General features: G+C 37.3%; 2 protein-coding genes, 4 long non-coding RNA genes and 1 pseudogene across 17 annotated transcripts; 3 read left to right on the forward strand and 4 right to left on the reverse strand.

Annotated features, from left to right (window-relative positions):
- Positions 1–1,964: 1,964 nt before the first annotated feature.
- NFIA (nuclear factor I A) lies at positions 1,965–481,069 on the forward strand. 12 transcript variants are annotated; one of them, XM_087960368.1, is made up of 11 exons: positions 1,973–2,142; positions 171,359–171,890; positions 348,840–348,905; positions 368,491–368,565; positions 383,558–383,675; positions 389,821–389,948; positions 412,380–412,508; positions 433,863–434,026; positions 437,245–437,410; positions 442,522–442,613; positions 472,972–481,069. In XM_087960368.1, the coding sequence occupies exons 1-11, from the start codon at positions 2,047–2,049 to the stop codon at positions 472,987–472,989; spliced, it is 1,584 nt and encodes a 527-aa protein (XP_087816494.1). In that variant the 5' UTR covers positions 1,973–2,046; the 3' UTR covers positions 472,990–481,069. The 12 variants fall into 12 exon arrangements, with proteins under 12 accessions (XP_087816497.1, XP_087816496.1, XP_087816494.1 ...); XM_087960367.1 differs by having other exon boundaries at positions 1,982–2,142; positions 433,863–434,041; XM_026665960.2 differs by lacking the exon at positions 1,973–2,142 and adding an exon at positions 165,667–165,892 and having other exon boundaries at positions 433,863–434,041.
- LOC148131223 (uncharacterized) lies at positions 107,799–122,762 on the reverse strand. The gene is made up of 3 exons (XR_015748597.1): positions 122,702–122,762; positions 120,712–120,767; positions 107,799–108,596 (listed from the first exon to the last, which is right to left on the reverse strand). It is a non-coding gene; the product is annotated as an uncharacterized LOC148131223 (long non-coding RNA).
- On the reverse strand, positions 139,364–167,123 carry LOC113411069 (uncharacterized). Its single transcript, XR_015748594.1, has 4 exons — positions 166,318–167,123; positions 154,182–154,231; positions 150,048–150,178; positions 139,364–142,731 (listed from the first exon to the last, which is right to left on the reverse strand). It is a non-coding gene; the product is annotated as an uncharacterized LOC113411069 (long non-coding RNA).
- Positions 184,224–185,477, forward strand: LOC113410873 (BTB/POZ domain-containing protein KCTD6 pseudogene; annotated as a pseudogene).
- LOC148131224 (uncharacterized) lies at positions 246,210–273,103 on the reverse strand. The gene is made up of 4 exons (XR_015748596.1): positions 272,972–273,103; positions 249,522–249,594; positions 248,667–248,770; positions 246,210–246,341 (listed from the first exon to the last, which is right to left on the reverse strand). It is a non-coding gene; the product is annotated as an uncharacterized LOC148131224 (long non-coding RNA).
- On the forward strand, positions 273,298–275,247 carry LOC148131225 (uncharacterized). Its single transcript, XR_015748595.1, has 3 exons — positions 273,298–274,346; positions 274,629–274,705; positions 274,908–275,247. It is a non-coding gene; the product is annotated as an uncharacterized LOC148131225 (long non-coding RNA).
- A 59,566-nt stretch (positions 481,070–540,635) lies between the features above and the next one.
- TM2D1 (TM2 domain containing 1) lies at positions 540,636–561,309 on the reverse strand. Its single transcript, XM_087960375.1, has 7 exons — positions 561,012–561,309; positions 559,582–559,641; positions 558,927–559,035; positions 556,387–556,478; positions 552,111–552,184; positions 550,695–550,813; positions 540,636–544,124 (listed from the first exon to the last, which is right to left on the reverse strand). The coding sequence occupies exons 1-6, from the start codon at positions 561,160–561,162 to the stop codon at positions 550,703–550,705; spliced, it is 597 nt and encodes a 198-aa protein (XP_087816501.1). The 5' UTR covers positions 561,163–561,309; the 3' UTR covers positions 540,636–544,124; positions 550,695–550,702.
- Between the last annotated feature and the right edge of the window lie 5,095 nt (positions 561,310–566,404).

Consider the following 566,404-nt stretch of genomic DNA (forward strand, 5'->3'; position numbering starts at 1 on the left):
TGAATCAGTGTTATACACAAAGAAATGTGTATATGCATGCAAGCTAACTATGTCTACCTATGATTATATCAAAAGGAATAAGTCATTTTTAAAAAGCATCTATTTCTTTGAAATAAAATAAAATGAAATTCCATAGAGCTACAAGAGCTGGTTAGAAACTAATTGCAGCTGATAATGCTATGTGATTCAATAGCTAGAAGACAATGTGTTTTGAAGAATCTAAAGTAATTGAATTTTTAATCCTTCTATAGTATTTCATACTACCAATTCTGCAATTACTCATTGTTAGAAAGGAAACATATACACTTATTTTTACTCACAGTCACAGTGGTAGCCTTTCCTTCCTTTTTTAACAATGAAAACAAAACATTAAGCCACTTAAAAATAGGATAATTAATTTCCCTTTAATAAAATAATTAAGAGAAATCCTGTATTAATGCTGTAAGAGTACAGCATTGGACATTCAGTCTTTTCATATCTCGACTTCTATACTGTATCCTCACATCATCTACCTGTCTGTCTATATCTGAGAAATGTGCAACTAAAAAGGAGAAGTATGTTGATCATTCATATATGCGACTTTATGACAATAGCATTAAACTGTACAATTATGCATATGTCCTGCAAAGTAAACTATGTTGAACTTGTGTGATACACTTCCTAATAAACATGGAATAAAACTCAATGGCTGCTAAAAATATATAGGAATACATATTACATGGTTGGCACTTTCCTTGGCATTCCAAGGATTCCATAGGAATTATCCTTTGATTTCATGTTGTTGCTAAGACTGCACAACTTCCTTTAATATTTAGGAATTGGATTATATAATTTATTAGCACAGGTAAGGCTATAGAACATCCTACAAACAAAAGTAACAAACTTTGTCATCTTCAGTAAACAAATGAAATAAATATGATTTCCTTTATTGCAAAAAATATTTGATTTCATGAAAATTAAGAGCTGTAGCATGCTATTTATTATATGATTATATTTTAAAGTATATATCATTTGGCATTTGAATATTCAAATCATGTAAAGAAGAAGAAGAAGAAGAAGAAGAAGAAGAAGAAGAAGAAGAAGAAGAAGAAGAAGAAGAAGAAGAAGAAGAAGAAGAAGAAGAAGAAGAAGAAGAAGAAGAAGAAGAAGAAGAAGAAGAAGAAGAAGAAGAAGAAGATGATTTTTTTACACAAGACATTTTTAATATTTTAATATTATGGAAGATAAAACGTTTTTAATTACTAAGAAGAAATAACAATCCTCAGTTATTCAGATCTGCATTCTCCTCTTTATTTCTTAAAATGATTACCTACCAAATTGTACATAATGCCAAAAAAAATTAAATTAAGTTAAATTAAATTAAATTAAATTGAAACCTTCATTTTAGTCCCCGTCTTCCTCCTGCTCCCTGATCACATTCATGGGAAAAGTAGCTGTGATAAACAGATACAGAATCAGTCTTAAAATTCTTTTTTTTTTTTTTTTTTGAAAGGAGGAAAAAAAAAAGCATACGTCCAAAACATTGCATGATAGTCTCTAAGCAGTTCCATCTGTCAAGCAGAAATTTTAGGCTAATAGCCTCTGGCAATCTCTCTCTGCAGTCCACTACCTGCTTTTGTCAGACTAAGTCTCTGTTCCATTTTTTTAAGGGGGGGAGGGGAGGGAAAAAAAACGAAAGGAAAAACTTTGTAAACCAAAATCATCTGAGTGATGAAACTCTAATTTTACCCTCCTCTCTTTGATGTTAAGCGGTGACTTCTTACTTTAAAAGAAAGAGAGAGAGAGAAAGGGAGAGAGAGACAGGGAGAGAGAGAGAGAGAGAGAGAGAGAGAGAGAGAGAGAGAGGAGAAGACAGCAAGGCTAGAAGCAGATGACTTTTCATCCCCATTTCACCTTGCCACTGGGTCTGTGAGAGATTGGTTCACTGTCAAGGAGATTTTTTTTACCCATGATTCCATATGGTATGGACTGGGCTACATGTTGCCCAACATGCCAGTGCAAGTGTTTTCTCAATTAGGTGTCTTATCTCCCGTGAGTTAGCATCAGATGAAGCTTGCTGACAGCATAATGGCAGGGAAAACCTCTGACGGATCCATCAAATGGCAGCTCTGCTATGACATCTCGGCCAGAACTTGGTGGATGGTGAGTTGGCAGCGCGGCTGCCTTTTTCTTCCCCCTCCTTCTTTTTTCCTACTTTCCCTCCCTCTTTGACAAAATGTCCCAGACCTCACATTTATCAAATTAACATTTGATTTTTTTTTTCACACTCTTCACTGGAGCAGCCTTCCACTTGTCCCACTTGTGTGTTTTTCCCCCTCTGTAACAAGAGACCGTTCATTTGAAGACAGTGGCAGCTTTTCCCCACTCAGGCTGGTTTCCCTGCACTTTTCTTGCTGAACCTAGCTGGATAGATAGCTTGACAAAGTTTTCGTATTCAAAGAGTCACTCTTTCTCCAATTGAGCTGTTATGCTTTGTTGAACTTTGGTGTGGCAGATTCTTGTTCTATCTCTGCCTGTGGACATGTGGTTGCATGGGTAGAAATATAAATAGAGTGTGTATATTTTATACTTGTTGACAAAAATTGAAGCTATTGCAGGCCATCCCAATTTTAGGGAGGAAAAGCTCTGTTGGCATTTTTTAATGGCATGGGATATTTGATGGCACGGATGTTATCTCATAGAAGGAGCTGGTCTAATGTTTCCTTTTATTTGTTAATGTTCGAAGAGGTTCCTGTCCAGTTAGGTTCAGAAGGTGAATGTTGTATAGACCCCACTTGAATTTCTTTCAGATGCAATTAAAAGTTTTATTAAAGTTTCCAAAGGCACTCTCAGAATGAGTTAACTCACATGTCATGGTCACTCGGGCCAGACAACCTTTGACATCTTGAGTCTAGCAGAGATACAGTGACTTAAGAGGATGTACAATAGCTCATTGTAGCAGAAGATGCAAACCCCGTTGTGTTGAAGGGAGCCCTCAAATCATTACTGCCCTCGTTAGCGTGCTGTCCGTTAAGGATTAATTTGTTAGCTTGTTCTTTTCTTTTTCCTTTTTCAAAAGCTTTTTTAAAAGTTTTCTTTAATTTTAATTCTTAAGGCAAAAGGTATTTTTGTTCTTATAATTATTATTATTTTGTGGAGAGAAGCATTTTTGCTGCCAGAAAATGCATATTTTGTATGCTCCTAACTGGACTATGAGCCTCTTCCATTCAGTTCACATAGATGAACGGTTTGTTGCTGGTTTTGTTTTAAAGAAGGACTGATGAGTGGAATTACAATGAAATGGACTGTGGCATTGTGTTGTTTGATATACTGAATCAAGTAAGTGGGAACATAAAATCTTACATATATACATGCATGCACCCCCACACACACACGAGAAACTTCTCTACCAGATCAATTTTGTTGTCGCTCTGAGAAGTTTAGGACTTCTATGGATTTGGAAGACATGAAAAAGTGAACTACGGAAAGATTTCATTGTTCAGTTTGGCGGAATTGGTTGCTTGCATCAAAAGTGGTTTGGGGAGTTATATTTGTTTTAACTTTCACTTGTTTGAAAAAGTTTAACTGGCAGTCTCCAGGTATATGTTACATGCCGATGTTGATTAATTAAAGGAGGGGAAGTCTAACTATTTTAATCAAACTACTAATTTTCCAATTAGATTTTCTGCCAGGAGAAAATGCAGAAAGAATGTTCTTGGATGCTCTGAAATTGTCTGACTTTTAATTTGACTGTTTAGCTTGATAAATTCTGAAATGTGACTGTTGAACAGTCATAAAACCACACTGCTTTGGTATATGTCCATGACAGCACACTTTGATTTTAAAGATGTCAATATATATATTTTTTGCCTTGTTCTTCTGATAAGCTGGTGCTTCTTAAAATTCTCCCAATATTGTATCTTAAAAGATTGCCTCTCTTTTAAAAGCATGCCCTGGACTGTGTTATACCTCACTGATGTTACCTATGTTTTATCATTTTAACTATAATACGTATAAAATAAAAGGCTGGAAACATTAAGCAATGCACTTGACAAGAAAATAAACAAGCTTTATTTCTAGACAGACTGTTTAGATAAAACCATACGGAAAGTTCTTAAACTTTTAGCATACCACCTAATTTTATTCCTTAAAAGTACAGATTTTTTTTTTTAAAAAATCACATTGTTAAAAGTTAACATACTAATTTTAAAAAAGGAAAATTGTTATGCTTTTCCTTTTATACAAACTCTCCAGCTAGGTAAGTTTTTGTATAATAGACAGGTCCATTTTCAGACCGGGATTCAATTATTGATACAAAAGTAAGCAATTTTAATACCTCTACTATAACATCAAGCATATACACACACCCCCCTCAAATTTGAACGCATCTGTTAACTTCTTTTAATCAAAACTCTGCTACACAGTGCATTTTAACATACAAAGACAAAAAAAGAAGCTTTGAAAGTTACCTCATGCATCGTCTGGCTGCACAAAACAATCTCAGCTACTGCCTACTGCTAAACTTCAGTTTGGTACTGCCAGCATACAAAGAGATGAGTGAATGCCCCCTTTCCACCCGCATGGACCCAGCTGCCAGCCGCGTGATATGCAATTTTGCTTTTTAATGAGTCGTAAACAATTTATGTATGTCAATGGAGCGAGTTTGTTTTATTTCAGGGAACAGGTTCAGAATCGGTTTGAAGTGGCTGCCGTCTCTACTGTAGGAGAGTATGCTGTCCAAATTTTAAAGGTTCTGTGTCATTTTGATGAAAAGACCTATTATAATGAAAGAAATTGCTGTTTTGTAAGGGTGGGCATAGTAATCTCCTAGGCTGGAACTTAGTCTCTCTCTCTCTCTCTCTCTCTCTCTCTCTCTCTCTCTCTCTCTCTCTCTCTCTCTCTCTCTCTCCCTTTTCATGGCATGATTTCATACAGTCACCAGCGTGTTTGTAGTTAGATAGTTGTTTGGTTGGATATCAGCTCAAATTGAAACGTTCTTCAATGCTTGGACTTGTCTCTGTGTGTGTTTTTTTAAAAAATAATTGTTTAAACTTTGTGATCCCGTTTTCTCATCACATCTTCAACACCATTATTAGAAACTGGTCAAGATGTTTAATTTCTTCTTTGGAATAAAAAAAAAAAAATCTAAGGCAACTACAACCTGAAGGTATTTGTAATATTTCCTGAGACTGTACTACCAAGTAAATATGTTCAGTATCACCAGACATTTCCTAGTACTGTAAGCAAGACTCAGTACATGTGTATATTTAACAGTAATTACATTTGTTGTAATGATTTGCAAGAAATCTTTTGAAATCTAACCTTGTCTACCTCATGCTTTAATCATGGCATTTGTGAAACAGGTATTAATTTAGGCTAACACTCATATGACATCCTTAATTTAAAAATTTCTGAAAATGAATTGGCACTTCAAAGATGACAAAGCTAAATCAAGCTTTTTTTTTCTGTTTATGAGGGAAAATATAAAATCTAACAGGTATTTATTATATTAAAATAAGTTCCAAAAGTTATGAATCAGGGTACAAGTACCATTTCTGATATCCTTCTCAAGTCCTGTTTCACTCATACTTATTATGTAGGTGATGAAAACATTAATAATTTGGAAACAACATTATTTTGGATTTAGATGCTGAGAATGTTCAGATGTTTGATTGGTGTAAAAAAAGTAATAGATTGAGCCTGTATCTGACTGTCGTGCTTGAAAATAATGGAAGTATTTGTTGCATTTATGTCAATGTCATTAATAAAGAACTATTTTGAAAGAAATTCTTCACATATATGCCTACAGATGATTAGCTATTAAAATAATTCTTTGGCGTGGCAAACTCTATAGCCTAGAAATCTTTTCACTCAACCTATAAGATGCTTTTATCTGTGGCTGTTCAGCATATAACAGTAATTTAGGGAACAAAGCTGCCAACAGGATTCCACCAATATTAAATTAAAACTGGGAATATAATACTGCGTTCTTTCCTAATTACTAATAATTTTAATCCTGGAAGCAATTACTAGCAATGTGTATAACATCAGGCATTTTTAATTCCTTAATTCCTGAATGTCATTTTGGTTGCAACTCATATTTATTCTTTGTTGTCACTGGAAGTTACTAAAATTGTCAGGATGGCCTGTAATGCAACTTAGTGTATAACTACTGATTTAAAAATGCACGCATTCTACAGACAGAAATCACTAACATGAACTCTAGATGACAAATTTTCACAATCTCATATAAAAGAATGCCATTATTGGCCAGAGCTTACAACTTCAGAAAACTTTGACAGATTACACTTCACTGACTAAATGTGTCTTTTGAAGGGAATATATTCAATGTCATAGTGGGGCAGAGAATATGATCAACTTTTCATTGAATAGTTCATCTGCCTGCCTCATAATATTTTATCAAAGACGTTTTGTTTTGCAGTCAGGAAACATAAATTTCTGAACTCTTCCAAAAGTGTTCAACATTTGTAGCCCATTCTATCTCATATTTTAGGAACATTAACACTCCACCCTGTGGAGTATAGCATAGTATAACAGTGAAAAACTACTTTTTCATTGTTATACTATGCATGTTAACTATTACACAATATATGTTTTTCTCCCAGTAAACGTCTTGTTCTTTCCTTGTGCCATCCACTTATATTTCTAGATATCTCTGCCTCTGTTTCATTTCTGTCCTCTTCCTTCACCTGTCCTGAATATTGTTAGGAATGTTTCTAATTTAGAGGCAGTGGCTGATTAGAGGACAGGAAATTGGAGGATTAAACTGTCTGGTTGAACTTCCTTTACTTATCAGCACTCAGTAACTTAGTCTGGATTATGAACTCAACAACAGTTCCAGAGTTGATTTCCCTGTTGTGCGTCATTCTTTTCTTTCTTTAAAAAAATCAATCTGCTCGTGATTGTAAGCCATCGTTGGTTATTTTCAGCCATTGATAAAAGAGAAAAAAGCTTTGAATAATTTTAGACTTAGAGGGCATTCTCTATTTACACTTCAGAATGTGTCTCTGAGTGTGCATATATACACATTTACATAATGTCAACAATTGCTATTGAACGTCAAGTAGTAGTCATGCTTTCTAAGGGCAATCTCATTATTTGATAAGAAGAAAGGGCATTATAACCTATATTAAAACCTGCTTTTCCGTAAGAAGCTCCCAGCATCTTGGGTAATATCATGATACAGATGTGTGGTCTATTGGCAGAAGAACTTTCCTAAGATATCAAAGGGTAGTCTTCTAGATCATAACTTAGTATGAGAAAGAATTCACCTCATCTCAATTGTGAAAAATGAGACATGTTAAAATAATATTTTGGAAACATGTCTTGTAAACAGTTCATTGAGAACAAATTTAGGCCTACAATAAGAAAATTCTTCTACTAAAAAGTAGCCTATCATTCTAGCAATGTAGTAGGATCAACAAGAACTTTGTCTGTGGTGTGTGATTTTTATGGATCATAAGTTGTTGTGGTTTTTTTTGCTGTGTTTAATCAAAAGCTGGGGAAAAAAACCCAGAACTAAATATTCAATAAAATATATTTGTTCCTTCCCATCTTTAAGAGAAGGAGCTCCGGTAGGATTTTCATGATCTCACTTTTAATAAACTTTACTTTGTGGAAAATATTTATTGGAGCTTTAACTTGTTTTGAAGCAAAGCTTTACATATTGTTTTATGTATTGTTTACATACAATATGTATAACAATATTTTAAGGCATGTTGGCTTGACTTGGATCAGGTCCACTACAGGTGAAGAATGGAAACCTAACCTTGCTTCTGATTCCATTTTTTTTAAAGAAAAGGGGTCATTGGCACAGGTGTTTTAAAAATATATAATTTGTATCAATAGAAAGTGTTTGCAAAACATGACATGAAGGAGGACTTATTTTTCTAAACAAAGTGGAGAAAGAAATAGTCTATCTTCTCCGCACATGGCAGTTTTGATCTGCATCAGCCCATCACCTATTAACTCTAGGAAAAGGTGTGCAAAGGTATTTGGTACAAGCCATAATGATGAAAAATGATGAAATGGACATCCTGACAACATGACATGAACCCCAGCATTTCGAATTTATACTCCAATGTTGGACACAACTATATAAGTCAGGTTGTGTTATGTTTATGTCCTGATGATAGCATGCATGTGTCACTTTGCAAGAGAGGCAATCACTTAAATCTAACAAATAATCTTCACTTTGCCCTTCATACCCTCTCAACTTTTACTGAGGTTCTACATACTTAAACCAATCTAGCTATTACATACTGTATATAATGTATTGAATAGTTTGTTCCTAAGTATAGGTAGTTCTCAACTTACAATTACAAGTGAACCCAAAATTTCTCTTGCTAAGCAAGACATGTGTTAAGTGAGTTTTGCCTCCTCTTGTTACTGTTGGTAAGTGAATCACTGCAGTTGTTAAGTTAGTAACATGGTTGTTAAGTCAATCTGGTTTTCCCATTGACTTTGCTTGTCAGAAGGGTGCAAAAGGTGATCACATGACCCCGGGACACTGCAACCATAATAAATATGAGTCAGCTGCCAAGTGCCTGAATTTTAATCACGTGATGATGGAGATGCCGCAATAGTCCTAAGTCACTTTTTTCAGTGCTGTTGTAATGTTAAACATTCACTAAATGAATTGTTATAAGTTGGGGACTACCTGTATCTCAAGTTTCAGTGGTCCTTGTCCTGGGTTGGACTGTATGTATACAGTGATAAGAAGAGAGTCAATGTCCAACATCAATGTCCAACTTTGGGAAACCTCTTTGACGAACATGGTTTAACCAGTGGTGCGATTCAACCGCTGTAACAACTGGTTTGGTGATCGCGTGCTTGGCGTGCATGCACACCATTTAAAAAAACCAATTTTAGCTATAATACTTACATTCTACTGCAACCCCGGTGCGCAAAACAGCTGAGGTGTGGCAAAACCACTCTCCCACATGAATCAGCTGTGCTCCAAAACAAGGAAATAAAGCACAGGAAAGAGCAGAGGCAGGTGGTTGGGGCCAAATGATCACTGGAACTACCAGTTCTCCCGAACCAGTCCGAACCGGTAGAATCCCACCCCTGGGTTTAACCATCTGAGAAAACTAGTTCCTCCAGCCCGCTGCACAGGCAAAGGTGGTTCAAGTTAGATAAGAATGCTAAAGCCCATGCTTCCTGGCTCTGTACATGATTTTTCTCTTTGTGCATGACCTTTCCAAGATGATCCATTAAAAAAAGAGAACCATTAGTAAAGTTATTAGGATTATTTGAAAGGCAGTTGGACAACTCTTCCCTAAAGCACACATCTACCTTGGCCGCTGTACACCCCTAACACCTTGACAGAGACAGAGACAGTGATCACAGCCCAGTGCATATGTTTGTGAGCAAAAGCCAAAGCAGCTCAACAATAACCCTTTCAGTTTCATAGCCAGGGGTGAGATGCACAAATCATTGAGATTGTTAAAACTCATTCAAGATATAAGAAAGCTACGAGCATTCCTGGTTAATGAAAGCTGAACAGGTGGTATGAAAAGCCTTTAAGGCTTCAGATAAAATCACATAGGTAGCAATCTATTCTGAAACAAAAAAAGATTTCTTTTTTGTATACATGTTCTAAGTATATAAAACTACACACAAAGCTAATTGCATTTTATTGGTCTGAAGTGAATCAGAAAAGAAATGTCGGCCAATAATAAAAAGTCAGTACTATTGATTGAAATCCTTATAAAAGCAGTATTTAAAGATCAACCTACTAAAAGAATATTAACATTCTGCAAATAATAATGCCTGTCCCAAACAGCTTTGAATTTATGGCCACTGTAATCAAGGCTCTGGACTATTTCCCATATACCAGATTGCTGAAGCATGACTATGGGTAAGCTATGCATTTTTTGAAGAGGCAAAACAGATATATTAACTAATGGAACTGAATTCAAACCATTTGCTCCATGTAAACATAGATTTTCCAGGGGACTGCTGAAAATAAACGTAGTCACCATCCAACTATGGACGTGACATGGAGTGCTATAATGCAGACCCCACATTTCATAGGGTTTTTTTATTTCCAAAAAGTGCAGCACCCTTGTTTTCAAAGGATCGTACTTTAGTAACCACCCACATTAATTTTATCATTCAGATGAATTTTGTAAATGGGATCACATACTATTCTACAGGGGGGGAAAAAGCAGAGTTACATGAACTGAAAACTATTGAGTAAAGGGTTTAGAGAATTTCCATAGTGATATTTTCTAGATGTTTTGTGCAATTTGGGTGAAGATATATAGCAGTTTGTTGTTATATACTCCCCCTCACCCCTCGCTAAACAAGTATCTCAGAAAAAAAACTGATTTGATCATTTTTGCAAGATAGGTTGGCATGGCTAAAAGGTCTACATATTTTTGTAAGTTAATCAGCTAGCTATCTTAGAGGCTGGTGGGTGATGGTATATCCAGATAGAACAGTTGTCTTCATATTCTTAAAAGCCATCTTGATCATGGTTTTTAATTTCAATAGTCTTGCATCCCACCTATAGGACATTGGTTGCTATTTTATAAACATTTCCTAGGCTGCATTTGAAGTACTTTGCCAGCATCCAATTCTTATAATGCAGTTTAAAATAGACTTGAATAAATTAAAGTAGATTCAGAAGAAAGTTACCAAGGTGATAAAACAGGACTGGGAAACCAAACTCTACAAAGAATTGCTAAAGGAGATAGAACTTAGGATCTAGAACGTAGAATAACAGAGTTGGAAGAGACCTTGCAGATCTGCTCAAGTAGGAGACCCTTTACCATTCTGGACAAATGGCTGTCCAATCTCTTCTTAAAGGCCTTCAGTGGAGGCAAGCTGTTCCATTGATTAATTGTTCTCATGGTCAAAATATTCTCCTTAATTCTAGGTTGGATCTGTCTTTGATAATCTTCCATCTGCTACTTCTTGTCCTGCCCTCAAATGCTTTGCAGAATAATTCAACCCCATCTCCTCTGTGACAGCCCTTCAAATATTGTAAGAGTGCTATCATGTCCCTTCTAGTCCTCTCTTTGTTAGACTAGACATACCTAGTTCCTTTTACCACTCATCGTACAGTTTAGCCTCCAGTTCCCTGGTTATCTTTATTGCTCTTCTCTGCACTCTTTCTAGAATCTCAACATTTTTTTCATCTTGGTGACCAGAACTGAATGCAGTATTCCAAATGTGGTGTTACCAGTGCAATATAAAGTAGAACTAACACTTCACATGAACTTGATACTATCCCTCTGTTGATGCAGCCTAGAATTGTGTTGGCTTTTTTCTTTTTTTCTTTTTTTTGGCAGCTGCAGCTGCAGTAGATTGCTGACTCATACTTAAGTGATTGTCCACTAGGATATCTAGATCCCTCTCATAGTTACTGATGTTGAACCAGGTATTACCTATTCTATACTTGTGTAGGGAGGGAGGGGAGGTTTGCCTATTTTAAGCCCTTACTTTTCTCACCGCATTTCATTGGATAGGGCCTAGTGTTTAACTCTGTCACAAGCTTCCAGGATCTTGCCTATTATCTAAAGTGTTGACTATTCTTCCACAGCTTAGTGCCATCTACAAATTTGATGAGCTCCCCTTCTATCACCTCATCAAAATCATGTATGAAGACATTGAGTTACCCCACTGCATGCTTCCCTCCATTTAGAAGTAGTTCCATTTATTATGGATAGACATGGTTAGCTTGAAAAAAAAATTAATGGAATACGTGTACATAACAATATACAAATATTTAAAAGGCTGCCAAGAGCAAGAGTGGGTGAACTGCTACCTATTGACTCCAGTAGCAGAATCAAGATCAGTGGGCTGAAATTTAAAGAAAACAGATTCAAGTTGAATATTAGGAAGAATTTCCTCCTGGTAGTAGAGGCTAAGCAGTGGGCGACATCCCCCACCTACTTGAAACTTTCAAGCAACCACTGGTAAAAGACAGTTTAGTTGAATTCCTGAACCCTGCAAGACCTTGGAATTGTTAATATAAACATTTCTGCACAACTCTACCTTCAATGATCTAGATTGTTGACGGATAATGATTGTGTCTTCTAAATGTTGTATTAATACCAATAAAGGAGAATATTTGTAGCTCAGGGTTGAAATGAGGGGTCCTTGGTGCTCTCTGAGCTTGCTTGACATAAAAGATTGTTCTGTTTAGAAATGAGCTTATTGAATAGCAGCACAGGACTTGTTAGAAGAAATGTCCAAGGAATCCATACCTGTAATTAGGATGGTTAGAGAGGCTCTCATTTGAAGAAGCCATTGGTTAACTACTTCTAGGTGAGCTTTTGGAGCACTTACCTGGTAGGTTTTGTTTTCAGGAAGAGGGAGAACAGGTGTTCAGGAAGATTTCACACATGTATTTTTCTAGGTAATATTATGATGGAGAGGAGAGGTGGGGACAGAGAGAGAGGGGAGTTTCAGTTTTTTAATCTTTCCATGTCACTAGATCATTGGTTATAATTCTTGCAAGTGGTTACAATTCCTGCTTCAAAGACTAACTACAAATAGGTTTTCCAGTACAATATACAGGCTGAAACATCTAGTTCTTCCTTTTTGTTGACAAAAAGGAACCACTATCACCCTGCAGAAGGACATAAATTTAGCAATAATATCCTTTTTATACAGCATAGAATCTATGGAAAGAGATTGACCCATTTATCTGCTTCACAAAACAGAATGGGCTACTGTTAATTCATATGGCAGTTAGTAATCTTATGTGCATGTTTATATTTCCTGTAGTTTTTCAGCTTATTGTTTCTGATCAGGGAACAGAGCTCTGGAGAAAAAGAAACGCTTAAAGATATCCCAAAGCAAGTATCCGTGAAGGATCTTATTAGAATACCAGCACCTGTCAGTCCCTTGGAAATTCTTTGTTCTGCTATTTTTTTAACTTATTTATATCTTCCAGGACCAGTTAGCAGAGAGCCAGATAGTCCCTGCTCTGAAACTTATATTCTAAATAGAAGGTTATAAAATAAATAAAATAAAGTGACAAGAAGAAAGAAGCAAATACAAGCCCTAGTTTTTAGTTGTTAACATTTTATAGATGTTTGGAGAGAGGGGATTATAATATCTAGTGATGAGAGAGAGGGATCAGGTGGGTAGTAGGTATGTACTACTACTGTAAGATGTTGCTCTTGCTGGGAAATAGGAACCGCTCTCTGTGGTTCTTGGTCCCTTGTCTGGTGAAGGAGACCAAAACACACCCACACATTCTCTCTCTCTCTCTCTCTCTCTTGTAAATGGCATTTCAACATTATGGCTATAACAATGAGAAAAACAAATAGTAAACACTCAATAAAGTATAACAGAAAAAACATGGTATCTCACAAGTTTCAAAAATATGCAACAATATCGGCCGTATCATATCTATTCCCGTATTGTACTTCTCCAAGTCATGCCACTATTTTCACATTTAACTGTGAAATAGTAAAATAAATTGGGCTGAGAAATGATTTGTCCAGCTTTTTTTCTGAATATACTTTATGGGCAAACAAAATTAAGAAACAAATGCATTGTTTTCAAATCTAATAGCACATTCAAATTTAATAGCGCATTCAAATCAAATCTTAATCCCCTGCAAAGAGTAAGATGTGGAGAACTACATGATAATAAAACACCCAAAGTCAAATTCTTATTTAACTCATTGGAGTTCTGCCAAATTCCACTTAAGTCAGAATTTCAAACTGAGTTCCACTTTAGATCAGTGCTGAACATATCTACATTACTTGATAACCATTACTTATTAATATTCACAATGTTTCAATTACTGGAATAAATGTTATATCAATGAAAAGCTTAAATATAGAGAGAAACAAAACTTGGACACTTTAGAATTTTTTAAAAAAACCACTGCTAGTTCAGGGCTGGGGATTTTTGGGAGCTGAGATCCTCCGATCTTAAAGTTATTAAAATTGAGAAACGCTGACTGAGTCACTATATAATTCTAATATAATTCTGATCAAAGTAAGCTATGAACACTTATTCCCATTAATCCATTAGTCTGTATAATTTGATATAGTTTACTACACTGTAAGTTTGATGTTTTTAAAAAAATGTTTTATCACCTGTACCTGGATATGCTTGAGATAAGCCTAGGTTCTTTCAAAAATGGTGCATACATGGTCAATTATTCAGTTTTGACATCTCTGCTACAAGGAAATAGCAACATAAGGTGTCAAAGGTGACAATTCAATCAAGCAATCAAACTACATAGGTCAAAAATGTATAGGAAACAAACTGAACAGAAATATCCATCTTTGTAATTTGCCCTGAGAACTTGGTTATTGGAAGAAATAAAACTTAATTCATAGTTTTAATGAATATACCAAAAAGACAACAGTTTTCACTTCAGTTTACTGTTGAAAATTGCACCAAAAAAGCAGCCATGGGGATGTCTCCATGAAATGTAGGCTCACTACGTATTTGTTGCGTTCACATATAATGCTACTACAGTCTTCGCAAACTGATCAGCTCCGAGAACTCCTCAATTAGCCTTGCTGAAAATTCTGGAAACTGAAGTTCACACAACTGGAGGGTATGAAGATTCAGGAAGGTTGTATGATTGTGGTTTCTAGGCTTCCCAACAGTACAAAGCCGACTCCTCGTCCCGATAAACCCCTTTTATTTAGTTTAAAGTGAATTCCTCTCCAGCAATGTCCCAGCCAACAGTCTTTCAAGATATTTCATGATTACAGACCTTTATCAGGCTTGGAGAGTTGCCAGGCCGATATCTTTCAAATACCACACTGTAACAGACAGTACTTGGCAAGAATACAGGAGTAGAACTTCGCCCAAATGAATTCATTGTCTCCTGCAAAACCCCATTCCCTTTTGCTCCTCTTTGGGAGGGGCCATTCACCATCCAACTGTGGCTTAACTCCCAAGTTGACCCTTGTTCCTTAGCTGTTCCCTTCTTCTGGCAGCTCTGCACATACACACACTGGGAACAGGCTCCAGCTGTTCTTCTGCCTTCACTGATGTCTGACTATGAAGGCAGCTGATAACTGTCAGATGGCCCTGGTCTCATCTCTGCCTCTGATACAGAACACTCATCAGAGCCTTCCCCCGACTCCAGGACTGGCCCGTGTTCCTCCCCAACCTCCTCACTTTCCGAATCTGTTGCCAGCTCCACTGGCTGCTGACGGGCCACAACAGTTGGTTTAGTATGTTATGTGAAACTGGATATTCCAACTGTTTAATACTTTCTGGCTTACAATAGTATCATACAGTAGGTGGTTTAGCCATTGTTTTCAGTATCACAAAGCATGATTCTTATCCTGACAGTTTAGGATATGGGCAGGTGAGTACAACAGGACTCATCTCTTGCTTGCGAACACTTCATATTCATCTGATCAGTTACTCTCCCACACGGTGATCCAGTGTTCTGGGGTTTATTCAAACCTGTGAACTCTGGAAAAATTGACAGAGTTTCTCTGAATTGAGCTCCAACACATATATTTATTTATTTATTTGATTTGCCAATTGTTTACAAGTTAATAAGTATAAGTGTATACATAGTTGTGAATACATGAAATGGATACATATAAGAAAAATAAAAGAAGAATAAGAGAAACAATAGGACAGGGACGGTAGGCATGTTGGTGCGCTTATGCACACCCCCTACAGTTGGATCCTTGCCATAGCTGGTGGATTTGAGTTGCCAGAGAAGATAACAAGGTGTGTGGAGAAAGTGAATGCCTCTTTGAGGAAGGAGAATATTCTGTAAGCTCTGAAAGAGACACTGTTGCATCCCTTCTTTAAGACACCATTCTACCACTTAATTATTTTGGATTATTGACTTGTCTTTGACTCCCCTTTTGAAAAAAAAGTGTTTTTTGAATAGGGGGCAGGATAGCAATTTTAAAGAGCCCCAAAGGTGATTATCTGGATGCCTCTCAGTCTGGCTTTAGGCCTGAGCTTGAGATGTAAAGAGTATTGGTACTTTTAGGGGTACAATTGGATCTATATGTAGGAGGGCATCCTTCCTTGTCCTGCTTCAGATCTTAGTGAAATTCAGTACCAACAAACATGGTAATTTTGGGGATTGCCTGGAAGGCAATGTGCTGCAGTGCTTGCATTCCTTCCTAAATAGATAGCCATTTATCTGAAATGGTATAGTGTCCCCTCAGTGGTGGGATTCAAATTTTTTTACTACTGGTTCTGTGGGCATGGCTTGGTGGGCATGGCAGGGGAAGGATACTGGAAAAAATCTCCATTCCCTCCCCACTCCTGAGGGAAAGTTACTGCAAAATCCCATTTCCTACCCACCCCACTAACCTGATTTCCATCTCTGTTCTCCTATGCAGAGCAACCAAAGAAGACCCAGCTGATCAGCTGGGACTCAGGAGGCAGAGAATAGATGTGGGTGAGGCCAGTCAGAGGTGGTATTTGCTGGTTCTCTGAACTACTCAAAATTTCTGCTATCGGTTCTCCAGAACTAGTCAGAACCTGCTGAATACCACCTCTGTGTCTCCTGCTTAAGCAGCAGGTCCTACTAGAAGACCTCTAAGGTCTCTTCCAACTCTGTTATTCTGTTATCCCAGCTGATTTGAGCAAGGGAGCTTCAAACCTTGAATGTGCAATGTGGTATGCCACAGATCTTGGCCACTCCCCAATTCTCTTTAATATGGACAGTACAAGAAAGCTAAAGGTCATCTGCCAGTTTGGACATGTTGTGTTATCAGCATGGTGATTGGTCCAAGCTTTACATCTCAGCCACTGATGTAACAGTAGATCTTATGCACAATTGACTCCTGACTGGGGACTATGAGAAACAGGATGGAACAGACTGTACAGAAGTCTACTGCTTCTAAGATGGCTCATTTTTTATTTCATTTCTTTAATTTCTACAACCACTCATCTCAATCAGTGACTATGGGCAGGGTACATAATAAAAATATTAAACAATAAAAATGTAGGATGTGTGTGTGTGTGTGTGTGTGTGTGTGTGTGTGTGTGTGTGTGTGTGTATATATATATATATATATATATATATATATATATATATATATATATATATATATATATATATATATATATATATATATATATGTGTTTTCTGAGGTTCTCTGGTATTTGTATGTGGATCTTTGGTTATTCGGGTTTTCTCCCGCGTAAGATTCAAAGTATCTAGGCAACGTTTCGGCGAGGTCCCACTCGCCATCTTCAGGCTGGTGCTTTCAGCTTAGTGCCAGTGCAAGCAGTGTGTGACCGGAGCTGCCATCTCCCTATATATACAAGTGGTGGGGGATGGTGTGCTGGGCTGGTTGGCTGTGCTGCAGCCTCTTGATTGTTTGATGGAGTTGATGTTGGTATAATGGGCTGTGTAATGGCCTTTTGTTGTAGAGATATCCTGGATCTTGTGCTGTCATCTCCTGGGTCGTTAGCCTCTTGTGTTTTAACGGCTTGGGTAATGGGTTGTGTGATGGGCTTGTGAGTTCTTTTGTTGTGGTATCCTGGGTCTTGCGTTGTAATCTCCTGGGTCGTTTGTGTTTTGATCTCTTTTCCATTAGCCTCCTGTGTAGTAACAGCTTGGGTAATGGGTTGTGTGATGACCTTGTGAGATTTATTGCTGTGGTATCCCTGGTCTTGTGCTGTGATATCCTGGGTCATTTGCTGTGTTGTGACTTCTTGAGTTCTTGAGGTGTAATTTCTTGAGTTTTCTGATGTGATGTCCTGAGTGGGTGGCTGTGATGTAGCATTTTGGGTTTTTAATATGGCTTTGAGTTTGGGGTCTGGGTCTGTGTTCGTTTGGCTTCGAGTTCGTGGTCGTGCCACATCTTCATGGTGGGGGTCAGTTCGCTTCATGTATGGTTCAGAGGAGTTTGAAGTGGGTAGTGATGCAGCTGCAGTGCGGCTTCTGGTCTGTGGTCGTGTCTCATCTTCTGTGTGGGTGTGAGTCTGATTTTTACGTGGAAGTGTGGTAGTGGCATCTTGTGTGGCCCTCATGGGTGTGGGTCTGGTGTCATTTATCATGTTGGGTACTCGTCTGTTCATGAGGGCGGGTTTCCAAATGGCTGGTAAGCGGGAGGTGTCATCTCTTTTATTCATGCTGTGTGGGCGTTTTTCTATCTCTATGGCTTCTCTGATTATTCTGCTGCTGTGGTGTTCAGTTTTGGCGATAGTTCTGGTATTTTTAAAGTCAATCTCATGTCCTGTGGCTTTGAGGTGTTGGACCAGGGAAGAGGTAGGTTCTTCTTTTTGATTGAGTTCTTATGTTCTTCAACGCGTGCACTTATTCTTCTGTTAGTTTGTCCAATGTATGTGGTGAGGCAGGCAGTGCAGGGGATTTCATATACTCCTTGGTTTTCTAACTCGATTTTGTCTTTAGGGTTTCTTAGGATGGTGGATATTTTTCTGTTTGTGCAGAATGCTGTTTTAATGTTGTGTTTTTGGAGGATCTTGCTGATTTTGTCTGTAGTGCCTTTTATATATGGGAGGAGGGCTTTGCCGTTCTCTTGTTCTCTGTCTTGGATTTTGGTTGGGGTTTCTTTTTGGATTAGGTGGGTGATCTTCTTTCTTTGAAATCCATTGGCTGTTAGTACGTTGGTGAGAGTGTTTAGTTCGGTTTTTAGGTGTTGTTCATCAGTTAAGCATTTTGTTCTGGAGATGAGTGTCTCAGCTACGGAATTGATCTGTGCTGGGTGGTGGTGTGAGAGTGCGTGTAGATAGCGGTTTGTATGTGTTTTCTTTTGGTAGATGGTGTGTCCTAGGGAGCCATTGGGTTTTTTGTATACCAAGACATCTAGGAAGGGAAGTTGATTGTTAGCTTCTGTTTCCATGGTGAATTGTATTTTGGGGTGTAGGCTGTTGAGGTGTGTGAGGAAGTTGTTCAGTTTTTCTTTCCCGTGTGGCCAGATTATGAAGGTGTCATCTACGTATCTGAGCCAGAGTTTGGGTTTGTGATCATATTTTTCTAGAGCTTGTGTTTCAAAGTGTTCCATGTAGAGGTTTGCGATGACAGGTGAGAGGGGTGATCCCATGGGTGCTCCTTCTATTTGTTTGTATTTTTGTCCATTGTAGGTGAAGTATGTATTGGATAGACAGTGGTTGGTCAGATCTAGGATGTGCTTGGGGGTTGTATTTGTTTTGGATGGCTGTCAAGGCTTCTTTTATTGGCACTTGGGTGAAGAGGATATGACATCGAAGCTAACTAGTAGGTCGCTGGGTTGTAAGTTTTGTTTCTTTATGATCTCGATGAACTGGAATGAGTTTCTTACATGTGAGTTGATGGATTCTGCATAGGGCTGTAGTTGTTTGGCGAGAAATTTGGCTAGGTTTTGTAGAGGTGAGCCTATGGAGCTGACTATTGGTCTAAGTGGAGTTCCTTCTTTGTGTATCTTGGGGAGACCATAAAGCTTAGGGCATCTGGATGATTTCTCTCTGGGTATGATTCTTTGCTGGATTTCTTCACTGATGGGGGAGGCTTTTATTTTGGATCTGGTGGTTTTTTCTAGGTAGGTGGTGGGGTCTGTCTTTAGGGGTTTGTATGTGGGGTCTAGGAGTAGGTTGGTTAACTTGGTTTGGTAGTCAGATGTGTTCATAACCACTGTCGCGTTGCCCTTGTCTGCTGGTAGGATTATTATGCTGGTGTCTTCTTTCAGGTTACGTAGTGCAGTTTGTTCTTCTTTGGATAAGTTGCTTTTGGGTGGTTTGCTAGTGCAGAGGATGTTGGTGATTTCGAGTCTGATTCTATTAGCCTCATCAGGGTTGGTTTTGGTCAGGCTGGTTTCAACTCCGCATATGATGGTTTCTGTGGGGATGTGTTTGGGAGCAACAGCAAAGTTGAATCCTTTTGAAAGGACCTTGGTTTCGGCTTCGGTGAGGATCTTGTCTGAGATGTTGTGCACTGTTTGTTTCATGTGTGGTTGTGAGGGGGGAGTTGGTTTCTGGCATTGTTGTAGTTTTCTGAGTTTGTTGGTGTGTGTGTCTGTTTTGAGGGTGGTCTGTGTTTCGGCTCTCCAGACAGCGAGTTGTTTGGATTTGTCCCAAAGTAAGGGGTGAATCTTGTTGCTGAGTCTGAGGTGAAGTGTAAGAAGATCTTTGTTGATTTGGTCTAGGAGAAATCTTTTTGTGTGAAGTTCATTTCTAATTAGGGCCAATTCTGTTCTTTTAGGATGCGTTTGGTGGCTGCTGAGTTGGTGTGGAATTTAACCAAAGATCCACATATTAAATTTTGAACCTCAGAAAACAAATATTGCACCTCTACGGGAGGAAACCCACCATCTGACCAGGACTTATGAAAAACTTGAAGTCAAAGAGCTTCCATTTTATGTGACCTGGTCAGATGGTATGCAACTGCCGAGATCAAAATTTGTTTCCCACAAGCTTCCAATTGAAATTCCACACCAACACAGCAGCCACCAACGCATCCTAAAAAGAACAGAATTGGCCCTAATTAGAAATGAACTTCACACAAAAAGATTTCTCCTAGACCAAATCAACAAAGATCTTCTTACACTTCACCTCAGACTCAGCAACAAGATTCACCCCTTACTTTGGGACAAATCCAAACAACTCGCTGTCTGGAGAGCCGAAACACAGACCACCCTCAAAACAGACACACACACCAACAAACTCAGAAAACTACAACAATGCCAGAAACCAACTCCCCCTCACAACCACACATGAAACAAACAGTGCACAACATCTCAGACAAGATCCTCACCGAAGCCGAAACCAAGGTCCTTTCAAAAGGATTCAACTTTGCTGTTGCTCCCAAACACATCCCCACAGAAACCATCATATGCGGAGTTGAAACCAGCCTGACCAAAACCAACCCTGATGAGGCTAATAGAATCAGACTCGAAATCACCAACATCCTCTGCACTAGCAAACCACCCAAAAGCAACTTATCCAAAGAAGAACAAACTGCACTACGTAACCTGAAAGAAGACACCAGCATAATAATCCTACCAGCAGACAAGGGCAACGCGACAGTGGTTATGAACACATCTGACTACCAAACCAAGTTAACCAACCTACTCCTAGACCCCACATACAAACCCCTAAAGACAGACCCCACCACCTACCTAGAAAAAACCACCAGATCCAAAATAAAAGCCTCCCCCATCAGTGAAGAAATCCAGCAAAGAATCATACCCAGAGAGAAATCATCCAGATGCCCTAAGCTTTATGGTCTCCCCAAGATACACAAAGAAGGAACTCCACTTAGACCAATAGTCAGCTCCATAGGCTCACCTCTACAAAACCTAGCCAAATTTCTCGCCAAACAACTACAGCCCTATGCAGAATCCATCAACTCACATGTAAGAAACTCATTCCAGTTCATCGAGATCATAAAGAAACAAAACTTACAACCCAGCGACCTACTAGTTAGCTTCGATGTCATATCCCTCTTCACCCAAGTGCCAATAAAAGAAGCCTTGACAGCCATCCAAAACAAATACAACCCCCAAGCACATCCTAGATCTGACCAACCACTGTCTATCCAATACATACTTCACCTACAATGGACAAAAATACAAACAAATAGAAGGAGCACCCATGGGATCACCCCTCTCACCTGTCATCGCAAACCTCTACATGGAACACTTTGAAACACAAGCTCTAGAAAAATATGATCACAAACCCAAACTCTGGCTCAGATACGTAGATGACACCTTCATAATCTGGCCACACGGGAAAGAAAAACTGAACAACTTCCTCACACACCTCAACAGCCTACACCCCAAAATACAATTCACCATGGAAACAGAAGCTAACAATCAACTTCCCTTCCTAGATGTCTTGGTATACAAAAAACCCAATGGCTCCCTAGGACACACCATCTACCAAAAGAAAACACATACAAACCGCTATCTACACGCACTCTCACACCACCACCCAGCACAGATCAATTCCGTAGCTGAGACACTCATCTCCAGAACAAAATGCTTAACTGATGAACAACACCTAAAAACCGAACTAAACACTCTCACCAACGTACTAACAGCCAATGGATTTCAAAGAAAGAAGATCACCCACCTAATCCAAAAAGAAACCCCAACCAAAATCCAAGACAGAGAACAAGAGAACGGCAAAGCCCTCCTCCCATATATAAAAGGCACTACAGACAAAATCAGCAAGATCCTCCAAAAACACAACATTAAAACAGCATTCTGCACAAACAGAAAAATATCCACCATCCTAAGAAACCCTAAAGACAAAATCGAGTTAGAAAACCAAGGAGTATATGAAATCCCCTGCACTGCCTGCCTCACCACATACATTGGACAAACTAACAGAAGAATAAGTGCACGCGTTGAAGAACATAAGAACTCAATCAAAAAGAAGAACCTACCTCTTCCTGGTCCAACACCTCAAAGCCACAGGACATGAGATTGACTTTAAAAATACCAGAACTATCGCCAAAACTGAACACCACAGCAGCAGAATAATCAGAGAAGCCATAGAGATAGAAAAATGCCCACACAGCATGAATAAAAGAGATGACACCTCCCGCTTACCAGCCATTTGGAAACCCGCCCTCATGAACAGACGAGTACCCAACATGATAAATGACACCAGACCCACACCCATGAGGGCCACACAAGATGCCACTACCACACTTCCACGTAAAAATCAGACTCACACCCACACAGAAGATGAGACACGACCACAGACCAGAAGCCGCACTGCAGCTGCATCACTACCCACTTCAAACTCCTCTGAACCATACATGAAGCGAACTGACCCCCACCATGAAGATGTGGCACGACCACGAACTCGAAGCCAAACGAACACAGATCCAGACCCCAAACTCAAAGCCATATTAAAAACCCAAAATGCTACATCACAGCCACCCACTCAGGACATCACATCAGAAAACTCAAGAAATTACACCTCAAGAACTCAAGAAGTCACAACACAGCAAATGACCCAGGATATCACAGCACAAGACCAGGGATACCACAGCAATAAATCTCACAAGGTCATCACACAACCCATTACCCAAGCTGTTACTACACAGGAGGCTAATGGAAAAGAGATCAAAACACAAACGACCCAGGAGATTACAACGCAAGACCCAGGATACCACAACAAAAGAACTCACAAGCCCATCACACAACCCATTACCCAAGCCGTTAAAACACAAGAGGCTAACGACCCAGGAGATGACAGCACAAGATCCAGGATATCTCTACAACAAAAGGCCATTACACAGCCCATTATACCAACATCAACTCCATCAAACAATCAAGAGGCTGCAGCACAGCCAACCAGCCCAGCACACCATCCCCACCACTTGTATATATAGGAGATGGCAGCTCCGGTCACACACTGCTTGCACTGGCACTAAGCTGAAAGCACCAGCCTGAAGATGGCGAGTGGGACCTCGCCAAACGCGTTGCCTAGATACTTTGAATCTTACGCGGGAGAAAACCCGAATAACCAAAGATCCATATATATATATATATATATATATATATATATATATATATATATATATATATATATATATATATATATGGAGTTATTCAGGTTTTTCCCATAAATTGGAAGTATTTTGGCGCGTTTGACGAATCTCATTCATCATCTTCAGGCTTGTGTCTTGGCTTTGTGCTTCTTGGAGTAATGTTCCAAGAAGCACAAAGCCGAAGACGCAAGCCTGAAGATGACGAATGAGATTTCGTCGAAATGTCGCCAAAATACTTCCAATTTTACGTGGGAGAAAACCCGAATAACCAAAGATCCACATACAAATATCCAAAACCTCAGATATATATATATATATATATATATATATATATATATATATATATATATATATATATATATATATATATATATATATATATATATATATATATATATATCTGCTGAGGGAAATTATTGCTGTAGATGTTAATAAGGCATGAAACAGTTTCTTAAGCTATGGATGGGCTTGTCTGCCTTTGAAGGAGCTAGTATACAATCTGGAGGTCTTCCTGGAAATTGCAGCTTCTGTTTGATCAGGGGAAGCCAACTGATTTTCCCAAGGGGGGGGGGGTCACATGAGAAACTGGGGCTCTTGTGGAGGGCTGAACCAATGCAACCTGATTTAATACCCTCAAACTCCATCATTTCAATGTCTCCAGGTGAAGGATGAGTGCTGTGCAGGTACAGAAAAATGCTCTCTCTCCTTATCCATCCTCAACCACCAGCTGATTAAAGGAGCCAACTCAGCTTCTTCTACTTCCCCCTGCAGAGTACTTATTTATGTTTCATTTCCCATTTCCCGTTGACCTGACATGGGCCAGACAAAAAAAGGACCAGGTGTGGCCCCAGGGCCATAACATGTCCAAGTCTCTGTTAACAGGTGGAAGTCTCAGCCAGTGAGCCTTTGCTCAGCTTTAAGTGCTAAATATTATAGCCTTTCCTGGATCAACATGCTGGAAACTGTAACTCATATGTTTATTTATCTCTTGCTTAAATTATTGCAATTCACTCTATACGCTCTTGAAGGTGGTTTAGAAGCCAAAGTTGACCCAGCATATAGCAGCCTGCACGTTGACTAGAACAGAACCAACCCAGTAGAAAAACATGATATTTTCTAAAAACTGTATCAATTGCCAATACACTTCTGGATATAATTCAAGGTGCTTATTACTGCCTCTATAGCCTATTATGGTTTGTGTTCTTTTTTTTTTTTTTTTTGGAAAATTTTATTTGGGTTTTCACAAAAATAAAATACAAATAAAACATGAAAATAGCATGGTCCCAGGTTATCACTTCTTCATACAGACACAACACTCAATTTCATGCTCATTTTTATATTCTATTCCATATCTTATTACTGTTTTATATTTTCTACATAGTTTTTCCCCTTTTAATTTTCTCAACTTTATTTTAATTATCTCATCTCAATTCAAATCATTATGTTTATACTTTTGTCTGTCCTGTTTCAATTTCACATTATCTTTTCTTATTAAACAAATTTTTTCCTGTAGTTACCAATTGGAGTATGACACCTTTATATCTTTTAATTTTATCCATTCAAACTCTTATTTAAGCTTCAATGTATACCTTCAAGATTATAGCATTCAATATAATATATAACTTCCAATCGAATTCTGCTTGGTACATTCTTAAAATGCACACTATATTCTTAAAAAGAAAACATTATATATATATGTAAATAAAACACACATTCCATTCCAATTCAATTCTATCATTAATATTCATTAAAATCTTAACATTTTTAACATTTCCTTTCAATTAAATATCATACTTCCTTGGGAACACTTATAAACTTTCCATAGTTAATTCTTTTCCCCCCATATTTCTCACTTATATTTTTATAAATCATTACTAATAATTAAAATGTTCCCATTTAATTCTCTCAATCACTTTAATTCATTTATTTATTAACAAACATTCCACTACATTACAGTAAATATTTTATCCATCATTTTAGTCATATTTTCTAAAATTATTTCTGTTTGTAATATAACAATGCTATCTTATGTACCTTTGCAGAATCCTTTTTACAATTAAATTTTCACCCATTATCTCTAAACAAGCTTATGGTTACAATCCTTATATCTTTTCCCTGTTTCTCCATTTCTTGTTTCTGTCTTTTACAACTTCTTTTCCTTGCCTTCTTTCCCCTCTTCTTCTCCCTCCCCTTTTAACCCCCTCGTCTCTCTACTTCTAACTCTCTCATCTGTAATCCCCTCTTCTGTTGCTTTCTAATATTATACTTATCTTTCAAGTTGTTCTTCTTCTTTTTGGTTGTTTTTTTCTAGTCTTAAACCTTTCACTCTCTTTCCCCCCTTTTCTCCCCCCACTTAAAATTATTTGATCATTAAAGATGGCTTCTTCTTTGTCCCAATCTTCTTGTTCTGCAAGCGTTTCTTGTTGTTTCTCATAGTTCCAGATCTCCATTTCTAAGAATTGAAATACGAAGCCAAAAGAACGTCTCCCTTCTTGTGCATCTTCTTTCCATTTTTTAAGTTCCATTTTCAGTTCTTCTAAGAGTGATACCATTTTAAAGACTTTTAAACAACCACCCGGTTAATTTTAGTCATCTGGATGCAAAAACCAAAAATCACCAAGTAATCCAAATAATCCAAGGCTGTTTCTTCTTGCTTCTTTTTTCCACTTTCTCTTCCTGGGGTTCTATTATTTTGTTACCAAGTTTCAGTTAAAATGTATCTTTGAGGAATCTTGTTAAAATTTCACTGTAAGTTCCTTTTAGTTACAGTTCCATTCCTTAGTTCCAGGCGGTCTCCTCCATTTTTCCAGATCCTGCCCTTTTATTCTTTTTTTTCTCCTTTCCTGCTTTTAAAAACTTTTAAATATCCAGAAATCTTTATTATCCCTTTGACTTTTATTTTCAGCTTAGATACCTATTAATGTCAAAGTGGATTTTTTTCAATTTCTTGCTTAAGTCTCCTAGCTGTCAGTATAAGGAAGGGAAGAAAAAAAACCCCTAATTCTTTCCCTTCTCTCTCTCTTTCGCAGCTTCAAAATCTTCTTTGGGAACAATGTTATTTAATTTAAATTCCAGGGTACCTTACGTTGTTGCTTTTTCAGTTTAACCCAGTCAACCAAAACTTTCTCTTCTTATCTTCCTCCTGCATATTCTTTTCCGGTTCAGTTCTTCTTTGAGGTGGCCATTTCTGACCACCGCTGCAACCGCCTTCGGGAAAGGGAGTAATGGCCAGCTGGGGAGGAGAGATGCGGCTCTCCTCAACCCTGCTGGCAGTCTCCCCACTCTTCACCACCTCTACGGGGTGGCTTAGCCCTGAAACCAGTCGTCGAAAAGACTCAAACCGGAAGCCCCAGTTTGTGTTCTTGTTACCTTTAGGACTACATATTCCAGATAGACTCTACTCATCTAATAGGTGCAAACTGAGAGGTCATGCTACAAATTCTCTCTCTGACATGTGAAAGGGAAGAGAGCTTGGAAGCAATATTTCTCAGTTATAGCTTCCTCAATCGGGAATAGCCAAATCTCCCAGATGAGGTCATTTCCAGATTAAAAACACTGTTATTCCACAAAGATTCCAGTGAAGAGTTAACACATGATTAGAAACATCTATGAAAGTGGTTGTGCTGAAATGATTTTTGGTTACCATAATATTTTTATTGCTTACTTCATTTTGTATGCTGACAAGAATTTAAAATGAGTTCAGTGACATATAAGGTTATGGAATAGCTAAACATAGATAAATGAATGATTCATGCACAAAATATGCATATTAAAAATTGCATAGAAAGTGGATATACAAAGCTATGTGCAAAGAAGTGTATATTGTATGTTGTAAAATTTTCAGCCATTTTTCTTTTAAAATGTAGAATGATGCCTCACTTCAACAGAAGGGATAAATGACTATGTATAAAGCTGTCATGGTTTGTATGTATTTCGATTGTATGCAGAGAGTTGTGACAATGTATATTGGGATTCCAACCTCTTTTAGGCCAGTGATCCCCTTCCCTGAATAGCTACCATAAAAGCTGATTATAAGCCACATAAATAACCAGTAACAGTGACAATATAAAGAGTTGGCGGGAACCTGGGAGGTCTTCTAGTCCAACCCCTTGCTCAAGCAGGATACCCTATATCATTCCAGTCAAATTGTGGTTCAATTTCTTCCTAAAACCTCAAGCAATGGAGCATCCACAATTTCTGGAAGCAAGCCATTCTACTGATTAATTATTCTCACTATCAGGGAATTTCTGCTTATTTGGCTGAAGCCATCCACCATATTGTTTTCTAAGGGTGCATGTGAAGCCCAGAGGCATTTGCTTTTCAGATTTCCTTCGACTTTAAAAAAAAAAATATTTTTAAGAAAACAGTATTTGTTAAAGAGTTAGATAGGACAGAGAGCTTGGCAAAGAACCTGCTGACAAGCACACAGTCAACCCCCTGGTACCATGTTGAGAAACTTGGCATTACATAATTTGTTTATTCATAGTATTTCTCTACCCATTTTTTTCTAGCTATCAAAAAATTAGCAGTATGGTTTCCTGGGCAAACATTTGTAAATTCAGCAATATAAAAGTAAAACAGTGTGTCAGATCCAATACAAGGAGTAACAGGCAAAAGGGAATTAAATTTCCATGTTTCAACATATCTTCTGGAAAGAAGTAAAATGGTTTGCTGCAGCTGCGAGAAGAGCATTCCTGGGTTCACAGCTGTCTTGTTCAAAAGCTGAAAGAGGGGTATGCAGTGTATGTGGCATCCAACCACAACCAGAAAAGTTTACATTGCCTACCTAGTCTTTCAAGTAGTGTGCACATAATATCACCATAAAAGTCTAGCTCAGTTATTTGAACTAGGCACTCCAAAATTTGGAAGCCAACATGGATAATAAGGAACCAGAACATCACATTCAATGCAATGGGATATAACTTCACTCAGGCCTTAGGTAGAATCGCATGGACCACCACTGATCAGTCCTTCCCTACCTAGATATTTTTAAAGGAGAGGGCAGGGAGAGCTTGTAATTGCCATATATCCCCCCCTCCGCCATCTACTACAGGTAGGCATAGTCTAGCAAACTAAGAATAGTTAAATTATGTGTAGTTACAAAAGTGAGAAATGGCATCTATCCTGAGGTTTCATGTGGTTGATCATTATTACACATTTTTTTTTATATTTAGTTCCATTTTAGATATTTATCTTTTCACCATTTTACTTGTTGCTGTCTTACTTAAGAAATACCTGTTACTATGGCACTGCCAGGGGTAGTCCCCAGCTGGCTCTTTATTCAAATTCTGAGGTTAATCGGCTACAAATTCTGTTAATTTCATAGAGGGGGAAAAAAAAAATCAAGAACAGCCTCACATGCAAGCCATAAGAACGTTGTGTACAATGAAACTAGACTTCAGGTAAAAAGTTGTTTTCATTTTTCAAAAGATGAAAGATTTTGATCGCCACGATATAAAAAAAAGATGTTGAAACTCTAAAATGAGTACAGAGAAGAGCAAGAAAGATGATTAGGTGACTGGAGGCTAAAACATATGAAGAATGGTTTCAGGAATTGGGTATGTCTAGTTTAAAAAAAAGATTGGCATGATAGCAGTGTTCCAATATCTCAGGGGTTGCCACAAAGAAGGAGTCAAACTATTCTCCAAAGCAGGGGTCTCCAACCTTGGCAATGTTAAGACTTGTGGACTTCAACTCCCAGAGTTCTGGGAGTTGAACTCTGGGAATTGAAGTCCACAAATCTTAACGTTGCCAAGGTTGGAGACTCCTGCTCCAAAGCACCTGAAGGCAGGACAAGAAGCAAAGGATGGAAACTAATCAAGGAGAGATCCAACCTAGAACTAAGGAGACATTATCTGACAATTAGAACAATTAATGAGTGGAACAACTAGCCTCCAGAAGTTGTGGATGCTCCAAACTGGAGGATTTTAAGAGGAGATTGGACAACCATTTGTCTGAAATGCTATACAGTTTCCTGCTTGAGCAAAGGGTTGGACTAGAAGATTTCAAAGGTCCTTTACAATTCTGTTATTCTGTTAACATTTTTAATGATAAAAGACAAAATGAATATCTGAAGATGAGGAAGAGTTAAAGAGAAACAGTAGAAAAGGAAGATTTTCACATGAACTTTTTATTACAACTTTTCTATCATGAGAAAAGAAATCTCATTTATCCCTCATTCCTATTATTCTTCTAGTAAAAAAAAATCTTAAAAATCTGTTTGTGGAAACATTTCAGAAATAATATCTTTTCCATTAACCAGAACTGGGTATTAAGGAAAAATTAACAAATTTCCAAAGAGCTTTCAGAATCAATAATTTAAATTCTGTGGATTTCTTGATAATGTTTTCATATAATTTTTGTCTTCAGTTTCTCTCTTTCTCACCTATGTACACTCATTCACACAAATCGATACTGTCTCAGAAGCAATTTTTTGCAATATTAATCTATTTTGTTTTAGGTTAATATTGCTTTTTTGCTAGTATATGTAGGTAAAATTATTCATGACAAAACTTAATAAATGAGAATTAAGGCTGCATTTGGGAGCATTGTATATGACATCAATAATTAAAGGAAGTCTTTTTCTATTAAAACCACATAAGGCAAAAAGTTTTCAAGAGTTCACACTTAAAGTTCAATTATTCCTTGGATTTAGATTCCTTAGAGATATAAGGATTTGTCTCACTCTTTTTATAATTCCCAATTCACACAAACATGATTAATATTGTAGCATCCCTTTTAAAAAAATCTAATATTTCCCTTTCTCTTTCTAGCAAATCTCACTAAGAAGAGACACCCACAATCACTGTCACATTATTTTCCATGTGATTATTTGGACCCAGTAAACAAGAAATCAGTGGCAATATTTTTATCAGAAAACAAAAGGCAAAATAATCTAGGCTCTGGGAACTGTAAACTAACCACTGTCAACACAAACAGCCCTTTTCTAGCCATAGTTTGTGATAGAATGAAAGATGCAATTGTCTGAATGTGAGGAATATAGAATCCATGCTAGTGGAAAGGTCAAAGGTCATCTCGTGCAAAGGCCCTTTTCTCTCTGGCGTGATATCTTTTGTGCAGCATTGCTTGGCAGCGCTCTTCTGGCACTTCGGCTACCTGCCAATGCAGCTGGTACTGGGCAACTATCTAGGACTGACTACAAAGCATCTTTTGGCAACCAGCAGCTTTACCGGGGGGCCCATTTGCTGGAGGACAAAGAAAGATGGATCATACTTCCCATCAAAAGGATTATTCAATTGCATTGCTCCTACTTATTGTTACTCATGTAGCAATTACTGAGTCTGGACAATTTCTTCTGCTGTGAACTTTACTGTGTGTAAAAAGGGAAGAAAAAAGTTAATATGTGTGTGTATTTAATATATATTATGGCTATATAGGAGGGTGTGCACAATAAGGAACAATTCAGATATTAAATTATCCCAGTATTCCCCCCGAGTGAAATACATGCCTTTTTCTGCTTAGCACCACTACTGACCGGTAGCTCAAGCAATAATAACTTAAAACAAATCTGAATTTAACAGACAGTTTGTACCTACTATTTCACTAAGACTTTCTTTAAGCAATATTTAAACATATTTATCTTGGAGAGGGGCAGTTGTTGCTATTATTTAAAAAGAGAATGTGTGTTTTAGTATCTTTTTTCTATAAATAAAAATTAGAAATGCACAGATGAATTTGTTCAGCATTCATCTAAACTTGGTTATATAAATGGAAAATTTATGTGACTTGTAATTTGAACAAGAGACATTTCTGTGGTCCTGTTCAGTCTGCTCTCCCCTCATCTTCTTTCTTGAGATCTGTTATGATCTAATGTGCCAAAGGAAATGATTCTAGGCTAATATAAGGGCTCCGTAGCAGAGTTTCAGTTGTTTCTTTTCTAAATATCTAGCATCCACTGTCAAAACTCCAAAAGAAGTTAATATTCTTTCTGAAAGGAGAAACTTAGAAAGTTTATATTTTTCCTAAAGAAAATCATTTATTTGGTTTGAACAAGTGGATCCAAATTTGCAAATATTTTAAAAGGAATCTTCCTTTAGTTTTTTTAAGCAACAAATAGGGGATTGATTTTTCCCCTTCTACGTTGACCATTTTAACTTAAGCAATGATTATCTAAATTTTATATACCAGATATTGTATGATCATAGCAATAATGAAGATGTTCAAAAAAATTCTGTATTTATTACTGCATTCTTTCAAATTAACATAATTTAATTTCTTTACCTTCTTATTTATTGTGGAGAGTTTAATTTAGAAAAAAAACACAAAGGAAGGGTTTAAGATCTCTTCTGTTTCAGAGGAATTAAATTAAAATAAAACCTCTTTAAAAGTTAGCATTTATGTTCAAACAGAAATAGATATAATCCAAAAATGATACCAGTTTGGGCTGTTTCATATACCTTCTTATAAAGCAGACAAAATTCTTCAACGATGCACTGACTTTTAAACAGAAATAGCAATACCAATTTATTCATCCTTTCCATGTGTCTCCTTCCTATTTTCTTTTTTCCTTCCTTCTTTCCTTCCTTCCTTCCTTCTTACAGTAAAATCTTAGACATGAATACAGTAAGGGAGGTGAAAACCCGAAGTCTTCAGTTTCTCTCTTTTTCCATTTGTCCTCAATATTCCGTTTCTCTGCTTGTTCCAATATCAGCGACTCAAAATTGTTATATATAATTTAACATTATACAGCAGCATTGTCATATCAAACATAGTGAAATGGATTCCAAAAACACCATCTGGTATTTGGGAATGCACTGTGAGTTGGGAATGTGAGAAGAGATATTCTTTGCCACTTTCCTTGGGATCCAGCCATTAACAGTGTAATTGCCAAGAAAAGGTGACAGGCTTCAGGCAATTGGGTATATTTCCTTCTTTAGACTATTAACTCTATGAGTCCTAAACTGGATACAAGAAAGAGTAGAAAAGGCAGCAATCTGTCTGAAATAAAGCAAACCACTAAATTTTTCGAAGTGGACAAGAATAAACGACGGAACCAGCTTTGGATTTAAGGAAAGAAATCAAGCTGCATCTGCTTTTAAAACGCGTAATTGAATGGTTTTGCCATGATTAGATTTTTATCCAAAGGCTCATTAAAAAGTATCAGTGGAATCTTCTAATCCAGTCCAAATTAGGAAACTGTGATGACTGTTATCCCCAACTGTATTTAGCTGATTCAAGAGTCAACATTTTGAGAACCTAATTTTGTAAGTTACTAAAATATTTTGATGTGATGTAGGGTTTTTTGTTGTTGTTGTTGTTATTTTCTCTCAGGCAGCTATTTCTGAATGTCCCTGTCTCTGCCTCTTTGTGCTAGTCCAATGATTTATAGCAAACTGCTTATGAAACCAAAGAAAAGGTAGCAGGACTTATGGCACAGCGCTAGAATCAGTTATCCAAAAATTAAAAAGAAGTTACTGTGTGAGAATTGTGGCATATTTGTTGCACTAAGTTTGGATCCCCTTCTATATTAGAAAACAATTGGTGAAATGCAGTTCCAATATTATACAGTTGATGATGTAAAATAAAGATGAAGTTTATTGTACTATTTTAAATATTTTTTTACTTAATTTGATACCATTCTCTGTATCCTCATACTCTAGATGCTGCTGGGAAGACAAAATGTGATCAGGAATTCAAATCATTATAACAGAAAGATATTCGTTTAGAACAGATTGTTGTCTTCTTCCCCGATTTGAATACAACTGTGTAGACAGCTGGTGTGATGTAATGGCTCAGGAGTTGGACTAAGACCAAGGAAAGGTCATTGGATGACTTTGGGTCACACATGATCTCTCAAAGCACAGCTTATTTGACAGAGTTATTGTTGTGGGAGAAAGTGGAGAAAGCAATATTATATTTGCCAAATTTTGGTCCTAAAGGAAAGATGCAATAGAAATCTAACGAAAAAATAAATACATGCACTTAAATATTTGAGCTACAATTTTCATGGGACTCAACATTAATAATAATATGACATGGCTAGACCAATCTATTTGCAAACTATCATTTCTCCTCTATTTGGACAATCCATTGGTCAAATCTTCTGGACATCACACATGGTTAAGGTTTATAGAGATCCATGCTTAAAGGGCCCATTTTAAAATTTTAGCAAAGTTTATTTATTGGTTTGTTAGATTTATATCTCACCTTTGATCCAAAAGCTCAAGATGGGATTCTGAATGAATTGCTATCAAATTTGCTCTTGGTTAGTGACATTGTGTCATTTACATTGAATGTGGTCTATAAATACTTTCCATTTGACAAGAAAGGGGCATCAAATAACCAAAGGGAAAGAAAAAACCACCAGAAGCATTCATGCAAATAGCTGTGTAGACAGTTGGTGTGACATGATGGTTAAAGTGCTGGAGTAGTACCAGGAGGCCAAGGTTGATACTCTACCATGAAAGCCTACTTATGCCAACATATTTTGCATGAAGCCTTTTCTTAGATTAGATTAAATGCTGCTGATACAATATTCTAATCCCTGGGTCTAGGTTGATTCCTTTCTTTTACTATTTATTCAGATTCCTTCCTGATAGTAGAAAAGCAGCTGGCAACATTTCTAACAAATATGGCAAGAGTTACCCACATATATATGATGATCCTATTTACAATTATGTGTTTTCCCAGAAAAGCGTATGGAAATCTGTGTGTCCATGCATGAAGCCTTCAAACAAAAATGGTTATCGTTTTGGGGGATAAAAGAGCCCAGGAAAAGAAGAGACTGGGCAGCCACCTGTCTCATCGGGTCTCCTGCTTGAGTTGGGGGGGTTGAAGCCTTCCAATTGTTATTCTGAAATATCCTACTGTAATCAGTAGAGATTATGTGCTCTGAAAGTCTCTCATTTCTGCCATAAAAATCTGGACTTTCCTGAATGCTAGAGAAACCAAGATCTTCAATAGTAGCACAGTGAAGCAATTATATCAGAACCACAGAGACTTTAGGTTCTTACATGCAGAATGCTAGCATACCAATGTAGATCAAGGATCAGACCAAAAGGTGGTGTTTGCAAGTAAGCATTGAAGGATTGTAGAGAAATGATTGTGTTTCAAAGTATTTCTAATGAGTAATGATCTTAAAAATAAGATTTATGCCTGGGGAAAAAATGCATTTGGTTTCTTTCTATCATCTATTCCCTTTGCCAGTCTGGCTACGAAAATACAAGAAGTATGAACTGTTCTGAAGCACAGTCTTTTCAGGAATTTGTAGAGAGCTGTTTCAGAAATTCCTGGTTTGAGAAGTGTTATAAGACCTAGGTGTAAGAGGAAAGGTCTTATCTTTTACACATAGATATTCCAGATATATTAATTTTAGATTAAAGGAGCACAGGTGGTATTCAGCAGGTTCTGACCAGTTCTGGAGAACCAGTAGTGAAATTTTGAGAAAATTTGGAGAACTGGCAAATACCACCTCTGACTGGCCCTGCCCCCATCTGTTCTCTGCCTCCTGAGTCCCAGCTGATCGGCTGGGTCTTCTTTTGTTGCCCTGCACAGGAGAACGGAGCTGGAAAGCAGGTTAGTGGGGTGGGGAGGAAATGGGATTTTGCAGTAACCTTCCCCCAGGAGTGGGGTGGGAATGGAGATTTTACAGTTTCCTTTTCCTGCCACGCCTACCAAGCCATACCCCACCCACCAAGCCACGCCCACAGAACCAGTAGTAATTTTTTTTTTTAATCCCACTATTGTAAAGGAGCTATTCTGCTGGTCAGGTCCAGGCTTAATGGTTCATTATAATTTATAATTTATAATTATAATTATAATTCTTATAATTTAAGAACTTTGTTAACAATTCTATGATATTTTTCCTATACCATATATAAATATGAATGGATGGATCTCTCACTGCGTGTGTATGCAATGTGTATATACATATCCACACGCACACAAAACACATCTGCATATTTGTATATTCAAAACATTTCATTTTTAAATATATATATATTCTACATTTTGTTATTCTCAAATATAGACTTTACCATTTTATTTAGATTCCTGCTTGCTTTGAACACAATGCAATAAAGGCTACATTTAGTTATTTATTTAACGGGTACATTGGGGTCTTTCCAGTATTGTATTAAGCTATATAAAACAGGAGATTCATGCTGAATATTAACATAAAACAAGGTGCTGATCCACAAAATATCTTCTATGAAAATAATAGTGACACCCATTCCATAAAGGTTAAAGACAAAGAAGTCAATACAAGGCAGATTCGAGGTCTTAGCTCAGAACACAAATATTCTTTTGAAGCCACCGTTTTATGTTCTATCAGAGATTTGTTCCATGGTGAGCAAACCATTATTATTTGGCAAGCAAAATAAAAATGCACTCTCGGCACACCAATTCATCCTTCTAGATCAATTCCCAGACTGCGTCTTTCTTATCATGGATTGACAAGATTTAAAACTCCACACAATCATAGGTGTCTCTGTTTTCGGGTCAATTTTTCCTCAAATACACAAATATAAAATCCCCATTTTCTCATATTGCATGCTTGGTCAACTGCTCTTTCTTCTCTCCATTGGTTCATCCTGCAGAGCCTGTTCTTTTGTTCCTCACCCCAAGATTTGCCACCAGTTTTACTTGGACATATGAGTTTTGAGGTCTCCTGCTTGCTTCCTCTATCCAGCTACATTATGCACTCCGTTCATGCAGTGTCAGTCCTTTGGTGGCACAATTATTATGCACAAGTCTTTTTTTTGGATCCCTTTCTTACTTATTTATCAGGGATCAAGAGTGCTTCCCTTTACCAATGGTTCTGCTTGGACCAAATCAGATTAAACCTTCTTGTTTTGAGATTCAGAGCCTACTAGACATTTTCCAGAATCACATGACCTTTTTGATGTGAGAAAACATGTAAAGGTTTTTATGGCACAAATCCCTTCCTGTTTGGCTGGATAGGGAAAAGTAAGTATGTAGTGGCCACTACAGCCACTCAGTGTTTAGGAGGTATATTTTTTCTCTTTGTGTTAGCAATACATTCAGTAATGGAGAGCTTTGATTTTTCAGCTACTCTTTCCTGCTCTTTTTCTTAGAGGGTTATATATGCAAAATGAGTCATCTGGCTGGGTTTAGGTGTTTCCACATGACTAGCAGTAGAGTTAATTTAATCCTGTGCATGACTGGATCTGTCCTGGGTTAAATTTAACTTCCTAGAGCTTAGCTGAAAGGACTAGTTGACTGGACTCTTTTCTGATGTGCACACAACGTGCACAACTTTCTGCTGATCTAGTGAAGCACACTGTGGAAATGGTGTCACCTTCCCTTTAAAGAAGTCAAGAAAAGAAGCAACTTTCAAAGGATTGTTCAGAGTGGAAGAAGAGAAATGATATTAAATAGGATAAGGCAGATAAGAATATAAGTTTTATTTCAGGGAAGTTCAACCTTGAAAACTTTAAGACCTGTGACATCAATTCCCAGAATTCCCAGGTCAGGAAATGCCTTGCTACATCTGTGGTTATTGTTTATGTCAGCAGTCAATCTGCCTCCTGGCCACCATGGTGAATACAGTGATATTTTCATCATTTTCTCAAGCCACTTATGCTACAAACGTTCATTCACAGGTATCAATAATTAATAAATTGTGCTATAATAATGTATAATAATGAATACATTATCTTAATATATTTTTAAATATAGTAATTAATAAACAGTACAACCACCATCATGGGAATTTAAAAGAATAACTCCACCCCACCACATTTTAAAATTTGCACATTGTTGGAATATTTTGTGAATGTTCTGAAATTAGCTACATGAGAGAAAGGATAAAACTATTTCTACACTCAGAATACACTCTCGAATAAGGACACATTTCAGAAAGTTATGCAGAAACATTTTCATTCATTTTAAGAGACTTTGCATAGCTGATCACTCCTACAGATAGTCCTTGACTTATGACCACAACTGGAGTTGGAATTTTGATCACTAAAAGATGCAATTGTTAAGCGAGTCATCAGAGGATGGGATCTGATTTTAGAACTATTTTTACCATGATCGCGAAGCAAATCACAGGGTTGTTAAATGAACTGCTGTTCAGCTGTTAAGCGAATCTGGCTTCGTCAATGGATTTTGCTTTTTGGAAACCAGCTGGCAAGATTGCAAACTGCAATCACATGACCACAAGACCCTGCAACACAAGCCGGTTGCCAAGTATCCAAATTGTGATTATGTGACTGTGAGGGTAGTATAATGTCATAATTTTCAGGATAGGTCATACACCACTTTTTCTGAAGCCATTATAACTTTGAACCGTCTTTAAACAAATAGTCATAATGACTGCCTGTATAGTTACTAGAATATCATAGCCTTAATGTTACAGAGGGAGCTCCCAAAACAAATGGAATTTGCAGTTTATATTAGGTTTTCTTCAGAATGCACCTCCAGATATTTTAGCAGGGCAACTCCAAAACATCCTGACAGAAAGTTCACTTCCTGACCTCACAACTTAATACCATCCATATGGAGTCTTACTTTCCAGAGGAAAGCTAGTCATAATTTTCAATGTATATAAGGCCTAATTCAGTAAGTTCTTCAAACACAAGAAAATTAATATGAATCTGCTTGAAAGAATCATAGGAAGTTACCCTTTCTCTTTAGGTGAATGGATTGTGTACAGCAACAAAGTTCCTACGTGGGTGTTAGTAATAACATAAAAAATATCTGAAAATGTTACCTAGTTTGGGTAATGAAACATCTGCAAGAAAAGAAGCAAGCTCAGAGGGCACCAAGGAACTCTCATTTCAACCCTGAGCTACAATGTATTGATAAAAAAAATACTTCTGTCCAGTCCAGGTGCATATGCTTGATCCAGCTCCTTCAAGAGACCACCCCATCTACAGATGATCAAGTGAATAAACCCTGTGTGTCCTCTCCCTTCTTTAGGATTCCCTGCGGAAAGCTTTGAACTGAAAAGAAAAGGCAGTAATCCTCTCCTTGCTCTTCCATGTGCCAATTCCTGTTCCTCATTTTGATGGCAGTCAGATTGCACGGATACTCAGCTGTGGAAGATATTTTTAAAATAACAGCATCTGGTTGTTTGGCAGAGACTCAGCATGCATCTGATTTGGTTGCTCTGGAGTTTCTTCTGGACCTGTCACATATTTTGGCTCTGGGAAAGAAAATAATGTAGTCAATCTTTCTGCTTTGGACCTATTTTTTTTTTGTTTTACCTTTTTTGCAGTGTGCATTTTCTTTTATTTGCCAAAGCATGATGTCTTCAGTGGATCACCAGTTTTGTTTACAAAGGGAAAGAAATGTTCACATGCACTGTTTCATATATTTTTTTCAGCATGAGTCATTAGCAGATTTCTACTCATATTACAGAGGCCCAAATCTTCCCAGCTGAGTGGAGTAGGGCACAAAGATAGTTTTGGCACTATATTCTGGCTTCTATCAGATTGAGGATCTCCTTGTGAGAAGTAAATGATCGTTTTCAGAGACGCCAATAATTGCAGGAAGAATTATTGGTGGGCACATTAATTTATTTTTTTTACTAGTTTATTATTTATGTAGCATATTTGTGTATATCCACAATAACAAAGGGCTCTTGTGATGTCTTTTATTTTATATAGGGTTAAGGTAAAGGTAAAAGTTCCCCTCGTACATATGTGCTAGTCGTTTCTGGCTCTAGGGGGCGGTGCTCATCTCCGTTACAAAGCCAAAGAGCCAGCACTGTCCAAAGACATCTCCATGGTCAGGTGGCTGGCATGACTAAATGCCGAAGGCACACAGAACACTGTTACCTTCCCACCAAAGTAATCCCTATTTTTCTACTTGCATTTTCCCATGCTTTCGAACTGCTAGGTTAGCAGAAGCTGTGACAAGTAACAGGAGTTCGCTCAGTTACATGGTGCTAGGGATTCAAACTGCTGAACTGCCAACCTTTCTGATAGAAAAGCTCAGCATCTTAGCCACTGAGCCACTGCGTCCCCTTATATAGGGTTAGTTTTATATATATTTTTTCCCACCTGAACATGGAAAAAGACTAAATAAAACCAACATTATATAAAATAAAACATGATAACGTTACAAGAAAGAAACAATATAAAATATGGCAACAAGATAAATGAGGGAAATACTTTTTGGGAAAAAATCTTTAGGAGCTTGAAGGAAACAAGAAAAGATGGAGCCATCTTGATCTCCACAAAGAAGTTATTCTACAAAGTTGGCAGAACAATATAAAAGTAGCACACCAAATCTCCTGAATGGGATTTGAGTGTGGGCTTCGAAACAATTTCTTCCTGCAAGGTCTCATTGATTGAGGAGAAGGTAGTGGAACCAAATTTGGTACAGTGGTTAAGACATTGAGCTAGAAATTAGAAGACTGAGTTTTAGTCCTGCCTTAGGCCCAAAGCCATCTGAGTGACCTTGGTCAGTCACTCTCTCTCAGCTTAGAAGAAAGAAGGCAATGCCAGACCATCTCTGAAAAATCTTCCCAAGAAAACTGTATGGTTGACTTGTTTAGGGAGACATCATGGTCAATGCTGACTGCAATGGGTAGGTGGGAGGGAGGGAGGGAGGGAGGGAGGGAGGAGGAGGAGACTGGTTTACAAATTATAATAGCTATTACACCCAGCCAAGGTTTCTCTCTTTCTCGAAACAAAGATTTTTTTAAAAATTTTCTTCTCTGTTTTACTCATATACTTTCTCAGTTTTTATAAGGAAAGATATGATGGCTACCATGACTCACAACTAATTATATCAAATACACTATTTTAGCCAAACCCTGGAAATCAATGAAAACCATTTTAAATTTAGGATAATACTCAGGAGTCATTCTTTTTATATTATATATAATGTAATGTATGTGTATGTATATAAGTCTCTTTAGTTCAAATCTTTTTTCAAAAGATTTTAAATCTAATAAAAATACAACAGTGATCAACATTAGATCTGGTCACAGCTGTTCAAGCTATTCTAATGTGGTTTAAAGGAGAATGAAGGCCTCTGCTTCAAAACCCAGGTACTTCACCGCATTGCCTCCAGTCCAGTCAAAACATTATGTTGGGCTGCTCCCTTTCATCAGCCCTTTAAGGTTTGTTGGAACTCTACAGAAGACCCTTTCAGTGATCGCTTTGCCACGTTCAGTCCTGTTGAGTTTTTGGCACGTGTTGGGTCATTTCAATCTAGACACTGCTTGAAGCCCTCTTTGAGATTTTCAGCATGGCAAATAAACACATGGATCGTGAAATAACATATTGAACCCTGCAGTATGCCTTTCACTGTTCCAGTTAGTCAGTTATGGCTCTTCCTGGATAGTCCTTTATATTTCCTTTTGTCCCCTTCTCAGTCTTTCTGTCTTCCATAAATAAACAAAAACATAGAATTTTAAGGTCCTGGAACCATTCAGTTCTCCATAGGTTGTCCTTCTCTGAGTGATGTTGGCTCTCCATTCTACCTACAGATTTTGGGATTCCTTCATGGATAATACCTGTCTTGCAATTTCCCAATGGCCCAATTTGGAGTAGAATCTATTGATACCCATCACCTCAATTTTCACTCAAAAGACAAATTTAGTTTCTCATGATTGCAGGGGTACATCATTGCAACCCTATTTACAAAATTGTAGAAGTGGTTTGCCGTTGCAATATTTTTTCAGTGCCAGGGGATTTCCCATCCAGCTGCTGGCCAGATCTGTCTCTTTGTAGTCTTTGAGCTCAGAAAAAGTCCGCTGAGTGTTACCATTTGCTAAGATCAAATTTACCAATAGGAAAAAAAAATGTTTTATCAGGACCAATCCTATCATTCAGGAAAGGCTTCAAATGGAAAATATTAAAAGAAATTTTTTTTTAAAGGATAGAGCTATATGTGCCCCTAGTGAGTAGTTTATCACATCAGTTAGTACTACTTCTTATGGTATAAATTTACTATGTGAGCTTCAGTGCCAAACACGTTGCAATACAGTGAATATGGTATTCAAAACACATGGGCTTTCCATTGTGATACAATCACATTTCAGCTGATTTCTTTCAACCCATATGCTAATTACATATCTAGAAACATAGATGTTAGGCAAAGTCTTAGATATCGGCATGATTTTTAGTAACTATAGTATCTGCTAAAGAGCTTACAATTGTTAAAATACGGTTTTAGAATAAAGGAAGGAAGGGAAGGAGGAAGGAGGAAGACTATCTTCATGGAAATTTATCCTTTTGACCTCCTTTAACAAGTCAAGATAACCCAGACGGGTTTTTTTTTTACAAGTATTGAGACATTGAGGCTAACCGAAACAGGTGGCTTCACAGCAGGGAAGAGAAATGAATTTTATCCTGTAAATTCTACTCTCACTTGTTAGAAAACCTAAAATGCAACAGAAGGCAGACTTACCTAGAAGTAAGACCTATGTAACATAAATGGAATTTATTTCTAAACCAACATACGTAAAATTATATGGTAAATTAGATAAGATTAAGCCAAAGTATATTTTTAAAAGCCTCATTTATTATACAGAGTCCAAGACTTTTCCAAAGAATGCCTCTTAATTTGTACTATTATTTCAATTTTCCTCTGCATATATGCATACATATTTATGTATTGGTATGTATGTATCACCAGAATTATTTGTTTCTCTTCCTTTGACATTTTGAAGTGGTTTCTTGCCTTGTTTCTTCAGCAGTGGATTTGTTGAACAGCGGACTTGTTGAAAAAGTGAGAGTCTATTTTATTTTATTCTCAAACAATCTAATGGTCAAACCATCTGAAATGCAGTTTTCATGGATATTTGGGAAGGAGAGTTGAAGGTCCTGCTCCCATTTCTTACTTTTTCGTGTTGCTTAGCCTCAGCCAATGGAACAGCTTTCCCTCGGAAGTTGTGGGAGCGCCATCCCTTGAGACCTTCAAGAAGAGATTGGACTGCCGTTTGTCAGAAATGGTGTAGGGTCTCCCGCTTGTGCGGGGGGTTAGACTAGATGACCTATAAGGTCCCTTCCAACTCTGATTATCTGAGGAGATGTGGAGAATTTGCAAACACCTACAGATAGTCTTTGTCTCACAGCAGTTCATTTAGTGACCATTCAAAATTACAGTAGCACTGAAAAAAAATGACTTTTGATCGTTTCCACACTTATGACCATTGCAGCATTCCCCACAGTCACATGATCAGAATTCAGACACTTGGCAACTGAGTCATATTTATGACAATTGCAATGTCCCGGGTCATGTGATCACTTTTTGCAACTTTCTGACCAGCAAAGTCGATGGGGAAGCCAGATTCACTTAATTGTTTGTTACTAGCTTAACAACTACAGCTATTCACTTAACAACAGTGGCAAGAAGGGTTGTAAAATGGGGTGAAATTCTCTTAACAAATGTCTCCCTTAGCAACAAAAATTTGGGGCGCAGTTGTGGTCATAAGTTGAGGACCACCTGTACTCTGTAGCAGTAATTAGATTTGTTCACTATGATTATTACAGACCTTCAGATTTTGTATTTTTTTTCTCCCTCTGATAAAAAAAAATGGGAATTTTATGGTTCTGTAAGATGTTACTGAAGTCCAAAACCAGAAATCCCAGTCAATCCCAGGAATATGGCCAATCAAGAATATGCTGAGGCCTGTTCAGAAATGTCTGAATGGCACAGAATCCCAGTTCCTGCCATGAATCTACCAACTTCCTTTGACCTTTTATAATAGGGAGTATTGAGTCTGTAATCTCCATTTTCAGTAGCATGTTTTTCAACCAAAGCATGTTGTGCACTTTCATATGAAAAATTAGCACAAGGCATTGGAACTGTTTGGTAAGTTTTCAGCAGCAAATAATTGCTTACAGTATATGGAAGATAGAGTTTCCCACTTGTAATCAAATACTTGGCTACACAGCTTTTTACCATGGGAAAATCAGAGAATGGAACACAAATACAACTTCCTTCTTTCACCTTTTCCCTTCTTAAAATCCTAGTGGAATTCTCAGCAGTCCTGAACAAATAAACTGGAAACAACACATAGGCTGACACTATATTACAACTGTTCTCTGTCAAAAAGCCATCCACAGTCAATCTGTTGGCTTGCACGATTAAAAGGCAGGGATGGGGGTGGAGTGTTTGTGATGCACACATATACACATAACTCATGTCTCCCTGTGAGAATTTTTTTTAAAAAAAGATTTTTCTTCTGACAAAAGCTGAGATTCAGATTAAGGCTAATTCAAAATTGACTGCAATCCTGAGGCAGGGCACAATTAGCCAACTGAACTGAAACCAAAACATCAGTCAACTTTGCTAAATTAAACTCTAGTCTGTGGTCCTTTTGGAGAGTTTATGTTTAATCTCTGTTTAATTGTAGTTTTTTTCCCCCTCTGATTTTAGTAAATGTGCCCACAGCCAGAAGTTCAGAAGTTCTAAGCGCACAGTCATCCTGGTTTTTGTCTTCTGAAGCAGTTCCACTTTATTTTAATTCAGAATTCTGATTTGGCAGTATGTATCACCCAGCAGCTGCTGAAGTTGCATTTTTGTGCATTTATGGTGTCAGAATAGGTGGAGTGGTGCGGTGGCCTAGAGGTAGAGCTCTCGCCTCCCAATCAGGAGGCTGTGAGTTTGATCCTAGGTAGAGGCAGATATTTCTCTCTCTGGGCACAATGAGAATATATCTGATGAACAAAACTCTGCACTGGCAACAGGAAGGACATCTGACCATTAAACACTCTGATAGTTCGATTCAGTTGTTGTTGTTGGTTCAGAGTAGGTAGTAGTATGGGCTAGGCCAGTGGTTCTCAACCTGTGGCCCGTGGGAAGGGGGCACAATGTCATCACAGGTCCATGAAAGGCTTGAAGAAATGTTATGATTTAAATCTTGAGTTAAGTCTTGGGGATTTGTGGTCACAAAAGGTATTTAAAAGGTGATCTATGGTGAAGAAAAGATTGAGAACCACCAAGCTACGCAACCTGTGACCCCTTCAAATATTGCTACAGTACAACTCTCAGCATTCTTCACTGTTGAGCTGGTTATCTTGAAATATTGGGCATTGCCTATTCCTGGTTTAATAAATAAAAAACAGGAGTATAGCCATCCTAGAGAACCAGTGTGATATAGTGGTTAAGCCATCAGTCTAGAAAACATGGGAAACTGAGACTTCTAGTCCCACCTTAGGCACAAAGACATTTGGGTGACCAGTCACTCTTCCACTCAAATATCAAAAACCACAATTCTTTCACTGGATCCAATAAAGGGCCACAAACTCTGATCTGATGTCCAGCATATATATGTTTTGCCACTCATTACACTATAAAATAAGCCTCTTGGCTACAAAAAGGCAAAATACAACAAGGCAAGTTTTTATTCCTATGGTTAGATTATGTCCTTCTAAAATGCCACATGTTCAAGTGTTAATTTGACTCCCAGAGTTTTGCATCATTCCAAAAATCAGATTTTGAAAAGACAACATCTGCCTTCTTTTCAGTGTCCCTTTCCTTTACATAAACCTTGTCATATTCAATTTCCACTAATCTATGCATCTTGTATACAACTTCCTTAATAAATGCAAATATACATCTTTTAATGCATAGATATTTCAAATAAACACACTTTTGTTTACAGCTTTCCAAATGCATGGATTGTACACATCACTCTTTCAGTTGTGTGCATTTTATTCATATTTTGAGACACATTTTGAAATTAATATCGGTAGGCAGTCTATATTAAATATCCGGTTGTATCATAAGAGGCTCTTCTTGGTAGATTCAGAGGACCTTCATTTACAGAGAAACCAATGCGCACATCAAACTTCTTTCATGTAGATTAAAATTTTCAGTTAATAAAAACAGCCTAGGGTTAGTTCGCTGTTCTCCCTCTGATTGAGATTGTTTGGGATTTTATTTTTTCTAAAATGTGGGCTAAATCATTGTAGGATTGTTCTTTCATCGAAATAAACCTATAACCTGAAAATATCACAGCACATATGAAACTTAATTTGTATGTCTGCAACTTCCTCCCACATTCATCTTAAAACAGTGACTAAACGGACTCAACATCAATCACTCTTCCTCATCTCCCTCCTGTCTCTCATTATTACTTTGTTTACCATCTTTCCTGATGAAGAGTTCTGGAGAAGTAAAGCTTCAATCAGCACAACCCACACTATATCTTTCCAAATTCTATTGTGCAGCATTGAGGACTACTGGTTCAATAGAATAAGGAATGGAAAAGAACTAAAAATGAATTGGTATGATCTATTAAATATGTAGTGTCAAACTGCCTTTGTTTCTGTTATTATTTATTTGTTTCTTTGTTGTATTGATTTTTTTTAGCTGACCATCTCACAAAGTGTAGTGAACATCGCATTAAAAAACTCAACACAATAGGGGAAAAACATAGATAATAACAACAACAATAAAATAATTATGGTGCTCAAGGACATTCTAACCCAACTAATAAAACAGAAACCTCTCAAGAAAAAAAAATCACAACAATGGAATGGACTCATACATTCTCCCAATCTTCAAGGATCTACTAAATGCTGATAGAATCAGGATCAGGGGGAAGAGTTATGGTGTTATGGTGTCCTAAACAGCAGAGACAGCAGTAGAGAAGGCAAATTTCTTGGGGTCTGTCAGATGGCACTATTACTAGACAAGACTCAAGACATGCCCGTTTGCTTGATCTAGAGCAGTGGTTCTCAACCTATGGTCTGAGGACCTCTGGGGGACTGCAGTGTTGTCACAGTGAATTTGTGAAGGCTTGAAGAAATGTTGTGATTTAAATCTTGAGTTAAATCTTGGTGATCTGTGACCACAAAAGATATTTAAAGGGGGTGAAGAAAAGATTGAGAACCACTGATCTAGAGGGTTCAGGAGAACAGCTGAAGAAAGATAATCCTGAAAATAATCAGTTCCATGCCATGGTAGACTTTATAGGTGGTAATCAGCATCTTGAATTGCACTTGGAAGCCTATTGGAAGCCAATACAAGTCTCTGAACTCATCCAGAAGAATATCATGATCATTCATATGGTAGTATTTGCTATCATAGGTGGACTCACCTACTGATTTCCACTATTCACAAGCTATTTTCACAGCTGTTGAAAGATCAAGGAGTACAAGGTTAGATGCATCGTTTCAACCTATTCCTGTCTGGAAGTCATTCATATTTGCAATCAATGCTATATCAGCCCCATATCCAAGCCTGAATCCTGACTGGGTGCAGATATTTCAGTTCCTCCAGGATGTCTGAATCTGTATTATGAGCTGCTTTTCAACAGGTTGGAGGTTGGGAGATGGGATGAAAATTGTCCAACATAGACAGTTCCAGTAGTAGGTTTTAGAAGAGACTACCCACTTCCTTAAGCATTGGCAGTATTACCCACTCTCATAAGGATGAATTTATCAACATTTGGGTTCAGCCACATGTCAGCTTCTGGGAACCCAACTAACCAGAAAGTGAATAGATCTACTACACAGGTGGCTGATTGACTCTGATATTGGAAGCTACTACAAAGCGACTTCAAATTTATGAGAAATGGACATCTTTATGATTACTCCTTTAGCTTCTTAGTGCCCAACCCTCAGATTTATTTCCACTTGTGAACATTTTTAATTAGTATAGAAAAGTTAGCATTGTCATGCCTATTCATTTTATCTTTTAAACAACCTCCTGCTCAAGCAGGAGAACCCAGAGGTAGTATTCAGCAGGTTCTGACCAGTTCTGGAGAACCGGTAGTGGAAATTTTGAGTAGTTCGGAGAACTGGAAATACCACCTCTGACTGGCCCCGCCCCCCATCCATTCTCAGCCTCCCGAGTCCCAGCTGATTGACTGGGTCTTCTTTTGTTGCCCTGCATTGGAGAATGGAGCTGGAAAGCAGGTTAGTGGAGTAGGGAGGGAATGGGATTTTGCAGTAACCTTCCAACAGGAGTGGGGAGGGAATGGGGATTTTGCAGTACCCTTCCCCTGCCACACCCACCAAGCCATGCCCACCAAGCTACACCACGGCCACCAAGCCACTCCCACAGAACCAGTAGTAAAAAAAATTTGAATCCCAGCACTGGGAGAACCTATACAATTTCAGACAAATGGTTGTCCATTCTTTTTTTTTGAAAGCCTCCAGTAATGGAGCACCCACAACTTCTAAAGGCAAGCTATACCACCAGTTGATTGCTCTCACTGTTAGGAAATTTCTCCTTAGTTCTAGGTTTATTTCACTATGATGTTTTAAAGACCACTGATACATTTAACTGTAGGAACATTTAAGCCTATTTTTATGTATTTATGTACAAGTCAAGTACTGGTACATTTAACTGTAGCAAACAATCTTTGTATGCAGTATTTATGTACAAGTCAGAATGCTGCCCTGCATCTTTTACACTTTCATCTCTACAATAACTCTCTGTCCTCTGTGGAACATTAATAAAGACTCCCCGCCTGAGTAACAGTGTTACCTCAATGAGTGATGACACTTGGAGTTTTGCAACTATCACTTACTTAATAACGTTCCATCCATTATTTTTGGATCAAATCCATGGAAACAGAATGTGAGAAGTAAAATCTAGCAAGTGTCTTCAAGAAAGAATAGAGAGCTTCAGCTATTTCATTGCAGTCCTAAGAGTTTTAACTTCTGTCAATTTCATCACATTTCTAAAGGGCAACAAGAGGTTTGCTAAGATTTTTTTTCAAATTTGTCATACTGTATAGCACATTTCATCAATTAAAACACAACTTCGGCCTTATAATTATAACAGGAGCATGGATAAAGGCTGTTGCTGTGAGATTTTTTTCCCTCTAGTAAATAGTATTTGGTTTGATGTAGGCAAGATTTATTAAACAGCACATAAGCAATGGCAACCTTGCAAGTAACCATTTATGCCATACAACTAGTGTATTGTATAACAATTCTGCAACCACCTGAACATAGGTTTTTATGTAGAAAAGAAAACCCTCTGCTCAATATTTCTGAGAAATACCAAAGACATTCTAAAGAATCTTGACCATAAAATTTAAAACTGTATATAGCAAGACTTTGCAAGATCAAACAAGTTTGATCAGATCAATCATATATTATTGAAGATTTACCTCCAGAAATGCCTTTCTTATTTTCTTTTAAATGCCTAAAAAGGATGTAACAGTGGAAAACTGTGTAACCCTGTCTCTTTCAATTTGATCCCTTGAACCTACATGCATATTCTCACACATTGTTGACATTTAAACACAACTAAATTGGATGAATTTATGGATCAATGTATTTGTGGTTTGTGACTATTCTTCAAGTTGTGTCCTACATTTGTTCTATCAACTTTCAAGAGAGCCAGTTTGGTCTAATGGTTAAGGCACAAGGCTAGAAATTGGGAGACTGTGAGTTCTAGTCTTGCCTTAAGCGTGAAAGCTGGCTGGGTTACTTTGAGCATTTTCTCTCTTGCAGCCCAAGTTGCTGTTGTGCAGTTAAGAGGAAGGAGTATAAGGGATGTTCACCTCGCCACCTTCAGTTATTTATAAAAATAATAAAGGCTGGATAAAAATCTAATAAATAAACTCCTATTTTCAATTTTTGTTTTAAATTCTCCATTGCAATTTGCACCATTCCAAAATATCCTAGTAGTAATTATATAAATTTGTACTTAGACTTTGTATTATTGATGTAAGAATAAGAGCATAAGAATGGCTGCCCAAGATTAGAACAAAGTCTTTCTGAGTCCAACATTTTGTTTCTCACAGTGGCCAATCAGACACTTCTGGGATACTCCCAGAAGTTGGATGGAAAGATACCAATTATTCTGTGTTGTTTTTCTATGCAACTAATATTTGGAAACATGTCTTGATTTCATAGAGTCCGCAAGACCAATAGACTTTGGTTGATATGCTTCATAAATCTATCCAATCCCTCTTTAAAGACATTGAAAGTAATAACCATCAGCATTTCTTGTGGCCATGATGTTGCTAGATTGTGTGTTGTGTGAAGACAGGCTTGGTTGAAAGTTGCTGTAGGCACACACTTCCAGTGTCCCCAAACATGGAGGTGACGTGCCTAATATAAAGTAGAAAGATTGGCAACAGCTCATGTTGGTATAAATTGAATAAATGTATCCATGTAATCCAGAATTGTAGTTTATCTGTTTTTGTTGAAGCTAGTGGGGATAGAAAGACCTTGAATCATTTGGCTATCATTTAGAATAACAATACTAATAGCCCTTAGTCTTGTATACTGCCCCACAGTGCTTTACATCATTCTCTGGGCAGGTTAAAATATCAGTATATTGTCACCAACAATCTGGATTTTCATTTTACTGACCTTGGAAGGATGGAAGGTTGAGTCAATCTTGAACCTGTCAAAATTGAACTCCAGGCAGTGGGCAGAGTTTGCCTGCAATACTGCATTCTAACCACTGCACCACCAGGGCTCCTAGAAAGGTAAAATGTGGTTGCAGGTAGTGCTTATGGCCCTTTCATCTTAGGCACATCTCCTTTGCTCATATAGGCACCTACCCAAATTATGCTATTGTCAATAGATTGTCCAAAGGATGTTCTTAATATTTATATCAGTAAGAGCTGCTCCAAGACACCAAATATTGTATTGTTGCAGCAAGACACCAAATATTGCTAGCGCAGCAATATAGTCTGTCAAAATGGGACCACAAATGTATGATGTTTGGAAGAGTTTCTTGTATATGTGGTTTACAATTTTTTAGAAACAAAAAAAAGGGGGTGGACGTCTACTTTCCATGCAGCATCCCTGGTAGGTTGTCCATGTGTCATAATGTGCCCTGCCTACTGGGAGTCTTTGCATCGATATTTTAATCTGAGCAATCAAGACCTCGATATACAATCACACACAGTGGCAAATTTAAAGGAAAATATAAATATGCATTATCTTGTAAAAGCATCAGAGATTGCTCAACCATAAACAATCTCTTGTAAATAGTACTAAGAACTGTATAACGCCATGTTACCCTTTTAAGAGCAATGAAAGAAATAAAAAATAAATTGACTACAGTCAATTGTGCCCATCTTATAAAGTCCCATGGAACTGGACAGCAAGTTCCCTCTTTGTTTTTATCATTCAGTCTACAAAACTAAGTAAATACACCATCAATCTAATTCTCTCCACCCTCAATTAAGCCCAGTAAAATGTCATCATATGTGACTGCTTTTTTCATTCAGTTCCTGGGAGCATCTCTTTTCATTGTGAATTGAGTACTTGCTTGTACTGTATATGTGGAATGAAATGATTCCTATGAACTTACAACAGTTTTTATTTATTTATTTTATTTGTCAAGAGCTTACAATATAACAGAAACAAGAACAAACATAAGTTTAAATAAATAAAAGTTCATTTAGTGACCATTCAAAATTACAACAGCATGGGCATGACCATTTTTCACACTTATGACTGTTAGGACTGATCCCCATGGTCACGTGATTTACATTTGGATGCTTGACAATTCACATTTATGATGGTTGCAGTGTCCCGGGGTCATGGGGTCCCCCTTTTGTGACCTTCTGACAAGCCAATTCAATGGGGGAACCAGATTCACTTAAAAACTGCAGTGATTCGCTTAACAAGTGTGGTAAAATGAGGCAAAACTCACTTAACAAATTTCTGACTTAGCAACATAAATTTTGGGCTCAATTGTGGTTGTAAGTTGAAGGCTGCCTCTATCGCCTACCTGCAGAACCCCCAAATCTATAAACTGTGGGAACCTCGAGAAAAATTGCTGGAGCGGTTTCAGTGGTGGGATACAAATTTTTTTACGACCGGTTCTGTGGCCATGGCTTGATGGGCATGGCTTGGTGGGCATGGCAGGGCAAGGATACTGCAAAATCTCCATTCCCTCCCCATCCCACTAACCTGCTTTCCAGTTCCGTTCTCCTGTGCAGGGCAACAAAGAAGACCCAGCCAATCAGCTGGGACTCGGGAGGCAGAGAATGGATGGGGGCGGAGCCAGTCAGAGATGGTATTTTAAACTACTCAAAATTTCTGCTACCGGTTCCCCAGAACCGGTCAGAACCTGCTGTATACCACCTCTGGGTGGTTGGTATAGAACAATGTCAGCCAATACATAGAAGAAGGGCAATGCACCCATTTCTCATCTGCAAGTGAATACATTCCCCATTTTTCTCGAGGTTTTTTTTTCTTCACTTTTAAGAAAATGAAAAATATTAGACTGTCATTCACAACTTGATTCCAGCAGTAATGAAATCTAGCTCTGGGAGCAAAGAGAGACTCATAAGAATTAATGAAGTAGTTACAACTGCTTAGAGCAACTGCAACTTCCTTGGAGTCTCATAACTGGACAGAATTCTGAGGCATATCAGTAGCTATACTTAGTTCCCCAACTGGACTGGGACTTGGCTGGGCTTGGCTATATGCCAGTTCTGAAAAATGAGAAAGGTTGAGGAAGGTATGTGGCTTCAGCATAATGGCAGCATTGAAGGGAAGTGGGATGGTTGCAGAAATAATCAGTTTAAAAGTCACAGGGATACTTTTATCCCACCTATTTGAGAATCAGAGTGAGAATCATCCAATTTATTTTGTAACCACACATAAGACTCTGTCAAGGACAGAGGTGTCAAACTCAAGGCCTGCTAACAGCAAAGGACTGGCCCTACTTCTGTCAGCCGAGTTCCGTTTTCATTGGCAGAGGGTTTGAGGAGGCCATCGCAGCCGAAAATAGAGCTCGGGAGCCCATTTTCACTGGCAAAGCTCTTGGGCCACCACAGGCATCCCCAACATGAGTGACATTGAGCTGGCGACACCCACTCTGGCCACACACCCCACCACGCCACGCCCCGAGGTCATACACAATCCTGATGCAGCCCTCAATGAAATTGAGTTTGACACCCCTGGTCTAGCAGGTAGTTGTAAGAAAACAAATAAATAGTGAATTGTTTTCTGAATTGTCAGTTGTTATCAATGAGTAGAAATCAAAATGGTTCATCTATTTGCAGAAATGTTTTTGGGAACAAGTGCATTTCTAGGACTAAAACTGAATTTTCTATCTACTTCTGTCAAAACTTGCAAAGGAAATAGTCATTGAATAGTGAATTCATGGTGAATCTTGCATGAAAATAATCTCATATATAATCTCATGTACAATCACTGTAATAGCGTCCATTATTGCAGTAGATTTTTCATGCTGAGGCATTTGAATGAGAGACTTTTAGTCACACAGCTTTGAATTCTAACAAGCAGTTGAAAGTGGATTATGAAAATAAGTTCAGCCCCATTTCAGTTTGCACCCAGTTTTATCAGATTTATACATTTTGCATTTATTTCAACATGTCATCAAGAATCAGCCATTAGGTCTCTGCAAGGTAGCCTCACTTCCTAGTTCTGTGAGGCACAGAAGAGATGCAACATTTAGTTTTGTTGAGGCACAAAGAGAAGCTCGAGTCACTGAGGTGCTCTGTGTTGCTCCAAAGCCCCTGGTTTCACCCAAAAGTTCAATTCATGAGAAATTTCTTCCAGTATTGCTGATTGAATGAAAAAAGAGTTGCTGGCTCTTAAAGGGGCAAAGGCCTCACCAGAACATTGAACAAAGAAGTACAATCACATTTGTCTGTCTCTCTCTCTCATCTGTCTGTCTCTCCTTTCAGAAGTAAGGAAAACGCATTGCTGGCTGAAGCAGCTTCAAACGGCTGCTTCACTCCAATCATCACTAACCTGAATCCTGGCTTATTCTGCACCAGCTGAAATTTCCATGTTATCATTATTTAGGAAAGGCTAGAGTTGTAAATCAACACCAAACTTTAAAGCTATAGTGGTGATGGAACATTTCTGCGAGCTTACAATAAAGCCTTCCCAAATGTTCATGACTATTACCCATTCAGATCTAAAGAGTGGTGAAACAATACTGATTGCTGACAGCATCCTTTTAATTAAAAGTCCTGAATTTTGTTAAATGGTTGCTGTAGGGCAGGGGTCCCCAAACTTGGCAACTTTAAGACTTGTGGACTTCAACTCCCAGAATTCTCCAGCCAGCATAGCTGAAGTCCACAAGTCTTAGAGTTGCCAAGTTTGGAGACCTCTGCTGTAGGGAGTGCTCAACTTATGACCAAAGTTGGGATCAGAGTTGGTGGTTGGTAAGTGAGTCATGCCCAACTTTATGACCTTTTTTTGCCATGGTTGATAAGTGAATCACTGCAGGTGTTAGGTGAATCACACATGGTCATTAAGCAAATCTGGCTTCCCCTACTTCGGACTTTGCTTGCCCGAATATGGCCTAGGTGGCCATAAATGGTAATCACATGACTTGGGGAGGCTGCAACCATAATAAATATATGCCAGTTGCCAAGTGGTCCAAAATTTTTATCATAGGACCTTGGGGATGTTGCAATGGTCATAAGTTTGAGGACTAATTGTAAGTCACTTTTTGCAGTGCCGTTGTAACTTCAAACAGTTGCTAAATGAGTGGTCTGTAAGTCAAGGAATACCTGTAGTTTAACATAACCTCTTGTTTTTATTCCCAAATTTATGATTGGTGAATGGTAATCGATTACATACCTTTATGGCTCATATATGTTCTATCCATAAGATAATCAATATATTTTCTTGACACTGCCATAGTTTCCAAAAAACATTTTAATTCATCATGTCATCATGTCAGGCTCAAGATGGACTCAGCTTTCCATCCTTCCGAGGTGGGTAAAATGAAGACCCAGATAGTTGGGGGCAATATGTAAACTGCTTAGAGGGGGCTGTAAAGCACTGTGAAGTGATGTAGGAAGTGATCACACACCCCACTCCTAGAAAAATAAAATATCCTGGGAACTCTTAAAAAGGCAGAATATTTCCCCTAAAAAGAGTAGAAACTCAGAAACTCATCTCAGCAAGGCAGAAACTCAGCCCCCCCCACCTTTGCTAATGGACCATTAAGGCCTAGGTCAGAGTATTCTACATAATAAAGGCCTCTACCCATCTCACCACCTGGCCTGGGAAAATTGTATCAGCCAACACTCAGGTGAAGCCATGTGATCCAGACAAAGCCTACAAAGTTAGTTAAGACCCCCGCCCCTAGGAATATGACAGCCAATGGGATACATTTCTTGCATAGAAACAGGAAACACTAAAGTGGGGCCCAATAGAGGGTATATAAGGGTCTCTCAGCATCTTGACTGGCCCTTCTCTTTCCTTTCACCTTGAAGCATGTGATCATCCTTTTCACTTTGGAGCTCCAAGCCATGTGGTCCTGTCCACCATTAAATCATCTTTCCAAACAGCCTCCATGTTTCCAGTGACTTTTTCCCCACTTGGAACTGAACCCAGAAGGATAATTCTTCCAACAGCGGCATATAATGCTATTGCTATAAACAATCAAGATGTTTTAAAAATGGTACATAGGACAGATATTCTAATAGTGTAGGCCTGGGCATTTTATGGCCTCCCTTTGGCTGTCTCTATCCATGAGGGTCAACTGGAAATTAGAAATCAAATGTAAATAAGTATATGCTATGCATGCAGTACAACTGTGTTGCTTTTATTTTGAAGGCAACTGCTATTATTTTTCAATTTACATATGTGAGTGCATGCCTATGGATCTTCACAATAAAGTATTGCTCCTCCACAATAGTCCCAGTTCCTCAGATGGTTCCTTGGAAAAAATAATTGCCCTCCTATTAATAGTGACTTATGCTCTGGTTTCACCCAGGCCTATGATAGATGTGAAGCACATGGAACACTTCAAAATACAGCTTCTTTCCAGGTAGTGAGGAGTTAAACATAACAAGTAGGTCCAAAACAAACTCAAAATTCCACTAATGGACTCCCTGAATGTAATATCTCCCTCCCCCCAAAAAGATGTAAGAACCCTGAACCTGATTACCTCTCTCCTTGCATGAATTTTAAAACTTGTTATCTTTGGCTGAAAATCTGATTTTAGGATTTAAAAACTGTACGCTCTTAGGTTGCATTCATTTGTTGTGGTGGATGTCTCAACATAAACTAGATGCACATTTGGATGGATGTAACCAAAATAGGAAATATGAGCAAAGTGGTTACATCCTTTTGCAATCAAGTGTTCGAAAACCTGGCTATCATCTGTTCAATTAGATGGCTTTCCCAGTTTCCACGGAATGGAGTTTTTAATTTACTTAATTGCAACCATCTCAGCCTGGCAATTAAAATAAAATGTTACCTGTGGGATGGGATCAATTAAAGGTTTGAAAATTCAATTTAGGATCATGATTAGCCTGCTTTACATGGGTTGAGTTTTTCCTAAATCATATAATTGTATAATTCAACTATGTTTGATACATAATGTAAATGCACCCTTTATTTCGTTTTTAAACTGGAAACAGATTTTAGACTCCTACTGGTAAAGGGAGGGAGGAAGGAGAAAGAGAGAGAGAGAGAGAGAATTTCCGTTTTTGATTAGAAAGATCTGAAACTCTAATACATAAAGAAAATTGCAGGCTGTGTTGGTAGCTGGCGATCGTAGGACTCTAGTTTTTGAATCTTTCTTTGTTGCATTCCAGACATATTTTATGTATGTTTTTAAGTTTCAACCTGAAAAGAGAGAGAGAGAGAGAAAACAAGATAGAACGTCCTATATTTCATGTCATCTCCCTGTAACTAGCTTCTGAAAATAGACAAAGGAACCTGACGTTCTGAAGTGGAAAATTGATAGTGCCACAAGGCTATTACTGGGGTTTTCTAAATTTGTGCTGACTCAAGTCCTTTTGTGGCTGAGGAAAGAGAGAGAGAAAAAAAGAGTTGGTCTGAGAGAGAGGCTGGTACTTGAAACAAATGCGGAGCATGGGCACAGATTCCTCAGCAGAGTTTTCAAAATGTGTTTTGGTTTTCCTCTTCAGCATTTTTGCCCAAAACATAAATGGTAAGCAAAATGTGAAAAAGTATTGATAGTTAATACTTCATAACAATTTTGGGAGGAAAAAATAAAAAGACATAGAATAAAAGAAATGAAAGATTCCAACGTACTTTTCTGGTATTGCCCACCCTTGTTAAGACTTACTGCCTGGTTTGTTATATGCCAGGGTCTATTCAAGTATGACTGAATGATGGGAACCTAAGATGCAACTGGAATACAAATGAGGCCTGTGCTTGTTTTTACAAAGCCTTTTGTCCAAGCAAGTCACCGTAAAGCTATAGTTCTTCATTCCTACTCTTTTGTACAAAAATAAAAATAAATTAACCAGGAAGGTCACTGTCTGTTCCAGTATCAAAAAAAAGATAAAACCATTTAAATTCCTTAGATCAAACAATATCCATAACTTCATTTTTCAACCTGTGTTTGAAAGACAATCAGAAAATTGCAGTTGTTCCACAAGAAGTTGGAAGGGTTGGGTGGACCAGATCCCATATCAAGGCCACATTTTTTCTAATAGGATCTTACCATCTTCTCTGGATACTCTGCTTGAAGGAATGATAAATGAATGTAGCAAATGATTATTAGGAAAACAGCCTTTCCAATGCTATTATATTACCTCAGACACAACCTTCTTAGACAGATTAGTTTGTCTGGCACCATATTTTTGGGGGGAGGGGTTCAACGCCAGATGGAGACCTTTTTTTTTGTTCACCCAAAATAAATGTAATTTATGATTATGGTCTTATGTTTATAGTCTACAATTTGTCTTTTAACTTCATACTTGATTTTAATTGGGTGTTTTTTGATTATATAAATGGACAGTGTGTATTTATGTATAAGAAAGAGGAGAATGAAAGAGAGAATCCATTTTTTTGAAATGTGATAGGCTAATTGGCAAATGGATAGAATTATAGCATTACATTTACTGATATGCTTTTAGAGCTTATCATATTGTTTATCATGATCGGATTGTAGTAGGCATAGTTGGGATGTTAGTACAAGTTTCCATATTCCAAGTTTTTTTTCTAGCACATTGATCATTGCAGAAATCAGGAAAATGATGGCAATGGACATAATGCTAATACATTTTGTACACTTAATTAATTTTCTTTAATTATGAAAGCATGTCTAAGCAGGTGGTAGACATTTTGTGAGCTCAAAAACTAAAGAAGGTTGGGTGGAGGGAATATTTGTAGAGGAGACCACTGGGAAATCCCAGAGCTGGAGGCTAGATTGGCAAATCAAGAAAATGTCCCAGGAAAAAGACAGTGACAAACGGCTCCCAATCTGCTGCAGAGAAAACCTTGAACCACGAGATGTGGGGTATATATATTTAATAAATAAGTGAATTGCTTTTGAATTGTGGTGTTGGAGAAGACTCTTGAGAGTGCCTTGGACTGCACGTTGATCAAATCAGTCAGTCCTAAAGGAAATAAATCCTGACTGTCCTTTGGAATGATAGATACTGAAGCTGAAACTCAAATACTTTAGCTTTTCCAAATGAGAAAAGACCCTGCTGTTGAGAAAGATTGAAGCAGAGGTGGTATTCTGGAGAACCGGTCACAGAAATTTTGAATAGTTCAGAGAACCGGCAATTACCACTTCTGACTGGCCCTGCCCCCATCTATTCTTTGCCTCCCGAGTCCCAGCTGATTGGCTGTGTCTTCTTTTATTGCTCTGCACAGGAGAATGGAGCTGGAAAGCAGGTTAGTGGGGTGGGGAGGGAATGGGATTTTTGCAGTAACCTGTCATGTCAACTCCTAATAAATCAATATTTTTCACTCTGAGAGATGCGGCTAGAGACTTATGATTTGAATGGGGGTGCATGTTGGAGTCCTGACACTTCCCCCAGGAGTGGGGAGGAAATGGAGATTTTACAGTATCCTCCCCCTGCCATGCCCACCAAGCCACACCCACCAAGCTACGCCCACCAAGCCATGCCCACAGAACCGGCTGTAAAAAAATTTGAATCCCACCACTGGATTGAAGGCAAAAGGAGAAGGGGACGGCAGAGGATGAGATGGTTAGACAGCGTCATCAATAAAATGAATGTGAATTTGGGAAAATTCTTGGAGGCAGAATTTTCCCCCTGACTCTGGGTGGGAGGACGGATGTGCGATAGTCAATGCGATTGCAAATAGTTGGACACAACTTACCACCTGAGCAACAATACATTTGAAGTCCCCAGGAGTTAAGATCTACTTGAGAGTATAGCTTTGCCTCAGTGAAACTTCAGTTGAAACCCCTTTTGAAGTACTAAATCAGAGAAATCTCTTTACTTCAATCCAAGCACGAAAGGGGATTGTAAATTAAGGGGGATTTGACAAGTTTGTAGGAGTCTGATCAAAATATGACAGTAATATTTTGGATTAAAGCAGTAGGATTTTGCTATTTAGCAAGTTATTGAGATATGTTAGAATGTGGAAAGGACATTTATTGCAAGTTCCTTGCTTTAAAGAAAGTGAAAAGGAGATTTGAATTATGGAATCTTACAATGATGAAAGTTGGTTGGAAAATATGATAAATACAGTATATGATGAAAGTAAAGCAGGAGTGAAAATGAATGGAATGTATTACAAATGATTCAACATCGGACAAGAAGTAAGATAAAGATAATCGTCAATTGTTTAGTACATTCAAAAGTAAATGAACATGGAATACTTGTAGTGATATTAGGGGCATGCTGCCTGGAGCTATGAATATATGTGTACTTTTACATGATACCACATTATTGGCTGAAACCTTGAAGGTTACAGTCAATTTTAGATAAATACTGCAACAGTAGGGAACTGAAAATTAATGTATCAAAGACCAAAATAATTTTGTTCAATGAAGGAATTTGAGAAAGTGATTGTAATTTATACATAAGAGCCAAAACATAACTGATTCCTGTTATTTGGGTAGAATGTTTATTAAAGATAACAAAATGGATGGAGAAATATTAAGACTTGCAAAAGCTGATACAAAGGTAATGGGTAGAGCAAGAGGCTGTTGTGAGAAATGAAAATGTGCTCAAAAAATAGCAAAAAGTCATGTATGCCTTATTACATGAACTAAGAGCTGAGTGTGGCAGGAGGAACAAAAGTGAGTTGAATGGCTTGACTGCAAAGGTGAATGACTAGTATGGGAGAAATACATTGAGATGGTTTGATCATATAGGCAATGAATGCAACTCAAATAAATATAAAAAGGGATTCTGCTGTAAAGGAAGAGGAAGGCAGTGAAAGGTTGTGGTTGATGGAGCTGGTGAGATCCTCTAAAAAGAGGCAACAAATTTAAATAGCAACAGATGCAGTACACAGGTAGTCCTCAACTTACAATAGTTCATTTAGTGACCGTTCAAAGTTACAATGGCACTGAGAAAGGGGATTTATGACCGTTTTTCACACTTATGACCATTGCAGTATTCCCACAGTCACCTGATCAAAATTCAGGCTTGGCAATCAGCATGTATTTACAATGGTTTGCAGCCTCACTGGGTCATGTGATCACTATTTGCGACCTTTCCAGCCAGTTTCTGATAAGCAAAGTCAATTGGGGAAAGCAGGACTTGCTTAATGACAACATTCACTTAAAACTGCAGTGTCTATGGAGGTTCTCAGTCATTCGGGTCATGGTTGTCCCAAAGGTGCTTTTTTTCCAAGGGGCACCTGGACTTTTCTTGGAAGACCTTCCATTCCATTCCATTCCAATCCTTCCATTCCCCACCATCCAGTCAGAGCTGAAGAAGTTTCTTGGATAAGAAACTAAACATCTCCAAAGAAAAAAACAAGAACCTCTTTTTTTTTGCCTCTTGAAAAAAAGCACCTTTGGGTAAAACTGCAGTTGTTTACTTAATAACTGTGGCAAAAAAGAAAAACAAAAAATATGAGCACAAGTCATTTTAACTGCCTTGCTTAGCAATGGAAATTCCAATCCAATTGTGGTCGTATGTCAAGGATTACGTATATTGTCTTTTTTCTTACCCCACCACTTTAATGTCATTCACCTTCTATCCTTGACCAATTGTTTGCCATCCACATAATGTCTCTGGCTCCAAAATATTTCCTCAACACCAAAATATACCTATACACAATTACTCACAAACTCCCTTCAGTTATACATAGTCCTCGACTTATGACCTACAACCGAGCCCAAAATTTCTATTGTTAAGTGAGACGGTTGTTTCGTCCCATTTTGCAACCTTTCAGTTGTTAAGTTGGTAAAAATGGTTGTTAAGTGAATCTGGATTTCTCATAGACTTTGCTTGTCAGAAGGTCGCAAAAGAGGATCGATCATGTGACCTCGGGACACTGTGATAGGAGTCAGTTCCTGAGTGTCTGGATTTTGACCGTGTGACCATGGGGGATGTTGCAATGGTTATAAGTGCGTAAAACAGTCATAAGTCCCTGTTTTTCAGTGCCATTGTAACTTTGAATAGCCACTAGATGAACTGTTGTAAGTCGAGGACTACCAGTATATGTTCCTCCTTTGTAGAAAGGTAAGAGCGTGCAGAAAGAGGAATAAAATACCGCTGGGGGCTCGCAGGGGTTCAGGAGAGCCCCTAGTTAAGATTCTGTGCAGTTGAAAGAACTCCCAAATCTCACTCCTGGCTGGCCCCTCCTACCCCACTCCACACCTTCCAGGAGTCCCCACGTGTCCTGTTGTGGATGCAGGTAAGTGCAGGGCGTGCACAGAGGCTTGAGGAAGGTGAAAAACAGGCCTCCCGGAAGTTTGGGAAGGCTGGAAATGGGCCCGTTTCTGCCTTCCAGAGAGCCTTCGGAGCCCGAGGAGGGCAAAAATGCCCCCCCCAACCATAGTGCAGGAGGCCGACTAGGCCACGCCCATCATGGCCACGCCCACCCAGCAACCGGGCAGAGAACCCTTTGCTGAAATTTTTGAAGCTCACCCCGACCGCCTTTCCTCTGAAGTGCAGACGTAAAGGACAAATTACAGCCCATCCTTTGGTGGTCATTTCTAACTTAGTTGCTCTGCTGTCAGCAATAAAGACAAACAGCTGCATTAGCTCCAAGCCACATTCTCTTTCTTTCCCCATTTCACTCTGCTTGGATGAAGTTCCAGCACATTTCCTCTAGCTGGGGGCTAATGAAGCAGTTTCCTTCTCAGCTGATAACATGTGCGCACCGAGCCAGCCTTAGGTGCTAATACCTAAGACAACCAAACCAGTTCCCCCAAAGCTTCCTCTGTTTTGTTTTGTTTTTCCCTTTCCAAAATCTGGTTTCTATTATTTTATTTTTCTATGACAGCATGCATTTTATGTTCCTGTCAGTGGAGAGCCATAACTGTGTTGAGTTTACATGCACTTTTGTACATGGGTTGTCTGGCTCAATTTAGAGATGTTCTGAAATCCTTTGGAAGTTTATTGATATTTCTCAAGTCAGCAAAAAAAAAAAAAAAAAGTGGGGAGGGGGGAATTTCCTTGAAAGTTAGACAGCCTAGCTGCAATGGTAACTTTGGGAAAAACTTAAATGTGGCTAGACTGCATAATTCTCATAGTTGCACTCTAATAGATCTGGCTAATACCCTAAATTGGGATGTCCAACCTTGGCCATTTTTAAGACTTGTGGACTTTAACTCCCAGAATTCCCCCAGCCAGCATGAGGAACTCCTGCCCTAAGTGAACATTGCATCTGCTGTACAACTTGTAAACAAATGTCCTGCAAAAGAGCAGGTTTCTATGACAGCATATCACATAGGAACAAAAAAAGAAAAATGGCATGTTTGTAAATCAGTAGAGTTTTTTGGGAGGGACAAACTGTCAAGTCAGTCTTGTCCAGTGATGTATTAACCATTAACCAGGCTAAGCGTGTGCTTAGGGCACCAGGCCCAAAGGAGGCACCACAAAGTTGAGAATATGGCTTTGTTTGTACAGTATGTACAAAGGAGGGAGGGCACCAAGATTTGTCAGTGCTCAGGGCACCAGTGAGCCTTAATCCGCCACTCTTGTCTCTTGGTAACTGCCCAGACAAGTCTCTGCAGTTTTCTTCACAAAGCTTTTCAGAAGTGGTTGCCACTGCTTAAACTTTCTAGGGCTGAGAGAGAGAGTGACTGGCCTAAGACCACCCAACTAACTCCATGACTACAACTGGGATTACAAATCACATTCTCCCAGTTTACTAGCCTGGTGTCTTAACCACTGTACCAAAGTGGTTCACTTAAGTCACTGTTACTTATTAAAATAAGGCATTCTGGCTGTGAATACAGCAGTGGTCTAAGAGAAGAAGCATAGCAAAATCATGAATCTACCTGTACAATTTAGAATCAGTGTCATTTGACATAATATCTTTGGAAATAAATGCTAGATATTTCACCACGCATGGCTTTTTATCTAGTGAAATAGAAAATATCATTGGATTTTGCTTTTTACCTTGTAGCCTAATTTTAAATGGTGATACTTAACTTTCATCTCTACTATTTTGAAGTATTTCAGCTTGAAGTTAGGGATGACCTTTTTCTGTGAATAAAAGGGTTCCTTCCACCCATTTTGTTCTAGAGGACCATTTTTACTTTTTGAATAGAAGAAAGCAATCTTTCTGGATTCTTCCTTGATGGTTTAAACCAAAAAACAGAACTTTGAATCCAAGCCATACTCATTACAGCCAGCCACACCAATGGGCAGAGTGAAGTGATATCACTTAAGATCTGAGGTGTCATAAAACAGCAGAAGATTAAAACAGTTAGTGCTTGCATACCAACCTAGTTCAGTGACCATCAGAAGTTACAACAGTACTAAAAAAAAGGAGATTGTTCAGTCATCAAAGTTGTAGCCATACCAGCACTCCCATGATCAGGCAATTTGTTATTTTCCTTGCCTGCTTTTTGACAAGCAAAAGGGAAGTTATAATATGACATGACACTGCATTTAATGACTGTAGATGAGTTGTTTAACAATCAAACCCAGAACTGACATAGGTAATCTTCGACTCTAGTCACAACTGGGACTAGAATTTCTGTTCTTAAGCAACACGGATGCAAAGTGAGTTGCAACTGATTTTACAACCTTTTTTTGCCACAGTTGTTAAGCAAATCGCTGCACTTCTTAAATCAGGGGTGTCAAACCCAAGGCCTGGGGGGTAGATCTGGCCCATGGAGTGCTTAGATCTGGCCCGTGGGACTGCCCTGGAAACAGCAAAGGACCCACGGTGCCTCTGCTAGCAAAAACTGAGCTCAGGAGGGCCACACAGAGCTCCGTTTTCTCTGGCAGAGAGCTGCAAGAGGCTGTTGCAGCTGAAAACAGAGATTGGGAGCCTGTTTTCGCTGGCAGAGTATTTGGGCCTCCACAAGCAGCCCCAATATGAGTGACATCAAGCTGGCCATGCCCACCCTGGCCATGCCCTCCCCGGCCCCCAAGGTCAAACACAACCCTGATGCAGTCCTCAATGAAATCGCGTCTGACACCCCTCTGCTAAATGAATCACATGAAGCAAATCCGCCTTCCCGAATTGATCTTGCTTGACAGAAACTTGCTGGGACAATTGCAAATGGCTATCGCATGATCCTGGGACACTGCAACTGTCATAAGTACATGCCAGTTGCCAAGAGCCCAAATTTTGATCATGTGACCATGCGGGTGCTGTGACAGTCATGAGTGCGAGTAAGTAGTAAGTCATTTTTTCCACTAAATGAATGTTTGTAAGTCAAGGAATACCTGTAGTAAGTCAGTATGATCATGTGATGTTTCACTCTACAACTCACCCATTGCTTGGTGATGAGGTTGCTGGTCCCAATTGCAGTCATTAAATAAGGACTACCTGTCCTTATTTAATTTGTTTTTATTTCACATTAAGTTGCCAGAGATGCTTGAGGGTTTTTCTACCTTACAAAATAACTTGGCTGCCTGTTCAGGAGGAGTTTTCTGTATACATTTAATAATACATGATTTTTCCAAACATATATTCCCATATAGCTGGAGGTTTTATTGCATATTAGTGCTTCCCTGATTATTTATTTCTTTAGAATATCCACTAGGTGAAAGCTTTTTTTTGTTTTGCTCTTAGTTTGTCTGAACGGGGATAAATTAGAAGCATTCTCATTTTGACTTTATGACAGTATTTGAGGCAAAAATGTTTAATCTTCTGAAAGGGTATCATAGAGTTCAATACAAAATAAGCTAACAAAAACCAGACATCTCCAAATCAGATATTTTCTGTGCCTTTTGCTTTCACGTAAAACTTGATGGTGTTGAGGAAGGTGATCTACAATTTGATACGCAACTAAGTTAAAAAGGAGCCTGTGAACTTCTGAAAGTATTCTACCCTCTGCCTTCTGGCAGCTGGGCATACAAATGTCTTTCTTTTTAAACAGGCTTTGACTAATTAATTTATTCCATCTGTTGTTTCTTTTACCAGTGCAACCATGACATAGACATTTCCGAAACAGATTTGGTTCTTACATTAATAACTAAGTCATAGATGAATGAAAAGGTATGAAGAGGGAGGGAGGGAAGGAGAGAGACTGACAAAAGAAATAGTGTGTAATTTTTGCATTCTGAATGGATTTCATGCAGATTGCTGGTATTTTCAACTATGATGCATATATTTAAAAAAAACCAATACACCTGATAAAATTCACGAAGCAAGAGAAACTCATATGCTGTAGATATATGCCTGAAATATTTAGTTGTGTATGTTTGCTTTATTTTTGTTCTCTACTATATTTTTGCTTTTGTATTTATTTCAATTTTTTAATTGTCAGCTATCCAGAGTCACTGTGGAATTAGACGGCTTCAAAATTTAAAATATTAATACAATAATTATAGTTTTGTACATGTCATATGAGTTGTACCACTGAATTAATGAGAAAAGTTAGTAACCAGCAGGACTCCAAAGGGGTGACACATCATTTTGCAATCCATAAGAGGATAGGCTATTTGGCTACTAACTTGGATATAAAGTTCCCACGTGGCCTCAAAACTTTCTGAATGACTTAATCCATGACTATCTGACTAATCCCATTGTATGAAAATATACGTATAGATGGTCCTCGACTTACGACCACAATTGAGCCCAAAATTTCCATTGCTAAGGAAGACAGCTGTTAAGTGAGTTTTGCCCCATTTTATGACCTTTCTTGCCAAAGTTGTTAAGTGAATCAGTGCAGTTGTTAAATTAGAAGCATGGTTGTTAAGTGAATCTGGTTTCCCCATTGACTTTGTTAGAAGGTGGCAAAAAGTAATTACATAATCCTGGAACAACTGTCATAAATACATGCCAGTTGCCCAGCTTCTGAAATTTGATCACGTGACCACGGGGATGTTGCAACAGTCATAAGTGTGAAAAATAGTCACAAGTCACTTTTTTCAGTGCCGTTGTAACTTTGAATGATCACTAAAGAAATGGTTATAAGTCGAGGACAAAATCTGTCTGACTAATCTATCTTGTATGAAAATGCATGCATTGATATTCTGGCTTATCTTCAGAGGAAGATATTTTATCTAAAAGATCACCTGATTATTGAGATCTCACATTTTAAAAAGGTTTTGGAATTGCATAGAATTTCAGTGATTTTTTTTTTTAAAAAACTATTATTTTGTTAATGTGAGAATCTCTTGAAAGTCTTGGCGATCCCCCATCCCTGCAATTCTAGTTTCTGGCCCCATTTTTGTCTAATAGCACAACAATAATTGACCTAGTTACTTATGGAAATTATCCACGCATTATTTATGATTAAAGTAGCATCATGGTCTATAATCCAGGACACTGTTTTATATTCCTTCCATTGACCTCTGGAGGTTAGCTTGTGCTTCAAAATATGTATCAACAAATACCAGTCTAGATTAACGATGTATTCAATATACTTCTGAATTATACAGTAATACAGTAATACCCGCCAATACTATTACCCCTTAAAAAATACATATTACCTTATTTTTAAGCAGCATGGGAGCATTTGAGAAGTACAAAAATACATCAGTTGTGTGAAATAATTAGGGTGGATTAATACATAGTTATCCAAGAATTCTAGTCTATGTAGCAGGGATCCCCAGCCCCTGGGGAGTTGCTGGTGATGAGCAGTGGGCAAGCGAAACTGTGCATGTGCGGGATCTAGGTTGCACACTCCTCCCCCCCCAGGGTCCGTGGAAAACTCCTCTTCCTTGAAACTGGTCCCTAGTGCCAAAAATATTGGGGACTGCTGCTCTGCGGCATTGTAAGACACTGCAACTTATATTTCTGGGTTGTGGGCTATTTTATTTATTACACTTGGTTTTATATGTGCACCACTTTTGCTTATTTGTACTGCTAGCCTGAACCAGAAAACTAGGATTTCCCAGCATTATGCAGGATTGACTAGTGTGAATCTAATGTTGGAAAACACCTTGTCAGTTTAGTCACTGTTCACCAAAAGTGACAGTGGATACACATGATGAAAATACGGTAAAATGTTACCATATTTGGAAATGGTGAAATTCTCATTGTACACTCTCTATGTATCATAGTGAAATTGTATTGGACCAGCAGCATCATGTAAAATGACATATACAATTCTAATTTCCTGAAGAAGAAATACTATTTTGATTACTGTAAGGAAACTTTTAATCCAAGTGAAAAGTTACTACAGCAGAAACCTAAATCATTAAATGTATGAAACGAGGGCTTCTGCAAGCTGATATATTATCTGAAACAAACTTCTTGTACAGTTACTTAAAGCTAGTAAAAACTGCATTTTGGGAGATGTAATTTTAACAAGACCTTTGAAAAAAATTCCCCTTCCAGTTCTGCAAAACCAATTACATAGATCCTTTGGACAGCACTGCTTTGTACTGACAGTAACTGGACTAGAGAAAATAGCAACGCAGCAAAAATGAATGGAAAGATATGGTTTCCCATATGTAAAATGTACGTAGTTTGGCTAGTATTTGCAGGTGCAGTTAAAACTTTTTAGAAGAAAATTGAATAACTTCATTATAATTGCTTTTTTAAAAATAGTAAGATAATAAAACAGGGTGTAAATAGTAAAACTATGTGCCCATTTATTTAGGTAGTTATGCATATTAATGCATATGCAATGCAATTAAATATTTTCTGTTTCTGTACTACTGATTTTTTTTTTTTTTTTTAGTGAGGTGTTTCTCAACCTTGGGAACACTAAGATAAGTGGACACACATCTTAACATTCCTAAGATTGAGAAACTCTGCTTTAGTGGCAGGGAAAGTGATCCAGCTGTGTTGAAGTAATTAAGTTAGTTTTCCTCAGAATTACACCAATATTTTATTCTCAGTTTCAAATGTTTTCAACTGCCTTTTTAAAATCAGCTTCCTAATAAATGATAGCCGTCCGTTTACTCAGAGCCAAGCCTCATTAAAAGCCTCCAATACAGGAAACACAATGTTGCCAGCCAATCAAGACAAAAAAAGCTGCAAAACAGACAGAAGATATTAGAAACACCAATCAAGCAGAATACAGCAAACTCCAAGACCAATAAACCCAGACCAAGACTCCCAACCAATCAGGATGAAGAAAAAACCATTCTGGCACAGCAGTAGGCTAGCCCCAAATTTAAAACACAAACGGCTGTATATGAATACTATACAGAAGCCTGATGATGGCAGATGAGATATATATGTTTTCTTAAGTTTTCAGGTATTTATATGTGTTATATATATATATATGTTTTCTTATATGTATGGTATTCAGGTTTGTTGGGTATTTTCCCACGTCATTATAGTTGTGCTTTTAAAGTTGTAACGTTTCTGCAGAATCTCATCTGCCATCATCAGTCTTCTGTATAGTGTTCATCTGTGAGTCAGACTGAAACGACTAAAAGTCTGACAGAAATGGCTGTGAAAGTCTGACTCACAGACGAACACTATATAGAAGCCTGAGATTCTGCCGAAACGTTGCTACATCTTTAAAAGCACAACTATAATGATGTGGGAAAATACCCAAACAAAGCTGAATACCTATCTCTATATATATATATATATATATATATATATATATATATATATATATATATATATATATATATATATATATACACACACACACACATATATAGACATACATAGACATATATGCATATATATATATAAATATATATACACATACATACATACATACATACATACATACATACATACATACATACATAGCCAAGATTTCCAGGTGTTCTATTGTGTTATTGTACAAAGCTAACTTTTCTTTTCTCCTCATCATTTTTGAAGAGATGATCCAAAATGTTTCAGCTACATTTTGTTGAAACATGTCAGGAAGGGAATGTATTATCTCAGCCCCAATAGGTCTTAATAAGCCTTACACAACTGTTTAGGCATTTATTCTATTAACGGCTGTTCATTCCAGTCGCTACACCTGAATATTCATGATCTTCCTATTCCCAGTAGTTCGGTGTAGCAGCTGTTGGAAATCCACACAGCAAATGTTCAAGAGAGTTCCACAAATATAAACACCCTCACAGCTAAATGTTTGGGGGCCAGGCACCACCAAGGAGAGACATGAAACATTTATGTAGAACGGGTTTGAGTTTTTTTGTTTTTTTTTAAGAAGACAGCATTTATAAACAGCATTTATAAAGTTTAAATAGTTTTAGCTCTTTCGGGAGCAATTCAGCCTGATTTGGGAATGTTTCACTAGGGAGAAGAGGGAGTTTACATCTCAGTAAAATGTTCATTCTTCTATTATATTGAATTACAGTTTGGATTCTTGTGGTGTATTTTATTTTTATTGTTTTAATATATACTGAAAGAAATGTCAAAAGACAAAGGAAAAAAGAGAAAGTTAAAAAAAATGGATCAGTCAGTGTAATAATGAAAGAATTCAGTATTTATTGCCATACAGGTAGGAAGGGTTTAGAATGCACCTATGTCAAGTGAAATATTCTGATTTCTTTAACAAGGAGTTTTCTTACCATGATTCCCTCTTGGTTAACACCAAATATGACTGCTCTATTTTCACCACTTGAACACTGATAGTTATTATTCCTACACATCCCTTCATATCAAATAAGTGTCAATGACAAAATGTTTGAGAATATAAGTTGAAAGATCCAAATTTCCTGTGGATAGCCTTCTCTAACTTCAAGAGCTTTGTCCACATCATTTGAAGAGCCCACTCAAAAAATTGCTTCAAAAATGTCTAATGACATATTTTTTCCTCGGCTCAGATCCTCCCCCCCACCTTGCAATCATCATATTGAGTTTATCAACAGAACATGTTTAAATTTCTTCCTCCCCTCTCCAACCATACTCTGATACATCTAACCATTTGAAAATATTGTTCATGATTGGTTGGATATTGAAAAGGTCTTTAAAATCTAGCTTCAGTTAATTGGTATTTAGCTCATAATAGGATACATTTTTTAAAATGTTGCCTTTGTTATTTGTGGCTACTAGATGAGGAAATTTTGTAAATTTCTTTATAAAGTACGATCCACGTAACTTTTCCTCATAAGTTTTTCTTCCTGCCTTTTATCCTTTTTGGTCTTGGGATCTGGCTTGGATCAGGGCTGGTAATGTTTAGTAGTTCATAACAAATACTCAATTACCACTGATGCAATATATAATTTGGTCCCCATTCTCCAAGACCTTAAACTTCAGCACTACAAATCATGTTATTATTATTTTGCCTTGATAACCCCCCAGCATTTTTGCTCCTGTACACTATTGCTTTAAGTTATCCAAGTTCTTAAGGAGCCAGAGGAAAAGAAGCTTTTTTTATGACATAATACAACTAATTATGCAGATAATTATTAATGCTATCAAATACTAAAAGCTGTTTCTTTCCATATTTGAAAGAATGTGATCTCCACATTTAACATTCTGTAAATATAGAAAATGGTCATTTCAGTGTTCTGTATCATTTATAGTGTAAGATTTGTTTTTGCTGATACAAAAAAAAACTATTTCGGAAAGTTAGCTATCATGGTATTCTTACCAAGGAAAGTTTAAGATGAGTTTATAACAACTCTGGGATTTTAGTAATAGGGCAGGAAAGGAATTGTTCACAGAGAGACCTGACTTCTGTGAACAGTAATGGTTCCAGGGTAATAATGAAATAATCTATTTTTGCCAGATGAAAGAAAAGGAGATCAGGCATGTAACATGAGCTGAAATTCATAACGATGCCAAAAGCTTATACTGAAAAATATCTAAAGAATTCAAGACTTTCTTTGTTGGATATGAATGATTTCTTTTTTCTTGTGAAAAGTCTATGGTGAACTTGAGAAGAAGGGGCTGGGTGGATTTTATGAGAAAAACCTCTGTTTGGGAAAAAAACGTCTGGTATTAGGTTGCAAGCCTAAGTAAACACATCTCACTGTTACGTAACAAGAGGCACAGATGAAAGATGTCCAAAGAATGATGCACTGCAAGCTTGAATGTTTTCATCTTTTGTCTCTTTTATGGCCCAGAGGGGGGGGAAAGGGTAGCAAAAATAAAATCAAAATGGATCATTCAGTAAGAAATGCTTGGCAAACCTAACTTTCCCTGAATAACCGGTAGAATTTAGTCATTCATAATATAATTTTTCACAGAATCCAGGACTTTAGCATTTGCACTTCAGCCTGCAATTCTCACTCATGTGAGCACTCCTTCGGGCACATGTCACAACTAATTGAAACCATGTACTGTCAGTGTGTAAAGTGTTTTGCTTGGACATAATACGGTTGTTTCATTTTGTACCTTTCTCTGAATATTTCTGACTGGGCAAGAAAAAGGGAAGGAAGCTGGGGGGGACAACCTATTTTGTTACTCTGCTTTGTTTTCTAGTTTTTTCCAGGCATCAGCCAAGGGTTGGGCTGGACACCTGATGAAACCGCAAACTATTCAAAGCCCTACTAATGATTACTGCTGCCATTTACTCTAACCTCAGAAATATCTGATCCTTCCTTTCTTCGCTGAAGACCTTTCTAATTTTACTTGTTTGAATTGTTATTATTTCAGATGTGACCAACCTCAAGGTGGCCTGGGGAAACATTTTTAGGAGGACTATTGGGATGGACCCCCATTGGGAGGGCTACATCCCATATGTACATGCACGGGGATTTGGTGGAGATCTTTGTTTTTCAGTGCTGATATGCCTATTTTACAACTTCTCTTGGAAATACTTTTGAAAAATTATATTCAAACTTAATTGGAAGACAGACAACTCATAGTTCCATCCATAGTTAAAGAACTCTGATTATACTGAATTCCATATCCCTTCAGGGGTAACTATGCAGGGGCTTATGGCATCACTGGGTAGGTCAAAACCAATGGTAAGAGCTGCAGAGGCCTAACTGCAGACATCTGTATCTCTCAGCACAAAGGTGCAGCTAACTATCCATGGAAAATGAGAGTCATATTTTCTTCCATTGGCAGGTTGCTGAGTTTCTGTAATTATCTCTGGGAATGTCCTTGGAAGAAGGCAGAAGATCCACAGCCTAGACAACAGTCATGCAAAAGCTACCTTAGCTTACAGAAGGAAAACAGGCATGGGAAGCGTGTCAGAAGGGACCCTCTGAAAAGTAAAAGGGGAAAGATGCTTTCAGACTTGCAAGACACTATTACAAAAGATAAAGGACTCCCTTCAGATTTTACTCCATTAGTTCTTGCCGGTTATAGGGGGCAGTGCACATCTCCGTTTCACGGCCATTGAGCCAGCGCTGTCCAAAGACATTTCTGTAGTCATACGGCCAGCATGACATCACAGAGCACTGTTACTACCCACCCAAGTGGTAGCTGTTTTATCTACTCACATTTGCAATGTTTTCACAGTGCTAGGTTGGCAGGAGCTGGAGCGAGGATGGAAGCTCACCTTATCACGTGGCGGTCAGGTCTCAAACCTGAATTGTTACTATTTTTCATCTTTCCAGCTGACAGGCTCAGCATCTCAACCACTGAGCCACTGTGCCACCCCACTATTACCATAACTGTATAATAAACGCAGTGTTGGTACTCATGGTTTGTGCTTCTGGTCTGGACTAACTCGAAGGGTTAACATCTACCTTGAAAATCTGAAAGCACTTCTCTTTTATTTTTACCAAGGAGAACTAGGAGGTGTCCTTTCTGACATTTTGAAATTAATCTTAATTTCAAAAACAAAAATCTTATTTTTTTATGAAGTTGGACAATGAGGAGAAATCAAAAATAGAAATAGAAGTCAATGTACATATCATTAAAATATGGCAAATGCTTTAATGGTTTTACATGTATGTGTGTTAAATATAAATAATAAGTGAAGGACAACAGAGTAGCATTGAAGAAGGCATATGATGCTGTTACAAAAATGTCAGTTTAGCACAAAAAAGACAGGATGGGAAGAAACTCCAGATTGCCCCCACGTTCACTATCGTTAGTGTAAGACAGAGGGGAAGAAAACTTTGTCAGGTTTTCAGGATGCTTTTATTATATATGGCCTTATGACAACAAAGTAATATCCCAGTAATTCTTATGGTACCTACTTAATGACCAGTCTATCTCAAAGGGCTGGCAGTGTGTGTGTGTGTGTGTGTGTGTGTGTGTGTGTGTGTGTGTGTGTGTGTGTAAAGCCAAAGTTTTTAGATACAGATATTTACCCATAGCTTAGTATTGTTCAGGAATCTGTATATGTCTCAAAATTACAATAACATTCAGAAAATATCATTCCTTCCTGTCATCTTCAGTACTTTTCTCCATATATCCAACTTCTCTTGCCCATCCGCTGGCCTGTCTCATTCTAGATTTCTCCTTCTCAAGAGTCTATGTTCCCTTAAGGCTGTTTTTGAAAAAAGAATACCATTAATTATTCATTCCAACAAAATGATGGTGCTATTTTCTTCTCCCTGAACTATAAATCCAAAGAAGGGGAAATGGGAACAAAAGTATTGGCGTTTTTCTATTTGTACAAAGTTTACTATTTCTGATAGTCTATTAATTAGTTTTAAGAGAATAATTCCGATTGTAGGGTAGCTAACTTAGAACTAAAATATTGTTTAACTCAGTGATCCCCAACCTTTTTGACGCCGCGGCCCGGTACCGGCATGAGCCGGGCGCCGCGGCCCGGTACCGGCATCAACTGGGCGCCGCCATCTTTTTGATGAAAAAGTGCTTCCGGTGACCTCACGAAGCACTTTTTCGTCAAAAAGATGGCTGTTAGCGCCGGTGAGCTTTTTCGGTAGAAATGGCTTTCTACCTGGAAAAGCTCACCGAGCAAGAGCGCCACCATCTTTTTGATGAAAAAGTGCTTCGGTGAGCTTTCTACCCGGAAAAGCTCACCGGAAGCACTTTTTACCAAAAAGATGGCGGCGCCAGCAACCAGCGGTCCGGTAAGACTTGTTCCACGGACCGGTATCGGTCCACGGACCAGCGGTTGGGGACCCCTGGTTTAACTGACAACGATGATGATTAAACATAAGCCAAGATAGTGAAGGGTAATGGCAAGAGATTATTTTTCTTCTGCAAGACTCCAGATTGGTGTGTAACTGTGCCCTTTCATCTTCTAAACTGCCAATGCCCATTGAATTTATACTTTATATAATTGGTCTTAATCTCCTTCATTTTGATAGGAAGCTGAATTAGTGATCATCAAAAAGTGCACTGGGTTGAAGGGAAAGAATGTATATGTTAATTTATGCATAAAAGAAAGAATGTCACATTTCATTTTAGCTGCTCAGTACCTTAAAAATATGCTGGTTAAACTTTATACCCAACAAACATGCATTTGTTGCTTGCCTGTGTACATATCCAAGTGCACAAATCTCTATGATTTACACCTACAAGGAGGCAGATAAATCTTCCTTTCAGTGACTACTGCCTAGAGAGTGAAATAAGAAATAGTCTGTTGATTAGTAAAGTGATTAAAAGGATCATCCTAATTCCCACCTAGCCAGGCCCAGACCTCAATAATAAACACTGACTAGTTTAATATGAAGAAAAGCAAGATTTACTAGACACATCTGCTTTTCATTAGAGAGAACAGAAAGGAAATAAAAAACGCTGACCTACCCAGTCATGGGCCACTGTGCTTTTGATTCCAACACTAACACAGAAACCCTGGAAAGCAGACCTTTCCAGTAAAGAAGCATTTCCCCGTTGAAATCACTGAAATAAAACTGGCATCTTGAGTTTGTGTCAGTATATTATGCTAGGGGTGGGCTTCAAAAATTTTAGCAAAGGGTTCTCTGCCTGGTTGGTGGGTGGGCATGGCCAGGGTGGGCAAGGCCCAGGTTGCCTCCTGTACCACGGTGGCGGGGGAGAGTGTTTTTGCCTTCCCTGGGCTCTGGAAACTTTCCTTGAGCCTCTGGGAGGGCAAAAACTACTTCCTGGGGCTCCAGAGGCTCTCTGGAAGCCAGAAATGGCCCCATTTCTGGCCTTCCTGAACTTGCCCTCCCTGAGCAAATTATCTGCAGGGATCCTCTCTTTAGGGAATGCTATACAGGTGGAGTTGACTTACAACTGTTCCCATAGCGAACATTTGAAGTTACAATGGCACTGAAAAAAGTGACCTTTGACCATTTTTTTCACACTTATGATCATTGCAGCATCCCCTCAGTCACGTTATTTACAGTTGGATGCTTGAGAACTGGTTCGTATTCATGATGGTCGCAGTGTGCCGCGGTCATGTGATTATCTTTTGCGACCTTCTGACAACCAAAGTCGATGGGGAATCCCGATCCACGTAAGCAATGTGTTACTAATGTCACAACTGCAGGGATTCACTTAGCAAGTGTGGCAAGAAAAGTGGTAAAATGGGACAAAACTCACTTAGCAACATAAATTCTGGGTTCAATTGTGGTCGTAAGTTTAGGATTACCTGTCTATTGCACAGGTACAGCTCAACTTCATTAATCGATCAATTAACTTAAGCCTTTTAAGCAAGTTGCTCTCTCAACAATATGCTTATTCTTCTAGCATATTTGAAAGGGTTATGTGAAAGCTCTGATTGGGGAAAGGTTAGTATAGGAAATCCTTGACTTACAACTACAATTGAGCCCAGAATTTATGTTGCTAAGAGAGAAATATGTTAAGCTTTGCCCCATTTTATGACCTTTCCTGCCACAATTGTTAGATGAATCACTGGAGTCACTTGTTAAAGTGAGTAACATGGTTGTTAAATGAATCTGGCTTCACCATTGATTTTGCTTGTCAGAAGGTTGCAAAAGGTGAGCCCAGGATAGTGCAACCATCATAAATGTGAATCAGTTGTCAAGCATCCAAATGTAAATCACGTGACCATGGAGCTGCTGCAATGGTCATAAGTGAAAAAATGGTCACAAGTCACTTTTTCAGGGCTGTTGTTACATCAAACAGTCACTAAGTGAACTACTGTAAGTTGAGAACTACCTGTACCTATGGATCTATTTGGTGATGATGCTAGAAAGCAGAGGAAATGTAATTTGAAGTGGAAGATAAGTAGAAGGCAGGAAGGACTCACTGGAGAAGAGTCTAATGCTGGGAAAGATTGAGGGCAAAAGAAGAAGGGGACAACAGAGAATAAGGTGGCTCGATGGAGTCACTGAAGTAGTAGGACTCCGGAGGATGGTAGAGGACAGGAAAACCTGGAGAAACATTGTCCATAGGGTCGCAATGGGTCAGACATGACTTTGCAACTAACAACAACAACAAGGCATGAATTAATAAATCAAATGAAAAAGTAAAATAGGAATCTGGGTGTTTATAAAACTAGGAGAAAGGAGCATGTTGGAGTAGATCTTGAATGAAGGTGGCCTGGTCCTTTGGAGTAGAGCGAATGAATACAGCAGGAATGTGAAGATGCAGGCTTAATTACAAATGAAAGGGTTAAAATGTAGTATAAATTGGTGTGATGTAGCTTGTTGTGGGTGCATATGTAAATAGAAACACTGAATTGAGACTTGACTAATAAAAGCTGGAAAAATAAGTGAAGAATACAGGAGTGATGAATGAGTTTCTGTGTGAGGTACATCATTATTTGGTGAATCAAGGGTGTATTTGGGGCAAAAAAAATACATGAAGAGAAAGAAAAGACATGAACTATATTGAAGGGGAAAAAAGAATGGCTCTAAGGGAAGTGATGAGGCCTGTACAAAAAACCATTAGAAAATAGATTAATTTCATAACAGAATGAATTGAAGTGGTTGTAAGTAAAGAAAATGTGAAAGCTGCTTGGGGAGTTTAAAGAATTATGTGAACAGTATGCCCTTGGAGTCTATAGAAAATATGAAAAGGGACAATTGGTGCAAGGATTAAGTGCAAAAAATGATGAGAGAAAAATATTGCGTAATTGTATACAGAGAGCGAAAAATAATTTCAAAGAACGCAGTCAAAAAAATCAAGAAATGGTCAAAAGAGACAGAGAAATTTAGAGCAATGTTGATGGAATTAAACTGTTTTGAAAATGGTGAAAAAGTCTAAGCACAGAGATCCCAGCAATGTGATGAAATTGCCTGGGATGAAACTAAAGTAATAAAATGTTGGAAAGAATATGTCAGAATTATTTATGGGGATGATAGCGTTTTGTCAAAGAGTTGTACTGAAGCAAATGCTACCTATGTATTGGTTTCCAAGAATCTTATCCAACAAAAAGCCTTTTTTAGAGCTAGGGTTAGATGTTTTCCAACACCATAGATTTTAGTGGGAGATGTCCACATTGAAAATCAAGATTCCATATTCAAAATAACTTGCCCTTTGCATCAACTGCTGTTGACACCATCCAACATAGTATTTAAGTTCTTTCATAACAGTCAAGAAGCCCTCATTCTTCCTTTATAGACATATATCACTCAACAAAATGAAATTTCTCTCATTGCTTTCCTCTTAGCTAATAAAATACCTAACACTACTTGTCATGTTGCCAAATTTTGCATGGCAGTACTTAAGATCCATTAACAGATATTGTAACTGAGACTGGATTAAAATATTTCAAGTTATTTTTTGTTACCTGTACTGATCGTTGGTCAAATAAACTGCATCCTTTTCATTTCCAGGAAAAACCAGTGAGAAGGAATTCATAAATGTTGCAAGAAAGGCTGCAGGTGTTGATGCTTAACAGGAGAAATATTATGGAGAGAGGTGTCACATTTAATATGCTTAGGTCATTTTTAATAGACAATCAGAAAATAACATTACTGTTTTCTCAAACAAAGGAAAAGGTAGCAAGAATTGTAGCAAGTCAAGGTTGAAACAGCCTTTCATCCTTCTGAGGTCAGTAAAATGAGGACCCAGATTGTTGGGGAAATAGGCTGACTCTGTAAACCACTTAGAGAGGGCTGTAAAGCACTGTAAAGCGGAATATAAGTCTAACTGCTATTGCTAAAAGTGAATATAATACTTCAGGTAGTTTGGAGAGAGTGCATAGATCATATTATTGCTCTTCAGCGGGCCATCATAAAATGAAAGAAATATATTATAGATTCATATAATATAAATAGCCTTGATTTATAGAATGCTTCCCATACAAATGAAGTTGTAGTCTATTAAAGGTGTTAAATGCAGTGTGTGGTTAAATAAAAGAGTAAATGGAATATTTAGAGATTAGGGAATAAGAAAAGGAAGTATGATGGCCATTTAATCAGTGGTGGGATTCAATTTTTTTTACTATCGGTTCTGTGGGCATGGCAGTGGAAGGATACTATAAAATCTCCAGTCAGAGATGGTATTTGCTGGTTCTCCAAACTACTCAAAATTTCTGCTACCGGTTCTCCAGAACTGGTCAGAACCTGCTGAATACCACCTCTGCATTTAATATATCTACTAGTATATATAGAAGGAATTCTTTTTTTTTATTAAAATTTTTATTGGTTTTTAAAAACAAACATAAACAAGCAAAACATAAAAACATTAAGCCATCTTCCATATGTATACATACAGTGTGCCGGTTGGTTTACAAATTGTTTTGTACTTCCATTTAGTAGTCTTCAATTACAATTATATTGCATATAATCTCATATTTTCAATCAAAAATTAAATACCTTAGTATCATTATTAATCAATCATTGGACTATACTTTTATTCATTCATGTTTTACAAGATAATCATAATTTACTTAGTTTGTTTTATAACAGTTCATATTATCATCCCAAATCTATCCTAAAATCATTTTGTAGATATAATAAGAAAGAAGTACATCTTTATATATTTATTATTTTCTAAAAGTCTACATAATTCATTACTGTATTTTATTGTCTAACCATTGATAGAATAGATCCCAAATTTTATAAAATTGTTTATCCTCTTGTTCTCTAATTTCAAATGTCAATCTACTCATTTCAGCACATTCCAATATTTTCTTAATGATTTCCTCCTGTGATGGTATTTTCTCATTTTTCCAATTTTTAGCAAATACAATCCTAGCCGCTGTTAATACATTTACAAACAGGTATTTCAAGTCTTTACTATATATTTCAGGTAAAATTCCCAATAAAAATATCTCTGGTTTCAAGTCTGTATGTTTTTTTGTCATTTTTTCCAGCCACATGTGGTAGTCCAGTATTTTTTAGCATCCTCACAAGTCCACCACATATGGTAATATGAGCCGGGTGTCTGATGACATTTCCAACATTTTTCAGATTTATTCTTGAACATTCTTGCTATTCTTGTTGGGGGAAAATGCCACCTGTAAAACATCTTAAACAAATTTTCTTTATATGCTGTTGACATTGTCATTTTATAATTTTGAGACCACAATTTTTGCTATTTCTCTAAATCAATCCCATATCCAAAATTCTTCCCCCAAGCAATCATAGTTTCTTTAACTTGTTCTTCTTCTAATTTAATTTCTAATAAATATCCATCATTTTTTTATCACCTTTTCATCAGTACCTGTCAAAATCTTATCTAAATCAGTCAATTTATCATAGAAACCTTCCATTTTAGAATCTTTATCATACCTTGAATGTATTTGCGCATATGAAAACCAATTCATCTTTATACCTTGTTCCTCTAGTTTTTGTATAGATTTGGGTTCACCCTTTTCATTCAATATTTCACCATATCTAACTGTTTGTTCCTTTTTGTATATTATAGGATAAGAAAATGCTTCAATAGTCAATAGCCAGACTGGAATTTTCAAATAATATTGTCTTTTAATCTTCTCCCAGTTTAACCACAGAGACTCCCGTATATGTCTTCTAAAATACCCCTGTGTTTTAGTTCCTTTATACCATACAAAAGCATGCCACCCCAACAACAGGTCATGTCCTTCTAATGTCAACAATCTAGTATTTCTTAGTGTTATCCATTCCTTAACCCACATCAGATTTGTAGCTTGATAGTACAACTCCCAATTAGGCAAACCAAATCCTCCTCTAATTCTAGCATCTTGCAAAAGTTTTAACTTTATTCTCACTTTCTTACCTTGCCATATATATTTCAACACAATTTTATTTAAATCTTCAAAGTAATCTTTTCCAAGCCTAATTGGAATTGTTTGAAACAAATATAAAATTCTGGGTAATATATTCATCTTGATTGTTGAAATTCTCCCTATTAGTGACAGTTGTAAATTTTCCCATTTCGCCAGATCTAGTGCTATCTGCTGTTTAAGTTTGATATAATTATTCTTTTTTAATGTACTACATCTTGCTGTCAAATATATTCCCAAGTACTTGATCTTATTCGTGACCTGAATTTTCAATAGGTCTGCCAGTTCTTCCTTTTGTCTTAATAGCATATTCTTTGTCAAGATCTTTGTCTTATCTTTATTTATTTTCAAGCCACCTTTCCATATGTGTCTATCTTTTCTATCAATTTTGGTGCTGTTTCTAGAGGGTCTTCTAAGATGAAAACCAGATCATCTGCAAATGCTTGCAGCTTAAATTCTTCCTTTTTGATTTTCATTCCTTTTATATTCTTTTCATCTCTAATATTTCTGTTTAGCACTTCCAAAGTTAACACAAACAACAAAGGTGATAGTGGGCACCCTTGTCTTGTTCCTTTTCTTATATTGATAGAGTCTGTCAGTTCTCCCTCTGTCATTACATTTACCGTTTGCTTATAATATATAGCTTCTATTGCTTGAATAAATTTTCTAGCAAAACCCATCTGTTCCAACAGTAATAACATGAATCGCCAATTCACATTATCAAATGCCTTCTGTGCATCTAGAAATATCAGAGCCATTTGTTTTTCAGGATGTGCCTCGTAGTATTCCAAGGTGTCCAAGATTACTCTCATATTATCTTTAATTTGTCTCTTTGGCAGTTTGTTTAATTATCCAAGGCTCTTATTATAACTCTCTTCTCCAAAAACTTATCACCTTAGAAGGAATTCTTGTGGTGATGTTAGAAGTGCGTGAGGGGACAGGAAAGTGAATGTCCTTTTGTATGTAGATGATGCCATGCAGTTAGCTAAGAAGTCAAATGGTTTGCAATAGTCTGTATGATAAAAAGAATATGGACCTAGAAGCTAATACTGTATCTCAAAGGACAAGGTTTGGCATAAGGGAGGTGGAAGAAATGATTGTATGTTGCAAATGTAAGCAGATGACTGTGTATCTTAGTTTAAACCCACCTCCAGTAGAAGCAACTGGCTTTCCTTGTCTCTCCCCCACAACTATGCACCAATTAATAGATGGCCTTTTGTTCTTTAAAACTTCTCAATTTTCTCTTTCTGGGACCTTACAGGGGTGGGATTCAAATTTCTTAATAACCAGTTCTGTGGGTGTGGCCTAATGTGTGGGTGTGGCTTGGTGGTCATGTGACTGGCTGGGCATGGCTTTTATGTAAATATTATAAATATTTATATAAATATTGATATTTTTTTTATTAAAAAGAGCAACTTTTACCCAAAATCAGGCAAAGCAAGAAAGTAGATTGAGTTGCTCACAGAATCACAGATTCATTCAGAGATCTATCTTTCTGCCATTAGCTAGCTGAGTCTGTCACATAAAATTTGCTTGCAAGGAAACTCACAAAATTAACTCACAGCACACCATGTATGTAAATATTGATTTTTTTTATAAGAAAAAGAACAACCTTTAAACAAGATTAGGCAAAGCAGGCAGGCACTCTACTCTCTAATTGCAAATGGAGACGCGGGTACTCTATTTTTTTATCTTCATCTTTAAGTGCTCTGGTTTTATTGTATTGCGAACAGTTGCTGGGGTACATACACAATTTTGTTGTACTTGTACAGTGACAATAAAGTTCTTCTTCTTCTCAGATTGAGTTGCTCTCAGAATCACAGATTCACTTAGAGATCTGTGTTTCTGCCATTGGCTAGCTGAGTCTGCACTGCTTCAGTCCTAAGGAAGGTTCGGCTCTGCTTAAAAGCAGAGCCAAAGATCTAAAGATTAGCTAGAAAGCAAAAAATTCAACGATTTCCTGCTTTCTAGCTAATCTAAATCTCCTGGCACAGCAGAACAGCTGATGAGCAGAAAAAGGAGAAATAGCAATTTAGCAGGCAAGCTTGCCAGGTAAGGAGTGAGTGGGTGGGGAGGGTTCCCACGGGCCATGTGGGCAGTGCAACCTTGTGTTCCTGTGCAGCCTGGATTAATTGCTTTGGGGGGTGCTCTGGGGGTGACATTTCTCTGCGGACCAGCAAAATTTTCTCGTGGACCATCAGTTGGTGACCGCTGCTGTGGAGAATCCAGGTGGGGTCGCAAGATGCAGGCTGGTGGGGACCCGAGCGGCAATGGGTCAGCCCTGGCTCACCTTCCTCTCTGCCACCAGCGAGCCAGGTAAGCTGGAGGTTGGAGACGGTTTGGGGAAAACCTTGCTAGGCTGCAAGAGCCGGATGGGTGGCCCCCACGGCTAAGCAAACTAGGCAAGTGGGGTGGGGGAGAACCTTGCTTGGCTGCGAGAGCTGCATGGGCAGCCCTGGCAGCTAAGTAAGCCAAACAGGGACGGGGAACAGCTAGCTAGGCCACGAGCGCTGAGGGCAACGGCAGCATGGTGGTGGCGGCCTAAGCCAGCCCGGGAGTCAGGACTCAACTGGGGCTTCTGGCGGCAGTGGCAGCAAGGGCAATGGCAGCAGTGGTGGCACAGTGGTGGCAGCCTAGGCTGGCCCAGGAGTCGGGACTCAACTGGAGCTGGCGGCAGCAGCAGCATGTAGGTGACTGTGGCTTGCAGAGCTTCACTCATCTAGGGAGACCATGGTGAAAGGCAGACAGCGATGGCTGGCAGGCGGGCAAAAGCAGACTGCAGACAGCAATGGCGCATGGCTGAGATAAGGAAGGGTGGGGCGGGCAGGGTTAGAATGCAGTCAGTTTGTTGTGCATGCACATGATGTTGCGCATGCGTGATAAGGATTGACTGAGCAGGGAGCAGAGAAGCGGGTGGAGAGAGGTGGAATCAGCCAGTGACCTGTCTTACCAGTTCTCTGAACTACTGGGAACCATAACAACTGGTTTTATAGAACTGGGTCGAACTGGTAGAATCCCACCCCGGGACCTTACCAACTCCATCCAACCACAACCTTCTTGGTTATGCTCTTCATTTCTTCTTCATATGTTCATTTCATAATTTGAACATCTCTGTATAAGGCTGTTAATATTCCTCTGGGCCCTCCTTGTTTCACTTTCTACCTCTTTTTCTTGCTACTCATTACACTGGATGCATGTTTGTGAAGATATGCCTGATTATTTGCCCAGATGGTAGCTTACCAGCCTATATGTTTGATCCAATAACTAAACCAAAATCAATTGATTCTACAGCATACTAGAATAGCTACATTGAAGTGAAGTATGTTTCCTCCCCTGACTTCCAAAATTATTCTAAACTACTGCTACTTAGTTGTGCAAAGGAGTTTTAGAATAACTCCTTCGCACAACTGAGTAGCAGTATTTATCTGACCTTAACTGAATTTGAAAAGCTAAACTGGATTGGAGCTAGTTAATGTTTGGATGGAAAACCACCAAGATTCATTAGGGCTAACCAAAATGACAAAACATGTACCAAGATGTCACAATGCATCAAACTGTTATGATAATAACCGTACTTATTTTGTGAGACTGCGTGCAAGTATGTCAAGGGAAGAGTTTGTACCACAATATTAGTGCACACACTTCTGTTACTTGCCCCTCCCTTTACATCCCTATATGTACCACCATCTGTCAGCACTATAGATTAAACTGGGAAAGTTGGGGGGGGGGATTCTATGAATGACAAATCACTTCTGTTGTCAAAAAGCATAGATAGATAAAGCCATGTAGATAAAGCTGGCTGAGAGATATTGAGTCATTCACTCTCAGCCCAATCCACCTCACAGGGTTGCTGTTGTGGAAAAACTAGAATGAGGAAGGAGTATGTCCACTGCCTTGAGTTATTTATAAAAATAATAAAGGTGGGATTCTAATAAATAAAAGACAATAATCATGGGTTAAAATGAGCTTTTAAAAACCCCATTTTTTCTAAGACTGCTTTAGACTTTGCAACCACAATTGGGACAATTTTGTCTCTCAAAATATAAGAAACAATATCATTAATTTTCTATCATTCTGGTTAGAAGGGCTTCAGGTGCCTTGGGTTATCCAGTCCTGGAGGCAATCATGGGAGGATCAAAGGAAAGTCAAGATGGTAGCCAAAATCATGCCATTGAAGTTGTACTCCTTTTTTTTTTTTTTAGTGTGTTTTGCATATACTATGCATATAAAAATGGAACAAACCTTTGCTCACCTTTCTGCAGCTGCCATATTGGCTTTTTTTATTCCCTATGAGCCGCAGTGGCATAGTAGTTAGAATGCAGTACTGCAGGCTACTTCTGGTGCCTGTCGGCTGCCTGCAATTTGGCACTTCAAATCTCACCAAGCTCCAGGTTGACTCAGCCTTCCATCCTTCCAAGGTCAGTAAAAAGGGGATCCTGATTGTTGGAGGCAATATGCTGACTCTGTAAACCACTTAGAGCCGTAAAGCACTGTGAAGCTATATATAACAATAGCCACAGCATTTAGACTTATATACCACTTTTCAGTGCTTTACAGCCCTCTCTAAGAGATTTACAAAGTCAGCCTATTGCCCCCAACAATCTGGGTCCTCACTTTACCAACCTCGGAAGGATGGAAGGCTGAGTCAACCTTGAGCCTGGTGAAATTTAAACTGCCAAATTGCAGACAGCCAGCACTCAGCAGACGTAGTGCGCAGTACTGCATTCTAACCACTGCGCCACCATGGCTCTTAAGTCTAAGTGCTATTGCTATTGCTGCTGATGCCCCTGCCCAGGTCCCACTTGAAAGACAGGTAAATGCATTTTACTTGCAATATTCAGTGTTGGGTTGTTGTTGTTGTTTTGTCATTTAGGCTGCCCTGGAATGAGAATGTTTACATTGTGAATGCCATTAGCATTCCTCTCTCCCAGATATCGACAGATAGTCCTCGATTTAAGACCACAATTGAGCCCAGAATTTCTGTTTCTAAGTGAGACATTTATTAAGTGAGTTTTGCCCTGTTTTATGACCTTTCGTGCCACAGTGGTTAAGTGAATCACAGCAGTTGTTAAATTAATAACACGGTTGTTAAGTGAATCTGGCTTCCCCATTGACTTGGCTTGCAAAAAGTTTGAAGGTTGCAAAAGTGGGTCACGTGACTCCAGGACATTGCAGCCATCATAAATATGAACCAGTTGCCAAGCATCTGAATTTTGATCATAGGACCATGGGAATGCTGCAATGATCATCAGTGTAAAACACGGTCATAAGTCACTTTTTTCAGTGCCGTTGAAACTTTGAGTGGTCATTAAACAAACTGTTGTGAGTCGAGGACTGTCGGTATTGAGGAACAGCTTGGCAAAAGAATGGGCTCTCTACTTGTAGAGAGCTCAGAATCCCCTGGGTTTCCTGAAAAAAAGGTCCAGGAGATGAAGCCAACAGGGACATGATGGCTAGGGCTGTGATGGCAAACCTATGGCACACGTGCCACAAGTGGCACACAGAGCCATTTGTGCTGGCACCTGAGCCACAGGCAAACTTACCTCACTGCACATGCGCACGCCTCACAGCTGATTATTTTTCCCCCGGTTGGTAATACCGGAAGTGACAAAACGGGCCTATAATTCGGCCTGAGAAGGCTTGCAGATGCTTTTTTCAAGCCTCTGCTAGGCTGAAAAAGCCTCAAACCAGCTGAAAAATCAGCTGTGAGGCACAGTGCAAGGTAAGGGGAGTGGGGTGGGGATTGCGCGCGCCTGCGCAGGGGACGTGGGAAGGGGGGGCACGCATTGCATTTTGGGTGCTGGCACGTGAGTGCAGGCGCGCTGGCGCACTTGCAATTTTTGGCACAGGAGCCCCAAAAGGTTAGCCACCATTGGGCTAGGGTGTATGTGGTGCACTGATTGTTACTAATATCATTGACTGGGGGCAGAAGAATATATAATGGGACCTACCCTGCGGCAAGGTGATGTAACCCCTGCACCTTTTTTGCAACTCCAATGAAACACCCAGGAGAGATTTCTCAGGTGGTGGATGTGCTGCTCAAGGAAGCTCAGACTAAGCCAAAATCACTCTGTGGATTTCTGTTACAGTTTTGCAAAGCACTTTGAGGGGAAAAGATGTTCACATCTGTTTCCAATTTAGATGCTGCAATTATTGCAGAAACTGTTGAGTTTACAGGGACACTATCTAGTCAGGGTTTGTGGGATAAGTTTCAGTTACTGTGGCCCGAGGAAGTGAAAAATATACTTGTGGGAACTTGGCCAGCTACCTGCTCTTTGCCTTTATGGCTGTTCAACCAGAGCTGGAAGTATCCAAGCAGGCGGGTCAGGAGAGATGTCAATCATCTTTGTGTGTGAGAGAGTTGATTGCTGCCTAGGGGGAAAAAAAAAAGCTGATGAGACTTCTCTTGAAGAGGCAGATCCTCAACTCTGATGTTTTTTAACAAAGGAGTTGCATTTCTTTAGGGCAATGGGCTAGAAAGATGTTTATTTTTACCCAAGAACATTCCAGATTTTAAATGTACCAGCCATGGCAATAGCTTACTGTTCCATGCAGAGTACATTTATTGCAATTCCTGATTGTTGGATTCTCCCCTTCGTTTACCTTTTCCCAGACAGTAAAAATAACAAAAGGGTGCCTCACCAGATTTTGACCATTTTTCCCGTCACTTGGGCTAGCAAGGAGAAGTGGCAAAATGCTTGCCAATTTGGTGAAAACAACCAAAACACAGAGACATGTGTTTTATAGTTCCATCAATGAACATAAAAAGAAAAAAGAAAAATGAAGAAATTTCTCTCACCACTGGTGTAAGGGAAAAAAAATATTCCCATGGAAATCAGTGACCAGTGAGTGGAAGAATAGAATAGAATTCTTTATTGGCCAAGTATGATTGGAGACACAAGGAATTTGTCTTGGTGCAAATGCTCTCAGTATACATAAAGGAAAAGATACATTCATCAAGAGTCAAGAATCATAAGGTACAACTCTTAATAATAGTCATAGGGTACAATAAGAAATCAAATCATACTAGGAAACAGTCAATATAGATCATAAGGATACAAGCGTCCAAGTTACAGTCATACAGTCACAAGTGGGAGGGGATGGGTGATAAGGAGTGATGAGAAGGTTAATAGTAACAGTAGTGCAGATTTTGTAAATAGTTGGACAGTGTTGAGGGAATTATTTGTTTAGCAGAGTGATGGCGTTTGGGGAAAAACTGTTCTTGTGTCTAGTTGATCTGGTGTGCAGTGCTCTTTAGTGTCATTTTGAAGGAAAGAGTTGAAACAGTTTATGTCCGGGATGTGAAAGGTCTGTAAATATTTTCACAGCCCTCTTTTGATTCGTGCAGTATACAGGTCCTCGATGGAAGGCAGGTTGGTAGTAATTGTTTTTTCTGCAGTCCTAATTATCCTCTGAAGTCTGTGTCTGTCCTGTTGGGTTGCAGAACCAAACCAGACAGTTATAGAAGTGCAGATGACAGACTCAATGATTCTTCTGTAGAACTGGATCAGCAGCTCCTTGGGCAGTTTGAGCTTTCTGAGTTGGCGCAGAAAGAACATTCTTTGTTGTGCTTTTTTGATGACGTTTTTAATGTTAGGTGTCCATTTTAGGTCATGTGATATAATAGAAGGGCTGATCCTGCCATATGCCTAGTAGTTCATTGCCCAGTGTTGTCGCTAGAGCTAGATGCAGAGTCAGACGAGGAGGAGACTGAGGGAGAGCCTGGGCCAGCTTTGGAGCCTTTGGAAGGCTCTAATAAGGAAACAGCATCAGACAGAGGCAGAGCTGGGGCCCTCCGTCCTCTCCCAGTGTGGAGAGGCAGCTTTCTTTGGGGCCTGAGCTGAGTATGGAGAAGAACAGATGGGGCCTATCTCAGATGCACATATACACAGAGAGGAAAAGAGAGGAGAGCAAAGGAAAGCAGTAAGCCGGCTCTCAGGGAGAGGCAAACGCAGATGATAGCCAGGCCTCTCCCTGTTTGGGAAATAAATAGTAGGGGGTTTGGGAGTGGCCGGTTGTTGCAGACAACCATTTGCTTTTTGGATATGGCAAGCAATTCAGACTTCTTGGCCAGAACCAGGTCTGTTGGGACTAATTATGTTTGGCTTTTGTTTATCCACATGAATAAAAGACTGTTCCGACCCTGGTTGAAAAGGGGTTTCTTTTTACTCGCAAGTAAACGGCTTATCATTACTTGCTGCTAAGGCTGGGACACAACACCCAGTAGGCAATGAACCGACAAGGACAGTGGCACTAGAGGTGACACGTAATTCTGTATTTCTATTTTTCATGCATGCCATACAAAATAACTGGGTAGGGATTGACTTCCTGATGGGGTGGAAACGAATAGAACAGGGGCTAGGGAATTATGGCCCTTGGCTGGCTTGGCCCTCAGCCTTGAAGCATGGCTGGCTCAGTAATTCTGAGAGTTGAAGTCCACAAGTCATAAAAGGGTTTAGTACCTCATCTCTGGAGTAGAAGCTAATCTCATGTGTTTCTTCCCTCGAGAAAGGGCAGTGGCCTATACTGTTGCTTGACACATACTGGACAAGCAGATCACCCTTGGCAGTTGCTTGGTGCTTGGCAGTTTCCTGGGGGCAGTGATGGGCTATAGGAAAGAGAAATAAAGAAAAAGGGAAATATTTTAATTCTGATCCAATACTCAAGGACATTGTTTTCACTAGAGGTGGTATTCAGCAGGTTCCGACCAGTTCTGGAGAACCGGTAATGGAAATTTTGAGTAGTTCGGAGAACCGGCAAATACCACCTCTGACTGGTCCTGCCCCGATCTATTCTCTGCCACCCAAGTCCCAGATGATTGGCTGGGTCTTCTTTGGTTGCCCTGCACAGGAGAATGGAGCTGGAAAGCAGGTTAGTAGAGTGGGGAGAGAATGGGGATTTTACAATATCCTCCCCCTGCCACGCCCACCATGCCATGCTCACCATGCCACACCCACAGAACCGGTAGTAAAAAAAAGTTGAATCCCATCACTGGTTTTCACATATTTATTTACTTAATGAATTTATAGGTGACTTATCTCATAAACATGGCTTTAGGTGGGAGTTAAAATGGACGGGGGGGAAAGGGGAGCTAAGAACAGTTATAAACACGTCAAACTAACCCAAAGCTACCTGAGCCACAAAACTGGGTTTTTAGTGGTTTATGAAAGGCCAGGGGTGTCAAGGCAAGTCTAATTTCTGGAGAATGAAGTTGGGAAGGGGGAGGGGGCACTGTAGCAAAGACCCACCTCCTGGGTCAGAATAACAGAATAACAGTTGGAAGGGACCTTGGAGGTCTTCTAGTCTAACCCCCACTCAAGCAAGAGACCTTATACTATTTCAGACAAATGATGTCCAATCTCTTCTAAAAGACTTCCAGTGTTGAAGCACCCACAACTACTTGAGATAAGCTAGAAAATATTTTTAGGTTGGGTCTTGTGGTGATATCTCTGTTCTACTCTATTCTGCTTCTTTCTTCCACTGCAAATTTGTATTTGAATGTAATTGAATAATCATAGTAATATAGAGTAAAGTTTATAAATCAATGGGCTAGCTGTTTTAAAATTGTTGCCTGGATTATTTTCTTCCCTTTTTTAATCTAATAGGCATAAAACAATTAAGGAGCAGAAGAAAATACACAGTGTTTTCTTCTTTTATCTACTGTAGGAATAAAATATTGTTGCTTTCGAGCAAGGGGTAACAAAAATTAAGATTGTTCCAATTCTTTCTTTCTATAAATTTTTTTTGGCTCCTTCACTTTCCACTGAGTTGATTTTCCCAACCCAAATGTAACAGATTTGCTTCTGTTAGATGACACACAAGTGTTCGCAGCTAATTCCGGCATTAATCTAGATGTGAAAAGCAATGAGTAAAAGGCCAGAAGAAAGAAAATAAAGAAGGACATGACATATTGTGGCATATGGTGATGCATGAACTCAACTACTGTGATTTGGATACAGGTAGTCCTCAACTTATAACTGTCTGTTTATTGATCATTTGAAATTACAATGGCACTGAAAAGGATAACTGACAATCAGTACTCACACTTACAACTATCACAGCATCCCCACAGTTACATAATCAAAACTTAGGTGTTTGGCAACTGGCATGTATTTATGATGGTTGTCATTTCCATTTGTGACCTTCTCAGCTGGCTCCTGACAGGCAAAGTCAATAGGGGAAGCCAGTTGCATTTAAAGACCACGTGACTCACTTAACAACTGCGGTGATTGCTTAGAAACAGTGGCAAAAAATATTGTAAAATTGGTTACGTCTTGGTTAACAATGGAAATTCTAGTCCCAACTGTGATCATAACTTGAGAACTACCTGTAGTGCCCTGCATGAACAGTGGTGGGATTAAATTTTTTTTTACTACCGGTTCTGTGGGCATGGCTTGGGGGCGTGGTGTGGTGGGGGGCATGGCATGGGGTGTGTGGCAGGGGAAGGATACTGTAAAATCTCCATTCCCTCCCCACTCCTGGGGGAAGGTTAGTGCAAAATCTCCATTCCCTCCCCACCCCACTAACCTGCTTTCCAGCTCCATTCTCCTGTGCAGGGCAACAAAAGAAGACCCAGCTGATCAGCTGGGACTCGGGAGGCAGAGAATAGATGGGGGCAGGGCCAGTTAGAGGTGGTATTTGCCTGTTCTCCGAACTCCTCAAAATTTCCACTACCAGTTCTCCAGAACTGGTCAGAACCTGCTGAATATTATCTCTGTGCATGAACCATGATTCCATGGCTTATCCTGTGAACCCATTTACAGCCTCTCCTATCCTTCTACATGTAGAGAGGAAGTTTTTAAACATACAGTAGTATGATGGGAGGGGGGGATAAAAGCTTTCCATGTTGTTAGGCAAAAATGTGTTCTGCACAGTTCAGGCACACACAAAGCAATACAATGCACAATGCAGACGAGGCCTCTTGTCTACAGAATTTGTCAATGTAAACCTTGTGTTCGGACAGAAAACCTCCGGGCAAAACTGCTTGGTGTGAACCTTTCGCCAACTGTATCTTGCTTTAGACCAGGGGTGTCCAACCTTGGCAACTTGAAGACTTGTGGACGTCAAATTGCAGAATTCCCCAGCTGGGGAATTCTGGGAATTGAAGTCCACAAGTCTTCAACTTGCCAAGGTTAAACATCCCTGCTTTAGACTCTTCCTCTAACAAGACATGAATTTACCTTAAATACATGCTGAAAATGCCTATGCTTATTGATGAAAAAGGCTGAGAATTAATTTTATTTAAAAGCAAATATCAATATTTATTTTGGAAAGCAAAAATATGATCAAAGGTCATATTCCTCCATTTGTAACTAATATTCCACTCAGGACGATACTTTCTAAAAATAAATATGCTATTTGTTTTAGATTTTTTAAAATTCAAATTACTAGAAAGGTAGCAAAAGAAATCCATAAGAAAATGCAATTTTGCCGTATCATTTTTTTTTTACTGTTGAGTTGTTTTAGTAAACATGGCAGCTCAGAATTATTTCTCATGTAGATTGTTTAGACATAACCTCTTCTATCGTTGGAATATTTTAGAACGGTATCATTTCATCCCTGTGATATATAAAACACTCTTCCTTTTTAGTGATGATCTGAAATTTCCCATAAGAGGATGAACAGCCTTAATCTCCCCTCTATGTAAATACATAAATAAATTAGCATCCTGTGTGTAGAACATTCAATTTTACAGTAGGTGGAGTTCTTGTTACGTTTTCATACAAGCCATGCTAATTAACTATCTTAAAGAGAACATCATTAAATTATTCTTCCAACCCGCTTAAAACATTTCAATGTTTAATGCACTCCACCACTTCAATTATATTTAGAAAGAATAGCATAACCACAGCTTTCTTCCCTAATGGCCTTCAGAATAGATTTTATATTTTACTGTGGACATAGAAGAAATTTGAGAACAGAAAGAGAAGTCTGTATTCCATCTGTGATATTTAAACTAAAACTGTCTAAGAAAATTCACAATGGGGGAAACCTTTTGTCTGTCCGAAAGTGTTCACTTATTTGCAAAAATGCTAAGTGTACCTGAAATCTCAATATATATTTTTTAATTAGAAAGATACTTGCCTATTTGGAGAAAGATGCCTTGTAAAAAAAGAAAAGAAAACTATTCTCGAAGGTATTACAAACATTTTGAGGGAATGCTTTGGAGTGGATAAATGCACAAAAGCTCCTTTGTTGACATATCTGAAATTAAGTACCAAGAGACAAAAGGGGCTGGGATATCCTGGCTAGTCTTGATATTATAACAGGGTTTTCATTTTAATCCTGAACTAGAAGCAAAGGGGAAATACTTTCTTTTAACTCTTTCCTGGTATGGTCTGATATAGAAAGCTGGTCTTTTATACTACCTCACCATAGTTCCCCATTAAAAATATGCTGCAGTGCAGTATCCCCTCCCCTACAAAGCACACCTATTTTCTGGCTGAATATGGAAGAATTTGTGCATTTAGTTTGAACACTTTTCTTGGGTAGTAAATAACACTTAGCAATAGCACTTAGACTTATATACATAAGTGCTAATATACACTTCATAGTGCTTTACAGCTCTCTCTAAGAGTTTTAGAGAGTCAGCATATTGCCCCCAACAATCTGAGTCCTCATTTTACCCACCTCAGAAAGATGGAAGGCTGAGTCAATGAACCTTGAGCCAGTGAGAATCGAACTGCTAGCAGTCAGCAGAATTAGCCTGCAATACTGCATTCTATCCACTGTGCCACCACGGCTCTTTTCTTAAGTAACTCTTTATAAAAAAGGAAAACAGCCACTGTAGTTTTGCTTTTTCATTAATTCCATTTGCAACCTGCCACTGCTTATCCTCTGTATAGCTAAGAGAAAAAAATCTTAATGTCACGTGAAAAATACATAATTTTAGTTGAAAGAATGATAACCAGTCAATCAACTCCATATTAGAGAAGGATAAGACTAAATCTGGTAATTTAGCCTGCAGAAGAAGGTGGAGTGCTGATGAGGTGCTTGATGACAGTGTAATGCAAAGCCAGGGTCAAGATAGGCATCCAGTGGCCACTGACTGCCGGACCATCAGGGGAAGAAATATGGAAGATTCTCTCTCAAGCTCTGAGGAACTGATTCACCAAACCCCAAAAACTTTAACCTTAGACTGTCTACTATTGACCTCACCCCTTTCCTAAGAGGTCTGTAGGGGGCGTGCATAAGCGCACCAAAGTGCCTACCGTCCCTGTCCCATTGTTTCTTTTTATTTTTCTTATATGTATCCATTTCATGTATTCATAACTATGTAATACTTATACCTGTTATCTTATAATCACTTGACTAAATAAATAAATAAACAAACACACTCCTGGTGCTGGAGGACCGGGCAGCCTTGTCTGGCATTGGCTATTTTGGCATTTTATTTGTCTGGGATGCCTGAGTTTGCTGGCAGCAGAAGCAGACAGGACCTCTGCCAATCCTGTCCTGAAAGCAGCTGCCAGGAAAAGACTGGCAGCTACTCAGAAATTCCCAGATCAGAACTTCCTATACCATTGAGATCACTCTGGAGGTTGGCTTAGAGGAGGGTGATTCTTTATCCTTTGGTCTTTTGACACAGCCTGGAAGAAGAACACAACTTAGAGCAGCTTGGAAGCCAGAATTTATCCCTGCAAAGCTCCTTGGAGTTGCTCCTGTAATGTATATGTCTCCCTATCTCTGGTAAGGAGACAGTTGAGGAGGTGGGCTAGGTTTCCAGTATGTACTGAAAATGGGAGTGGGCTGCCTGAGGGACTTAGTTTGGAATCACCTGATTCATGATAATGGGTTGTTGTTGCTTGATAAATAGTAAGTGAGAATTGGGCTTTCTGAGACAGAGGCTATTATGGAAGAAATAAATTATGGTTGTGATGAGCAATGGAAGGTATGGTAAGAAGCTCTGGGTGGGTTGCATCCAGGGAAGGAGTTCAGCATCTTAGATTGATGCCCACCCACCACCTCCAATTCCAGCCTTCATCCTAAGAGCCAGAATATAAATCCTTGGAGCCCAGAAGTTTCATATGTTGCTGTTAAATGCCAGCTTATCTGTAACAAATCCATATTCGTCCATAAATTAACCTAAATATCAATGGAAACTGTGAGGGCCTGGATGGTGGGGGAAGCAGGGTTCATCTCAACTCTACCAAGACTGACTATGGATTTTCCTTCAGCCCTACTTCCAGATGTGGAGATTTTATACCTTGGCTCTGGATGGGGTTGCACTTCCCCACTCACACCTTATGCACAATCTGGAAAGTCCTCTTGGTTTCATTGCTCCTGTTCAAGGAGCAGCTGGAAACTCTAGCTAGGAAAGATTTTGCATCACTTCGTGTTATGTGCCAATGGCAGCCATTATGAAATGAAGAGGTCTTGTCTGTCACTCATGCCCTAGTCACCTCTTGATTGAATTATTACAGCATGCTCTACATGGGTGTGTCCAGCAATTGCTATCCAGCAATTTCAATTGGTCTAGAATGCAGCAATGTAGATCATTATGAGTATAGTTTGGCACATCAATATAACACAGATACTTTGCAAGCTACACTGCGTCCCTCAGTTTCTGGATGCAAGTCAAGATGCTGGTTAATAAAACCCTATAGCCCAGTATGGCCATGGCTTCATCTTATCAAGTATCTGGAATCATTCTGAATTTGAGAGTTCTGAGGAAATGGATAGGGTCCTCTGTTGTGTCAGCTTTTCCAGTTTCTATTTAGATTACTGTCTCTTATGGCTGGTTAAGACCTTCCATGAGATGATTGACAGTTGGATTTGAGCCACAATCAATGTATTGCCAAGGGAGGGGTGTTTTATTATCTCTAAATAACACTGTAGAGTGTCCCTGCTCAAAAAGCCTTCACTCAATCTGATTATTTTGGATAACTTAACTCTGTCTCCAACTTTTCCTTTCTAGTACAAGTAGAAAGCAACTGCATCTTCAAAAAGCCCTAGAAGAAATAAAATTTTAGAAGCTATAGCTGTCAGATTTGAGGCCAGAGTACATCAGATTGATTGATTGTGGTTGCAGATGTCCTATGGAAAGACCAGGATTGGGAGACTGCAACTGACATTGGAATTTTTATTGACCTCTCCATAGCTTTCATTACTATCTACCATAATATATTTCTGGAACATCACTGAGTAACTGGAACAGGTGTCATTATCTAGTAGTGCTTATCCTCCTTTCTGAAATGATGTTTCCAGTTGGGAGTGAGAGGAGATATATGCTTGGAAAACCCCTACTTTGTGAAGCCCCTCGAAGCTGTATCCTGTCCCCACTTCTCTTTATCATCAACATGAACTTCTGGGGAAAAAAACTTTGTAAATATGCTAATGATATCCAGCTATACAGCTCAGCTCCAGGCTAAAAAGGTGATAGATGACATATGGTAGAAGGGCCTTTAAGCTGGAAGGTCTGGATGGGGAGGAACAGACTGAGACTGAATTGCTCCAAGATGGAGTATCTTAGGTTTTGTGGGCTTAACTACTGCAGTGAAATACTGACTCTAAATGGGGTTGTATTCTCTCATTCAGATGTGTTTGGAAGTCATTTTATATTCATAGGTCCTGCTCAGTGAGTGGTAGGTGCAGCTAGGTGGGTTTTTGCACTGATTGCATACATTCCTGGAAAGACCTTCTCACAATCCCATGCATCCTAGTTACCTCTCAGATAGATAATTCTACATGTGTCTACTCTTAAAGGACATGTGAAAGGTAGAGTTTCTGCAATTTGGATAGAGATGAGTGCATCCTGATATACCCCAGTATCCTTACTGTTTTAGGAGCTACACTGGTTGCCAGTTGGCTTCTGGATATAATTTAAAGCACTGCTTGTCACTTTTAAGACCCTGCCATGCCTCCCAACTTTGTTAGGACTATTTTATGCTGTGTACATCCCACCCTACTTGTGCTGGCATAGAGGGCCTACTATGGACCCTGTCAGTTAAAGAACTCAGACTTTCAGGATCCAGAAGAAGAACCTTGTGTTGTAGAGCCTGCCCTTTGGAACATCCTACTCTTTAGGGTAAGATCTGCCCACATCCTCCTTCCTGTCCTTCTAAGGGAGCCTGAAGACCTGGCTTTGCTAATTGGCCTGGAAACCAAATAGGAGAATTCCATGCTAGAAGTGGCTGCTGATTAATGGCAGACACGACCTCCCCACTCACACTCTGATCTGCACACATCCATCTTTTCATTATCATATTGATGTACAAATAAATTAATAAACAAGAAAGCAAACCTAGCTTAACTCTTCCAATATTTTCTCAAGCCAGTACTTGACAAGGACACTAGCTAGTTTGAAGTTCACTACCAATAAGTCATTAAGAATGTTTAACAAGTTTGAAAATAAAAAATTTAGTGAAAAAAAATTATGTACAGGTAGACCTCACTTGCCAACTTCCTTGTTCAAAGTTATGAATAGTGCTGAAAAAGTAGTTTTGCAACCAAGGCACATATTTATGATCATTGCAGCATCCCTCAATCATGTGTTCGCCATTACCATCAGTATGTGATGTCCTATGCCTGATATTGTTTTTTAATTTGTTTTCCCCTTGCAGAGTTAAGAAATTGTAGTGATAGGGATTAGAAGAGAGTAAGCAAGTACACAATAATAACAAACCCGGTGTTTGCTAATTGCATGTGTGGCTGCAAGTGCTAGTGCATTGCTTTCACTCTATGTTCCCTGTTATGTCCCTGCTTACTCTTCGCTTATCCCTTCCTCTCCAATGAATGTAAATACATAATTAATTTCCTTCTTGCTAAATATTCCAGCACTGGAGCTTTCCAAAAGGCGGGGAGTGAGGGAAAAGGAAGGCAGTCACAATTATGTAATCTCCCACTTAGCAACTACTTCACTTAAAGACATTGCTGCTGGTTTTAACTGTGGTTGCTAAGTGAGAACTACCTATATTTTGTTTTATAGCACAGGTATGAGACAGAAACAATCACTTGGCCACTATCATTTCCCATATTTTTACAGCATTTGGGTTTTGTCCAGGACCTCTCAGATGTGCAGAGAGGCCTGGCCCAAGTCCTGTTGTTCAGGCCCTTAGCTTCAGTAAAAAAGTTTTTTAAAAACGACAAAATATGCCTCAGCCTTCAAATAAATGAATCATAATGTGAAAGCAAGTAATCTCAATTTTAGATTTTGAGCTTAAGGGCTCTTGTCCAAATAGTTCTCTATTCCAAGATGGCCTTATTCTTCCAAATAATTTAAAATTTCTTATTAAACTCCAATGATAGTGTAAAAGATGAGAAATAAATAGAGTTTCTTCTTTGAGAAAATGTAGAGGACTTAAGCAAGTAATATTATTAAATATATGAAAAGTTGAGATAAATATCCTTAATTTTTGCTATCATATCTGATCTTCTAGCCTGTTAAATTCTTCTAGCCTGATATCCTTTTCTCAAAGCTGCAATTATTCTTACAGACAATCTAGTCTCTCCATTCAATTTGGATTTTCTGAAATTGCTGCCATTTTGAATGCCATTGATCAATAAACTATGTCCAGCTAATAATTTGCCATACACATATATCAAGAATGAGCACGTTGTACCACATTCCAGGTACTTGAAAAGCAATTTAGAAACAGATTTTCAAACATATGTTCAATGTGTTATCCAGAATGTTTTTCTTCTTTTTGTTCTTGTTTGTATTCTATTTAAGCTGTCTGAATAAAAACACCAACTATTAAAAAAGTGAAATGTTTATAATCTATACTATAAATATAGATAGAAACTTGGGGTCTTGCTTCTTCAATAAGTCTCAGGCTTGCTTAAAGAAATCTAAAGGGATCCACTTAAAAAGATATTAAAGAATCAAGAAAGTCCTGATAAGGAATTTTACTGCAAAAAAAAAAAGTCAACTGAATTGCTTAGCATAAGCTGAGGACTACCTGTATCTGCAAACAAAATTTCCTGTTTATCCTAAACCTCACATTTACAACAGGAAGAAGCTTAGACCAATTGTCCAGAGGCTTCATTGACTGATCACTGTTTGATAGGGCGTTATCAATTTCACTACATGTGCTGATCTGAGTTTACATCTGGTAATGGTTTTGGGCTTTAACATGAAATGAAGCTATTTGATGGGATTTCAGTTGACTTATGAGCTTCTAAAATTAACTGCACAGGAAAGGAGAAACAATAGCTAGGCTGGCTTCAAGCTGAACTATATACATGACACTTCAAACTACAAATCATTTTCTTAACCTAGAACTGACCTGAAGTCAACAGATTCTGCTTTGGAATTCCAAAGTCAATGATAGGTGAATGGACAGGAGTGTTGCAGTCTCCTGAATAACTGCCCATTCTTAACAAAAGTTCTACTATTCTAGAGAAATATTGTGTAGCTGCTGAAAATGGTGCCTAATCAATCTTCTAACTCTGGTGGGTTTTGATTTGAACTGGTTAAGGAGTAGCAGGACAGAATAGTAAGTAAGACAGTGAGGTAGTGGGAGAAACAATTGGAGTGCACAGTGAGAAAGTGAAAAGGTGTAAGCAGGTTTGTGTGTGGAAGGCTGTCATGCCCCTGTCGGAATCTGATTTGGAGGAGGAAGCTGAACAGCTGACAGGGAGTGGGAGTATGGTTCCGTTGGCTGTGGAAGAAACTGGGGAAGGGCAAAGTCCAGCTGGGCAGAGCAGGGAAGAGGTAGAGCAAGGGAGAGGGAGTTCCGAGGAAGTCCCAGTCCCACCCCCTCTTCATCCTAGGGCACACTGGGAGGAATGGAGATGGGAGCAACGTGGGTTGCATGGCTTTTGGGGGAGGAAAGGGCCCTGATTCCCTTCATTAGCTGCAGTTGAGAATACAGTGTATAAAAAAGGAAGCTGCGCACAGCAAGCTGTTGGGAGAAAACGTGAATATATTTTGTATCATGGTAGCTTATCTGTGTTCCTGGTGTCTTCCCAACTGTGTGAGTTTTGCCGTGCTTTCAAGTCTGAAATTCCTTCTCCTGCCCTGTCAGGCTAATTACTTCAGTTTTATTTGTTTGGATTTTAAGTTACAGTTTGTGTGTACCTTGTTTTGGACTAAATTTTCTACAGTTAAAGACTGTTACTGGGAGAGTTTTTTTTTTCCAGCTGAAGGTAACTTGGACATTGGGGGCAAAGTTGGAGATAATAAAGGGACTGTTATTGCTTATTTGACTGTGTTGCCTTTGTGCCACACCCTGGGTCATCACAAACACAAAGAAAAGGAACTAGGTTTTCTGAAGCTAAACAAGAACAGGCTAGCTGGGCAATTATCAGAAACAAGGGTATTTGCAGCATAAGGTCAAAAAGCATCAAGATAGCAGTTAGGACAGTATGAGTGAATTTATGTTATGTGCTTGTGCAACACATGAAAAACAAGCTTTGTGGCCACCATATTACTTTTTTTAAATAAACCAAACACCCTCCACCCAACATGGCTGGAGAGCTCACATTTTCTATGATGTGATATCTCCTAACTCCTGGCAGTGTGGCTAGATTTATTAGCTATTTGTCTGAAGGGTGCTTGAGGATTGGAAGGTGATGCATTGTCTTTTTACCAAGGTGATGTTGCCATAAGGTTGAATTATAAATATTTACACTACTTAAAACTTTTCCAGAATTGAAAAAAAAAACCTTGTTAAAGGAAAGTCAGCTAATTGGCTAACTCATGGATTCTGTATGGAAATAGCACTCCCCGTTTTTTGTTTAAAAAATCTGATGAAATTGAAATATACTAAGTGGATGCTGATAGTTAATAGATTAAATGTTGACTAGATGTTGTGGTTTGATTCATGCTCATTAAATATATACCAACATCTACATTATTTCCTTTTCTTTGTTTTTCTACTTTTAGCTAGAAGCATCCATCTTAAATAGCAACTAATCTAAATTTGAGTTATGAAAGAAACAATTTCAGTCTTAAAGAAGCAGGGACTTTTGCGTAGAATATTGTGAGGAAACTCTGGTTTTGACGCTGTTTTGTGGGTAAAAACATCCTGCACATTTTTTCAAATATAACCCTTGAAGTAATTTAATAAACAATTTCTACAATTTCTACAATTCTTTGCACCACCAGTGTTCTTTGAGTAACCCACACACCAAATGTATGTTTGTATAAAGCAGCTTATCTAGAGACAGTTGGTACTTCTGCATATGACCTCTTGTGTAAAACACAGCATGTCTGGTTTCAGTTGTGTTATTTTGTCAGCAGGTTCCAGTCTAGTCTAAGGTAGAAGCAGCTCTCTATACAGCTGGCTCTGGAAAAGTGGACATCTGTGCAACTAGTCAAAAAAAACAACCCCAAAATGAATTCCATATAATATTGTTCTAATCAAATAATTTCTTCCTTTCCAAAATGGACATTTGTGATTTACACACCTTTGAAAGATCATCAGATTGTAAATTAGCTTCATGGAGAGGTGAGAAGTTTGAGATAGCTCTTCTTCCAAAGGGAAACATGTTTACTGCTATGCCAATTAGTAAGACTTTGGTTAAAATGACTTAATTTCATCAGAATTAAAATAATTGGTCTTGCATTAGTAATTATTAGTCTTTCTGGTTTTTCTATGACATCACATAGATATCATACTATTATCATTAGTATTACTATTGATAAAATTCAACCAGAAAGTTTTTTCTGTGTTGATTTCTCCTTTATAATTACACAATGATTATAGAAATGAAGGGCCAGCAAATATAGAAACAGCTACCTATAGAAATTTGATTATTTGTATTAAAATAAAATAGGGATAAGCCTTACGTTTACATGGAAATTAGCTTCTATCAGGCTGCTTAAAAATCTGGTTATTCTCCCGCCCGCTCGCTACAACTAAGCAGGGGTGGGATGCTGCCCATATAACAACTGGTTCGGTGATGGTGCGCATGCCGTGATCAGCACTGCAGAAATTGTTACCTGCTATGTTACTTTGGGAGAGGTACACAGCTGAGGAGTGGCAATCCACTTTTCTGCACTGATCAGCTGGGACGATAAAGGATCAGTACAGCACAGGAGGGGGCAGACGGGCCCACATGATTGTTGGAACAAACCGGTTTGCTCCCAGCTGATCTTCGGAACTAGGGGTTCGCCCGAACCAGTCTGAACCGGCAGAATCCCACCCCTGCAAGTAAGTAACAAATAGCCCCTAAGGGGGAAAAAAAATCTCTTTTTCTCTCTCTCAAGGCAAATTGTAGCATCACACAAGAAAAAAAAAACCTTTCCTTCTTGTCTTGATTTCATAGCAGATTCAGAGCCAACATTCAGGATTTTTCAGCTGGTTGAGAAAATATTCCTTTGAATGGATTTTTAAAATATTCCTTTGAATGGAATTTAAAAATGAATCAGGTCTATTCAGATAACACATGCGTCAGTCTTCATCAAATGCCTGCCCCGTAACACATGCAATTCCTTACTCACCAGAATTCGCTTGTTGGCTAGGACTTCTGTGTCATTCTGTTCCTGCAGTGGCATACAATCGTCGGAAAAAGGATGAAAAACACCTTAGTATTACCAACCTTATCGATTCAAAAATGCAAAAACAGCCCCATTCATCAGGGACAGATCAGAATTTAACATCACCTAAATGTTCGGTCAAAGAGCCCTACTTTAAACCCTGTGGAAGGTCAGCAGGAAGTTGATACTTAATGTGCCATGGCCATTTGTTTTTTTTGAAGGGGCCACCAATCAGCAGGTGGAATTCGCTCAGGGATGGGACCACAGGAAACTCTGTCTCTCTGACCTTCATTGAATGGCCACATTCCTTTCAGATAATTATTCCATGGGGTCTAAAAGAGATGGTATGAAGGAGGTGAACAACCTTGGATGTTTATTATTTAAATAATATTTATGCACCAAGCTTGAATTTTACCAACATTATTATAATATGAAGGGATGTGGTGGCCCAGTGGCTAAGATGCTGAGCCTGTCGATCAGAAAGGTCAGCAGTTCAGCAGTTCGAATCCCTAGCGCTGCATAACGGCATGAGCTCCCGTTACTTGTCCCAGCTTCTGACAATCTAGCAGTTGAAAAGCATGTAAAAATGCAAGTAGAAAAATAGGGACCACTTTGGAGGGAAGGTAACAGCATTCCATGTGCCTTCGGCATTTAGTCATGTCAGCTACATGACCACGGAGACATCTTCAGACAGCGCTGGCTCTTTGGCTTCGTAATGGAGATGGGCACCGCCCTCTAGAGCCAGAAACGACTAGTATGTATGTGCAAGGGGAACTTTTACCTTTAATTTATTATAATATGAGAAATTCTTTGCAGAGTTCAAATATTGGGCAGAAATAGTGGGGAACCAGGAAGGTTGATTCTGTGAGCCACAGGACTGATTAAACATACATCAGTGCTGGAATATTTAGCAAGAAGGAAATATATCACATTTCCATTGCTTCCAATGGAAAGTACTTGAGTTTCCATTTCCAAATTTGCATTCCCCTCTGTATTTGTAATGGGCACTTGGAATAGATGTACCTATTTCCTAACTGCAAATTCAGTTAAATCAGTGTAGCATGGATAGATAATATTCATCTCTATTTGTATCATTTAATCCATTTAAAATATGGTTCTTGTGCTGGCACATATTACATCACTCCAGCTGGTTTTTCCACCAGGATTCCTTAGGTAGATTCTCCAAAAGTGTGGATTGATGATAAAAAAGCAAGAGAAGAAATATGAATCATTGCCTATCCTAAGTTTGTTCTTTATTTAGGATAGAAAAGATAGAAACAAGCAAATATCAGAGGCTTCACTTTAAATAAATACAAACAATAGGGAATTTGGAAACTTCCAATTGATAGAAAACCCAACAGTCTTTTTTTAGGAATGAAGTTAGATTTCACAAGCAAAATTACATTGTCTCTGTACAATAGGAATAGTCTTTGATATCCGTTGAGATATACCAATCCTGTTTTACTGTTTTGCTTTGTTTTTAAGAGATTCTTTTTAAAACGTATTTTATGTGGATAGGCATATGTATGCTATTGTAATGGCACATGGTAATGGGCTTGGGAGACAGAGGGAAGATCCACAACCAGGGCAATGGTTGAACAAGTGGCAACTTAATCCACAGCAAGAATGTGAGTACAGAAAACATCTTAGAAGGGACTCTCCCTAGTTTCTTGGATTGTATAAAGACAATGGGAAAGAAATGTGGTTTCAGATTTCTACTAATGTAACATTACAATAAACTTGGAGCTGAAAATACACTAAGTATTGGTGTGCTTCTTGACTGGACTAATTCACAAGGCTGTATTTTTCCATTCATTAGCTTCCAGCCTCCTCTCCTCTCCAGTCAAAATTCAAAGTGAAAATCAAATGTATCTTGACAGCAATAAATATGTGCATGTATAGCAACACTGGGGATACAATAGTAAATGTGGGTCCCAAAAAGTAAATTTCATTGCACCAAGCGGGGTTTTCTTCTAAACAAATATATTAACCAGCACACAATATGGCACCATCTACCAAGATATTCAATGATGACAATTACACAAACTAGGTCAAGTTTAATCTCAAATATTGGTCAACTTGGGATTTTCCAGAGGGATTCAACTTGGAGATTACATTACATAGAAATAATCCTTGACTTACTTTGAATGATTATTAAGCAAATGGTTATAAGTTGAGGACTACCTGTAGTAGGAAGTTATGTCCTGATTTTCAGCAAATTCCACAATGAATCCTTTCTAAACTGCAAATAGCAATAGACTTATATATCGCTTCACATTGCTTTACAGTCCTCTCTAAGAAGTTTACAGAGCCCTCAACAATCTGGTCCTCATTTTACTGACCTCAGAAGGATGAAAGGCTGAGAATCTTGAACCTGTGAGGATTGAACTCCTGAGTGAACTGAATGAGTGAGCTGAATTAGCCTGCAATACTGCATTCTAACCACTGGGCCACCATGGTTATTGTTATAACTTGTTTAGGGAATGCGTGGAAACCTGGTGCCACCAATGGATATTCCAATCTGTTGAATTGTGGTTTTTTTCCCATAAGATCATATGTGGAACCATTGGGAGATGTGAAATTATGACATCTAGTTGAACCCATCTGGAAAAAAAATGTGTACTAATGGCATAACAATCCCCCCCGCCCCCCAAAATGTGTCTCTAAAGGTTGGATATATTATTGGCAATGCAGTAAGATATAGCTGGCTGTTAATTCCAGAATTACTGTAGTCTTAAACAGATGGCTGTGATAAATTTATGTACATATGCCATAGAATATCATTAAAATTGTATACTGAGTAAAATATAATCATTAACATGGTTTCCTCTTTTTTTAATTCTGGTATTTATGTACAGCAAAGCTTTAAGAATGAATGTATTTTCCATGTTGACAGAAGTTGGTGAATACCTTCCTAATCCTTTCAATTTCTCCATTTTTAAAATTCAGCGTAGACTGTTTCAATTAGGACCCTCCAGTTGAGTATCCCTTGATCCTTTGATTGCTACAGTAGCAATATAGTGTTAGTAATCTGTTGGCCACCATTTGGGTTAATGAATCGGCTTGGCTTTAATTTTTATCCAAATGTAATCTTTCAGATTGTAATGATTTGGTTTAACGTAAGCTCCTATTGAATGTAGTAAACAGCTTCTTGGTTATATGTGAAAATGGTCTCTTTTTAATAATGTTGCCTCTGTTTCTAATTAATTGTAGACAATTAAATGGAATCCAGATCTGTTGGGATCAAGATTAAATCATAGAATGAGCTATATGTTTTCCATCTTTTGTGAGATCATTACTGTCAAGACCAAGATTAATCAAGAAAGAATGATGTAGCAATGAAAGTGGGGAAGCTGTTTTTACTCTGAATATTATGTTTTCATTAGACTTTTGGTTTGTTTAATGCATATAATTCCTCTTACATAATAGCTTTACAACAAGATCTCATTATATGTAATATGGTCAAAATTCATATCAGATAAGCTTGTTGGGTATGAAGGAATGTAGCTCTAAGCATGGGGAAAGAGCATGGGTCATTAAGAGGGAATTTTGAGAAAAGATTACACTTAATAAAGTGGAAATCATGAGAAAGAAAGTCAGTCAAAATAACATCACCTTGATTTTGTTTAGTATAAGTTGGGGAAGAGAGAAATTTGGGAAGTCTTTCAAGATCCTGTGGGGATTTTATTCCTATCAAAAAAATCCTGAAATTTCTGCCTTGCCTGCTTTAAAAAGCTAACTTTGAGAGATATTTCCAATACAGAAACAAGAAGACAACATACAAATACACATCACATTTGTGGCTGATTTATCTTTGCCTGTCTTACATTTTTTTTCACTCATGTTCAATATTTTGCAAGTATTTGTTAATGACTGATTTTGTGGAAGGAAAATTTAATAGGCAAGATGTGCTTCGATTAAGTTTTGCTAATTAAACAGAACATTTTTTATGATTTGTAAAATGGTAAAGGAAGATCAAACGGAAATATGGGAATTAATAAAAATCGATATATTTTTGAATAAGCAGTACAATAGATTAAAAATGAAGTGATTCTAAGAAAAATAAACTAATATGAAGGGAAACTGAAAAAAAAAACATTTGGTCAAAATACAGCAAAAAATAGCTTAGTCTTGAGTTACCCCAAAGCCATAGAGGCAGTAAGAAATAACACTTCAGAATACAAGCAGTCTTCAATCACAATTGAGCCCAACATTTCTATTGCTAAGCAACACAGTTATTAAGTGAGTTATGTTCCATTTTACAACCTTTCTTGCAACAATTGTTAGGTCAATCATTGCACTTAAGATAGTAACTGTCGTGGCCCACTGGCGGCTGATGGAGCTGGCAGCAGAGTTGGACAGTAGCAATGAGGTTGGGGAGGAACCAAGGGCCAGTCTTGGAGGCTGAGGAGGGCTCAGACGAGGGCTCTGCATTGAAGGCAGGGATGGGGCCAGGGCAGGCTGGCAGTCATCAGCTGCCTTCAGACTCAGACAGCAGTGAGGTGGGGGAGTTTCTGGAACCAGTTCCCAGCCCGCGCATGCAAAAGGCTACCAGAAGACAAGAACAATTGAGAAAGCAGGGTCAACACAGGAGTAAGGCCACACCTCGGAGATGATTGGCCCCTCCCATAGGACATAAAAGAGGAGCAAACGGGACGTGAGCTTTTGCAGGAAGCAATTAGTTCATCTGATTGGTTCAAGCTTTGAAAAGTTCTGTTTGACTCTGTGTCAAGTTTGGCCTTGCCCTGCATTTGGCAATTAGTTCTCTGGCAGCATTCCAAGTGCGCTAAGGTGGGTGTTTATAAACATTCCTCTGAAAGACTGTTTGTGAAGCCTTGCAGGCTGTGAATGAACGCAATTCACAGCTGTGAAAATAAAGGAGGTTTGCCGGAACTAAGATTGTGTTTTACGTTTTCTAAGGAAGCCTAAGGTCAGAACAGTAATATATTGTTAAGTGAATCTGGCTCCCCCATTGACTTCACTTGCCAGAGGGTTGCATAAGGTGATCACACGACCCCAGGGCACTGCAACCATCATAAATACATGCCAGTTGCCAAGCGTCCACATTTTTTACCATGTGATCATGGGGATGTGCAATGATGGTAAGTATGGAAAATGGTCCTGTCACTTTTTTCAGTGCTGTTGTAACATTAAACAGTCACTAAACAAATGGCTTAAGTTGAGGACCACCTGTATAATTTATATGGGGCAAAACACTAGCTGCTGTATTCTTTGTGCAATCTTTTTACTGTATATACCCCATAGAATGTTGCAAATGAAGCCATTGGAAGGACAATGGAGCACAAGGACCCAGATTGTTGGGAGCAAAATGCTGACTCTGTAAACTGCTTAGAGGGCTACAAAAGCACTGTGAAGCGATATATAAGTCTAAATCAGGGGTGTCAAACTCAATTTCATTGAGGGCTACATCAGGGCTGTGGTTGACCTTGGGGGCCCTGGTGGATGTGGCTGACTAGGTGGGTGTGGCCAACTGGGTGGGCGTGACCAGCTTGATGCCATTAACTCAGCATGGCCAATGGGGTGGGCGTGGCCACTCCTCAAACTGCTGACATGTTTCCTCTTCACACTGGGTAGACCAGGCTGAAATGATGCAGGATGGCCCCTTACATTTTCCAGGATGGCCCCATGCGCTGGATCCAACCACATCATGGGCCAGATTGTGTTTGAGACCCCTGGTCTAAATGCTATTGCTATAGGAGCATAGGCACCAAGAAAACAGGGTGATGTCCAATGAGATCATAGACACCATAACATCATTGCAAACTGGCCATAAATTGCATGCTTATGCCCTCCTGCTGGATTCCCATGGGCGACATGCGTAGTTGAAGCTATGATGGATAGGATGTACAGAGACTATTTGAAGTGTGGTGTATTCAGGGGTGGAGGGGGGAGAGATAAAAGAGTCAAAAGATCCTAGAAAGCAAAAAAAACCACAATTTTTAATGTGAGAAAAGTGGCATAGATAATCCAGGTATCTGTTATTCTTATGGCAAGGTTTTCACCATTGTACACAGGGGTGGGATTCGACAGGTTCGCATCTATTCGCTAGAACTGGTTGTTAACATTCTAAGCAGTTCAGAGAACCGGTTGTTAGAAGAAATTACTGGCCTAATCTTGTAAGAAAGGCAGGAAGGAAACATTCTGGTGTTGCTTACATAAACTGCCTCTCCATTAACCCTTTTTACATTCTTGGCAGGACTAGACTTCTCTGGAACGTCTCTGGAGTTTTTTTCCCCTTCTTTGCTGGTACTTTGCTTATGTGGAGTGACCATTCAAAGTTACAATGGCACTAAAAAAAATGACTTATGACCGTTTTTCACACTTACGACTGTTGCAGCATCCCCACAGTCACGAGAGGCCAGGCGAGGAGATGTGTGCCTCGATGAGTGATGTTGAGTTGGCCATGCCCAGCCAGTCACATTAAAACCAAGCCACACCCACCAACTAAGCCACACCCACAGAACTGGTTGTTAAAAAAATTGAATCCCACCCCTGATTGTACACTGAGATTATTATTAAATGCATCTATGTCTGATTTAAGTTTGTATCCTCAGGGTACTCCTTCTATGTTCATTGACAATTATAATACAAAAACTGTATTTCAGGAAGCATTTTCAGCCTGGTTGTGTCTTTTTCATGCCACCAGAGTGAATGGACCAAATTTGAGCTCCTTTTTAAAAAATATTTTTGACAGTTTCTTTCTTTCTTTTTTGAGGGAGTTAATGGGTACCATTCCTTGCAGAGACATAAATCATCCATTTCAATCTTTTAAACTCCAATTTTTCCCTAAAATGGATGTTGTCTCTGCTGAAGACTACAAGCCAAAAGAATATGTGCATCTCTTATGTAAGAACAAATGATCCATACTCAATTACATCCCAAAGTAAAGAAAATAATCAGAATATACATTTGTAGGATCCAGAATTTATTTTTACAGTCATATTTTACAAGGAGGAGGTAAAATCCATTCAGTTCTGAGCCACACCATGCAAGACTGAAAAAAAACTTCTCCAGGTCTGGTTGTTGTCATCTACCAATTCTATGCTGTTTTGCTCTGAAATGTTTATCTGACTTTCTTATATCCATGTTGTTTTATTACATACAGCAGGGGTGGGCAACCAGACAACTTTAGGACCTGTGGATTTCAATTGCCAGAATTCCTGGGAGTTGAAGTCCACAGGTCATAAAGTTGCCATAGTTGCCCATCCCGTTATAAAGTAATTGTGGTTTGAAAGTATTTTTGTAAGAGCATCTATGAAAGCTTTATCGGCTAAAGAATATACATTCCAAACAGATGGAATCCTATTGGTTCCCTCTGTTACCTGATCTAGTTGACTTAACAATAGAATAACAGAGTTGAAGGGACCTTGTAGGGTACTGAGTCCAACCCAGTGCCCAACCATTTCTGACCGATGGCTTCCAGTGGTGAAGCTCCCACAACATTTGAAGGCAAGCTGTTCCACTGGTTGATTGTTCTCACTGCTGGAAAATTTATCCTTATTTCTAGGTTGAATCTCTCCTGGATCAGTTACCATCCATTATTCCTTGTGTGGCCTTCAGGTGCTTTGGAAAATAGATTGTCCCCATCCTCTCTGGGACAGCCCCTCAAATATTGGAAGACTGCTATCATTTCTCCCCTGGTCTTCTCTTCACTAGATTATCCATGCCGAGTTGCTGTAACCATTCTTCAGACTTGGCAGCTGCAGTAACAATCTAGCCATAAGATAAGAAGAAAAAAATAAATAAAAGCTCAGTTTCACTGGCAGAATCCTTACCTTGTGTCCCATGTTATTTTGCACTGACCTCTTATGACAAGGAGAATGAACCTGGGACTTTCCAGATATTGGTTACCTGCAGCATCCCTCACCCCTGGCTGTGCTGATAGAAACATCTAGAACAGGGCTGTCAAACTCCCAGCCCATGGGCCAAATGTGTCATGCACTGGTTTAGCAAAGGGGAAAAGGTCCTGATACATCACGTGGCACCACTGTGACGATGTGAGTTTGACACCCCTGATCTAGAAGCAGCAGTTCAATAACAGCAAGGTGCCCAGTGGTTCATTCTGCTTTCAAGGTGGAGCTATTTTAAAGCTGATCTGTTCAAAGTACAATTAATGTGATTTCTTCTTGTACAATATCTAGTTAACCTCAGGTAAGCCGGAAATGTCAAGTTGAGACAACCTAGGATTGAAAAAACAAATTACCCATAACAATAAGGAAGCTTCAATCCAAAAAGAAATCACTTTGGCGGAAAAACAAATCGGGTCACGTTGCCAACTTCAAAAGCTGATACAAAAATTTATGCCACCAGATAAAAACTGAATGCACCAATTATCACATTAAACACTACGCACCAATTCCACCCGCGCTTTCTACAATTTTGTAAACAACAAACTAAAAGACTCAAGGTCCATCCCACCCCTGAAAGGACCTAATGGTAAAGACTGCAACGATGACACTATTAAAACCAACATCTTTAACACATTCTTTGGCTCAGTATTTGTAAACAGCAATGGATCATGCCCAGTATTTCCTAGTCAAACCACAGACAACTACAATGATCTAATACATATCGATTTTACAGAAGACAATGTTGAAAAAGCACTACGCAATCTAAAACCATCTCTATCTATTGGACCAGATGGAATATGTGCATACTTCTTTAAAAAGCTATCCACTGCCATAGCTGAACCTCTAAGCATAATCTTTGAAAAATCTTTCAGGACCAGCTCCTTGCCAAAACTATGGTCACAAGCCACGGTCATCCCCATCTTCAAAAAGGGAGACCCCAGCCTAGTTGAAAATTACAGACCAATCTCTTTATGCTGCATCATCTGTGAAGTCATAGAATCAATTATTAACCAATCCATCATCCTCCACTTGGAAACAAACAACCTACTCTCTAATAAACAATTTGGTTTCAGGAAAAACTATAATGTAATCTGCAACTCTTACACTGCAAAAACATATGGACTACACAACTCGATCAGGGCAAAGCAATAGACACAATCTACATAGACTTCTGTAAAGCCTTTGATTCAGTGATACACGACAAACTACTCCTAAAACTAAAATCTTACAGTATCTCTGGACACCTGCATAACTGGATAGGAGCATTCCTGTCAAACAGACAACAAATGGTCAAAATTGGGAGTGTCCTATCCAATTCTGTACCTGTCAACAGTGGTGTCCCCCAAGGCAATGTTCTAGGACCAATTCTTTTCATACTCTACATAAATGACCTCTGTGATCATATCAAGAGCAACAGCGTTCTCTTCGCTGATGATGTAAAGCTATTCAACACCACAGACAACACTGCTACCCTTCAAAAAGACCTTGACTATGTATCAGAATGGTCCAACAAACGGCAACTTCAAATCTCAACAAATAAATGCTCTGCCCTACATATTGGCAAAAAAAAAAATCAGAAAATAAAATACAGGCTGAATAGTCAAGACCTTGTTGATGATCCAAACTCTGTCAAGGATCTTGGAGTACTCATCTCTAATGATCTAAAGAGAGCCCACTGTAACTACATAGCCAAAAAGGCGTTAAGAGTTGTTAACCTAATCTTACGTAGCTTTTTCTCTGGTAATATTACACTAATAACTAGAGCATACAAAACATTTGCTAGACCAATACTGGAATACAGCTCATCAGTCTGGAACCCACATTACTTATATGATATTAACACAGTTGAGAAAGTCCAGAAATATTTCACAAGAAGAGTTCTCTACTCTTCTACTAGATTTGCAGAATACCTTATACCTTATTTCACAAGAAGAGTTCTCTACTCTTCTACTCGTTACAGAATACCTATGCCACCAGACTTGAAATTCTAGACCTAGAAAACCTAGAACTACGCCGCCTTCGGTCCAATCTAAGTATAGTATATAAAATCATACATTGCAATGTCCTACCTGTCAATGAATACTTCAGCTTCAACCATAACAACACAAGAGCAAACAATAGATACAAACTCAAAGTTAATCGCACCAAACGATTGCAGGAAATACGACTTCAGCAACAGAGTGGTCAATGTCTGGAATACTCTACCTGACTCTGTGGTTTCTTCCCCAAACCCCAAAAACTTTAACCTTAGACTGTCTACTATTGACCTCACCCCTTTCCTGAGAGGTCTATAGGGGGCGTGCATAAGCACACCAATGTGCCTACCATTCCTGTCCTATTGTTTCTTTTATTTTTTTTATTTTTCTTATATGTATCCATGTATTGATAACTATGTTTTTACTTATACCTATTATCTTGTAAGCAATTGACAAAAATAAATAAATAAATAATGTCTTTGTTGTGCCAGGTATACTGCAGAAGAAATGAAGCTTACTACAGAAGTAGAAAATTTTAAGGAAGTTACTTCAGCTCTGAATTAACTTGCAAGGGAAATAGAACAGTGCCATCCCTGATTGAATTTTAGACTAGGAAAGGTTGCAAATTAATGAGAATTATGCCATCTTTGTGCCAAGTGATAATTTACAGCAATTAATTATTTTTTTTAAAAAAAATCTATTTCTATCAATTATAGTACTTGCTCTTTGGTGAGAAGGAGCTATTTAAGTCTCACTGAAATCCTGTTAACTGTGCTGTTCTATTTTATCTTTTTGGGGTTTTCAATTAAACTGTTATAATTTGCTTGTCATCTGCCAAATACAATAAAGACTTATTAGGCACTAACAATGTTAGTATAACCTTTTCTTCTTCTTCTTCTGAAGATCTGAACAAATTCAAATCACAATCGAAGTTCCCAATGAATCAACACCCCTATTGTTACACCTGCAAATTGTACATAGAGTGAAGCATCCTTCAGCATTAATGAGCACAGCTGCAGTCTCTTACATCCAACACTTGTAAAATAGACCTCTTTAAAGTGCCATTATCACAATATTGATAGAGTTATTTATAGTACTGCAAACGTTCCCAGTCATAACACAGTCCTTGTTATTCCACACAGCCCCAATGCTCCCCTAGTAGTACATGCTGTTGCCATCTTCTGGCAATTTTCCAGAGCCCACGATAAGGCAGCAGGTGGACGATCCTTCACAGATGAGCACATAAAGGCAGGAGGGGGGGGGAAGCTTGTCAGCAGGAAATTTTATAAGCAAGGAAAAGTGAATGTGTCAAGCCTTCAGACTGATATATTTTCATCTTTCTGCCTTCCTTAAAAGAAACCCTACAACCAACAAATAAGTCCTCTATGTTTCCAAAGGCCCCAAGAGGTTGTTGGGAGCTTGGATGTTTCCTCTTCGCTACAGTCCAAGTGAAAGAACTTCCATTTTTGCAGGACCTGTGCTTGTTTAACCTCACTAAAATCAGTGAACAACGGTGGCAGAAAACAAACACTTCTAGTGCCAATTTTAGTTGTTGTAGAAGGAAAGAAGCGTTGATGAAGATCTCCTTGAGTATGGGTTCCCCACAGAGCTATGTCTTGAGTCTGTTACTGTTCACCTTGATGACCCATGGCTGCTGAGCCAAGTCTGCTACAAATCATTTTGTGAAGTATGCGGATGACATGGAAGTGGTGGGACTTATCTGAGATGACAATAACCTGGTTTTGAATGTTAACAAAACAAAGGAGATCATTGTTGATTTTAAAAAGAGCCAGCATAGTCATGCTCCACTTTGTATCAAGGCTGCAGCTGTGGAGGTGGTCAATAGTATTAAGTATCTGGAGGTGCAGATAACAAACAATCTGACTTGGTCTCTTCATACATTATCTTTAGTGAAGCGTGCAAACCAGCATTTGCATTTCCTGCATCGGATGAGGAGAGCACATCTTTCTCCTTCTGTCTTGGCCACTTTTTACAAAGGCACAACTGAGAACATTTTAACAAACTGCATCACTGTTTGGTTTGGTGGCGGCAGTGCCTCAGACAGAAAGTCCATACAGAGAGTGGTAAGAACAACCAAGAAGATTATAGGAAGCGTGCTTCCCTTTATTCAGGATACTGCTTATAAGCACTGTTTGTTTCTGTTGCTCCCCTCTGGAAGGAGGTTTCAAATCTAGTAGCAGGGCTACTAGATTCTGTAACAGCTTTGCTCCTTATGCCATCCATCTTATGAATTCATAGGATTCTTTTTTTTCACCATGCATATGTATACATTCAAATTAGACTGTGGTGCTTCTCTGTCTCATATGTGTATATAGGTATATGCATAATAGTTATCTTTTGAGAGCTGAATGCAACAAAATTTCATTTTAATGTATGCTGATTAGTGTACATTTAAAGTGAGAATAAAGTTCTATTCTATTCTATTCTATTCTATTCTATTCTATTCTATTCTATTCTATTCTATTCTATTCTATTCTATTCTATTCTATTCTAATTTTATTCCATTCCATTCCATTTTCTTTTAAAGGTCTTTTTATTACAAGCAACACTACTGGACCAGTTTGGCCTCTTTTTAGCAAGAGACCAATCTATATTATTTTATCTATCACATCTTGATTTTGATAACATGTCAGGTTTGTACATGAAGTATTTTTAAGCAAATTTGTCAATCTGTATATTAGTGTTTACAGATACTTCCATGATACAGTCAACTATTGTCTAACATTGTTTTCTATAGATCACAACAGTCATCCTGGAAAACAGAGTAATAAAGGTGACTTGTACAGAACTATTTTATTTTTATTTATTTATTTTATTTTGTCAAGCGATTATAAGATAACAGGTATAAGTATAAGCATGGTTATGAATACATGAAATGGATACATATGAGGGGGGGAAAAGAAACAATTAGACAGGGATGGTAGGCACGTTGGGACGTTTATGCACGCCCCCTACAGACCTCTCAGGAAAGGGGTGAGGTCAATAGTAGACAATCTAAGGTTAAAGTTTTTGGGGTTTGGGGAAGAAACCACAGAGTCAGGTAGAGTATTCCAGACATTGACCACTCTGTTGCTGAAGTCGTATTTCCTGCAATTAAGTTTGGTGCGGTTTACCTTGAGTTTGTATTTATTGTGTGCTCTTGTATTGTTATGGTTGAAGCTGAAGGACTAGCCAAAAGTTTGCATTTGCAAACAGCAGATTTGAGTTCTCCTAAGAAAAACCACATATCCTTAAAAGGCTCCTAGGCAGAAAAGATGAATAGCTTCAGTAGAGAAAACGAAAAACGTACTTCTCCTTAAAAAAAAAATACTGCTATAATGTATGTATGCATGTGTTCTTCTGAATGCATCAGAGGCAGCAAAAGAAATTATCCAGAAGGAAAACATTATTTTCAACTTGATCTATTTCCAGTTTTGCGTCTCACAAGCTACTCTGATGAAAATGGCAATTCAACTATACTGATGCAGCAGCCGGCATTTGCAGCCACAATGTTCCTTGTTGTTTCTCAGATTACTGTTGATTCACCATGGATTCAGATAATCAGAGTTGGAAGGGACCTTGTAGGTCATCTAGTCCAACCCCCCCCAAGTGGGAGACCCTACACCATTTCTGACAAATGGCAGTCCAATCTCTTCTTGAAAGTCTCAAGTGATGGTGCTCCCAAAACTTCGGAGGGCAAGCTATTCCATTGGTTGATTGTTCTCACTGTCAGAAAGTTTCTCCTTATTTCCAGGTTAAATTTCTCCTTGTTCAGTTTCCATCCATTATTCCTTGTCTGGCCTACAGGTGCTTTAGAAAATAGCTTGACCCCTTCCTCCCTGTGGCAGCCCCTCAAATATTGGAAAATTGCTATTGTGTCTCCCCTGGTCCTTCTCTTTACTAGACTAGCCAAGCCCAGTTTCTACATTGTATGTTTTAGTCTCCAGTTCCCTAATCATCCTGGTTGCTCTTCTCTGTACTTTTTCTAGAGTCTCAACATCCTTCCTATAATGTGATGACCAAAACTGGATGCAGTACTCTAGGTGTGGTCTTACTAAGGCTTTATAGAGTAGTATTAGTACTTGATCTTGACTGTATCCCTCTGTTAATACAATTTAGGATTGCATTAGTTTTTTTGGCTGCTGCTGGCTCATATTTAGCTGGTTTTCCACTAAGATTCCAAGATCCCTCTCACAGTTACTGCTATTGAGCCTGTTTCTGCTTGTTGGAGACCTGCTTTCACCAGACCAAATGTCAGGCTTCCAAGTAATACACCCATAGCAAACAAAATTCCGAGGCGGGATGATTCCTCAAAGAACAGTTTTACTGGGATATATCATATTGGCACAGGCTGGTGATAACTGACTCTGAATGTTCCTGTGGTTTTCACCTAATTAAAGGTTTTTTTTCCTTCCCCAAACAATCAGTCACATGATCCAAACAAGGTACCGTCTGATTGCCTGGTAACTTCACTCCTCTTCTCTCCAACCATCTGTGGGAATGTCCTTGGTTCCCAGGAAAAAGTATTTTGTTTTGGCTACAAAACACCAGCTATCTCTATTCCACCTTCACTATCCCTCAGCTCCAGTGTGACAATGCTGAAGCCTCAAAATTGCCTCGGTCAGGTCAGCTTCAGGGTTGACACCAGATAATCAGTGGTCCCCAACCTTTCCAGATCAGCAGCCCAACTGGGGGGCAGGAGAGGGGAACTGGGCCATGCGAGTGGTGAGCCAGCGCACACACATGTGTGCACACACCAGCCTGCCACTTGTGCAGCCCGGTTACAAATAGGCCACAGCCCGGTAGTGGGCTGTGGCCTGGGATTCCCCTGGAATAGATAATACTGTCAGAGACACTCATCAATATAATACACAACTGGTTTACCAATACCTGTCATCCTAAAGTGGGCTAAGGTGGAAGTCTTCACATGATGCATTAATAAAATAGATCACTTGGGAAGGACAAACACCCAAACATATTTCAGCAGTTGACCCATAGCTAATAGTTGGCACACAGGCAACTAATCATTATAAATACACCAGAAATGTTCAATTTGTATTGGGCCAAAGATTATAAAAACTTTGAGAAAAATATTTCAAAAAAGGGGAGCTCAGAAATGACAAGGTCATAAATTTAATTGAATGGTCCTTTATTTTTAATTAATTAATTGAAGTCAGTATGATTTGTCATATATTTAATCACATTTCCTCTCATTAGATGTTATTTAGGAAGCACTTTCTGAGCGCATTCAAGTCTTAAAGGGCTAATGTAGCCCAGGAGCTGCCAATTGTGCCTCCCTAATCTAAAGGATCTTGTACTAACTGGGCTTTTCATAGTGTCATTGAACAGATTGTGTCTAAGGAGTCTGAGTGGGGTTATGAATGACGTCCCCTGAGCCAAACCACCTCCTCTGGTGTCATCTTTCAAGAACAAAGGGGTGATACTCCCAACTGCTGCTGAGTCTCAAGGGAGAATGGTTATGGTAGGGTAGCTCTATATGGAGGACATACTTTGGTGTTGAAGCCTTTTGATGGCAGAGTGATAGATTCCATTATACTGTCCCCAAGATGCTTTTTCAAGGGGCAACAGGACTCTTGAAAGTCCAGTTTCCTCTTGAAAAAAGCTCCTTAGGGACAACCATGAGCTGGATGGCTGAGAATCTCCATAGACATTTAGCTACACTCCGTTATATTCACTCCTGATTCTTACTCTTTTGCTGTACCTTGTAGGGAAGCAACGGCCCTCCTTTAACACACCAATGTTCTCATCACTCAACCAAAGGAACTTGGGAGTGAGATGTCTATTTCATTGTACAATTTACTTGCTCTACTCTTACTCAAATTAGCACGTAATGTTTTTCCATAGCAGCCTGTCATCCACATACCAGCTGTGCTCGGTCTTCCTACCTTCCGTAAAGGGAAGTCTTCCTCAGCTGTTGAAATACTGCCTTCGGATAGCATAGGACTTTTCTGTGTATATCCTGCAAAATTAATACACTTAAAATCAAAAAAAATTCTCATAACTCATTTGGGACTGTTTTTTTTTTTTTAAAGTTGGACATTGGTCAAGGACAGCTTATTGATTGAATCTAACTGCATATATTTCCCCAGCTCTTATTGAAGCCTATTTTTCATGTCACTTGAGAAGGCTGCTAACGTTTCAGTAAGGGAATATGCCAGAGCACTGCTTTAATTCATTATCTTTTGGACACACAGTAGTTGCGGTTTGGCCTGAATTAAACCCTGTGGAGAATGTGATAGTGTAATTACTCACAGGTATCCTAAACTGCTTTTAATTGAATTCTCTGTTGGACTATTCTTTTTTATTTCATTGCAGATTATTTCATTGCAGAAATAAACGATAGGTACAAGTTTTATCAACCAAAGAGGTATTGTTTTGGTACTTCATGATCTGGAAAACTAATGTTTTAGTGAAACCCCATTTAATGAAGAAATAAATAAAATTATCCATCCTCTCACCCCATGCATCATAATGTATAACCCTGGTGACTTCCAAAGGAACAATTTGTGATTTTGCTTGTCTCTAAATCCCCAGAGATCTTTATAGGCAAAACTGAACATTAGCTAGATTGCCTAAGTCTTTTGCACATCCAAAAATTTATGTCATCCTGCTACAAACTGTAGTTAAGATCTATATGTTCCCAGATTAGAATGAGCTATGGGCTGTAGAGAAAGATGAGGTAATGTTGACAATTTCTGAGACTGCATAATGCAGCAACTTTTGAAAACATAAACTTTCTATCAAGCGTTGTGAATTTTCCCATGTTATATGAAAAAAATATGGTGTCCCATTATATCTGGGGTGCCACATTGCAAGATATAAAAGCCCAAGTGCAAGAGCATTTCTTCTATTTGCCATAGATCTTAAATTTGGTTAGGTTTAAAAAGGATAAATGTGCACCACAGACATTTTGCCCTGAGGGATTCTGGGAGTTGAAGTCCACAAGTCTTAAAGTTGCTCTTGGTTCAGATATTTTTTTAAAAGAAGCCACCCTAGGTTGCTTTTGATTCAGGTTGGATTTCTGATACTTTTCATGGATACAGCTATTCATTGGGGCAGGAGGGAGAATGATGTAGAATGATTTGCAATTGTTTTTTCAGAAATGTTTTGTTTCAAGTTGACATTCTAGCCTGATTCCCTATCCAAATCCTCATTAGGACTAATCCTGTTTAAGTTTCCAGATCAACAGGCTTGTGATCTACTGCTACTGCTATGTGCTACTGCTTAGCTGGGAATCATGGAATAGAACATTTGGTATGGTTTCCTGTGTATGCATTTGGAAATATGACCATATAATCCAAGTTTGCTTGCTTTGTTTAATATCCTGCCTTTATTATTTTTAATCAATAACTCAAGACAGATAAAATAGCTAATACTCTTTCCTCCTCTTATTTTCCCAACAATAAGCCTTGTGGTAAGTTAGGCTGAGAGAGTGTGTGTGTGGTCCAAATTCACCCAGTTGACTTTCATGGCTAAGATGGGGCTAGAATTCACAAATCTACTGGTTTCTAGCCTGGTACCTTAACCACTAGACACTGGTGTTCTCTCTCATGTATGTGTCTCCTCCTCTGCCTCCTTCTATACAAATAGATGCTTGGCTCTAACTATCAGTTCTATCTTAGGTAAAGGTAAAAATTCCCCTCACACATACCTGCTAGTCATTTCTGGCTCCCAGGGGGTGGTGCTCATCTCCGTTACAAAGCTGAAGAGCCAACGCTGTCCGAAGATGTCTTTGTGGTCATGTGGCCAGCTTGACTAAATGCCACGGAATGCTGCTACCTTCCCATCAAAGTGGTCCCTACTTTTTAACTTGCATTTTTACATGCTTTCAAACTGCTAGGTTGGCAGAAGTTGGGACAAGTGACGGGAGCTCACACCATTACGTGGCACTAGGGATGTGAACTGCCAATCTGCCGACCCTTCTGATTAATAAGCTCAATATCTTAGCCACTGAGCCACCACATCCCTATCTTACTGGTCAGTGGTGGGATTCAAAAAATTTTACTACCAGTTCTTTGGGCATGGCTTGGTGGACATGGCAGGGGAAGGATACTGTAAAATCTCCAGCCAGAGGTGGTATTTGCCAGTTCTCCAAATTACTCAAAAGTTCTGCTACCCGTTCTCCAGAATTGTTCATAACCTGCTGAATACCACCTCTGTTACTGGTCCTTTATTAGTGGACCATGCTTGATGATACTTAATCTAAATAATGCCAGCATATTTTCATATAAGCAAGCAGAGAAAGTGAGTTTGTGATAGTGATAGTTACTTCTATAGAATGCTTCATAATCAAGACTTGCACCCCCACTGAAATGGCTACATCATAAATTAGTACGTTACTGAATTATTGATTGATTCAGTGGATTCAGTTATTGTGACTAAACAAGAAGGACAAATTGACTTGTATCCCTATTTAATTTGCAATTCTGTCATCACATTGTCCAAGCTTCTAACTTTGTGATAGATGACCATATGGGAAATTTAACTCTTATTCTCGAAAGAAAAATAAATTAACAATCATAAAGCTGAATTTGAAAACTTGTAGATAATGTTTGAGGAAATGTCAAGAATTAAATAAACACCAAACTCCAAGACTCAGGATCCTTGACTGGCATTTTTATGATTTTATGAAAGCATGCTAAATTGGGCAAAACAAAGAAAAGATGTTTGCTATATGATTGGTTTTCACTATTTAGGTAGACGGTAGTTTTTTAACCACCAGATTTAGATTCTTGGCTGCAGAAATTGGACAGATATTTATATTATTATATTTTAGCACAGAATCTTGTCTATTTGTAACAACTGATATGTCAGGTTCAAGTAGGAATCAATTAAAAACCAGATTCCACAAAGACATGTAAAGATTTCATTAGTACAGTTAGTGTTATTGAGTTAATCCAATGAGGCACTTGGGCTTATGGGATTTTCTTCATTTCTAATAACTGTGGCTCTCTATATATGCTCTACACCTTTCCAATATACCTACTCCATAATTATGCGTGTATATATTGAAGGTTTTTTTCCAGCTTTTACTCTGATAGCACCATTTCACGTGCTATTTCATCAGTTAACAAAAAAAGAATCTCTTGGGTCCATTGTTGCCATTGTCAGAATATTTTTATCTCAACATATTTAGCACCTTTTCCACCTGAACCAATGATTATTACTCGGCATAGATACAACTTTTACTGTCCGCCGATGCAAAATATCTTATGGGAAAATACTGGAGCTCTGCACGCTGCCATGCCAATCCAGCAGGCTTCAACAACACACACTCATTAAATTCCTGCAATCAGGAAATATTTTATTATGTACAACAGTGTCTACAAATTATAACAACTAACAAAATGATGCTGGCATTCCCTTTGGATACACTTTAAAAAGCAGGAAGCCAGATTGTTAATCAACAGAGTGACCTATTCATCCAAATTTCTTTACAATTTGCCATGGAAAATAACCATGGAATTATTTATAATGGAGGATAAGTCTCTCTTGTAATCAGATAATCTGCATAATATTTCATGTAACACAACAGAATAAACTTCATGAAAACAAAAATAAGAGGTCAGGTGAGCTTCTATCCTGAACTGTGTGAGGGAAATATGTGACTGGGATCATACAACATGCTCAGTCCAGCCCAAACGAAGAAGACTGTGTTTGCTTTCCTCAGGTAAACATGATAGAAATATGGATCAGGATCACAATCAGAATTCTTTGCCCAGAACAGCAATGGAGATAAATAGGATATGTTGCCAGCCGTCAAGCATGAAAGAACAGATCAATGAAGGTGATTTATTGCTAAAAACCTTTACAGGGATCTTTTCTACTAACAATTAGACTAGGATCAACCGTACTCAGAATGGGTCAGACTTAGCTCACTTGTGGTGTGATGACCTGGGGCATGACACAAAGGCAACACAGTCACATAAGTGAGAAGAGTCCCTTTAGTATCTCCAATTTTGCTCCCAATGTCCAGGTTACCTTCGACTGGAGAAAAAACTTTCCCAAGAACAGTCTTCAAGTGGAAAAAATTCAGTCTGAAAACAAAATACATACAAACTGTAAATAAAAATCCACACAAACCACACTGCAGTAATTAACTTGTCAGGGCAGGAGAAAGAATTGCAGACTTGAAAGGCCAGAAAAACACACACAGTTGGGAAGATGCCTAGAACCCAGATAAGCCTTGACAATACCAGATAATTCGTGATTTGCTCTCAACATTTGGGTGTGTGCAACTCCCCTTTTTAAACACTGTGTTTCCAGCTGCAGCTAATGAAGGGAATCAGAGTCCTTTCCTCCCCCGTAAGCCACGCAACTCATGTTGCTCCCTTCTCCGTTCCTCCCTCCGTGCCTTTAGGATGAAGAGAGGGTGGGCCTGGGTCTTCTTCCAAATTCCCTCTGCCTTGCTCTACCTCTCCCCTGCTCTGCCAGCTGGACTTTGCCCTTCCCCAGTTTCTTCCACAGCCAACGGACCCACACTCCCACTCCCTGTCAGCTGCTCAAACTCCCTCTTGGAATCAGATTCTGAAAGGGGCATGACATGTGGCTATGTAGGGATTCCTAGGCTGATCCCTCTTTTCACTTCACCCCTGGTTCTGCGATTCCTTCTCCAACACCACCTTAGATATTACAGAATAATGTCAATCTGCTATATGGTAGTCTGTTCTGTATTATTTAAGATTGGATTGGTGTTTACATTAAGAACTTCCATTTATTTTGTTTGTTTGTTTAATAAATTATTCAAAACTATATTTTCTTGGGATTTGTCTGAATTATGTACAATGGGTTCCATTCATTAGGATTGTCATGGGCTGCAACAATTATCTTGACCACTAGATGGCATTAGAAGTGACCACTAGAACAGTGGTCGCCAACTGGTGGTCCGTGAGAAAATTTTGGTGGTTCGCAGAGAAATGTCACCCACAGGACATTTCTGCACAGGAATACAAGGCTGCGCTGCCTACACTGGCCCATGGGAATCCTCCCGCCCACTCACTCCTTACTTGGCAAACTTGCCTGCTAAATTGCTATTTTTCCTTCTTTTTTCCCCCCCTGACCATCAGCTGTTCTGCTGTGCTGGGAGATTTAGATTAGCTAGAAAGCAGGAATCCATTGGATTTCTTGCTTTCTAGCTAATATTTAGATCTTCGGCTCTGCTTAAAAGCAGAGCAGAACCTTCCTTAGGCCTGAAGTTTCTATTATTCAGTGCAGACTCAGGTAGCTGATGGCAGATAGATAGATCTCTGAATGAATCTGTGATTCTGTGAGCAACTCAATCTGCCAGCCTGCTTTGCCTGATTTTGGGTAAAAGTTGTTCTTCTTTTAATAAAAAATTCAATATTTACATACATAGTGTGTTGTGAGTTAATTTTCTGAGTTTGTTTGCAAGCAAATTTTATGGGTTTGCTTGCAAGCAAATTTTATGTGACAGACTCAGGTAGATTTCTGAGTGAATCTGTGATTCTGTGAGCAACTCAATCTGCCTTCCTGCTTTGCCTGATTTTGGGTAAAAGTTGCTCTTTTTTATAAAAAAATCAATATTTACATAAATATTCAAAATATTTACATACAAGCCATGCCCAGCCAGTCACATGACCACCAAGCCACACCCACAAATTAGGCCACACCCACAGAACCAGTTAATAACTTTGAATCCCACCCCTGCCTCTGTGTGTTCGTGTGTGAGAGAGGGAGAGAGAGAGAGAGGCGGGGGGGAAGTTAGATCAGATCTCTCTCTCTCTCGATCTCTCTCTCCCTCTCCCACCAACGACAGCAAGCCACCGTCAATCTAAATTCATATTAGTGGTCCCCTGGTTATAAAATTATGAGTTTGATGGTCCCTGAGGTCCAAAAGGTTAGTGACCCCTGCACTAGAATAATAGCAAAGAGTTGTTTTCTTTATCACTTTGCTGCCACCTAAAGGTCATTTGAATTTTTGTAGTTCAAAAGCTTAAGACAAACTTATTACCATAGCCTGATTCCTCCACCTTATCAAAGTGCAGCAGGGCACATAACTGCCTCTGTTTCCCCTGTGAAAAGAAATATTTAGGATGGTTTTGATCATTTGCCACATCTGTTCTTTAGAATTCTTCTTTGCATTTGTCTTTCTCACAATGACAAGATATGTGCTTCTAAACAGTTATTTTTTCCAATTCTCTGAGGGGAGGTTTGAGTATATTTAAGCCAATAATGCATTTATAATAATTATGGATTCAATGTTTCCTAAAATCTTCCATATCCCATCTATTTCTTAACACATGGAAGACTTTATGATAGTCCTGGAACTGCCTCTTAAAAAAATCTTTAATTTGCACATTGTAATTCAACAAAGTCCAAGCATCGGGCATTTGGTGTGAGCATCATGACAATTTCTCAGAATTTCAAGTGTGACTAAGAAGCACCAAGGATTAGAAACTAATTTTCAGATCAGACTTTTTCACACATTTATATGGAGAATCCACAAAGCCCAATTCTGAGGCCATTCAAAGATTGTTTTCCTATATTTTTTTTCTAATGTTAGAGAAGGAAGCTGAAAGAAGCTGATAAGTATCCCAGAAACCAATATAAGAACCTTTTGAATTTTTTTTTCAGTCTGTGTGCTTCAAAACTAAAGGATGGCCCATAAAAAAAGTTAATTGAGATCACTGAGTTAATTTTAAGACTTTGCAGGTAAAGACTATCATTTAGTTAAGAAATCGTCCCTGTCCTTTCATCTTACTCTGTGTATTTCAGGGTGTATTGGCATAAACAATCTTGTGCTATTTGTCGAAAAAGCCCACGACAAAACATTGGCTACCATGTCTACATTTCAGAAACGTGAGTCTGCCGAGTCATAATTGAAGGTTTGAAAAGCAAATGATTTGAGTGCTAGTTTTAATTACCGCTTCATGAACTTTAGCGTATGAGGATTGTCACAACTTTCCTTGAGGATTAATTTCAAGCCAGACATTACAGTGCGAAATTATTAACTTGTACTTTGGTTCACCAATTATCTGCATTACAACGTTTATGCAATTAGCTGTTTAAGATGTCATTATATTTGCCATCTGGTACACAGGAGTTTATGCATATGAACAAGTGCGTGTTGAAGTCATTCTCTCACTATGTGACTCTTGTTCTCGCCCAAGACGTTGGTGCAATCCGATGGAGACATTGTGTACAATATATTAATGGCAGGTGCATATCATCGGCCTCATTGTAAAAGAAGGTAGTCTCTTTTCTTTCCTCTTTCCCCCCTCCCCCCAATTTAAATGAGGTGTCGTAAATGCTGAAAAATGAATTTGGTAGTATGTAATGTAGCCATGATTCAGGACAGGCTTCAGGCACAGAGCTGAAAGATTTTCGTTTTGCTCCTTCTCGTGATTTAAGGATACACAGGTAGTCCTTGACTTATAACCACAATTAAGCACAACATTTCTGTTGCTAAGCAAGAGAGTTAAGAGAGTTTTGCCCAGTGGTGGGATTCAAAAATTTTTACTACTGATTCTGTGGGTATGGCTTGGTGGGCGTAGTTTGGTGGGTGTGGCAGGAGAAGGATATTGTAAAATCTCCATTCCCTCCCCATCCCACTAACCTGCTTTCCAGCTCCATTATCCTGTGCAGGGCAACAAAAGAAGACCCAGCCGATCAACTGGGACTCGGGAGGCAGAGAATAGATGGGGGAGGGGCCAGTCAGAGGTGGTATTTGCTGGTTCTCTGAACTACTCAAAATTTCCGCTACCGGTTCTCTAGAACTGGCCAGAACCTGTTGAATACCACCTCTGGCTTTACCCCATTTTACAACCTTTCTTGCCACAGTTATTAAGTGAATCACTGCAGTTGTTATGTTAGTAACCTGGTTGTTGAGTGAATCTGGCTCGCCTGTAGACTTTGCTTGTCGGAGGGTCATCCCATGACCCTAGGACACTGTAACTGTCAGAAATATGAACCAAGCCTCCAAATTTTGATCACGTAATAACCGGGATGCTGCAATGGTTGTAAGTGTGAAAAATGGTCATAACTCACTTTTTTTTCAGTGCCGTTGTAACTTTGAACATTCACTAAATGAACTGTTGTAAATCCAGGGCCACCTGGACAAGTAGTCCTTGTCTTACAACAGTTCATTTAGTGACTGTTCAAAGCTACTACCAATCTGAAAAAAAGTGACTTATGACCATTTTTTTCCAACTGGACTTTGTTTTTCCTTGAAGACGTTTTGTTTCTCATCCAAGAAACTTCTTCAGTTCTGAGTCAGACAACCATGACCTGGATGGCTGAGAATCTCCATAGATTCTTTTCCACACTTAATGACTACTGCAACATCCTCATGGTCGTGTGATCAAATCCAGATGTTTGGCAATCAGATCGTATTTATGGCTGCTGTAGTCTCCGAGTTACTAACTTAATAACGATTCATTTAATAACTGTGTCAAGAAAGGTCATAAAATGGAGCAAAATGCACTTAACAACTACCTTGTTTAGAAATGTGGAGTTCAATTGTGGTCGTAAGTCACATAAGTCCACATTATGTGAGTGGGCAAATGGTTCAATTGATAGATCGATGAATCCACTGTAATGGAACATGGTGGACAGAGAAAGTGACAATTAATCTGCTACTTTTAAAGACAAAGTATTTGGCAGGGGAAAAAAACATGTGCCAAACTTTACTAAGAGGTGCCATTTTTTACTTTTGAAGCACAAATGTTTGCTTTCATACCTAGAATGAAATATAAAGTGGTCTGTTCTGCAGAAACTTCTGCATTTATCTGATAACCTTCAAACGGTTATGCTAAATAAGCATTTGATATGTTAAATGAAACATTTTTGTTTTCAATTATATTTTCCGATTATGGAATTTGACCATTTTTGAAGAATTTTGGATATATCAGGCACTGATGTAGCCAAGAAAATTTGAAAATATAATATTACTCTGGTAATCTAGGATTGAATTAAACAATGTATAAAATTTATCAATGTTTGAAAAGGCAATTTTTCCCTACTAATAAAAAAAGACACAAAAGACATTCCACCCAAAATTGTAGCATCCTAGGCTTCTATGAAGTGACTAAAATGTCTGATAAACTCTGAGCTATCAAAACATGCTTTGCTTGATTTTATTGCCATTGTTGTGTGCATTGGCAAGGAAACTTTTATCTGAAGTCATTCTAAATCCTTAAAATAATCATTATAAAGTAATTGATTTAAAGCAATTCCTCTGCACTCTGTGTATATTTTCCCACAGAAACATCTTAGCAAAGATTTTTATAGTAGATTTTTTTTCATAAAGTTAAGTATTCAAGAAATTCAATACCTAAATCTAATAAATGGCCCGATATGTCCTTTTATATCTTACTACACTCAAACCCAGGAAATGAAAACCTCTTTTAGGCATAGATGGATCTAAATATTGCCAAGAGTTTGATGGAGGTAAGTTGTAACTTCCCAATTAAACTAATAAAGACTGATAGTCAGCTGAATTCTGATAGATAGATAGATAGATAGATAGATAGATAGATAGATAGATAGATAGATAGATAGATATAGATGATATGGGTATAGGTATATATGATATATATAGTTATAGATATACAGATATATATGTGATATATATGTATATATAGATTATATGCATGGTATATTATAGGCAAAGGCATGGGCATAAATATTGATAATAAATTCCCAGTAATACTTTTGAAAATCTGGTAAATTAAAGATCCTTATTCACCAAATGATCTGAGTTTAGCCAGTGCAATACTTGATAACCTGTCTTGCCATATAGGTATTTTTTCTTGATAATCTGCCAATCCAAATAAAATATCAGATCTATCATACAGCCCAGTCATCTTTCAGTAATCTCTAAGTATTTCCCAGATCTAACACTGCTGGACTTTAAAGACCAAATCTACCAAATCTACCAAGTCCACTCACCTGCTGAGAATATATTTAAGTACCTGTTATAAATAAATGTAGTCCTCTGGAAAATGCCATTGACTAGATATATATATGACGATGAAAACACAGGACATTTTCTATCATCCAGGATACAGGAGTTATTTGGACTAAAAGTTTTTTGGGGGCCTGCCTCCAATTCTCTGAATAAATCACATGGCTCTTCTTCACAAATGCTTTTGATTCTATTATTTTCAGCAATGAGCACTTGAAATCTATCTACGTTTACTTTTATTAGACTGTAAAAATTAAAGTGGCCTACATTTGTGTAACTTGCTACTCTTAACACACTTTAGTATCGATTTTTCTTTCTTTCCCTATCTTCAGCCCCTGGTACAATATTCTGAATTGGCTGGAACAATGAGAAAGTAAAGGAAGCATCTGGGCAAGGTGTGTTTCTAATTAAAATCCTTGAGAGCTACAGTATTCTTTCCATGTATTTATGTCCAATTATCTGGAACTTCACTACTGAATTACATTAAAAGGGCGCCCTCTACTGTCAAATTATATTAAGGGAGTAGAGGGAAAGAGTTTGTTGCCTTAGAACCAGTGATTATAATACACCATTTTCTGTAAGCTCTTCACTTCCAGCAAGAGGAAATGGTCCTGGGGCATATATTTAAAACATATTAAATTACACCACTCCCTCTCCCACTCTTAACAAAAATCTAATTTCAAAACGGGAAATATATATATATGTATATGTATATGTATATGTATATGCATATGCATATGCATATGCATATGTATATGTATATGGGGTTAATTTCAAAACGGAAAATTCTCATGCATGTGTGCACTCCAAATGATATTTTAACTCACCAGGTTTTTTAAACACAAAGATTTTAAACACCCAGTTTAGCTAGACACAAAGGCTGTAGTTTAATGACAAGAATAAAGGTTGCTATTTTCAGTGGAGAAAACTGGGGTCTTAAATGTAATGCATTAAATTAATGTCAAAATGATGATATTGTCTGGACCTAATAAGGGGTTTGGGAACAAAGGTCTTGCAATAATCATGAAGCTAGGCTGGACTATCTATCTATCTATCTATCTATCTATCTATCTATCTATCTATCTATCATCTATCTATCTATCTATCTACCTACCTACCTACCTACCTACCTACCTACCTGTCTATCCATCCATCCAGTGGTGGGATTCAAATAATTTAACAACCGCTTCCTTGCCCTAATGACCGCTGGGTGGGCATGGGCATGGTGGGTGTGGCCAGGGGGTGCGACAGGCAGCACTCTGCCTCCTGCACCCACTGGAAGCAAAAATGGGCCATACCCTGTGCCCCATTTTGGGCCTAGTGGGCCTCCCTGCAGCCCCCTAGGAGCAAAAACGAGTATGTGGGGACTCTTGGAAGGGGTGGTGAGAGGAGGGGAGGGGCCAGCCAGCAATTTAACAACTGGTTCGGCCGAAGTGGTGCATACCGGTTGAATCCCACCTATCTATCTATCTATCTATCTATCTATCTATCTATCTATCTATCTATCTATCTATCTATCTGATTTCTGAACCCCACCTTTTCCCTCAAAGACTGATGGCAGTTTTTATATCTTGAAAAAAAAAACCATTGCCTGACTCCTGGTGACATTTTTACTTTTCTGAAGTCCCTGCAAAAGTGATTTAAAGCAAGCTGGAACTGAACTGCGTATGTAATTACTTATCATCATAAATCCATTTAAACAGCTAATAAATTGTGTTAAGAATACTGGGGATATTGTCCTAGGGAAAGTGGATTGCTAGCATTAAAATGCATTACTTGTAAATATAATAAAGGTGGGATACAAATAAATGGATAAAATATGCCTCTCATACATTGCTTCCCTAATTTTTCCCTAGTTGCATTTATCATGAACTTATCTATGGAAAAGATAAACTGAGCCATTTGGAGTAGAGTACTATAGAAATATTATCAATAAATAAATGTGATTATTAGTTGCTTAACTAGACTAATAGAATGGTGCAATACAATAGATCTGTGTTATACATGCTTTAATCCAGAATTCTTCACCCAGAAAAAGAGACAGTAGAATTTGGTCTTTATTCTTTTGACAGAATTCCCATTTTTCTCGGTCAATTACGGGACCTGAAAACAACATTAGGAACTGGTTTAGATTACAGACCTCAAATGACACCAAAATGACTAACCGTGCATTATGATGTCACAATGCAACCTCACCCATTTCTATTTTCATAACAATGTTGCAAACAACTATATCAGAGGGTGGAGTTTGTGTTGCTTCTTTGCCATGTACGTTTTATCAATTTGACCCCCTCATAGATGCCCGTGCTTTGCAAATTGCACTAAACCAACATGTCATTTGCTTCTGTGCAGCCTAGTGGGTTTCCTGAACTCAGTCATTATGTTTTGGGATTTAGCAAGTTATGTAAACAAAATGAGTTGTGGCTTGTTCCTAAAACTTTAGAATTGTAGAGTCGAAGGGGCCATTTAGGCCCTCGTGACCAGTCCTCTGCTTAGTACATTGAAGGGTTAAAGTTAAGTAAAGCAGACTGCATGGCCATCTAGCCTCAATTCAAATAAATCTAATAATGGGTACTGGTTCTACTGTTCAAATCCTTCTTTTGTTAGAAGCTTTTTATATATATATCACAGTCAATAGGAACTCTGCTTCCCAAAGCTTAAATTCATTATTCTATGCCCTGTATTCTGAAATGAGAGGGAGGTCTTGATCTTCTTCCATTCTTTCAGATGTCTGAACATTTTTTCATCATCCTTCACAGTTGTCTTTTCTCCAAGTTAAACATATCCCACTCATTCAGTCTCCATTAATTGGGCTTAGTTTTTAGTCCCTAGAGCAGGGATCCCCAATCCCCAGGCTGTGGCCCCCTAGTGGGTCATGGCTTATTTGCAATCAGGCCAGGCAAGTGGCCGACTGGCGCCCATTCTCATGCGTGCAGCTCACGGGGGAAATTTTTTCCCTACCGGCTCTGTGGGCGTGGCTTGGTAGAATAGTAGTAGCAATCAGGGATGATTTTTTTACTGATTCCACTCATCCCTACCACCTCTCCCAAGCCAGGCAGAGGTGATTGAATTTCACCCCTGGTGCAGCTCAACTTGGGTAAGCGACATGCACACAGCTTAACTTGTTCAAATTGAGCTTCATGCACATGGAAATGCACGCCGGCCTGCTGTTTGCACAAGTTGAGCTATACACCAGCCCGTCATTCACATGGCCCAGTTCCCCTCCCCCCTAGACCACCAAACCACAAAGGTTGGGGACTGTTAACCTAATGCATCTTTTTTGTTGTAATTTGAAACTTCTATTTTTTTTTCTGCATCAATTTAAAGTATGGAAGCCAAAATATAATATAATATTTGAGGTGATGTCTGTCCAGTGAAGAACACAATGGAGTGACTTTATGTGTTTTGGAAATCATAATGTCCTTGATGCGAATCAAAATTGCATATTGTCGTTGGCTTACATTTAGTGTGTGACCAATTACTATTCAAGTTCTTTTTTTTTTTAAAGAATTTTTTATTTTTGAACATACACAAACAAAACATAAAACAATCTTCCAATTTCATACATACAGTGTGTCGGTTGGTTATAATTTGTTTGTGCATTCTCTCCATAGTTCTCACTTACAATTGTTTGTATAAATTCTCATATTATTAATCTGATATATATGTATACATTATTGTCATTGTTAATCATTTATTGGACTAAACTATTATTCCTTCATTTTATACGAGATATTCAAAGTTTTAAGTTAATTTGTCATATAACAATTCATATCATCATCCTAAATCCATCCAATAGTAATACATCCTTATATTATATTCTATATAATTCTATTATCCTTATTTTGTAAAATTCTCTAACATATTTCATTTCCATATTTTTTTTCTAACCATTGATAAAATAAATCCCATCTTATAAAATTGTTAACTTCTTGTTCTCTAATTTCAAATGTCAATTTACTCATTTCAGCACATTCCATTATTTTCTTAATAACTTCCTCCTGTGTTGGTATTTTCTCATTTTTCTAATTTTTAGCAAATACAATCCTCTATTCAAGTTCTTGATACTTGTAAATTTAAATACTTGGAGATTTTCCTAGCTCGGGAAGAGTTACACCGAAATGTAGATAATGAGAGTGCAAACATTTATATATGTGTTCCAGCAAAGCTTCAAAAGTGAAAGAGTCCAGAAGTGGATGTTGCCTTGCTGATTTATAATCTGATGGGCTTGAATTATGTCGGGCAAATTGTGGGCAACAACAGTGCCTAGTGGTTGGAGTAATCTGCCAGCATGTTATGCAAAGGTGGTATTCAGCAGGTTCTGACCAGTTCTAGAGAACCCGTAGTTCATCATTTGAGTAGTTCAGAGAACCGGCAAATACCACCTCTGACTGGAGATTTTACGGTATCCTTCCCCTGTCATAGAACCAGTAGTAAAAAAAATTGAATCCCACCACTGATGTTATGACACATTTCTTATGTCTGCAAGTGTTATAATAGTCATTATTTGGTCATGCTTTAATTCTGCGTCTGAGCTATCCTTTGATTCTGTGTTGTTTCTGATGTCTTTTAATGAAATGGAACAGGAGAAGGTATTGATTCTTCTTGAACATGCTATGGAAATATTTGAATTTAGCTTTTCTGAGACAGTGAGCTGCAGTGTGTTTTTAGTTACCTAAAACCCTTAATTACCTAAAACCACATTTCCTGCTATGGAAGTAAAGGATTTGATTGTTATATTGGATTTTCTCTAAATTTGGATCTGCCAGCTACTATCCCTCAGTATGGTGATGAGAATCTCCAAGAATGTGAGTTTGTCATTTGTCTCTGTCTCTATAGTGCATTTGATTCTTGGGTATGTATAATTCAGTCTTAAAAAGTTGTTAACAATTTGGCTTTTCTTCAGTATGACAAAAGTGGCCTCGGCATAATTGATACTTCTACGTAATGCATAATAGCTTCTGCTATCTATCCTGATAACCCAATTCTTGTAAAGATCCGATTCACAAAACAATGAATTTGATTTTTTTTCAAACAAATAACTCTTTGTCTCCTTCTGTCACTTTTTTGCTCACTTCTGCAAACTACTAAGATTGCTTTGATTCCACACACACACACACACACACACACACACACACACACCAACCTTCTGAGCTACTGGTAATCTCCTCCAACTTTTAATTACCTGCAAATTTGATAAGCATTCCTCCAACCTCTTTATCCAAACCATTAATAAAAAAATATTTAAGAGTTAAGGACTAAGGGCTGGAATACTGTACGCATAACCCCACTGTATACCTCTCTCCAGTTATATGGAAGATTGGTGAGCATGCTAAGTATGATTTTTTGAACCTTGCAGCTTATGCTTTTCTACAAGCCATTGTTAAGCAAACATAGTTTAGCAGGATGCATCAACCGGGTCTGTCTGACTCTTCTGTCTGTTCCTCTTTGGCAGCATCCTTTCAGATCTGGATCTTATGGAGAAAACCACAGAGAAGGAGTTGTGTGGATTGGCTGCAGTTATTATATTGTGCAGGATTAATTTCTCCCCGAGTATACGTGGGTCCAAAATGTTCTTGTGGGACCAACCATTCTTAAAACCACTGTATCAAATGGACAAGTCTGAGCTGCAAAAACGATATCCCTGAGACCCCTTTTTCAACCTCTTGGCTTTCATATATTTTTTTTCCGTTACAATGCAAAAAGAGCAGGGCGTGATTTGTTCATCTGCGGTAGCCAAAATATACATCCCTTCAGCTAATTCAGTTAATAATACATGGACCTTCAGCAGCCCTTCCTCTCCCTTTTGTATGAATTAAGCAGAAGGCAGCCCAATATTTTTCACTCTGTAAGATTGTGTGTGTGTGTGTGTGTGTGTGTGTGTGTGTGCGCATGTGCAGCTAGAGGGATATTTTTAAAAGTACACTTTAAATAGCAAAGTTGAGTAAAATGGAAAGAAAGATAAGAAACATTTGTGTGCATCCATTTATTTATTTTAAAAGTTTGTCCATATGTACACTTTCGGTGTAGCTTTACATTCACTTTTGGAATCAGTTTGCCTTTTCCATTTTGTTGCTCCATTATCCCTGATTATCTTTGAATATATGTCTCTGCTTTTGCTGATGAAGCTGTGATTTTAATACATTTGTTTAGAGTTATTTTTCTCATGTTTTGATAGATCTCTACAATACAGTATGCTAACATGGTTCATCCCTAGGTGGCGCACTAATTGTGCCTTCCTCCTTCAGGCCTGCAGCTACTCAAAGCATGCCTTTGATTATTCTGCATGCTAAAGTCCAGAAATATTTAACTGTTTCCCTTAGCTTCCATTATTGATTTTTGTTGTTCCTGTTGTTTAAAGATATAGATACCTCCCAGTCCTTGGGGCCTGGGGCTTTCTCTTGATGAAGAAGAATGTTTTCTCTTCAAAACACATTTATTTGGTAAAGTGGAGGAGGACGCTGACTGCTAAAAGCAACATTAATATGCAAGCTAGCTTGCTTTTACAAAACCATTCTCTATCCCAGACAGATTTCCTGCTTAGAGCTAGAAAGGGGGAAAGAGTGGAGAGATCAGAGGTTGCCCAAAATCAGATCAACAAGAACTTCTGCTTCAGAAATCATTTTATATCAAACAATAAAGAAAAGAAATAAAATTAATCATTCTCAGCTATGTGTAAATGTTCTGGGCTGTATATATTTCCCTTTCTTCTGGTTAGATGTATTTCTGAGGTAGCAATATAGGATATTGACCATGAATCTATCATAGCTGGTAGTGTTTTCACCAAACCTATATAGAATTACACAGATTACCAGTATACCACCAGGGCTGGTATAATTTTCACTATGGCTAGCTTTGTTTTATTTTTGCTTCCTCTGTTTTAATTGTGGAATTCTGCAAATAAATTAGTTAGCATGTTTACTATTCTTAGAATTTCATAACCTATATACAGATACGTTTTCTTCTCGGCAAAATCGAGAAAGTTCGTGGACATTCCCAGCAGTTTTGGAAAGATGAAATTTTCATAGTAGTAATCAGACATGGCTGGTAATTTATAAGTCAAGTACTGAAACTCTGTGGGGAAACAGTGAATCATATGAAAAGACCCTCTTGGAGAGAGATCGGCAGTTTAGAAACATGAAAAGGAAGGAAGGAAGGAAGGAAGGAAGGAAGGAAGGAAGGAAGGAAGGAAGGAAGGAAAATATAAATATGAGATATTGAGTTCTGAAAATGTGGTAGACATTTCCTAGCACAAGCTGGAAATCAAACTGCTTTTCTTACTTTAAATTATGTGTGTGCACCTATATATGTTCTGGGTATTTCTCTGGGCCCAGAGGATAACATTTACCTCCAAATTAATTTTATAATCCCACCTAATAATGTAAATATGTTTAAATAACAGCAAGAGTAGTGTGTGTGTGTGTGTGTATATATATATATATATATATATATATATATATATATATATATATATATATATATATATATATATATATATATATATGATAAATCAATCAACATGATTTCATCAGTTACAAATTGGATTTAAAATGTATTTTGTACAATATAGTAACAGCTTTAAATTGTACCTGATTTTTTTTCTCAGTGATGTTAACAGTTAACAGTGTCAATATCAATTTAACTCTTCCATGTTATATTATTGTTTATAAAGCACTACTTAACACTCTTTCACACTTTCTGAAACAACTGATTTTAAGATCCTAGATATATACAGATTTTGACATTTCAAGTTGATAAAATAAATACAAGGGCTTTTTATAATCATACGTAGTAATAAACTGGGTTTTAAAACACATATGCAGTAATTAGTAGTTGATGGTATTTTAATTATTTTGATTTAATAAATTTAATCAATTGTGTATTCTTGCCTTGGTATTTATTTTAACTACAATATTATTTTAAATACAATATTTTTGAATGAATAAAGATTTAATTTATTTCAGACCACCTATATTTGCTTTCTTATAGTATATTTGCACTGATCTAACTATACTAACTACACTTTCTGCTCTATATTTCATATAAAGGAGGGAAAACATTATATAGAAACAAAAAGTATATTCTGAACATTAACATGAAAATTTGTAAAGTGGTCATATAGACAAAGAGACAATCAAATCAACTTATGTCTCTGTGTGGTTTTGTTCTGGACATCAGAAACCCTGAAGAAATGTAGTTTAAACAAACAACCAAATATATTTTGAGATTCTACAATGATCTTTTAGCAATATGAAAGACATTGAAAATTGTGATACACACACACACACGCATCCATATCCAGAGTAATATATGTTGTGATACATATAAATTTACAGTAATGGGTAATTACACATATCCTATGATATGTAAGCATATGCCAATTTTTATAGATAGCTTAATTATCAGGGAAATAACTCAACTTCAATAGAAAAAAATATATGAAACTCAGCTGATTAAAATCCATAGGCTAATTAGGATTAAATTGTTTGGGGCAAGATTCTGACTCTATAAACCTCTTAGAGAGGACTGTAAAACATTGTGAAGAAGTACATAACAGTGCTATTGCTATTAATTGTGGATTGTTTTATTTTTATTTTTTAGCCATCAAGAACTTACAAAGTTATAGGAGCCAAAAATATTTGAGATTTTCTATCTTTTGAAACAAAGAGAGAATGAATTGGCCTTGAGAGCTTTATGATAGATTACTTTTTACAAAAATGAATGTTCACAACACTTTAACAAATGATGTCATTGTAAAAAAAATGTCATGTAGAAAGCTTCATGTGGAATCATATGAACATTTGTATCATGAGCATGCTTTAATTTTTGTGTTCAGAATAGGCATTTTAAGTTGAAGGAGTAGTGTTGGGGATTTTGTTTAAGTGAAAGTTGCCATTGGCCATTTAAATAAAAAAAAAGTTAGTCCTAGAAACAGTAAAAAACGTATTCCAGCATATGTTTTTATATATATATATATATATATATATATATATATATATATATATATATATATATATATATATATATATATATTCTTAAGTTTTGGGTACTTACATGTATGGCATTCAGCTTTGTTCGGGGTATTTTCCCACGTCATTGTAGTTGTGCTTTTAAAGTTGTAGCAACGTTTGGCAGAATCTCATCTGCCATCATCAGGCTTCTGGTGAGAGAAGCCTGATGATGACAGAAGCCTGATGATGGCAGATGAGATTCTGCCGAAACGTTGCTACAACTTTAAAAGCACAACTACAATGATGTGGGAAAATACCCGAACAAAGCTGAATGCCATACATACATACATACATACATACATACACACACACACACACACACACACATTTGCATTTCACATGCCACAAAATACATGTAAATGATCAATTAAGTTATTAAATAAAATAAACTATTAAAATATACATATAATTTGCACTGATTATTTAGAAGAAATTGGTACAATCCTATAGTTCTTTGCAATATAAATAAAAAGATAAAATTAGAATTGAATGATGCAGCTACCCAACTGAGTGTTCCTCGTGTACAGATGTGCTTGAAAGAGATCGATTACAGTGCAAAAGGCATCTTGGTTATATTTTGTGCTTAGGGAAAAATTATTTATATTAAAAAGAAATTAAAAGATCGTCTTTACATTTTAGATTTGGAGTTTATGTTACTTTGAAACCGCAATATTGTGGCCTTCTTATTCAGAAATGATCCCTGTTTTGCCTAGTGAGACCATTCAGGTTTACCATCTAAAAATAGTTTTCAAATCACTATAAGCTAAAAATGGTTAATTTCAGTCAAGGCAACAACCGACAGAATTAAATCCTGGATCAATATGAATATGGATCTAGTCTACTTGTTCCTCTTGCCTTGGTATCTCTGCTTTTGGAAAAATCTACCCAGGCATATTTAATTGCATTCGCTATTTTTGAATACTCAATTTGGCAAGAATAACTGAAGCCAGCAAAGAAACTGGCATAAAATTTTGCATATGTTCTACCTTTAGGCTTCATTATAATGCTCAAAGCATAGGTAATGTGGAAAAATCAGCTGGAGTTTCCTGGCTGTCTGTAAGTTAGAGCAGAGTGCTTTTCTTCCATGGTTTTTTTTTTAATGATTTCCATCTGCTTTGAACATTCTGAATCTTATGATAGTTTGTAAAAGCAGAATTTTTGGTATAGGCCCAGATGTTCAGCTTATGTATTTGCTCAAGGAAGAGCTCTGACTTGATGCCACACTTTTGAGTTCCAAAATGGTCCTTGAAGTAAAAAATAAAATGTTTTGTGGATTGGCTTGAACCTCTATAAATACATGTCATAATATATACTTATACTTTGGGGGCTTCACTTCATGGCCAAATAGAAAGTTGAGATGCCTTGCTTCAAATCCTGCCATATACAAACTCCCTGGTTGATATTAACACATCATTCTGTCAATCATGGTCCTCTGAGTAGCATTATATTGATGTAACTGTATTTGCCATTCAGGACATCCATGTCTATCTACATTCATGTCCGTGCATCTTTTTGTTGCACTTAAGACCTTAAGGGAAAATAAATTGGACTTGAGAACTCTAAGATAGATTGCTTTTTTACAAAAACAAGTAAGAACTGCAAGAGCAAATGGACAATATATGGAAGTTGGGAACCATTACATTGAAGGTAGAGATGGAATAGTGAACAAAAGAATGGGAGGTCACTTATGCAAATGCCTTCCTTGAAATTTTTAGGAAGAATAAAGGCAGTCATAGCTTACTTGGATCAGCTTAACCTCCTTCAGTTCTGTTCACAAACCTAATTTGAAGCAGCCAATAAATACAGGCCTTACAGTTGTTAAAATCAACTCTTGTGTAATATGAAGTCATTTTTTTAAATTATTTTTGAACCTCCAAAGCCATTAGGAACATACTATGCCCAATACAGAGATACATCCACATCTCTGGGTTGGGCAGGACTAAATTTTTGATCGATTGGGGTGGAGGGGAATTACACAAAACAAATGCTTTAAGGGTGACATTGAGCTAACATCTCTGTCTCAACCTGTCGTGATATTCTTTTCTTTTTTTTACTACTGGTTTTGTGGGCTTAACTTGGTATGTGTGCTGTGGCTCAGTGGGTGTAGCAGGGGAAGGTTACTGCAAAATCCCCATTCCCTCCCCACCCCACTAACCTGCTTTCCAGCTCCGTTCTCCTGTGCAAGGCAACAAAAGAAGACCCAGCTGATCAGCTGAGACTCTGGAGGCAGAGAATAGATGGTGGCAGGGCCAGTCAGAGGTGGTATTTTCCGGTTTTCCTAACTACTCAAAATTTCTGCTACCAGTTCTTCAGAACTGGTCAGAACCTACTGAATACCACCTCTTGTCTCAACCCCAGGAAAATGGTCATGGCGAACTATTTCTGAAAATTGTATCAAGAAAACTATACAAACTTGTCCACCAGCTGCCAGAAGACCAGACAAAGGCACTATCTACTATATAGACACAATATCAACTCTTGGATCCTAATTGTCTGCACAGATTTTTTTTACACAGATTTTTTTCCTATGCATATTATATCATCTTACATATTTTGAGATTTATCAGTCATTCTTGTAAACTTCTGATTTATTCCATTGGAACTTATTTAAGAGAAGATTCCAGTCTAGTGCAATCTTCATATATGACTGAAACTGATCATGGATCAGTTCGATCCATATAGTTTATCACAATAATACCGTCTTTATGATTTTTGGAAATGAAAAAAAAAAACTGGTAGCATATCCATCAGTAACCACTTCTTGTTGGAAATGATGGGTATGTTATCAACTGTTCCCACTCTTGTTCTCAAAAATGAGAGGCAAAAATGGCACGTAGACCTATTACAAATAGCAATTATTTTTTTAATATTTCTAAAGGTCCAGTTTGGCAGATTTCAAAACTTCTCAACACAAATGTGTATTACTAAAGTGCAAGTACTAAGCAGTTAAATTAAATGCACACCTGTGTCTACTTAATGCAGAATAGCAGTTGTTATGTGCAAATAGCATAACAGTGCAAAATATATGTGTACAGAGATAATATCCTCAGGACTGTTTTCTGAAAATGTGCAGATACTCATATACTTTCCAGGACAAGAAATAAAATGTATAATATGATATAGAGCAGTGTTTCTTGATCTCAGCCCCTCTAAGATGTATCCCTGGGGAATTCTAGGAGTTGAAGTCCACACAAGTTAACATTGCCAACTTGAGAATCACATATTCTAGTGGTATAGACGAGAGAATTTTAAAACTATTTGATGTCTTAGGATTATTACTAGTATTCTCTCTCAGATTAGAATTCTTATGAATGTTACTCAGAACCCTGCTGAACTATTGATCTGAGTTTTTGCTTACTACTACAAAAAAATATATTCATATACATAAGATTGCAGCTATATTATACAATAAATAACCATCCAAAGAGCCTTCTGGTGTACTCACCCTTTCAGCCATAGGAAGTTCAGTAATGAGGAAAGAACATCTTTGACACTGGCCAAGATACCAGCTTCAATAATGGAGGAAACACGTACTTTGGCTTGGAGCCTTCCATCTCAAATTATCCTCTTGGTGGGGATGTTTTGCAGGGAAATTCTAATTGCATTTGGCTGAGCATGATTTAGCTGCTGTGTGCTATCTCAAACCCTGCCTTGCCAATCATTCATAGAATGAAACCAGCATTTTTTTTAAAAAAAAAAAGGCCTTCCTTATCAGGAGAGGAGTGTGAATTAGTAGTCATAGCAATATTTTTATTTCATATGTGCTAAATCTAAGGCAATAATTTACAACAGAGTATAAAGAACACAAAGTATAAGAAGATGGGCATTAGATGGGGCAATAGTTTGAAATGGAAAAGGTAGTATATATTCCTATCCCTCTATGGCACTGTTGGGGTATATCAGCACTTGAAGAGATGTCTATTTATCAGTATCTCATCCTTGCTTTCAAGAAGGTAGGAAAGATTACACAGAGTTTATTCAATTTGATCCTTTCTCTGAGCTAGGCTGGATAAAGAGGTAGTGATGTGGCCAAGGTTATCTAACATGCTATTGTGGCTAAAATGTAACTTAATCTAGGTCCAATGCTAACCAGCTCTCCTGACCAGGTGTTCATGGGGACATAATATATTGAATAACACTATGGTGGGAATGGAAGACTTCCTCTGAACAGTATCAGCACTGGGTCCTCTCAGTGTCCTTATACCACAACCTCTCCTTCTTCTCTTCCTCCACCTGCTCCTCTCCTGAGAGACTAATGTTTTACTCCCAATGATGGCCTGGGCTAGACCCTGCAGTGGCAAGTTTTCAGAAGTGGTTTGGCACTGCTTCTTTCCTAGGACTGAGAGACAGTGACTGGCACTAGTTCTCCCAACTAGCTTTGTATTTAAGGAAGGACTAGAACTCACAGCCTCTCTCCTGATGCCTTATCCACCACATCAGACTTGTTCTGTTCTTACATCTACTTCAAAAAAAAATGTCATCAAACCCTATTACAGTTTTTTTTAAATTAATTAATCCCTTGGCTAGTTCTTCGGGTCAATAGCAATTCTTTCTGGACAAGCAATTTTCCAAATTGGGACATAATATATTGAGTTCAAAGCACCCTGCTCATTTCTTTTTACAAGCCTGTTTTAATGTTTTGCTGCTCTTTGCTAGGTTGAACCAATAGAATTGACGTAAACAACAGCAAACCTAAGATTCAGAGATCTCAGGGTGCAATATTTTAACGTCATTAATGGAAATTGGGAATGGCTTCCAGATATGGATGCATAGTTTGAGTTTAATGAAATAAATAATGCATTAAACAATATCACAACACACCGCAGAAGTATCATTTAAATAATAGAATGTGGTATAGTAATGTGGCAATAAAAATAAATGCATAATCTCAAACTGATAAACACATGGGCTAGTTTACAATTATAAGAGTTGATCTGTGAATGAGACGGCTAGTTTCTAAGTTTAATATATAAATAAATATATATATAAAGACAGAAACTAAAAACATATCAGATAAAAGAGTTGAACTTCAGATGACAGGGACCAAAATCCCAATTCCCCACCTTGCCAAAAAAAAACAACACCTGCATATGTTGAGATATTTTAAATGCTAAGAGAATCAGGAGAATAGTAGCCTGAAAAACATTTTACTTTTCTCATGAAGTAGGGAGCCACCACTAAGGAAGGCCATCACTTTTGTCATTCAGGCCCATCACAGAATGCGAAAACAGTGAAAGCCGGGTATGTTTAAAAGTATAGTGGAAGCAACTTCAAATCCACACTTTAATGATAACCCAGAGAAAGTATGCTAACAGCAACCTGTGATCATCCTTAAAATGCCTATCTGTTATTATCATGGGACAGTTTGTTGGTGACCTGGACAATTGTGACAGTGTCAAGTTTCACCCAGCTGAAACCCTGTGTAAAACTTGGATGATTTTGAAAAAGCTAAGCTGGGTTAGATGGGAATCTACTTCTTACTTGGATGGGAGACTACCAGGAGAGACTCTAAATATAGACCCCACTGGGAAATAACACATCGGCCAGAAGAAGCTAATGAAAACAAAAATCATTTCTCCCTTGTTTCCAAGAAAATAACCTAAACGTGTCCATGTGATCCCTAGAAGTGGTGCCCCTTTTGAAGGCTGGTCTGTTTTCAACCACGGGCATTCCCAGGAACGAGTCGTTCCCTTTCACGTGTTTTCTTTGACTGAGTTCAATCAGTGCTTGAAAATGTTTAATTTGAACTAGCTGGAACACATTTCACAGCAAGGACGGCGATGGTGCCTGGAAAACATTATTCTGAACCAACCTATGGAGACCTCACACCCGGGGGCTTCTTTTAAATAAATTAAAAAAAAAAAAAACCGCGCGTGGTCTTTGCCTCGTCCCGAGACTGTTTTTCTCTCGGGTCTCGTTTCGTGGAAAGACCCCCGCATCCTCTCCATTGCTCTCTCCTTCACCCACCACGCGTCCGTGGCTGCTGCAATTCTCCCACCGCCTTTGCACCCCTGTCCAGCCGCAACAATTGGGGTCGTGGGAAAAACAACCCCGAGGAAAGTCTAGCGCCCCCCACACACACACACGCCCCTTCTTGACAGAAGTGGACGAAACGTGGAAATGTATCTCCCCGGGATTTTCTCCCGCCAGTTCTCCGAGGTTGCTGGGCTTACCTTTCCCAACCCGGCTCGGTCCGCAGCCGACCAGCCTTCCCCTCAGCTCCCCCGCCTGCGTGTGCGTGTGTATGTGCGAAAAAGCGCCGGAGGGCTGCAACTACCCGGATTCCGACACAAGCGGCGGTCCGCGTCAGTTTCAAGCCTCCTACGTGCCCGAGTCTCTGTCTGGAGCCCGTCTTCCCCCACTCGCCCCGAGGACCCCCATTTCAGTCTACGCTCCAAAGCGCTTTCCCACAGAAAGGACCAGCGCTCTTCTCTTGGCTTGGAAGCTCTGCGTGGATTTTCCTCCTGGCCCCAGAGGGCTAATATAACGGGGTTAGGAAGGAGGTGCAGCTTTGCCTCCCACCCCCAACCCACCCCCACCCACACTTCCACCGACTTAGATGTTCAGCTTTGGGGCAGCGGCTGGCGGGACGCCGCTCAGGATCGCTGCGTAAAAATTTGGGAGATCGTTTCTCTTATCTTGGCTGGGTTTGTCTCCGCGTTGCCACGTCCAGACGATTTTAAAAAATAAAGAAATAAATACACTCACGCACACCCAGGCTCTGTCACACACGCGTACGCGCACGCACACAGACACACACACGCTGGACTGCGGCAAAAAAAAAAAAAAAAGCGCCAACCCACCACTCAGCCGCGTCGCTACAAGCACAGTTGAGCCGCAACCGGAGCGGCTGAAATAGCCACGGAGTGGATTTGTCGTTATTTTTCCTCTTGCCTTTTTTTCTGCCCGCCGCAGAACAAGCGCTGGAGATCGGCGAGGATTTGGTTCTGTAACCCGAAGCTGCGTTTCTGTGTGTTGGCAATTGCTGTCCGTCCGTGTCTTGTCTTTGTGTGGCTTCTTGACTTTCCATCCGTGTTGTGTGTTGTTCCCTGTGCACCGATGTCCCTTAAAAAAAAGAGAGAGAGAGTGCGAGTGAGGGGAGAGGGGTTGAGAAGGCAAAACGGCCCATATGGTGCCCCTATTAGCAAATGCTGGTTGTCTGCGGGAGGGGTGGAAAGAAACTGTGTGTTGGGGCGGGAGGCATACTTTGGGGGAATAAATGTGGCTTGGGAAGAGAGATTTAGGAGCAGAAGGAAAGATGAAATATATTTTTCACGCCCATAGCCAGTTGGAAAGAGATGACCTTTGGGATGCTTTCTTAATTCTTGCTTTGGCTACTGTTAGCATAATTATTACTACTTGTTGGGAGTGGCTAGTGATCGATTAAAACTGCCCCGGTTGCAATGGGAAGAGGTCTCGCTCAGATATTTTATCACCATCACCATAAAATTGCTATGACCTCTGCGCGAGCCTCCCAGACCGAGTCACATATCGCCATTGGGGCTGGACCTGGAGAAGGGCAAGGCTGGCTGATATGTACAGCTGACCCCACCAGCCTCTCTCCTACCTCTCTGGTTTAAAGAGAAACCACTTTTATCAAAACGCTCAAAAAAAGGAACGCTTGTTTTCAGAAGTGTAGCAGTTGCCTCCAGAGCCCCTCCCTTCCAAGAAAAGATATCAAAAATGTCATCATCCCTTTTCTTTAGGAATAGTTATGTTTATTTATTGATGTTTCAAATTTCTTAACCACCCATCTCCCTGGGATGCTTATAGTTCAAATGAGATGTGTGTTGAGGAAGGAAGTGATGGTTTAAAATAGCCTTCATTTGCAAAAGAGAAAAAGGGGGGAAATCTCTGATAAAGCCATAGGTTGCAAAAAAAAAAAAAAGCATAGACTGTGGCAGGAATTGGCAGGTATTATTCTGAATTCTACTTTTCTGTCAGTTTCCTATGCATCCTTATAGGGAAGGAGCAGCTACACATTCCCTGCACTTGTAGGTTAGGAAAGTTGTAGACTACAAGTCTAAGTGATTTATAATTAATGATGGCCGAGGCAAAGGGGAAAAGGTTATTCAGAGGAGGCACTTCCTTCCACCCTGACCCCCTGTTCTGCAAGAGTTGGAAAACGAAAAGTTGTTCTTCCTTCATTGTTGTTTGAATGCAGAATTTGTCCTTGAAGTAAAGAGTCCTGTATGAAACTTGAAAAATGCTTTTTCAAATTCATTTTTAAAAATCGAGCCATTCAAAGCCAAAATTTTGTTTTAAACTGCTTGGTTATTTAAACTTCCAGTCTCAGGACTAAAGCACTTTTGGGGTATAAGCCAATGTCAGTCTGCCAAATACAGTTAATATGCACAGAGTTAATTTGTGATTATTTAATTATCTATCTAGCCCAGTCCTAAACCAGCTGCATCAGCAGTTAAACACTTAAATTGGGATGAAATAATAGCAACATGACACTGTGGGCGTCTGTCAGTGATTTACAGATACAGCATAGTTAAAATTGGGGTGCCTGATGTTTTGGGAAATTGTGTTATCCTTGCTCTTTTTAAAAAATTAAATAAGTTGACATCTTCAATTTGAACAGGACAATTGTTAGATAAGGGCAGAGTTGTTTTCAGGGGGTTTGCTTCAGCTAAAAATATTTGCCAGCATTAAATATTCTATCACAAAAGATGTTCCACGCCAAACTTTACACTGTGTTTGTCAGTTTGACAACACAACCTGGGCAGCTATAACAATTGTTTAAAGACTGAAATTCAGAATAATGTTTAGCTTGAATTTAGGCCTGGTCCCCTACCATGTACATTCTGTGAAATACTGTGAAAGTGTCCTTGGAGTAGATATGCTCAGATACGTAGACTGATATTAAGAGTTTGGGAGTTCACAGTTTGTACTGATTGACTTAAATAGATGCAAAGTCCAATGGCATTGATAGGCTTTGCTTTTGAATAACTGATCTTAGGAACATAGTCCAAAATACCTATAATTTAATTGTAAAGTTTCTTATCCACTTTTCGGTAGACTGTTGAATGAATATTTCTATAAAATATTAACTTTGCAATATTTTGTAAAGTACTAATAAATAATGTGTTTAAAATAAACATAAATTCAGAATAAAATAAGTCAAACAATTAATACCACCTGTGGGAAAGTTGTAAAGGCTCTAACTAGACATAGTCCTAGGCTAGTATGGAGTTAAAGCATTAAAAAATATTTACAATTCTTTTGACACTGTTAGTTTAAAGTCTAAAGCTTTTTTCAGTTTTACAGTTTCCATTATTTGAAAAAGTTTTTCTCCCTCTTTTCCATATGTTAGAATCTCCACTGTATATGGATTATATATAAATTCTAGTGTTCCATCACTAAAAATATGAACCCAAAGCTATTTCTTTGGTATTTTACACATAAATCCATATTTTAAGTAGTATATTGCCATTATTATAAAATAACTCCTTCAGCATGTAGTGTTGAAATTTATTTAGTGACAAGCATTAGATACACATGAAGCAGAAATAAAATGACTTACTAATTCCCTTAATCCTTTAATAAAGTGAAGTGAAAGTGAAAAGATTGGCCCATGCCATTAAGACCATTGTTTTACTTTACTTTATTTTAATTTATTTGTACCGAACTCAGTGTAGTTGGGGGAAAAAAATGTATGAATTAAAAGTAATCACCATTTTGAAAAAAATTAGCCGTTCTTCAGATGTGGCTTTGTCATACTACATTCCTACATGTGAGGATGTCCCAGTGGAAAAGGCCTTGCTTCAGAATCAACACAAATAAAGAAAAAGAAAAGTCTACAAACCAGGGGTGCCCAGCCCCTAATCTATGGATTGGCACCAGGCCACAGCATGCTAGAAACAGGGCCACTAAACAAGCCAAGCCCCCACTGTGGGATGCAGGCAGCACACAAAATCACACCCCCTCTAGTCCACAGAAAAACCTGGTTGCAGTGGCCAAAATGTTGGGGGCTGCTGCTATAAGCAACGGATGCAGAAAATACAGTATTACTGCCTGGAAACATTTATTAAAGGGATGGAATAGCTAGGTATTCATAGTTTTAAGAGACCTAAATTGCTCTTCCACTTCAGATGACTTCGCTCAGTTCAGTTGATTAATCAGAAGCCATGTTTTACAAACCCTTTATTTATTGAATTTTAACTTCAACAGAGTTGAGCAAGTGAAATCTTAAGTATGGCTAATAATAATGATTTATTAAGTTTATTTGTCACTTGACTCCCAGTGAATCTGGGTGGTTAGCAAATTATTAAGAACTTTCAAAACAAAACAAAAAACCCCAGCACAAAACAAAAAGTAAAGGTGACAAACCCAAATGGGAATTAAGAAAAATAAATGACAGGGCTGAGTGAAGTTTCTAACATTATAGGGAACCAGCCACATCAGCCAATTAACTTTTGAAATAGAAAATAAGTAAGAAATATTAATGTCCTATTGCAAATGTTGAAAAATCTCTATTTTTTCTACAGGCATGCATTTTTATCACTTATTGCCTTGTTTTTCAGATTTATATGGAATACATGTTGGAGTAGGTTTTATGTTCCTCGACCTATTATTTATAGTTTTGTCTATCAACTAGACTGCAATCATTCCTGAATGAAAGTGCAATTAAACTTAATAATATGGCTTACTTTTGAACGTATAGGTATAGGATTGATTATGCTCTTAAGAGTTATGGGCTATTTTTAATGGAATATTGGAATAAACATAATATTTAACATTGATATCACTACATTTAGATAGTTTTATCATTAGTGATATAATGTAGATAAATTCTATGTTTGTACAATAATCAAATCCATTGCTGAAGCTGAGAGATTTATAACCATGCTATCAGCATTGATCTCCTTTTAAAAGGTACAGCCCTGATTAAATGCCCACATTTTTAAGTGTGCAGTGAAAGGCTTCATTGATTATTTGTACCAATAATTGATAAATGTTTTTAGTATAGCAATAATTAGCTTTTAGTGCTAATTATTTATAACTTGACACAATATAAAATTATTGATTTGGAAGGGCAAGACCTATTGGTAGTACTAAAATATGAAGACCCAAATTTCTAAGTGCAAATGAATAATAAATTGTATATTATTATTGGCATAAAAGACAATCACTTGAGGTTGATTTTTACAGTCAAGTATAGTATTAGCAGGTGAGCTGAATCAAGAGCATCAGTTATGCTCACGATAGGCCCACTAAAATCTGTGAGATTTAACTTAGCAACAAAGCATTTATGTCTCCCTTACATTCACCTCAAAGCAAACCTAAATCCAATCCGTTAAAAAAAAACTAAAGAAAAATTGTTTATATATTATGCATTGATAGCAGAATTTACTGGAGAGTGATTACATGTATATTACGGTTTTGTATCTTTAATTGCAGATTTCAGACTCCTTTCATGTCATTTCAAATCTAAAATTTTTAAAGTCTGACAAGATTAAAATCAATTACTACTGTTGCTTAATTAGAAGCATTTTTACAGTAATAACAATATAAATGTTTTTTTTTTTTTCTGGATCAATATTTGAAATTTAGTTTCACACTTCATTCTGAAAGAGAAGTGAGCCTTACTAAATTGCCTTCATATAATTCTCTAAAATGTTATATACAGTAAATAACAAACGTCCTTTTTTATACATAAATCTTGTGGGGCCACATTACTAGCTTTGCGGCCATGGGTTGCGGGTTGGACATGCCTGCTCCAAGTATTAATTTTATATATATGAATCAGAAAAAGATGATGTGCATAGAATGAAGACAACAGTTAAGCTTTCTCCATCCAATTGTTTTTCTTCCCTGCAGTTCTTTAGACCAGTGGTCCCCAACCTTTTTTATGCCGCGGCCCGGTACCGGCATCAGCTGGCCGCTGCCATCTTGTTTTGATGAAAAAGTGCTTCGAGTGAGCTTTCTACCCGGAAAAGCTCACCGGAAACACTTTTTCATCAAAACAAGATGGCGGCGCCCAGCAAACCAGCGGTCCGGTAGGATTTGTTCCACGGACTGGTACCGGTCCGCGGACTGGTGGTTGGGGACCCCTGCTTTAGACTATTGCTTATATCACTTTCAATTCTGTACTGGTGTGATTTTTACAACCATAAAGGCTTACAGGATTACCTACAGCAAAGGAGTTTCAGAGGGATGATTAAGTATTTTTATTTCCTCCTGCAATCCTTTTTCTCCAGTGCAAATCATCCCTGACTAAGAATGCTTTGTCAGAGTGAAAAGAAAATTAGGTTCACAGATGACTGGAATGTAATATGTAGCTTGCCCTTGAACATCTGAGGCAATAGTTCATCAATTGTAACCTTAATTAATTAATTATGGATGTCTTAGTATATATACAATTGCTTCTAAAAAATGTAAAATTGTCTTTTGTTATGGGTTAAGTGTGATGAGGTTGCCATGAAAAAAAATCTAGATGGACAATTTTAAAAAATACTTTAGTAAAAGTTATGAATGAAAACGTTACCATGCTATTATTTCTTAGATTTATTGGTGTCAGAATTGTTCCTTATCCAATTTGGCCAGGAATAAATGATATTGATAAAACTGCCTAATTTGGCAAAGTTTAGTGTGAAATGTTTAGACCCATCAGCCATTCCTTGACCTGGACAGGAAGGACTATTGTTGGAAGATGCTCAAGCTAAAATTTTGAATTGTTTCCAGTAGGATGGAAGTTGAGAACTATGTGAATGTATTATAATATTTGTATTGTTGTCATAAGAAGGTGATGTCTTGAGTCTATAATAAAGAGGATACTCTATCTTGCTTAATCACTTAACAATTTGTTACTTCCAATAAGCATAATGATTAGAAGGAGATGGTCGAGGAAAATTTTGCTTTTTCTTCCTAGGACATTGTAGGATATTTAGGGATTTTCTTTGTTTTACTGAATTACATTAAAACTATTCTAGGATTTATCTATATTTTTTATGTTTCCCAGCTCAAGATAGCAAGAAATATCTCGTTAGTTTTTAGAACTTATGGCCAAAAATGGCTTTGGGACATACAAAAAGGAGACTTGGAAATTGCATGTAGTTCGGCAAATTGCCATTTCTGCAAATCATGAAATGAGAAAGTCCCATCTAGTTTTGCGTTGGCAACAATAAATTTATCTCCTGGCTTGCAAATCTCACAAATGTATTAACTGAAATAAATATATGATTAATTTGCATAGTAAATCTTGAGCCAGGAATAGTTAAGACTGGATCAGAATTCCTGGGATCAAACATCTACCCAACATGATTGTTGGTTACCAGGCTTGGATAAATCATTACTGTTTAGCTATTCATTATTACAGTGAATTAAAAAAAACATCTTCATCAACAGCAACAACAGCCACACCCCAGTAACTTTTGAGCTCTTGAGCTGTAGTAAACACAATAATGTGCAAAGCTTGCTTATCAATCTATTATTCAACTCAAAGACACAGTGATTATAAAATATCCATTTTGTTATTTTTAACACAGAAATATATTATAAATATATTTTTACAGGCAGTCAGAAAAAAGGGTAGACTATACATCAAGATTCCCAAATCCATCAAGACTGAAAGAAGTCGGAGAAAGAAATGCAGCAATTACACTCTTTAGTAAATCATGGACAATTACTATAAATAGTGCTTGCTTTGTTTGCATCATCTTTCTACTTTATTGATAGAGCTGATTCGGAGACAGCAGTTGCTTGCTTAAAACGTGTTACAAGCACGTTTTGAGTTTGGCTGGATAAGCTTTCCAAATGAATATATCACATCTAAGATGGGCTGCAGTGGTACCTTTTATTCAGCTGCTCGATTTGGCATTGGATAGCCTCACTTTTCCCAATAGGGATTTTGTCAAAGCAGCCCGAGCTTTTATGACTACAATAGTTGTTGGTATTATTATTGCCGCTATTACTACTGTTACTCCTGTTGTCTCTCCCCCCCCACCAGCCCCCAGCGTGGAGGCAAGTTAGTGCTTCTCTATTGTCTGGAAACTGTACCAATCACAGCAGCATGACTGCTTATTAGCTAGAGAGGTTGCATCCATATTAGGCCAGCTCTCCACTCTATCCATTGGCTTCTTGTCCCTGAAGAGTGGCAGATTGAATTTACAATGACATCATTGTTAATAAGGCTGTGAACGGTTTGGGTCCTGGCCATGACTGAGATTCACTTTTAAGCCTTTCTGTGTGGAATATACATACCTCCCTATGTTCCAGATACACAGGGTCAGATCTGAAGCCATTTATTATGCTTTTGTGATGATAGTTTTGACAAAGGAAAGCTCTCTTGTTTCTGATGCCTGTCTTCAGGACCTCTCCATCTCTCAAAAGGAAGTTTAACCAGATAAATGCCATTATTATTTTTAGTAACTTACTTTGACTCCTGCCAACTATGCAAACACAGTGAAGAAAACTGCATTGATGTTGCATCATAGTTTATGTGGACTAGGACCTAGCGTGTAAGTCCCCCAAAATTAAAATTGACAACGCAATGTAGAGTTGATACCTGGGTAGAAAAGGAGATGAAAATGAGCAGGGACAACAACTTTACTGCCATGCTTTCAATTTTTCAAGAAATTTATACATTCACAGTTTGTTTAAAAACTTTAATTTCATGAAATCAGAAAATGAAATGTAAAAGCATTTAATAAAGAAAAATTGAATGTTTGGCATTGTAAGAAAATAATTCATTCATTTGAAATTATTAAATATTCAGTTCTGAAATGCCCTCCTTAGTGAAGCCTATCGAAGGACTTCTTTTCAATTTTTCCATGTCTGTGCAAATTTTTATTCACAGGTTTTTAAATATATTAAGGTATTGGTTTTAAGTTTTATTTGCATGGATAATTTAAATTAAATTCACTTCTGTTCTCTGATGTTCTTGTTTATATCCTATGTATTTGTAAATATTGGTTTTAACTTATAATTACTGTACGCATTCATGTTGTAAAAATACTTTTAAAGTTCTGGAGGGAAACTTTATCTTGGCATTGTAAATATATAAGTAAACTGGCATTTCTTCCTTCCTCCAGCTGCTCTTTAGCATTAGCCTAGAAGTTTCTTAGCTTGGCAGGTGTAATTTACTTAGAATTTATAATTTTTTAAAGAAGAAAAGGAAACTCCCCCCAAAGAATAAATTTTCCAAATGGAAGAGAGAACTATGTCACTGGAAATTAATGATGTTACTGGAATTATTCTATATGTATTATGACACCAAGTTAACCACAATAAAGCTGAGGTAAAAATCTTTGGGCATGTGTTTTATTGAAGATGGTATCCTATATAAAAACTAAAAATCACATGGCTGCCCTTTTACTACTTGAATCTGTAGCAATATCTGTAAAAAAAATTACACAGAACGAGGGAATTAATGCTATTTTTATATATAGGAATAATTAAATTATATATATTGTGACACAACTGTGTTTATATTTAGTCAGGTATACAAGTAGTCCTCGAACCACAATTGAGTCCAAAATTTCTGTTGTGAAGTGAGGTATTTGTTAAGTGAGTTTTGCCCCATTTTACATTTCTTGCTATGGTTGTTAAATGAATCTGCCTTCTCCATTGATTTTCCTTATCAAAAAGTTGTAAAAGGTTATCACATGTTCCCCAGACATTGCAGCCATCATAAGTATGAACCAGTTGCCAAGCATCTGAATTTTGATCACATGATCATGGGGCTATTACAAAGATTGTAAGATTGAAAATTGATGTCACTTCTTTCAGTGCTGTTGTAACTTTGGCCACTAAATGAACTGTTGTAAGTCGAGGACTACCTGTATTTCACTGAGAAGTATTTCTGCAATTCAGGCTAATAGTTCCTAGCATGACTCATTTTAATGTTCTGAAATCTCAATGTATTTTCTACCCCTATATGTTAAAAAAGCTTTTAAACTGGAGATACAAGGCATTAAAGCTGAACTTAACGGGCTTTACTATTCAATGGTGGGCTTCCAAATACAAAATACATGTCCCTTTTCATCAAACTAGACATATCCAATTCCAGCTATCATTCTTTATATGTTTTAGCCTCCAGTCCCTCAATCATCTTTGTTGCTCTTCTCTGCACTCTTTCTAGAGTCTCAACATCTTTTTTACACTGTGGTGACCAAAAATGGATGTAGTATTCCAAGTATGGCCTTACCGAGGCATAATAAGATGGTATTAACACTTCATGTGTTTTTGTCAGCGATAACAACCAAAGCATGTTATGAACAGTTATTACTTTCCCCCACTGTGCTTGTTGTTCTATGATATTCTTTTAGTTGGCACGTCAAAATGTAATAATTTAACCTGCTTCTTTTGGGGGCCTCTATTCCTACGCATTCTGCAAAGTGAGGTCCTGGACCTCTCTTTGTAACCCAAGTTGTCCCAAGGCCCAACTCATTACTGTCATGAGAATGGACATAGAATAGCATTCTTTGTTTCTTTGACACATTACTATGTTATTTGGCTTAAGAGTTAACAGATTCTCAAGACAGCTTCTGTAAAAATAAGGGACTGGCTTGTCATGCTAAGGCCAGACCTTTTGCAATCAGTGGATCAAGTTCAGCTATGTCCACTTTAGTTGACCACTTAATTTGGTATGATATCTCCTTTTGTGACCTTTTGACCGGGTCAATTGGGCAGCCAGATTTACTTAACAACCATGTTACTAATTTAACAATTGCACTGATTCACTTAACAACTGTGGCAAGAAAGGTTGTAAAATGGAGCAAAATGTTGGGCTCTATTGTGGTCATAAGTCGGGGACTATCTCCATTGGGCTTCCCTTAAGAATAATAAGGTTGGTTTCCAACATCCCAAAGGTGCTTTAGAAAAGGCAAGCGGATTTTCTTAGTTTTTTTCTCTTAAAAATATTTGTTTATCATCCAAGATTCTTGGATGAGAAACAAAATGCTTTCAAGAAAAAAAAATTAAGAAAATCCAGATGCTTTTTTAAAGCACCTTTGAGATAACCATGATCTGGATGATTGAGAATCTCCACAGATGTTGGTGTCCAATCTTCTAGCCCTCATTCCTAAAGATGGATTCTGAAAGCATGAGTAATATTAAAATTGCTGAACTTGCTTTTAAAAACACTTTTATCTCTCACTATTACAACGTTAATCTAACATGTTCCATATACTAAACATTATTTCCAAATCATTTTGTTGGGCTAATTACAATTGTGTTCACTGAAATTATTACATTAGTCTATACTATATTGGCTATCAGGTTAATTTTCGTCTACAAGTAATTAGTTTTAAACAAATGGTAAAAATAAGGATCTGTTTTGAAACTATTCAGTATATTCTCAGGACAAATTTATTTTCCTGACCTATAAATCTGTATGTAATGCAACTTAATATCTATCAAGAAAAGGTCTATAGGAATGTTCTGAAACTCTAGTCCTATAAGTGCCTTCCTTTTATGCAGGTACAATAAGGGTACAATAATTTATTTTGTGAAAACGGGAGACATGCCCCTAGTTAGCAAGTATTAATAAATCATAAAATTATTTAACTGGCATACAGTAATTAAATTTTGCTTATAAAAGGCCGTGTTTTGTTGGGTTTGCAGAATTCTTGAAAATTCTAAATTTTCTTGACAGTAGCTAGTAGTAGAAAATTCTAAATTTTCTTAACAGTAGTAGTAGCTAGGACAAATTATTCCTTACGACCTGCTTTTCCCAGGCAAAATATCACAAGACTTGAGTTGTGGATATCTTGGTGTGTGCTGCATAGTTCTTCAGAAACACCCTTATGTAATATGTCGCATAGAGTTATTAATTTACAGTCTAAATCATTCTGTCCCTCTCTGCCCAAATTTCCTTCAAAAGAAGGAAATTCTGACTAGTCATGTATCAGGAAATAAACAGTACTGTAGATTGTAATTAATTATTAACATTTTATTAACATAGCTGTTGATTATCAGACTGAACATTCCATTTAACTTTTTATATGAGGCCTTCTTTCACAATCTGTTCTTCTTATTCTTACTGGAAAAAGTCCTCAGACAGGAAGTAGGTACCTCGGTCTAGACTGATGTTTCTCAATCTCAGCAACTTTAAGATATGTAGACTTCAGCTCCCAGAAATCCCCAGCCAGCTCCCAATTCCACAAATATCTTAAAGCTATTAAGGTTGAGAAACATTGGTCTAGAACAGGGCTGTCAAACTCACAGTCCTTGGGTTGGATGCATCACAAGCTGACCATGCCCTCGCCTGGTTTAACGAAGGGAGAAAAGTTCCGATGCGTCATATGACGCTGCCCTGATGACGTGAGTTTGACATCCCTGGTTTATAAGAAGCTCCTATGAGAAAACTAGTCTTTAAAAACCCATGAGGCAATGCCTTTGCTACCATATGGGCAACTTCAGCACGGAATACCTAATAGCACTGCGAATTCTAGTCATCTCCTGGTGCTTTCCTAAACACTCATTTATGTCAGTGTCAACATGATACATTTGACCAAATTTAAGCAGCAGATAAAACACAGCTTCCCAGAAGGTTAGCTTCCACTAACCTTCCTAATCTTCCTAGTCTTGTTTAATCAATGTTTTCATGTGACAGATCCTACAATGGCCAAAAAAAACAAAAGGAAAAAAACAAAAGGAAAGTGACTTGTCCTAATTTTGTTTATTCCTGAATAGCTTGCTCAAGAGACAATGTGAGCCACTTTCAATATTTACTCCCTATACCAATGTGTTTTGTTTTTTTTTGCTTTGGTTGCCCCACAACTTCCCCAAATTAAGAGCTGAAATTGAACGGCCTGGTACAAATTTTTTAGACACTTATATAATATTTGTTTTCAGTGGTCTGTTTACTGGATCAATGTTGAGGTACTCAATTTAACCCAGAAGGTACTGGAACTGAACAACACTTTTAAGCCTACAGAGTGAGCCCTCCTTGGAAGAAAAGTGATTTTAAAAAATCAAGGTGCTTCAAACCTCAAGAAGTATAGAGCATGCCTCCCTAATACTGATGAGCTGCAATCTCCAAGTTTATCCATTGCCATAGCAGAGAATATCTGCAGCTCAGAGTTGAACTGTGGCTTTTTTTAATGCTCTCAGACCTTGTTTGCTTGGCCCACTTCATTGCCCAACTAGGTAACATCATGATGTTAGCAAGTTGGCTGATGAAACTTCTGAATGCAGACAACTAAGCTCGAAGTGTAACAAGAATTCTATTTATCCACACAGTCTGCCTGGCCAGGAGAAGAGCCACTGATGAAGGCTTTGTAGTAATTTCCTAATGCAAGAGCTTATGAGATACCAGGCAGAATTAAGGAAATGGACAGGTATTTTGTGTTCTCCACAATGATCAACTTTGACCTATTTACATGACTGTGTGTTGCTATATCCAATTATAAGAAGATATGATTGGATTAGGAGTTACTGGATTAGGGTTAGCCTCATTGTTAAACAATTCACCTGGAGTTACCTACAGAATATCATGTACTTTCCCTCCTTGAGGGCCTTCAAGCCAAATGGGAAACCATTTGAGTTTCTAACTATGCATTCCCTCATTGAGTTTCAAGGAAGACTAGAAGATTCATAACATCCCTTCAGTTCTACAATTCTGAACTAATTTAAGAGGCTTTAATGGCAGAATTGGTTAACAGATTTTGAAATTACAAACTATATGAATACTGCTCAAAACTTGGGATTGTACATGCTGCTCAAAACTTAAATGCTGTGATCTGAAGGCATAATGATTTAATAGGTTAATAATAACATTCTGAACTGAAGGTTAATTGAAATCCAATGGTGATCGATAAAAGTGAGACCATATATTCGTAATTCCCATTTCCAATCTGTACTGTTGCTGCAGATTATCTTTAAATGTAGATCCACTTTTACAATATTAGAGTGGTCTTAGCAATAAATTACCAGAGCAGAAATAACTCAAACAAGGTTATCGTTTTACTACTAGGACTAGCTGATGCATTAGCCTAAGCTGTTTAAAAGTGTGTTTTGCTACAAAGAGACTCCTGTTTCTAACAATAAAGCTCAACCTAGAAAATCCTTCAGTGTCCAAACTTGAGTGGGCAGAGAAATACTCCACCCTACCCAGAATTGGTTGAATAACACTCATTTAGGCCAATTTGGTGAAAATGAAAGATACATGATATCAGGATATTAATGCTTTATTCTAACTCTCTAAACTGTCACAATTAGTGGTTCTAAGTAAATATTTCATAGCAGGGGGGAGATTAAATGACTTTTGTGGAATACTATGGAATTGAGAGGAATTCCCTAGCGCTAGGTTCTACGGATGATCATTCAGGTATCATCAGTAGCACCAGAAAAATTGGGTTCACAACTTCACACACACTTAACTTAGACACTCATTCAAGCAGTTTGCTCAGGAGTGGGATTCGGGTCACAGACTTATAACTCCACAAGTTTTCTAGATTCATTTTTAGGAAGGAATGCAGTATAATCTTATTAATGAGGTTAGGACTACTCCTGATTTAGCTGAACACTCCCATGCTATTATGTGTAATAATCAATGAAGAAAAATGGTCAAACAGCCAGCGGATTGGTCAAACTCTATCAAGCATGTTGTCTTCATCCTTAAAATTGACGCATGTTTTATTTAATATCAAAAATTAATGGGTAATCTGGTTGAGAGAAGCCTTCAAAAAGGCTATCTCATAAACTTAGAATAAAAACAACACAAAGTAAAGCAAGAGGTGCACAGAATTCTTTCCCCCATATTTAGATTTCTGTTTTGCTTTGTGAATTGCATTCATTACCAGTGAATCTCTTCAATATAATTCACAACAATATTATTCCATCACAATGTTTACATGGGGTGGAGAATGTTTAGGCTACAACATGTTACTGGACACTAGCTTTATCCCAATTAGCATGGTCAATGATGAACAAAGTTTTATATTTTTCTATAGTTTGCCTTACTGACAAAATTAAAATTGGCACAGTCACATAGGTTTCAACACTTGGTTGGTCTTTAGCTAATAATACCAATACTAATTTATTATACTTATATCACTCCCTGGCTTCCAGGGATTCTGTGCAATTTACAAATAGTTAAAAACATTTAAAAACAAGGAATAATACAAAACATGATAAATGTAGCATTTATAATTTTAACACAAAATGCAATGCAAAATTATTGCACAGAATCAATTATTTTAATGGCACTATTCTTTTGCAATTTCGTCTGAGACCGAGTTGCATAATGAAGAGTATGTCTCAAGACATTTGTTGCAATGAACTATGTACTTGCCTTGTTTACTTCCAAGTATGTATGCAAAATATGTAAACATTTATTGCAATGTTTCTCACTCTTAGCAACATTGTGTGGACTGGGGAATTCTGGGAGTTGAAGTCCACACAGCTTAACATTGTTGGGGTTGAGAAACCCTGCGGTATTTACCATTAAAATTGTGCTTGGTAATTCCACTTCACTCAAAAGAATTCATGCCAATGAACTGGGAGAACAAATAACTGATTCAGGTAGAATGAGATCTGTGCCTTCCCACTTGTATCCAAACACAATACTGTACAGACTTGCTTGGCAACAGTTTTTTTCTGCCACAGACCAAGGATGAAAAAAAAGATTCATCTTCCTTAGCTGCATCAATATTAAAGCAATGTTTTTCCCCTTAACCCGTCTGTATTCAGTGACAGTCACAAGGTGGGTACAATTTTTTACACATTAACAAAGTGTGTACATTATGTTGGAAGGGAATTCAGGTGACCTAGACTAGGGCAGGTCATTATAAAGCTTATGACAGGCATGCCGATTCCTTTCCATTTCCTGGTCAGTCTCTAGCCCTAACTACGCTGCTCTCTCTAAAGAGCTGGATACAGTATTGCTTTGCCAGATTTGGGGAACTTTGAAAAAGTAGAATGTCAGGAACATCTAGACCAGTTCAGTCTAGTGGTTAAGGCACCATGCTAGAAACTGGAAGAGCATGAGTTCAAATCCTTCCTTAGCCACAGAAGCCAGCTGGGTAATCTGTGGTCAGTCTTTCTCTCTCAGCTCCCCACTTCTCACAAGCCCAACCCACATACAAATAAATAAACATTGTCCCCAACACCACTACAATGCAATAAACCAGTGATCCCCAACCTTTTTTATGCCGTGGCCCGGTATCCCCAACCTTTTTATGCCGTGGCCCGGTATCCCCAACCTTTTTATGGCGCGGCCCGGTATCCCCAACCTTTTTATGCCACGGCCCGGTATCCCCAACCTTTTTATGGTGCGGCCCGGTACGGCATCAGCTGGCGCCGCCATCTTGTTTGATGAAAAAGTGCTTCTGGTGAGCTTTCTACCCGGAAAATCTCACGGAAGCACTTTTTCATCAAAACAAGATGGCGGCGCCAGCAAACCAGCTGCCCGGTAGGACTTGTTCCACGGACCGGGACCGGTCCACGGACTGGTGGTTGGGGACCCCTGCAATAAACGGAATAAGGCACCAGGCTACAAACCAGGAGGCTGTGAGTTCTAGTTCCACCTTAGGAATGAGGTTCCACCTTAGTTCTAGTTCCACCTTAGCTCACTGAGTGACTTTAGCCATTCATTCTCTTTTAACCCAACCTACCTCACAGGATTATTGTGGAGAACACAGGGAAGGAAAGAATACAGGCCATCCTGGACTTACAACTATTCATTTAGTGACCATTTGAAGCTACAAGAGCACTGAAAAACTGATGGCCACTTATAACTGTTGTAACATCCCCATGGCAACATGATAAAAATTTGGGTGCTTGGCAACTGGCATGGGGCCATGTGATCACCACTAGTAACCTTCGCAGCTGGTTTCCGACAAGCAAAGTCAATAGGGAAGCCAGATTTGCTTAATGACACAATTCACTTAAGAACTGCAATGATTCACTTAATAACTGTGGCAGAAAAGGTTGTCAAATGGGGCAAAACTCACTTAACAACTGCTTTCCTTTGGCTCAATTTTGGGGTCAACTGCGGTCATAATTCGAGAAGTATTAGGTTTGCTAGCTGCCTTGAGTTATTTATTTATTTTTTTAAAAAAACTCAATAAAGGCAGGTTAAAAATAACTAAATATGGAGAGCCCACATTCTTTATCTCTGCAAAGGAAAGTGCTGCTTTATCCCTCTTCTCCTTTCCTGACTTGTTTTTACTTTATTCAGCTGAGTTTGCAATAAGGAGAGGAACATATTGAAGAAAGCGCCACGACCGGCCTAGACCAGCCAAGGGGTGACAGGCCAAGAATCCACCGACCAACCATGGGGGTTGCAGCCCCACTCAGAGGTCATCGGAAGGGATGCATGAAAGACGGGCCAGGGTCGGGTGACATCAGGTTTGAGGGGTGAGGACGGGGACGAGCGGCACTTTCACTCAAGAGTGCAAAAGTTCAAGGTAGATTCTTTTCCCTGGCAAACCATTTGTTGAAGAGCAATTCTGAGGGAGGCAAGTTGAACGTGCCAGGATCGCGCTCGCACGTGCATTATTAATCTCCCAGGCTTGGGCGGGAGAAATCCGTTCCGTGGCACGCACCGATACACACACACACACACACACACTCGTCCTCCTCGGCTTCCCCCCTCCCTTTCATTCATTCAGAAAGGACTCGCACTGCGCATAAAGAGCGTTTCTCCTTGCTTCCTGCTCCTGCTGCCGCTGCCTCTACGAAGCTTGGAATTGGCAGCGCAGTCCGGGTAGGAACGCAGCCTGAAAGGAATTCCGGCGGCGGCGGCGATTGGCCCAGCGCTTGGGGCTCCGTGAGAACAAACCTCCTCTGAGTGTGTGTGTGTGTGGTGGGGAGGAAGGGGGTTCCTATGCAAATTACAGAGCCATTGCGGAAATCCACGCCTGGCGGCTGGGGATGGTGGGGGGAGATCTCAATCGACCGCAAGTTCTGCAAAGTCTAACACGAGTCGCCAACCGGAGAGAAGCCGGAGAATCTGAAAAACCCAGCTAATTCCCTTGAGGATGGGTCGCCTTCCCAAGACACAGAAGCTTAGCCCAGAATGCGCCACTTGCTTCTCTGATGTTTATAAATCTATCTATCTATCTATCTATCTATCTATCTAAACGCAGAAGCTTGCCCATGAAAGTGTTAATTGGGTATATACATATTTTTAAAAAGTCTTAAGCACGAGCCATTCCAAGTTTTCACCATTCCACTGTGAGGAAAAAATAAATCAATAGAGACCCCTGTGCCAACTCATGAAATCAATCCTCTCGTTCTCTTTTAAAAGTTTGTCACGTATCTTTCCCCCCTATACTTTTCTTCTAATACTTCTATATTCTATACAAGGGACTTTTAGTCTTCCCTTGATTTAAAAAATAAATAAATAAGAAAGCAACACGGTACAGTACAGTGTCACGAGTTTGTAATGGTTATTATATTGCGGATGTTTGCTTAAATTGTGACCTTTTTTTCGATTGCTACAAAATAACATGTGCACTCTGTGCACTATGCAGAGGAGAGCGGCAGGGTGGGTGGGTTTGTCTATGCACTAGTATTTCCTCACCCCCCCCCCCCAGCGATTTAGGAAAACCGCTGAGCTTGGCAGATTTCCTCTTCTCCCCCCCCCGCCCGCACTTTGCTTCATAGCGCTTGCTCGTTGTCCCCGCCCTTCACCCCCTCCCCGAAAAGTACGTGCTCTGTTAAAAGACGTCTGGGATCGGCAGCCAGGCTAGCACAAAAGGAAGTGTCTAGACTTGGGATGTAATTGACAAGCGCGTTCTCTAATCAATGTAGCAAAGCTTTGTGATGGACTCCAGCGCGGTCCAATCAGAGAGCAGCTTGGATGTGGTAACGTTCGAAATATTCCAAGTGGGCGAAGGGGCGGGGGGGGAGAGAGAGAGACAGAGAGAGCGAAGTTAGTTGTAACCGTCCTCCCGTATTCTCTGAAGTTTCTTTCCCATTTGGGAGAGGGATGGTTTGCTAAAAATGGTCGAGCCCATACATGCAACTATTTGGGTATTCAAGAATCCTTAATTAAAAAGAGGATGGTTTGTTTTTCCTTGAGAAAATACTGAGCTGCATTACATGCCAGAGCATCACTTGAAAGAGTGGACTTATTCCACTTGCCTTATACTTTACAGTAGGTGTCAATGGAGTATAATTCTTAGATATGACTAACCCACACCCACCCCACTCCTTGTGCATTATTATACTTAAAAGCTTGCACAGGTAAGCCTCAACTTACCACCACAATTGAGCCCCAAATTTCTGTTGTTAAGCGAAACATTTGTTGAGCTTTGTCCCATTTTACAACTTCCCTGGGCACATTTGGTAAGTGAAGCACTGCCGTTGTTACATTTGTAGTGCAACATCTGGTTTCCCCGTTGACTTCGCTGATCAGAATGTCGCAAAAGGGGACCAGGTGACCCCAAGACACTGCAACCGTCACAAATGTGAGTCAGTTGTCAAGCATCCAAATTTGGATGTCATGGCCATGGAGATGCTACACACAGACACACACACACACACATATGAAAAATAGTCATAAGACACTTTTCAGTGCCTGTTGTAACTTCCAACTTTGTTCTGAGTGCTCAGGTCTATGATACTATGAATCCACGATTGTACTGATAGCATCATATGTGCAGCCTGTTTACACGGAATTATGACACTCTAAATCTGATTTCTGGGAGGAAATATAATCAGGAGTGAATCAGGACCTTTGCTCAACTCCTGAGTTAACATGGGCTATAAACCTTAGTGGTTATAATCCTATATGCATGTATTGGGGAGGCGTTTCCCCATTTTTCATTGAAGCAATAATGGCACTGTCCAGTCTAACATGGACCCTTAACTCTTTGTTATTTTCCAATGCTATATACACACTTGCATCTAGTTTAAATCCTGGGGCAGAAAAAGTGGGTGTCAAAAAAAAAAAAAAAAATGGAAAGGGTAATCTTGTAAACTATTGGGAAAAATGAGTGGATGTGAAGATGGATGTGCAAGTGAGTATGAATAGGTACGATATGGTTCCTCCTGTCCAGTGCGAGAGGGAATGTAAGGAGATTTGTACCCAACTAATTAGAAATCTGGCCCTATTGTTCCAGAATCTCACTGTCTTTAAGGGAAACCAAATTGAAGTCTATTCCTGGCCTTGGAGATAAGATCCAGACCCCTTATTTTGATGCAAATCTTGAAAGCTATCTAAGGAAAGGTATCCTTGAACTCAACTGGGCTTCCAGCAGGAGTCTCTGAGAAAAAAAACTGCCTGGTTCAGTGGTGTATAGGCAGACTCTCCACACATTTTTTGGGACGTGCTTGATGGCTGACAGGATCCTCAAGGTTGAAAATTTAGTCGGACCAAAATGCCACAGAAGTCCTGGGTATTTGTGCTAAACTGACACAAGGAGAGTAGTACCTATGTGGTACAAAATATTGTCTCCTTGGCCCTAGGAACTTTTTTTTTTTTTTTTTTTAATGTGAGTCGGTTTGCATACTGTACAAGGACCTGGAAGGAAGGCTTGTTTTAAAATAAAATTTATGGGGTGGAGAAGGGGGAGGGGAATGGTGTTAAAATCCACCATTAATTCTGACTTTGAAGTCATCCTACTCCAGAGTAGCTTCCTTTTCGGCCGACCAACTCATCTCGAGGAAGTGGTTTCAAACATCCCAGCCTCGAGTTTTTAAATCATATTAATGCAATTTCCCGTTAAGCTTCTCCTTAATATATATTCAAGATGGTCCGTATAAGTGAACCCTTCTCGACGTAATTTATATATCTAAGAGGATTTCACAGAGGCTGGCGAGGTAAAAGTTTCTGCAAATAAAACATTGTAAATGCAATGCCGGGCAGCGTGCCAGGTACAATATGGATAGCAGGGATCATGGCAGAAAGTCTTTTCACAGAGACATATACCATTTCACGGTAGCAGCCTATAGCGCTTTTCAAAACTTCCCATTTTCAAGGGAGACGTGCTGGCTCGAGTGAGATTTTTGTCCTGGGTTTGTAATGGAGAGCTCTCCTACTTTAGTCTCCCTTGGCTTTCCAAGCTCTGAGGCAGACCCACACAAACGCGCGCGCGCGCACACACGTTTAGGGTTTTGGAGGCTTCTCCCTCCACCCTCCGCGAGAGAAACCTTCCCGGAGAAAAATTTCGTACGGTTCTCTTTTTTGTACCTCTCTCCCTCCTTTGGGGGCTGGGGCGAAAAAGATTGAAGCTTAAGTTTTATTATTTGTGCCTCCCCCCTCCTCGATGTTTCACTAGCTCTACTGTGTTCTTGTGTGTGTGTGTGTGTGTGTGTGTGAGGGAGAGCGCGCTCCTCTGAGGGCATTTTTGTGTAGGTTTTGCGGGCGGGGGAGGGGAAGGCGAGGAGGGAGCGGATGTGAACGGCTCGGCGCTGAACTTGGATGCAACGTCTGCCTAGAGGGCGCAAACCAGCATCCCGCGTCCAAAAGTCTTACGAAGGGCGCCAAAAGTTACTTAAGATAATATTGCTAACCACAAAGAGCTGGAAGTCGTGGAGCAAAAACCGCATGCCAGTGAGGGAAGGACAGCCAGGGGCTCGATCCTGCCTCCATCGCCAATTCCTTTTTTTACCCCTTTCTTCTTCCTCCATTAGGAGGAAATTGGAGTACAAATAAATAAATAAACAAACAAACAAACAAACAAATAAATATCTGGCTTAAGTTACACAGAATGATCAGGAAGGAGGTGGGATATCTAAATGTGGGGGAGGGGGGGAAAGAGGAAGAGTTTGTGAAATGGACACCCACAATAAAAAACAGGAACGTTATTAGTCTCCCCCTCCCCACCCCCGGGGGGGGGGAGGTATCAAACCATTAAAAAAAAGAACAGTTTTTGTGGTCTCTTGCTCAACAAAATAAGCTCAGTGGTCTCGTTAAACCCAGTGCCTTACTTAACTTGCCTGCCTTTTCACACAACTACTGGACTGCTATCAGGAAAGGTCTGGGAACTGGTGCCAAGCTGTCAGTCTGTGGCTAACCAGTGGGGCACATTTACCGCCATGGGGAAAGGATTCAGCTTCCCCTTGCCACCACAGACACCGCTTTGGAAGTATTTGTGGCCGTAGTGCCCCACACATGCCAAAACCTGTGTGTAGTGTCTGATGTAGGGACTGTGAATAGCCTTAAGCTGGGTTGGTTGTGGCAAGCAGCAGGAACTACACCTAATCTACATCAGGGGGATACACAGCAGAGGAAAGGAAAATGTTCTCTGGACCAGCAAGCTCTCTTGAGTTTAGAGAAGGTTGAAAAAAATTGGGCAAACCACATTTGGAGCATATGGAAAGCAATAAAAAAATGGTATTTTCATGGTATTTGAGTTGTTTTTCCTCAGTATTTTTGCTCTAAGCAAGTTTTGTCAACCAGAAAATCCTGCCCAGGAAACTTGGAAAATGAAGAAATCCCATTAAATGTCTTTCCATGGCTTTATGTTAATCAAAGGTATCTTGGCCACTCTTTTTTTTTTTTTATTAAGAAGCTTGGAATGGAGCCTTCACCGAAATCAACTCTCTGCAGCCTACAAATGATAAGATTTGAGTGACACATTCAAAAGAAATCAAGTAATATAGGCCTTATCCCCTGGATAGACTTTTAAAAGTTTTCCTGCCTTTAAAAAAAAAAAAAGTCTGTAACATTTTAAACTTTTGAGGCACCTAAATCTAAGCTTCATAAAGGAAGGCTGGCAAGCAGAATGTGGTATGTCTTGTGGTATCCTCTTCCCTTTTTTTAATGAATGGTTATGGATCTGTCAAGTGTCTGAAGGCTGTTGGTTTTTTGGGGAAAGGATAGAAGATCAGAAAGGACTCCACTTAGTAGATTTAGTAAGACTAGAAAGAAAATATAAAGCTCAGGGCAAGAAAATGCTGGCTTGCTGGCAATTTTCCAAACCCCCAAAAACCAAAGCTTTTCTTGTGCCAGAACAATGCATTATGATAAATAAAGGATGGAAGGCTGGATTCTTAGTTTAATCACTTTTAAGTAGTAAATACTGATGCTTTCTTCTTGTGGGTTGCAATGCAGTCATTAAGTTCTGCATTGTTAGTAAAAGCAGCAAAGCTTTAACCTTTTCAAAGTAGAAACAAACAAGCATGGGCATTCATGAAATGGCTGGAAAATGCTGAGCTTCTCACTGCAATCTTTTTTTTTTTTACCACGATCTTTTGTCAAATGAGCCATACAGATTGATGAACGTCAGCATTTGTAGGTAAATGCATTATTATCTATTATTATTATTATTAAAAGGAAATAACCTTTAACACTCCAAAGAATTTCACTTAGGCAGAAAGTTCTTGTGGGGAAATGCAGTTTTTGGTACCTAAAGAACACAATTTTGATACTTGGAGGAGTGTGTTCAAGATAGCACCTATTTAGAATTATATACATTTTAAAGAGTATATACCTATATATATATATAGTGAACTGAATACTCTGGGAAGATATTGTAGCCAGCAGGCTTATGTATGGTTCCTCTGAGCAGAAAATATCTCTCTGCAGGAGATGAGCGGTAGGAAAGTTTAGTTCGAAATTCTTCGGAAAGAGAAGAAGGAGGGAAAAAAAAAAAAAAGACGTGTGCGCGCATGGGAGTCGGGGGTGGGTGGGCGAGAGAGACCGAAATGCCAAAAAGAAGTTTTGGTTGCTTAAGCACATCCTGCATAGCCTATAGCCGCTCGGGAGCCCGACAGGCAAGCGGCTCTTAATTGCGTTCCCAGTAATGCACTGAGCACGGGGATCTGGGATAGGGAGGGCTGGCCGAGCAGTAGCACTGCAGCCCCCCTCCCCCGGGCAAGGCAGCGAGCGAGCGAGCGAGCTGCTGCTGCTGCTGCTGCTGCTGTGGAGCGGTGCAGAGCGAAGCAGAAGCTGGCTGGAGGCTCGCTGGCAGGCACCCGGAGAAGCTGGAGCCCGAGGCTTTCTGCTGCCGCTGTCGCTGGAAGCGTGGGGAGGGTGGGGGGAAGTGTGCACTATGCCTTTAACGCCTGGGTACAGTAGACATGTATAGTGTGTAGTGTAGGGAAACTCTAGGCGGGGTTAAAGTTCAGCTCATGGAGCTGATCAGCGCTGGCTGCAGTTTAGCAGAGTTGGAAATGTGAAAGCAAGAAGCAGGCTCGGTTCTTCCCCCTTTCTTTTTTTTTCTTCTCTCTCTCTCTCCCTCTCTCTATTCCTCTCCCTCCCCTTCTCTCTTTTCTCCTTCCCTCTCTCTCTCTCTCTCTCTCTCTTCCCCTCTCACTCACACACCTCCAAGCCACAACCCCCCCTACAGCAATCATGTACTCTCCTCTCTGCCTTACCCAGGTAAGAAGCTCTTCGGATTCAATCGGGAGGAGGGGAATGGCGGAGGGGGGTTGCGGGAGGTTCGTCTGAGCGTTGCCGGTGGGGGGGGGGGGCGTCGAGGGCGGGAGGGTGAGATCCAGCTTGCGGAAAGTAACTTTCTTTTCCGCGAGGTTACATTCTTGCTCTGGCTCGGCCATTTGTATTAGACACATGGCTAATGGCGCCTTGTTATTAAGGTTTTTATTTAATTAATATGGGGATATGCGAGGGGTTTTGTGTGTGTGTGTGTGTGTGTGTTGGAGAAACCGGGTGTCTCTCGGCAGTGGGGAGGGTTCGTACTGAAATGCGGTGTGGATGTCTGCGTATGTGGGTGTTTAGGACGATCTGCACGTGTTTAGCAGCCTCGCAACCCATAACATGCTTGGTCATCTGAAATCAATACTTACTGTTTGTGCTTCCGAAGCGGACGAACGTGGAACAAACGCAACCCAGATACAATTAGATGCTTTGTGTGTTGTTTTTAAAGTGTAGCATTAAGTAATTGCGTGCTGCGTGTATTCTTTTCCCCGCCTCCCGGACTGCTGGAGCTGCATTGCTTTTTCTCCATAAAGTCCCTCGCGCACTTTTTTGTGTTGGGTATAAAACGTGTAATGTGTTCGGCAGCCTTGGGGCTCAGCCTTTGCCCGTACGCGGCACGCAACGTGTGCTCCGGTCCTCGTCGGAACCGGAGGTCTGGAGAGATGCATTGCACCTAAGCCTCTAACTTTCCCTCCCGTACGTTGCGTCGCGCTTTGCTGGAGAACTTAAGAGCTTTAAGGGAATCCACATTGCGCACCGCGCTAGCTGCAGCGGCCGCAGTTCTGCAATCCGTTCCGTTACTCTCCTGCACGGCCCAGTTCGGGATCTTCGGAGTCTCCAGCAGCCTCTCGTAAGGCGGCTGAGCCAGGGCTATCTATTCCCAGTCAGAGCTGCCCTCCTGGCTGCCTCTAACGCTTGTCACTTGCTCGGGTGTCATATTTGCCTGGGGTTGTTTCCTTTGGGAAGTTAGGTTGGTTGTAATGTCCTGCCCGGGGAAAAGAAGGAGGCGGGGAAGGGAGTTGCTGTTTGGAGAAAGTTGCTGGGTTCCTTTTGTTTGCATCTGAGCGAAGTTCCTCGTGGATTACAAATCAGTCCAAGTGGGTCTCCAGCCCACTTCGCGCCTCCCCAGATCTCCTGATTGCATTACTTTGAAATTTGAAGAGTTGTGCGGATGACGCCTAAATACTACCCAGGCAGATCTTTCTGGGAAACTGCGAACTTTAGGAGTTCGGCAACTTTTCTAACTCCCTACATAACTCCCCCCCCAACCCCCAGCGCTTTACCCCCCCAGAAAACTCTAATGCAGCGCCAGATTTTTTGGCAACATTCCCACACTACCCCCATCCATGCTCCTTCTGAGATTAGTTGCCACGATTTAAAATCAGAAAAATAGGTTGCACTTCTGATTCTGCTGATGGTTTTAGCAAATTACATTGCTCGCCCCCCCTTTTTTTTCTAACTGATAACCTTGGTAAGACCTTTGGTATTTCCCATTCTGAACAGTGAAACGGGAAAAGTTCCTAGGGAAATTGTGTAGTTTCTTCCATTGCCATTTCAGCACTTCTGCCCCCACAGAAAAAAACAAAACAAAACACTTGTATACTTTAGTTTCTAAATGGTGATGAAAAGGGTGGTTTGGAATTGAGCACTTTGAACACCTTTAAAACACCAGAAAGAAGGAAAAATGAACAATACATGTTTCAAATGACCCAGTGAGAAACTTAGGAATGAATAACTTGGAAAAATTGTGCCCAATGATTCACAAAAGCTGTCACCTAGAGCCAAAGAATACGTGTATTTATAACAATGTATCAAATCAAAAATACTATACAATGCCATTAAACTTTATTGACTACATTGATTATAAGTAGAAGATAACTGCTACTGCATTTTGAGGGTGAATTTTTCAAAGCCAACTTTTTCAGAAGTTTTATCTCTCACAGAAAACTCAAGTCAAATCTATTTTCTGCTTGCTTACTTTCTTAAAATAGATAATATTTTTTTTATTTTAAACACCAATAAAATGTCCTCGGTTCCCATCTCCCACAAGGGGGAGGGGTCTTTTATTAGGCCTTGCTACACATTTATAAGTTTCCAGATATATTTTTTGCACCTTGGTCCTTAACCTAAGAGTTACTTTGTGGCATGTTGTTTTCCAGTCTCATGGTAAGTTTGGAAATATTTAGAGATTCAGAGACATATTTATAGAATCTGTTCAAAAAGTTGTATACATGACACCTGATTGCTTTGGACCAAAAGATTTCAAAATTAAGAAAGGCTTAGCTTAACATGTTGTTTAAACACCCATCCATAGTACTGGAAGATTAGAATATGATAAGGGGATCTCTACATTTACCCTGTAATATAGGGGAAATTACCTATTTGCTGTTTATTATATACTGTTTTGGCTGTATTTTAACAGCTTATCCTAGACGCACAGATTATTATATAGATTTAGGACAATGGAAATATTAATGCTGTGAAAGTTTATAAATCTGGCAAAGTTTCAAATGGAGCAGATCAGTGAATTATTTCTAAATACTGCTATGCTATGTTTTTCTTAAATATGGCTTCACTGTTGTTATACCACGTTCAAATATACGTTAATATTTTTGTTAAATAATTCAAATGTATTTGTATAGCTATGGTAAAGTGTTATTAAGAACTCATAGCTGTGAACCATAAAAAGTATTATAAATTCACTTTTGTTATTTTCCTCTTCTGCCAATCTGGAAGATATAAATGGGATCATGTGATATAAAAAAAATCCTAAAATTCTTCATTTAATGTTATAGAACTTTTACTTATAATTTCAACTTTAAAAAGAAAACCATACATACCTGTCGTTTTTCTTTTTTTGGTGGTAGTTGTTACTTTTCATTTTTAAGTAATTCTGACCCACATCTAAATGTTCTTAAATTTTCTGGCAAACCTGGAAAGCAATAATTTGTTTTAGTTGTGCATATGTATAATAATATTCCTTATTTTTTTAAAATATAATGTATTATAGAGTAGACAGATCCTTCTTGAACAATTGATCTTTCATACATGGTTTGACGGAACCCAATCTGGATAGCATTGCTTATATCAGCAATGGGGGATCTCTTTATTATATCATTACGAGAAACTCATTTGGTGGATTTTGAATATTTTAGGTAGATTTTTAAGCTATTGTCTTCCTTTTTCAACTGTATATAATAGCATTGCTGGATTTCATTATACAATAACATTGTTTCAAAATGTGAGCCTCTATGTATAGTTAATAAATGGTAAAAAAGTTTTTAAAATAAAGTCGAGATGCATTTAAGAAAGCACAAAGATTTGTAGTAATCTTTTATTTTAGAATGGGTAATTTTACAGATTTATGGCATAGAAGGGTAAGCACCCCCAAATCTCTTTCTCTCTCTCTCTCTTTTTGGTATTGTTGGCAATTGTATGCATGTGAGAAAGGCCTTAACATTTTCTGTTCTATGCATAATTATTTTAGTTGCAGCTCTGGTTGTGGCTATCTTGGATTTGAGAGTAAATTTATGAAAATATAGCTACTTAATTATCAATATAATATTTTTCTAGGTTTTTTCATGGGATTTATGTAAATTATTTCTTTGTTACATGTAATCATATATTAAATGGTATAAATATTAAGTCATTTTTTCCTTCAAAATCAGGCAATACACTTAATCTACTTATATTATTTTGAAAAATATTTACTGTAAAAAATTAATTCAACTCAATATTTTCATTATGCTTGTAGAAAGCGGGTAATTATTTTTAGAAGATAACACAAGATCCAACTGGTGAAACTCTTTCATTTATTGCGTTCCCCCTTATCCCTGATCTTTTGGTTCTGAAATTTCTTGCATTTGATCAAAGAATTTTAGACATTTTTGTAGCATTACGTAAAAATACCCTTTAAAAGAATACCCATCAAATTATTTTAAGAATTGATTAGTTTTCTGAATTACATAAATTGAGAAATTTAAACATTCATCTTATTCATTCTTAGGGGAAGTAAGTCTCAATGAATTCACAAGAACTATCTTCTGAATAGGCATGTATACATTTGCATAGTGGATATTCAATATTGAAGGACACATACTTCTAGGAACAAGAGGAAGACCATGTTGTCTTCTAATATGCCAACAGCGCTTCCTCTTCTTACAAAGAAAGCTCAAATTCGGCAAGAGACCTCCTAATATTTTAAAATAGTGCATTTCATGGATCATAGTTTTATATTGCACATTTTCTATATATGGTTTTATAACTAACTGCATTTGTATCAATAATGGGCACTGTTACTAATTTCGGGTGGCGTTTTATACCATTGAAGGATACTTTATTTATTTAAATATTTATAATACAATCTTTCTTACTGTACGATAGACATTGGAAAAATGTTTGAAATCCCTTTTTGGTTTTATAAAAGGAAAAATTCACATAAAACACGTGAAAAGGTAGATAATGCTCTCATTAGCAAGTTAGATTGTATACATAATATTTTTTTAAAAGGGTAGAAGCCCTTGTATACATGCATACATACATAATGCATTTTAAGACACATTAGCTTTTCAGTTCTGTTTCTTTTCTTTTTTTCTTCAAATATTTGTGGCTTAGAATGTATTAAAGCCTTAATATGTTTGATACTATTATTGTTTGCTAAATAAAGATCAGAAAGCTTAGTTGAAAGATTTGTATATTATTGTGTGTGGAAATTATTATTTTTTGTTGGTGTGAAATTATTTTTATATATTCCACTTTATTTAGCATTCTATTGTATTACATTCACACATTCAACCTTAAATTAAAAAATATTTTTATCATATATCAGATGGTAATTGGCTGATCATGTTCAGACTTTCAAAAGTTACAATTTTTGCCAAGCATATAGGAAGTTGGTCACATCATTCACAAGAGGGTCAGGGAAAAAGCAAACGAATATACTTCTTCCTTTTTGAAAAAAAAAAATGGATGAAAATTACAGTGGTCTTGTCGCAGACTTGAAATAATTGATTTTGGAGTTACCCTATTGACTTTAAACAGCTGACTATTGTAAAGTCAGCTGTTTAAAGCTTAGAGTCTCACCTTTCTGACCCAAAATAACATTTGCTGCAAAGTGCCATGAGTTTTATTGAACTTGCTTGTTTTAGCAAATACGATTCACACTGTTATAGCAAAATATTTTCAGCACTTCATATGTGGGACTGAGTGACAGCAGAAAGTTGATTGCATGATATATTTTAGAGATTTTCTTCCTTTGTTATCAGAATGTAGAAATATTTATGTCTGTACATAATATAGGTGTTGCTCTGTTATTGGCCTAGTTGTAAGTTACAGTCACCAGTTCAGAAGACATAAAACCTTCACACCTTTACCTTGTGGTAATTTTTTTTCTACTTTGATTATTTTCAGGATGAATTTCATCCCTTCATTGAAGCACTTCTTCCCCATGTCCGAGCATTTGCGTACACATGGTTCAACTTACAAGCTCGGAAGCGAAAATACTTTAAAAAACATGAAAAGCGCATGTCAAAAGAGGAAGAAAGAGCGGTGAAGGACGAATTGCTAAGCGAAAAACCTGAGGTTAAACAGAAATGGGCATCCAGACTTTTGGCAAAGCTTCGGAAAGACATCAGGCCTGAATATCGGGAAGATTTTGTTCTAACTGTGACAGGGAAAAAACCTCCTTGTTGTGTTCTTTCCAATCCAGACCAGAAAGGCAAAATGAGAAGAATTGACTGTTTACGGCAAGCAGATAAGGTCTGGAGGTTGGACCTTGTTATGGTGATTTTATTTAAAGGTATTCCGCTTGAAAGTACTGATGGCGAACGCCTTGTAAAGTCCCCACAGTGCTCAAATCCAGGGCTATGTGTACAGCCCCATCACATAGGGGTTTCTGTTAAGGAACTCGATTTATATTTGGCATACTTTGTGCACGCAGCAGGTAAGTGCCTATATTTAAAGTTGTCCACTGTTGAATACGTTTGTTGTGCAAGGACTTAACCACATGGTTATTCCATTGCGAGGCGTGCTTGCACCTGACCATGTAAGTTAATTAAACTGTGTTGCTTGCTCCGTCTATATGGTGGTCCAGATGACCTCAGAAGCAGAGAAGCTATAGATTGTGTAAAACTGCAATGTAGTTCAAGAAAAGTTATTGTGAAAGAACGGTGTCTTTCACTATTGGCCTAATGTGTAACGTACCTGAAGCATTTTCATTAGAATCCCTTTTGAAAATGCTTGGCCCTAGAATGTTGTCTATTTCTTAGTATTATTTTTTTAGTTTGGTGTAAATTTGACCACGAAGAAAAGAAATGAAAACAATATTTATGTGATATAAGTCAAATGTTAAATGGTTATCATACCTAAAAAAGAAATAGGCAAAAATAGAGGCCTTACTAGCTGCTATATCGATTAAAGAAATTTCTACTTAATGAAGAAAAATTAAAATATGTACTTAGTAATTGCTCTATATAAATAGAATATTATCGATTTTAAAGAATGGTTTATTAATTTAACAGCGCTGCATGGTGGAAAATGGATATATGCATTGTTTTTTTTATTCTTAATGCAAAATAATACATTTTTCTGCAGCCTGCTTTGAGGAAGTTTGTTACCTTATGACTTTTGGTGGCTAACATGAGCACCAGAGTGATATTTCTAAGCAAGTCATTGTAATTTAGTTTGACCAAGAATTTAGTTTGGTTCAGATATGGAGAAGAAAAGACATAGATTTCTCAATTTGTTAAATGTATGCATCTGTGTTTGTACCCAGCCTTTTTAAATGTGAGGCATATTGTTAGCTTTTAGGTGGTTTTGTACAAAAGTGAAGTTGCCTGTGTCTATTTAACGGCTTTATATGTACTAGTGTTACTGTGATAATTGGTTTGTGCAGTTACAGTTTTGATTTTGTGCTATTGAATCACAGAGTGGTGTGCTCTGAATATGAACTATTATGCACTTTTCACTAATGAAGCATATGAAAATATTGATAAAGAGATGATTTTAAAAAAACCAATACTGTAAGTCTTTGACTTTTATTTGGGATCTGTGTTTTGTGTGTGTGTAATAATGGCTGTGTTTTATTAAGTGCAAATGTTTACAATAGATCGTGGCCTCCGTGAGAGTTCATAGCTCTCTCTCTCTCTATATATATATAGTACTGAGTGGAAAAATTCATGAATTAAGAATAAAAATAAAATATAGAAGTTTAATAAATTTGGTGTTAATGGCATATTGCAAACTCTTTTTGCACATTCGTTGATGTATAATGTGAATTTTAAATTGATTTTTAAAGGATTCATATTTCACTGAAAGTTTTTGTTAAATGCTATGCCTTTCTCACTTTGATTTAGTTATTTAAAGTTGTTATTTGGTAACATTGCAAAAAAGCCCAAAAGCTATAACATATTTTCTAAAACTATAATTGCGCTATAATATTGTTAGCAAAAATAAAACGCACAAAGTGGAAAAAGAAACAATAAATACAAGTAGGCCGAATATAACCCTTTGCTGCATTATAGATGTTAAGAGAATATTGTAATGTTTTAATTACAACTCCTCTGCTTTCCTATCACTTAAGAATAACAACTCTCATTTTGAATACCTTTTTCAATTGTTTTGAAAACCAACTAAACGTATTATACAATTCAACTATATAATTTATTCAAGACTTAGATCATTTGAGTTCAGTGTTTCTATATAAAATACAGGTGGTACTTGTAGTTTTGTTATAAATAAAAATAGATTTGTAGTACTTTTAGAATACATATTATTATAGTTTATTACATGTTTGTATTGCATCACATTTTATGCCCTGTTTTGGAAAATATTTCAGTAATCACCTGTAAAGGATGAAAAGCATATCTATTATCCTTATATGCAATATATCACTGGCAACATTCATTATTTGTAAATGAGGGAGAAAGATTGTACAGGTAATCCTGTACTTATGGCCATGATTGAGGCCAAAATTTTTGTTGCTAGGTCAAACATTTGTTAAATGAATTTTGCCCTGTTTTATGACTTTTGCCCCGTTTAATGACTTTTCGTGCCTCAGTTGTTAAGTGAATCACTGCCATTGTTAAGTTAGTAACACTGTTGTTAAATAAATCTGGCTCCCACATTGACTGTTTATCAGAAGGTCCCAAAAGGGGATCACATGACCCAAGACACTACAACGGTCAATAAAGCATCCGAATGTGAATCATGTGAGTATGGGGATGCTGCAGTAGTCATAAGTGTGAAAAATGGTCATATGTCCTTTTTTCAGTGCCGTTATAACTTTGGTCACTAAATGAACTGTTGTAAGTCAAGGATTACCTGTACTTGAAGTCTGCTTTATTCTGATATTTCTCAGAATCCTTTGTCACCCCAGAATACTAATGAGGTTCATACTAACTTCTCTTGGACAGGTGTAGTAATGAAACTGGCATTTATTTGTTTGTTTGTTTATTATTTTAAAAAATTTATAGAGCCACCCAACTCACACATAGGTGACAGCTTATAGTTTACACCAGATGCGAACACTAACACAAGTTTTAGGCATTCATTGTTGTCAAATGTTTCCAAATGGCGGTAACCTTATTAATTATGGTAAGGAATTTGCCAGTATAAAATGAAGAAATAATACAAAAATCGACTTGCATGCAATGAGAATTGAACAGCAAATCAGAAATCTTCAACATTTTTATCTGGTAAAACTTTTGTTATCAGAAATGGAAAGAAATTCACATTGTGTAAGATTTTTGTCATATAAGTATGTATTAAAATTATTGTGATGTCTTCACTCCGTATATTATTATTACTATTACTTCATACTCTTCTGAGGTAATTTAATTGTCAATCTTTTCTAGACAAGCTGTCCCTTTCTTTTTAAAAGTTCGTGTACCATGGTTGCTTTAAAAATCTCATGTTTTCCCACATTTTACCTTTTTTCAGTCTAACTTTTTAAATTATTTAGCCACGCTGTCCTATTCCAACTAGACTAAATCACAAAAAATATTGGTCCTATGTAGTAACAAGAAAATGCAATTTCGTGACTAAAAATATTTCCCTTATATCCAAAATAAAGTGAACAATAAGTCATCTGCTTGGAGGTCTCAAGATGTTTATTCTGATTTTACAGTACGGAAAGAGGGGGGGGGAGCTGACTTCTGTGAACCTTAACTAAAAAAAGAGATATGTGTGTTTGTGTATGTATATATAAATAAGTGTGTGTGTGTGTGTGTGTGTGTGTGTGTGTGTGTGTATGTATGTATGTATGTATGTATGTATGTATGTAATTTATATATATCTTGATTCTGCTTCCCTAGTATCAAATGACAAGTTGGAAATGATTGTGGCAAACATTGTTTCTTTGTGGGAGTATAAGTCTCCAGGAAATTTATGACCAGTCTTTTAACCAGATGATCTGTATCAGAATCTCCCATATCTAGGCACGTGGCAAGGTCACCATTTAAGTTGTTGGGGTCACAACCTTCGCCACCAGGCATTTGACCTTTGTGATAAAGTTAACCTTTGTTCATTAGGAGCCACTCAAGCAAGAACTTCCTTGTTTTTTACTGCGGCAGCTAACAGGATCACATTGTTAAAAGTAATTCTTAGCTCAAGTATTGGGTTCAGTGCAAAAGTTTAAAGATTTTCTGTGTGGGTTTCTTTTCTCCTTTTTTCTTCTTTTCTTTTTTAGCCTTTTTCCTGCAGGCAAAGCTGTATCCTGTTGGCCACACAATAGTCCAAGGCTTTATCTATTGCTTGTTTTGGATATGACTTTTAACAGCACAAGCCTGTTCATTTTTGCTATGAAGTAAACTCCACGGCCTTATTCCACAGTGAATTTATTTATTTATTAAAGAATGCAATCTATATTTGAAAAAAAAATAGTTAAAAAAAACTTCAGGAGGAATTTTTCAAAATTATAAAGTGTATTAAAAAAGCTAGGCCTTTTACATTTGAATTAGGTTGTTTTGTATAGATTTTAATGCGATTAAGTACTGAATCTAAACTAACTACAAGGCCAATTTAATTTTGATAATGGTGAAAATGTATTTTGTTCTGGAAATAAATCAGTGTCTAGATGGGATCATGTCTTTAATCTGAAATAAGATGATACATATTCAATAATAAAATATATTGGATACTGTTATAGGATTTGGACTTTGTAATTTTATAATAATAATAAATGACATTCATTATACTCATCCTGATAATAGATCATTTTATATTTTGCAGCAGCATTTTTTCAGGTATACAGTAAGTTGCAAATAAAATAGTTACAAGTCTTTGTAGTCCATGATACTGTCCAGGAAAAACAAAGTTATTTTATCATATATTTCTAATTCTAATTTTATCATATATTTCTAATCTTATCATATTATTTCAACATCAATGTAGGACTGAGGATTTTTCTTAATTATTTTATCTTTTTAAATAATAGTTCCCTTTTCTTGTTCAATTACTCATTATTTATTATAAATAAAATGAAAACAAATAACCTTTGTTTATATCAGATAGCATTTTCCTTGGTTTCTACTTATTACTGCTATTCCTTTGAATGATAGTACATGATTTGCTGATTAACCAGATGGCCAAGGTAACAGATTGGGAACCTGCTCTGAACTAATAAAAAGCAGGTGTAAGATCACAGAGGTTTCTAGTTTCTCCCCAAATGAATTAGAAATTCCTTTTAGAATTGTATGTGACTCATAGTAAAGATAATTACATTTCGTTTTAAATTTAAGCTATAACATTAAATATGTTTCATTCTCAATATCTGAACCAGATGCCATAATGAACGTAGATTCAAGTAATTCGATGATCTGTATCAGAACTTAAATTATTTGGGTATCCAACATTGTTTGGATTCTGTGTGTACATTAAATAAATAAATCACCAAGGAGCATGATTTTAAATATGATATGATAGTCAGAAAGATTTTGAATAAGTTCCAGGCTGCAAGTATTGATGATATTATGATGAGCAGGTGAGCAGAGGTGCTTGTATCTTTTACATAGTTGGAAAGCAATTGTAAATTAAAGTACATGTGGAATCTTTTGGTTGCTGCAGAAAACATATCTTGTGATAGGGATATATATCTTTGCACATTACATATTGGGCTAATTATGCTTTACCACGTATATAAGGAATCCTAATATGAATGAGATAGCAGGGTATCCAAATTTTTCTGAGTTGTACCAAAAGCAACGAGTTGTAGCAGAAGGCTTTTAATCTCTGGGTTTGTCTCCCAGTTGTAAAGCTTTTCCAAGATATTTTGTTCAGTGTTTATACCAATGTAAAACTGTACCTATAGCGCATGTTGAAAGCTGAAAGACGCTTTTTACATTACACTTATTCTCTTCCAGTTTGGACAATAGGTTTCCAACATTTTACTGATATTGGTGGGAGGTAAAAGGATACTCAGATTTTAGCAGTTTAGCACTTCAACAGAGTCAGATACCAGAGAATCATCTCCCCAAAGAGACTTAAAGGTATCTTGTCTCTTCATCTCTGGCAACTTGAGATCTAAAAACAGCTGTAGGAACAAATTGTAGAAGAGTTATGTACATTATTATTGCTTCAGCCACTCTTGATTCTTGTACTCACAAAGTTTTTGTGATGAATTAATGTAGTTTTGCAGCTAAAATGCTTATGATGTGGACTCTCATACTTCTGACTCTTGTTGTTTTTCCTGTGAAAATTCGCGTTGTATTCTGTGGAAGGATTATTGCGATAATGCTTTTCCTTCAAATTTCACAGGCTCAGAGTGGAATTCCGCAAGGTTTATTCTCTGTCTTGGAAGAGTCACCTATAAATATTTACATGATTTTTAATCTTAACTGCCACAGATTTTATATTCTACTCCAGGTTGCAACACTTGATCTAAAACTGCATAGAAAGGGATATTCTTCTATTCTGGCAAGCAAAGGATTCTGTTTCTACCATTAGCAGTGAGTGACTATAGTTGACAGAAGCAGGATTTAGATGAGGACAACTGCATTCTCCCTGGTGCTGTAATTGAGATGGTAAGCATCCATGCTAATTTGAACCCTAACAGTAGTGGAATTTAGTTGTATTTGCTATATCATGAACTGTTGGCACCTATTCAGTCATGTGGCTAAGCTTTCTCCAAAACAGAAACAAATAAAGACAGGCATGTTAGGGTTTTAATATTTCTTAGAATTCTCCCAGGTGTTTTCAGAAAAGAAATATCACATGATTTAAAAGCTGTTTCCTGTATCCTGAAATAGCAGATGGGCCCAATCACTCCAGAAAAGAATGTTCCTAGTGAAACTTTTAAGAAAAGCCTTTGAATGGAATGCATTGCATTTATAGCTATGAAGCAAATACAATAGCATAAAAATTGCCCAATCTTCCTGGCCGGGCTGATCTTTCTTAAATTACTGTACTTTTAAATTTCTCTCTTTTTTTTTTCATCCAATGATGAATAGCATTAATTTAAATCTATTTAAAGCAAGTGTGGGAGAAACCACAGCCTTTGTTGTGGTCAGTGGTGAACACAGTAGGGTTGGACGTTTCACTTGATTGAGGCCTGAAAGTTGACTCTAGTAGATGCCATGTCATCTTTTTTTTCTAATTCCACATGAAAAGAAGTGAAAGTTCTTTTACAGTGATAAAGTTCTTTTACAGTGATAATAATTATTATGGGATGGGTGTTTAATGTTACCAGTGGCAACAACAGAACAACAATTTTACTTTCTGTGAAAATAACCATCCTGAAGCCTAATGGAGTCCACAGTCACACCAAAGTTTTTATATGCTTCTCTCCCCCCACTCCTTTGGAGGCATAGGCACAATTCATTTCTTTAAGCAAGTCCCAATAGTAAGCCATTCTCACTGTTGTTTTTGTCAAAATGTAGAGCTAAACTGAAGGACTGATGCTTTTGTGTTGATGATATCTCTGTTAACTGTACTCATATAAGCCAAATGTGGAGAACAACGAAGGTTCCACTATCTCATTAAAAATGTGCAGATTTATGACAATAATAGCCTGGTGCTTGTAGACTTCTTTCTATAGTACATAGAAATTACAAACAAAATTCTGGGATGCAGTACTAGAGAGATCACCACCAATCCACTATGTAGAGCAGGGGTCTCCAAACTTGGCAACTTTAAGACTTGTGAACTTCCAACTCCCAGAATTCTCCAGCCAGCATTAAAGTTGCCAAGTTTGGAGACCTCTGATATAGACCTTTAGTAGAAGATCCCATTTGGAATACTTTGCCCAATTCTGGAGACCTCACTTAAAAAAGACATAGATAAGATTGGACAGATCCAGAGATGGGCAACCAAAAAAAATCGTACAAGGTCTGAGGGGGGAAAACATATCAGAGTTCCAAGGAGCTGAATATGTATAGCCTGAAGGACAGAAGGAAAAGGAGGGGGGGCATGATTGAAACCTTTAAATATAATAAGGGTGTGAATAAGATTCTAGAAGGCAGTATATACAATATTAAGCAAAAACCAAGAACACGGGCATAACTGACAGCAGGGAAGTTCACAAATAATGTTAGAAAGTATTACTTCAAAGAAAAAGAGATGGAAATTTGGAACCAACTTGCAGTGGAGGCAATGGGTCAATCATCAGTAACTGAGTTTAAACAAGCTTGGGATAAACAAATGTCCATCACAGACTAAAAAAATGCCATTAAAATACCTCAAAGGACAGACTCAGTAGACTATTAGATTTTTTTTCTACCTTCAGTTTTCTATGTTTCTAAACTGATGGTCCTCTGGAGTGAATTTTGCAAATGTATCCTACAGCTTGTATCTATCCTACAAATGTATCTGTACAGAAAGAACATGAGATTTGTGCTATGTTTTAGTTCTTGTTCACTCCAATTGGGTTTGCAATGCAGTGAATAGTAGAGAGTCTCTATTATTCTGTTCACAATAGTAGAAGCATAACTGTACCATAACTTTTAGCATCGTTGTGTCTTTTGTTACTCTTCTGTTGTCTTAGAACCTATGGCACTTTGTGTTGGCATGTGAGCTGCAGGCAGACTTACCTCACTGGACGTGCGCGTGCTTCACAGCTGATTTTTGCCTGGTTTGAGGCCTTTTTCAGCCTCCCAAAAGCTTGAGGAAGGCTTCTGCAGGCTTTGCAAGTTGAAAACTAGCCCTGTTTTGTCACTTCCTGTTTTTCCGAAAATACCAGCAGTGATGAAACGGGGCTAGTTTTCGGCCTGCAAAGTCTGCAGAAGCCTTCCTCAAGCCTTTGGGAGGCCAAAAAAGGCCTCAAACCAGCCAAAAATCAGCTGTGAGGCGCAGTGCAGGTAAGGGGGCAGGGGTGGGTGGGGATTACACGCACAGGCGTAGGGGACATGGGGAGGCACACATTGTCTTTTGGGTGCTGGCACACGAGTGCGAGCGTACAAGCGCACACACAATTTTTGGCACAGGAGCCCAAAAGGGTTAGCCACCACTGTCTTAGAACCTTTAAGACTAAGCCTATAGAAATGTTCAGTCAAGTCTTCAGCTGATTAGGTTGTGGATGGACATCTTTTTAAAGGCAAACAATGATAAAGTTCCAACATATTAAACCAGAATTTTTAAACTATTGCTTATCATAGTGGCCAAGTTCACATATCGCACCAAGCCAAAAATGGAATTATGATTTAAAGTTATATGTGAACAAGGGCAATTTTGTTCCTTTTATCATTTATAACCTAGATAGTTAACAAATGTACTCTACCTGTAGAATATTTTTGGGATTCTTAGCTTTCTTCCTTTGCTATTGCTGAATAAGGATCAGGAAATTATATGGTATATTGCTATAATATACACATATTAATTGTTGTTCTCACTCTTATTGCTTTGGCATTTTTTTTAACTGTGTGAAACCATAGGTTACCTATGAAAATGACAATACACAATGACGTCATGGTGGAGATCATGCTGCTGTGATGCCTGGTAAAAGTATATAGATTGTTCATACAAATGACACTAAATTAATGAACAGAAATTATTCACTAACATAGATTCTCAATCAAAATGTAAAGAACTAGTCCACATCATAAAATTGCTTAATATGTTGATTTGCACTGAATTGAAAAACAAACTGGACATTTTTGGGGGGAAATCTCTTATCAAAGCATTTCTTCTGTTTTGGAATGTAATAATTGAAATGAATTAGTTGTTGGATTACTTAATTGCATTAGTAGAGAAACAGATATTAATCAGTTGGTTCCTGATAGAAGTAATTAGGAATTTTATTTTATAGTTAGGGCTTTGTTCCTGGGATTTCAAAAATCTGTTTCCTTGTCTGTTTTGGATACATCTCCGTGAAATTTTAAAAGAATTGATTTGTATTATGATGTCTTTTGAATATTAATTACATCTAATTCCGTAACAATTTTCATCTAATCCATTTTTTATCATAAAATACACCATTTCTTTGGAAATAAATAAGAAAAAGTATAAGAGAATTCAGATAAAATGGAAGTGATTAAGGCGGTCAGCTCATGTGATCTGAAGCCTGCATATTCTAATGCAATTTCATTGTCATGAATAAATCAGTTTTTCGTTCAAGAATATTTGGGATCTGGCTTTTTTCCTGGAGGCACAGGTGGCAGTCTTGGACCAGAATGTTTTTTATCTGTTTCATTTGCTACTCCAGCTGTGCCTGTTCCTGTATAAAGTGGACTGAGTAATCATCACCCATGTCTTTGTAAAATAGAGAACAGAGGATTGCAGTATTTTGATGCTGTTTATCTACATTGTAAAGATTTACAGACAAGTGTGATGATAAAACTACCACATGCTCCAAAAGCACCTTTTTAGAATTGAATCCAAAGCATTGCACGGTCAACAAAATATTCAACAAACAGATTAAATCAAAGTATGCTTGGTGTCATGTATGACCCGAGCTTTTAGTAGTGTTTAAAGTATGCATGTATGACCCAAGCTTTTAGTAGTGTTGAGGGTAACATTCTCCTCAGATAAATGCTCCAGAAGGATCAACTAACCTCAGAACCAAATATATTATTGTCTGGTGAGATAAGAATAGGAAAATGGGGGGAAAAAAAGATGTCTTCTAACAATTCCTTTATATCACTGGTTCCCAAGCTTTCCGGATCCATGTAACAGCAGCAGTGGTGGGGTGAGGGGCAGGGGACAGTTTTGCATGTGTGCATGCCGCTAGCGCAAATGGAGCATCCCTCATTGCCTGCTCTTCTGCAGCCCAATTGCCAACGAGCTGTGGACCAGTGGCGGACTGGAGTTGGGGACCCTGTTTTACCTTGTAGGGATAAGACTTCTTTTAAATATCATGGAATGTATTCCCCCTTCCTTCTTTCCTTCCTGTCTTCCTACCTTCCTTCCTAATGCCTTGTGATGGGTTTATGCATTGTGTAAAACCAAAGCCAAACCACATTATGACCTTGTGCAATATGCAACCAAGCATTAACTACTCCCCCTAATGGTATTTCTATATTTTAATGATATTGTACATTTTCCATAATTTTATATAAAAATAAACACATGAAGATTATACAATAGTGTCTCCATTATGACAGTTACATTTTCAGTAAAAACCATAACTTGGAAGTTAGATAAATGAAATAGTCATTACATATATTTTAACATACTTAAAAGACAGAAAACTATTACCAGGTTTTAAGAAACTGGTCAAAATCCAATCTTTTAAAGAAATGTATTTGTAATTATCACTGTGTTTGCAAGGGCATTTTAAAAATATTAAATTATTTTGATTGAGGTGCATGCATGAAGAGTGTAGCGTACAATTTAAAAACTATTAAATATCACTATCAGATAGCAAGGAATATACTTGGAGAAATCGCATTATGAAAATGAATATACAGATTTTAAAGAGGGTATGTGGTATTTAATGTGCAACTTTAATGATGGCTGCTTTTGTGAAGGCGATATAAACAGCACCTGCTTTATGTTACAGTAGCAGAATGAAAATTTCTACAGTATGATCTATTCCTAACTCATGGAGAAGTCCAAAGAAACTCTTGATTAGATACATTTGGGGAGCTGGATAGAGTAATCAACAAATGGGGTGCGATTGAAAGATGTACATGCATTAAAAATAGGTTGCATTTATTCTTGCTAGAAGTACATATTTAGGAATTCTATATGCTTCATTACCAAACTTTGTTAGCTTAGAAGGTACAGTGTCTGTATACCAATGTTATAATGCATCTTATTAGCTCGAACCATAATTCGTTTGTCCTTAGCAAGCTAATAGACTGGTCTTTAGTGTGCAGCTACAAAAGTGAGATTATTGCAGTCAAAAAGCACCATATAACATGTGCCTTTTTATTTATATGTTTTTCAAATATGAAAAGTCTGGGTAGATAAACACTTGTTGTAACAGCAGAGTTTTTAATTTACTACATTTACATATTAGTCTTTAAGACCAGATTTTTCCAGAGTGATTTAAATTAATATAAAACTCAAAAACAACTAAAATAAATAAAGTATGATTAAAATGCATCATATTACAGTAATAACAAAATAATCTACCATGATTATGGGTAAATTTTTCCTTGTCCTTTGCTGTTAGGCTTTGGGGAATTGGAAATTCAACAGCATTTAGAGAAGCTACAGGTTGGCCTTGTTTGGTCTATATGGTGAATTAAGACATATCCACATTCTCTGCTTTATATTCTGTGATGCAACAGGATTTCATAAAGTAGCCAGAAACTTTTTTTTTAAAAAAAGTTGAAACTATGAAAAGAAAGCATTTTAGCAAAATATTTTTCATAGGGTAATGTGTGTAGGCTCAGAATCCTGTCTGCATGTGATGTCCTGTGCGGACACAGCTCAAGTACTTGGAAAAGCCCCTTTTTTCTCAGTCTTTTGAGTTGCTGTACCGACATTCTAAAAGTTTCATGTATTGGTTTGTCTTGGTGTTGCTATTTGCTAGGGTCTAGTTACAGATGTGTCTATAATACTTATCTGTTCCTTTATTGTCTGTGTTGCCTAGCTCCCTTTAATCTCTGCCAGAATGCAAAAAATCTGTGTGTCCGATTTCAGTGTGTCACTCACAGTACTTTTAATAACTTGATGTTCCCTTTGATTTCCGTTATCAGAAACCGTCTGGCTAGATTTTCCTGTATCATGGTTAGTGGCAGGCTGGAAATGAATTGTTCATCCAAAGAGAAGATGCAGCCTCTGAATTTGACTAGTTCTTTCATGCCACTTTTTTTCTTTAAAAAAAAAAAAGTTTCAGATTTTCTACTTTTTTAGTAAAATCTGTCACTTTTTCTTACTTATAATTATTACACGCCAAATTGAGAGATTGCATATCAGCTTAGTGATATGCAGAATCTATATGCAAGTTAATCAAGGATTATTTGACTTGCTTGCTGGCCTGTCTATATACCTAGCAAATGTTCAAGAAACCGAGAGAGCTTTTGGAGGTAGACTAAAGGAAGAATTATATACCTTTTTGAAAATACTTCAGATAAATCCAAATTTGTGCGCATCACACATTGGAACAGAGAGATAATGGGGATTGTGGATATATAATGACTGAGCCAATCACACTAAATATGAATGGATAATTGTATGCATTATTGCTCAGAACTCTCACCAAGTATCCTGATTTGACATTGTGGACCCTGTTAAGAGATGATTTACCTCGGTAACCAAGATAGGCCTTCTTCCGGCATGTTCTCAGTTTTTTTATGAAACTTGGAGCAGTCTCAGTCTCTTGATATTATGGAATTTGATCTGATTATGTAAACTTTTCCCTTTTTTTTTTTTAGGAAAAAGTTGTTTATAAGATTGAATCCTTACTGCGTCATAATGAACTTACACCTTTGAATCCTGAGTGTACAGTTGAGGAAGTGGTAGAGTTTTCTAATACACACAATCTTTCAACATTCTCCAATCCAGGGGCAATCATTATAACAAAGCTAAACTTCACAACCAAGGATTACAAAGAGATTTCTAACCATCTCACCAAGGGGAATATAGATATGATGAACAATAGAGACTGTCAAGATTTTTTCATATTTGGGTCTTGTGATTACCAGTAAGAAGTTTTTCTTAAGAGTCTTTCTAATGGAATATATTACAAAGAAACATTTCACAATGTGAAACATGAGAATCTTCCACAAGAGTGAACAAACCAGTGAAAGCACCATTGAGTTCAATTGGACTTTCTTTAGGCTGACACAGAAAACGTATGATTTATTTCCTATTTATTTCTATTTTTTTTCTTTTACCCTCAAGAAGATGGCTCAGCTTCTTAGATCAATGCAGTAGCAGTGGGTCTTAACAGTGGGATTAACTTTAGCAGCACTAAAGGCACTCTGTTTTCATTTTTCTATGAATATTTATTATGGATTCTTAAAGACTAGAAAATGGACATTTATTGGATGCTTCTGCCTTTCATCTTGTAAAAAACTTGTAGGCAGCTGCTCAAATCCTAAGAATTGTTTTAAACAAAGAATGAACCAAGAGACATCCTTTAAAAATGGCAAATAACTCTATTAAGGCACTTTTTCTGCATTAAGGCACAATATAAAATGGTAAAAATCAACTGTGTTTTTTGAGATGAAAACCTATATCATGTAACCTAACTTAGATTTTCTAAATCATATATAAAGCAACATAACAATTTAATTATGTACAAAGTCTTGCACCATTTTTTGCAAAATAATTATTTTGTAGTTACAGCAATTGTTCTTTTCCATCCCTTTCTATAAATCAAGCAACCAAGTACATTTGCAAATATTATATTTGCAACACTGAAAATAGAAGCATTTATAGAAATATCTTCCCACCTTCCCCCAACTCCGCATCCTCCCTTCCCCTGTATCTTTGGTTTTAATGTTTGTTTTTAACTTTTTATATTTTAGCTTATATGTAACTGTAAGCTATCCAGAGATACCCTATGTAAGATAGGCAGCCAGTACATTTTATAAATAAATAAATAAATCTTCCTTTAAGCAGATTATTTAGACTTGTCCTACCATATGCATATGGATGGAGGGGGAAGATCTATCTATCTATCTATCTATCTATCTATCTATCTATCTATCTATCTATCTATCTATCTATCTATCTATCTATCATCTATCTATCTAATCTATCTATCCATCCATCCATCCATCCATCCATCTATCTCTATACACACACACACGAGTTTTATGTCTTTCTGATGAAGTCCTCCTTTCCTTCCAACTTTATACTTTATACCTATAGCTAGATAACTTTGACATTTTATGATCCAATGTGGCAGTAGTGTTTTTTATTTTCTGCTGACATAAACCTTGTTGGACCACAAATCTGTCCTCCTTTTAATCACCTTTGACTGTAGCCCTGCACTTCCAATCACTGGTTGTTTTCTTCCATGGTGACTGTGACTTAGACCAGGGGTCGCCAACCTTTGGACCTCAGGGACCACCAAATTCATAATTTTAAATCCTAGGGACCACTAACCAGTTCTGTGGGCATGGCCTAATTTGTGGGTGTGGTTTGGTGATCATGTGACTGGCTGGGCATGGCTTGTATGTAAATATTATAAATATTTATATAAATATTGAATTTTTTTATAAAAAAGAGCAACTTTTACCCAAAATCAGGCAAAGCAGGCAGGCAGATTGAGTTGCTTACAGAATCACAGATTCATTCAGAGATCTATCTATCTGCCATTGGCTAGCTCAGTCTGTCACATAAAATTTGCTTGCAAGCAAAGTCATAAAATTTGCTAGCAAGCAAACTCACAAAATTAACTCACAACACACCATGTATGTAAATATTGAATTTTTTATTAAAAAAAAAGAGCAACTTTTACCCAAAATCAGGCAAAGCAGGCAGGCAGATTGAGTTGCTCACAGAACCATTCAGTGATCTATATATCTGCTATCGGCTAGCTCAGTCTGTCACATAAAATTTGTTTGCCGTGAGTCTGCACTGAATAATAGAACCTTCAGGCCTAAGGGAGGTTCGGCTGTGCTTAAAAGTAGAGCCGAAGATCTAAAGACTAGCTAGAAAGCAAGAAATCCAACCATTTCCTGCTTCCTAGCTAATCTAAATCTCCTGGCACAGCAGAACAGCTGATGGTCGGAAAAAGGAAAAATAGCAATTTAGCAGGCAAGTTTGCTGGAGTGGGCGGGGAGTGTTCCCATGGTCCATGTGGGCAGTGCAGCCTTGTGTTTCTGCGCAGCCTGGATTAATTGCTTTGGGGGCGTGCTCTGGGGGTGAGATTTCTCTGTGGCCCACCAAAATTTTCTTGTGGCCCACCAGTGGGCCACGGTCCACTGGTTGGTGACCACTAACTTAGACCACAGAACCAGTGCAGAATAATGTAATGCCTCCCAGGACTACAGCCAGAACTGCTGTCAATTTTAGTGATCTGTCAGAAGAGAAAAAGGCAGCACTTGTGTCACACATGAAGTGTTTCCATGATAAAAGAAAATATCTCCCCCCCTTTCTAATTTCTGAATCATACAAGATTGGCTCTCAGTTTCTTGATATAGATAGCCTGTTGATATTTTTTTATATATTTGAATTTGATGGGAGGAACCATCTCCACTGATTTGTTGGTCACATCCATCAGAATTGTCATGAAGAAGCCATTTGCTCTCATCAGGGTTATATTGCCACCCATTCCTCCCCATAGAAAACTTCACAACTTTCAACCATTGAGTCAACATCTTAATGGGGAAGAGATGTATATACCGGTGCGCCATCAGCATATTGATAATACTGACCCCATGCCTCTGAGTGAACTCATTCATCAGTTTTGTGTATATATTGAATATGAACAGAAAGAACAGAGTTCTGAGGTAGCCCATATAAAGGGGCATAGGGCTTGATTTATCCCCTACTGACACTGATTGGAACTGACCACTGAGGAAAAAGAAGCACCATAACTCCCACACCAATCCTTTAATTCTTTATTCCCATCCAGAAGGATACCATGGTTGATGGCTTTAAAAAACGCTTGAGAGATTCAGGAGGGCTAAAATGGATGCATCACCATCACCCTTCCAAGGGTCATCTATAAACACGACTGATTTCAATACTATAATCCAGCCCAAATTCCAGTGGAAAAGGATCAAAATAATCTAGTCTTCCAGAGCCCTTTGGGGCAGATATTTAGCAATCTCATAACAAAGGTATCCTTCATTATTGAATTCCTTATTTCAAGAATATCACTGATCGAGATTCTTGAAAATAAAAAGTATGAGGCATTTTGAGGAAATTAAAAATTGATGAACATTCAATGAAATATAACACATTTTGGGTGGGAGGATTCTTTTATCTATCTTCTTTGTTGAGATACAACATAATGTCCTATCTCTCTTTTTATAATTCATTGTACTTCTGTTTCAAAGTAATAAGATGTAACTTCCACATACCAGGATGTATATAATAAAATAACCTATGCTATATTGGTCCAAAAATCCATTGTGAAAGAAGTAACTTTATGTACTTACAGTGGGAATTATGCTAGAATGTCTTTTCTTTACATACTTTATCCTACTCAACAATTACATTTGAACAAACTCACATCCTTTTTCCATTAGAAATATTTGCTAATACTGGACTAATTTTTATACTTAGGCAGGCAATATGGTAGAGCTAGTTTGGTGTATCAAACTAGAAGTTGGGAGACTGTAAGTTTCACCTTGTGCCGGTCACTTACGCTTAGCCCTAGGAAGGAAAAAATGGCAAACCACTTCTGAAATCCTGCCAAAAAAACTGCAGGGACTTGTCTTGACGACACAAAAGTACCACAATAAAATGAAAAGGCAACATAGTGCCTATGGAGATTTCTTTTGTTTCTTAACAGGTTCTATATCTGAGTTGAATTATATATATATATATATATATATATATATATATATATATATATATATATATATCACTATATATATATATATATATATATATATATATATATATATATATATATATATATATATATATATATATATATATATATTTATATTTCTGCATGTATGTATGATAGTCTAGCTAAAAATTAATCACATGCTTAAATTACTTACTAATTACTATAATTTCAAAGTGGCATCTTTATTTTCAGACATGCTTATTGGTTCTTTAGATGTTCTCAAATATTAAAAAATAATGGATGCAGCAATGCACCTTCTCCCAAAAAAGCAGGGAATTATATTAACATGAGAGGGTAAAATCCTAGTGAATTAAATTCATTGGCAAGGGCCGTCTCTAATTTTTCTTTTCAGTTGCCAATTTTGTGATTTATTGTGCCCATTGTTCATCCATTTTGTGACTAGGCAAGTCCTTTATTGTCAGCCATTTTATGAAGTTGCCCAGAACATACCTTAAAATTCCAGATATGTTCACTCATTGACTCTTCCTGGTTAACAGTATTTCTAGCGATTGATAAGAATGTTCATATTTTGCTTATTTTTTAAAAAAAGAAATAATATCAATCTGGGAAAAGAATTATACTTCCATCTACTTAGTAGAAATGCATTTTGTAGTTAATGCTATGTAGCCTGTGGAAGGGCCTTTTAAAAAGCCATTATTCACAGTTACTTTTTTCATCCTGCCAAGAGGCAATCTACATTCTCATCTCAGTGTGTATTTCAGTTTGGAAATGCTGAAGACTTTCAGATTGCCCAGACAATCTTGGAAAAAAAAAGATCCACTAAATTTAGGATTGCATTGTTTCATTTCTCATCTTTTCTCCATCTCAGAATAGTAATAATTATGTAAAATAATGATAATTTGTTGAGATACATAATAACTCAAGAGGAATTGGACTCACACTGCTCATTGTCCTTCGCAGCATGATACTCTGGGCAAAACCCCAAATACCTCATTCCTAGAAGAATTCGTTTCCACTGAGGTCACAGCTCTTCCTTTTTCCTTTTTGTGACCATAGAGTCTTTTCTATGGAAATTGCAGAAAATGCATCTCCCCCCCACCTTTCTGCATCATTGAAAAAGAACACCTACTGCAACTTTTGCCTTTGGAGACCTATGATTGGATGAAGTCCTGATAATAAGCCAGTCCAGTCTGATTCCTTCCTTGATGATGGACATGACTATATGATATCGGTGTTATGGGCAGGGACAGACTGTTTGAGTAGTCGGCCAATGCTGTAACAACTAAGAAGGGATGAATTGAGTTTTATAAAAGTAAAGTAGAATTTTGGCACTGTTATAATTTTTTGCATGCATGGAAGTGTTTTCTTAACACCTTTCATCCATAAACTGGAATCTAAAATGTTTGGATCTTTGGAAGGCTCAACAATGAAACATTTCCATTGTTCTTTCTTTAAAAAAAAAAAAAAAACAGTGGAGGGAGAGCCTTTTGCTGAGATGACCTGTATGTTGGGATAATATCTTTTCATATTTGAGAAGAAGACAAAGGAACTACAGTGCTAAGCACAGAACACTTATTAAAAACAGTTGGGAAGCATATAAAAGGTTCCGTGTGTGTGAAAAACGGGACAGCTGTGATAGTCTATTGGGAAAGTATGTACAGATGGTAGTAAGGAGGAGAATGATGACTGCATGGCTGATAAATACCAAAAAAGGGGGGGAATGCATTATGTTGGTTGATCATTGTAAATTATACATTTTTGGGGTGCAGTATTTAGTTCTTGGTTTTCCAGTGATTCAGCCAGCAAATGCGAGTAACTGCAGGGTTTCAGGTCAGATTCTGTTTGCAATATGAAGAAAATATTTTACAAATTACATGACATACAATTATTAGAGGAGATAATTAAACATATGGTTTTCTTCACATTTAGCATGTCACGAGTTTGTCATAATGGTGTCCATAAGACTCTGCATGAATTTAGCTCTGAATTAGTCACAGTTAAAATGTGGGGTGAGTTTTTTGTTTTTTTTAAATGGTGGTGGTGGTGAAGCACATTTGTTTGTTTTCTGTTATAGAAAAAGTGAAAGAAAATGAGACAAACTGGATTTGGCTAAGAGTGGCAGAAAAAAAATAAAGAAAATAATTTCATTTAAAAAATAAATGAAGGTAACCAATATTTATTTATTTTGATATATCCCAGTGTCCTATCAAATATATGTAGTCTTCAATTTACAATTATTTGTTTACTGGCCATTTGAGATTATGACTGGGCTGAAAAATGTCTGGTCTTCACACTTACACTTCATACTTACAGCTGGTCTTCACACTTACAACCACATACCACCTTCATGGCCATTACAAATATGGCATTTGAGAAGTGGCTATATTATCACACTATGTAACCTTTTTTTTGCTAGTTTCCGGCAAAAAACATCCATTTGGAAGTTTGCCTAATAATCATGGATTTGTTTAATGACTGGTGATTCACTTAATGACCATTGTAAAAATGGTCATAAAATTGGGTCCAACACAACATGACTCCACTGACTTACAAAGGAAATTCTGGTTCTGCCTTACGTTCATAAGTCAAGGACTACTTATATGCAAAAGGCAATATGAGTATGGTGACATATATTATACCATTTAAGTCTCATTGAAATGCTTATCTCTGTGTCATAATAAAAAGGAAATTGATGAGTGAAGAACCAAGTTGCAGGGGTTCAGATCCCCACATAATCCCCATCCCCACATATGTGATATCAAATTTTCAACATACTACTACACTGTTTATGTACAACAGTGGTCATAACATTTGGCTTTGGGGAATAATGCATATTTAAATAATCAATAATATGTTTATATTTCAGGGAATATGAAGCCACTGAGGGAGATCTAGCTATTATTCCAGCAGTTCAACAGGAAACAAGAAGGTGTGGGAATAGAAACTGGTTGTATGGTTTTATTAGTGAAAACAATTTGTAATATAAAAAGTGATTCCTGCTTCTTCAGGAATCTATCCATCTTTCCCTGATCAGGAGAATGTCAGCAGGAAAAAGAAGAAAGTCTGGCTAGCAGGAGAATATTTTGTAAATATTTTAATGTGTGTATTTCCTTTTTTAGAGGCTAAAAATTGTTACACAAAAGCTTTAAATGGATGTAGAAATCTATTTTGGAACCAGAACCCATGGCTTTTTCTCTTCCTTTAGAGCTAGTTTAGTCTTCCAGTTCTGCTGTAAGGCACCATTCTGCTTAAAAAGAAATCCCACCTTTTGAAAAGCCCAGTACATTTGTCTGATAATAATTGCCCATTTATTTGCCATTTGATAAAACTAGGAAATATAACAATGTTTCAGTAACAACAAAACATGCAATAGTTAAATCAGTGGTTTTCGAGTGGCATTGTACAGCTGTGAAAACTGGACAACTATAACCTTGTAGCTGGACTGAATTAAGACTCATAGTGAATGGCCAAGTGGATTTATTAAGCTGAGGATGGTTTGAACCTGGCCTTTTCTGCTCTGAGTCCAGCACTTAACTACTATGCCATGTTGGTGGATATCTTACACTCCTTGTCTTATGGAACAATTCACGACAGTTCTTGTCATACTTGTCTTCAGTTGTCATATTCCTGAAGACAACTATTAAGTCTCTATGGAGTTTTCTCTCATTATGTACTCTAGTTTCTCATAGGTTTTTTCCTTCCCGGTCCTTTGTCATTTTAGTTGCTGGTCTGAAAACACTAAGTTGGTCTTGATGATGAGATGGGCAGTGTATGAATTTAATAAACAAACATGTACTTTTGTCAACCTGCTCCCTAAAAATGAAGACAAGTTATTCCAAGCATGGTCAGATCAAAACAACAGAAAAGATTGCCATTCAATATGGCAGGTTGAACAGTAGTTCAAGTTAAGTGTTCTTCAATAGGAATAAATATAACTGCATTACATCATTAATGTTCAGTGTATAATCTACCAAGAGTCCCAGATCCTTTTTGCATGTGGCCCTGCCAAATAGAATCTGTCCTATCTTTAGTTTCTGCCTTGGAATTTTCCTTTTTAAATGAAGGACTGTAGGAGAACAGGCAGAGCCTGGGGGCAGAATCAAGAGAGGTCTAAGCCTAGAATCATTACATGTCCACAAATGCTCCAAACCCAGCCCTCCCTTGAATTCCGTTTACTCTTATCTAGTGTCAATTTAGTACTGACCATTAGTTGACTAGATTCTTGTTTATAGGTTCAAGCAATAAGTCTTTATAGACCGTACACCTAATGTATGGTCCTGATTTTTTGTGCCTGACAAGGACTTCGCATTTGTTTCTGTTGAAATTACTCTTGTTGGATCCTGCCCATTGTTATAGCTTGTCACGGTGTTTTTTTTCCAGCATTTTTCAAACCATTCTTTTCAGTTCTTGTTACTTGCTGTCTTGTGTGATTGTTCTAGATATAATCAGTAGATGAAAGCATTTTCCTTAATAATAAATAGGTTTTAATAATGTACCTTTCTGCAAACAAACATACTGTCCAGCTGCACTGTGATCCTCAATGATGTAATCTTACCCTGTTTCCTCCCTATGTTTTGCCTCAGATTGCATTGCTCCACAATAGCATATTTCCAACCCCCTGCCCTACACCTGGAAATTGATTGCTTTTGTTTTAGATTGGATTCTCTCCAAAATTGCACAGTCTTGGTTGCCAGCATAGCAGTTCAATATACTAATGCATCAGCTTTAGTGCTTTGACTTTCTGCTCCCTGGTACTTCAAGTTCAAGTCAGAAATAGGAATTAAATATGTGACTTTGGAGCAAGATGCTGAGTTTCATTTATGCTAGTTCAAATATTCCTGTTAACTGTATAGTTCATATGGCCATAATTTTCTCATCGGATAAAGTATGATCCCTTAGCAGTAGGAAATTATGTTTTAAAATGCCAGTCTGATAGGTAGCATTAAAAAGCATAAAGCACTTATTCTATATGTCTCTATTTTAGTGTTTATTCTCTCTCAAGCAGTCAATAATTGCATCAGTGGAAAATGGAAAATGCCTTAATGAATTATTTGTTCATTAAAGTTTCCTACAAGCCTCCATTTATTATAAATTGGCAATAGCATAAATGACCACCTAAACATTTATCTCATTTACAAAACTCTTGATCTATTTTTTTCATACAATTTGAACAAGTCCTTCTGTCCTAAAGCATTTTCATAAAAAGTGCACAACAGTTCTTGCCAAAATTACTGAAATATTTCAGCACAATTTTAGAAAAGTAAGCTGTAATTAAACAAAAGGTAGAAAAGGAAGAAAACAGCCATTTAAAATCATTATCAGAGTGTGACTGGAAGAGACCATAATGTGTTTTCTGGTAACATATTTATAAAATATCTTGTAAAAAACCATCAGAAATGTCTTAGGAGCATTATAATTTTAAAACCCACTTGGGGCTTGGATAATTTGTTTTTATTATACAGCAATCCCATCGATTTATTTAAAACTCCAATGGAAAAAATACTACCTTTTTATGTGTAATCTATTTTGTATGGAGAGATCTTCTCTGCTACTTAGTAGACATTAATTTTTTCAGGATGTACAGTGATGTGGTAATTCTGTAATCCATATCTGCATGCATACCTCCAACATATATCAGTCATAATCAAAAGTTCTAAAATGATAGGGAGAAGGGAGGATCCATCCACTGTGAGCATCTTATCACATCTAGAGAAGGCTATCATTGACACATTTCATTGAATAGTCTGAAGGCAATTTAACAATTGGACATTTCCTGGTAGAGAAACAGCTTTGAATCCATTAGATCTGAAGTCCTGACATTCCCCAGTGAAAGTCTCAAATGACTTTCACTCATGCATGAATTTCCCTGTCATTTCAATAGGGTGGGATATTCTGAAGGGAGCAAAATATGAAAAAAAAATCATGCCCTTATGCTCCATCCTGGCCACTTATGTTCATCCAAGGTTTGGAAAATATAGCTCGGTTCATGGGAAGCATTACAAATTAAAGCACTAGATTCTCTGATTTGATTTTCATAGGGATGGTTTATGAATGTGATTCTGAATCACATTTTTTTGTTCTTCCTCACTGATAAAGGCAATCAGTTATTGTAAATCAAAAGAATGTTAGAAACAGGTTGAAAGAATAGTAGCTATTTCGTAAATATTCCCAAAGTTGAGTCAGCTATTGACCAATGGAACGGTCAGATTTCTTCTGGCCTCAAGTAGAATTGCAAGCCTTGTAGGCAGTGATTCCAAGATGTCATTCCTCAAACAAGGTGTGTTTATAGAAAAGAACTAGAGGAAATCCAACAACTGCCCAGTGTAAAATGCAAATCCTATTTATTGTAGAAATAAGATGCAAGGTTTGAACCTCTTTCTCTTGCCCATGTGATATTGTTATTGCCATGGATCAGACAGATCACAGGCTATTTGGTTATGCCCAGGTGTAACATCAAAGGCATTTCTGCATGGGATTTTGGCACTATTTCACCAGTAATGCTGCATCCCTGGATTTGCCACACTTGCATTTCTGGTGGCTGGATGGAGATGGATGGATGGATTGATAGATAGATGGATGGATTATAGGGATAGATGATGATGGATGATATAGATGGATTGGTGAAGTTACAGAGGTATAGATACATACAAGCACACTTACATACACATATATACAGGTAGTCCTCGACTTACAACAGTTTGTTTAGTGACTGTTCAAAGCTACAATGGCAGTGAAAAAAGTGACATGACTGTTTTTCATAGTTATGACCTTTGCAACTTCCCCTTGATCATGTAATCAAAATTCAGATGCTTGGCAACTAGTTCATACTTATGACCATTGGAGTGTCCCAAGATCGTGATCACTTTTGTGACCTTCTGACAAGCAGAATCAATGGGGAAGCCAGATTTACTTAACAGCCAGGTTACGAACATGAACTGGAGTGATTCATTTAACAATTGAGGCAATAAAGGTCATAAAATGGGGTAAAACTGACTTAACAAATGCTTAATTTAACAGCAGAAATTTTAGTTGAGGATTACCTGTATACATATACACATACAAATAAATTGGTTTGAATGCCAGAAATCTGTTTCATAAATGAATGGAAATAGAATATTGAAGAAGTTAGACTGGATTGCTTGTTCAGGTCAAGATGTTGGAGTACCTCAATTCTTCTTAGATTACATCATACAACTTTGATGTTTTTTGCAAACAGTAAAGAGAGGGGGGGATATATGGACATTAATGGTATAAGTATAACAAAAATTTTGATTAGAGAAGTTTGGTTATAGTGGTCAAAGGAATTAAACTTTGAATCGAGAGCTCTGATCTTGATTGTGAGTTGTAGCTCCATCCTAAGTACAGCTGGGTGACCTTGAGGTAGACACTTTCTCAGCTTTAGAAAGAGGCAATGGCAAACCCCTTCTGAAAATCTTGCCAAGAAAACCACAGGGACTAGTCCAGGCAGTTGCCAGAAGTCAAGACTGAATCAAAGGAACTCAGCCCAATTTTGATTAACTGCTTTCAGGCATTGGTGAGCACAAATAACACACACACACACACACACACAGAGGGGTGGGATTCTACAGGTTCGCACCTATTCGCTAGAACCGGTTGTTAACATTCTAAGCAGTTCGGAGAACCAGTTGTTGGAAGAAATTACTGGCCTAATCCTGTAAGGGAGGCAAGAAGGAAACATTCTGGTGTTGCTTACAGAAACTGCCTCTCAGTTAACCCTTATTACGTTCTTGGCAGGACTAGACTTCCTGTCTCTGGAATGTCTCTGGAGTTTTTTTCCCCTCCTTTGCTGGTACTTGCTTGTGTGGAGTGACCATTCAAAGTTACAGTGGCACTGAAAAAAGTCACTTATGACCATTTTTCATACTTATGACTGTTGCAGCATCCCCACAGTCATGAAGAGGCCAGGTGAGGAGATGTGTGCCTCGATGTGAGTGATATTGAGTTGGCCACACCCAGCCAATAACATGACCACCAAGCCACGCCTACCACCTAAGCCATGCCCACAGAACCAGTTGTTAAAAATTTTTAATCCCACCCCTGCACACATACATACATACATACATTTTAGAGAACCATACGGAGGTAATTTAGTAAGGCTCACTTCTTTTTGAGAATGAAGCATGGAACTAAATTTCAAATATTGATCCGGAAAAAGTCTTTCATATTGTTATTACTATAAAAGTGCTTCTAATTAAGCAAGGGTAGGAATTGAATCTAATCTTTTCAGGGCCCAAAGTTTTTAGATTTGAAATGACATTTATCAGTTAATTTTTCTTAAAAATGACTTTTGTTACATTATACAAGAAATTTAAATCCCTGAAAGAAAGATGAAACATTATGGCTTTAAGTATAACACAGATAGCAGTTAATATTCTGATAGTGGAATGCAGTTTAAGGACATTCTTCAGTGGAAGAGAGAGAGGGAGAGGGGAAGATTTCATTACATTCAGCACAGTATGAGACTAAGTCAAAGTAGTTTCACTAATTAAATTCAATTGCCATCCATTAGACCAATGGAATGAGATGAATCTACTATACAGCTGACACAGCACAGGTATGCAATTTGGTTAAATGGCTATTTCTAAACTGCCACACACATTTCTTTGCTTGCTCCTTTTTTTTAAGAGTTAGAATTTCTGCATGCACGGTGCCTATGTGTCTTTAAAAAAACAAAACAAAAACAAATCAGAAGCCTGCTGAAGCGCAAAGATATCAGTTTAAATTATTGGCCTCTAAGGAATATGTGATAGTGGTGAATCAGCTTGAAAGTGTGTACAGATTTAAGTTTAAAATATGTGGAGTCAGTGGAAGAGCGACCGAGGTTTGGGTCCTACTGGCTGTTTCTCTTTGGGCCATTAAGTAACGATGATTTATATACCCAAAGGATCAGAATCCATTTTTAAACCTGCTGGAAGCAAGTGCTGTTTTGTTTAACAATTCAAGATTGTTTAGGTTTGTGTATAATTAAAGGTGATGCAATTTTCAATTCAGATAGTATCTTTTTTGGCATAATTTGCTGGATTAAGGCACTCAGTCTACCAGTAGAGGAATTTCTTATGATGCCTGTACTGAATTGGCCAAGACAAGACTTAGGTGAGCAGAAAGCCTCTGAGTGTACATTTACTGGTCCTACCAAGTTGAAATTGGCTAAAACTAGAAAGGAAATTGGGGAATTATACTTCAGGAAGAGTAACAGAATAGTATTTTGCACTAAGGTAAGAAATATTGCTTCCTTGAACTGCTTTACTTCCCTTAATTCATGAGGTAATATATAGACATCAGGCTTGACTCTGTGGTGAATGCCAATTGCTTACAACATAGTGCAGAGGACAAGCCAATAAAATCCTTGCATGAAGCAATTGGTTGATTCCCAGTTGTGAAGTTGGACATGACAAACTCCAAATGTGTAAACCTGCTTTACCTCTTACAGACATTTGCTGGAAGGAACCTGTAGAATTATGTCTACAATATGGGAATATAATTGAGACATACATTACATTGCTATGTTGTTTTTAGGGCTCAAAAAAAGCTATAGTGCAAAAGTAAAAGTCTTATAGTTGAGAAAGCGGAACCATCAACTGAATATTATTCATTGAAGGATGTCACTACTTCACAGAGATTTTTCGTCTAGACTTTCCTTGATTGTTGTGATGATCTTCTGTCCCATCATGAATTTTTCCACATTGGTTGTCATTTGACTTATAGTTGGTGAGAATGCATTATATACACTATTGTAGAATTTTCAAGTAACCTCCTTATGTTTCATTTTTATTACAATATCCCCTCTTTCCAAACATCCTTGAAGTGGAAATGAAGTGGTGAGGCTTTGAAATGCAAGACAATTCCATTCTTTGGGTTGATTGCTTTTATTAAAGTGATCTTACACTCCATTAAATGCTGCTGATGTGATTAATTTAAAGAGTTACATTTTAAGAAATAGGATAAATGATTATTATTAACATATACAGTAATAGTGAAGAGTGTTAAGAGTGTGCAAAGCATTTTTCAAAACTTTGTTAGCCACATTAGCATCTCTGTCCCTATTCAGTAGTTAATGTGTTATAGCTAGAATATTGTACTTTGTTCTTAATAAGCCAAATATCAGAATATCACTTAAGAAAAATTAAAAGTTGTTAATATTTGAGAGGGGAGGTTACACCTGATAAGACATATTGTAAAGACATGAAACTGATCTTGGTAAGTTTTATTTTGCAGGACAGTTCATACAACTGCTTTAAATACTGGTTGTCTAGATTTCCACATGATCTTATCAATAAAAAGGGTTGCAAAAGCGTAATTTCAGTTATAGTTACTTCAATTAACATCTTATTTGCATAAATACTTGATAGAAGACAACAAAGTAAAACAACAGAGATTATACTTTCAATGTAGTTTTGCAAAATAGTAACAAGTGCCCTGAGTGTTTCACATAGGATTTTTAGAAAAATTCTGAAGCTGACAATATTATTCTTTTATTTTGGACATGAACTGCTCTGTTTATTAGCTATTAAATATTTATCTTGAAGACATGCAAAACCATCATGAAAAATTCTATTCTTAGATATTAAAACACAACCACATTGATAAAAAACAGAGTAATATCAATTTTCTTTGTGTCAACCAAAAGATCATGGAAATGGGTTCAATATTTAGCAAATACAGAATTTAGGTTTCTCCTTAATCTTGTGGAATTACCTCATATGTTGATGTTTTATATGATCTGATGGTGTATGGAGATGACCTGGGGAGAAAGGAAGAAGACCCAGAGCTTAGAGCAATGATGGCTAATCTTTTTGGCACCAAGTGCCCAAAGCATGTGCATATCCCCAAAATGCAATGCATGTGCATGCCCTGCGCATGCGCCCCACACATGCACATGTGACCCTGTGACCCCCATGCATGTGCCCCATGCATGTGTGTGACCCCCCATGCATGCCCCCCCACATGCATGCACAACGCCCGTGCCCCACCCCCACTCATGCACAGCAGAGACCCAAAGACCAGCTGGCCAGTGGGAGGCACATGCCATTGGTTCGCCATCACGGGCTTAGGGTGACTTCTGATAAGAGCAGTTCAGTCCAAAGCAAAAGCATGGGAAGCATTTGAGAAGAGACCCTCCCTTGTTTTCCAGATACTCAAAAGAGAGTAGTGGAGAAATATTTTAAGTCTTTCAAGATTCTGTTTAATGTGATCTTAAAGACAGTGCTAATGCATCTGGTTATGCTTCTCTTTTGGGCTGTCGTGCCCCTGTTGGAATCTGATTCGGAGGGGAAGGCTGAGCAGCTGACAGGGAGTGGGAGTGTGGCTCCTTTGGCTGTGGAAGAAACTGGGGAAGGGCAAAGGCCGGCTGGGCAGAGCAGGGAACAGGCAGAGGCAAGGCAGAGGGAATTTGGAGGAAGACCCAGGCCCACCCCCTCTTCATCCTAGGGCACACAGGGAGGAATGGAGAAGGGAGCAACATGAGTTGCATGGCTTATGTAGGAGGAAAGGGCTCTGATTCACTTCATTAGCTGCAGCTGGGAACACAGGGTTTAAAAAGGCACAGCAAAGTTGTTGGGAGAAAATCGTGAATTATCTGACATGGTGGATGCTTATCTGGGTTCTTGGTGTCTTCCCAAATGTATGTGTTTTACTGGTCTTTCAAGTCTACAATTCCTTCTCCTGCCCTGTCAAGTTAATTACTGCAGCATGGTTTGTTTGGATTTTAGTTACAGTTTTGATGTACTTTGTTTTTGGACTGAATTTCCTCCATTTAAAGACTGTTCTTGGGAGAGTTTTTTCTTCAGCCGAAGGTAACCTGGACATTGGTGGCAAAGTTGGGGGTATTAAAAAGGACATTTCTTGCTTATTTGACTGTGTTGCCTTTGTGCCACACCCCGGGTCATCAAATGGGCTATCTCAAAGGGCTAACATGGTTTTTAACACTGTTCTATGTGTAACAAGAGACTGTAGGTTCAAGTCCCACCATAGCCATGAAAGTCAGCTGAGTGACTTTGGGGCAATCAATCTCTCTCTCTCTCAGGCCAACCCATCTCAAAGAGTAGTTGTTGTGGGGAAAATAGGAGGAGGAAGGTGTGTTTGAGTATGTTTTCCAACTTGAGTTATTTGTTAAAAATAGTAAAGGTGGGGGATAAACAAGCAAAATATCAAGCAAGCTTCATTATAACTACAGTATAAGAACATCACCATGAGAGGACTTGGGAAGGTGTGTGTGTGTGTGTGTAATATATATCTGCATTGACAAATAATTCTTTGAATAGCCCTTTTTGGCATAGCTCCATGTGGGTATCCTGTTTCCTTAGTGATTCCTAATTTTGTTCAGGCTCTCAGTGACTACAATGAAGTACATTGTAGAGATGTACTTCGCTGAAGTCCTCCTATGTATGTAAATATATCACAGTAGACAAAATCTTTCCTTATATGAAATAGAACCAGTGGAATTTGAAACACAGTAAAATTCAATCTCATCTTCCAAACATGGGATCAGGCAAGAAAAACCTCAGGGAAGTAAATAAATGTACAACATTATAAAACTGTTAATTTTTATTTTATTTAAAATGCTCATTTTTTTGCCATAAATGCAGAACAGCAGATTTATATTCTTGTTTCCTGACCAGAAGAATACATATATAAAGGTTTGGTTGTATACGGAATAAAGGAAGGTGAAATTATGTGTTTCTTTGTAGAAGTCCATTTACATTTGAGATTTCTACATTTTTTAAAAATTCTTCTGGTAAAATCATTACATGATGAATAATTTAAAAAAATAAAAATATAGAATTGCATTTACTATTCTCTTAAAGAATAAAATTATTCAGGCAGTGGGTATTAGCTTCCTCCCCAATATATTTTATCTCACATGTTAATAGAAGCATTGAATTATTTTTTTAAAATATAGGTTCTATGCCACCACTGACCTAGTTACATTGTTTTTCAAAATGATTGTCAACCATTGGTTATTCTAGTTATCTATTTCTATTCAGTTGTAAATCCAATTGGATCAGTGGGACTTATTTTCAAGTATGAGAGCGCAGACTTGCAACTTAAATGTGACTAATTTCATTTAGTGTAAAAACAAAGCTGGTATAATAAGAAATAAGGCATTAGTATTTTAACAAAATGTCAGAGTATTATTTCAAGATGCTTCTATGTAAAGAAAAGTAGCGGCTCTTTTATTCTATCCAAATAGAAAACTCTGTCTAGAGGTTGACATAATAGTTTGGACTCTTGTTAAATAGGTGCTTAGTGATGTAATAAATTAAATTGGATATTAACTCCTATATTACACTCTTGAATTGAATTTTAAAATTATGAACTATATGTTGCAGTACTTACAGTAAAAATTTTACTGTCTGTTAATTTTGATCAGACATTCAGAGTTTTTAGAAAAGGTGATTATGAATTTATAATTAAGAAACGGGCTGCTATGCATCATTTCAATATAATGGTAATAGAAAGAAATATATGTATTAATTTGTTCCTCATATGTCACTGAAGATTTAAGAACTGTATTATCCACAAAATTGGATGGGAAGCATATGGTCCTGTAGATATTTCTGAGATATAACTCAATCCAAAATAAAGTTCTGAGAATGTTGCTTTGTGTTACTATTTTTCGCCTCTGTGTGAAGGACTTAATGCGAATGATTGAATAATTAAGGACTGATTACTTTAGGACTGATTATGTTCCATCAAGCTGTGTCAATTCTTTCAAAGTTACAGATATAATGTACTCAATCCTTATTTTATGTATCTTTTTAGACATAGTTCATATGTCTAAAGTACTAACTACCATTAGTACTTTGTATACTGTATACTGTTATTCTGTACACAAAGTATTATAGTAATGGTGGTATTAACTATCATTGCTATAATACTTTGTATACAGGATTATAGTAGGATGAAAAGAGATAATGCTTCCATTGAGTAGAATTTTTTCATAGAAGAATTTTTGTCCTTACAATTTCCCAGTCTCTAGGACTGCTAAAGGAAAATTACCATCTGTGTCTTACTATTAATGTGAATGGGGAAGTATGCATGAATCTCATGTGCTTTTAAAGCCAAATGTTTGTAGAAGATAAATCTAATGTAAAACTGTGATGATCATTAGGGCATCTGCTTCAGAAATGCTCTGTTTTATATTTAGATTTTGACTATACAGCTGAAAAAAATTCATCTCTTTTCAGTTACCATATTTTCACCAAATCTAAGATGTCAATTTGATTTCAAAAATGGGTTCTTGGGGAAAAGGCACAATCTTCCTCTGTGTTATTTGAAGAATGACTAGAGAAACACAAAATAAATTAATATGACTTGTCTTCAGATTCTTCCTTTTCAATGACACAAGAATGCAAAATTGGCTATGAGTCCCAATGCCAATGGCCACATAGTATTCAGAGATTCATTTCCCTCTAGCAGTCTGAAAACTCGTTAGAAGTAAACTCTGGATTATGACTATTTATGAGTTTTGCATAGTGTAAAACACACAAATATAAAGATGTTATCCTAAATTGAAAAGTAATGCTGTAAATTATATCTATTATGTGTAATGCTTTTAAAATATCTGTCCAGCTATTTAGGCACAACACAATTTCAAAGGCAGAATAACAGGAAAGAAGATGAGACATCATATACGTAGATGTTATTATTTCGGAAGCTGCAGTAGATAAACTATTGAGGTAAGGTGGGGGACAGATTCTGTTCAGATCTAACTAAACTACAAACTGCATTACCACCTTTCACAGTTTTAAATAAAAAGAGTTTTGCATGTTTTTATATGCATTTACAATGTTTGCCCTGAATTCCTGGAAGAAAGCTAGGATGTAAATGCAATTAATAAAGGACATATAAAATATTTGAGCGATGCCACCAGCAGGATAGTAGTTGGCGGAATGTATATACATAGTTGTGCAAAATACTTCCTTAGTTATACTAACATTTCAATCTTTGGTTGTGTACTTAATGGGTGACATAAAGAATGTTGAAGTTTGCAGTGGAGGATGAAAGCAAAAAAAAATAAAAAAATGGTATAGCAGACTTCAGACCATAATTCAAGATTAGTACCCAAGACTGCTGAAAGTAAGCAGGTAGTGAAGTTTGGGGGTAAACGAGAATCTCATTTATGTTAGTTCTCATCAGTATGTGTAATGTGTGCAACAGTTCAACAATCCAATAAATTGATTTTAGGAATAATTATAGATCAAAGACAACCCAGCGAATGTCATGACTGAAAATGAAGTAAGAATCTAGAAACATTGAATAAAGCATTAAGCACTTTATTATGTATTAGTTGTTTAGGGAGGTTTTCTATTCACACATTGAATAAACAATGTTTATTCACACATTGTCATACATTCTAGAGCTGATTCCACCTAATGCTCTGCAAACAGTACAGAATGTCTAGATCGATTCTTCATGATTGCAATATGAAGAACTGTTGCCTACTTTGATTATTAATTCCTCTTAAATTAAAATGAGTATCATTGATCAAGAGAATGAATTAAGTACACAACCAAAGAAAGCACTATAAAGTTAAGTAATGCTCTAAACTGTTTAGGATGGATAAGATACTGGGTGTCCTGTACTAGGCACAAATGTAAAACAGTGAATCTTATGAACATATTAATCAAGAAAATTGTCATTCTATGGCATTTCTCATCTTTATTTGGCATGCATTTGTTCATTTAAGTAATTAGAGTAACGGAAATAGCTCTTTTTTGATATTTAATTAATGGCAAGTGGTTTTTAAAACATTCACCCAAAATGATGATAGTCAAGGACTTCAATATCCTGACTCATAGTACTTTATCAGAAGCTTGCCAGTTGTTTTTACTTTAGACTTAATTACGCATAAAAACATCTCCACGCAGGAACATTTTTATTACCTCATTGGATTTTTAGAGAACTCTGCTTGTAAGTGTTTGTAGTGGTTTAAAAGAGCAGGAGTTACAATGATCTCAAAACTAAAAATTAGGAGTCAGTCTGAAGAATCAAGTTTTTCTCAGAAATAATCCTTATCATCTGTACCAGTTGCCAGTATTTGCTGGCCAATTCTCATAATCCTGAATCACTGATTACCTAACAAATTTCAGTCATTTTTCTCTTGTTCCCCAAAATTCCCTCAAATGAGGCTTACACATTTTGATAATGTGTCTCCCTGTGCCAGCACAAAATATTTTTCATTCCAAGGCAAAATCCGAACCATAATGTTCGATTGAATTGGTCTGCCAAACCAGTCTCTAAATTTGTTTCTTTGTAATACAACAATCCTTAATCTGTTTACAAAACCTATATGGGTAGTTCTCATCTTACAATCACAATGGAGGCCAAAATTTATGTTGCTAAGTGAGACAGTTGTTAAGTGAGTTTTAACCCATTTTACAACCTTTCTTGTGACAGTTATTACGTGAATCACTGCAGTAGCACAGTTGTTAAGAGAATCTGGCTTCCCATTGTCTTTGCTTTTCAGAAGGTGATCACCTGCAAAAGGTGATCACCTGACCCAGGACGCTGCAACCGTCATAAATATGACCAGTTGCCATGCATCCAAATTTTAATTATGTGACCATGAGGATGCTGCAATAGTCATGAGTATGAAAAATGTAATGTCACTTTTTTCAATGCTGTTATAACTTTGATTACTAACTGTTGTAAGTTGAGGACACTGAAGGATGCAGTGTGGCTTGTTTTTGGATACAGTTGCAAAACCTGGCTTATTTCTTTGGAAGGATAGGAAAACTTATATGAAAAGAGAGAGAAGACAAAAAACCCTCAATTAAAGCAAAGTAGAAGAAAGAAAAGAAAGAAAGAAAGAAAGAAAAGAAAAGAAAAGAAAGAAAGAAAGAAAGAAAGAAAGAAAGAAAGAAAGAAAGAAAGAAAGAAAGAAAGAAAGAAAGAAAGAAAGAAAGAAAGATAGATCATAGACCAGGGGATAAAATATTGCTGTTACTCACAAATTGTCTTTTTCTAAAGAGGCACCAACTTTTTGGAATGTTCTTCTGGAATATATAGGATGTTCTTACTATTATATATTTAAAGCACCTTGAACATCCAGATCTTCTCTCTTTCACCTTTGAATGCAATTTCAATATCAACTACTTTTAATTCATTGTAATTTTAGGTTTTTTAATGTTTTGATTTTTATGTACAACACTTTGAGATATTTGTATTATAATTTTATAATGATAATAATAGTAAATAACAGAAGAAACAACAGGAAGAAAAAATAAGATTAAAAAAGCATAATGTAAAACCAGATACCAAGGCAAATGTCCACAGAAAAGTCAGAGAGGGAGAACTCACATAATATAATAATAGAGATTTAGTTATACAGATTCACTGATGTTGACTGACTAGGCAATGGATGTATGTTTTCCCTGCTGGGAAATGTTCAGAATCAGAAAGTATTACAATCAATAATTATTTCCACATTACATTAAGTACCCCTTTTATTGATTATTTATTAGAAAACAAGCTCTATTCAGTATATGGTCACTTCCCCATTGATGCCAACATGTGCTCAGAGAGCGTTTAATCCTTGGAAATTATGAAGTAGCCCTTCAGAATGCAGTTACAAAAAAGAAAATGTTTCTTTGACTTATACTTTCTAGCTCTTCCCAATATAACTCCTGTGTTGTCAAAATCAACTTTTCCCATACATTTAAATGCATCTATCAATATACTGTTACAACTCTTGCCATCATGATCTTTGGTGAAATGATGCATCATGGAGCAACAATTTTTCAACCAAAGTACCTCAAATGCATTAACTTACACAACATGTTCAAAATCCAGTATCCATGATTCCCAAGGCTGTGAAATTCAGGAAAGTTGTGGCTGCTTCAATGCAACTGGCTGTTGGACTGCTGCTGCGGTCATGTGATCTTAATTTTCAATCCTCTGTGACAGTTTCCCAGCCAGTCTCACAATCCCTTGCTTCCTCTCCCACCCAACAGTAGCCACTTTACCTGCCTGCTAGAATAGTTAGGGGAGGGAGGGTGGAAGAAAGAGGAAGGATGGAAAATTCCTTATGGTTCCTAACAGCTTTTCACAAGGAAGTTCAACAGTAGGATTGTAGTTTTGCTTGTGGTTTGCAGCTTTCTTTGTTCACTCTTCCTCAGAAAGGTGGCGGGCAATTCCACTGATTAGCCAAGGAGGAGGAAGAGGAAAAAGAGGAGGAGGAGACTTCATCGGGGCTCTGCTGAATGTCATGAAAGGAAGGGCATATTATATGTGCAAAGAAGAATTATCAGTGGGTTGTGGGCTTTCAATATTCTGATATAGTTAGTGAGATGATAGGTAGGTAGATAGATACTCTCATAGAGGATAAATGAATGGTAATACATTCATAAAATGCCTTTTCTACTATATCACTTCAGAAAATAATTAATTTAAATGGTATCTCTTTCAAAACAACTGGAACTATGTCTGTGTCCCCTACTGAGCCTTACTAGAACACAGTTCATATGAAGACTTAATGTTGGCTATTTGGCTTAACATGCTGTATGATTCCATTTTGGAAACCATGAAATATGGCATAGTATCTTCAGTTTTATAGAGATAGTTCTGACAATTAAGCAAAACAGATTTACTTTTCTCCCAGGGTGGGATAGCATGAAATACCTAGCATTACTTCCCATATCCCATATGCCTTTTGGCCAGGGTAAATCTGCAAATGCCTGGGTTATGTGAAAAGGAAAAAAAGGCCATGGATGGAGGTACATCTCTTGGAGTGTGTCACATAAATCTCTTGGATGTCTTTAGTGTTCACACATCACTTGATTCCTTTCAGGATGAGGAGATGTAATGAATTTTGCTAAATAGACTTCAGCTGAATAGATATCATGCTGGTTTGGATAATATATACAACAGATAACCCAGGAAATGCTTGGTTTGGCCGAATGGTATGCAAAAGCAAGTCGGTGATTTGTAGGAAGACAAAAAGGAAGTTAATGCTACTCCCTTTTCACACAGAGAAAGAATAGTAGTAGTGCTTTTTGTGTGTTTGTGTCATATGTCTTGATTTCATTTCCTCTGCTCATGCATTTTTTAGTGAATAAAAAAATGTGTGGAAAACGTGCTGTTTTCATGTACCATGCACTCATGAACCTTTTTGTTTATGTGCAGTATCTTTGTACAGAATGTTGCATGGATTGGGGTTTTGCCTCCATCCTTCATTGCTAAATAGAAACATTCTATTGTACAGTTCATTCTTTGTCATTTGTACATATTTCCTAATATTTCCATATAGCCTACATGTGCAGAAAAACCCCTCAAATTACAGAAAAAATGTCAACCATATGCAAAATACAAGAAGATTAGTAGCAATAAGAGTGAACTAATTGTGGCTATGACAGTCAAGACATCGGAGGGGCCATATTTTTAGAGTTTTAGGCAAATCCACATGTCTCTGAGAGTTTGCTATAGATTTATGTTAATATGGTTAATTAAATATATAGCCTATTTGGTCCTGCAAAATGGATAAAAGCAGGCTGACATCCAGGAAGAGCACTACGGATTTTTAATACTAATGCTAATCATTGTGTATCATGCATCTTCTCTGTCTAATATGACTTGATGGGGGAAAAGATGGTACTGATGTTTGATGTGCAAATAATCTTGCTAAAAACATCTTTATAATGAAATGTCTAAACACGCATCATTGCAATTGGATATTGTATCTTACATGCGTTTTCTTTAAAAAATATATATCTGAAACGATTTTTCAAGTTGCTATATAATAAAAATAAGGAGTTGCCCATAGACCTAAGAAAAAATATGGTCCCATTCCTGATTAGGAAAAATAAACAACTCTGGGTTTGTACTGTGGGATTTTCTTTTGCATAGTTAATTGAAAATTTATGCTGTATTTTTCAGGATTAAAGGTTATTATGCCATTTCTTTTGTTGGTGTTTTTTATTTCAAGAATTCTTGTTCTTTTTCCTTTTAAAAAAAATGACCTAGAAAATCTATATGCTATAATCCCTGTAATTATTTTTTCCCCTACAGTGAATGCTTCTAAATCTCTCCAGAGATCCTTGATAATAAATCAGTTTCATAAACAAGGAATACTGTCCAACTAGGGTGATATTTAATTTTAAAAATAAAAGAAATAAGGGTTTATCGCTTGGCTGTTTTAAATCAAAGTTACAAAGTCTTGCATGGACGTGTCTGAGTTCAACTGAGGCTACTTTGAATGCTTTACCAAGCAATTAAATATAGGTGACGGAAATGCTACTTTGCTAATTTGAGCGGAATGTTTAAAACAAAGTACTACTGTTTAATCTGAGCACATGACGTGCAAATGAATGTTTGAATGAAATGACATAATTGTTGGTTAGTCTGTATAATTTAGAGGGGGAACGTGGCTCAGCACAAGTTCCAGTTCTTGAGCGCTGGGAAGAAATTTTATTTCAGAAGAAGAATTTTCTTTTGAGAACAAGTAGCATAGCTATTTTTCACTTATATGTATTAAGTTTCAAGTATCTAAGCATATCTTTACTCATACTGCATACCTCTTGCTCAAAGAGCATTCTTTTTAAGCTCTCTTCTTTTCATAGTATCTCACATTTAGTCTATAGACCCTTTCCTTTACTTAACTTGGGAATCACCCTCATTGATCTTATTGAAATAGATGTAAAGACTATAGAATTGTGCTCTATCATCTTTATTTTAAATACAGTACACAAGCCTGATAGTCCATCTGGAAAATTAGAACACAAGGTAGGAAAAATAAACAAAATATAACTACTGTGGTATTTATATGTTTGTATGTGTGTGTGCAAGTGTGCATATGCCATACATAGGACCTTTACATAGGTAGTTCTCGATACCCAATTACAATTGGACCCAAAATTTCTGTTGCGAAGCAAGACAGTTAAGTGAGTTTTGCCTCATTTTATGATCTTTCGTGCCACCATTGTTAAGAGAATCACTGCAATTGTTAAGTTGGTGACACGGTTGTTAAGGGAATCTGGCTTCTCCATTGACTTTGCTTGTCAGAAGAGTCACAAAAGACCATCACATGACCCTGGGACACTGCAACTTCGAAAGGTTACAAAATGGTCCCTTACGACAATGGAAATTTTGGGCTCAATTGTGATTGGAAGGTGAGGACTACCTCTATTGTGTTTTCATTGTATTCACAATTCAGTTTTTTTTTCCTGGTAATCTGGTAGATCGGCAGCTATATAAATTTCTAAATAAAATGTCCCTATTTTTTCTCCCTGGACTGTGTCCATTTTCTTGGTTATTTGAAAGTAGTTCTGGTAAACATAGCGGGACTTTCTCTTGAGAAAATTAATAAAGGGTTGTATCAGATATTACTTAAATGACCATTAAAATTTTGCAAAAACAAAGTGCTGTGTACAATTTTGAATAGTCTGGGAGTAGGAACCATTCTTACAGTCTTACTAAAGAAAGTGCTTCCATTTTAAAATATGAAGTGGCTTTTTGTCTTCATCTGTACAGATTGTATATATATTTAGCTCTTCCAATACAGTGTCCATCAGGAATGTGCATCATTATTGGATTAAATCTTTTGATATATTCATTTTGGGCCAGATCCAGTTAGCTATAAGCATGGCTCAGTCCCATCAGTCATACTTGAAATAAATTAAGAACATGCATTATTCTGAAACTTTATGATAGTTAAAAAGTTCGGTTTCCATTGCTTTATGACAGCTAGTTAAGATCAGCATTCCTATTTGAGACAAGTAAAAGCATTCTTAGAAGGTTTTAAGGTTCTGATTTAGTAGTTTTTATAAGATATATTGGGGAAATTAGAGTTTTCATCTTAAGAGCATGAAGTGTTACTAGTATTTTCTGAACTTATGTATTACTGAACATGTCTTTGTGTATCTCCCTTATCAAATCTTACAATTACTATTTTTTGAGCCAAACACTTATAAAAAGGACAGCCATTATCAATTAGAAAAAATAATTTGCAAAAACTGATTAGAAATCATATATATACACATAGAGGCAGTATTTTATGCATATTTGTGCACAGACACATATATGTACATATACCCTGATTTTAATCATTGTACATAGGAAATTCTTGAGATAGCACAAACAAAAAACAGTTTGCTGAAGTAATGGCAGTAACTTAAATTACCTTTAAGATCTGGTTGTATGGTAGGTACTTAAAACTTTTTGAAAAATGCAGGAATGAACTGAAGGAGAAATATGGATTGCAGGGATCTTAGTAATAAGTAGGGCTACAACTCTGGAATGTGTACTTTAGTTATATGCTGACTTTAATTATATGCTTGATCTTTCCCATTAATATGTACAGAGAGGCTAAATGTAAAAGGAGTAGTTTCATAAATGCATTTTTAAAATGTTGCCTGCATATTAGAAGATGAGTGTACATAATCATGTGCAATAGACTAATAGATAAATTTTCATTTTTAAAAGTTGCAAACGTTTAAGGTCTGTATGCCAGAGCATCTGACCTCTTGGCAATAATTAAAATGGGCTCCTCCATATGCAATAAATAACAAGCCATCCTCTTGCGGCAGCTAGTAATATGCTTGCTCCATCTATCTGTCTCCTTTTTGCTGTCTCATACTTTTTAAATAAATGGACTTAGAGGCATGTCCTAAGTTATGGGTGTCTTTTCAGTAGGTCATTACACAAAATGAGAGTATGGTTAATTCTTTTTATGGAATGGAATGGAATGGAATGGAATGGAATAGAATAGAATAGAATAGAATAGAATAGAATAGAATAGAATAGAATAGAATTATTTATTGGCCAAGTGTGGTTGGACACACAAGGAATTTGTCTTGGTGCAAATGCTCTCATTTTGTATTTCTTTCCCCGATGTCATGAATCCTATTTTATTCAAAGGAAAACATATATTTTTCTTTTGCTTCATTATGTTAATGCAACTGATCAAATGTTGTTTCTCAAGTGACCTTCCCCCCCTTCTTTTTGGCCATGTAGCCCCTTTTTGAAAGGAAGTCTGGAATAGGGGAAGCTTCTTGTACTCTAGGGAAAACGATACTTAATGACTAGAAAATGAAAGAGAATTTACTTGGGAAAACTGTGGAATTAAAGTTCCAGATGAAACATGCACCAGTGATGCATAACATTTTTGTTAATTGGGTCTTAACAGGTTTCTGACTCAAGCTGCAGTCGTTTTAGAAATGGGTCACACTAGGAAGTGCCAGCAGGGCATCCCTACCACTTACCAGAACATTTGACTTGCAGTAAAGCAGCATCTACAGTTGAGGTTGTCTTATTGTGTAATAAATCTGGGACTTCAGTGTAACTATAACAGCATGGACGCACTTGATGAGCCTGTTGTCTGTTTACAATTGGAAAACCCATCCTTTGGGTGTTTGGCCTTACCATTGCTATGTATGGAGATGCCATCTGTGGAAGGCTGCAGTTTACCATGAATGACAATAGACAAAAATCCAGGCCATATCTAAACCATTTAGATAACAAGGCTGGATAAATGAGAATCAAGGATGTTGTGGCATTATGAATGCCCTCAACAATCAAGTGGTGCAAATTAACAACAGGAGGAATTGGGTAGTTGCATCAAGCCCTATTTGATACATTGAAGTAAGCCAGTTTGGTCTAGTGGTTAAGAGACCAGGCTAAAAACCAGGGGATTGTGAGTTCTAGTAAAGGTAGCCCTCAACTTACAACAGTCTGTTTAACGACCATTCAAAGTTACAATGGCACTGAAAAATGTGACTTATGACCACTTTTCACAGTTACAACATTTGCAGCATCCGCATGATCACATGATAAAATTCAGAGGCTTGACAACTGTTTCATATTTATGACCATTGCTGTGTCCCAAGGTCATGGGATCCCCTTTTGTGATGTTCTAGGAAGCAAAGTCAATGGAAAAGCCAGATTCGCTTAATAGCCGGGTGACCAATTTATCCAATGTAGTGATTCACTTAGCAACTGTGGGAAGAAAGATTGTAAAATAAGACAAAACTTAACAAAAAGTTTGGGCTCAATTGTGGTCGTAAGTCGAGGACTACCTGTACCACTTTAGTCATGAGAGCTGGCATGGGTGATTTTGTGCCAGTCATTCACACTCAGCCTAACTCATCTCACAGTGTTGTTGTAGGGAAAATAGGAAGCATGAGAAGTATTAGATATGTTCTTTGCCTTGAGTTATTTGTAAAAATAATAAAGGCGGGATGAAAAGAAATCTAAAAAAGACATTTCATCTATTGAGACTTCCTTAATGTATGTCATGCTTGCTCAAGAAGAGGCAGAGTGAGGCAAGACTGTTAGTAATCAATTTCAAAGCACTGTAGATGTCAAGGATCAAGACAGATAAACTAGCACGCTTAGTCCATCTTCCTAGAAAATAACACCTTATTTTAAAGCAAATTCAGTTACTTAGGTGCTCACAGAATAGTCATTTCGCATAGTGTTCATGTGGGAGATAGTTTTGTCCATATTGTAATTTGTATGTGAAAACCATGTTGCCAGAAAGAAGCATTCCATATACATGAGGCATTGATGTGAAGACATTTGGGAAAAAAAAAAACTTCCCCCTAGACATTCTGAGATGGTAGAGTTCCACAGAGAACTATAGTACTTACATGCATGAACATCTGAATCGGCTGACTTCCTTCAGCCAGTATAAAAAAGGGCAGGAGATGCCATTCCCACAGTAGGCATCTTACTTTATTATTCCAATCTTTTCCCTCTGTGTTCTCTGAATTTTTCAATGCAAAAGTTTCTGGCTTTTGTAACTGCAGATTGTTATACTTGTGCTAAATCTTATTTCTGTATGCAACCCATACCTGCTTTAAATTAACAAGAATACAGTAACAAGACAATAGGCATATTACATACATACATTAATAACATATGTATATATACACGTACATATTTGCTTTATGAAGTTTTCAGACCTGAGTAACCTATGCTTGATTCAGTTATATCACCTATATTAATATTACACAAAGACACATTTAAAAGCACATTTTGTCATGAAAGAGTAGCTAAATTGATTACACACTCTTTTATGAACAAGAGAAATGTTAGTTTACTTGAAAAACATGCAACTGCAAAGATGGTTTCAGCCCTACTAGGTAGAGCCGACCTGGAAATCAACTGTTATGACCCAGGTGGGCAAGGCAAGGCAAGGCATGCCTCTAGAGAGTTCTTTATTTCTCTTAACAAATGTTCCAGCCAATGGCCCTCGAACAACTGGTAAGACTACCCTGAAGGCAGCCATCCTCAGTCTCCCAAACACAGCCCAGGTAGTACAAAGAAAGCCCACAGAGTAGGAGCACGCTCACAGGACAAGGTCCAGGGTTCCAAGTCCAATCCAAGTCCAGGCACAAGACAAGGGCAGTCCTCAGGACCAGATGCAATTCCAAAAATACTGTATAGCATAGGCCAAACATGGGCCACAAGAGAAGGGCTAGGTCAAAAACAAAAGGCAAAGAGCAATCTTCTAAGCGAGGCAAGGCAAACAGTAACAGACACAGGTCAAAGCGAGCGGAGTGTAAGCCAAAGCAAACAATTGTTTCTGGCAAAGACTAACTCCCCATGGCTACTCCTTAAGTTACTCCCCTCCAGGTGTTCCTTGTGAGGAGGGGTGGGGCAACCTCCTCCCGAGTAGCCTTATAGCCCTTCTCTGGTCTTGCCTATGCTTCACTCCTTGCCCTTGGATCGAGTGGAGTAGGTAGCTGCTCCTCGTCAGAGATCGGCTGCCTATTTGCACCACTTTCCCCCTATCTTCAGGCAGGTCGACCACCTCCCCCAATGCCTGAAGGGCTCAGGACGGCATTGTTCTCAGCCCCGTCTTGCCTTGGATGTTCCCAGTTCCAATTCAATCCTCCTCCGAACCAGGCTCTGATGGGGCCATGATATCAACTCCAAAGGAAGGCTAAAACTACTTTATTGAAATTGGGTATATAGTAATCATATAAACTGGCAAGCTTGATTGTGCTGTGCCTCGTCCTTATTTTTATACAGTTAATCAGGAAAGTGTCTGCCTAAGTTATGTCTAAATGTTGTTTCCTTGCTCTGGGCTTAAAGGTTTCCAGCCCTTTTTACCTAGGTAATGGCTCCTGCATATTCCCAAGCTTATCCTCTAGTGGTAGAGGAAGACCCTGGCTTTTCTAAGAAGGACAATTGTGCTTGGGTTAACTCAGGAGTATGCAGTCATGGAAATTTCCATACATTGTTTCAGCCTAATGACCATTAACATCAATGGTATATGGTAGCATGCTACGTCATTTGTCCCTTCTTCAGAATAAACATCTGAAAAGAAGAAATTTAAAGACACTTTGCAAGGTGAAATAAAATTGTGGGACTCCTGAAGGAAACTTTGCAGTGATTCAGCATTCAGAACAATCTGTGCAAGACAGAAAGTAAGAACAAGTCCATCTATAGTTGTCAAGCCAGGCAGCTGCACTGGCAATATGCTCATATTCAAAGCTTTGAGAAAAAGTGGGCTTTTGATGTGTGTTTATTAACTATTATTTATTAATTAAATTAATTAAATTCATTGTTCGCCAAGCTTACCACAGGTAACTCTTTATTATGCCTCATGTGTATCCATGTATGTGTTTCCTGTGACCCAGCCGGTTGGCATTTCCTTTGCAAGAAATATTCTGGATTATGTGATACAAATTACAAGGTAGGAATGTAGGGACATGAAAGTTTATGTGAAAATAACTCTGAACATCAAATCAGGTCTTCAACAAGACTTTGTTTGTAGGTTTTTCGAGTTCTTATGGTCATTTTGGATGCTCTGCATCTTCAGGGACCTGGTGCCACTGATGGAAGATGTCTTCATTTGCCACAAGTTCCATGTTAACAAAACAGAAGAATTAACTTGGACTAGAAGGAATGGCTGAAAAGAAAATGACAAAAGAATAAGCACAGCACTCAAAAGTAAAACCAGACAGGTCAGACTGGATTACAATAGGTGGATGGGATCTAGCTGGAGAATAGGCTGAAAAATAAAGGTCTGTTTGAGCAAGAGGTTGGTTTTGTTGACCAAGAATCCGTTTTACAGAGAATCATACGATGAGTGCAGTTGGAAAACAAACTTAGGAATATGTTTTTCAGTAAAAGTTGGCCCAGTCCAGAAAACTTTGTATGTCCTAATTCAGTAGTGTGCCGGTCACAATCTAAAGACCGAGATTTAACCTTAGCTGAATACAGCTGAATGATTCCAAAGAAAATACAGTAGTTCAAATCAACAAATTCAGGAGGATCAAAGCAACGCTTCCCCAGCTTGGCATAGACTTTGTGCTCATGCAGAAGTTGCAGTGCTAACTCTCTTCCATGTAGAGAGTGGAATTCTCCAGCACAAATAAGCAAAGGGTCCAAACAAACCTACCAAAAAGTTTTCAAAGATCAGGAATGTTATATTAATAAATGAATCAATCATTGAGAACAAGACACAATTTCCCAAGTTGTATATTTAAACTTTCCGTGCCAGGGATCAAAGACTGTTACACATGCATGGCCTTGTTTCATGTGAATCTGACCCAGCTTGGCAAAAATGGATGATTTCTCTACTATTCCAAGACTTTCAATATGAGTGAAAGTGGATAGAAATTCCTAATACTACAGCATTCAGGAGCTGGTATTTGTGGACTATAGGAAAGATTCCATCCCTTTTCTCCAAAAAGATAGGAGCAGTTTTAATGTGAGAAGGATGGTGAGATTAACCTTTTCTACTTATTTTCCACTTTTCTTTTATGAAGGCTGACTTTGTCGTTGATGTTGAGCAGTAGTGCATTGTAGGAATCTGAACTCCAGCAGTGAGCTTAATAGAACAGTCACACTGATAGATACACTGATGTTGTAGAGGTAAAGTCCTGTGGCTAGATGCGCTTCAGTCCCAGAAGGTCAGATCTAGAACATTTGGGACACTTGGAGCAAAATATTATCTTTCCCACACAAGTATGATGCTTGGTTAGTGATCCAGAAGAGGGGTGTTAGCAGGGCATTCGCATGTGACCAGATTCTCCACAGTATAAATGTGTATTTTGCATGTATTGATGCAGCTTTTCTCCTTCAGAAAATTGAGCTGAGCTAATGCCCAGCTGCATTACGCAGCTGCATTATGTGCTAACACTCAGCTGCATTACACAGCTGCATTATGTGCTAATGCCCAACTGCAAGGATGCAGTAGCTCAGTGGCTAAGACGCTGGGCTTGTTGATCAGAAAGGTTGGTAGTTCGAATCCCTAGCACCATGTAACAGAGTGAGCTCCCATTGCTTGTCCCAGCTTCTGCCAACCTAACAGTTCGAAAGCATGTAAAAATGCAAGTAGAAAAATAGGGACCACTTTGGTGGCAAGGTACAAGTGTTCCGTGCAGTTTCGGTGTTTAGTCATGCTGGCCACATGACCATGGAGACATCTTCGGACAGTGCTGGCTCTTCAATTTGATGGTATCATGAAAGATTGCATGTCAGGAATATCATGAAATGGGCATAGTTGCCCTTAGATTTTCTCTTTATTGCAAGGCTTCCCATTTTGTAGTCATTGGTTTAATTATAAATCCTACCCAAGATGAATTATGGTAAGTTATATATTGAGTAAGCTAAATTATAAATGTACAAGGATTTCTCTCATACTTGCCATTAGAGAATAGGTATTTTGTTGTGGTTGGATGACTTCTGTTGCAATATAGAGTGGCTAGTGACTATTCATTGTCTGTATTAATACATTGATTCTGTTACTGGACAAAATTTTGATGACTGGTCGGCATGCTATCAAAAGTATCTCTAGGCCAGGGGTGTCAAATTCAAGGCCCACAGGCTAGATTCGGCCTGTGGGGTACTCAAATCCAGCCCGTGGGGCCAGCCTGGAAATAACAAGGCCTCTGGTGGCTAAAATGGGCTGCGTGCTCCCTCCACCTCTTTTTCACCCTCCATGGCCTCCTGCAGCACTCTGCCAGCTGAAACTGACCTAAAAAATGGCCTGAAAAATGGCCCGAAAATGGGCCACATAGCCCATTTTCGGCCAAGAGAGTGCTGCAGGGGGCCATGAAGGGCAAAAATGAGGCACAGGGGGGCTGTGCGCGGACCCCCGAGATCCATTTTGGCCGACAAGGTGCTTCAGGAGGCATCCGTCCCACCCCCTGATGTCCCTATGCTGCCCCCACCCCCCCATTCGCCGCCAGCCTGCAGAGGAGAACTACAATGTTGATCCAGCCCTCGAAGAAATCCAATTTGATACCCCTGCTGTAGACTTTGCTTAATCTCAGGTCAGAGGGTGGGCTGTCATCTCATTGTGTTGGAAGTAATGAGATGCTGAACGAGCTGTCAAGGTGTTATGCCAAGCAAGGCTATAAAACTCTTTTAGCTGCATATTCTCAACAAAGCAGAAGAATATGAAATAAGTTTCTTTTCTGCAAAGAATTAAGAAGCTATATGTACAAAGAAGCTCTATGTACAGCAGCACAGATTGAAGTTGTGTGTATACATATATGCATGTATGTATATGTGTATATGTATCTGTATCTATCTATCTCTGTCTCTGTCTCAGTCTCTGTCTCTGTTTCTATGGCAGTTCTAGTGTGCAAATCCTTGCCTAGTTGCTTTTTTGAGCCAACAGACCTTTGACAACAGTCCCTTCCTCAGCCTTGAAGTTCTCTGTCATTTGTCCCCACTTGTTTTTTGTCCTATGAATCAGAGACCTTCAATATCCATTTCACTTAGGGAATGATTAGATTGGACTTGTCATTTGGAACAAGGCATTTCTTTTCATGCTCTGTGCTATTTGCTCTACAATAATAATGTTTGAAACTTAAAGAAATTATTTTTTCATGTGTAAAGTTTATAAGTATAGAAGAAAGTACTATACAAATCAGGTTATCCAGCAGCAATTCAACATGATGTAGTGAAGGAAGAATAGCTTCTAATCAATTCCACAGCTGATTTTCCCTAATACTGGGTAGATGCTAGACATTAGGTGAAGGCTTTCTCACTAGAGAAGAAAATTGCCCAAAGATAGTTATACAAAATTTAAAGATGGATGTACACTGCTATTGAATGGATATATCTTTGAGAGAAAGAGAACACAGAATTCTGTAGTGGGAACAATTGGAGCTTGTTGGATATGAACCTGCTCTGCAATTGTTTTTGAAGAACTTGTCATTTCTCAAAGGAAGGTGGATATATAAATTAATTTTCTATGGAGGAAGTTAACTGGTCTGTACAAAATGTTATTGTCTTTGAAATCCCCAGTGGATGTTTGGAATAGAGCCACAGAATGCTATCACAAAAGCAGATGACAGTTACATGTTTTCAAAAGCTGAAAGGTTTCCTAAAGTCTATACCAGAATATTTTCATGTCATAATAGGTAATAAACATACAGTATCCTCAACTGTATGTTTATTGGAATTACACTTTTCTTCTGAAGTTGCAGCATTACAAAAAGTATCATTAGTTGGAAAAAACTTAATCTGAGGTTGTACCACTAACTTCAGTGAGGTTGCATAAAATAGTTTGCTCCAAATTGGTATTTTGTAATAATTGCCATTGGCTATATGGCTGAGAACTTTGGAAATTATAATTACACATATGAGGAGGAAGTGAGTTTGGCTTATTGTGTAATGACGTATGGCAAGAAGCAAAATGACTATATGCACAACGATGGAGAAATACTGAAATACCCACAATGTAAACAATGCAAAATTAGCAGAAATGGCAAATCTGTCTGGTATGTTCAGAGATTTTTTTTAAAAAAAGTACTATTATACTCAAAACCTTAATGGATTTTTTGATGAAAAGGTGGGGGAGAAGGTGATTTTTCTATTTCTTGTTTGAAAAAAGAGTTGAATATGGGACAGAAGGGGTTTATAATGTAATCTTAAAAGGAAGAGGAATACCAAATACCAAATAACAGAGTAGAAAGGGACTTTGGAGGTCTTCTAGTCTAATCCCTGGATCAAGCAGGAGACCCTATATCCTTCTGGACAAATGAATACTTCAGCTTCAACCATAACAATACAAGAGCACACAATAGATACAAACTCAAGGTTAACCGCACCAAACTTGATTGCAGGAAATACGACTTCAGCAACAGAGTGGTCAATGTGTGGAATACTCTACCTCAGGGGTCCCCAACCACGGTCCACGGACGTACCGGGCGCGGAACAAGTCCTACCGGCCGCTGGCTTGCTGGCGCCGCATCTTTTTGATGAAAAAGTGCTTCCGTGAGCTTTTCCGGAGAAAGCTCACCGGAAGCACGTTTCATCAAAAAGATGCGCAGCGCTCGTGAGCTTTCCGGTAGAAAGCTCACCGAAGCACTTTTCATCAAAAAGATGGCAGCGCCCAGCTGATGCTGGTACCGGGCGCGGGCGCCAGCTGATGCCGGTACCGGCCACGGCGTAAAAAGGTTGGGGATCACTGCTCTACCTGACTCTGGTTTCTTCCTCAAACCCCAAAAACTTTAACCTTAGACTGTCTACTATTGATCTCCCCCCTTTCCTAAGAGGCCTGTAGGGGACGTGCATAAGCGCACCAATTTTGCCTACCATCCCTGTCCTATTGTTTCCTGTTATTTTTCTTATACGTATCCATCTCATGTATTCATATACATGAATACATGTATTCATAACTATGTTTATGCTTATACCTGTTATCCTGTAAGCGATTGACAAATCAAATATATAAAATAAATAAATAAATAGTTGTCCAATCTCTTTAAAAAGTTATTTCTAAGAAGATTTCAACTTTATCCTTTTTCCCCTAGCTGTATTGCTTTTTGCACATTTTCTGTTTTTTTTATATATATATATATTGTTTCTTTGTATGTTTTCATGTTTCCCTATTAAAAAAAACTTCAATAAATATATGTATAAGGATCGGATATGGCAAGAGAACAATTTAATTTATGTTACTCACATTCAGAACTTTAAGTGATGTATGTTATCAGAACTGAAACAACGTACTTATTATAGCAAAGGGAAGGAAAATAACCTATATTTTTGCAGGGCTCCTTCCTGCTTTCTTGCTTTCTTTTTTGAAAAGACCAAGCTGTTCTTTTTGTTACAACTTGGGAAAGCTCTGTTAACAGTTAAAAATGCAACATTATCTGCATTTGAGTTATCGTCAAGAAGATAACAGAAAACCCTGTGGGGATTTTCTCAGAGAATTTACACAACTGGTGTTTTGTTGAGTTGTCCAATGTTTTCCTTATTCTTAATATCATTGTTTTCAACTAGCTAAAAAACAAAACCTTATATTATTATCAATGTAAATACTATATATGGGATATAATACTAAGTTATTTCTCTCAATAAGTTAAGACTGTGGATGTCTGCATCAGGTTTGTCAAATCTGTGGCCTATGGACCACATATAGCCCTGGACAACTAGTAATACAGTCCCACAGATACTCCAGGTGAGGCTTCATTATGAATTTGTATAAGAACATAATTTGATTCTTAATTATTCCAAGCTCAGAATTTACATTTGACACCAGTTACATTTTGGGGTGACATTTCCATTGAACTGCCCATCATAACTCCAAATTTCCTTCTTTTGTCCATCAACGCTCATATACCCTTGATGTATAAATGAAGTTTGTAATTTCTTTGCCACTAGGCATATTAAACTTATTTTTTTTTCATTTGGAAAACTGTTGATTTAATTTAGAGAAATCCTTTCGGTGCTGTTCAATTCTGCCCTTAATTTTATCACTCTGAATATAGTTTGTTAACATCTATCAGCCTAGCTAAGCTTCAGTGCTTGCTTAGTCCTAGCACTGAATAATTGGAGACTTCACTCTGGATATTTACACCAGTAACATTTCACATTTACTGTATTCTCTGACTCATATCCATTGTTGTTTAATCAGTTAGTGTTCAGGAAAACATTTGTCTTATCTCACTGAAACTAAGGTTGCTCAGTAAGTAGACTTTGGTTAGATTTTGAGGATACAGTGCCTATTAGGAGTCCCTTGTCCATCTGCTTGCTAGCACCTTACAAGAAAATTAGGTTGATGAAACAATTATTTTTGCTAGATGCACATTTCAGCAAATTTTTCAGCCACTTTTACCAGAAGAGCTGTTGTAAAGGTTTTGTGGATAGGTGGGACATGATTTTAACTCACAGCACGCCAGACACCTCCTATGAATTTTTCTTTTCATTTATTAACTCTGTAAACATGTGAAGCACTTAAGATTTCGAACATCAGATATAATAAAGGCACTTAAAATTCTTTCCCCATTCTTCTATGAGCAATAAGGAAAGGGCATAAACAGGCTTCATTTATATATATCTGCCCAAGTAATTAGAAGTTTTCTCTCTCCTTTATATGTAAGCAAGTTACTTCCATATTATATACTTTTACCTAAGTATTATGTAAAGGATAGTTATACTTGCTGGCTTTCTCTTTCAGGATGGCATTATTTCCTGGTGGCCAGACAAACATACTTCCCCCCCTATCTTCTTCAGCTTTCTTCAGCTTTCTATGAGAGTTGGCTGTGATGTGCAGACCTGTTTTTGTGTTTTGACCTCCAGTGGGTCTTCTGTAGAGTCTCTGCTTATCTCCAGTTCAAGAGTTCTGTACCTGATTTTCCTGGAACAACAGTGTTTCAATGTTTTATTTGCAACTATTACATTTATCATTCTTCTCAGCATTCCTCCCCACTCACACGCCTCCACTTTTTTCCTTGCCAGCACACAGCACCAGTACTCTTCTACTCCCAGGACTTGCTACATATCTGTTGAGTAAATGAATGTCAGGATAGTAGAGCACCATGGGAGAATGAGTTACCTCACATGACCTATAACAGTGTTTCTCAACCTCAACAGGTTTTAAGATGCACTGTATGGACCTCAGCGTTCAGAATTCCACAGCCAGCATGGCATATTTCCAACTCTGGGAATTTTAAGTCGATGCATGTTAAATTTGCTGAGGTTGAGAAATATTGGCTTAATATTCTCTTTGAAAAAGGAAATCATGTTAGCTGTTTTCTAGTCCTCAGGAACAGTTGCCCACATTAAAGAAAAATTGCATATTTTTAATGAAAACAGTGGTAATTTAATTTTTTAGTTGTTGAAAAGCTTTAAGTGAATTTATGTTTATTTTTAATTTATAAGTGGGGGGGGAGATGTATATAGTTTTCTCCGCAAAAGTCACACCATAATTCTGTGATCATTGGCATTAGTGCTATCCTGCAAATATAAACATCTTTGTAAACATTGCCTGACTTAACAGAATTTGTACAGACCATTATGGTGTGTACTTTATGTTTGCTTTTACTTTTAATAATAATTATAGATTTATGTATTTTACTGTAGTTTTGTCTAAAGGCCACAATAAAAGTTTTGATTTGATTTGTATGGGTGAGAGGAAAGAGGATTGGCACAACGGATATCTTCGTTCATTCATTCATCTCTCTAAAAAAGCTCTTATTCTTCAATTTTACTGTCATGATGCATGAAATATAGGAACTTTTCAGTGGCAAACTGAACCAAGTTTTCAGTGGCAAACTGAACCAAATTCTTTCTACACTGTTACAGCTATAGAACCACATATGGTAAACTGTTGCACCTGAAGGATCCCAGTAGGAATACTCTCAACACCGTTGTTCTTTTCCACTACTACAGTTAACTAGATTGTGAAATAGAGTGATGCTATTTAATGCCAGGTTGGTCTGTTGTAAGATCTTCCTGATCCATACTTTGGATGGCTTGTGTTACCAAAACCTTGGTGGGAAGGAGGGGGTTTCCTCCTCTCAGAAATCTGCACCACCTGAGTTTCATATATTTAACATCAGAGGTTACTGTTATCTTAGGAAGTTTCCCAAAGTGGGCTATGGGATAGTGTCATTGGTTGAGAATATGGATTTCAGTGGACCAAAGAGGCATCTAGGGTGATGTAATGGGTTGCTTTGAAGTAGCTTCTCCAAGTTTGTCTGTTCATTATAGTCCCGTGATTTAATGAGAGGCTCAAAGAGATAAAGCATCTGGGAAAATGCGTGGGGAAGCTCAGGATGAAGAGCTAGTTTGAGTCTGACTGGACACTGAAAAGAGCTTAACACAGTGGCAATTTAAGTGACAAAAAAACAAACTGCCTTTATTACTTCTATCATGGCTTGTTCCTTTTATGGAAGGATCTTTGCCAAAACTAACTGAAAGTCTGTTGTGAAACATTTTCACAGTATTTGGCAAACAAAACCCCTTATATATAAGATGAACTGAATTTCATCTGGCCAGTGTCAATGAAGTTGGCTAGGTAAAGTGATTAAGGAATTGTTTGTGATTTCCATAGAAGTGAATTAGCTTTATAGTTGGATAAGGCCTTTCATAAGGAAGCAAGAAGTAGGATTTAATCAACAAACAATACAATCGAGGGGGAAGAGAGTTGTCCATCATATATGAAAGGAATGGTGACATATCTGCTGCTCAAGAAGCCTTCCCTCCGCCAAACTGTTTTGGACAATTTAAATATGTTTTCTATCTTTTTTCTTGGAAGGGTTGTGGAGAAGATACCTTTGAAGAAATGGATTCTTCATTATTTTGACCTTTAACCATCAAGGTTCAGGCTGGGATGCAGCATATGATTTTTATTAATCATGCTTAACTTGCACGTCACTAGGCAAGGGGCAACTGTCCTGGTCCTCCTCAATATCTCAGCAGCTTTTGATACCATTGATCATGGAACCTTTTTTGATCCACCTCTGAGGGATTGGATTGGGGGTACTGCTTTACAGTGCTTGTTGAATATCTTACCTATTTTTCTTTCTCTGTTAAAACTTACTGTTACTAATATAAGTAATAGGAGGGCACTAAGTATAGAAAAAAAAAACCTCACGAGTCTATAAAAACATTCCAGAAGGTTTAGAATATAGATAAAATATGGACACAAGGCCCGCATACACAATAGGGAGGTTTTTTCCCAGACTCATTCTTGGCAAACAGGCCTGCTAACAGGATATCCTTGTGTATACCTCAAGTTCTAGGAACCATTTTTATAGTTAACCTTAAAAGGCCTCACCCACAATGCTTTCTTTTATTGTTGAAGTCACAAACAGATGTGAATGGTTTTGATAGAATTCTTACAAAACAGGGGCTTAAGTATTCGATTTGGATTGATTTGGTGCCATGCCAAATTAAGAACACTATTGAAATTATAAACATATCCAGCTTTAGCTGGTATAATGTTTGTAGAGTAAAACAAAAAAAGGATGAAAACATAGGAATAAGGAATGTATTTCTTCCACTATCCCTGATGAAGTCTTTTTCTTTTTTACATGTACAAAATTGGAATGGACAGACTGGCTTTTATACTGATGATGTACAAATACTCTACTGTAAGCTATATTTGTTTCCCTCCATAAGCTTATACAGATTTAACCCCTGTCTAATATAGTAGTTGATGTGTGAATTATGAAAGGAAGAGACTTTTCACAGGACCTTTAGGGCAATTCTAATAAAGAACCAAAAATAAAAGTGTTAAAAGTATGTGTGTATAAGTTGTATTTAATGGTTGTATTGATTGATTGAGTATCTGATTGGAATTCTTTTTATTTTTGCAGTGGAACATGATATAAAACTTTTGCCAGCTGCTTTATAAGCCTGATGGTCTTTGTTAACTTTAGCAAACTTAAAATTAATACAAACTTTTTTTATGCATAATTATATATCTGACTGCATTGGGACTGTTTGACCACTTCTGTTCTCAATTAGTAAATAGAAAAAAATATGGGGTTTTAGAAAAAAATACTCTATCTTGTTCAAGATTCACTACTTTTCCCATTTCCAGCTACTTATTCACAATACACTTTTCACTAGTTTGATATTCCTAAATTATAATGTGACTTATTTAGCTCTTGGTTTAATGTGGTATACTGTAAATCTATCCCAGGATATAAACTGAATTCTCTCTTTTGGGTCAAGCTACCATTCTTTGAAGCCATAATTTGTTACTGATTAATAATAACTAAACTTAATCATGATTTGATTTTTTGTCTTTACCATAAATCTAGTTCTGGTATTCCAGCATAGTGTCCAGGGCCACAATTTTGTCTTTAAATACTTTGCTTGATACCTATCAATTTAATGGGTATGAATTTAATCAAAGGAAGTGATGCGGGCAGCAATGTCCAGTTGGCTTTCTTTCACACCTTTGTGCACTGACATTCTGTTTACAGCTCATTGAGCTGGAGTTGTCTATCTGCTGTGAGCAAAGATGCAAAAATCTAGGCAGCCAGTAGATATTGATGTCTAAAAAAAAACCAGTGACTGCTGCAGAGGTCAGAAAGCAGGCTTCTCATCACTTGGCGCCATTAGCAAATTCCACTCTACACTTGCGGTCCCTTTTAAATTGCTAATATAGACCTACATGGCAAAAACAAAATATTTAGTGAAATTATTTGGCTTAATAAACCGGATCAGATGAGACTCCAAAAACTCTTATAAATATACTTGAGAACCCTTACTATCTTAACTGCTTTGTCTCTGCTGTTAGAATTTAATAACATACGTACATAGTTTCCTCTCCAGCATTAGACTATAAACAAGGATAATTGAAGCTCCCACTTTAAGTTTTCGATTAGAAGCTTAAACCCTGCACCTCCTCCAAAAAGAAAAAAAGAAAAAAAAACCAGGAGCATCCACATCTTTGACAAATGGCATCTGCATTAGTTTAATAGCTGCACGTATCTTGTAATTGAAAAGGCCACAGCGTGTTTTTTTAAAAATAATGTGTTAAAGAGGCAGAAATAAAAGATTGAACTGTTTTGTTTTTGAGCTTATCCACCCAGAGATTTCTTACAGAGCAGTGCTTGTCTGCAACTTGAATTCACAGCTAAAGCAGTAGGTAATAATTAAGGATGGCTAAACAATTGTACGCTACCATAGAAAGAAGCCTTGGTTGTGGAGACATTCCATGTTTCCTTAATCCTCATCATCTTTCCAAAACTTTACGGGTAGGTGAGATAAATGTCCAAAGGGCATTGTAAAATGGTATAAATGCCACCTGCATGACAGTAAGTTGATAGAGGCTCGCTGTGAGGCTGATTACACTTGCATACTACTGAAATTGATGAGCTTCTTCCACACTGATTACCATGGCCTAAAGAAACAGAATATCCTGTAATAACTTCATGGGTATTTAGAAAGTGCAAAACAACCTTTTGGAGCCAAAGATTGTATTTATATTTGGAAATCTTGGGGCTGGGATTGTTCAGAACATGGCTGCTGCGTGTAGCATGGGCAGGCACAAAAGTCTCCTTCAGTAGAAAATAAATATTTCTTCCAGCTCATTCCTGCCCTTTCTCCTCTTGATGCTCCATATCATCTCAGCTTGCCTTTGACAGCTTTCTTGACAGAACGAAACATGTCCAACCACCTGTCATTATTCATAAGACTGCTGATGGGATCTCTGTGGGATGCAGAGGAATTCTTGTAAGTGCTTAGAAGCCATTGTTTTGTTCTACAACATGCAAGTTTCCTACTTATAATTTTTAATGAAAAGAAATAAATATAAACGTAGATAGGAGCAGGAGCCAATCGAGCATAAAGGATGTATCTGCAGAGTCACTGGAACTGAATTCAGTCATGTTTGTTTGTTTATTGGGCAAATTCATATAACCACTGAACACACATAGGTACTCTGGGCAGCTTATAAAGTTACAAATACAAAAAATAACAGAAGAATAACAACAGAAATATAGGCATTCCTCAAAGTTATAATGGCCCATAAAGCACCCCCATCTGTTGAAAAATGATTGTGGTTCCTCGTGGAACCTGAGGCCGCATGTTGGATGAATCAGTTTTATGAACTTTGGTCACGTGACTGCGGTCTGTTTTGATGATTTCTGACAAAAAAACAAAAGAAAAACACCCAATCATTTGACAGAAACTGCTATGAAAAGGCCATAAAATTATTTCTGGTCATGTGAGTAACTTAAATTATGACCATAAGAATTTACGACTGGTTTTCTGTTTCCAATTCTCTTCCCATAAGTCAAGGGCTACCTGTGATTAAAAATAACATTAAAAACTATTTAAAAAAATCTGTGTCATAGCACACCCAATTTCTTTAGCAATACAGCTTTCAAGCATAAAAAGTAAGGAGCCAGAATTATTGTCCCCAAATTCAGGCTTGAGCCTGGTGACAAAGACGATGAAGAACACTAGACACAAGATGCAAGTTTTATTTCTTTTTATTAAAGCATTCCAATGCTAGGAACCCCAAACAATAGAATTAAGAAAGTTTTATATATTTTCACTAAAGCAGAAGGCATGATAACGTGAATATATAAAACAAATCATCTAGTACAGGGGTCTCCAACTGTGGCAACTTTAAGACCTGTGGACTTCAATTCCCAGAATTGCCCAGCCAGCTCTGTGGAATTGAAGTCCAAAATCTTAAAGTTGCCAAGGTTGGAGACCCCTGATCTAGTATACATTTTAGTAATGATCTAACAATTGTCCTATCTGATACACATTCTATTTTCTCCAGGCCATCCCTATTCCTAAATTCTAGCTGAGGTATGCAAGATGTCTAACTCTTTGTTACAATTATCTGTCCTCTAACCACCTGGAATTGATACTAGTGTTAAACGTGCATGTTCTCTGTGAATAAACATTCTTTGCTCTTGCCAGACAGACTCCACAATTATGGGCATTCCAGGTTTTTTTTTTTCTTCAACTGCATGCCATAGCCTTGCTTTGATTTAGCAGACAGCCCATTAGAATGGTTCAAATTACCTCAGGTTTACTGCATGCTAATACTCTTTACAAGAACTACTAACGGTCAAAGGAAATTGGAGGTAAATAAGGGCCGACAGAATTCACGGTGGGATGGACTTAGATCTCTTGTGGGTTCAAAGGGACTCAAAACTGATGATGTGCTTGACCCCTCCTTCAGGTTCAGCCTGGTCATCTCTTACAATGGCCACTTTGCAACTTCCATACCCCGCCTTCCTAGATCCCCAGACCAGAAGGCAAAGCCTATTCTGAAAAGCTAGAGATATTTTAACAGATAACAGATAATCAGAGTTGGAAGGGACCTTGTAGGTCATCTAGTCCAACCCCCCCGCCCCAGTGTGAGACCCTACACCATTTCTGACAAATGGCAGTCCAATCTCTTCTTGAAGGTATCAAGTGATGGCTCTCCCACAACTTCTGAGGGCAAGGTGTTCCATTGGTTGATTATTCTCACTGTCAGAAAGTTTCTCCTTATTTCCAGGTTAAATCTCTCCTTGTTCAGTTTCCATCCATTACTCCTTGTCTGGCCTACAGGTGCTTTAGAAAACAGCTTGACCCTTTGGCATTTAATTATAATTATATTTATAATTAAATGCCAAGGGGACAATAAAGATATCTGAACATTAAAAAATTTGTTTTTGCTATAAGTGGGAAGGGAGAGGAAAAGAACAAGATCAGGATTTGGAAGGAGGAGTCTGCCTGGAATTCAAAAGAATCTAAAGTTAAATCTTAATAAGACTTTTAAAAGATACATTTTAACTGGAACTTTGCAACTAAATAGTAACCCCAGGAAGAGAAAGTGAAAAAAGAAGAAAGTGTGAAAAGAAACAGTTTGTGTGTATTTGGATTGCTTGGTGACTTTGGGACTTTTGGAAATTATATTTGAATGACTAAAAACAATTGGGTGGTTGTCTAAAAAAAATAATTCTACAATGACATCACTTGTGGATGAACTGAAAATGGAATTTAAAAAATATAAAGAAGAGGCACAAGAAGGGAAGGGGTCTTTTGGCTCTGTTTTCCAATTTTTAGAAATTGTGATTTGTACCTACGAGAAACTACAAGAAATGACTGCAACAAGAAGATTGGGACAAAGAAGAAGCCATCTTTAATGAACAAGTAACTCTATTTGGGGAAGAAAGGGGAAAGGGGGGAAAGAGAATGGAGAATTTAAGATCTAAAAAAACAGCCAAAAAAGGGAAAAATAATGTGAAAAGTGGATATAATGTTAGAAAGCAACAGAAAAGGGGAATACAGAAGAGGGAAATGGAGGTAGAGAGACAAGGGGGTAAAAAGGGGAAGAAAGGGAAGAAGGAAGGGAAGAGAAGTTACAAAGGTTTGGAGCAAGATGTAAAGAAACAGGACCTATTCAGAGATAATGGGTGAAAATTTAACTTAAAAAGGAATTCTGTAAAGGTACATCAGATTGTATTGTTATATTTGTATTAGAAATAATGTTAGAAAATTGGAAACAACATATGATTAAAAAGTGGGATAAAATTGTCAGTTTAATTCAGTGAAACTTTTGTGAATAAAATAAATGAAATGAGATAAATGAGAGAATTGAATTAGGAATGAATGGGAACATTTTAACTACTCAATGTTTTATAAAATATAAGTGAAGTGGGGGGGAAGTAACTATGGAAAGTTTATAAGTGTTCCCATAGAAGTATGATATCTATTTGAAAAGTAATGTGTAAAATGCTTAAGATTTAAATGAATATTAATATTAATGATAGAATTGAACTGGTATGGATTGTTGTTTTAACTATATTATATATTCATAATTTTTTCTTTTCTTAAAATACAGTGTGTAGTCTTAGAATGTACCAAGCAGAATCTGAACGGAAGTTATATATTATATTAAGTGTTATAATTTTAGGGGAAAGATATAAAGGCGTCATACTCCAATTAGTGATTACAGGAGAAATTCTGTTTAATGAGAAAAGATAATAGACAGCTGCAACAGGACAGACAAAGAATATAAGTATAATGATTTGAATTGAGATGAAATAAATAAAATAAAATTAAGAAAGTTAAAAGAGGGGAGAAGCTATATAGAAAATATAGAATGGTAATAAGATATGGAATGGTATATAAAAATGAGCATGAACTTGAATTTGTGTCTGTACGAAGAGATGTAACCTGGGATCAAGCTGCTTTCAAAAAAGATGTTTTATGTTTTTATGTTTTTATGTTTTAGGTTGTGTTTGTTTATGTTTGTTTTTAAAAATCAATAAAATTTTCAAAAAAGAAAAGAAAAAAGAAAACAGCTTGACCCCTTCCTCTCTGTGGCAGCCCCTCAAATATTGGAAGACTACTATCATGTATCCCCTGGTCCTTGTCTTTACTAGACTAACCAAGCCCAGTTCCTGTAACCGTTCTTCATATGTTTTAGTCTCCAATCCCCTAATCATCCTGGTTGCTCTTCCCTGTTCTTTTTGAGCCATAAATCTTTGGCTAAAAGATTTAGCCAATTTGATCTCAGAATTTCCAAAGAGTGAGTCCAGTGACAGAAAAGGTTTCCGTCCTGGGTGCCGTTGGATGGCATGTCCTTGTGGATGGGAGCTAGAACATGTAGCCTAGGATTCTTGCTTGATTGGCCATTCTTTTCCTTCTTGATTAGCCCCAAACCCTCAAGAGTTTCAGGAACTTAATAAAGCTATTTTTCTTGATGAATTTAAAAACTACCTTAACAAGGCGAATGAACTGAAGGCAAGTTAAACTGGTGTTTTAGGTCCTCATTAAAGGCCACAGCATGATGCCCAAGGTCTGCATGTGTGAGCCTGAGACACGCTGGTGTACCACAAAACATCTTGTATTTACATTTAATTAGACAAATTATATGCAACCTAGTTGATGCCCTAAGAGTGTAATCAACATTACGGTTAATAAGGAGTCTACAGACGGCAGGGGGAAAAAATGTAAACCCTGTACCAGGAAGAAAATTAACACCAGGAGCCAAACTAAAAGCTCACATGAAATCTCAGTATTGATTTGTTATAGTCTTTTTCCTGATTTTTTTTAAAAAGGTATTTATGGTGACTTCCCTTCATTCTGTTTAAGGTTTGCATGACTTGCAAGCCCATCAGACTGAAATATATTGTGAAGGAAAGTTGTGGTGGTTGTGTTTTTTATTTTCTGTGCAGGCCAGTTAATGCTGACTCATGCAGCTTCAGTGAAATACTGACTGCTTTGGTCAAGCAAACAGAAAGGGCAAGCAGTGAAGGAAAAGTCTGGGAGGAAATGTTGGATAAAACTGGTTTGGTAATATGCTACAATCTGCAGACAGAGGCAGCTTTCTCTTTGGGTTCCTGCTATTTACTAGCTGCCTGTTTATTACCATGCTTATCAGCTAAACAGCCAGCAGACATAATCTGTGGTTCATCTTTTTTTTTTTTTTTTTAGTCCTTTTATTTTAAACAGGAGACTGCTGACAGAACATAATCCACAGCTTTTTAAAAAAATTTATTGCAGGGCTTCTGCATGTGTTATAGCTCAATCCAGCAGATAATTCAGGAACTTTTAAGTCTTTTCTTTGTTGAGCTAGACTGGTGGAGTTTTGGCTGACTTCTCATAAAAACCAAGGCTGCTTAAAGTGAACAAACAATTTTTTTCATGTCAGAAGCATGTTACTGCTTACCCAGATAACATGCTGAATGATAAATGCTTTTGATAAACTTGCATTAATTTTCACGTACTGAATGTTTTTTATAAATCTATTACAAAAACTTGCCTCCATGTCTGCCCAGCATCCTGTGAATTCTGCATGGATATGGATGGAAATCAAATGTTAAACCTCAGTTCCATTCCATGGTCTCTGGGAGCTTTTGAAAGCCCTGGGAAGGTAAAAGTGATATATATCACACCTGGTCATTAGAACTTTTAGACAAAATGGAGAGAATGTTGGACATTATAATCAAGCCAACAACAAAACAAGTTCTGCCTTGCCATGTTCTCTCTTCCTTGTTTCCTATTACTTATTTCCCTTCTTTATGGTGAATTTCTCTGCTTTTTCCCATTGATTCTCATATTGACAATGGGCTGCCAAAGAAAAATAGCTGGCAATGCTTTCTCTCCCTCTGGGTGTACTCTGTATGCACTGGGATAACTATGACTTTATAGAAACTTCAAAAGTGATAAGTCATCCGTTGTGATAATCCTGTAGTGAGTTACATAAATGAATCAGAATACATTTTAGCTCCTTTATTGTCAAAAGTAGCTGGAACAATTATTTTCATATTATTCATTCATATTTATTATTACTGTAGGTTGTACAATTAGCCAGATGTTTATGTTAGATTTGACATTTTTATCCATCTATCCTTTCCGCCTATTTCTTATCTGGAATAGGCAGATGTTGTGTGATAATGCTAAAGGTATTGTCCCAGGAAGTAAGCAGTTTTCGGTTGGATGACAAATGACAAAATGAGTATTGCTTTGTCATGGTATAATATTCCATACCTTTTGAATGTGTTTCAGATCACACACATGTGCTGTATGAAACGGACACAGGGTGAATTGTGCTGCTATAACACTATGTGTTGTGTTAGTGTATAAAATGATGAGAAATAAAGAACTTCAGTGGATGATGCCAGTGCTTGTCACCTAGCTAAGAAAATCTTGGATCAACAAGTGAAAGTTTATTACAGAATAAATTAGGATTGCAATTTTTAAAAGTTTGTTCCACTGAGGCTCAATGTGTTACTGATACATAGATAAAATGGTATGGTATATCAAACTTTGTAGAAACAATACTGTATGTAGCTTCTGCTTTTTGCAACCTGTAGAATAGAATAGAATAGAATAGAATAGAATAGAATAGAATAGAATAGAATAGAATAGAATAGAATAGAATAGAATAGCTTTATTGGCCAACTGATTGGACACACAAGGAATTTGTCTTGGTGTAAATACTCTCAGTATACATAAAAGAAAAGATACATTTGTTAAGAATCAAGAATCATAACATACAACACTTAATGATAGTCATAGGGTACAATCAGCAATCAAATCATACTAGGAAACAGTCAATATAAATCGTAAGGATACAAGCGACAAAGTTACAGTCCTACAATCACAAGTGGGAGGGGATGGGTGATAAGGAGTGATGAGAAGATTAACAATAGTCATGCAGACTTTGTAATAGTTGGACAGTGTTGAGGGAATTATTTGTTTAGCAGAGTGATGGCTTTCGGGGGAAAACTTCTTGTATCTAGTTGTTCTGGTGTGCAGTGCTCTGTAGCATCATTTTGAGGAAGGAGTTGAAACAGTTTATGTCCAGGATGTGAGAGATCTATAAATATTTTCACAGCCCTCTTTTTGACTTGTGCAGTATACAGGTCCTCAATTGAAGGCAGGTGGGTAGTAATTGTTTTTTCTGCAGTCCTAATTATCCTCTGTGTCTGTCCTGTTGGGTTGCAGAACTAAACCAGACAGTTATAGAGGTGATAGACTCAATAATTCCTCTGTAGAACTGTATCAGCAGCTCCTTGGGCAGTTTGAGCTTTCTGAGCTGGCGCAGAAAGAACACTCTTTATTGTGCTTTTTTGGTTACTTTTTGATGTTAGGTGTCCATTTTAGGTCATGTGATATAGTAGAACCTAGAAATTTGAAGGTCTCTACTGTTGATACTATATTGTCTAGTATTTGAAAGGTGGGTAGTATGGGAGGGATTCTTATAAAGGCTATCACCATTTCTACGGTTTTGAGTGTGTTCACCATCAGCTTTCTTCTTGTGACCCAAGACTATGAAGGCAGTTGCTGAAAGAGAACTGCTGTGTGCAGAATGAATTTTTGAATTTCTATCTCCATAAAAAATAAATGTCCTTTTGAGACACAACCAATGCCTTTAATTTATTAAGATTCATGATCTTTTTATGATGGTTCTTAAAATGCTAAAAACAAACACTTCCCTGCTTACAATCTTCCCATTTTGCTTTTATTCTGGTTTTGGTTGGAAAGTATATAATTTATTTAACAAGAGGAGTTCTTGCTCACACCAAGCTAAAAAAAATGCTAACTTTAATTAAAAAGTACTATTTTCCAAAGTTCCCTTTGACTTTCCATCTTAATTTTTGAACTTTTAAGGTAAATGTTGAACATAACTTGCAGAAGAGAATATTAATTTTCTCTTTGATGTTTTAATAAAAGTTTGCCAATTTGTACTCTCTAAGAAGGTTTCTTTGCCCAGTGCCATATCAACATCATCAGTATCATCATCATCATAATCTTGTTAGTGTAGAGCAGGGGTGTCCAACCTTGGCAACTTTAAGACCTGTGGACTTCAATTCCCAGAATTCCTCAGCCAGCTTTGCTGGCTGAGGAATTCTGGGAGTTGAAGTCCACAGGTCTTAAAGTTGCCAAGGTTGGACACCCCTGGTGTAGAGGGTTGGTTCTGCTTTAATTCAAATACTTTGCTTTATGGTGAATTTTTTTTTTTTAAAAAAAAGGTTTTTTTATTGATTTTATCAACAAACAAAAACACAAACAACATAAGACATGACATAAAAACATCATTATTCTTCATATATTTACAGACAGTGCATCGGTTGGTTTATCACTCCTTTTTGTGCATCTATTTCATAACCATCATAATAGTTATATTACATAGTAACTCATATTATCAATCAACAATTGTATATCCTAATATTGTTATTAAACAATCATTTAACTGATTTTAGTAATTCATACTTAAACGAGATGACTATAATTTATTTAGCTTATCTTATTACGAATCATAAAATCATACCAAGTCTATCGTAGTGAAATATTCTAAAAATGTTATCAAAGCCAAGAAAAAAAAAAGAAAAAAAAGAAATATATATATTCATTATTTCCTAAGTTTCTAAGTATTCTATTATTATATTGCATTATCTAACCATTGGTAAAAAAGATCCCAAATTTCATAAAATTGTTTATCTTCTTGCTCTCTAATTTCAAATGTCAATCTACTCATTTCAGCACAGTTCAATATTTTCTTAATGATTTCTTCCTCTAATGGTATTTTCTCACTTTTCCAATTTTTAGCAAATACAAACCGGTATTCAGAACCTGCTGAATACCACCTCTGTTAATATCCTGGAAAATGCAGTGCAAATAGCTTATCAGAATTGAACTTTTCTTCTGAATGAAAATGGGTCCTGTCAATAGATGCTGCCTTATTGATCATGAAGAGTTGTGATCTGAAACATTGGGCTTTATGGTGAATTTTAATGTTTTCATGAAAATATTTAATATAATGATTACATAGGGCAAAAAGTTTCTCCTAATAAGATGTTTTATTAAGTAAAATGTGATTTAACAAATATTAATGTGTTACACCCTTATGAAAACTAGAAATGAGAAATTTCATATTTTAACACTGGTTGTAGCTTAACAATGATATGAACAACTGAAGATGAATTTTGTCCTTCTCCCATATCAGTTATAATGAAAGCTTTTAAAGGGAAAATGCCTACTACACTACACTGAATTATTTTTTTTTTTTGGGGGGGGGGGGGTTATACCCCAAAGGCACCGCAATAGAGTGATTCAGTTGGTGGAAGGAGAAACCTAAGCCCAGTGACCTGTGGGGGGGGGGGGGGGGGGGGGGGGGGGGGGGGGGGGGGGGGGGGGGGGGGGGGGGGGGGGGGGGGGGGGGGGGGGGGGGGGGGGGGGGGGGGGGGGGGGGGGGGGGGGGGGGGGGGGGGGGGGGGGGGGGGGGGGGGGGGGGGGGGGGGGGGGGTGGGGGATCCCTACCTTCCTATGGGGCGTAAAATAAAATCATAAATATTGTTGAGGATCTGTTCCTCCTTAGTTTTTGTGGATGAGGCTTATGGTTCAGACATAGAATTAAACCATTATTTTAGCTACTGAAGTAACAATCTTACATGTATACCCAGACCCAGGTTTGTAGATCATGACCGAAATCTAGATTAGTGCTAGTGAAAAGGGATTGTTTTGTGTTAACAGTACACCAACATTCCCCATCCTAGCCCTTCTGATATATTGAAGCCGGATCCAGGATTTTTTGGGGGGGGGGGGGGGTAGACGGGGGGGGGGGGGGGGGGGGGGGGGGGGGGGGGGGGGGGGTAACATCGAATGAAATGGAATCCTAAGAGCTATTGCCTCTGTCAGTGTGTAATGTTCTAAATTGAGGAAATATATAGTAGATATTTCCAAGAAGCATATAGTATTTTTTGGTTAGTTGGTTGTTTTTATGATGGGGGGTCTGCATTTCAGGATAAAAGTTTGAACGTACATTTTAATATTTTCTTTCTTTTGTCATGTTTAAAAAGTACAAATTGTTGATATATTTTGAAGAGATTTATCCAGGGGGGGGGGGGGGGGGGGGGGGGGGGGGGGGGGGGGGGGGGGGGGGGGGGGGGGGGGGGGGGGGGGGGGGGGGGGGGGGGGGGGGGGGGGGGGGGGGGGGGGGGGGGGGGGGGGGGGGGGGGGGGGGGGGGGGGGGGGGGGGGGGGGGGGGGGGGGGGGGGGGGGGGGGGGGGGGGGGGGGGGGGGGGGGGGGGGGGGGGGGGGGGGGGGGGGGGGGGGGGGGGGGGGGGGGGGGGGGGGGGGGGGGGGGGGGGGGGGGGGGGGGGGGGGGGGGGGGGGGGGGGGGGGGGGGGGGGGGGGGGGGGGGGGGGGGGGGGGGGGGGGGGGGGGGGGGGGGGGGGGGGGGGGGGGGGGGGGGGGGGGGGGGGGGGGGGGGGGGGGGGGGGGGGGGGGGGGGGGGGGGGGGGGGGGGGGGGGGGGGGGGGGGGGGGGGGGGGGGGGGGGGGGGGGGGGGGGGGGGGGGGGGGGGGGGGGGGGGGGGGGGGGGGGGGGGGGGGGGGGGGGGGGGGGGGGGGGGGGGGGGGGGGGGGGGGGGGGGGGGGGGGGGGGGGGGGGGGGGGGGGGGGGGGGGGGGGGGGGGGGGGGGGGGGGGGGGGGGGGGGGGGGGGGGGGGGGGGGGGGGGGGGGGGGGGGGGGGGGGGGGGGGGGGGGGGGGGGGGGGGGGGGGGGGGGGGGGGGGGGGGGGGGGGGGGGGGGGGGGGGGGGGGGGGGGGGGGGGGGGGGGGGGGGGGGGGGGGGGGGGGGGGGGGGGGGGGGGGGGGGGGGGGGGGGGGGGGGGGGGGGGGGGGGGGGGGGGGGGGGGGGGGGGGGGGGGGGGGGGGGGGGGGGGGGGGGGGGGGGGGGGGGGGGGGGGGGGGGGGGGGGGGGGGGGGGGGGGGGGGGGGGGGGGGGGGGGGGGGGGGGGGGGGGGGGGGGGGGGGGGGGGGGGGGGGGGGGGGGGGGGGGGGGGGGGGGGGGGGGGGGGGGGGGGGGGGGGGGGGGGGGGGGGGGGGGGGGGGGGGGGGGGGGGGGGGGGGGGGGGGGGGGGGGGGGGGGGGGGGGGGGGGGGGGGGGGGGGGGGGGGGGGGGGGGGGGGGGGGGGGGGGGGGGGGGGGGGGGGGGGGGGGGGGGGGGGGGGGGGGGGGGGGGGGGGGGGGGGGGGGGGGGGGGGGGGGGGGGGGGGGGGGGGGGGGGGGGGGGGGGGGGGGGGGGGGGGGGGGGGGGGGGGGGGGGGGGGGGGGGGGGGGGGGGGGGGGGGGGGGGGGGGGGGGGGGGGGGGGGGGGGGGGGGGGGGGGGGGGGGGGGGGGGGGGGGGGGGGGGGGGGGGGGGGGGGGGGGGGGGGGGGGGGGGGGGGGGGGGGGGGGGGGGGGGGGGGGGGGGGGGGGGGGGGGGGGGGGGGGGGGGGGGGGGGGGGGGGGGGGGGGGGGGGGGGGGGGGGGGGGGGGGGGGGGGGGGGGGGGGGGGGGGGGGGGGGGGGGGGGGGGGGGGGGGGGGGGGGGGGGGGGGGGGGGGGGGGGGGGGGGGGGGGGGGGGGGGGGGGGGGGGGGGGGGGGGGGGGGGGGGGGGGGGGGGGGGGGGGGGGGGGGGGGGGGGGGGGGGGGGGGGGGGGGGGGGGGGGGGGGGGGGGGGGGGGGGAGGCTTTGAAGGACTGTATCCCTCTGGAGAAATAAAAGAACACTCACATTTTCCAGAGATAATGGAAATAGCAAATCACAATGTCTGACATTACAAGTTGTGTCTTGCAATCTGCACCCTAACCCTAACCGTAACATTCTGCCAGTGAAATGTAATCAATTTTTTTTTTTGTATTTGGTGATTTTAAAATCTTATTCAGCATTTTTTAACAGTGGAAAAAGGGACAGTTTGCTCTCCAAAGCTGTCATTCACTTCTAGCTTAATAACCTGCCCCTCCCCCATAACACACACAAAGAACAATTAATCAGGGCTCTAAGCACCCACACAAGGAAACAGAGACTAACCATATAATGGTTTCCTGCAGTGCGAACCTGTTTAGTGTTAGTGTTAGTTTAATATTATAATGTATTAATTGTAGTAATGTAACAGTATCTAGTTATTCATTTCCAGTTCTTGCAACGAAGATACATAAGAGGGTTTGGCCATGTCATTTTTAAGTATATTGAATGTGAAAACCATTTTGTTTATTTAATTAGTAAAAATGTTGTGCTCTGTTGTAAATGTTTTTAAGGCTATCCATTCATCATCACTTCATATGCAGCTGATGGGATTGTTGGAATGACTCTTAATACTTAGGAGTCTCAAGTGGCTACTTTTAAGTGACATTTTCTGTTTCTGTTCCTGTGTCCTTTAGCAACTTCCTTGGGGATGCTTGGTTCACGCTTTTTTAGAATTCATTTAAGCAAAGCTCTTAAGGAGGCATTTGCATTAGGCAATTGCTTTCACTCTTACTGGTTTCAGTAGAATACAAGCATCTAGGTAAAGTCAACTGCTTACAGTATGATCATTCTGATTCTGTATGATTCAGTATGATTCAGAATGATCCATGAAGATCAAAAGTGCTTGAGGGCATCTAGAGTTTGGTTGAACGGATGCTTGTATGCAAAGCAGTCTATCACACATTAACCTATACCAGTTTTAGGTGGATGGATGGATAGAATAAACCATAGAATAACAGAATTGGAAGGGACCTTGGAAGTCATCTAGTCCAACCCCCTGCTCAGGCAGGAGAATCTTTTCCAAATATTAGCTTCTACCTAGAGGCTAATATTAGCCTCTACCTAGGATCCATAGATGGATGGATGGATGGATGGATGGATGGATGGATGGATGGATGGATGGATGGATGGATGGATGGATGGATGGATGGATGGATGGATAGATAGATAGATAGATAGATAGATAGATAGATAGATAGATAGATAGATAGATAGATAGATAGATAGATAGATAGACAGACAGACAGACAGACAGACAGACAGACAGACAGACAGACAGACAGACAGACAGACTCTGCCCCCTTTGTATTTTCAAATAGCTCTTTTGAAGCAATATTTTTCTTATAAAGCTACCAACTTTAAGTGACAGAGATTTATTTGCTGTTGGAGAAATCGAAGTGAAGAGCTTCTCACTCAAGAAGCAGAACTAAATCACTTGGATTAACAGGGAGTTGTTGACAGTCCTTGGCCTGGAGGCTAATGGTTAAAATTGACTGCACTGTCATATTTAAATATTCTAATTTTCTTGTATTTGTAGTGTGGAGTGTCTATTAGCATACGTATTGTTCTCTATAAAACCTTTATTCCATTTAACTTAAAGCCTGCCGCTCTAATACTGTTGCTTTACATTTGTATAAAGATTTAACTAGTATAGTACTTGCCAATATCTTGATCTATTCCGTTTTGCACAGTGAAGGTTTTTCATTAGCACAGCATTCATGCATGTTTGATAGCAGCTAACTGATGTAATTAACCAGCATGTCAAAGGTTATTTATTTCTTGCACATGCAACAATCTTTCTATGGTAACGAGTGGTTTCTGCTGACATAGTGTGTATGTAAACATGCTAAACTACAAGCCATTGCCCTCACAGTCTGCACTGTACTTGCAAATTACAAGTACTGATTCCATTTAAAGTAAAGTTAAAATAATAAGATTTGCATTAAATTTACCAGAGCTCTATGTGAAGATGCAGTAAGGAGTACAAATTAAAGAGAGATCAGAAAGGAGAGTCATAAGTCAAGGAGAGGAAGAACAAATTGCCTGTTGGATTGTAGGTCAATTAACTACAGAAATGTATTGCTGTATTTCTGTGCCCTGTGTGCTTTCTTGCTTGTTGCTTTTTTATTTTACTTCTCGAATCAGTTCTCTGACAAGCCTGAGGGACTAATCCCCTAACTCAATTTGTCCTTCTCTGAGAATACAGGCAGAATTAAGCCTGCTGATAGTAAATGTCTATTGTGTATAATAAATAATTAAAAATATAAATAAATGTCTCTGGAACTGAAACTTATTTCCTTCACTCTATTTCCAGCCTCTTTCAGAATCAAGAGACCAGGGCCTTGAATAAGATTTAAGAAAAGTATGCCTGCTGAAAAAATATGGTTTATTTTGGGAAGAAAAGTTTCTTTTTCTTCAGGAAGAACCTGCATTATTAAGTATGATATCAACATTATTTCCACTTTGAAAAACTCTATTGCTGAAAACACTACATTATTCCTATACGGTAGACATAGCTTTAACATTTTAGGATTGTATTTGTTTAGTGGGGAATCATTTTTCATTTAAAGAAAAAGAGGATATTCATTCACTTTTGCTTGTTTATGCAGAGATTCTGTTCATTTTTGTTTATTCATTTGTATCCCATCTTTGTTATTGTAACTCAACACAGCAGACATATCTGATGCGCCTTCCTCCCTATTTTCCCTTCAACAATCCTGTGAGGTGGCTTGGGCTGAGAGAGAATAAATGGACCAAGTCACCCAGCTGGCTTTCATAGCTAAGGCAGTGCTTGAAGTCACGATGTCTCGTTTTCTACCCTGGTGGCACTAGACCAAATATGGCCGATAATCAGGGCAAAATCAATGGTACAACAATATTAGCAAATGCAAAAAACCTGCTTTTGTACAATATAATGAATGGAATTACATGATATATTGTCATTTATGGTCACTGCAATATAGTCTTTTATTTTTTAGGAAGATACTTCAATTAAACGTTCTAAAGCAGGATTCTCAACCTGAGAAACTTTTAAGAAGTATACACTTCAACTGGCTGGGGAGTCCTGGGATTTGAAGTCTACATATCTCAAAGTTGCCAAGGTTAAGAAACCATGATCTAGAATTAAAGGAAAATAATCACCCTTTTAAACCTCATCATGTGTTGATAAAAGAAAAACTTGGGGAAAAAAAGAATTGAACTCCAATTTTCTCAAATTGCTATATCTGTATCTGAGACATTACAAACTGTGTGCTATGTTTGTTACAACTCAACCTCTACATCAGGGGTGTCAAACTCGCATCATCATGGAGGCATCACGTGATGTATCATGACTTTTTTCTCCTTTCCTAAACTGGACGTGGGCATGGCCAGCACGTAGTGCATCCGGCCCACGGGCTGTGAGTTTGACAGCCTGCTCTACATCTTTAAGATGTGTGGACTTCAACTCCCAGAATTCCCCAGCTAGCATGCTAGAAGAGTACACATCTTAAAGTTGCTGAGGTTGACAAAGAATGTGCTAACAGAGTTGCAAAAGAAGCATACAGATTTCCTTCACTTTTTTAAGTCTGAAGGATTAAATCAGAATTAAGTGTAACTTGAAACACAGTTAACACGTGCTTAATATCCAGTGGTGGGATTCAATTTTTTTTACTACCGATTCTGTGGGTGTGGCTTGGTGGGCGTCCCCATTCCCTCCCCTTCCCACTAACCTCATTTCCAGCTCTGTTCTCCTGTGCAGGGCAACCAAAGAAGATCCAGCTGATCTGCTGGGACTCAAGAGGCAGAGAATAGATGGGGGCGGGGCCAGTCAAAGGTGGTTTTTGCTGGTTCTCCAAACTACTCAAAATTTCCACTACCAGTTCTCCAGAACTGGTCAGAACCTGCTGAATACCACCTCTGTTAATATCCTGGAAAATGCAGTGCAAATAGCTTATCAGAATTGAACTTTTCTTCTGAATGAAAATGGGTCCTGTCAATAGATTCTGCCTTATTGATCATGAAGAGTTGTGATCTGAAACGTTGCTTTAAACACCATACACAGAAACATTTTATTCCCTAGAGTTTTCAGATAAGGCCATTGGCACTGCTCTGGTCTTATACAGCCACACAATTTGTCTTAATTTTTGTGGTACTGTCTAAGCAAGTGTTAGCTTATAGGAGGCCACCACATAGGATCTTATGAAGACCAGCAAACGTCTTCATGTGGTTGGCTTGGCAATAAGATGATTTAATAATCTGTGTGCCCATTTTAAAGAGGTTTGGCTGCTTACCATCCAGCCTGCCTCAGGCATGATTTACTTAACCATATGCTGCCATAGAAGCAGCTGGATTTGATTGTATCTACCAAACTCTGAGGTTTATCCTCCAAACAGCTCAAGGCTGCCACTTGACTTGGCTGTATGCCCCTGAAATCATTTGTGTTTTAAAGGAGGACAGTAAAAACTTTTAACATGGATCTAGATGTTGACAATCTGAATTGATGAATTGATCCTCTGAGGGTCTATAAGCAATTTGCTGAAACATCAGTAATAAAACTTGACATTATCCACTGCTTACTTGCTGATATTGTCTGTTGTTGAATATGCATGCATGAGTTGTAATTGTCACATATATATAGTTTCAGTGCCTCTCAAGATGCAACTGATTTGACCATTGTGTTGTAACTGATTTAGCTGCACCATTTTAAGCTTTAACTACTGATTTTTATTGTATTTTACTAATTTATTTTTTCCTTATATTTTGAATGGTGAAAATTTAGGCATGCATTTTGTTTTAATATAAACTAGGATAGCACTGAAGCCAGATAGTGTTTCATCAGCTGAAGTCATATAGCAAAATGCCCTGAAGCATAATGCACATCAAGGATGTATCTCTGGATTTCAGCAGAAATCTTGCTTATTTCTGAAGTAATAAATACCAGTAAAGTTGCGTAGAAGCACCATAACATCTCTTTAAATTTGGTCTAACATCAGAGAATATGTTAGAGACATGGGAAGGTCACCTTCAATGGCAAGCAGAAAGATTTTTTGGCTACTAAGGCCAATTCAATACTTGTGGAGCACACTTTCTTTGTTATTTGACGATGGAGCCATTCCAGCAGAATGATAATCCAACCAAGCTTACCTAGAGTCATCTATGGCATTCATTATATTATTGCCTTATTCCCAAGGATGAAATCATTAGCCTTTTAATAATGGAATTTGATTATTATAGCACCAAGGAATATATTCACTTTTTTTTTTTAAAAAAAATAAGGAACACATTCTGTTATTGAGCTAAAGTGTTCAATCAATGGTGTGTATTGTGATGGGTCAACAGACTGGGAGATTCATCAAACTTGTGTTCAAAAGGGAAAAAAAATAATGAAATTTGTTGACCTTACTACTTCTGGTTCCTACCATAATATATGATGTGAGTAACTGCACTCTTTTGTTTGAGATTTGTATATTTTTTAACCTGCTCTTTTATTTTGTATTTTTCTTGATATGGCATTTCATCTTCAAGCCTTTATAATATGGAGTAGATATTTGTGTGAAAGGTAGAAGGTCTTAATTATGCAAAACATTCTCTTTTTGGACCAACACAAAAAGCTCATTTTGCAGACATTCTTCTCTCACTAAAGCACTATCCAGCTCTGTCTTTGCCTTGGAGTCTTTGATAGGATGAACACAGTAATTGACGGAGGTCTTTGGTTTGAGAAGGCTGAAAGTTTTATTAGTGTTGACAATGTGTGAACTTGACATCTTTGTAATAACAAGGTTTAAAATTTTGAATTATTCATGTCTTGCTTTGAATGTGGGCTTACTCTGTAAGTAGCTATAGTTGAGAATACTTGGAAAGATATTAATTAAGTAAATAACAATGTTCTAAAAGATCATATGAATTTTTTCCCCCTGTGATTTCAATATAATAACAGGAAACTAGATATATTGCATATTTAATTCACAAATGAATTTTCAGAAGCTTAGAAGGAAACTTAGCTCTTGTTATATTCAGATAAACCATCAACTGATTTATATTCCCTGCTAATGAATATACTTTCATTTGAATCTCATTCAACTCTATTGTGAAAATAGAGAAACATGATTTAGTCATACTCATAAATTAATCTAAAAATTTTAAAATTATTTCAGAATGTAGCTATATTTTCAGACATGAGTCATGGTTCAACATTATAGTCATAAACAAGATTCAGTCTTAACTAGCATGAGCAATTGGGAGAGAATTTAGAAAATTTGGTAATTTAGTTGGTCATAATTGTCCTTGTCATTCAAACGGGAAACTTGTAGATATTCTAGAGGTTTTTTTAGGAGATGAAAGGGGACCACAGAAGCCTATCTATTATCCTAGATCATGTATGTCATGTTAAAAGATGGTTCATTATGATGCATGAAATCAGCCTAAATGAATCAGACTATTGAAGTAAGATTTATAGATAACAATAATACTATAATACAAGTATCAAAGTAAACTCTGGGGTTAAAGTTTACAATGATACTGCTTGTTAAAATGTTGGATCTAAAGAGGTAGTTTATGCAGATATAGAAAGGTCTGTACCATATGTTTTAGAGTGGAATAGATAGATAGATAGATAGATAGATAGATAGATAGATAGATATATTTTTAAACATTTACATTTAATGTGATATTTCAAAGGGATGGCTTCTTTATAGCTAGGAAGAAGAACTGCCTGATGCATAGAGGAGTCTGCTGAAGGGAAGATATTTTATACAAGACCCAGCTATAATATTTTATTAGCTGATATCTTCCTTTGCTTTAGTATCAAATAAATATTCTACCATGGTATTGATAGCATTGTTGAGATAAAAGCACTGCACTACATGGCTATTAAAAACCTCCTAAGTAATTTTTGTGAGGAGGAGGAGGTAACATCGTACAAAGTAGATTTCAATGTACCTCTTTAAATTTACCTTGGACAATCCCTCTAAATGTCATGAAAGTTTCTTTCCAATTCAGGTCTGCTTCACTCTTTTCCAAATGTATTTGTTTGAAGTGACTCCTGTGTAAGCCGTGCACAAAGTTAATGCCATTTGTCTAGTTTTGACACATGATTTACTTTACCATGTATTGAAAATGGAATTAACACCAGGGAGGTCTATGCTACAAAGGTCAGTGAAAGTGCAGTGCACAGAGTTCTGTACTAAAAATACACAGCACAAAATATTGTTCTTGTTATTTCCAAAGCTCATGATAAGACAGTTAAGGAGGAGGTATGAATTATGGTTGTGCAATAAAACTATAATGCCTGAACCTCTGTGTTTGAATTGTACTAGGCACACAGATATTTGAAGAGTGTTTACATTTCACACTGATGCACACAGTTCTTGGGGCACTTGTATACTTCTGTATAAGTATGTACCTAAGAGAGAGGTAGGGATCATATGTTTTTCCTGTTAATTTTCAATCTAGGAAGGAGGGTAAAAGTAGATCCTGGGTTTTTGCATTCCAGTGGTTGCATTACCTTTCAGTCAGCATGGTATTGCTGCTATGTTGGCACTTCCTTTCTATATCTTTTTTTCTCATTTTATGTTTAGTGAAGTGGCTGCAAAGATTACAACATGTAATATAAATCCCATTCGAAAATATTCTGTGGTGTCAGAGTATAGACATTTCCATGTAGTTTTTTTTTAAAAAAATAACAATAATACACAGTCCTCAACTAAAAACTATTCCATTTAATGACAGTTCAGATTTACAACGGCACTGAAAAAAGTGACTTATGACAATTTTTCACATTTACGACTGTTGCATGTGGCGATAGTCATGTGGTCAAATTTCAGGTGTTTGGTATTCATGATAGTTACAGCATCCCAGGGTGCTAGGATTGTCACTTGCAACCTTCCTAGGGAGCTTCTGACAAGCAAAGTCAATGGGGAAAACCAGGTTCACTTAATGATCACATGATTCACTTAAAACCACTGTAGCAAAAATATGGCAAAAATATCAACAAAATGAGGCATGACTCACTTAACAACTGACTTGTTTAACAGGGGAATTACCCATCTATATTAAATCAACTTCTAAATTACCTCAAATTTCCCCAAAATGGTATTTCACCAAAATTTGAGGTAATTTAGAAGTTGATTTAATATAACAGGTAATACCTGTATATATAGTGAGGCATTACTCAGGAAACCCAAGGCTAAAACCACATTACAGATAGTCCTTGACTCACAATTATTTATGTATTTCTTTATTTCTTTATTATTAATTGTTCAAAGTTACAACATCCCTGAAAAAAGTGATTTATGACAGTTTTTTATTCTTACAACTGTTGCAGCATCCACATGGTCACATGATCCAAATTTGGATGCTTGACAACTGGTGTGTATTTATGGGTGGCTCGGGAATTCTGGGAGTTGAAGTCCATAGGTTGTTGTGAAGTTACCATAGTTGCTCACCCCTGATCTTCATTGATATCTGCAGGAAGTTGCTCCTTACAAGGGGAGGGAGAGGAAACTGACAAAAGCTAGGCTTATGCTGTTCTGCAGAAACACTCACTATTACGAGAGATCAAGAAGCTCTTGGAGACTTTTAAAGTGAAGGAACCTTCTTCCTGGGACTATGGGATTTGTATCAGAAAAAATAATCTTCTTGATAGCTTGATGAATTGCCAGTCATGGTTATGGGAGATGAGACAATGTGATACTGGAGGGCAGCACTCAATTGAAAACAATGTGGCCACAATATTGGAAAACACTTGCATTCCTAGGCTCATGATTGGTTGTATCTTGCCCAGAGGAGAATAAGAAAGCATACTGCACTGATTTATGAATAGATTTTGGTCATTATTAGTGATTTTAGCTTAGTTTAAACCTATACAGTGATTGTCTTTTTATTTGAATTTGTCCACTGAAGAGCAATGGAAAGCTCTGAGGGGAATAATACTGCTTTGCAACATGACAAATGCCTGACTAACTTTTTCTTCCTAAACTCAGTTTGCACAACTGATATGGGAAATGGATTCTGGTTTTGTAAGAGAAGTGCAGTGAAAACACTTGACTATCTCTATGCACCTTAGGTAGTTTTGGAATCTTTTTGAAAGTATTTAAAAGAATGTCCAGGCTCAGTGACCAAAAACACCTAGCTTGCTTATGTTATATCTTCTCTTATTACATAATGCTGTGTCACTTATGGAAATATCAATAGCACTTAGACATATACTGCTTCACAGTGCTTCACAGCTCTCTCTAAGCAGTTTACAGAGTCAGCATATCATCCCCAACAATTTTAATGGTTATACATGGTAGACATTTTATTTTGTGCACTTTTTGAAATCTCTAATCCTGAAACATCCAATGATTGGTGTAAGAGAAGAAATGGCAGAATCTGGGAGCAGAGTAAAAAGGGGGATCAGACTAGAATTCTAATGTAGCCACAAGCAAACTTAGTTCAACCCCCTCTCTTGAATGCCATTGGCCCTAATTTAACTGACACCAAATGCTGACCATTAGTTGATAAGATTCTTATGCGTAGGCTTTTTGCAATAAATCAGTTTAATTGAATCTTCTGACCATTACTGGTGTTGATCCTGTGGTGAAATTCATTGATCTTAAAAAAAAGTTTCTTACAAAAAGTTGTTTTTCTGTGTTTACACAAGAAAATAAATTAATGGGCCAGAGGAAATTGGATGAGGTCCTGTATTCTTGCTGCATCTTTACATTGACCTATTGAATAGGAACATTCATTTTATCTACCCTGTTTCTCAAACAATATGGCCTCCCCCAATAGCATGTTTTATAGGCATGAAATGAAATTAAGCCCCTCCCCCCAAATTAAGGCCTATATTAAAACATGCGAAATGGGGGAATGGGGGCTTGCCGTTAGGAAGTACTTTTGTTGCACACCCAGATATGGTGCTGCCTGCGTTGACCCGATACAAAGTGCCCCACCAACGCCGAGGTCAACATCCAAGCCGTTGCCGCCCACCGAAGATTCAAAGGGGGAATTAAGTCACCCCGAAAAGACGGCCTAGCCATTTTTTCGGGGCTCAAAAAAAAATAAGACCCAGCCTTATTATATGAGAAACACGGTAAGCATTGGCAAAACATGTACTTATGTTTAAACATCTTAGCTCTTTTTATTTATCCAGCTTCTGGACAAAGAATGCATTTTTTCTAAATCTGGTTTGAATGTTATTCACACCTTTTCTCAATGCATTGGAGAATGTGTTCTCACCTGTGGTATGTTGATTTGAGAGATATCCAAATTGGATTGTAAATGGAACCAACATGAATCCGAATCCTTCTGCATCCTCAATGAGGCTTCCCTTCAAAGTAGACCTGAGTAGGAAACCAAACTTGTGAATGCTAATTATTTTATTATACGTTTACAATAACAGAATCTTGCAAGTCTGAACGTGCTTCTCTCTTCCCTCCCTTAATCTACAAGAAAAAAAAGGGAGGCTCAGTCCTGAGAAGCTGTCTCAAATTACATTTTCTGTCTTGGACTCAAATTCCTTTCGTGTGATCCTTGTCTTGGTTGTGACTCTTGCTCCAGTTCCTTCAAGGTTACTCTTATAACCCATTACAATTACTTTTTACACTATTGAAGGGACCTTGAGATAGAGACAGCCTGAAAAGAATAGGTACAGTTTTCCCTAAAATTGTTATATAAAGTAACTTTCAGGGTGAATCAAAAAAGAAAGAGAGAGAAAGAGATTTAGTTTTGTGACTGCCCAACTTTAGTTTCTATTTACAGTGAATGATTTGTTGGGACTTGCCATCCAAGTGCTGCAGCGAAGAATGTAGAAGCAATTTATTGCAAGGCTGCTGCGAACCAAAATGGTTTTCAATAGTTTTGTCTCCCGGAAGCAAAAACAGAAATGTTTTGAAGGAAGTTGTATTATCTGGAAGTGTGTATTATTGGATGATTATTTGGAAAATGCTGAATGTCCAGGTTGAACCTCTGTCATATATCCCAATCAGGTGGAATTCCACTGGTATAACAATCGGTTCGGTGATCACATGCTCTGTGTGTGCACACATGCTTTGCACGTGTGTGCTCCACATTTAAAAAAGCTCTAATACTTACCTTCTATTGCAGTCCCTGTGAATAAAACAGCTGAGGCACATCAAACCGCTCTGCTGCGTGAATCAGCTGTACTCTGAAAAAAGGAAATAAAGCTCAGGAAAGAGCAGGGGCAGGTGGGCAGGCCCACATGCTCATCACAGCGAACCAGTTCGCTGCCAGCTGACCTTCGAGTCTGAACTGGTAGAATTCACCCCTGATCCCAATCCAGTAACTGAGCTGTAGTCTGCAATCTTTTATTTGGAACTGAATTGAATCCTGGAAACAGCATGTTTTCATGATGAATGAATACCTCACATTCAGATATATTCACTTATCGTCCTTTTTTAAGCTAATGCGTGCCTAAAATTTATTAACTGTAAGGAAATATTTTTTTCTTGATAAAATTACATTCAGTGTTATTTTATTGATAATACACATCTTAGTTTGTTTTTAAAAGAAAAGAAAATGCAAAGATATAATGATCTTTTAAAAAGGTGGCTAAAAACATAACAGGTGTCAAACACTATTAATATATAATCTATTTATAGATATGAGAATTGTAGGGGACCTGTTCATTGTGTTCAGGTCAGAATTACACATCAGTAGGTTATAGGCTATTAATAAAGGACCTAAAGCAATGCAGCTACATAAAATTATTAAAATTCCTGAAGCAGATAAAAAAAATAAATTAAATTAAACTTTTAATCTTTCTGCTCTATCCAGCTACTCATTTGACAAATTATAATAAATGACATAAGCTGATTATGTTGAAGTTAGCTGATTATGTTCCATCTTCTGTTGTAAAATAAGTTTTTAAATAGCAATAATAAGGTTTCTTATATTTTGATACTATTTTATTTGAAGCTGTAGGTTTCTGAAAATATTTTAGTTATGAATCAAACTGTGAGTTTACTCTTTTTAAAACACTGTCTCTAAAATTGTTGTTGGAGAGAAAAAAACCAAACCGATATTACAGTAACCATTGTAGTTGTTCTGTTTATGAATTTGGTAATGTATTTTCTTAGAATGAAAAGTGGTTTGTATAAAGTTAATAGTTCTGAAAGTAAGAAATTACCTTAAAACCATCCATGGTTTTACCATCCAAAAATCCATGTAGCTTTCTCAGAATAGATTGAAATATTGGTTTAATTTTGTGGGCTTGGTCATGAATTGAGAGGAATTATATATATTTTTTCTAAGAATTTACAGTGCTTCTTCTCCCATAACAAGATACAGATGATTCAATAAAATGTTTTTGCTTTCTTGGTCAAAATATATTGCAATTTATGTTGTATGCTATAGGACTTTGTATACTATGGTGAACTTATTATTGTAGGCAGTTTACAATGAGGATATGGCTTCCACAAGAGCTTTTTCTGGGAGAAAATGCAGGGGAATTTTAAAAGGGTTGAATGATTGAATTTCAGCTTTAAAAATTCCAGAATTTAAAACAGTGGGGGAAAATAATCGTGTTTAGTTTTTACAGTATAAATACCCAGAATTCATGGAGAAAAATGATACATAATAATTATCCTTTCATGCCTAGTTACTCAGAGGATGATATTACCAATATTTATTCTACTTAGTGATTAAAGGTCTACTGTACAACAGGAAAAAGTCCACTGAGACCCAAATGTACCAAACAAAAAATATCAACCTCATGAGCAGAAGTCTCAACCCTTCCTTTTTCTTGTGAAAAAAATGTCAGTGTTTCTTCAAGAAGAGTTTTACTGTATATACCTAGTATTCTGTGCATAAGAATTGTAATGATATAATTGAGGCCTAGCCATCATTTAAATATCTCTTAATTTGAGTCCAGGTTAATTATGGTAGCCAATATGACCTCTGTTAAAAGTCAGTATATTTTATTTTTTAAAATAGAATATTTATTCATTTAATTTTCCTCTCAAATATCAGAAAACCAGATGAGTACCATACTAATGGAAGACATTTTTTGAAAACTTCAACAAAATACACAAATGTATTTGGTTTTATATAATAGATGCTCACTGACTAGCATCTAAGCCATAAAACAATAAAAGTTAGAGCTTGATTTTTTTTAAATCTTAACTTTTTTTCTTCCTGTCTCTTTTTCTTTTCTTGATTGCAGCCCTTAAAATTGAAGCGAAAAGTATGTGAAATTCAGAGGACTTCTTTGAACAGATTTGAACTCTTGGCTAAATGTCAGTTTTTTCCCAGACTTGTTTTCTGTTTCAACCAGACTGCTCCATGTGGCCGAGATTCTAAAATATAATAAAACAGCTGGGGTTGTGTTTTGCAACATCACTGTTATTAAACTTCTAAAAGAACAGCTCCTGAGCAGCCTTTCTAAGTTACCTAGTCCAGTCCAACCCATCTAATCTAACCTGCAGCTTTGCAGAGTGACAATTGTTTACCTTACCCCTGTGTAGCAATACTTGTCTGAGTAGAGTATTATACAAGCTCTACAGCAACATGGATACCTAAGAGTAGTTATGCCTCTTTGGGACTCCAGTAATATTGCATTCTCAAAAAGCTAAATGGGCATGCACTGCAGGTAGTCCTTGAATTACTAACCCAATTGAGCCCAAAATGTATGTTGCTAAGTGAAACATTTGTTAAGTGAGTTTGTCTTATTTTACAACTTTTCTTCCCACGGTGAATCATGGCATTTGTTAAGTTAATAACATGGTTGTTAAGTGAATTTGGATTTCCCATTGACTTTGCTCATCAGAAGTTACAACTTTGCTCGTAACTGAGAAGGTCGCAAAAGCTGATTATATGACCTTTTCTTTACAACAGACTCAGACTGACATGGAGATTACATGTAGCCCTAAATTTGCTTTATAAACTTTAATGCTTGGGCTGACAGGGTTTCCCAAAGTGATCATTCTGGATCCTTAAGCGGTGATAGAACTATCCATTATTGTTGTTATTTTCATATGATAAATGTTTGTGAGTTGATGAACAATCCGAAAGAGTTGGGGGACCCCTGCTCTATAGTATCATTAGAAAATTTAAAGATTACTCTTCTCAATATTTGCATGTGTGCTTTTGAGTGGTGACCAGCCATTTCCCATAATATTCCAAAATCTAAAATTAGATTGTACTTCTACTTCATCCCTTTGCAGTGCATCCTGGGAAACTGCTGTTTGCGAATAACATGTTCAAAGTAACCTTGGACTCATGATATGCCTCATTCCCATTGAAATGAAACATCAATATCTAAACAGTACCATTCCAGAATCTAGGTTGAGAACTTTCATGATTTGTGTTCTTCGATTAAAAAATAGAAAATGACGACAAAAAGGTTTCTTTTCTTTTCATTGTCCTAGACATACTTTTTCCCCCATGTGAGGAAATTTGTTTATATTTTGAATGGAAATGCCCCACCTGCGACCCAAAGAATATCCACAGTGTAGACTTACCACTTCTCAGTGAAAACCTGACCTTCGTTTCACAAAGTCTTTGGATCCTGGCCATTGCATTTAGTCTGGCTATCAGTGAAAACAGAATCTGTCAGTTTTGAAGAGCACAGATTAGAAAGGAATGTGCACGTTTGGAAACGTGGCAGCTCGCAGTACTGTGTATGATTTGAATTAAACCTTTTTTAAGAAAGCCGAATAGCTGCAGGCCACATTTCAAGGAAAAGCAGCAGTACAGAGGGTTGTCTGTGGTTTATTCACTGTGTAACAGACCAACTTTCTCTTGTTTTAACACAGGGGAGAAAAATGGGACTGGTCTCCTTCAGACCAACCACACAGCTTCTCAGCTGACCACAAAAAGGAAGCTAAGCAGGCAGAGTGAGGATTAATATCCACTGTCTCTTAAGCCAAGAGGGTGTGAGAACTTTTTATAGGGAACATTTTTTCCCTTCCTTGCCTTTTGCCAGACTGACGGTGTGGTCAGAGTTTAGACATCTTGAAACAAGCACAAGTTTGCATTACATTGTATTCCAGGCTTCTTTTTTTAAATTGCATCTTAAATTCGTTTATGCCCACTGCTGAGCTTTTAGCAGGGCAAAACCACTAATAGCTTTGTGCTACTTGCTGGAGGAGTATGAAACATTAAACAATATGTCTTGAGCATTCTAGGCAGTTGGTAGATTCTGACTGCCTGACCGACTAGAGCCATGGTTAATGAAATAATAAAACCCAATTCTTTATTCCATGAAAAGAATAAAATTAAAATTATGGAACTCAATTATTAAATGCAATTCTTGAATTAGTCATTCAACCATTTGTAATATGTTGATCTTAGAAATATAATGATCTAGTATTTCTTCATTGTTGCCTATTTTGTAGTTTGGACAATTGTCTGAATTTATAGACATGTTATAACAGCATAGTGATATATGAATGGTTTCTTTAAAACTTGCATTCTTAAGTTGTACTTCTATTCTAATATTAATATCTATTCTGCAGTGTGTAGTTATTCATTTAATGATGTCATAATAAATCTAAGGGTATAATTTGGATCACTAGTTAATAAGATAATTTTGTTCATGGAAAACTATACACCGTAATTGGTAATTGTATATATGTTTAACCAAAAAGTAGAGGGTGTTTGACTGGCTCATCCAGAATTATTTTTGATAGAAAAAAGCAAACTTGATTTCCATCTTAGTATTATATTTCAAGGTTGTTATTAAGAATATTATATTGAAGAAATAATGCTCCCTGAAACAAGTATACTGCACAGAAATCTCCTCCTTTTCAGATATTCTTTGATTATTTGTTCTTTGTTTATATTTGACTTATTGCAGAACAGGAAATAGAAAGTAAGTTGAAGCTTTCTGTTAATTTATTTGTGCTGAATTGAAAGGCCTGAGCTGAATTCTAATATTTTTTTATTGTTGAAGCATTATATTATAATAAAAGGAATCCATTGGTCAGTGTCTTATTTTAAACTCTTTTCTGAAGGTACATTGTACAGGTTTGAATACATTAGCCTTTCGGTAGAATCACCAAAAACAATAACTAAGAGAATTAAGATAGGCTAATTGTATTCTTTATAGTATATAATGAGGAAAATATAAAGCAACCATGTTGCACATAATAAGATAACTATATAATCAGAGAGAGAGAGAGAGAGAGAGAGAGAGAGTTGGTATTTTAATGAAATGGATCATTATTAACATGAAAATAATAAGCAAATATGTTATAGTGCAAAACTTTGGTCCAATATGTTCCAACACCTAGGACCCCAATAAGACATGCATAGGACTATGTGTAGATACCTCCTTTGGCATTCAGTAGGCTTTATATTACCTGATTTGATTTTTATATATTATTTTATTTCAAAGCAATTCCATGAAAAGTTAGTATATTACAAAATTGCAGCCAAAATACAAAATTGCAATACAAAATTTATTAGTAAGCATCTCTCAAAGCCAGTAGGCATTTTATAAAATGAACAGTGATAAGAGTTGTAACCCTGTGTTTCATTTGAAAGAGTGCTTACCTTCCCTCCAAGAAACAGAGGGTAAGCTGAGGTGGCAGAGAATGTCCTAGAAAGCTAGTTGGGATGGTGAGAAGCAACTTCATCAGTTTATTTTCTGGTAAAAGAGAGCCTATGATTTGCTCTTGGAATCCAAAGAAGCCATGCTTTTTGGGACCTTTGTTTTAGCCAATTGATTTAGACTTTATCTAGTTTCTCTTCAGATTGTGTAAACCTTTTGCCTTTAGAACTGATTCATTTGTCATTTCTAAGGAGAAAGTTACAAAAAAATGATTTTCCTTTTAAGATTCTATAGTCAGGCATTTCTAAAAGACAAAATTTACAATTGTATATTTTCGGAATAATTCAAGAGATGCAGCTTTTTATCAACACATGCTCACTTAAAATACAATGAGTTAAAATATATTTGTTATCTCATGACTATATAGAAAGCATTTGGGGAGACAGTGGGGTACAGTGAAGTAATACAGTCCCTTTGCTATTGTTGTATAGGCTTTGTAGATGCTTATGTAAAGAGTCAAGAAATCACTTAGTGTTAGTAGATGTATTTTCTTTAGTAAATTCTTTCAGGCTATTATTTCTCAGCCATTAAAATTTGCCATCTTGATACTTGGTTATTCACTATATACTATAAAATATTTATTAAGGTTATAGAACTAGTGCACTAGAAAAAAAACACATGTGGAACAATATGCTGGCTGTACTGGATAAGAACATTTCTGCTGGATTGCATCACTGTCTGTAAATTTTATTGATTATAATTAAGTTCGTCTGTATTGTCTCTGAGAACACACATAGGTTTAAAATCAATATATTCATTAGAAAACCAGCTTGAAGGGAGGTTTAGTAGAAATAAGCAGCAAAGCTGCAGCTCTGATGCATTTATAAGCATTAGAGGCTCATCATATTTTTCTATAAGAGAGGATTGGAATACTATTTTGTTAATTTATCTTCGTATGTAACTGTTAACTCATTATCCATGCTCTTTATTTCAAGCCTCCATTAAAAAAAGAACTGTACTTTTTGTCAATTGCAGGTTAAGCTCTGATTTCAGGTATCTAATTTTCATCCAAGTGGCTTCAGCTGCATTAATTTGCACAACACATCTGTCCTGCATCTGGATCATCTACTTTGATGACATATGGAACTATTATATACACACAGAATTGCATGCTGTCACCTTCCTGAAATTTGTGTTGAGTTAAATGGGCAACATTCTACTCTTTAATCTCTTGCAGCACAAAAAATAATGTACTTGGGCTCTCCAATTTCATTTTTAAAAACACTTCTTTTTAAAAATGTTTTGGTTCTATTAGCACAGTTCCATGATTCCATTATTCTCTATATAGAAACAAAGACCTTTTCACATTTATCTATTTGTGGAGCATTATTTTAAAAACACACCCAATAAAATTATAGTCAAATTGCAAGGTGTTTTGCAGCACAAGGACTGTCTAACACATACACAAAAGAAGAAATAACCTAAAAGGAAGCTTGTGGCACACAAATTAGCATTGCAATTATACATTGCATAATCCTTGATTCGATTAATGACAAATTGGTAAATAAATGACATTTGACTTGGTTCATACATAACTAGGCAATAAACCATATTCTAAAAAATATTGAGCAACACAGATTATTAGCATAGCAAAAATTGTGTTTTATTCCAATTTAGTCCTTTAAATTGCAGTAAAGCTAAACTAATCTGAGAACAAATAGTGATTAGCAGAGTTAACTACCACAGATAATTGTGTACTTCTCTATCTCATATTGCTGAGCCTGAACCTTAAAATAAAACATAAATCAGACCTGGAAGTAGTATTGAATAAGGAAGATAGTCACTTACAACCAAGAGGCAGAAAACTAAAAAGTTGGCTACTGTCAAAAGCAAGACAAATCTTGGATAGGAAACTAGATGCTAATAGAGACATTATTATGTACCCGAATACCTTTATTAATCTCATTTTTACAGCTGAAAAATGAATTCCTTAACAAGACAGATTTTTAGCCTGGCTTTCCCAGCTTTTTATGAAAGCATACTTATCATGCAACATTACTGGAGAGAGGAAATGGATGTCAGGATAGGCTTGCCAGACATGAGGAGAGGAAGACATGTCTTCCTTTATGGCTTCAGGTCCTCTGTAGGACCTTCTTCTCTGCTACTCAATTGCTACTCAATTTATAGCCCAAATTTTGGCACTTTTGTGAGAATAGCATTGACTATTTATTGTTACTTATTAGAATTGTCTCACATAGGTCTGGGAGTCTTAAGAACACAATGTGACAGATGTAGGATTTTCCCCCTGATTTTCAAAATTAGTTCAAACCAGGCATGTCTTGTTCTGTATTTGTCTATGTACTGTATAATCAGTCTAGGTATTTAAGATTTAAGGGTTGTTACTATTGCAGTATGTTTTATTTGCAAAGTTCTTCTCTCTGTCCTTTGAATATGTTTGTCTACCGGGCGACATTCTACACCTACAATGCAGCATGATCAAGTATATCACAAGTTCAAATGATATAAATCTTTCAAAGTGTTGAAATTTAGCATGTTTTAACAAAGGCTTACTCTGTAGCAAAGAGATAACAAACAATGGCAAAACTTGCAGCCTAGGGTTTACTTAGAAATACAATTTCCTTCTCTCACTACCCTCAACTCAGGTATTAAGAAAAAAATGTTCTGCTTATTTTCTGTAGAGGTTGTACCTTAGTAGCCATTGTCCAGAGCAAAGGTACCTCAGTATTTTTTAGGTAAATTGGAAGAACATTAGTTTACCAATTTTATTCCTGGCAACAGTATACAAAGAGGCCTGGAAGCATCTGCTATAGCAATAGCTCCTTTGTTTTGTATATTTTCGGTTCATTAAAACAGATGTTAATTGTGGATGATAGTGGAGCATCTTTCCTTTAAAGTCACTTATCAGCAGTTTGGTTTTGCATGGCTGCTTAGCTGATGGGGAGCTGTCCATGTATTTAAAAAACAAGGCCTCAGTTATCATATTGTTTATTGTGTAGGGTGGAGAAATGAAGCATTCAGATGTGAGCAAGAGTAAAGGCGCTACCAAAATCATTTTTTCTTCTAATCAAAATTTGTACTGTTAGTAGATCAGTTCAGTGGAAAAAGTGTCATTGTTATTTGTTAAATATTGAAATGTTTTTTAAAAAAAATATTTAGAATTTTATACAAAATCAGATATTATTAATTTTCAACTTTATTTGTATCTATATGCAAGACTTGTTCCAAAGATCCTAACTGGAGGGAAAATACTATTACTATTTTCTGTTTAGAATACTCCTCGAATACAAAAGGCACATGAGGTCTAAAATATAAAATATATAAATAGAATCTAAAATATAAAATATAAATAGAAGCAATCATAAACAGTTGCTCTGAAACAATTGAAATTCTTATTCTATTCAATACAAGTTATTACTGTGCACCATTCAAAATGTATTAACTAAAATAAACATATGGATATGGTTGCCATATCCAACATATAACATGTCTAAATTAAAAAAAAGTTTGTTCAATTTTAATCAGTCTAATATTGAAAGTGCCCGAACTGAACTTGATATGTGTTTCATATAAAATCCTTCTTAATTTCCAGTTTGAAAACTGTTATTATTTGCTCATGAAAATAGACACTCTGAGAACTAACTGGATTATCAGATGAAGCAAACAAAAGTGTGTCTTTCTGCCCCATCTGGCTTATTTTTGCTTTTCCTGTGCAAACCAAATGCAATAGATAATGTGCTGCCCACAGATACCTACATTTATATACATCTGGTATCAGTTGATACCTGGAGTTTAATAATAAGAACAACATCAATAATAGCTGTCTGAAAATGAAGAGCTGAAACCCAACATCCTGCGTTTATAGAGCCCAAAACTAATTAGAAAGTAAACATTGTGGGAAGCTGGAAACGAGTCTGTTAGTCAGAAGAGTTTAACCTACTGTAAAACCTAAAGGAAGGAAGGGATAAACCATGAGGTTTGGACCTGACAGTGGAGCTGTACATTCCAGTAGAAAAATAATCCAGAAGATTCTGGAAATGTCCTGATGAAGTGGGAAAGGGAAGTTGGAAGGCATTTCTAGGCTAACAGAGGTGAAAGGAGGGAGAAAACAGGAAAAATGGGGACTGGAATCAAGAAATCTACTAAGAGCAATGGGGGATTTAGGGGTATCTGTGAAGTAATCGAAACACAGAGGAGGAAGTAAAAGGTGAAATCAGATAGATTTCAATGTTAGTGAGAGAGTGAGGTGTGATGTTAAAAAGAAAAAAAAAACGAATGATGAGGCTGTTATGTGCTTAGAATGTGGGGTGTGAGAAAAAGAGGAGCTGTGGTAAATTAGAATGAAACAAAGTCTGCAACTTTGTGCTAGAAAACTCAGGGTATACATCTGTCATCTATTCCAATACCAAATAAGTTTAAAACATTTCCCAATTGTCCGTTCTGTGAAATGGATATTTTGTTACTAACTGAATCCATCGTAGCACACATTTTGTGAGAATAGCCATTGTCCGTGGCATATATTGTAGATAATGCCCATGATGTTTCAAGATGTGCATGAATTCAAACAAAGTTGAAAGTCTCACTCTATAACATATGTGCTGTCCCATAATATGTAGTAAAGTCCTGGAGAGAAGGGAGATTTGTAATCCGTACTGCACTGTTAACTTTTATGCATGTTGAGGTGCAATAAAGGTCTGAAACCAAAAGGCAAAAAATATGATGGGTAAAGAAATCTCTTATCATTTGTTTTTGTGATTGATAAATTGGAAACATGGGACAAACCTGAAAGAAACCCCTAGCCAGTGCTTTCTCCTTTGGAGCTGTTGACATGGTAATTAAAACAGAATTTTAAACACTGAAAAATGTTATGTAAAACAATCTAGACAATACAAGAGTGAGTGTGTCATTTTAATATTTTCTTCTACTTTTCTATAATATTTTTAAAGTATTACTAGGATTGTATTGTATACAATACCTTGGAGGGTCTGTTGTAAAAAGTGGCTCAGAAAATTATTTGCTGAATTCGTTAAATTGATAAATAGAATTGCTTAGTATATAAATAAGTTTGGGAAAATATTGCTCTGCGAATTTCACAATATGACATTTATTCATAATAGGACATTTTTCTATACTAAAGTTATAAACAATGTTTCCCATTGTTAAAATAATGGAGGTATTTTATACTATTTGCATACATTGCACTTTTCTTTAAAAAAACATGGCAAAGTCTTTTGGACTGAACATATCAAAAGTCAGTATAGTAAATGAGGTTAACATTAAAATAGCTAACATGGAACTTAAGCAGCTTTACTGGATACTTTTTAGCTAAATATGTTTCAGTAGTTGCCCTTGTATGTGTATATGTATTTATATATATATACATTTTTAACAAAATCCACAAGTAACAAATAAATTCCCCTTAGAATTTATACATACAGTATAAGTATAAGTGTAAACTCCACCTTTCACTTCCCAAGTGTTAGGTAAGGGCAGGGGTTAAGATTTTCTTCGTGTAGTTCCTCTCTTTTCTTCTCTGGTTCTCAGTCGTGAGACTAGTACATGATTTTTATATCCAGTGTGGTTTGGTCATATAATCCTGTTTCAACATGGTATCTTTGTTTTATTTTTGGCAACCAATTATTTTTTAAAAACATGACTTCTTGTTGCCATATGACTCTTTGTTTTAACCACGATGCTTGGCCTTGTTTTGTCTGTAGCCATATGTGTGAATTTTGATTTGACTTGTTCAACAGTGGTTAAACAAGTCTTGGTTTAGCATTATGTATAAAAGTGGTTGTTATCTTTACACTTGTAGAACAGCAAGAAATTGTCCTCTGTTGCATGGGAACTGCAGGGAAAAAAACCCCAGAAGATATCTGGGACGCTAGTGGTTTTTTGTTTTTTTTTGAGGCAATGTCAGTGGATTAGTGGGACAGTTCATCCCTGTTCTGTTTCTGTATAGCTCATTTGTTTCCAGTTGAAGATATTGCAAAGATTGCTATAACATCAGCATCACAGAATTGCTTCCCCATACCAGAGAAAGAGCAGTTCTCTTGACGCTATCTTCAACCTTGACTGTTTACATTTATAAATATCATGATACTATGTGACATCCTGAAGTGGAAATTTAGGATAAGCAGTAATCCCCCCCCCATCTGTCTATCTATCTGTCTGTCTGTCTGTCACATCTATATCTACACGTATATCTATCTATCTATCTATCTATCTATCTATCTATCTATCTATCTATCTATCTATCTAAATATCCATCCATCCATCCATCTTGCAATCTGACTGTTTATGGAAATTATGATTACTGAATAGACAGTTCTCAGTAAGCTTTAGCCACTTATTTAAGTATTAATAACCACAAGAATATCTTTGATAGTGTGGAACTCCTACTTGTTATATCAATGCAACATTCATGTCATTGAATTGTTAATTAATATTCCTGTAACTGAATTGTTGATCAATAAAAGTCTCAAAAGTCCATAATTAGGACTTTTGGGATATAAGATTTTATTGCTAGTGGTGGGCAAAAAAGGAACAAGAGCCCAAGTAAGGGCTATTAAGGGAAAATGATATAGATACAGAGTAAACTGCATGTAAAAATAAATAAATTACAGGGTTTGGATCAAATAATATGTTCAAGAAGAACCATGGAAGGGCATAGTAAGCCTGATTTCATTGTTTCATTAGAAGCATAGATAAAATCTAAAATCAACTTTGGCTGACACTAATGGTTAGACGTAGATTTCTCTGTCACTGAAAGTTTGTAGATATAAATACATATAATACATGTCCCTCTCATAAACCAATATTCCATCTTGTGTGTCTTTTGGCTTATTTATGCAATAAATACGTGCATACTTTAAAAGTAAAATTTAGAACACCTGAATCCTTTAAATTGTCTTCCAGCTTGTTGTTTTTGTTATGCAAATATCTTGAGCAATTTCAATGAATAAGACTAAGAAAAAAGAGGAAAGATATTCTATGGATAAAATCATTTCTATAAATAAAATGAATTTCAGAGTATTCTAGAGGACATAATTGGATGTTTGCAAATCTTATCTGCTGTATAAGAAAATGCAAAAACTGCTCTTCTGATTAGAAAAATCAGAAGATTTTTTTAAAAAGTTGTTTTAGTGGAGCACTGTCTTATAATTTTCCTCTATTTTTGTGTTTTAGTTATTGGTGAAATTGGTTTCATTCAAATATACAGATAATTCTAGACTTACAGCAGATCATTTAGTGCGCTTTCAAAGTTACAACGGCACTGAAGTGAGTTTGCATGTATAATATGTGTCAATGTGCATATAAAGGGCAATGTCTCATGTAGTATTCACTATTTTAGCACCTGCCACCTTGTTAATGTTGTGGGGTCTTCAGGAACAATGTTTAAGCTCTGAATGGCCCCAGAAAAAAGATGAATGATACTAAGAAATTCACTGTAACTTAATAAAAACATGTGTGTTCTTATATTGGATGAATACAAACAGCTGCACACTGGAGGGAAAAACCCTCTTATTTAAACCCATTTATTTCTTAAGATTAATTTATAATGGAAAGTGTCTTAATATATTATTTACTGCCAATTTTCTTACTGTGTTGCATCTATAATACAATGTTTATGCTGCATATTGAATATATGAAATGTGTTAGGTGAAAGTTCTTCAACATTCTTATAGAACCATAAAAATGATAGATGTTAGAAATCCAATAGGTCAATATGTTTTTCTCTTGAAGTTGCTCCATACAGTACATTTTTGTCCAGATTTCCCTTTTTCACCATTTCCCTTGTGAGATTCTTTTGCAGGCCATTCTATCGTGTTGCAAGGACAACTTTCTTAATCTCCTGAATGATTTTTTTCCTTTCTTAATTTAATAACTTGGTTCTTAGCTTTATCATCTTGTATTACTCTTCCTGATGTTTATACTATTAAATATTTAGAGCCATCTTTGATGTTGTTGCATAATCAAGCTGTAAATGTTTAGCTCTTTGAAGTGTTAATCATTTAATCCATTTCTCTAGTCCCCTAATTAGTTTGGTGGTTGTTCTTTGATATTTTGTGTAGTGGGCTACAACAGTGAGCATTTTACTGAAGGATTTGGAATTTTCAACAGGCCTTTCTGGGTGGTTGATTAGAGATAATTCACTTAGTGCAGTGGAAGAAGGGGAAGTGTGAAAGTTCATGAAAAAGAGAGGCATTTTTAGACACTTGATGAATCTTGTTAGAGTTTTCTCACAATGTACAAGTGTTTGGCCTACCTATTTTCTTTTATCTCATAAGATACCTACTCATTTGAATGTTATACAGTGTTATATCAGGTGCCTTCTTTTGTTCACATTCTCCAACGTGCAAACAAATAATAAGATCATTTCCTTCTGCTGGAAGGGAAACAAGAGAAAGTGGAGTTCATGAAGAAACTCATAAACATGAAGCCTATTTTCAAGGGCTATAAAATATAAATAAAGTTTCACGAATTCTGGAGATAAACTAAGTGAAATGTTGCCTTTACGGCTGTTGCTTAATAGAGATACAATTTTATAGGGCTTCTTTGTTGTAATGTATGTATGTATGTAAGTATGTATGTATGTATATTTAAAAAATGAAAATATTGTGACCTTGTCCCTCTGTTGTTTTTTTGTTTTATTCTCAATTGGTTTATCAGATGTTCCATTGCTGTCTTTAAATAAAACTTATTTCATATAAAATATATTTTTAAAATTCCCCATCCTTGCTTTTTATATGTATTCTCTTTGTTCACTCAGTACTGTCCAATTTCTACTGATGTATAGTACTACTTGTTTCTTGACATTTATCTAATCTTGCATCTTGATCATCGCCTGACCAGCTATGCATTTAATATGAGATCAAATTTGGGAAATTCATCACATTGTTCCCACGGTTACATATAAAACAGAAAGAAAATGCCAACAAGAAATGCCTCCGTATAGTCTAAAGAAATAGAGGAATACAATTTCACTTGAACATCTTGGCTTAAAAGTATATTTGATCCTGAAAAAGCAAAACCTTTAAGTAGTGTGGGTTTGAATTGTGTTTTGCACTGAATGATAGTTCTTGTTTGGCGCTCTCAGTTCCCAAACTATAATACATTGCCTAAAATGTCTATTCAGAAACTAAATTATACTAATTTCATTATATCTAGAGTTGCAAATTTTAGCTTGTGTTAACAGATTATTTTACAGCCAAAATATCTGACAATGTTTGATTTAGCAAAATATTCAGATCAGGAATATAGTGCTGCATATACTCACCAGCACTATTGTTAGAGTCCATAGAGAATCTTTAGAGTGGATGGTGCTAAATTGTTTATCCTTTATGTGTTTGGTCTATGAGGCATATAAGGGACAAACCTCTGTTCTTTAGGTAGTGATGTTGCCTCTTAACTCCTTTAATTCTCCTCTCTCTCATTAGCAAAACAAATTGGTTTCCCCCATGTCAATAATATCATGAGCTCAGCTGCATTTAGGAAGTACAAACAGCCCCACTTTCACCTAGCAAGTGTGTTGATGAGGTGGGCCAATCTTTCCTTTTGGATTCATAATCACGTTGTAAAGCAGTTTATTTTTGGTATCGTATTTGTACTATCACTATTTGTACTATTAATGGGTTTCTATATCCTTTAGATATAGTTGATCTCAAAGAGGTTCACAATAAAGTGATTAAAATACAGTAATGAAACTTATATATTAAAAAGAGGGGAGATCATGGAAGACAAAACCAAAATAGGATTATTCATTCCTCTGGCAAGGCTTGAAAGATGAGGGGTCTTAACTACCCTATCAATCATATAATAGTGACCAGACTGCAGGAGGGAGAGCGATTCTGGGTTCAGGCATCACTCCTGATAAGGTTTATTTGTGAGTAACTACTGAACAAGACTCTGGTTCTCGGCATAAACCTTAGAGTTCTTCTTGCATGACCTTTCTGGTCATCCAGGTCTATAAAACAGGGCAGTAATTGTTTGAAGATATAAGTCTTTAAGTTTTTAGAGTATTTTTTCACTCACCAGCAATACAATTGTTTCAGCAGAAGCACAATTAACTCATGGGTAAGTGTTCCACTCAGTAAGAATAACACAAATTCTTAGTTTTTAAGACTCCCGGACATCCTTTCCTCCACATGATCAATGGACGAATAGAGCTACCTGGAGCAATTATGAAAGAGTTTGAAAAAAGAAATATGTGGCTTTGTTTTCTTACTCTTTTCCTTGTCACGTTGTCTTAGTTTCACTTAACTTCTGTCCTGCTTCCTCAGCCATAAAGCTAGTCTGCATTGGGTTTGTACCTCCAAAGGTCTTTTCCCAAGGTTTTCTTTACTGTTGTTTGTAAAGTGCTTTGGGAACGTGCCGAAAGACATGCAAGGAATCATTATGGTTAATAATCCATTATTTAAAATATTTAGGGCCATTGAGAAAAATAATGGCACGTATGTAGTGAAGTGGTTAATGCGATTGCATCTCTTACAGGTTTCACCAGATACACTCGCTGTACAATGGATAATTGTTAGCTCTTGTTGTGCAGATGCTGCTGCAGATGGAGCCCTGTACCTGCATGCATAGCAAATGAATTAGACTGGCAATCCCCTTTATAAAGCATAAATATGTAATTTGTTCAGCTGTTGTAATTAAATATGTATGTGTGAAACAGCCACCATTCAGGTCATTAATGATGCGCTATGCCAAATTAGAGCTTACAGACAGTAATGTACATTGTTGTGCAGTAGGGGAATTGCAAATAACATAGCTAAGCCTTTTCCTAGTAAAATGGTGGATTCAGTGGCATTAAAGGGAATATTTATATTTCTGGCATTTTAATTACTTCAGACTATATTGACAGTAATGTACAACGAAAGAAAGTACAATTGGATGCTGTTAGTTTTATTTGATTCTTGTTTGAACATTTTAAAATGCCCTTTAGGTGCACATGTTGCAGGAGTTTATGGAGTATAGCATTTTGTATCCATTCGGTACATATGCTGATTCAGTAATTAAGACACATAAAAACCCCAATCCATACAGTCTTGTGGGTGCGGGCATTGATAAGCCCACAAGGCATGACTGCATATAGGCTTGCCCAAACCCAGCAATATTAAACATAATTTTAGATATGCATTATTTCTTGCATCATGTTATATCTGACAATGGGGAAATTACTACTGTTTAAAAACTATGTGTGTACATTGTACGTGCATGTTTCAGACTCTTCATTGACAGACTAGTGGAATTAGTTCACACATTACAATTGCTAAATAACTTTCCATTTCCTTATAAACCTACAGGATTTGTTAATTATTTCTCATTAATGTATTTACGGCAGTTCAAAATTCTTTCTGTGTATGTCACCTGTAGTGTCTTCCATAGGTAATAGAAAGAGTCCAATAATCCATTGGATTTCAGCAGATTGTCAAAACCAGAGTATGATTCTTATAATCCCTCAGCTTTAAAAAAAAGTTTTTTATTCCTTTATCTACTATAGGGATGGAATATTCAGGTACAGTTTTGAGAACAATATTTTGATCATGACATGGAAGAATTAAATCTGATCAGATACTGATCAGACCTTTTGTAAGAATAAGGCAGAAACATTAAGGAACAAAATTAAGAAAAAATCTATACTATTGCATTATATCTATAAATCTATACTGAGCATTACTATTTCCTATTAATGTTTCAAATATAGATCTAATACACAATTAAAAGGCATATTTTCATTTGCCCATGTTGATGTAACTAAATTATTTTCTCACTCTGTATACTTGGTCTGTAAGGAGTTTTACATATGTTTTGTTTTGATTACTAGTAGTGAGTATATAAGCTCTAATCGTGTTGACCTTTCTGACAACAGAGTAACAGAAGGAAGAATCTTCCAGAATTAATTGTATCCTGCTCTCAGTGGAACAGGACATTTTTTTATTATTATTATTCTCTGTCATATGTTTCAGTTTGGCTTCTTCTTGGCAATATTAGTGGTGGGATACCTAGATTTAAAGTAGACTGACATAAGTGGCATCACATACATGTATGATTTGGGGAAAGATTGGACCAGCCAAGTAGTGACATTAAGAACTATTTCATAAAAGCCAAGTAGAAAATTATATTAAATACCAGAACATTTTCTGTACTACTTTGACTCTGCAGCTATGCAAACTAAGAGTTAAGAAGTTGACTTGGTAGTTTCTTCCCTGGAAAGTACCACAGAGCCTCACCCATTGTATTGTCATTTTTTTACAACTAGATGAACCCCTTCAGAAGGGTCATCAATCAATTCAAGATGTGCTGTCAGTACCCTCAATGCCCAGTTATACAATTCCATCTCAGGCCAAGCGGTGAATAAACTTTTGTAGATGGAGGTCCTGTTTGTGGAAAACCTGTCTGTATTTTGGTCGATTCTTGATTCTGGAATGAATGGCACCACTCCTGAAGGATTGGATCCGCAACTTTGAATTTCTCTTAAACTCATAGCTACTGCTGGATTTGCAGATGAAATCTGTAATTGAACAACCATTGCTCAGATTGTTCTATCAGTTGTAGTCCAACTTGAAGTAGGAGGTCAGTGCATGTTCCATTAGGCTACTCATGAAGAGTGCTAGTAACCTGCAATTCAAACAAAATGGGTCAACCAATCTGCTGCACCCCAGAGCATTACTGTTGTGAGTATTGCTGTGACTTCCAGTAGGTTTCAAAAAAATGCTGGTTTTAACCTATAAAGTCTTTAACCTATAACTTCTTTCATGGTTTTCAGGGTTTTTTTTCAGGATAGTATTCTTCAAATAAAAGCCCCTTTTTCTGAAGACTTATAACAGGACTGGACAGTTAAGTTTCTTCTCCATTGAAAATATTAATGGGAGGTCTGGGAACACTGTTGTTCATTTGCAGCCCTTTCTCTTTGGGACATACTTTCCCCAGACATTGGACAAGCATCCAGCTTGACACTGTTTAAGAAGGCTTTAAAATTGGTAGAGTTCCAGAAAATATTTAAGATGTAATTGCTACCATTGGATTGTGTGTCAGGGTGCATTTTGTTTAATTTGTTATTTTTAATTAAATTTAAATTAAACTGTAAACTGTTGGGAATTTTATTGGAAATACTGTGATATATAAAGACTGTAAATAAATAGATAAATTATAATATAAAGCTAACAACTTGATTTCATTAACCTGATAGTGAAAGTTCTGTATTAGTCTAGTTTAATACAAGTTAATTCATGTGGACATATTAAAGTATTAATGTGGAATTTATGTAAATTTTATTTAAATCATTTAATTATGAATTGAAGAGTTATATTTATTTCAAAATGTTCATTCTTTCTATTGTTATATGACAAAGCAATTAAGTTTTAAAAGTAGATTAAATTAATTTAATATATTTCAAACAGAAACAGGTTTGGGCTTTGTCTCCCACCCACCCCCTTGGTAGACCACAATGAATGTTGACATATAGAAATATTTTTTTCCAGGTTGCATGTGAATTTTCTAATAGGAAAGTTTCTGCCTTTAAATTCAACTTTACTGAGATTTGCTGTTTTTATAATGATTTATTTTATTTTCTCAATTATCTTGAAAATATGAAAATAAACCTTTTTGGAGATGATTGTCGTGCTAATGGGAAATGTAAATTCTGTAATTGAAGAGTGTTCTGTGGGATAATTGAAATCTTTTGGGTTTGCCTTTATTCATCTTGGAACTACCTTTTTCCCTCTGAAGTAACACACTTTTCAATTTCATGCAGTGATGTTGTTTTTAAAACAAAGTATATATCACGAGCCTCAGAGTAGCCTTAATTTTAAGGAAATTTAAATGAAAGTGGGCACAGAAAAACCTCTCTACTGATAAACCAGCTCTGAACCAATCATTTCTATAATTTTCATTATATTTATTATAATTTTCCAAATACCTACTTATTAAATAAGAATTATATATCCTCATTTTTTCTCTGACAGGGCTAATTTTTCTATTTCCTAATACTTTTGTTGCAACTACCTTTTCTTTCACTTTTGTTACTGTTCCCTCTAATGCTACTTCTGGTTGTTGCCTCTAATGCATTGGGAGGGTTTTTTAAAATTTACCTACAACATTTTATTATTGATTTAATATATAGATTCGTTAGCAGCCTTCCAGTTCCAAGGGCTCCAAAGCAGTTTATGACTGAAATGAAAACTATTTAATTAAACATCTGAAAATATATTTAGAAACCAAAAGTCAAAAATGGCAATAGCAACAATAGAGGGGAACAATTCATATAAAATGCTGACTAGTGAGAGAGATAGCAGCAAACAATCTAACTTCTAAATTAAGATAAAATGTTGATTATGTAAATAAGAGGATAATTGTTTGCATTGAATCTTCAGCCAAAGAAACATAGAAACATGTGGGTAACATATTAAAACGCTGTGGAAAAAAACAGACTCCCTTTACGTTCTCTGGAATATTTAGCACTTGACAATAGTGTATATCCTTTACAACCCCACAAATATACAACTATATGCAAAAGGTATTTCAGTTAACCATGTGTTTGGGACTGCAACAGTGATGGAAACATCACTGTTTCCATCAATGGAAACACTTGTGGGAGAGTTAAATGGAGCTGGTGTCTCAACAGAGCAGATAGTTTCCTTGACATGATGTTAATCTTCATCCTTCAAGGCAGGGTGTCCCCCAAAGTTGGCAACTTTAAGACTTGTAGACTTCCCAGAATTCCTCAGGCAGCTATGCTAGCTGGAGAATACTGGGAGTTGAAGTCCACAAGTCTTAAAGTTGCCAAGTTTGGGGACCTCTGCTTCAAGGTAATCCATAGAAGAAGCACAGCAGGAGTACTAGCATTATCTTTATTGTAAAGTTATGTTAACAGAGGTTACTTTAACTTGCAAGTCTGAAAGCATTTAATTATATATATATATAGACCAGAAGTGGGGAACAATGAGTTCATTATGACTTGTGGACTTCAACGTCCAAAATTCCAGAGCCAGCAAGCTGGCTCAAGAATTCTAGGAATTGAAGTCCACAAATCATAAAAGAGCCATCATTCCACATCCCTGATCTAGATGTACCATCCACTGCCTGCAACTAGATATGGATCTGAAATTAGCTAAGATTTGTATTGAATTGGAGACTCTTCAGAAAGTTAACAAAAATATTCCTTCAAATTAAGACATGTAGCCGCAAGGGTTGTTCTTAGTCAACCAGTATATAATTAAACATTGTGTCATGAGGGTACTGTCATTTCTCCCTCAATTTAAGAAGGAAATGCTCTACCATCATCCCAGTGCCAAAGAAGCCCTCTATCAAGGAACTGAATGACTACAGACCAGTTGCTCTAACATCTGTAGTTATGAAAATCTTTGAAAGGCTTGTGCTGTCCCACCTAAAAATCATCACAGATCTGCTGTTAGATCCCAGGCAGTTTGCACACCAAGCAAATAGATCTATAGATGATGCAGTTAACATGGCTCTGCATTACATCCTACATACTACATCACCTTGAATCTCCAAATACCTACGCAAGGTTCCTCTTTGTAGACTTCAGTTCAGCATTCAATACCATCATTCCAGACGCTCTTCTAAGTAAATTAAACCAACTAGCGGTACCTGAACACACTTGTAAGTGGATCAGAAGCTTCCTAACAGACAGGAAGCAGCAGGTGAAGCTAGGCGGAATCACATCCGATACCTGTACAATCAGCACAGGGCCCCCCCAAGGCTGTGTGCTATCTCCACTTCCCTTCTCCCTATATACCAATGACTGCATCTCAAACGATCCATCTGTTAAAATACTGAAGTTTGCTGATGACACAACAGTGATTGGCCTCATTTGAGACAACAATGAATCTGCATACAGACAGGAGGTTATACAACTTGCCTCGTGGTGTAACCGGAACAATCTGGAACTGAACACACTCAAAACCGTAGAAATGGTGGTAGACTTTAGAAGAAACCCTCCCATACTACCACCTCTTACAATACTAGACAACACAGTATCAACAGTAAAGACCTTCAAATTTCTAGGTTCTACTATATCACATGACCTAAAATGGACACCTAACATCAAAAACATCATCAAAAAAGCACAACAAAGAATGTTCTTTCTGCGCCAACTCAGAAAGCTCAAACTGCCCAAGGAGCTGCTGATCCAATTCTACAGAGGAATTATTGAGTCTATCATCTTTACCTCTATAACTGTCTGGTTTGGTTCTGCAACTCAACAGGACAGACACAGAGGATAATTAGGACTGCAGAAAAAACTATTACTACCCACTTGCCTTCAATCAAGGACCTGTATACTGCACGAGTCAAAAAGAGGGCTGTGAAAATATTTACAGACCCCTCACATCCCGGACATAAATTGTTTCTACTCCTTCCCTCAAAATGACGCTATAGAGCACTGCACACAAGAACAACTAGATACAAGAACAGTTTTTTCCCGAAAGCCATCACTCTGCTAAACAAATAATTTCCTCAACACTGTTCAAGTGTTGCACTGTTCACTCATCACTGTCTGAACTACTATTACTGTTAATCTTCTCATCACTCCTTATCACCCATCCCCTCCCATTGTGATTGTAGGACTGTAACTTTATCGCTTGTATCCTTATGATTTATATTGACTGTTTCCTAGTATGATTTGATTGCTGATTGTACCCTATGACTATCATTAAGTGTTGTTGTACATTATGATTCTTGATTCTTAATGAATGTATCTTTTCTTTTATGTATACTGAGAGCATTTACACCAAGACAAATTCCTTGTGTGTCCAATCACACTTGGCCAATAAAGTATTCTTCTATGGAATGAGAAACGTCTATTTGTTAAAGAGGGGACTTGTACTTAAAAATGGAAAGGTCAGACAATTCATTGTGTGAAAATGTACTGGGCGTTGTAATCCTTCTTAAATCTCTTCCTTTAAGTTGATGATGTTCGTTTGCAGAGGAATTATTTCTAACTCTGTCTGTACCTTCTTCTATAAACAGAATCAAGCTCCAAATCTATATTGAAAGTTAAAATATGGGACAGCTGTTTTAATGTGACTCATCCTACCTTCCTGAACTGACAAGACGTGTAAATGAATTGGCCCTAGCTATAAACATATTAAGCATGGGAAAGCTGTGTTAGATAAATCAGCTATTAATAAAAGGGGTGGGGACATACTGGTGGCATCTGGCCAGATCCTTTATGATAAGTCTTTGCAGGCGTGGGCCAATCCGGGTTGATAGTTTGTTGGCATTGGTTTCTTCAGCCAGTGCTGCAGTAAACACTTTTCCTTGGAAGTTGGTTTTCTGTTGTGTCTGGCAACCACACTGGGCTGCTTGAACTTTAGCCAGAGGCAAATATTTATTCATCAGAGCATGCAGTGTTCAACTGGTCAGGCCTGCAAGGAAGGGGGAGAGCAGTTGGGCTCTTTGGCCATAAAGGATGTGTGTCCTTTTTTTATATAATGGCATTCATGACGTGGTGAAATGGAACCCCATTTGAGTCTATTTCAGTGTCAGCTGTGTATCTTGTAACATAAACTTTGCAAATTTGTTTAAACATCAGGCTTAGATGTATTTTTAAAAGAGGAGCATCCTGATCTGAGCTCTGTTCCTTTAATTCCTGTTGGAAAGTTTACAGTTAATATTTCCCCTGGAACGCTGTCAAGCTTTTGACAGAGCCTGAGTGTATGCTGAACTGTGAAACTGAGAAGCAGAGCAAGTTGTGAGAAATCTGTTTCTACTCAAATCTGCAAGGTTTATAAAAACTTAAGAGAGGCAGAAAGAGGGGGAGAAAAAAAATTTGAGACTGGCTCTCATTTTGCTTCTCATGGAGCGCAGCAAGTCCGCCATTTTAAGAATTCAGCAAAGGGCGAAGCTTTCAGACTCCTTACATGGCGGCTGTATTTACTTCAGTACCGGCCAATCGCACAGTCTGTGCCAAATCATGTGACATGCCACGAATGCACTTACAGTCATTTCCTTGTTTCTAAAACTTTGTTACCTCGATAGATTACTTTACCTTGTTTTTGATGCCAAATGTTCTTTGCCGAACGTGTCTAGCAAGCTGGCATTTGTCCATAAAGTTATTTTAGTAGGTTAAAAAAAATCTTCACTTGAGCTGTGTGCATTCTTTATGGAAAATGGATTTCCCCTCCTGGCCTCAATCCAAAAGCACAGAATACTCGCTGGGCGAGAAGAGAGCTTCTCTGCAGAGGAACTGGTGGACTGACACACTCTAAATTTTTGGCACTTGACCAGACGAGTGAGATAGATGCCAGAATTCAGCAAAATAACACATTATTGTGTAATAGGAACAGGACTCAAAATGAGCAAAGGCTTACAAGAACTGAACACCAGTGCTGCTTTCTTTCTTTTCTTTTCTTTTTTTAATATAACAGAAGCTCAAAATGGCACTTTAAAAATGTTATTTCAGAAGAAGGAAGGAAATAGAACTGTAAAGTATTGAATGAATACAATCATACAGTTTCAACATAAAACAGAAGGGCTGGAGAGAGGGAGGGAGGGAGAAAGAATGGATTAAAATTACTTCAGTGAGGTTTTTTTTTTCCCTCCCAAACTTGCACTGTATTATTCAGGTTAACCCAATGCTTTCCAATCCAGAGTTCTAAATTATGTGGAAAACATTTAAAACAACATACTTTTTTATTTAAGAGACTACAAACTCATAATCTTAATTTTAGTGTTAAAAATAAGTTTTAACTTCTTTAGTAGTCAGTGAAAAAAAGACAAAAATGGAATGCTAAAGCACGCATGTTGTTATATTATTGACATAACAGCCAACTGGCCTTAAGTTAGATCTGCTAGAGAGTGCAACAGTCAACATTAAGTTTAATGGATTAGCAGAAGAAGCATTACTATATCTCACTAGGGTCAATATGTGCTACAGTACTGTGGTACTGACATAACTGACTTTCGTACTACTGGTTAGGAATGAATGGCTATTTTTCTCAGAAATCATCACCACCTCCAGGAAAGCATACTTTTATTGAATCAATGGATAAACCCAGACATGTTTGCCCTTAACCATCATAATTAGAATGTAGGATAGGTCTAATGTGCAATCACACAATTCAAATAGCAGTGTAATCAACCTAACTAGTAGACATAAATCTCATACATCAGGGGACAAGGTTGCAATAATCTCCTACAGAACATGGCATTTATAAATGGGAACTTTTATTTGATGAAGCTGAGAACAACTGGTGGAAGTATTTCACTGAAACTGTGAAGGTCTAGGGAGGACATAATTTTAATACTTGATTTCTCAGAACTCTTAGAAATACTCTGCCTCAGGACTCCCGATAAAAGGACAGAACTGGAATTCCAACTTCAATCCTGCAACTGGGGCTGCATTGATAAAGTTTCCCACAGAGGTAAGCCAGTGATTGGGGGAATGTCAAGGAGGAAAAACTGCCTTAGGGTAATAATGAGAAGACACAATACTAGTTAAACCTACTAAAATAACAAGTTTTACAAACAGGGGATGTAGGTCAAGTGTCTTGTACAAAATGAAGGGTCCTAATGCCCCCCCAACTCCTAATGTAAGTAAACTTTTACTAAGGGCACTGGGATTTATAGGGATGTGTATGGGTGAACATCAAGACAGTCTAGACTTTTACAACTGCTAGCTACTTACAAAATTATTTTCTTTGCAGAAATATGAAACACTGAACAGAAAAAAAAAGTCATTGCCATCAGAAATCCATTGCAGCTCTCAACATACAGTAGATAGGTAAGTACTACCTTACTACCTCATCGGTTACCTATAGAAAAGCCATCAAACAGAAATTAAAAGGACAGGACCAAGGAAGAAATCACATCAAATAATGAGAACTTATTTGACCCTCTCATCCACCTGTTTCCAATCACATCTAAACACAAGATTTACTGCATCCAATGGTCATTGCTACTTCATATGTATCCTTTCTCTGCAGGTAACCGGGCAAGCAGCAAATTAAGAGGCAAAGATGTTCACTACTGTAGTGTAAAGTGCATATAAGGAAACTTTGTGGACAAACCTGAAGCAGAAAACAAGCAGTGGAATAGTTCTCCTTTGAGGCTGCTTCACACATTCTCCTTTCAGAAGGCCTATGCTTGAATAACAGACCATCATACAGGATGGGCAACTTACTGAACATGGAACAATAAGAAGTGCTGCAGCTGTTGTCTTTCTGTCTCTCATACAGGTGGGATAGAGCTGCAGTTCCTTGTATAAGGCTGTCACAATTTTCCAGCTTAACCAATATTGTTCAATAAAAACTATATTTTACCTCTATAGACATGAGAGTTAGCTGTTTTTTTTTTCCTTTCAGTTATTCACTACAGCTTTGGTGAGTGGAATAGGGCACATAGATTTGAACAGATGCTGGGCTCCTCTAACATGTTTTAGTAGGAGTAATCACAGAAACATCCAAATGAGAAGAAAGATATTGTGGGCCTAATGATTTTAGTAGATCAATTCTATGTTTCACTTCACTACTTGATATAATAAACCAAGTGTGTATATATGAGGAAAAGGAACAATGAGGAAGACTGATCGCACTTTTAACAGGCAGTCATATTTCATGTTAGGAAAACAACAGCATAAAAAATGTGGCAATGAAACACTGAGGGCTGAGCAAGAATTCGTTTTCTCCTCAGTATTGTCATAACTACTGAAAAGTGTAATTTACAGTAATTGGAGATGGTCTTAGCCTTTTGTGGCACCTCTAAGGACAGCTAATAGGTTTAAAAGTACAGTAGAAGTGTGAGATATCTTTAGGGAATTGACAGGTGTATGAGCCATATATATTTTGCTCTAATTTAGTCTACATTTGCATGCAAAAATTCAGACATTCCTGATCAATTTGTATGTATCTGAATGTTGAAATGAATTGGAGCCTAGCATAATCTATGTAATATAAAATTAAACAAAAAATTCTTCAGATTGGAATACATACTTACTGTCTATGTGCAATTCCTTGCAAATTAGAGGTAAAATGTCTTTCACAGTCCTTAGATTTGAATGTTATTGAGGGGCTGTATTAAGATCTCAGTCATACAGTATTATCAAAGGCCACTTCCAGATGTTAAGAAAAGTTCTGCAAGGAAGAGTAGGGAAAAAATAAAAAAAAACATAAATAAAAAGATCTTTAGCTGTGACAGGAAATATTTAGAAGTTATTATTTCCTCCAAAGAGGGTGTTATGTAGTATTGATTGAACAGGTGTTCACACTTTTACACCAGACATAGTCAATGTTTCCTTATTTCAGGGGTGTCAAACTCACGGTCTGCAGGCCGGATGCATCATGTGCTAGCCACGCCCCTGCCTAGTTTAGCCAAATGTCCCGTTACATCACATGATGTCACCATGATGACGTGAGTTTGACACCCCACCTTATTTCTCTAAAAGATGTCACATAAATGTTATATACTTAGATTTGTAGAAAGGTTATGTATTTAACTGCACCATGTAATAATTATCTCAGCTTCTGTTCGTGAAGCATATGGTATGGCCAAAGGTGCCTAAATGTTTGCATTTACACTTACACCTCACCACACGTGATATTCACAACAATGTACTCTATATGGGTCTATACTTGAAAAGAACTTGAAAGCTGCAACTGGTCCATAGTACGGTGATGTGGGCTATGCCCATGCAACACCACTGCTCTGTGAGCTGTACTTGTTCCCAGTAGGCTATCAGGTGCAATTCGAGGTGATGGTTATCATCTACAAAGCTCTCCATGGTCCAGTGTGTAATAGTATGTGGGAGTGAACTTGGGAGATGGGAAGAGCCACAACCAGGCCAATAGCCATATAAAAGTTAGCTTTACTATTTAGCAGGTATGTGGGCATGACAAAGTCTCAAGAGGGAACGTCCCTAGTTTCATTGACTGTAAGAATGACAGCAGAGAAATGTATTTTCAGATTTGCAAGATTCTGTTAATATAAACTTACCAAAAACTAGAATTAATTCAACTAGATGTGCTTCTTGTCTGGATAACTTCACCTGTCTATAGGGCCAGGCTATTTGTAAGATTGCCTTTCTCCCATTGTTTCTGCTGGTCCTACAGAGATTAGAGAAGACATGTTCCTTTTCCTTTCTATTAAACAATGCCATCTTGTTGACCTCTGAAATTGTGACTTATAAGTGGCAGTGCCTGACCTATGGAACACTCTTCCCCTGGAATTTTAAATGGCCTTGACCCAGTTATTTTTTGCAAGACGTTGGAGATCTGGTGTTTCCTCAGTTATTTGTCTCTCTTTGTTCTGACATCTTAAGGGAAGATAGACATCATATACCATACTTTAGAGATTAAACGTTTGCATATAACTGTAAAGTAGCACAGTGAGTGTTTGGTTTATTGTAGTTTATCAGATAGCTAGAAGTACAGGGGATATTTGGAAGATTTATTATAGTGCATCTCATAGTTACAAGTACAGGGGATATTTGGAGTGTCTCATTTGGAGCATTTGTGAGGAGTAAAAGCTTTATGCAATGATTTTTTATGTCTTAGTTTAGATTTATATGGCAGTTGTCCACAAAAGTTGCTTTTCTATCTGTTGTCCTTCTCTGTTCTAATACTAGTTTAACATTAGTGATCCAGGGATTAGGGTTGAAAATGCTTCAATTCCAAAAAAATGTTCAATTTATGGTTGAAAATGTCTGAAAATTATCCAGACTTAGGGTTGAAAATATTTTATTTTTCTCAGTTGTATCCTCTCAGTAATTGTTGAAGCTAAAATACCAACTTCCAATAGACAAGGGGAAAGAAATCGCCTCTTCATGTTGATGAATACACTGGGTTTTTGAATATCTATTATCTTTTTTTTTAGATTATGTATGTATGGCAGAAATCCTGTTGCTATACTTTGTTGTTGCATTGTTCTGAGTTTATAGATTGCATGGCTGATAATAATAATAATAATAAGACCAGAAGAATTGCCCTGCTAGATCAGGTGAAGGCGCACAATAGTCCAGCAATTAGTGGTAAACCAAATGTTTTTGGATTTCTATGCAATAGAAATATGCCACTCTTCCACTATTGGTTTTCTTCAAAAAGTATTTGAAGGATCCTAAGTCAAGTTTCCAAGACAGCTTTCTGTACTGCTCTTGACAGGAGCAGTATAGGTAGGTAGCTGAAGATTTATCACCTCAAGTGATATTTAGATTCACACAACCTAACAACTACATAGATAGATTTTCTCTGGGTCAATTTTCCCTAGCCTAGTCCTTCAGATCTTTTCATGGTGCATTCGTTGCCAGAATAATTGATTCTCTCCACTTTATTTATCTATATCCTGCCTTTATTATTTTTACAAATAACTTCACACAGTGAATGTATTCTACATACCTTCCTTCTATTGAATTGAATGTAATACTTTAGTTGTCCAAGTGTGATTACACACACAAGCAATTTGTTTTCCAGTACAGAAGCACTCAATGTACTTGCAAAGCAACAGAGAGAACAGTAATAATAACACCATAAAAGAGCTAAGTAAAGACATTAAAAAGGATAAACAGTAATACCATTTATTCTTATTATGATTTATAATAACGGTATTTTCCTCACAACAGCGACAACCCTGTAAGTTGCATTGGGCTGAGAGAGAGTGAATGGCCTAAGGTCACCCAGTTTAGTTTCATGGCCAAGGTGGAACTTGAACTCATAGTATCCTGCTTTCTAGCCGGTTGCCTTAACCAGTAAGACCAGTGGCTCTCTTTTGCTGCTGGTTGTCCTCTTCTTTATTTTCCTTCTATCTTTTCCAACATTAGAGCTTTCCTAGAAAGCCAGATCTTTGCATAAAGTGTCCAAAGTAGGATAATTTTAGCCTGGTCAGTTGTGCTTTGTGTGAGAACTATGGGTTGATTTTCGGGTGGGGGGGGGATAATCTATTGGTTTGTTTTCTGTCTGTGGCATCATCAGGAGACTTCTCCAATGCCAAAATTCAAAAACATCAATACTCTTTCTATCCTTACATTCCAAGTTTCACTTCCATGGATGTCATAGGGAATATTATAGCTTTCACAGTTCTGATCTTTTTATTTTATTTTATTGTCATTGCACCTCGTACAACGAAATCAAACATCATCTTCAGTGCACATCATGACCATAAAACACAAACACACATCCTTCACACTCCACACATTGAACCAAAAAACCCCAACACTGCACCAATACTGCACTATATAGCAGAATTCAAAAGAGCTACTGCCCTGGTATAGAAGCTGTTTTTCAGCCCCTTTGTGCTTGTTTTTATTATTCTGTACCGTCTGCCAGATGGCAATAGTTCAAAAAAAGGGTTCCTAGGATGAGATGGATCTTTGAGAATGTTTTGAGCTTTCTTAAGGCAGAGGGAGCTATAAAGCTCTTCCAAAGAGGGGAGAGGGCAATGACATCAACCCTCTGGAGTGCTTTCCTATATGTCACTATGCAATTGGCAAACCATACAGAGGTGCAATATGTTAAAATGCTTTTTATGTATAGCCACATCACAACAGTGTGAATATCTTTTGGAAGGCCTTCATGGCTGTTCTACCAAGGTCTAGTCTGCAGAGTATTTGTTGATTGCTTTTTCCTTTAGTCTTGGGGGTTGATCATAAAAGGCACAAGCACTCCACCCTTTGATATCTTCATTGCCAATTCTAAGGCTGGTTTGTTCTATCTGTTACCATTAGTTTATCTTTTTTACATTTAATTTTATTCCCATTTTTTCACTATGCTTCTTTATTATTATTATTATTATTATTATTATTATTATTATTATTATTATTATTATTATTATTATTATTATTATTATTATTATTATTATTATTATTATATTTTTTAAGAGCTGTAACCATCAGAGGAGAATGCTGTAATTCCCCTTAGTCAAGTTTTTGGTGACCAATTGTTCATGATTATTTTCCCATGTTCTTCTTTTGTTGCACTTGTGTTTTGGTCTGTGACCGCAAATAAAGTATTATTGTTGTTGTTGTTGTTATTGTTGTTATTGTTGTTATTGTTGTTGTTGTTATTATTATTATTATTATTATTATTATTATTATTATTATTATTATTATTATTATTATCTTTTATTATTAGAGTTTGCAGACTCTTTATGGATTGCTGGCTGGCTTAAAAGAATACAAACAAACAAAAACACACTCAAATGCCATAAGAAAAGCAACCTTTCGGAGGCAATGAGAGTTGCAGAACTCTCCACCATTTTGACCCATATGTCTGGCAAAAGAGGCAAGTTCCAAGAGCTCTTTTGAACCAGCCAAGGTGGGGCCAGACATATCTCAGAGTGAGGAAAGGGAGTTTTCAGCTTTATGTATTTATAAACCCTATTGAGTTGTTTAGGAACACTGGTTAGTAACTCTTACTTACTAAAGAGTCACCTGATTGAGACTAAGGGAACCTGTAAAAATGTAAGACTGTATATATAGTACTGGCTGTTAGGGGTGGGCTTGATTATCCATCAGTATCATTACCCTATAAGTCTCACAGTTGTGATAGAACGATAAGAGTAGATCTTTATTATCCTTTGGTGTGTGTGCATTCATGTATGTACCAGCCTTGGTAATTTTTGTTTTATTTTAAGGATTGAAAATGAGCCCAGGTGCAGTTAAGAATAGCTGATACCAAACAAACAGTAATTCACACTTAACATACGGGAAGGATAAAGCAATGTCATGTACATAAGCAAAAGACAACTGACATTAACGCAGCAGGCAAGGTGATTACTTAGCAATCTAGTAACTATATGTGATCATTATTGCTGGTTGGTGGGTTGTTTAAATGAGTACCTGAAGGTTAAGTAATAGCTGTAGGAGGGAGGAGAAAGGAATAGGGGGAGAAAAAGAAGAAAAGGAAAGGAGGTGATAAGAAGGTAGGCAGACGTGCATGAGAAGCTATGTGGATATCTTAGGAAAGAAATTATTTTGTCTGAGTTTTAGTAAGTGATACTTATGGTCTTTGATTGTATTTGTTAGAGACTCCTGGGGAATAATAATAGATTTTGAGGGGATTCTTTTATTTCTTTAAATCTCCTACTCTCAGTTAAATGTTTTCATAAAATATCAGCTATTCTGACCTGTTTTAGCCTTTTTTAGCCTATTTTGGGTCAATATGAATAAGACATTCATTGTGTAATAAACAAGGAGATATTTAAGTCCACAAGGTTTTGATTTCTCCCTACGTTATGGTTCAGAGTCTTGTGTTGTAAACAACATGGGAAGGGCTATTCAAATTAGTGTTAAAGTCAGCTGTTGTTTTCCAGAGTGTATCCAAAAGTTCTATTCAAATAGCTTTACCCAAAATATCTTTTGACTGTTAATCTGTTATTATGATCTAAAGTATAAAAACAGAGCTTTTGATGTGAGATTTTGATTACCTGAATATATATTCACTGTGAGAGGAGCCTCAGTAATTCTGATATAATTGCTACGTTTTTATTTTCTATGGACTGCTATATGAAAATATGTAACAAAAAATCTTTGTAGATTTGTAATAATGTCCATTTTATTTGTTTTTCATAGAAAATGATCATGAATATATATTTATATGTATGAGGAAATTGTTCTTTCATAATGTGTTATCGTAATGGAATAAATATGTATTTATCATTTTTGATTTTTGCATCAATATGATTGAAAAGCATATTTATTATTATTTAGTTGTCCTGGCAATAATGATCACTATCTCATTGAATATGTAATTGAGATGTATTCGCAGATTTTTATAGATGCACGCATAAGTGGAAATTTATTTAGGGAATATGAGAACTAAATATGTATTGCTATCAATCCAATTTAATAGATTTGCAATTATTGATTTTTATTTCTTAACTTGTAGCAGTGGTTTCTCAAGTTTGAATAACTGATGTTAAACTCAAATTTGTTCCATGGCTTTCCAAAATTTAACTTGAAACAAAATACAACATTATTTAAATCAATTTATTGTACATGTCCAATACAAGGAAACTGCAAAATCTATTTTACTTTTTAAGTAATTCAGTGCAAGATGAAAAGTCGAATATGATAGTATATTAGATGATACATAATTTGTTAATTACAAACTTGATCTTAAAGTTTCCTATTTTGGTAGTTATTGTAATGAACTATGTTTAAAAACGTTTTTATTAGGAGTCCAATATTGTAATTAATCAACTAATATTTTAAAAGCTGATTTAAAATTGGCATTTGAATTCAGAGCATGTTAAAACCTGCCCACATGAGGGTAAGGTATCTAAATGCCTTAATTCTATTTTCCCTTGACCAGATCTGTTAAAACAGAAGTGGAAGTGCTTTTCTTTAAATTTGTCTTTGAGACTGGCAGAAAATTTAAAATGAGGAGAATTAATGAAATTGAGTAATTATTCCAAACTCTACTGAAGTTAATAAAAATACTTGCTTAAATTTTCTCTACTGATATTTGTAAAGGTAGATTTACAAAGCCACCATTATGTGAAAATGATCAATGATTAACAAATATACTGAGTAATAGAGAAAGAACACTTTCTTAGTATCTTTTTCTGTTTCAAAATTTAAAGAAATCAGTTTGATTTTCTCCCTATATCTGGTAACCTTGTGTTTTCACAGCATTACCAAATAAATTCGGAAACAAAGATGAAGTAATCAGAAATAAATATTCTAAACTGCCAGAATGATTAGAGATCATAATGGGTTATTCCTTGTTTTCTTAAAATAAAGATTTAGTTTAAAATTAAAATTAGTAACTGGGAATTTTAATATCAAATTTGTAATTGATTTTGTTGATATCTTATTATGAATATTACTCAAGTATCCGACATTTTGCTTCCGTTTTTATTTTTTTATTTTTATTTTTGCAGAAACATAGCTTTTAACAGTAGCAATAACATTGTTAAATTCTGAAATGCATTCAGTTTGTTTTCCATGTGTAATTTTGAAACAGTTGGGAAGATCAAACTATCTTCTTATATTTCCATCCTTTAGTTTAATAGGAGAAATACAGATTATAAATTCTTCAATGCAGATTGCCTTATCTTGTTTTTCTCCTTATAGCTGCTTGCTAATAGAGATTAATGCTTACACATAAATCCTTTTTTTTTCTTCCTCTCTTGCTGAAGATATTCTTTTTGTGTGTGTAAAGTATTGGGAACTGTAAGTGTCTGTACACATATATTCCACGGACATAATAACACTAAAAGGTAGATTATTGGTGGGTCTAATCATTTTTTCTTGCATATACCTTCACCGTACAGGGCATGCAGGCAGCCTGATATTATGAAGTAAATAATGCAACCAGAGGTGGTTCTTTTTTCTTTTTTCTGGCAGAACCTTCCCAAACCAGTCTGACCTAGCACCTAGCAATGTTCTTGGCTTTGCTCAGCAACAGCTTGGGAACCCAAATCTCCTTCTGAACCCAGATGGCAGTGTGTAGCCATATGTCAACAACATATGCCACCCTGATTTCTTTTTTTAAAAAAAAATAATCACATCAATTCTGCCAGCTACACAAATGGATCTTAACCCATTGTGCAGCAAAGTAGTCTCTTCCCTGCCAATCCCATTTGTCCTCCATGGACATGTGCCTGCCCAGGCAGCATCACTGAAAAAGTGTAATTATAGATGCTATAGCAACATATATTTTTTTACCAGGCATCGTGTTTCAGATCCATTTGTCGGTCTTCTGTTGGCCTTGATGTTGAGGGGGAGAGAGAAAACGGGGGAGAAAGTTTATCTATATTTGAGTTTTTGATTAGAAGAAGCAAATGGGCTTTTAATTTCTTCTTAGAATCTGTTCACTTTCAAACCAGTTGAACTGAATCCTTTAGAATGAACCATTCTCAAATACAGAGCTGCAGGGATTGCTTTTCCAGTCTCCATACTGTTAATTGCTTTTGCTAGTAATCCACAGCCATTCAAACAGAACGACAAAATAAATATAAATTTGCTGTCCAAGTCAGTATTTCCATAGTAAATATCCCAGGTACAATAATCAAAACTAGCTTCTCCTAATATTAATGGTACAATTCATGGTTAAATTGAAATAGCCTTTGCAAACAGCAGCCTATTTTGGATTAAGCAAAACAAGGAAGGCTGCACTGTATCCTTATCGTCAACTGAAGCTTCAGTTTTCAGAACTGATGTTCCATTCCAACATGTTAAGCCGCACATTTTCTAGATTTGTCCAGACATAAAATCCACAGTGAAGTTACATATGGGTTTATTCAATAATTATGATGAGATCCATATGCAACAAATTGTAAAAAAAAATAAAAAATCGAGTGTCTGATGGATTAGAACAGACATTTTCAAGCCAATTTTTTCAAAATTCAATTTTGGATGAGAACCACTTTATAGTAAATGCAGGAAAGAAGAACCCTGTATATTTTGTTCTGTAGAAAATTAGGTGGTAAAAGACCATTATCAAAACCTTGATGACTAAATGCTTCATGACCTTTGACAAGGGTTAGCAGCTACTGAGGTCTTTGTGGTAAAAACATTGGCTTCTGACTCATATCCTCTACATATTTTCCTTTTCCATTTATTTTGAGCATCCTGTTAGTTCTTGTGAAAACTACATTATTCTGACACCGGGATCAGAAAAGGGCTTTTATTTTTTCATGTGGGTTAAAAATCTTCTGACATTTTATTTTTAAAGATATGTACTCTATTTTTGTAGCTTCTATAGAAGCTCCCTTTTTATAACCCTGTAATCCCTTAATTTGGGGTAAAGTCAGAGCAACTGGATGGAGTTGAGCATTTACTGGCCAAATGCCCTTCCAGATGCCAAGCTACTATAGAAGCTGTTAATCCCTATCTTTGCATAGGTATACATAGATAGGCACTATAGAAAAAGCTTCTGTCTTCAGTAGGAATAACTTATATGGCCACAGAATAAACAATTTCTTGCTGTATGTTTGTATCAATAAAGATACATGTTGAATATGCGTTGAGTGTGTGAGAGTGTAAATAATATTCTGAATTAGACTAAAGAGTTCAATCAGAAGCAAAACCCAAATAAAAATACCTGTTTTCAGTGTATGTATAGCTGTGTTGATATTATAATATTAGATCAGACTTAATAAGAAAATGGAGCATCAGTTTGTTCACATACTAAAGTGGAATAAAAGATTTATATACATAATCCAATACAGAATAACCTTCTCATTACCTGTGCTTTTAGAGGGCTCCATTGAGTTTCTATGGCAGGAATACTGGCACCACTGAAATCAATGGTTATATTCCCATTAACTTTTTATACAAGCAAATAGTTTGAGGTGTGAAATAAGAATTATGGATGACTTAAACAAAAAAAAAAAAAAAGCCAGAGTGAAAGATGACTCCTTTTACACAAACTAGAAAAATGTTTATAAAACAATAGAAATATATTAATATAATTTGCTTAATATAAAATCCATTTATTATTTGATTCTTGTGACAAAGATTTTGGGATAATGCAATTGGATTACTGTAAAATTATTCCATTAAAACTAGTGATAATTCCAGTACCCTTTTGGTCATTAAATTGCAGAGCCAAACTTTGGTTGTAAGAAATGGAGGTTGCCTCATTGACTTCCCTGAGAAATCAAGCCTGACACAACATTGCTTAATTTGCATTGGTATTGATTTGTCCTGCAGTATTAAAAACCTTGTCACAGATAACCAATGATGTCCATTCCAGGACTAACTTATTTGTAGTACATCTATTAATAACAAAGTGAGAACGTAAGAAACAAATGCACTGTTCTTAATGCAGACCCACATTTTCTACTCCAATTTGATATTTCTATGCACATGCACACACACACACACACACACACACACACCTAAAGACCCAGTGCATTTGATTGCATTTGAGATTGTTTTCTTGCCATCCTTTGTGGCTTTTTTCTATACATATATTGATGCTGAGGTGGCAAAATAGGTTTCTTATTGTTGATTCAGATCTACTGCAGTTGGTGGCTGGAATCCAAATAGCTACTTCAAGCATCCTTAAGTGTTTTTAGCCTGGCCACTAGAAGTTTTATTCCCTTTTCCCTTCTGAAAAATAGATCAACGTACACATTGCAAGCGATTTTTAAAAGTTCCCTCAGTTTCAAAATAGACATGGTAGAAATTCAGGCTGTACAGGGAATAGAGAACTAGTTGAAAATTTTGAATGTTTCCTTTTTCAAAAATTTGGTCCACAAATATATGTACCCTCCCCTTCAGATGTTAATAAAAGTTTATGTTAATTCAAAATGATGGATGGAGCTTGAGAGTATTGATTCTTCTTTTTCGTTAAAATTATGTGGGACTGCTTACATAGACATAGACACGCACTTTTTTTCTTCTATTATTCTCTTTTCCTAATTATTCTATAAAACAAAGTAAGTAAAAAAGCAAAGGTCACAATGAATGCTTGTAGAATGAAAACAGCATATTGTAACATTTTTTGAGTATATTTCCTTTCAGTATTTTTCTATTTGAAAATCCATTAAGTGTTAAGGAACTACGCTAGAAACTGTGAGATCAAGAGTTCTAGTCCTATATTAGGCACAAAACCAGTTTGTGACCTTGGAAACAGATGGCGGCAAACTTCTTTCGAAATACCTATATAGGAAAACTGCAGGGACTTGTTGAGGGAATCACCAGGAGTCAATACAGACTGTAATAGATATACACACATCTTTCCATTTGAATAAAACTGTTTCTTTATATTGGACATTCTCTCATACATCTAAAAGAGCATCATTCCATTTGCATTAACCAGAACTCAATGGGTTTTAACCTCCGGCTAAATATGTATTGTAGTACAGATAGTCCTCAACATATGACCACAATTGAGCCCAAATTTTTTGTCAAATGATACAGTTGTTAAGAGAATTCTACTCTTTTTACAACTTTTCTTGCCAGAACTGTTAAGTGAATTACTGCTGTTGTTAAATTAGTAATATGGTTGTTAAGTGAATTTGGCTTTGCCATTGACTTTGTTTGTTAGAAGGTCACAAAAAATGATCACATGACCTTGGGACACTACAACTATCATAAATAGGAGCAAGTGGTCAACTGACTGAATTTTGATCATGTGACCATGAGGATGCTTCAGTCTTAAGTGTGAAAACCAGTTGTGCCATTCTTCTCAGTTCTATTGTAATTTGAACGGTCACTAAACAAATGAATGTAAGTCAAGGATTACCTGTAATATGTCTTCTTCTCAAATGTAGATGGATACAATGCAATGCACATATGCCTCATTTATGTTTGGCTTGATGATTTGATTTAGCTGAATATAATAATTTATGCACATAATTTTTCATTTTATCTTTTTTATGTTGTATGAAATTCAGTTACCACCCTTTTTTTCCTTCAAATTTTGCTGTGCTGTACTTTTAATATTTTCTCCCTGGAATGCTGCTACAATAAAGTGGCTCATTTTTATGGCTCAACTTCTTTAGACTATTGCTAGTAGACTTCTGCTGTACTTACCTCTGCTTTATGCCTGAGTTAAATGCTTGATTCATAATAGTAGTATTATAAAATCTATGTTTTTAAATTTAAAAACCCTACCTTTGTAAAGTAGTTCTGACATGAAATATAATTGAAATCGCTGATGTTCACTCAAGTGTTTCTGGAGAAGAAAAAATGAAATATTCCTCTAGGAAATTTTAAGTTACAATTGTTTCAGGTGTAAGATGTAGGCAAAACTAACTTCTGTGTATTGTTGCACCTAGTCCAACACTACTTCTCATCTTTACAGGGGAATTTCCTCACTCTGAAAGGTTTTATGAATATTAAAATCTTCTCCAGAAAGAATGTTAAAGAAATAAAGCAAGTCATATATAAAATCCATAATGCAAACTGAATAGATAATTCTAAAATCTTAGTTTAGGAACTCACATTCTGTATTTTGCCAAACAAATTTTTATTTTGTTTAGCAAAATTTTATTTTATTTTGTCTGCATATGTCTTTCATAATATGTAGCAACTTCATTACAAATAATTATTTCAGTTGCTTTCTGGGTACCTGATGAATAAACTATATGGCAAGCTAAATAGAAAAAATATGATAAATTTAATCAGATCAGATAATCAGAGTTGGAAGGGACGTTGTAGGTTATCTAGTCCAGCCCCCTGCCCAAGCAGGAGACCCTACACCATTTCTGACAAATGGCAGTCCAATCTCCTCTTGAAAGTCACAAGTGATGATGCTCCCACAACTTCTGAGGGAAAGCCAGAGGTGGGATTCAAATTTCTTAACAACCGGTTCTGTGGGCATGGCCTAATTTGTGGATGTGGCTTGGTGGTCACATGACTGGCTGGGTGTGTCTGGTTACTGGGCATGGCTTGTATGTAAATATTGTAAATATTTATATAAATATTGAATTTTTTATTTAAAAAAGAGCAACTTTTATCCAAAATCAGGCAAAGCAGGCAGGAGTTGCTCACAGAATCACTCAGAGATCTACCTTTTTGCAATCTATTGCCTGAGTCTGTAACATAAAATAGAAGCTTTAGTCCTAAGAAAGGTTCAGCTCTGCTTTTAGATTAGCTAGAAAGCAAGAAATCCAGTGATTTCCTGCTTTCTAGCTAATCTAAATCTCCCGGCACAGCAGAACAGCTGTGAAAAAAAGAGAGGAAAAATAGCAACTTACCAAAGACAGGCAAGTTGGATGGTGCACATGCCAGGTAAGGAGTGAGTGGGTGGGGTGGGGTGAGCCAGTGGAACGATTTGCCGGTTCTCCGAACTGTGCAGAATAACAACCGGTTCTATAGAACTGGAGCGAACAGGTAGAATCCCACCCCTGGGGCAAGCTGTGCCATTGGTTGATTGTTCTCACTGTCAGAAAGTTTCTCCTTATTTCCAGGTTAAAATTTACATATACTGTGTTTGGAGTCTATGACTTGGTATTCCATTGCAAGATCCGTAGATTTGAAAAGGGAGGAAAAAAAGGATGACTACTTTAAAAAGTGTCACTTATTGATATGGGTGGCTATAGAAATCAAATAAATAATTAAAAAATATACTGTATAGCCTCCCCAAGAGTCCATTGAACATAACAGGGCATAAATCAATAAATAAAATAACCCATATGTCTCAAAATAGTTAGTAGGACTCTCTGCAAAACTGGCTATGTCTTTAAACATAATGGCTACAAAGAAAGTATCTTCATATATTGTTATATGTGCATTTTTCTCTTGAACTTGTAAGGGGAATAAAAATTCACTTTCTGAGGAGATGGCATAAACTGTATATCTGATGAAAGAAGATAAAGTTTCTTTTTCTCTTCAAATAATTTTATTTGAAATAGGAAAGTTTATTCCCAAGATTTGAGTCAACAAGGCACTGAAACATGATGAAAAGATGGAAAGAACAGAGAACTTGCTGCACATAATGAGAACAAATAGATAGAACAGAGGCAAGAGGAGAAAAATACTACATCATTATAGCCTTATTATATAGCTCATGGTAGCCTTACTCCTATCATGATCCATGTGTATATAATGAGGTTTTATAGGATCTATCCATTAGGAAAAAAAATCAGGATTCTTAACTGCATGGGGAGACTATATGGACAGAACATATCATTGCTGTTCACATATAATGTGTGAAAATTAGGAGTTTCTCTATCCCTTTGATACCATTTAATGGTTATCCGGATTTTTCCAGCCCAAATCAGTTAGTCCAAAGTTAGATGAAATTCGTGTAGCAAAATATCCATTCCAACCATTATAATGACACCACGTATTTCTGTTTATTGAATAGAAGACCATGCATACCTGTTTTTGTTTTTTATTACAATTTGATCAATCTCCTGTTTTTTGTCTTGCTTTTCACTGCTGCTTTCTCTTAAATGCAAAAAAAAAAAAAAAGACATACCATATTTCTTAGTGTTGATGGTATGTATGTAGTGCAGTTCAGCCTAACTGTTCTACAGTATATATATTAATCAGTGTCTCTTTGAAGTGTAGCTAATTCTGATGACTTTATGTATATTTCTGCGTACCTTTTTGGCAATGTTATCAGAAGGACCAGGGCAATCCAGATCCTTCTGGAGAAACTCTGTGTGGTTGCTAAGATTTAACTCCAACTTAGTAGCGCATAATCAGTTCATCAATAGAAGTTGCCTGCCATGGTCAGTGGTGGGATTCAAAATTTTTTTACTACTGGTTCTGTGGGCGTGGCTTGGTGGGCGTGGCAGGGGAAGGATACTGTAAAAACTCCAGTCAAAGGTGGGATTTGCCAGTTCTCCGAACTACTTAAAATTTCCACTATTGGTTCTCCAGAACTGGTCAGAACCTGCTGAATACCATCTCTGCCTTCTTGTCATTTTTTTTTAAATTTGCCAATTTAATGTATAACCCCAAGGTAAAAAATGACAGAGAGCAGAAATGAGAAGGTACTTTTCATTCACCATTTCACTATAGAGTTTTTCCATCGACCAAAAACAGAGTGTAGGGATATCTTCGTATTTGAGGAAATCTGCAGTACCTTTGAAGCAAGGAAGAGAAGAGAGCTCTGGGGATAAGTGAATGGAATAGAGATAAAATACATTACACACGTATGAAGATGACCAGAGCCTTCTGACTAAACTTTTTTTTTAAACAGTGCAATGGGACTTTTCTAGTACTGTTTTCCTCCCATGTCAAGAATCTTGTTATTATCGCTAGTCATCCTTCTGCTTCATCCTGATTGTATAGTTAGGAAAGAGGTCAGCCCTTTACCTCCTCATACAGTTCAATTGAAGCCACAAAAAGAGATGCAACTTCTTCTTTTCAGATACTAATGGGTTTCTAGATGCCTGTCTTTGGTTAAATATTAGTTAAACGTTATTAGGGTTAACAATTCAAGGCCACAGGAGGGGAATAAAATTTGACCTTATATGAACTGTTAGTCTTATACTGTACAAACAGTGATGTGGTTTGGTTTGGGAAGTGTTCATACTCCAGCGGCAGCTTCTATCTCTTCATGTAATGGCTTATTTTGCCCTTTTGTCCTTTGTACATCTGTGACTCTTCCAAGACAATTGGCAAAGTGTTACGAAGAACAGATGTTAAGGAATTGTTCATCTGTTATCTGTAAATCCCACTAGTGAGTCACTTGTAATCACAAAATGCTTCCAGGAATATTTCTTTCAAAAATTCAAATTATGAGCTGAAAGCAAAGCAAATACATAATTTAAAACTATGGTCCTTGTTTGATCAAGGATTACGATGTATGTTTTAAAACTTTGTTACGGTTGGTGTTCAGGTACATTGTGATTTGCACCATCTTGCTATGTGTGCTTTCTATTGGTGCAAGGTTGGAAGAGAAAAAGTGATAAAAATGTGTTTGATTCTGACAGGAAGAAACCTTCTTTGTTACCGTTAGGCATAAAATTTGGTGGTGTTTTTCTGGACTTGGAAATTGTAGTTTTCCCTTTTGTATTAAAAGCAAGAGGTACACAATAAGACAACATACTGTCTTTTCTGATCAGAATGTGTTTAAAATCCAGCTTCCATGATTCCCGGCCATTTTATGCTAAATAAAATAATTTTAAGATTATTTATGCACAAAGGTGTTATCTCGTTGATGCATGCCAAGTTTATCTTCCCGGCTATTAGCTGTGTTTGGCACTAGTGTGCCTGAAACTGCTTGTGGAGATTGTGTTTAGTAGAACATTGTGTTTAGTAGAACATTGTGTTAAGCATCTCATAACTTTAACTACTTTTTTCCCTAATCCACCCAAATCCTTACATCCCATTGTGTGTTATGCCTCATATTTGGCTGGCTGGCTATGAGAGCCAGTTTCAGAATGCTGAATTGTGGTCTATAATTATTTTGGCTAATAAAAATACATTGGTGGTGGGGGGGGGAAGGTTGTCATGATTAATGTCTATATTAGAAAATGTTATAGACCTTACCAATTATTAATACTCATAGCATTGTACAGTGCTTATACTGTATGTATTTGTTCACGTGTATCTTTTATTTGCTTTTTTCTTAGTTTGTACAAAGTAAAAGAATTCTGAATGTTCTATACTTGCTATGCTGAAAGATTCAACATGCAGGAGAGAGAGAAAGAAGGAGGGAGGGAGGAAAGGAGGGAGGGAGAATGAAAAAGAGGGAGGGAGGGAGAGAGAGAGCAAGTGGCTGACCTCATCTTCTGTGCCTGCCGGTAGCCTCAAGGGACTGTTCTATGAGTCCAGGGATGCCAAGGCAGAGGGCTTTTCCTTCTGGCCTTGATTCCTTGTGTTCTCAAGCCAGAGAGACAGTGGCTGAGTGCCACAGGGATTTCCCTTGGACTTGGAACACCAGAGCAGGAAGCTTTAGCAGGTCATTAAAAAAAAACTGAAACTGAACAGATAAACAGAAGCTTCTCTTAGGATAATAGAGAGAATTCATCTGAACACAAAGCACAAGCAATTGATTACTTAAGCTATACTTTTATGTAGTGGAAAGCTTTTAATCTGGAGAAAATGTGATTTGGACCTTCCCCTGTTGTATAGGCATATGAATATGTATATACTTTGGTTATCCCTAAAGCAGTCATCTGAATTCCCATTTTACAGATGAATCAAGACGTATGTGTTAAAAATATACATTTTTATTTTGTTTTGTTAATTCCGTTAATAGTATATTCTGGTATTATGAACTGCCCACCCAGAATTTTTTTGGGAATGGGCAGCTATAATAATTTAAATAAGAATAAGAATCTAAATTCAGAATTTGAAGCAGGGAAATGGGAAAAGACTTAAAGACTAGTTACAAACTGCTTTTCTATTCTGTTCTGTTCTGTTCAGCCCCAAAGCATGTTCTTAATTATTGATTCATTTAACATAAACATAAACTTTATTTTTTCTTTTTTTGAAGAACAGTTTGCTGCCTGAGGCAGAAGAACAAATGCTACCTTCTTGATTCAAGGTGCACAAAACCCAAGTTATTTGGACCCAAAGCAAAATAAAGAAATGTACAATAATCAATTAAACAACCAATGATTTCTTGCCCCACTGTGTCACTAACAATCTACTACCTAGGGCAGCAGACTCACTCTTTTTCGTGACCCTTAATATTTTCAGGATCATAAGCAAGGCTAGGAAATCTACATCTTTGCTAAAATGAACCAACAAAAAATGGCAATAGATTTAAAATGCAGAGTAATCCATTATTTACCCTTATATGCACAGGGAGACAGCAGGCTAGGCAAAACTTGACATAGCAGGGGTGTCAAACTCGCAGCCCTTGGACCGGATGCATCATGCAGTGGCCACATCCATGTCTGGTTTAGCAAAGGGGGGGAACTTGCAATACATCACGTGACACCACCATGACGACCCGGGTTTGTCACCTCTGACTTATAGTGTCCTCCATCCCTGCTCATATCATTTCACTTTCACTTACATGAAAGTCTTCATGAACTAGAAACAGTTATTTTAAGTAAATACTAAACTGTTACTAAATGGAATTGCCAAGTGCAACACTCCTGCTTTATATCTAAGTATAAGCCTAGAATTAACAAAATAGAAATCTAGCTTATTTCTCATGGTAGTATGGACATGGAAGAAAAGGGATCATCCAAGTCCCTTTACTTTTAGATCTGTGATATTTAGGATTATATATACATTATCTGGTAGGGACACGGTGGCTCAGTGGCTAAGACGCTGAGCTTGTAAATCAGAAAAATCGGCAGTTTGGCGGTTCGAATCCCTAGCACCGCATAACAGAGTGAGCTCCCGTTACTTGTTCCAGCTTCTGCCAACCTAACAGTTCAAAAGCATGTAAAAATGCAAGTAGAAAAATAGGGACCACTTTGGTGGGAAGGTAACAGTGTTCCGTGCGTTTAGTCACGGTGTTTAGTCATGCTGGCAACATGACCATGGAGAGCTCTGGCTCTTCGGCTTTGTAACAGAGATGAGCACTGCCCCCTAGAGCCAGAAACAACTAGCACATACGTGCGAGGGGAACTTTTATCTTTACCTTATACATTATCTATATTCTGAATGTGAAATGAAATTTGTATGAAGGGAAAATGGACAAATGGGTAACTACATGTTTTTCAAATTAAAGCTATTACACCATAAATTTTCTTCACTTAAAATATCAACATCTGATTATTTAAATCAAGGTCTTCAAACTTGGCAAGTTTAAGACTTGTGGACTTCAACTCCCAGAATTCTTGAGCTAACATGACTAGAGGAGGAATTCTGGGAGTTGAAGTCCACAAATCTTAAAGCTGTCAAGTTTGAAGAGTCCTGATTTAAATGCTAAACCTTCATAATATATAAAATTATTTTTGCAACCAAAATGGAACATATTCCAGAAACAGGAAGAACATAAAAGGTGAACAGTTTCCTTAAGGTTTCCTGGTGGGTCCTATTCATAGATTTAGATAGATTTAATACACAGTGTTAAAGTTTGAATGGTTTCAAAGCAGTATCTGGGTAAAGATAATTTTAGAAAACACCACTTTGGGCTTTTATGAAAAGGTTAAAGGTATAATGATGCAAGATGCTACCAATTTTCATTTATTCTGCTTTAATGACTACAAAGTATTTTAGCGGAATATCCTTTCACACACAATCAGAACTCTAATAAGGGAGTGTTTCTGTTCTTGAGGAAAACATTATTCAGCCCTGGTCTTTTCGCCAATCAGCGATGTTAGGACAATAAACACAAGCTGCAGCCATTGTTAACTTTAGTATTGAATTTGGTAGCTAAGATTAGTTTGCATACCCTTTTTAGTAGTGAATTAACTATTTTTTACTACATGAAAATCCCTCATATTATCTGTCTTTGTTTTGTATTCGAAATGACTTATGAGGACTACAACAAATTAAAGATGTAGTGAATTTACCCATTTCAGGATTTGTTTTTCATACTATTAATTGATATTCTAAGTCTAGTTTATGTCTAGTCTATGTTCTCAAATTCTTGTTAGATTCCTAAACACAGATTGGTTTACCATCTGGATGTATTTCAATAAGATACTAAAATCACTAGGGAAAAAATCTGCACTGATTTATAATAGATTGTGTTATTATTCAATATGATCAGAGTGTACCTTAATGTAAATCTATGTGTCTTTAGATAATACTTTTTCAGAATATTATTAGGTTTAAAATGGACCAGGAAGGATTATACCTTTTAGCATACTTTACCTAAAAATATGAGATACTATGTAATATACAATTTCACATGGTAGTTAAACTCATATACTAACCATGGTGAGTTCTTTATATTTAAAGAACAAGATAAACATGTGGGCTATTAAGCAGAAATTTGGAATTAATATGTATGAATCCATATATGCTGTTAGTAAATCCACAATTAAATTTTCCACTGTTGAATTTTAAGGAAGGCAGATGAATCATCATATTAAGGTAACTTTTCCAATTCCAGTTTCCTTAAGGTTTCCTGGTGGGTCCTATTCATAGATTTAGATAGATTTAATACACAGTGTTAAAGTTTGAATGGTTTCAAAGCAGTATCTGGGTAAAGATAATTTGTGCTAAAGAGTATGTTTTAGAATTCATTGGATGTGTACCATGCCAGGGAAGGTTACTCTACACTTCCTCTAATGTAGAGCTGTCAAACTCCCAGCCCATGGGCCATATGCATCACACACTGGCCACACCCACACCCAGTTTAGCAAATGGGGGGAAAGTCCCGATGTATCACGTGACATCACCGTGGCGATGGGAGTTTGACACCCCTGGTCTAATGAGAGAAAGTGATTAACTCTACATGTGTGTCATTTCAGGTGATTCCTCTAAAGTAGCTTGTAGTGTGAAACATTGCAATGATATTACTAGACTTCTGTTACTTTCTGAAATTTGTGCAACATAAATTATTTTTCATGACTCATTTTATCCTTAGTGCTGCTTTAATCACAGATGTAAAATAAAAGTATACCTGCAATAAGAAAATGGAATGTAAATAGATGTAAAATGCATGCATACAATAAGAACACTGAATGCTGGAAAATTTCAGTGAACTTCCTGGTATTCTTGATTATTTTTCAAATTTGATTTGCTGCAGAAAGATTGGCTTTTTAATCCTGTGTGAAAACATCCTGCTTCAATGGAACAATCAAATATACTTTCTTCATTTCAAGATGTTGGTTTTATTTTTGCAAGCATAAATAGTCAACATATATTACAATTCTCATTGACATTTGGTCTGAAGCCATCTTCTCAGCATCAGCTGTGGTTTCATGTATTTCCTTCAAATAAAGCCCACAGCATCCATATATGGAGCACAGAGTTTACAGCTGATGCCACAAGAGACAAATCTACAACTTGTTCTAAGAAAAATAAAAGCCTAATTTCTCCCATTTCTCATTTCCACAGCTGAACTTCATGGCATTCTTGTTCCTTAATATAGATGCATCCTGTGAAATGTTAGTAGAGAATGGGCTATTCAGACATGCTTTTATTTAGTATCCAGGTTCTGTTTCACTTGGTTTCTTTCCATCCAATTATTCTTCCGCAATTACAGAGCCAGAAAAAAACAGAAAGTTTTGCATTTCACATGAACAACGTACTTGCCCATCCCTTTCTTGACCTTATTCAAGCCAACTAACACCAACACAAAGACAAACATTAGAAACAAGAACAGATAACAATGATGCATAGTAGATATTGGAGTGCAGGGGTCCCCAACCTCTGGATTGTGCCCAGGGGTGGGATTCTAGCAGTTCATACCTATTCGCTAGAACCGGTTGTTAACATTATAAGCAGTTCAGAGAACTGGTTGTTAGAACAAATTACTGGCCTAATCCTGTAAGGAAGGCAGGAAGGAAACATTCTGGTGTTGCTTACAGAAACCGCCTCTCAATTAACCCTTATTACATTCTTGGCAGGACTAGACTTCCTGTCTCAGGAACTTCTCTGGAGTTTTTTTCTCCTCTTTTGCTGGTACTTTGCTTGTGTAGAGTGACCATTCAAAGTTACAATGGCACTGAAAAAAGTGACTTATGACCATTTTTCACATTTACGACTGTTGCATCATCCCCACAGTCATGAGAGGCCAGGCGAAGAGATGCATGCCTCTGTGTGAGTGATATTGAGTTGGCCAATAACATGACCACCAAGCCACGTCCATCCGGTCACATGACCACCAAGCCACGCCCACTTCTGTTACTTTCTGAAATTTGTACAACATAAGTTGTACATCCACAGAACCGGCTGTTAAAAAATTTGAATCCCACCCCTGGTTGTGCCCAACAACCAGGTTGTGGCCTGTTCAGAACCGGGCAAGGGTGGGATTGAACCGGTGTCATAACCAGTTCGGTGAGCGCATGCTTTGCTCTCAGATAGTTCAGATAACACCTGTTCTGATAAGATAGCATTTTATATTGCATAGAATTTTATTTTAATATTGCATAGGATTTTCACACAAGTTCATCCATGCATTTGTAATAATTTGTTGGAATAAAAACAATGAATGGACTTTCCATCATAATTTTAATTTTTAAATTTTCTCTTTGTATAGTTTATATAGTTATATATAGTTACAAGGAATCCATTTTTCCCCCAGAATATATTCAGTTGTAACTGGTTTTTATATTGTGGTATTTTTAAGCTTTACAGCAACATCAACTTTACTAGATAATTAACCAATTTATTATGGCAAGTGTGGTATTAATAGTGCTGATTGAGTGATGTATGCAGTACAGTTAAAAGAAATTAAAGACACCATCATTGCTAAATCACTGCCATCAAATCTGAACTGTAAACATATGAATTCATTTACTTATAACAATGTCAACTATAAGAGAAAATGTAATACTGAAGGAAAGGCTTACGTGTCATTATTGTCATAGTAATAACGGCAAGTATTTATCTTGGTTTGGCAAGTTAACTTTTTGTTTAAATAGTTGGCTTTGCCTAAATAGAATGTGGTTTCCTGAAACCCACAGTAACTCCTGCCCCCTGTCTTGTGTTATTGCACAAATGCTGAACCATAATCATGTGGTATAAATGATTAATGTAGGCAATATTATTGAGGTTTAAATAATGTCTTCATTTTCATTCTTTTCTTGGCCACCGTACATACCATCATTAAATGGTAACCATTTGATATTACACGGAAATGCCTTTCTTTTCAGCATAACACCCTCACTTGATTCTAATGTCTTGATTGATTCTAATGTCCTGATTGATTCTAATGTCCTTGCAATCCTACACACACTGCCTTGAGGAATCCTCCTTAGGACTGCTTCATATCCCTTAAAACCAAACATGAGACAGAGTGAGTAAAACCTCAATTAAAGCATAACTATGCTGTATGTAGCTAATAATATTTGTAACTCAGTATATGTAATTAATGTTAAAACATCTTCAAGATGAATTCATGAATTTGGTCATATAATTCCTAAACAACAGTGGGAAATGGGCTGCCATTACAACTCTGGGATTTTCTGTAAGGAGCGCTTGTAAGCAATCCTGGTCTTCTCATTGCAGAGAGAAGATCCATTCACTGGCTCCTCTTTTGATGGTGGTCATTGTCTACACTCTGCAGAGCTGTCTTCAGTCTATCGTTGTTTCCCTGTTTGTTGAAGTTATAATGATTGACCCTTTTTAATAAGTTACTGCAGCACAGTATCTGTTAGGACTGATCCATAAACCCTAATATATAGCTGTATCAAAAAATAGTTTTAAAATAAAACCAGGTAGAATGATATGTTTACAAATCTTAAATGTAACAAACTGTTTTATAAGAAATATCAACTAAAATGCAAGATTAGACTTTTGAGAGCAATATGTTGTCTGCCTAAATGTTCCTTCGGACACACTGATCTAAATCACTAATATGTGCTCCCTGACACAACCTTGTCACAGTGAGGGAGGGAGACAGGCCTGGTTCATATTGTTTCTGGAAGAGGGGAGGATCGTTGAAGAAATTACACCCTTGGATTTGATAGCTGATGGATTCAAAGTAAGACCAGCACATAGCCACACTTGTGACATGTGTACAAAGAAATTCCATTGCTGGCAGTAGTGATTATTAGCAAGTTTCAGTCTTGATAAGAGTTAAATGTATTACTTGGAACATGATACTGAAATTATGGCTAAAGCAGGATATGGGCTAGAGGCTTTTATTGATAAATAAGAGTGGCATAGAGTTAATTTCAGCACTGTAATTGAGCAGTGCATTCTGGGAGTCAAAAAAGCACGGTAAGATGAAAAAATATTTTAGAGACTAATCATGAGAAGAAAGAGGCCTTTCATAGCCCATATGATGTTGCTGTCAGAGCTAAAGGCAGATAATGATTCTGTCATAATGGCACATTGTGAATATTTAAGCTGGAAAGATTGGGACAAAATGAATAGACAGTGTTGGTTTGGAAACTTGAATATTTGTTCTCTGGATTCCAGGAACTTTCAGAACTTAACATAAGAACATGTTTACTTCAAAAGTTGATTGTGGAGACACATGGCATTTATCTTATGCCATATAAAGGATTGCACATAAATGTGGGACCTGACAACCACTGTATCTTCTTTTTTCCTGACACATTGTAATAGTCATGATCTTTACACCTCACTCCATTGGTGATTAATTTTTAATGTCTTCCAGGGGGTTGCGAGGGGAGGAATTTCTCCTTATCAGTGGCTAAGAGGAAATACACTCCTACTTCTTTCACATAAATTAATGTGTTTAATACAAATAGTGCTATGTATAAGACTATACAATACAAATAGTGCTATGTATAAGACTATACAATACAAATATTTAATACAAATAGTGCTATGTATAAGACTATAAAGACATCTCACAGCAGGATGCTATGTTCTTTATTAGTACATTTCTGCTTGTCTTCTTTAAATATTTGTTAAATACACTTTCATAGTTTCCCATGTGTCTGGAAATGTTACTAAGAGTAGAGAACAGGCTTCCTTTACCAGCTGTTTTCCAGATGTCTTGGACTTCAACCCCCAGAATTCCCAGCCATCCTAAGCCACTTGGGAATTGAGATCTAATACATCTGGAGGATAATAGTTTGGAGAACTTGACTTTAGACTTCTTGGATTCTCAGAATTAATTTATTTCATCATTTCAAATGGTAGAAATTGAAGATTAGAGGTAATTTTGTTTCAAAAAAATGAATGACGAAATACACAGATTTCACTTAACCAGATTGACAGATACCCTAGCTTGAATAATTTCCTCTCTTTAGGAAATAAATAAAAGGCCAGCTGAGATCAGTCATTTCTTTTACCAGTCCCAATTAATTTAATGGTAATGGTTTTGTACCAATAACTGGTTCACTGAACACAATAAGAAAATTATATTTGTGTAAACTCTAATTAAATTAGCTCAGCTTATTCAGTAGCATAAGGAATTCCCTTTTGAACTGAGTTTTTTGTACCCGTACAAAAGAACAGAAATGTCCATCTAGCCTGCTGTTTTCTTAAGATCTTTAATTCATTAATAATGTCCAGAAAAAGGATTTTAACAAAAATATTTTAAAATACCTCCAACCATTTTGAGTTCTTTCTTAATAACAAATAAGTTTGCATTTTGGATTAATAAGATGCATGAATTAAGACACCAAAAGACCTTCTGAAGATACCACATGATACAGCTTTATCAAATGGGAAAGGAAGATAGTCCAGCTTGCTTTGGCCCAGGTTTGGGCTTGCTTACATCTATACATCACTCACCAGGCAAATGCAGTTAATTTAGCATATATACCAGCCAAAGCCTCAGTAGATCTCCTGTTTTTCCCATCTGGCTGTTACTACAAAAATAGGCAGGCAATGAAGCATCTGGCAAGTCATCATCAATGGCTTGTTGGGTCCAAGTTATACTATTAGACAGCCCACTGGAGAAGAAGGAGGAGTATTGCATCCGTGAATAGGAAGAACTAACCTAAAAATTCAGATTTTCTTCTGAATGTAATATTAGGGAAAGTGTAATACTTCATTTATGATGAAATCGGAGCAGATGGCATACCCTTTTCTTTTTGGAACTTTAATAAAAATGAGTGGAAAAGAAAGGGAAGAAAGAAACATTTTCCTTCTTCAGCAGTTATAAATATAGAATTAGATATTTTTAAGAGAGCTCAGCTGGATCTGTATCACAAAGAAGGTGCATACCACACAGCTTATCAAATGGTAAAGGCAACAAATGACCAGAGCTCATCAACTCTACCCCTACTTTCATATCCTCCTCATTAGCATTCTGGAACTGGTTCCTCAGATCACTAAAGAAATTTCCAGTATCCCTGATGCCCTCACAACTGTAGATTTATGACTTTGAGATTTTAATACATCAAAGCGGAAGATTAAGTATCTTCAGTAGGACATATATTCCAGTAGACTTTCATTCTGAATAATACTGTCTCAGATTTGGTAGTACAGATAGTCCTCAACTTACAACAGCTGTGACCATTCAAAGTTACAACAGTACTTAAAGAAGTGGCCTATGACCATTTTTTACACTTACGACCCTTTGTAGCATCCCCATGATCATGTGATTTACATTCGGATGCTTGACAAATGACTCGCGTTTATGATGGTTGCAGTGTCATAGAGTCATGGGATCCTCTTTTGTGACGTTCTGACAAGGATAGTCAATGGGGATGCCAGATTCACTTAACAACTGTGCTACTAATTCAACAACTACAGTGATTTGCTTAACAAATGTGGAAAGAAAAGTCATAAAATGGGGCAAAACCAGGGGTGGGATACTACTGGTTCTGCCCGGTTCTATAGAACCGGTAGCTCTGAAGAGCTGCACACACCGAACTGGTTCTGTATTTGGCCCGCCCGCCTGCCTGGGCTCTTACCTCACCTTTATTTCCTGCTTTTTCAACCTCAGCTGCTTTGTGTGGCACAGCTGAGGTTGAAAAAGCAGGGAAAAAGAGGCTTTTCAAATGCTACACACCTGCGTGCCACGCTTTTTAGCTGTCCGGGCGGCACAGCCTAAGGTTGTTTTACATGCCCGTGCAAAACGTAGTCATTGAACCAGTAGTAACCCTGGCTGAATCCCACCCCTGGGCAAAACTCACTTAACAAATTTCTCACTTAACAACATAAATGTTGGGCTCAATTGTAGTTGTAACTTGAAATATAACTACATTTCTTACACAATTTTTTTTTTTTTTTTTGAAAATCAGTCCCCACCATACACACATGTTTTAAGTACACATTAATTTAAACCAGGACTATTCAACCTTTTCTAAAGGAAATTGATTGAATAAAGCAGGTATGGTGTTGGCTTCTTATACATGGATACCTGTAGGTAAAATAGATGTAACCATTGATCAGAAATAAAATTGAAGAATATTGTTATGATATATTTAGCAGAAAATAAGTTACCAATGAAAAAGAACATACGTAGCTCGAATTTGAACTGTGGCATTTACTGTTTGATTTTCTGGTGTGCTCCTGGTTTAATCCCGGTTTATCTTGATATTGATTGCTGGCAAGGAGGTGTTCTGATATTTTCATTTCCTTTGTAACTTTTTATATTATTCCTTTTGAATGGTATGTAAATATTGTTTATCTACATGTGCCCATGGATTTATCTGAGTACCAAGTTTCCAGGAATTGGCTAAGATTTTGGGATTTAGTTTTGTTAGGATGCTCAGTTTTCTAGTTAAAATTATGATAAAGTTTGTCCATGTCTTGTGAAATGAAGGAAGCTTTTTTTTAAGGAGTCAGTGTCTTCTGATTGCTAGCTAGCTAGTATTCATGTATGTGCAGTATAATTGGCTAAATTAAAAGTTTCTTCTTTTATTTCACAGAGAGGAATAAAAGTTCTTTTCCTTTCTTTTCCTTTTGACCTGTGTGCGTACAAGAGAGAAACATTAAACTAATGGGCGATTGAAGGCTTAATCTTCCCCAACTTGCATGGAATACTTCAGATTTAGATCAATATTATGAACTTTTACCCGGCAATTAAAAATGTATCCAATACATAGTAACTTATTACATAAACTATAGTTTTAACTCTAATTGCATCCTATCCTTTCATTAGGACACATAAAATATAATGGGAAACTCATTGGAAAATATAATGGGAAACTCAAAATATAATGGGAAACTCAAATATGAAAATAGACAAAGAGGAGGAAGAAAATATTCTGGGCAGAATGTTTGAATCACTTTGTACTATGGTATGCTTGCTTACTTGGTCTTATCTATCAGGCTGATGAAAAAGAATTAAGGTCACTTTTTATGGATTACCATTTCATTAAAGGCTCTTTGTAAACTAGTTTAGAGAGGACCGTAATTGAGACAATTAGAATGGTATCTCACTTTCTAGCAAAACTGGTCAAACATTTTTATTTGACTGATTCAAGTACCTCTGAATTATACAAATCATATAAACAAACTTTAATTTAATGATAACCCATTAAAATAACCTTAATTACTGAGCACAATTGCTGTGTAATTCTACTTTCCATTAGAACAGATTTGGTAAGTGAAGCAGTGATTGCTTGAGATTAGTAATGACCTGCAGAAGGTTAAAAAGTATGGAATTTATTCTGGTCACTAGATTCTTCTTGGTGAGCACTTCCAAACTCAGAAAAATGTCTGTTTTGGATGGCGTCATAATTCCCCCATAAGTAGGTTTCCTGCTTCTGGATTGTGTTCATTACTGGATTCTGAAGATACCCACAGTAAGGTGATCATAGAACCGAACTGTTATATAACCATACCACAAACATACACATACACCCACACAAGCATAATCTTAATAATATATATCTTATAACGATAACAGTATAACAGTAAGATGATCATATAACCAGATCTGGCTTGCTATTTATGCATTAAATCTAAGCAGAACTGAAGAAACTTATTGGATGAGAAGTGAAAGGTTTTTGAGGTAAAAACCTAAGAAAGTCCAGTTGCCTTCTGGAAAATCACCTTTGGGACAACCATGACCTGGATGATTAAGAAGCTCCATAGACATTAAGTCTAAAGATTGTTTTGGTTGTGCTACCTTAGGCATGACTACAGAGCTTCAGGTTGACAAAAAAAGAAAGATGGGAGTCAAATTCTGGTTCAGCGGAGGGCCTGAACTGATGGCTAAAATACCAGAACTCAGGAAAGTCTTGGGGAAGGGGGAAATGAAGTCTAAAACTGAATGGTTGAAGAAAACTGAAAAACATGGTAAGAATTGTAATAATGCTTTAAGCAGGCAGAAGAGCTCAGCACAAAAGATAACTAGCAGGGGGGTCTGAAATAGTATACATCGATAGTATTTTGTGCTTGCTTTATCATTTTTATAGTCTTATAATCCTTTTGTTTGATTTAAGACATGTATTTTAAAAATATTCTCGATGAATGAGGTTATACAGTTAATGCTCAGTGTAAAACTGGTAAGAGATATCAAGTAGTGTGTTACATTGTGTGTGTGTGTGTGTGTGTACATGCGTATGTTTACTTAATGCCAAAATATCTACTATATTATTCTTTATAAATGTTAAAAAAGAAGAAAAGGGAAAAGACACCGGCCTTCCAAAAATAATGTAGATAAATGTTTAATATCTGACCCCCCTCCCCTTTTTTTTTCTCCTTAACCCAATTTGCAGTACCTCTTGGCATAAAGTTTAGAATCATACTCTAAATATTTGTAATTACCTTGCTGAGTAATACATAATATCTATGGATGGATGGATGGATGGACGGATGGATGGATGGATGGATGGATAGATAGATAGAGATAGTTAGATAGATAGATAGATAGATAGATAGATAGATAGATAGATAGATAGATAGATAGATAGATAGATAGATAGATAGAATTTTAGTTTTGCCCCTCTCCAAGCTTTAGTTTCTGAACATTATATTGTTGGTACTATGTCTTTTATCATGTTTTGTATGTGTTTTGTTTCTGTATCATATCTAAGTATGAATTCATATGAGCAGTCTTGATTTTTGAAGTCAGACTTTATTTTTTTCAGTAATTTATAGATAGCTCAGCTTATTGTATGTTCTGGTCTTTGCTAATTCTTCTTATATTTTGTTGTTGTTGTTGTTGTTATTCCGAATTCCTGATTAACATATATTATATTGTATGTTGTAATATTTGCAGCATCCAGATAGAAAAGACTGGCCTTAATTTATTCAGGTGTGCTATTCCAAAGGTGGAGGAGGATGAATATTAACCAAGTCATTTAATCTTTGAGTAGGCTTTGATATTTACAATATCACAAAACAGTTTTTCCTGTTAGTGTTTTTATAGATACAATAATATCTTCTTGATACATTCATGTCTCTTTTACTGTCTTCTATTTTGAACGATGCTTATGTAAAGGAAGAGGATGATGACTTTAAAAGGCATAATCAATTAGCAGGTTGCTTTTTAGTAAAGACGGACTGTATTTAACAATGTCTGTAGTTGGGGTAGGGGAAAAAAAACCTGTTCTTGTAAAGTTTCACTTCTGAAGCTTAGATTCTTGAATACCAACAGAGGAAATGAAATGAAATGAAATGAAGAGAAAGATGGTCACCCAGGGAGAAAAGCAGCAGTCAAAATACTTTAAAAAGGAAAAGAGGAGAAATGCACACATCTTCACTTACCTTTGTGTAAAGACAAAAGTGCAAGCTGACACAAATTTGGGGGGAACTTTTCTTTTAAAACTGGAATGCATGGATTAAATGCCTGATTGAGAGTCTAGGAAAGCTTTAGGGAAGAGCAAAACAATTCAAGCCATATGTATCAGGCACTTTGCCAACACATCTAAGCCACCTGGCTACATATGCAGCCAAATATGCCATTCTGACTAGCCAGCTTTAACCTTCAGGCGGCTTTTATTTTAAAGCTCTTAGAAAGCTCTAAAGGTTTGCCCACCATGTCCCATGTCTCTACTGTCAGTAGTTTGTACACATTTAGACAGACTCTGTAGCTTGGGCTAGCCAGACAGTTCCCAGCGCCTTTTGTCTGGAGTGCAGTTCAGTCAGGTTGAACTGGGGCCATAATATGAGTCTGGGAATAACAAACTGAAGCCCTCACCCAAATGCCACAATTAGATTAATTAACTGACAAGCCACTGTTTCATTTCTAAAGCAGTGGAAATTCTGTGCTTTATATATTTAGATCCTACCAAGGATTTTTTGTCAGTTTTGCAACAGAATATTTTCATGTCCATTTTGCACAGGGGGTGAACCTCTAAATTGTTTGAGCCGTATGGATGCCTTAATACTTTCTAATTTGGTTGTGATTTATGCAGTACACGACTTCTGAGAACAAAGGGTGGAATTAGGACACTTCAGTTCAGCAAATATTTGATAAAATACAACTAGGAGAAATGCTGATACAAGTGGGAATAATAGTTTATCACTGTGTACAAAGATATGTATTGTATCATTGCAAAATGCTTTGTAGGTCTTAACTACACAACACCAATGTTTTTGCATAAAATTGCTGCTTTCCCTGATTTTTTTTTAAAATACAACTTATTTTATTCAGATGGATAGACTATTGGAGAAATTTATATGGGAAAGTAAGCCCACCAAGAATTTTATTGGCTAAACTGAGATGGTCTTTTAACAAAGAAGCTTTGAATTTACCAGACTTCCAAAATTAACACCGGGCAATTATTTTATTATTCATATTCATGGAAAATCAAAATGTAACTCATTATCGGCTTTTATGAGTTTTAATTGAAAGTTATTACTTATTTCCAATAAGAGCTTTGCACTTATTTGGATTAACCTATGCTTAAAAAGCCCTTTTATTTCCTGGTTTGGGGTTAGATTTTGATGCTGAATCTTTGGGATATTTCATGGAAGAATTTTATTGGTAGTCCTTAGCTTATGACCTAAATTGAAACTGGAATTTTGGTTGCTAAGTGATGCAATAGCACTTAGACTTATAAACCGCTTCACAGTGCTTTACAGCCCTAAGCGGTTTACAGAGCATATTGCCCCCAACAATCTGGGTCCTCATTTTACCGACCTCTGAAGGATGGAAGGCTGAGTCAACCTTGAGCCAATCAGGATTGAACTCCTGGCAGTGGACAGTGAGTTAGCCCTGCAGTACATTGGTTCAGAAACGTATGTGCAGGAAGGAAGGAGCAGAAATGCCACTACTGAAAAAAGATTTAAGCATAAGTCATAGCAAAGCCCAATGATTTGCAGTGTCTTTGTCCATTACAGTAATGGACAATGGCATGAGTTAAGTTGAGAGTTTACTAAAAACAAATATGGCAGATAAATTGTTCCAATATTGATGTCTCAACATATTTTTTTGGTAGAGAGATCTTTTAAAATAAGCAACTATTTTTAAAAGCTTTCCTATTAAAGTTTCTTTTACTGTGTTTATGCTATGCAAAATGTGTATGACAATTTATATCCTGAACCGCACGTTATAGAAATGGGGGAGAAACTGTTTATCTAGTGGTGAAACATGGGAGTTTGAAATCTTTCTTGGGTTTTGAACACCAGCCAAGTTATTTCAGAATTAGATATCAAAACATTATGATAGAAATGCATTTGCATTTGTTTTAAATTGGGGAGGAACAAAGCTCAGTATTTTCTTTTTCCATGTCTCTCTGATCTTTAGGTGTCAAGAAGCCTTAATTAAGTTTTCATAAATATTGGTGTATAATTATTAACCCTAACTCTCTTCCTCGTTTTCTATGAAAATGTGCTTAAAAGCCAGTTAAATGTATGAAGGAGGAATAACAGCTACATCAGAGTATCTTGAGCTGAACTTATAAGGGTTTGCTGGTCATGGCAGCAGCCAAATTGGGTTGAATGTTACAGTTCAACCATCTGTCAGAACAGGAACTATAGAATGAACTCTAGACTATGCAGGCTTTGAAGCACTTTGGCCCTTGTACAAGCCTGGGGGGGTGGGGAGTTGTGAAGAAACATTCACTAAAGTTAATGTAATTCTTACATTACAGCCATAATATTTTTAGGCTCACAGGAAGTTAGCCTTAACTACCAGTGAGTGCTGATTTTGCATGAGAATATTTTTTCTGAATCATTTTTGAAGCTTGCACAGTCTTAGTAAACTGCCCTTCTGGGTCAAGAATGTGAGTTTGCTTCTAAATCCAAGGTATTTCCATGGCATCATTGCTTGATTTCCTCAAAGTACATTCAAAACTACCTTGATCTTTTACAAGAAAAGCCCAAAATCAAGAGGTCTTGCACAAGATAGGATTTCTTTTCCCTGCCCCCATATGTATCTTACAGACTCTGAAACTCAGGTCTGCACAGGATAAAGCCACCTAAAGTTTTGCTGCAGTTAGCCAGGATGTCTGTACAACAGTGGTCCCCAACCTTTTTTGTATCAGGGACCAGTTTCACGATTATTAATTCTTTGCGGCCCGGTACAAAATGATCCACGGACCGGTACCGGCATCTGCACGCACGATCAAGGCAAGGCGAGCTGAGCGACTGGCCAGCCAGCTGCCCCCCGCTTCTCCCCGCCACCTTCAACTCCTCCTTTGTACCTTCTCCTGGTCGATGGGCTTTTCGGGCTCTTTCTTAATCTCCTCCTGAGTAACGCGAGACTCCACTGCCATCGGGACAGCTCTTCGTTCGAAGCCGCCCCCACCTTCTTCGACAAAACTAAGGCGCGAGGATTCCTTCAGCACCCAAACACCGCTTTCCAACCGACGACCGACAAGCTCACCCGGAAGCACTTTCTCAAGCGCCGTCGAAACAAGATGGCAGCGCCCAAGCAAAGTAGGCTTTCATTCTTTGCGGCCCAGTACAAAATGATCCACGGACCGGTACCGGTCCGGGGCCTGGTGGTTGGGGACCCCTGCTGTACAAGATAATTCAGGCTGAAGGCAGATATTCAATACTGGGGACTGATTATCCCATTATTATCTTCTTCAGTAAAACTCAAACCTCCAGAAAAGAAAATACCTCAGGAAAAATTGCTTACTACTTGTTTAGCAACCACAATTAGCACTAGCAACTTGGTTGGTAAGCAAAGCTGTTGCTAAATGAAACTGCAGCTGTGCTTTATGATTTTACTTCCACTTTCCTTTGCTTTACAGGACTGGGGAAAAAAAGTTTTTAATTACAATCTTAACTGCAAATGGATGCTGTAGGAGACAGTCACTAAACAAGAACTACCTGTAGTTTCTGAACTTCATGAAATTAGGGAAGCTGAGAGGCTGGGGATGGGATTTATCAGCAACAGCCATTCAATTGTGGAATAGCTTCCCCCCAAAATGACATTTGTCTCAATATTGTCCGTCTGAAAGCAAATTAAAAGGGAGCTGTTCTGTGGGACTTTTTAAATTGTTGACAAAATTTCCGGGGAACTTTTATTTTGCTCCGATTAAGTTACTGTTTTTGTATTACATTGTACTGTTATACTGTGAGTCTTTTATGATTAAGTTTTCAATTTTGCTTTCAGTTGGTGCATTGCTGAGAGTGGCATAGTAGCAGCAGTTTAAGAAGCCTGATCTAATAATAAGTACATTTCACTAGAATTTCCATTCTTTTTCAGCTGCATAGTGACAATTTGATTTTAAATTTACCACCTTCTTGAAGACTGTTAGCCTTGGAAAAGATACTGGTACCTGCTGACAAAGGAAAGTGTATTTTACTGTTTTGAAGTTCATCCATTTTTATTACATTTAAAAATGTCCTTTGGGACTTTTCAGTCCACAGCGGAATTCATTGGATTTTCACTCCCCAGTACAGAATATCTGCCTTTATCATGAAATATTTTGTGCATGTATCCTAGTTTGCTGCAGCATAAATGTTAGATGGCTTCTTTATCCTGAGAAGACCTGAATTTGGGAGTCAGTAAGTTAGAGATGAGGGTGGATGAAAGAAATCCTATCTTGTGTGAGACCTCCTGAGTCTTGGCTTCTCTTGTAAAAGATCAATATATATGATCGATGGTTGGTTTTGAGTTGTTCACTACACAGTGAAATTTTTCAAATGTAAACCATGAGCATCTGAGTTTCAGTCATTATAATGTGTCAAAGGAGGTATGATAGCAGCTACAGTCATCCTAAATTACATTTTAGATTTCTAGTGACAGACTTAGTAAGATGAGAAGGGAAGGAATTTAACATTTCTAAGTACAAATCAATTCTGTGCTGTTGCAGTAGCTAAGTCGTACAATTTGTAAAAAAAAAAAAAAAAAAAAAGCAGTTTTGTTTAAGCCCTTGATCAGATTGTTAATTCAAAAGTCATTGTTGCAAAAATTAATTTTATAAAAAATTTGGTCCCATTAAACAATCAAATTTTTATTTATGTATTTATTTTTATTTTGATGCTTTGTGACTTCAGAGCAAAAACAAACAGAAGAAAAAATAATCAAGCAGAAAGACCTAATGTGGTTTATTAACAGAATAATAGTGCTTGATTTAATTAATAATAATCATAATATTCAGATAATTTTATTTTCAGTTGTACACCAGTAACAAATTGGATTAATTAAAATCAGTGTTTCTTTAAGACCTGGCCCCACACTCATATATGTGTAGAACTGGAGCCATTTACTGTTATAAAGATATATCATGTTATTTTTAATGTTATTTTTTTTTTTACTTTTTGTTAAAGCTCTATTTATGTTTTCTTTTTCTTTTCTCTGTAATGTTTGTAGCCTCATTACTATTATTTTTGTGTTTCATTTTTTTTCTTTTTGTTGTTAATTAAAAAATAAAGACCTGGCCATTGAGATCTTTTCTCTAGCGATGAATCTCTCACCTTTTTCTCTGTGAACGTTTCCATTTAGTAGCAGTTTATTGTAACAATGCCATTTTAATTCCAGTCTTCTTAGACTGGAAATGTTAGCCAGGCCAGGAAATAAATGCACAATAAACACTAGATTTCTATTGTTATGGATATAACAATCTTGAGAGCCTGGAAGAGTTTTTCTTTCCCTGTCATACTAAAGAGTGTCAAGGCAGAGCAATCTTGAGTTTCCGTTGTATTTTTACAAAGATATACTTGGAACAGCTGTTGCATACCTGATGATACCTAGCTGGCAGGGGTGGGATTCAAATTTTATAACAACTGGTTCTGTGGGCATGGCTTAATTTGTGGGTGTGGCTTGATGGTCATGTGACTGGGTGGGCATGGTTTGGTGGCCCTGTGACTGGGAAACCAAATACAAGTGGTCCTCGCTTAATGGCCGGTTGCTCAGCAAGTGTTCTAATTTATGACTGATCTCCCCAGAGCTACTTGACCTGTTTTTGGAATTTTGACAGCCATGCACGTGCACGCACGCACACACACACACACACACACACACACCCTTCTAACCCTGCTATTCTTTGATTCTGTAAAGATCTCCTGCTAGAGCAGGGGGTTGGACTAGATGACCTCTGAGATCCCTTGCAGGCCAGCCCTAGATTGCTGTGTTGCTTCAGAGAGTCTTCTGAAGCCAGGGTTTGTGTCCTTCCTTCCTCTCTTTTTTTTCTCCCTCCCTCCCTCCTTCCATGTATTTATCTGTCCATCCATATATGTCATTCACTTTCTCCTCTCTCCCTCTCTTTCTTTCTTTCTTTCTTTCTTTCTTTCTTTCTTTCTTTCTTTCTTTCTTTCTTTCTTTCTTTCTTTCTTTCTTTCTTTCTTTCTTTCTGTCCCTTCCTTTCATCCCCCCTTTCTTTGTCTATCCCTTTTCTTCCTTTCTCTTCCTTTCCTCTCCATTTTCTTTCTTTCCCTTTTCTCTTTCTTTTCTTTCTTGTATCTTCCTTTTCTCTTTTTCTTTCTCCCTCTCCCCCTCTCTCCCCCTCTTTCTTTCTCTGTCTCTCTCTCTCTTTTTCTCCCTCTCCCTCTTTCTCTCTTTCCCTCTGTCTTTCTCTCTTTTCCCCCTCTCTTTCCTCCCCTCTCTCCCTCTCTCTCTTTCTCTTTCTCTCCCTCCCTCTTTCTTTCCCTCTCTCTCTTTCTCTCTCTCTCTGTCCCTTCCCTTCCTCCTTCCCTCTCTCCCTCTAAAGCTAGGAGACCCACCTGAAACACGCACATACACACATACACACATGCTTCCAACGTTGCTCATTAACTTACGTTCTTCCCAACCAGTCTCCTAAAGTCCCAGGGACCGGATGCGACTGTCTGTTTGCACCCAGTCCTGCATTGCCCAGAAAAGCTGGCAGACAAGGCTTCCGGGGTAGTCCAACAAAGGGACTGGGGGTAGGACTTCCTCCCCTCCCTCAAGCTCCCACTCTGCTGGCATCCCGACTGCCTGCAAAGTGCAAACTTACCTTTCTCCCATGGCTGATGAGGAAAAAGTGAGCCAGCCAGGGCTGAGCCATCACCACTTGGTTGTCCACCAGCCGACATCTCGTCCCCTGCAGCTACTCAGATTCTCCGCAGCTGCCTGGGGGGAGGGTTTGCAGGTGGCAACCAGGAAGCATACATCCACCCACATTGCCCCTCTGCCTGCCACCCCTCCCTTGCCCAGCTGAGCGGTTTAGCCAAGTGTGGGCCGCCAAGGAAGATCTGCTCTCTTGAGTCTTGACTTGCACCATTCTCACAGAATGCAGCCCGCATTCAGCGAAAGCACGCAGGCCAGCGGGCAGCAGTGGGAAGGGGCAGCAGGTAAAGGGGCAATGCGGGCCCAGGCACCATAGCATTGTGCTCTCTGGTCACCCCCTCCCCCCACCCCTAGCAGGCAAGGCCAAGCAGCTATGGGGAATCCAGGCTGGGGGGGGAGATGCAGGCTGGTGGGGACTCGAGCGGTGACAGGTCAGCCCTGGCTTGCCTTCCTCTTGGCCACCAGTGAGCCAGGTAAGATGGAGGTTGGGGACAGTTGGTAGGGAACCTTGCTAGGCCGCAAGAGCCTCATGGGTGGCCCCCACGGATAAGCAAGCTAGGCAAGTAGGGTGGTGGAAACCTTGCTAGTTGGTGAGAGTCACATGGGCAGCCCCCATGGCTAAGCAAGCCAAACAAGGACAGGAGGGCAGCTACTAGGCCACAAGCACTGAGGGTGGTGGTGGCACAGGGGTGGCGGCCTAGGCCAGCCCGGGAGTCAAGACTCAACCGGGGCTTGTGGCAGCGGTGGCAGCAAGGGCAGTGATGACAGCAGTAGCATGGTGGTGGCAGCCTAGGCTGGCCCAGGAGTCAGGACTCAACTGGGGCTGGCAGCAGCAGCAGCATGTAGGCAACGGGGGCTTGCAGAACCTCACTCACCTAGGCAGATCATGGTAGAAGGCAGACAGTGATGGCTGGCGGGTGGGTGAAGGCAGTCTGCAGGCAGCGATGATGCATGGCTGTGATGAGGGGCAGGGCGGTCAGCTTGTCGAACATGCACACAATATTGCGCATGCGCGATAAGAACTGACTGGGCAGGGAAAGGAGAAGCAGGCAGAGATGGGCAGAGCTGGCTAGGGACCCGTTTTACCGGTTCTCCGAACTACCGGGAATCATAACAACTGGTTCTATCGAACTGGTCCAAACCAGTAGAACCCCACCCCTGCCAGCTGGGTAATGAAACATATGCAAGCAAACCACAAAGTTCAGAGAGTACCAAGGATTCCACATGTCTTCAAGCATGCCTCCATACTCCTCTATTGTAGGAGGGACATATGATGTATGATTTCCTTACAAGTCCCCAAGATTGATCTAAAATATATCTCCTGTGGATCAGAAGAATCCCCTCAAAAGATTTACAACTATCCAACCAGAAATAGCAACTAGAAACAGCAAGACAATAATGCCAACATGGAAACCAAACCTTGCAACAAAGATAGATGCTTTGCCTCCATCTCTGTGCTAGCTGTACTATCACAGGTGCCAACAAATTCATACATGTTTAGAAACATTTTCATATGGTCTTTGTCCAATGTGCAATGCCAGTCTGGATTCTGCATGGGATGGACAGGATAAACTATGTGCAAAAGAATTAATAGATGCAAGTTTGATATCAGGGACAAGGATAAAATAATATTAGAGAATTTCAGACATTCCATAGCAGACCTCAACATGACTCCTTTGGAAGAGCAGGACATTATAATTGAGTGAGAAATTGTTGAACTTACATCAAAAGTTTCCCAGCACTCTCAAATGATCTCAACAAACACAATGGATTTTTAACTCATTATGCTTATTAATTGAGATCTGTCTGACATGTAACCTACATTTGCATAATCAACCTATCTTCCCTTTTTTTCCTCCTTCGTCATCCCAGTTTAGGTGTTACATCAGTATAGTCATTCTATGTATAAACAAAGTTAGTTAAAACAGCTTATACCTTTCAATAAAATTTATTAACCAGATTCCTGATTTCTAGTAATGACAATTGCTACTGAGGAATGTTTTTGCAGGACTTCTCTTGGTAAGTAGTAAGAGTGAGTGAAAAAGCTATGATTTCATCCTGGACCAGAATTTGGGGTACATCACAAATATACTCAGTAAGACAAAGTAATAACCAGTGCCTTATATTAGGTTAAACATTATGGTCTTTAAAATATACAATGTTATTTTGTTTCTATCTATGAAACATTTTTTCTCTTTAACTTTCATAGAACTGCTTAGGTATGCCGAAATCAGCATGATTTCTTTTCCCAAATAAGTAAGAAATTTGTGTAATTTTTCAAAAAAAAATTCTACATTTTGTGCATTTGAAAAGCACCAGTGCTCCAAAAATATAAATCCACATAAATAGTATTTCATTTGTGCTAAAAACATGATATCTTTTCTGATACTTATTTATTTATTTTTATTTATTTATTTGATTTGCCAATTGTTTACAAGATAATAAGTATAAATGTATACATAGTTGTGAATACATGAAATGGGTACATATAAGAAAAATAAAAGAATAAGAGAAACAATAGGACAGGGACGGTAGGCACATTGGTGCGCTTATGCACGCCCCCTACAGGCCTCTTAGGAAAGGGGTGAGGTCAATAGTAGACAGTCTAAGGTTAAAGTTTTTGGGGTTTGGGGAAGAAACTACAGAGTCGGGTAGAGTATTCCAGACATTGACCACTCTATTGCTGAAGTCGTATTTCCTGCAATCAAGTTTGGTGCGGTTTACTTTGAGTTTGTATCTATTGTGTGCTCTTGTGTTGTTATGGTTGAAGCTGAAGTATTCATTGACAGGTAGGACATTGCAATGTATGATACCTAAACTAGGTTATACCTAAACTAGATACCTAAACTAGGTTATACCGATTTCATGTTGCAGTGGAGGTCAAGCAATGTTGGTTGTAAAACATATACATTGAAATTACTATGTTTAATTTGCCACGCCTAATTTAATTCCCATTGTTTTTACTGGTACTGTTTGAAACTTAACTAAGTCCATATATAATCTGGTATGAATTGAAATACTGTATAAAGGCTTTCTATATAAAGCTTTGGCAATGAAAATTCTTTGCTGAATCTATATAAAAGGTGAATAATCAAACATTTCTCCACATAGCCAGGGGAGATTGACCTTTTCCGTGGCTTTTTTAAAGTAGTATTTTTTATGGTGCACAAATGGATAGTCCTTATTGAAGTCTGCTGCACCATCATGAATATGCAATTTTTGGTGATGCTGGATGAGACCAAATTCCAGTTAATTTAACATTCTTGTATGAATACCAGAAGCTAGTAAATTTGTTCCTCTTGTGCACAGCAAATAACCTTCTATCTAATTTTCTATTATATTATGAATCAAAGTTCCCTCAAGAAATGGAAAATACATAAAATATTTATTAATGCATTACATATCATTGAAGGTTAAGTTAAAGTGATGTATCTACTGTTATTTCTCCAAAGGAAAGACCATTACAAAATGGGGTTAGCTTGTGATGTGCAAATTTCCATGTTGTGCCAAAAAAGTTTTAAAAAGTCAATTCGATCTGCAAAATGAATTTTGTATTCTACTTCAAGAGAGAATCTTCTCTAGATGGTCATAGTATCACTGTTTTGTCTAAATATTTACAGCAATACTTACATCAATAAACTTTAAAATGTGCATACATACTATCTTAACTTATTATACTTTCTGGTATCAATCATACTGTATTAATTGAAAGGATTTGATCTAATCTCATAAAGAAACGGGCAAATTCTTGGTTTTCCTCTAAAGTAAAAATATATCATTCATGCCATCCATTACTGTGCCATAATTATGGTAAGTGAAGCAGAACAGAATCGATGGAGCAATTTATCAATGCATTCTGAACTTGTATAGCACAGGTGACGTCATGCAATTGCAGATACTGTCCCTCAAACTATAAATGCCTAGCAAACCGGTGTTCTTTTTCTCTTCCACTCAGATACTTTCATGCTTAATATTTTTGTTTTGAATTTGTATAGAAACCTGGTCATTTATTTTTTTATCTTAGAAAGAAGAAAGCTATGATACCAAATTCCAGATTTGGTTGTTATAAGGACCAGTAGTAAATTAATGGTGAATGGCCTAGGGCTAAAAAAGAGAGATGCAAAAGGCTTGTGTGTACGTAACCAAAATAAGGTTGTTAGCAGAGTGGTGATTACTAGTAAGGCCAAGTATTTTCTGTACATTGTTGCTATTTCCCACACATTATCCTTCAGTAGTGTGTGCATATTTAGTTTTGTTTTGGTTTTTCCATTATTTTTTAATATACTGAATAAAAATGGAAATGAGATGCTTGTAAAACAGGTTTGAATGTGTACAACAGAGTCAAATCACTGCTAACACTGGAGAAGAAGCTGTGGTTCATCCTACATTTTTAACAGTATTAAAGTTTTTGAAGATATTTATGTTCTCAGCAGCTGGGGAGACTTGAGGATAGAAAGACAATATTTTTGAGTTACACATTTTCAAATTTCCATGGTTTCAAAGACAGGTGTGCTAAAAAATTGAATTCCAATGCCTATGCCTGCCTTGTGCTGCAGGGGGATATACCACATGTTACATCACCATCACAATTATACAGATCTCACAGATTTCTCTATTATTTTCAATGGGAACTCCAATTTGTGCACTTGAAGAGAAAAAATGAAAAAACAAAAACTAGGAACCAGATGTCATGCATGTGTTTCTATGGCAATTACATCTGTGATTGTGGTAGATGGTCAATTACTAGTTACTTTCTATTGTTCCTCTTGTATTCTCTTTCAATTAGAAAGAAATGGAAATAAACTTTCCAATAGTTTCACTTTTATGAAAGAGGGGGGAAAAGATTTAGTATGCTCCAACTCCTACAAAGGAAGAAAAACTTTCTAAGGAAAGGGAATCTAGGGGGCAATTTCTCTCTTAATTCCCCTGCTGTGCAGAGCCCAGAGAAATAACATAAAAGCTTAAACCTATGAACAGGAAGTTTATAAATAGCATTTGAACATATCTTTGTTGTGTGGAATTTGCTTGTGAGTACAGATTCTATAGTACAAAGGCATGGTTTGGAAATGCTGCAAGATTGTTTGGTGCTTCTGTTTTAACAATGCACAGCCATTTGTGTTAAAGTCAGAACATGTGTGCTTAAGAAATATCAGAAATCAGAATAATTTTAAAATCGTGGAAAAAATGAGGTTCCTGCATATGGCTGTAAAGTATATGTATTTTGAAGGAAGTGAAACACTGCCTGAGAAAGCAGCTGACATAACTGTTATGTTTTACTTGCTTTTTTTTCTCATATCTCAATTAAAACACCTCTTTATCTTGTCTTTCCATGTGAACTTTTCCATTTTCTTTATCCAAAGGAAATAGTGATCCTGTACTTGGACTTCAGCTAGAGTTACAGGGGGCTCATTAAATATTAACAAATGGGAAAGTGCATTCTCTCTTTTGGAATTCTTTACCTGTGACTTTTTAATTGCATGTCAATTATACTGATATTACCTGATTTTTGAACAACGCAATTGTGATCTAAGTACTTTTATTTATTTGTAACACATGAGCCATCCTACTCAGGACTGTAAAATTCTGTATGATAAACCCAAACACATTTATGAAATAACAGTTCTTTTTAACAAAATGTCTGGTAAAGGATTAAAGCTTATACACTTTGAGCTTCTCTAATAAAAGGTCTTAAGATAAGTCTGCCTGGTTTGGGCTTCAAAAATACAGATGGCCCTTAGGTAGCAATAGAGTTATCAGCACATATTTGCTATCCCCTAGTGTAGGAGTCCCCAACCTCCAGGCCACAGGCCGCTACTGGATTTTGATTCCTTCAGAACCAGACCATGTGACTGGTGGGCAAGTACATGCACAGCTCCACTTGCACAAGTGGCGGGCACCCACACTCATGTGCACCATTTGTGCGAGTGGTGTATGTGCCTGCCATTTGTGCAGATGAGCTGCGCGTGCCTGCCACTCACACAGAACCATCCGCTTTCCCTCCTCCCCTCATGGGCCGCTAAGCCAGTAAGGTTGGGGACCACTGCCCTAGTGGTCATCTGCATTTTTGCAATCCAATTCTTGGAAATCAGAAATCATTTGATATGGAACATATCGTCATATATATCAATACGGTACATGATACATTTGATATGGAAAGTAAAGACCAAAGAGGTCCCAGAGGTGGTAGGGGAACTCAGAGATGTGACCCCTAAGCTGGAAGAGGGGTTCCAAAAGATCCCAGGAACATCTTCTGTCCAGAAGAGAGAGTGCAGCAATAGGAATAGCTAAGATATCACATAGAACCTTCAAACTCTGATATCAGAGCCAAGATTGACACAGACCACCCATAAGGGTGAAAAAAAGGGAAATTTGAATAATCTGCTTGCTGGATAATTTTATGAAGAAATAATTTACCTGAAAGCATATCACACTGTTTACTTTGGAGATTACTTAACCAGAATTCTATTTAAACAAAATCAGTTCTAAATTGATGCCAGATAAATTCTCAAAATGGTTGCCAAGTTATAAGATGGCTGCCAACCCCTGACTATACAGAATAAGCCCAAAATAGTGAACAACTTTGCAGAATTTCACAGGCTTTTTTTTCTGTGAAAGCAAGGAAGATGCTGAACCTGGCATCAATTTCTTGGCACTGCAGTTTATAAAGTCATCCAGAGATCCAAGTTGTAAGTATGTTCTTGTTTCACAGAACTTGGCAGAGACATTTTTAAAGGAAAACTAGCTAGTATAAAATAACACTACAAGTTTCCTTTCCTTGGCTAGAGTATACTAAACATGAACTAGAAAGATATATTATTTTCAAAGAACTCTGAAGTAAGCAGCTGTCAACAGTATTTTAGACTATTTTCTTTTGTTATATGCTTCTAAACAAATGCAAACTTTATACATATAGTAGAAGCTCTAAATGTATTTAGGTACTGCATGTGTTTACTTAACATTTATAGTAAGTTGCATTCTGGCAGTGGAGCTACTTAGCAGATTGAAATAAAATCATAAGGTTGAATTAAAACACACTGCTGTTAGTGCTGATTAGAATTTTAGCGTAGTGTAAATACCGGATGTCAGGTCCAACTTTCCTGTGATCTGGCAAAGATTCAACAGAGATCTCTGAGTTATACAGAAAACAGTGTACTCGAATTCTTTTTCAGAACTTGGAGTCTTGGATTTTAGTTACTTATATTAATGTGCTGGTAATGAAATTTAGTTACTTCTACTAAGGCACTGGTAAATAATGTAATTATAATTCCATACAGTAGTAATAAAGAAAGGGAAAACAGATAATGTAATATCATACCTTCAAAACACAAGAAAGTTGGAATGAATTTAAATCCTAAGGAATTGTTGGTTTGATGTTTGTCTGAAAAGACAAGCATTAAATGCACCATTCAGTAGAAAATCTGAAATACAGGGTTGATTGCCTCACTGGGAGAGATTCCTGCTCTTAGAGTGTAAAATGTTCTGTATGAATTTTAACAAAACAATTATTTCTTTAAATGTATTTTTATGAAGCAATGCCAGTTTGGCTTTGTTTCTTCATCCTCAGCATTTCCTGGGAACTTTTCCCTCAGAGAAATGCCTAACATCTGTAGGCAGTGTTAAGGTAATTAATAATCCCATTAAAAGTCTACATGCTTCACTTTTCCTTCTCTCAGTCGTGAAATTCTGTTGCATGTCTCTGCCAAAACAGCAACTAAACCATGATCTTGAAGTAACTACAAAAAACAAACAATGCCCTATCACGATAGAAAAACCAAATGTCCAGGTACCCAGATTCACTTGCCTTAATTTTTCAGATATATATCCGAGGCCTGCACTTATTCACAGTCATACAGATAATCTGGTTTTCACTGTACAACCTATGATGGACCTGATATCATTTTTGTCCTCTGCCTGATCTAGCAGAGTGAAAAATCTAGCAGAGTTGCCCATGTACTTTTCAACTGCTGCTTTGTAGGCTAAAGCAGACTTTTCAGATCCAGTCTCTTGCAAAGTTTCCAAAACAATTGCTAAATATAAATATCGGAAGAGGCACACACTTTTCCTTCCCTCTCCATTGTAAGATCTGAACTTAAAAATACAGACAACATGCACCTAAGGACAGAGCACTGTCCATTAAATAGCACTGTCTAAACTTCTAACTTGAACCTCCCATAGCATGCCTAAAGCAGTGGCTGTTTTCTCTGTCAACATTTACAAAGCAAGAAAAGCCTTTTCCCTCCGATAGCAGCCCATTCATTGTTCCTCTTTCTGCCATAGATGTTGGCTTTCCATTTTAGTCTGGCTTTGTGCTTCACTACTTCATCCTTGGGCTTTTTGCTCCTCTCTGGAACTTTTTGAGTATTTTCAGTTACCTTGCTTCTGTTAACAGTGTTACTCCTTCTGATGTTGGACTGCTTCACAATCTTATTAAACCTTTACATTGTTTATTTGGTTTCCTCCGATAGCAGCCCATTCATTGTTCCTCTTTCTGCCATAGATGTTGGCTTTCCATTTTAGTCTGGCTTTGTGCTTCACTACTTCATCCTTGGGCTTTTTGCTCCTCTCTGGAACTTTTTGAGTATTTTCAGTTACCTTGCTTCTGTTAACAGTGTTACTCCTTCTGATGTTGGACTGCTTCACAATCTTATTAAACCTTTACATTGTTTATTTGGTTTTGGCTTAGTTTGATGTGTGAAGTCCTTGTGGCTACAGTTTTTGGTTCATGGCCCAGGCTGACCAAAAGTAATAAGGATGACTGGGCACAAATGACAATGAGCATCTGGGCATATCCTTTACTATCTATCTGTCTGTCTGTCTGTCTATCTGTCTGTCTGTCGCGTCTCGTCGTCGTCTATCTATCTATCTATCTATATCTATCTATCTATCTATCTATCTATCTATCTATCTATCTATCTATCTATCTATCTATCTATCTATCTATCTATCTATCTATCTATCCATTCATCCAGCTATCCATTCATCCAGCTATCTATCTACCATAATTTAGCAAACTTTTGGAAGTTCACATAACATTTAAAAATACTTAAAATAAACATCAAATAGTTTTTGTGCACCTTCAAGTCAGTATTGACTCCTGGAAAATGCCTGGAGAAGCCCTTTGAGGTTTTTTGGCAAGTGGTTTGCTATTGCCTGCTTCTTATGACTGACAAGACTAGCCTAATGTCACCCAGCTGACTTTGTGTCCAAGACTAGAACTCATGTTCTCCCAGTTTCTAACCTGGTGCCTTTACCATTACCCCAAAGTGGCTCAACTTTTAAAAAATTAAAATTTAAAAAGACTCCATATCACATATTACTCTGTCTTGAAATGCTCATTGGAGGAGCCAAGTCTTGCCTCATTTGGTAAATATTAAGAGCATAAGGTACAGCTAGGATTCTGGGATAATTTATCCATAGAGGATAGCTATGAAAAAAATTGCTTTCAGGCTTCTATTCCTCCCACCCAGGACATGTATATGGTCACTGAATTCAGGATTAGAGTGATTATATATTATATTACATCAGTTATTATACTAAGATAGCAAGTTGTTTCATTTAAATAAATATTTTATGCAATCCTAGCCGTTGTATCAAATCATGATTTATGATTCAGAATCAATATAACTTCCATATCTGAGGTTTATTCAGCAAATCACAGGTAAGCAAACTGTGGTTTAAGGCCATATGTGAATTTGGTTTCAGACAGTTTTCCTTTGATGTAACTAATCAGTTTAGTAAAGTTGTTTATTAGTTTCAAGATAGCTTGGTAAGAAGAATATTTTTGGCATGTACGTATTTAGTACATTTTACGTGTGTGTGTGTGTGTGTGTGTGTGTGTTTGTCACATAATTCACATACTTTCTGTAAAGTGAGTTTCAGTGCAGGGTCACCCAAACAGCTGTTATTTCTTTTAATAGCTTCTTTAACCTACGTGCCAGCAAGTCAGTTTACAAAATCTGTTTTGTTGATGACTGCTGCGATAATAATTGTGGTGTTTGTGGCTTGGCAAAAGCTGAGGGTCTCCTCAGAGGACTCCTGCCAAAACCATTGAAGGGGTTGAGGTGGATTCCCTGCCAGAATGAGTCACTGCTCTCTGTTTTATTTAGTGTCCTTTTGCCAAGGCTTTAGACACTTTCTGTTTTCATTCTTTTGTAGGCTTTCCTTCCCACATTGTGGTTTTCTTCACAGCCAAAGCTCTGGGTTTGCCAGCATAGGTGAGAGAGTGTGACGAACTCTCCCAAAGCTTCTGCCAGACTATTTTAGGTTTAGTGATTTTTCACTACAGAGCATGCTCACATGTAAAAGTGGAATCCAAATAATAGTACATTTTCAATATAAAAGGACAATTTTCAATGAACACAGAAGAAGAACGTAGTTCCTCAAATTATATCAATTTCAAAGGCAGCAGACTACTTTCTCAATAATAATGCAGCGTTGTGATTAGTACATTTCTTTTAAGAGTATTCAGAACAAACTGCATTAAATGCGGATATATATATGTGTGTGTGTGTGTGTGTGTTTGTTTGTTTGTTTTCTTAAGTTTTCGCGGGTACTTACATGTATGGTATTCAGCTTTGTTCGGGGATTTTCCCACATCATTATAGTTGTGCTTTTAAAGTTGTAGCGACGTTTCAGCAGAATCTCATCTGCCATCATCAGGCTTGTGTATTGTGTACGTCTGAAAGCCTGACTCACAGATGAACACAATACACAAGCCTGATGATGGCAGATGAGATTCTGCCAAAACGTCACTACAACTTTAAAAGCACAACTATAATGACGTGGGAAAATACCCGAACAAAGCTGAATATTATACATACATACATACATACATACATACATACATACATACATACATACATACATGTTCTCTGAGCTAGACTTAATGATAGCACACCATACCTGTGAACTAATTGATCTGCTACTATCAGTGGCTTCTATAGTGATGCTGGCATTAGTGATGCTGGCATGTGTTTGAGAGGATTAGGAAATACTTTTGGAACTGGAGTTTTAAAAACAAGGAGGTTACACCCGCACGCGTGCCATAGGTTCACCACCACAGCCTTAGAGCCTCAGAAGCATAAAACAGATTGATGTGATGGTACATTTATATACCCTAAACCACTGAAGCCATTTCTGTTTTAGTGGAGGTAGTTAGCCAAGTCCACATGTTGCACTAATCCTTAAGGGCACTTCTACACAAGCTCTTTGCCCTGTTTCAGACCTCTGCATTCTCGTGTAGTCATCTATATTTACACTGAGCTGATTTATGTTTGTTCAACTGCAGTATCCCAAATTGCAGAAAAAGGGATTGGTTTGCAGAAGCTCTATAGAGTTCATGAGTGCGGTAGATTCTGACAGAAGTTCTTGTGCTACCAAAAGTCATTCATTGTAGTTTGTAAATTCTTAACTCATGGATTATTGTGAAGTATTACCCCAATAATTGTGGCCTGTTCATCTAACCTATTAAGAAAAACATAACTTTACATGATCTTAACCAATGATAGCAAAAATACATATTGGAGAAATTGTAGTTGAAGAATATGAAACAGTTAATGGACAAAAAAAAAAACCTGGTCTAATATTCCTGTCTTCATTCTTCACAGTAAAAGCAAAACAAAACCATTTTTTTGAAAGAGGAATTCTTCCAGACTATGGTGAGAAAAGATATATTTTTACGCCACTTTATAAAGGTCCCTCCTACCGGATTAGAAGTTTTCAATAAAATTTGATGACTGTGTCTTCTGTTATAATTAAATAAATGCATAGTAATGCCTTTGGACCAATAGAAGGGAAGAACATTATTGTTTTGTTTGTAGACCAGGTATGATTAATTTTACATTTTCCAAACATTTGCCTACCTGAATTAATGATATTTCAAAGAACTGCTATTTAGCATTAGACTTCATAGAACTATGCAGTTTTGGGAATTGTAATCCAACAAATCTATTGAAGGCTAGATTTAAAAGGCAAGATTTCAAAAATAAATAAATAACCCATCTGGTTCGCTTTAAGATATCTTGCTGCATTTTGTACATGTGTCAAATGCAGGATTTTGTCAAATGATTTTCTGTTCAGTTTTTTTTTCTATTCCTTGGTAGAAGAGCAGAATTTAAAAGATCTCCATTCTTGGAACTTTGAGTCCTTTATAAATGATTTTATTACTTACAATAGTTAATTAAAGACTTGCAGACTTTGTACATTTGTTGGACTCTGAACTTAATTGGTGTGGAAATTTTGACAATAGCCTGTGCTGCATGTTTTAATGAACAAAATTGAGTAGATATTTTAAGGATTCTGTGGTAGCTTTCAAATTTGGTATGTTTAGATGAGACTGAAAAGCATCATGTATGTATTTATCTTGTATTTAAGCTGGTTGCAAAATCATGTAAATAGAGTAGTTTTAATTGAATTTGTTAAGTTTGGTTTATGTTATTTTATCACAGGAGGAAAAGGAGTATATGTAATTTTTTTTGAAAGTTCAGAATCCTGAAAAATCTTACTAAATGCCACATTTCATTGTGATTCCTTTAAGAAAGGATTTCATTTGCTGGAAGTTCTTCATTTTACAGAGTATAAATACAGTGGAAGCTACATTTTAAAAAAACCCATTGAAAGTGGAAACAGTGAAAAGAAAAAGTAAAGCCTTTTTTCCTCTTCAGTGTGACAAACCATAGATTCTAAGACAGTACAACAGAGTTAGTGAATGGCTGTTGGAAAGTTTCTTTCTGTTCACCAGCACATTGATTATCCTGATAATAGAGCCATTCAGTTATATATTTTTCCAGCATAACAAGGAATAAAATAATTGTACATGAAATCTTCATAGAACTCCACAATAGATAAATGGATTAATTTAAGAATGGAAAGTGAAAGAAAATTTCATCAAGATAATGAATCTGATTAATTAAAAATATTTGCAAATGTTCTTTTGTCTTTAAATTATATCCCATTAAAGTTGGGTGAAGTTTACTTGAAGCTTTTACTTGAGATAGTTCTTTTAAAGCTTCATTTTGTTCTGTTTAGCAGCTCAGTCACATAACATACCTAAAGACAGTTCTATCAGCAAATGTTTTGTTTTCTAAGGTTTGTGTAAGTATTTAACATCAACTGCTAACTCAGTTCAACTAAATATTTCCATCCCTACAGCAACAGCAGTAGTTCATAGGACCTCAAAATTCATAACAACTATGTATGCTGGAATGACATAAAGCCAATGTGGCAAGTGTTCAAATTGAACCACATGTATTTTACATGTTAATAGGGATCTCACGATTCATAAAGGAGGGAAAGATTATGGTTATATATTTTTAATATAGTAAAAATGGACTTTGAAGTACTCTGGGACAGTTCAGATATTGGCTGGTGAGTCTTGGCATGATAACCTTGCTTTGATATGTGCTCTATCTAATGAAAGGCACCTAATGTCATGGAAAAGGGGGTAGTTGCTTGAAATGATCTAAAGTCTTCTCATTTATTTTATTTTATTTATTTATTTATATTATTTATTTATTTTAGTTCTGCATTTTGCATGGAGGGGGGTTATACCCTTCAGAGATCATTGCTCTTGACTTCAAAGGCTCCCTTTTTGGTTTCTATTTAATTTTATTTATTTATTTATTTTGTCAAGCAATTATAAGATAACAGGTATAAGTATAAACATAGTTATGAATACATGAAATGGATACATATAAGAAAAATAAAAAGAAACAATAGGACAGGGACAGTAGGCACATTGGTGCGCTTATGCATGCCCCCTACAGACCTCTTAGGAAAGGGGTGAAGTCAATAGTAAGGTTAAAGTTTTTGAGATTTGGGGAAGAAACCACAGAGTCAGGTAGAGTATTCCAGACATTGACCACTCTGTTGCTGAAGTCATATTTCCTGCAATCAAGTTTGGTGCGGTTTACCTTGAGTTTGTATCTATTGTGTGCTCTTGTATTGTTATGGTTGAAGCTGAAGTATTCATTGACAGGTAGGACATTGCAATGTATAATTTTATATACTATACTTACATTGGACCGAAGGTGGCATAGTTCTAGATTTTCTAGATCTAGAATTTCAAATCTGGTGGCATAAGGTATTCTGCAACGAGTAGAGGAGTGGAGAACTCTTCTTGTGAAATATTTCAGACTTTCTTTACTGTGTTAATATCAGATACGTAATGTGGGTTCCAGACTGATGAGCTGTATTCAAGTATTGGTCTAGCAAATGTTTTGTATGCTCTAGTTAGTAGTGTGATATTACCAGAGAAAAAGCTACATAAGATTAGGTTAACAACTCTTAATGCCTTTTTGGCTATGTAGTTATAGTGGGCTCTAGCACTTAGATTATTAGAGATGAGTACTCCAAGATCCTTGACAGAGTTTGGATCATCAACAAGGTCTTGACTATTCAGCTTGTATTTTATTTTCTGATTTTTTTGCCAATATGTAAGACAGAGCATTTATTTGTTGAGATTTGTTTGACCATTCTGATACATAGTCGAGGTCTTTTTGAAGGGTAGCAGTATTGTTGGTGGTGTTGAATAGCTTTACATCATCGGCGAAGAGAACGCAGTTGCTCTTAATATGATCACAGAGGTCATTTATGTAGAGTATGAAAAGAGTTGGTCCTACAACACTGCCTTGGGGGACACCACTGTTGACAGGTACAGAATTTGAAAGGACGCTCCCAATTTTGACTATTTGTTGTCTGTTTGACAGGAATGCTTCTATCCAGTTAAGCAGAGTACAATAGCATTGACAGAAAAGTTATATATCAATGTGTTTGTGTTTTGTTTGCTTTTGCAACTTGCTGCTAATTTTCAGATAGTGATTGATATTGTTACTGCAATTACTACTACTGTATGAGCACTCTATTTGGTGAGTGATAATTATTGTCTTGCTGGCAAAAGAGATATAAAGTGTGCTAGAATTAAAAAAAACCTGCCTGGTTTGTTGCTAATATGCATATCCAGAGTACTCAAATGGAGTCACTGTGTGTATTCCCCATTTTTGTGTCACATTAATATGAAAATAATTGATATATTGGGTAAATAAGTAATGAGTATTATTACTAACTTACAAGAAAATGACACAAAATAGGTATACATAAATGTGACAGGATGCAGATAGAATGTTTATACAGATGAAGGCCTTTAATAGCCACTTACTCCTTAATTCTTGAAAGGTTAGGAAAAATCAATTTCCTGAAAATATTAAAAAAAGAATATGAAAGATTTTCACTGTAATGATGTGCTTGGTTTTACAAATGTAAATTGTTTCCCTTTTTTATTTTTGCCTTTTCAAATTTATATTTTAATTAGTGCTTTCTGAATTTCTAAAAACTTGTTCTTCGCTTACATTTTTGCATCCCTGAAAGAAAGAATTCTTCAATAGAGCTGTGCTATTCTCCAAATTAAATTCCATAAAGATGCTTCTGAATGCCCAGGGAGCAAATGTGCACTGTCTGTAGTTCTTTGAAATCAGCTACATCTTCCAGAAATATGTGGTAGTAGAGAAAGAATTTCAATATACCTATTTCTGCTACTACTTGTAAACATTCAAGTAATATCCATACTAAGGGGGGGAAATTAACAGTAGTGAGGAAAAAAAGAATATTTTGTCCATATTTTAATCTATAAGAGATGTCAGCGAGATGTCAGCAAAAACTGATCTTGGACACTTGAATATTTTCAGACTTTTTTAGGATCAGGTGAACTGCTAGTATCACTTTATAATGTCTTGGTAAGGCCACACAAGGAATATTACATCCAGTTTTGGTTGCCACCATATAAAAAAGGCGTTGAAACTCTGAAAAAAGTGTAGACAAGAGTAACAAAGATGATTAGTGGGGGTGGAGGGTAAAAGAAGAACACTTGCAGGAATTGGGTCTATCTAGTTTAATGAAAAGAAGGACTAGGAGTGACATGATAACAATGTTGGCTGCCACAAAGAAGATATGTGTGTGTGTCAAAGCACCTAAAGGTAGAACAAGAAGCAATGAATGGAAACTAATCAAGGAGAGAACCAAGCTAGAAATAATACATTTTGTTGCCTTCAGAAGTTTTGAGTGCTCCACCACTTTAAGAAGAGATTGGAGAACTACTTGTCTGAAATTGTACAGGGTCTCCTGGTTGAGCAGGAGTTGGACTAGAAGACCTCCAAGGTCCCTTCCATAATCTTGTAATTGTGTAGTAAAGGCCTAAGTGGTCACGGTGGTGGTAAGAGCACTCAGAGCAAATTTGGAAAGGTGCTTATTGTCTTTTCTTGTGCACAGTTGCTAGAAACAACACCAGAGCTCTTTGTCCAGAAGAGTGTGGTCCTAGAAACAGCTAATGGACTATATGCAGGACCCTCAAATTCCCAGGACTCTGGTAGAGAACTGAGAAGAAGAAAGCATGTATCGTACCACTCATAGGGTTGAGAAGGGAATTTATATGATTACATTCTTGAGTTTGTTTTTTCTTGAGCTAACAATACTAAAGACTATTGTTTAAGAATAACGAGCTTAAAAAACAGATTGCAGAGTTGGCACACAATGAATTGTAATTAAAATTTATGAGGTGCTTATTATATCAACAACTGGCTGGAGAAGCCCCGAGCAGCAGGTGACCCTAAACATGTGATGTCCTAGCAGCCAGGATCTTTTTTTTTCCCCCATTGGTTCAACCATCTGAAAAAGTAAATTGAAAAATAAAAAAAAACCAAAAACCCAGAGGCTGTATATTTTCACTGGGGCCCTGGGGAAGTATGGAATACAGCTTCCTTCTGCTTTGCTGGGATACAGCCAAAAACTTTCCAGAAGTTCAGCTTTGACAGAGCCTTGTTGAAGAGGGGGAAACCAACCTTCCACCCATCGCCCATAGGACTCTAAATCTGACATTTCCCACAGTTTTTTTAAGCAGTGATGTCGCTGTGTCAGCAATATGGTCTGAATCTTATGCATTCTATTGTTAGCAAAGATTCAGTCAAGCTTCCAAGGGATTTCAAATACTTCTGTCCACTATCCAGAAGTTCCTTCGGTAGAAAACTCCAAGAATTACAAAATATTGAAACTGTATCTATAATCTGAATTCAGTACGTGCAGTTTCATACTGAATTTGTTTTAATACAAGAAGCAATAAAATGGAATGAGCTGTGCCACATTTGATTCATTAGACATATCATATATTTTTTGTATGTATAGCTGAAATAAATAGAATGCTATGTAAGTTTCGGAGGGGAGGGGAATCTTTCATATAAAATGTTTTCTTTTTATGTCTGAGAAGTGAAACTTTCTTAAAGTTTGGAATATGAACAGAAAACTTTTTTTTATTTCAAAATTGCATACTTAACAAATGATAAGTACTATTGAATGGTTTGGGAATTTCTTTTGAGTAGCGTGAATTATGACAGTTGGGTTTCAATGAATATTGTAGACATTCCTGTTATTCTATTTCTCAGAAGCCTTCGTCATACTTCCCTCCTGCAAAGGAAAGCAATTACTTGCTAGTTATTTAACTGAAAGTAACAGTATTCCTTAAGTTACACAAAGATCATACCAGAAACACTTAATAAAAACCATTTATGAATAAATTTATTTCAGAAGATCCAAAATTTGTTTATTAAATATATATGCCACCCATTTCACTATCCAAAGTGATCTTGGATTATTACATGTTGCATATGTTATATGCTATATTTGTACTAATGAGTATACTTATAGGACTTACAGAACTATGCCTATCATTTGTGTTTCATCTGAGAGGGGATGGCAAGGGTCTCCTCTCCTACATGAAAATAAAGGGTGGGATCTAGGACAGGCGTCGTCAACCTTTTGGACCTCAGAGACCACCAAACTCATAATTTTAAATCCCGCGGACCAGAGACCCTGGGAAAATCCCCCAAAAAGTCTTCAGGAAAATTCTCCACCCCCATTTTCCTACCAATCAATCATTCTTTATTTGGGATCACAGGATACTGTCTCCAGCTCCGTTCTCAGGGGGAGAGAGAGAGAGAGAGAGACTTTTGGCTTCATGCAAGGAAAGCAGCAGAAGCAGCAGAAGTCTTTCTTTCTCTCCCCCAAATTCCACCAGAAATGAGTCTTTGGTGGCACAGCTTTTGGAGCAGGATGCCTTGTAGGGTCCCAAAGACTCATTTCTGGTGGAGTTTGGGGGAGAGAAAGGAAGACTCTTGCTGCTTTCCTTGCATGCAGCCAAAAGTAGAAGAAGAAAGAAGCAGAAAGAAGCAGCCAGATTATAGCAGCCAGGCGGGGTGAGTGGGGCAAGTTGCCCCCTTCACCCTTTCCCCCCTCCCATCACTACCTCATGTTGTTCACAGTGCAAGAGACACAAGCCTTGTGCTCCCACAGGCCATATGGGCGGCGCAGCCTTGTTTCCTGTGCAACCTGGATTAATTGCTTTGGGGGGTGCTTTGGTCCCCGGCCCACTGGTTGGCAACCACTGGTCTTGGAGATGATCCTTCTCAGTGACTACTTCCACACTATAGAGTAGCATACTCCTGACATATGTAGGACTCTCAACTTGCCATTTTTTCAAAAGGCAAGAAAGGCCATTCTGTGAGGCATATAGGACAGGCTGCCTTATCAGTTGGAGTTTCCATAGATTGTGTTTATTCTATTTTTAAGATGCTATATAAGGATTGTTTTGTTATACTGATTTTTTTTCATTACTGTAAACCATCCAAAGTCTTTAAAGTTGGGCAGTTAATAATTGGTGTATAATTAACAAAACAAATAAATCATTCCATTGTGATAAACATTTGATAAGAAGATCAGCAGTGTTTGAGGAGTTGGAACCCCTACTTCAGCCTCTTGAAGTTATTTGGTGATAGGATGCCAGAAATTTTTCAGCCTGTTTTTCAGGTTTTACAGGCAGGAATATAAAAATTTGAGGGCTTCTAGGCAGTAACTGCTCTCATCCCTTAAGCCTTAAATCTTTACAATTAAAAAAATGTTCTGAAATTACCATTTGGAGAGTCTGGGGAAGGGAGAGTAGAATCCTGTAAAATTTGTAAAATAGTTACTCCAAAGCATAAAGTTCAGAATTCTGCAATCACAATAAGGACAAATGTACATTTATGAAAAACTGTTTAAAAAACCAACAACAACATTGAAATGAGCGTAAGAAAAGGTGGTCTACCCAAAACAAAATATATTTTAGTCAAAGATTGTTCAAAATTTTCTGTGGGATATTTCCAAGGCTTTTCTTGTTTTTTTATAACATTATAAAATCATTTAAATACAAAATGCCATAGAAAATAGCACTCATATATTTGTTAGGATCTAGAAATATTGTCCTATGTTCAGTGGCATTATGTTTCAGGTAATATTCTAAGTTAAATATAGAATAGGCTTCACCATTTTGTGATCCTTCTACAGGTATCCAGGTGATTACAAGTACCAGAAATGCACTATCATTTCAGCTCACCACATCTGTTATTACTGTGGTATTATTCTGAGATACATTTTTATATTGCTTACAAATTAATGGTTCAATAAAGATCTCAACTGCAGCTTCTCTAATTGTACCGTAGATTTCAATTTAGGTATGCTTTTTGTGCTTGCTCTGTGACTTATCTGTGCACATGGCAATCAAAGTGGAAAGTAGAAATGGACAATTACTTAAAATGTAGATGCTTTGCACCCCAAATCAGAACTTCCCCAAACCACTGAATATAGATTTGTAAGTTCCCAGAAGCTACTTATGTAAAGTTTTCTTGATTTGTTATTCCAGAGCTTACAGTTCGGCACAGAGAATTGAGTGATGTCAGACAAACATAATGATTCATTTTATGATGACAGCCTCCAGTCTCTTTTGGTCTATATAAATTTATTGTTTATATGATCCTCTTAAAAGCAATTTTGCTGTGTTTATTGAGCTGCAGTGTTGAGCCATGGTGATCAAATTGGTTTATGATAAATATACTCAAGAAACTTATGTTGGTAATTCATTTTTAAAAAATAATTATTAATGCTTATTATTGTAAGTAGTGTTTTTTACATCACATAATTATGTGGAATATTGACTGATACATACCCAATCTGCCTACTTCTTGATTTCCTTACTCACAGAGAACTATAAATATCGACATCTATGAAATACACATTCAGGCAGATTTCAGAATAAATTTGATGTTTTGATTTGGATAGCATTTGGGTAATTGAAGTGTATAACAACCTCTTTTAAAATAATATACGGAAGTATTTCATTTAAAAATTATCTATTTTCACTACAGTTTTTAAATAACATTCAGAACCATCTGAAATATGAATAAATTATTGATAGATGGACATTATATTTGTAATACAATGACATTGAATTTATGTTTTTCTTTACAGCGCAGTTAAAATAAATTTTCAGAGACATTTAAGTCTATATGTAATTGATTATTAATATTTCACTAAATTGTTACTAAAACTATATTTTCAAAGAGAACAAAGTGGACCAAAGTGCCTTCATAAAGGTTTTCAATTATAATTACAGATATTATTTGGAAATATTGTCTGCATGGATGCACTATCCAAAACCACCCTGATTTAACAAAAATGAGAGCTGAGCCATTATCACACTTCTGTTTTAATTTAAAGGAATAGAATAGAATTCTTTATTGGCCAAGTGTGATTGGACACACAAGGAATTTGTCTTGGTGCAAATGCTCTCAGTATACATAAAAGAAAAGATACATTCATCAAGAGTCAAGAATCATAAGGTACAACACTTAATGGTAGTCATAGGGTACAATAAGCAATCAAATCATACTAGGAAACAGTCAATATAGATCGTAAGGATACAAGCGACAAAGTTACAGTCATACTGGCACAAGTGGGAGCGGATGGGTGATAAGGAGTGATGAGAAGGTTAATAGTAATAGTAGTGCAGACTTTGTAAATAGTTGGACAGTGTTGAGGGAATTATTTGTTTAGCAGAGTGATGGCGTTTGGGAAATAACTCCTGTGTCTAGTTGTTCCGGTGTGCAATGCTCTATACTGTTTTGAGGGTAGGAATTGAAACAGTTTATGTCCGGGATGTGAGGAGTCTGTAAATATTTTCACATCCCTCTTTTTGACTCGTGCAGTATACAGGTCCTCAATTGAAGGCAGGTTGGTAGTAATTGTTTTTTTCTGCAGTCCTAATTATCCTCTGAAGTCTGTGTCTGTCCTGTTGGGTTGCAGAACCAATCCAGACAGTTATAGAGGTACAGATAACTGACTCAATTTCTCTGTAGAACTGTATCAGCAGTTTAAAGGAATATATATTCAGCTAAGATTGCTTCAAATTATTTGTTTTCTTTCTAATTTTTCATTTGTTCTTAACAAGTTATATGGTCATTATCTTTATTTTCCATTAAACTTCAATATTGAGTAGCACTGAATTAACAAATTTTGAACACACGCAAGATATAGAAATCTGGTATGACTTGTTTAACAATGTTCTTGTATAGCATGGGATGGTAGCATCTTGCATAGCATTCTGCAGGGTGGGATACGACATGGTTAACTACCGGTTCGGGATTTACGAGGTTCGGTGATTTATGATGTGCTTCCCTGCATGCTGCGAGCTGCACGCCTGTAAATAGTCATCAGCATGCTGCATGCAGAGAAGCAGCTTTTGAAACAGCCCTCTTTTCCTGCTTTTTTAACTGCAGCTATGCCTCGTTCGGCAACTGAAGTTGAAAAATCAGGAAATAAAGATCAGGTAAGAGCCCAAGTGGGTGGGTGGGAAAAACATCAGCAGACATAGAACCGGCTCTATGTCTGCTGCTCTTCAGAGCTACTGGTTCTACAGAGGTGGACAGAACCTGTAGAAACGCAACCCTGGCATTCTGCTCCCAATCGTGGTCATAAATCAAGGACTACCTGTTTTTGTATAAACCTAAGTTCAATTTATTATCTGATTAAAGACCAAAAGCTTGGAAAGCACTTTAAGTAAAAGAAGGTAAATTTATTTAATGTACAGATGATTGGAATTGACTTTGGTAATTTTACTAATTGTAATTATTCAAAACATATGGTACATGAATAAATGATGCAATTTAATGTATTCTTCTCCATCCTGGTACCTTTCATATACATTGGTGTTCTTATCTGAAAATTGCAGCCCAATGAATCTTAAGGCTAGCAGTTTAGTTAGGCATAATAGACATTTGAAAATAGCTTGAAAATAATGGACAATAATTGTTATTAACATTTGTAATCGTATAGCATAATGTTTATACAATTTGCTCAAAACAAAAATCCAGGAGCCTTTTAGGATAAAAATATTTTTACTGTACATATTTATATATAAAGATTCCTAATTTAATGAATTAAATCTGTAAATATAAGGTAAAAAAGCCTTATTGTGGTGCTTGCTATGCTTTCTGGCAAATATAAAATAATGTAATAATTGGATAAAGATATAGCTTTGTCATTTTAATCAAATGGATCAAATACTATTTAATTATCCTTTTAATAATGCTCTACTACATTAATCATTGCAGATAATGGAATAAGATGTATCTGAATACAAGTATATAGTATTCAAACCTCTTGTACAAGTAAAGTATAAAAATAGTTTATACTATGCAGTACTGTATTCACATACCTCTGAATGTAAGTCCCATTGAACCTAATGTGATTTATAAGATAAACATACCCAGAATTCCTTTATAAAATAGAGTATTTCATTTCATTAAACATTTGTTTTTTTAAAAAGACAGTTGTATAAGTCTATGTAACTTACTTATGTTTGTATACTTATTGCTCATATATTACATGGCTGGAGCACAAACTGTAATTAGGAACTCAGAACAAATTTTGCAAATCAGCATGTTTGTATAGTATGTGTTTTATATATTTTTGTTTTTATAAGGTATGAATTGCTTTAGTGTGCCATATTATTTCAGATAATATCTTATTTAATTCAAATCCCATTGATTTCATTAGCACTAACAAGTGCAGCCATATAGTTCAGGGAATTCCTCTATCAAGACTATTTCAAGAAGCAGGAATAAGAATTGTACATTACAAACCTATACTGATGTTAATAACTGACTCAATTTAGCACCATTTCTTGCATCCCTAAAGAGCCATAAAACCGGAGGTGGTATTCAGCAGGTTCTGATCAGTTCTGGAGAACCAGTGGCAGAAATTTTGGGTAGTTCGGAGAACCGGCATATACCACCTCTGACTGGAGATTTTACAGTATCCTTCCCCTGCCACGCCCACCAAGCCATGCCCACAGAACCGGTAGTAAAAAAAATTGAATCCCACCACTGCATAAAACCACTACTGTAACTGCAACATGCTTTTTTCTTTTGGGAGCATTATATACTTCCAGATGTAGCAAGGAAAATAAGGCAAATTACCAAGCTACTGAATGAATTCTAGATAAATTATTATGCAGAATTATATTCACTTTAGATGCAATACAATATCAAATTGCAGTACAAATGTCAGCATCATATAAAATATTGAATGACAAGCACCATAATCACATGGTAGTCTTAAATAAAGCTCTCAAAGTTAATAACCAAGACACACAAATGGAAATATTGAGTTTGAAACTTTTGTGAATCATGATTCTCATTTCATCCCTTAAAATGGCTCTTTAGCAAAGTTTGTTACTTTTAAAGATGAGGGTGTACAAAATTAAAGGCATTTAAAACAACATATATGTGAAAGATATGGATTATTAGTTTGGAGTCAATTATTATTAGCAATGTTGTCGGCATCTTAGTAATAAAAAGAAATGATCATAGTTGAGGTTCAAACTATAATACTTAGGATCTTACATATACAGACTGGTACCTACATTTTTATTCCAAAATCATTCATTTTACTTCGCAATTCCAAAAGTTGGAACAGCTAGTACTAAAGAAGAAAATTGAATTGTGAAAGAACTATTTTCCTGTCTGCAATAGCCATCTTGTTTTCTTTCTAATCAAGCAGTTAATAATGTTTTTGTAGCATAAATTTTATCTGCTAATTTCTAATTTAATGCCATCTTATTCAGTTTACAAATCGGGCAAAGGGTAATTCTATTGCACAAAATAAACTGACAATTGAAAAGCTTGGACCTTGCAAGTACTCCATGGCTGTGATGGTGCAGTTAGAATGCAGTAGTGCAGGCTACTTCTGCTATCTGCTGACTGCCAGCAGTTCGATTCTCTCCGGCTCAAAGTTGACTAAGCCTTCCAAATGAGGACCCAGATTGTTGGCAGCAATATGCTGACTCTGTAAACTGCCGAAAGAGGGCTGTAAAGCACTACGAAGCAGCATATAAGTCTAAGTGCTATTGCTATTCGGCAGATTCCTTTTTTTCTTTTCTTTACAGCACTTTCTCATTCTAATTGGACTCAACTCCCTTCAGTTGAAGATCTTTGAACTTTCAACTTTTGGTGATTTTTGAAGTGTTTAAGAATGAGGGTCTCATTGTTTGGCCTTGCAGATGCCCTGATACTTCTACTCCTTTTTGGCTTGTTGTTTTTTTTCTTTTTGTGTTGTGTTTTTTTGACTACTTCTGTTTTATGTTTGGCCTTTTTGGTGGTAGATACAATGGGGAAGAAGAGCGGGGGGGGGCAAATATTTCTCATTGCCCTCCCTTAAGACACCCCCTTTTCTTTCCCAAAGGGGATCAATGCTGAAAATTTGGGATTTGATCAAATTTTGATGGTATGCTCTCAGAATTGCCCACTTTATAATATCTTATAATAAAAGAATATTTGCAGCATTGTACTTTTTTATATTTCTGGGCTGTACATGTTTTCATCCCATTATATGATTAACTTAGCATCCTTTTTCCATGTTTCATATCTTTGTGCAAGATGACTTAGTTGAGTGAATAACAATATTTTTAAAGGCACTCTGGAAGTCTTGGAGTGGTCTTGATTTGAATCAGAATAGAGCTGGAAGGGACCTTAGAGGTCTTCTAGTCCAACCCCCCTGCTCAAGCAGGAGATCCTATACCCATGATGGCGAACCTATGCCACATGTGCCAGAGGTGGGATGCAGAGCTATTTCTCTGGGCACACAAGCTGTCGTCCATTGCTCTTTCGGATTCTGGCACACTGGCCAGCTTGCCTGTTGCACATGGGGTGCCAGGCAGCTGCTCTTCCAGTGCACACATGTGCACTGGCCAGCTGGTCTTTACACGCACATGTGCATCAGAAACAAAAAGACCAAATAGCATGCCAGAAACTGGAAGAGCAGCTGCCCTGCACATGCATGCGTATACGGCTGCTTTTATGGTTTCCGACATGCTGTGCATGCGTGAACTCCCATTTCGGCACTCGGTGCTGAAAAGGTTCATCAACACTATACCATTCCAGATAGGTGGCTGTCTAGTCTTTTCTTAAAAATCTCAAGTGATGAAGCCTCTACAACTTTGGAAGGCAAGCTGTTCCGCTGGTTAATTGTCCTCACTGTTTAATTCCAGGTTGCTTCTCTCCTTGTTAGTTTCCATCCAAGGAGAAATGTGTTCAACTGGGTTGGCTGTCTCTATTCCATTTCACATTTAATGCCTCACTTCTAACCACAACCATTGTATTTAGATTGACAAAATTTGAGCAGATTCTACCTACTTTCAAAACAAAACAAAACAATTGACATTGATTCATTTGAAAAATCTTGAAGACCTCTCTCTTCTGGACCTCAGAAATTATTTAAATCCAAAGGAAGTTTGGATTTAAAACTTCTTTAAAAGTCTGCATTTTAGACACTTTAGATCTTCCACTTGACTAGAGGATAACTGTCCTCTAATCCTTTAAAGTATCCTGAGAGAAATGTAGAAGCATTACTTGAGCTTCCGTATTGCAAAATAGTTTCATACTCAAAGGCTGTTTTTCAGTGGTTGGTACACTGTGAATACTGCATTAATTCTTGGTTTTTAATAGAACGTTTATGTCTGATGTTTTACTTTATTTATTTTTTAGTTTATTCAATCCTCACCCCCTGTCCTTGGATTGTGATATTTTAGTTCATCTCATTCTTCCAGTGGAAAATAGAAATCGCTTAGAGGAGTTTTCAAACTTTTTCATGTTTTGGAATCAATTAAAAAAAAATTCCCAAAGCCCCTGATCAAGAGGGAGTGCCTAGTGATGGAAACCAGCTGTATTTGAATGTTTTGAATGAATTTCAAGAACAAATTGGAATTGTGGTTATATATACATTTTCTGATATTTTGAAATTCATCTCTATTTCTGAAATTGTTGACGTGGTTGAAATATAGCTTACTTCTTTTAGAAATCAGGAAATATACAGGAGATTGTCCAAGGTAATATTGTTATTTATTCATTTATATCCTGCTTTTATTATTTTTTTATAAATAACTCAAGTGTGTGAAGCTAATATTCCTTCCTCTGCCTATTATCCTCTACAATGATTTTCCCATCATGAATTTTGGAACATAACCTATCAAGTGGTGGTGGACATTTAAAAAAAAATCCTTAAGTTACTCAATCCTGAAAAATAATTATTTTTAACAGTGTGGCTCTTTGCAATTGTTTTAAAATTATATGAAAATAATCTTAAAATTTAAAAGTCAAATTTGGAAAAAAATCTAGATTCATTCTTAATTTTGGGATGTTATAATTAAGATTAAGTTTAATAAGATCATCAGCTTCTTGGTGATGTTATAGTTCCAGTCAGTGTTTTAAACTGCTTGTAGTGCATGTACACAGCAGAACTTCTAAATAGAATTGTTCAGCTATTTCAAAACATTTGAGATTAGTACAGCGTGAAGTAATTTAAAACTAGTGTACATCAATTAATTTAAATTACAGAGCTCTTCATATGTCTAGAAAGCCACATAGAGCCAATTTTAAAATTTTTAAATGAACCAATAAATTCAAATGGTGTTAGAATTCATAGGTGTGAATAATATAAATCAGTTGTAAAGGCATGAGAGCAAATAGCTAATAATTTGAATTCTTTTTATGAAATTTACTGAAAATAACCTTAAAGAAAGAGTAATATAATGTAATTAATAATGAAATGAGAATGCATAATGGAAATCAACAATGTTTACCCATATGTTTTGTTGTGGCATTTAAATATTAAGTTTGGATTTTATTTGGGGAATGCTTAGAAATTAATAATCTTGTTTATTTCCTTTCTCCCTAGCATTATATATATTTATGGCATGGTTGAGGAAACAAGGGCCAATTACTAACTGTGAAAATATCTTTTACCAATGAGGAAAAAAAAGTCTAAATGGTTCACATGATTTAAAGCTTTAGTGGAAATTTACTCATGTATTTAGTTTAGTTCGGTTTATTGTCATTGAACCTCATATAGATTTGGGTAATGATATGCCAGTATTGGTAATATTGCTAATATTTAGTAATGCTACTAAAATAATGGTGGAAGTGGGGAAAGAATTACGATTTTGCAAAGGAAAATGCACCATATTTGTGAATCCAGTTAGGGTACAGTCTTTGGTGGCAAATGTAATTGTGACTCTTCTGCCATAGATTACAATCATGATAGCAAAACAGTAACTTTTAGAGGGAACTTTTCGCAGAACCTTCATTGATGTTTCAAAATCGCTCCATTAATGAAGCACAGAAGTTCCGTTTCTACATAAAGCCAAGCCCCAACTGCCTTATTATAGAATCCACTTTACCTTTCATTTATATAAGTATATCAGCTGTCTTCCCTTTGGATCTGAAATAACCGAACAATATGCTGTTGGAATGATTGTTAGTTTCTTTTGACTTGCAGCTAGAAAAAAATGACTTCCAGTCTGGACAGTAGGTGCTAAAAGAAAAGTACCGTCAATGACGCCATTCAACTCTGCGTGGCAAAAGCTTAATGCTGGTTCATTGCCGGGAGAATATTTGGATTGTGAGTCCTGTCTTGTCGGCAAATTCAGAGCAGTGGAACTGCAGGAGACTGAAAAGAGGCCCCTTTCAAGAGCTCCTTTCTTGAAGCTCTACCTTTCTTTTAGACAGTTGTCATTATCTTTGTCTAAAGGTCACGGCCAAATTGAATAAAAAAGAAAGCTGTGTGTTCCTGTCGCTGCACAAAGGCAGTATTGACTTTCCTAATCCAGTTTGCCGAGGGGTGAGAGAATTAAATTAGATATCTAAGCACAGAAATTGAGAGCCTTTGAAAACAAAGATAAGGAGACAGGCTGTATTTGCCTCCCCCCTCTCTTCTCCCCCCCCCCCTTTCCCTGGGAAGCACTAGGCTCACAATTTTGCAGGTGTGTCATCTGATCCATGGCTTGCATCGATCAAAACTGTGCCAATGCATATTTAATTAGCAAGGGGACCCTGGATGCATTATGGCCATCATCCATATATTGAATGGACTGTCAGACTTTTTGAATGCTTCCCAAACCCCCTCTTGCTTTGTTGTTTGGGGAGCTTCTGCATTTTGTCTGAGCGGCCAAAAGTTTCTTTGTTTTTAGTTGCTGATGCATACAACACCACTGAGGAGAATACAAACAAGTGAAGTCCTGAAGTGTTTATTTTGTCTAATGGGAAGGGAGGAGGGGTGAAGATTGAAAACCTGGGCTTTAATTCCTTTGGGTAACAGATTTTTTTCAAATGAAAAAAAAAACCACAGTTAAATGGGATTTTAGACTATTATATGCAAGATAAAGCATTTTATGACAGCTTTAATTAAATCATGAATTAATGCCACTGCTGCACTTTTCCCTTGTAGTAAAGCAAAGCTAAAGAACTTTTTAAAGTAAACATTGAAGTGTATTAAATGATGGGAACAAATCTTTCCTCTACACACACAGAGTCTGTGGGACACAGATCCCCCCCACACACACACACACAAACCAATAACCCAGGGCCAATTCATTTAATGCTAAAATCAAGTAAGTAAACCCTGAGCCCCATTTTATAGAGATTTTTTTTTTTTTTTGGCGTTCTGCTCATTATTGTCCTCATGTATCGATTCATACATCATGGGTTGCAATAAGGATTCCCCCGTGCACAAAAGCTACTCCAGAGTTTCTGGGAACTCCTTTTTACAAGGCGATTCAGACAAAGTATTGCTTGCTAAACAGATGTAATACACAAAGTCTGCTCAGAATAAAGGGCAGCAGACTGTGCACATGTTTTGGTTCCATTCAAGCTCATCCGCGCAGTCTAGCTAGTTGTTTTTGCTCATTTGCTTAGGAGCTGGCTTAGCACAGTTTTCCCCGGTAAAGTAAGGAGGAGCGTGAGACTGGAAGAGAAGGGGGGGAGTGTAAGGCCACAAAGGTTTGCTGCAGGGACTCCTGGGAAGTATATTTGCATACATCTTCTCACAAAGGCTGACTGCTTCCTGGCTTAGACAGAGTGTTGCCTGATAAACAGACTTAACACACAAATGTCTGTCTGGAATAAACAACAGCAAGCTTTGATTTACATTTCTATTATCAAAGATAATCTCTTTCACAGTGTATGGGAATTAAAAAACCTGTCACAAAAATGAGTCTGGAATTGCTGTGATTGTACTACTGTGTTGAACTCCCTCCCCCACCGAGGAACTGATGTAGAGGGAACAAAAAAAAAATAAAAAATTAGGAGTTAAAGATAGCAATAAAGAATCCTGGCCCAAACAGTGGAATAGAGGCATATCTCTAATGCAAAAATAAATCAAGTAAGTAAGTAAATAAATAAATAAACAAATAAGTAAGTAAAATAAATAAATAAATCTGGCCTACATTAATAGATGATAAGCAAAGGAATCTCTCATAGACATCATTGATTTGCACCTTGGTGGAAGGATAACACTTTAGAAGGATGTAATGATTAACTTCAATGGGATCCATAAGTCTCATAGAACATAATTCCAAACTTTTCAGCACTTTGTGCTACAACTGTCCTCAACCCATCTGCAATGGCTATGGACGATAGTCTCATCCATCTGGAGGATAATGGTTTTGAAAAGGCTCCTAGAAGTGGATCAAACAGGAAGTATGAATGATGTGATTATCCAACAATATCCCCATTTCCAGAGAAAGAAAAGGGTTGCCGTATTTATCTTCAGTCAATTTATCGACCTTCCACCAGTACCAATATTCTCAGGGTGATCCACAGCAATAAGAAATAAACCATTAATATCAAACAAGCGTTTAAAAGTTCAGACAGTGGATAGGGCTGCCAACATTATAAACTTGATAGTGTTTCACAGGCATATACTCTGTTCCAAATATAAAAAAGGGGTTTCATCTTTAAAAGCAGACTTATAAAGGTTACAGTTTCTCATATCTAAATTATTTGTAGCAAAATAATGACTAAATTTATTTCAGAAAAAGAGTCAAGAGGCTTTATGTTCAGGCAACTTTCTGTGGTTTTAAAGAGGGATAAAGTTTCAGGATTTTGAAATAACACTACTGTGCCTATGACAGTCAAGAAAATCTGTCTAAAGGCTACTTAGTTTCAGAAAATCTGAAATGCTTCACCAAAAATAAAATGTTTGACACATTTTATCGTAGAAAATATATGATTCAAAATCAATTTTTGCAGAGATTATATATCGCTGCTAGTACACTCACCAGTGATCTCAGGAACACAACTTCTATGAAACAACACATATAACTCTTGACTAATTTGTTCCATAATATCCCTATTTCAGCCTCCAAAATATTTTAAGAGCGCACCATCAAATCTTGCTAGGATTAGATTTCTGTATAAAAATATTGTTATTCTTCACTATAATGCCTCTAGCTCCATCTGTAGTAAGTTATGTTGGGCACAAGAAGCAATACCACTTAGACTTATATACAATCCATTTTTAAATTGCTTTTCGTGGGCCAGCCATGAGTCTAACTTTCTTTCATTGAAATTAATGAACTGCAAACCCTTTTTTAGCCTAATTACATCACGTGAACCCTGCTGTTTTGTAGTTATTTGTGTTTTTAATACTATTTGACCAATGTGAAAACTGATTTGAAAGAGATTAATATGCAATATTTAAATTATTATGTAATGTCCAGTGCTTTAATTTTTTCCAAATGGTATAATGTAGCTTTTGCTAGTTTTTCTTTCTTTCTATATAGAATTGAAAATTAACTGTACATTTTATCTAGAGCTTTTTGCATCTGAAACTTTTTTTACTTTTATTATTTACCTGTTATTATGTATCCATCTTTTTAAACCACATTGTTACATGCATACAAAGGGTATCAAATGCAGGATATTGTATATAATATGTGGTGAATGTGGATACATTTTAGATATAATGGAAATTATAGCCCTTCTATCAGTAAATCTGTTATGCTATGGAATGTTTCAGAGTTGAGTAGGCAAATTTCCAACAGCTTGATGGATTTTCTCTCATTTCTCTCCTCTTACCCCAAATCTGCTCCTAACAGTTATGGTACCCTATAGAGCAGATTTCAATGGTGGTCAGTGCCAGCCTTCCTGTTGTCAAGGAAAAGTGGAGGAAACCAATATAAGCCTACTAGAGTACATCACTGGTGGGATGCTAATGTATGTGAGTGTCTCCTGCTCTCAGGTAGCCTTACTCCATTCCTTTGGATGCAATACTTGCTTGCTTCCCATCCTAAAGGTGGCTCACAATGATAGATTTTAAGGATGGTTCGGGAGAAGAGACTTATTTATTTATTTGTTGTTGATGTTGTTGTTAGTTGCGAAGTCATGTCTGACCCATCACAGCCCCATGGATAACATTCCTCCAGGCCTTCCTGTCCTCTACCATCCTCTGGAGTCCATTTAAGCTCACGCCGACTGCTCCATCCATCCACCTCATTCTCTGTCATCCCCTTCTTCTATTGCCCTCAATCTTTCCCAGTATTATGCTCTTCTCCAGTGAGCCTTATTTATAACACTTATGATATTAATTCCATCCTTAGAGTCTTGAAACCTACTGTACCATTTCTTTTCTAATAACCAGGAGTCTTTAGATATGAGATGGGAGGCATACGTGCATGTCAACAGTCTAACGCAGGACTATAACATAGCAGAAAAGTCCCCTTGGTTAACTTTTAATCCATCTCTAGAAGTTCCATTTCTTAGTTCTAAATGAAGGAGAGAGAAAATTCAGCCTAGCTAGATATTCTGATTCCTGCACTGCCACATAGCATATACATAATTATAATAGTGTCACCCCAAAAAAACAAACACCTGAAAAAATATTGCAATAATAGGTAGCAAAATATTAAACAAGGAAAGCGAAAGGCCTAGGCAAAGATACAACTACCTGAATTGTTGCTCCCAATAATGGCACCACAATTAGGACTCCTTTCAAGGATCTTAAAAATCAGATTAGTACATGCCAGTATTAATATTCGAGTATCAAAGCATTTTTGGCTTTCTAACTCAAAAATAAAATAATAAAATACATTCAAAAGCAAACAAACAACCAGTACAGATCATAGAAAATAAGCATAATATTTTCCAAGCTTTCTTAGGTTTTCTGAAGGTTCTTTATTTACTTCTGAAAAGCAACAGAGAGGAAAAGATGCAAAGTAATGGATTATTGTGCTGTGCATTCCTGTCAAGAAAAGGATTTCTAGTGACAAGCTGGATATGGGACTATTCCTTAAGCTCCATCTGGAAAATGCAATCCCTTCAGTTTCCTCACTTTCTGTACTTGGGAATTACTTACACTGCTCTCTTGTTGTCAAGATTAAGTTTTTGTTCACTGGCTCTCATCCAGTTCATTTCCTTCCCCTGGTGTTATCTCACTTAGTTGAGATTTGAGAGATATAGCTGGGTGTCTTCTGCATATTGTGGTCAGTGTGATCAAAAGCAGCTGAAATTGGGGGGGGGGGATGACATGCTAAAGATAACATGTAGTCTTTGTATGACTTCTGTCCGTGTAAAAGCAAGCATTTCCTGTTATAATTCTATTCTTCTTTAAGAGAGACAATGAAGTTCTTGTTTCAATGAAGTTCTTGTTTAATTTTCTGAGTCCTGTATCCGGTAAGCTTTCCATGATATGGTATCAGCAGTCAGATTTTAAATCTGTGCCTTTCTAACATGAAAAAAGGAAATCCTTTCTCATGTTATAAACACAGACATTAGATTGTTCTAAGAAAAATGCATTACATAGTGGAAAATATCAGAATCCAGAGAACTTGTTATTGTGATTATTTTTTTAAGATGAAAATATAGCAAAGAAACGTTTCTTAAGCTATGTGTTATATACAGACACATTCACAAACACAAACCCTGAGCATTGTCACTGACGATCCTACTACTATTTCCTGAAATTTGTGTTTTTGCAAAGAGGATTTTTGGCAATCATTACAGCTTAAATGAAATATCAAAATAGGATGAATGTTGAACCAGCTATTAAGAGTTTCTTTTTAAATATCTTATTCTGGAGAAGGATAAAATACGCCATTGTAAGCAGTTTCATACAAACCATTAGGTATACAGTGTACTAAATACATGGAAAAATTAAGTGGATTACTTGTTTATTAATTCATTCTATTTATGTTGCCTGATTCCAAAATGAGAATCTGTGTAGCTCACAATAACACAACAGAATAAAATAAATGTAATAAGAAGAAACTCAAAACAAAAATCATAGTAGAAAACAAGAAAAACAATAAGATGGTAAACCTGGCAACAATTCAAACATCCCACAACATTGAGTGGGAGACTCCAGCCACCCTATCCTAAGGCCTGGGAAAATAGCCAGGTCTTTATGATACTCTGGAATGCCAACAAGGAGAATCCCAGCATCATGGTTTTTTTAAAAAATCTTATTTTTTTTAGAGGGCAAGTGCTGAAACAGGAGGCATACTTCCTGAGTTCTTATATAGATGATAATATTTGATTAATGGAACTATCCTTTTGACTCAAATTGACCAGGCAGATACTGTATATGGCAGATAGACAGTCCCTCAAATAACTGTGCTGTATTTTAGGTGGGACTTATGAAGTCATAATCAGCTTTTGAATTGCACTGAAGCAAGCTAGCAACTTGTCGAGCTCTCAAAGCATTGGCGTCCTCTGGACATACTCAAGTATACCCATCATTGCCCACAACTGGGCCAATTGAATCTTTCAAGTGATCCTCAAGGACAGGGCCATGTAAAAGTATATTGCAATAATTAAACCACGAGGCATGGGTAGCCACCCATGGGTAGCCACCCATCTGAAGAGCTTCATGATCCAGAAGAAGGCATAACAGATATCATTTTTTTGCTGTTGTTGATGTTGTCTGACCCATCGCAACCTCATGGATAACGTTCCTCCATCCCCTGGAGTTCATTTACATCAAACTCTGCCTTAATGGAGTTTAATCAATCCAGTGACTTTTGGGGAAAGTCTGCTCATGTTCTTCCTGAGTCTAAAGTTACAGGGAAATGGAAAGACACTGAACTTCCCCACACTTTGAAACTATTGCTAATAATAATAATGTATTACATTTATATACACATTTATATTTAATAATAACGATATAATCAATACAATACCAAAAGATGGGGGATTGTTTAGAAAAGAGCAACAAAGATGATTAGGGGAGCGGAGGCCAAACCGTACAATGAACAGTTGGCAGAAATTGGGTATGAGAAAGAGAAGGTCTAGGGCTGACATAATATCAATCTTCCAATATTTTATGGGCTGTCCCAAAGGATGGGGTCAATCTATTTTCCAAAGCATATGAGGGCAGAACAGAAAGTAACAGATGGAAGCTTAACCAATAGAGATCCAACTCAGAATTAAGGATAAATTTATGTCAGCGAGAATAATCATTGGAACAGCTTGTGGGTGCTTCATTACTGGAATTCTGTCTGAAAATGGTATGGGGTCTCCTTCTTGATGAGGGGGTTGGGCTAGAAGACTGCCAAGCTTCCTTCCAACTCTGTTATTCTGTATTGTGTGTACACTACCTGGCTCCTATTATTCTGGATATATTTATTGTAAAGCACTCTTCTTTGTGTCACTTAGAAAATCATTGAGCACAGTTTTATTTCACCAACCCTTCAGTCCCTGTTAAACATTGGCATTCAGCTTGGGGGAGCATTTGTATATGATTGTTGTCTTTAAATATTTTAATGTATCATAGTCTGCTGAGATTATTCTTGGTTCGAAGCCCTGCTCAGCTGTCAAAGATATTTTCACTTTTTTCCCCTTTCCCTTTAAAAATCCGCCGCTTTCTTATTCTTTCATAAAAATTCTTAAAATACCGTCCTGGGGTACCTTTTAATTAATTGTTGTACCAAGTTGTCCCAGTTCTTACGTTGTACACCTCTTTTTTGTTCTCCTGCACAAATCTTAGTCCAGCTAAGTCCTCCTCTTCAGGGTGGCCATTTTAGACCACCGTTCAGTCATCTTTGGGGGGGGGAAAATTGCCTAGCCCAGGGAAGGGGGATGCGGCTCCCCTTGACCTGGCTGGCGGCTTCCCCTTAAAATCAGTAAATATTTTGTTATTTTTTAAAAAACCAAATACAATGAAACTGAATCATAACGAGGCTTTATACCTTTATCCCCCATTTCATCCCAGTTTGCATTACGGGTTGGATATACACATACTCTACACCAGGAGTCACCAAGCCTGGTCCGTGGCCTGCCAGCAAGCGGGTTGCGCAAACAAGTGAAGCCCCATCAGTGGGATGCAGGCAGCATATAAAACCATGCCCCATCCATCCACGGAAAAACCTCTCTCCACAGAAATGGTTCTTGGTGCCAAAAAGTTGAGGGTCACTGCTCTACATTATCCAGAAGTCATCTTTTTATTTAGCCAATTGCTCTTTGACAAAGCAAGAGGCAGGTAGTTAGATTTAATTTGGGAAATTGGTCTCTTCCCCTGCACACCCTTTATTGGTCTGCATCAAGCTCAAATGTTCTGTGGTTACTTTTAACTTTAAAAAAAGGTGGGGGGAGCTAGCTATTATATTAGCTACATTTTAAAAAAAAAGATTTCCCTGCTTCTAGGACAAAGAAAAAAATATTGCCCTCATTTAATTTTTCTAGCTTTTTTTTTTCAGATTAAAATTCACTAAGAAGGATCTATAAATTAAAATGGTTTATTCTGTATTTTTATAGAGGCATAGGTAATTCATATAAATATGAAAAATAATATTTTAATGGCAAGTAGTTAGCATTTTAATGAATTTTGATAGCATTAGAATATCTCCTCCTAGGGAGATGGGCAGTTAAGAAATATAAATTTAAAAAAAATAAAAATATTAGAAATGTTTTATATATATTAAAACGTCATTGGAATACAAAGCCCAGGTCCTCACTGGTAATATAAAAGTAGTCTTTGAGCTCTGATTATAATGGAGCCTGCCTGTTACAGTCATAAGTTGTGATGGTTGTAAAGCAAGTCACCACATGGCTGGACCCATTTTTACAACCTTTTTTTCCGGTTGGTTGTAAAGCGAACACTGCCATCATTCAACACAACTGTTGTTTGCTATGGGGCATTTTTGCCAAACACCAGAAGTAAATGGTTTTGACAAAGATGTCATAAGTCACATGACCAATGCAAATGGCCATATGTGCGGACCAGTTGCCAAGTGGCCGAATGGTGGAGACTATGGTGGAGGGTCTGACTGTTGGAACTTTAGAAGCAGGTTGTAATTACTTTTTGGAGGGGATCTATTATAACTTTGACAGTTGAGGACTTACACCTGTATAGGCTTTGAAGTCTTAAATGATGAATTTTGGCTTAGGATTAAAAAAAAATCCTGTAAAAATTAAACATTAATGTAAATCACCCTCTTGCCTCCTGTGTGGGCTATTTTGTTTTTTGTTTTTTAAGTTTTGTCTATTAAAAATGCCTCAGATTATAAAACTGGCTACTTTTCCACAGTCAGTTCTTATAATTTTGGACCATATTTATGTCTTTTAGATTCAAGTCAGTCAGAAAGTCCCAGCCAGCCAAGCGAAGCTGATATTAAGGACCAGCCTGAAAATGGTGAGTTTTGCCAAGCTTACGTCAATTCAGTCTGTATGGTTTTTTTTTAGGGAATTTCAACCAAGACCCTCAGGAGATGCCTTAGACATGCCCATTTTCTTTCAAATAGGGCAGGGCTGGGGAACCGTGTCCCATTTTGAAGTTGAAGTCCACAAGTCATAAAAGGGCCATAGTTCCTCACCCTTGAAATAACGCCTGGGTAGTTCTGAGCAGGCTGTTTATTTGAAGCTGCAAACAATGCGTGTGGGTACAAGTTTCCCACTTTTCCCACTTTTCTTTTTCATTGAGAAAGAAAATGAAGAATTGAAAGGATAATGGAACAGATCGGAAGAATTTGTATTCCCTTGAATTTAGATTCAAGTTAAGTTCTAAAGAACAGTATCATGATTCATTTGATCACTGTGATTCAAGTAGGCAACAGAGTTGGATGGGAGCATACCTAGTTAGTCTGGATTGTGTTTATTTTCTGCCTGGAAGTGGAGACTGCAAGGTGGGGAACAGGACACAGGAAATCAGAGTGTCATTTTGGAATGGAGTCATTCCTATTAAGCAGATCTGCTCCAGTTCTTAAGGAGGGACAGATTCAGCAGTGTTCACCTTGTCTGTTGGAGTATAGACTATCTAGGGAGATTAATACCTTTACCAATATAAATCATTGAAACATTCATTAGTGATATGCCTAATCAGCATTTGCAGGGCCATGCCTCATGGTGTTAAAGACATAAGAACATTTCTTAGTATTTGCAGAGCCACACCGCCATACCACATTAAAAAAAAATGAAAGGAAAAATGTTACCTTAAAATTCTTAGTTATTGCTGAAAGAACAAATAATTCTGAAATTAAGGCCTTTAATACTTGGCCTTGAAGTATAGCATACAATTTCTTAGCTATAGCTCGCTTACTGTTAATCAGATTTTTTTTTCATTTTACTGATGTTGGTTAGGTGAGAAACAGTTAAAAAGAAATACAAAGTCCACCAACATTCTAAACAGTTATGATTTGGCAATAAAATGTTGATAATACATAGCTTTTAATAAAAAAAAGTGCACACATTTTTCAAAGAATTGGTTATATTTACATGTAAACTTGAAAAGGGTACAGTATTCATTAGCCCAGCTGTTCTCCTGTGCTTGCTGATTTAATTGGGTATTAAAAAGGAGTTGTTTCCTTGAATATCTTCAGTATTCAAATCAAACATCTTGATAACTCCAAAGCATTTCCTAACTGTCTTCAAAAATAAAAGGTACCTTGTTTTTCCTAATAGTAAAAAATATCAAACAATTTCTTACATAGAATCTTTCTGATAATTGCACTGAGTTTGTTAAAGTGGCATAATTAGTCAATTATAGACTTATTTATTTATAAAGATAAGGTTAGACAGTATGTCTAAGTTGATAATTCAAAGGAATATCTGAAAAAACAGAAGAATGATCAAGTAAAATCTAAGTGGGTCTAAATCATAGCACAAAACTTATTTCAGTGGAATTTAAATTTGTGCTTCAGTGTCTTTCTTGGTATCAATGTAGTTTACAATATGTTTAACTTTGGATAGATGGAACTTTTCAAAGTAGGCTATATAGAGTTCAAATACATTAAACCTGGTTCTAGTTTTGCAATAATAGAAAAGTGAAAAAAAATGACACTCCCATTCCTCAAATGCTAGATAGAAGAAATTGAGTAAGCAGCCTAGAAAAAGTGTACTCAACGAGAAAGAATAAAGATGGAAAAATATACTGTACAGGGATAACCTCCATTTTCACTACAAGTATATGCAGAATTATCCATTGTAAATACAGACTAGAATCATGAAGATGGTTGTTTTGGTGGGAAAGAGTTAAAAAAAATTATCTGCCAATAGAAGTTTTTCAGTTCAGGACAAATCTTCTTTTCCCATTAGTACATGACCCCTTTAGTTTCTTTAGATGAAGAGAAGATTTTGTGTTATATGTTCTATTTCAAGACTTGTACTTAACATTTAGACGTGATATCAAAGAGTTGTTTACATAATAACAGAGTTGGAAGGATCCTGGAAGGTTAGCTAATCTAACCCCATACTCCAGCAGGAGATCCTGCAGGAGATTCCAGACAACTGGCTGTCCAATATTTTCTTGAAAACTCCATGGAGCACCCATAACTACTGGTTAATTGTTCTCACTGTCCGGAAATTTCTCTTTAGTTCCAGTTTGGTGCTCTCCTTGGTTGGTTTCCATCCATTGCTTCTTGTTTTGCCTTCAGGTTCTTGGAGAATAGGTTGACCCCCTTTTCTTTGTAGCAGCCCCTCAAGAATTTTGCATATATTTAAATGTTTACATATATAAATATGTTACAGATTTGGATTATGTAGAAAGCCAGTAGTTTAGATCCTCATATAATGCCATTACTTTGAAACTGACATTAAAACTAGGCTATTGTAATAATGTAATAATAAAACTGAGAATGGAATAAATAAAGCCATATCTAGCATTAATTTGCCTTTACTGAGAACCCAGTATATCAGTAAAGAAGAAGACATGTAGAAAGGTTGCTAATCTAAGCAGTAATTTTAAAAGGTGTTAAAAGGTGTTGATATTAATTCCCATGAAATAAAGTGCATTATATATCATCCTTTCTAAATTACTTTACAAGTGGGAGCTATTAGCTTTTTGTCCAATCTTTTTAATTTTAGGAGATTTGTTTCCCAGGAGTGGCCTGTTAAATTAATTCTGTGTTTTGCACTAGATAAGGGAACAAAATTTGCTTATAGCAGATTAATAAAAGTGCTAGTAGGAGGAACAATAATTTATTACATTATATACCATCCCAGCAACTCTAAACTTTACAGAAATCTAGTCTGGGGGAAAATGGGTAGATCCAAATGCTACTGCCAGTTGTTGTTTTTTCATGTATAGAATAACTGGAAAACTTTTGCTGACACCATTTCTGGTTGATTTCCAAATAAAATTATTAATTGTTTGAAAAAGTTGGAAATTTGAAAGACTGGATTGTGACCATTTTTTAAAATATTGTGATTGGACAGTGGAAAAATACAATAAGCTTCTTGTTTAAAACTCAAATTTACTCCAATTGGTCATAGATCCTGTTGTCTTCAGTGAAACTTACATACATTGGGTTGAATACATTGATCCATAGTCATGGTTTGGTTTGTTGATCTTATCACAATTGGGCTGAGCTCATATATGAGCTCATAAACTATGGTTTACAAACCACAAGAGTTCACATAGGTTTCTTAGTCAAATTCAGATAAACCATATTAATTCCAAAGTCATTATATATTTACTTTGTAGATTTTCCTCAGTAAAAGTGCCATAACAATGGTTGTAAATGCCTGTAAAACCAAGTCACATATAGCTTTGCTATAAGTCATTCAATGCATGTTGGAAGTATAATTACATCATGTTCAATGTTGCCTAACACTTTCAAGGTATCTCATTTTAGTATCCCTTCTAAAAGTCAGAGTTAAAGAATCTGCTGGCAATTACCTTATTTATCATCGTAGGTCAGCTTGGTTTATAATATATAAATTGCAGTTGAAGGAGTATAAAAGAAAGACATTATCTGATGTTGAAGAAAGAAGCTGAAAGAAAAAACTCATACTTTCAAAGTTAGGAAGGTAAGTAGGCAGACTGGAACGCCTCCCACACAGGATTATGGTTCAAAACAGGATTAATCACCAAGGTCAGATGTAGTCATCATAGCTTTTGGGAAGGCACATGTTTCCAAAATGATTTGAAAGAAGTGCTTCCAAGCTCATGTGACTGCAACCACAATACTTGTCTTCTAGTTGTTAAGGTTGTGTGAAGCCAAAAAATAAAATAAAAGGTTGCAGATACTTGAAGTCTCAGGCTAAAACTTTTTTTTTCTTTTTCTGGATTCACACAAAAGCCTGAAAAGGGGAGGAGTGGGCTATTTTAATGAATAGCAGTTCAGTGCTACGTTTATAGGCAAGTCTGCAGCCCTTCTTCCCAGTCATGTTCAAAGTATGGCCTAGTAACTTTCCAGTAAAATGTGTTGGTATAAACATGAGGCATGGCACTTTCTTTTTTCATTCCATGCTTGAGAGAAGACTAAAAGCATCATTCTGGAGTCATTCCGCAAAGTTTTCTCCACTTCGAGTTATGTAACTTTGTTTTATTCTAATTGGAATGGCTTCAAATATATCACACTAAAATCAGGAAGGGGAAGAACAAATTCTTATCAAAGAAAATGAATGATTTCCCGTTCCATGAACAAGGTATTTTGTTTTATTGCATGGCGTAGTACTCCTATCAAAATATTCAAGGTGTGATACTGGAGAAGAATTAACAAGCTGTAGATTTAGAACACATTGCAGTGAACATATTCAACTGTTTCACTGTTTTTCCAGAATGAAACATTCTGGAATATCTGTTTAACTGAAATTCAGATTATCTAAAAGATGCCAGACAGAAAGAGGCGTGTGTGCTGGAAATACACACAGAAGTGATCTCCTGATTCCAGCCAGAGAAAGAAGATATTAGACTGGCTAAATGAAACATTGTCCTGGTTTCTTAGTGCCAAGCTACATATTTTACTAAGTGGCTTTGTACACTTAGCACAACTAACTCAGACTTTCCCTCATGGGAAACACATCGTTCTTAAGCAGCAGGTAGAGTTGGCCCCCTCACAAACTCAACAGAGAGTGACTTACTCATCCCCACCCTTCCTAATTTTAATCCCTCAGCTTTTAGACTGTGTGTGGGGGAAAATATAGAATTTATCAAACCAGTCTGTTTTTGTGGGGCTGCTCTGTGTCTTTGTTACTGTCTCAGGAGTAGGAGAAAGTATTATCCTCCCCATATCTAGGGCTAGGCTGTTTTGATCTACTTTAGTTGACTGGGCTTTTATATTCATACAACACAATAGTTCTCTTTGACCAGTTACATATGTTACAACATGAAAATAGCCAGTTGTGTAGCATTGGGTAACTCTTTGTTTTATCCTGTCCTTCATACCTATATCTTTAGCAAGATTATCTCTTTCAAGTGTTATCCAAAGCAGCTGTGCCACCGGAACCTAGAATGTTAAGAAAAAGCTACTATTACATCAGTGAGCAATAAGTATCTGGATGAATATTTACTTGGCATATGGCATACAATGCCAGGGAAATCTACACATGCTAGACATGCAATGCAGTCTTGATAGTCTAGAATCCTAATTCATTCTGTTCAGCACTCATGCACCTATCCTTGGTGCACCTCAGGGTGTGAACTAGTTTTGTACTAGGTCACTAGTGGCACTCTGGTTGCTGGTTTATTCAGTCTCACCTCATGTTGAAATGCCTTCCAACCAGCCACGTCCAGCCCCAGATTCCACTCTCCTGTCACATGAACACAGCTAGGGTCCCCACCACCACCATTTATTTACTTGCAATATTTCATGCTTTCAAACTACTGGGTGGGCAGGAGCTAGGGATCAAGCGACAGGAGCTCCCTTCATCTCACAGAGCTGAGCTCAAACCCCTGGAATGGAGTCCATTTCTGGCCGGCAGTTCCAACATTATTAAGCCTCTGCGCCATTGCGTCCCTTCTGGATGAATAATCTGGATGGAATATATTAAGCAAATGTCTAGTGAGGATATAAAACTGTAACACTGATATTATAATTTATGTCTTACCATTGTAGAAAGGCTTGCGTGATTTTTCCATAATTCACCTCTAGTTGAAATTTCTTAGTTTCATGTGGCTTCTCATGATATAAACTATGGGATAAACTTGCTTGGTAAGAATAAATTGGAATATTAAACATAACATTTATTCCATCTGGCATCTATAAAGATTGAATTCTTGCATTTTACAAACTGTTTTTGGTCCAATTTTAGAATTAAAAGTCATTGGCCATTGTCACAACTTATTATAGGAGTGCTCTTCATGGAAATAATGCACATTATTATATTATATTTTTAAAAAGCGTTTTGGAATTCATATAAGTACAACTCTTTTCTGCCCTTTGTTAAAGCAACCATCTTTTTCAAATTTCTCTGTGAGCCTTATAAAAATACATGGTTCCATTTAAATTAGATAATCTTAAACCAATCCCTTAAAATATTCCCAATGTATTTCATGCTCAGAGAAAAGTTGTCCTGCCTGTCAATGAGAGGGAGGACACAGGGAGGGAGGGAGGGAGGGAGGGAGGGAGGGAGAGATAGGTCAACTTAATGACTAGTAGAGAGGAGTTGAGCTTTCAAGAAGTCCAAAGCATTTCTTCTAAATCAGTGTTTCTCAACCATAGCTCCTTGAAGATGGATGGACTTCAACTCCCAGAATTGAAGTCTATCCATCTTCAAGAGGCCAAAGTTGAAAAACACTGTTCTAAATCATTGTTAAAGTATGCACACCTTGTTCTGTGAATTAATTTTACTTTTGCAAATATGCAAGTGTCCCCGTATATATGTATGCAAGTTATGAACAGTACGAGTTTTCTTAATGAATTTAAAAGGTGTAATCTTAGTTACTAAAAACATACCATCTCAATGGAACTCTCCTATAGTACCATTTATATATAGTACCTATGCAGGTGTTTTTTTTTAAAAAAATATATGTCTCTTTGGTATTAGTAATACTGTGGTATATGTGAATATAGAACTACAGTGCAATTTTGGGCATGTCTAATAAGAAATGCATTTAACTGAGTTCAATGGCACTTATACCCAATAAGATATCAGCCTTAGCCCAGAACCTATCATCACTGCCATTGTTTTGTGAATTCCCTGTTATAGATATGGAACATGGTTGATTATCAACTCAAAATAAAGGTCAATCCAATTCACTGTCAGTTCTCAAGACACAATTAAGGCCAAGTGTGAAGGCTGCTTCATGAGTGACCTCTATAATTTTCAAGATTTGCCAATTGGTGAAGGACTACATATTCCACAATTGTTAACCAATAATCCTCACAGCAGGATATACTGAGAAAAAAGGAAAAGGACTACGTATTTCACAGTTGTTAACCATTAATCCCCGCAGCAGAATATACTGAGAAATAAGGAAAAAGACTTGATCAAGCAAGACTCATATAAAGTACTGAAATATGAAGCAAATACTTTGGGTTTGACAACATTGCTCAATATTAGTGATTCCAGCAAGTGAGACAGAAAAGGAAATGCAAATGTCTACCTTTCTGGTTGCAGCAAACAGAATTGAATGAACAGATAGCATAGGGGTGTCAAACTGGCGGTCCATGGGCAGGATGCATCAAATGCACGACACTGAGAGTTTGACATCCATATTCTTGCTCTTCTGGCATTCAAAATGACAACAATAAAGAAAGGTTGTCTTAATAGCTTCTCCTTCTTGATCTCCCTGCCTACCCAGATCATCCGTGGGGAAAAGGTAAAAAAAAAAAAAAAATCAAGATGGTGAACGCAGAAATATGTCTACCAATTTGCCATTTTTAATTCCCTTCCTCCAGTGTCCCTGATTCCTATCTTGAGGAATCTTTACAGAATTTTGTAGACTCCAATTACAGGTAGTCCTCAACTTACGACCACAACTGAGCCCAACATTTATGTTGCTAAGTGAAACATTTCTTGAGTTTTGCCTCATTTTACGACTTTTCTTCCCACATTTGTTAAGTGAATCACTGCAGTGGTTAAATGAGTAACCCAGTTGTTAAGTGAAACTGGCTTCCCCATTGCCTTCGCTTTTCAGGAAGGTCACAAAAACCTTCCTGCGGCACAGTGCAACCGTCATAAATATGAATCACTTGCCACGCATCTGAATGTAAATCACACGACCCTGGGGATGCTGCGATGGTCATAAGTGTGAAAAATGCCTTTTTTAAAACTTTTAAAAAATCTCACCCATTTAGTTGTTATCAGGAGGTACAAATTTCAAACATATGCTGTCAAAAGAAGTGTGGGCAAGCACATTAGATCTCTGGCATTAATAAAGGCAGCCTTTTTTTCAAGCTGAAAAAGATTAAAGCTGTTTTAAGGAGTATCTCAGTTAAAGAATGTATGTAAGAGAAAGTTAAAGAGAGAAAATCCGTTTGCATAAAATCTCGTCACTAGAGCCAAGAGTAAGTCAGGTTATGGCTCAGTGGAAAGGGCCTAATGAGATCATTGATGGCATAATGGGCTGCTCAGTTTACTTCCTGAGAGGATCTAAATCTCCATCTACTAATGATCATTAATTTCTAGGTTAGCTATGTTTATTCTATTTCTATTTTATCATTTTGCATGATGGTTAGATACTGGTTATCTTACAGAAAGAATTTTTTTGTGGAAAAGGCTTTATTGCATAGAATATCCAGTGGAATTTCTAGCTTGTTATACTTGTCATCCAGATCTTCTAGAAAAAGTGTTGTTTCTTGCACACATTTTTGGGTTACTGCTGTTTTTTAATGTGTAGATCTATTTGCATATCTATGTTGTCATAGTGGTGGCTGTTTTAATATACTGTCTAAACCTCTACTATTTGAGGATTTTCAGTCTAATTGGCACTACTCTGATTTTCTTTTAATGCTTTATTTTCTCTGTCATTCAAAAAACCAAAACATTATTAAGCAAAGATTTCAGATTGTGTCAACGGGATTGTCGAATTACCAGATTACCTTTACTTTTTCCAACCATTCAGTTATCTTACTCATCTTATGTCTTGAGGCAATTTAAAGTATTTATGCTGGTTCCTATTAATATTTTACAGCTTTAGGGGTAAATGTTATAATATCCCTATGAGAAACATAGGGATATCAGGAGAAAGGCTGAGATCCTGATTAACTTTCCTCTTTTTTACTAATTTTATTGAGATAGCAACGTTATTCATATCACTCCATTATTACTAATAGTCCATGTAGATCTGGTATTTTTTTCTTGTACCAGATGCAGGTAAAATGCTACTTTTAGTCAAATTCTGGTGAAATTTTCTGCTGTGGTTTGCCAGGCCCACTAAATTAATCTTTGGAAATTGTGTTAATGGTTAGTTATTCAGAGCTTGAATTTTTTTCTGTATCCAAATAAAGTGGGTTTTTTTCTCTTTGTTGTTTAGTGGGGCAAACTCACGGCCTGCAGCCCAGATGCATCATGTCCCTGTCCCCCCTGTCATCACACTGTGATGACGCGAGTTTAACACCCCTGTTTTAGACCATAATGTAATCACCATAATAATAAATGATTGGCTGATTGATGAAATTGAATGCAGTTAATGTATACATTCACAATATTAGAAATGAATCTTTCTAATATTGTGTATGTGTACCTTTTTATGGTTTGGAACCAAATTATCATGTATTTCCATGACAAATGAGTTCAAGGGGAGAAGTAAAATAGGAAAATAGGTAAATGGATTAAGAAGAAGAGAGACTAAAAAACTCAAACACAAAAATGAATCTAGATTAGTTTTAAACATGTGAAGAGGTTTAAATGACTGGATGCAATCTTGTAATCCTCACTTTAGCAACTCATGTACTAAAATTAAGATGATGCGGAGTAAAGTAACTGGCACAGGGAACATTTAATGTTTAGAATAAATTATATAAGCTCATATCTGCTGTTTTGCTTCTTCTCCCACGATCATGAAATAGATTGAAAAAGCTTGGAAACCAGAGAGCTTGAAGTAATGATGCAATTGGGATGGCAACTATAATGCGGACACAGAGAAATTCAGAGCAAATCCAGTAAAACATCAGCTAAGGGGTTATATATAGCCTACACAATGACACCAAAGAAGGGTCAGGTTTTTATCATTATATTGTCTACAAGGCACTATCCAAGGAATTTTTTTAAGCAGAAAGAGTTTCGTGCTTGGGATAATGCATTCCTATTTATTAGGCATTACATAAATAAAATTGTTTGCATTTGCTGCATCTTGAATTCATATTGGCTACAGTGCAGATGTGGAGAGCTCCTGAAACTTTGTCATAATTACTTGAACAGATTTCAAATGTTGCTGCCTCAGGACACAAGTGGGGTGCTTAGAGATGTGGAAACTACAGTTGATCTTCCAAATATTTCTGAAAGAGAAGCTGTTCCTGCCACTTCTATTGTTCCTTTCAACATGTATTGTTTCATGAGACTATAAAATGCAAAGATACATTCTTCTATCAAAACACATCTGCAATAATAATTCACATGAAAATTAACATGAAAATGCATGAAGTTTGAAGCCAATAGAGTTGCCCATCCAACTCAAAATAGATACAGCTAGTTCTCAACTTATGACCAGTCTTTTAACTTCTTTTGGCTGTAGTAAATCATTGCAAAAATGTGGGCACTGGATTGCCTTACCTCACCAGAAGATATTTTATATGAATGTTAATAGATGGCTTGAGTGCTTTACTGTTGCAACACTAAAGAATTTTGGAAGTTAAATATTAATGACATATTAATGTCAACAACTACTAAAAATGAAGAATTAAAATGCTCAGGAATGCAGCTAAACAATCCTTTCAGACAGGTTTCAGGGTCATTTAGTTCAAATCTCAAACACATAAGAACTCAATAACAAAGAAAGATCTAATATTGGAGCATGAAGGCTTTGTTGTTGATTTACTATCTAGCACTGATTAACATGAGGCATATTTTTGTACTATAATGATGTGCAAAGTGGATAAATTTATCTCCAGAACTTTGTTTTTCTCGCAGACAAGCCCGTTTAATTTTGTTTTGGGGTAGATTCTTCACATTTCTGCTTGTGCATTTGGCCAAGGGTAACCAATATAATGTGATAATATTTAGATGCTTGTCTCTTGATTTTTATATCACTACCACACCCTGGCAGTTTTGGGTGAAAATGTGCTCTGTAGACATGGTATACTGAGTCTTTTCCCCATCCCGTTTCAGCTATGTAATTCTAAATATGTAGAGAAGATGTAAACATTTTTAAGCAATTTGTTTCTATCATTTTCGTACAGTGCACCTAGGAGACTTTGTAATGTATTTTTTGTAAATTTTCTTGTAGTTCTTCTTGTTTTGCTTGTAAAACAGCAAAAACACAATGCTAATTTTTAAAATAAGAATTATTCATGTGACATTTTAAGGAAACAAAATTTAATAAAGATTTCTGATTTTTTTCCAAACATTGCATTTTTCTGGTAGATCTAAATGTTATTTGCCATCGAGTTGGTAAGCAACCACATGCAAAAATGCACTAATAACATTTGAACTCTAATCTAATATTTCAGGGGTGTCAAACCTGATCGCATTGAGGGCCATATTGTGACATATTGGGCTGTAACACAATATATCGGGATGTTTTTTGTGAAGCTGGGGTGGGCGTGGCCTGTGCAGGCCATATATGGCCTGTGGGCCACAAGTTTGACAGGCCTGTCATATTTCATCAATAATTTGTACTTGGTTTGACAATGGTGCTCAGCAATACTTTCTTACTCTTCATTTAGCTTTTGTAAATATGGTTACCAAATAATTGTATTGTTGCAAATTTGTTACTTACACACAAACACACACACACACACACAAATGAGTGAATGTGATTCAAGTGATAGATTAGGAGCAGGGAGACCCAGATTCAGGTTCTCAATTAGACACAGAAGGCCTAGCTAAAAAAGGTGGAGTATATCTACCAATCTTGCACTGAACTAACATAATCCATAATCTTCAACAAATAGGCTTTCATTCTGCAGTAAATTAATTCAGCTGATAACTTATTATTATTCTCAACCTGAATCAATTCACTATATGATATAGACTTCCTTATTGAATATTGTAGACTGTTTTTATTATTAACCTTTAGATATGTGAATGTTTTTAAATGACCCATTTACTTAGAATTTGCTGTTCATAATAACTAAACAGCTGATTAAAGAAAATATAAGAGAGCGAAGTCACCAACTCTTAGTATCAGCACCTGTTGTTAAACATATCTGTTGGAGCTACTTTCTATGTATTTGTCAAATATCCTTCTAAAAATGTGATTATTATGAACATCAAGGAAAGGAAAATGCATTGCCCATGTCATAATATAAATAATGCAAATATGTAACAGTGTATTTATGCCATACATGCTATATAACTTGATGTTATCATGGCTTCTGCTAAGTCCCTATGGTTACAGTTTCCACAACTACTGATTGAAGAACTATGTTCCTTCAAAGGATGAGTTTAATTAATCTTAATTTTTCTTCCAGATAATTTATAGGATGACTGTAAACCTATACTAGGAGAAGACCATAAAAGCTGGAATGTAAAGCTTTGTTCACAATTGTAGTAGTTTGTCTGGGAACAGTAGCATTTCAGATTCTATAATATGTCTATTCTTGCAAAGAACAGAATCATGCAAGTAGTGTTTTTACCCTGTGACATTCTATAAGAGCAAAAGTTGGACTATGGAAGCAAGTTATAAAATGTATTAACACTTTTAAACTTGGAAGTTAATGAAGACTTCTGAAAATAACAAAGCATTCCCCCAAACAAACAACAACCCCAAACCAATGGATCATCAGACAAATCATTCCGAAGTTCTCATCTAAGGCATAAATAACTCGGCTCAAATTATAATATTTTGGACCTATTCTGTAAAGATTTGTCTCTCTTTCAAAATCTATAATGCTGGGAAAGATGGAAGGAAAGAGAATAGGAAGTTGATCATCAGACAGGTGGATGGACTCAATTTCAGCAGAATGTAATACACTGTGGGAAGACCAGCTTGGGACAGATCATCCTGGAAAAAAATCTATGTGTTTGCTAAAAATTAACCACAACTTAATGACATATAAATCATCAATCTTTTTTACATATATATAATTTTATTTATAGTTTTTTTCATCAGTCTTCCTGAAATACTAGTACTAACTAATTCATGGTGCAAGGTAACTAAATAAACTTAAAAGTACATGGCATGCCATAACAAACATTAAGCCATTAGATGCAAGTTTGTGTGTGTGTGTGTGTGTGTGTGTGTGTGTGTGTGTGTGTGTGTGTGTGTAAGAGAGAGAGGGAAACAGAGAAAGAGAATTGGATTGATGAATGAGTGGTTTCAAGGTGTTGACGGTAAATATTAAATCTGTAATAAATGCTCACCTGAATTGTGCCATAGTGATATGATCTTTTTCATTCTAAAGAATTCCTAAAGAATTTTCTTCTATAAGACTTTTCTTTTACAAGAAACGTATTTTCTTTCTTTTCAAAAATTTACTTTTTGGAACTACGTAAATCCCTTGGAAATGATTCTGGTCACAATAGTTATGGGTTGTCTATTTTTATTTTGGTAACAAGAAGAAGAAATAATGCATTGTAATATTTGGTTGACTGAATTTAATCCATTGTCTGTCTTAACTCAATTAAATAACCCCCTAATTGACAAATGGAGCATTTAGGTGAAAAAATTATTTGAAAATAATTGCCCATTGGCTCCCTTTATCTCTGGCTTTCTAAACTATACCAGCAAATGTTCCTGAATAGGTTACATAAAAAGAGCACTTGTCCTTCCATCTGGATTAATTAGGTAAGAGGGTTAGCGTAGAAACCATAGGTGGAGCCCTACTTATTATTTTAATAATTACTGTTTTCCTTTTCTATCTGAGCCGTAAGTCACAAGCAGGGGTGGATTCAAATTTTTAAACAACTGGTTCTGTGGGCATGGCTAGGTGGGTGTGGTCATGTAACTGGGTGGGCGTGGCTTCTTTTTTTGGCAGCAACCCCCCCCCCCCCAATGCTCTGGTTGTTTTGTTTTTGCCTCCTGGACCCTCAGGTAAGCCTCCTTGGGGGAGGGGTTTGCTCCCAGGAAGCTTCCCTGAGGCCCAGAAAGCCCAAAAATGGAGCGCAGGGGGCGCAGCACCCACCCACCCCATGTGCCCCTTGTTGCCTCCTGGGCAAAGCAGTAAGACAGCAAGGGGGATCCTGGCACAGGAGTGACTGGGCGGGGAGGGGAGCGGAGGGGTGAGCAGAGGAGGGCGGGGCCAGCCAGGGGCACGATTTGCCAGTTCTCCAAACTGCGCAGAATCGTAACAACTGGTTCTCTAGAACCAGCCCGAACCAGTAGAATCCCACCTCTGGTCATAAATATCTTTTGTATGCCTAGTGCTATCTTGAATCACTGAGGTGAGGTGAAGATTCTAAAACTGAATCTAAAAAGTCGCCATTGTTATTTCATATATTACAGATGCAGTTGTGGGGCTGGTTAAAACCGGCCAACAAAACTATGGCAGCAATGGTTTTAAAAGAATATTTCTTTATTATGTTCTTAGGGTAGAATTTCTCTGTCTTTTTGTGAGGCCATAACTATTCCAAAATGATTAATCATCTATAGATTCCATTTCAATTATTTTGAAAGGAATTTGAAGAGTATGTCATAATCTACTCTGACTAATGGAAATGTTTATTAATAATTATGATTCTGCTCTGAACATTTTTCTTTGGATTAGAAATGTGCAAAAGCTAAAAATGCTAACGAGGCATCTGTTGTTTTTTGTTCTGCAGATCCTTAAAGGGTATCTGTGCTATGAATAAATTGTTAATTTTTATTTCACTCCAAATTTTTCATTTTTAATATTATAGCAATAGTAACTTATTTAAGCTACTTGTCTTATTTCATCTTTTAAAGTTTCAATTTTAATTATTTTCTTTGGCTATTAAGAACCTGGTATCAAAACATCTGCAAGCAAACAACCAAACTGAAGAGAGCATCTCTGGGTTATCTTAAGCTGTTTTTCAGTCAACTGAGTGGGAAGCTAACAACTTCAAGTTGCATGGACTTAAATGCACACTAGCCTTGTAGGATTGTAACTTATGGTGACAACTTTGATATGTTTTGTAGGCTCTTCTCTTTAAGACTTTTTGGGGCAGTCTAGAGACAAATTTAAAAGCTGTCCTGATTCCCTATTACAGTTTTACAGTACAGATAGTCCTCGACTTACAACCACATTTGAGCCCAAAATTTATGTTGCAAAGTGAGACATTTGTTAAAAAGAGTTTTGCCCTATTTTACGACTTTTCTTGCCATCAATACTAAGTGAATCATTGCAGTTCTTGAGTTAGTAACCCAGTTGTTAAGTGAACCTGGCTTCCCCATTGACTTAGCTTGTCAGTATGCTGCAAAAGGTGATCACATGACCCTGGGACACAGCAACCATTGTAAATATGCAGCAGTTGACCAAGCATTCTAATTTTTATCATGTGACCACAGGGATGCTGCATTGGTTGTAAGTGTGAAAAAACTCACTTCTTCTGTGCCATTGTAACTTTGAACGGTCACTAAATGAACTGTTGTAAGTCGAGGACTACCTGTATTACAGTTTAGGATGACTGTCTTTATTTCAGCTCTGTCATGAAGTGATAATAATTTATCTATGTTCAACAGATAGATATGCCTAGCTTTATTAACACTCCGGTCTGCTATAAGTACATTTCCTTCCTTCTCATCACCATCCTCCTCTTCCTTGCTACTTCAGAGAGATTACCATATTTCCCCGAAAATAAGACCCTGACATATTTTTTTCCACCAAAAAAAGGCACCAGGTTGTATTTTCAGGGAAATAGAGTAGATTAGTACTTCTCGACCACAGCAACACCAGTTCTTTTTGACTGCGGAATTCTGGGAATTGAAGTCCTCACATCTTAAAGTTTCTGAGGTGGATTAGACATGTGTCTTTTGTGTAGGCATTTACTTGCATAATATCTGATGCTTTCCAAAGCATCAGATTTATTCTGGCTCTTTCTAAACACAATTTTAAGTGTCCTTTTCGGAAAAACACACAAAAGATTTTTAGACATGTTTTAGTGCTGTCTTAAAAGAATTTTGGATCTGTGTTTCAAAAAACAGCAACTGAAGGTTGATTGAAAGCAGGAAAAAGCCAGCTTCTGCCAGCTTCCAAGAGAAATGAAAGGTTGATGATAGTTTGACAGAATAAAATTGGGAAAGGAATGAGAGATAACTACTGTATTTCAGTAAAAAAAAAAGGTTATTAAACTAAACAGCCATTCTGTCATCAAGTACAAAAGAATTTTATTGGCATACTTTTTATTTTTTAAATAAGAAACAAATTAGTCTGACCTAAACTATCTGTTTACACTGTTAAACAGATTCGAGTAGATTTAATGATATCTGAAAGTATATTTATCTTTATACTGTACATAGAGCAAATTATGGTATGTTTGTCCAAATTAACTGTTCCACTAGGCCAGGGGTGTCAAACTCGCGTCGTCACGGTGGCATCACATGATGTATTGGGACTTTTTCCCCTTCACTAAACCAGGTGTGGGCGTGGCCAGCACATGATGCACTAGGCCATCTATTAAACATATATTGATAATATATGTGAACAAAACTTTCATCACCCATTTATGAATCTTAATCTGACACATGAATATCACAGAATTAATGTCACAGTGATAATTTCCAAGCCAGGCAGTGGTTTAGTCTTAACTTATGTAGTATACAAGAAAAAATATATAATTGTCAGCCTTGCAAATTAATCCAGATGAGACGCACATCTAGTACCATCTCTATCCTTATTTTAAGGTTACATTAACATAATCTTGCAAGTCTGAAACTACATCTCCCTCACCTTGCCTTTAAAGTCCAAGAAACTAGAGATAATCCCTTCTTAGATGTTTGTCATACTTTATTTGTTCTGCGGGCTCAGCTGTCTCTTATCTGACTTTTGCATAATCTGAGGCTCTTCTGTGCCACAAAGTCATTCTCACATCTTACAACAATGTTATTCCATATTTTACTTTTATATATTGACAATTATTCTAGTTGGCAACACTGAGTTTGAGTGCAGTTGAGTGGACAGGCTGAAAACCCCATTCCTTAATAATACCATCTCATTTCCAGCTGTGTTTTTACACTGTTTTTTTTTTTCCTTTTTCACCCTGTTCTGGCATATTGCTGTTGTTTCAGTTATTCTTTCGAAGTGTCCCTGTAAATAATGTCATAGGTACCGTATTTGCCGGCGTATAAGACGACCCGGCGTATAAGACGACCCCCCACCACCACCAGAAACGCCCTCCAGAAATCCCCGGGGCTGCAGCGGCAGGGCGGAGTGCCAGGGGCCGTGGGAAGAGCAGGAAGGCTGCAGCCTCGGGCGGAGCGAGGCGAGCGGGATGAAGCGGAAGCGACGCAGGGGATCCGGGAAGCCAGAGGCGCCTTCGCTGCGTCCAACAAGCATCCGAAAGCCGGCAGTGGATATACCGGCGTATAAGACGACCCCCCCACTTGGAGACATGTTTTTCGGGGCAAAAAAGTCGTCTTATACGCCGGCAAATACGGTATCTAGTTTATAGGTATTGTGAGAAAATACATGATTATATATACCCATAATCTCCCAGGAGGCACGGCAATTAATATGTGATAGGACTTTGTGTGTAAGTAAGAAGAAAATGTACTTCAGTTTTATTTTCCCTCTGAGTTATTTTGATGTTTATACTTGTGTTTCTCTATTTAAAAGAGGAAGCTTGGCATAATTTTTTATAATAAACACATAACGTAACAAATGAATTACTGAGTTGTGATTTTGATGGAGGTTATTTTGCTTAATCTATAGATTTGGATAGAGTTTACACATTACCTCAAATTATGTTTGGTCACAAGAAAATATTCATGACTTGAACTTAATAATATATGATCAAGCTGTCTTAGCCTAAGATAGAGATTACTCTCTCTGAGGTTTGCAGACCTACACATGAAGATACAATTGCTATGGGACTAAGTAGATAACGGTAGACAAGATTGCAAGATCTGTGCAAAGAGAGCTTGCCTGAATAAGTCAGCTTGAATTTAATTAGTAATAGAGTGGTCCAAATTTGTTCCAGGAGTTAAAGTCACATAGTGAGTCAATCCAATACTTTAGATTAAAGTAAGTCATGTTAGGAAATGGAAGAATAAACATCACAAACTAGTGATTTCCAACAAAGAAAACAACTGTTTTCTTAAAGGCAAAGCAGCTACATAAATCTATCTGCAGCTACCTGGCTGCAATTATTCATTTCTTACTGTTTGCCTTTAGTGAAGAGCCTCATTGAGGAGCATTGCTCTGCTTAATGGGGGGAAGATGGGGAGGGCCTCGGGACGGTGCCTCATCATTTGACTGTTCAACAGGAGATGCCTGGGGATACTTAGTCTCAAATGAATCCTGGATTAATGATTTCTGAAGCTGCCAATTCACAGGTTCAGCTGGAGCTACATTGTCAAACTCAGATTCTGAATTGTGGCTCATAACAGAGGTGGTTCATAGGACTTAAACCCAGGATATCCTACTGGTTTTGACATTTGGGCCTTCAAAGTAATGGCCTTCAAAATAATCCTGCAGAGCCAGGTTATTAGAGGGACTGCCATTTCCCAATTTTTTATTTTTATTTTATTTATTTGTTTGTCAAACATGTACAAGATAACAAGTATAAGTATGAACATAAACAGGAACAAAGGAAGTAAATACAAATAAATGGGGACAGTAAGACAGGGACAGAAGGCACGCTGGTGCGCATATGCATGTCCCCTTTAAGGACCTCACCCATGGTGAGGTCCATGGTAGACAGTTTGAGGTTGAAGCTGTTAAATTTATACAATTATATGTATACAATTACAAATTTATAGAATTACATTTCTCCACCTTACCAGATTCAAAATAGAGGGCAAGTTGCAGGTTCCGTCATTTAAAGAGTTACATTTGGTGGACCCAAAGCAGCAGGCCTTCTTGGCTGTGGCACCCATGTTGTTGAATGTCTTCCCCCTTATGTTAGGCTGGTATCATCACTCTTGACTTTCCAAAAGTCTCTCAAGACCTGGTTGTGCCATTAGGCTTAGGTACACCAGGGAACTGGCAAACTAGTAAGACATCACAGTTATTATTAAGCTCCCTTCACCAATTATTTTTAGCTGCATTTTATATTTTTAAACATTTTTAAACATCATCATATTTGTTATTTATGAATGGTTGTTTTTTTAAATTTTGTAGTACATTGTAATACACTGCCCAAAGTCACTTGTGACATGGGCACCTATATAATCTTGAAAAATAAATACAATTGGCTACATAAAGAAAGATAACATTTGATGTAAAATGCTTTTATAATAACAACAAACAACTTTACACCTTTATCTCTGAAAGAGCTTTGGAGGACTGAAGCTTTCTTATGTAAAGATTGTGTTACCTTTTTGCAAAATTCATTTAAGGGATTTCCTTTTTCTTTCCTTTTCTTTTGAGAATATTTTCAAAACCTTTTAAAACAGCTGTTCTTTTAAGATTTCCTTAATGCAACTTCTGAAAAAAAAGAATACATACTTATAATCTGCTTTGAACATATTAATGAATATTCCTGACTAAATATTTCTATGAAAAATAATATTTAAAATGAGTTATCCCATTGCTAGGTATAGTGATTTAATTTCAGTAGTTAAGTAATTATGGTAAGGTAAAGTAAATATTTATTAAAATGACCTTCTTTTCTTTCAGGTTTCCAGGGTTGGTGTTTTAACAAGTATGATTCTCATGGCTAATCTATGGGATTAAATTCTCTAAATTCTCAACATGTATCAGTCTAGCAAAATAGCAATTAATGATAAGTGAAAAATTAAATATTCAGTTTCTTCCACATTAAAACTGATACTGATTTATTTGAGAATATTATCATTAAGTGCTTAAGGATAACAAAATCTTTCTTGTATTTTTTAGGACATTTGGGCTTCCAAGACAGTTTTGTCACATCAGGTGTTTTCAGTGTCACTGAGCTAGTAAGAGTCTCTCAAAGTAAGTACAATAATTATGCTACTTATTTCCTTACTGTTTTCTTTGATTACCCCACCTCATATAATTATTATGAAAATTAAGCTATTAGTTACATATTAAAAGATCCAGTTTTTTTAAAAAAAATATCTTGCAAGTTTTATCTTACTGAAAAATGAAATCTGTTTTTAGTGTGGCAGATGTCAGATAGTTGATTAGGCCGTTCTAGTATTCACACCAGGTTTGGTGGTGTGGGCAAACCATTAGAAACTACTGCTCTGGGAAGAGTTCATAGAGACAAATTTTGTCATATCATTGTACTATTTGTATTTGATGGCCAGAACAAGAATATCTTAGGACCTCTTGTGGCTCAAAATGAGATGTGGATAATTTACTGCTTGTAGAACCATGCAAGCATAGACAATTTTAGCATCTGTCATGCTCCGTTCTCAGTATGTTTTTTTAAAGATAATTTAATTTTAAAATATTAATGGAAGCTCACATGCTTTAATGTAACCTTCCAATATCCAGTGTCATTACGAGCTCATGGAAAGCTTACAAGTTTAGCTTTACATTATAAAGTACATATATATAAATATATATATATATATATATATATTGTGTGTGTGTGTGTGTGTGTGTGTGTGTGTGTGTGTGTGTGTGTGAAAACTTAAGAACACACACACACACACATAATATATATATGTGTGTGTGTGTGTGTGTGTGTTTTCTTAAGTTTTCGCAGGTATTTACATGTATGGTATTCAGCTTTGTTTGGGTATTTTCCCACATCATTATAGTTGTGCTTTTAAAGTTGTAGCAACGTTTCGGCAGAATCTCATCTGCCATCATCAGGCTTCTGTTAGAAACACCAATCAAGCAGAACACAGCAAACTCCAAGACCAATAAACACAGACCAAGACTCCCAACCAATCAGGATGAAGAAAAAGAAACCATTCTGGCACAGCGGTAGGCTAGCCCCAAATTTAAAACTGAAACGGCTGTGAAAGTCTGACTCACAGACGAACACAATATAGAAGCCTGATGATGGCAGATGAGATTCTGCTGAAACGTTGCTACTACTTTAAAAGCACAACTATAATGACGTGGGGAAAATAAATATATATATAGGGTATAATCATATATTCTTCATAACTTTAAATTTTTAATCCCTAGCACAGTTGTCAACAAGCAAAGCAAAAGCACTCTCCTTGTCTCCTTGGACTCTAGATTGTGTCACAGTAAAATACAACCGAGAAACCTTTGATCAATAGAGTGGGGTGGTGGCAGGTACTCCTCATTCACTGTTGTTAGTGATTATTGACAAACTGGTAATGATCATACTGCAGCATGCCATTCAGACTAATGACTTTAGCATTCTGTAAAGGTCAAAAGAACGCCTAAAAAAAGACTGAGTTGTGAATGAGTTAGATCTCAGAAACCCTAAACTTTAGTCATATTTAAGAGTACAGAAAAATGTGAACTTCTATTTCACAAAGAAAGGGTATGATTTTACATTAGTGTAGAAATCCTTAAGGTTCCTAAAATCTGTGTCCTTATAAATCAATGCACAAGATAGCTGCTGAACTTACATGCTCATAGACAACAGACAATGAAATCTTTGTGCTATTGTGTATAAACAGATTTATTTAGCCAGTTCAATAAATATCTGAAATGATTTAGAATGGTAGTAGGCAGCCTCTGTATGAAACTACCATATATATATATGTACGTACACACACACGCAAAGATTATATATGTGTGTGCATGTGCACACGCATGCACACATGCGTGCATATGTTTTTCAGATTTAGTAAAGTTCAGAGTCAAAATTTTACTCCAGTAATTATTGCTATCTTCATTTTTTGTAGTTTTTTAATAGTAATTTTATTAAAAAATACAATTATAATGATAAAAATCAATAGAAATTAAAAATTAATTAAAATGTGAGGTGCAGAAAAGAAAAAACAGAAATAAAAAATAAGACCATAGCGAAGAAAAAGAAATGTATAAAGAAATGACTTATCCCTTCATCACAACAATTGTAATAACTTATCATCTTTTCTTAAAATACAGCAAATGATCTCTTTTTCCCATATGTCATCCCTTTATCTATGAACAAATCCTTAAAATCTTGTCATTCAGCCTTCATCAGAAAAGTCCCTTAAGGGTTATCAGAGATAACAATATACCTATATTAACTTTGATCAAATAAACCAACTTTATATTTCTTCCTTTTGCTTCATCTTGATTAGTCCCTTACAATAATGTCCTAGAACTTTTCATTTTTTTTCTCTGTCTCTTTTCACAAACTCTTTAAAGAACTTTTAACAAGCTTCATTTGTCCATCCAATATATGAAAATTATCCAGGTCACTCTCTTTGATATTTGTATATTCCTTCTTTATTATTAAGACATTGGTCACTTTTTTTTATATGTTCAGTGCTGTAGTTGCTTCTAATTCCCTCTATGTCCAATTTTTAAAGTCATGCATACATACTGTATACAGACACATATATATTAAAAAGTTCAAACAAAAGCATTTTTCCACCAGAAGGATTCTTTATAATTAATTCCAAAATCTTAGTTTGTTTGTGACTTTCTAAAAGTTTCAGTCACTCTTTTACTGTTCATTAAGTCCTTAAGCTTGTATTTAAAATTACTTTTGCTAAGGTTTGAAGGAAACTCTCTGTGTACTACCGTGTTTCTCACAAAATAAGGCCAGGCCTTATTTTTTTTTTGACCCCCGAAAAAACGGGTAGGCCATCTTTTCGGGGGTGACTTAATTTCCTCCCCCACCTACAGTGGCCCATACGCACATACCTCGCCGCGAGGCCGCTTCTATCAGCCGACGAAAGCTCCCCGAAGGCAGAGTCCCCAGCTGCTTCGGGGCCTGGCATGGCTGCCCGTGTCCCCTCGCCTTTAGGCAGTCTCTTTCAGGCGATGGAAGCTCCCCAAGTGCAGTCACCAGCCACTTCAATCGGCCGGTAGAAGCGGCCTTGGGGCAGCGCACACACACACTCCCCTTGCCACAAGGCCGCTTCTATCGGCCGACAAAGCTCCCGAAGGCAGAGTCCCCAGCTGCTTCAGGATGTGGCATGGCTGCCCATGTCCTCTCGCCTTTAGGCAGTCTCTTTGGGTGATGGAAGCTCCCCAAGTGAACTCACCAGCCACTTCGATCGACCGGTAGAAGCGACTTCGGGGCGAGCGCACACACACACACTCCCCTTGATGTGAGGCCGCTTCTACCGGCCGATTGAAGTGGCTGGTGACTGCACTTGGGGAGCTTCCATAGCCTGAAAGAGACAGCCTAAAGGCGAGGGGACATGGGCAGCCACGCCACGCCCTGAAGCGGCTGGGGACTCTGCCTTCGGGGAGCTTCTATCGGCTATTGGGGTATTCTAGCCTAGTCTACCTGCAGGGCTCTCCTAAAGGCAAGTTTTCTCCCCACCCCACTCCCGTCCTTCCCCCCCATTTCTCTTCACTTTGTGTAGTTCTAACAAATGATGTGAGAAATGGTGGGGAAACACATGGTTTAAATAGGCCTAAATTTTGGAGGTGGGGCTTAATTTCACCTCATGTCTAGAAATCATGCTGGGCCTTCCTATTGGTGGAGGCCGTATTCTTGGAGAAACATGGTATAACTCTTGTCAATCTCAAGTTTCCTAACAGCTGAAAAGCAATCAACAATCAATTTCAGAATTGATTAGAAAATGTGAACCTAGTGTCATTTCAAAGGCACAGATTGCAGTTTGAACAAGTTGGCTATTCCTCATCTCTCAGAACATTAAACCTTCTGGAGACTGCTGTCTGGCAGTCTCCTTACAAGGAGGAACTGTCTGGAGCACTTGTGGGTGATCTTAAGCCCTCTCCCTGTCCAGAGAGGAATTATCAAAAAGCAGTCTACTCAGTTACTCTTCATTCCACTGCAGTCAGTGGTCAGCTCTGTTTTTCATAGATTTGTCTTCAATCCACCATTTCTTCCCTGGAAGTCTTCTCTTAAATTTTGTAGTTTTAAATGCAGCAGATTTAGCAGATAGATCCAATACACCTTTAGAAATACATTTCTATTCATTTCAGTGGAAAGCATTTACCTGCTTGGATGCTATACCTATCAGCGATTTCCCATTTAAATTGAATAGAGATCTCTGGGTATGTATGAGTTCTGAATCTCAGTTTCAGGAACTATCCAAATCAATGAAATATTCTCAAAGTATTGGCTGAGGATTTCTCCCTAACAAGCACATTATTTGAAGAAATATGATCATTTTTGGCTGCTACTGATTTTAAATATATAGTCAATATTTTAGATTGCAACCTGCTTCCATTAAAATAGTAAATCAAAATCTACAAAAGTTAGATAAAGTTACAACATATGGAAAATAACACTCTGCTGTTCCCCTCAGATATGTTGAAGTCTTTGCAATAGTGGGCCAGAATAAAATCTTTAGATTGGCATAAGGTGACACCCTAATGTTTGGGACTCGCAATAATTCTCCCGTTGTACAGCATGAATCACTGTTGCTTAAAAGCAATAAAGACAATAGTGATTGCTCATGTATAGCATGCCTCCCCAAAATCACCTTGGGAGGTGAAACATCCTCTTTATGACTTGAAAACCTTTATAAGGCTGCAGCAAAGCAGCAGCATTCCTCACTGGCAATTTAGCACTGTAGCAATAACGCAGAAGGTTTAAAATAAGAATAAGAGGAAAATGAAATTGCCAAGAAGCCTTGGAGAACACAATGTGCAGCCATTGATCTACCCTTACTATAGGTAGTCCATGACTTAGGACTACAACTGGTTCCAAATTTCTGTTGCTAAGTGAGACATTTTGTTTAGTGAGTTTGGCTCCGTTTTTCAACCTTTCTTGACACCGTGGTTAAGTGAATCACTGCAGTTGTTAAATTAGTAATATGGTTGTTAAGTACATCCAGTTTTCCCATTGAATTTGCTTGTTAGAAGGTCATAGAAAGTGATTGATGACATGACCCCTGGACACTGCACACATCATAAATATGAGTCAGTTGCCAGATGTCCAGAGTTTGGTCTTCAATCCATCATTTCTTCCCTGGAAGTAACCATGGGGATACTGCAATGAGCATAAGTGTGAAAAATAGTCATGTCACTTTTTCAGTGCTGTTCTAACTTTGAACGGTCACTAAATGAACTGTTGTAAGTTGAGAACTACCTGTATTTTGAACTAGGTCATTCCTACTGATCCCATTAGATGTCAGTCTATGATATAATTAAAATGGAATTTCTGCATGATTTTTCTGTTGGACAATTTCATGCTACAAGTTGACTGTCACTCCTCTCCAAAAATACCAATCCTTTAAAGTAGCTGATTAGACTGTAGATTGGGCAGGGAATCTGTGTGGACAACCTATTAGTAATTTAGTGGCCACTTCTACACAAAATACAGATAGTCCTTGATTAGTCCTTGACTTACAACCACAGTTCCCATTGCTAAACAAGACAGTTAAGTGAGTTTTACTCCCTTTCGCTACTTTTCTTGCCACAGTTGTTAAGTGAATGACTCTGGTTGTTAAATTAATCTGGCTTTTTCATTGACTGCTTGTGAAAAGGTTGCAAAAGGTGATCACACGACCCCGGAATGCTGCAAACTTCATAAATACGAGTCAGTTGCCAAGCTTCTGAATTTTGATCATGTGACCACGGGGATACTGCAGTGGTCGTAAGTGTGAAAATGGTCATAAGTCACTTTTTCAGTGCAGTTATAAGAACAGTGAACAAAGAAATGGGTGTAAATTGAGGACTACCTGTAAAGATGCTGTATAATAGAGTGTGATGGTTGTGAGAAGAGGGGGTTCACAAGAGCCTCCACAAAGCAGGGAATATCCCAAACAGGGACTCATTTTTGCATCTCCTGCCTCAACCAGAAAGAACATGTGTGTTTTCTGCATTGTTCCCTTTGACTGTGTTTTAGAGAGCTACCTTCCTACCAGCTGTCTGTCCTACCACTTCGAAAATATTATTTTTGAAACAGTCTGTGTGAGATTGTCCAATAGGGTAAGCAAAGCTGGCTTCTGGGAACACATAGATTCTGTAGAAGTCAGTCTTCGTCAGAGGCAGCAGGGAATAACTTTACATGTCTTTACTCAAAGGCACTCTATAACTGTGCAACCTATTTCTTTTTATACATTCTTGCATTTCTTGTTCTTTGCTAGAAAGAAGAGGAAGGATGAGCCTTGCCCTCTTACTGCCCTCTACGTTAAAAATTCACTGCAGAAAATTTACTCCCTTACTTGTGGCAATTCCCTCCTAGATTTTAAAATACTGGATTTCTAGAATTTGAGAATATTTGGGAGATTGTCAGTGGTTCTCCTCGAAATAATCACCCCTTCAGGTCAGGAAATGATATTATTTGGGGATTGGCCAAAGGGAAACTGTTTTGATCACCGCTCCTCTTTTTGTTATGAAAACTTTATATATGAAAAAGAACATATGCATTTCAGAATCTTGATGCCAATTGCAAGAGATTTATATATTCTGGGCAGTTTTCAGACAATAACTATCTAAGCAGGTCAAAATGGCAAGTAGGATTTAGTCAGAACTTTCTAAACATTAGCTAGGAGACGTGTCTGAATACTCTAATTATATGAAATCCTGGAAGTATCTTGATAAATGGAAACTATGTACTCATCACTTGGTATTCATCACTAATTGGTTCCAGGAGATGCCAAAAATTATGAGTACTAAACAGATTTTTCCCATAAGAAATAATGTAGCGAGTCACGAGGCAGCCAATACCAACAAGATCTAGCTTATGCTTTGAGTACCAAACAATGAGTACCAAATGTTTGTGTCAAAATGCTTTGAGTACCAAATTCGATGAGTTTCAAAGCAGTTGAGTACCAAGGTACCACTGTAGTAATAATCTGTCTTCATATTTAAAAGGCTTCAGGTGGGAGTGGTGTTTGCAAAGAGGAGGAAGAGGAGGAGGAGGAGGAGGAGGAGGAGGAGGAGGAGGAGGAGGAGGAGGAGGAGGAGGAGGAGGAGGAGGAGGAGGAGGAATACTGTGGGGTCCTTGGTGCTCTCTGAGCTGGGTGGTTTTCTTGCAGACATGTCATGACCCAACTAGGAAATATTATCAGGGTTGGAAGGAAGGAAGGAAGGAAGGAAGGAAGGAAGGAAGGAAGGAAGGAAGGAAGGAAGGAAGGAAGGTTTCCAGCAAAGCATTTGAACCAGACCTGACACTTTACTGTGTTCCTTGTTCAGTCTCCTTTAATTAATTAAACATTGATAGCCTACTCTTACATTGCATTTGGTCTTTAATTATGCTGTCATCTCAACAATAATGGATTTTGGTAAGAGTTAAACAGGATGATATCAAGACTTTTTGTTTATGTGCAGTCTGAACCAAGAGTTGATCTTGTTCAAGTAAAAATACAGGTAGTCCTTGATGTATAACTGTTTGTTTAGTAACTGTTCAAAGTTACAATGGCTCTGAAAAAAGTGACTTCCAACCCATCTCACAACCATTAGAGCAACCCCACAGACACGTAATCAAAATTCAGGCACTTGGCAGTGGACATATATTTGAAGTGTCCCAGGATCATGTGATCACTATTTGAGACCTTCCCAGCAGGCTTCCGATAAGCAAAATTCTCTTAATGACCTCCTGTGTCAAGCTCCAAAACTAAAGATATGCAAGAGTTATTGCTAAGCAGTTTTCTTACTATATTTCTTTTATTTTCTTACAAAATCTTGTGAAACTAAAGCTACTACTTGCATCATTAAAAATTAACTGAAAACATTTAAGGAGGAGCTATCCTGACCTTCTTTCTCCCAAGCAAAGTATCCAAACTTCACTGTCTCTTCCCTCTTGGAAATCCAGACTACATTCCACATCTTATCACTTAACATCTTCAGTGATTCATTTAACAACCATGCCCAAAAAAACAGTTTGTTAAAGCAGACACAACTCACTTAAAAACTACCTCGCTTAGCAATAGAAGTTCCAGTTGTGCTCGTAAGTCGAGGACTTACCTGGCATGTTGAAAAGGCATTTGTGGTATCTATAATTCTTAGGATCCCTTGCATTATACATTAACTCGTTGATTCCTTATGTAGAACACTGCAAACTTTCTCCTCTCATTCAAGAGGTAGTTAAATTCAGTAGCATGATAGCATGAAAAATATTTATTTGGAAACTTGGCTTTCCACAAAGTCTGCCATTTGATTTCACATGTAAAAAAGATAAAAGAAAAAGAAATATAATATAGAATAGCTATAGGCTTTGAAGAGATGTTGTTGCATCCTTGCCTTTTGTATAACACTACACTATTCAACCTGCTCAAACCTTGCTCTCAATCAATATTCTATTAAATCACTATAAAAAGTCTCCATAAACTTAGTGGTCACCTATGTATATAAAAGAAATTAAGTATAATTAGATGGTCAATAGTGTGCTGTAGAAGTAATGTTAAAATGATCTTGCATCTGCAATATTATACAAAGATTTCTTACGTAATACAATAATCTGAAAAGACCAAAACCTAGCCACAAATTTCAACCATATTTTCCACATCTTTTTCATTTTGATCAGTTGATGAAAGTATCTAGTTCTGAAAAGATGTTATTATTTCTTGTGTCATTGTCATTTATCCAATTTAATATTCTGAAATATTGTTCTACTTACCAAAATATATTGTATGCGAAACCAAAGCCAGTTTTGGATAATCCATACACTGAAAAGAGATTAATAGTGTAAGCCATAAATGCACAGAACATATACATTTTAAGAGAAAAATATTTATTGCCCTGTCCTGTACAATTCAGATAAATGCAACAAAAGCAAAGTATGTGCTTCTTTTGGGATCAGTAAGAATTCTATTTTGTTTGGAACAATCATCCCAACCCATTGTGCCCCTAAAAATTTTGCTTGCTGTTGGAGCTATTGATTTTACATTTTTATGGATATATAAATAAAAGCTGTAAGTTGAATGTATAAATTATATACATACATATATACATACATACAGTACATACATACATACATATACACACACATACACATACACACACACACGCGCGCACACACAAAGGTTGGCTTGTATCTCTTCCATGATATTTGTATGTGCCCCCAAGCTATAAGTTATTAATGTAAAATTAAATCAAGCCTCTTAAATGAGCCTATTAAATGAGAATATGAAGACAGAAGATATAATTGGAATATAGATTGTACATATTTAACTTGTCTATATTTAACTGGTGGTAGGTCCAATCAAACCATAGACATATGTCTGAACAGATATGCTGTTGATAGTGTTAAAAGATGAAGTCATGTGGCTACTTACCTGAGGGCAAACTTCTTTGAAATAAGTTGATAAAAAGGCTCTCTGAATCCTGATTGTGTGCATTTTGAGGTTGGTAGGGTTTGGGCAACAATTTGTTGGCTTGCAAGGTAGTATCTAGATGACAGAACCTATCTAGATGAGAACTATCTAGGTAAGAGAACCTAGGTTGCACAGAATAGCATGAGTATCTTTGGACTAAAATTAGGCTTTGGATGAGCTTCAAACATAGTGACTAAATTAAGAATGATAAACTACATTTTATTTTATTTAAAGCAGGGGGGTCAAATTCAAGACCTGGGGGCCAGATGCAGCCAGGGTGTTTAGATCTGGCCCACAGGGCCGCCCGGGAAACAGCAAAGGACCAGCCTGCAGTGCCTCTGCTAGCAAAAAGAAAACTCTTGTTCTAACTGACAGAGGGTTGCGGGAGGCCGTCACAGCCAAAAATGGAGCTCGGGAGCCCGTTTTTGCTGGCAGAGTGCTTGGGCCACCACTGGCACCCCCAACACGAGTGATGTTGATCTGGCCATGCCGCCCTGGCCACGCCCCCCAGGTCAAACACAACCCTGATGCATCCCTCAATGAAATAGAGTTTGACACCCTGATTTAAAGGTATTATGTAAAAGCCATAATTGATCAATTGTCATGATGGACAGGTGAGTTTAATGTTGTGGATCTATTTTCTGCTGATTGGTCAACAGTATTTTTTTTTTCAGTGTGCATTTGCTAGAAATGGGTTTGTGAAGTTTTGGGTGCTGTTATTATTATTGTTGTCTTTAAATTCTTTCTACTTTATTTTGCATCATTTGTAAGAATTGGATGGCATATAAATCACTCAAGTAAATAAGTAAATAAATACAATAAGTTCATTCATATTATTAGGAGTGCAAAAATGTTCAATAAAATGCAAGTTAGGACTGGATCTTATCATTTTAGGGCATATGCTTTCTTTCCAAATATTAAGAATCCTTAAAAAAATATCAGCCTTATTATCATGCTTCCAAATATCTACATGCATGTTCAGAGAGAAGCCTTGCTGGCTACGCTGTGGCTTTTGAAATATTTTCTGGCATTGCAGATGGAGACATTGTCCACAATGGCAATGTTCAGGTCTTCTGCTGTGTACCAGACAGTGTGACTGATCCATTTAGGCTTACCAAATTCCACCTTTTTAGATTAGCCTTTGCCAGCCACAGACTTTTGATTTTCAATTATTTTTTAATTATTCTGGATGCCTATTCTCCTTATTGGCTGATTTGAACAAAGTTTTGGAATTCAGATGAAAATTAATACAATACACTTTTATGTACCATTTGAAATCCTTATTTGAAATTTCAGTAGCAATCAGGAAAAGATGGAAACATGTCATTTCTTGTTCTTCCCTTTTTCTGTTCTTTAGTTGTCCAAGCACTTGGTACATAGGGCCAACAGAAGAAATGTAAATATAAAAGACTGTTTAGTATCAGAGATTTTATTATGTGTTTTCAAAACTTTTTGCAATAGAATTTTTCATAGAATTGGACCTGATTTTTTTGTAATGTAAGTTGAAGGTCTTTTTAATCATAGCATATTTCATCATTAGGTTAAATAAAACATGTGAAGAATGATGGATAGGGACTTGTCTGTTCAAGACACACAAAGGTATATCCCATATGAGAAGATTTGGAATCTGAACTCAATGAATCAGCTTGGAGCCCTTAATACAACAAAATTTCCTCCAATCCTTTGGGAAATCATCAGGAATTTATGATAAAGGCATTTCATAGATGGTTCAGGAAGTCCTTGACTTAACAACACTTCATTTAGTCATCGTTCAAAGTTACAATGACACTTAAAAAACCAATGAGGAAGCCTGATTCACTGAAGAACCGTATTACTAACTTATCAACTTTGGTGATTCATTTCACAACTGTACCAAGTAGGGTCATAAAATGGAGCAAAACTCACTTAAACAAATGTCTCACTTAACAACAGAAATTTTAGGCTCAATTGTTGTTGTAAATTGAGGAATATCTGTACTTCTAAAATTACTATAGCAATCACAATACTTCCGAGATTGTGCTGAAGGAGCTGAAGTCAGATCCCTACATATTAACATCCCTAGTAGCAATGCTCATTATTTATTTATTTGAGCAAAGAAATTTAGAAAATTACTTCACAACTGTTGGCAGTCAATACTACTTTCCGTGTATTGCTTGTGTGGTATGCAGCAAAATGAATTAATTCATTTTTCTCTGTTGGTGCAAGAAAAAAACATGGCAAATCTTTGGGAAACTAAAATATATATTTTTAATTAGTTTAATGATACGATACATTTTAATTTTTTCCTTTATTTTAATCACATTGTTTTTATTCATACATTTTGTCATTTCTGTTTTATCTTGCTATAAGTCATCCTCTGTGGAGAAATAAAGGGAATGTAAATAAGATTGTATCTATTTAAAGAGAGAGGGGGGCATTAGAACAGTGCCTTAGAATCCCATCTGGGGTTATTTTTTATGAAAAAAAATGGGAACCAATGTATGTAATTTAAGGATCTAAATAAGCACTATTGAAAAATTAGCATAGAAACAAAGAATGTTGAAGAAATATTCATCTAATTATTGATTTAGATTTGCTTTATGTTTTTCAATTATATAAACAAAATGTTTCCTAATCATCTTTTTTGTACAATAAATTCAATATTTAATATTGATTTTTTGGAGGGGGGAAATTACATTTTTCTTTAAAATTGTAATTTATTTATTTAAACACACTTACTATATCTGGTTATCCATCTACCAAATGGAAGCCTTGAGATGTAAGTGAGGTATATATATCAATATATGCATAAACACATATGTTGGTATCAGCATTATCAAAAGGGTCCCCTTCTCTTATTATTTTTAATCAATATTTCTTATTGATGTTTGTCTCTTATTTTGAAAAAAAGATAAAGAAAAAATAGAGTATGATTTGGGACTCGTGATTAATCTTTCAGTCAGACCTTCTACAGATCTTTCATGAGAGAAAATTTATCAAGGAAATGATTTTAAAACACAAGGATGTTTTGCCCAAGAAGTTGCTAAAACTATAAAGTATATACTGCAGAGTGTACCTTTATGATTGATTTCCATTTAAGTCAGACTGACTGCAGTGTGGTCATTTTTCTAACCCATCACTGTTCTTCCTGCAGCAGTTTGCTATCTGCAGGGTGTCTGAATTATAGCAGTCCATGTCTCTGTTACCTTTTACACAAATTACTTACACTGGTTTCTTTTTCCATGCAAATTTATCAGTTTTACAGCTCCTTGTCTCCATGTCAGGAAACTCTAGCAGGCAGCACAAATTGATAAAATGAGTTAATTTTATAATGTTCCTTTTTTCTTAACTTCATTTGCCAATTTTACAGGAAACATAGTGTAGTTAAGATGGTAAATAAGTTTCTTTTCCAAGTTAATTCCTTTTAAAGATCACAACAGACTAATTCCCATTTTAATAACATTCTTTTTTTTCCTTCTGTGCTCTTAAAATGCATTATATGTATCAGAGCACATGAATTCAACAGTATCAAGGGAACAATATAAGAATTGTATTCTTAATGCAACCTGTTTTTGTATGCTATAACCAGAACCTATCTACAACTTCATGTATTGTAATTTAGAGCATGAACCATCCTTGGAATGTTCAATTTCATTCCATGGCATGGGTGGAAAAGGCCTCAGATCGTGATAACCTGTTTTGTAGCCAAGGAGCACAATGATAAAAATAGTTATCTCATAACAAGTAGACTCAGGAGTGGGATTCTACCAGTTCAGAACAGTTCGAGTGAGCCGGTGATCATTTGGCCCCGCCCACCTGCCCCTGCCCTTTTCCTGTGCTTTATTTCCTTGTTTTGGAGCACAGCTGATTCGCGTGGCAGAGTGGTTTGCCATTCATCAGCTGTTTTACTCACCAGGGCTACAGCAGAAGGTAAGTATTATAGCTAAAAATTGTCTTTTCTAAATGCTGGGTGTGCACGCAAAGTGTGCACTCACCAAACTGGTTGTTAATACCGGTTGAATCGCACCACTGAGTAGACTGTGTTTTGTGGTAATAAATATTGCTTTGACCCCCAAAAAAGGTGATGGGGTTGACAGGACACAGGCAAATCTGCAGATGGTCATCCTTGCAGTGAAGAACATCCGTCAGAGTAGATGACACTGAATCAGAAGACCTGTGTTTACCTCTGAGTTAGCTGTTGAGAAGCCCTTTGAGGTTCAAGGAAACAGTATGGCATTACATTAAAATGGGTGTGCTGTAGGAAATCCTTAAAAGAGTTTTGTATTATCTGATTGTGATGTATATATCTAAGTTTGGATTTTTGTGCAGTTACTCTTTAGCACTCAGGTTTTTTTAAGTAAAATCTTGTTTTCTATAAGTTCTCAAGGGAGTTTGAGCCTGTGACACTCTGCTGAAGCTATGCAAGTTTCATTTCTCATTTTCTTCCACCAGAATGAGAAGGGATTTTAATGCATATTATCTCTGCATTTCAGCTGGAAAAGCCATTCTTGCAGAAGCTCATCTTAATATAGTAGCTACTGTTATCTAGTTCTCATCAATTGGCTTTATTAAATAATTTTCTTATTTGTCAAATGTTAAGCTATGAATTATACTTTGTATGGTTAGGTTCATTGTGCATCATTTTTCAGGTGCTACATATCCAGGAGCAGATCTGGAGCAAACTCCATAGTCAGTGTTGATGCTTGCGGTTGTCTTTGCAATAGAACAGACAGCTTTGCTTTTCCTACATCAGGATTCATGAGAGTGATATGAATGTATAAATAAAATATTTCATTTATTTTAATGGTCTTTGTTTAATAAAATTGCAATATGCATAATAACTCTTCATTATTAAAAAAAAAAAGTTTCCTTATAAGAAGCAAGAGCAGGCTTTAGATTCTTATCAAAAACTGTTAACTGCATAGGTATCAGACAGTGTAATGCTTAACTGGAAAGAGCTTCAGTGACATCATATGTGAAAATCAAATCCATATTATTGACAGAAATAGATTCATGGTTTCTTTTACTCTGCAGAGAAAAAAGTTGGGTCATATTTTTGTTAATATATAAATAAACCACTTTATTGCATGCATGTGATGATCAGAAGAAACTACAGCAAGTTACAAGCATAACAATTTTACAGAAGAAGTAGTAGTGAGAATTGGTTGACAACTTTTGTGAATTTACCCAATGTATCAATCATGAGGAAACTTTTTCAGAAGTAGTACTACTCATATAGTATTAACAGAGGGAGTGTTCAAATATATTAGTAAAAGTTAGACTTCCCTTTTAGAAAAAAATATGAGGGGTTCCTTGGTGCTCTCTGAGTTTGTTTGTTTTCTTGCAGACATTTTGTTACCCTAACTAGGCAAAGTTATCACTTGACTAGCCCTGATGATGTTACCTAGTTAGGGTAATGAAACGTCTGCAAGAAAACAAACAAGCGCAGAGAGTACCAAGGACCCTCTCATTTCAATGATACTTGTACCTGAGCTACAAATATTCTCCTTTATTAAAAAATATTTTCAAAGAAAAGATTAAATGAAAAATGCCTTAATGCTATAGTGCTAGCTATCTGATATCTTTCAATTTGCACACTGGGTCAAGTCATCAAAGCGAAGGAGACCATTTTCACATGACTTACTGATTTCTCCCCTTCCCCCCTTTATTCCCAGCACCAATAGCTGCAGGAACAGGCCCTAACTTCTCACTCTCCGATTTGGAAAGTTCCTCGTATTACAGTATGAGCCCAGGAGCAATGAGGAGATCTTTACCAAGCACCTCTTCTACCAGGTAATTTCTGTATAGTATGTTTGTCGAATTAAAAGGTTGTGACATGATAAGTGTTTGGGGCAATCAAATATGGGTAGAAATTGAAAGCTACCCACAGATGTATAGAGTCCTATGGCAAAAGAAATCCCAACAATGGAAATGACTATTTCTACAGGGTTCAAAGTTTATGTTGGCATAACAAAATTACTGAAGCAATAGAGAAAGTTGCTTTACACAAAAAAATAAAGACGTGAAAAGCCTCCATGCCATTAGATTTCAAGCAGGAATTGCTGTTTGCGTATCTAATCCATGAATGTTGCATTTGGGGACAATTGTTTCAAGTGGCAAGTTATGTATGCTCATCTTTAGAAAAATAAGTAACAGTAGCCATTCCTCTGAAACTCAACAACTGTGGCAGTTATTTTTAACCAGCAATCTGTGTAATAGCATCTTATGATATGTCATTCTTTTTGCCTATTGTAAACAGACCAGGTCTTGGCCCAGCATACCTCACAAAAGTGAAAATAAGAGGAGAATGCTATATACACTGCCTTGGACTCCTGGATAAAGGGCGGAGTATTAACCTAACAAATGAATAAGAGTATTTTTATTTGATCTTTCAAGAGTTACGTCATAATATAGGTATTCCTTAATTTATAACAATTCACTTAGTAACTGTTTGAGGTTAAAACAGCACTGAAAAAAGTAACTTATAACTGGTCCTCGCATTATAATCATTGCAACATCCACATGCTCCCATGATTAAAATTTAGGTGCTTGGCAACCCCCCAAAAAATTAATGACTTTTTTTTTTCTCATGAGGAGTTGACTGTATGGGGAAACTTAATTTTAAAATTTGGGGGGGAAATGGTGATATAGAAAAATTAAACGGAAGCAGAGTTATTGACTTTGGACCAAATGATAGATGATTATGAATTTTGAACATACTATGTGCTTAGAGATTAATATCATCTACCATTTGTAACCTAATAGCAATAATTACAGTTACAACATTTGTTAACAACATTGTTTGAGCCAGCAAACTGTTTTCAGTTTTTGAGACATCTGAAATATTAGAACAACTTGTAAAATCCTTTAAAAATATAGACTACCAAATTAAGATATAAGAGGAAGACCATGGTTTTTTCTCTTTTCTATATTAATTTTCATAATTGAGAAGAGTATGTTTCCCTCCATTATGCCCTAATTCAGTAAACTGCAAGTTCATGAAGAAGAAATCAAACCATTGCTAGAGATTAGGGGAAATAGAGAAGTAACATCTTCATTTCTTATATGTTATGTTAAACAGTAATAAAAGAGAGAAAACAAACACCTTGGAAAGGGAATGCTCATGGTCAGAACTTTGCCAGATCATTTATATAACAAGAAACCAGGATTTCTAGTCATAATTCTGTCCCATATATGTAAAATAGATTTAAATTGCTAGGACTATGATATTGTAAAGAGATGCCACAGTAGAATAGGAAAACTTGCAGAATATTGCAAGAATAGTAAACATCTAGATCAGGGGTGTTAAATTCATGGCCTGGCCACGCCCATGCCCGATTTAATGAAGGGGAAAAAATCATGATACGTCACGTGACAACTCCATGATGACGCGAGTTTGACACCCCTGCTCTTGATTAAAAAGTTGCTGTTATTGTAAGAGCATTTGCTGAGCAAAATCATGTAAATTTGAACAACTGTTGTTTAAAAATCAGCTCAAAAATAAAATGTTAGGACAATAAATAATAAACCTACCATCTTAACTCCTTTTGCTATAATTGATTGCTTCATAACTAACATAGAGTTCCTTTATGTATGTATTCAGGAAAAGAAGAAACTCTTATGGAAGTAACATGAAAAGTTGTCCTACATATATTATTTATATAATTTTAAATATAGTTAATCTTACAATACAGGTAGTCCTCAACTTACAACAGTTAATTTAGTGAGAGTTCAAAGTTACATCGTCACTGAAAAAAAGTGACTTATGACCATTTTTCACACTTACTACCATTGCAGCATTCCCATGGTCACATGATCAAAATTCAGACAGTGGGCAACTAATTCATATTTATGATGGTGGCAGTGTCCTAGGATCCTGTAATCACCTTTTGAGGCACTCTGACAAGCAAAATCAATTGGGAAGCCAGATTCACTTAACAACCATGTTTCTAACTTAACAACTGCAGTGGTTCATCTAACAACTGGGGCAAGAAACTTTGCAAAATGGGGCAAAACTCACTTAAATGACTCACTAAGCAACATAAATTTTGGGCTCAATTGTGGTCATAAGTCAAGGACTACCTGTATACATCACCTCTGGCTATTAGTTTGTGCTAACTGACTTATATTCATGCTCTTTATCCCCAACCAAAGGGAGGGGAACTTAATATGTATCAGTAATCAGTAAAACCATTTTCAGAGTTTCACTTTTTTTACGAGAGTCCCAAGTACTGTGTATATAATTCTCATTAATTAGACCTAGTCTCAGACTGTTTGCTTCCTCTCCAAGATTGTTAAAATAGACATTTTATCAATGATACTTAAAAGTAAAGCACAGCTGTCATTCTTATCTGCTTCTACAAGTACCTGATACAGATAAGCTAAGTAAAATAGCATCAGTAATGAATAGCTTACACTGTATGTTTGCTGTTTGCTGTTTCCTCACATTGCTTTTGTAAGGCAAAAAAAGTCTTAAATTATTCACTTCTAAATGTATTTACTTGGAAGTATATTTATATTGATTCCAGTAAATTTACTTCAAAGTACATTTTAGGATTGTTGCCTAGCAAAATAATTGAGGCAATGATAATATGGTAAGAAAAATATGTTGTTGACAATTGCATTTCCTCATAAACTTAGGGATCAGAGGGTTTTTTTTTAGCATTTCTTAGCTGTGACAGGACTCTTGTTACAATTATTTTAAAAATAAATGACTAACCATTCATTAAATCAAATGAATTATAAGAACAGCTGAGGTCATAAACCATATATGCCCATTTATATTTACCATATTTGTGTAGTACACCCAGGGGTGGGATTCAATTTTTTTAACAACCGGTTCTGTGGGCGTGGCTTAGTTGGTGGGCATGGCTTGCTGGTCATGTGACTGGGTGGGTGTGGCCAACTCGACGTCACTCACATCAAGGGGTGTTTCTCCTTTCCTGGCCTCTCATGACAATGGGGATGCTACAATGGTCGTAAGTGTGAAAAATGGTCATAAGTCACTTTTTTCAGTGCCATTGTAACTTTGAATGGTCACCAGTTTTAGACCAAAACTCAAAAAGGGTATGTAAACTCACATTTCAATGTCAATCTTTTTAGCTAGCCAAGAAGCCTTGCTGAATGTCACTCATCTTGGTTCCTTGTCATTAAAAGCTTGTTTCTGGCAGCTCTGCTCATTATTCAATTATTTCTTCAAAGTGTTAACTTTCCTCCCAACAGCAGTATAGAAATCTTAAAACCACCCTTCCCCTTTAAGAAAGTACCAGCAAAGGAAAAAAAAAACCTCCTTCAGAGACAGTAAGTCTAGGCATACTGCCAAGAATGTAAGAAGGGTAGAAAAAAAACAAAAGGAGATTTCTTCCAACAATTGGTTCTCCCAACCGGTTCTAGCGAATAGGTGAGAACCTGTAGAATCCCACCCCTGAGTACACTTTCACTTTGTATAAAAGTGAAAGACTTATTGAAACAGGGAATACACTAAAGAAGGCATAGCTGTTCCTCTCCTTAAGGATTAGAAAGAAAAGAATCGCCTCAATTTTTTTTAAAAAAATTGTTTTAAATAATTTTTTTAAGAACTATGAATTATCTCAGCAAAGTCTTAGAGGCAATGGGACAATGGCAGTGGATTATTACTTTTAATAGAGGATTTATGAAAAAAAAATTGTCTCTGGATTCACATAGTAGCCAAAAAATTTGGATCAGAAGGGTCTGCTTTATTTTTTACATAGAAATGTGCAATAGGTTCATAAAGCTAAAGATTTTCTGACCTTGTCATGGAAAATACATTCAGTAAGTTCTAACTCTAGTTCTGAAACCCAAGGATTCCTAGCTCTCCAATTCCTCACATTATTTTGTCGGAATTCAAGTCAGCTGCTATGATGATTATATTATGCTATAGCATTGTTACGGGAAGAGGGGAATGGAAATGGCAAGAAAGGAATAATCATCTTTTTGTCCTTCTTCTCTGAACTGTACATGTTTTTGGCTTCAAGGCCTAAAATTGGGATTTGTACTATAAAGAAACTGAGATTTTCTTTCATTGGCTTAACAGTAATTTTGTTTCATTTCTAGGTCCTAAGTGATTTGGTCTCTCAATATTTTGTCCTTTTCCTAAAATATTTGCTTTGTTTATCTAGGTACAATTATTCACATAATTATATTCATTCATTTGTAAAGAACATGTCTACATTAAAATAAATAGAAAATGTCATATGTAAACTATGCAGACAGCATGCAGAGCATACCTTTTTTTGTAGCTTATACTTCACGTACAATACAAAGATAAAATTATCTACAAGTACAAGTAAATTCCCAAATCTATAAAAATAACAAATACAGTGAATCCTTGACTAAACAGTTTAATACAGAAGAAGGAGTATCTCTGAGACTCATATGTTCATCCAGTGGTAAATAGGATGTTACATGCGTACATGGGACATTACAAGTGTCAAAGACAACGTGTGAAATGATTATTGGATTTATTCCACTGCATCTGAAGTCTGCCACTGAGGTCCAGTGTAAGCATTTGAGTGTTAATGTAAGCAAAAATATTGTAAAGAAGCAAAAAGCAAGATTAGGATAAGCCAGTGCTCAAGGATCATGAATGGAAAAAACTGAGAATGTGATTATCTGCTTAGCAATCAAAATTTTGGTCCCAATTGTGGCTGTATGATGAACACTACCTGTCAGAGGGGGTAATCAGCAGGTTCTGACCAGTTCTGGAGAACCGGTAGTGGAAATTTTGAGTAGTTAGGACAACCGGCCAATACCATCTCTGACTGGAGATTTTACAGTATCCTTCTCCTGCCACGCCCTCCAAGCCATGCCCACAGAACCGGTAGTAAAAAAAAATTGAATCCCACCACTGCTACCTGTACAGTATAAACAAATATGGCCAGGAGCAATATCTCCCAAGTCTTAATATTGTTGCTGTTGTCATGCCAGACCTGTACATGGTACTATACCATATAGCTGTAAATTGTTAATTTGCTTCAAGGAATATATAACACAAAGGAATCTATTAAAAAACAAATCTATCTTATCCTGCACCTCTGAATTCTTCTTTAAAAAACAGAGGGGCATATAAATGCAGCCTGCTGTTTGGAATGATCCAACCAATATCTAAGGATAGCTTCTCAAGAAGTATGAAAATAAGCCACACAGCAAGCTTTAAGACAATTTTGTTTATTATCTGGAAATGCAATAAAGTGGGTTTCAGACAATTCCCCTGATGGGCTCTGGGTGAATTTGCAATTGGGTGAACTTATGGAGACTCTCCACAGAAGAATTGCTCCTGAACCAATGCCTATTTCTCCTCACATAGAGAAATAATAGGCACATGGATTGCTACATACATACATACATACATACATACATACATACATACATACATACATACATAGCATAAAGTTCTTTGTTCTTCTCTCATATATTTTGTGAATGAACAGCAAGTGGTGGCTGCTTGGCCACTAGCAATGATGGCCCCTACATAGTAGTGTGTCTAACTCAGTCTTAAAATGTACAAGATGTGTACCTAAATCTCCAACATCCATTACAGAGGTAACTGAAATTCATATTATGCCTTAAGGAACATTCACAAACATAGACCCCTTATATGAAATCACATCCTTTTATTTACTGTTCCCCTTTCTCTTTTCAAAAATTGGTTTCTGTTTGCCCAAACTGAAAGGGAAATGCAAGTCCATCTGTGTGTTTTTTTCCCCAGAGAAACTGCCTGTCTATAACCATCATTCTTCAATTTTCTCCAAGAAAATTCTCAAGTAAAGCAAAATCTTATGTCCCATTGTAGGGCATGATGGCAAGGTGGCAAAAAGATCCAGAAGGTTAACAGGGAAAAAGAAGGTGCAATATTCACATCATATTTTATTTATTTCCCTTCAGGTTGTGCATTAATGCGTATATGCTTTGATTCTAGTTCCACAAAGCGTCTCAAATCTGTAGAGGATGAAATGGACAGTCCTGGTGAAGAGCCATTCTATACCAGCCAAGGGCGGTCTCCAGGCAGTGGGAGTCAATCAAGTGGATGGCATGAAGTGGAGCCAGGTAAATAAAGTCACCCAGGTGGCTTTGGAGGAGGGGGGGAAGTTTTTAGCATTCCTGAACTCCATTTACTGATTCTGATAAGAACTAGTATTAACGTGTGAATTGGTATTTTTGAAAGGCTAGGGGAGTTGAATAAATCTGCAGCTGTAAATCCTTTGTTAATATCCATTTTGTTCTTTAGGCAAGCATTTGTAGTGTTGAATAATGGTTTCCATGGTTGTCAAGGTTTTCTTATCCCAAAATATTACTCTCAATTAGATTGGCTTGTCCTCAAAAGGAGTGTACACTGCAACTGTATTTTATTGTCAAACGACGGATGCTTGATTCTTCTTTTAAAAAAGGAAAGAAAAACAAAACCTTTCAAATTGTTCACTTAAATTGATTTTATTCTGCCATAGCATTGTCGGAAAAGAGGTGCCTTTGTTAATTTGAAAGTTTGTATTCTGGCTTTGTTAGGTAATTTTCAAGTCCCTTTTTATTTAATATTTATATAAGTCGTTACATATTTATTTATTTAAAAGATATCGCCACACATCAACCAACTCTGGGCAGCTTATGACAACCATAAAACCAATAAATATAAAAGCAATTTAAAACAATAAAAATAAAATAAACAAAACACTCTTTTTGTCGCCATTGGGATGTCCCACAGAAGGTTCAGGCATCCTCCTTCCATGCCTTCTAACCATACAATCCCAGCCGATAAGTAAAAAAAACTAGGCCTCAACAGCCTTCCAAAAGGCTACAAAAATGGGAATTGTCAAATTGCCAGCAGGAGAGGGTTTCATAAAGTAGCAGCAGAAAAGGCATACTTCCATGGTTCTGCTAGACGGCAAGATTTCAACGAGAGGGCATGGAGCATGGCCACCTTATTTAGTAAGATTGGCTGGTATTCTTAGCAAAAGATGGAACTGTAAATAACTAGGTTCCATGCCACATAGGGCTTTAAAAGATGACCATCACTTTGAATTGCACCCAGAAAAAAACTGGAAGCCATGCAGTCAATAAACAATACACATACACACACACACACACACATACAGATATACAACTTATTTTATGTGTAGTTCCTTGAAAAGTAGCGCTAATGATTTCTAGTATACTTCCAGGCTATTTTGGGTTCCTTGGAATTCAGCTCATCCTCTATACTTTCAGTATAGGGAATCATTGAGGAAAGATTTTAATGTCATCAGAAAGGATTCTAATGTCATCAGATCTGATTTAATGTTATCTAACCACTAATCCTATAAAGCCTAGGCCCCCTCTTGACATTGGGTTGAGGGAGAACAAGATACATTTAATTTAGATAAAACAATTTTTTAATTGGCCTTATTTTTCTTTGAGTTAATTGCTTCCAAGAGAAACTATGTTAGTTTCTTTTCTTTATATGGGCTAGCTTCATAACTGTATGACTGGAAAGCATGAGAGACAAGAGACATATCTGGAAGTGGCCAATATTTTTGATGGTCAGTATTTCTCAGATGATTAAATTATATCTCCTTCTATAATACTGGCTTTAAGCTGGCTTTGTGAAGTTTTCTACAACCCAGCCTTTCCATATCAGTATAAGTGGCGTATGTGTCTTCTAATTGCATGTCTTTCTGTTGTGTTTTTGGTTTCTATATCTTTGATTATATTCTTTGGTGTCAAAATATCGTTAAGGTATTTTGAAATAATTTAATAAGTAAGTAATAATGTTCAGCTGCTAAAGAATATTTTACAATCACTGCTTGATATAATATAACTTTTTTGGAAAAATAGGACCTTTGATTTTTGTATGAAAATTTTGTTCCTTGTGTGCTGCCTGTTTTATTGCATGCATTAGTGAAAATCAGATACTGATTCTGAATTTCTATTTATGATTTAACCAAGAAGTGGTGAATGAGTGCAACTGGATCATATTATTTGATCATCACAAATCTATTCCAACTGTGGTATTCCAAAATCAGGAGAAATAGATAACTTAGAATTTCCTCTGTGTTAACTAACAGAAAAAAGTAAAAGGGTTAAAAGCAAATAGGTAGATCTTGCTTAGTGACTTTTCATTTAGCAACCATTTGAAGTTATGATGGCACTGAACAAAAGATAGTTATGGCCCAGTCCTCAAGCTTACAGTCATTGTGGAGAAGCAGTGAGATCCACTCCTAATGACTGCAGTTGGGATTGCCAGAAAACTGCCATTGCTAAGCAGCACGTGATGCTAATGATGACTTTATTTGGTGATGGAAATTCCACATTTAGGATCATTAAGTGAGGACTGTAGTTCACTTTAAGGATGAGTGCTGATAAATTTCTGGAGGGCCTGGTAAAAATGAGAAAAGTGATGTCCTTAATATGTATCATGTGCTGCAAAATGAAAAGGAAAAACTCTGTGAAATTATTAGAAAACAAAATGAGCAGGCATGCATTTAGAGGAAACTGAGTAAAAAATGGAGGAACAAAACGTTAAGAGGAATAAACAGGATGAATTGTAGGAAAGAAGTAAAATCCTGAATCATTGCTTTGAGATTATGTTCACCAGAGTAATTTGCAATTTTCATTCCATTCTCATTTTGGATATAAAAAAAAAATCAGATATTTACACTTTTTATTTTCTGATTTTTTTCTTTGCTAGTTGTTTTAATATAGTGGTGCTGACATCAGATAAGTTGTATTATTTTTTTAAAAAAAACAGAACATCGTATTTTCATTCATCTCTGGGCAGAGTATGCTTTCCACCTAGTGGGGAAATGAATTTCGATATTTTTCTCCCAGTTAAAAAATGGGAGAACGACTGTTTTAAGCCTTTTATCTTAATAACCCTTGGTTATCTGTACTGTATGATTGGTTGCACATCATAATGTAGCATTTCATATATACAAATGGTGTGAGAACTGTGGGTTTAAATTAATGCTTTATTGTTGCAAGTGTTAGAATAAACTTTGGAAAGATCAGACAGAATATGGACATGTTCAAGGGTATCCACACAAGATATATCTTGGGAGTGTTGTTCCTTTTTTTAGTTCCAAGGCAGACAGTATATTAAACACTGAAACTCTGTTGTTGCTCTAAGTTAATTCAGTCTCTTAATATACTGTGTAATTGCAAGATTCTTGCACTGAGCAGGGGGCTAGGACTAGATGAACTAACTCCACTCCTTTCTGACTTTCAAATTCTGTGTTTCTGTGATTTGTGGCTCAGTCAAGCAAAACAGCACATTAAATCTTTGCTCCTAATATTGTACTCATGGAGACTCACATCCATTTACCTGCACTCCAGTGTGCTTGGGGATTTCTCAGGCCTGGAATGGCTGGAGTCTGCCAGAAAAGATGGATTTCCTTCCACACAGGAAGACTCTGCAAAGTAAAACAAAGCAGACAACGAAGTAAATTATTTCTGCTTTTCAAATATCTCATGTGGTATCCGCTTTACTGTTAACTTTATCTCAGCACTTTCACCACGTAAATTTTTGCTAACAAGAGAAGGAAGGCAAGAGGAGATAATGAAGATGCTTAATTAGAAAATCATGCAGCTTCAGGCTTGGATTTGCGCTGTACTACAATTCTATAGGTGACTTCATTTTAAAAATTAGTAAAATAAGTTACGTATCTGTGAATGTACCTAAAAAGCAAGTCTTGGCTTCAAAATTCGTTTTATTTTGATTTGCCACAGTCAAATGCACTCTGTGAATCTGAATAATATAAAAAGTTGACTTTTAACTTTTTTTTTCTCTATTTCCCCCCCAAATTGCATTCTTTAACCCACTAAAGATGCTGTGCCCATCTTTATCAATGTGTGCATTTTTAAAATTGACAGTTGTCTGGCCTATCATTCACATTTTATGAGCATGAACATTATAAGCAGATATTTAATTTTAAAATGAACAGTGCCCTCCCTCTCTTTTTAATTAATGTTACTATTTTTTCTGTGCCCAGAATAGTTTAGGCACTGAACTACAATATTTATAAAAATATAACTATTGCCCCTCAAATACAAGTTTAATTATTTGAAGATCCAATCTAGTTGGCTTGTGTGACTGCATATTTTTCAGGCATTTTTGGAATTGGAAGTTATAAGTAGACTGCCAATGCTGAACCATGAATGGTAACATAAAGCAATAAAGCAGTGGCACAGTGGTTAGAATGCAGTACTGCAGGGTATTTTTGCTGACTGCCAGCTGCTTGCAATTTGCCAGTTCGAATCTCACCAGGCTTAAGGTTGACTCAGCCTTCCATCCTTCCAAGGTCAGTAAAATGAGGATGCAGATTGTTGGGGCAATAGGCTGACTTTGTAAACCGCTTAGAGAGGGCTGGAAAACACTGTGAAGCAGTATATACATCTAAGTACAATTGCTATTGCTATTACTGTACTATTGTCTGACATTAAAATGCAAGTTCAAAAGCCAGACTTCATTGTAACATGTTGTAGAGCATAATTTATACTTTTTTTTTCTCATTGCAGTTTGTAAGAAATGCCCTGATAGGTTAAAGCTTTGGTCTTGTACATCAGATGAGTGTAAGAGACTACCTTGTGAATTTTGAATAAATCCTAGGAGGAGATTCCTAAGTCTGTTGAAACAAAGTTCTGAAATAACTTTTGTGCTAATCTTATATGTATTTTATAAAATTCTGGGAATCTTAGGGGTCCTTCCGTTTTCTTTATTACTTTTTCTTAGAAAATAGCAATCTTTGTTGCTGTTATGAGCTCTGAAAACTAAAAGTTGCTGTTATGAGCTCTGAAAACTAAATCTCTATATTTATTTATTTTTATTATTTATTATTTTATTTATTTATTTGTCAAAAGCTTACAATATGACTGAAACAAGAATAAACATAAGTTTAAATACAAGAAATAGAAACTAATAATTGGGGACAATAGGACAGGGATCGTAGCCACGATTGTGCGCTTATGCACGCCCCTTTATATACAAATGCAGGTTACTCTGTATGAAAAATATATATAGGAAGCAGTAAGAAATCAGATAAGTACTGTCAGACCTTATAAAGAATGAGGCAGGATAACCCAGAGTAGAAAAGAAAGCAAAACAGAAGCAATTCTTAAGGCAACTGGAGAGGAATTATCTTATTTCCCAGCTGAAGTGTCTTAACCGAAAACAATTACAGAAGTTGGGCGTTATCACACATGGTGCATTTTGGCATATTGGAACAAGTAGGTTTCACTTTTAATGTGACTAATGAACTTCTTTAGCTAATTTTATGCTTATGGCATTGAATTCCAGGATACCATCATGAAAATCATATTCTTAAGTGCTAAGAATGTCCCAACTCCTACAAAATGTTAACTTTAAAAGTAAAGGAAGGATCACTTGAATTTAAAGTCTAGATTTAAAATATGTATAGTAGATACAATAGCATAGCTGGCTGGAGAATTCTGGGAGTTGAAATCCACAAGTCTTAAAGTTACCAAATTTGGAGATCTCTGATCTAGTGGTTAAAGCATGAGGCTAGAAACAGGGACACTGTAAGTTTTAGCCTGTCTTAGCCATGAAAGCCAACTGGGTGACCTTGGGCTAGTCACTCTCAGACAGCCCAATTCAGCTCAGAAGGTTGTTGTGGGAAAATAGGAAGAGGAAAATGTGTTTGATATGTTTGCTACCTTGAGTTGTTTATAACAAGTAATAAAGGTGGGATATAAATAAATAAACAAATCAATAAATACGTTATTATAACTTTTACAATTCCCAATCAAGTTTCTTTAAAAATCAATTCTTTTTTTGCTATAATGTGTTTCTGAATTTCCCTAAGCAATTAAAATAAGAAGAAGAAAAATATGCAGCTTAATTTCCTTTCGATAAAAGCTCACTGAAGAATTAATGGATTCTGTACAGTATGTGCTTTATTTATAAGCATTTTGTTATGTGTTGAGTATTTGTTTGCCTCTCCTTGTAAGCAGAACACAAGGGGAAGCAAACACTCAATAGTCAATCCAGCTGTTATTTGTGTTGCTAAAACTGCATCAACAATTCCAGCTATTGCCATCTGATACCTTGTCACTGTCTGTTAACTTCTCTTTTCTGGTACATCTATAGCCGTGATGGCGAACCTATGGCACGCATGCCACAGGTGGCCCACAGAGCCATTTGTGCCAGCACACGAGCCGCAGGCAAACTTACCTCACTGTGCATGTGTGCGCATCACAGCTGATTTTTGGCTGGTTTGAGGCCTTTTTCAGCCTCCCAGAGGCTTGAAAAAAGCCTCTGCATGCTTTGCAGGCCAAATAATAGGCCCATTTCATTACTGCCTGTAATACCAGAAGTGATTAAACGGGCATATTATTCGGCCTGCAGAGGCTTTTTTCAAGCCTCTGGGAGGCTGAAAAAGGCCTTAAACTGGCTGAAAATCAGCTGTAAAGTGCAATGCAGGTAAGGGGGGATTGCGCGCACATGTGCAGAGTGCATGGGTGGGCACACGCATTGCCTTCTGGGTGCTGGCACACGAGCGCACATGTGCACAATTTTTGGCACAGGAGCTCAAAAAGGTCAGCCACCGCTGATCTATAGTCTTTCTTTTCTTTTTTCTGTCATAGGGCAAATTCACAAACATCTTATAGAGCCTGCGCCCAAACCTTCATCTTGTAGATGAGTTATCTGTGGCTAGCTAGGAAATTCTGAAATCCACATCTTAAAGTTTTTGACGTTGACACTGGTTTTAAAGACGTTTACCATAACAATAGGAAACTTCTGTTGGAATAATGTAAATTGCAGATGCACTTCAGTCTAGTTCACACAAACCCTGTGCTAAGTTGCAGGATCTAATCTGGACTGTCACCAAGCCGAAAGGTTTAGTTTTCTGACCTTTTGGACTCATGCTGGAGCCCATCTTCAGGGGATGTGTGTTTTGGGGTATTTTTGTGTGGGGTATTTATATGGTGTTGCACGTGGCTTTTCAGATGCTAATTGAAGTATTGATGATTGGCTATTTAGTCGTCGTGCTGCCAAGCCCTCATCTGCTAAGTACTTGACAGGCTGGTAGTAAATCAGCATTTCTGTTGACTCTCAAAGAGCCCATTCCTCAGGCTTATGTCACTTCCCTGGCTGTTTTTGTGCCTGCTTGTCCAACAATCTTAGTAGCCGCAAAATCGAATGCATTAATTGAATACATTTAATTTTTCAACTAAGATTGTTGGACAAACAGGGCTTTACAGAGAAATATCCAAATTCAAAATAAGGAGGAGTTTCCTGACTGGAAAAGCTATTATACAGTAGAAGAGCCTACCCCTCTGGAGTCATCACTAAGGGTTCTCAAGCAAAGATTTGTCAACTTTTTGTCTGGGGTGATAATGATAATTCTTTCCCTGGACAAGGAATCTAAACTAGAAGTCCCTTTTAACCTTCAACGATGTAAAATACTTTCTCCACTTATTTCTGAACTGCTAGGCACACTTACCAGTAAAACAGTGGCTCAGCCAACTAGGCATTTGTGATGTCCAAATATATTTGTGAAACATGTTTTATTGTTCCCCTGGTGGCTTTTATTTAATTAAAATAATGCTTTTAAAATGTAGATGGGCAAGGAATCATCCAAGTACCAAAAGAGGTATCTGCAAGAGCATTGCTACCTGTAGGCATCATGTCACATATGTAAAACAATCATTTACTGTATATTCCTGATTAAAGAAACACAGGCAATCCTATGATAGCTTTTTTGGTTTCTTTTTATGCTCTACTGGTAATCATTGGAAGCAACTGTCATCCTCTTTCAGGCACAAAATATTTCACCGAGTCTAATGAATCATTGTAGCTGCCTTTTGTATACTGTTTACACAGCCTCACTTCAGTTATGTCCATCTGACTATAGCCAACAAAAATCTATTAATGAGTATGAAACTACAATAAATGCAGCAGGTCAATAGTAGTATTTGGAGACAAGTAGGAGCTTTCCGTTGCAGCCATTAAGTAAAATAATTAAATACCATTCATTTGTTCTTATAGACCTAGATACGATGACAGAAACTTAGCATTGGATCAATATGTCTCTCTTTCTTTGCAATTTATGGAGCAGCCAGTGACCATTATCTGTGACAATCATCTGTTTCATTGACATTATTGCATTAAAACCATAGAACTAATAGATAGAAGGACTGTCAGAAAATTGCATCTTTTTTCCCTTAGGCTATGCAGTATATCTGTTTGGGCTTTTTTTGTAAATATGAGTCCCTTTCCGATATTTCTTCACTATGTGGAACTTGTTTTAGCTTGCTCTTTCCCATACCTGTGGAAGTCACATGGGTTGGAAGCCATATGGTGGCTGTTTACCACAACATATGGCCCTTTTCTATAATTGTTTCCTTTATTATAATAAAAGGAAAAATTCTGAACTTACTTTTAAGGTTCCACATATAAAGAGAAGACTAATTACAGGTAGTCCTCGACTTCACAACAGTTCGTTTAGTGACTGTTTGAAGTTACATTTTAAAAAGTGACTTGTGACTGTTTTTCACACTTATGTGGTGGCACGGTGGTTAGAATGCAGTACTGCAGGCTACTTCGCTCATTGCCGATTACCAGCAATTTGGCAGTTTGAATCTTACCAGGCTCAAGGTTGATGTGACCTTCCATTCTTCAGAGGTCGGCAAAACGAGGACCCAGATTGTTGGGGGCAATATGCTGACTCTGTAAACCACTTAGAAAGGGCTCTAAAGCACTGTGAAGCGGTATATAAATCTAAGTTCTATTGTTATTGCTATTATGACCGTTGCAGCATTCCCATGGTCATGTGATCAAAACTCAGATACTTGGCAACTGACTCATAGTTGCAGGGTCCTTGGATCAGGTGATCTCCTTCTGACAAAGTCAGTGGGAAAGCCATATTCAGTTAACAACAGTATTACTAACTTAACAACTGAGGGTAACTGCCAGAATCCTGACACAGTGATTCACTTAACAACTGTGGCAAGAAAGGTTGTAAGATAGGGCAAAATTCACTTAACAACTGTCTTGCTTACCATCAAAAGTTTTGGGCTCAGTTGTGGTTCTAATTCAAGGACTACTTGTATTCATTACTTAACATATTCTAAGAAAGAAAACACACTTGGAAGTGGGGGTAACATTTCCATCTTTGTACCCCCAGAATGAAAAATAGGATTGCAAAACCTGGTTTTAGACAAAATAATATGTGTATATAAATATGAGTGTATTTAAACCCTGAGATCATCTTGGGAAAGTAGCACGTTTGTTAGAATAGATTTTGTCCCAGCCTTCTGTTGTCATTCTTACATCCTCTGAAGTCTTTCAATGACTTTCACTAACATTGGCTGTCTGAAAAATAAAAGGGGGAATAAACTGGGAAAGACACTACGGTAGTATCTCTAGTTCCTGTCTCTCTCTCTCTCCTCCTGCAACTATACATCACCAGAGATTGTTTCAGTTTTTTTACAGTTGAGAAATTTACTGAACTTATGTTCAAACTAAAAATGAGCTTAGCAATTTTAATGGAACCGCCAAGTCTGTAAGTTGGAGCACTGTGTAGGTTTCCAGCCTTCTATTCCAGAAAGTCTTTGGGTCTTTACTCCCTGTTTCCTGCTTTGAGGTAGCAGTTTCATAGTTTTTGCTGAAATCGCCAATCTTCCATAAGCACCTCACCTACTGTCCCTGTCTCCCCACCGTTCTGATGCATAAAAGAGACAGCACTTTCTTCTTAGAGGATAAAAAGGGGAAATGCAAAAAGAGAAGTGATTTGAAGAAGCAAGCGCCAGTTTGGTCTCATGGTTGAGGCACCAGAGTAGAAAGCAGAAGATTGTGAATTCAAGCCCTATCTTAGCAGTGAAAGCCAGCTGGGTGATCTTGGGCCAGTCACTCTCTCAGCCCAAATCACCTCCCAGGGTTTTATGCTTATTTATACACACATACACATACACACAAATTCTGGGAATTGAAGTTCACATGTGATAAAGGGGCCATAGTTCCCCACCCCGGATCTAGACTATTCTAACTTTAGAAACTTCCAGTTATTAATCAGAGGCTAAGGAGAACCCCACTCTTTTACCAATTTGATCCCACAACTTCTGTCCTTTAAAAAGAAAAATCTCCCCCTATTCCAGCAAAGCAGAACTAAGGGCAATTTGAATCTGTATTCTGTGGACAGTACTGACAAATCACACCTCCCTCTTGTGAAATAGGATTACATGCCTGAACCCATGGTAATGTATATCATGTGTCTGAAGTCGCAACTTTTGCAGGTTGTGGCTATAACAGTAATAATGTACAGTCTGAAGTACGATATCCTCATGTAAACAGATTAAAGTACTTCAAATACATAAAAAATAATAAAGAAGTGTACTCACTTGTACTGAGAAGTGTCTTCAAATCAAGTTTGATTAAAATTCTGAATATTTCTGAACACTTCTCAAAGATAACGTTAGACATATAAGAGAAATTGGAATGAAGAGAGGGGTTGGATGAAGGATGAAAATTTCCAACAAAACACTTTCTACAATATTTCTCTTTGTGATCAGTATACCCTTTAATAAGGTATGACATTTTTTTCTGAGGCATTTATGAGAAATTCTGATCAACATTACTAATTATTTAAGCTTAACATTCAATTCCATGTCAGTTACACACAAATATGCATAAGTCTATTGCAGGTTTTTTAACTTGCTTTTTTTTTTTTTTTTTTTGCTAGTTTCAATTCTAATATTTACAGGTGTTTTTTTCCCTTTCTTTCAAATTTTGTTGCAGAATATATTCTGTTCATTTGCTACTGTTTATCTGCCTTGATCATGTTGAATTCTATAACCATATTTTGCTTTGCAGAACTCTTATCTTGTGCCTTTCAAAAACAACTTAACTTGCAAGAACCGGTATGGACTGAAACCATGCTGGGTCTGTAGCCAGCTCAAATTTACGCTGTGAAAGCATCAAGGAAAGTTATGGGTGCTGGCTAAAGCCTCTTCTATGTTAAGTACAGATTTAACAAAAGAACTGTGACTTCTGCTTGATTTGGTCCTGATGTCTCAATGGTTGCTGCCCTTGCCGCTCCCACATTGAAACACTGCATTGCAGATACTCTTGATAACTCTTTGAAAAGTTCATGACCAAAGCATAATTGAAGCACCTCCTTAATTTTGGTTAGTAAGTTCCTGATAAATATTGCATCCACAGTCTGAGATAGTTTCCTGCCTGTCCTTCATAACATCTCAAGGTGCTAAATTTGGTTTTCCAAAGTCCAGACAAACAATCATTGGTTTTATCAGGTTTCTTGTGGAGACAATTCATGCCATCCTATGTTTAATTTGGGGTCTGCTAAACAAGATTAGCTCTTCATTGACAACAGAAATGGACTGAGTTTTGTATATCAATTACATTTTCCCCTCTCATTATAAATCCAATACTATAGCATTCTCATTTATCCAAATGTGTATTTTATTCTAACACTATTTTTCTTTAATGTTTTGCTGAAAGGTTTTTTTCAGCCCATTTCAATACACAGCCAATGATAGCTAGTAAATCACAAAAGCTAAATAAAAGCATTCTTCATTAAAATAAATTTTGAAAACTAAGAAATCCGAACCATAGATTTTGTTCAGAGCTCTACCTAATATACAAATGATGAATAAATCAAAGATAATGTCTCTATCTGTGTTCTATGTGCATAAAAAATATTCTGAAGTGAATCAGGTCTCCTTCAAAACCATCTCCTATTTTGATCCAACATCAAAGAGAAGTTTATCTCGTTTAACTGATAAAGTATCTCTTTTTGAATCTGTGCCGTTTTGTGATTGTTCTGTCTGTGTTTGGAAACATAGTTTGTTGACTGGCGAACATGGATTCAGGGCGTCATTTTGGAGCAAATAGGCTGAATTCCTGTTTACAGTTTCTTAACTTTTAATAGTTCTGTAATGGCAAGAACATGATTGAAATAATTTTTTTTCACACAGCATCCATTTTGTTGAACTTTTTGAAGGTGGAATGTGAGGGTGTTGCAAGATAACACCACACTGCATTTGTGGTGCTTTGAAGAAAGAGCACAAACTACATGGAATGTGTGGTTCTCACTGTAAGATAAGCTAGAATGTGTTAATCAAATATTTTAATGATATGAAGGCAGTTAAGAAAACAGTAAAAAAAATTACTAATTGCTTTCTTAAGTAAACAGATCTATCATTAGGTTGTCAGGAAGAGTGACACTGAGCAGAAACACCCTGCTAATCCCCAAAGATAAGTATTTAACGTAATTAGGCAGACAGTGTCTCCTTTGTTGTACCAGCATTAATCAGGAGGGAAAAGCTCAATTTTACAGAAAAGAATTTCTCTCAATATGCCTTTGTGCTATTTCACTACTTTTGTGGAGATAACATACTCAAAGTAATGACAGTCATAGTTTGGATGATAAGGTTCCTTGCTATTTGATATATACAACATGAATCCTTTTCAATATTCTTGTTTTTCTCATGTGGCTGGGGGAAATTCTGATAACTTTTTAAAAAAGTATTTGGTTATCTTATGGGACTCAAGAAAATGCATATTCATAGCTGAATGGTGTGTGTGTGTGTGTGTGTAAAAGCATTCTGCTTAGTGGGTCACTTTCTTTTTAAAATAATTGTGAGGGGAACCCAAATTAAAATTCAGCTAGAGAGAAAGAGAAACTTTTTTCCTGCACACTTGTATTTGTTTGTTTGTCTATTGATTGCCCATCTTACCATAAAGCAGATTATAGTCATAAAAACATATCTACATTAAAACATAAAATTAAAACCAAAGATTAAAATCTAAGGACATGTGGACAGGGGCAGAATATATAACACCACTCTGATGGGAGATACCTGGCTTGATTTTTAAAAAAAATTGCATTAATTGTGCCCAGAGAATTATTCTTAAAGAAGAGAGGTTGTTTGACTAGTTTGATTTTCCTCAGAACTCCTTAAAAAGTGTCTGAAGAAAGAAGTTATCCTGTCCTTTCCAGAATGTAGCACCATTCTTTACGAAGAAATTTCATTCCTGATTTAAGCGCTAAGTTTAAAACCTGGACAAATAGATTTAGGAATGGCTCTTTTCTCATTTGAAAATGGTGTGAGGAGAAGGTTCTTTCCTTCCTAATATGCCATTCCAGTGCAAGGGCCCCAGCAGATTCATTTCCCAAAGAAAACATGGAATTAAAACACAAGATTTAAAAACATAATTAATGTCTAGTTTGACATCTCCCTGCTTCTCAAAGGCTTTGATGGGAAAGTTGCAAATTAAAAGATCAGTAGACTCCATAAAGTAACAAGGTACATGTGAGGTTGGTTTATTTGTTGGGCTATTTGGAGTGTAGAGATGAAAAATCAAATGCTTCCCTATAGTAAGGTTTTCAGTGCAAATGCTAACTAATTTAACCTTTGGTTTTAGCTGACAGAACTTTTTCTGAGATTCTTTACACTTCAGTCAATTTTAAGAGGGCGCATTGGATTCTTGCTCTCCTCTACAAAGCATTTTGATAACCTTCCAAATTTTGCTGTAAAGTCATTGCAGTTTACAACTGCACTTTTAAACTTTTGTAAAGACAGCAAAAGCATGCATGTAGAAGAACCTGGATTAGTTGTTAGAATTTACATAGTTCCATATATCTTTCATAGTTACATAGCTCTTTTTGTTTCTTTCTCCCCCTTTTTTTTTTACACCTTGACAAATTTATTGAACTTTTTAATCTCATCTTTAATCAATTCTGTGAATTGGCCAGAGTCAATATTGGGATGGTATGCAAGCACTGTGATATATAAATAAATGGATAGGGGAAATACCACCAATAATTTGGAACAATATTTATCTCTTTGCCTACATCCCTCTATAAACTTTCAGGACACCTTGTTGGAACATCCCCTCCAGGTTGGTTTCCACAGGAGATCAAGAAGAAGTATCATTTATGCAGTATAATTATCTAGGAGATAGGATGGTTCATCAATGAATATCTATAGCAGGATGTGTAAAAAACATTATTATAATAAGGTCAGTAAATCCCTCTACACATGATCAGGATAGGTGAGGCACATAAGAATTGAGAGTGAAAGGAATTGAGAGTTAGTTTGTTTAGCAAATTTCATTAATTATGTGACTTGGGAACATAAAACTAGCAACAGTGAAAAGAATTTTACAACCTTTTTTGCTGGAGTTATTAAGTGAATCACTGCAGTTGTTAAAAAAAATGTGTGGTCATTAAGCAAATTTGGCTTCTCCATTAACTTTGCTTGTTGGAAGACAGCTGGGAAGGTTACAAATGGCAATCACATGACACCTGAATGTGCAACCATTGTAAATACGGATGGTTGCAAAGCTCCCAAATTTTGATCACATAGCTATGGGGATGTTGTGTAAGTATGAAAATTAGTCTTACATGAAATTTTTTTGGTGCCATTTTAATTTTAAATGGTCACTAAACAAATGGTTGTAAGTCAAGGACTACCTGTATGCTTGTGGGTTTTCATCTCCTGGACAATAAACTTTTTTCTATGTTCTGTTAAATTCTTATTCTTTGTAATTTGTTGCCTCTGAAAAGTTCAGTTCACCTTACAGTATTCGATTATATTATATGTCGGTTATCTTAACTACATAGCATTACTTTTCTTTTTACTTTTTACTACTCTTTTTACTATTGTTATTTAAACAAGCTTTATGATGGTCATAATCTTTTCTATGTACTATGTATGTCTTTCAAAATAAAAAATAAATAAATTCTGGCACAACTTTCCCTGACTTCATAGACACATCCATGTTGTTTTTTCAGCAGCACTATGGAACTGGTTTGCCTTTGTCTTCCTTTGAGGATATTATTTGAACCCCGCCCCCATTTTAGTCTGCAATTAAGGTATTCCATGGAGATCTGCCATCTTGGTACTAATAGTCTTATCCCTAAGGAGCTTTTGAACCAGGTATTATCATCTGCTGAGACATTTTTGTAATACAGGCACTTAAAACATCCTTTTAAGTCTATAGTTTTAAGTATTCTGGATATTGTAGAATTTTTTTATATACATTTTCCACAAACATTTACATTGTCATAGAACCGAGCTTGGGTGCTGTCTTTTATTTTTAAAGGTCGGGGTTCTTTTTTCAAAGTCTGCCAGCATTCCAACCTATATACTATTACAATTTCAAAAACTCCACAGATAATACACTTGATAGCTGAGGAAGGCACTTCTAATGATCCATTAAGAAGAAATTCACTGGATGGTCGGATATTTCAGAAAAGCAGAGCAGGCAGTAGCATCAGGAGGAAAAAGCATACCCAATACTATTCAAAAGCATGAAATAATTTGAACATGATTGCTTAGTTGAATGCATTCGCAGGAAGAATGGACAGGTGGGAAAGCAGCCAGAGGAAGTGATGGTTTTCATCTAGATGCTGTTTACCAGTTGGACTTGCTCCATTCATAGTCTGAGAGGATAAAAATCTAACAAACTTCTTGCTCTTAAAGAATCCAACAACACAGGACTGTGGTTCCAGTAAACATAAAGAAATAACTTATCAAAGGAATGTTACACTGTGCTGGCTATAGAAATCTGAGCCTATATATCTAATTTAAACGTATTGATTTATGATGCATTAAGTAGATCCATAGTAAAAGTCTTAATTAGATTATCTTAATATGATCACTAAATATGATTCAGTTGGAGGGAAAAATGCTCTTTTGGTGATTCTTGGGATGAGAGATTCAATTTGTTGATTTTCTTATACAGTGACCTTTCTTTTATTTCTCTTCTTTTTTTTTTCTGAGTTCCTAAGCCAACTTTGTTCGAATTAAATTTATTTTGAACCTAGTTTATGTTTACAGCTTCATATTTTTCAGGAGATTTATTTCTGTGAGTGTCTTCTTAAGGTGGTAAAAACTATTTTCCTTGAAACTTATTAGTTTCTTAAAATGTGAGATTATTACATAATATACTTATGTAAAGGCACAAATGCATGCATACATAGATACCCACACATACTGTGCAATTCTTTTAAAATAAGTGTCTTGGAACACGCAAGAGGACATTCGAAGCACCTCTTCTGGAATCGTTAAGCAGCTGCTTGTGCATCTGTTCTGGAGGCTGCTTCTTGGTCTTTTGGCCTAAATGGGCACCCATAGCCACTTCATTGCTCTTCTCCCCCATAAATGCTGAGACACCCAGGAGCTGGTTCCCTGATAGCCAAGTGCAAGCACTTTCAGAAAAAGACTTAGCTGATTAATTATTCAATAGATGATTCGTGCATATTCCTACACATCCTATATGAGGTATTTCAAAGAATTTGCACAGTCCTAACTCAACACATGCAGGCATAACACACACTTGCTTAGATTATCAATCCTTTTGCAATTCATCAGTTTTCATAATGTGTGTAAACTATAAATTTATCATCGATCAATGACTTGCAAAAGTTTTATTTTTGGGTAGCTTTGTGAATGATATTTTTTTTTGCCTGACTTATCTTTGTTTTGACTTTCACAGCATGATTTTACCTGCGAAAAACAGCTTTTGAAGTCTTCACAATAAGTTATCTGAAGAATATGAACCCTTAAATCACAGGGCAGGAATGTTCACCTTCTCTAACTGAAAAGGCCAACCCAGGCTTTGCACAGCATGCCAAAAATGGCAGGGGGTGGGGAAGATAAAGATCTGTTGGAAGGATGAAGGATGAACATATGAAATGTTTGGCCCCTCCCACTCTGGATGTTGCAAATGGAATGGTGTTGAGTTCCTATTTTTGTATTCCTAGCATAGGGTTTTAAGGCATTAAGACTGAGCAGACCTTGATAATAGCATTAGCAATAGCACTTAAACTTATATGCCGCTTCACAGTGCTTTACAGCCCTCTCTAAGTAGTTTACAGAGTCAACACAATGACAATAGAAAGCTAGTATTGCATAATTTAGTGTTAATTGCAGGAAGCGTGTGAGCTGTAAGTATAGGAACAGTAAGTTTTCAATTAATGAAAATAATTTGATGATGTGTGGTGATGCCTGGCAGGAAGAAATAAATTGATACCCTTTAAATGCTATGGACTTAACATCCCATCACCACAGCCAGCATACCTAATGGGAAGAGTTTCCCCAAAACCTTGGCACTGTAGAAGGAAACAATAAGAATGCTGAAGTTTCTTGCCAAGCTATTTTGATGACTTCAAATTTCAGCTGCTAATGTCCACTTTTACTTTTTAAAAAAAAAAAAAAGTTTTATTTTAGTTTTATTGTTCTTTTAAGAATTCATAACTCATATGTATCAATAAATGAGACTATTTGTAGCTCAGAATTAGAATGAGCTGTCTCTGGTGCTCTCTGAACAACAGCAAAAATGGTGTTACCTATTTTGGGTAATGAAATGTCTGCAAGAAAACAGCCAAGCTCAGACAGCACCAAGAACTCAGCTTAATTCATTTGTAATTGGCGAGTTTAAATTATTCAACTTTATATATATATATATATATATATATATATATATATATATATATATATATTGTGTGTGTGTTTTCTTAAGTTTTTGTATGGTGTTCGGCTTGGTTCGGGTATTTTCCCACGTCATTGTAGTTCTTTTAAAGTTGTAGCAACGTTTCAGCAGAATCTCATCTGCCATCATCAGGCTTCTGTATTGTGTCCGTCTGTATTGTGTCTTGTGTCCACAGTATTGTGTATTGTATTGTGTATTGTGTCCACAGACGATATATATATATATATATATATATATATATATATATATATATATATATATATATATATATATATATATATATATATACTTAAAATAGTTAAGTTTGTCTTCTTGAGTCTTCCTTTATATCGGATAGTTTGATAGTTGTTAACTGGTGGGAAAACCTAAGCATAATAGATGAGAAATTTTAAAAATCAGTCTTGTGGTAGGTTTTGGTTTATCAATACATCAACAATGATGCAATAGACGGTGAAACTGGATTTTTGTTGCATTATTTTTATAATGTTTACATGGCAGATAATGGTGATAAAGATATTTTATCAACTTAAGAGTGAAGCCAGGAATTTATAAAAACAGCCCTCCACTCCAACTTGATGTTGCACATGCATTTGAAAGAATTGTAACTATGCTACACAAATAGAAGGCATTAAAATTCTTCTGATAACTGAGAGATTTTGCCAAAATAATCATTAAAACAACTTTATTTTGGCAAGCGTCTTTTCCTTTTTTATTTTCCTTAGTTTCTTTCCCTTTAGTACAAGCAGGTAAAAATTCTTGTCATCTTCTCATTTTTCCATTTCAATCTCTCACAAAAAACAAAAGTTATTCCAAATTATATCCTAAACCATAGAGCATCTGAGAGCGGAAGTTGTCATCTGCCAGTTCCACTACCATCAGCAAAACAGCAGGAAATGGATGCTCCCTGTATGATTAAGATAGCATCATTATTATGATAGACTAGGCTACAATTCTGTTTCATAATGAACATTTTATTTCTGTTGAAAAGCATGTTAGACAGTATTGGTCATAAACATCTGTATATCTGTGTAAATTCAGTTACTATTAGTAACATTAGTTACTATTAGTAACATTAGTTATTATTAGTTACTATTACTTCTAGTCAAATGATGAGCATGGAACTATAACAATTATAGAATTATAACAATTCAGAAATTCAGGTAAAAGTCTCTTTACTGCCCACTATCTAATGCTGGGAAATTAATTATTAATTTTTTTCACAAAATTCAGTATCAAAAATGATTCATACTTGTTGGAAACTTTGGGAGTCAAATTTAAGTAAACAATTGGATGGCATAATATAAGCAAACTTACAGACCTCTCCTTTAATGCAGAGTTATGATTTAAGATTTTACAACACTGTTTTAATCCTATAGGAATCTTATATATACTTATTCTACAAAATGTTGCAATAAAAAGGTACAAAAGGGGAAAGTAACAAGCGATCTAATTAATTCAAAGTAACTGATAGAACAACCCTCATTGTCACTAAATTACCTTACATCTTTGGCCTTCAGTACCTTTGTTTGGAATTACAGTTTATAAATTTCTGAGACTTGGGTTCCTGATCCAACCCAATCTATAATTTTTTCATGTCAACGAAGAAAGCATCATTGTATTTGGCTAAATTGCAGTACATAGTCATCCTCATAATCTCATTCTACAAAGGGTGCTAATGCATTTAGTCACATGTAGTCATACCTCACTTAAGGCCTTGCTCATCCCAAAGAAAGGCAAGGTTTGAGGATATACTTCCATCTGATCTGCATGCATTTTTTTTCTGTTATGGCTGAAAAGGGGCTTTTCTCAAGTTGTTGAAATATATAGCTTAGGTAGAACAATATTCTGTTGAACAAAAAGCACTACTACGTGTCACATTAGACAGTTTGATTTTATTTTGTTATTCTACTTTCATCACGTAGTCCTTTCATATACTGTCAGAATCCTTTATATGTTAGTGGAATTTGTATTTTTCAGAAATTACTCATTTCTGAAATGCGTCTGATTTTCCAGTGAATATTCAAAGTTTTATTTCCATTTGCAAGTTTCGTGTGCAGTGTTTGTCCCAGACAGATAAATGTTTAAGCGAGGGTGGACTATGAAACTAAACCAGATCCAGATTTAAATTAACAGGATGAATAAATGAAGGAGACCATACGAAGAAATATCAGCAACCTTAACAAAACAAGGGGTACTAAAATAGCCTCCCAGGTTTTGTGGTTTTCTAATTATAAATGTAGCCATTTCTCACAAAAGACATTATCAAATGTCTGGAATAACTTTAGAAGAATAACATTTATTTTAGATTATTCTTAAAGCTTTCCTTCTTGCATGCAGGTTCTCATCTGTATTTTACTAAGCCCTTTGATTTCACTTCAAACAGAATATTATTATGAGACACCAAAATGATGCATTAGATGTCTCATTTTGTACCTATTGACTTGTGCAATGCAAAAAAAGAAAAAATAGGCAGTGACAAATCTCTTGTATATTGCTGTCAAGTAAACTACATCGATGCGTCCATGTATTCCTCAGATGTTGAGTCCAGCTTGAAGAAGATTTTAACATTCTGTGTGTTTGCTCAAAAGTCAGCTATTTATGTTAAATGCCTTTCAAAAGGTTAAATTGGTATGGCTAACAACAGTAAACAGGCAAAAAATGATAATTTAGCATTTGATACTCTGTATGCATTTCCTTGTGATTTCAGATACATTAACTTAATAATTGTTATAAAATACTATGAGATAAAGCTGTGTGATGTTAGGGATCACCGAGCTTATAATCAAACAATGGGAAACTGTTTTCTCAGAAGCAGAACTCAGTGTATGAAGTTATGTTTCTGCCTTGTTAAATCTGCATAAGATAGCAATTTGAGGGCTGCTCATCACCAACAGATCATTATTTACACTATAAAGTGTAATCCTTGTACTTCTGTAATTCAAATTTTAACTTTCAGCTTAATTATATTGAGTTCAATTGAACTAATATAGTCATTTATGATCATATTAAGACTGCAGTGATAAGAACATCTATTTCTAAGATTATGCCTCCTTGAACATCGTGGATCTCGTATGAAAGTAAAATTTCTGACATTAAAGTGAACTCATAAGCATGTCTATTTAGAAATAAAGCATTGCTCAGTTCAGTGAGTGTTAGATGGCTTAACGCCATTAAAATGAATATCAGCAGAACTTCATGGAGGTTGACAGTATTTTGAATCTATCTGATATTTGTGTGGCCTAGAGCCCAGGTACTTGAGAGATGTCTGTCTTCTACAACATCTGCCTGTCCTATATGATCAAAGAGATTTGCCTTGCTTTGGGTCCTGATAGTTAAGCGATGTCATCTAGAATAGATGGGTCCACAGTTGCCCTTCCCTGTGACAGTGCCTTTCCTTTGGAATGGCATCTCCACAAATATTTGTTTAAAGCATCTGCTTTAAAGTAAGCCATAAAAATACATCTCTTCCCTAACGCCAACCCAGGTGGTAGATCTTTCTTGATTGAGAGTGAAGGAGGTTGGGGTTGTTGTTTTTTTCTCCATTCTTCCCTTGGAATGATTGGACCAGGATGTGTGCTTTTCTCTATTGTCTGTTTGAAAAGCCACCTAGAATTATTTTTGGACTTGGAAAGTCTAGAAATTGGAGATACATAGATGGGTAGATAGATGGTAGGTAGGAAGGAAGATAGATATATGGATGGATGGATGGATGGATGGATGGATGGACGGATGGACAGACAGGAAAGACTAAGGACCTGTGCTTTATTCTGACCTAACTGATCCTTCCTATCCTGTGTTTCATTCAATTTTAGACCTGCATCTTAACCCTTCGTGTGTGTCTATTATGTGGTAAAGTTACTATATACAACAGTTCAAAATACAAGATTAATAAGTTACTTTTCCATGCTGATTATTTCCTGAACAGATTTGTTCCATACAAAGAAGGCATAGTGATCCAGCAGTTGTTCCATGTGCAAGGAGGAGAGTGGGGGAGGCAGTCTTACTGGTTCTCCTTTCCCTCCAGTGATTTCTCACACTGTTCTGGTAAAGTCACCTTGTAAGTCCATGCAGAAAATATTGGAGCAGATGGACAAACAGGCTTGGTACAAGGCAATCTTCCTGTGGTTCTGATAACACTAAAGCTGATTTGTTTCAAGTGATGTTAAAAAGTTCAGTATCTTAAAAAGTTTGTTTTTCCAATCAGGACTTTTTTTCTTCAGAAGTCAACACTAAGTAGGAAAACAAAGCAGATTATAAACACACACACTCACATATACCAACATTCAAATTACAGCATGCTAAATTGACTTGGGAAACGACCTTTTAACCTGCTATCCAGAACAGCTTTTCCTAACCCAATACCCTCAGATGTGGTGGAATGAAGCTTAGTTAAACATAGTTGCCAGGAATGATACTAGATGTGTACTGAATAAAAAAAGTTGGGAGCAGCTAAAAGAAAAATTCAAAAATACTGTTATTCCAACAAAATGTTTCCAGCCACAGAAATGCTTTTTACAGAACTTTTTGCAGCCTTCATTCTGTTGCCTGATTTTTTATTTTTTATTGTAAACTACTCCAAATTCTCAGAGACTATGAAACAAGCAGGAACTTCCAATCCCTGAGGTTCCAAACCACTGAACTCTGTTGACTTCCCTGTGACATTTTTAATACCTGTTCATAAACTAGAGAGAATGAACGATAGAACAATCCCTTAGAAACACAAACACATCTCAGAGTAGCCTTTATTGATGGAACTTGATAAGAGTGATAATGAATGAGGTGCCAATTCCTGCCCTTGGAGATTTAAAAAGAAAAATACGGCTGCATTTTAATGTGCCTTTCTTTACCTCGGCGGTAGCCGCCCATTGTTCCCATAGACAGTCATAAATAAAAGTAAGCTTGCTGTTGTATGCAGTTTAATTTGTCCTTTAAGTTTATCTATTTGCTTTCGCACCCAGTTTCCAAATGCATAGGCATTTTTTTCTGTGAGCTAGCATTATTAAATTGCACGTATCAATCATTCTTACCAGGATTGCCATCGCCAACTACATTAAAGAAGTCAGAGAAGTCTGGTTTCAGCAGTCCCTCGCCTTCACAGACCTCCTCCCTTGGAACGGCATTCACCCAGCATCATCGACCTGTCATTACAGGACCCAGAGGTGAGGCCTTACCAAAGTGTCCATGAGCTCTTGTTCCATGGCACCTTTGTCCTCAGGTTGGGATATATGAGAACATTCATCTGTTGGGCACCGGTGTGGTGGTGTCATGCCCCTGTCGGAGTCTGAATCCGAGGAGGAAGCCGAACAGCTGACAGGGAGTGGGAGTAGTGTGGCTCCGTTGACTGTGGAGGAAACTGGGGAAGTGCAAAGTCCAGTTGGGCAGAGCAGGGAAGAGGTAGAACAAGGGAGAGGGAACTCAGAGGAAGACCCAGGCCCACACCCTCTTCATCCTAGGGCACACAGGGAGGAATGGAGAAGAAGACAACGTGGGTTGCATGGCTTACGGGTGGATTCCTTTCATTAGCCACAGCTAGGAAGACAATTTATAAGAAAGTTAGGCTGCGTGCAGCAGCTGCTGGGAACAAACGTGACTTTATCTTGTGTTGCCGTTGCTTATCTGTGTTCCTGTGTTCCCAACCATTCAAAGGCTGTTCCTGGGAGAGTTTTTCTCCAGCCAGAAGGTAACCTGGACATTGGGGGCAACGTTGGAGCTAACGAAGGGACTCTTGTTGATTATCTGACTGTGTTGCCTTTGTGCCACACCCCGGGTCATCACAGGTGGTTTTTTTGAACCAAAAGTAGACAAAGGCTTGTTAATTTTGTTCCCTCATTTGAACCTAGCTTAGGTTGCTTCATGGCAATCTCAGGAAGACAGATGGAGGGGGTTCTAGCTAATCAATGAAGTTTTATGACTTGGAAAGATAGACATGTATTTGTAGATATACAGTATATTTGCACACAGGTATTTGTATCTAGTTCAGTAAAATCATTCTGTTCTATTGCTTTAAGTCCTTAGCAGTCCATTAGATGTGATTTTATTTTTAATAAGTAGTGTCTACTCTAAGTCTTTAACCTCATTCCTATGGGTCTTTTTAAATGGTTTATAGCAGTGATCCCCAACCTTTTTTATGCCGCGGCCCGGTACCGGCATCAGCTGGGCGCCGCGGCCCGGTACTGGCATCAGCTGGGCGCCGCCATCTTTTTTTGATGAAAAAGTGCTTCCGGTGACCTCACTGGAAGCACTTTTTCATCAAAAAAAGATGGCGGCGCCCAGCCAACCAGCGGCCCGGTAGGACTTGTTCCACGGACCGGTACCGGTCCACGGACCGGTGGCTGGGGACCCCTGGTTTATAGTATTCTGGTTATTGTTGTTTGTTAGAATATTTTGTGACTTAAAATAAAGCAACTGACTCTTGATTTCCTGGGGCTGAATAATTAGATGTAGCTTTTCAAAAGTTTAATTTATAAAAGTTGCACTGTCCACACGCACATGCTGTAGTAGAAAAATGAGGTGCATTTGATTTCCTTTTGCTTAAAGGGTTAGGCAGGGTTTTTCACTTTGAAAATCTATTTATTCCTTGCTTAAGGCAGGGGCATATATAACACATCTTTTCCTCTTGATAAACATTCTCATTAAAAATGAGAAAGTAAAATAGATACTTGTGACATAATTTTCCTCCTATTGCAGTATTGTTTGTTTTTTTTTTCAAATATATAAATTGTATATACATCAATTACTAGGATTCACATTTAAAATAAAGAAAAGTTGAGATATTGTTTTCCTTAAAGCTGGTTGTATTTGTCTACCCAGATTTATTATTATAGGAAATTCTTTCGGGTAATTAGGTATAGGCTTCATTCTTAAAAACTTGTTGTAAATGATTATATTATAAACCTTAAGCTCACATGAGAAGTTGGCTGTGTAATTCTCATAGCTTTCAAAACAAAATAACATTCTGCTGGAGAGCTAGATGGGCTTAATTGGTTGTTAATCATGTAGCCAGTTGCTGGGAAGTCCACGTACACTTTAAAAACAACCTTGATAATTGGTGATAATAGCAAGGTATTCATAGTATCAAAGTTACATTAGCAGTATATTCAGCTGTACACCAGCTGATTGCAGTGTCTCATCCTGAAATTTGAACAAGTTAGACTCTTAACAGGAATTGCTTCCATAAGATTGCCATTGCTAATATGACATTGCATGCAAACCAGATATGGAGCTCAACTTGATCTTGAAAAAGATGACATTTTTTTTTAAAAGAAAGAGTATATTTTGAGGGGGGAAAAACGGCAGTCCCATGGCAATTCAAATACTAATAAATGCATATCATAAGCTTTCACAGACAAGAAATCACTTGTTTGGATTGGGTAAGCTTGAAATCACCTGTTTGGATTGAGTAAGCTTTAGCCCTTGAAATCTGTTGGACTTAAAGGTGCCATATGACTTGGTTGCTAAAATCTTTCCAGCATTCCTATCATATTGTAAACCACCCAGAATCATTGTATTAGTGATAGGTGGCATAAAAATTTAATAAATAAATTGTGATAATTGTTGCTATGGCAAATAGATTTTTGCAAGTATGTGAGTGCACTAAAGTTTCATTCAGCTTTCATGGGCTTATTAGGGATCTGTCTCTGGCCAGATTTCTTGAATTAGTGCTCTTGATTATTTTTCTCTTTAAGAAAAATCTTAATTTTTTTTTTAAAAAAGCATCCAATGGAAAATTTTGTTGTACTTTTCCATAGAGCACTGATGTGAAAAAGCACCTTTTACTTCAAAAGACAGCTGCATTGAGCAAACTCATCTCAAGCCTTTATTGCCTAAGTTGCATTTCTTGGCCACCAATTCAATTAAGAAAAGCTGAATTTAGTCTGCACTGCTTCTCTTTATTCAGCAAATCTAGACATAGGTCATTGCTAAACAAGAATAAGGTGAAACCTTGACCAGAAATTTTAGCAAGGTAGGATTTATGTTTTTGCATCTTTGACTCTTCTAATTAAACTTTAGGTGGATCCATTAGAATCCTGGGGGGGGGGGGTGGTAATATTTTTTCCACACACACTCACTACTGCCCGACATATTTAAGCTGCTAACATTAGTTGCTCTGTTAATATGTTGTCAGGTAAATTGAATTCCTTAAATTCAAGTTGAGGTTTCAACCATCATGAATTCCACCTCAGCATTTATATTTTGCCCATAAATTAGATTTGGAGTGACAGTTGACTTAAATTATGAAGAGCCCCATGATTACTATTCAATACGAACAGATAAAGAACTAAGGACAGAGAAAAGATAGTTATATGGATAATACGGAAGCAATGGACAAAACATAGACTATTCTAGTCTAAACATCTACTTTTTGTGCAGAGCGAATTTATGGAAAGGTATATATGTGACATGTGCAAGCTGACGGTATATACAGCCCGATTATATAACTTGTGATCAAATAGGAAGCAGCTGGAGAGCTGAAAGAAAAACATAAAAGCATCACTTGGAGACAAAGAGGAAGTGTCCTACTGGGTGGATAGATGGATAGCAAGTTTCTTCAGGAATACTCTTTACTAATAAATAAATTAGTCCATGTAATATTTTTATGCTGCACATTTGGAGGTCACATTCAGTTAGTCCATTTTGAATGCAAGGTGTTTTATTTATTTATTTATTTATTTATTTATTTAATCGTTTATATCCCACCTTTATTATTTTTACGAAAAACGCAAGGTGGCAAACATATGCAAGATATCCTCCTCCTCCTATTTTTTTCCACAACAGCTCTGTGAGGTGGGTTGAGCTGAGACTGTGTGTGACTCACTCAAGGTCATTCAGCTAGCTTTCAATGAGTAAGGTGACACTTGAACTCGGGGTCCTCCTGCTTTCTAGCCTGATGCTTGAACCACTTAACTAGACCAAACTGGCTCCTATATATGGCAATAAAATTAAGAAGCCATGGATCTTGAATATCATTGCTGTCATTTTTTTTTTAATCATCTAGGAAGTAAAGCAAGTAGGGATGAAAGCTGAATGCAATCCAAAATCTTTAGAATCTTTGTTGTGTCATAGAGAACATATCAATAGTGGGATCCTACCTTAGTTGCTACTGGTTAGTTGCTACTGGTTTGGTGGGTGATCATGTGCACTCACGCACCCCTAACGCTCACACCCCTAACAAGCCAATCAACTGAGCAGATGAAGAAATGAAAAGCTAGGAACGACCCTCCCACTTTCCTATGCGCTTTTCGGTCTTTTATCCTCTCAGCTGATCAGAGACCTTTTTTGTTTAACTACTGGTTCAACTGAACTGGTCCGAACCGGTAGCATACCACCACCAGTAGCATACCAATACTGTATTTATCATAAAGAAAAATCTTGAAATTTCCAATTCTATATTGCTTAGTAAATACTACATTTTAGATATTCTCCTGAAAATTATAGTATTGAGATTCCCCATGTTATGCCGACCATGGTTGCTTTCCTTGGAACCTATCATATGTTCCTCATCCTGCTCCATATGACGTCTTAATTTTTTTAAAAAAAATCCTTGTAATCTAAATGTGAAAATAGAGTGTGCTGCAAAGAAAATAGCAAGTCCAACATCAACGGTATTTCTAATAATGCCTCTGGCACCGTATTCATTTGACCCATAAATCTCCCCTAAGAAATAAAAAGGTATTGAATATATATTGTATCAATAAAAAGACAAAAGAATCTAAGAATGAAAAGGGAAAACTATGGGAGCCAAAAAGGGATAATTAATACATAAAGAGGTTATTTTGCAAGAACTACATTTACAGTTTTTGTCTTGTGAGTTTTTGCTATAGTATGTTCTTCATGTCCATGACATGTTAGAGGGATGCATTTGCCTGGTCATGTGTTCATTTGTACCTTCATCTATAGTTCTGAATGGTATTCATTCACTTTTTATAAAATGGCTATTTTTTGTGATTGCCACCATTGTATTCATTGTTGAATAGACAAACTTCCACTGATTGTTAAAAAAATCCTATAAACGTCAAATGAACCCTCTCATCCTGAACAGTCCCATGTCACCAGCTACTTGGCAGGCAGTATCTAGTGGTCCATCAAGTCTGCGTTCTGAGGGGTTTTTTTTCTTTTTAATTTATGTATTTATATTATTATTATTATTATTATTATTATTATTATTATTATTATTATTATTATTATTATTATTATTATTATTATTATTATTGTTGTTGGTTGTTGTTGTTGTTGTTGTTATACACAAAAACAACAGTGTACACAGCAAACGAGATAACTATGCTAGGTTTCGTATCACAAATCACTAGACGAACACTTTCCAAGTATTTAGGACTGCATGATGTATTGGCGGATTATTATTATTATTATTATTATTATTATTATTATTATTATTATTATTATTATTATTTCATTTTTTTATTTTAATTTTTTTATTTATTTTGTCAGATGTTGGACAAGGGCTATCATATACCATTAAAGATGTTATCCTAAGCATGTTTAAACTTAGTTACTGACCTATTGTCTCTGCTAAAAGTTGGTTCCAAGCTTCTACTACCTCTTTCTAGCATTACTCTTGAACTTCACTCCTGTCAAGTTTGAGGTTATGCCCCTATGCTCTTGATTTTTGCTTAATATTGAAAATACTGCCTTCTGGAACCTTAGTCACACCCTTAATATATTTAAAGGTTACAATGTCCTCCCCTTTCTCTTCTGTCCTCTAGGCCAGGGGTCTCCAACTTCGATAACTTTAAGCCTGGTGAACTTCAACTCGCTGGCTGGGAAATTCTGGGAGTTGAAGTCCGCCAGGCTTAAAGTTGCCAAGGTTGGAGACCCCTTCTCTAGGCTGTACATATTCAGTTCCTCAATCTCTCCTGATAAGTTTATCCCTCTTAGACCTTGGACCATTTTTGTTGCCCATCTCTGGTCTTACTCAATCTTATTTATACATATCTCTTTTTAAGAGAGTGAAATAAAACATCTGTAATTCAACTCACCGGTATTCTTTTTTAATCCTTATTACTCTTGTTTATATCTTCTCTTTTCTTCTAGTCTTTTACAGGTAGTCCTCAACCTACAACCACAATTGTTAAGTGATAAACCCGTTAAGTGAGTTTGGCCCTCATTTTATGACTTTTTTGCCACATTTGTTAAGTGCAGTTGTTAGGTTAGTAACATGGTTGTTAAGCGAATCTTTCCCCATTGACTTTGCTTGTCAGAAGGGCATCATCACATGACCCTGGGATACTGCAACTGTCATAAATGTGAGTCAGTTGTCAAGCATTTGAATGTAAATCACATGAACACGGGGATGCTACAACGGCCATAAGTGTGAAAAATGGTCATGTCACTTTTTTCAGTACTGTTGTAACTTCGAACGGTCAGTAAATGAACTGTTGTAAGTCGAAGACTAGCTGTATTCCCCACCCAAGTATTGATATTCACTGGGGCAGGGATCTCTTTTTTTCATACCATATTTCATATACTGATGCAAAACAGTAATTAACAGTAGGTAATTATAATACAGTGTATAATCAAGTAATAAAAACTACAACTTGCATAAATCCAATAATTTTGTAAATTAGAACAGGATTTAATTTAACAGGAACTTTGTATGAACCTAAGCTTTGAGGAAGTGCTCTAATATTTTTACCTATTCTTCATTTCTAAAACAATCTCCTTTGGAAAACATGAGATAGAGAAACATTTATAAAAGGATTTTGCTGCACCAAGAGGTGTGAATTAAACTGTTAGAAAGCTGTGGCTCTTAAAGAAAGTACTAAGGTAAAGGGTCAGAGGTGGTATTCAGCAGGTTCTGACCAGTTCTGGATAACCGGTAGTGGAAATTTTGAGTCGTTTTGAGAACCGGCAAATACCACCTCTGACTGGCCCCGCCCGCATCTATTCTCTGCCTCCCGAGTCCCAGATGATTGGCTGGGTCTTCTTTTATTGCTCTGCTCAGGTGAACAGAGCTGGAAAGCAGGTTGGAGGGAATGGGATTTTACAATATTCTTCCCCTGCCATGCCCACCAAGCCATGCCCACCAAGCCCCACCATGCCCACCAAGCCATGCCCATGGAACCAGTAGTAAAAAATTTGAATCCCACCACTGCAAAGGGTGCAGCCAACACTTGTTCTACATAGAGCTTCGTTGAGACATTTAACCTCCTGCTGCTCCCAATTTTCACCTCAAGGTATTTTCGGTGAAAGACTATATATTTGGTTAGATCCAAACATCAAAAGTGCTTATGTCGTTTAGAAATAACTTGCTCATAGTAGTTGGTACGTGGTGCAAATATTTCATTATGTTTTCAAATAAAGACTTGTGTAAACTTATTCTAGCTTTCAAGCTTTTCAAGCTTTCAATTGGAGTCAACTGAATGAAAAGGGTCTTTCTTTTTTATGTTTGTCATTGTGAGTTCTAGTCCTGCCTTAGACATGAAAGCCAGCTACATGGCTTTGGCCAATCACTTTCTCTTAGCCCAACCCACTCGCAGAATTGTTGTGGTGGGGAAAACAGGAGGAAGAAGGAATAGTATATATTATTTGCCAGCCTGGGTTACCTTTGAATTCATACAGGTGGAATACAATTAATAAATAAATAAATAGATGCTTCATTCTCCACTGGATTTCAGGCATTAACAATGAAAGACATGTTGATTCTCTGAAAGCTGTTGGACGGTTCATTCATTAAACAAACCTGACTAGCTATTTAGGGTTTCTATTTAAAGTGGCACATTCTTGCTTCTGAATGCCACTCATGTTAGCAAGAAGCTTGCAGATAATTAAAACTGGAACTAAACAAAATTCAAGAAGCGTGTAATTAAAGTACTACCTTTATTGGATTTTAAGGAGTTGCCCTATGACACAGGAAATATTTAAAGGAGTAGCTTATTTAGTTAATCTATATGTAAGTGAACAGTTTAAAAAACCACTAGTCTAAATTAACTATGAAGCCCACCCACTGAGATTATCTCGTAAAGGATTCTCAGTGTTTCAGGTTCATTATGTGCAACCATTCAATAATTCTAGATAAATGCATAACTAAAAGCTCTATTATGCTAATAATTTGCACAAGGATAGATAGATGTGTGTGGGGGGGGGCACCATGCTGAGTTAATTTATTATTCTGCTAACAATTTCTAGACTAGACTCTCCTATGAGAAATTATGTTAATATGCTATTCCACTGAGGACATGATAGAGCAACAAGATGATGTAGCCGTTTAATCCCTTTAAGAGATGAAAAATGCCCAGAGGGAAAAGTATCAGAGAGAGGCATGAGTGTGATTAACAAAGGGAACCTAGAATTAAAGTTTGATTCTGCGTATTATAAAAATAAGGCCCAATCAGGATTGGTCTCTGGGGAAACAGTGGTGGGCTAAAAATCGCTCTGCAGAGTAGGTATGAATGGATCACCTCCTCATAATTCCTTTCTAGAGCAAGGAGGGGGGCAGGATCACCCACAAGTACTCCATACATAGGTTCCCTGCAAGGAGTCTATATAAGACAGCAGTTTCCAGGGGATTTTAAAACTATGGAAACTAGGGGGAAGTACTCTCATTTAAGTTTGTATACTTCCTTTCTTAACCAGCTTAGAAAATTGCTTGTTAATGGCTTTTTAGGGTGTTAACCTTCCTTCAGAAGGGAAAGTTTTACTACAGTAGTGAATTTCCTTCTATCCTTGATGAAAGAAGTTGTATGCATGTTTAAGGACTTTACAAACTCTCTCTCTCTCTCTCTCTCTCTCTCTCTCTCTCTCTCTGTGTGTGTGTGTGTGTGTGTGTGTGTGTGTGTGTGTTTAAACAGTAAAAGGGTGACTAGGATGTTGATTTGGAAAGTTATAAATAGATGAAGAGGCTAGAGGAACTTGTCATAATTTAACAGCAGTGGATTATTTCAAATTTTCAAATAAAGATTTTGAAACTAACTAAGAAATCCTCCTGCGGGAAAATGTTTTGATTAGGAAAAAAATATGGTAAGAGGAATTTTGAAAGTTGACGAGAGGGAACCAGAGAGAACTAAAGATTACAACTGAAGAAGATATTAATACAATGGAACAGTATTATTTCAGTGTAGAAGGGTATTTGAGAATAATGCACTGTGAAATTATTCTTAAGATTGCTACTATAAAAATAGATTTAAACTAGATGACAGAAAAGGAATGGATTTTATTGTACAAAAGAGAGATTGGGGGCAATTTGAAAGTGGTTTTAAAAATGTCATGTTAAAAGAATTATATGGTAAAAAAGTGTAAACCACAAAAGTGAGTTATAAACGAAACTTGCTGATGTCTTAACAATCAAAGGGAAAATACAAATACTAAATCAGAAGAGGGACTTGAATAGCTTTCTTATCTTAGATTTACAAATGAATCATGTTAAACTAGTAAAGAATTTCTGAGAGGAGACAAAGAGAAAATGATAAGTAATCAAGTTGTGGGACAATATTTAAAAAAGTCAAAATCAAGTTTTTAAAAATAAATTGAAAGAAAATAAATATGTGTTTCTGGTAGCTCTTAAATGACTTTTTTTAAAACTAGGACTGAATGACAAAGCTTTAAAGACTTGTTTATAGATAACAGAAAGAAAAGGATATAAAACATTTATCTGATTATGATTGAAATATATGTGTTACTATTCCTGGTAGCTCTTAAACATTTGCTTATTAGGACTGAATAATGAATTTTGTTTTAATTTGCCTATTGATAAAGAGATGTGATATATGAAGATCTTTTACTGAATTATCAGAGAACTGTTAAGTTACTGGTTATTTCTTTTGGTTTGGTTTGGAGGGAGTGATATTTTTTTATATCTTTCTTATTGCATATATTTTTCTTTTTTTCAGCAGTGTTCATTTTTTAATCTTTTTAGTTTGTGTTAGTTTTTCCCTTCATTTGTAAACTTGTTGTTTAAAAAAAAGGCTGAATCAGAGCAGGAGAGGCATTTGAACACATTCAAAAGATTTGATGTATTTCTGAAATAATAACAAAAATTATCCCTCCTTGACTACAGTATTTTAGCTTGTTCTATAATGGCATATTTACTTTTGTATCTTTTGTTTGATATGCCCATCAACATCAAACAGGGTAATAAGCTCTAGTGCTTTATACTCAATTTCTTTTTATACTAATGTCTCCATCCTCTTCAGAGCTCACCCACCAAGACACATCATAATGTTTAAATACAGAACTCATGTTTAAAGCATCATGAGGCTCAGGATTTCCAACTTCTCATATTGACAGAACCATAAATCACATTAAATTAAGTGAATTACTATACCATGCATCTATAGCTTTAACAGTGTTTATGTAGTGTCATCTTACCATCTCCAGCATCGGAAGGAAGAGAAACACTGATATTTGAATTGGGAAGTAGACCTCTAATAATGTAATAGCAATATATCATTCAGATTCATCAATTCCATTAAGATGCCATTTTTAGTATCAAGGCAAATTTGCCTACAACCCCCATTCCCCTGCCAGGATTTCCTATTTGTACTTCAGATGTTACCATCTGCATTTAATTATGGGAGTAACCTTACTTTTTATCAAATTATGTACACAACTTGGCTCATAAGTCAAAATGAAATTCTTAATTCCTTTTTAAAATATGAATGCAAGGCCTAACATTACAAAATGCAAGCAAAAAAAGTGTATTTACAAATCAAATCATTTAATCTATTGTAACAATTCTAAAAATGACTTGTCATCTAAGTATCTACTGATTTTGCCTGAGTATTAGAACATTTTGGCACTACATAGACTAGACTGTATGATTTCATTCCTTTATCATTTTACCCACTCAACAATTCTGTAAAGGAGGCTTCGGTAGTGATGACTGAATTCACATTATTCAGGGAGTTTATCTGACTGACAAGGAAGTTAAATCTGAATCTCTATGTTCCTAGTTTAATCCTGATTCATACTTCTTTTTTCCATTTATTTCCTTCCTTTCTTCTACCGTGTTACTCCAACAATACGGCCTTCCCCAAAAGGAAGTCCCAGCATGTTTTATAGTCATAAAATCAAATTAAGCCCCTCCCCCCAAATTAAGGCCTATATTAAACATGCGAAATGGGGGGGAATGGCAGGGGGGCTTGCCGTTAGGAAGTACTTTTGTTGTGTACCCGGATATGCTGCTGCCTGCGTTGACTTCGGTGTTGGTGGGGCACTTCGTATCGGGAGACCTTCCGCCATCGTTGCTTTCCCTTCTCCCCGTGCTGCTGGCGTTTGGCACAGCCATGCACGGCCAGCCAGGGCTCCTCCCTGCAACCGGAGCCCATTGGAGACACTCGGCTTCAGGCGCTTATGTCGCTGCCTTCCCTTCGCCTTCGAAGGCAAAGGCAATTATTTTAAAAATGATGCCCTATTACTGGTACGACAAAGCCTCCCCTGCCCGAGAGGGCAGCCCAACCCCATGTGGGGAGGCAAATCTCCCGGGGCCACAGCGCAGGATCGGCCCACCCCAGGAGAAGTGCCCAGCCACCATTCCTACCTGGTGCAGGGCAGAGCGCGAAGAGCTTCACCTGGGGCACCCAGCGCAGCTGACAGGCGGGTCCTCCTGCCCGGCGGCGGAGCTCTCACCAAGGCAGCGAGCGTCTCCCCACCGGGCCCTCCACTCATCCTGCCAGGGCCGCGTCAGAGCCATGTGGGCTGGGCAGAGCCGGGAAAGCGAGCCGTGGGTGCGCACCTGTCTGCCAAGCGAAAGAGCTGGGCCGACCCGAGCTTGGCTTCCTTCCCAAGTCCCTCCAGCCTGAACCCGAAGGAGCCACCGGGAGAGGTCGCCTGAGGCAATGATAGCGCCCTACCCATCCGCGGACAGGGAGGCGAGTTGACGGCAGCATTGCTTCCCTGGCCGGTGGGTCCGGCAGAGAGAGCCCAAAGCTGCCCATCCTTTCCACCCCTCGTCCAGGCCGTCCCCGTCCCCACGCATCTCCAAATGCACCAGCAGCTCCAAACACTGCAGCGGCACGGCCATTGGGCAGAGGCGCTCACTCGGCGGGGCTCAGCTCAGAGGAGGACGCGGCGCAGGCCATTGCCTTGCCTCCCTGTCCACGGATGGGTATGCGCTATCACTGCCTCGGGCGACCTCTCCCGGTGGCCCCTTTGGGTTCGGGCTGGAGGGACTTGGGAAGGAAGCCAAGCTCGGGTCGGCCCGGCTCTTTCACTTGGCAGGCAGGCGCGCAACCGCAGCTCGCTTTCCCGGCTCTGCCCAGCCCGCACGGCTCTGGAGCAGCCCTGGCAGGATGAGCGAAGGGCCCAGCGGGGAGGCACTCACTGCCTTGGTGAAAGCTCCACCGCTGGGCAAGAGGGCCCGCCTGTCAGCTGCGCTGGGCACCCCAGGTGAAGCTCTTCACGCTCTGCCCTGCGCCAAGCAGGGATGGCGGCTGGGCACTTCTCCTGGGGTGGGCCAATCCTGCACTGTGGCCCTGCGAGATTTGCCTCCTCACGTGGGGTTGGGCTGCCCTCTCGGGCAGGGGAGGCTTTGTCGTACCGGTAGTAGGGCATCGTTTTTAAAAGAATTGGCTTTGCCTTTGAAGGTGAAGGGAAGGCGGCGACAGGAGCGCCTGAAGCTGAGTGTCTCTGCCAGGTTCTGGTTGCAGGGAAGAGCCCTGGCTGGCTGCATGTGGCTGTGCCAAACGCCGCAGCGTTGCTCTGAACACCACAGCAGCACGGGGAGAAAGGAAAGCAACGGTAGGTGAAGGTCTCCCGATACGAAGTGCCCCACCAGCGCTGAGGTCAACATCCAAGCCGTCGCCGCCCGCCCGCCTGCCCGAGGATGCAAGGAGGGAGAATTAAGTCACTCCCGAAAAGACAGCCTAGCCGTTTTTTCGGGGGTCAAAAAAAAATAAGGCCTGGCCTTATTTTGTGAGAAACACGGTATCATGTAACTCAAGTAATACATAGCTAATTCCCTGGTGGTCTGTCAGCTAGCCAGTCTAATATTGTACATTTTATTCTGTATAGTTATTGCACCATACCAAAAGGATTTGACCCTCAATTTAAGGAAGTGTGTATAATTAATTATTAGTTTAATCTATTTATAATCCTAGAAATCCTGCTTTGCTGTGTCATTACAATTGAATTGTTTTTGAAAAGGATGAGTGAAGAATGTTATGACTGTATGCCAAGAGCATACACTCCCTAAAGAGTCACCCAAGATGCAAAGGTCATCTTAGCTACCCCATTAAAATAGGCAGACACCTACATTGAGCAGAACTGACATAGGAAGATACCCAAAGCAGAAGTGTCACTTTAATAGCAACAGCAAGGGCATCCTTTCATACTCTACAGGAGATGATCATGAGAAATGATACTGGAAAACTACATGAATAGAAAATATAAGATGATTGGCAATATAGTGTGGATGATCAGCTCCTCAGATTGGATAGTGCTTAATATGCTATTGAGGATGAGTTGAGGATCTTTCAAGGGAGATGTTTATGGTGTGGCTAGATGGCCTTTGAGATATCTAGTTTCTGATGTTACTTTTACGAGCAAGTAACTTTCAAGATGCAAAGATAGATCATAGTTGAAAAGTGGAATGCAAGAAACATGAATATGAAACAACTCGATGCAGTGAAAGATTAAATGATCTACTACACACTGAGATCTAGGAATAGAGAATTAAAATGGACTTGATTTGGACATCTTCTATTACAGGGGTGTTAAACTCAAGGCCCAGGGGCTGGATCCGGCCCACGGGGTGCTTAGATCTGGCCCACGGGGTCACCCTGGAAATAGTGATGGACCGGCCTATGGTGCCTCTGCCAGAAAAAAATGGAGCTCATGAGGGCCACATGCAGCTTTCTCAAGCTCTGTTTTTGCTGGTAGACGATTGCAGAAGACTGTCTCAGCTGAAAACTGAGTTTGCAAGAGCCATGGATGGCCCTCTCGAGCTCTGTTTCCACAGGCAAAGGATTACAGGAAGCCATTGCAGGTGAAAATGGAGCTCGGGAGCCCATTGTCAATGTCTGAGACAGCGCGCCATTCAAAGCAGCTACAATGCGCCATTTTGGAATTGCCACACATGCGCAGGGGCCAGGGAGCAACCGGGCTGCAGCAAGAGTACTTGCGGGAGCCAGCAGGGACCAACCAGGAACAGGAGGGTTGGGTGTGCTGAGTCTGTACAGCCAGCTGGCTAGCAGAAGCCAGTAATGCTGGCTAGAAATCCTTTTACTTGTATTGTTCACCACATGCTAAGCTGAGATTCCAGTAAAGAGGCCCATTCTGTTCACAGTGTGACCTATTCTTTTGCTGGCTTGGTTTGGAACTGTGCCACCCATTTTTGCTGGCAGAATGCTTGGGCCACCTGGCCAGCCCCCCCCCCCCAAGTTAAAACACAACCCTGATGTGGCCCTCAATAAAATCGATTTTGATACCCCTGTTCTGTTATATCCTGTATGATATCTTCCCAAACCAATTCTTCAGGTCTTCCAATCCATTATCAGGGTAATCAACTTCAACTGCTTTGCAGCGAGTTGTCATTTTTACTTTCCTTGCAGTGTTCCCACCAATATAAGCTTCTCAAAGGAAAACAAGAATAGAGAAAACCAAAACAAACATTTTGTGCAGTGTCGAGTTTTCTCAGCTTGTCAACTTAGGGTCATATTCAGCTGAAATCAATTCTAGTATTTCCTTTCCCCCTCCCTTAAATGTCTGTATGTGACACATTTGTATGTGCATGTGTGTATATGAAAACATACACAGGAAGGAAAAGCAGCCTTCCTGTGAGATAAATTCTAAATCTTTTATTTACATTATCTCTTCTGAATTCAATGTATGAGAAATAGCATTCAATAAACGGAAATTCTAAGGTTGGCTTTTTGGAATTGCTAAAACAGATGTGAATGTTTTATTTAAACAGTTCCATTTCACTAAGATTAAAGAACAGTTTTTACAACTTTTTGTTCATAGATTTTATTGTTAGTTGATTGTAGTTTCAAGTTGAGCTAATATTTCCCATTGATTTTAATAGTACTGGACTGCCACCAAATTTTTAAAGCTATTTATTCAGACTTCTGGTCCCTATCTCTTCAATTGTATCATATATAGTTCAAATTTCTTTCAAAAAAACTTTAACCTTTTGCCAGCATTCCTTATTTAAAAATCTCTCTTCTTGTTCCTGATCAACACAGCTGTTGCCTAGATGTAAAAGCATTTGACTTCAGCCAGCATGGCGGCTTAGTCAATTAATACTCCAATACAATCATTTCTGAAAACAAATGCTTTGGCAGAATAAAGAGTGGGATATATCTTGCATAATTTGAATCGGCTTTTGCATTGTCACAATGGTAGAAGTGACATTTTGGATCACAGTGGGCTGAAGCATCTCTAAAAATGAGACAGAATTATGAAAAGGAATTAATTTCAATGTTCTTTCAGTCCTTTTTAACACCAGATTTCTTAATTGTAATTGATTCTTTAAATACCAATAGAGGATTGTTTTGACTCCTAAAAAAATGTTCTGGTCTCAACAGTGGCAGCACCTGCCTAATCTTGCCTAGATTTAGAAGCTAACCAGGGCTAGCACACGATTAGGACATGAATGGGACCAGTGGTGAGATTCAACCAGTGTAACAACCGGTTTGGTGATCATGCGCTTTGCGTGTGCACGCACCATTTTAAAAAGCCCATTTTCAGCTGTAATACTTACCTTCTACTGTAGCCCCAGTGTGTAAAACAGCTGAGGCGTGGCAAAACCGCTCTACCACGTGAATCAGCTGTGCTCCAAAGCAGGAAATAAAGCACAGGAAATGATCACCGGAACTACTGGTTCGCCTGAACCGGTCCGAACCAGTAGAATCCCACCTGTGAATGGGACCCTCCTGGGAATAGCAAGACTGTAGGTGAGACTGGGGGACTGAAATTCATCCTGGAAAAAAGGCACCAGGAAGTCTTCAGGTTGCCATGATAACTGCATGAAATATGCATGAACTTACCAGGAGCCAAGCTCAAATCGAAAGAGATCTTGCTTTAAACTAGTATTCTTTGTAAGTAGATGAATCCATGTGTCATATACTTTCCCATTAGGCTTTGAGGTGAGTAGGTTTATTTTAGCCATCAACTGTGCTAGGATGACCATAATAACAAGGGCTTATCTTATTCCTGTTCTAGCATTACAGAGAACATCTTAGGTTGTTTTAAACTTCCTTTGAACCCTAAAATCCTTTTCCAGTATACCTCAATTGTCATTGGATTACTAAATAATTTTGCAGACTGAGAAATTATGCTTCTAGAAAGCCAACATAGCTGACTTAACAATGACTTCATAGTTTTTTCCCCTAATTATTTAAATAAGCAACACAGTTGAAGAGATGGAAGAAACATGTGGACAGGTAGTTGTTTGTAAACAATGGGGAGAAAAGTTAAAGAATCAGGAGTAGGCTACTCACTGGCTCCATGATATTCTGGCAACTCTTGGGGTGATCACTTGCACTACAACTAAAATTGGGCAGTAATATTTGTCACCAAATTATGGCAGCAAGTGTCTGTTTCACTTAAACACTATTCACTAAGGTGTGATAGTCTGAAAAGAGATTTGTTTTTGACTTGACTTCACCGTCTGCATCTTTTCCAATCTGCCTTCAGCATGCTGCTGAAATTATTATAAAGCTCACAGCCTGAAGGGAGGAAATCATGGCATGGACTGAGAGGCTAGTAAAGCACTCCCTTTATCTGTGTGAAGGTTTGCTGGACAAACAAAGAAAAGAGAATTAAATTGGTTGAAGTCCTGATGATAGTGGAGCCACAGTTGGTTTCAGTGAATAAATTTCAGGAAGGAAGTTATAAACCTTGGAGCAGAACAACTGAACCATTTATTAGTTCTCATTAAAATTAACAATACCTTATTCAAAATTTTGGGTGTGATTCCTTGGATACTAGTGCTGGGGATTTTACCTTCCAGCATGCTAACTTTAATCTTCCTACTTTCTATTGTGCAGTAACATATTACAATAGACACATCAGCATTGTAATTGTCAAACTCGGCAAAAAAAAGGTTTAAATATCTAAAGTGCTTAACGGCAATCAGTTGGGAAATAAGCATCCTTTCCTAACTTGCTGCCTTCTAAATATATAGGGATCAAAATTGTGACATATCCTACCTAACATAGTCATTGGCCCATTGCTTCTTGGAAACTCTATGATACACACTTGGAAGGTCTCAATATGTGTTTTGATGATCTCAGTAAATATACATTAAAACATTAATCTTACTCATTTTTCCCCAACTCCGATTGAGACAGTGGTCATCTAAACATCTAGAACAGGGGAGGAAGTTTTATAAATGTTTGGACTTATGATAGGCTTTATTTCTGGGGACAAGCAAAGATCACTATTAATTAGCAGAAATACTTAGTTATTTTAGTCTGAGAAGTTGTTACTGTATCAACATTTGTGAAAAATCTACATTGTCTTATTTTTTATTTTGGCAAATGGTTTGTAGATCCCATAGTTACAGAGAGGGGAAGGCAGGCAGACAGGCAGGGAGGGAGGAGGGAGGAAGGAAGGAAGGATTAATTCACTATCCTTAATAGCTCTTCAAAGTATTTAAACCTTTTATAATTATTACCAAATAAAATATGGTATCAAATCTGCCACAGAAACATAGACAGATTGTGCTAACTCAAGAAATTATGTTATGCAGAACATAACATGAGAAGAACATTGGAAAGAAGAAAAAGAAAACAGTATACTTGCTTCAAGTTCTCTATTTTATGTTCAGGCTGGTAAGAATTAAATAGGGATAGAGCAGGGATGTCAAACTCAAGGCCTGGGGGTTGGATCCGGCCCATGGGGTGCTTACGTCTGGCCTGCAGAGCCACTCTGGAAATAGCAAAGGACCAGCCTGCAGTGCCTCTGCCAAGGAAAATGGAGCTCGGGAGATCTGCATGCCGCCCTCTTGAGCTCCATTTTCGCTGGCAGTGGGTTGCAGGAAGCCATCACAGCTGAAACAGAGCTCGGGAGCCAGTTTTTGCTCAGGCCACTACAGGCGTCCCTGACATAAGTGACATCAAGCTGGCCAAGCCAACCCCAGCCCCCCAAAGTCAAACAATCCTGAATGAAATTGAGTTTGAGCTAGAGCAACTTGAAGCTTATTTTGTATACATTAATTTTGGATTCATTCTAACATATATTTTTATTCTTTGATAATCACCTTCCTTTATAAAAGTTTCAAGTTTTGCTAAGTGATGCTCTAGTCAAAACACTCCAAAACACATGTCCACATACTTCAATTCTTGTAATTCTGCAGCCTGACGGGAGAATGGTGAAAGAGGAATGTGTGCATTTCTCTACCTTTGCCTGAGATTTTTTTATTACCTTCCCCAGCTTCCAAGGCTGGAAACTAAACAATAAATATCCCAGCCTCAGAAAGGGGGAAAGGATGTTCCCAGAACATGACTTACAACTTAACCATCCCTTTAAGTAATAAACTGGTAATTAGTGGTAGTTTATGATGAAGACTACCCTGTTTCTCCAACAATACGGCCTCCCCCAATAGGAAGTCCCAGCATGTTTGATAGGCATGAAATGAAATTAAGCCCCTCCCCCAAATTAAGGCCTATATTAAAACATGCGAAATGGAGGGGAAATGGCGGGGGGCTTGCCGTTAGGAAGTACTTTTGTTGCACACCTGGATATGGTGCTGCCCTGCGTTGACCCCGATACGAAGTGCCCCACCAACACCGAGGTCAACATCCAAACCGTCGCCTCCCACCCACCCAAAGATGCAAGGGGGAATTAAGTCACCCTAAAAGACGGCCTAGCTATTTTTTCAGGGCTCAAAAAAAAAATAAGACCCGGCCTTATTATATGAGAAACACGGTATTTGCATATAGTGGACTTTAAAGAAATGGGATAGAAAGAGAGTATTGCTACTTTTGAACTCTGATGTTGGAGAAGACTCCTGAGAATATCATGAATAGCCAAGAAAACAACCAACCAGGTACAAACAACCAGGCTCAAATTATCCTACTTCAAATCAAAGCAGCTGCAGCAAGGTGAATGGATTCAGTTACAGTGGCAATGGATGGATTGTTGGAAGACCTAAAGCAGAGGTGTCAAACTCACAGCATCATAGCGGCATCATGTGACGCATTGGGACTTCCCCCCTTCACTAAACTGGGTGGGGGCATGGCCAGCACGTGATGCATTTGTCCCACAGGCCGTGAGTTTCACAACTCTGACCTAAAGGAACAAGTTGGGGACAAATCATTCTTGAGAAAATCTATCTGTATGGTCACTTGACAGCATATAATCAGTTGTCATCAATCATGGGAATGAAACAATTATTTAGTTCAAAATTAGAAGACATAAGATTAATGCAAAATAGATCTGAGCATCAGATGTCATTTGTTCAAAATAGAATCTGTTAATTGAATTGGAAGGGCTTCCTTCCTGATAATGACTGATTATGTGCCATCATGTTGACCATACAGATAGATTTTCTCAAGAATAATTTTAAAGATGCAAACATATAATTATAATGAGAGGCTTAATATACATTTGAAAATGTTTGCATCTAAACAAAAATAGAAAACCTTTGCTCCACCCATCTGTATTAACTATGTAGGGCTCCACCCAAGTGTATAACTCATCCTACTTTCCATCAGTGCCCCACCCACTATCACTTATACCAGGTAGTGTAGAATTCAGTGCAAGAAATTTGGTCTTTACAGAAATTTCATTAAACTTCTCTTATAATATCAGTGAAAGACAATGTACAGTATTTATATCTCCTAATTTTGTTCATTCAACCTTTGCTGTTCACCACTAGGTTGTCTTAGTATCTCCTCCTGAATATTCAGCACACTTTGAACCTAATTCAATACATTTCTTTCACAACTTTTATTGTTCTCTCTGGTTTACAAATGCAGTGCATGGACATAGATAGCCATAAAAGTTTAATCAAGCTGGCTGAGAGAGGATGACTGTATATTTTGGAAATAAATGGAACTAAATCATTTTGTATAAATGTAATAGGCTTGTACGATGGCAGTGTGCTAAAATGAAATGCAGCAGCAAAATCCAAAGACCTCAGCTTAAGAATGCAACAAATGAAAAAGTATTGTATCACCTTTATTAAGGTATTGTTTTCATTTTGAATAAATTACATTTCCAAATTATTCAAGGCACAACATTATTGATGCTAACAAAAAGTAGCCTTGTTGTGGACAGAACAGCTATTGACACTTAGAGAGAGGTGGGGAGTTTTTTTTTGTTTTTTTTTGGATAACGATTTAGCTAACTTGTTTGAAAATCGAGTTGCTTGGCTAGAGTTAGAACTGCGTTATGGTTTTGCTTTGTATTTATCTCTTTTTAACTGTGTGTTGTCTATATGGAACCTTAGGTTCTTTTGGCAAAAGTTGATTTTTGTTAAATCCTTGTCTTTCTAACGAATGTTTAAACTTGGAAATGAGAAGTTGCCTTGTAGCAACTGTCTTAGTTTGTTTGGCTGAGCTACAGGCTCATCAAGTTTCTGTTTGGGGTTCCTTTCCTTTTCTGCAGACACTTTCGATCCTCTCATGATGAGATCAGATGGGAAGAGAGAAATTGATTTATAGTACAAGGATGGTTACAGAAGGGACCTAATTCGATGCTATTCATTCTCAAGCATGGATCACATCAGAATTGAAGTACTTCAAAGGGAGAGATTGATTTGGACCCGAAGACACTTTTCTTATTACATATGGCCCAGTGTTAGGTCCGGTATTAGGCCATTCAGTGGCACTGCTGGGACTTTAAGAGTATTTAAGTTTTCCTTTCAAAATTCATAATTGACATCAAACACCTTTGCTGTCCTGTTTTTGTTTTTTGTTTTTTGCCTTGGGGTAATTCAAAACAGCTCCTGGGTTGCTTTCTGTGTTGCAATCACAGATTTCTCAATATATGAATGCACTTTATCCTCCTTGAAGCAGTATTCCTAAAAGTTATTTAGGGACACGTTTATTCGTTTTTCACTCATAAGAGATAAAATCCAAATGTTTGGGGTACAAGAATGGAAATTATATAAAAATAATATTCTGCTGCTGACCTGAAAAGTGACATAAATAAAGCTGCTTTATAGCTCAAAGTAAAACTGCTCCCCGTGTGCAAACCAGAATTATGCAGAATGTCAATTAAATCAACTGTAATCTCCCAGATACATTTTTTATTGCTGGATTCATTAGAAAGGCTCTTAAGGTAATGAATAGTCGTCACTTTTACCAAGGACTGCTGATTCCTTTATAAATGATGACCACTAAAAATGCAGAAGAGACATTTTAAAATCTGGCTATATTTACACTCTGCCTTTATACTTGAAGTAAAGTAGAATTTAGTATGACCTGACATATTATAAAAATCACTACCAGACATCAGCTCTGTACTTTAGGACACTTGCATTTCAGAAAACTTGTTTTAAGGTTGCATAATAAAGCAGTATTAAAAAAAGCACAAAATCAGATAATTTGTTTTTTTTATCAAATTCGAAAAATCTATTCTTTATAATGTATTTTGCTTTTTTTTTCTTATAGCAAGTCCACACGCAACACCATCGACTCTTCATTTTCCAACATCACCCATTATTCAACAGCCTGGGCCATACTTCTCACACCCAGCAATTCGCTATCATCCTCAGGAGACTCTGAAAGAGTTTGTCCAACTTGTCTGCCCGGACGCTGGTCAGCAGGCTGGACAGGTGGGGTTCCTAAATGTAAGGAAGCTGTTTCTACTTTTTTTTCCCCCAGAAGTTTTGTTTCTATAACCATGGAATGATATGAACAGATTTGTACACAAGAGAAAATCATTCTCTCGTTAGGGGGCATAAACCAGCCCGAGTTAAATGTGTTTCATTCATGTTGATTATGGTGGGAGTTAATATCATTTAAGTTGTCTTTATTCGGCTACCTTGTGCCCTTCTACATGCTAGAATTTAATTAATTTTTGCCAGTAATGAAAACTACTAAATTTTGATGTAAGTGATTTAGCACAACATGCCAGAGGTAGTCCTCAACTTACGATCACAATTGAGCCCAAAATTTCTGTTGCTAAGGGAGACATTTGTTAAGTGAGTTTTGCCCCATTTTACCACCTTTCTTGCCAAGTTGTTAACTGAATCACTACAGTTGGTAGGTTAGTAACCCGCTTGTTAAGCAAATCTGGCTTCCCCATTGACTTTGCTTGTCAGAAGGGGATCCCCTGACCTTGGGACACAGCAATGGTCACGAATATGAGCCAATTGCCAAGCATCTGAATTTTGATCACGTGATCATGGCGTTACTGCAAAGGTCATAACCAGAGGTGGTATTCAGCAGGTTCTGACCAGTTTTGGAAAACCGGTAGCAGAAATTTTGAGTAGTTCGGAGAACCGGCAAATACCACCTCTGACTGGCCCCGCCCCATTTATTCTCTGCCTCCCGAGTCCTAGCTGATCGGCTGGGTCTTCTTTTGTTGCCCTGCACAGGAGAATGAAGCTGGGTTAGTGGGGTGGGAAGGGATGAGATTTTGCAGTAACCTTTCCCCAAGAGTGGGGAGGGAATGGGATTTTGCAGTAACCTCCCCCTGCCATGCCCACCAAGCCACGCCCACAGAACGGTTAGTAAAAAATTTGAATCCCACCACTGGTCGTAACTGTGAAAAACTGTACTGTCATATTTTTCAATGCCATTGTAACTTTGAATGGTCATTAAATGAACTGTTGTAAGATGAGGACTATCTGTATTTATTATATTATATTATATTATATTATATTATATTATATTATATTATATTATATTATATTATATTATATTATATTATATTATATTATTATATTATATTATATTATATTATATTATATTATATTATATTATATTATATTATATTATATTATATTATTATATTTATTATATTATATTATATTATATTATATTATATTATATTATATTATATTATATTATATTATATTATATTTATTATATTATTATATTTATTATTATGCTATATATGTTTCTTGTTTCTCTGCTGTCTGAAGTACTGGGGGTTGGGAGGTACATGCATATCAGTGTTTCTCAGTCTCAGTAACTTTTAAGAGGTGTGGACTTCAATTCCCAGAAATTTCCAGCCAAAATTTCTGTACATTGAACTTCACATATCTCAAAGCTGTTGAGGTTGACTAACACTGATTGATGTGTATGCATACAATGGCTTCCATAGGTGGGGGCTGGAAGGTGCTAAAGTAGTCAAGACCTCCACCCTTTGTGCATTCGTGCAACATTATCATAAATACTGAAAGAATAGGGCTTCATTCACACAATTAGGATGATCATCTTGACTTTTTGCTCTCCCCATGGACACCCCTGTATTTGCATACTCTCTTTCTCTCTAATTCATTGACATCAAACAGTATTCGGTTGCTTATATTTGTACTATTATTATGCCCCATGTTCCAATCATTGCTTATTCACACAAAAAATTATGCTTTATAGAGTGTCTGATCAGTGCCAAATAATAGTTAGCAATGGGTAAATTGACTTCATCAGTAATTTAATGGTCTTAATTTTGCATTCCATACAATATTGTATATATGATTTGAACTTCACATTCATGTTCAGAAAGAGTGTCAATTAACATGACCTCAAAAGAGAATTATTTAGTTTCTTATGATCTGATCCCCAGATTTCCAAGGTTAATCCAAACTATAGAACAATGGTAATTTTTATTAATTATTTCTGTAGAAAAATGAATCAAAAACAGCTGTTTTAAATCAGCCACATGTACTTATTTTTTTAAAAATGGCTTTCTTGTAGCATTTGAGATTTACTTGACCAATACTTGAACTCAGGAAGATAAAAGTAGAGTTTTTTATGGTCTGTTATTCCTAGGAACTATTATCTTTTTTCCTTATCTCTGAAAAATTAAACAGTGTTCCAAAATTTTGGTTAAATTATCTTAGGTTGTTGTTAAATTTAACAATTATTTTCAGGTTACTGGAATAACATTCCATTTATATGGACAAATGACTACCTCGGTATATAGCCTTATCTAAAATAATATTTCCTTGTCTCACAGTAGAGTAGAAGTGAAGAATAATGAAGGCCATGGTTATTTTTACTCATTACATTTCTGATAGCAGAATTTTTCTTGCTTTTAGCACTCAATTTGTATTCTACATATAATAAAAAAATACATGGATGTTAATGTTTTAGATCCACACCTCAGAGTTGGATCCACAAAGTGTAGGAAAAAAAATAGCTACCAGCTGTATTGCATAATTTCTTAAGTTATTAACAGTATGGAAGTTACATCAGAGAATCACCCTGTGTTATCTTTTATTTATAGAGCTTTGTTTACACATTGTTTTAGCTATTTTGATGTCTGTCTATTGTCCCTGCAGTATAAACTACATGACAAACAATGTAAGATGTCCCAAAGGTGCTTTTTCAAGAGGCAACTGGACTTTCTTGCTTTTTCTTTGAAAATGCTTCGTTTCTCATCCAAGAAGCTTCTTCAGCTTCTTCAGCTCTGAAACATCTTCAAAGAAAAGTCAAGAAAGTCCAGTTGCCTCCTGAAAAAGCATCTTTGGGACAACCATGACCTGGATGACTGAGAATCTCTACAGACTTTGAACAATATAACATGTTCTTATAAATAAAAGTAAATCTCTGGTCCCAGTGACCCAACCCAAATTCAATTTCGAATCATTATCCTGGGACATGTATATTTACCTTCATTCATAAAATGTTCTCTCAGGTATTCTTTAATATAAACTGGATGTATTAATTGTTCTTTAATAAAGTGGTGGACAACCAGCTTTTTGATTGAGTTTTCCTTGTCCATTTAAACCTTTAGCCATATTAAGTTTATGCCATGTGTATTTATCCCAGCCATTTGATTCCAGAGACAATTAATGGTTCATTTTTCTTCTGTATCTGACAGCCCAATGGTAGCAGCCAAGGCAAGGTGCACAATCCATTCCTTCCAACCCCAATGTTGCCGCCACCACCTCCTCCCCCAATGGCTAGGCCTGTGCCTCTTCCAGTGCCAGACACAAAGCCTCCAACCACGTCGACAGAAGGGGGTGCCACCTCTCCAACATCACCGAGTAAGTACAGCCAGAAGGAGGAAACAAGAGGGTTGACATGGGTTTGAAAGAGATTTATGCTTTCATTGTTCTGTAAAATGAAACCTAAGTTAAATTTAAACATTCCTGTCAATAAGTACATCAACTAATGATTTAATGAGAAAAAAAAATGACTGTGCAAATAAGCAATGGAAGATTTCTGCAAAATAGCATCTTTTTTTGAGGGGAGAAGAGTTGCAAGCAATTTGATATGAGCAGTATGTCTGAGTCTTATTAATATCACATGCCTTCAATTAAAAGTGTATATTTTTTTTCCTTGTCAAAATTTGTCAATGTTTTACAGTTTTCAACAATGCAGAAACATCTTATGCCCATTTTTTCTACTATTTTATACTATTCACCAGAATGCATTTCTGGTTTAATGATCATCCTAAGATAATGCTTTACAGCTTCCAAAAGGAGAGAAGAAATTTCTTGGTGATATGTGGTCTTTACTTTAACTCTGAAAACAGCAGAAGCACGAAAATTCTATTGACACTGAATGTGTATTATCAGACTGTAAGAAGAGATTACATTAGTAATAACTCGTTGCATCTGTATTGCCAAAAGAAGGGAAAATATCGAGATGAATTTTCTTTAATTTAAAACTGGTTTGGAAGCATCTTTAAAGGTACCACCAACAAGCAAAGATGTCTGAGCAAAAAGTCTTAAAATCTCATTTTGAGGCTGTCCTCTTTTTCCTTACTGTAGAGAAGGAATGTAACAACTATACAGGCAAGCTGCTATGGTGATTTAACTGTTTGGGTCTCCAATAATATTCTTTGTTTGAACTCATTGCAAAAAAGCCATTTTTAGCAGTGTGAAGCCAACAAATGAATAAATGAACGAGCAAAAACATAACCTGCAGTCTTGTGTTTCAAAGCTTAAGATTTTGACACACCGTATCACACACTGATGCTCTAATCTGTTTAAATGCATATGTAAGCATAAAAATACTTAGACAACCACTTTTTCTTCTCTAAAAGAGGTAAAACATGCTAATAAAAAGAAGACTTAAAGAGTACTGATTGAATTAAGTTAAGTACCCATCTTAGTAATTAAGAAGGTAACAGTCACTTTATACAAGGCTATTAATAACATGATAACTAGATTTAAAGGCCTTTTAGCCTTTACTATCACTACCACTAATGTTGATAATTTGTAGATTCAGCACATCCACTTTGTCATACTCACTCATGACAGACTATTTGGCTAAAGTAAGATAATGTTATAACATGCTTTGTGAGTTCCAAATGCTGTATTTAAAAAAAAAAAAAGAATATTGGTATTCATCCTGACAAGTAAAAATAAAATAAAATTACTAATCAAGGCATTGCATGAAGAAAACATATTCTATGACCTGAATTTTCACACCTTTTATTTCTGCTTCTTTGCAAGACAAAGGGTTGTTGAAAGGTAACAACTTGTATTCTTAATTGTCTCCTTTGTGATCTTTTTTAAAGATTTTATCAAATGCATTTCAAAAGATGGGTCACAGCTGCTATGTGCCTGAAACTTTGGTTTAAACTAGATTAAATAAAACTGAAATTTCCTGATTGCTGGATTTGTTAATCCTCCCAGGGATTTATAACTTATATAGCTATGGAATCTGAAACATGAGTATAGGCAGTTTCACAGTTAGCCTCCTGAAAGCTCCTGATGGGAGCTTCCCACAATCACAAATAGGTGATAAATTATTATATGGAAAAATGAATGGTATGCCATAGTAGATGAATCTTATGGGAGGGCTACATTAAAACAAGGTGAGCAGTTGAACTGACTGGCTTTGGAGGATTACTTTTCATATTTCTTCTGTCAGGTTCTTGTCCGCCTCTTAGTACAGCATCTGTAGAAGATCAAATATTATCACCAATCATATAAGAATAGCAGACCTGCTTTAACCATATATATCATCCTCTTTGGAAAGATGAAAACGCATGCTGTATTAGATTAACACTGCCTGGGATTTTGCTTTGTTGACTATATTTCTTTGAGGGTAATAATTATTTCAGAAAAAGAAGGAATTTTAAGACTACCCTCTGTGCCAAGAAAATGAAAAACAAGTCGCAAGTTACATGTTTTGGAATATTGAATTAGAACTTCTGGTTCAGTGTTGTCAGCTCTAATGCATAACATCTCTAAAACATTAATCCTCCCCTGATACATTATCTGGGACCAAGCAACTGGAGATAATGTCTGTTACATTTCAGATATTATTTGGGCAGAACAAAGGCTGTTTCATCCTGTGTGATACATATGAAACCCAGTTTGGAAGGGCAAATATATAAGAATAATAGCAACAAGAACAATTATTATTTCAGATCAGCATTTTTCATTTCTTAAGGGCTTCTCTAAAGTAAATGATTATTTGATGATTAAAATACTGCCAAATGGCAATGAATGATTGTGGCATTCAGGGGATGCTAAGAGATTGTGAAGTATCTTACTTTCTTTTTGTTCTCTGTCTATATTTTTGTCGTTCATTCATTATAAACAATGTACTCTTCTGCACCATGACCTCATGCATGTAGAATCTGTGGTTTTGCTCTCTAAATAGAATTTGAAACATAATAGATAAGCATCATTTAGATCAGTTTTTTTTTCAAACTTGGCTACTTTAATATGTATCGACTTCAACGCCCAGAATTCCCCACCCAGCATTACTAGAATTCTGTGGTTGAGGTCCACTCAACTTAAAGTTGCCAAATTTGAAAAACACTGATTTAGAAGAGTCAAAGTTGCTACTACATAAATAATTGTATTAGAGATGTTTTGGAACCATTCAGTCTGCATTTACTTCAAAGTGGGACAGACTGCTAGCCGAATTAGGAAAAAGATTTACAAATATGAACTTCAAGACTGACAGTGTATAAAATTGGATTTAAATATTTGGAAACACATATAAATAGGAATTTATGTTGATGATGCATAAATAAGAAGTAACCATTATTATATTACATTATAGCAAAAAGAAATTTTAGATTTGATGTGATGAGCTTCAGCTGGCTTGGTTTGTAGATAATTAGTAAATAGCTAATTTATTAGCACATAAGAATTGTGTTTCATTCATATCCCTTCTACGTGTAACAAGTTCCTTTGATAATGTTAGATATACATCAGAGGTGGTATTCAGCAGGTTCTGACCAGTTCTGAAGAACTGGTAGCAGAAAATTTGAGTAATTCAGAGAACTGGCAAATACCATCTCTGACTGGAGATTTTACAGTATCCTTCCCCTGCGCCACCCACCAAGCCACGCCCACAGAACCAGTAGTAAAAAAAAATTGAATCCCACCACTGATATACACACGGGATCCTTTTAACACAAAGTTGTAAGAACATAGGAGATTGTCTGCACAGGTCATATTATTTGTTCATTTAACCAGTATGACTGGTTTTTTGTCTCCAAATCTTGAGTAGAAGACTTTGCATGACATGACATAAGATATAAGAATATTTATGAAAGAGAGAGACAGAGAGAGACAGAGACATATATATTTGGATATATATAGATTATTACATAATTCTTATGTTCATGTGTTTTATGATGGTATTTTCTGAAAAGTATTGTGTATTTCTAATTATTTTTTCTAATGTTAGTTTCATGAGAAGCTCACTTAAAGTCATAACTGTTCCCTAGCTAAATATTCTATTTTGTTGGGTTACACAATAGTTTTATGATGGACCATTACTTTGAAAAGGGCAGAGATTATCTAATTTATACCATTAATTATGTTATTAGAATATTGAAATAACACATAAAGCATTATTACAATGGTTGTAAGTATGAAAAACAGTAATGTCACTTTTCAGTGCAGTCATAACTTTGAATGGTCACTAAATAAACCATTGTAAATCGAGGACTACCTGTACTCTATACTGACCAATAATAGAGAAGGGAAAAAAAATTAGAAATCTCAGAGAAAATAATTAAGGCAGAAAGCAGAAGAGGATTTGTAAGACTAAGACTTTGCTATATAATGTTAATGTCAGGATTCCAGCAATGGCCCTAATTAACTCATGAGCTAACAATTAATATTGTAAGGTGTCACATAGTAATAGTAAAGAGGCAATGTTGTAATAGAATAGTCATACAATAAAATAAGATATAGAAGGAATATTTAATAGAAATTAAATAATAGTATAGTAATTTTTTATAATAATAGTAATTTGCATAATGATATAGAAGTAATAGCAATAGAATATAAAATAGGATGATGACAATCGAAAGCATTCATATTTCACTTGTATATTTTGGGTATTTTTTTTCCAAACTAAGGTATCTCCCCATTACTTATAGGGATATATAAAAAGCAACAACCTGTGCAGGATTCAGTGCTTCTTCTGAATCTGGGTCAGTCTATTTGGGTACAGTTTAAAAAAGAATCCTTGATACGCTCAGGAGAGTTTTATAAATCCGAAACAATCTTGTTCCATATACCATATATAGAATTGCTGTACCCATAGCAGTGAATCAGATTCGATCATAAACTAGTTGATGATAGAGGTGGTATAGTCATAGCCCCAAGTCATGTGCTATAGCAACTAGAGATCCAGGAATATTTGTAACTTTTTACATTTTAAAAATTGCCAATAATGGAGCCAAAATTCATTGTATGAAGGATGATAGGTTTGCATAAATGTCATTTTCTGCATGCCTATTTATAAACTATGCTTGCAGTTTATTACATTATGTGTATCACTCATCATATCACTGTGTAATAGAAGCAATTCACAATTTGTTCTGATCTTAGACCAATTTAAAGCACTAGTCACTCAAACATAATATTGCAGTCCCTAAGACTTCTTGCCTTGTACCAGAAAAGCCATTTGAATTAACTTTCCATGCTTAACTCCATATATGCAGTGTTAGTTGATGTTTAAAAAGCAAGATACTCTTCTATTCCCTACTGATGTCCATATTTATTTCTCCATCATTTGAAGTCCAGTTGTCCTAAGTCAGATTCTTGATCCTTATAATGTGACTTCATTTTCATGTTCAACATTTGTTTGGGTGGCTCTGAGATCAGTGTTGTTGTTGTTTGTCTGTGATCTAGTGCTGCTTCCTGAACGCATGTGTCCCTTCCCTTCACAGCCTATTCAACACCCAGCACCTCCCCTGCAAACCGATTCGTCAGTGTTGGACCACGGGATCCAAGCTTTGTAAATATCCCTCAACAGACACAGGTGGGACACTTTCAACTTCTGTTTGCCATGCTGTTTGTTAACAACTTTGTTGTTCTTTAGTGTTGCTTTGGCAAGTGATTTGTGTCTTTCCATCAGTTCATCTTCACAGTCTGAATATTAGTGAAACATCACTTCTGGTAGTTGTTTGTTTTTGTTTTGAGAAATTATCACAGCAATAGTGGGGGGGGGGGGTGTTTCCACAAATATTTATTTCCTCTTCATTTTTTTACCCCAACAATCTTCTGCGGTAAAGATAGTCAAATTGCTACTTTCAGTTCAGAATATTTTTTAATGTTTCATTCTAGGCACTGACATCACAAGACAAACATTATAAGAAATGCTATGACTTATATGAATTTCATGTAACTGCAAGTAGAAAGCCCAGTCCTATTTTGGCAATAAGCAACTATATTTACATTCAAATTTAAAACTATATTTTCCATTTGATAAGCTGAAAAAAAAACCCAACATCTGCTTTGAATCAGCTTTGATACCTTGTAAAAAACAACAGCCCTTGGATTTTCTACTGGTCGTCCAGATATTAACAAGATCTGATCCTGCTTTATTTGCTTTGACTTTAGCCAACGTCAGACATAGATACTCTGGAAACAGTCCAAATATGTGGAACATACTTTTTCTCATATGTTTAAAATCAGAGTGTAAGTTTGCCCATTCAATTTGCAATCAGGATTGATAATATCCAAGGCAGTGGCTAAAGGCTTTAATTGCTGCGTCGATCAGGAATACATTGAATGACACAGAGCAAAAGATCCAGAATAGAATTGGTAATCATATTATACTGCGTGCTTGAGACGTGATTTCTCCATTGCAGAGAAAAGCATGCAATTTCAAACCAACCATCCACCTTGCTATGCTTGTTCAATATTTAAAAAAAACCAAGCAAACCCACCAATAGCTCTTCTAAATACATCCATCCTGAAGGGTGGCATCTGATATTTTCTAATATACCTGTAACAAGAGTAATATTTGACCACTCTAAGGAATTGTAAAAGATTTAAGTTTATTGTGAATTGCCTCTGCTTAAATGAGATTAGTATCTTCAGTAAGAATGATACCTAATTAAATGTGGAATGCTGTTAGCCTGCATTGCAGCTCAACGTGATATTTATCTCATGAGGGGAGTAAAAAATCTCATAGAAAGCAAATGCTTCTCAACTGACTGAAACAATCTTTCTTTGGTCCATGCAGCTGATGCAGGGAATGCCTTGATTATCCTGATTCCATTATCCGTTTATTTTGTGAGTTCATAATGACTGATAAAGTAGTTCTTGTTGAAGCTACTTTTGAGCAGATACCTTTAGCCTTGCACTATAAGTCTAGTTAAGAAATGCATAACTGAAAGTGGCCAAGTCTGTCCAATACGTAAGCAATTTGTTCATGAAATGTTTGTTGCCCTGATCCTACTAAATTCTTTGCTCACATGTTTTGGAATGCACAGCCTTTGGCATATCACTCAAATGCTAAGTTCAGCTTTCAGCTGTAAAAAGGTTGTATGTATTTGGCTGGAGTGATTTTGTTCTAGAACAGGGGTGTCCAACCTTGGCAACTTTAAGACTTGTGGACTTCAACTCCCAGAGTTCCTCAGCCAGCTTTGCTGGCTGAGGAACTCTGGGAGTTGAAGTCCACAAGTCTTAAAATTGCCAAGGTTGGACACCCCTGTTCTAGAATAACCACAACCCTTGACCTGCTTTAAGAACCAACAGGAAGTATATACATATAAATAAAATGGATACTATTAAATTCAATCAAAGCAAGGGGCAAAGTTAAAACTTTTCTGCATGACCTCACATTCTAAGGTCTTATTCTAAGCAATAACTGCAAGACAAACACTGCTCCTATTTTTTTTTACTCTTATTCAGAACCTAATAATATGGAGCCAAAGTTAAACTTGCTTTATTTGCCATCTCTCAAAAAGTGTTTCAGCTATATTTTTTAATAATATTCAGCATGCTATTGAAACCAAATCACAGGGATTATTGGGATAGGCACTTAAGTTCTACAAATGGAGAAAAAAAGAAATCCCTAAAATATGAATAAAATCCTTTGTAGCTTACAGAACACAGTTCCTTCAGAAAAGATAAGATTAAAAACTGCTTTCAAAGACTTGTTTTATAGCATCAAATGGACCACATTTTTTTTTTTAAAAATCCCTGGACGTCATCCTGAGTTTGACCAATATTAATTTAACCTCATGATTAACTCATTTAACTTTTATTGAGTAAATGATACCACAAAGATTAATGCACAATCTTTCACATTCATGTGAAAAATACAAACATTGAAATGAACTTTTAAAAATAAATTTACATACACTGTATAATTTTAGATGTTTTTATTAAAATACACATTTTGTTAGTCTTTCTGGTTTGGCCCTTGAATTTTCCTTTGTAAAACAAAGTTGTAAACAGTCACATTTGTTTTTACGTATAATTTTCTTTCAGATCATCCCTTTTCAGGTTTGTCCTTATGGTCGCCAGATTGATGTCTTAATATGCCATAATTGTGAAGAAAGAAAAGAATTAGTTGCTTTTTTTAATAAAAAATTTCTGTGCAATGTTTTCAAAGTTAAGAACAAGGTAGTGCTGGTTTTATTTGGCAATTATAATTTTTAAATAATAATTAAGCATTGGGCTGCAGCATTCTTTTCCTATTGCAAATTCCAATAGGAAAACTAACATTCTTGAAACATTTATTTCTCAATAGATGAGCTGGAGTAGTTCCTTCATATCCCCTAATATGTCGTTCTCCCATGTCATCTGTATATTGGGAGATGTTCTGAAGAGAAAAACTTTTCAAGCAGATTTACATAAGTCAATGGACTTCAAGGGGATTGGACTTGGGGCTGTTATGGGGGTGTAGAATCTCCAAACTAATGATGCATTTGACCCCACCCTTGGGCTCAGCCAGGTCATCTCTTATTGTAGAGCAACAATGTTGAATATTGAATTGATCATTCAATATTCATTGTTGTGATGCCCACACTGAACAGATGCTCAGTCCAGTGGATAGTTGCTTATGTATAATAGCTCACAACTAAGTTGTGGATCTTGTCATCAGCTACTGGATAATATACTGAATAATCTCTCTCCTAGTTTAGGGAATATCACAAGATCTCAAATAGAGGCTGCCCCACCTGACCAAAGGGCAACAAGAATCAATACGTTGCAATCATATGTCATGTGGTTAATTGCCACAGTTTGACTATATAAACTGGGCTTAATTGAGTACCTTTCAGTGTGTTCCACAAAACAATCATTGCATTTCTGAGCCTGTTATCGGTACAATATATTTTTACAAAGATACTGTTAGTCACCTACTATAGATGAAATTTAAAAAAATTAGTTTGACATAATAAATAAGAATAGTCAATTTGAGCAATGAGAGTATCAGTAGCCATCCAACAGCAGCAATTAGCTAGAATATAGAAAGAGGCAATGTCATATATTCACAAATCCTGTGAGGATGCCTTCAGTGATGAAGTCAAAACTTTTCACAACTCAGAATGAGAGCACTGTTGGCTTTTGAAGTGATTTCTCCATTTGCAGTCTTCAGTAAGGGCTCTTTATAGCTGCATAGATGGAAGTGGTTAAACTGTGTTGGATTTCAAGCCTCTGCACCGAACAAGGTCACAGAAAGTACACCAGTAATTCAGGGAAATATTTTAACTCTTTGAGGCCTATTTCCATTGGGTAAGTAACAGAAAGCAGCCTTCGTTTCTGTACTTCTATAGTTCCAGCTCCCTTGAAGACCCTCTAATTCAAAGGATGTAACAAGAAGAGAATTCACTTACTTTTACATTGAAACCATGCTATTTCTTTTTCAGTCTAAGGCATTATATTAATATTGGGAGGAGTTTTAAAGCAAGCTATTTAAAGCTACAGTTCTGAAGCCAGTTATACTATAGTTTATAAACCCTATGTACATTTATGCAAAAGTACATCTCAGTCAACTCAGTTCAGCTTCTGGACAAGTAAATATTGTTAATAATTTCATGGTGTTAATTCCCACGACAGAGTTTCAAGTGTTTTTATTTTATTTTATTTTATTTTATTATTTCTTTGAGTAGCAATCAAAGAATCTTTACCTGCTTTGTCCTAATCATAACAGTTTCACTATAAATCCACTAGAAGTACATTTTTTGTTACAGAGAGCAACAAAAATGTAATCATGAGAATAAGCACGATTGGATAACAGTTCATTCTTTGGATTAATTTATCTTTTTTAAAAAAAAATCATAGCATTTAAACACAAAAATAGTAGGTGACATTTATGTTCAGGTTTAATATTCTTGAAAACAAAATCATGTTTATAAATTGTTAAAACAATTGAAAATGACATTTTGTTAAAATTTGGACATTTAAGTTTATTTTCCTTCTTAGCTCATACTTGGTGCAATACATGATTACAATGATCGTCCCCAGTCTTGGCCCTTTACAGATGTGCTTATCTACAACATCTACAATTCTCTGCCTATAAAATCAATGTTTATTGGCTGGTGGGAGTGATATTCCAGTGCAACTGCTGAAATATTTCGGGAAGGTTTACATTGTAGCCTTCCTATGTAGAGAATGTAAATATGTTATTTGGCTGGATGAATTAAAAATTTTAATATTTAATTGAACTTTTCTATTTTCTTTCAAGATAATAGTCCTTTTTTGACAAAAGATTTGTTCATTTGTAAAAATGTACAAATACCATCCTGTTTATATCCTGTAGCAGTAGACATCTGCTGAAAATAATCCATTCTCTTTCCTTGATATCTAATATTAGGGGCTCAAGTGATATTAGATAATGCTGTAATTCCTTTATGGTAACTCTGGCGGATATGGCAGACTTTCAGATTATTAGTTCTATGAACTACTAATCCATGCCACTCTGTAAAGTGAAAGCTAAAACTTGCTTCACTTTCCTTGCCAGCTTTCATTTAGAGTAGTGATGCTTAAAGATGGGACAGCATAGATGCTTTGCTTGCTATTATGCTAGTATTCTTAAGGCCCCATGGGGAGAGCATACAATCTTATTGCTATTTCCTGCTCTTTTTAAGATCTAAAATGAAAATAAGCAAGAGTTATATGAAGTCCTTTCAACTGCGGGTGTTCCCTTCCCTTGCTTTCTTAGTGTGATATTACTTTCTAATTTAGAAATGACTTCTTTGAAATTTGAAGAAAATTGTGTGTAGGAAGAAGTTACTAGTCATGAATATCTTTAGAAATATGGCTCCTTCCAGAAAATCTTTGACAGAAAATCTTTAACTTCTGGAGATGAGCTAAAAGATTCAGTTTTATTTTTTAGTATAGTATTTTTCAAATTTTGATTTGTTTCATTTCAGATAGACTGGGGTTAATTTAACTGTTGCTAGATCAGTTGTGCAAATTGTCCATTTCTTGATTACATTTACACATACACTTGTAGTCTCGACCTGCTTGTTAGAAATTGCCTCTTTTATTCTATTTTTCAGAGAACATAGCTAATAAAATTAAAAAGAGAAAGAGGGATATAATCCCTGCCTTCAGTTTTACTAATTAAAAGAAAAATAAGCAGGACCCATGAAGGGGTGCTTTTGGGAGGAAAGCAGTTCTATCCTTCAAGGCCAGAGCAAAAGAGAAAGTAATAAACCAGCATTTAAACCATGTCAGCCAACTTGCTGCTGTTCAACTTCATTATTTTTTAAGATTCTGATAATAAAACTTTATTCAGAAATTGATTCTATTCATCTGTCTTCAACTCCTATAGAATCAATCTTTACACCCACACTGGAGTTTTTTTCCCTTTAACACAGGGAGTAAAGCTTTGCTTGATAAAGGAGAAAAACTCTCTAATGATCAGTCTACAACAGTGTTTCTCATTCACAGCTACTTGATAATGGGTGGGATCCTTGGAGTTGGAAGCCCAGACATGTTAAAGTTGCTGTTGCTGAGGTCAAGAAACACTGGTCTAGAAGAAAAAGCTTCAGATAAACAGACTGTACTTAGGAAGAAGAGGAGCTAGAAAATAACCATTATTGGCCTTATTTCAAAGTAGCTGTGAACCACACTATTGATAGAGAATCAAGGAAGTCTATAAAAGATTAAATCATGGCAACTGGACCAAAATTTGTTAATCTGAGACATTCTGTTGCTCATCCAAGCAACTTCATGAGTCAAAATAAAAAAAAATAGATAGGCAGAAAGTCAGAGAGTCGTTGGAATGTACCAACTTCAGGGCTTTCTCCTCAAACTGTATTGCAATGTGCCAGTGAAGATTCAATCATCCACGCAAAAGTATCTAAAAAGTTAAATCGTGGCAACTGTACCTAAATTGAGTCTTCATTGACATATTGCAATACAGTTCTGAAGAATATCCTGAAGTTGGTATGGCAAAAGTTGGCATATTCCAAAGATTCTCTGACTCTCTGCCTATCTATTTCTTTTCTTTTCTTTTTTTGACTGATGAAGTTGCTTCAATGAGCAACAAAATGTCTCAAATTAACACATTTTGTTCCAATTGCCACCTTTTTGATACTTTTGGTCTGGATGATTGAATCTTCATTGACATATCAAGTAAATTTCAACCTCCTCCTATAACCTTGGCTGGGAATTTCCCTCACTGAAGCATCAATTGGTGAGCACTTCCAATTTCATCTTGTTTGTAACACATATATACAGTATAGCTGTCTAAAATCAATCTCATATTTTTAATCTATTAATTTAAAAAGTCGATAACTTACTTATAAGCAGGGGTGGGATTCTACCATTTTTGTCCGGTTCTATAGAAGCCCTTGTTAACTTTCTAAGCAGTTCAGAGAACTGGTAGTTAGAAGCAATCTCCTTTTGTTTTTTTCTTATTACATTCTTGGCATATGCCTAGACTTCCTGTTTCTGGAGCTTCTGAGGCTTGACTTTCTTAAAGGGAAAGGGTTGTTTTAAGATTTTTACACTGCTGTAGGAGGAAAAGCTTCCCTGGACAATCAGTACTTTGAAGAAATAATTGAATAATGAAGCAAAGCTTTTAGTGAGCCAAGATGGGTGACATTCAGCAAGGCTTCTTGGCAAGCTAGAAAGATTGACATTCAAACATGAGTTTACATACCCTTTCTGAGTTTTGGTCTAAAACTGGTTTTTGGTGAAGGTTAATTCTGTGCTTGGTGACGTTTAATCCCGTGTTAATTGAAGGGATAATTTTCCCTGTTCAGCTTCAACAAGCAACAGCTACTATTGTGATTTAATTATTTGTATTGTGTTTGAATTTTTTCCTGCCTCGTGATTTCTTTTTCTATCTGGGGAGGGGGTCTTCCTTCACTACTGTAGTACTATCTGGCACTGTCCTTTTGGGGTATACTTCCAAGAGGTAGGATGCAAGCTTGGCACTGATTTATTTTACTGCCTTTCTGGGGGGCATGTGACTTTTCCTTAAATCTGGATAAATCCTTAGGATATCTTGTGAGATGAGTGAGACCAGCTGGTATCTTTAAGTGGTGCAAATGGATCTAAGGATTGCTTTTCCTGGGTGTGCTTTTTCTGGAGAGTTTAGATGATCTCTCTGCTAAAGGGTTTTACTTTATGAACAAAAGTTGGCTGCTTGATAATTATCACTGCATTTTAACTATTTTCATTCCTCAAGGTGCTCTGGCACCCTGCCTGATTTGTAACTCTGGCTTGCAGGTATTTTTTATCTCATGATTAGTATTTAGGGCAGCTTTTTGCAAGCAAATAAGCTTTTTGTATTTTTGTACAGGTAATCCTTGACTTACAACAGTTTATTTAGTGACCATTCAAAGTTACAATGGCACTGAAAAAAGTGACTTATGACCATTTTTCACACTTATGACCGTTGCAGCATCCCCACTGTCATGAGAGGCCAGGCGAGTAGAAGCGCCCCTTGACATGAGTGATGTTGAGTTGGCCACGCCCACCCAGTCACATGACTACCAAGTCACACCCACCAACCAAGCCATGCCCACAAAACCAGTTGTTAAAAAAAACTGAATCCCACCCCTGCTTATGAGCTGCCGTTAATTTGTTTAGTTTTTACAGACATGAGCTTCTTTTTCAAGATTGGTGCACCAAACATGCATTTGATTTGTGAAAGTTAGCAAATTAGTAAATACGATAAATGCGCTATAAGAGATTTCTGTTTTGCTAAGTAATTCTTTCTGCAGACTACACAAATTTCCTTTAAATAAACAGATACTTAACAAGAAAATTCTGCATTATTGCACTCAACTTTTTATGCAAAACAATTGCAAATAGTTAAGCATTTGATTTAATTAAGAAGCACTTGGTTCCCTATTCACAGCTGAATTATTTAATTTACCCTTGGGTTTGCATTTAATGGCAGGAATGTATTAATGTAGATTTCACAATAAATAAAATAATGCCTTGACAACTTTAATCTCCTGCCCCTTCCTTCCACATAGTCCCATCTCACAACCACAGCAACATAGGAAAATCAGGTAGTAATCAAATAGTCAGAAATGTGTTTTTCTACATGTAGAATACTATATTTCTTATTGGCTGATGGAGGATTAGAGACAGGGATGGAATATACTGTGATGCCCAATGATATGAAGAATTAATCTAGTAAAGGTTGAATCTTAGAAATTATGCAGATCTTAGAAATCTGCAGAAAGTAAAAAAATGTTTATACATTTCTCCGGTACAGAAGCAACTTTCCTCAAACCTGTCCCTTTGCAGGCATTGTTTCCATGTAGAGCAGATTCTAAAATGCTCTTAGGTATTCTTTCACGTTGATTTTTCCTTACTGATTTCCTGCTCTCTGCTTTCACCTCCCCCAACAACCTTCACAGCAGATGATGGCGTATTGGATTAACCTCCCTTGCAGTTGCATTAGATCCCAATCGATTTATTGACTCTGTCAGAGAAGCTAGTACAATAATTGTTACAACAGCAGAATGGAAACCAAGAACATGTCCACTTTAAAAAAAAAATAAGAAAGTATTGTTTTTTCCCTTCATCTTCCTTTTTCTTATTCCACATCTTTTGTTTTGTCTACACAACAAAGAGTGCTTTACTTTTGTTTATAAGCTCCTCCTGCATTATTAATTGCAACAGTTAAGAGGGCATACGACATACCTATTACGGTACTGGAAAGTCCCAATTACATCATAGTGGCTTGCTTTGGCATAATTTGAGAAGCCCTGCCCTTTTTTGATGGTTGTTAAATGGTATCATTAAGTTACATTTCCTTGTCTGAGACAGCCCATTCGTGTGATTAGCCTTGGATGTAAAGAAAATAAACCCGATCAAACATGACGCCCTAGAACTATGTATTATGAAATGAAAAATGCTATACAATTGAGATTCTGCTGTTAATTCATACTGTTAAGTTCTGTGCATAAAGTTCATTCTTACAATGAATTCTTTTTAGAAGGATAAAGAAATCAGCTCTTTTAGTCTGCTTCAGAATAAATTGCAAAGCAAACTGTGTAACTTTTCATGTTTCATCATAAGGACAGAAGTCAAAAACCCATTTTCCTGGCAAGTAGAAACCACAAGTGTAGTTATAGCCTAACAACTAATCTTGTGAAAAAACTTTTGTGGCAGCCATATTTATTATTTTTGAACTATTCCAAAGCATTTATCTTCACTAAATAAGGAGTCGCATTACTCAGGCAATTGTCTAGGGCCAAAAGTAAATTTGGAAGAATAGTATGCCACTTGATTGCAAGAGATAAAGACAGCAGAATCCAAAAGAAATTGTGTGTGTCTAAATTCCATTTAACTATACAGTTAAGTACTTACATTGCATAATCTTAATGGGGCTCAAATTAATTAATTTCTTTGATTAGTACTCTGTGCCTTCTAACTTGAAATCACTTTCTTGTGCTCAAGTCTTAATTATTAAATAAAACTGAAATATGTGGAGGTGACCAATTAATGGGACTGTGATAAGTCCCACTCGATCAGGTTTAGGTCACTTCATAACAGCTGGTGTGTGTAGTGAGCTGGAGGATCACAAAATCTCATATTTCAAATTTCAGTTACAAAACTATAAAATACAGCATTTTATTTCAATACTGTAAAGTACAATAAATGCTGAATTAATATTCCATTTGTTGATTTTCAAAGATCCACATATTTATAAGAATAGATCTCAGTCATAAAATTATTAGACTCTTGATTAATATGCTACATATTAGAACAAATTAGAACAAAGCACATAATTAGAATCTGATTTTTAATAAAATGTTGAAGATATAGTGTAATGTAAATAAATATATTGTGTTTTAGGACAGTTGATAGTTATTAACAACTTGTATTACAATGCTAAGTCAATTATAAATTAAAATAATTTTCATTCTACTCTAGAACAAAACTCTTTTCATCTTTTCCAAAGAAATTCCAGCTAGAATACCCATTTGAAACAAGAGACAGTGGGTTGATTTTCTATTCAGGTCAAAAACTCACTGCATTTTAGTGTAAGACATGTATACATAAATATAAATATAGATAACTGAAAACTTTTCATATTACTGCTGTCTAGACAAAATTAAATAGGTTGGGAATGTTGGACCCAGAAATCATAAATGTTTGGACTAATCACACGGTCTTCATCCAGTTAGAAGCAGTGAAATAAACTACAAGTTAATTTTATGCTCAAACAGAATTATATTGTAAATAAAGCAAAAGGTAAGTTTATGCGTAAAGGGAACCTCCCACTCCCATCTTTCAGTTATTTACAAAAATAATCTAAACATGATGTAAAGGTTTTTGTTCAAAGTAAGAAATATGATAAATCGTATTTAACTTAATCCCAAACTGAAAATGGAAACATTCTCATGTGCTCATTATTTATAAAAAGCATCAGAAGCATTTATTATACAACAACCACAAAACCCCAGAGGTCACAAATATCACCTATCAAAAAGCCTTCACAAAATACAATGGTAGTTACACATTTGTGAACTTCTTTAAATTTTCAGGTTTCTGCATAACTATGACCTAAAAATATAATTGTTTTCCAACACATTTTAAAATTAAATGAAGAAACTCAAATAAGTCAAAAAGTTAGACTTGTTCATTTATTTATTAAAGAAAATGATCGGTCATATTTATGCAGAAATATTGAAACTTCAAATGGGTTCACAGCAGTGGTGGGATTCAAAAAAATTTACTACCGGTTCTGTGGGCATGACTTGGTAGGTGTGGCAGGGGAAGGATTCTGTAAAATCTCCAGTCAGAGGTGGTATTTGCTGGTTCTCCGAACTACTCAAAATTTCCGCTACCAGTTCTGCAGAACTGATCAGAACCTGCTGAATACCACCTCTGGTTCACAAACTTTCAAGTACCACTGCACATATGGTTTTGTTATATAAGAACAATAAATGGAGCACTTTTTTCCAAGTTCCTTGTACATTCAAAATAGCCCTGAGTCATAAAAAGTATTTTTATATAATTATGAGATTTGATTTTTATGTTATCATTGTTTGTTTAAATTCATTTTAGAAGTATCAGCCATGACAATCCAGATTGCCATAATTGTACATGGATGGCAACTGCATTAACACTTTTGTGGTGTTATTTTTCTTCCAGCTGATACTTGGCTTTCATGATAACTTTTGCTGCGTTGACATATTTCAAAGACTTTCTGGGAGTACATAGCTATTGGGGGCAAGCAAGACTTGGCAGGATTACAAATGCAAGAAGTGTTAAAACGGTGTCATTCATGTATTTAGCAGTGTAACACTATTTGCTGAACTCTCTTGGTTATTTTTTTATATTCCACATTTTCATAAATCAAGATGTTAAAGCAAAAAAGATAAAAACGAGATAAAACAAGTGGACAATATAGAATATCCATAAATCCAACTATTGTGATTTGAATTCCTTATTGGTGTGTGAATTTATTCATAGAACCATTTAGGATTGTTAATTTAAAAGAAGATTTTGGAAATACGTTGCATGAAGAATGTTTCACAATTTGGGACTGTGACATTATTTTTCCATTGATTTTTCGTCTAGTGTTGCTTGTTTATAAAGAAAACATTTTATCAAACAAACCTATTTTGTTCCCCTTAAGGCTGTCACATCATCTTTGTTCTCACGCTCTTTTAGTACAACATACTCTTTTCATTTTGTAAAACAACTGTGAGGCCTGAATACTGTATCTTTGCAAAATCTATTCATTAAAAGAGATTCACTTGAAATCACTTGTTCATGAAGTGACAATGGTAATAGGAAAAGAGAATTGTGAAGCCATTTATATAGCATGCACAAGTTTGTTACATACATATTGCTGCATATTGAAACCTATAAAAAAGATGCAGTTGCTTTAATGATTCAAGAGGTTTTTATGTGGTTTGCAGTATTTTTTAGAATGTATTTTGAAGGATTTGCATAGTCTTAACCTCCAGATATTCCCAAATATGTTCACACTTTTGTAGCAGGAGTAGACAACTCTTTCACACTGTCTTGGCTTCAGTGTAACATTGTTTTTGTCCATGCAGTTCAGGGCCACAAAAATGGCTTTGTGGCTGACATCTAAAATATTCCTTAGCTGTACTCTAAACATGAAATGTCCAATGGAACTTGTAGTTGCATCTGGTTAGTTTCTGTTTCTGCTTTTCCGTAATCCTACCATCCTCACCAGATAATATTTAGCAGGGGCATTGTAGGAAATCTTTCAGTCTAAGGGACACAGGCCCAAGTATATGGCAGTATTTATTTACTTTAACTTGAAGAGATATATTTACTATCACTTCCAATTAAATGTACATTGCTTTGCATCAATATTGTCATGGGAATAATGCCATCCCCTTCCTTCTTTGAAGGTGATACTCTTATTCTGCCACTTTCAAAACTGCTGATTGTAACAAAATGCTAGCTTTCTGCAGCGATGCATACTTTGAGAATTGCTTTCTGTTTCTTGGCTAATATATTCAACTCTGCCCAAGTCCAACAAGTGGGTGACAAATCAGGTGGAGAGAAGGAACTAACCAAAAAAAAAACCCATCTGGAGACAATATATTTGAAAGTATTTAATTATATTTAGCAGTCATTTAGAAAAGAACAATAGAATACATTATTATATCTGTTATTCCCAATATTTATTTATTTATTTATTTGATTTATCAATCACTTACAAAATAATAGGTATAAGTATAAACATGAGTAAGGATACAGAAAATAGGTACAATTAAATGGGGACAATAGGAGAGGGACGGGAGGCACAATGGTGCACTTATGCATGCCCCTTACAGACCTCTTAGGAATGGGGTGAGGTCAATAGTGGATAGTTTGAGGTTAAAGGAGTGGGGGTTTGAGGATGTAACTACAGAGTCAGGTAATGCATTCCAGGCATTGACCACTCTGTTGCTGAAGTCGTACTTTCTGCAATCAAGTTTGGAGCGGTTAACATTGAGTTTGTATCTGTTGAGTGCTCTTGTATTGTTGCGATTGAAGCTGAAGTAGTCATTGACTGGTAGGACATTATAGCAGATAATTTTGTATACTACACTTAAGTCCAACCATAGGTGGCATAGTTCAAGATTGTCCAAGCCTAAAATTTCAAGTCTGGTGATATAGGCTGTTGCGAGCAGAGGAGTGTAGTACTCTTCTCGTGAAATACTTCTGGACTCTCTCAATTGTATTAATGTCTGATATACAGTGTGGATTCCACACAGATGAGCTGTATTCGAGTATTGGTCTAGCAAAGGTTTTGTATGCCCTAGTTAGCAATTCAACATTTCCAGAGGAGAAGTTTTGTAAAATTAGATTTACAACTCTTAATGCCTTTTTGGCAATGTTGTTACAGTGAGCTCTTGCACTTAGGTCATTAAATATGAGTACTCCCAGGTCCTTGACAGAGTGAGTGTTATCAATGAGATCATATTCGCCTAGTTTGTATTTGGTGTACTGATTTTTTTTACGAATGTGTAGGAGAGAGCATTTGTTGGTTGAGATTGATATATATATATCTCAATGTCGCTACAACTTTAAAAGCACAACTACAATGTTGTGGGAAAGTACCCGAACAAACTGAATACCATGCATATAGATACCCACGAAAACTTAAGAAAACACACACACACACACACACACACACACACACACACACACACACACACACACACACACATATATATATATATATATATATATATATATATATATATATATATATATATATTGGTGGTACAGAATATATATATATATTATATATATATATATATATATATATATATATATATATATATATATATATATATGCAGGTCTTGAGTCTTGGCGTGTTCAGGTCTTTTCCCATGTAAGATTAAGAGTATCTTGGTGACATTTCAATGAGGTCCCACTCGCCATCTTCAGGCTGGTGCTTTCTGCTTCGTGCTTGTGCTTATATATATTAAGATATCTGTTTCAATTTAACAGATAACAGATAATCAGAGTTGGAAGGGACCTTATAGATCATCTAATCCAACCCCCCGCCCAAGCGGGAGACCTACACCATTTCTGACAAATGGCAGTCCAATCTCTTCTTGAAAGTCTCAAGTGATGATGCTCCCACAACTTCCGAGGGCAAGCTGTTCCATTGGTTGATTGTTCTCACTGTCAGAAAGTTTCTCCTTATTTCCAGGTTAAATCTCCCCTTGTTCAGTTTCCATCTATTATTCCTTGTTGGCCTACAGGTGCTTTAGAAAATAGATTGACTCCTTCCTCTCTGTGGCAGCTCCTCAAATATTGGAAGATCGCTATCATGTCTCCCCTGGGCCTTCTCTTCACTAGACTAGCCATGCCCAGTTCCTGTAACCATTCTTCATATGTTTTAGTCTCCAGTCCCCTAATCATTCTGGTTGCTCTTCACTGTACTTTTTCTAGAGTCTCAACATCTTTTTTGTAATTAGGTGACCAAAACTGGATACAGTACTCTATGTGTGGTCTTACTAAGGCTTTATAGAGTGGTATTAGTACCTCACTTGATCTCAATTGTATCCCTCTGTTAATGCAACTTAGGATTGCATTAACTTTTTTGACTGCTGCTGCACACTGCTGGCTCATATTTATCTGGTTGTCCACTAAGACTCCAAGATCCCTCTCACAGTTACTGCTATTGAGCCAGGTTTCACCCAGTCTATATGGGTACTTTTGGTTTTTCTTGCTTAAGTGTAGAACTTTACTTTTCTCTACATTGAATTTCATTTTGTTAGATATGGTCCAGTGTTCTAGTCTGTCAAGATCCATCTGGATCTTGAGCCTATCTTCTTGGGTATTAGCTATTCCTGCCAGCTTAGTATCATCTGCAAATTTGGTAAGTTCCCCTTCTATTCCCTCATCTAAGTCCTTAATGAAGATATTGAAGAGTACTGGGCCTAAGACAGAATCTTGTGGCACCCCACTGCTTACTTCCCTCCATGTAGACTTAGACCCATTAAGGACTACTCATTGAGTACAGTTTGTCAGCCAGTTGTGAGTCCATCTATCTATTCCACTTTTTTCTAGCTTACCAAGAAGTAGGTTGTGGTCTACTTTGTCGAATGCCTTGCTGAAATTTAAATATATTATGTCCACAGTATTTCACTGGTCTATTAATTTAGTCACTATGTTGAAGAATGAAATAAGATTGGTTTGGCATGATCTGTTTTTAACAAACCATGCTGACTGCTAGTTATTACTTTACTTGTTTCTAGATGTTGGAAGATCTGTTTTTTTATTATCTTTTCCAGTATCTTCCTGGGTATTGATGTTAGCTGTATCTTCCTGGGTATTGATTTTAGGCTATAGTTTCCTGGGTCTGTTTTTTTTTTCTTCCTTTTTTGAAGATGGGAACCACATCAGCTCTTTTCCAGTCCTCTGGTAGTTCCCCGGTGCTCCAGGATTTTTGAAAGATATGGTGCAGTGGTTCTGAGATGACCTCTGTCAGCTCCTTTAAAACTCTGGGATATAATCCATCAGGCCCCAGTGATTTGTGTTCATCAAGATCAGACAGGTGTTCGCTTACTATATTTTTGCTTATTTTAACTTTTATTTCTGGTCTGTCTTTTACAAGTTATGTTTTTGGTAGGTTGAGCTATAGTTTCTTTTTGTGTGAAGACCAATGCAAAGAATGAATTAAGCAGTTCTGCTTTCTCTCTGTTGCCTATTACTTCCTTGCCATCTTCTGTCTTTAGTGGACCGACTGTTTCCTTGATTTTTTTTTCTTATTATTTATTTGTTTCTGGAACCTGACTATGATTCACCTTGAATAAAACTACAAGTACAGTCTTGAGAATGGTTCTATTAAGGAATTTGCAAAAAAAGTGGAAAGTCAAATGTACAAAAAGGATAAAAAAATATATGCTGGCAGTTAGATTGGTTATGTTCCATTAAAACAACAATGCATTAAATGTAATGCCCTGTATAAAAAGAGAGGGAGAACATGGTCTAGCCTACAGTCTCCTTTTCTCTCTTCTTCAGTTATGAGAAAACTGAATGCTCCAGCTTCAAACTTGTGCCTTTGGGTCTCAGATGGCTGAGAAAGGACTGTAGGCTCTAACTGCAGAGCATTCCTTTTGTGAGCCCTGGAAACAGTGCAAGCTAGCACAAGAGGCGTTTGGGGGGAATCACATGTAAATGAAGAATAGCTGTGGGCTCCCAGGGAGAATTGTATGCAATTCATATCTTAACTTATGAATATGTTCCAGTGGAACTGGGATACAAAGTATTTCTGGATTCAGCAGAAAACTCTTTTACTCAAAATACAGTCCTGTTGCAAAAATGGTGTTAACCGGATAAAGAAAAAAAGAGTTCATGTTCAGAAAAGCACACAGGTAGGGATTTTTCCCCCTTCGTTCCTGTGTAAATATATAGATGTCAATACAAACTACAACTTAAAATGAAACCAAAATTTTAGAATGAAGTGCTATGTGTTATTTATCACTAGTATGCTGCATTTTATCAATTTTTGATTACAATATTTTAAATGAGCATTTTTGCCTAGGATTCTTTTCAAGTCCAAGATTCATAAATGCAGGCTTATAGCAGGTACTGACATTTCAAAGAGTGTTAGTTTTATATCTTCCTTTTCCCTCTGTACATTATGAGTGGTTGATCAAAATACATATTTAATAGTTGTCCTCTATTTTTGTGGATCTTCTTTGTTTCATTCAGAAGAAGACTACCTATGTAGCTTTTCATCAAACAGGAGAATGGATCCACAAAACCACTCAGTACTAAGCTAGCACTCCTTTCCAATTTAATGGAAATTCTGGTTAATTTACCATGCATCAAATCCATGTAAACTTTCCAATGGAGAAACCAATACAGATATTTAAAACGTGTGATGGATAGACTGTAATTTAAATTAAGGATACTAGTCTGCTTTTTTTTAATGCTAATGTCTAATATAATTCGAGCAGGAAACAATCCATTTATATGTGTGTTTTTAGAATGGTGAAGGAATTAAATTACTGTAAGGGAATTTTATGCCTAATAGTAAAATATAGGATGCAACACTTTGGAATTCAGTCTAAAAGACTGAATCTTTTTTCCCCACTTAATCTTCTTGCTGTACTTCAGTTCTCAAGCAACTTTCATTTCACAGGCTTACTTTAATGGGTACAATCTATTTTTTTTTTTTTTTCATGAAAAAGCAGGAAATAAGCTGCCTTTCCTGGGAAAAAAAGATTTACAAAATGTAATCATTGTTGAGATACTCTCTTTGAACTGGCTTGTCTGCAGGGGTGTCTGGCTTCCAATCTTTCCATTTCTTTAGAACACCCTTACTAGTTCTTCGAGTAGATCAGGTACACTGGTGGTTCACTGCTTTGATGTCTTGAATGAATGAAAGAAAAGCATAATAAAAGGGAGCTGTTGATCAAGCATAAAATACTCTTTAAGCCGACAGAATGGCAGAGTTAACACATCCCTAAGCTGCTTTTAGTTTTTCTCTCTTTTTTTCTTCTTCACATTTTCCTGTGCTTTGTGTACAGTGGGGGTTTGTACTTTTTTTAAACCCTCTGATCTATGTACTATGCTACCCTCTTATAATAACATGAGAATGGGATTGTTTCTTTCTCTTGTTTGCTTCACTACTTTCCCTTTTCTTTTTATACTTCCTTCCTCTCCATTAGCAAAGTCTAAATTTGTGTCTGGCTTTGAATGTGGGTGACCTTGAAAGTTGAGGATGTTAATTTGAAACAAATGGGATAATAAATAAAACTTTTAATTGCCCTATTCAGAAAGATGATTTGTTTTTCCCTTCAAAAAATGTTACCAAAATTAGAACATTAATCTACTTCTTTAAAAAATGAAGTACACCGCCAATTTTTTTCTCTTGGAAGCAGAAGAAAGTGAAACTTATTTTTTTCAATAGATCTAATTTGATCATTCTTGTATTCTTATCCATAATGTTTCATACTCAAACTGGCAATGTGTTTTGCTTGCTTGGATTACATTTGAAGGTTTTTTTCACTGATTTTTTTGTATTATATTACTCTCATGCTACTTGTGGCTATATTACTGTTTAAACCACCCTCTGAACTAAGTCTTCTGTTTTCAGGAATAAGGAATTCACTATTTTGAACTATATTTTGTACATGGAAAACTTTCTGGATTGGTTGCGAGTTCTGCTTAATGTTCAGAAGCCTAGATTCCACAGAAATAATTTCTAGAGAAGAAGTTTTACCAAAGAGTTTCTATGTGTCTAAGAGAAAGAAAAGCAAAAGAAAACTTTTTAAAAAATTCTACAGTTCAACCTAAACTAGCTGTAACTGGAAAAGGTTTCTTAATTCACAGAAGAATACAGTTCAATACTAATTTATTGAAAGTACTATGACCTAAAGTGGTTCTTTTGTCTGTTTGCTTGCATGCTTGTTTTAGTGTAACATTGAATAAATGTTTATATGTCGATGCCATTCCTTTCCATACGCTTAGTTGTCCCATTATTGCTGATGTTCTTTTCCCTCTTTTTTCTGGATTGAAAACAAAATATCCTATTTATAGGTACCTAGGACAGGAAGAAGCTGTATGCTTCCATCTCAAATAATCAGCATTGGCATATTTTGTTTTACTTATACAAGAAGAGAAGAAAGGGGAAAATATTGACTGTGCTGCTGGCCAATCAGATATACCCACAAAGCTCGCAACTAGGATGTGAGGAAGATAAAGTTGCTTTTTTTCACAGTTGCCCTATAGCAAGTTGTACTTAAGACAATGCTCTCTTGAGTCTGAAAATAATATATAGCTATCAGAGGTGATAGGTAACGGTAGCTTCATTCGCCATCATTATTGTCCCCTTGAAAAACATCCAAATTGGTGACCGTATGTGAGTGCCACAAATTTAATTTAAATTGGTAAAATAAATCAGTAAAGTAAATATTGTGTTGTTCTGAATCAATTAATGATCCTGAATGCTAATATCCTAAGATGAAAACTTTACAAAATTTTATATACAGCTTCTTTTTTCCTCTCTTGGATTTTTTTATCCCACCTCATAAGTTTTTCTTCATGCAGAACCAGCTCTACTGTGTTTTTCTGAAAACACGACCCACCCCAATAATAAGCCGAACCCTAATTTTAGAGGGTAGGCCTAATATTACCCCTACTCAAAAATAACCCCGGGGGGAATGGACTTGGGCAGCGCGAGTGGCAGCGCGAGTGTGGAGGGGGCAACTGTCCAGCTGCAGCTGTAACCCGCTGGCCCCTTGGGGTACTGCAAATACTGCTTTTGCCCTTCTCTTTCTGGGTGCAGCACTTCTGCTTGTTGGGCAACTTCCCCGAAGTTGGTAGCTCTGCGGCCAGCTGCTTTGCTGTTTCCCTTTTGGAGAGGCTTGCGGAAGGCTTTCTGGCGAGCGGGAGGAAAATGGGGAAGGGGATGTTTCTGCCTGTCATCCATTCCTCAAGCTCATCACAGACTGAAGGAAAGATGGTCAGGCAAGAAAATCCCGCTCTCCATTTTCCTCCTGTTTAAAAAGCCTCCATTCTGAACACCGAAGGTTCAGAATGGAGGTGATGGTGCGTCCATGGCACATCCAGCTCACCGAGTCTGGCCTGCTGCACCTCAAAAAAAAGTAAGACCGCCTCGAGAATAAGCCCAAGTACTTATTTGCAAGTGTAAAACAAAATAAGACTTGGTCTTATTTTCTGAGAAACACCATAGTTTTTCTTTATTATAATTGCTCAGTTTTATGTCCTTTTCAAGTCCAGTGTATATTTTTAAATAGAATTATTAAAAGCATGAACAATGTTTACAAGTTTTCAAACCTGTAAGCTGCCTTTTCCTCATTTTTTCTAACATTTTTATACCTTGTTTTTCATAATTTCAAGTTTTTCTTCTTAGTCCTTGCCAGTTCAGATCAGAGTGTTTAAAGCCTATTTTACCCAGTTTGATAAAATCCTCCTTTCTTTATAATATATTTTTTATAATTTTTCCCCATGCATCTTAACAGAAAATGGTGTATTACTAGGACAGAAGTTGTTAGCTATATAATGTCACCATGCAATCCCAATGGAAGTATTGGGACAAAACCCAGTAATACCGCTGGAATTTTGTTTTAATTGTTCTACTTTTTAAATCTTTGTTAGCTATTCAGCATTTTATTTAACTCCATTATGCATCCAAGGTTCAGATTATGTAGAAGAAAATAAAATGTACAATACAAAATACAATATAGCATACATAATAAAACTGTGTTTGGGGTTAGTGTGCTTTGCTGTCAACAGAACACAAAGTGTACAGGCTACAAATACAGCTTGCTACAGCAAGAATTATCTTGAGATCTTTATCTGCCAAAAAAACACACCCTGCATTGAATTCTGACATGATAATGTTTTAAGAAGTATCAGCAGCTCATTACAAATACCTCAATAAAAATTACAATAAAGCAGAACCCGATCCTGTGATTAAAAAGATGTTTAGCATGTACAGTTCAAAGATGTATCTGTGTGTGTAGTTGTATGTAATTGCTTGAGACGCTCTCTTTTTTAAAGAGTCATTTATTGGAGCTCTATGGTCTTTCAGTTAAAGACTTTTCATCCACAAAGTCAAAATTTTCAAATAAGAATTTAAAGGGGGGGGGGGAGTTAAAAAAACAAGATTGAAACTCTGAAATGTGAACTTTTACAAGAGAGACTTGCAACATTTACACATGCTAATGAATTACTCAATTATTATAAGCAAATTATTTGATAAACTGGCTATTTTGTTTCTTTATGTTTTTATATCATTTTAATTAAAGCATTATATCATTCTTATTTTTAGACAACCTGTTTATCGTTTTTTCTTACAAGAACTTAAAACAAAATAATACAATAAAGTAATCTTAAACCATGCATGCGTCATCCTGCAATAGGATGGGGCAGTCTGCTCTCCTGTTATAGTTTGGTGGGCAAGGTATGCTTGTGTTTTCATCCTTCTTCATGATTGATTGCATCCACATACTCTTAGTGATTCTTTTTTGTTTATTTTTAATTGTTACTTTAACCCTATTAAGTAAGCTGTATCAAGTCCCCCTGTGCCTGAGATGGCCAATTAATAAATTATATATTTATATTTATGTTTATATTTATATTTATATTTATATGTATGTATGTATGTATGGTATTCAGCTTTGTTCGGGTATTTTCCCACGTCATTGTGGTTGTGCTTTTAAAGTTTTAGCAACGTTTGGCAGAATCTCATCTGCCATCATCAGGCCTGATGATGGCAGATGAGATTCTGCAAGCTCTCCTAACAAAAGCACAACTGTAACGATGGGAAAATACTCCGAACAAAGTGAATACTATGTATGTATGTATGTATGTATATATGTATGTATGTATAATTTATTTGATTTGTCAATTGCTTACAAGATAATAGGTATAAGTATAAACATAGTTATGAATACATGGATACATATAAGAAAAATAAAAGAAACAATAGGACAGAGACGGTAGGTATATAATGTCAAAGGAAAATTTATGGAGAAAAAACAAATATAAAAAACAAATATGTGACAACCTACCTAACTGGTTTCCATTCTTAGCAACCTTTCCTGATTTGTTGCATCTGAATTCCTTTTGACTCTCTTCTGGAACATGGTATCCATTCAAGTTTAACATCTGTGCCCCCAAAAAATCACAAATTAAAATGTCACCTCAGATATGAATTCACCCAATGGCCTTTGACTAACTAGCATGTCTCAAGTTTAGCTTACTACAGCAATATAAGGATAATATTAATGAGAGATAGATATAAAAACAATATACTTCAGAAGCATTGTCATCATAAAGTTTCTGAATCAATTGCACTAAAAAAATGCACAATAATTTTATTTCTTTGTTTATTTATGATATCAATAACCCACCCCATAGGGTTCTAACAACATGCAACATCAAGTCAAAGTGGGGAAAGCATAATAACAAATGGTTAGATTCAGAATTAGTATTAAAATCAGTCGAAATCAGTTCTTGAAAGCTCATTTGAAATAGGATATATTTAATGTTTGGAATTACAGCAAGGTGGAGAATATACAGAATGTACTTTAGGGAGGAGGGCATTCCATAAGACCGGGACTCTTACAGAGAAGCCCTGGTATCTCATCCATATTTTGGGACCCTCACAAATGGGTCTGTTATAGGGAGCCCTCCCTGGGTGACCAGTCCAGAAGGCAAATGCATTTCTGAACGACATTTCCTGGAATCTATGCAGTAAATTTAATATAGGTGTAATTCTACACATAAGGACTTGTGACTGGTCTCTTTAGTAATAGCTGCAGCTTCCAACTTGTCTCCAAAAGCAGTCCCATGAATAACACTTTGCTGTAGTCCAGCCAACTAGCAATCAGGGTATGAGTCACTGAAGCCAGTTGTAGTTGTTGCATTTAAAGAAGAGATGTGTTTACACTTAGCGGACCAATTTATTGAATTCTGAAATCTGTTTAGCCCCAAAGAATCACCATTCATGTGGATACTAGGGCATTCCAATCGTTGAAAGATTTCCAGAACAAAAGTCACAGAACTGTACTGTGATTTCTTTTATTAATTGAATGTCTTTCAATTTCAGCATCATAAATGTATCCATTTCAACTTAGCTTAAATCAGACTGCCTACATCAATACTCTGATATTGCAGCGCAATGGACGAAATGCCTGGAGAAACTTGGGTTCATGTATAAATCTTTGTGACTGTGAACTATAGTTAACATCCATTTTTCAGTCTAATCTGCTTTTCAGCATTGTTTGATGGAGTAAAATATGTGAGAGGGTGAAAAACCAGTACACCACTAAAATATTTTGGAGAGAGAATGCAATATATGTGTAATAAACTGCCAGAGGTCTCTTTATAACTACCCTGTTTCGCCAACAATACGGCCTCCCCCAATAGGAAGTCCCAGCATGTTTTATAGGCATGAAATGAAATTAAGCCCCTCCCCCCAAATTAAGGCCTATATTAAAACATGCGAAATGGGGGGGAATGGTGGGGGGACTTGCCGTTAGGAAGTACTTTTGTTGCACACCCGGATATGGTGCTGCCTGCGTTGACCCCGATATGAAGTGCCCTACCAACACCGAGGTCAACATCCAAGCTGTCGCCACCCGCCCATCCAAAGATGCAAGGGGGGGGAATTAAGTCACCCCCGAAAAGACAGCCTAGCCATTTTTTCAGGGCTCAAAAAAAAAAAAGACCCGGCCTTATTATATGAGAAACATGGTATTTAAAAAGTAATAAAATCCATGTCCTTAAATAACTCATTTTGCTTTGAGAAGGAAATCAACTTGTCACACCCAGTTCTGGATTTCATACTTCCACAATATTTATTTTTGCTGTTACATGTTTTAAATAATTGTGTTTGGAAAAACAACCCAAAAAAATTCCTCTGCCTACAATTTTTTCCCCTAACAGCACCTTTTAAAAATGTACTGATATATATATATTGCCAGAGCTTGGTTGGATTTTTAGCCAAACAGCAAAAGGTGGTGATATTAAATAAGATTTTAATTATCTTTTGAAATATTTTCTATACTGATTGCACAGCCAATACCTGCAAGAAAAATACCTATTTTCATTAAGTTTAAGTTGTGATGATTCTTAAACTTTATTTGAATGTTTTTTCTTTTCTTTATAAAAGTTTCCTTTCCCATCAGCACTGGATATAAGCTGACATTCTCCAAGTAATGGCATTGCCATTTCAGGCTTTCTGCTTAGGATTCAGTCCAAAAGATATTGTTTATGGTTCATAAAATCTTACAACTGTGACGATTTTAGGATACTGGCAGTACTGTATAGGGTCTCAACTTTCATTGTGCTGTAAATTAAGGGGGGAGTATGCTAATACTCCTTAGAGGACATTAAAACAGAGCTCAGCAATGGTTAAATGGAATTTTATAAGTGCATTCAGTGAAGAACTGTTTTGCATTACATGAGTTGAATACCTTAGAGATGACACACATCTGCAGGCACTTTATTAAATCCTTAGTCAGCACTTTTGAACATGATGAGATTACTTCTTCATTTGACTGGAGAAAGGAAAGCTAAGATCTTGTACTGGGCTGCAGAATTCTTTTTGATGTTTCACCTTGAACATTTGGGAAAGGGCGGTGAAATCCATTTTATGGACTGCACAGAATTGCAAGAGATCCGGGTGCAGGCAGACAATACGTCTACATGCCAGCTCAGGCATCCTGGGAGTATCCGATACAAAAGGATTCTAAGAGCAGGTATAAATCTGGGAAGTTCCTGAGATAGCCAATAAAAACAGATTAAAAGTAATATAGGGGCATTTAAAAAAATAACTTTGACCGCAGCTGTATAATATACCCAAACAGTTGGAAATTACATGGAATATAAATGTAGATTCTCTTGGCACACCACAAACAACCGCCCGTTAACTTTGCTTCTCTAACAATGAAAGTTCATCAAAAGGATCGTTTGCCTTTGAAATGCGCATGTAAACTTTTGGTCCAAAAGGAAAGTGAGGGGGGGGAAAACTCCCCAAAGAATAACAGAACACTGCAGAAATACTACTTTGATTAATTACCAGTTAATTTGTTGCTATTAGCTTGAGAGAGGTTGTTAAAGATATATAGGTTGAATCTAATAAAAGCACATGAGCATATATGACACTGTGACATTTCCAGAAGCCTGTATGTAATTGGGTTGTAATAACTGGGTTGTGGCCAAGCAGTCCTGCCATCTGGTTTGATCCACAAAGAGTTAAAGTTGTTCCCCTGGTGTCTCAGGTGTGATTGGTGCCTGCCAGGTGTCACATTGACACCTCCAGTGCAGGGCGACTCTGCGCCTTTATTGACATGTAGCTTGCCAAGAACACAATAGCACTCTGTCTGCAAATCTCCGCTAAAAATCATCTTTAAAAAAAAAAAGAAAGAAAAAGTTTGAAAGCCTTCAGGCTTCGACAAAGGCACAAAGAGCTGCAGTGCGCAGCTCAAAACTCCCGAGTCAGCAACTTCTATTGATTAAAAACTAACCTTTAAAGTAACTCTCGGAGTGTGTGGTTAGCATTTAAATTTAAACATGTCATGAATTGATTTGTGTTACTGAATACCAACTCTGAAGGAGTTACATTCACATCAGGGTTTTTCTCCTCCTCTTCTTCCTCCTCCTCCTCCTCCTCTTCCCCCAATTCCCTGAAGCAGCTAAGTATTTCATGAAGTGTCAGTGGGGCAAAAGAGAGGGAGAAAGGTGTTTATGGGGAATCGGTTGGATTGACATGAGCCTTCTAAGTTTTCTTTCCCATGCAAATAGTCAACTCCTCCCCCCAAACCCTCCCCCCCAGCCAAAGAAAAGTGTGGGGAGTGCAACACAATAATTAGCCCTTTGTCTAACTTTCCCAAGTGCCAGAGAGAGGCCGATTAATTAAATATACAACAGCATTGGGTTTTGGAGTGGGGGTCTTGCTTTCTGGGTAGGTCATAAATTAGGCTGAATAAATACTTCAATGTGTTTGCAGTGGGCCTGCTACGTCAGAGCCCCTGGAAGGTTGGTGGGAGGAGAGCCGTGTGTTTCTTGCTAATGATAGTCACGTCTGGGTCTGTCTGGTTGCTCCTAGCAACCAGACATGATGTAACACCAGGATGAACTTGAACTTGGGGACTTGAAAAGGGAACAATAGACCAGAGCAATCAATAAAGCCTATTTCAGTGAAGGATTACAGAGCTGCTCTGGAGTAACCTTGTCTGCAAGGCACACACTGAATAGTAAGATGGGCAAAGAAAGTTTTACCTTCTTTTTTTTTTTTTTAAGGAGGGCAGAAGCACTGCAGAACTCTTTTAAAAAAAAAAGAAGAAGTTATGCAGTGAGTAGCAGAGGAGAAAAAAATGTGGCATGGAAAAGGCACCTCCTGCTGTCCAAAATGCGGATTGTGTGTCACTAAAAAAAAAAGGGGGGGGGGCTGTGTATACAGGCTGCCTTCCGCAATAGTGTAAATTAAGTTTAAGTATTTTACCGCATGTTCCTAAGTGATCCCAGGCATATTGATGTCCAGATTCAGAATCAAATCACTGTAGTACTTTTCAGCAACTAAGTACTCAGACCAAATTTAAGTAGCCCTATCAATTATTTAAAGCTTCTAAAGTAAACATTATATTAGATCCATAATCAAGCCGGATGGCAGGGTTTAGCCTCTTGATAGGAAAGTTTGGAGTATAGTTTGCCTAACAGTTAGAAAGTTGTCCAACTTTTTGCATCTTGATTCTAAAATGGGGCGTTGATAAAAATGCCTGTTCTGCTGCATAAGGGAATTCTTGCAGGTGGCACAGACACATACCATGGAAACATTTAAGTATTGAAACAAACCTTTGGTTCATTTAGGAAAGACCCTTATTTGAAGTTGAAGGTAATTTAAATTAAATATATATTTAGTACCAAAGTATTTAAATGTAATACTTTCCTGATGACAACAGCATAAACCATAATTCACACAAAGCATATTTATGAAACTAGACATTTATTTACTCTGTTTTACTGAGTGAATTAATTTTCTCAAAATATGTTCACACTAATCTGGCAGGTAACATCTGCATCAAAATAACGAATACAGATTCCTTAATCACCCAAGGAAACTTTTGTGCAAAAAGTTCCAAAACAAATAGATTTCTATTCTATTCTCAGCCAATTTCAATCTAACTTATGAGGAATTCTGCGAAACAATAGCAGATGTAAATATATTAATTTGAAATGTCCAGAAAACTAGGTAGTAAAGTGAAAAAGTATACACATTGACACAGTTTCTCTTACAGTTAAATATTTTAAATAAAATAATACTTGTTTAACATATCTTCGTGACTTTCTGCCAACACTTAAACCGTGTAATATTTAAACCAGCCATCTTTTCCCATTTTTGTCGTGTAATATATTTAAATCTAAGTACTTGGTTATTAGGTGGACTCAGTAACAATTGAAAATCAGCTTTCATCTCTAGAGAGTATTGTCTCCTTCATAGGAAGCATGAGTTTTACATGATTAATAATACATCAGTATAAATTATTGTTGTTCTTAAAAGTGGTACAAGTACAGTGTATTTTGTCTTTGTGATGTATCATTGTTCAGAAATTCAAGAAATGTAAAATGGTCATTATGTGAAAAAAAGCAAAGTTAAAGAACAGACAGATCTATGTACAGTTGATGATCTTAGACTATAATTTAGTTCAGTCTTACCCACTGGAGTAGAATCTTATAAAATCCTATGTCAGCTATTTGGGACTTAATGTGGTGAAAAAAACAATTGAAAACTGTAATCATCCAAACCTCTGTTCCAGCAATAAGACTTTCCCTTTTTCTCCTCCATTTACAACTCCAAATCTGCTTTAAGAAATAAGGAATCCATTTCAGTGTTGGGTGGCAGTCTAGTACGATAGATCTAGTTGGATGCCATCAGTTACAAATGCTTTCAATGAAATGTATGGAAAATGGAGAGATGCTATCATTGTGTGAACTTGCAACATTAGACTGGCTAACAACTTGACACCAGTGCCAACTTATAAATGTGCATGTTAATAGTCACATATGCATGTTAATAGTTTACATGTTACATTGCTTTTCTCCACAAGTGAGCTGTTTTCTCAATCTTGGTCAGAAAGAAAAGAATATTTCTGGGAATGTCCCACTTCTAGAACGCTCTCTGAAGAAAATGTCCTTTGGTTTTTACTCATTTTTCCCATCAATCACTGCAATTCTCAAGGACATATCTTCACCAGGACTTTGAAGAAGTTCAGTATCAGCTCTGGATTTGTATGTCAGCTGATGTTTGAAGCTGATTCAATTTATTTCTGATTATACACCAGTTTATTTGAAACCAGAGTATAACTGTTCCCTCCGCTCCCTTTTTGAATCCATGAAGTTCCACAGAAGTTAACAATGGTTTATATTCCCATTGGTAAAAATTCTTTTTTTTTTTCATCATGCCTTCTAGCTCCTGGATTAAAGACAAAATCACTCTCTTTCACATCCTGTTCCTATTTGGAACCATATTTACACTGTTTACAAATTTTACGGTGCCCTTCTTCACTTTGTTTACTGCAACAGCAGGCAGTTATGATTATTGCTATTGGGGAAAGCATTTATTTGCACATTTGCTGGCATGTTACCCTTATCACTATTGTAGCCAACAAGAGACTTTTAAATGCAACAGAGTTCTAGCTATTGGTAAGCCACCATTCATCACCTATTTTTTTCTATTCTGAAAGAAATTCTTCAATGAATGTGAAACTATCCCAGATCAGCTGGTTCCAAAGTGATGGAAGTCTCAAAATTATAAAATCCCTTTCAAAACTTTCCATATCCTTGTTATTTTAAAATGTATAATTTCATAATTCATGACAAGATCATTAGATTCTCATTCATGAATAAACATTAACAGCATCAGTACATATTTGAAATAAACCTGTATGTCTTATAATGAAGCTATTGAGACTAAAGCCTATTCTGAATTTAAGAATTATATTTTATATTATGGCATAATTCTTTTTGTTTACTGTAATAGAACAATTGATTTTATCAGACCTTTTTTATTTCTATCATAGATTTAGTATAGATCAACAATTGTTTCTTAATTTGGACTTATCTTTCATGTTTTAAATTGAAGTTTGAGTTTAAGATGTTTTACACAATTCTGCACCTTTTGTTTCATAGACTTTCAGTCAGTGGCAGGACTCAAAAATTTTTACTACCAGTTCCATGGGCATGGCTTGGTGGGCGTGACATGGCTTGGTGGGCGTGGCTTGGTGGAGGTGGCAGGGGAAGGATACTGTAAAATCTCCATTCCCAACCCACTCCAGGGGAAGGATAATGTAAAATCTCCATTCCTTCCCTACTCTTGGGAAAAGGTTACTGCAAAATCCCATTTCCTCTCCATCCCACTAACCTGCTTTCCAGCTCCCTTTTCCTGTGCAGGGAAACAAAAGAAGACCTAGCTGATCAGCTGGGACTCAGGAGGCAGAGAATAGATGGAGGCAGGGTGGGGCCAGTCAGAGGTAGTATTTGCCAGTTCCCTGAACTACTCAAAATTTCCACTACCAGTTCTCCAGAACTGGTCAGAACCTGCTGAATACCACCTCTGCTTTCAGTGCAAAAAGTATATATTAACTAGATCATTAACGTAGAAATTTGTATTGCAAAATACTTTCTTTTTCTACAATATTTCATTTATTTATTTTATATTTATTTATTAAATTTCTATGCTGCCATCTCCCTACCAGGTGACTCTGGATGGCTATAGATTAGAATAGACATTAGCCAAGGCAGAGTGGCTGTGCCTTAACATGGTTATAACTGGATATTAGTCTTGAACTGTTTTAGCAATCAATGTTTATTATAATTATACGAAAATAAATGCAATGCCTGCTTAAATAATATTTTTGGTCAAAATGCATCCTAAATAAATGTGAACCTTGATTACCGCTGTAAGAACATATAGTTGTGTTTAGACGCTGATGAAAAATGTCAAGGATGTATATTTAGGAATATAAATATTCCTATTAGTCAATTATGTCAAGCCATAATTACCAAGTTTGTGATGATATTAACAATTTGACAAATTTCTAACAATGGGAAACCACTGCAAAAACTAGGTATTCTTGTGCTCCTTTATCCCCTCCACTTAAGGCCCTTTATCTCTTCTTTTAGCCCTTTTTAATGAGTTGTGGGCATGCAGTTACTTAGTATTCCCTGTGCTGTCATATTACATACATTCATATTGGTATGTCCATTCAATATTGTTCATTTCCCAATTGTCAGTGAATTATACAGATAAATAAGAGAATAAGGGTGCACTGTTTTAATCTAACTTGATCTGTCTCACATTCTAGTACGGAAATAGTGAAATTAATGATTCTTGGTTTTGTTTTTTTTTGCAGAGTTTCTATCTATGTCAATGAATTTATGTTAGAATTGTCTCGCAGACCAATAATTCTGCTTCCCTTTGTCTTCTTTGCAGTCCTGGTACCTGGGATAAAACTCACAGCTTCCCACCATCCAGCAGACAGACCACCTGACCCCCATCCCAACTCTGTAACATGGAAGCAGCCACAAAACAGTGTTGTTACTTCACGTCCATGGAAGGGGAGCAGACAGAGATTGACAGCAAACAACTGCTCTTACTCGGAGACGGCAAACGTTATGATTGAGCATCCAAGGCCGTAATATTGTGGTGGGGGGAGGGAGTTGGAGGCTTGGGGTTTTGGTTTGGTTTGAGTTTTTTTAAAAAGAACACCTTAGTGACCGACGTAATTTCTCATATGGTGCTGGAAATGTTTGAGCTTCATATTTTTGAAGTGTTTCAAGTGGTAGTATAAGAATTAGGGACATTGGGTAGCAGAGCGAGCCTGCTGGCTACTTACTGACTTGCTATTGTAACCCTTTCCATATAGCACCTAACTGTTTTACAGTATTTTTTACTGATTAATTTCCCATCCGAGTGTGAGACTTACTGAGAGATCCGAAGAGCTACACATAAAATAACTTTATAGTATAGCTATATATATAGCATATAGCTGAGTTCTTCAGTATGGAGCTTACAAGACAGTCGTGGGCATGATTTTTTCTGTAACATATCAGGATATTTCTTTTTTAAATTTTGCAATCAGCAATTCAATATATGACACGAATCATAAGATGGTTATTGACAGGTTGGTTTTCCACACAAGTGGCAAAGAAATATAAACCATCAACCTACTACAGGTCAAACAAAAAAGAAAAAAAAATTAAATGCTGCACTTAACATGAAACATTTTTGACAATTTTCAACAATGACATAAAATTCATATGGAAATGGGGAAGTTGGTCTGTTTTGATAGAAACTGACAGGAATCAATCAAAACAATCGAATTTTGAATTGAGAAAAGTGCAATTTCATTGGATAGCTAAATATCTTTGTAAGATAGAGATTGTTGAAAATTCTATTTTTGTTTTCCAAGTCCTTCCACCCCAGGACTCTAAATTATTGGGGTAAAAAACAGCCTTGCAAGAAAAAAAAAGGGGGGGGAGCTATTTTTGCTTTTTATGTTTTTTATTGTTAAACTTGTATCCCTTTAAAACTGAAGGAAATTTAAAACGTTCACACACAAAATTTAATGGTGCTTTTACCACAATATGTTATCTTCATTAAATGCTAATTATTTTCTGTTATCAAAGCACATAATTAAAATTAAATCATAATATCTATTCATTATATAAGCTAAAGTCAATTATAATAGAGTATGACAATTCTGACAAATCATACATGTTTCCGGCAATATAGGGTATATCACTTCTTAAAATATCGCGGCCACAATTTAATGCAGAGGAAAACATGCTTAAAAGGTAGCTTTAAGCATTTTGTAGCCTGCATTGGATTGCAGTCCTTAATATAATAAGAGAGACAGCTGTCCAGAAACTAAAATGCCTCTTGTGTCCCTGAACTGGCTGTTTCTTTTCTTTTCTTTTCTTTTCTTTCTGGACTGCAAAGGCATCAGTAGAAAAGCAAAATATGGATTTATATTTTATGCCAGTTCAAAGTGAGGGCACTTGCTTAAAAAAAAAAGTTTGGACCCCAAATGTCCTGTATCTTATGTAAAAAAAAAAAATGAAAAAAAAAAAAACAGCAAAAAAACAGCAAAAAAAATGCAAGTGATTTTTTTTTTCTCTCAGACAGCGGAGCACCCCTTTGCTTTCCATGCAACTTTAAGAAGGTTTCCTATATTATACATATATATACGTTCTGGTTGGCAAATCTAGCTAATCAGAGAAAGTCTCTGCATGTTCTAGTGTTAGTAACTAATTTTTATATAGTTAATGTAGGGTAAAGTAGAGTGCATTAAGACACAATATTGTAATCCCTAATCCAGGCACTTGCCTTTAAACTATGTTTGTTCGGCCCTTCAGAAGGGTTTCTACTACTGTCCTATACAATCAAGTAAACTGAATTTCTTGGGAAGACACTTTGCTCCTCATCTTTTCCCTAAAACTATTTTTTTGTTTTGTTTTGTTTTCTTGATTTGCACGAAACAAAATAATAATAATAATAATAATTCCATATCAATGTGCCTTGCCCTGGATAGCGATTATTTGTGGAATTGTTGCACATGTTCCTCTATTGAAAGGGTTATTTTTTTTCCCCTAGTCAAGCATTTGGAGACACTTTTTTGTAAATGTGACTTTTATGTCCACCATTGTCAGTTTCAGCATCTTAGAATACAGTAGAATGTTAGTTGTTTCACAGATAAGGGTAGTGTTTTCTTGTCCTGTACGGTCAGTGGCAGTGCTATTCTGATATCTGTAGATGCTAGAGTATATCAGTATTTTTGATGTGGCTGCATTTTACATTTTCCTTGGAGTCTTCCTTTTGTTCGTTTTTATTTTTATTATTTTTTTTCCCAGATATATGAAAATATGCAATACCTGCTTATATCGTGTAGAAGAAAAGCTTAGCAATTCTTAATTTTTCTTTCGTTTTTTTTTTTTAATTTGACCAAAGTCGGTGCTGCACTTGAAGCAGCGTGTTTTAGGTGTTTGTCTTTGTACTTTTTTGTGTGTGATTTTTGAATGCACACGCAGGAAGGGCTCTTCTTAGAGAAGCAGTCAAACTGTGAAGCACTAAGCTGGACCCTGCTTCAAGCAGTTTTCGTTTTTCAATTCTTCCTTTCACAAGCAAGCCTTAAAAAAAAAAAAAACCTACTGTTTTCTTCAAATCCCACACTCATTTTTATTAGCAGATTGCAATCAAATCACATTCAATAAAAAGTATGAAATGCCCATTTTTATATGCACGTTTTTAAACTTCCAAGTTCTGAAAAATTGTTTACTGGTTATTCTCTATTTAAGGAAAAAAATGTTTTGGATTTTCATATATGTCAAATAAGTGGTTGAGTAGTCATTTGCTCTGTTGTATTGTGTGATTGTTAGTATTATTATGGTATCACATCCACTAGCCAGCATCTTTTGCCTTCCCTATAGCACTTAGCAGGGCATTACCTTATTAAGACATATGTGCACTAAAAATAAAAAAAAATTAGCAGCTTTCAGTGCTTCACAGTGAAGGGGGAAAAAAAGCCTAGACAAACATTTTGTCAGAACCTTGCTCTAAGCCAAGGTATTACCAGTAAATTGGTTGTATATACAACAAAATTGCACCCTTTTTTAAAAAGAAAAAAAAGAAACAAAGCAAACTAAGCAATAGTTTGGGCAGTTAGTTGTTTTTAGTAAGCATGTGATAGTCATGGCCAGAAACAGAGAGAATCAAAGCTGCCCACTCAGAAGCTATGTAATATGTATGTTGTATAGTTTTATTGATTACACTGATTTATTCTACCCTATTTTATAATGCAGGACTTTTGTAATGTTGTTTAAATAAGGAAAATTTCTGTCAAATTAGCTTAGTGAAATTCTGATTGTTCGTTATAAAGGCAGCATTCATAGAATTGCTTTTTTTTTTTCCCTTTGGGAACTGGATTTAAGTTAAAAACTTTCCTGTTTCCTTTTTTGTATGTATTTAAATACAGTTTTTTCCTTCTCTCAATAGTATAGCATATTCCTATGCTTGAGAAGTATAGGCTACTGAAAAACCATTGTAAATGGACATTACAGATATGCTGTATTTTTGAAGGTGTTTTATCATGTTAAGTTTGAAGGTGGTAAAGTTAGGGAATTCTGATTGGAATCACACGAAACAAATTGTTTTTAAAGGCTTTTAACATTAGGTATGCGATCAAGGGTGTTTACCAACAGAAGCTGTAACGTATTAAACACACTAAATTAACATTTGTTTCATCTTATTGTCATGCAATAATAGCAGTTTGAATCTGTTCAGGTGTGGAGAACAGAGTTTTATTCCTCAAAGCAGAGTGGAGAATGTAGATCTGAAGGGAGACAACTGCATGGGGTGTGCAGCCCTTAATAGAAAAGTAATCCTGGATCACACACTGCAGAATCAGATTAACATACCCATTGCCCAATTCAAAACTGCTTTTTATTCTTTGCACAAACAGCTTTTCTGCCCAAGTCATTCTTTCAAAATGACCAGATGTCCAACACCAACCCCTTTTACTTCCTTATCCCAAATAGAAACAGCAGTTCTTTCATTGAATTGACTTGACTATCAGAAGTTTTATTCTCTTGATCCCTTTCCAAACTAGGGCTTAGCTTATTGTCATCCTGCACACCCCAGAGATATTGCATTATTTATTCATTGTGATATATATATATAGATGCAATCTTTCCCAACCTGATGTTCTCCAAGAGTGCAGGACTATGGTTCCTGTTATCCCAGGATAGCATAGTCAGTGACCATGTTTGGTCATGAAGATAAGATGTAGAGACAAATGTGGCTGGAAAATCTTGATTTGAGAAGAGCACTAGCCATGGGCGTACCTTTTCTGTAAGAGGGTCCCCAGCCTCCTCTTTCAAGTTGACAAGTAAAGAATAGAACTGTTTTTTTCATCTCCACAGAATTCAGTCAGCCCAGAGGAATATGCAAAAATCTCTCTACCTACTTTTTTTCAATGTCTTCTCTTTGTTCCATATAGTTTGCAGTTTTGTAGTAACAGTATTAAATTTACTGTGCACATACACACGAGAGAAAAGGTGAAAAACAAACACCATCCAAATACATGGCATAAGACTGATCCTTTTTTCCCTTGTGATTTTTTTTAAAAAACAAAACAAATGTCAATATTATTCTTTGCATTGTGTCTCTGGAAATATCTTTTTATGGTTTTACTTTGGTAGAAGGCCTCCATAGAACAAACATTGCAAACCACAATGGGGATGAAAATGTAAGGAGAGCTTCAATGGCACTAAAAGAAACTCATCTTTCATACAACCTATTGGGGAGAATCTCATGAAATAAACTCTGCCTACCAGGCAAGGTTTCCATTAAATTCAAGCTTACAAAGCCAATTTTGTCTTGAAGTCAATGCATGTATTACTGTTGGACAGTAAAACCCGGCTATGCCATCATCAAGTCCAAGGCTGTGCAATAGTCTAATTAGTATTGAGTACCATTTCCCTTTTATTTTTTCCAATTAAAAAAAACCAGTGGGATGAAAATTGCTTTGCTATATAGCAGGTAACATTGAAGCTATTCCATAGCACTTAACTGTAGTGAATACTGTGTCACCAATTCTGAAATCAATTTAAAGTTTAATGCAAATCCATTACATGGTGCTATTACAGACTGGCAAAATGATTTACAAAAATGTGACAACTTGGGCTCAATTCACTCTGCTTTCCAACAATGTAAATGCATAGCAGTGTTTATCTGCATGAGAACTATGCACTAATATAAATCTGAAAAAAAAAAAGAAATATATCAACCTTGGTATCTACTTTCCGTTTACTTCAATCCTTGCCTTTTTGGTCATTATTATAAATGCCAGCTTTAGGACAGAAAGAAATATAAGAAAACCAGCATAATACCTGATATATTAAAAATGTAGTGCCTGTGAAATCTGTATTATATTGCTCTTCTGAAGTAAGATTTTTCTACACCAGTAGCCTTCGCTGTCTGTCAGAACCTTCTGATATAGGTGATGTAAAATAACCAAACAATATTAATGCATGCTATTCCATAATGCTTAGTGAGCTGTATGAATATTACTCAAAGTTATGTTAGTCTTTTTTTTCCCCTCTGATTTGGTTCTTGTCAGATAAGTTAAAAATATTTCACTGAGAACACAATTCTGTTTTTTCTTGATTTTGGGTGTTTTCAGTATTTTGGAAATACACATTTAACTTAAAATTCAATTCAGTATTATTTGTGGGGGGCATTCTTCACTCTTGAGGGCAGGTATGGGGTTTGAAATCCATGCCTGGTGGTATCTTTTCTTTGCTTAAGCAGCCTAAGAACTCTAAACGCTTATCTCAGAAGAAAAAAATCAGACATAAGACTTCAGTGGAAGCGACAATTCTCAAACTTGGAACTGACATTGAAAATGTTTTCCTAATGGACAGTGTTTAAACCAGGTACCCTGCTTGACCCTGTTTCACACCAGACCTCCTCATTTAACAGAAATGTGTAAGAACTGTAAAACCAAACCTCATATGGCTATTTAGTTTCTGTACACTGCTGGTTTTTTTCCCTCTCTCTCTTTTTCTTTTTGTCAAAATTCTGTATAAACTTTGGACCTGATTCATGAGTGGTCTCCAGGAATTAACATAGGATTTTGGTTTTCAGGTTGGGAGGTGTTTTTTTCTCCCACTCCAAATGGTATAGCTTTCTTTTTCTTTCCAAGATGTTTATTCAGCATACTGCTATTATTTGAAGGCTGTCAGGGCATTGCAGAAAGGCAGAGCAAATCTTGATTCTCCTATGTTGAAAATATTAAAGGTGTAGGACATGGGCAAGGGAAAATATGAGATTATAAGGATTTAAGGAGAGCATTTTTACAGCACTCTAGACTGGATAGGAGAACTGTTCCACAGAGCAAAGTAGCATTCCATTGGGTAAAGAAAAAGGGCAAGATTTTGTAGAGAGTTTGTTATTTTTCCCATAACATCGTCTAATGCAATGTCAGAGGTGTTTCATTTGATCCATGCTAGGCAACCTCTCTCTTTGCACCCATCCTAAATTTCCTGATTTTATTTATTTTTTTAAAAAATATATTTTTTAAACCTAGGGTAAAAAAAGAATCAGCATTAATGGGAAGCAGGCATGCTGCAAAGCCAAGCCCTTTGCTCTTGGCATGACATTAATTGACAAGGAAGCTCCTTTGGCCCAGACAGAACCCATAACACGTTGAGGAAATAAGGACAGATCTACCCAGTTTTTCTAGGATTCAATAGTGTAGCTTGAAAAAGGATGACAGGTCCAAACTCAGTTGTTGGCCTCTTGTTGGTTCATGAGAGTTTAATAACTGGCTTTGCTAGTGTTGCAGATCTTTTGTGAATGCACAAGACCATTTAATGAGATATCCTGCCAGAGCAATCAGGGTATATTTTGAAGACACCAAAAGTATCCTCTGACACCTCCCCCCCCCCAAAGTTAGCTACCCCTCAAACTAAATTGTTGGTGTCCTCAATCTTGATTCACTCATGCTTTGGATGAATCTTTTTTTTTCTTTCCAAAAGAAAGGAAGAAATCAGGAAGAGTCCAGATCTAAGGAATGGGATTAGCATAGATAAGAGAGCTGGCAATAGGGTGGGAATGGCCATTCAAGTTTGAGGAAAGAGTCTATGTCAAGGCCTGTGGGCCAGATCCAGTCCACGGGGTGCTTAGATCTGGCCCACAGGGCACCCTTGAAACAGCGAAAGACCAGCCTGTGGTGCCTCTGTCAGCGAAAACAGAGTCCGAACTCCATTTTTGCTGGCAGAGGACTGCAGGACATTGAGCTGGCCATACCCATCCTGGCCATGCCCATCCTGACCACACCCACTCAGCACCCACAACCGTGATGCAGCCCTCAATGAAATCAAGTTTGACACCCCTGGTCTATGTGATCTTGGAGAGAACAAATGTGGAACAGAGTAACGAATCTAAGAAGGCAAATCCTTCACATTCTGTTGGAAAAAGGCATCCAAAAGGTTTAAGCAGGTTTTTTTTCCCCAGGCTTACAAAATATGGTAGTGGGAATATTCAGCAAATAAGAATATCTATGATATAATACCTGCCCTTGGCTTTTTTGCACAGTTAGCCATTCACAAGTCCACTTACTCAGGTCTAACAATCAAACATTCGATTTGATTTTTCTTATCTTACGTAACAATGCATTCTCGCGTGAAAATTTGCTGCAAATTCACTTAATCCTTGTTTTAATATCCCTGTGTTTCCACTTTTTTATGAATCGGGTCCCTTGTGCCTCTAGTATCTTTGTATTGATCCTCATAGTTACCATTTTAGGTTTACTGTGTTCTGTGAAAATTTGAAATTGGTTGAGAATCACTGTGGGCATCCATTCTTTTCAACTAAATCTGCAGAATTTTTTTGAGCTGGTGTGGTTTAGTTTAACTCTTGTATTCAACCATTAGTACTACCACCCTCTCACATTACAATACAATTACTGGAAGCAAGTACTGCATTTCCTATGCAACAAAAAAGGAAAATAAAAAATTGCTAATGCTAACAGGCTTTGTTGTTCTTTAGTTTATGATATGCATGCAACTATATTTGTTATATATGCAGAATTATGACCAGCTGAGCTTATAATACTGTAGCCTAAAACTAGTTTAGGATATTGTGATGAGACAAAACAATTAGAGTATTGTTAGATCATTGTCACTTCAGACAAATATATCGTAGTCTTTTTATCTGATTCTGGCTGTAGCAAAATGGCAGATCCAGGGACTTTACCATATAGCAAAAATATCAGGGTAGCACCTTTTGTGACACAGAATGGGTACAGAAGGATGGAAATTCTACATCAGCCTAACCATTCAGTATATCTAATGAAGTAAACTGCAGCTCTCAAAAGCATATGCCTTTTAATTAAATGTGTCGGTCACAAAAAATGCAACCAGATTCCTGATTTTTGCCCCCATAGACTAACATGGCTCTACAATATCTGCCTTACAGCATTAAGAACTCTTCACTACCTAAATAGAATGCAACTAGGAAAGTCTCAAAAGCAAAAACACACATTCACCTCCCAAATGTTGTTAGGTACAATTAATTCAAGTTCAGAAAATTGGATACATTTTATCTCAAGATACAATCTACAATACTGAGGCAAATTCTTGGATTCTGAAAAGTTACTTGCATATCGGTAGATTTAGATACATTCTACTATACACCAAAATATAGAACATTCTAGTGGACAGCAGAAATGTAGGGTAAGACCTGGAAGCGTGGAGGAATTAGGTACCTGAGCTGTGAAGAATGAAAAATGAAAAACAATCCAAATTCACACAAATGGGGAAAAAACAGAAAAAAGGATCTGGTGCCTTGGCCACCTTAGATATTCTCTCCCACTGTATTTCATTGTGTATTTGTATGCAAAGGAAGTAATGGGTAGAAAAAAATACAAGGTGAGAGTGTTACTATAATCACTTGGAAATGTGGGAGTGAGGGTAGATGCATGCTTCGGCATATAAACCAAAAAGAAGAATAGAAACACATACCAAAACCTGCTGATGCACAAAAATTTACATCATGAATGATGTATTTATATTTACCAAGAACAGATACACAAAACTGCAGATTACAAAACCATGGATAATATCCCATGATAGGCATCATGTTAGCACTCACATGGTAAACAGTGGTTTTTCTTTGTAAAATGATGCATTCTTGTCAGTCCTTCGTGAAGATTTTCTGGATTAAAAAAAAAATCTTTATTTCCATTTCTGGTCAATAACCCTGCTGTCATTTGCCTGAATAATGAAAAGCATTGAAATTCTGTGCTGTCTCAGCTGGTTCTTTGGCAGCCAATAGGAACATGCTTTCTTCCACTGAAGGAAATGCTCCCCTTGAATTTTTTCCCCCCAGTCTTCAGCTTAACTAATGCATTTCCATCTGGAATCAGGGCAGTTAAAGTATTTGCAATCTGCCTCCCCTCTCTTAATTCCATACAAATTTGGTATCTTATTCATAACACTTTCACTGGCCTGGCATTTGTATAGACATTATTTACAAATGATCACTCGCATTTCTCTTTGCCACATGTAGAAAGGCTTCTCTAATGGAAGTTTACCATTTACTACTTCTTTTTATCCTGAATCAGGAACTAGTCGCTATAATTCATGGGTACTAAAGGGAAACAATCTTGAAATATAAATCATCCTACTGTGTCATCAATGCTTCTCCAAGGAAGCTTCCCAGAATTAAGATTTCTGACCTCAGAAGGTCATTCTAGCATAGGGTGGCATCTCTGTGGGCATAGATTCTCTATGTCCTATTTGGAGGGGTGAGCACTGTTTAATTATTGTTTTATTCTGTCAAATATCAGAATAATAGAATCTGAAACTAAAGTAAACTTCAGAAATATGTGGGTGCCCCATCACTGGAGGTTTTTAAGAAAAGATTGGACTAGAAGACCTCCAAGGTCCCTTCCAACTCTGTTATTCTGTTTCTAAAACTAAGTCTGCTTCCATAAAAGTGGACTTCAATTCCCAGAATTTCTCAGCTGCACACTGTAGAAAATTAGAGCCATGGTGGCGCAGTGGTTAGAGTGCAGTACTGCAGGCTACTTCTACTGACTGCAGGCTGCCTGCAATTTGGCAGTTCAAATCTCACCAGGCTCAAGGTTGACTCAGCCTTCCATCCTTCCAAGGTGAGTAAAATGAAGACCCAAATTGTTGGGGGCAATAGGCTGACTTTGCTTAGAGAGGGCTGTAAAACACTGTGAAGTGGTATAAAAGTCCAAGTGCTATTGCTATATAGCCATACACCAGTGACAGAATAGAAGTAGAGGTATATCTGTCAGCAATACTGTATTAGTGGCTGCATTAATAATAACATAATAATGTAATAATGCTGTATTAATGCTGTATTATTAGCTTTGGGCAGGATACTTAGCTAGATTATCTTCAACATCACTTCCAGGCATCACAGTGATTTTATGACTCCTTAACTGGTCATCATAATAATTGAACTATTCTCTTCCCTCCCCTTTGCATCCTTGCAGTTTCATTTTATAGTTTCTATTTACAATCAGGAACAAATCATCCCCACAATTTGCTACACTGTAAAGATAACCATGGCTACAGATATTGGAACCAATTGTACTGGCCCAGCAAGATAAGATTAAAATTGGGAACTTACTCAGCAGTTTGCTCTGTGATGAATGAGGCCAGCCAAGAATCGGAAGAAACTCTGTGATGTCCCCTCTGTCCCATTAGATATAATTTCATTCAACACTCCATATCTGAAAACAAACGCAGTCACTCATGTTTCAGATTGTCTATGCACTTGGATTTCCTTCCTTTCGAACTACACAGCATAGCTATAGACTTTAACGTATAACAAGCCAGATTTTCGGATTTGGATAGTTTTGAAGAGAAAACTGCAATGTTTACAAATAGGAACTCTTTCTTTTAGTGAAGATGGTAGACTAGGGTTGATTAGATTAGATTTCTCAGTAAGCATACAATAGATTGTTTATATTCATATGAAATAACTACACATGATAAAAGCAGAAGATATAGGTCCAGGGACACACTTTTGATCCTGTTGTGCCTCCGAACAAGATTAAGAACCAATTCTTTGCTTTTATTTTATTTCACAAAAAAAGAGAGAATAGAGAAAACTTCCTGTCCTACTTCACCAGGCCTCAAATATTAGCAATGTTTCCCCTTTCTTTTCTTTTCCAGTAGATGTAGAGCAAAGTTCACATAAATGTCAGAGTAACAACCAGTTATTGGAAAAGGAGAGAAAGGGCATCTCTGCTTACATTAAAATCAGGACATTTCTGGCACCAGGATAACTTCATACAATTATATACTGTGATTTTACTTTGTACACTTCTTATCACCACAGCATTCATCTTGTTTGCTGATCAAAATTATCACCGGTATGTGTTTTATTTTTCGGGGGGCTTTGGTGCTCTCTGGACTTGGTTGTTATCTTACAGTTGTTTCATTACCCAACTAAAAGGCATCAGTGCTAGAAGGCATCTGTGCTAGCACTGATGATGGTAACTAGTTTGGGTAATGAACCATCTGCGTAAAAAGAAACCAAGAAGACTCATTTCAACCTTGAACTACAAATAGTCCCCTTTATTGGCTTGTACATTTGTTCAATATATGCTTTTTATTATTTCATACACACACACACACACACACACAAATTATCCACAAAGTATACTTATTTATACAAAATTAAAGCATGAAAAGGCATACATCAACAATTAGAACAACCACTTGTAAAATGTATTTCTTATGAGCCAATTGGTGATATAATAACTTCTAGATCTCATCTTTAACATTGGTACTCAAATGTATCCTTCTATCTAAAAGGATGCTAGTTTGAAAACAGCAAAAACGGAAATTTTCTAGTACCCGGTACTAATTTCTTTCCTTTAGCTACCTGGCTATTTTTACATATCTAATTGAAGAGTGGCTGGCTTTATTTGATTAGTTAGTTTTCTTGACAAGATTTTTCAGACGTGGTTTGCCATTGCCTTCTTCCTAGGGCTGAGGTAAAGTGACTGGCTCAAGGTCACCCAGCTGGACTAGATCTGACACTCTCCCACCTTAACCACTCCTCCAAACTGACTTATACACACCTCCAAATAGCTAGACAAAAAGGAGTTGGGTAGGTGAAAGAAAGAAAATTGTTTTTATTATTATTCTGCTGTTTCACACCCAACAACCTTCTGAAAACTAAGCCAGCTTTACTGCTGATGGTATATAACTAAGACTTTGAGAGGTGAAGGCAATGATTATTTCTGAACCTGCTTGGGTTTTTTTTGCAGATGTTTCATTATCCAAACTAGGTAACGTCATCAGTGCAATGTCTGTAAGAAAACAACCAAGCTAAGAGAACACTGAGGACCCCAGTCTTCATCCTCCTTCCTTCTCCTCTTCCTCTCCGCACCATATACTTCCGTCTAGCACTGATGTTGTTACTTAGTTTGGGTAATGAAACGTCTGCAAGAAAACAAGCAAGCTCAGAGAGCACCAAGGACCCTCATGTCAACCCTGAGTTACAAATATTCTTCTTTATTAATAATGATTATTTCATCTGAGATTTGCTTTTTCCCCTGGAAAGTATCCAGTCAACTGCTGGACTAAAGGATACCATTTCAATGTGCATGGACAAGAGCATTTGAGGCAACAGAAGAGAAAGAGAAACAGGTGTTTTTCAGACCACATCAGGAAAATGCACTGGAGATGAAATTTGTGGTGGTAAAGAAAAGGGTAAAGGGCCAATATCCATTTCTGCTTTCCAGAAAGAGTTGTCGAGTCAATCAGAGTAGGCAGCATGGATAAACTGTCAGCCAAACACCACTAGGCATCTACTCCCATCTTTTCTCAGTGAAGGATTATTCTGTGGAAGCAAATAAAAGAATTAGTGGCGGATGGGAGGGAAAAGCCAAGAATCTGACTGCATTGCATCTTCTGTTATATTCTTTGTGGGAAAGCATTGCAGCGTCTCTTCTAGGGAAGCTTCTCCCTCTATCAAATGGAGGGCTGGAGTGTGACAAATGACAAAACCTCTCCAGGGACTACTTGCTAAGTAGGCAAAATAGCAACTCTCTTTTTCTGAAAAATCAAGCAAGAGAAAATCCTTTCCTACTCCTCGAATGAAATACCCAGTTGGGATGTCAACAGGAACAGGAGATCTAACCCAGGTAAAAACAACAAAATAGAAGCAGAGCAGCCATGTTGTGTCTTCAGCTCGGCAAGCAACTGAACCCGTCCCTTGATAAATGCTCATTTGGGAATGCGTCAGGAGCCAAATGATGGCACCGAAGTTCAACGTTTGATATACTTTGCACAAAGCAAAGTGAAATCCTGGTTATTAAGCAATCTACCCCAGATGAACTCTGGCCATTTTTAATCATCTTATGTTCTTCCTACTATGAGTTTATTTTCTTGGGTCTTTACATATAATTTTAATTGTGAGGGCTAAGGAGTTTTCTTCCAGACTCTTTCCTGGAATCTTCTTACCAGAGCTAAAGCTGTCACTTCTGTCATCCAAAAGAACTTTATTACCATAATTTATCAGCTCAGGTTGCTGAATGGTGACCCCATCCCAGGATTGTCAAGTAACTTTGTCTGTGAATCATGAATAGCTGCTTTTCAACAGTCTTTAATTTACCTTCAGGCCATTCTCATCCTCATGGACAATTTCTCTTTCCATGTTTGTGATCTTCTGACATTTACATCAAAATGAATCTCGGGGGAGGGATATTCTACTCCCAAGTAGGGGAACCACCTGGCCAAGATGTTCAGTGTATAATGAAGGTTGTGTCACCCCACTTGGATTCTCTTGGTATCAGGTACCTTTCTCTGGAATACGTTTAGAGATTCCAATGTTGGTTGCAACAACTGTGTTCCCTCTGCATGGTGACAGCTTAAGTCTTGCAAGAAATTCTGAGATGTATTTCTTGGGCCCAGTTCAAAACCCCTGTTGCAATTTCTGCACAGATTCCCTAATTCTCAGGATATGATTCTATTCTGGCAGAAGTTAACCTTGCTTTCCTGCTGGCTGACCTCATGAGTAAATCCATAGCCAAAGAAGTTGAGCTTGGATGGAGAATATGAAGATAGTATCTTGGGATGAAGGCAATTTTTCACTTTTAGCTATGCCTTCCAGATTTTATTTTATTTTCAAGCTAATGGTGCATTTAAATGGGCTATTATGCAATTCGGTGGGAGAATCTTTGAGTAACCTAATGTTTGTGTGTGTGTGTGTGTGTTTTATTTCCAGCTTATTTAAATTGTGGTGATATTCTGAAGGGATCCCTTGGATGTCATTAAAAAAAACCAGCATTTTAAATTCATGTTATGAGATTATTGGGCTATTTAATATCTTCCTTAAAATATAAATGTTTCTGGTGATATGGGGCAAAAGGGAATGGGAAAGCAATATTAAGGGAGTAGGTTAGTCTAATGCCTTTTATCTGCCAAAGACAAGGCAGCCCGGAAGATATTTATTAGTTCAATACTTCGGCAACATGGTATTAATTGCCTCTGAGTGTTTTGATAGGTAGTTAGCGTAGGGCTATTAATGAAAATAGCACCACTTCATTTTAAAATTAACTACTTGGCCATTCAGCAACATGAGCTGATAAATTATGGCAATAAATTTGAAATGGAGATTTATGTAATCATAACTCAGATTCTGTGCTATTAGGCACATCAGATCAGGCTGTGTGATAACATCAGGGTAATCTTCCTTCTAGGAACAAAAGTCATATTTTTAAGGATTCGTTCACACTTGGTTTGCTCCTAGTAGGAACTTCTCCCTTTCCTATTTCCTTTTTCAGTTGGTTATTTCTGTGACAATGCATACATGGCCAATACCACTTGGAGCTACAAATTTCCCTGTTTTAAAAAAAGGTGTTTATGTTTTGCGTTTCTTACTTTTCTCTGTGGAAAAACATTAAGTATGGTATATAAAATCATACATTGCAACAACTTACCTCTCAATGAATACTTCAGCTTCAACCATAACAAAACAAGAGCACACAATAGATACAAACTGAAGGTTAACCGCACCAAACTTGATTGCAGGAAATACAACTTCAGCAACAGAGTGGTCAATGTCTGGAATACTCTACCTGACTCTGTGGTTTCTTCCCCCAAACTCCAAAAACTTTAACCTTAGACTGTCTACTATTGACCTCACCCCTTTCCTAAGAGGTCTGTAGGGGGCATGCATAAGCGCACCAATGTGCCTACCACCCCTTTCCTATTGTTTCTTTTATTTTTATTTTTATTATATGTACCTATTTCATGTATTCATAACTATGTATATACCTATTATCCTGTAAGCGATTGACAAATCAAAATAAATGAATAAATAAAATTACAAAGAGATAAGAAAAATCCAGAGGCAAATGTAAGTTTGTCTCTCCCCCCCCCCCCCTCAACATCAATGACACAAGATGCCTCAAAGAATGTCTAAAGAGGGTGATGCAATTTAATTTTTCAATTAGGCCTTTTCTATGTATGGAAGCGGCTACCTAGAAAGTAATAAAGGAGACAGACTATGGACTTCTGAAAGAATAGGCTAGAAAGATATTCCTGATGTGGAATCAAAGCAGCAATTCAAGATAGTAGTTCTTAGTTTTGTTTGTGCTGAAGCATTTGCAATTACAATTCCCCCATAAACAGATATGTTCCTAAACAGCTGTAAGAGTAAATCCAAAAGGTAAATAGTTATTTCTTCCTTACTGTAACCTCATTACACAGGAAGTGTATTTCAATCTTCTCCAACATAGTTCTCTCCAAACATCGGACATCAGTATCTATAATTCCAGATAAAATCAACATTGGTCACGAATGTTGAGACCTAAAGTGCAACACACCTGGATAGGATGTTTAAAAATAAGAATATATGCAGGAAGATATAATGCATAAAGTTTTTGTCATTCATAAACTAAACAAAAACCAAAACCCTCCATATTAGAAAATGCTCATTCACAAGCACATTCAAATGTTACTTTGTCAGCAAACATATTACACAGTAAATCAATATAGGACAACCTAAATATTTCAACCAGAAAAAATTGTTTCTTTGCAGGATCTTGGATGAAAGTCACACTAGCTTAGATTTTTCCAGCCCTTCATGAATAACTTCCCTTAATCTTCTTTTAAACAACTATTCATCTCTTGAAAGAAATGAATGGCAGGTAACAGCCTGAGGTGGCTCTGAAATTGTGGAAGTAAACCCCTAAATGTAATTAATATTATAGTACTTGCCTTTATATTGTATTTCTAAGTTCTATCTGGAAGACACTCTTTCGGTGACCCTGTTGGGAACAGCTTGGTTGAAGAATATTTTCTCACAGGTTCTTTCTAAGTCTCTTGCTGTCTCAGCTGACAGCAAGCCAGCATAAAACAGGAGCCAAAAACAAACAATGCAGATTATATAAAGTAAGAAATATAACCCATTCATTAATAGTGGTAATTAAGAGCTTTTATTCCCTGATTTTCTCCTCAAAGAATGGCATCATTAAAGTGGTTTAGAAGATATCAAAAGAAAAAAATGTAACATAAAACAATACATAACGCAAAAATCAACAAAAAAAGTAGTCACAATCATAAGTAGGATCCCATAGGACAGGGGTGCCAAACTTGTCATGGCAAAATCATGTGACGTATTGGGACTTTTTTCCCCTTTGCTAAACTGGGCATGGGTGTGGCCAATGCGTGATGCACCCAGCCCATGGTCCGGGAGTTTGACAGCCCTGCCACAGGAGAAATTAAAAGGAAGAGGGGATCAGATGGATTGGTGAGTGTCTTATTGAATTGGCTGCATACATTTTACTTTTTTAGCCTAGTGAACTGTGGCAGATGCCTCTGATTAGCCTGAAAAGTTGATACTATGAGTAACTTATGAACATATTACTTGTATTCATTCACTGAATTCAGTAACTGAAGATGCTAATCAGCAGGAAGCTCTGATACTGAAAATCAAGGAGCACTGTGAAAAAGCTGGGTAGAAGATAAAATGTAAATAAGACCAAACTAATGACAAGTATAGCAACCAGGCAGTGAAGATACTGAAATGGTGGATAATTTCAGCCTTACGAGATCAGCCATCAACAATAATAAATCAGCAGTCAAGAAACACATTGCAGACTAGCATTTAGTAGACAACAAAGGTCTTGGAGAAGAAACTGCAGAGGTTTTGCACACAGTCAAAATTTATGAATGTTAGTGTTGGGGGAAAAAACCTCCCAAAGATACCATAGACAGCAAGCCAATGGATAATCCTGAGTTCTCACTTGAAGCATTCAAATTATCAGGCTTTGAACATATTACATGAAGATATAGCTTTACTGAGAATCCATAATGCCGGGAATGGTAGAAAAAAAAAAGAAAAGGATGATATATCTGAAGAGACGGATCATCCTGGAAAAAGTCAATCTATATGATTGTTAATTCTCAACATTGATATGATGGCACATAATCAATTATTTTATTGAAATGCTTATGCAGAACATTTATGTATGCATATGTCTATGAGTATATGCCCTCTATTTTTATTTCATTAATTTTATTCTCTTAGTTTTCTTTTGGCTTCTTTCTTTATATGATTGTTTGTTTGTTTGTTTGTTTGTTTGTTTCCTTTCTGTTTGTCTTCTGTTTTCAGTGAGAAAAAACAAAAAAGGTATAAAGAAGAAATAACGATTTATCTGATTTTGAAGGTGTGGCTTGATGGGGGATCATTATATATTGATGGATCATCATGAATTCCAAAATAATGCTTTGTGTTATTGCAATGTTTCTCAACCTTAGCAAGTTTAAGATGGGTGGACTTCAACTCCCAGAATTCCCCAGCCAGCCTAGCTGGGGAATGGCAGGTAACAGCCATTTTAAGTCTATATTTTGACTAAAATATCCCCAGGGAGTTCTGGGAGTTGAAGTTCACCCATCTTAAATTTGCCAAGGTTGAGAAAAACTACTATTGCATTAGAACATTTTTTTCTTACCTCTTGCTTGTCTTCATAATCTTAAACTCACTTTCATATCTTTTTTCACTTCCCTTTGCTGCAACATAATCCATGTTTTAGTCAAAATGTGGAGCTTTAATTGTCCTGTAACCATTTTAGCTTCATTTATATATTCCTTCCTTTCTTAATTAAAACCATTACATTCCCACAGAAATGTCATATAGCCAGGCATTTTATTTCTCCCAGTGAGAAAAAAAAAAGAGTAAGCGTGACTATGAGAAACACAATACAGAGAGACCAACAGAACTCTTTTTAAATATGGGAAGTCCTTGAGTTATAACCACAACATTTCTGTTGCTAAGCAACACAGTTGTTAAGTGAGTTTATCCCATTTTACAACCTTTCTTTCCACACTGAAGTGAATCACTACAATTGTTAACTTGGTATCCCAGTTGTTAAGTGAACCTGCTTCCCCATTGCTTGTCAGAAAGTTAGAAAGTTACAAAAGTTGATCACATGAATTCAGACATTGCAACTCTCATAAATACAGGCTGGCTGCCAAGCGTTCAAATTTTGATCATGTAATTACAGAGATGTTGCAACAGTCGTAAGTGTGAAAAATGCTCATAAGTCACTTTTTTCAATGTAATTGTAACTTTGAACTTCCAAGTGATGTGGTGGCCTAGATGTGGGGCTCTTGCCTCACAATCAGTAGGCTGTGATAAAGGCAGATATTTCTCTCTCTGGGCACATTGAGAAAACATTGGCTGCAAACTCCTCATTGGCATCAAACTCATCAAACTCCTCATTGGCGACACGAAGGGCATCCAGCCAGTAACCAGTCAGCTCCATTCAGTTGCCCCGAGTCCACCCCGATGCAAGGTATTACAGGGTCATTAAAAGACAAACAAAAATGTAACTTTGAACTTCATTAAATAAATGATTGCTAATAAAGGACTACCTATAATCCAGTCACTCCATTCTGCTTGACCGACAGCTTGGTTTTGATGAACTTTGGCTCTCTTCTGTTTTATGTGCTCTTGGTGTACATTAAAAGACATTGGCTGGGACTAGATTTGCATGTCAGCTATCTTACTGTAGAAGAAATAATGGGAAGTGTTTGAGTCCATGGCTTTGATTTGTGAGACTATCTCCCCTCGAAGGATAAGTATAGGATTCCTTCTCTTCAGGAAAAAAAAATCACCTTCAAAAAACATATTCTGTTCCTGAATGAAGTATGTTTTATGTGAAACTCAACAAAATATTGTATTTATTTATAAATGTGACAAATTTAAAAGGGTAGGATCAGGTATTTAAATTATTGATTGTGAAATATTTAAGTATAGAGTAACCATCCATCAGCATACACAAGAGAGCTGGGGACAGATTTATGAGGCTTGAGGTTTTTCAGCTTTAGCTGGCTCTTGGCATTTCTATTAATTATAACCCCATGCATTACTTTCTGCAGAACTTGTTACAAGTATTTATAAAAGATGTCCCTGTCGTAGAATTTAAATATTGTTTGTGCAACTGGAACATGTTTTCTAGTGAGGATTAATATACTGCCCTGATTTAGGGAGCAAATTAAACTTGGCGGTATAATTCACAAGGGACAAGAACTTTCTTTTGTGAGGTATCAATGTTCTTCTCAATATGAATAATTTCACCTTGATGCTTATGGTAAGACCCACCCTGACGTCACCTTCAGATTTCACTGTATACATTTTGCAATAAAAAGTCTTCCTCAAAGAAAGCAGATTTCTCACTTTGCCAACCAAAAGAGGGATATTTACATATATTGGATTACAGAGCATAATGTTCCTGGGCTCACTAGGGCTAAAGAAAAATAAAAGATTAAGAGGAGATTTGATGTAAGAGTTTGGCCATGCCACCTCCTGGTTCATGTATAAAATTTGTGCCTTTTGGTTGTCTTTCCTGTGCAATGAGATCTTGGCTCAAATCATCTCCTAGGCCCGTGATGCTGAACCTATGGCACACAGGCCAGAAGTGGCATGCAGAGCTATCTCTGCCAACACACAAGCCATCGCCTCAGCTCAGTTCCACTGCGCATGCATGCGTGCCTCCCGCCAGCCAGCTGATTTTCGGAGGGGTTGTGCACACATGCACAGGGGGCGAGGGTAGCGCAGGGGGTTGTGCATTCATTGCATTATGGGTGCAGGTACACATGCACGTACTTTTGACACGCGACAACAAAAAGGTTATCCATCACTATCCTAGGCTAAAAGCTTGTGGATGATCAGTGGCTTAAATGCTGCTACATCACTATTTTTTTTTTTTGAAAAGGTTTTTTTTTAATTATTTAAATACATCTTTGGGAGAACAGTGTGATTCCAGGTGTTTTACATTTTAAATCAGTCATATCCATTGTCACTGATACAGCTTTCTAACATTACATCATTATCTATTACCAAATTTTCTTCTTTATATTCTCATAAGTTGTTTTATATCAGTCAATCAATCTCTATCTTCCTTGATCATACACTTATATTCAACAGGTTTACAGTTTAATCTATTCATAACATTTCATTAATCATTCAAAGTTTCATCTTAATTTGTATTATCCCCTATTGAATTCCCTTTCCAATATTATTACATATATTTTATTTTCTGTGTGTCTCCTTCTCTCTACTTTCTCATTTTTGTACAAATATATTTTCCATCTTATTTTCTTTAGCCAACAATATAACAATATATCCTCATTACTTTGTACAAATGGATAACAAAATATTTAATTCATTAAAAACATTCTAATCAATCTCTAGCTTCTTTGATCATATATTTATGCTCTCCATGTTTACAATTTAATATATTCATACCATTCAGTGACCATTCAGGATTCCATCTTAATTTATATTATCCCCTATTATGTCCCCCCCAATATTACATTTGCCACTGTTGTATATATTTTATTTTCTCTGTATTCCCTTCCCTCTAACATCTCATTTTACACAAATATATTTTCTTTTAGCCAATAATATCAACATTATAACATAACCTCACTACCTTATGTATGTAAATAACAAAATATATAATTCATTAAAAATATTATCCTACTATATAATTATGTCTATTCTCTGTCGGGCTCCACATAATATTCCCTTTCAGATCTTAAATACTAATCACTTTTATCTTCCATAAACATTTATCTGTCTTACTTGGTTAATCTATTATAAATTCTTATTTTCATGTCTATTCAACTTTAATTATTCTTATTCTAATTCTTAATCCAAGCTCCTCAAAATCTATTTTATATATTTTGCCACTAAAATACCTCTTCATTGTGGAGTCCCCTCTTTTCCATTTCTAACCATTGTCTCTAAGTCTCTCTGTTATATTAATTCGTCGTTTCTTTGCTTGTTTACCATTTTCTAACATCTTTTGACTTTTCCCCTTAATCCTTCCTCTATTCTTAATCATTTTCTGATATTTTTTCTCCCATTTCTTGAAGTTTATCCCCACCAACTTCTGACCTCCTAGCCATTTCATTTATCAGCATTTCAATCTGAATATCCCCCCCTTATTTATTATCTATCATTGACATCTCAAATTCAAATTCTTTTTTCTTCTTTTGCATTATTTATTGTTCCTTTTGTTCTGTTTCACTGGTTTCTCTTTCTTCTGGCTCCTCCCCCTTCTTTCTTCTTTCTTCTTCTACTACTATCATCGCCATTTCCGAATTTTTCTCTGTATTCTGTATTTTTGTGCATAAATCTAGCATTCTGTCCCACATCTCATTCATGGCTCGAAGGTCCATCTTTATTTCTTTATAATAAGTCACTCACCTTTGTATTGCTTATTATTTCAATTGTCCAGTATCCAATGAATTTTATTTTATTTGAACCAGTGTCTCTTTTTTAATATCAATATTCTCAAATCTTTATTTCCAGTTAATCAATCCAAGTCAACAATAATTCCAAGGGTAATGTCCTCTTATATTCTTTGCTCTTTGATTATAATATATTTCAGCTTCCAAGGGTCTTACTGTAATGCCTTTCTTTTATTCCTTTTTAACTTCTTCTTTTGATTTAATCATTAGTTTGAAGGGATCTGCAGGATTTTTCTTTCATCAACAAGTGGCACTTTTAGTCCAGTTTCATTGCCACTCTTTTTCCGTTTCTTTAAATTAGCTTCACAAATTTTTGTTTTTTAAAAAATCAAATATTATTTCTCTTTTAGAACAATTATTTCCAGCATTCAAATTAATGCCTTCCGATGCCAAATCCTGTCTAATCGCCAATTCCAAATTAGCGTTCTCCCAAATTTATTGCTTTTAAAAGTTTAAAAGTTTAAGCTCTTTACATTTCCCATTTTTTCTTCCCTCTTCCAGGTCGCTGCTAACTCAGTTCTTTAATCTTCTCTGTTATAGTCTTTTTGAGGTAAGTAAAAAATAAAACAAATTCTTCTCACCCTTCTCTGAACACTGTTCCCAGTCTCTACTCCAGCACTCACTTAGATGCTCCTTGGCTGTCCCAACTCTGTAGCGGCCATCTTGGTCCCTCTTCTCTCCATCGTGGTGTAGAAAGCAAGCTCAGGTTTTCCATGGGGGAGTTTTATTCTCCCCTGGGACCTCACTGGGCATCTCTCCTTTGCTTCACTGCCTCTACAAGGTAGCTATCAGCTCCGTCCGGAGCCCAAAAATGGCAAGAAGCCAGCATAGGAACAGAGACCTCCGTTCGTTTCTTCTGGTCTTGTTGCAACATCAGCCAGAAGTCGCTACTACATCACTATTGATGATCCCTCTCATCTTTGTGAAGGAAAGGCAAATGCTTTCTCCAGTCATTCAAAGAAAGAGACCTGCTTCCAGAAAGGTACTAAAGTTGAGAAATATCTTTATGATTGCTAGTATCCAGAAATCTTTTAGGTCAGTGATGGATGGTTTCTGTGGTGACTTGAAAACTATCTTCCAAAAGTGTCAGGGCCAAGAACTGTTGAGTTGATCAAGGTTTTAAGGAATAAAATGAATGCCTTAAATATCTGCAAGGCCTAACATGCCTATTTCCTCCCTCACCCCTTGCTTTGACCCAGATGACTCAGAAGACTTTGGAAACACAAAAATGATGCTGAGGTATGACATATCTACACTTTTTGCCATCCTGCTTGGCTGAACACCTAATAATTGGCATGAATCTGGAGTATTTGAGGAACCATCTCATCCTAATGGGGCTAGCCCATCCTCACTCATTCTAGTGGAAAGGGCCTACTTCAGATTCAAAGAATTTCAATTGATGGGGCCAGGAATAAAGCGTTTTCTGCTGTGGCCCTTGCCCTGTGGAATATTCTCCCACTGGAGGTGAGGTTCCAAAGTCTCCTGTTTCTTGGCCTTCCAGAAGAGCCTAAAATCTGGCTCTGCTATTTTTGGGGAGGGAGGGAGGAGAGAGGGAGAGAGGAAGGAAAGAAGGAAAAGAAAAAGGAAATGGGAAGGGGAAGGGGAGGGAGGGAGAAGGAAGGGAGGAAGGAAGGAAGGAAGGAAGGAAGGAAGTCCAAGTAACTTTGTTAAGCTCTGGGATAGTTTTTTTTCCCTTTTGTTGTCTTCTTTTGGTTAATAAATTTAAAAACAGTAAAGTTACCCAGAAAACTTCTAAAATCTTGTTTACTTGTACAGGTTAAATAGATCACAGGAGTCAATAGTTCTGCAGCTCCACTTAGAATGAGGCAGAACAAATGGGATTTGTTTGAGGGAATAACAGTTCATGCCTACTTAGCTAAATTAAAACTGACCAACTGTGGTTATGAAAAGACAGGTTGCTGCTGTGATAGAAAACAAAACACATCATGGAAGTCGGTATGGGATACTTCAGTGTTTCTGAAGTGAACTCTTCCTAGCAATGTTTGGAAATTTTCACCGTTAGTCAGTTTGCAAAAAAAAAGTTCATGCAATTAGACTCCTGTAAGAAATCTGTTCCAAATGTAAAACACAAGCAGAGGAGAGGAGTTTCAGTTTCAGTTTTAGTTTCACAGCAGCAAGCAGCTTTAGTACAGAACAGTTGACCTAAGCCATGTCCAGGCTCCTTGCTGTCTCCTTCTTACTCATACAGCAAACACTGTTTCAGTTTCCAAGCAGTCCTCAACTCTCTCACATGCTGACAGGACACTAGCCAGATAAATACTAATGGATGCTGGTAGGCACAGGCAGAATTTTTTCTCCTTATTTTCCTCCCCAAAAATTAAGGCCAATCACATATCCAGATGGATATTTGTTATGACTTACCCTGGCTGTTCTGTTCTCCATTGGTTACCCAATGTTTATTTTCTATTAGAGTAATAAACAATGGTTTGGCATTCATGTATTCAGTTTGTCCTAGGGAAATAGAAACCCCGTGGAGGACTGTAACCTCAGCTGAACTCTTTTGCAATGAGCCACAGCAAAAGATGTTTTTTGCATAATTCAGATTGTGCTAAATAGAAACATTTCACAGTAGTTAATTCTGTGAACAAGCCATCAACAATTACATTATATCTGAATATAAAGAAAAGTACAGGACTGTTCTCTAAAGCTGCTTTTATACACTATTCCATTTAATTTAATATGATCTATTCATTTAAATTACAATTAACCCTTTAATGAATGGAGATAGATGATAGATAGATAGATAGATAGATAGATAGATAGATAGATAGATAGATAGATAGATAGATAGATAGATAGATAGATAGATAGATGATAGATATTTGTTTTCTTAAGTTTTCGCGGGTATTTATATATATGGTATTCAGCTTTGTTCGGGGATTTTCCCACATCATTCTAGTTGGGCTTTTAAAGTTGCCGAAACGTCGCTACAACTTTAAAAGCACAACTATAATGATGTGGGAAAATACCCAAACAAAGCTGAATACCATATATAAACCCATTATATTACATGTAATGAAGGTTCTTGATGTGTATTGTAGCCTTTGGAATCAAAATAGGGAGATTATGCAGACTAGAACTTCCAGAGAACTTGCTATCTGAGTAAGTTCATTTAAAACAGAATAAATGTCTGCAAATGACTGATTTACACACTAGAGAAGAATATTTTCCTTGTTAATGTCATGGACAAAGGACAGGATAGTCGGGGGAAAAAGAAGCACAAAACAAAAATGCTAGCAGTGGTCTCATTCACTTTTACTTTCCTAGCTTCCCGGAGATGACACCGATGACAATCAATTCTTTGTTTAAAATTCTACACTCTTGGGGTATAAAAGTAGTCACTTCTTTTGGTATTCTAGGTCAAAATTTATTAATTTCTTATCAGCTGTGTATGCCAACTGGCTCCCAATGATTCAAGGTTGTTCGACTGGTTGGAAACCACTAATATACACAGGACTTCATAAAAAGTCAAGCATTACAGCCTTACACACTCAGAAATCCTGTTCACAATCATTGTTTCTTCCCCACTAATGGTCATTGAAAATGAGCAGTTTTGTGAAAATCACATGATCTTACTTTTTTCTTTAACTGTATTGTTTTCTATGCTTTTTAATTGTTTTGTCTCTTTTCTTCATCTATTTCTTTAATCTGTAAAAACTCTTCATAAAATTATTATTTTTGTCACAAAAAGAAAGAAAAGAAGCAGTTTTGGTCAATACCACTACTATATTGTAACTCCATAGACGTGTGACAAAATGTAATTTACTCGTTGTAATTTAGAAAGTTTTGAATAAATAGAATAGATTGAATTCTTTATTAGCCAAGTGTGATTGGACACACAAGGAATTTGTCTTGGTGCAAATGCTCTCAGTGTACATAAAAGAAAAGATACTTTCTAAATATTAACTTAGAAAGTTGAGGGCTGAAATTAAAAATTCCAGTTAAACCTGGGAATGATTAGAACATTAAAATGTGTCTAGTTGCTATTGTAATATCAAATACTTTCCCCTTAAAAACCATACAGGTAGTCCTTGATTTACAACCACAGTTGAGTCCAAAATTACTGTTGCTAAGCAAGGCAGTTGTTAAGTGAGTTTTGCCCCATTTTAGGAATATTGCTGCCACAGTAGTTAAGTGAATCATGCCAGAGGTGGTATTCAGCAGGTTCTGACTAGTTCTGGAGAACCGGTAGCGGAAATTTTGAGTAGTTAGGAGAACCAACAAATACCACCTCTGACTGTCCTCATCTATTCTCTGCCTCTTGAATCCCAGGTGATTGATTGGGTCTTCTTTTGTTTTCCTGCACAGGAGAATGGAGCTGGAAAGCAGATTCGTGGGTGAGGAGGGAATGGGGATTTTATAGTATCCTTCCTTCAGGAGTGGGGTGGGAATGGAGATTTTGCAGTATCCTTCCCCTGGAGTGGAGTGGGAATGGAGATTTTGCAGTATCCTTCCCCTGGAGTGGAGTGGGAATGGAGATTTTACAGTATCCTTTCCCTGCCATGCCCACCAAGCCATGCCATGCCCACCAAGCTACGCCCACAGAACCAGTAGTAAAAAAAAATATATGAATCCCACCACTGAATCATGTGGTCATTAATGGAAACTGGCTTTTTTAAAAATAGTCTTCCATGTTGCATTATAGAGGTCTATCATGACTTGTCTCCACATGTAACTCAATCACATTTAGCAAAAAAATCAGGATCTGTATCTAATCTTCACTTTCGAGCTGTTAAAACATGTCACCAATCCCTGTCTCAATTGCTTTAAAGAAAAAAATAAAGTGTATTCACTTCAATCATGAAGTTCACCCAGAAGAGAGCTATTTTATCATGTTGCTTCTTCAGTGTTTACAGCAACATCTAGGTTTCTATGTAGGATTTGAGAGCTGCGCAGTTATGTAATAAAAGAAACATCCATCATCAACACCCTTATACTTACTTACAATAAATCAGTATTATAACTTTTTTAAAAATAGGTTTTAGTGGAAATGCTTACCATACGATCAAACGGTTCTCCTGTTGAAATTAATGGGATTTAAATTCCTAACTTAAGTATATCTTAATTTTATCTTTTACAAAAGAATTCATGGTAGGCAAATTGGTAATTTCACCTTTTGCCTGATGATTTACTGCAGGGCTGTGCTGAAATATAAGGCCATGTTTGATCTCGGACTTCCCTTCTCTTCCCCCACTGTTCTGTGGCAGGGCCACATATTTGCCACAGCATTCAAAGCAGGTATATGCCAAAAAAGCCATAAAATATAATGAAAAAGTGCAGGCCTGGAAGAAGGCATAAATAACGCACATTCAGCAATAATAATTGAAATGGGGCGGAGGAGTTATAGCAGCCTTGGGACATAAGTAAGTTACATGCCCTTGACTTTTTCAGGTTGTAGTTGTGATTGTTATCCCTTGATTCACTGATCATGAATAATAACCAAGTTCTTTCGGTTCCTTTGCCCTGTTCTTCTCCCAAATTTGCAAAAGGCTACTACTGTCATTATTCCTCTTTCTGTTGCCTTTGATCTTCAGCAAATTTTGCATCCTGTTTTCTAATATCTTGTGGCATCCTCCCCCTCCTCTTTCTATAGAGAAAGAAACTTCAGAATGGAGAGCGGAGACTTCCTAGATGTAAACAAGGGAAAAGGGCTTTTGCTAATAGCTAAAGTGCTCTTCCTGGAGGAGAACATAATGTATTAATCTTCCTTTATATATAATCCTATCAAGTTCGCATGGTATACCATGCAGGTTCCTGTTAGAAAAATAGGCTCCCAGATTTCATTGCAGCTCACATTTCCTTAAAACTTCCATTCTTCTTCTTCTTAACTTCAAACCCCAGCCACTTATCACAGACCGATAAAAATAAACTTTGCAAACAGAAACTTGTCCAAGCGTAAGCATTCTTGTGCATTAATAATATGGTTTGTTAAAAAAAAAAGATGTTTAAAATGAGGTCTAACCCAAAAGAAAGCTCAACCACATTATTAATCTATGGATTTTTTTTAAAAAAAAAAGCACTACCACTTTTAAGTTTGGCGCGCAAGGAAGGAGAGGCAGAGGCTGGTGGAAAAGGTTAACAGGCTTTATTGGCCACAATGTAACCCAGCCGGGCGTACCACCGCTAACTCGGCAGCCGGCTGACAGCGACAGCTGAGCCTGTTTGACAGCTCCCTTTTATAGCGAGCTGTCAAGAGGGCTCAGCCAATCAGCGATGGCTCTGGTTCCCGCTTAAGCGGCGGACCAGAGTGAAGACTGTCGCTGGATATAACAACCCCAACAAAATTATGATTTAAATTACACTACATTGGGGATGATGGTCAATAACAGATTAAATTGTTGCAGACATAGAAAAATTTAGATGGGCTAATATATGTACCTAATTCTCTAAGTTAAACAAATTATCCTTTTGAGAGCATCCACTGGGAGCTATTTCCTTTGTCCACTATAACTACAGACTTCCTGTTCACTAATGGGTACAATCTCTCATCTGTATTCAAATTACTTGTTTTTATTTATTTGTATCCTGCCTTTATTTTTTATTTTTTACAAGTAACTCAAAGTGCAAAGCAAACATATCCAACATACTCTCCTCTTACTGTTTTCCACACAACAACAGACCTGTGAAAGGAGTTGGGCTAAAAGAGAGTGACTGGCCCAAAGTCACCAAACTAGCTTTCATGGTTAAGGCAAGACTAGAGCTCATCACGTTCCCCCTTACCAGAATGGAGCCTTAATCACTAGACCGAACTGGCTCTCTTTTATAATTTTATTATAAATTTTGAAATGTATTATTCTATAATTTCTCAAATTATGCGTTAATATTGGACTTGTGGGGTTTTTTAAAATTAAAATTTGCAGGATTTGTTTAACAGTATAGATTTTTAAAGGAGCGCAGTATAAAGAAATACGATTGTCGGGGTTTTGTGTTGTTTTTGGCTTGGCACTGATATTAAATCATAGTACTTTTTATATTTTCTGTGGATAGCTATATTTCTGATTACTACTTCCTCTGCCCCTCTTCGTACAGGAAGCGAAATTTCTAAATATCTGTATTGGATAGCAAATAATTTGCCTCAAAATCTGAGGGCAATTTAGTATATGAACTTCACACAAACCTCTATTCAACTTGCACACAAACCTTTATTCAACTGAAGGCAGCTATTGTGGATTTTCCCCCCTCATTTTTCAACCCTTTTATTTTATTGACATTTGTCTTGAATTATCAGCGCACAACATTTTTGCTGTTCCTGTTGAGGGAATCAAATAATTTTGATCTTTCTGGGAATAAACGAGGAATGGAGACGGGTGGAATTGGCCTGCTGTCTGGCAGCCCACAAATCTAAATGATACTTTCCACACTAACTGGCAGAGCAAAAATATACTTTGCACACCAGCTAAGCCATTGCCTAGAATACACTCTGCTACATACCACATGACCAGTCACTGATTGAGATTCTTTTAAAATAATCGTTGATAAGGTCGTATACCTTTTAATTAATTAAACAAATAACCCAACCCTCTTTTAATTCATATGGTTGTACTTTCATTGATTATTTGTATTGCTTCATTGCTTTGCGGGTGGTCCTTGACTTACACTCACAGCTGAGGTCAAGCTTTCTGTTGCTAAGCAAGACAACTGAGTTTTGAGTGACTTTTGCTCAATTGATGACCTTTTTTGCCAAAGTTGTGAAATGAATCGCTGCCATTTTTAACTTAGTAACACAGTTGTTAAGAGAATCCGGCTTCTGCATTAAGTTTACTTGTCAGAAGGTCGCAAAACATGACCTAGGGACACTGTAACCCTCATAAATACATACCAGCTGCCAAGCATCTGAATTTTGATCACATGACCATGGGCAGTGGTGGGATTCAAAAAAATTTACTTCTGGTTCTTTGGGGGTGGCTTGGGGGGCGTGGCTTGGGGGGCGTGGCAAGGGAAGGATACTGTAAAATCCCCATTCCCTTCCCACCCCACTAACCTGCTTTCCAGCTCTTCTGGGGAAGGCCAACAAAGGAAGATCCAGCCGATTAGCTGGGACTTGGGAGACAGAGAATAGATGGGGCAGGGCCAGTCAGAGGTGGTATTTGCCGGTTCTCTGAACTACTCAAAATTTCTGCTACTGGTTCTCCAGAACTAGTCAGAACCTGCTGAATACCACCTCTGACCATGGGGATGCTGCAATAATTGTAAGGGTGAAAAATCACCATAAGTATTTTTCTCAATACCATTGTAACTTCCAACATTGAATGGTTGTAACTTGAGAACTGCTTGTACTACTGTTATGTTGACATTTTTAACATTTTGTTCCATTTTATTGTTGAAAGCTGCCCAGAATAGCTTCATGGTGAGAGGGGCAACAAATCAACTTAAAAAAAACAATTAAATATCAAGTTTCCATCATGACAAGGGACCTTTTTGTAGGGTTTGTGCTAATCTTTTTAACTGATCCAATTCAGTAAAGCCCAAGAATTCTGAATTTATTACACAATCACGGTTTGTGAATTCAGCACTGTATTTCTTATGACCTTCTTACACGTTAAACATTTCTGTTCTTCACCAAGAAGGGAATTTCATTCCTGAAAAGCAGCCTTAGTTCAAATGGTATGAATGACAAGGTCCAACGGATGGAGTCCCTTTAGGTACATAAAACTTTTCCTTTAATCTGATAAAACCACTAATGCTAGACTCACTTTAAAGACATTAGAATGTCTCCCATTGAAATATGAGCCTCGGGGGTACAGCCAGGCTAAGCCTATGGTATAACATTACCTTAAGTGAATGGTCCTTACATGTAATCAGAAATACAGCACAATATGCATATTCTTTCATTGCAACTGACCAACTTTGCTTTCAGGTTACCCCGGACTTCAAAGTTTATAAACAGCCATAAGAAGAGAGATGTCTCCTCTATCAAAAGAGTGCTGTACAGAAATAGAAGGAAATTAGGATGTTTGTCACCCCTCCCACTCACTTCACCTGGGCCCCAGGACAGTCTTTGAGGGGTTTGGTTCAGTTAGATTCCTGCAGACTAGATTAACTTTAAAGGCTGTGAATAACCTATTGAAATCATTGTGGCTACTCATGTGCTTAAATTTAATCACTTACTTAAGTGCTAACCTGGATCAGTGCCAGAATAAGCTTAAAACCAAAGATGAATGAAGCTAACCGTATTCTTGGTAAAACATAGCAAAGTTCTAGAAATAGGAATAGCTAAGAAGAAGGGGAAAAAAAATTGCTTTGGATTAAACAATTACAATGTCTTATCCGTTTGGATTCATTAACTGAATCAGAGCATCCGTCTTCTTCACTAAAAATCTACATCATCCTTGTGAACGGATACTGATTAACAATATCACAAATACCATCTATGGAATGACTACTATGAAATTACTACTGTTCTTCTAGAAGTAGCAGCCCATATATGGTACCTGTAGCCCTGATCTGGCAGAAAGAACTAAACTGTTTCAATTGTGTTTGATTCTTTGTTTGTTTGTTTTATTACACTTTTATGCAATCCATCTTCCCTATAAAGTGACATGTTGGGAGGAAACAATCTGTAATAAGATATAGAGGCATCAGAATATAAAGAAAATTTAACTAAAGAAAGAGGAAAACTAAAACAGAGGTCAACTAATAAGTATTATAAATAAAATAGCAACATTTTGATTGATTGTTTGCTCAAGAAGACAGTTGGTATTCAGTGGGCACGTGGAATTGTCTTCTAGAAAAACATTTGAAAGTTTACTCATTTATGGAGATTTGAGCTGGTTCTTAGGAAAAGACATGTAATTTGATGAGCTTACTTCTATTTATAATGCAAAAATGTCAGCAGATATTTTATTTATAGGATCACCTGACCTTCTAAATAGTTCTGAGTTTCCATAACACAAGCCAATTTAGCCAGTTGGGTTATGATTAAAAGGGGTTAGACTGGGAAAGTGTACTGGGATAAATCCATAGTAATTAACTTAAGTGTTCTCCTTACAGGTTTTGAATGTCAAGAAATTTAGATCATGCTGTTGATCTACATCAGAGTATAACAGTTTAATATACCCCACCGATTCTGCTAATGATATTTTACTGTTGCACTTTGGCCTAGTGCACTGTGTATGTGTAAAAGTGGTTCTGCTAAATTCATCATTTGTGAATGCATGCACATCGGTATAAAGCTACTACAGGGCAGTACTGAAAAATTGCCCTTGAAGAAATAAAATGCCACGTCAGATCAAAGTAACTTCAATCAGGTGTGTCAGTGATGCAGGAAAGCAGGATTATCTGCAGAATAGGCAGTAACCGCCCTGCAAAAAAAAACCAGTGAAGCTCCATCAAACCAATAATGCACAGTCCAGAAAAATAATCTTTAAATGTAGATCTCTTGTGATAGATAGTAATTGCTCCAACAGACCCATTATAGCCGATTAGATCAATATTCTACATTGTTAAAGTGCTTTAATTAATACACATTTACATAAGATAACGGAAGCTATACTGGGAAAAAGTGGAGCATAGATTCTAGCTTGCACTGCAATATGCAGTGTATTAGTGCAGTTCAGTTTGCTTTAATTTATTAAAGTGTATATCAGAAACTCAAGATATCCGTTATGTTACAACTATCTTCCACATTCATCACTTGGCGTGTTCTCTTGCTTCAGGAAATAAATGGAGTTATATGTTTAAGAACTGTGTGTGAAAAAAGTGATGTTCTCAAAATTCTGCCAAAGTGGTTTTCATTGCCAAATGCTTTTGCAGCTTTTTTGGGGGGTTGTGTTTTTTTTTAAAGACGGAGTTATATAGATATCACTCTGATTTACACAGAATTCTGATTTAGATTCTTCTATAGGGAAAAAAAAAGTCTTGCTTCTTTCTCCTCTTGAATTTGTGCTTCCCAAACTAAGGCGTAATTCATATCTCTGGAGTTAAGGGAACCGTCTACGTGAAGGAAGCCAAGGATTCAGGTAACAGCTATGCACTCCTCAAAAACTTCCAGAGTTCCTGGAAAGACAATAATGGATTACACTCTGCAAATATTTGTTTTTCTGGCTCCTTTCAGATTTAAAGTGAAGTGCCAGAGTAAAGCATGAGAACCATTTTAAACAGGGCTTTTTTCCACAACATCAAGGTTTCATGACCCTGGATGTCAAGAATTTGTTTAAGATTTCAAAAGGAGTTGAAAGGGAAGACCTCACTGGACTACGTTTGGCTCTGTGTGATGGTGCTGGCATCATCTAAAGGCAGAAGGGAAGGATTGATTCATCAGTGGTTCAAAGCCCCAGCCACTCAATTGAAGATTAACTGCACAGATCTGTGCATAAAGGCCAAGTATTTCCAAAATGCTCTTGCCTTTTCTCTTACCTGGCTCCCAAATCAATTTTAATTGGCAGAACCGCTATCTTTTCTTAGATAAGATGCATTCCAAACACCCTGAGGACCGATTGTAGACTTTGTTCCCTCCCACGTGGAAGGGTATACCTGCCTATCTTCATCAACCACATGTTCTTCAACTAGCATTCGGCTTTCTTGTTATTGAATCAAAACATGTAAGATGTCCTTCAGATCTTTTTTTTTTTTAATTCTTTTATGTATCTCTCCTCATTTTTTTTTAAAAAAATATATTTTTAATCAGACTGGCCAGTTAATTTATTACGGCAAGCGTTTTTTCCACATTCAGATTTGAAGGCCACATTTTTAGTAGCCGACACTGCTTTAGGCCAGTTGCTTCTCGTTTGTTATTTTATGAATATGGAAAGCAATAATAATTGTTAGCGTCAGTATTATTGTAATTAGCTGATAAATAAATGATCTATAAATACACAGACAGGCACATAAACATATTTATCTGGGGGGAAAATGGGCTTAAGATAAGAAAGGCTACAGACAATATTCAGAACCAACTGCTGTTTCCCAGTGTAGCAGAAAGTCTCTAGTAGTGATCTCAACTAAAAAGGGTTTTTATTTAAAAAAAAAAATCAGTCTGAATGCTTCATTTATTGTAACTGAAATTCTATGAAGACTATCTTTTCCATTTTCAGATCTGCAATGTGAATGTGATGGATATAATTATTAGATTTGATGTCTAACATAGGTTCAGGAAGAGAATATAGGTAGTCCTTGACTTATGACCACAACTGAGCCCAATATGTTTGTTGCTAGGTGAAACATATGTGAATTTTCCCCCATTTTATGACCTTTCTCGCCATAGTTGTTAAGTGAGTCGCTGCAGTTGTTAAATTAGTAACCTGGCTTCCCCATTAACTTTGCTGTCACAAAAGGGGATCACATGACCCCCTGGACACTGCAACCGTCATAAATGTGAGTCAGGTGCCAAGCTCTGAATTTGATCACATGACCGTGGGGATGCTGTAATTGGTTGTACGTGTGAAAAATGGTCATAAGTTACTTTTTCAGTGCCTCTGTAACTTTGAATGGTCACTAAGGGAACTGTTGTAAGTTGAGGACTACCTGTACCTCAATTAAGTAAGCTTTTGCCACACCAGCCTTTACTCAAAGTGTTCCCAATAGGCCAGGCAGGGTTGTTTAATCACTGCCTGCATTATTGAAATCTGGCCAAGCTTATTCAGTCATGCATCATCCATGTGATTTATTTTGTAGGTACTTGTTTGTTTTCTTAAACTTGGTTTTTGTTATCAGAATTTACTTGATTTCCCCTCCTTCCCAGACATTTTCTTATCTGCTTCTATGTGTGTTTCCTTAAAAACTACAGGTAGTTTTCAACTTATAACCATTCATTTAATGACCATTTGAACAGTGGTGGGATTCAAATTTTTTTACTACCAGTTCTGTGGGCGTGGCTTGGTGGGCATGGTGTGGCCTGGTGGGCGTGGCAGGGGAAGGATACTATAAAATCTCCATTCCCACCCCACTCCAGGGGGAAGGTTACCACTGGTTCTCCGAACTACTCAAAATTTCTGCTACTGGTTTTCCAGAACTAGTCAGAACCTACTGAATACCACCTCTGCACTTGAAGTTACAAAGACACTGAAAAAAGTGATTTACTACCATTTTTCACACTTACGACCGTTGCAGCATCCCCATGGTCACACAATCAACATTCAGATCAATGGCAACTGGTTCATATTTATGACGATGGCAGTATCCCAGGATTATGTGATCATCTTTTGTGACCTCTGACAAGCAAAGTCAATGGGGAAGCAAGATTTGCTTAACAACCGTGTTGCTAACTTCACTAAAGTGATTCACTTAACAATTATGGCAAGAAAGGTTGTACCATGGGGCAAGATTCAATTGACAACTGTCTTGCTTAGCAACAGAACTTCTGTGCTCATTTGTGCTCATAAATTGAGGGCTAACAGTACTTTCGTTTTAGAAGATAGCGTTAGCTGCACTAATGCACCATGCCGTGGTCATCCGATGCCTTAACAGATTTGTTCTGAATTTTAATCATTATTTAAGAATATATATGCTAACAGGACCTTTGCAACCTGATTGTAAAGGAGTGATGGCTGATGTGGAGAAAATAAGAGCCTTCGTGGTGAATGGTAGGTGTTCACAGAAGTTAAGATGGCAGCCACCATCGCACAATCAAAGCCGCTATCTTAATGTTTTAATGACACACATACACTCCCCTTCTTTACAGACATCCCTGTAAGCAGCAAATCATTCCAGCATCATGTTTTGACACCTAATCAGGTTACTTAAGGCTGAAGGAGGTCACTAGGGCTTCCTTTATTACTTTAAATATTTTACAGCATGGGATGGCCAATAGGATCTTTACATTATCAGAGGTAATTATAGAGTTCAGCAATGGTGGGATTCAAAAAAATTTACTACTGGTTCTGTGTGTGTGGCTTGGTGGGCATGGCAGGGAAAGGATACTGTAAAATCTCCATTCCTTCCCCATTCCTGGGGGAAGGTTACTGCAAAATCCCATTCCCTCCCCACCCCACTAGCCTGCTTTCCAGCTCTGTTCTCCTGTGCAGGACAACAAAAGAAGACCCAGCCAATCAGCTGGGACTTGGGAGGCAGAGAATAGATGTGGGCAGGGCCAGTCAAAGGTGGTATTTGTTGGTTCTCCGAACTACTCAAAATTTCCGCTATTGGTTCTCCAGGACTGGTCAGTACCTGCTGAATACCACCTCTGAAGTTCAGAAAACCAGAAAGCAACCAAGCTTGCTTATATGAACCCAAGCAGAAATCAGACATGGTGGAGGAAAAAGTGTTCAGAAATGAAGCCCACATGACTGTTTAACACTCCTGCTCACCCCCAGTCCCCATCAAGAACAGTAAATGTTAGATCTAAAATTACCTAGCTCTACCACTGCAAGCTGGCACTTATTCACCATTGAGCTGATTGATATCTTTCCCTGGGCTGAAATTTAGCACACATAAAACAACTTTTGAGTGGATATGGGACAGATGGATAAAAAATATCAGGTATTACAGGCATAGAAATCCATGTTCCGTCAATCAATCAGTCAGTCCCAGCAAACCGTATCACAGGGATAAGATTTTTCCACTATCAAATCTGCAAAAATACCAGTAGTTACATTTGCATAGAAGCCACCTAACTATTATGACTTCTTGGTATTTACAGAAAGAAAATATACAAGAAGAGGAAGAACAGAGAGAATAATTTGTCAGAGTTACATATGATATGTTGGATACTGGGAATAGCATTTTGGGCAAATAATGGTTTGGGGAATGATTGTTTAATCTAAAAATATGCATTGTTTTTACTTCTCTTTTACACTGAATCTTTAAAAAATAGTCCAGCTGTTTGATTTTAAGGAAAAATGTGTTTATCTAAGACTATCTTGAGCTGCACTTTTGTTCTTAGCTTCTAACTCCACAGGGCCATCATTACAACAGCTTTATAAATCATCTGAATAAACTTTTGCAATACAAATGAATGTTCGTGTGAAAGCGATGAGTTTCTTCAGTCAGCAATTTTAACAAATGTTAGAATAGAATAGAATAGAATAGAATTTTTTATTGGCCAAATGTGATTGGACACACAAGGAATTTGTCTTGGTTGCAAATGCTCACAGTGTACATAAAAGAAACAATACATTCATCAAGAGTCAAGAATCATAAGGTACAACACTTAATAATAGTCATAGGGTACAATAAACAATCAAATCATACTAGGAAACAGTCAATATAAATCGTTAGGATACAAGCGACAAATTACAGTCACAAGTGGGAGGGGATGGGTGATAAAGAGTGATGAGAAGATTAATAATAATGATAATGCAGACTCTGTAAATAGTTGGACAGTGTTTGTTTACTAGAGTGATGACGTTCAGGAAAAAACCGTCCTTGTGTCTAGTTGTTCTGGTGTGCAGTGCTCTATAGCATTGTTTTGAGAGAAGGAGTTGAAACAGTTTATATCCAGAATATGAGGGGTCTGTAAATATTTTCACAGCCCTCTTTTTGATTCATGCAGTATACAGGTCTTCAATGGAAGGCAGGTTGGTAGCAATTGCTTTTTCTGCAGTCCTAATTATCCTCTGAAGTCTGTGTCTGTCCTGTTGGGTTGCAGAACCAAACCAGACAGTTATAGGGGTGCAGATGATAGACTCAATAATTCCTCTGTAGAACTGGATCAGCAGCTCCTTGGGCAGTTTGAGCTTTCTGAGTTGGCGCAGAAAGAACATTCTTTGTTGTGCATTTTTTGATGACGAAAAAAATACAAAATCATATTAGACAGCAAAAAGCTGAGAAAAAGTTGTGGAGGATCTTGGCGGATAAGAAACCGAACATGTCCTAATGTTTACGATGCAGATGCAAAGAGCAAATGCAATCATAGGTTACATCGACCAAAATAGAGTGTCAAATTGAAAAAAAAAGTTATTCTTACTCTCTGTTCCTCACTGATTAGAAACATCTGCAACACTGCATCAATTTTAGGACCAACTTTTATAAACTCAAATGAAATCAAGATGATAAGGATCTTGGAATGATTGATGAACAGTTAGAAGTGCTGGGTGTGAGAGCTTAGAGAAGAAAAGTCTAGAGGTCCTTCTTGACGTACAATTGCAATTTGGACTGGAATTTCTATCATAAGACATGATGGTCATAAGTTGAGGCACTTACATGAGTTGAGCCAATTTTATGACTTTTTGTGATGTTTATTAAGTGAACACAGTGGTCATTAAGCAAAAGCTGCAATAATTAAGCAAGCACTATGGTGGTTAAGCAAATGCCGTGGTCCCCCACCCTGTCATAAATCATGGTTACATGACTGCAGAACATTGCAACCAGCTGTAAAGGTTAGCTGATGGCCAAGCACCCAAAATGCAGTCATGTAACCACTGTGTTTGTGCAACCATCAGAACTCTGAAACTGGGAACATAGCTTTTTTGGGGGGAGGGGTCCATTGTAACTTAGTAATTGTTGCTAAGTGACTATTTGTTAATAAAGGACTACCTACATAGGTAGACATGACAGCTTTCTGAAGCTCTGTCATTTGAAAGATGGAACACAAGGGTCCTTGGTGCTCTCTGAGCTTGGTTGGGGTTTTTTTGGTAGACATTTCATTACCCAAACTAGGTAACAACCTCAGTGCTAATAAAGAGTGGGGTTTGATCTCAGTTTATAATCTAGTGGCTTGCCATGTCAGTGTTCGTGGGGATGGGAGAGACTTCTTCAAAATTGTTTTAGAAAAGAGGACAAGGACAGCCTTAAATTCAAGAATATACAGTAGATTTTGGGTGGACATCAGGGGAAAAAAATCCTAAGGGTAAGAATTGTTTGAACAGTGTAAGATTTTTCTCCAGGAAGTGGCCCACACTTTGAGTGGTGCGGTGGCCTCCAGAGGTGGAGCTCTCACCTCACAATCAGCAGGCTGTGTGTTCAATCCTAAGTAGAGGCAGATATTTCTCTCTCTGGATGCACTGAGAATATATCTGCTGAATAACACGCCGCATTGGCGACAGGAAGGGTATCCAGCCAGTAAACACTCCATTCCGTTGCCCAGACTCTATCCTGCAAGGGATTATGGGTTATTAAAAGAAGATGATGATGATGAAGAAGAAGTGGCCCATACTTTACTGGAGGTGTTTAAACGGAAGATGGATAATCATCTGTCAGGGACCTAATCAGAATGTAGTGCACTAAGCTAGTGATAGTGAGTCTTTTGGGCTCAGCGTGTTAAATATTTAGAAAATGCCTAACTTGCCTCATGTGTCATGCAAGCACACAAACAAAAGAGAAACAGTTATTTACATATTCATTTGTTTAAAAAAAATCACATGTGTGATCTCCAGGATCTGCCATGCTCTACTTATCTCCAGGTGGCATTCTCTTTTGTTGATTGGTCCCTGTGGCTTACTCAAGACAGTTTTGGGGCCTTTGAAGCAACTTTGGAAAATGCTCTTCTGCAGCCTCTCCAAAACCCACATGAAAGTACACTCCATTCTCATGCAACTTTCAGAGGCTCTGGAAGCTACATGAGAATACAGCCCTGTCTTGTGTCTTCTCAGGGCCCAGAGATCAGGCAAGAGCATACCTCATTCTCAAGTAGCCTCTACACCAGGGGTGTCAAACTCAAAGCTCAAACTCTGGCCTGTGGGGTGCTTAGATCTGGCCCATGGATCTAAGCATCCCACGGGCCCTGGAAACAGCAAAGGACTGGGCCGTGGTGCCTCTACCAGCAAAAACGGAGCTTGGGAGGGCCACATGTGGCTGTCCCGAGCTCTGTTTTTGCCGGCAGAGGGTTGCAGGAGCCCATTGCAGATGAAAATGAATCTAAGGAGCCTGTTTTCTCTGGCAGAGGGCTTGGGCCACCACAAGCATCCCCAACATGAATGACATTGAGCTGGTCACGCCCACCCAGGGCCCCCAAGGTCAAACACAATCCTGATGCAGCCCTCAATGAAATCAAGTTTGACACTCCTGTTCTGCACCATCCAAAAAAATGTGTGAAAATGCTTTCAAGGACAGTTGTTGTCAGATGTTGGTGAATACTGCCATATCACCCAAACTGTTGTGGTGCGTCAGCTTTGTCATATCTATCGTAGATTTGCCATCACTGCACTAGGCAGTGATGTTGAGATGATGTTCCAGATCCATTTCAACCCTTATAGTAAATGACTATGATTATGAACTAGATATATCTAAATGTCTTTTCAAGAATCAACTTTGCCTAATCTGTATGTAATTGACCATTTTAGTGTGAATTGGTCAAAATGTGCAAACACTAAGATAAGACTGGGGAAGTCTGTTTCCTGCAGATATTACTAGACTATAACTTCTACCATTTTGGACATTGACCAAATTGGCAGAGATTGATTGAAAATTTGAGCCAGAAAAACCTGGACAATCGCAGATACTCACCACTCATTCAGGATGGAAATCCAGGATATTTCATATTGTAGAACAAGGGACTTCAAACTTGCCAAGTTTAAGACTTGTGGGCTTCAACTCCCAGAATTTCTGAACTAACATGATTGGAGGAGGAATTATGGGAGTTGAAGTCCACAAGTCTTAAAGCTGTCAAGTTTGAAGACCCCTGTTGTAGAACATAACCTTACTTTATACCAGTGTTTCTTAATCTTGGCAAATTGAAGATGTGTGGACTTCAACTCCCAGAATTCCACAGCCAATATGAATGACTGGGGAATTCTGGGAGTTGAAGTCCACATATCTTCAAGTTGCCAAGGTTGAGAGACACTGCTTTAGAATGATGATGAAGTGTACTTGCTGAAAATTTTGGAAATTGGTGAGACTTCTCTTTGAGACAATATCATTTTATTTTCTGAAGTTTTAAAGTTTGGTAGGAGACTGATTTGACTACAAAGTTCGTAGGAGAAGCCAAAAGCAGCATGAATGATTGCTGGCTGAAGGCAAAGAAAACTTAAAGTGGCCTGGGCATTAATCTCCATCACATCTTAGTCCTGAGCTTTTCTCATTATCAGATGAGTCTACACTTTAAAGCACTTTAATTATTTAGTGAATTTCCAGCCTCCTATTTATCTGTGATATTGAGTGTGGCAGACTCTTCTTTGCTTAGGCAGATGATTAGCAGTATGGTTGGCATTAAACCATTTGCTTAAGTAGACAATGAGCATCCAGCAGACTAGTAATTAGGCACTGTTCAAGTGCTAGGGCACCAAAATGAGTGTGTCAATAGCCTGTCTTATGCTTCCTACAGATTTGGTTGCATTGGATGTGTTGAGTGGGATTCACCTCTTGGTTCAGTAGATCTTTGCAACAGGCAATTTAATATCTAGGTCTGGTCCAATTTTAGAGGTTCTTTTATTGCTATAGCATAAGCTTACTTTAAGTGTCAACATGCAAAAGAAAAAGACTCCAAGAGGGAAGCAGAGACCACCCAGCAATTATAATTAAGCAAATGAAATCTTTTAACTGAAGAATATTAAACACACTCTGCTCCAGTGGTGGGATTCAAATTTTTTTACTACCGGTTCTATGGGCGTGGCTTGGTGGGCGTGGCAGGGGAAGAATACTGTAAACTCTCCAGTCAGAAGGTGGTATTTGCTGGTTCTCTGAACTACTCAAAATTTCCGCTAACGGTTCTCCAGAACTGGTCAGAACCTGCTGAATACCACCTCTGCTCTGTTCTAACATGAATTAGACCTATGGATGCCCATAGAAAGGGGCTTTATTAAGAAACAAGCACAACAGGCATATCCACTCTGCCCCTTGCCCTGGCACGAGATGCCCCACCGTTTCCCAAACACATGTCTGAATGCTTCTATATCTCAATGTCCTCACATAGCTGAAGCAGGCAGAGGACAGCGAACAATATTATGCCTAGAAGTGATGTTTTCCCTAAGTGTCTCCTCTAAGAGATGGCATGCAAACAAGATAGGATCCACTGATATGAACCTGGGAGAAGGCCTGAAATGAAGCATTTCATGCCAACATTTCTCTAGAACAGGGGTGTCAAACTTCCGGCCCATGGCCCAGATGCGTCATGTGCTGACTACGTCCACATCTGTTTTAGCACAGGGGGGGAAGTCCCGATATGTCACATGATACTGCTGTGATGACGTGAGTGCTCTAGAAGCTTCCCCTTCTCTAGAAGCTTCCAATGGCATTGCTAGTTTCCTGTAGCTACCCTCTACAACTCTTCACCCGTCTCTCAATTTTCTTTTTGAGCATAAGGGAGACCAGAATGCTACCTTTTGCAATCACTTTTGTTCCTTTTTTTAAAAAGGGGGATAGTTTGACTGATCAACTAGTCAACTGGTCAACTAGAATGCTGCAAAGCCCCAAAATATCCTCCCCTATCCCTGCTTGATGCATAAAAAAGTGTCTGAAAGGATTCTAACTATAGTCTGCCCGGCAGAGAATTCCCTTACCAGTGGCTGCTATTCCCAAGGTAATGCTAACCTTTTTGCTTCCTGTTTTTAAATTATGTTATTAGGGCAGTTGAACACTCCTCTACAGAACCTCACAGTTAACCCATTTCTCAAATTCCTACTCTTCCACAGCACTTTTGCCAGAGATATCCAATCTTGACAACTTTAAGACTTGTGGATTTCGACTCCCAGTGGAAACTAATCAAGGAGAGAAGCAACTGGAATAAAAGAGAACCTTACTAACTGTGAGAACAATTAACCAGTGGAACAGCTTGCCTGCAGAGGTTGTGAGTGCTCCATCACTGGAGGCTTTTAAGAAGAGACTGTACAGTCACTTGTTTGAAATGATATAGGGCCGTGATGGCGAACCTATGGCACACATGCCACAGGTGGCACACAAAGCCATTTGTGCCGGCATGCGAACAGTAGGCAAACATCACTTACATCACTGCGCATGCACGTGCCTCACAGCTGATTTTTGGCCTGTTTGAAGCCTTTTTCGGCCTCCCAGAGGCTTGAGGACAGCTTCTGCAGCCTTTGCAGGTTGAAAAATAGGCCCATTTCGTCACTTCCTGTAATACCGGAAATGCCAAAATGGGCCTATTTTTCAGCCTGCAAAGGCTGCAGAAGTTGTCCTCAAGTCTCTGGAAGACCGAAAATCAGCTGGGAGGCGCAGTGTAGATAAAGGGGCGGTGGCAGGGGGGATTGTGCGCAATGCGCGGGGGCATGGGGGGCTGCGCACATTGCCTTCTGGGTGCTGGCACATGAGCACACGTTCATGAGCACGCGCACAACTTTTGGCATAGGAGCCCAAAAAGGTTAGCCACCACTGGTATAGCGTCTCCGGGTTGAGCATGGGGTTGGACAAGAAGACCTCTAAGGTCCCTTCCAGCTCTATTCTGAGTTTGAATTTGATAAGCTTTCCATTTTTAAAGAATTTCAGAAACAGATCTCAAGACTATTAAAGCATGGTCTTTATTTTCAAGACACTTTTGCCATGCAAATATTTTGGGTTACATTCTGCTATCAAACTGTATAAATCTCAGAACGTTTGTGTAAATTTCTCAGTCTTGTTTTCTTTTTTCTTTCTTTTTTAAAGAAGGGAGTTTAATGAAATGAAATTACTTAACAGTGCACACAGTTAAATATATTGACACCACCCATTTGTACTTATAATTGATGTCTCTGCCCTGCAGGAAATACAAGTTCATTTTCAATATGATCTCAGTCTTATGCCTTTTTTTCCAGGGACCCTGTGCTTTATATTTTCAAATCAGCACACCAATCGTCAACATGGGCGTGAGGGAACTGTGGGTTTAAATTATTAAACTTCTAAGCATCTGTTAAGGATTCAGTCAGGTGTTATAAAACTTAAAGTACATCAATTTACCTGCTGTATTAATTTTAGTCATGCACCTTGACAAGAGGATGGAAGTGTAACATCGCTCTCTTTATTCAAACTGAATATAAGTGCCCCAGAAATATACAGCTGCCTTACCCCTATTAAGATTTATATCCAATGTACATCTAGCATCTACGTCAGAATGCAGGTGAATGGCAGGTCTGCATTGTAAGTGCCTGAGGTAACTATAAAAATATAAATGGTAGAAAGGTTATTGATTTTTTTCCTCGAGGCTACAAATTAGAAATGGCATGCTAAAAAAAAAATTCACTGGTCTACTCACCAAATTTTAATTAAAACATAAATAAATCATGATAGCCTCAGCCCTTGAATATAAACAATGGGAAAGATGGCATACTTACAACAACGCGTCAGTGTTGTGCGATGAACAGGGGCTGCAAAAATACAACTCAAGCTCAGACCAGATTCCCAAATTAAGACTTATTGCATGAAAACTATTGATTATAGTAGAAACCCGATGAAACCACACATTGGAAAAGTCAGGAAGAAGAAATTTAGAAATTCCTGTAATTTTATTTTTAAAAATTGATAAAGTTGAGCCCGGCTCATGCTAGATTGTGGAGAAGGGCCGGATGGGGAGACATATATTGTGTTACGGATTTACCCAGTGCTATGAAAAAACAATATGGTGATTTAGGAACTGAAAATATGTTGCTTTGTCAACATGCAAGAAGAAGGCAGGACAAGGAAGAAAGTGTATTATCAGATGCTTTCTTAACAGCTTTTAATCAAATCTTTTAACATTTACAAAACATTGACCTGGAAAACAATTGTAGGATTGCACTGTGATATTCTATTATGTATTAGCATACTTACCTGCAATTGGTTGGTCCATGGTGGCGGGAATTTTGAAGAGCCGTCACTGGCCACAGCCGCGAGCAGTCCGACTATAACAAGGGCTGCCGCGGTTTCTTCGGCGCTCAGTCCTATACGAAAGTAAAACAGATTGGAGTCATTGGCTGCTGTCACCAGAATAAAACGTTTCCACGAATATATCTATGGGAGAACCTTCACACTAATCACAGACCACAAGCCACTCCTGGGCATAATTGTAGGAAACAAAGCTACACCCAATATATTATTACCACGAATGACAAGGTGGTCAGAATTCCTGGCTGCCTATAACTACAAACTGACTTACCGACTCGGAAAAGACATAAATCATGCTGACGCCCTTAGCCATTGCCCTCTACCTGACATAGAAGATGATCCAGCACCAACCACATCGACACTACAAATAGAGACATTAGAAAACCTACCCGTGACGGCAGCAGACATTGCTAGGGAAATAGCGAGAGACAAAACCCTGGCGCGGATTTTAAATTGGGTAGGAAAAGGATGGCCAGAAACTGAGAGTGACGAGATCGCCAAACCATTCCAGAATAGACAAACAGAACTCTCAATGCTAAAGGGGTGCCTACTATGGGTGGATCAGGTGGTCATACCAGACGTTTTAAGGAAACGCATACTTGAATTGTTACATGAGGGACACCCGGGTATTGTAAAAATGAAATCCCTGGCAAGAAGTTATGTATGGTGGCCAGGGATGGATAAGGAAATAGGGGACTAGGTGGAAACGTCTAAACGCTGCCAGGAATCTAGGCCAACACCTCCTACAGCACCAAAACACAAATGGGAAACACTAAGGGGATCATGTTTAAGGCTACACATTGATTTTACAGGCCCAACCAAAGGACATACATTTTTAATAGTTGTAGACGCTTACTCCAAATGGCTAAAGGTAAGCAGCATGCATTCCACCACAACAGAAGCTGTCATTAGACAGCTCAGGAAACTTTTTGCAACACATGGATTGCCAGATCTAATTGTATCTGACAACAGGCCACAATTCACGGCAACAACATTTGAGGAGTTTTTAGCACAACATGGGATAAGGCATGCACTGACAGCTCTGGGACATGCAGCCCAGGATGAATGGGCAGAACGCATGGTACGTTACACGAAGGAAACATTACAAAAGCTGGGGCCTGGGGACACACAAGAAAAGATAGATAAGCTACTAAGCATTCAGCAGATGACAACCAGTGCCACAACAAATAAAAGTCCAGCAGAGTTACTAATGGGGAGGAAACTAAGATCACACCTAGACAGACTACACCCCACATATAGCCCAGAAAAACCAGCAGACTCCTCCAGTGCTTGCCACACATTTCAAACAGGGGGCCCAGTATACGCAAAAAACCTCATGGAGGAACCATTGTGGATAGCAGCAAAAGTGACCCAGATAACCGGACCCCGTTTATACGTAGACACCGAGGACGGGAGGAGCTGGAGGAGATACATAGACCAGTTCAGAGCTAGAGCCATGAAGGGAAACCTAAACAGACCCACGGATGAAGGGGGAGACCCCTCAAGCAAACAAATACAACCAGAGAAGATGGGGGAGACCCCGCAAACAGACAAAACACAAGTAGAAAGGGAGGGGGAGACCCTCCACGAACAAGAGAAATAACAGAACAAACCCTGACAACTACGCAACAACCACTACTAACACTAACCCCAGTCGGGAAATGCAAACACGTAACTGAGGCCAGGGAAGAAGGCAGGTCGGGGAGACAGGAACAGGTCCAGAAGGATAGCAGGAGAGCAGTCCCTGGCGGGAAAGGATGGGCTGACTTAACCAGCCAGGAAATTCCTGGTGGGAGTGGCATGGCCGACTCAACCTTCCAGGAGCTTCCAAGAAGATGGACGGAAGGAGCAACAGATCCGTCCAAACAGTCCAGAGGCCAACCCATGACTGAGTTGTGCAGGTCCAGTTGGACCCGTAAAAGCCCCGCCTACCTACGTGATTATGTACGGTAGGTGAGGCTCAGATTGGTTGGACTGGACCAGGTGGGGAGGGGTGTTATGTATTAGCATACTTACCTGCAATTGGTCAGTCCGTGGCAGTGGGAATTTTGAAGATCTGTCACTGGCCACAGGTGCGAGCAGCCCAACTATAGCAAAGGCTGCCGCAGTTTCTTCGGTGCTCAGTCCGATACGGAAGTAAAACAGATTGGAATCATGCTGGTGTCCTGAGTCTCATTCCCACAACATAACAATTCAATTGATTCCTTTGTTTTGGTAGCAGGAAAGGCAGGGGTGTATGCTCTCTTTCATGGAATCTAGCCATATCTAGATTTCCATGGAGTCTCCCACATTAATGCTGAGAGAATCTAGAAAAATGCTAAGGTGATATCACAGAACTAGAAAATATGAGAAGGAAAGTAACTTAGCTTACAATCTAGCATTAGAACTAGATTGACTAAGAGATTCAGTCCAACAGCTGTATTGTTGATAACACTTTCCTTGAAAATTTGGAGACAATAAAGCACAGTGTTTCCCAATTTTATTCTTCTGAAATAGGAATATACTGTGGTTGACCCTATACCAGGGGAGTGATCCAGACTCAGTAGAGTTACAATAGCAATAGCACTTAGACTTATATATCGCTTCACAGTGTTTTACAGCCCTCTCTAAGTGGTTTAGAGAGACAGCATATTGTCCCCAGGAATCTGGGTTCTCATTTTACCAACCTCAGAAGAATGGAAGGCCGAGTCAACCTTGAGCCTGGTGAGATTTGAACTGCCAAATCGCAGTCAGCTGGCAATCAGCAGAAATAGCCTGCAGTACTGCACTCTGACCACTCAATCCTCCGATGATAAGCAGAACAGAACTTAAAGGGTTAACAAACAACAGAAAAGCAAATTCTTCTAGGAATAATTGGAAGTGAGATATAACATATACTCCAACTCTTTATCCAAAAATAAAGCAGCCAGAGTATAGGCTGACAGCTATTTTAATTGACTAAAATATATTGATTCATGCCTTCATTTCTACAAATTGTTAAATATGCAATTACATACTTAACAGAACAACAGAATTGGAAGGGACCTTAGAGGTCTTCTAGTCCAACCCACTTCTCAGACAGGAAACCCTATATGATTTCAGACAAATGGTTGTCCAGTCTCTTAAAAAGCATCCACAACTTCTGGAGGCAAATTGTTTCACTGATTGATTGTTCTAAGTATCAGGAATGTTCTCCTTAGTTCTTCTAGGTTGCTTCTCTTCATCCATTGCTTCGTGTCCTGCCTTCAGGTCCTTTGGTGCTTGCAAATTATCCAATCCATATTAGTTGGTTTACCAACCATAATTGGCTAAACTTTAGAAATTAACTAGAAACCATTAAACATAATCCCTTTACAGATTTTACATGTGCAATATTTGAATGCAAATACCACCCAATTGCAAATTTATGAGATTTTTCTAATATTTTCATTACAGATCCCATTTTGATATTAATCAATGATTCCCAATTGACAATCACTTTGTACTGGAATATTTTGCTAATTTTTTCCCCCTTGAATCTTCACCTGTATCAATTGGTAGTTACATAGTGCCCCTATTTCAGATTATGTACTTTTGTTAAATCACTTGGAGTACAGAAATTAAAAACATATGGAAAAACTAAAGATTACAGTGTTGTTAAAACCAAAAGAGCAGTGACAATGGGATAATCCTTTTATGACAGACAACCACTCTAGACTCCCAAAAGCCGGTGTAGGCAATTGAAGCAAATAGTAAACCTTTATTAGTTTCAAAGATCGGGTACCACCAAAATAATAAAGCAAAGTAAAAGGAGTAAAATATATCCACTACTACAGAATTGCACACTTTTGTGTCAATTGTTTGCTTTCACTTCAGTCATACAAAATGTGACTATAATCTTAGTGATAACATGATTGGAGTCTGAAAGATCGACGTAATATTCATCTGTCCCTCCCCAAAAACATTATAAGGCAGATGATCTTTAATCCTTTCAAGGGCCCTTATAAAAATTGAGGTAAAACAACCCATTGGATGGTTTCAATTTCTCCAGAATCACATGTGCAATAGACTTCAGCCAGTAGAAACACTGATATGAATCCATCGTTCTTTACCCTTTTCTCAGACTATAGAAAGGTACGAAGAAACTTATCCAGTAGGAAGTTCCCAGGTGTTCTGCTACTCTGAGGAAGGATGCCAATTTCAACTGGATGTTTAGGGCCATTTAGCCTATGAGGCATTGTCTTTTTATCTGGTCATAACCAGAGAACAGGAAAGATTCTATATATTGCTCAGAACTATTTTTTTTGTTCCATGCTGATAACTGTTAGATCTGAGGTGGATCGGGTCGAAGGAGACACGAGACCATTCTAGTGAGTTCAGCTCTTTATTTAGAATAGGAATAGTCTGGGAATACAAGCCGCGGCCCTTCATATAGGACTGGCTCGCGGCTCGGCGGCCAATGGCAGCGCTTTGAATCTCCGCGATCGGCACAGCCAATCGCGGTAGATTCTTAGCGCTCCAATCACGGCCGGGGTTTCGACCAATCCGGTCGCTGTCCGTCTGGACCAATCAGTTGCAAGGGTTTGGAGTATGCTAATACAGCACACCCCTCCCCTCTTGGTTTTGTCTGTCGGTGCGTCGTGACGTAGTCGTGCAGGTAGGCGGGGCTTCGTACCTGTCTAGTTGACCTGCGCAGATCAGTTCTCATTTGGTTGTCGACCGGTTCGGAGGCCTTCTCTGTTGCTCTGGTTCCCAGGGATGGAACCGCCTGGAAGGTCGGGCTGGGCCTTTCTTGGTAGCTCCCTCCCGGTCTACCCGGGCTGGTTGAGCTACCGTCTCTGTTGTTTCCTCTGGATCTTTCCGGGCTGGTTGTACTGGCCTGGCTGCTCCTTCCCGGTGACGATTCTGGGGTTGCCTGTTCGGTTGGTCCCGCGCTTACTGGTGAGTAGGACCGGTTTATTTGCGGGTTATTTGTTCCGGGTGGGGGTTGTTTGGCTTGCGCTAGGGGGTTCCCTCTTTCTTTAACGCTTTCCGTTTCCCCCCCCTTCTAGTTTCTTGTTCGGGTGTATGGTTGTTAGCTATTCTGGACCTTAGTTGGTTAATTTGCCGTTTCCAGTGTTTCCCGTCGCTTGTTTCTAGCCGGTATGATACGGGGCCGGTTATTTGGGTGATCGTTGCTGGTATCCAGAGCGGTTCCCCCGACAGGTTTTTTGCGTATACGGAATCACCTATGTTGAATTTTCTGTGCTTGCTGGAGGAACCCGGGGGTTTGTCAGGGGTGTATGTGGGGTGCATTCTATCTAGTGTTGATCGTAGTTTTCTGCCCATCATTAGTTCTGCCGGGCTTCTATTTGTGGTTGCGCTCGGTGTAATATGTTGGATGAGGAGCATTTTATTAATTTTATCTTGTATGTTGGTTGTCTCTATTTTCTGTATGGCTTTTTTTTGTGTATTGGACCATGCGTTCCACTCGTCCGTTCGCCGCCGGGTTTGCCGGTGCGGTTAATGCATGGCGTATGCCCTGGCCTGCCAGAAATTGTTCAAACGCTAGTGCGGTGAACTGGGGCCCGTTGTCAGACACTATTATATCTGGCAGGCCGTGTGTGGCAAAGAGTTTGCCCAGTTTCCTTATTACCGCCTCCGTTGTGGTTGATTTCATGGTGCTTACCTCCAGCCAGTTGGAGTAAGCATCTACTGTGATGAGGTACATGTGCCCCTTGGTTGGCCCTGCGAAGTCTATGTGAATCCGAGACCACAGTCCTCTTGGTGTTTCCCATTCATGTATTGGGGCGGCGGGAGGGCTGGGTCTGGACTCTTGGCATTGTTTGCATTTGGCTACCCAGGTTTCGATTTGTTTGTCCATGCCTGGCCACCATGCATAGCTTCTGGCCAGGCTTTTCATCTTAACCATCCCTGGGTGCCCCTCCTGCAGCATCCCCAATACTCTTTCTTGCAATGTTTCTGGGATTACCACTCTGTCCCCCCAAAGTATACAGCCCTTCTCGGTAAAAAGTTCAGTTTGTCTGTTTCTGAAGGGTCTGAATAATTCGTCCCTGTCCCCTTCCAGCCATCCTTTTCCAACCCAGCTTAGGACTCGCGCCAGCCGCTTGTCTTTATTTGTTTCTCTGGCAATGTCTGGCGCGGTCACTACTGGGTTGGGTATTGTCTCTATTTGAAATACCTCTGTCGTGGGTGCCGGGTCGTCTTCTAGGTTGGGCAAGGGTGAGCGGCTCAGGGCGTCTGCGTGGGTGATGTCCTTCCCGGGTCGGTGAATCAGCTGGTAGTTGTATGCTGACAGGAACTCAGACCACCTTGTCATTCTTGGTGTTAGAATGTTCGGTGTGGCCTTATTTCCTGCCAGGATCCCTAGCAGTGGCTTGTGGTCCGTAATGATTGTAAAAGTCCTACCGTAAAGGTATTCGTGGAATTTCTTGACGCGGCGACGACTGCTAGGGCCTCCTTGTCGAGCTGGCTGTAGTTCCGCTCCGGTTTTGAAAGTGTCCTTGATGAGAAGGCGATGGGTGCTTCCCTCCCGTCTGGTAGCTGGTGGCTGAGGATAGCGCCGATCCCAAAAGGCGATGCGTTGCACGTCACCGTCAATGGCAGAGTCTCGCTGTACTGGATTAGTACCGCGTCAGATGTTAGCAGTTTCTTTGTGTTGTTGAAAGCGCTCTCCTCCCGTGCTCCCCAGGTCCAGGTGGCTGTTTTATCTAACAGCCTATGCAACGGTTCTGCCACGGTCGCCTTTTGAGGTAGGAAGACATTGTAAAAGTTTAACAGTCCCAAGAAAGCCTGCAGTTCCGTTTTGTTTTTGGGTCGTGGCGCTTCCCTTATGGCTCTCAGTTTCTTCTCCGTGGGGTGGATCCCTTGTTTGTCTAGTAGGTACCCTAGGAATTCGACCCTCTCAGCCCTTAGCTGGCACTTCCCTTTCTTGACTTTGAGCCCCGAGTCTCTGAATTTCTTCAGTACCTCCCTCAACCGGGCTTCTAGTTGCTTTTCGTTCCTCACGGCCACTAAGACGTCGTCAAAATAGGGCACCACCCCCTCTATGCCCTGGAGGAGTCTTTCCATGAGGCTTTGGAAGACCCCGGGTGCGTTATGATGGTTTGGGCTTCGGCGGTTGCGGCATCGACCGGCAGTTGCTGGTAGGCTTGCGCCAGGTCGAGTTTGGCAAAGATCCGGCCTCCCCTCAGTGAGTGCAGAAGGTGCTGCACTACTGGGACGGGGTATGCGCTTTGCTGGAGCGCGTGGTTTAGGGTGGCCTTATAGTCCCCACAAATTCTCACGGACCCATCTGGCTTGATGGGGGTGACTATGGGGGTCTCCCACCTGGCATGATCGATTGGCTCCAGTACCCCTTGCGCGATGAGCTTATCTAGCTGCTCATCGATCTTGGGCTTGAGTGCAAATGGCACTCGTCTGGGTTTAAGGCGGATTGGTGCGATGCTCGGGTCTCTGTTAGAAGAAATAGGGGACCCCCGGTACTTGCCTAGGCTGTCGTCGAAAACTTCCCGGAAGTCCTCCACGAGCGCCGCTTCCCAGTCCGACTCTGCGGTGCGGTGGATTCCGGTTACTTCAATGCCTAGGGGTGCGAACCACTGTAGTCCCAACAGGCTGGGCCGATCCCGGTCGACGATGGTCAGGGGTAGCACTTCGGTGTGGTTCTTGAAGGTGACTTTAAAATGGCCTCTGCCAACTACAGGAATGCGGTTTCCCTGGTAGTCTTTGAGGGTTAGTGTTTGGTCTTCTAATTCTTTGCGGTGGATGGAGGGAACCAGGCGCTTGATGGTGTGCCATGAGACCATGGAGAGGGAGGACCCAGAGTCCACCTCCATGTTGCATGGCTGGTCTTCTATCCCCACCGTCACGTATACCTTTGTGGCGTCTCTTGTGGAGGACTGGCCGACGATGACGGTCTGGTGCGTTTCCTCCCTTTGTCTTGCTTCGTTGAGCCGCCTGTTCCGACCTTCTTGGCTCCAGCGGCTCTCTGTCTGGCGGTCTCGGTATCTGGTGGGGGTGTTCTCTTGCCTGCGAGTGCTGCCATCTCGTCGGCACGGGCTGTAGTGTTTTTTATTTCTGCATACCTTGGCGATGTGCCCCCTTTTCTCGCACTGTCGGCAGACAGCATCGAGGAACCGGCAGTCCGAACGGGGGTGATCGCCTCCGCAGCCGGCGCACTGGAACCTTGACTTACGACCTTGGGGTTCCCGTCGCCCTCGTGCTGCTTGCAAATGGTGGATTTCCTCCTCCTCGTCCTCGGTTCCTGAGAAGGAGTCGATGTCGCCGTGGTGTGTGGTTGCGTCCCGGTGGTTGATCTCGGTTCTCTTTTCGGGGTTCGGTGTCGTCTCGCCGGTCGCTGCTTGTGGCATGATGCTCGATTGCCGCATCCGAGCTGCTGATTTCTTGGCCGCTTCAGCCGTGGCTACCTCTGTGAGCGCATCAGTGAGGGAGATGTCGCCCTTCGCCATGATGCGGCTCTGGAGAATGGGGTCTCGGAGTCCCAGGACGACGCGGTCTCGCAGGGCCTCGTCTAGGTCGGCGAACTCGCACAGGCCGCCCAAATCTCGTAGTGCCGCTATGAAGTCGCCAAGCCCCTCGCCCTCGCGCTGGTCCCGCCTGTAGAATTCGTGCCGCCGGATGAGGATGGGCACGACGGGGGCGTAGTGGCTTCGTAGCAGGGGCTCGAGGTCGCCCCACTCCATGGTCTTGACGTCCTCCGGCTTGGCCAAGGCTTTGGCCATCTTAAACACTGCCGGCCCGCAGTGTGCGAGGAATACGGCCCGTTTCTTGTGACCGTTGGCATCTTTAAGATTGCTACACTCGAGGAACATCTGGAACCTATCGGTATAGGATTCCCAGTCCTCGGTAGCGGGATTGAAGGGTGCGGGTGGCGAGTTGATGCCGGCCATTCTGCTTGCTGTTGTGTGCCGCCTCGCCACGTGCTGGGTGGTCTCTTTGTCTCACGATCCCATCCTCGTCACCAGTGTTAGATCTGAGGTGGATCGGGTCGAAGGAGACACGAGACCATTCTAGTGAGTTCAGCTCTTTATTTAGAATAGGAATAGTCTGGGGAATACAAGCCGCGGCAGCCCTTCATATAGGACTGGCTCGCGGCTCGGCGGCCAATGGCAGCGCTTTGAATCTCCCGCGATCAGCACAGCCAATCGCGGTAGATTCTTAGCGCTCCAATCACAGCCGGGGTTTCGACCAATCCGGTCACTGTCCGTCTGGACCAATCAGTTGCGAGGGTTTGGAGTATGCTAATACAGCACAATAACCATGGAGAAGGACATCTGTTAGAAGTTTCCTAGGGGACCTTTTGGTCTTCAGCCTGTATGTCATGACTTACTTCTAAGTCCTTATCTCTGTTTTCGGCATCCCAATCTTGAGCTTGAGTAGAGTTCCCTTAGAAGCTGCAAGTATGAATCTCAAGAGTTTGTACAATTCCATTTGCAGTACTGGGTATACTTGCTTATTTTGTAAGATGTTTTTATTGTTTTAATGATTTTTTTAAAAAAAATGTTTAAATTGTTTTAGCATTGTAAGCTCCCAAAGTCACTTGGTTGAGTTGGCAGCTATACAAATTTTGAATGAATGAATGAATGAATGAATGACAATCTGGGTTCCATACAAGGTTTGAGCAAGGGTCAAAAGCATTTAAGGCTGAGAGTGCTATGAATCAGGTAATATATTAATTAATTTAATAAATTAATTAATCCACCTTTTGGCGTCATAGAACTGCTTGATAGCCACTCAGGACTTTAAAACTTGTATCTGAATAACATATTCCTGGTGGACATTCAAAAAAAGGGGAAGAAAGCACAGCCCAACCAGACTTAACAAGATTCTATTACTGTAACCAATCTCAAAATTTTAACTCATGGGGTTGTTTTATTCATCTGGTTTACCTGGTGGGGATGGCCAGCATCTGTTTGATTTGGTGTCCAACTATAATCAACATCTTTTTTTTTTTTTTACAGATATCAGCACTTTAGGTTTTTGGTAATTTATGACCAACTTTCTCTATTTATTATAGATATCACCAACTTTTTGATATCACAAATAGACATCACAAACTTTTTGAGTCCAATGGGTATACATAAAATGACTTGTAATTTGCACAGAGAAATGGAGCAATTCAAAATGTTAGGGGCATGAAAGTCGGGATTATTTAATGAACTTGCCATCAAGCTGATATGAAATAGGAGCCGAAATACAGCCTTGTTGAGTTCATTTCTTTATATGTACAGTTCTGGTAAGCAACCCATAAGGCCAAACTTCACTTTAAGGGAAGTTTCAAAAAACATTTTCCAAATTAAAGCAAAATAAACACCGATCAATATTCATATTTTTGAGTTTCTCCATTAGACAACGAGAGATAGGAGATGAAGCAAACAACACTGAACTCAAGAAATGACACATAAAGCAAATATGTCAGTTTTTGGATGTGCTTCTCTGTTAGATGATACCATGTGAAGACATGATTTACCCTGGAGCAATCTGCTTGTTCTTTTCCAATTATGCATTCAGATTTCATCCAGTCTAGCAGTTTTTGGATCAAATGCATGTAGTTTTCATAACGATGTTCAGAAAGTTGAGGGGTCTGTAATTAGCATCTCCACCTTATCTCTTTCTTGAATATTAGTATTATTATAATCACAAAAATATGAAATTACAGCTGCCAGTATTTAAGCTGGCCTTCATTCATATCAAATCCTTCTCAATAATTTAGGATGTCATAATGTATTGGCGTATTCTATATTTAGATCTAGACATCATTATTGTTATTATGGTTTGTCACACAGTCAGTCAGATGTTTAAACTGGACTTGGCAATTTTATTCAACTATCAAGTTGCTCCCAAGGACCTGGGACAAGTACATGTTGTTTGATGATTTTCAAAGTATCATCACAAAATGCATGCTGTTCCAAGTTTCTTTTTGCAATTGACTAATGGTGATTTTGTCAATGCTGATGATATTCAAGCAGTATTCCAGGTAATTCGCTATAGCTGCTTTATGCTGTCCATTTTATTGGCTCTTTCATTATTGGTTAGGTTTTGCCACAAGTTAAACAATCTTCAATATCACCTCATTGCAGTATGCTGTTAAACTGCTTGGAAACAAGTGGGTATAGTCCAAACAGTTAGCAATGGAACTTAGACGTATATATCACTTCATAGTGCTTTATGGCCCTCTCAATTTACAGAGTAGCATATTTCCCCCAACAATCTGGGTCTTCATGTTACCAATCTTGGAAGGATGGAAGGATGGCTGAGTCAATTTTGAGCAAGTCAGGATCGAACTGCTGGCAATGGGGATCCAGAGATAGCCTTCAATACTGCATTCTAACCACTGCGCCACCATGGCTCTTTCAACCCAAAAAACATGCTTTTCATCTTCACCTGGTAACTGACCAGTTCTTGATCTTCCTTGCCCTTTTCTCCACCATTTCTGCAGTTATTACAAGTTTTTTTCATTTCACCTTCTTCTTCTACCTTCTCCACCTTTTTTTATCCAAGCTGCATTCTAGTTGAATTTCTTTGGGTTGCCTCATGTCTGTACCCAGAACTGCACTGTTTGTTCTTTAACAGGTGTTGACTGGTTCTCTCCATTGATGGATGGGTAGAAATGTTTCTGATCTGATTGAAATTGGAAATTCTGCCTATAGTGTGCAATTCGAGCTAGCTTTGTATCTGCTGATTTTCCTGGCTATAGCAGCTTATTTGCTGCTTTATTATTTCCAATGTTTCCTTTATCTTTCTTGTTTCCAGGTGCTATTTCTTGAGCAGGTATTTTTGGTCTTCTTGTTCTTCAGCTTCATTTCTTTCATCTGCTATTCGATAAAAATAGTTTACAAGAACAGGCCTGATTCCAAGCCTAACAGAAGGTGACCCATCCAATGTCTGTTCTGAATATCCATCGAATTACGAGAAGAATCAAAGTAATTTAAACATATATTTTCTTTAATTTTGTTTCCCATCTGAGAAAACAAAATAATGACAACTCATTTGATATGGCAGTTGAGTATGAGATATGGGGCAGATATGAGTAAATATCAGAGAAAAATGTTCCTTTGGATTTTATATTTGTACCTTGTAAGCTTTTCATTGAATGCCAAACCAATAATATCTGAAGGACATCAGATTTGGGAAGATTCATACTTTATGTCAGTGATCACAAAAGGTATTTCTTGAAGAGGAGGGTACACCAAACTGCTTTTGGACCTTGGCATACATATATCCTGGCAGGATTTAAACTATGGTAGAAATCCAAAAGACTTACTCCCGTGTTTCTAATTTTAGCAGAATCATGTTCCAGGTAGCTTCTAGGCCTCCGCTAAAATACTGAAGCACTTGAAGGCAAGACAACATGTAACAGACTGAAACCTGTCAAGGAGAGCTCCAACCTAAAATTAAAGAGAAATTTCCTGACAATGACAATAGTTAAACAGTGGGCAGAAGTTGTGGGTGCTCCATCACTGGAGGTTTTTAAGAAGAAATTGGACAGTCATTTGTCTGAAATGGTATAGAGCAGAGGTCTCCAAACTTGGCAACTTTAAGACTTGTGGACTTCAACTCCCAGAATTCCTGGCCTGAGGAATTCTGGGAGTTGAAGTCCACAAGTCTTAAAGTTGTCAAATTTTGGGACCCCTGGTATAGAGTCTACTGCTTAGCAGGGGGTTGGAGTAGAAGACCTCCAAGGTCCCTTCCAATTCTGTAATTCTGTTTAAGTTGGATCCCTTTTTTTTAAAATCACAGAGCCCAAATGTCTCAGTCAGGAGTCCCCAAACCAAGGGTAGGATGTTACCGCTTTGGCCCGGTTCTATAGAACCTGTAGTTGTGAGGAGCATCTGACACTGAACCAGTTCGGTGTTTGGCCCACCTGCCTGCCCGGGCACTAGGCTGCCCTTTATTCCCTGTTTTTCCCTCTGCAGCTGTTTTGCACAGCACAGCTGAGGTTGAAAAAGCAGGGAACAAGAGGATTTTCAAACGCTGCACACTGGAACGCAGCACTTGTCAGCTGTCTAGGCAGCACAGCTGATGATTTCGTGCAAACGCTGCACACATGATTGTTCCCAGTTCGGAGAATCGGCAAATTGCTCCACTGGCTGGTCCCGCCCCTCCCCGCCCACTCAGTCCTTACCTGGCATGCGAGCCATCCAACTTGCCTGGTTTGGTAAGTTGCTATTTTTCCTCCCCCCCGCCCAACCATTAGCTGTTCTGCTCTGCCAAGAGATTTAGATTAGCTAGAAAGCAGAGCTGAACCTTCCTTAGGACTGAAGCTTTTTAGTGCAGACTCAAATTGCCGATTGCAGATAGATAGATTTCTAAGTTAATCTGTGATTCTGTGAGCAACTCAATCTGCCTGCCTGCTTTGCCTGCTTTGGGGTAAAAGTTTCTTTTTTAATAAAAAATTCAATATTTACATACATGGTGTGCTGTGAGTTAATTTTGTGAGTTTGCTTGCTAACAAGTTTTATGTGACAGACTCAGATAGCCAATTGCAGATAGGTAGATCTCTAAGTGAATCTGCGATTCTGTGAGCAACTCAATCTGCCTGCCTGCTTTGCCTGCTTTTGGGTAAAAGTTGCTCTTTTTTAATAGAAAATCAATATTTACATAAATATTTATAATATTTACATACAAGCCATGCCCACCCAGTCACCTGACCACCAAGCCATGCCGTCAGCAAGCCACACCTACCCAGTCACATGACCACCAAGCCACACCCACAAATTAGGCCACACCCACAGAACTGGTTGTTAAGAAATTTGAATCCCACCCCTGCCCCAAACTGTTCAGCTCATCAACCAGGGGTGGGATTCTACCAGTTCGCACCTATTCGCTAGAACCGGTTGTTAACATTATAAGCAGTTCAGAGAACCGGTTGTTAGAAGAAATTACTGGCTGAATCCTGTAAGGAAGGCAGGAAGGAAACATTCTGGTGTTGCTTACAGAAACTGCCTCTCCATTAACCCTTATTACATTCTTGGCAGGACTAGACTTCCTGTCTCAGGAACGTCTCTGGAGTTTTTTCCCCTCCTTTGCTGGTACTTTGCTTGTGTGGAGTGACCATTCAAAGTTACAGTGGCACTGAAAAAAGTGACTTATGACCATTTTTCACACTTACGACTGTTGCAGCATCCCCACAGTCATGAGAGGCCAGGTGAGGAGATGCGTGCCTCAATGTGAGTGATATTGAGTTGGCCACGCCCAGCCAATAACATGGCCACCAAGCCACGCCCACCAACTAAGCCACGTCCACAGAACCGGTTGTTAAAAAATTTGAATCCCACCCCTGTCATCAACCCCTTGGATTGGTGGTGATGCATATTGAGAACTCTGGTCTAAGCTCTTATTCAAATACCACTAAGATAACTGTAAATGTGGAAAATATCTTTACCCCAGTTTGCAAAGATAAAGACAGCATAACAAAAAAATTTAAAAAAAATTAAAAAGTACTTTATTGAGCTTTAAAGATTCAAGATGTTTCCAAATGTTTCAAACCTGTAAAAAAAACTGGCAGCTTAGTACAGATGCTAGCTTTAAAAAAAATGCTTGTTAATTTAACAAGATAGTAGTTTAAGTGGGCTTTTGGCCTCATGTAAACTGTCAGAATAGAAGTCTACTGTTGAAAAGGAAATTATAAAGATTGCTTCACAACATGCCTGTCAACAGCCTTGTTTAGTTGTCTTTATGTATCTCGATTGTCTAGGATACCTTTTATGTAAACGGGAAAGGGGCTGAGCTACTTTTTTTTTTTACTTATCTACGTTATTCAGCGGAATAGGAGTTTCCTACATACCAGTTTTAAAAGTTTTCATAATCTCTGACATCTGGATCTGCTGCCATCTAGTGGCCAACAAAAATTCTACAAGCCAGCCAAATTTCTCTAGACAAACTAAAGACAAATGGCAAGTCGGATGATATACAAGGTGATAGATAGATAGATAGATAGATAGATAGATAGATAGATAGATAGATAGATAGATAGATAGATAGATCTGCAATATACTTTGATTTCATCTGTGCATCTTGGCAAAGAAGTGGCATCTTCAAAGGTAACATTTTTTAAGGAAACAGAAGCATTTGTCACATTTCATGTCTATTGTTAATAAAGAGGGCAAGATGACCATTTTGATATATGTTCCTTTAGAAGAAGGAGAAGACCAATTGGGATATAGATCCAATTTTGTCATTTAGCAGAATGAACCAACCTCCTTCAGCTAATACCTTGCAGGGAGTGATGGTGTCTCAATTATGCAGCAACATTTCTTTAAGCATTCATCCTAGCAACAAAATCTCCTTAGGCTTTGCTTTAGGCAGGGTGTTTTGCGACTTGGTTAATAATGCCCAAATAGATATTAATCCAAATACTTGGCAGGGGAGACATAGAGTCCATTTGCTCCACTTACTTGTGATTTTTCTATGAAACTTGGGAAAAAGAAGTATTGTTCAGCACACAGGGAATTCTAGGTAAAAAAATCAGGACAGAATTGTTTAAACAGAAATTTTGCCAAATCTCTCAAAACTTGGTTGTTGATTTTTGGTGTTTTTTTTTTTTTTTTAAAGAAAATGGGGGCAAATTGTTCCATTAGAGTGCCTGGGAAGAGAAAACAGAGCTTCTTCAACAGAAAAGCCAATTAAACTTGGGCTGAAAACAAGTTTAATTGGTTTTTCTCCCTTGTCCATCACTAAAAGCAACCAATCAAGGAAGAAGGGAAGTAGTATCCTTCTATACCCGGAAATCTCTTTGTGAATTCTCTGCATTCAGGGATAATTGATCATGAGGAGATCTATTAACCACAAAAGCTGGAAATTGGCTTTTCTTTTTCTCACTTTCCTTCTCATTGCTTTCTCCTTTTGTGTTTGTAAGGATGCTAGTATGTTCAGCAGAAAATATAATCAAGACAGGCCCTTAGCATCACTTTTGTTTGCGATCCAAATGTAATTTTATTATTTTAGTATATTCATTTTTAATGCATAGTTGGGCTTGGCCATTGGATTTGCTGTCCCAGGACTTGAAGCTTACACACACACACACACACAATAAAAAATTTCATACTACCAACTGCTTTTTAAATAAGTGTTGTTTATCTAACTTCACATAATGCCATTCAGCATATTTGCACAGTAAATTTCAGCACCCTGTAAATGACATGCTCAGTTATCTGAATGCTCATTAACCAACATTTTCATTGAGCTCCAGGGTCCTAGACCAGGATAGGCCATTTCTGTTGTGCATTAGTCAAGGACTGGAGCTTAATTCTCTCGCAATGCAGGAAGGGATAGCTACTGAGATGGAAGTGAATTAGCCAAATTAGTTTCTCTGGCAGCTTTTTCTCTCTCCAACAATCAAACTTTTTAGCTTCCTGAATTAAGGAATCTGTTGTTTTCTATATGGAGCAAAGATTAGAGAACTACATGATGGGCTAGAAACAGCTTTTGTTACATATATTCATACCCAATGCCAGCCTGGTAGCAGACTAATTCAAAAAAAAATCATCATCCCCATCATCATCATTTCCATTTCTTAATAAATCAACTAGGGAACATACTACAACAACTGTATTATTTAGAAAAGTAGAGTAATTTAAATTGGAATCAAGCCTTTGTGTGTACAGGTAGTCCTCGTTTAATGATGGCGATTGGGCCTGGGAAGTCCATCAGTAGGAGATGTGGTCATAAGTTGTGATGTCACATGACTGCAATGAGCTTATGACAGCAGTTCTGGTGGTCTCAGTTGCTGCAGTTAGGTGACTCTTGTAATTGCAGCATCCTACAGTCATATGTTTGACATTTGAGATTTCCTGCAGGCTTCCCCATCCTCTTTCGTTGGCAGAAGCTGGCAGGGAAAGTTGCAAATGGCAATCACCTGACCATGGGATGCTGCAACCATCATAATTGCAAGCCAGTTGCCAAACAACTAAATCACAATCACATGACCACAGGGATGCTGGGTCACCCATAACTATGAGGAACAGCCATACGTTTAAACAGTCACTGAACAACTTTTGGTGAACGAAGGCTACCTGTACCATAAGTGACAGACCTCTCACCTAATTTGTAACAGCACTGTTTTATATAAGTATCGGTCTTGTTGCCAAACCTGGCTGGATATATAGTTATATATTGCCAAACATGACTGGAAGGCCAACAACCCTCATCCTGGCTACAATTCCTAGAGTTCAGTAAGACTTTCAGTTAATTTATCATAAAATAGCAGCATAAACATTAATTTCCATCCCAGATGAATTGGTAACATTGAATCAGGAAAAGCAATTAGGAAAAGCCAATCACTGTTTCCTATGTTGTTAACATAGTTAACAGAGTGGCACGAAAATTACATCAATCTGTTTATTTAAAAAGCTGAAGAAAAAAAAGAAAGGAAACCAAACTGTGACTAAGTTTGTCTTTCATTAAGTGGATGATCAATTTTTTTCTCCAACACATTATTGTCATGGTTCATCACACAGCCAGATGTTTGGGCTGAATTTGGCATTTTTATCTACCTATCGAGGTCTTCCCAACGACCTGGGAAAAGCAGATACTGTTGTTTGATGGTGTTCAAGGTATTTGTGCAGGATATAAACTAGTCCAAGGAAAGGTGAATTTTGTGATTGCCTGACAGTAATTGTGTTAATGCTGTTGGAGTTAAAATGGTGATCTCCGCTTGATTTGGGATTGTACTCAAGCCACTTATTACTATTGGTTATTATTTCTTTGTTTTCAATCTTTGTATATTGGTGACAGATACTGTCGGCAACATTTCTTCCAGAGGTTCTGCAGCTGCTGATCCTGGTTGCTCCGCTAATGGCCCTGAGTCCTGTAACACAATTGTTACCAATTGTTCAGGAACTCCAAAACTTAGCTCAGCTCTTGTTGACCTAGGCAATTAACAATCCGGTATGGGTTTCTGTAAATTATACCCTACCCAGGGGTGGGATTCTACCAATTCAGACCGGTTCTATAGAACCAGTTGTTATGATTCTGCGCAGTTCGGAGAAATGGCAAATCGTGCTCCTGGCTGGCCCCATCCCTCTCCGCCCTCCCCTCCCCTCCCCTCCCCACCCAGTCAGTCCTTATCGCACATGTACAACATCACGTGCATGCCCGACATCGCTGACTGGGTTCTTCCCTGCCCAGTTTTAAGGTATTAAGGTATTTCCTTTTTTTTTCCCCTCCCAACCATCAGCTATTCCTATGATCAGCTGTGCCAGGATTTCCCTCATTGTCTTACTGCTTTGCCCAGGAGGCTTCCCTGAGGCCCAGGAAGGCAAAAAATGGAGGGGGACGCAGCACACACACAGCCGCTCCATTTTTTGCCTTCCTGCACCTCAGGAAAATGCCCCCAGGAGGCTTCCTGAGGCCCAGAAGTTCCAAAAAATAGGGGGGCGGGGGTGCTGCCAAAAAGAAAAGGAAAGGAAAGGAAAGGAAAGGAAAGGAAAGGAAAGGAAAGAAAAGAAAAGAAAAGAAAAGAAAAGAAAAGAAAAGAAAAGAAAAGAAAAGAAAAGAAAAGAAAAGAAAAGAAAAGAAACAAGCCACAATTCAGAATTTCAAAATAGCGAGGTAGCCCTTTAGGTACTGCTCCAAGGGCTCCAATTACAATTGGAATAACACACGATGTATTTATTTATTTGTTTGTTTGTTTGTTTAAATAATCATAAGAACAAACATTATTATTATTATTATTATTATTATTATTATTATTATTATTATTATTATTATTATTATTATTATTATTATCCTCCTAAGCAATTTTTTTCATGCGACCAGTGAGCACTTGAATAATGGTTAGGAGGCGGGGAGAGGTATGCTGTGAGCCAGATCAAAACTTTAAAAGCCCATCTGTGATTAATAACATCCATAAAGTTAATGTCTAATTTGACCTGAGTTTTCTGCATCGATGCAGAGTGAACTGCATCGTTTATAGGAAGAAGAACATTATCATAATTTGCTTGAGTTGAAGCATGCAGGTGTGTGTGTGTGTGTGGCTTTCACACAAATCCACCATCATTTAGGTGTCACCTCTCATTTGGATTGCTGACATGTTCTTTAACACCACTTGGAAGGTGTAGCTAGTCCAAAATGTGGCAGCATGAGTAGTTGTAGGTACCCTTTGATACTTTCATGTGAGTTCTCTATTCCATGAAATGAAGTTGGTGTTGATTGGCTTCTGGGGCCAATCCAAGGTGCTGATTGTCACCTCTCAAAGCCCCTTATAGTTTACAGGTCTGGATGTTTGCCAGACTACCCATATGCTATAATTTTTCCCTATTCAATAAGATCTAGATTGGCATATCCTGGATATTTTCAATAAAACAATATCATTTTATGGGACGCAGGAGTCCTGCCTGACATATGGAAATAGCATTCCTTCTAAGAGCCATTCATCTGGCCATCCGTCCATCCTTCAGGGTTTTTGTTTGGGTGGCAAAAGTTCCTTAAAAAAAAAGATGAATATTATTTTTAAAACCGCAAGTTTCCCAGAATCTTTTTGGAGTCAAACAGCCTTGAAACCCAGTACATGATTAAAAGCAGCTTCAACCCTCTTGTCCTATTTAAAAAAAATGACTTGGTGAGGAGTTACATGGCTTTGTTAGAAGTTAGAGGAACTGTTGTTTTAGACCTATCCATGTAATTCCAAATGTGACTACTTATCATGTTCATGATGGAGAAAAATTAGAGGGAAAATAAGCAAGCATTGATCATCAAACAAATTTGAGTTCTGACTCAAAGTACAAATGACCAGGCTCAAATTATTCTATGTTGGACACATCCTATGAAGAGCAACCTCTTTAGAGAAGGATCTAATGCTGCGGAAAGTGAAAAGAAAGAGAAGAGGATGACCAGCAATTCAATTACAGAAACAATGGGTAGACTATTTAAAGATATAAAAGACTAGATTAGGGACAGATCACCATGGAGAAAAATCTATCTAAGCCATTGCTAAGAACCAACACTGACTTGATGACCCCTAATCAATTTATCAAAAACTCTGGAGAGAAAAAAGAAAGGAAGCTAAATATGACCAGGATTGTCTTTCATTATTAAATGGATTGCACTATCCCACCCCCAAACAAAATAATATTATATGCTACAGACCAATGTAACTACATAGATACCATTGTTTTGATCCCTAGATAATGGGATCAGGTAGGATCATGTCTGTTCACAGAGATGAGCTAATATATGTCCAATAGTTCATTTGAATAAATAGCCCTATTTGTAGTTACTATTTCAGTTAAAGATGTTTTCCCCCCACCCTCTGTGCTACACCATTTGTCTTTAAAACTTAAAATGATACCTGGACTAAGACCTGAGAAAGTATCAGTTTTTCAGACTGGCAAAAGGTAACATAGAATTTTTAATAATACATTAGAAAGAAATGTGAATTTACATTGAACAGAAGGAAAAATCCAGCAAATTTAATTTCCTATTGGCTCTAAACCAGGAGTAGCCAACCTTGGCAACTTTAAGACCTTTGGACTTCAATTCCCAGCATTCCCCAGCCTGGGATTTGAAGTCCACAAGTGTTAAAGTTGCCAAGGTTAGATACTCTCGCACTAAATGATGGTTCCAACTAATCCAGAAAATCTCTAACAGAATTGAGTAGTGCTAATGAGAAAAAGATATTTACTGAAGGATCCAAAGCAGAGGTGGTATTCAGCAGGTTCTGACCAGTTCTGAAGAACTGGAAGTGGAAGTTTTGAATAGTTCGGAGAACCCGCAAATACCACCTCTGATTGGAGATTTTACAGTATCCTTCCTCTGCCACGCCCACCAAGTCACGCCCACAGTACCGGTAGTAAAAAAAATTGAATCCCACCACTGATCCAAAGATGAAGATTAAGATCCTGATATTATGGATGTTAATAAAGACCTTGAAACCTGCAAAATTCTCTTTGACATTTAATGTGTAAGGTGCAAAATAAGAGTTAGATGAAAAATAGGTGGCAAAACACACCTGTACAAATTCAGCATACAAAGTGCCATTCACTTACCTTCATTTTAACAGCCAAATTTTATCATTGTTATCACCATTAAGAACTGAAAGGTAGAAATGTCTGTTGCCCCTACGAAGAGATCACTTAGCAGTTCTTGATTTACCTTCAATCTATTACTGCCTTAAATGCAGATATCCATAAATGCATTTTTGTCTCAAAAATATTAATATGAGAGTTAAATACACAAACACCGAACTTCAGACTTATGCTTGCTCCAGCTCCACTTTCATACTCATTCATGGAAAATTACTCCCCTCATTTGCTTCTAAAGCTCCAGTCATTCCTCTAGCAAGTAGTGCAGCAACAGCAAATGGAATAAACCATTTCTACTGCATTTCTGCTTGTGTGTTTCTTCTGCTGTGTAATCTTTAGGAGAGTTGTAGCAGTTGGAAGGAATCATTTCAGTTTGATAGTATATTGAGAAAACCCAGTGAACCTGCTTGAATCTTACCTGTGCAAGGAAAACATATCATGAATAAAGTTCACTCCATCTTCTTCTTTTTTTAAAAAAAATGTTTATTATATTGTGTGCTTGTTTTGTTGGTGAGGTGGAAAGTGAGCCTAACAGTAGGCTCACTACTCTAACAGCACTTATTGTGGCTGACAGTCAACATTCTTCTTTTAGAATTATCTTTACTGAAGAAATAAGGCCAAAAGCTACCACCTCAATTTTAATTAGATGAGTGTTTCTTTTGCCCTTGAAATAACAAATAGGTGCATCTTGTAACTCTAGAAAAGAAGGCATCTGCTCTCAGATTAATATAATGTAAACCTTAAGGCTCATTCCTGTGCTACGAAGAGACCTAAACTATTTTCCCTCTAGCCACTGCAGTTTCATAAATTCTGCTTACCTTTTGCCAATCCACACAGAACGTTATACTATTATGTGGTGCCATTGTTGGGCCTATGTGTGATGTGTGAACTCATTATGTCTTAACAATCAAAGGGTTAAACAGTGCTGATTTGACCTTGTGTGAGCCCAGTCTCTTTTAAGGCTAGCTGCTTTTAGGATAAATAATGGCCCAGACACTCTTTGAAAACAATTCTGAGGTACTTTGAGAGTACAGCACCTATTCAAGCACCCACTTTTTTCCCCCAAACTTCTGCACAAGATTGGGTAATGCTTTAAGAACTTCATTAACCTAATTACCAGAGAGTTATTTCATGATATGTCCCAAGTAGAGTGTCTGGTTCACTTTGCCCTTTTGCATTTATAAATGCAACTTCTAAGCCTATTTTTGTATTGTGCTCATCTCAAAGGCATTCTTCCAACTCTGTTTTGGGCTGAAGGTCAACTTGCTCTACCTTTAATTCTGTATATAAACTTTGCCACCCCACCAGTTCTAATAGTAGTTACCACTGTGCTCCGTGTATTTTATACACACACACACACACACACACACACACACCTGCTTCAATAGCAGTGTACAGCACTGAATTACAAGAACCTCTGAAAATACATAATTGAAAATAATCAGCCTAAACATGTACTTAACAACATATGGTTTGGAATTGTTTTGAAAGCTAGAGTCCTTAAAGGTTTTCATAGTTGTATTTAGGATCTCTGAACCTGGTATGTCTGTAGTACAAAAACGAAAATCTGTAGCGATTTTTTTTTACCAGAATAAACAACTCTGAATATTACTTTTCATGATTAAACCTATTGCTCTTACGATGTATTCTGTATCACAACAGAAGAGAATTATAATAATGTGTGAACGGAGGAAATACGTCTTAAGAGCTGTGGTGGCGCTGTGGTTAAAATGCAGTATTGCAGGCAAACCTGGCCCACAGCCAGGAGTTCGATCCTGATCAGCTCAAGGTTGACTCGGCCTTCCCTCCTTCTGAGGTAGGTAAAATGAGGACTCAGATTGTTGGGGGCAATAGGCTGACTCTGTAAACCACTCAGAGAGTGCTGTAAAGTATCATGGAGTGATATAAGATTCTAAGCTCTGTTGCCATTATATTTTCACGCTCATCTGAGCCCATGGCAAGTACGAAATGAAGGAAAAGGTTTCTCCACCTTAGTTGTCAGCACATGATTTGTTATTCATGTTCAGTTGCCAAAATGCTCTGGAAATGGTCAAAGCCACAATATGGCACTAGATGAACATATCAATGCTAGTAATCCATTAACATTAATACCAGCATAAAGTATGAATAATATTTAGTAAATTACTACAATCTGTTTTAAAACATGTAATTTGATTTATTAAGGAATACATATTTCCAAGAGCATAATGCTCTCATATAGATTGCCCCAAGGAGCATACACCCCAAAAAAGATCAAATCTTAGGAGTAATTCAGTAGAGAAAAGATCCATTTCTGGCTTCATAAAAAAACAGGTAACATTAATAAACAGAATAAAGAATAAAATAAATATTTATGAAACTTAGTTTAGGGAATTGAACCAGGTCCTTGGCAATTTTTTTCTACAAAGAAGGGGAAATGGCATTACGATTATTCATTCCATTAGGCAGAGTATCAAATTTCAGCTGGAAGGTTAGGCAGCTGACCTTTAGCAAATCTCAATGCAACCTGCTATACCAAAGCCTTTGCTTTCATGCAAACACAGCATGAAGAATCCCACAAAAAGAAAATAAAAATCCTGCATGCAGATGTATCTTCAAGAACAGAGTCTGTAGAAAATCTAGCTAATGCCAGATGAGATTCAGGTTACTTTCTTCCATAGTCTCTCAGGTGGAAGCTGCGGCCCAAGCACCATTCTCAGAAACCTAGACTCCTCTCTTCTTTTTGCAGAAGCTAAACAATTTCAGAAGAGTCATAGATATTTTAAGAAACACATCTTGGAATCACTTCTATGACATCTACTGTAAATGTTTCGCCGTGCGGTATTCCATTAGCACAGGGGTCCCCAAACTTGGCACCTTTAAGACTTGTGGACTTCAACTCCCAGAGTCCACAAGTCCTAAAGTTGCCACGTTTTGAGACCTCTGCATTAGCACAACACACCCTTGCTTTTTACCCTGAATTACTCATTCCTTGGGCATCTACATTTCCCAGATACAGCCCTCAGAATATGTCTTAATGCCATCCTCATCTCAAAAAATTTGCAAAGCTGTAAGCTTATGTTTACTGGTACAAAGATCATGTCCTATTAGTTACGTGACGTCCAGTTAGTTATCTTTTCAACTAAGACATGGTTAGTTATAATGATGGAAGAATTTTTTTTTTCAAGTGGAAGGCCTAACCTTGGAAGAAACATTGTATTATAATTCATATCAGGTTCAGGTGGCCTTAAGATTGAAGGTATTGATACTTTATAATAAAATGTATAGGATCTTAATCCATAAGCAAATGACAACACTCAATTTGTACATCTTATACATAGGTTTCAAAACATTTCTAAGTTCTAATGATTCAATTAATTAATAATTTGAAGATCAAATACAAGATTAACATGTGCCAAGCTTGTCACTCTTTGAACATGAGGGATTAACATCTTTATCTTTACATTGGAAGATTATGTGTATTATTTACTTCGATATTTAAGAAGCCCTTACATTGCATTCAGTGGGCATATTTTCCTATCACCAGTAATTTTCCACTGCATTGTTCCACTGCATTTCAAGAGTAACCACACTCTAGTAGTTGCACTTTATTTAAAGATATTTCTTTATCATTTAACTTTATTACAGCAGGCATAGCCTGGGTGCTGTTCGAGTGATAAGGACTATTTCCTTAATTACTGTACATTGATAATAGCATTTACTCTGGCAACCCCTATGCTATTCAATCAACTGAGATTCAATTTAAAAAAAAGCTGATTTGCCAGAAGGAGGTTTAGCATAAATGCCTGCTATCATATTCTATTTTTAAAGGTAAAGTTACTTCTTGAAGAATTGTTTAAAAATGTAATACAATATTCTTCTGAGTTTTGTTCTTAAAAAAAGCATCATCTGCCCAAGCTAATGATATTGTCCATTATGTATCTTTCCTTATCACCCATTCTAAAATATTTGATCCCATTCTACTTTGAAAAATAACGGGAGTGTGTGTTTCTTATCTTACCCAGAAGTAGATTTTACATTTATTGTGTCAAGTTTTCCTCCCTTCCTTTAATTTTGTATTGCTGCACTTAGTCATCACTTGATTAAGTGATGACTAAGGGGAATGGTTTATAAAATTGAAATTTTGCAGCAAATGTAGTACATGCTGAAAATGCCGACTTCAGCGTTACGCACATCTTTTGGCAGAAGGTTAAAAAGGACATTTAAATATAAAGGCAAACTATGATGAGATCAAAGCTCATAAAACAAATGAAACCTGGATAACAATGTTATTAAATTACTATAGGAAAAAAGAAATGACCTATTCAGATAACTAATTTGAGCTCCACAAGACAAGTTACTAAATTTCTCTAATTTCTTAACCAAAGAAACAGAAAAACAATACACTTTATACCTTTTTCTCAAAGTGAAATGGCACTTTCTCAAAGTGAAATGCATCTGAAACACCACAATGTAGACGCGTATACTAACTTGAGTTTTCTAGTTCTACCTTTGTTTGCTTACAAGAGGATAATCAGAGATTATTTCCATAACAGAAATCTACAAAAAAAAAAAAAAATCCATGTGTGGAACAGTTTTAGTAGCGGCAAATCTAAGCTAGGAGTTGCAGAGCATTCAATCATTTTTTTAAAAGGGCTTGTAAAGTGGATTTGACTTTAAACAACAGCTAAGATTTTCCAAGCTGACAAAAGTGACATTGCCAATAACCAGTTGTGCACAGGGACACAAGATATTTTATGATTGGAGAAGTGACGTATATTTATGTTTAGATTCCTCAAGAACAGCAAGATAAAAATGCTACAAATATTTAACTCCAACCTGGGAAAAGAGAAAATGATGTAAATGTTCCTAGGGAACAATATTCTTATTCTGTTGAAGGAGGTGAGCCAAGACACTTAAGCTCTGGAGAACCTTTAACATAGGAAGCTATTTATCATAACAAGCTTGGTTGAGACTGCTCCCCATACTGAACCAATTAGAGAAGCTTATTTCGTCATACTTCATAACTCGCAATGATAGGTTTCCAAGCCTGGTGCAGTGCAGTAATTGAATTTTGATCAAACACACATGGCCCATAACCCACTATGTGAAACTTTCAGAACAGTTCGCAGCTTCTAAATATCCCATCCACTTATTGCCAAAAGGACAGAATGTACTTGATGTGAGGGACGAAGGGAGTGAATGAGCTGGAACCTGGTACATCTGCATAACAACACATTTTTGAGTGCGACTTCTACTTTGCTTATTTTTAAATAGCAGTCAGAAAAGGGATGTTGAGTGTTGAGGTAATTTCTTCCTGTTTTCTCCCTTTTACACACTATTCAGTTTTTGTACAACTTGTATAAAGTCCTTTGTGCTTCATGATGCATTCATCATTAAAAGTCCATCGGTTGCGTTTATTTACCAAACAATTTAAAAGATAAGTCATTGTCTCCTTTTCAATAAGGTTGCAGTTGGCGCAAAGGCTCTAACTCCTTTTGTGTGATCAGCAGAGTGTATAATTATACAGCCTACTAGTTTTCCTTTGTGTACAAAGAGCTGATGACAAAAGAGTTGATGAAACTTCTTAGTCCTCTGAAGACGGCGCTCTTCCATCATTTCATACACAGGCATCTTCTCACACTCAAATAAAGTAAGTGAACTCCTGGAGGAAAAAAAAAGATCAGCCATAAAATATATGCGTAGCTAAAGTAGATGAGAATGCATTTAAAGTTTTTTTCCTCCTTGGCAAGTACACAGAGCACAGCCCAAAAGTTTAGGATTGTACAGCTTTATTCCCCCTTGCAATAGCAAAATAAAGGATTGTTATACAGAGTTTGAACAGCAGTTATGCCATATTATCAAGAAGGAAGGTTAGTTTGTCTTCAATTTTGTTTTATCCGTTATTTTACTTTGTAAGATTCTATACTCAGGTAAGTTACTCTGCAATGGACACCCAAAGGAATTTTCCTCTGACATTGTCACCCCATACTTCAAACACATTTCCAGCACTGCTTGCAAATTTATAGTTTGATAGCTATGTTGAATAAACATATTTGTTTTTCTTCCTTGCTTATATCACTATCTTTAATCTAAGCAGTGGTTCTCAAACAGTTTGGTCTCATGACCCTTTTATGTTCTTAAAAATGCTTGATGATCCCAAAGAGCTTTGATTTGTCTGCTGATATTTGTGTGTGAGCATCCTTGAGTCTATCTTGACCCTTGGAGACTTCTGGACATGTCCCTGCAATATTCTTGGCAAGCTTTCAGAAACAGTTTTCCATTGCCTCTTTCCTAGGGCTGAGACAGTGACTGGCCCAAGGAAACCCAGGTAGCTTTGGGCCTAAGGCAGAACTAGAACTCACAATCTCCCAGGTTCTAGCCTCATGCCTTAACTGCTAGACCAAACTGGCTTTCTGATACTTACTATATTAGAATTTAAACTGAACAGTTAAAAAAGATATTTACTTTACTTTGTGCACTCCATGAAAAGGTATTGGGGACTCCCAAACTTTAAGAATTGCTGATCTAAGGTATATCTGCAGTGTCCTTGGTGTCTCTGAGCTTGGCTGTTTCCTGCAGACATTTCCTTGCCAAACTAGCTAACATAATCAGTGCGTCCAAAAACAGCCAAGCTCAAAGAGCACCAAGGACCCCACAGTTCAACCCAGAGCTATAATATTCTCTTCTACTGGTATATCTACAGTGTTTAAAACTACTGCCGACCCTTGATATATTAGACGTGAACTGGGACATTAGACACCTGAGGCCACTTTCTTTGAAAGAAACAAAGGAAATGCAGTAGTTACAAAATCTCATTTTAAACGCTGCAATAGAATACTCTTGAATGATGTACTTTAGTTCAGTTTTCAGTTGTTCACACACTAATTGAATATTACTTATTTTACCCCAATTACAAAGCAGAATTTAGAAGGCCATGTGCCTGCATACCTGCCACACTCAAAGAAGCCTTTAATAGAGCAACATATATAAAGAAACCTCATGACATGATATCAACCTAGCCAACAAGTTTACTAAGTTCTATAGAGATAATATAAATACATATTAAACCTTTCTCCCATTTAACCTATGCACAAAAGATAGAGCTGTCAAGGACTGGCAGAGACAGTCCTGTTTGTACTTAGTATAGAGATTATTTTTGGTCACCACAATGTAAAAAAAGATGTTGAGACTCTAGAAAGAGTGCAGAGAAGAGCAACAAAGATGATTAGGGGACTGGAGGCTAAAACATGGGAAGAATGGTTGCAGGAATTAGATATGTCTAGTTTAATGAAAAGAAGGACTGGGTGTGTGTGACATGATCGCAATTCTAATATCTAAGGGTCTGCCACAAAGAAGAGGGAGTCAATCTATACTCCAAAATATCTGAAGGCAGGACAAGAAGCAATGGGATGGAAACTAATCAAGAAGAGAAGCAACCTAGAACTAAGGAGACATTTCCTGACAGAACAAGTTATCAGTGGAAAATTTGCCTCCAGAAATTGTGAATGCTCCAACACTGGAAGTTTTTAAGAAGAGATTGGACAACCATTTGTCTGAAATGGTATAGGGTTTCCTGCCTGAGCAGGCGGTTGGAATATCAGACTTCCAAGTTTCCTTCCAACTCTGTTATTCTGTTAAGCAAGGCAGTGTGGGTTAGCGATACTGACATTTTCAGGTTAAAGGTTTGAAGGCAGAACTAAGAAAGCTGTCTACATGAAACATTTAAATGGAGCAAGTTTTCCTTGAAAACTGGTATCAGTGGAGATAACATTACAAAAATAGTCCAAAACCTGAGACTGTATTAGATGGATACTCACATATTTTGGCTGTGCTTTTGCAGATAGAAAATAATGAATTGTGCAAAGGAAAAACATAATTTTTCCAGTTCTTAGACATGAACATATACTGTGGTTAAAAGCAGACTTTGCTAGAATAATTACCATACTAAAAATCAATCAACTGAAAGCCAAAACTTTTCCCTGTTAATCATAAAACAAATAAAAGTATTTTTTATATTCTTGTCTGAGGGAGAGGTTGAAAATGAACATAACTCCATTCTTATAAACAATGTAGTTCTACTCTGTATAAAGGTAACAGTTGTACAGCCATATAAACATCCAGTTTTGAAGAGGGATAAAGCAAATTCTTCAGAAGAGGATTTACACAGCAATTTCATTAATAGATTCTGATGTCCAGAATTGTCAAACACAATTTAGGAAAATGATGTTTTATATGCAATTGCTGAAACTTTATACACACACACACACACACACACACGATTCTGAAAGCAGGCATTCTTTTTTAATATATGCAATGAACTATTAAACAACACTTAAGCTTACATAACGTCCCATAAAGAATAAGTATAAATAAGAAATAATAATAAAGAATAAGTAAGAAATCCATAGATATGTCACAAAAAAATTAAAAAATAGGTGGATTGTATGTAATGTTACCACTGAAGCAAAACTTAGCAATAAAACATTCAAAATGCACAACTGGGTTTTAAAAGTTCACTATTTCTTCCTGCTATTAAAGCCTCAGTCTTGAATGAGAATTTGGTTTAAGCAGAAGCTTTCTTGGTCTTAGTGATCAGCATGGGATAAAAGAGACATTGCTGCTGAGCGGAACAATGCAAATACTAAGTAATAGGTGATAGTTAGACATAGATACCTATGGGAGACCTAAGAGTGAGGTGATCAAACCAAACTGTTTTGCTAAAAGCTGTATAAACATTTATGAATCCAGATATAGCTTGATTCACTAAGAGAACGTAATTAATATTAGGCATATCCACTGTATGGAAAAACATTGTTTCTTACTGTCTTCCAAACTACAACTCAAATAACTACAATACTGATATGGCTACTAGTGGTGAGCAAATTCATCTACATTATTTGGAATACTCTAGTACAGTAACGCCTTTACCCATTTACAGAATACATAGATATGTAGGGATATAATTATCAAAAATGTAAATGGCATACACGGTGGCCACATTATTCAATAATGTTGAAGTATAGCAAGGTATTCTCTTGCCAGTCCACTTTTCTAGAGCTGACTCAACAAGTAAACTTTACTGCAGAAAACTGGGAAGCTGTACGTATATCTTTCATCTAGCACCACAGAGTAATCCTTTCGTTTATGTATGTTTGAAACATGGATCTCTAACTCTCACTTTTTCATGCCAACATTTATGTGGCTATTCATTTCCTGACCTTGGTGTTCCATGCATGAGAATCAAAGTCTCCCCAGCTCCAACCCTTACCAAAAATTCCCTTGGAACAGGGGTGGGCAATTCATTTTCCCATGGGGTCACATGGCACACTGGGACTGCTGTGGAAGGCCATGCCCACCTATCCCCAATGCTGGTAGTGCCACCCACCTCCAATACTGCACTGATGTCCCACTCCCGATGCCCATACCATGCCCCCAATGCTGCCAATGCCCTGTTCCCCAAGTCCCAGACCAAGATCGCCTATGGGTTGGATGTGGTCCATGGGCTCTAAAATGACCAGGTGTGCCTTGGAAGGTGTGTCATTCTGTTTTATTTTTACAGATTTTACATAGTATAACTTAAGTCTTAATTGCAGGACTTGGGATAGACTGTAATATTCAGTGGCCATCCAAAAACCCACACTGAACGTTATAGTCTATTTCAAGTTCTGAAATTGATCTTATACTGTGCTGGCTAATTCAATCCAGATTAATAGTGTGAAAAATATTACTTAAAATGTAGCTGCCATAGCTATATAACAAATACCTCAGCCTACTGTAACAAAAAGCTTACGTACACACTTAATGGATTGAAGAGCTTTACTGAAATAAAGATAACTATAATTAATATCTCATGAGTTTCACCACTTAAGTGCAGATTCTGTTCCTGGGTGAAGATATTTATCACGTTTAAAATACATTTAAAGCCTTTAATGCACGCTGGCAGTTATAACATATTTACTACAATTGCCTTATCAAAGTAGGGTAAGGGGTAACTTTATTTTGAAAATATGACTTCATGTTGAACTTAAATTGTGTCATTTTTGCACGTGATAAAAGACTGAGAAGGACCATAAGAAAAATCTGTCAATACTTTATTTACAATTGCTTTGCATTTGGAGACCCAATTCTACAACTGGAACATTAAATCAGGTCTTTAGGTATCTCATACAAATGCCTTATTTGATCTGAAAGCTGACAGCATGACTTCAACACTATTTGCTGTTCATTAAAGATACATATGTTCTTTAAAGATATGCTGGGAATTAATGTTCCAATCTTAGTAGTTTATAGGGAACAAAATGAACTCAAAATAATATTGGTATCCTACAATAAAAAATAATAAGATAAGGTGGTAGTCCATGCTGAGTGCTGCTTCTCATCTAGACGCAGAAAAATTAACCCAGAAAGTAATTTTTAAAACATTATACTTAATTTTTTTCTCCCATACTAAACAATAGAAGCAACAGTTAAGAATTCATTTTGCTATCAGACTGCAAAGGAATGACAGCAATAATTTGAAAAGTATTTCCCCCAAATACAAAAAAGTACATGCACAGAGCACATTTTTTTTCTTTTGGATTTAACAGGCTGACAGCAAATTTCAATACAGATAAAATAATTGTTGCATTTAGAAATTCAACCATTCAAAAGCCTAGCAGCCCATCTATAACTATTTTTTGGAACCTGGCAGTTTTTCTGAAAAGAAAGCGCAGCTTGCAAAGAAAGGGGATGATAACATTCCAATCAACCATGAATGATGACTTCTCATAACAAAGTATTTAAAAGTAGCACTTAAGGTTATTGGGCAGTCAGTCAGCCTTTTGTTATTTCCGAAATGATTCTTGATTTCTGAACATGTGTTTAATTGGCCTTTCCCTTGTCTCTATCTACCTTTTCAACTTCAGGCCAATGACAACAGGGGTTGGTCCATGACTAAAGTTTACTGGCTAACACAGTATTTAAATTTTCAGGGCTTGGATAACTTAAAAATGTCCAAACATAAAATAAAGCTTATGGATATATGACCTTTTAACCCATGATCAAAAGAGTGAAACACTGCAAGTTCTGGATATTTTGTACACACACTGGCTATGTTTCACTATTTTGACATTACAAATCAAAAATATGAAGAGTAAAAATAATGATTGTACAACATTGGCAGCTGTGCTCTAATAGCATGTAATTATCAACATTTAAAATATCTTTTTGTTTTTTTGTTTTTCAGTGACAAGGAAAAGGATTTACTGTATTGCGTTTCCTTGAATTGTTATATCTGGAAAACAATTTCTAGCATTTTTGTGTTTTTAATTTTATATCCAACACAGCAGCTGAATACATGGGACAACAGACACCAGGCTATACATTAGGAGAACATGAGTTTTAATCCTGCCTTAGGCATGAAAGCAGGCTAGGTGACCTTGGGCCAGTCTTTCTCTCAGAGCTTAACTTTTCATACATGGTTGTTGTGAGGAAAATAGGAGGAGCAAGGGGTATTGGATATTTTTTATGCCTTGAGTTGTTTATAAAAAAAATAATATAAGTGGGATATAAATTAAATATTGTAAATTGCCACTACTATACATTACATTCCAAACCTGATGTTTAAAATATTTCTTCATAAATATGGACAATTTCATTTTGTTCATAGATTGTGCATCGATATAAGAATAAAACATGTTTTTCAGAATTGTTAAAAAGATAATTCAAAATCAATTTTATCAGAGAACACATATCTATGCAGAAATGATTTTTCTTGCTTTTTAGGCCCTTTTTATGTTATTTTCCATTATATTATAAATTCATCTCCACTGAAAAAATAATCTATTAGTGTAGGATGGATATGTATGTAAGTGGAGATAGTCACCAATTTTGACAAAAAGCCGGCAAGAACCACACTGAAAAGGCTTGTAACAAGATTGTGTCAATTCCCTTAACTCATTCCAACTTAAGTTATTTTTACAGATTTTCAGAAATCATAACTGAAGGGAATGAAAGGAAATAGCTTTATTATTTTATCCCTTTGTATACAACTATGACAACTTTACCACCTGTGGACTTCAACTCCCAGAATTCCTGAGGCAACCATGCTAACTCAAGAATTCTGGGAGTTGAAGTCCACAGGTAATAAAGCTTGCCATAGCTGCCCACCCCTGATATAAAGTATTCTCTATTTGACAAAAATAAGTTGATTGGTCAAAGACAACATTTTTGATATTCAGATTAAGGAATTTACCGGCAAGATTAAGGGTACATTTGAGGTTTTCTATATGTATCATTCGTAATACTCAGCCTGATAAGCCTTGCACCATAGTAATCTATTATGTAGTTAGAACCATCAGAAGGACCCACAATCTGAAAAAGAAAGTATTACATTGTTAAAAATTCTATTTTAAAATACACCATACACACACACACAGAGAGAGACAAATCTTCTGCAACCTTCATCCATATCCATGATACTGCTTTTAATATGGCTACAAAACAGCTATAAAACTCATAACATGTCTGAAGTTCTCTAGGACATTAAGCAGATAAATAGCCTGTACTTGTCTGAGGGAAAAGCATTTCCCCAAGAAGTTACAAGCTTGGAAAGACAAAGTGGGAGAGAAAGAATTTTGACAGAACCTTGGCTTTGCTGCATAAGCCCAGTGAGCGCCTTTCACAAAATAGGAGAACCTGCAAAATATATCAACAATTGAAAATAACAAGCATATTTAATTCTAACCTAATCTAATTCTAATGAAATTATTAGTTTATTACAGGAGAAGTTGCACCAATTCACTTATGATTTTACAGAGCCACAGTGCCATAAAGTTTGGGGAGCTCTGAATTATGATATTAAGAAGGAATTGCAATTTACAAGTTGGGCTAAAACCCAGGTTCATCATCAGTCATTAAAACTCTCTGGATTTTCCCCTTCTGCTACATTAAAAATTACATGGAAATTAACTCTGAATGGAATTTTAAGTACGTTTTTCATACTAAATGTGGGCAAATATAATTCCAAGGACATGTGTGTAGGAAAAAGAATAAAAATGTATACCACAAATCAGGACAAAACAAGAACTGATGCTCTTCAACTTGTGCAACTACTAGGAGTACAACTAAAACTATTGGAGTTTAATGAAATTTTAAAAATCTTTTGACGGTTTTGACTAAGTGAAACCAATATATTAGCTCTGACTTGTATGCAACGATAGAAACTAACTTTCTAATAAGCAGAAGCTTTGTGCTAGCAAATATTTCTGCTACATTTATACAACGGAAGTCTGCATATATGTGTACTTATTAAACCTCCATTTAATAAAATATTCCTTTATATTTTTTTATTTTTTCCAATTCTTAAACATTCTTTTGAACACCACCTTTAATATAAACGCTTCTCTGATAATTTTGCAATATAGGTAAGCTATATAATGATATACGGGCAAGTTGATGTTTAGACGTCTAATTGCACAGAATTTGTGTAGGCTTTTTCTTATCTAAAAACAAATCTAAAAACAATAAAAAGTAACATTCTTCTTCACAAATCATACAGTTCTTGTGACAAGCTGCTTTCAAACTGATGGGAACATAAAAAGGCAATGTGGGAGTCAACTATTCAATTAGCAATGTGCCAGAAATCTGTTGCTAGACGTTTTGAACTTACCTGCATTGAAATCAAAATGAAGTCAATCAAACTACCAATTCCACAAAATCCCACTGTGCAGAACTTTAATAAACCTGTGAAAAAAGTTGCAATTATGCCAATCAGTGGACGTATTTCAGCGTATTACAATTTCTAGAAAAAAATGTTTCTTCTCACTGTAATGGTTTATCCATGCCCCTAAAATAATGAATTACCATAGGTATAGGGAAATCACAAGTTTTTTATTATTATTTCTGAATTAGTAGCTTCCTCTTAATCCATATACACAGAGAATCCTAAACAAAACTTCAAACCACTGAAGTTTCAATAGCAAAAGGGACTGCTGAAAAACAAGCGAAAGAGTATTCAAGGCAATTTTTTAACAAGTTTGAAAGAATAATGGTGATTCTCTAAATTTAATAGGCATGCCAGCCCAATTTGTGGGACAAAGGGAAGGAAAACTTTGGTGAGCCACCAATGCAGCAAATTGTACATAAGAATATAGTTTATATATTTAGACAATCAACATAAAATAACTTTGGTAAAAGACAAGAAGTCTTTAGTATTTCTCTCTAAGATGACAGATCATTTTTTACTTCTAGCTATTAGGGTTTATTTTAGGTTGGACTACTAGAGCTTGTGGTCAGATGATACTATAATCTGTAATTAACCAACTAATTATAATATCAATCCACCTTGGCCTCTTCAGAACCAAGTATTAACAATCAGATTTATCCAACTTTCACAAAACTATTCTTTGCAATTATCAGGTATAAGTTTCACTCACTCACTGTAAGCAATAACTACACAATCTATATTATGTACTTTTGTCTCTGGGCAAAAAGGGCAGTATCAGATATGTGAATATTTCCCAACTAGGAATTGCATAGATGGTTTTTAAAATTAGATGAACAGCAGCTATGTGGGAATCTAAATAGTCTTCAGAAAGGGGGTAGTTTAACAGAGGAAAACAGATTTGAATTAAAGTACTTTGTTATACTAACATCAAAACAAAACAAAAAAGGTAAGAGTGTAATTAGACGAAAACTTTATAAGCTTAGTGTAAACACAGCTGACTTTGCTTCCAGCTTCAAAATCTTTTAAAAGTTTTCAACAACTAAGACATCAGCAGCAAACCATACTAAAAGTACAAAGCAATTCGAAACGTGAAACATGACACAAGTTACTTTAGTATCACATCATAAGGCTGGCTTTCTGCTTATTTTTCAATCATTATGTTTAGTTTTAAGTCTAAAATAATGGAGCAGTGGCACTCATGAAGCTGTTCAGAAAAAAATGTCTTAACATTTCTAACAGTGCTGCTTATTCTCCTAAGCAAAATCTGTACACAAAACTACATCATGGAAAAGGATAACCTGCTAAGAATTATGTCTTAGCAATTTTTATTATGCATGGGTCTGTCTTGAAGCCTTCAGAAACTTCAACTTGTTCAAATCCTGTCATCCATTTATAGTGTGATTTTATTATATAATGGAACTTCATAAGATGTTAATTTGTTTCTGGACACAATTCAATATATTCTTTTGACTTTTAAAACCCTTAGTTTGAGATGCAAGTATTTTAATGGAATATCTGAACCATATGAATCTGAAGAAATAATTACATATTCTCCTCCAGGTACTATCAGATGAAGTTAAACAGGTGGCCCTTTTTCTGAACTCAGCCACCTATAAAAACTTTCTGGCAAGAAATGGCAGCCTCATATCATTTTTTATTCTGTTTATAGGTAAGACAAATCCTGTCTTAGTTACTATTTATTATTTCCATGTACAAATTATTTTTTTCTTTTCAAATTACTGTTATTTATATGGAAGCATCAAGCTACCAAAAATACAACATTGTAAAGATAGGATATCACACTTTTCAGTAAACAAAGCTGGAAAGCAATAAAAACCTTAAGTTATTTTTTTACCTTAAGACTTGTGCTATGTATTATTATGCATACATGTGACAAACAATTCTCTTTATAGTAATTACTGACATCCAAATTATAAAACGCAGATGCCAGCAAAAGCACCAGTTTTTAGAGTTACATTTCTGGATGAAAAAGTATTCATCACATTTTGGATTTTCTAAGTACTTGCTGATCTTGGCCACTGTCAAGTAACATAATTTCATATAAGCCCCACTGATATAAAAAGTATGAGTAAACAAATAACAACACTTGTTTTATTTGATATATAAACTAAGTCACTGAATATTTCATGTCCCAGGGAGAAAAAAAATAACTGTCACTTTAGCCTCACAGAAAGTGGCTGCATCCCTTTTAGTGACAAAACTAACAAGTCCTGCAAAAAGATTATTATTCTCTCATTTTGTTACATAGGAATTCTGATCCATCCCTCCAAAGAAAACAGTTTCAACTGAATACATTGGAGGTTTTTCTAGCATGTGCTCACTTTCTTAGATCATACTAGATTTTATGAGGTTTAGATAAGGATATTTTAGGTTCAAAAATTGAGTTTCTTCTTCTACATCCATTGTCATGTAAACTTCCTTACAAGTTTGTGATCAGTCTTCTTGTTTGATTCACTTGTGTTGGGAAATGCCCAGCCAGGCAGGGAGGAGTGATCAAGCAGGGATCTAGCCTTGAGTCCTTGTGCAAATGCAAGAGACTTAAGCTTGATCCCTCCTAAGTTCCATAGAATCTTATATATTTGTTCCCAAGGGAAGGCAAATCAGCCTAAGCTGATTCGAAAAGATATTGCTAAAAAGCAGAATTCATCCTTCATTCAACAATGGCAAACTTTTCACTCCTGAGGCAGCAAAGCACCTCCAAAACACAATACTACCACCGCCACTGCCATTATTGACAGCTGGTATGCAATTCCTATTAAGGAGTGCAGTGTTTCATTTGTGGCATCCATGTAACAACTTTTGGATTTTCTGTTGGTAGAGTATTCTTCCAGAAGTCTGGAGCATCTTCCAGGTTTCCTTTATTTGTTTGCCAGCAGACTAAGACAAGTAACAATGTTTTTAGTGAGTCATGGCTTCTAATCTCTCATGAATCCCAATTCCACCTGATATTTTTCTTATGATAAAGCTATAACTATCCATTTTAGCAATGCTATTTGTATACCATTAGGATCCACATGATGTTCTGATGATGTTCAGTTGTAAAAATATGGAAACTGAAAATCCAAAAGGTGGTGGTTATTCTTTTGCAGAAGACTACCGCCAAGAATTCTATTTAATATTGTGTCATTTCCCGCACTTCCATCCCACAAAATCTGTTTCTAACAAGTGGGGGGGAAATGCAATAGGTTAGGAGCCAATTGAGAAATTCCAATACAACACTCTATAACAGGAGTCTCCAACCTTGGCAACTTCAAGACCTGTGGACTTCAACTCCCAGAATTCCTCAGCCAGCAAAGCTGGGAATTGAATTCTGGGAATTGACGTCCACAGGTCTTAAAGTTGCCAAGCTTGGAGATGCCTGCTCTATAATCTAAAAGAATTCCAGGGAGTCATAATATCTCAAACTGCAAGACAGAACAGTTAAAATCCTTGTTCCTTCCATCCCTAATCTATATCATATTATAAAGGCTCCCTCCCTTATTGCATGGGGGAAATCATTTGTGATTTTGCACAAATAAATAGCTTTGTAAAAAGCAAACACTGCTAATGCTTACTGGGCAATGCTTTAATTTTTTCAAGTGCAACTCAGAAGGAAATCTAGAATAAATGATCCTACCCACCCTTTTTATTGTGTGATGAAATACAAAAATATAACATCCTTGGAGGTTCACCATTTCATATAGGAGCCCTCAACTTTCAATTCATTTACTGACCATTCAGAGTTAAGATGGCACTGAAAAAAGTGATGACCGGTTTTCACCCTTATGATCATTGCAACATCCCCATGGTCGTATGATCAAAACTCAGATGCTTGGCAACTGGCATGTATTTATGTCCGTTGTGGTGTCCTGGGATCATGTGATCACCTTTTGCGGCATTTTGACAAGCAAATCAATGAGGACATCAGATTCACTTAACAATCACATTGCTACCTTGAGAACTATAGTGATTCACTGAACACCTGTGGCAAGAAAGATCGTAAAATGGGGCTAAATTCACTGAACAACTGTCTTGCTTAGCCATAGACATTTTGGGCTCAATTGCGATCAACAGTCAGAAACTACCTGTATTTGCCAAATATGTCAACCTCTTGATATTCCAGCTTGATATCTACATATGCCACTGTCTCTTAGGAATACAAATGGAATAAATTAATACAGTGCCATTCATTTTTATATACTTAAAAGTAGGAACTTACCTAATGCAGGATATCCTAGATAAAACCGATCTGCTCCCAACCAGCCAAGAAACAAAGACAGAGCAACTGCTACTTTATAGGAGTAACCATTTCTAGAAATAGAAATAGGAGAGAAAATTGCTGAATCAGTTTTTGAATTCATTTTCTTCATTAATTATTTAACACTAGAACTTTCAAACTGTCAAACCTTAAGCAAATGGAAAGCCAGCTATACATAACACCAAACAATAATATAAAAAGGAGTGAATGATTTCTCCATTATTAGGCAATTAATATTTCATGCGATAAAGAAAGATATTGCAGGGTTTGAATACAATTTCAGACTTGGATATTCTTGTACAAACACAAACCTAGTAAAGCCAGTTTTACTTACTATAGTCAATTTTACAGAACAAAATAAAAACAAACTAGTGTTTTTATTGATTTTTCATACTTCAATGTTTTCTTATGCAACAGAAACAAGTACTGTATATATCCCAAGTTGAATTACTTGCAAAATGTACTGTATTTCAAACTGCACAGTGCCATTGTTCAGATAGATACATTTTAATTTTTTCAGATATAGAGTTAAAAGGCAAAGGTAATAAACTGTTATTTTACATGAGGAATTTTGCACTTACGATTCCAGCAGTACATGGTAGTCCAAAAATAAGAGCATAAAATTGCTAGGAAATTTGACTATTCTATAAGCCAAATCTTTGATTAGTGGTTCAATCATCTCCACTTTTCATACCATGTCATGGGTGCCAGGTGCAAAAATAGAATTCAAACTAAGACAAAAGAAGCAAAACCTTGCCAATGAGATTCACTCCCCAAATGATAACAAGACTATAATTCAACATGTTTTATTCCATGTATTTTCCATATAAAATAGGGGGGAAACCCTTGTCTAATTTCTATCAACTGAATTCCTGAACAGTTTACATAAAAAGTCTTTACACATTACAACTGATTAAAACAATGAACTTAATCCAATTTATAAAAAAGTAGCTACATGAACTATCTGTGAACTAAGTCTTGATTAATTCTATACTAAAGCATCTATTCATCTGTTTATTCTAATGGGCTACATATTTGCAACACTTTCTGATTTTCAGATTAACATGTTTTAGGACTGAAGAAGTGTATTAGCACCAAGTCAAATAAAATTTTATGCATACAATTTTATGTATCTTTTTCACTTAAAAAAAATCTCACTATGAATCTCACTTATATTGTGCAAATGTTTAGTTATGCTAATCAAGCACATATATAATTGTAGCAATACGTGCAGAGTTAAAATCAAATTACTGACCTCTTGAACTAGTCAAGAAAGAAATTGGTAGACAATAAAGTAGGAGTAACACCAGTTATTTATAGTTAGCACAAATCATGTTAGCCTCCTGCAGCAATATATTATTTTACCTTCAAAAATTAAACAAAAAGTTATGCTTATATAAATCTCTATAAAGTATAAAGTAAATTTTTGAGCATATTATATATGGAAATGGCTCAGTTTGGATGATCCTACCCCATGAAAAACAGTAGCCATGCCAGTTTATAAAGAACACCTGACCTACCTGTGATTGTAAAAATATACCACTAGTTTGCAATCAGAATTGATTTACCTGATTTAACATACCCACAATTTTAAGTTCCAAACCGCTCTCCTACCCTCCTCTCCAACCAACAGTTACTTAGTGGTTTAAGTTTCAATCTGTCCATTGACAGACACGATCTAATCTATATATATAAAAGCGAAATAACAGTCATGCATCCTCACAAAATCTCTAGAACCATAAAGCCTACAAACTTGAAATTTGGCACGTATGTTCCTCTTGGCTTCTAGGTGCTCACTAAGAAAAGATTTTTCAAAATGACTATCAGAGCATTAATATTTCGTATATTATTATTAACATGCTGTGATGCTAAAGAGTTCTACTCCCCCTCCCCACCTGAAAAGAAATCTGTTCCAAATGCAAAACACAAGCAGAGGAATTTCAGTTTTAGTTTCACAGCAGCAACCAGCTTTAGTACAGAACAGTTGAGCAAAGCCACTCCCAGGCTCCTTGCTGTCTCCTTCTTGTTCACATAGCAAATACTGTTTCAGTTTCCATGTTTCAGTTTCCAAACAGCCCTCAACTCTCTCACACACTGACAGGACGTTAGCCAGATGAATACCGATGGATGCTGGTAGACAGAGGCACTTCCCCCCTCACCTTATTTTCCACCCCAAAAACTAAGCCCGATTACATAGTTTCATAGCGAAGCACGGGTATAGAGCTATCCATTAATAATCTTCACTCTCCTAGGACTTGATCCTTTTTGATCTCAAGTATGATAGCTATATGATCAAGTGAAGCAGCTTTTAACTAAGACAGGTCTAGTATTTCTCCTTCAATCTAACAGAACTGAGAGGAAAGTACTGCAGCATATTTCAAACTAATAAATTAACTTAGGTACATATACAAATATGTAATTAAGTTCTATAATTAATACATCAAATGTTCACTACCAATTGAATTCTTACATATTAAACAGAAACTGAAACTACCACTTACACACTTCGACACTCAACGGGTTGGTAAAATCCAATTTCTTTTCCAGTAAACTGAGTTTCACTTCCATTGAAATCTTTACAAGTAATATTTGGGGCTGGAAGACAAGCAACTAAGGATATAAAAATAACAGTAGCATTAGATATAGGACATCAAAAAACATTTCAAATATAGAACACATAAAGCAAATATCTTCTTGGTAAGACAACTAACATAAAGCAAATGTTAAATTTAATCTTAATGTTAGTATTTTAAAGAGGAATAAATTAACTTTAAAAACTAAACATAGTTAAAAAAATAATTCATATTGAAAATATATGTGCAGCCAAGAAACATTTACTGGCAATAACAATATGATGGTTTTTAATATGCTTTTATATATTTTTTCTTCTTTTAAAATTGTTGTATTTATTAATACTTAATAATTAATAATTGTTGTCCAGAGTCATATATATGAGGTGGACAGCAGTATAAATTGGAAAAATCTCATCACAAGTCTTGTTAATTCATCTCAAGTATTTTTGCAGGGAAAGGCCCCATGTCTACTTTAAATAAAACAAATTATATAATAACTAAGAGGAGAAAACATATACGGTTCATTCACTGGAAGCATTTGACTTAGGAATATGCAACATTAAACATATTGTGTAACTCTTACCATATGCAGTGTGGTTCGTACAGTTCATGGGTTCTTGGGTTGCATTGTCTATTTTAGGATCTCTGCATATGTATGTTTGTACAATTAAGGAAAACAAACATAACCCAAGTTTCTGTTATAGATTCAAATTAGCATTATGATAGATTTGTTTTCAATTAATCAAAAACTGTATAGGCTGAAATGTCCATATTTCCTTCTTTTACCCAGAAAAATAAGCAATATAGCAATATTTCAATTGGGAAGCTATTTTAATCAACAATATAGCCCTCCCTGGCCTGAAATTTTCCAATACTCTGGGACTAGAACTACCGTCATAGCAGCTATGGTTGATCCTAGCACACCTGGAAGGCACCATATTAGGGAAGATTAAATAATAGGTTTACTAAAGTATAAATAATGGGTTCAAATAAATATGCTATAATGTTTCTTTGGCTTTACAATGTTGTACAAACTTATCTGCTGCGTTTTCTAACTCATGACTTTGGACTTTGGAGTTATATGAACAGCTAACTAACTTTGGCTTATACAATTAATCATGCTTGAGCAAATAATACAATGAAGGTAGTCCTCGACTTACAACAGTCCATTTAGTGACCGTTTGGAATTACGGCACTGAAGAAAGTGACTTATGACCATTTTTCACACATATGACCGTTGCAGCATCCCCCATGGTCACTTGCTTTACATTCAGATGCTTGATAACTGGTTCATATTCATGATGGCTGCATTGTCCTGGGCTCACGTGACTTTCCGAGAAGCAAAATCCATGAAGAGGAAGCCCGATTCACCTAACAATGGTGTTACCAAATTGACAACTGCAGTGATTCACTTAACAAATGTAGCAAGAAATTAGCAACATAAATCCTGGGCTCAATCACTGCAAGGATTAAGAAAAAATAAATCTAATTTAGATTTTGTTCTGGCCCCATTATCCATAGGGATGTAGCTAAGTGCAAATACCTAGCTCCCCAAATGTTGCAAAACCTGACTTATTATGTATGAACCCAACCATAAATTTCTGCCCCAGATCTCTTTCCACTCATAAGGGCTTTAAGTGGGTTACATTCATTCCACCCTAGGCCTGTTGGCATCTGCTATTATTACGCTTTTGGTCCATCCATCCTGGGTTGTAGTCAATAACCAGTACTCCACTTAGGACTACGATCTTCCTTTTAGAACTACAGGAGTGTAATTCAACAGGTGCAGCTTCTTCAAGCACCTGGCTCATTATGATCTTTTTAGACCAGGGGTCGCCAACCTTGGCAACTTGAAGACTTCAACTCCCAGAATTCCTCAGCCAGCAAAGGTGGCTGAGGAATTCTGGGAGTTGAAGTCCACAAGTCTTCAGTTTGCCAAGGTTGGAGACCCGTTTTAGACTAGAGCGCCGTCCCCGCCCTCTTCCCCGCCCCCTCCCCCGCAAAGCCCATCACCACGGAGACCGGGTTCCCTTGGTGTCCTCCCGTGTTCAGGATATTGGCCAAGTCGCAGATCTTCGCACTTCAATGGAGCATCGTCACTCGCTATACCCCGAGCCGCGAAATAAGCCAGCCACAAAGTCCCCAACGGCCAGAGAGGTACCATGCCGCCTATCTTTGCTTGACAGCGGCTTCTCCCTGCCAGGCCGGCCCTGTTGAAAAAGAAACCTCCTCTTCAGACGTCGCCGTAGCAGTCCTTTCGCGGAACGCTCGACGCCATTCCGAATCGCGCGAAGAAGGGCAGAAGGAAGGCGCTGCGTCTCCCGTCGGAAATGGCAAACCGCCTTGCCCGTCACAAAGATGGCTGCGTTATTCCATTTTTTTTCTTTAGGAACGAAGGCAAAACCCGCCAACTTCTTTCCGGGCAACGGCTGCGAGAGGCGTCAAAATGGGAAGCCGAGCGCCCTTACTAAAAATGGCTATTCGGGTTCAAAGCAGCGGAAGGAAGTAACCTGGATTGACTTTTTTTTTTTTTTAGGGGAGGGGCCGGATAAATTTTTAACCATCTGTTTGGTTTGCTGCACGATGTTTCAAGTTCGTAGTTTCAATTAGAAATAGAATAACAGAGTTGGAAGGGACCTTGGAGGTCTTCTAGTCCAACCCCCTGCCTAGACAGGAAACCCTACACCACTGCAGATAAATTGGTTGAGTCCTGATGGGGAGAGGCAGGAGCAAAGCAAAGAGGACGTGTTCGCACATAACCCATCGTGTTCTATTGTGATCTGTACACACACATTGTTGAGGGGGGAGTCCGATCATAATTCTGCGGTTGGGTGTGCAAAGAGGCGTGCTCCCGCCTAATCTTGCTTTCAGGTGGACCAAGGGTTAAAAATTGGGGCTCTGGTGGAGCAACCACCCATGTTTGATTCAATGGATCGGGCTTTTTCCCAGTGCCCACCCATCCACCCTGCCAGTTGCGATGCTGATGAGCCAGCTTCAGTCCAGAGGGGTACTGGTTTCCCTTCGTGAACTTCGTGGTGCCTATAAAAGAATATATTCTCTATTACCCCCAGCAGCACGACTAGCAGCAATTGGGGGCTGATATATTTGCAAGAAACCAATACAATGTATTGGTTGTTTTTTTTAAACGTTCGGTAGTTTTGTTCCTGCTCAATTATTACCAGCATCAGCAAAATTAATGGCTACATTTGTGCTTCACTGGATAGACATTTTTAAAAAAATGAAGTTAGTGCTCACTGTACAATCTGGCTGTTTTCTCCTTCTCTTGGTTACCTGGTACATCTAGCTTTTTTGCTGACAAAGTGTCAATTCAGAGTCCCACAGGTAGCTTCTTATGTAGTCTTAAATAACTTGTAGTTATGGAATCCATTTTAATTGTTTCATTTTTAAAGGTATTGAGTAGAAAAACAAAACAGGCTATTATGCAATGTTGGGGATTAAGGATTAGCACTCAGCGAATAGCAGCCAAGTATAAAAAACATGGTTTTAATAGCACACAAAGAGAATTTTTAAAAAAAAAACCCTAATGAAGTTTTATTTCTTCTTAAGAGTAATTCTTTTATGCTCTTTTCCTGGAATAGCAATTCTTGGCTATTGTTTAAAAACTTATTTTCAATTAGAACTGATCTCTACTTTCTCTTCTTTTATTGCACCCAATAATGAACTCCAAACAGTTCTCAGACCTCAGAGGTAGTATTCTGTCCTTCCCTTCTTTATAGGAAATGTTTTACTGCTATCAGCCACTTCATCAGCTATAAAAAGGACAAGAATGGCCATCCTTTGGAAAAAAAAACATTTTTTGGGAGGCCCTTAAGTAATAATAGCAGTTCAGAATGGTCACTTATGTATTTGAACTTTCCTGGAATAAATGCAAGGTTGTCCTAAATTGGCATAAAAAAAAGCAAGGGTTCCCACAACTTATGCTACTTTCTGCAAATAAATGTAATTGTTTCTGCTGCTGTATTATTTTAAATGTTAAATTAATATTAGAAAAGCTGCCTGAAAGAAAAGCCAAATCAGGGACTGGATAATAGGTGCTGAAGATTGGAGTGATAGGTTAAGTAAACTGCTGCAGAGAATAGGACAGCTGTGAAATAGTAAACTAGGGATACAAAAATATGGGATAAGAAGAGAAGCTTTTAAGAAAAATAAAAACTTGATGAGAAAGAGCTAGTATGGTTCTTGAAAGTAAAAAGACAGAATATGCCAGGGAACAGAATGTACATACATAACAACTTAATCATCTTTGTAAGTTTCACGTGTCCTGGACTACAATTCCCAGCTAGTAGGTCAAACTTTTGTGCTGAGAATGAGACCTATAGTTCAATGCACCTGAGTATAATAGGGTACCTTGATAGAGGACTAAGTCACCTCAATTGGAAAGTATGGTTCCATAATAGGTTTAGAGAAGAAACCCAACTTTTATCACTTTTAAATACAGCTGTCACAATATAGTACAAAGTAATATAAATGCAGAGGTTATACTTTTTTAATTGAAGTTCCTAGCTATTAAAAAAAAAGAATGAAGCCTGCCTGCATGAAGTTTACTTTACAGTTTATAGGGGCCCTTGTAAAAATTTGTTTAAATTGTTTTTACTGTTTTTTTTTGCCATCCAGTTTTCTTTTGGTAGATGGGCTGCTATATGTGTTTAATAAATAAAATAGATGAGTAATATTGACATCCATACAATCTTACACAGTATGTACCTACTCAACAGTTCCCTTGAAGGTAGTGAGGCTTATTTTCAGGTCAGTGGATATTGATGACTTCATCCTAACTCACTGTCAACAAATGTCCCCAGTCTCCACATCTGGTGGAGGCTGCTTCAGATAGCATATCAAGCAAACATGGTGTCCATGGGCTGAGTTTGGTACTTTCTTCATTTATATGCTTCAAAATAACAGCCAACAGTGTTTTCCTTCTCCAATACAACACATTGATTTAAAAATTCTTGTATTTGTTTCTATAGTAAAGAACAGTTATTTGTATGATTTTTGCCTGAGGGAAATTAACTGTGATTAATTTTGAGTGCTTATCAACAACCCTGTTATATTAGCTTTAATTTCAGGCAGCAAAAGATCTTAGGCCAGAGTCTATTATTTTAAATATTACATGCCTTCTTTTGAAATATTATGTTAACAATGCATATTTTCAACAGCAGTCTAACTCTTACAACTTTCAGATCTCAATTTAAATAATTCACATCAATTTAAAAGAATTAACTACAATGGTTCCTTATTTATTGTCAGAAACCAAATTTTTAAAAAGTGATATGATCAAGAGGCTATGACATATTAGCAAACTACCGTTTAAACTTCCTAAATAGCAACATATCATTCCAAAGTAGAATAAGTTTAGTCCTTTTGGCTTTTACTGGCAATTGCAAAGGGACAAACTTCTGTGACATTCTTAAGAGGCTGCAATAAAAGATGCTATCAAATGGAAATTGCATAGTGTCACATTTGGTTCATGCTTAATGAATGGATATAACTGCAGATCACTAGTCAAGGCAAACTGGCCAATGCAACAGGATCCACATTATAATTTTATGGATATATCTGAGCATCTGTAATAGCAATCTGGACAGGAACTTAAGACAAGCTTCCACCAACTTTTTGTATTTTTCAATAGCAAAGAGATTATTCCCAGAGGCAGAATTTGGAGTCTTAGATCTTCCAGGGTATAGCTCAAGATTGGTAACACCTTATTTAATTCAAGAAATAATTTTCTTCATTTGTAGCCTTTGAGTTGGGAGGCTAAAGACAGAACAATCATTAGCAGTGGTTGTCTTAAATGTATAAGAATGAATTAAGCACTGAATCACTCTTCAAATGTATTTCAGCTAATACATTAAGTAACATTTTTATGCAAGCCGCTATAAAAATAGATCCTAGTTCAAATCTTATTATAAACATTATGGATAAATCAAGGGCCATGGAAAATAATTCTTACACATTAGATACAATAATTCTTACACGTTAGCTTTAATCTAAACTTTTAAGTCCTAGAGAGTTGTATATCATAAAGCAGAATTGACATCTTAGTTCTGAACAATTTAACTGCTACAGAGACAAATTGTTACCTTTATAGCTTATATAGTTAATTATAGTATTTGTGCGTTGGATGAAACTTGGTGAATTTGTTATTATTATTTAGAGGATGAATATTTAAAGCACTTAATTTGTTTTGTTTTGATGCCATTGATGTGGCATTTATATTGGCAACTGCAGCATGTTTTGGAAACATCTTTGCTTTTATAGAGTTAATGACAAGTTTTTCTTGGTGGCAGAAACTTGCTAACACTTAGGTGGGTTTTCTCAAGGTCTACTTGAGACTCAGAAAGAATAGCAGCCTTTGTGTGTAACAGTATACGATGGGTCTCTGTGTTACTGCTTGGCAAGGAAGCTTTCTGGTTGATAAAGCCTGTACAGAACAGATCAAATGAAAACTGGATAATGGAGGAACAAGAATACAACCTTGTTTAACATCCATTTAATTTATATAATTTCAGGGATTTGGTCACTCCAGTACCTTGTCCTTTTTTAAATTGGATTCTGAGTTTGGAGATATTTTTAATGGCTACTGGGCATTATTCCAGCAAGCGAATAAGTATGGCCAGCCTTTGGTTGATTTTATTCCATTTGTAAAGCTGCCCAACTCACCAGAGCAACCCTGAGCACCAGAAAATTAAAAACATCAGTATAATAACAATTGATAGAAATATAAACATCATATTGAGTCTATTCATGTCAAAAATCTACTTTATTATTACCTGATAATGATTCACTCAGTCTTTGGGTAAGATCAAATTACCCATGTCACACACGTTGGGAGAATTGGTGACCAGGCCTTATTATGATTTTTGTTGCCGCCATTTCATCTTTTTCAGGAGAGCTTATGGGTGAACAGAAAGATCATTTCCATATGGTTCTATCTATTCATTTTACAACATATTTTACTGCAAAGATACCCATACAATATTAAGCCAACCCATACAATTTTAAAACAAAAATGTGATTTTATTTTTTTTCTTAGCTTGATGTATAAACCCACACACTGCATTATTGTCTGAATATAATAAGCTTGTAAATTTTCCACATCTTGTTGCCATTAAACTAAGATGGCAATTTCAGTAACAATACTGTCATTTATTGAAACTTCATCATGTAAAGAAAATGACAATTTTGCAATCTTAGTAGAAATTTTGAATGTATTGATTCACATGGTTTGCATACCTTTAATAGCTTGATCCACACAAATTCTTAATTTTCAAAAGCTATGAAGCACTTAATATCTCTGTTATTCATTAATAATGTTCATATACAACCCAAATCCCAAAGGATGTGGGTTTTTAAAATAAGAGATTAAGTGTAAAAAAATTAAAAGC

The sequence above is a fragment of the Notechis scutatus genome, chromosome 3, assembly GCF_049901735.1.
Source record: "Notechis scutatus isolate UNSWTSFEM ecotype Mainland chromosome 3, rNotScu1.2, whole genome shotgun sequence".
Classification (NCBI taxonomy): Eukaryota; Metazoa; Chordata; class Lepidosauria; order Squamata; family Elapidae; genus Notechis; species Notechis scutatus.

Bases quoted from the DNA above. Each gene is read 5' to 3' on its own strand.
- NFIA (XM_087960367.1), top strand. From the start codon at position 2,047: ATGAAGCTTGCTGACAGCATAATGGCAGGGAAAACCTCTGACGGATCC. The intron at 368,566-383,557 runs GTAAGTACAATA...CTTTATTCCCAG, and splicing joins GCTAGTAAGAGTCTCTCAAA to CACCAATAGCTGCAGGAACA. The intron at 437,411-442,521 runs GTAAGTACAGCC...TTCCCTTCACAG, and splicing joins CACCTCTCCAACATCACCGA to CCTATTCAACACCCAGCACC.
- TM2D1 (XM_087960375.1), bottom strand. From the start codon at position 561,162: ATGGTACCTCTCTGGCCGTTGGGGACTTTGTGGCTGGCTTATTTCGCG. The intron at 559,642-561,011 runs GTGATGGGCTTT...ACATATGCAGAG, and splicing joins AAGGGAACCCGGTCTCCGTG to ATCCTAAAATAGACAATGCA. The intron at 552,185-556,386 runs GTAAGTTCCTAC...CTTTTTTCACAG, and splicing joins TCTAGGATATCCTGCATTAG to GTTTATTAAAGTTCTGCACA.